This window comes from Dama dama, chromosome 23, assembly GCF_033118175.1.
Source record: "Dama dama isolate Ldn47 chromosome 23, ASM3311817v1, whole genome shotgun sequence".
Classification (NCBI taxonomy): Eukaryota; Metazoa; Chordata; class Mammalia; order Artiodactyla; family Cervidae; genus Dama; species Dama dama.
Genome location: NC_083703.1, coordinates 20,729,095 through 21,305,810, shown reverse-complemented (window position 1 = coordinate 21,305,810; position 576,716 = coordinate 20,729,095). Strand labels below are relative to the sequence as shown.

Sequence of the window (576,716 nt, the reverse complement as noted above, 5' to 3'; positions counted from 1 at the left end):
GTGTCAGCTACCGTAGGTATTTTGCCTTTCCATATAAAGTTTAGAATCAGGTTATCAATATCCACAAAATAATTTGTTGGGATTTTGATTGGGATTGCACTGAATCAGTTTGGAAGGAGCTGACAGTTTAACAATATTGAAACTTCCTATCCATGAAAATGGAAAAATCTCTACTCTAAATCTTTGATGTTAGATTTCATTACTGATGCTAATATGAATGGTATTGTGGTCAATTTCAAATTTCACTTGTTTACTGCTGATTTATGGGAAATCAGTTGACTTGTGTATATTAATGTGTATCTGTAAACCTTGCTATAGCCAGCTTATAATTCCAGGAGTTTTGCTGCTGCTGTTGTTCAACAAGAAGAGTTTTGTTTATTTTTTTCAATTTATATACTTTTTATGTCCTTTTCTTGATTTATTACATTAGCTGGGACTTTCACTATGATAGGGCTTCACTGATAGTTCAGTTGGTAAAGAATCCTGGGTCAGGAAGATCCCCTGGAGAAGGGATAGGCTACTCACTCCAATATTTTTGGGCTTTCTTTGTGGCTCAGTTGGTAAAGAATCTGCCTGCAATATGGAAGACCTGGGTTTGATCCCTAGGTTGGGAAGATCCCCTGGAAAAGGGAAAGGCTACCCACTCCAGTATTCTGGCTTGGAGAATTCAGTGGACTCTATAGTCCATGGGATTGCAAAGAGTTGGACTCAACTGAGTGACTTTCACTTTCACTTCACTATGATACTGTGTAAGAGTTGTGAGAAGAGACATCCTTGATTTATCCTGATATGATAATGATAGCATTTAGTTTTCCACTGTTAAGTGTGATGTTATCTGTTGATTTTTGGTAGATGTCATTTATCAAATTGAAGAAGTTCCCACTATTCTTGGTTTCTTAGAGTTTTTATCATGAACAGGGTTTAGATTTTTTAAAATAATTTTTCTGCATCTCTGATTGATCAAATTATTTTTTTCTTTTGTCTGTGGATGTGATGAGCTACATTAATTGATTTTAATTATTGAGTCAACATTTTATACCTGGAATAAATCCTCCTTGGTCATGATATAGAATTTTTTTTTAGAATCATTTTTATACATTGTTTCACATCATTGGTTATTATTTTATGGAGAATTTTTACATCTTATTTGTGAGAGATATTTATCTAGTTTTTGCATTGGAATAATAGAGCTTAAATCTATTGTGATCTGAAAGTATATTTCACATGACTTTTGTTCTTTTAAATTTGTTAAGGTATGGATCTTCAGCCTGTTGTATCTGTCAGTTACTGATAAGATGGTATTGAAAACAGTAAATGTAATACATTTGTCAGTTTCTCCTTGCAGTTCTATTTTTGCCTCATGTGTTTTGTTGCTCTGTTGTTAGGTGCATACTCATTAAGGATTGTTATGTTTTCTTAGATATTGACCCCCTTTATTATCATGTAGGGCTCTCTTTATTTCTGATAATTTTCCTTGCTCTGAAGTCTGCCTTGTCTCAAATTAATAAAATTCTAGGTTGGTTGATTTTTTTTTCTTTAGACACTTTAAATTTCTCTGCATTCTCTCCTTGCTTTCATGAGAAGTAAAAGATACTTTTATCCTTATCCCTCTACATATGTTATATTTCTATTTTGTTTTTGTTTTGCCCTGAAATCTTTTAAGAGTTTCTCTTTGTCTTTGATTTTCTGCATTTTGAATATGATATGAATAGGTGCCAATTTTTTTGCATTTATCTTTTTTGGTGTTCTCTGAATTCCTGTGCTCACAGATTTGAATGTCATTAATGTTGGAAAATTCTCTGCCATTGTTTAAATATCTCTTCTGTTGCACTGTTTCTTCTCCTTCCGGTATCCTCATTATGTGTGTGTTATGCCTTCTGTAATTATCCAAAAAGTCTCTGATATCCTGTTCCTTTTTTTTCAATTTATCTTCTGTTTTCAACTTGGAAAGTTTCTAATGTCATACCGTTAAGCTTACTGAATCTCCTTGACTGTGTTCCAGTCTACTAATGAACACATCAAAGACATTCTACACTTCTGTTGCAGTATTTTAGATATTTAACATTTCCTTGTGATTTTTTTCTTAGAGATTGCATATTTCTTCTTACATTACTCTTCTGTTCTTATATGTTGTCTCTTTTTCTACAAAAACTCTTAGCATATTAGTCATAATTACCTCAGATACTCCTATGATTATGCTCAAATTTCTCTCGTGTGAGTCTGGTACTCGTACTCTGCAGTTTGGGTTTTTATTTTTAGCATGTCTTACGTTTTGTTGTTCAAATCCAGACACGATACACTGGGTAAAAGGAACTGAAGTATATAGACCTTTAGTGTGAGGCTTCATGTTTCTCTGGCTAGGTATTAGTCTATACTTTTTGTTTACTGTAGCTGTAGGTGTCATAAGCTAAAAGTTCCTTTATTGTCTCTTTTTTGTCTCCCCTGGTATCTGTGGGTTTCCCTTTAGATTCCTTAAATAGGGCCTGTGACTTGGTGTTCTTTTAGCTGTAATTTGCTATTATATAGGAGCCCTGTTAATATGGTGGTAAGATGTCAGGGAAGGGAAAGGATTCTGTAATCCTCTGATTAGGTTTCCGCCTGTGTCTGAATAAGCCTGTGTCTCTGGGCTCCAACCTTCAAAGTGTTTCTCATGTCTCTCCTATGTGTTGGTAAGACAAGGAATGCTGGAAAGGGGTGAGATCATTTATCTACTCACCCCTATGTTGAATACTTCCTTTTCCTAAGATCTGTTGGCTTCTCATAAACTCTGTTTTGGTTAAGTTCTAGTAAATTAGTTTCCCTTGAAGGCAGTCTTTTGTTAAGGAGAACAGCATTTTGAAAAGCAGTTCCTTTTCCCTCCGCCTGTTGGAAGCATATGAAGGTTTTTCTCTGATCTTCATCCTGAGAAATTGGTTGAGTTTCCTAGACATAAAAGTCATAATAATATGGGAATACCAGTAAGATTCAAGTTAGTTTACACTGAACTTTCGGCAGTTTGTAGGTTTCCCTGTTAGCTCAGATGGTAAAGAATCTGCATGCAATGCAGGAGACCCAGGTTTGATCCCTGGATTGGGAAGATCCCCTGGAGAAGGAAATAGCAACCCACTCTAGTATTCTTGCCTGGAAAATCTCATGGAGAGAAGAGCCTGGCAGGCTACAGTCCATGGAGTCACAAAGAGTCAGACACAACTGAGCAACTGACACTCTCATTCTCACTAGTACTGACTCCAGCAGTGAGCTTCTGCTCCTACACTTCAGCTGCCAATAACCTGCTTTTATGCACCTCTGTCTCCAGTTTTGGGGGCAGGATTTTGCCTTGATTTAAATAAGAAAAAGTGAAAGTCGCTCAGTTGCTTCCGACCCTTTGCGACCCCATGGACTATAGCCATGTATTCTCCAGGACTGTACCCTCTGCAGTATTCTTCAGGCCAGAATACTGGAGTGGGTAGCCTTTTCCTTCTCCAGGGGATCTTCCCAACCCAAGGATCAAACCCAGGTCTCCCACATTGCAGGTGAATTCTTTACCAGCTGAGCCACAAGGGAAGCCCAAGAATACTGGAGTGGGTAGCCTATCCCTTCTCCACGGGCTCTTCCCAACCCAGGAATTGAACTGGGATCTCTGGCATTGCAGGCAGATTCTTTACCAACTGAGCTATCAAGGAAGCCCAAATAAGATGTTTCATTTAAAACATTTGCTGAGTTTTTTCTTATTGTGAGAATGGAAGTAATGACTTCCAAGCTCTTTACATGTATGACAAGAAGTAGACATCCTCTCATGTGTATATGCCCAGTCGTGTCCAGCTCTTTGTGACCCCACAGACTGTAGCCTGCCAGGCTCCTCTGTCCATGGGATATTCCCAGCAAGAATACTGAAGGGGGTTGCCATTTCCTCCCCCAGGAGACCTTCCCGGCCCAGGAATCGAACTGGCATTTCCTGTGTCTCCACTGAGCCACCTGGAAATGCCAGAAGTGCTCTCACTATTATTATTTTAGTGTTTCAACATCCTGTATGACTTAATCCTTATTATTTATCATTTAGCAGCCTTTCATGTACATGATTTTTTCTTTTCATGTACATATTCTTTTCAGATTTATTGTACATTTGACATAAAACCTGTAAATTTAAGGTGTACAACATACTAATTTGATACATTTATGTATTGTAATGTGATTGCCATTGTAGTGGTAATTAGCACCTATATCACATTACATAATTATTTTTTCATTTTATTGGTTGTGATAGTTAAATTCTAGTCTATTATCATTTGGTGATTATAGTGCAGTATTGTCTATATTCATTACACTGTGCTTCAGATCTCTATTTATTACTCAGGTTTGTACAAAATCTTTTGTATTACCTCACCCCTTATCCTCTGGTTAACCACAATTTCTTACTCTGTTTTTACAAATTTTGCTTTTTTAGATTCCACATGTAGATGATTTTTTGTTGTTCAGTTGCTCAGTCACGTCCATCTCTTTTGCAACCCCATGAACTACTGCAAGCCAAGCTTCCCTGTCCTTTACCATCTCCCGGAGTTTGCTCAAATTCATGTCCATGGATTTAGTGATGCATCCAACCATCTCATCCTGTCTCCCCTTCTCCTCCTGCTGTTAGTTTCCCAGCATTATGGTCTTTTCCAGTCAGTCAACTCTTTGCACCAGGTGACAGAAGTATTGGAGCTTCAGCTTCAGCATCAGTGCTTCCAATGAATAGTCAGTATTGATTTCCTTTAGGATTGACCGGTTTGTTCTCCTTTCTGTCCAAGGGACTCTCAAGAGTCTTCTCCAACACCACAGTTCAAAAGCATCAATTCTTCAATGATCAGCCTTCTTTATGGTCCAGCTCTCATATCCATACATGACTACTGGAAAAACCATAGCTTTGACTAGATGGACCTTTATTGGCAAAGTGATGTCTCTGCTTTTTAATATGCTGTCTAGGTCTGTCATAGCTTTTCTTCCAAGGAGCATGCGTCTTTTAATTTCATGGCTGCAGTCACAATCTACAATGATCTGTGAGCCCAAGCAAATAGTCTGTCACTGTTTCCATTGTTTCCCCATCTATCTGCCATGCAGTAATGGGACCAGATGCCATGATCTTCTTTTTTTGAATTTTGAGTTTTAAGCCAGCTTTTTCACTCTCCTCTTTCACTTTCATCAAGAGACTCTTTAGTTCCTCTTTGCTTTCTGCCGTAAGAGTGATGTCATCTGCATATTTGAGGTTGTTGATATTTCTCCTGGAAATCTTGATTCCACCTTGTACTTCTTCCAGTCCGGCATTTTGCATGCTATACTCTGCATATATGTAACAATATACAGCCTTGACAAACTCCTGTCCCAATTTTGAATCAGTTCACTGTTCCTTGTCCAGTTCTAACTGCTGCTTATTGACCTGCATACAGGTCTCTCAAGAGGCAAGTAAGGTGGTCTGGTATTCCCATCTCTTTAAGAATTTTCCACAATTTTTTGTGGCCCACACAGTCAGAGGCTTTAGTGTAGTCAATTAAGGATAAGTAGGTGTTTTTCTGGAATTCTCTTGCTTTTTCTATGATCCAGTGCAGGTTGGCAACTTGATCTCTGGTTCCTCTGCCTTTTCTAAATCCAGCTTGTACATCTGGAAGTTCTCAGTTCATGTATTGTTGAAGCCTAGCTTGAAAATTTTTGAGCGTTACCTTCCTAGCATGTGAAATGAGTGCAATTGTATAATAGTTTGAACATTCTTTGGCATTGCCCTTCTTCAGGGTTGGAATGAAAACTGACCTTTGCCAGTCCTGTGGCCACTGCTAAATTTTCCAAATTTCCTGGCATATTGAGTGCAGTAGTTTAACAGCATCATACCGTAGTGTATTTTTCTTTTTCTTTATGACTCATTTTTCTTAGAAAAATGTATTCAGGACTTACCCATGTTGTCTCAAATGGTAGGATGTCCTTCTTTCAAATGGTTGATTAATACTCCATATATATATATATGTATATATATATATATATATACACACAAATACATACACCACATCTTCTTTATCCATTCATCCATTGATGGACTGTTAGGATATGTTCATATCTTCCTGTTGTAAATAATACTGAGAAAAAATACAGGTGCATAAAGCTCCTCAAAATCCTGTATTTATTTCCTTCAAGTAGGTACTTATAAGTAGGATCGAGGGATCAGAAGTTCAATCTACTTTTAATTTTTTGAGGAAACTCCATTTCCAAAGTGGGTGGACCAGTTTACCTTCCCTCTTCTAAATCACGTCAGTCGTGTCCGACTCTGTGCGACCCCATAGATGGCAGCCCACCAGGCTCCTGTCCCTGGGGTTCTCCCGGCCATAACACTGGAGTGGGTTGCCATTTCCTTCTCCAATGCATTAAAGTGAAAAGTGAAAGTGAAGTTGCTCAGTCGTGTCCGACTCTTCGCGACCCCATGGACTGCAGCCTACCAGGCTCCTCCATCCATGGGATTTTCCAGGCAAGAGTACTGGAGTGGGGTGCCATTGCCTTCTCCAATGCTACTCTACACGTGCTGTAAATTTGAAATCTAGAGATTTCATGATTGATCTGCTTTTCCACTTAATGAACTAAATATATCTCTTTTTGTAGCTCATATTGGAGTACCAGATAAAAATCTTATGGTTTTTAATCAATATCCAGTGTCAAAACTCCAAACGCAAGTAGAGAACCAAATAAATTACAGAAGGGAAAGGAGTCAGAGTAAGTATAATAATTATGGTAACTTTAAATTATTTTAAACTCATCAGATAATCATTTTTCTTTGGTTTATGAGACAGCAAAAGAGACACAGATGTATAGAACAGTCTTTTGGACTCTGTGGGAGAGGGCGAGGGTGGGATGATTTGGGAGAATGGCACTGAAACATGCATGTTATCGTATGTGAAATGAATCACCAGTCCAGGTTCGATGCATGAGACAGGGTGCTTGGGGCTGGTGCACTGGGAAGACCCAGAGGGATGGGATGGGGAGGGAAGTGGGAGGGGGGTCAGGTTGGGGAACACATGTACACCCATGGCAGATTCATGTCAATGTATGGCAAAACCACTACAATATTGTAAAGTAATTAGCCTCTGATTAAAATAAATAAATTTATATTTTAAAAAAAAACATGTAAAAAAAAACAAAAAAAAAAAAACATGTTTCCTTTTGTATTTTGGGGGAGAGTTTAAGAATAATTCCTGTTACTTCTTCTTTAAATGTTTGGTAAAATTAATCAATGAAGTCATCTGGTCCTGGGCTTTTTTTATTCTTCTTGGTAGGTTTTTTATTACTGCCCAGTCTCCTTCTTTGTTACCAGTCTGTTTAGTCTTTCTGTTTCCTCATGATTCAATCTTGGTAGGCTGTATGCTTCTAGGAATTTATTCCTTTGCTCCTAGTTGTTCAATATGTTGGTGTATACTTGTTCATAATGGTCCCTTATAGCATATTTATTTCTGTGGTGTTAGTTGTAATGTTTTCTCCTCCACTTCTCATTTTCTTTGAGTCTTTATTTCTTAGACAGTCTAGCTAAAAAGTTTGTCAATTTCTGTGTGTCTTTTCCAAAAATCACCTCTTAGTTTTATCATTTTTTTCTTACTGTTTTTCTGTTCCCTATTTCATTTATTTCTGCTCTCATCTTTATTATTTCCTACTTCTGATAACACTGACATTAATTTGTTACTATTCTTTTAGTTCCTTTGGGTGTAATCTTATGGTCCTTGAGATATTTCTTCTCTTTTAATCTAGGTGTGTATTACTATAAACTACCCTCTTGGATACTATTTTTGTACATCCTATATGTTTGGGTATATTGTGTTTCCATTTTTGTTCTCTGGAGATGTTTTCTAATTTCTCTTTTGATTTCTTCTTTGATCCAGTGGTTGTTCAAGATTGTGTTGTTTAATTTCCATGTGTTTGTGAATTTTTCATTTTTATTCCATTATTTATTCATAGTTTTTTTTTCCCCACTGTGGTTAGAAAAGATACTTGAAATGATTTTAATTTTAAACACATTAAGATTTGTTTTGTGACCTGGAATGTGATCTGTCCTGAAGAAGAATGCTTTTGAAGAATGTCTTATTTTACTGCTCTTGAGTGGAATGCTCCATAGATATCTCAAGTCCATTTGCATTCAAATAATCCAAGCCCTCTGTTTCTTTACTGAGTTTACTTATCTTTACTGAGTCTTCATTACATATTTTTTGTCTGAATGATCTATCCATTATTGTAAATGGAATATTAACGTCTCCTTCTATTCTTGTTTGCCATCTATTTCTCCCTTCAGATCTTTCAGTGTTTGGTTTATATATTCAAGTGAGCCATTATTGGATGCATATGTGTATTTGTAAGTGTTATAGCCTATTGAATTGATTCTTTCATCATTTTGTAATGACCTTCTTTGTGTCTTGGGGCAGCTTTCTATTAGTCTTTTTTGTCTAATATAGCCACCTCTGATCTCTTTTGGTTACCATTTTCTTGAAATATCTTTTTCTCTCCCTTCACTTTCAGCCTGTGTGTGTCCTTATATCTAAAGTTGATCTTTTATTAATAGCATGTAATTGCATATTGTTAGCATGTAATTACATCTTATTTTTTCATTCGTTCTCCAACCTATGTTTTTTGAGTGTAATTTATTTATATTTAAAGTAGTTCTTGATTGTTAATGACTTTGTATTGCCATTTTATTGTTTTTGTCGCTTTTGTAGTCCTAAGTTTTCTGCTTAGAAATCCATTGTAGTCTTACAGAAGTTCTTTTGTGTGAAATAAGTTACTTTTGCTGCTTTCAAAATTATTTCTTTGTCTTTGACTTTTGACAATTTAAGTGTATGTCTCAGTGTAGATCTTTTTGAGTTCAATCTATTTGGACTTCTTTGGGATCCATAAGTTTGTATGTCCACTTCCTTCCTCAGTTTTGGGAATTTTACAGCCATTATTTCTTTAAAAATGCTTTCTGTCCTTTTCTTATTCTCTTCTTCTGGAATAACTATCTGGCATATATTTGCCTGATGGCATCCCATATGTCCTGTAGACTTTTTTTCACTCTTTTTCATTCTTCGTTTCTTTTTGTTGTTCTACATGGTAGTTTCAAGTTACCTGTCTTTGAGATCACTGATTATTTTTCCTCTGCTTGATCATGTGTGCTACTAAAGAGCTCTCTGTTAAATTCTTCAGTCATTGTGCTCTTCAGCTCCAAAATTTCTGTTTGGTTCTTTTATATTTTCTGTCTCTTGTTGACCTTCTCAGTTTGTATATGTATTCTTTTTCTGATTTTATTTAGTTGTCTATTTGTGTTCTCTTATAGCTCAGAGGTTAAGATTACAATTTTGATTTTTTGCCATATAAAAACTTTTATGACAAATCTGTATGTTTAATCATATAAGAAATATTAGCTGAAAATCATCATAATTGCTGATCCATATATTTATCATACCAACTTTACCAGAACTAGGTAATTGTTAAAATGATAATGATTCACATTCTGATTTTGTTTATCATTTTAATGGGGATATATTTTGGTGCTTCAACATAAATCAAGGTCTTAGCTGTTGGATTGACACAGAAATATATTCTATATTAAGACCATAATGTCTAGAATAAATCTGTAATTCTGATTTTTCAGAGTTTTATCAAGAGAAGAAATTGAAATCTATTAAATGAACTTCAAACATTTATTGAGTAATCATTTTTCTCTTCTTATTGATGTAAGAATATTTTCCTAAACTCCAGACATTATAATCTCCTTTGAATTAGGCCATAATGTGTAGGTTTCAATAGTGTTTCTGTATTTAATTGAAAGTTTTCTTCATATTGGTAGATCAAGACATGGATGAACTCTCAGATGAGAAATTTTCACTTGAAGATCTAGTAAGAACTAAAGAATACAAGGATAAAACTCAACTAAGTGGAGTTTACCAGCCTCAGATATGGAGAAGTATGAATTACATTGATACACATATTTTAAAAGTTATAATAAAATACTTGACAGTTTTAAATTACATTTTAATGTGCACCAACTTTATGTTAGTTGAACTTTGATATTTTAAAACATAATTTACCAGAAGTTCTACAGAACTAGTAAATGCTGTAATGCTATTAGCACCCCTCTTTTCTTGGAGTATTTAATATTCTAATTATTATACTTTATTTCTTTAATTTGTTGAGCAAGAAACACTGTCTTTCTCTTTCTTTGGAATAGTGTTTCATAGAGAACAAATTTAGGAGATATTTTTCTAGGAAACTTATGGAATTGTTGCAGTTATTTCATTTTTAACAGCATGACATTTACCCAGCATTTACATTTCAGTTCTTATCAAGCATTCAGTTCAGTTCAGTTCAGTCGCTCAGTCGTGTCCGACTCTTTGTGATTATTATCTGCTAAAACATATTTGTTGTTATCCAGTAGAGCTATTTTTAATATTGTTACATAGTTTCAAGAAGGGAAGAGAAACATTTGTTTTTTATCTATTGGACATTACTCTTGATATTTTATATTTTCTACTATAATTCTTTAGTAGTGTATTTTTTGGTGTATGTTTTAAGTAAATTTATCTATTTTTTTATGTTTGCTTCAAAAATGGATTTCTTAAAAAATGGACATTATTAGAAAGATTGTTGTTCAGTCAGCAAGTTGTGTCCAACCATATGTGACCCCATGAACTGCAGCACACCAGGCTCCTCTGTCCTTCACTATCTCCCTGAGTTTGCTCAAACTCATGTCCATTAGAAAGACTGGAAATTTTTTATTTGGATTTTTGACTTAGTATAACAGAAAATTTGATTTATATTTGTGCTTCTTAAGAATCAAATAAAACCTAGGTCCACAATTTATATGATGGAAGTTGTTGGTTCATGTATTGCTGAAGCCTAGCCTGAAGGATTTTGAGCATAACCTTACTACCATCTGAAATGAGGGCAATTGTACAGTAGTTTGAACATTTCTTGGCATTGCCCTTCTTTGGGATTGGAATGAAAGCTGACCTTTTCCAGTCCTGTGGCCACTGCTGAGTTTTCCAAATTTCCTGGCATATTGAGTGCAACACTTGATCAGCATCATCTTTTAGGACTTCAATAGCTCAGCATTATTATCTCATAATAATGCTTCCTAAGGCCCACTTGACTTCACACTCCAGGATGTCTGGCTCTAATTGAGTGACCACACCATCATGGTTGTCAAGGTCATTAAGACCTTTTTTGTAAAGTTATTCTGTGTATTCTTGCCACCTCTTCTTAATCTCTTCTACTTTTATTAGAAGAATTTCTAACAATTCCATCTCTAAGAATTTTCCACAGTTTCACTTTTATTTACTTTTGTTAGGTCCTTACTGTTTCAGTCCTTTATGATGTCCATCCTTGCATGAAATGTTCCCTTTATACATTCAGCTTTCTTGAGATCTCTAGTCTTTCCCATTCTGTTGTTTTCCCTCTATTTGTCTGCATTGTTCATTTAAAAAACCTTCTTATCCCTCCTCACTGTTCTCTGGAATTCTTCATTCAGTGTGGTATATCTTTCCCTTTCTCCCTTGCCTTTCACTTATCTTCTTTCCTCAGCTATTTGTATATCCTCTTAAAACAAGCATTTTGCCTTCTTGCATTTCTTTTTCTTTGGGATGGTTTTAGTCATTTGTACAGGATTGTCTCTTGTACAGTGTCACAATTCTCCATCCATATTTGTTCTCTCTGTCTACCAGATCTAATCCCTTGAATCTATTTGACACTTCCACTGTATAGTCATAAGGGATTTGATTTAGGCCATACCTGAATAGCCTAGTGATTTTCCCTACTTTCTTCAATTTAAGCCTGAATTTTGCAATAAGGAGCTGATAATCTGAGCCTTAGTTAGCTCCTGGTCTTGTTTTTGCTGACTGTATAGAGCTTCTCCATATTTGGCTGCAAAGAATATAATCAGTATGATTTGGGTATTGACCATTTAGTGATATCTATATATAGAGTCATCTCTTGTGTTGTTGGAAAGGAGTGTTTGGTATAATCAGTGTGTTCTCTTGGCAAAATTCTGTTAGCCTTTGCCCTGCTTCATTTTGTACTCCAAGGCCAAACTTGCCCTTTATTCCAGGTATCTCTTGACTTCCTCCTTTTGCATTTCAATCCCCTCTAATGAAAAGGACATCTTGTTTTGGTATTAGCTATAGAAGGTCTTGTAGGTCTTGAACCGGGCAACTTTAGCTTCTTCAGCATTAGTGGTTGGGACACAATCTTGGATTACTGTGATGTTGAATATCTTCCGTGGAAACGAACTGAGATCATTCTGTCATTTTTGAGTTTGCACCCAAGTACTGCATTTAAGATTCTCTTGTTAACGATGAGGACTACTCCATTTCTTCTAAGGGATTCTTGCCCACAGTAGTAGATATAATTCTCCTATTCCCTTCCATTTTAGCTCACTAAATCAAACAACATCTTTGATTCCTAAGCTGTTGATGTGTACTCCTGCCATCTCCTGCTTGACCAGGTCCAATTTACTTTGATTCATGGACCTAACATTCCAGATTGCTATGCAGTATAGTCCTTTACAGCACTGGACTTTATTTTACCACCCAACATATCCACAACTGGGCATCATTTCCACTTTGGCCCAGACACTTCATTCTTTCTGGAACCATTAGTAATTGCCTTCCGTTCTTCCCTAGTATCGTATTGGACACCTTCCAACCTGGGGGACTCATCTTCTATGTCATGTATTTTTGCCTTTTCATATTGTTCATGGCTTTCTCGCAGCAAGAATACTAGTGTGGTTTGCCATTCCCTCCTCCAGTAGACCACACATTTTGTCAGAACTCTTCACTGTGACTTGTCCATCTTGAGTGGCCCTGCATAGCCTAGCTTATAGCTTCACTGAGTTATGCGAGCCTCTTTGCCACAAGGCTGTGAGTCGTGAAGGGGAACTGTAAGGTAACATCTCTCTAATTAACTTTATGTAGTATAATTTTACCCTCACAAAATATTAGTTATGCATCAGCTAATCTGGCAATCTCTTATTCTTATAGTTAAAAGGGAAACAACCACAGAACATCCAGATATAACAGAGAATCTTCCAGAAATCAATCCATCAATTGATGACTTAATATTTCAATTAGATTTAAACAAAGTAATAGGTAAGTAGAGATTTATAATGTTTGGGTACAATAGAGAATACATTCTAAGAGTTAAAGCATTTCCACTGTATTGTACAGTTACTAAAATAAGAAATTCAAACATAAGGTAACCTTTCTCAGTTTAATAAACAGTCGGGCTTCTGTATCCATGGGTTTCACATCTACAGATTCAGCTGACCACAGACCAGAAATATTCAGAAGAAAATTTTTCAGAAAGTTCCAAAAAAACAATGGTTAATGCATGGCAGTGGTTTAGATAGCATTTACAACTATTTATATAGCATTTTCATTGTATTATGTATTATAAGTAATCTAGAAATGATTTAAAGTATATAGAAGAGTGTTCATAGGTTACAGGAAAATATTTCAGCATTTTATTCAAGAGACTTGAGCATCTTCAGGATTTGGTATCCACAGGGGATTCTGAGAACCCTCCCCTGTGGATACCAAGGGACAGCTGTAATAATTTTATTCTTTTATTAAACAGTCTATATATCAATTTAATATGTATCTTTAAAAGAATTCATCATCTGCTTATTACTTCACCAAACAAACATTAATTAGGTAATGCTTAAGAGTTTACCTGCTTATGAAAAAAAAAAAGGTTTTTCCCTACATTGTGAATTTTCATGATATAAACTAGATGCTATATGATCAGTTCTTTAGAAAACACAGTTTTTGTTACTTATCATCTGTTGTGATAACAAGACAATGAAAAAATAGAACTATCACTAGATAGGCAATATGTCTACTTTGTTACCTTTGTATCACAAAGTTGACAAAAGTCTAATAGTTAAAAAACCTATGCTAGGAAAGGCCCTGGTGACCTAGTGCTTAGGATTCTGGACTTTAACTGTCACGGGCCAGGTTCAGTCCCTGGTCAGAGAACTGAATAGAAAATGCTAAGGGGAATCCTTGAGGTTGATGTGAAATAATGTTATACAGTAACTTGAAGCTATATGAAGAAATGAAGATTTGCAGTGTAGATAGTTCAGTTCAGTTCAGTCGCTCAGTCGTGTCCAACCCTTTGTGACCCCATGAATCACAACACACCAGGCCTCCCTGTCCATCACCAACTCCTGGAGTTTACTCAAACTCATGTCCATCGAGTCAGTGATGCCATCCAGCCATCTCATCTTCTGTCGACCCCTTCTCCTCCTGCCCCCAATCCCTCCCAGCATCAGGGTCTTTTCCAATGAGTCAACTCTTCGCAATGAAGTGGCCAAAGTACTGGAGTTTCAGCTTCAGCATGTCCTTCCAATGAACACCCAGGACTGATCTCCTTTAGGGTGGACTGGTTGGATCTCCTTGCAGTCCAAGGGACTTTCAAGAATCTTCTCCAACACCATAGTTCAAAAGCATCAATTTTTCAGCACTCAGCTTTCTTCACAGTCCAACTCTCACATCGATACATGACCACTGGAAAAACCATAGCCTTGACTAAACGGACCTTTGTTGGCAATGTCTCTGGTTTTTAATATGCTATATATGCTTTATACAATAAGTACATCTCAAATATAAAAGCCAGTATTATTGTAGTTTTAGTTGGTAGCTCTACTTTTAATTTCATATAATAGTTTTAGGAAAAATATATAAAAGTAATGATATATCTGTATTATTGGGCACACAGTGTATAAAGATATGCTTCATAACATCAGTATCAAAAAGGATTGAGCCATATAGGAAGGAGTACAGCTTTTGGATGTTATTGAAGTTAAGTTGGTGACAATTTAAATTAGATTTTTATAACTTTAAGATGTTATGCATAATTCTCTTAGTAACCAAAAAGAAAATATGTATAGAATATGCACAAAGGAAATGAGAAAAAAAACAAAACTAGTCCCTTAAACTATCAGTTGAACGTGAAAGAAGGCAATATTAGAGGAAATGAGGAATAAAAAAATGTAAGAAATATAGAGAACAAATAGAAACATGGCAGAAGTAAGTTCTTTCCTTTTCATTAATTACCATAAATGTAAATGATTAAGCTTTCTAAACAAAAGACAAGATTGACAAAATGGAAAAGAATTATCCAACTATATGCAGTCCATAAGAGACTCACATTATACCAACAAAATTAACAAAACTTTAACTAGACTGATGAATAATAAAGAAAGAAGACTCAAGCTATTAAATCAGACTAGAAATTGGGAATATTACTACCAACTTTACAGAAATAAAAAGCATTATAGGAAAACATTGCCACATTATTGAATTAAGAAAAAAATCATTAAACTTCAATAAAACTTTGCTTATAATATATCTTTTGACACTTATCTTTTAAAAAATACAAATAAATTTCAGCAATTTACTAGTAACATATTTCCCTCAATATTAGGAATGAGACATATATTTGTTATCACTATTTCTACTCATTTTTGTACTGGCAACCATAGATATTACAAAAAATTAATAATGCAAGTTGTAAGGATTTAAAGAAATCTCATAAATTTCAGGCAATGTAAGGAGGTATGTAATCTAAAAGAATCTGTAGTTTACAGATAAACTCTTGTATCAACTGTATATATTAAAATTACTGACTATAGAATAAAACTGTAGAAAACTTAATACTATTTCTATATACCAAGAACAAAAAATTGAAAATGAACATTTTTTAGGGATGATGAAATTTGTTTTAGTACTAAACAAATACAATATCTAGGAATAATTATTTTTTAAAGATTTGCAAAACTTCTTACCAGTTTAACATGTAAAAAACTTGGAAGTCCTCGTTCCCAGACTCCAAACCAAAAAAAAGCTAAAGAATCTTAAAGTCAACAACCCTTCTCAGTTCCATCAAAGAATTGAGGTTAAAGAGCAAATTTCCCCTCTCAAACTGAGGAGATAGATGGATACTGGAAATTACATATTTTTAGAAACAAACACTGGAGCCAGCAACTAGTAGGAAAACTTAAAGAGTAATTCAATAATTGTTGGAAACTGGACATGAACTAGGTTGAGCAATAAAAAAGTTCTCAATACAACCTTGGATATACCATGCACTTTCAGGTACCTTGGGTAAATATCAGAAATAAAATCTACTCATTCATTCAGCAAAGGGGAGAAAAGTGAACATCTAAAATTGCATTCTTCTTAACACAGGCCTACCTTTAAGAAAAACTACTTTACTGGAACCTGACAGATGTTCAGAAAAAAAAAATAATGCCAGAATCTAACCTCTTGAACTTTCAGCATCAAGGAAGGGAGATATTCAAGTCTAGTCCTCTTTAGCCTTTCCATTTTATCTAATTCAGTAAACATGCTGAAAAGCAATTGTGAAAGTCACAGCCCAGAAGAAAGTGTAAATAAAAGGCTGAGAACTAATCATAGGTTTATAGAATGCTTTCCGTCTCTCTCATACCTTACAGCTACTTTACTAAGACCCCTGGATAATAACAGAGGGTTACCAATGGAAATACCGCAGTGCTCAGGGCCGGTTAAAGTATTCCTTAGGGAAAACCAAAGATCACAGAGGAGACCACAAAAGGAAAATAAAAGAAATTTTAGCCTGTGACACCTGCTACATTAAAACAGAAATATAGCTGAACTCCTCTCCAGATGAACGTAAAACATCACAGTAAAAACCTATATACTTCAGTTATTTTACCTGATACATCATGTCTAGCTTTAAAATAGTATATGGCATGCTAAAAGAGCAAAACATGCAAGCTGGACACAAAGCAATCATCAAGACCAGATGCAGATATAGCAGAAATTTTGGAATTATCAAACTGGGAATTTAAATTAACCATGACTAATATAATAAGGGCCCTTGCAAAAATGTAGACTATAGTGTGTTTAACATTTATGATATGTTGATACATTTGTACATTGCAATATGATGACCACCCCAGTGTTAGCTAACACTTCCATCATGTCATATAATTTTCATTTTTTGGTAAGAACATTGTCTAGTCTCTTCTAAAATTAATTGTGGTGATGGTCATATAACTCTGAATATATTTTTTAAAACATTGAAATGAACACTTTAAATGGGCAAATTGTATAATATATATTTTTTGAAACTAACTCAATGAATGTCAAGAGGAATAGAATAAAAAAGGATTTGAAAAGTGGGAGGATATGATAAAAGGGAAAACTCTGACTTTTCTAGATTATACATTTCTCTAGCATATGTCTTTTAATTGATAGAACTTAACCTAACCTTCCCTCAAATGCTATCCTCATTGCCTCTTACTTATCTAAGGAATCTTTGCTTCCTTAATGCAAATGAGCAAGTCCTTGTTACGTATACCATTTGGAGAGAGAACAAGAGAAACTAAAATGTATTTGCTAATACTCCCCAGTTTCATTTTGCTATACATCTTATTACTTTCACAAAATGTTGTTAATTATGGAAAACTTGTTCTGCCTAACCAGGCACACTGTTTTTGCATTTTAGCGGTGGTACTGCAGCAGGTAACCACCTCCCCACAAATAGCACAACCTTTTTAATACTTACTGGCTCATACATTTCTCCAAAGAAAGACTTGCATCTGGGCATCTTAGTCATAACAGGTTTCTAACTTCAGGTACACACTCTGCTAGAAACCAATTAGCCACAATATTTTAAATCCAGTAGTTCATTATTCCTAATTATTCCTTTCAATATAAACTCTCCTTTAATAATGTTAATGTATTTTTCTCATAATTGGACCTAGTTGCAGTTTAAATCAAGCAAAAATTTCAAATGACATAAAACTCAAAAGAGACCCAGTCTCAATCCAGGTACTTCTACAAGTTTAACCATTTCTTCCTCCAGGCTACCAGGTCTACATGCTAAAGGGACCTAGGAGAGCATGTTTTTTCAGTCTACAACATACTCTGATATTCTTTTACATCACTGATGCCTACTTTGCTTTAAAGGGGCATTAAAATATTCCTGGAAAATCCAAGAATTTCTGCCCCATGGTAAATTTCCATGGAGACCCTAGTTTGTAACATAGCCTGAGGAAAAAAATGTTGTGTTCCATATCACTAGTATATATCCCTATAGTATGATTTTGATTTTAATTTAAACTTAACAGTTGATTATTATCATAACCTCTCCAGGATATTTAAATTTAGTTCAAAAGGTAGACTGTATGGAAAAAGCACTGGTTAAAGGCATAACGCTGTGCATCAGGTTTTTCATTATCTGGATAAACAGTCTTGGTCAGATTGTTAATGTCTCTAAGTCTCAATATATGGAGACTTAATGATGGCTAACAGCCATTCTAATTCTAAGGTTTAATGATTCTGCAACCAAAATATTCCATTATAATGCATATTAATAACTAGGCTAATTAAGATAGTACCACACATGAACACACACACATACAAAGTGAAACACTCATATGTTAGGGTTACTTTACAAAGTGTTTTGGTATGTTTATTTCCACAGAAATTGATCTAGAACACTTGAAAGATACTGTTGGAAGACATATACAGATAGTGGAAAATAAGACCCTAGCCAAATTTCCCCCTGGTAAGTCTAATCTTTCCAAGTCTGATCTTTATAGTTTCTTTACCTTTTTTGGAGTTTGAGTATGAATTTTTAATGATAAGAGTACTTGTATGTTGTTATTATATAGGTAAAATCTTCATGAATATCCTCATAATTAGTTTTACTATGGTATTTACTAGAAATCTAAAAGTTAGCTAGATATGATTTTTCAAAAGGATCCATTTAAAAATTAAACCATAAAATGAAATGCTATAATGAACTTGGAATATACTTGATGCATCCTGGCTTCCCTGGTAGCTCAGATAGTAAAGCATCTGCCTGCAACACAGGAGACCCAGGTTCAATCCCTCAGTTGGGAAGATTCCCTGGAGAAGAAAATGGCAACCCACTCCAGTATTCCTGCCTGGAAGATTCTATGGATGGAGGAGCCTGGTACGCTATAGTCCATTGGATTGCAGAGTCAGACACGACTGAGCCACTTCACTTCAAGTGTATTTAATTCTATTCTAATCTCTTTTTCTAGTTTAGATAGAAAAGGAGAAAGTCTTCGTGATGAATGTGATAATAACAAGGTGAATTTAACACAGAGTTAATTCATTGGTTACCATTTCTCTCTATTTGATGGAACTATCAGGCATATTAGCCTTCTCATCTGTGATAGAGTCATTAGTTGTGTTATGTAGTTCAGAGATTATGCTACAGCCTTTATTCTTATAAAAGTGATAGACATACTGCCCTTTGATTTTGGGGGAAGAACTGATACTGAAACTGAAACTCCAATACTTGGGCCACCTGATGCAAAGAATTGACTCATTGGAAAAGACCCTGATGCTGGGAAAGATTGAAGGCAGGGGGAGAAGGGGACGACAGAGGATGAGATGGTTGGAGGGCATCACCGATTCGACGGACGTGAGTTTGAGCAGCTCCGGGAGTTGGTGATGGACAGAGACCTAGCATGCCACAGTCCATGGGGTCACAAAGAGTCGGACACAACTGAGTGACTGAATGAACTGACTGATAACATCAAAAGAGACCATATAACAGAGATGTAAAAAAGACAGCACTGCTAAAACCACTATATCCAATAATTTTTCCCTTGAGGAGCAGTAGTTGTGCCTTCAAACTGCAAAGGAATACTTCAGTAAAATGGTTCAGCTAGATAGCTAAGAATATAAGCAAGAAAATAATAATAACATGCCTTGAAAAAGGAAGTCAGTATTCAGAGATGCTATATTGCATATCTGAAATACTCAGTTTTCAGCATAAAATTATGGGTCATGCAAAAAAAAAAATCAGTAAAATGTGACATATAACAAGGAAAAATGCATACAACAAAAACTGCTTGTGAGGATCCAAGCTATTGTACTTAAATAATGAAACTAAAAAGAAATTATTATATATATGTTCAAAGAACTAAGTGTAAACATTATTAAGAACCGAAGGAAGATCTCATGACAGTTCTTTATCAAATAGGGAATATATATGAAAAGAAATATATCATTTTGAAAAGGAACACATAGAAATTGGGGTTGAAAGTATAACTGAAATTTTAAAAAATCAATAGAGATGTTTAGTATTTTTACACTATCGAAAGAATGAGCAAATTTAAAGTATGGAAATATAGTATGGGCAGCAGAGGGATTAAAGAGCAGAAAATGTCATTTTAAATAATGACAAAAAAACAGATATTATAAATAAAATGGTTAAAATAATAAACGCTATACATACATCCTTTGTCTTCTCTTGGTATAGCACAAAATTATGTAAATAATTTAAAAGCAATTTTAATAAATGAATTCATTTTTACATGCTTCATATATAAAACTGGGAAAAGATAGTAAAAATTACATTATAAAAAGAACTATATATGTAGAATATGAAAAAAATTTCTACATCTTCCTGGAATTTCATCTGTTTAGTATAAATCTAAAGTAGACTATAAAATTGACTGTGATTGTTACACAGCTCTATGAATATACTAATAAGCATAGAATTAACATTTAAAATAGATCATGTTATATTAAAAAAAAATAGCTCAACAAACTTCCAAGCAGAGTAGGATTTAAAAAATAAAAATAGAAAACTTAAAAGCAGTGGGAGAACATTGTGAAGGAAGAAAATTGTGGCTCTTAATAGATTAGGTTTCTCTGCTCTATATCATTTATTGCCTCCCTGCTTACCTAAGGATCCTTTGTTTTCTCAAATCAAGTGAATCAGTTCTTCTAATTTTATCTTTGGAGACAGACCAGAAAAGAGAGCTAAAGTATGTCTGCTAATGTTCTCCAGTTCTGTGTTGCTATAGTACACATTACTTTCACAAATGCTGCAACTTAGTTACTAAAACTTGTTCTGCCCAATCCAGCATGTCTTCAGTTTTAGTAATGATGTCCCATGGCCTTCACCTCTGTTTAGATTGCAGTGGTGATAAATTTGTGCTGCCTCAGTAATAGTGCACACTTGAAATATTCATGGGCTCAGCCAGTTCTCCAAAGCAAGACTTATAATGTATAAGTTCTGGATGTAACAAGTTCAAGCTTCACTTACTTGCTATATTAGAACCAAATTTTGCCCACCCAATACTTTACCTAACAGGTTGACCCAGAGTCACCAATTCTGATTATTCCTTTTGCAGTATAAAATCTTTTAAATAACTTTTTTTCTGATACCGAACATAGATCATCATTTCTGAATCCAGCAAAAAGTAAAAACCATGTAAAGACTCAAATGGAAAGGGATGCAGTACCAGTGCTCACATTCCTGCAAATGACCCATTTCCTCCTCCTCAGGGGAGAAGGTCTATGTGCTAAGAAAACCTGGGAGAGTATTTTATCTCTGTCCACAAATTACTTGTTTTTCTTTCCCATCACTGATGCTTACTTGACTTAGCTATAACCTTTTAAAAAAGAAAATATTCCTGGACAAGTCAAAGAATTTCTGCCTCACAGTAACTTCCTGTGATTATGATGCCTATCATTTGCATCTTGACCCTGGGGAAAAATATTATGTTCTACATCACCAGGTATATCCTTACCATGTGAATGTGTTCTTAATGTGCACACTATTTATTAAGATTAACTCTCTAGGATGACTTTTGTTTGCAAAAAGTTTGTATTTTATGGAAAAAGCTCTGGTTAAAGAACTATGAAGTATCAATTTATGGGTCAGCTTTGTTGTTACCTAGGTATGTGGCCTTGGTCAAAATTATTTCTCTGTGTGTTAGTCACTTGGTCGTGTCTGATTGTTTGCGACCCCATGGACTGTAGCCCAGTAGGCTTCTCCATCCTTGGAATTCTCCAGGCAAGAATACTGGAATGGGTTGCCATTCCCTTCTCCAGGGTATCTTCCCAACCCAGGGATCAAACCTGGATCTCCTGCATTGCAGGCAGAAAGCCTCATAACGAGGCTTATGTGATTGCTTACAGCCCTTCCAATTCTAAGGTCCTGTGATACTACAATCCAGACATTTCATTTTAATTCTGTTCTATAATATTAAAACAATAATTAAAGAAGTACTACACACATAGAGAAACACATGTTAATATATACCTTACAAAAGTGTTTTGAAACTGTTTATAGAGACTCATACAGAGCAGTATGCAGAAGCTACTGGAAGAAGTATTCTAAAGGGCAAAATCAAGACACAATCCAAGAGCCATCTTGGTAAGAAGAGTATTTCAAGTCTATTTCTGCTTTATTTATCTTCTCTGGAGTTTAAATTTGTGTCTCAATGAGTATAGTACCTATATTCTATTATTACCGGCCGCAATATTTTCATCAATTCATCAGGTGAGTGTATGCTGCTCGGTTCTGTCTCATCACAAAGATTCGGGGTGACAGACATTAAAGCCCTCAGCTTGTCCCAGCTCTCGGGTCTTGGACAGACCCTGTTCTAACTCTCAGGTCTCGAACAGACCGTGTTATAGCTCTTAGACAAATCAGTGTTACAGCTCAGTGTTACAGCTCTATTTTATTTAGATAATAGCAGGAAAATCCATCTTCCAGGCATGAGGGCATGTCGACCCAAAGACGCGAAGAGAAGAGCACCCCAGCGTGCAGGAGAGAGAGAGAGCCCTTTGGCTCCTCTTTTTATATGTTTTTTTCTTCCCCCTGGGCCTGCCCTATGCAAATTGGGATTAGTCAAGAGTGCTGTTCTACCTGAAGTCCTCACGCAGGTCCTCGGACCTTGCTTTGACCTTTCTTTGTTCTTTTTTTTGCAGGCTTTTCCCTTCCTTGTCTTTTCTGTGCATTAGCCACTCAGTCGTGTCCGACTCTTTGCGACCCCATGGACTGTAGCCCACCAGGCTCCTTTGTCTGTGGGATTCTCCAGGCAGGAATACTGAAGTGGGTTGGTTGTCCTTTTAGCTACCGCCAATTTGGACTCCTGTTTTCTATTCTAACTACCTAACACTCCTATTATTAGTGGAATTCCAGCAGTTACTAACAGTAGAAAATTAGCTACACAGTATAAGTTTTAGAACTCATTCACTTAAAACTTATCCTTAGAAATTCAATGCTATGGTAAGTTTGGAATATACTTGCCAGAAGCATTTGAAATGTTATTCTATTCACTTTCTTTTTGAGGCTAGAAGGATAGCTGCTTTGTATTTGCATAAGCAGAAAAGCTAGTTTTATCAATGGAATTAAAATGGAGATTTCACTGCTTCCTGATTCCCTCTAGTAATTAAAATACCAGGCACAGTTTCAGTAACTCTGTGAAATAGAGATCTTTAATCTTGTTGGGTAGCTTGTAGTTTACACTGCTGCCCCTTGTCTTGGTGTAATGGTATTTGACACACTGCTCCTTGATCTTTGGTGTGATATTAAGGGAGGCAGAGAGCTTGACAGAAAAGTAAAGGAGAAGATACTCACAAGGAAGAGCAGCTGTCATCAAAGGTAACTCTTTGCCCAAGTCTGTACTTCCGGAGGAGCAACATTAGAAGCTTCATGCTGTAGAGAAGGAGACTTCTCAATAACAGAATATATGCTTCCCTGGTAACTCAGATGGTAAATAATCTGCCTGCAATGCAGAAAACCGAGGTTTGATCCCTGGGTTGGAAAGATCCCCTGGAGAAGGGAATGGCTACCCACCAGTATTCTTGTCTAGGAAATCCCATGGACACAGGAGCCTGGTGGGCTAAAGTCCATGGGGTCACAAAGAGTCAGACACGACTGAGTGACTAACACTTTCACACTTTCACACATTCCAGCCAAGTCACTAAACAAATAATGAGGCAAACAGCAACAACAAGCCTCCAAAGAGGAGGGGAACTCAGTATCTAGATTTCTTATATTATCTAGAATGCCCAGTATTTATCCCCCAAAATTTGAGACAAGCAAAGAAACAAACTTTGAATCACATACTAGGAACTTCAGGAAAAGTCAGTGTAAAAAATAAATTAAGCAGTGAGAAAGTATTGTGAAGGAGGAAAATTGTGATTCTTACTAGGTTACAGATTCCTCTAGCACATACCCTTTTTTCCCCTCATCCTTAATTCTGCTATTAGATGCTCTTCTTCATGCTTCCTTGCTTATATAGGCATCAACTGTACTTGTCATTCTTACCTATACCAGGTGGAGAAAAATCAGAGAGCTTTAGTTATATCTCCTCTGTAGGATCTTTAATACTTTCTCCTGCTCTCAGCCATTACAACAAAGTATTAATAGTAAGATCCCCCTTATGGTGTCAGGTTCAGGATAGGTTTCCAACTTTTGGTATGTGTTCTTTGGAACCACCTTCCATTCACAAAACATTGGACACATTATTTGACCCAAGTCACCAGTCCTACTTACCACTTTTTCAATATGAATTTTTGTTTAATAACTTCATGCAGTTTCCTCTCCTCTGACCTAGTTTGTAGTTACTAAATCCTGCCAAATCTACAAATCACATAAAAACTCAAAGGGAGTGGGATGCAGTCCTGGTGCTGGTACTGCAGCAGATTTACCCACTTCCCCCTCCCCAGCGGAAAGGTATACATTGTAAGATGACCTATAGGCAGTTTTTCTTAGACCACAGAGTATCTTGTTGTTCTTCTGCATCATTAATGTCTACTGGACTTACATAACCTTAAAAATGGCATAAAGCCCTCTTAAGAGAGTCAAAGGATTTCTGCCTGGTAGTAACTTTCTGTGACCATGGTTTGTAACTTGACCAGTGGGCAGGGGAAAAATGGTATGTTCCACTCATAGGTATATTCTTAAAGGATGAGTGTCCTCTTAGTGTAAACTTGGCAGTTATATCATTAATGTGAACTCCCCAAGATGATTAAGGTTTGTGTGAGACATGGCATCATGTAGAAAAAGCACTGGTTAAGGAATTATGGGGCCTCAGCTTGTGCTCAATTTTGTATTTTCTTGGTGTGTGTTCTCAGTCAAATCTCAAAACATCTCTAAGCTTCCATATCATGAGCTTATATGATTGCTAATAACCCTTCAAATTCTAATGTTTTATGACCGTGCATTGCAGACGTATGCTTTCTCTTCTGTGATAACAAATACTAATTAACTTGGTACTACACACAGATACAATGATAGACATACATGTGTATTAATGGTTACCTTCGAAAGTGTTTTGAAATTTGTTTTATATCTATAGAGACTGATATAGAATGCATGACAGATACAGTTAGAAGGGAAAAAGTAATTGGTCAAAGACACAAAGAATCACACTGATAAGAACAAGAGTTTTTCAAGTAATACTTATGGTTTATGTCTTTTCTGGGATTTAATTAACTAGGAACCATTAATGACAACAGTAACTATATTTTGTTATTAACAGGGAAAAAGATGAATTCCCTCTAATAATTAAACTCTAGTATTTACTATCAGTGGAAAATTAGCTGCATGTTATTAACTTTTAAGTGTTTGTAAAGTAATACATATAATCCTGTGCCCTAATGACTTTAGAAAATGCTTGGTTTCAGTGTTTCCAACTGCTTTTCTATCCACTTTCATTGCTAGCTTAAAATGGAAAAAGCAAAAAAAAAGCCAGTTGATGAGATAAGGAATATAACAGTTATTTCATTGGTTACCAATTTCCTCTACATAATTAAGATGGCATGTAAATTCGTATCTCTACTAAGTAGAGTTCTCTAGCAGAGTTTACAGTTCACTAACACTGCTTTAGTCCTGGAATAACAGAGTTAGATCATTTCTCTTTGGTGCAGGAACTCCTATGGTCATGAACTTTCTACAGAACTAATGCTGAAAACTAGACTTGCAAAGTAACTGAACCCTCAGATAAAAGCATAGAATTGTGTTTTCACTGAAGTTTAATATTTAAGCAAGTTTTCTGAAATTTATTTGCTTTTGATTCCTTTATTTTATTACATTCTCATTTTTATTTCTAAAAAAAGTAATGTTAAAAATGAATCAAATAAAACTTATTTACTACAACAACTTTTAAGTGGGGAAAAGCTGGTGGTGTAAAAGTGAAATTGTTTGAACCAAGCAGTTAAATGTGTTTTATGTTTTACTTCAGAGTATTTTTGATTATGTTCTTTCAATTAATTTTTGCTTCAATGTTGCTTATTAATAGAAGTCCTTGTCAGTTTTGAATGATAAACCTAGACACAGCAAAAAGTGCTTTCTTTTATATCCATTCATTTAAAAATGTCCTGCTATTTAATAACAAAATTGTTAGTTATTTCATACTTATTTATTAATGATAAGTTAATAACTAAATGCTCTAAATGAAATTTGGAAGTCAGAAACTAAGAGGAAAGAAGTTGAATGTACTGCCAAATGTAAAAATGAAAAATTGTTATATCCCACCTCACCAGGTACATCCCTGCCATATGAATGTTTTCTAATATACACAAGAAGGTTATATTTATTAAGTAAAAGTGAAAAATGAAGTCTCTAGGGTGACTTCAATTTGTGAAAGACTTTGTATTTTATGGAAAAGTTCCTAGTTAAGAAACTATGAGGCATCAGTCTATGGATCAATTTTGTTTGTTGTTACTAGATATATGGCCTTGGTGAAATCATTAAACATTTCTGAGCCTCAATATAATGAGGTTTATAAGACTTCTAATTCTTAAGTTATTACGTGTGCAGTCCAGGCATTTCATTTATAATTCTTCTCCTATAATAAAAATATCTAATAAGAATACACACATATTCCATGCACACAAATAAACATACACATGTTAATGTTTAGCTTACAAATGTATCTTGAAACTATTTATTTCTGTAGTGTCTGATCCAGAACTATTCCCAGATATTATTGGAAGACGTTTTTTGAAGAGTGAATTCAAGACACAACCCAAGAACTATCTTGGTAAGAACAATATTTTGACTCTGTTTCCTGTTGTTTTCATTAATATCTTCTCTGAAGTTTATTTAACTTTGCATCTTTAGTGACTACAGCGCCTATATGCTATTATTACAGGATTAAAAAGTGTCATCAATTCCCTCCTATAATTACTAGAATTCTAGCAGTTACTGTCAGTGGGGAATTAGCTACATTTTGTTAATTTTAGAATTTATTCAATTCAAAAGTGATCCATAAAAAATTCAGTGATACAGTGAAATAAACCAGAGAAAGACAAATACCATATGATTTCACTAATGTGTGGAATTTTAAAAGTTAACCATATGTTACTTTAATAATAAGAAACAATAAGTTGTCTCACTTGGGAAACAGAAAACAGACTTGAAACAAAAATAGTGCTCTGAACTCAAGTAATTAGAGTGGCCCTGATGGCCAGGGTATAAACTGTATTTACTTAGTAACCTAGACTGTAGTCTGAAGAGCAAGACTCTTGGGTGGCATCCTCTTTTGTTCCATCATCTTTCTCCTCCTGTGCAGCTTTCCATAAACAACCATATTTTTTTCAGTTTTTTCTCCTTCTTTGTGAAACAAAATACATGTTTCCAATGTACTTTATAGCTACTACATGAATAAGTTCATGTCAAAAAAAAAAAAAGAAGGAAATGGGTTAAAGTTTAAAAAAAAGAATTCTGTGCTTCAAAAGACAATATGAAAGCATATTTTCTGTCCTTCTATTAATTGACTTAATAGACAGTTGTATGGAACAGTATAAAAAATATGGAAAAGTAATATATGCTTTTGTTGTTCAGTCACTAAGTCATGTCTGACTCTGCAACCACATGAGCTGTAGCATGCCAGGCTTCCCTGAACTTCACCATCTCCTGAAGTTTGCTCAAACTCACTGAGTTTGCACATTGAGTCAGTGATGGAATTAAACCATCTCATCCTTTGTTGGCCCCTTCTCCTCCTGCCTTCAGTCTTTCCCAGAATCAGGGTCTTTTCCAGTGAGTCTTCTCTTTGCATCAGGTGACCAAAGTATTGGCTTCAGCATCAGTCCTTCCAGTGAATATTCAGGACAGGCTTCTTTTAGTATTGACTGGTTTGATCTCCTTACTGTCCAAGGGACTCTCGAGAGTCTTCTCCAGCACCACAGTTTGAAAGCATCAATTCTTCAGTGCTCAGCCTTCTTTATGGTCCAGCTCTCACATCCATACATGACTACTGGAAAAACCACAGCTTTGACTATATGGACCTTTGACAGAAAAATGATACCTCTGCTTTTTAATACACTGTCTAGGTTTGTCATAGCTTTTCTTGCAAGGAGCAAGTATCTTTTAATTTCATGGCTGCAGTCACTATCTGCAATGCTTTTGAAGCCCAGGAAAATAAAATCTGTCACTGTTTCCATCTTTTCCCCATCTATTTGCCATGAAATGATAGGACCAGATGTCATGATCTTAGTTTTTGAATGTTGAGTTTTAAGCCAGCTTTTCTCCTCTTTCACTTTCATCAAGAGACTTTTTAGTTCTTCTTCACTTTCTTCCATAAGGGTGTTGTCATCTGCATATCTCAGGTTGTTGATATGTCTCGCAGCAGTCTTGATTCCAGCTTGTGATTCTTCCAGCCTGACATTTTGAATGATGTACTCTGCATATAAGTTAAATTAACAGGGTGACAATATACAGCCTTTACACACCCCTTTCCCAACTTTGAACCAGTCTGTTGTTCCATGTCCGGTTCTAACTGTTGCTTCTTGACCTGCATACAGGTTTCTCAAGAGACAGATAAGATGGTCTGGTATTCCCACCTCTTTAAGAATTTTCCACAGTTTGTTCTGATCCTCATAGTCAAAGGCTTTAGCATAGTCAAGGAAACAGAAATAAATGGTTTTCTGGAATTGTCTTGCTTTTTCTATGATCAAGGATGGCAATTTGATCTCTGGTTCCTCTGCCCTTTTTAAATCCAGCTTGTACATCTGGAATTTCTTGGTTCACGTACTGTTGAAGCCTAGCTTGAAGGATTTTGAGCATTATCTTGCCAGCATGTAAAACGAGTGCAGTTGTATGGTAGTTTGAACATTCTTTGACATTGCCCTTCCTTGGAATTGGAATGAAAACTGACCTTTTCCAGTCCTGTGGCCACTGCTGAGTTTTCCAAATTTGCTTGCATATTGAGTACAGCACTTTAACGACATCATTTTAAGATTTTCAATAGCTCAGCTGAAATTCCATCACTTCATATAGCTTTCTTTGTAGTAATGCTTCCTAAGGCCCACTTGACTTCACACTCTAGGGTGTCTGGCTCTAGCTGAGTAACCATACCATCATGGTTATCTGGGTCATTCAGACCTTTTTTGTAGAGTATCTGTGTATTCTTGCCACCTCTTCTTTTTTTTTTTTTTTTTTTTGGGTTTTGTCATACATTGATATGAATCAGCCATAGATTTACACGTATTCCCCATCCCGATCCCCCCTCCCACCTCCCTCTCCACCCGATTCCTCTGGGTCTTCCCAGTGCACCAGGCCCGAGCACTTGTCACATGCATCCCACCTGGGTTGGTGATCTGTTTCACCATAGATAGTATACATGCTGTTCTTTTGAAATATCCCACCCTCACATTCTCCCACAGAGTTCAAAAGTCTGTTTTGTATTTCTGTGTCTCTTTTTCTGTTTTGCATATAGGGTTATCATTACCATCTTTCTAAATTCCATATATATGTGTTAGTATGCTGTAATGTTCTTTATCTTTCTGGCTTACTTCACTCTGTATAAGGGGCTCCAGTTTCATCCATCTCATTAGGACTGGTTCAAATGAATTCTTTTTAACTTGCCACCTCTTCTTAATCTCTTCTATTTCTTAGGTCCTTACCATTTCTGTCCTTTATTGTGCCCATCTTTGAATGAAATGTTCCCTGGGCATCTCTAATTTTCTTGAAGAGATCTCTAGTCTTTCCCATTCTATTGTTTTCCTCTGTTTCTTTGCATTGTTCATGTAAGACTTTCTTATCTCTCCTTGCTCTTCTTTGGAACTCTGCATTCAGTTGGGTATATCTCTCCCTTTCTCCTTTGCTTTTTGCTTCTCTTCACTTCTCAGCTATTTGTAAGACAGCCTCCTCAGACAAAAATTTTGCCTTCTTAAATTTCTTTTTCTTTGGGATATTTCAAAGATTTTTCTACTGCAAACCTTTTAATTCATAGTGCTTAAACTCAATCTTCCCTCAAATGCTATTCTTTTTTTTAATTGGAGGATAATTGCTTTGCAGTGTTTTGTTGGTTTCTCCTGTATAGCACTGTGAATCAGCCATAAGTATACATATATTCCCTCCCTGTTGAGCCTTCATCCTCATTCCACCCCTCTAGGTTGTCATAGAGTACCAATCTGAGCTCCCTTTTTAGACAGCAGTTTTCCACTAGCTATCTATTTTGCACATAGTAGTGTTATATGTTTCAGTGCTGCTCTCTCAATTTGCCCCACCCTCTCCTTCCCCCACTGTGTCCACAAGTCTGTTCTCTATGTCTGCATCCCTATGCCTGCCCTGGAAATAGGTTCATCGGTACCATTTTTCTAGATTCCATATATATGCGTTAATATACCCTGTCAAATCCTGAAGGAAATCAACCCTGAATACTCACTGCAAGGACTGATGCTGAAGCTCCAATTCTCTGTCCACCTGATGTGAAGAACCAACTCATTGAAAAAGATCCTGATGATGGAAAAGATTGAAGGCAAAATAAGAGGGCAGCAGAGGATGAGATGGTTGGATAGCATCACCAACTCAATGGACATGAACTTGGGCAAACTCTGGGAGACAGTGAGGGACAGGGAGGCCTGACATGCTGCAGTCCATGGGGTCACAAAGAATCAGACACGATTTAATGACTGAACAACAATGGGACCAAATGCTATTCTGATTGCCTCCCTGCTTATCTGAGGATCCTCTGCTTTCTTGAGTCAAATGATTCCATTCTCCTTATTAATTAATTGGAGGAAGACAAAAGTGGCTAAAATATATATGCTAATCCCTAATTTTGTGTGGCTATAAATTTTATTACTCCCTCTAAGTATTATTTATTGAAGACTTGCCTGGCCAGTCTGATTCATTTTTGTTCATTTTGTTATTGATGTTCCAGGTGGTACCTTCTCTGTCAAGAATGTAATGTAGTACACTTGGGCTGCCAAAATCATAGTGCCACCTTTTGCATTTATGCATGGGCTCAGCCCTTTTTTCAAAGTGGTCTTCTACTCAATAGTGTCAGGATCATGACAGGTTTCCAACTACATTTACATGCTCAACTGGAACCAACTTTCACGTGCTAAACTTTTGATCCAGGAAAACAGGCATTCAAACAGAGCTCTGTTAAAACCACTAGCATCAAAATGCAACTGCGTGCATGCCCTTTAGGTCCCCAGTCCTCATTATCCCTTTCTCAGTGTGAATATCTTTAACTTTCATGTATTTTTTATGTCATTTAATCTTAGTTATAATTGCTATCAATTATAGCAAAAACTTTAGACCGCATAAAAACTCAAATGAAAATGGATCCTATCAGAGTCCTGGTTCTGGTACAAATATTGCCATTTCCTCCTTGCAAGACATGAAATATATATGCCCAAGGAATCCCCAAGGCACTTTTTCTTTAAGTCAGTGATACCCACGTGATTTACAGTTATGTAGCCTAAAAGGGAATTAAAATTTTCCTGGGCAAGTCAAAGAATTTCTGATTCATGTAAGTTTCTATGACTAAGAAGACTCTTGTTTATATCTTGTCTTGATGGGGAAGAAAATGTGAAGTAGTTCCTCATTGGGAACATCCTTACAGAGTAACTGTACTTTTGATATGAACTTGGAAATTATATTACTGTCATAAATTCTCTGGAATGATTTCAGCTTGTCTAAGAGAGAGCATTATATGGAAAAATCACTGGTTAAGGAATTAAACACTGGTTAAAGAAAAGATACTGGTAAAAGGAATATAGAAAAGATATTGGTTAGGTACAAAGTGGTACATCCATTTGTCATCCCCTGAATGTTTGATTTGTGTCATATCCTAAATATATCTAAACTTCAATATAATGTAACTTACATATTAATAATTGCTTCCTCTGTTCTAATTTAAGGTTTTGTGATTCTCCAAACCAGACATTTCAATATAACTCATCTTTCATAACAGCAAATACTAATTAGGTCAATCATACACACACACATGTGCACAAACACACACATGCAAACACACACACATGTTTGTATGGAAATAGTTACCTTGTAAAGTGTTTTGAAATTTGTTCTTTTCTACAGGGACTAATATACAAGGCTTGAGAAGTAAAACTGGAAGAGGTGTAATAAAGGGACAATTCAAGACACAATCAATGAATCTCCCTGGTAAGAATAGGAACTTTACAAATCTAAGTTTTCAGGTTTACTTATCTTCTCTAGAGATATTTAAATAAGAGTCATGAATAACATCAGTATCTATGTTTTATTATTACATGGGCTGAAATTTTCAAGAATTTTTTCCTTAAATTAGTTTTATATTAAATATCAATGTAAAACTATCTACATATTATTAACGGTAGAACTCATTCATTTAGGATATAATCCATAAAAACCAGTCCTTAATAAACTTAGCATATGCTTGGTAAAAATATCCCCAATTATATTCTGTTCACTTTCTGTTTTCAGCTTAGGTAGACATTTCTCTTGAATTTGCAAGTGCAGAAAGGCTAGCTAAGGAATGTGATAAGAAGAATATAACATCTCAGTGGTTATCAGTTCCCTCTTTATTAGACCTGTAGTAACAGCATTACACACATTTCTTTATGGTGTTTTCTGTGATATTGAAAGAAGATGTCTAAATAGAGATAAAAGGAAAACAGACACTCAGAGCCCTGTTACTACAGACACCAAGAAGCTGCTGTGTGCATGCCTGAGGACGTGCCCTCTGAGGAGCAATGGGTAAGGCGTCACACCTCAGGAGAAAAGAGATGTAAGTAAGACACTTCTGAGAAATCACTGTAAACAAACAAGCAAACAAGCAAGCAAACACACTAAACAACAAGCCTTATATGGGGAAACAAATCAGAATCCAGAAATACTGTGATATATTATCTAAAATATCCATGCTAAGTCACTTCAGTCATGTCCAACTCTTTGCGACTGCATGGACTGTAGCCCGCCAGGTTCCTCTGTCCATGGGACTCTCCAGGCAAGAAGACTGGAGTGGGTTGCCATGCCCTTCTCCAGAGGATCTTCCTGACCCAGGGATCGAACCCCCGTCTCTTATGTTTCCTGCACTGGCAGGCAGATTCTTTACCACTAGTGCCACCCTGGAAGTCCCTAAAATGTCGTTATTAACAAAAAAAAATTAAGACATGCAAGGAAATAGTAAATTGTGATCCATGCACAGGAAAAAGCAGGAAACAAAATATGCTTGTGAGAGTCTTGGATGTTGGATTTAGCAGACAGTGATGACCTAATAGTTATTATAAATAGAAAAATTAAAGAAAACTTTGTTTTAAGAAGAAAACAAAGATATGATGAAAATAATTCATCAACTAGATATTATCATCTAAAAATAAAAATGTAGAAGAACCAAATGTGGTTGAAATATACAACAAATGAAATGAAAATACTGCCTAAGGGAAGAGATTGAATTAGTCTGAAGAAAGAAACAGTGAACTTAAGGTAATAGGAAATACTAGAAGAGAGAGAGTGCAGTAAAAATATTTGAAAAGATGGCTGAAAATTAGGTAAATAACACTAAATGGTAACTAATATAACAAACACTACATATACATACTAAACTTGCTCTAATTTTGTCTCTCAGATTCTTTAAAAATTGTATAGGTTCATAAAGAAATAATTCTAAGAACAATTCTAACAATGTCTTTAATTTTATACATGTAACATGTAATTCAGTAGCACAAAAATGGGGATAAGGGAATAAAACTATATATCAGTCATGCTTCTGCATTTTCCTACACTTTAATTAGTATGACTCTGAAGTTGATTCTAAAATTGACTATGGTGATTGTTATACATTCTATAAATATATTAATAACCATTGATTACATGTTTAAAATGGGCATATTGTATGTTAAACTTTAAAATAGTTTAGTAAACTCCAAGCAGGATAGGATTTTCCTTTAAATACTTAAAAGCAATGGGAAGATGTTGTGAGGAAGGAAAATTGCGGCTCTGAATAAATTAGGCTTCTTTACCACATATCATTTATGCTTCCAGTGTTTAACCCAATCTGTCCTCAAAGGCTATTCCCATTGCCTCCCTGCTTACTTAAGAAGCCTTTGCTTTTTCAAATCAAATGAATCAGTTCTTCTAATATTTTTTCTGTTGGAAAAACATCAGCAGCTAGAGTCTGCTAATGTTTTAAGTGTTATATGTTGCCATAGCACATATGACTTTCACAAATACTCAGTCTAATGTGTCTTTGGTTTTAGTTATGATGTCCCATGGTCTTCACCTCTGTTTAGATTGCAGTGGTGATAAATTTGTGCTGCCTCAGTGATAGCACACACTTGAAATATTCATGGGCTCAGTCATTTCTCCACAGCAGGACTTCTGGTTTATAAATTCTGGATATGACAGTTTCCAGCTTCACTTATATGCTATATTAGAACCAAATTTTGCCCATCAAAATCTTTACCTAATAGGTCACCCAAAGTCACCAATTCTAGTTATTTATTTTGCAATATAAAATTATTTTAAATAAATTTTTTTCTGACATTGAGCCTATATCATTGCTTCTGAATCCATCAAAAAATGAAAATCGCACAAAGATTCAAATGGAAAGAGTACAGTACCAATGCTCATATTCATGCAAATTACCCATTTCCTCTTCCCCAAGTAAAAGATCTGGGATAAAGTGCCAGTCGACAGATTCTTGTTAACTTTTCCATCACTGTTGTCTTTTGATTTATAGTTGTTGTTATTTGGTCGCTAAGTTGTGTCCAACTCTTTGCTACCCCATGGACTGCAGCATGCCATGCTCTCCTTTCCTTCACTGTCTCCCACAGTTTGCTCAAATTTATGTCCATGACTTATATAACCTTTAAAAAAGGAATTAAAATATTCCTAGACAAAGTTAAAGAATTTCTGCCTCACAGTAACATTCTGTGACTGTGATGTCCATCGTTTTTTCGAGGCAACTTGGCCCAGGAAAAAAATGTCATGTCTGGCCTCACCAGGTGTGAAATTGAAAGTGAAGTTGCTCAGTCGTGTCTGACTCTTTGCGACCCCATGGACTGTAGCCTACCAGGCTCCTCCGTCCATGGGATTCTCCAGGAAAGAATACTGGAGTGGGTTACCATTTCCTTCTCCAGGAGATCTTCCCAACTCAGGGATCGAACCCGGGTCTCCCACAAGGGAGGCAGACGCTTTAACCCCTGAGCCACCAGGTATAATCCTTACCATATGAATGTAGTTTTAATATACACAAGAAAAGTTATATTAATTAAGAAAAACTCTCTAGGATGAATTAAATTTGCAAAAAGACTGTGTTTTATGGGAAAAGTCCTAATTAAAGAATTATGAGGCATAAGTCTATGGATCACTTTTATCACTACTTGGCTATGTGGTCTTCATCAAACTAATAAACATTTCTAAGGTACAATATAATGAGGCTTATATGGTTGCCAGTGGCTTTCCCAGTTCTAAGGTGTTTTGATTCTGTAAGTAAGACATTTCACTATAATTCTTCTTCTACAATAAAATGCTAATTAAAGGATTATTACACACAAACTCACACAACTACATGTTGATATTTACCTTATGAAAGTGTTTTGAAACTGTTTATTTCTATAGACACTGTTACAGAGCACTTCCCAGATGCTGTTGGAAGAAGTATACTAAATAGTGGTATCAAGACACAATTCAAGAGTCATCCTGGTAAGAGTAAGAATATTGCCAAATCTATTCTGGCTTATTTATCTTCTCCAGAGTTTGAATTTGAATCTGATTAGTACCTATATGCTGTTATTACAGGATACAGTATCTTCATAAATTCCCTTCTAAAGTTAGAACTGCTGGAACTCCAACAGTTATTATCAATGGAAAATTAGTTACATATTTTAACTTTCAGAACTCCTTCTTTTAAAAAGTGATCCTTAAAATTTCAGTGGTATAGTGAGCTTGGAATATACTTAATGAAAGCATTTCAAGTGCTACTCTTTTTTTTTTTTTTTCAGGCTAGTTGCTTTGTATTTGGAAAAGCAGAAAGTCTAGTTTATGAATGAGATTAAAAGACTTACTGGATAGTTATTTCATTGCTTACTAATTCCCTGTATATAATTAAAATACCAAGTGTATTTTCAGTATCTCAGGTGAAGTAGAGATCTGTAGTCTTGTTACATAGTCCATAGTTTACACTTGTTTCCCCTTGTCTTGGTGTAATGGTGTTTGACACACTGCTCCTTGATCTTTGATGTGATATTAAGGGAGGCAGAAAACCAGAGAGCCTCAGTTATGTCTCCTCTGTAGGATCTTTAATACTTTCTCCTGCTCTCAGCCATTACAACAAAGTATTAATAGTAAGATCCCCCTTATGGTGTCAGGTTCAGGATAGGTTTCCAACTTTTGGTATGTGTTCTTTGGAACCACCTTCCATTCACAAAACATTGGACACATTATTTGACCCAAGTCACCAGTCCTACTTACCACTTTTTCAATATGAATTTTTGTTTAATAACTTCATGCAGTTTCCTCTCCTCTGACCTAGTTTGTAGTTACTAAATCCTGCCAAATCTACAAATCACATAAAAACTCAAAGGGAGTGGGATGCAGTCCTGGTGCTGGTACTGCAGCAGATTTACCCACTTCCCCCTCCCCAGCGGAAAGGTATACATTGTAAGATGACCTATAGGCAGTTTTTCTTAGACCACAGAGTATCTTGTTGTTCTTCTGCATCATTAATGTCTACTGGACTTACATAACCTTAAAAATGGCATAAAGCCCTCTTAAGAGAGTCAAAGGATTTCTGCCTGGTAGTAACTTTCTGTGACCATGGTTTGTAACTTGACCAGTGGGCAGGGGAAAAATGGTATGTTCCACTCATAGGTATATTCTTAAAGGATGAGTGTCCTCTTAGTGTAAACTTGGCAGTTATATCATTAATGTGAACTCCCCAAGATGATTAAGGTTTGTGTGAGACATGGCATCATGTAGAAAAAGCACTGGTTAAGGAATTATGGGGCCTCAGCTTGTGCTCAATTTTGTATTTTCTTGGTGTGTGTTCTCAGTCAAATCTCAAAACATCTCTAAGCTTCCATATCATGAGCTTATATGATTGCTAATAACCCTTCAAATTCTAATGTTTTATGATTGTGCAGTGCAGATATTATATTGTCTTCCATAATAACAAGTACTAAGTAGCTTAGTACTACATACACAGACACACATACATGTGTATTAATGGTTACCTTCGAAAGTGTTTTGAAATTTGTTTTATATCTATAGCAACTGATAAGGAATATATGACAGATACTGTTGAAAGTGAAAAATAAACTAGTAAAATCAAGACATATCATAAAAGTCACCCTGGTAAGAACAAGAATTTGTCAAGTCTAATATTTATGGTTTATGTCTTCTCTGTGATTTAACTAATGATAGCAATAACTGTATGTTAATATTAATGGAGAGTAATCTTCATGAATTTCATCTTATAATTAACATTAAAGTCTTATATTTTCTATCAATGGAAATTTACCTAGATTTTGTTTAGTTGTAAGCTCATACATTTGGAAAGTAATTCATATAATCCAATGCTCTAATGACCTTGGAATATGCTTGGTTTAAGTATTTCAAACTGCTAATCTACTCACTTTCTTGCTGGCTTAGAAGAGTGTTGCTTTGAAATTGAAAAAGCAAAAAGGCTAGTTGATAAGTGGTATAAGAATAGGAATGTAGCAGCTATTTTATTCAATTTTCTCTATATAATTAGTCTTGTGTATGGATTTCTCTCTACTAAAGTGAGGTTCTCTAGTTGAGTTTACAATTCACAGACACAGCTTTAGTCCTGGAGTAACAGGGTTAGATACATTTCTCTTTGGTGAAAGAATGAACTTTTTGCAAAAGTGATGCTGAAAGCCAGAATTTGAAAGTAGCTGAATCCTCAGATTAAAGCACCAAAATATGTGTTTTCACTGAAATTTAACATTTAAAGCGAGATTTATGAAACCTTCCTTTTGAATGCCTTATTTTGTTACAATCTCACTTCTATTCCTGAAAAAAAATTATTAAAAATAACCAAATAAAAATTATTTACTGACAATTTTTAACTGAGAAAAAGCCAGAAGTGTAAAACTGAAATTGTAGGAACTAAGCAGTTAAATTTGTTTTCTGTTTTGCTGTGATAAATTTGGTATATTATGATAAGACATTTTTCCATGTCTTTAATTTTCAGAGTATTTTTATGTAGGCTCTTTCAATTACTTTGGCTTCAGTGTTGCTTATTAATCCTTCTCAATTTTGAATAACAACCTTAGGCACACCAAGAATTTGCTCTCATTTCCATCCAATTTGAAATGTCATGCACCTTAAGAATGAAATTAATTTAGTTAATTATTTTATACTTATTAATGAGAAGTTTATAATTAAATGCCCTGAATAAAATTTGAGCAATATAAATTGTTAAGGGAAAAAGTACTGAAAGGAGAATACAGATCAAATATAGAAATGAATATGCAAATATAGAAATGAATATAAAAGGTGATTGGATTAAATTTTGAAATTAAGTGAGATGCTACCTAAGAAAACAGAACAGCAAAAAGGAAGAGAAAATGAAGAAATTGTTTATAGAAATTGGAATGATAGAAAAGTGGCCACTTATATGTGGAAAGAAAACTTTACAGTTGCCAAAATGAAGACTAATACGTGAAGGATGGGGAGTAGTGTGCAAATAGTTATAGTGTCTTTGTGAAATTTTTCTTTTTAAATTTTACATTAGGAGTGAATGTATTTAAAAACAAAGATATGTCCACACAAAATCAAGAAGAGTTTTTTACTGGGCACATCACAGGAAGTAAATTCCCAATGAACGTGATCAGTTTTTCACAACTTGGCAATCAAGGTAAAAGATATAACAGTATATAATAGATGTCTAATTATTTAGATTAGTTTTGTAGTATGTTTTTAAAATTTTATTCTATAAAATATTTTAAACATCCAGAAAATAAGAAAATTAACAGAAAACACACAACATTCTAATGGTTCCCTTTGTGTGATTTTACAATCCCAATCCCTCCTTTCTCAGCTTTTTTTATACACAGTCATAAAGAATATATAATGATGATCTGTACAAATATATTCTAAAATATTTTATTGTGCCCTCTTTATTTTTTGATGATTCTTTATTGTGAAACTTCCCACCTGTCTTCCTCCCCACTACCCACATTACTGTAGGTCAGTCGAATTTATTAAAAATGTACATGCATACAAATATATATACCCCTTTTTAGCAGAAATTCTCAAGTTAAATGCTTTAATTCCTTTCTAGTCTCTAGAGAATGTTTTTATGCCACCTCAGCAATACTTTTTAAAAGACATTTTTAATCTAGCATTTTATCAGTAGTCAAACTCACAGAACCAGAGAATAAAATGGCTGTTTCCAGGGGTAGGGGTAGAGAGAAGTGGGTAGTTGTTCAATGGATATAAAGTCACATTTATATTAGTTGAGTAAATTCTAGAGATCTTCTGTAAAATATTACATCTACAGTTAACAATGAAGTATTGTGCATGTAAAAATTGTTAAGACAGGAGTGTTTTGTGCTAAGTGTTTTTATGATATACACATAAAAAGCAAGGAGATAGGAGAAGTCTCTTATAGGTGATAGACATGTTTATTACCCTGACTGTGATGATGGCATCACAGGTTGTATGGCTATTTTAAAATTCATCAAAGTGTACACATTACATCTGGGCAGTGTTTTTATATACTAAGTATACCTCAGTGAAGTTGGAAAAGAAAAAGCAGGATGCTACCAAGGAACACAGAATAAAGACAAGGAAGAGAAAATGATGAAATATTTATAGAAACTAGACTAATAGTCATTGGCAAGTGGCTAAACTATGGGAAGGAAACATTACAAATGCATAAAGACTAATATGTGGGGTTTGGAGAGTAGTGTATGAATGTTCAGACTTCATATAATTTTTCTTTTTAAATTTTATTATAGATTTACTTAAAGGCAAAAATACATTTTTACAGCAAGAAAATGTCTATGCCAGGCACGTTGCACCAAGTAAATATAAAACAAAAGTAATTACTTTATCACCCTTTGATGATGAAGGTAAAAATTTATATATAAAGATATTAAAATACTTTATAACTACCTAGAATAGTTCTTGTGGTATTTTTTTATTCTTTTTATATCTTACTTTTTCTTCAGAAATATCTTAGATAAACCCTTACAAGCCTGAAAATGAAATAACTTTAGTTTCTCCTTTTTACCAGCAGTATATTTCATAATATAGAATTCTTTATTTAATCATTCTTCTATTGAAGTTCATTGACTTTTTACACTTTTCACCCTACTAAATGTGTCCATGAATATCTATTCTTGCATATGAATATTTTTATCTCTTTGGGGTAGTATCTTAGGATTGATATTGTTAAAGTATTTATAAGCTTTTAATATTGAAAAATACTTTCAGATTGTTTACCTAAAGGGCTGTTAACATTTTTACCAGCAATTGAGGAAAAATATACTTTTCTCTGCATAACCTTCAGCCATATAGATTAGTGGGTTTTTATTTGCTTTTTTCCATTTATGCCCAAAGTTACTAAATCTTATCTCTCATATCTCAATCTAATTTTAATTTTTCCCACATTTGTTAGTGTTATTTTACTGGATAACTACAAAGAAAACTATTTAGCCTAAAGCATAACTATTTATATAGTTCATGATTGGGAGTTAGCAGTGTAGACTGGTTTGAGCTGGGATAATTTATATGTCTTTGGTCAGCTTGTGGCCAGTGGCTTCACTGCATGTCTAGCAACTGGCTTTCTGTTATTTCAGACAATAGAGGTATATGGTTTGGTTTCATCAGAATACAGAGATTATGCTAGTTGTTTGAAAAGAGAGCAAAAATAATAAATCTAAGTATAAAATTATTAGCTACATAACTGAAAATATACGAAGAATTCTAAACTAACATGGAGAAAGCAGTTTCAGAAAGAGACTTCAGTATAGGATGTTACTTGGCTGGTGCTGGTGTCTCTGATTTTTCAGGAAGTCTCCTATGTACTTCTGAAGACAAAGCACTGCTAGTGTCTCGGGTGGTGAAAGTTTAATAAAACTTGTTCTTCTAACGTTGGAAAGAATACCTGTCAGGGAATCTTTGATGGGAGGAGTCCTACTTGCTGTCTCTCGTGAGTCCTTTGTCCCTCTTCAAGAGGAACAGCATGCTGCTCCCAGGGACTGAGGTCATTGTGTGAGGCAGGCTTGGGTCTCCTTTAGTAAACATTCTCTTTAGGACAAAACTGCTTAGTCTTGCTCCCCTTTCTTGAGATATGGATTGCCTCCTGACCTTGTGACTAACATTACCCCTTGTTCCCTTGGTAACGGTTGCTGTACCTTTGGTTTTCTGATCTCTATCATTCCTGAAAGAAGTTTCTTGTACCACAGCCTATATATACTCATAGAAAAATCATTAAAGCACCTTTGCCTCATCAGAGCTTAGGTCCCCATGTCTTTTTTGTTTCTCTCTCTCTCTCTCTCCCTCTTTTTTTCTGGCTGATTCTCTGGAGCGTGGAGACCCGTCATGCTCACTTTCCTGCCCGGGCTTCTAAGACCCTCTCGAGAAGGCACTTTGTGCCTTCACCCCCTCGAGGGGGCACCTGGTGCCTTCATGAATGATGCAAGTCCTGTGTCAAGGGCTTTATTGGTCCTCTGCATAAACCAGGGAATATCAGCCTCTTTCTCTCTTTTGCTTTCTTATCGTCGACTCCGTACCACCAGGTTCCGGTCCATTAAAGGACCCCAACAAATACCAACAATTTGTGCCATGGAAAGAATTTCTGCTCCTGGGGAAAGATACATTGCTGGCATGATGTTCACCAGAGCTGAAAAGGGACATGAGCTCTTGGGAAGCCCCTTGGTAACCAAGTGGGAGAAACAGATTCCTTGGTTCTTTTCCAGAAGTCTCCCTCTAGCAGGCCCTGTCTGCACAGCCTAACTCGGTGCTGCCTGGCAAAGCATAAATGTAGTTTGTAGGATTCCAGATCCAGTACCACAAAGCAGAATGTTAGAGTGGTTTGGAACCTAATAGAAAATAAGCTTCTCAACTGTTACTGGAGGTAACCTCACTACATGTCTCTCATCTTTCATCTGGTTGGCTTAGGGGTCTTCACATTGTAACCTCAGATCCTTAGCACAGCATGGGGGCAAATCTCAATCAATGCACAAGCAATTTTCAAGTCTCTGCCTGAATTTGTCTGCTTTTCCTGCATTCATTGAAGTCATATTACCAAGATCAGAGTTGTGTGGGAGCACATGAATACAGGTAGTCAAGAACATGTTGAGCCTGTTATTGATTCCAGTCCACCAGTGCTGCTTCTGGTTGCAAATACCCATGATTCCTACTCCCCTCCCATGCAAAATACATGTGCTGTTCCAAGAATTCCACAAATTCTCATTAAAATTTGATATCAGTGCCAAAGACCACTGTCTTAGGATCTGTAATCTCTTTCAGAGGCAGCTCCTGTGCTGTGACTTCCCATAAAACACACACACACGATACAGTAGTAGCACAGACAGGAAACTCCAAAGTTTCCTGGTGGTTCAGACGGTAAAGAATTCTCCTATAATGCAGGTCTCTAAGTCAGGAAGATCCCCTGGAGAAGGGAAAAGCTGCCCACTCTAGTATTCTTGCTTGGAGAATTCCATGTACAGAGGAGCCTGGCAGGCTCCAGTCCTTGGGATCACAAAGAGTCAGACGTGACTGAGCAACACCATAGTAGACACTCCCCTATAAAATGTGGGGGAAAAAAGAGGCATATAGCAGTGAACCATACATTTAGGTCATCTTTTCCATCATTTGATTATATTTTAATTATAATTTTCTCTGTAAAATATGCATTCAGAAACAAACCAGGAACTTCACTGGTAGTCCTGTGGTTAAGACTCCATGCTTCCACTGAGGGGGTGTCGGTTCAATCCATGATCAGGAACTAAGATCCTGCATGCCAATTTGCATGGCCAAAAATAATACAACAAATAAACCCAGGAGGGAATGCAGAACTGACTGTACTGCAGATGTATGACAGGTGACATCAGCATCATGATGGCACAGGATACTGCTCCTAATCTGCCTCTTATCAACAATAAAAATTTGTCATGTATCCATGAACAAAAGTGATATTGTGGGAGTCTGGGGTCCATCATCATTCACCAAGGGACTTGGAGGAGTTCCATATGCCTGTGCATCAGGTAATAGGAAGACAGACCTCCATCCTGATTGTGGACCTTCAGTAGCTTATAAACTGATTCCATCTCCTCTTGGCCATGGTCCAGGAGAATCTGGACCATGGTCCAGGATGACCCTGACTGGGGTAGTCATCACCGACAAGAGAGCCTTAATGGAAGTCTGGATTTCTCAAGGAGAAGTTCCAGCACTCCATTGGAACAAAAGATGAGTTTGGACACATTAGAATGAATAAGAGGGACAGTTTGACTTTGCTGACCTTCCCTAAGATGGAACAGGTAGGGCCAAGCAAAAGCCATCCTGTGAGGAGGTGAGAGGTAGGTCAGAGGAAGAGCAAGTGAATGAGCATCAGGCTTCTGCAGCTGTTTGGGGTGCAGCCAAAAAGACTCATTTCTTCTCTCCTGTAGCATTCAGAGCACTAAATTACAGGACAATGTGAGGTCAGGAGAGGCAGATAAGATTTTGGAGAACATTAAAGGAATTGGGTTCCTTCTGACTATGCTGTGAACTCCATCAGAAAGCCCACCTATGAACTTTCTGGGAGAGCCTTACCTGCAGATACCCCCAGCTGGCCTGTAGCTCCCCCAGGGTCAGGCATGCCTCATCCACATGCCCTCATTCTACAGCCAACTCCCTGTGGATGCTCCTGAGTGTGGCAGCCAGAGCATTCTTTGTTGGACAGCTATGGAGCACTTTCCGAAAGCAGGCCAGTGTCTGTGGACCAGAGAGAAACCAGAAACTTGAGATGTAGCACCACTTTAGAGAAACAAAAGGGAGGTTATCAGCCTTGGACCTGGTGCATTGCAGAATCCAGAGATGATATACAAGCTTAAGAATTCTGCCACAAGCGGGAGCAAGAAATGTGAGCAGATGTAGTCACTCAAGGTCTGAGAAAACCTCCAGGTCTCTAACAGGGCTGATGGAAAGCACTTCTCCCCTGAAGGCAGTAGTAAGTCTGAAGGAGGGGACTGCTGCTTCAGATATGAAGCATCTAAAACCCAAGGAACACAAAGAATCAAGGCAACATGATACTACCAAAACATCACAATAATCTTCCAGAAACCAACTCCAAAGACGTAGAGATCTGTAATTTACCCAATAAAGAATTTAAAATTGTATATATTGTATATATATATTATATATTGTATTGTATAATATATATATATTGTATATATGTTGATCAGTCACTAAGTCTGACTCTTTGCAATGCTATGAACTGCACCCTACCAGGCTTCTCAGTCCTTCATTATCTCCCTAAGTTTGCTCAGACTCATATCCATTGACTCAATGATGCCATCCAACCATGTCATCCTCTATTGTCCCCTTCTTCTCCTGCCCTCAGTCTTTCCCGGCATCAGGGTCTTTTCCAATGAGTCGGCTCTTCACATCAGGTAGCCAAAGTATTGGCGCTTCAGCCTCAGCATTAGTCCTTCCAATGAATGTTCAGGGTTGATTTCCTTTAGGATTGACTGGTTTGATCTCCTTGCAATCCAAGGAACTCTCAGGAGTCTTCTCCAGCACCACAGTTCAAAAGCATCAATTCTTCAGCTCTCAGCCTTTTTATGGTTCATCTCTCACATCTGTACATGACTGCTGGAAAACCCATAGTTTGACTATATGGACCATTGTAGCCTAAGTGATGTGTCTGCTTTTTAATACACTGTCTAGGTTTGTCATAGGTTTTCTTCCAAGGAGCAAGTGACTTAATTTCATACCTGCAGTCACCATCTGCAATGATTTTGGAGCCCAAGAAAAGAAAGTCTGTCACTGTATCCATTGTTTCCCCATCTATTTGCCATGAAGTCGTAGGACCAGATGCTATGATCTTCATTTTTTGAATGTTGAGTTTTAAGTTAGCTTTTTCACTGGCTTTCACCCCCATCAAGAGGCTTTTTAGTTCCTCTTTGCTTTCTGCCATTTGGGTGGTGTCATCTGCATATCTGAGGTTGTTGATGTTTCTCCCGCCAATCTTGATTCCAGCTTGTGATTCATCCAGCCAGGCATGTCACATGATGTACTCTGCATATAAGTTAAATAAACAGGATGGCAACATACAGTCTTGACATACTCTTTTCCCAATTTTGAACCAGTCTGTTGTTCTATGTCCTGTTCTGTTGCTTCTTGACCTGCATACGGGTTTCTCAGGAGGCAGATAAGGTGGTCTGGTATTCCCACCTCTTGAAGAATTTTTCACAGTTTGTTCTGATCCACACAGTCAAAGGCTTTAGCATAGTCAAGGAAGCAGAAGTAGATGTTTTTCTGGAATTCTCTTGCTTTTTCTGTAATCCAGCAGATGTTGGTAATTTGATCACTGGTTCCTCTGCCTTTTCTAATTCAGCTTGTATATCTGGAAGTTCTCAATTCATGTACTGTTGAAGCCTAGCTTGAAGGATTTAGAGCATTGCCTTGCTCAGTTTTTTTTACTCTCCTCTTTCACCTTCATCAAGAGGCTATTTAGTTTCTCTTCACTTTTAGCAATTGAAGTGATTATCATATGCATATCTGAGGTTGTTGATATTTCTACTGGCAGTCTTGATTCTAGCTTATGAGTTATCTAGCCCAGCATGTCACATGATGTACTCTGCATGTAAGTTAAACAAGCAGGGTGACAATATACAGCCTTGACGTACCCCTTTTTCAGTTTTACAATGTTCATATATATATATATACACATAAACACACAATGGAATACGATTTAGTTAATCTATCGACACTGAGTTTATTTATTTAGAGTTCTTTAATTTCCTTCAGCAATGTTTTTTAACTTTTACTATAAGCTATTCCCCTTCACTGAATTTATTGCTATTTTATTATTTTGATGCTTTCACAATAAAATTGTTCCCTTAATTAAGTTTTTGGATTATTCTGTGCTCTTATATAGAAATAAAATTGTTTTATTTTATATGTCCAGCAATACAGTTTTATGACATAGTCTTTTTAATCAGTTAATTGAAAAAGAGGTAGAAATGTATATTGTCATTTATATTTACCTATATAATTACCTTTAAGGTACTTTTTTATTTCTTCATGTGGATTCGAGTTACCTTCTGTTGTCATTTTGTCTCAGCCTGATGTATTCCCTTTAGTGTCCCCCTCAGTCAGTCTCTCCCATGAGGAAGTTTTCATAAGCCTCTTATCATTCTCCATCAGAGGGCAGACAGACTGAAAACCACAATCACAGAAAACTAACCAATCTGATCACATGGACCACAGCCTTGTCTAACTCAATGAAACTATGAGCCATGCCATGTAGGGCTACCCAAGACAGACAGGTCATGGTGGAGAGGTCTGACAAAACGTGGTCCACTGGAGAAGGGAATGGCAAACCATTTAAGTGTTCTTGCCTTGAGAACCCCATGAACAGTATGAAAGGCAAAAAGATAGGACACTGAAAGATGAACTCCCCAGGTTGGTAGGTGCCCAATATGCTACTGGAGATCAGTGGAGAAATAACTCCAGAAAGAATGAAGAGATAGAGCCAAAGCAAAAACAACATGCAGTTGTGGATATGACTGGTGATAGAAGTAAAGTTCAATGCTGTAAAGAGCAATATTGCATAGGAGCCTGGAATGTTAGGTCCATGAATGAAGGCAAATTGGAAGTGGTCAAACAGGAGATGGCAAGAGTAAATGTCGACATTTTAGGAATCGGTGAGCTAAAATGGACTGGAATGGGTGAATTTAATTCAGATGACCATTATATCTACTACTGTGGGAAAGAATCCCTTAGAAGAAATGGAGTAGCCATCATAGTCCACAAAAGAGTCTAAAATGCAGTACTTGGATGTATCTCAAAAACTACAGAATGATCTCTGTTTGTTTCCAAGGCAGACCATTCAATATCATAGTAATCCAACCAGCTTCTATGCCCTGACCAGTAATGCTGAAGAAGCTGAATGGTTCTGTGATGACCTAAAGACGTTCTAGAACTAACACCCAAAAAAGATGTCCTTTTCATTATAAGGGACTTCCTACTTTTGTAGGAAATACCTGGAGTAACAGGCAGATTTGGCCTTGGAGTACAGATGTAGCAGGGCAAAGGCTAATAGAGTTTTGCCAAGAGAACCCACTGGTCAGAGTAAACGTCCTCTCCCACCAACACAAAAAAAGATTCTACACATGGACATCACCAGATGGTCAACACCAAAATCAGATTGATTATATTCTTTGCAGCCAAAGATTGAGAAGCTCTATACAGTCAGCAAAAAAAGACTGGGAGCTGACTGTGGCTCAGATCATGAACTTCTTATTGCCAAATTCAGACTTAAAGAAACTAGGGAAAACCACTAGCCCATTCAGGTATGACCTAAATCAAATCCCTTATGACTATACAGTGAAAGTGAGAAATAGATTCAAGGGACTAGATCTGATTGACAGAGTGCCTGAAAAACTATGCACAGAGGTTCCTGACATTGTACAGGAGGCAGGGATCAAGACCATCCCCAAGGTTAAAAAAAAAAAAAAAGGCAAAAAGGCAAAGTGGTTGCCTGAGGAGACCTTACAAGCAGCTGAGCAAAGAAGAGAAGCAAGAGGCAAAAGAGAAAAGGAAAGACATACCCATTTGAATGCAGAGTTCTGAAGAATAGCAAGAAGAGATAAGAAAGCCTTCCTCAGTGATCAGTGCAAAGAAATAGAGGAAAACAATAGAATGGGGAAGACTAGAGATCTCTTCAACAAAATTAGAGATACCAAGGGAACGTTTCATGCAAAGATGGGCTCAATAAAGGACAGAAATGGTATGGACCTAACAGAAACAGAAGATGTTAAGAAGAGGTAGCAAGAATACACAGAAGAACTATACAAAAAAGATCTTCATAACCCAGATGACCACTAGAGCCAGACATCCTGGAATGTGAAGTCACGAGGGCCTTAGGAAGAATCACTCCAAACAAAACTAGTAGAGGTGATGGAATTCCAGCTGAGCTATTCAAATCCTAAAAGATGATGCTATGAAAGTGCTGCACTCAGTATGCCAGTAAATTTGGAAAACACAGCAGTGGCCACAGGACTGGAAAAGTTCAGTTTTCATTCCAGTCACAAAGAAAGGCAATGAAAATAGTGCTCAGACTACCGCACAATTGCACTCATCTCACACGCTAGTAAAGTAATGCTCAAAATTCTCCAAGCCAGGCTTCAACAGTACATGAACCGTGAACTTCCAGATGTTCAAGCTGGATTTAAAAAAGGCAGAGGAGCCAGAGATCAAATTGCCAACATCTGTTGGATCATTGAAAAAGCAAGAGAGTTCCAGAAAAAACATCTACTTCTCTTTATTGGCTATGCAATGGCCTTTGACTGTGTGCATCACAAGAAACTGTGGGAAATTCTGAAAGAGATGAGAATACCAGACTACCTAACCTGCTTCTTGAAAAACCTGTATGCAGGTCAGGAAGCAACAGTTAGAACTGGACATGGAACAACAGACTGGTTCCAAATAGGAAAAGGAGTACATCAAGGCTGTATATTGTCACCCTGCTTATTTAACTTATATGCAGAGTACATCATGAGAAACGCTGGGCTGCATTAAGCACAGTCTAGAATCAAGATTGCTGGGTGAAATATCAATAACCTCAGATACACAGATGACACCACCCTTATAGCAGAAAGCTAAGAAGAACTAGAGCCTCTTAATGAAAGAGGAGAGTGAAGAAGTTGTCTTAAAGCTCAACAATCAGAAAACTAAGATCATGGCATCTGGTCCCATCACGGGTCCCATCATGGCAAATAAATGGGGAAACAATGGAAACAGTGACAGACTTTATTTTTTTGCGCTCCAAAATCACTGCAGATTGTGACTACAGCCATGAAATTAAAAGACACTTGCTCCTTGGATGAAAAGTTATGACAAACCTAGACAATGTATTAAAAATTGGATACATTACTTTACCAACAAAGGTCTGTCTAGTCAAAGCTATGGTTTTTCCATTATGGATGTGAGAGTTGGACTATAAAGAAAGCTGAGCGCATAAGAATTGATGCTTTTGAACTGTCATGCTGGAGAAGACTCTTGAGAGTCCCTTGGACTGAAAGGAGATCCAACCAGTCTGTTCTAAAGGAAATCAGTCCTATATATTCATTGGAAGGACTGATGTTGAAGCTGAAACTCCAATACTTCAGCCTCCTGATGGGAAGAAATGACTCATTGGAAAAGACCCTGATGCTGGGAAAGTTTGAAGGCAGGAGGAGAAGGGGACAACAGAGGATGAGATGGTTGGATGGCATCACTGACTCAACAGACATGAGTTTGAGTAAACTCCGGAAGTTGGTGATGGACAGGGAGGCCTGACCTGCTACAGTCCATGGGGTCCCAAATTGTCAGACACGACTGAGTGACTGAACTGTTTGAACTGATTCCTTTTAGTATTTCTTTTAAGACATGGCTGATAGTATAAAAACAAAATCTCTTGGGTTGATTTGTTTGTTGTTTTAATCTGGGGATAGTTTGTTTCATCTTTATATTTGAATGATAGTTTTTGTAGGTATAAAATTCATGATTGTGAATTCTTGCTTTCAGAACTTTGAAAATATAATTCCACTACTTGTGTGGTCTAATCCTCATATTCCCCCAGCCCTAAGCATCAACTTATCTAATTCCTGTCTCTATTATAATTGAGGCTTTTTGTGACTTGCTTCTTTCATTTAGCTCTGATCTGCAAACTAATCTTCTAAATATATATCTTTATCATTTTAATTGAGTTAATGTTCTCAAAAAATTAATTTTCATTATATAAACTTCTTTATTTCTGTTGACAACTTACTGTGTGAGTATTAAAAATAAAAATGGTTATGAATACGATCCATCTCACAGCTAACATATTTTCTAAATATTTCTAGATGCATCTTTTGAGGACTTTTCATCTTACATGACTGAACGTCCAAAAGTACTTCATGGGACATCTAAGACTGGGCCAGGTGTTTATAAAGCCATCAAGTTTCCTTCACTGAATAAAGAACATTCAGGTAATTCATATTTTTGTTGTACAATGTGATGTTTTTAATGAATAAAGGTTAAGCAAACCTTTTTGTACTTGTTAATCAAACCAGATTGTACTGGCCTTAGTCATATAACCAGTTTAACAAAAATAAGTGAAAATAAATGCTAAAGTAAGGTCATCTGACATATATGCATTCTTAGCGGGTAAGTGGTGTCTCTGGCATGGCTCCCTTGCCCACCACTACTAAATTCGAACTCCATTATTTTTTTCAACATTCCCCTCTTGCTCACTATTATAGATCCTGCAGATGACTGAGATAGATGCATCTCATGACCCTCTTCCTTATGTTTAAACATTCCTCTTTTTATCAGTCCCAAGCAGGGTCAGTGGCTTCCCTGGTGTCTCAGATGGTAAAGCATCTGCCTGCAATGTGGGAGACTCGGCTTTGATCCCTGGGTCTCAGGAAAGATCCCCTGGAGAAGGAAATGGCACCCCACTCCAGTACCTCTTGCCTGGAAAATCCCATGGACAGAGAAGCCTGGTAGGCTACAGTCCATGGGGTCACCAAGAGTCAGACATGACTGAGCAACTTCACTTTGTTTCACTAAGCAGGGGCAATAGAAAGAGTCAAAGTGAGGGTAAGTGTGAAGGACGATAAATAATATGTTCATTTTTCTTCCTCCATTACCATCTTCCAACTGTCTAATCCATTCATGTCCAAGATCTAATTTACAGACCCTATTTTCTTATCCATTACTTCAGTGGTATTTATAATCATTCAAGATATATATTGTAGAAACTAAGCACATTAATGCAATTTTTTTCCTACTAACTTTGAGAGTAGCATCTAAATGTGCCACATTCTGCTTTTTATTTTTCTCCAAGTGACCATTTTGAAACTATTTTCATTATTACATAGTTTTGTTTTTAAACAGTGCTCAAAATATGTATCTTTGAAATAATGTTTTTTTAGTATCTCTCCTTCCATTGTGGGCTTCCTCATAGCTCAGTTGGTAAGGAATCTGCCTGCAATGCAGGAGACACTGGCTTGAATCCTGGGTCAGAAAATCACCTGGAGAAGGGATAGGCTACCCATTCCAGTATTCTTGGGCTTCGCTTGTGGTTCAGCTGGTAAAGAATCTGCCTGCAATGCAGGAAACCTGGGTTGGTGTTCTGGGTTGGGAAGATCCCCTGGAGAAGGGAAAGTACCCACTCCAGTATTCCGGCCTGGAGAATTCCATGGACTGTACACTCCACAGGGTCACAAAGAGTTGGACGCCACTGGGCAGCTTTCACTTTAACTTTCCTTCTGTTCTAGCACTAGATTTTTCACTGTAGGAATACAAACATCTTTTTTAGAAAATGAAGATATGCTGTTTCATAGAGAAAACCTTTACTTGAGAATTTATTTATTTAATTGCTTAAATTTTTTTTCTGACACTGCAACCCTATGGATTGCAGCACACTAGGCTTCCCTGTCCTTTACTATCTCCCAGAGTTTGCTCAAATTCATATCCATTAAGTTGGTGATGCTATCTAACTATCTCATCCTCTGCTGCCCTCTTCTTTTGCCTTCAATCTTTCCCAGCATCAGGATCTTTGCCAGTGAGTCAACTCATCACATCAGGTAGCCAAAGTATTGGAGCTTCACCATCAGTCCTTCCAAGAATATTCAGGGTTTATTTCCTTTAGGATTGACTGGTTTGATCTCCTTGCAGTCCAAGGAACTCTCAAGAGTCTTCTCCAATACCACAGTTCAAAAGCATCATTTCTTTGGCACTCAACCTTCTTTATGGTCCAGCTCTCACATCCATACATGACTACTAGAAAAACCATAGCTTTAACTTTATGGACCTTTGTCAACAAAGTCATATCTCTCTGCTTTTTAATATGCTGTCTAAATTTGCCATAGCTTTCCTTCCAAGGAACAAGCATCTTTTAATTTCGTGGCTGCAGTCACTGTCTGCAGTGATTTTGGAGCCCAGGAAAATAAAATCTGTCACTGCTTCCACTTTTTCCCCTTCTATTTGCCATGAAATGATAAGACTGGATGCCATGACCTTAGTTTTTTGAATGTTGTATTTTGAGCCAGTTTTTTTTTTTTTACTCTCCTCTTTCACCTTCATCAAGAGACTATTTAGTTCCTCTTCACCTTTAGCCATTGAAGTGATTATCATATGCATATCTGAGGTTGTTGATATTTCTACTGAGGTTGATATTTCTACTGGCAGTCTTGATTCTAGCTTATGAGTCATCTAGCCCAGCATTTCACATGGTGTACTCTGCGTATAAGTTAAATAAGCAGAGTGACAATATACAGCCTTGACATACTCCTTTCCCAATTTGGAACCAATTCCTTGTTCCATGTAAGGTTCTAACTGTTGCTTCTTTACCCACATATAGGTTTCTCAGGAGACAGGTAAGGTGGTCTGGTATTCCCATCTCTTTAAGAATTTTCCACAGTTTGTTGTGATCCACACAGTCAAGGTCTTTGGCACAGTCAAGGAAGCAGAAGTGGATGTTTTTCTATAATTCCTTTGCTTTCTCTATGATCCAACGAATGTTGTCAATTTGATCTCTGATTCCTCTGCCTCTTCTAAATCCGGCTTGTACATCTGGAAGTTCTCAGTTCACATACTGCTGAAGCCTAGCTTGAAGGATTTTGAATGTAACCTTACTAGCATGCAAAATGAGCACAATTGTTTATGCTTGCATGCTAAGTTGCTTCAGTTGTGCCTGACTCTATGCGACCCTATGGAATGTAGCCCACCAGACTCATCTGTCCTTGGGATTCTCCAGGCAAGAATGCTGGAGTTGGTTGCCGTGCCCTTCTTCAAGAGATCTTTCTGACCCAGGGGTTGAACTTTCATCTCTTATGTCTCCTGCATTGGGAGGTGGTCAAATACCCACCAAGGAAAAATTAGGAAATATTTGTGTTAGTAAAGCTGCTTTATCTAAAATATCGAAAAAATATACAGAAGCTGTACTTTAGAAGTAAATTAGTAAGATTTATTTTAATTTTTTCAAAGTTTAAATGAGGTTATTTCTAGGTTATAACACCATCCTCATTTTTTTAGGGCATCAAAAAAAATCAACCTTACAAAAAAAGAAAATTGAACATGAAGAGACTCTGCCCACTGTGGTTGCTACAACTAGAAAGCCTGTCTATAAAGGTAAAAGTAATGGTGTGTTACTTAGGTAGGCCTCTGTTAAATGTGGACTTTGGTTGTTTTCAAACACTGTTTATAACAGTGTTGCAACAAACATCATTGGACATAATAGATATTTCATAACCCTGTCTTGCCTCCATCAGCTCAGAGTTAAATCTTTCACCTAAAAGGAATTGTCACTATTTCTTTCCTGATGCTGATTTCTTTTGGTTCCTTTCTTTTGCAGCTCAGACATTGACTTCTCATTTAAAACTGACTGATTTTTTGAAGAACCATAGATATATTACGTATATACATTATATGTATTCCAAAAAGCAATATTCTAGTGAATTTAAACTTTTTGATTCCTGTATAAATGCTTCTCAGTGTGGTCCCTGGACTAGCAACCTGGGCATTAACTAGGAACTTATTTAGAAATGCAAATCCTTGGACCTCACTCTAGACCTACTGAAATAAAAGCTTTGAGGTTCAAGTCCCTTAATTTGTTTAACAAGTTCTCTGGGTGTTCTGATGCAGGGTAAAATTGGAGAACCATTTCTATAGAAACATAGGTAGATTTATGTACTCCTTTTCCATTTCCATTGTTAATTTCACATACAGTATTCTATTTTTAATGATGTCACATATAAATAAAAATTATATCAAGTACAATGAAATTAAATAGAACTATTTTTTTAATCACACAACAATTTTCCTTTAAAGTGCCATATACTACTGCCTGAAAATCTCCACCCCACCCATACTTTTGAAAATAAACTAACTCTGGGCAAAATAAATAACATGAGCAAACTCATGGAGACAGCAATGAAATTGCAGGAGTGGAAGCCTTATGAAAATAACATTGCCTTGAGTGAATGGTGTTTATTGAACAATACCGAGAAAGACCCTGAATTAACAGGGTAGGCCCAGATCATGGAGGACCTTGATTGGCAGCAGGTGAGTTGTAGTGAATTTTCTTTTTTCTAATTTTGGAAAAGTTACAGTTATCCTTTACATATCAAATGATGAAAACATTCCCCTAATTTGAAATAGTCATGTTTGAACACTGCACAACAAACTTCAAAAAAGAGGAAGTAAAAGTAAATGCCTCGTGCCTCGGCTTGTAAAGAATCCACTTGCAATGCAGGAGACCGGGGTTTGATTCCTGGATTGGGAAGATCCCCTGGAGAAGGGAAAGGCTACCCACTCCAGTGTCCTGGCCTGGAGAATTCCATGGACTGTATAGTCCATGGGGTCACAAAGAGTCAGACATGACTGAGCAACTTTGACTTTCATGGTAATAGCCTAATTGATATGTGTTGTAGTATATTCTGTGGAGTTTGTAATGGCACAAAATACAAGTGATAGAATTTTAAAAACGTGCTTCTTGCCAACAAAAGTTAATAACATTGTTAATAGCAATCTTACCATAATTGTAATATTATACATATTACATATAATATTTCAAGTAATAATCAATGTTATTAGCAACTTAAATAATAATTAAGATAGTATGTTTAACCACTTTTTTACTGTACCCTGGAAAGCATAAATATTATTGGATGAAATAGCCTTAAATCCAATCTGGATTATTATTGACATAGGTATTTAAACTTCTATATAATTCTTTTGTACCTTAAATGTTACTGTATTTTTCCAGCAAGAATTTGAACAATGAGTAGTATTGACCTAAGTATTTTGGAGTTCTGTTTTGTATCAGTATTTAATAAGGAAAATTGGATTTCTACAAAAACAATATAAAGTAGAATAAAATTAATGAAATAGTGGCTATCTTCTATAACTCCTCACTATAAAGATATTATTTATATTTTATACTGTAGTAGAAAAGGTACAACTTATATGGCAAGAAGAAATCATGAACTGAGCATAGAATATCAATCAAGAGAAGATAAATGGAGTAATTCTTCACTAATTACTGATTATTCTCTGAAACTGAGAAAGATCCAAGAGGTAACATAGAAATTATGTGTATTAATAATTTTTGTGAAGGTTTTGGAGAGAATACATGCAGAAATGAATAGAATTGTTGCAAGCTGCCAAAAATTGGGGTGTGAGCAATGCAAAATTATTTTTCCAACATAAGTTCAGCATAGCATCCTGCCCCCATGAGTGGTGATTGCTGGACCCAGTCTAGCCTCTCAGTTTGCTTCTATGGACTCTCCAGATAACAGTGAATATAATTTATTCATTACTTATGTGATCATTTGATTAGATGAGCTGATACATGTGCTAAATCAGTGCTTTTCAAGCTTGTCTACAAAATAGTAGCTTTTAAACGCACCTTAGGTGAATCCTAATTCTCTGCCTCAGGCACAGAGTAATTAAACCAGATTCTCCATAGGTGATTATACTGTGCAGCCAGAGCTGAGAACTGTGATGCTTATTATTTGATGATAAAAGGGAAATCAAAGAATACCTCAGTCCATACACGAATGGTTGTGGCTGTTTTGTTTTTAATCTGGATCTTGTAGCTATGGCAAAGGGGTGCCCAATGAATAGATTCAGTCTGTATCGGATCCATGTAAATTTTCCTTCTCCCAAACCCTGTTGTTCATGGCCGTTGTTCATGGTGATTATGACTTGACCTCCACAGCACTCCCCAACAGAATTTCCTGTGATAATGAAAGTGTTCTGTGTCTGTGCTCTCCAGTATGTGAGCTATGAGCCATATGCAGCTGTTGAGCTCTTGAAATGTGGTTAGTATATCTGAGAATCTAGACTTTTAATTTTATTTACTTTTAATTAGTTTAAATCTAAATAGCCATATGTGGTTTGTGGCTTCTATATTGGACAGCTCAACTCACAAATGATCCAACAACCAATCAGGACTTGGAAAGGCAGTGAGCTCTCCATAAGGTGACATATAAGAACTCTTTTTGCTGATTAATGACAGGTACAACTAAACATATCTCCTGGGAGAAGTAGGAGTGGGAATAGTATTTCAGCAGAGCTGTTGGATAAGATGTGATGCTTCTTAGAATGGCAGGATGACCCTTAACATTGAGCAGCAATGTCAGTTTCAACTACAGACTCTGATTAGCTCAAATTAGGCCAGGATTAGTGAGCAAAAGCAAAGGATCTACAGCTGTTGGAAGGCTTTGGTTGCCTTCAAAATTAAGGCAAGTCTCATCCCTTCTTAGCAGAGAAGGCAATGGCAACCCACTCCAGTACTCTTGCCTGGAAAATCCCATGGATGGAGGAGCCTGGTAGGCTGCAGTCCATGGCATTGCTAAGAGTCGGACACGACTGAGCGACTTCACTTTCACTTTTCACTTTCACGCATTGGAGAAGGAAATGGCAACCCACTCCAGTGTTCTTGCCTGGAGAATCCCAGGGATAGGGGAGCCTGGTGGGCTGCCGTCCATGGGGTCGCACAGAGTCAGACACGACTGAAGTGACTTAGCAGCAGCAGCGGCAGCATCCCTTCTTAGAGTCAGATAACGAGTAGTCAGGGTGCCCTTATGAGAAGGAATATCTAACAACCTCTAGAAATCCAATAATTCCGTTGATTTTTATTGTGATTCACTCAAAACTTAAAAACTTACTAGAGATTATATTAATGCTGTAAGTAAGCTGAAAAAGACTCAAGAGACTATTTCTCTGGTCTTTTGAATACATTTTTTGCTATGGTCAGTCTAAGAATGATGCTTCTAAAGACAGATCTGGACTGCCTAAACCAAAGGTTGATGTGAGGCCTGTTTTCCTATGTATATTAGAATGTCAACTTTGTAAACATGCTCCGCCCATAAGGTAGTAGAAGAGTAATTTTTTGTTCATAAAAATGCTGTTAAAAAAAAAATGCTGTTGAAGCTTATTCAGTTGGTAAGAGTATCTCCAGCTTTTCATTTTCTGTTTGTCACAATCTCTAAGTCAAATTGTTAGTGTCCTAAACATTTAGTTCCAAAATGTATCATAGAGCTAGCTGGTCTAGGAGATTAGAGACCAACAAGAGCACATAGTAATCTAAATGTAACCACTTGATAACTTAGTATTTAATGAAAGGCAAAAATCTTTATTTTTCTTTTCAAGAAGAACATGAGATTACTTTACTTTTGGGGGGCATGGTTTGAGGAATATATTTCCCCCTCTGTATATTGGTGGCTAACTTTTTGCACAGGGCAATGATTTCAGGTACAGAAAGAGTATATTCACTTGAAGGTTCCTAGACACTAGTTGATTACACAATTAGATTCCCAAGGCAAGGAAATCATGTGATTTTGTTTTCTGATTTAGAAAACAGTTCTCAATATATTTTATTCTTCTGTAGGTCAATGAACACCACAGTGGCAAATAAAATAGACTTTTAAAATAGGGTACGGGCATTCAATTCAATCGGTTCATTCACTCAGTTGTATCTGACTCTTTGTGACCCCATGGACTGCAACATGCCAGGCCTCTCTGTCCATCACCAACTCCCGGAGTTTACTCAGACTCATGTCTGTTGAGTCAGTGATGCCATCCAACCATCTCATCCTCTGTCATCCCCTTCTCCTCCCTCCTTCAATCTTTCCCAGCATCAGGGTCTTTTCCAATGAATCAATCTTTGCATCTGGTGGCCAAAGTATTGGAGTTTCAGCTTCAACATCAGTCCTTCCAATGAATATTCAGGACTGATTTCCTTTAGGATGGACTGGTTGGATCTCCTTGCAAGGGACTCTCAAGAGTCTTCTCCAACACCGCAGCTCAAAAGCATCAATTCTTCAGTGCTCAGCTTTCTTTATAGTCCCACACTCACATCCATACATGATCACTGGAAAAACCATAGCCTTGACTAGACAGACCTTTGTTGCAAAAGTGATGTCTCTGATTTTTAATATGCTGTCTAGGTTGGTCATAACTTTCCTTCCAAGGAGAAAGCGTCTTTTAATTTCATGGCTGCAGTCACCATCTGCAGTGATTTTGGAGGGGAAAAAAAAAAGTCAGCCTCTGTTTCCCCATCTATTGCCCATGAAGTGATGGGACCAGATGCCATGATCTTAGTTTTCTGAATGTTGAGCTTTAAGACAACTTTTTCACTCTCCTCTTTCACTTTCATCAAGAGACTCTTTAGTTCTTCTTCAGTTTCTGCCATAAGGGTGGTGTCATCTGCCTGTCTGAGGTTATTTGTATTTCTCCCAGCAATCTTGATTCCAGCCTGTGCTTCATCCAGCCCAGCATTTCTCATGATGTACTCTGCATATAAGTTAAATAAGCAGGGTGACAATATACAGCCTTGATGTACTCCTTTTCCTATTGGAACCAGTCTGTTATTCCATGTCCAGTTCTAACTGTTGCTTCGTGACCTCCATACAGATTTCTCAGGAGGCAGGTCAGGTGGTCTGGTATTCCCATCTCCTTCAGAATTTTCCACAGTTTATTGTGATCCACACAGTCAAAGGCTTTGGCATAGTCAATAAAGCAGAAATAGATGTTTTTCTGGAACTCTCTTGCTTTTATGATGATCCAACAGAAGTTGGCAATTTGATCTTCTAACAACACAAGAAAAGGCTCTACACATGGACATCACCAGATGGTCAATTCCAAAATCAGATTGATTATATTCTTTGCAGCGAAAGATGGAGAAGCTCTATACAGTCAGCAAAAACAAGACCGAGAGCTGACTCTGGCTCAGATCATGAACTCCTTATTGCCAAATTCAGACTTAAATTAAAGAAAGTAGGGAAAACCACTAGATCATTCAGGTATGACCTAAATCAAATCCCTTACGACTATACAGTGGAAGTGACAAATAGATTCAAGGGATTAGATCTGATCGACAGAGTGCCTGAAGAACTATGCACAGAGGTTTGTGACATTGTACAGGAGGCAGGGATCAAGACTGTCCCCAATAAAAAGAAAGGCAAATGGTTGTCTGCGGAGGTCTTATAAACAGCTATGAAAAGGATAGAAGCAAAAGGCAAAGGAGAAAAGGAAAGATATACCCATTTGAATGCAGAGTTCCAAAGAATAGCAAGGAGAGGTAAGAAAGCCTTCCTCGGTGATCAGTGCAAAGAAACAGAGGAAAACAATAGAATGGGAAAGACTAGAGATCTCTTCAACAAAATTAGAGATACCAAGGGAACGTTTCATGCAAAGATGGGCAAAATAAAGGACAGAAATGGTATGGACCTAACAGAAGCAGAAGATATTAAGAAGAGGTAGCAAGAATACACAGAAGAACTATACAAAAAAGATCTTCACAACCCAGATAACCACGATGGTGTGATCACTCACCTAGAGCCAGACATCCTGGAATATGAAGTCAAGAGGGCCTTAGGAAGCATCACTATGAACAAAACTAGTAGAGGTGATGGAATTCCAGTAGAGCTATTTCAAATCCTAAAAGGTGATGCTGTGAAAGTGCGGCACTCAGTATGCCAGTGAATTTGGAAAACACAGCAGTGGCCACAGGACTGGAAAGGTCAGTTTTCATTCCAGTCCCAAAGAAAGGCAATGCCAAAGAGTGCTCAGACTACCGCACAATTGCACTCATCTCACACGCTAGTAAAGTAATGCTCAAAATTCTCCAAGCCAGGCTTCAACAGTACATGAACTGTGAACTTCCAGATGTTCAAGCTGGATTTAGAAAAGGCAGAGGAACCAGAGATCAAACTCCCAACATCTGAAGGATCATTGAAAAAGAAAAAGGAAGAGGGTGTGGTGGTAACTGTAATTTATAGGATTTGTATTTTCAACAAAAATGGCTGAATCACTCGGCCAGTGAATAAGGGTATTGATAGCTTCTTGAGTGAAATCCTGGTGCATGCAACTGCCCAACACTTTGAAGTCTATCATTGCTTAACTGAATGGCAGAAACCCACAACCAAGAGTTTCACTGAGAAATAGACTGCTCTCTCTGAACCCGCAGACTGGGAAGAGAAAAAGCATTGTGACTGTTCTCTCTCCTATATCTTTCCTACCCTCCTATCACTTTCCTGACAGCCAGTCAGGTGACTGAGTAGCAGATGGAAAGCTACGGGCTATGTGCCCGCAGTCAACATATTCAGTTCTGCAAAGCACAAGCATAATTCATATCTTAGGAGGACAAAATTCCAAGGCCTTTCAGTTTGGGCATGGGTCAGAGTGGTAGAACTATGTATGAATGACTCTTGTGTTCATATGGTCTCATAGGTTAAGTCTATCAGTTCAGAGCATGTATTCATCAAGGATCAAGGACAGAAGCTCATTTAAATTGTTCAAGATTGTAGAGCACATTAGAAGCAAAGAGAGGGGAACCCATAAAACTGGACTGTATATAAAGTCCATGATTTTAATCTCTAGTATATATCCCATTTAGGAGAATGAAATGGCAACGCACTCCAGTATACTTGCCTGGAAAATTCCATGGACAGAGTAGCCTGGTGGGCTACGATCCACAGGCCCACAGAGAGTCAGACACAAATGAGTGACTGAGCACATATATCCCATTACAAGGTCTTAGTCCATAATACCCAGCTTTACAATGTTGTTTAAAAGAATTATTCTGACATTTATTTAAAATGGTAATGAAAACTATTTGAAACTATTGTGATAGCGGAGGAAGGTTGAACTCAACTCCAAATATAGCAGAAACAGCTGGGATTTATAGCCAATGAGCAGAGTGAGTGAGTGGATGTGACATTACTAAGAGGCAGCATCAAGTGTGGGGGGTTCCTGCTAAACAAGCCTAACAGTCTTGCCGAAGGCAGACCAAGGACAGGGCCAAGCATGAAGCCTAGTTGAAAAGAAGTCTTAGAGGAACCAAACTAAATTTTGCTTAAGAAGGAAGTTTTTGTCAATGTTCAACTAGAATAAACTTTCTAGCATTGAGACAAAGATAATTGATTTTGAAAACCAAAAGCTCCAGATAATATTTTGAAAAATGCTATGCAATTAGTGTAAAATTTACTCTAGTCATGAGAAATATACAAAACTGAAAGAAATGCTTATGTATATATTAGAGGTTCAATTAAATGAAAAATATAGTAACCTGGTTTATTTTCAGAACTCTTCTTTACCATCTGGAACACATTTGAAACTCTTTAAGATCATAGCCACTGTTGCTGATGTTAAGAAAGGAGCTGTCTGTCGAAATTCTACCTTGCTTCAATTCATTCATGTCCCTGTAATGCCTTCTGGTGTGGTATAAAAGCAATTAAATGAAATCTTTCCTCCGCATGCTTTGATAGCGTCTTAATTATTTGTGTCAACTATTTGCAAATCTTTTCTTTAGGATACTATGTAGAAAAAAGTCACCTCCATACCTTTGTTACACTTCAAGATAGAGGAAATGAATTTAGAAAAAAATCTTGTGGTTTTTTTTATATTAAACTGAAAATTCATTGAAGATATCAGAGCAAAGTCTTTATATAATATTTATTAAACCTAGTAAGGCTACAAATCATACTGTTAGCTTTTTAACTGAACTAAAAAAGATATTATTTGTAAATTCAAAGAATTCATTCTGTGTAGGAATGTTATTAATATCAAGTTTAATTGGTATTAATTTTTAAAGGAACATTGAAAAGAATAAGAAGAAAAAACCTTGTAAGTATTGATTGAGTTAGTAGTCCAATATCTTTATTGTTGCCATGCTCTCTCTTTTGGCCCTGAGATGGATGAATTTTCAGGACTGTTTATTATCTAATCAACTGTCTCTTTTTATGTGAAGGTTTCTTTTATTTATTGTTTGAATATTTTTATCAGTTTCTAATATTTCTAAATATTATTAATAAAATTTTGGTTCCTTATCTTTCAATTTCATTTCAAAACAGAAATGAAATAAAACTAAATGAAATAATACTCATATATTTAGATTTTCTTCCAAAATCTAGAATTAGAATACCATTTCAAAATATGCTTATATTGATAGGCTACTGATTTAGTGAAAAAATGTGAATAGGTATTTAAATTTTTGCATTTAAGAATTTAATCTTTAACCTATAGGAGCTCAGTATATAGTCATTGTGGACCCAAGATAGAGGCAAAGTATTTTCATTGTCATATTCTTGTGTTTCTCAGTGATACACAGATTTACATATTTTATACACAGATATATATTTATATATATAAATATTAAGTCTTTATATAAACATTTATGTGTATTGACACATACACACTCCATCAACACTAATTTGTTGATATCAAATATCACTAATTTGATAAATGTGAAACCTGAATGTGAGATGTAGGGGGAGGATAACATTTTATCCTACTTCATCCGCCTTCATTTTGTAGAATATATCCCTTTAAATAACCCTAGATTTTAGAGCATGACTTGTAACAAATCATAAACAACATATAATTGTTCTCCATGTAGAATTACTTTCACAACTTAATATTTGAAAGATGATCATTTGGCCTCTTCTTAAGTATATCCAGTTACAGTGGCCTCACTGTCTTAATTCTAAGAAGTCTATCAGTGTCAGAAATAGTTATTAACATTGATGGAGACTGAAAGCCAAGTTTCTCTGTTGGAGAAAGAAGTTATAGATAAGTAAGATGGAAAATCTAGAATAAACCCCAGGGTAATGGGTATGTTAGGAAATCACTATTTTTGCAACATGTATGTATGTAAAATCACTTTTTCAGTAATCACCCAAAGAGTATTTGTATGAACAGTAAATTCTGTATTTAAGAATTCGGACAGAAAAACAGGCTATGTTGTTTTCCGTTTACTTATTCCTTCAATTAAAACTTTAGTATTTATTATGTCCAGGCACAGTGTTGTTAGGTTTACAAGGGTAAACTAATTATCATTTCATCAACTCAAAATCTAGAGAGGGAAGCAAATGTTAACTGACTATGTGTATAGAAAGGTAAATTACATATAGAATTTATGAATACATAAGTTTGTATAGTATACATATCTATGTATAACACTTTAAAATTTGATTTAAAATATTTAATCATTGTTGATTTACAATGGTTAGTTTCTGGTGTATAGCAAAGTGATTCAGTTATATGTAGGTGTGTGTGTGTATATGCTTGTCCATACTCTTCTCCATTTTAGTTTAAGATACTGAATATAGTTCCCTGTGCTATACAGTAGAGCATTGTTATTTATCTATTTTATATATAGTAATTTGTATCAAATCCAAAACTCTTAATTTATCACTCCCCACAAGCCCATCCCAAACTTTCCCCTTTGATAACTATAAGTTTGTTCAGACCAATAGAACCCCAGAAGAAAGGGAAAAGGGGATTAAAAATGTGTTTGAAGAAACTCTGCCTAAAAACTTCCCAAACCTAAAGATGGAAACAGATCAGATATCCATGTATAGGAAGCACAGAGGGTCTCAAACAAGATGAACCCAAACGGGTCCACACTAAGACATTATAATTAAAATGGCAAAAGTTAAGGAGAGGATACTAAAGACAGCATGAGAAAAACAAAGAGTTAGTTACAGAAGAACCCCCACAAGCCTATCAACTGATTTCTCTAAAGTGAGAGATTATCTATATGGAGTGAAGTAAGTCAAACAGACAAAGATAAATACCACATGATATCAGATATATTTGGAATATTAAAAAATGATACAAATTAAAATAAAAAAATAAAAAATGATACAAATTAAATTATTTACGAAACAGACTCATAGAAAACAGACTGTACACTTAAAAATAGTTAAAATTATTGACTTTTATGTTGTTAATATTTTACCCATGAAAAAGATTTACGTTGTTTTCTAATTATAATTTTTCAAGGTAATTTGCTAATTTGTTTAGAAACAAATGAAAATCTAACAAGCGTTAAAATATTCTAGAGGAACAAAGACTCTAAACTTGTAGAAGAATTTACAAATTTGTTTTCCAAAGGAAATATAGAGCAGAGTCACATTCAGGTAAGAGTATTACAAAATTTCATTTCTGGCTCACTTAATTTTAGCAACTTATTTTCTTAAATTTTAATTTAAAAAAGTTTAAATAGCAGCATAATAAACTGATGTGAATTCAGAGATATCACTGAATTTTCTACCTATCACTAGATTTTGTTAATTTTAATATTAAACTTTTACATAAAACAGTAACCTTAAATGGTCAGTGTTGTTCTGTACTCAAATAGAAAGATAAAAATTCAATACTGAGTGACTTTTCCTTGAATGAGTTGTGAATGTGTATACTTCTGATCTTGTTTTTTCTTTTTTGTGGGTAAAACGAAGGGAGATAGAGTTGAACTAATCATACTACTACCACTGTGGTGTTATCATCACTAGTTTATTCAAGTTCCCTCTCTTATTTCTACATTATTACATTTGTCCCTATCCTTTTCCCACTTCTTTGCTACTCAGCTACAGGCATTCACTGTAATGGATTTAATGTGTCTTTAGATAAATTTGAAGTTTGAAAAAAAGTCATGTCTTTTTTTATGGAAGTAGTTTAAGTTTGCGTAATGTGCTACTGTAGATCTCTTGCTTTTTTCTTTTCAACAGCCATAGTTTTTCAAGCACTATTCTGTAGTTGGAAGTATGTCTGAGGCATTGTTTCTCACCGATGCGTCTCATTCTAATGCTCTAATCATCCAGTTCCCTTGCACAATAGTATCCAATTATTTGTAACCACATGCCTTTTCTATGTCTGCAGGGTGAATACCCACAAGAGTGAGATTGCTGGGCTAGGGTATAATTTATTTTCCTGACGTTCTACTCATCTGTCCCAAAGCAACGGTACTAGTTTGCACTTTCAGTGGCAGTACATGAAGGTGCCCATCAGTCAACCACTCACTAACGCTTGATGTTACCAGGCTTCCTAATCTGTCTGAATCAGTTGAGCATAAAGTGGCATTTCTTTATTCCAAACTGTATTTTTCTAATTGTCATCATCTTTAAACAATTTCCTTTCATATATATATTTATCCATGTACCTTTTTTGTAATATAGACATTCCATTCTAAGGAGGGGTTTGATATATTATCTATTTGTGTTGATGTGCCAGAGGTTCCTTACATAGTCTAGATATTTATCTTACTAATTTTAAATATTGCCAATATTTTCAGCCACCTATGCCATTAACTACATCTGTATTGTCCAGTTGATCAGAAATCTTTGTTTTTGATACAGTGAAATACATTAATTATTCTATTATGATTTAGGTTTAGGGGCCTTAGAAAAGATATGAAAGTATCTTTTACATTGATTTCTATTAATTTTATACTTTTGTTTTTCATGTTTTGAACTTTATTCCATGAGAAGTCATTTTGGTATGTGACATGCTATAGGGATCCCATATTGTTTTTCTCCATATTATGAGTCTTTTTTTTTTCCAGTTCCATCTACTAAAAGAACCATCCTTTTCCTGACTGATTTATGAAGCCACATCTGTGGTGTGCTAAGTTCTCACAGAAGTGGGTGTGGTTTGGCTAGTGAAGACCTCTGGTTGGGTATTGAGATGATGGGATTGCTCTGGTACTGTATTTGCATGTGACAGGAGCCAGATCATATGGCTGCTGCTGCAGATATAGGCAGGCATGACTCCCAGCAGATTCCTGGGCTGGCAGGATTAGACTTGCTCTTCAGGTGAAAGGGACTGGAGCCAAATGACAGGCTGACACAGTGTCAATAGCCAGACCAAGGTTGGAGGGCCTGCTACCCACAGCAAATGGGTGTGACTCCTCCCAGGCCCTTGGTGGATGTACTGTTTGCAGAACAAGTCCAGGTCTGTAGCAAGGACCACAGTTGGCAGGCTTGCCACCTGAGTACACACAACAAAAGGGCCTTTCTTGGTCTTGAGCTCCACTAAGGTTCACAAGTTCCTTCCTGGACCCCACAAAGGCACTATTGTCCATGGGTAGCTGCCAAATTACTGTTGCTATGTGGTGTTAAAAGTGGGTGTTCTCCTAGTCAGCCATCTGGCTAATGTCACTCTCAAAATGCTTTTTAAAATCATGTACTAAAAAAAAATATCCATCTACTGAGATTAATTTTTATTGAAGTATGGTTGATTCACAATATAGTATTAGTTTCAGGTAAACATCAAAGTGATTCAGTCACACACACACACAGCCCTTTTAGAATTAGTTTTCCTCCTTTCTGGATATATGCCTAGAAGTGGGATTGCTGGGTCATATAGTAGTTCTATATTTAGTTTTTAAAGGAACCTCCATACTGTTTTCAAGAGTGGCTGCACTAATTTACATTCCCAACAGTGTAGGAGGGATCCCTTTTCTCCACATCCTCTCCAGTATTTATTGTTTGTGGGTTTTTTGATAATGGCCATTCTCACTGGCATAATGTGTGATACCTCATTGTAGTTTTGATCTGCATATCTGTAATAATTAGCGATGTTGAACATCTTTTCATGTGCCTATTGGCCATCTATATGTCTTCTTTGGAGAAATGTCTATTAGATCTTCTGCCCATTTTCTGATTGTGTTGCTTGGGTTTGTTTTTTTTTTAAATTGAGATGTATGAGCTGTTTGTATATTTTGGAAATTAAGCCTTTGTTGGTCACATTGTTTGCAAATATTTTTTCCTAGTCTGTAAGGTGCTCATTTTCTTTAGAGTTTTCTCCAGTAACTGATTAAAGCATTATATTAAATTACTAGACCGTCTCAGTATTCTTGCATTCCATCTTTTCTTCTGTGAGTGTCAACTTTTGCCTATCCTTTCAAATGTGTGTCTTTTAAATGACCTGTTTTGATGCCACTTTTTTTCCTTCCAGTTATCATTTTTGTAACAGCTGTTACATTCTGGCTTCAGTTCAGTTCAGTCTCTCAGTCGTGTCCTACTCTTTGTAATCCCATGGGCTGCAGCATACCAGGGCTCCCTATCCATCACCAACTTCCGGAGTTTACTCAAACTCATGTCCGTTGAGTTGGTGATGCCATCCAACCATCTCATCCTCTGTCGTCCCCTTCTCCTCCTGCCTTCAATCTTGCCCAGCATCAGGGTCTTTTCAAATGAGTCATTATGGCTTATTTCTCTATTAGTTCTTATATATTATACTGTAGTTTCTATTTATTACAATTCTATTTATAGTTCCATGGGTTTCCCTGGTGGCTTAGCTGGTGAAGAATCCACCTGCCATGTGGGAGACCTGGGTTTGATCCCTGGGTTGGGAAGATCCCCTGGAGAAGGGAAAGGCTACCCACTCCAGTATTCTGACCTGGAGAATTCCATGGGGTTGCGAAGAGTCGGACACGACTGAGCAACTTTCACTTTCAGAGTCAATCCATTTCTGCCTTACCCATGACTCTGCTAATGAAGTTTTTAATCTGGTTTCCTGACTGGCCTGAATAACTCTGAGATGCACTGTAGTCTGATACTCTCCTAAGTAATCTTCCTTCTTTGTTTTCTTGTGTGTTAAACCTCCATCACAATTTCAAGGCTCTCCTGGTCAACATCTGCTCCATCTCTAGTACAGTTCAAAGTCTGTCAAATCCAGTACAGTTCTAAATCTGTCTTGAGATCTGTTTCACAGCAGACATTTTTTGTTGTTTCTCTCAGAGGAAATACTTTCAACATTTTGTTAACAAGTATGTTTTCTGAGTTACTGATCTTTTTAAATTTATTTAATTGGAGGCTAATTGCTTTATAATATTGTGGCTTTTGCCATACATTGACATGAATCAGCCACGGGTGTACATGTGTCCCTACCCTGAACCACCCTCCCACCTCCCTCCCCATCCCATCCCTCTGGGTTGTCCCAGTGCACCAGCTTTGAGTGCCCTGTTTCATGCTTCAAACTTGGACTGGTCATTTATTTCACATATGGTAATATAAATGTTTCAATGCTGTTCTCTCAAATCATCCCACCCTCGCCTTCACCCTCAGAGTCCAAAAGTCTATTCTTTACATCTGTGTCTCTTGCTGTCTTGCATATAGGGTCATTGTTGCAATCTTTCTAAATTCCATATGTATGCTTTAATATACTGTATTGGTATTTTTCTTTCCGACTTACTTCACTCTGTATAATAGGCTCCAGTTTCATCCACCTCATTAGAACTGATTCAAATGTGTTCTTTTTAATAGCTGAGTAATATTCCATTGTGTATATGTACCACAACTTTCTTATCCCTTCATCTGCTGATGGACATTCTAGGTTGCTTCCTTGTCCTAGCTATTGTAAACACTACTGTGATGAACACTGGGGTACATGTGTCTCTTTCAATTCTGGTTTCCTCGGTGTATATGCAAGACAGTGGGATTGCTGGGTCGTATGGCAGTTCTATTTCCAGTTTTTTAAGGAATCTCCACACTGTTCTCCATAGTGGCCGTAATAGTTTGTATTCCCACCAACAGCGTAAGAGGGTTCCCGTTTCTCCACACCCTCTCAAGCATTTATTGTTTGTAGACTTTTTGATAGCAGCCATCCTGACTGGCGTGAGATGGTACCTCATTGTGGTTTTGATTTGCATTTCTCTGATATGAGTGATGTTGAGCATCTTTTCATGTGTTTGTTAGCCATCTGTATGTCTTCTTTGGAGAAATGTCTGTTTAGTTCTTTGGCCCATTTTTTGATTGGGTCATTTATTTTTCTGGTCTTGAGCTGCATCATGAGCTGCTTGTATATTTTTTAGATTAATCCTTTGTCTGTTGCTTCGTTTGCTATAATTTTCTCTCATTCTGAAGACTCCCTTTTCACCTTATAGTTCCCTTCATTGTGCAAAAGCTTCTAGGTTTAATTAGGTCCCATTTGTTTATTTTTGCTTTTATTTCCAATACTCTGGGAGGTGGGTTATAGAGGATCCTGCTGTGATTTATGTCGGAGAGTGTTTTGCCTATGTTTTCTTCTAGGAGTTTGTAGTTTCTGGTCTTGCATTTAGATCTTTAATCCATTTTGAGTTTATTTTTGTGTATGTTGTTAGAAAGTGTTCTAGTTTTATTCTTCTACAGGTGGTTGACCAGTTTTCCCAGCACCACTTGTTAAAGAGATTGTCTTTTCTCCATTGTATATTTTTGCCTCATTTGTCAAAGATAGGGTGTCCATAGGTGCATGGATTTATCTCTGGTATAATTTTCCATCTGTTTGTGTCCACTTTGATTTCTCTCATCAATGTTTTATAGTTTTCTATATATAGATCTTTTGTTTCTTAGATGCATGTATTCCTAAGTATTTTATTCTTTTCACTGCAATGGTGAATGGGATTGTTTCCTTAATTTCTCTTTCTGTTATCTCATTGTTAGTGTATAGGAATGCAAGGGATTTCTGTGTATTAATTTTATATCCTGCAACTTTACTGTATTCATTGATTAGCTCTAGTAATTTTCTGGTGGTGTCTTCAGTGTTTCCTATGTAGAGGACCATGTCATCTGCAAAGGGTGAGAGTTATACTTTTCTTTTCCAATCTGGATTCATTTTCTTTCTCTTCTCTGATTGCTGTGGCTAAAACTTCCAAACCATGTTAAACAGTAGTGGTGAGAGTGGGCACCCTTGTCTTGTTCCTGACTTTAGGAGAAATGTTTCAATTTTTCACCATTGAGAATAATGTTTGCTGTGGGTTTATCATATATGGTTTTTATTGTGTTAAGGTATGTTCCTTTTATGCCTGCTTTCTGGAGAGTTTTTTTAATCATAAATCGGTGTTGAATTTTGTCACAGGCTTTCTCTGCATCTATTGAGATGATCATATGGTTTTTAATCTTTCAGTTTGTTAATGTGGTGTATCACATTGATTGATTTGCAAATATTGAAGAATCCTTGCATCCCTGGGATAAAGCCCACTTGGTCATGATGTATGATCTTCTTAATATCTTGTTGGAGTCTGTTTGCTGGAATTTTGTTGAGGATTTTTGCATCTATGTTTATCAGTGATATTGGCCTATAGTTTTCTTTTTTTGTGGCATCTTTGTCTGGTTTTGGTATTAGGGTGATGGTGGCCTCATCGAATGAATTTGGGAGTTTACCTTCCTCTGAAATTTTCTGGAGGAGTTTGAGTAGGATAGGTGTAAGTAAGCTCTTCTCTCAATTTTTGGTAGAATTTACCTGTGAAGCCATCTGGTCCTGGGCTTTTGTTTGTTGGAAGATTTTTTATTACAGTTTTGATTTCTGTGCTTGTGATGGGTTTGTTAAGATTTTCTATTTCTTCCTGGTTCAATTTTGGAAGGTTATACTTTTCTAAGAATTTGTCCATTTCTTCCAAGTTGTCCATTTTATTGACATATAATTGCTGATAGTAGTCTCTTATGATCCTTTGTCTTTCTGTGTTGTCTGTTGTGATTTCTCCATTTTCATTTCTAATTTTGTTGATTTGATTCTTCTCCCTTTTTTTCTTGATGAGTATGGCTAATGGTTTGTCTATTTTATTTATATTCTCAAAAAACAAGCATTTAGTTTTGTTGGTTTTTGCTATAGTCTCCTTTGTTTCTTTTTCATCTATTTCTGCTTTTTTTTTTTTTGCTCTAATTTTTATGATTTCTTTCTTTCTATTAGCTCTGGGATTCTTCATTTCTTCTTTTTTCTAGTTGCTTTAGGTGTAAAGTTAGGTTATTTGAGTTTTCTCTTGTTCCTTGACATAAGCTTGTATTGCTATGAACCTTCTCCTTAGCACTGTTCTTACTGAATCCCATAGGTTTTGGGTTGTTGTTTTCATTTTCATTTGTTTCTATACATATTTTGATTTCCTTTTTTATTTCTTCCATGATTTGTTGATGATTCAGAAGCGTGTTATTTAGCCTCCGTATGTTTGTATTTTTAATAGTCTTTTTTCCTGTAGTTGACATCTAATCTTACTGCATTGTGATCAGAAAAGATGCTTGAAATGATTTCAGTTTTTTTTTAATTTACCAAGGCTAGATTTATGGCCCAGGATATGATCTACCCTAGAGAATGTTCCATGTGCACTTGAGAAAAAGGTGAAATTCATTGTTTTGGGGTGAAATGTCCTATAGATATCAGTTAGGTCTAACTGGTCCATTGTCTCATTTAAAGTTTATGTTTCCTTGCTAATTTTCTGTTTGGTTGATCTATTCATAGTTGTGAGCAGGGTATTAAAATCTCCCACTATTTTTGTGTTACTGTTAATTTACCCTTTCATGCTTGTTATCCTTAGCCTTATGTACTGAGGTGCTCCTATGTTGGGTGCATATATATTTATAATTGTTACATCTTCTTCAGAATCTGCCTGCAACGCAGGACACCCTAGTTTGATTCCTGGATCAGAAAGATCCGCTTAAGAAGGGATAGGCTACCCACTCCAGTATTCTTGGGCTTCCCTTGTGGCTCAGCTGGTAAAGAATCCACCTGCAATGCGGGAGACCTGTGTTTGATCCCTGGGTTCGGAAGATCCCCTGGAGAAGGGAAAGGCTACCCACTCCAGTGTTCTGGCCTGGAAAATTCCATGGACTATACAGTCCATGGGGTCACAAAGAGTCAGACATGACTGAGTGACTTTCACTCACTTCTTGGATTAATCCTTTGATCATTATGTAGTGTCCTTCTTTGTCGCTTTTTACAATTTTTATCTCAAAATCTATTTTATCTGATATGAGTATTGCTACTCCTGATTTCATTTGGTCTCCATCTACATGAAATATCTTTTTCCAGCCCTTCACTTTCAGTCTATATGTGTCCCTTGGTTTGAGGTGGGTCTCAAAGACAGCATATATAGTGGTCTTGTTTTTGTATCCATTCAGCCAGTCTTTGTCTTTTGGTTGGGGCATTCAACCCATTTACATTTAAGGTAATTATTGATAAGTAAGATCCCACTGCCATTTACTTTGTTGTTTTATGTTCGAGTTTATAAACCTTTTCCTTGTTTCCTGTCTAGAGAATATCCTTTAGCATTTGTTGAAGAACTGGTTTGGTGGTGCTGAATTCTCTCAGCTTTTGCTTGTTTGTAAAGCTTTTGTTTTCTCCTTCATATTTGAATGAGATCCTTGCTGAGTATAGTAATCTGGGTTGTAGGTTTTCCTCTTTCATCACTTTAAGTATGTCCTGCCATTCCCTTCTGGCCTGAAGAGTTTCTATTGAAAGATCAGCTGTTATCTTTATGGGGATCCCCTTATGTATTGTTGCTTTTCCATTGCTGCTTTTAATATTTGCTCTTTGTGTTTGATTTTCATTAGTTTGATTAATATGTGTCTTGGGGTGTTTCACCTTGGGTTTATCCTGTGTGGGACTCTGGGTTTCTTGGACTTGGGTGGCTATTTCCTTCCCCGATAGCTTTCCACTATTACCTCCTCAAGTATTTTCTCATGCCCTTTTTGTTCTTCTGGGACTCCTATGATTCTAATGTTGGGGTGTTTAACATTGTCCCAGAGGTCTCTGAGGTTGTCCTCATTAATTGTTTTTTCCTCTCTGCTTCATTTATTTCCACCATTCTATCTTCCACCTCACTTATCCTATCTTCTGCCTCAGTTATTCTACTGTTTGCTCCTTCCAGAATGCTTTTGATCTCATTTATTGCATTATTCATTATTGACTGACTCTTCTTTGTTTCTTCTAGGTCCTTGTTAAACATTTCTTGCATCTTATCAATCCTTGTCTCTAGTCTATTTATCTGTAATTCCATTTTGTTTTCAAGATTTTGGATCATCTCTGCTATCATTATTCTGAATTCTTTTTCAGGTAGACTCCCTATCTCCTCCTCTTCTGTTTGGCTTGGTAGGATTTATCATGTTCCTTTACCTGCTGAATATTTCTCTGCCTTTTCATTTTGTTTTTATTGCTGTGTTTGAGGTGCCCTTTCTGTAGGCTGGAAGTTCATGGTTCCTCTTTATTGTGGCACCTGCTCCCTGTGGATGGGGTTGGACTAATCAACAAGCCCCTTGACTTGTCAAGGTTTCCTAGTTAGGGGAGCTTGCGTCCGTGTTCTGGTGGGTGGAGCTGGATCTCTTCTCTCTGGAGTGCAGTGAAGTGTCCAGTAGTGAGTTCTGGGGTGTCTGTGGGTTTGGTATGGTTTTGTCTGCCTGTCTTTAATGCTCAGGGCTGTGTTCCTGCTTTCCTGGAGAGTTCGGATGGTATGTCTTGCTTTGGAACTTGTTGGCTCTTGGGTGGAGGTTGGTTTCAGTGTAGGTATGGAGGCTTTTGGATGAGCTCTTGTTTGTTAATGTTCCCTAGAATCAGGAGTTCTCTAATGCTTTCAAGTTTTGGAGTTAAGCCTCCTGCCTCTGGCTTTCAGTCTTATTCTTACAGTATCCTCAAGACTCCTCCATCCATACACCATAGATGATAAAACATCTAGGTTAATGGTGAAACAATTCTCCACAGCAAGGGACACAGAGAGGTCCACAGAGTTACATGGAGAAGAGAAGAGGGAGGAGGGAGATAGAGGTGACCAGGAAGAGAAGAGGGGGAGTCAAAAGGCAAGAGAGCAGTCTAGCCAGTAATCAGTTGCCTAAGTGCTCTCCACAGTCTGAAACACCCACAGAGATTCACAGAATTACATACAGAAGAGAAGAGGGGGGAGGGAGATAGAGGTGACCAGCAGGAGAAGAGGGGGAGCCAGAAGGGGAGAGAGCAATCTAGCCAGTAATCAGTTCCCAAGTGTTCTCCACAGCCCAGAACACCCAGAGAGATTCACAGAGTTAAGTAGAGAAGACAAGGGGGAGGGAGAAGATAGAAGTGACCTGGGGGAGAAAAGGGAGAGTCACAAGAGGTGAGAGCAATCAAGCCTGTAATCACACCCCTAAGTGAAAATGGATACTGAAGATTAGATTCTTAAAGGTACAAAATTGATAACAAATACCAAAAAGCAAAGATTAAAAATCTAGAGGTTAGAATCTCAAAAAAACAATATTAAAAAAAAACAAAATCAATCACAAAAATTATAAAAAATATATATATGAAATTTGCTTTAAAAAATAGGCTCTTTTTGCAAGGCAATAGTAGGTTATGAAAATGAAAATTAAAGAAGTAATAAAGAACTTTAAAAAATTAAGAAGTGATAATAGTAAAAAAAAATCTAGGAATTTGTCTGGCGCTGTTGTGGGCAGTATGGGGTCAGTTCAGTTTTAGATAGTTCCTTGTTCCAGCTTGTACTTGTTCTCAGGGTGTATAAGCCCCCTCCAATGTTTAGTCAATGTTCAGTTCAGTCGCTCAGTCATGTCCAACTCTTGGTGACCCCATGGACTGCAGCACACCAGGCCTCACTGTCCATCACCAATTCCCAGAGCTTACTCAAACTCATGTCCATTGAGTCACTGATGCCATCCAACCATCTCATCCTCTGTCGTCCCCTTCTCTTCCTGCCCTCGATCTTTCCCAGTATCAGCGTCTCTTTAAATGAGTCAGCTTTCGCATCAGGTGGCCAAAGTATTGGAGTTTCAGCTTCAATATCAGTCCTTCCAATGAACACCCAGGACTGATCTCCTTTAGGATGGACTGGTTGGATCTCCTTGCAGTCCAAGGGACTCTCAAGAGTCTTCTCCAACACCACAGTTCAAAAGCATCAATTCTTCAGTGCTCAGCTTTCTTTATAGTCCCACACTCACATCCATACATGACTACTGGAAAAACCATAGCCTTGATTAGACAGACCTTTGTTGGCAAAGTACCATTTCTGCTTTCTAACATGCTGTCTAGGTTGATCATTCTGTCAGACCTCTCCACCATGACCTGTCCATCTTGGGTGGCCCCACATGGCATGGCTTAGTTTCGTTGAGTTAGACAAGACTGTCATCCATGTGATCAGATTGGCTAGTTTTCTGTGATTGTGGTTTCAGTCTGTCTGCCCTCTGATGCCCTCTCTTAGCACCTACCATCTTACTTGGGTTTCTCTTACCTTGGACGTGGGGTATCTCTTCATGACTGCTCCAGCAAAGTGCAGATGCCACTCCTTATCATTATACAGTGGAAGTGAGAAATAGATTTAAGGGACTAGATCTGATAGACAGAGTGCCTGATGAACTATGGACAGAGGTTTGTGACACTATACAGGAGACAGGGATCAAGACCATCCCCAAGAAAAAGAAAGGCAAAAAAGCAAAATGGCTGTCTGGGAGGCCTTACAAATAGCTGTGAAAAGAAGAGAAGCCAAAAGCAAAGGAGAAAAGGAAAGATATTCCCATTTGAATGCAGAGTTCCAAAGAAAAGCAAGGAGAGATAAGAAAGCCTTCCTTAGCTATCAACACAAAGAAATAGAGGAAAACAATAGAATGCGAAAGACTAGAGATCTCTTCAACAAAATTAGAGATACCAAGGGAACATTTCATGCAAAAATGGGCTCAGTAAAGGACAGAAATGGTATGGACCTAACAGAAGCAGAAGATATTAAGAAGAGGTGGCAAGAATACACAGAAGAACTGTACAAAAAAGATCTTCACGACCCAGATAATCATGATGGTGTGATCACTCCAGAGGCCGGCATCCTGGAATGTGAAGTCAAATGGGCCTTAGGAAGCATCACTACGAACAGAGCTAGTGGAGGTGATGGATTTCCAGTTGAGCTATTTCAAATCCTGAAAGATGATGCTGTGAAAGTGCTGCACTCAATATGCCAGCAAATTTGGAAAAATCAGCAGTGGCCACAGGACTGGAAAAGGTCAGTTTTCATTCCTGTCCCAAAGAAAGGCAATCCCAAAGAATGCTCAAACTACCACACAATTGCACTCATCTCACACGCTAGTAAGGTAATGCTCAAAATTCTTCAAGCCAGGCTTTAGCAATATGTGAACCATGTACTTCCAGATGTGTCAAGCTGGATTTAGAAAAGGCAGAGGAACCAGAGATCAAATTGCCAACATCCACTGGATCATTGAAAAAGCAAGCGAGTTCTAGAAAAAACATCTATTTCTGCTTTATTGACTATGCCAAAGCCTTTGACTGTGTTGATCACAATAAACTGTGGAAAATTCTGAAGGAGATGGGAATACCAGACCACCTGACCTGCCTCTTGAGAAACCTGTATGCAGGTCAGGAAGCAACAGTTAGAACTGGACATGGAACAACAGACTGGTTCCAAATAGAAAAAGGAGTACGTCAAGGCTGTATATTGTCACCCTGCTTATTTAACTTATATGCAGAGTACATCATGAGAAACGCTGGGCTGGATGAAGCACAAGCTGGAATCAAGATTGCCGGGAGAAATATTAATAACCTCAGATATGCAGATGACATCATCCTCATGGCAGAAAGTGAAGCAGAACTAAAGAGCCTCTTGATGAAAGTGAAAGAGGAGAGTGAAAAAGTTGTCTTAAAGCTCAACATTCAGAAAACAAAGATCATGGCATCCAATCCCGTCACTTCATGGCAAATAGATGGGGAGACAGTGGAAACAGTGGCTGACTTTATTTTGGGGGGGCTCCAAAATCACTGCAGATGGTGACTGCAGCCATGAAATTAAAAGACGCTTACTCCTTAGAAGGAAAGTTATGACCAACCTAGACAGCATATTAAAAATCAGAGACATCACTTTACCTACAACAAAGGTCCGTCTAGTCAAGGCTATGATTTTTCCAGTAGTCATGTATGGATGTGAGAGTTGGACTATAAAGAGAGCTGAGTGCTAAAGAATTGATGTTTTTTTTTTTTTTTTCACTTATTTTTATCAGTTGGAGGCTAATTACTTTACAATATTGTAGTGGTTTTTGTCATACATTGACGTTTTGAACTGTGGTGTTGGAGAAGTCTCTTGAGAGTCCCTTGGACTTCAAGGAGATCCAACCAGTCCATCTCCTAAAGGAGATCAGTCCTGGGTGTTCATTGGAAGGACTGATGTTGAAGCTGAAACTCCAATACTTTGGCCACCAGATGCAAAGAGCTGACTCATTTGAAAAGACCCTGATGCTGGGAAAGATCGAGGGCAGGAGGAAAAGGGAAGACAGAAGATGAGATGGTTGGATGGCATCCACGACTCAATGGACATGAGTTTGGGTAAAGTCCGGGAGTTGGTGATGGACAGGGAGGCCTTGGCATGCTGCAGTTCGTGGGGTCACGAAGAGTTGGACACGACTGAGTGAATGAACTGAACTGAACTATGTTTGTCATAACTTTTCTTCCAAGGAGTAAGTGTCTTTTTTATTTCATACTGCAGTCACCATCTGCAGTGATTTTGGAGCCTAAAAAGTAAAGTCTGCCACTGTTTCCACTTTTTCTCCATCTATTTCTCATGAAGTCACGGGACTGGATGCCATGATCTTTGTTTTCTGAATGTTGAGCTTTAAGACAACTTTTTCACTCTTCTCTTTCATCAAGAGGGTCTTTAGTTCTGCTTCACTTTCTGCCATAAGGGTGGTGTCATCTGCATACCTGAGGTTATTGATCTTTCTCCCGGCAATCTTGATTCCAGCTTGTGCTTCATCCAGCCCAGCGTTTCTCATGATGTACTCTGCATATAAGTTAAATAAGCAGGGTGACAATATACAGCCTTGACGTACTCCTTTTTCTATTTGGAACCAGTCTGTTGTTCCATGTCCAGTTCTAACTGTTGCTTCCTGACCTGCATACAGGTTTCTCAAGAGGCAGGTCAGGTGGTCTGGTATTCCCATCTCCTTCAGAATTTTCCACAGTTTATTGTGATCAACACAGTCAAAGGCTTTGGCATGGTCAATAAGGCAAAAGTAGATGTTTTTTCTGGAACTCTCTTGCTTTTTCAATGATCCAGTGGATGTTGGCAATCTGATCTCTGGTTCCTCTGCCTTTTCTAAAACCAGCTTGAACATCTGGAAGTTCATGGCTCATGTGTTGCTAAAGCCTGGCTTGGAGAATTTTGAGCATTACCTTACTAGCGTGTGAGATGAGTGCAATTGTGTGGTAGTTTGAGCATTCTTTGGGATTGCCTTTCTTTGGGATTGGAATGAAAACTGACCTTTTCCAGTCCTGTGGCCACTGCTGAGTTTTCCAAATTTGCTGCCATATGGAATCCAGCATCTTTCAGGATTTGAAATAGCTCAACTGGAGTTCCGGCACCTCCACTAGCTTTGCTTATAGTGATGCTGCCTGAGGCCACTGCAGGGCTTTAATCTGCTGCACCTGTCACTTGCAGAGCAGTTCGGTCTTGTTCGTTTATTTTGGCTTCCTCTGTTCGCAGGTCTCTTCAGTGTCTTATTTACATCCTGACACAAGGGGGCGAAGGTGGTCACTTACTTAGGCTCACTTGTGTTGTAGGGAGAGAGGACACTGCCAAAAAAAAAAAAGTGGCATGTGTGGGGATTGCTTGCAGTGTATGGACCACACTGTGTTTGTCCCAGCTCACAGTGGTGTGTACTTTCTGGGTCTACACTGCTCAGGCTCCAGGGTGCTCTGCAGGGGCACTGTCCAATTCAGGCCCTGCATTTCATGCACTTCCCAGGTCTAAGCCGCTCAGGTTCTTGGGTACTCTGCAAGGGCACGACTCGGTTGGGTGTGCGTTGTTTGCCATTCCCATGTCCGAGCAGCTCCGGAGACCAGGCATCTGCCAAGCGCACTGCCCCCGGTGGGCCGCACATCTTAGTCACCTCCCCCATCGCCACCAGTGCCCTGTCTCAGGTGTGCCGTGTGTCTCCTGGGGAGCTGATCTCAGGCTGCGGCCCTCCTGGCAGATGTCAACCATGCAGGATCCCAGGAAGACGTGTTTAGCAACTGGGAGCCTGCTCACAGTTTGGTGGGGGATGCCAGTCTCTGGGGCTGAGATTGGAGCAGCCCCTCGCCTTCGGGCTCTGACTGTTGCATGCTTGCCTCTCAGCCTCCGGCAGGCGGTGGGGCCTGTACACAGTCGGCTAGCTCTCCTTTGGGTATTCATTCAATCCTTTGTTCTGTGAACAGGCCAGGCTATGCATTAGAGCCTTTTACGGGAAAGTTCTCTTTTTTTTTCTCTCTGGTGATCCCAGTTTGGGTTGCTATCTCACGTTAGCTCCCTCAGATTGTCCTCAGGGAATTCAGGCCGATTATGCAGCCCACGTCTCCCTGTTCAGCCCCTGCTCACTGGTGGTGGATGAGAGTGTCTGGGCTACTTCTGTTGGCAGTTGCAGTTAGGCACGTTTTCTGTGGGTTGTGGGTTTTCTTTTTTTTTCTCCTCCCACTTATATTGCCCTCTGAGATTCCAAAACTCCCCAAAGACCCTCCTGTGAGAGGGTTTCCTACTGTTTGGAAACCTCCTCCTTCATGACTCCCTTTCCAAGACGGGTCTCCGTCCCTAACTCTTTTGTCTCTCCTTTTGTCTTTTATATTTTGTCCTACCTCCTTTCAAAGAGAATGGGCTGCCTTTCTGGGTGCCTGGTGTCCTTCGCCAGTGTTCAGAAGTTGTTTTGTGGAAGTTGCTCAGCATTCAAATGATCTTTTGATGAATTTGTGGGGGAGAAAGTGGTCTCCCCGTCCTATTCCTCTGCCATCTTGGGACTATCTCCTGAGTTACTCATTTTTGTAAATTCTCTTTAAAGACCTCCTCACCTTCTAGTATTAGTTTGAGTTTTTTTTTTTAACATGACTGTTCTGAATTTTATCTAATACTTATTTGCATCTATTAAGGTTATCAAATGATACTGCTCAATTCTATAATATGGCAGATTGTATTAAAATAATTTAATTGTTTTCATTGGAGATATAAAATAGTAAAGGAGGTAAATTACATAATACAAAGTGTACAGTTCAGTAAATTTTCACATTTGTATATAATCATTTATCTACCATCAAAACCAAAGTCAAAATATAGAACATCTCCATCACCACAAAAATTTTCCTTTTACTCTTCCCAGTCATGACCCACTCTCACCCAGAACTAATCACCATTCTCATTTCTATCACTTCTGATTATTTTGCCTATCTTGAACTTCACATAAATAGAATCATAAAATATGTACTCTTGTGTATATATTCTCTTATCAACACATATTTGTGAGATTTATCCAAGTTGTTGCATGTATCATTACTCATTCTTTTTTTTCTTTAATCAATTTTGCTGCATTGTATAAACTGATAATGAACATTTGGTTTGTTCCAAACTGTTGACAATTAGGAATAGAGGTGCTATGAAATGGTTTGTTCATGACTTCTAGTAGGTTTATGTACTTGTTTATCTAGGGTAAACACCTAGAAGTAAAACTGAAGGACCATAAGTTATACATACAATTAAATTTACTAGATAATGCCAAACATTTTTTTTTTAACATTTCCACAAGCCACAAATGAAAAATTGCACTTGCCGGACATTCTTGCGAATACTTGATATTACCGTATTTTTCCATTTCAGCCATTAACTAGTGTTTGAAGTAGCACGGAACTGCAGTCATGGTGTTAACATGCCTATCCCTGTTGCACAGTTACAGTGAGGATCTTTTCCTCTGTTTACTGGTCATACAGATCTCTTCAGTGACGTGTCTGTTCAAGTCTTTTGCCACTTTCTCAAAGTGGGTTATTCTTTTACTTAATGATTATAGGAATTATTAACATATTCTGAATATTCTTTATTACATGTATGTATATCCAATTTTGATTTTCCAGTATCTTGCTTAATTCTCACTCTCTTAATAATTCAATAACCAGAAGTTCGTAATTTTAGTGAAGAGCAATATATAATTTATTTAGCTTTGTTTCCAGTATTAGAAATTTCTGCCTACCTAAAGAGATACTTCTCTAGTAGTAGTGTTATTTCACATTTTGATTTTCGATTCTCCAGCTTCAATTAGTCTATATTTTTAAAAGAGCCTCTTTCATAGTCAGTGTTCTTTGAGCATTAAATGTAATGTATATACTGTGGGGCCCGTGAGTTTATACATCTGATTTCTTCTAAATTTCTTTTTCCCCACTCTACTTTTACCTCTTCATAGGCTTCTCACCAACCAAGTCATTCACCATTACTAGTGAGCAAGGGTATAATCTCACCTCAGGATCCTTCTCTTGACACAGAGTGGGTAAGCTCTGACCATTCTGGGATTTCTCTCTGGAGGATTACTCGTCTTTCAGCATCACCTGAGTATGAACTTAGAATACAACAACCCATTTTTAACTTGTGTCCATATTATTGGTACAGGGTGATCCCTCCGTGAATGCTATTTGGTTTTTTAAACTCTTCCATCTGGTAGACACAAGAACTCCCCCACCTCCTAACTGATTCTGGGTGTGATCTGAGGACATGCTGATGGTGGATGACATGGAGGTCTGAGTCCCCCACTCATCTGGCTTAACTTGAGCCCTCTGGCCTTACTTGTGCCCCATCTTGGATACAGCATCTACCCCAGAACAGACTGCTATTGGACCCACTGTCATTTTAATGTGAATCATCTGACAAAACTTCAGGTGATGATGGGCAGTTAAGTTTCATAGATATGTGATGTCCCACGGTCAGTAGTTCTCTATCAGGTTCCTTTTTTTTTTTTTTTTTCATGTCAGTCTGGCCCCCAGGGTATAGATATTTATTTTCCTACTTGAGCTTGCCATAAACTCCACATTCATCTTTCCAGTCACTTCGTAGGTTAGAGCCTATCAGTTCATAGGATTTAAGCATCTTGTCTGTTTACCCCTAGACTGCATTTGCTGCAGAGCTCTTTCCCGAGTCCCATTCAAACCTGGCAGTATCACCTAATATATAAGGTCAGGTAAGTACTTTCATACCATACCATTCAGGTATGACCTAAATCAAATCCCTTATGACTATACAGTGGAAGTGAGAAATAGATTTAAGGGACTAGATCTGATAGAGAACCTGATGAACTGTGGACAGAGATTCGTGACGTTGTACAAGAGACAAGGATCAAGACCATCCCCATGGAAAAGAAATGCAAAAAGGCAAAATGGCTGTCTGAGGAGGCCTTACAAATAGCTGTGAAACGAAGAGAAGCGAAAAGCAAATGAGAAAAGGAAAGATATTCCCATTTGAATGCAGAGTTCCAAAGAAAAGCAAGGAGAGATAAGAAAGCCTTCCTCAGTGATCAATGCAAAGAAATAGAGAAAAACAACAGAATGGGAAAGACTAGAGATCTCTTCACGAACATTAGAGATACCAAGGGAACATTTCATGCAAAAATGGGCTCAGTAAAGGACAGAAATGGTATGGACCTAACAGAAGCAGAAGATATTAAGAAGAGGCGGCAAGAATACACAGAAGAACTGTACAAAAAAGATCTTCGCGACCCAGATAATCACAGTGGTGTGATGACTCACCTCAAGCTGGACATCCTGGAATGGGAAGGCAAGTGGGCCTTAGGAAGCATCACTACAAACAAAGCTAGTGGAGGTGATGGAATTCCAGTTGAGCTATTTCAAATCCTGAAAGATAATGCTGTGAAAGTGCTGCACTCAATATGCCAGCAAATTTGGAAAACTCAGCAGTGGCCACAGGACTGGAAAAGTTCCGTTTTCATTCCAATCCCTAAGAAAGGCAATCCCAAAGAATGCTCAAACTTCTACACAGTTGCACTCATCTCACATGCTAGTAAAGTAATGCTCAAAATTCTCCAATCCAAGCTTCAGCAGTACGTGAACCGAGAACTTCCAGATGTTCAAGATGGTTTTAGAAAAGGCAGAGGAACCAGAGATCAAATTGCCAACATCTGCTGGATCATCGAAAAAGCAAGAGAGTTCCAGAAAAACATCTATTTCTGCTTTATTGACTACGCCAAAGTCTTCAACTGTGTGGATCACAATAAACTGTGGAAAATTCTGAAGGAGATGGGAATACCAGACCACCTGACCTGCCTCTTGAGAAACCTGTATGCAGGTCAGGAAGCAACAGTTAGAACTGGACATGGAACAACCGGCTGGTTCCAAATAGGAAAAGGAATACGTCAAGGCTGTATATAGTCACCCTGCTTATTTAACTTATATGCAGAGTACATCATGAGAAACGCTGGGCTGGATGAAGCACAAGCTGGAATCAAGATTGCCGGGAGAAATAGCAATAACCTCAGATATGCAGATAACACCACCCTTATGGCAGAAAGTGAAGAGGAACTAAAAAGCCTCTTGATGAAAGTGAAAGAGGAGAGTGAAAAAGTTGGCTTAAAGCTTAAAATTCAGAAAACTAAGATCATGGCATCTGGTCCCATCACCTCATGGGAAATGGATGGGGAGACAGTGGAAACAGTGTCAGCCTTTATTTTTGGGGGCTCTAAAATCACTGCAGATGGTGACTGCAGCCATGAAATTAAAAGACACTTACTCCTTGGAAGGAAAGTTATCGCCAACCTAGATAGTATATTAAAAAGCAGAGACATTTTTGCCAACAAAGGTCCATCTGGTCAAGGCTATGGTTTTTCCAGTGGCCATGTATGGATGTGAGAGTTGGACTGTGAAGAAAGCTGAGCACCGAAAAATTGCTGCTTTTGAACTGTGGTGTTGGAGAAGACTCTTGAGAGTCCCTTGAACTGCAAGGAGATCCAACGAGTTCATCCTAAAGGAGATCAGTCCTGGGTGTTCATTGGAAGGACTGATGCTGAAGCTGAAACTCCAATACTTTGGCCACCTCATGCGAAGAGTTGACTCATTGGAAAAGACCCTGATGCTGGGAGGGATTGGGGGCAGGAGGAGAAGGGGACGACAGAGGATGAGATGGCTGGATGGCATCACCGACTCGATGGGCATGAGTTTGAGCAAACTCCGGAAGTTTGTGATGGACAGGGAGGCCTGGCGTGCTGCGATTCATGGTGTCGCAAAGAGTCGGACACGACTGAGTGACTGAACTGAAGTACTTTCAAGTTTCAAATACACATCCTCCAGAAGCCAAATAGGATTACCAAGCACTTTTTAAAATTCTCATCACTAAGATCTGTGACATGTAATTATCTTTCATTTTTGAAGGGATATCTTAGCATGCTCCTAAGAACTTTACTGATATGGTATGACATTGAATATTTATAGTTTGTCTCCTACCCCTTGGAATACATATGGCTATAAAGGCAGCCAAAATACTGTGACCTCTTAGCCATCTGTAATAAAGAACCTAGTTCTGAAGACATAGCTGATGTGCTGTTTATCAGATGTCTGACTGGGTCACATCTCTTCAGACATATGAGAGATATGGCAGAGATAAACACTGCCAGATAGACATATATACTGTTGTCCATCCCAAGTGGATGCAAATTCATGATCTTTTCTGGTAAAAATGAAAAAGAACACATATCGTGGCTCAGTGGACACATGCCATATACCAGAGGCCAAGAAAATCTGCTCCAGCACTTATACCACGTCTCTACTAGCATCTATCTATGTGCCTACTAGTTGAGTCCAGAGGGGGCAGATTAGCAAATTAAACATATGATGGAGTCCACCATGCCTGCGTCCTTTGTCATTAGTCTGCATTTATTTCTGCTGTTCTCATAGATGTTTTTCAAATTTACTGGCTTAGATGGGTCTGAAGTAGGTTCAGAGGCCTCTATTTGGCCTTCCCCACTATATTTGTGTTCTGTTTATGACAAACCTAGACAGTGTATTAAAAAGCAAAGACATTACTTTGCTGACAAAGGGCTGTATAGTCAAAGCTGTGGTCTTTCCAGTAGTCATGTACAGATGTGAGAGTTGGACCATAAAGAAGGCAGAGTGCTGAAGAACTGATGTTTTTGAGACTGGAGAAGACTCTTGAGAGTCCCTTGGACAGCAGGGAGATCAAACAGTCCATCCTAAAAGAAATCAACTCTGAATACTCACTGGAAGGACTGATGCTGAAGCTCCAATAATTTGGCCACCTCATGTGAACAGCTGACACATTGGAAAAGACCCTGGTGCTGGGAAAGACTGAGGGCAAGAGAAGCAAGTGACAGAGAATGAGATGGGTTGGATGGCATCACCAGTATGAACATGAACTTTGGCAAACTCTGGGAGATAGTGAGGGACAGAGAGGCCTGGCATGGGGCAGTCCATGGGGTTGCAGAGTCTGACACGACTGAACAGCAGGTGCTGTAACAAATTATCACAAAGTTATCAGCTTAACACAAATCTATTATCCTACAGTGTGGCAGACTAAAAGCACAACACAGGTTGCACTAGACTAAAAATCAGGCGTCAGTGGTCCTGTGTTCCCTTCTGCAGTCTCTACCAGAGAATCCATTCCTTTGCCTTTTTGGGCTTCCATGTGCTGGTGACATTCCCTCCACTTGTGGCCCTTTCCTTCATCTTCAAAAAAAGGATCTTTCTGATTTATCTGTAGACACATTTCCCCCTGGCTCTTTTCTCCCATTGAGAGCTCTCTTGCTTACAGTCTTCTCACATGGCCTTTCCTTAGCATATGTGCACAAAGCGCAAGAGAGCTCTGGTCTCTCCTCCTCTTGTAATGCGGGCACTAATCTTATCAGGGCCCTATCTGTATGACATCATTTAACCTTAGTTATTTCCATAAATGCACAATTTCCAAATATAGTCACAATGAGTTTGGAAGACTCATTCAGGCCATATAGGATGAATTTGGTTAATAAAAACGTGTCAATATTGGCTCATTAATTAGGACAAATGTACAAGATGATGGTATTACAGAAGTATATTTATCATGCCTTTTTATTTTCTGTATTTTTGATGCATTGATGTCTGGGACCTTCCCAGGGCTGAACAGTTCCTGAAGGTGATAAACAACTCACCTGACAGTGCTGTTCCAATACAAAGAAACCAAGACAGAGCCCTCACCCAATAAATGCCCTCTGATAATTGAGTCATTTAATTCTATACTAATGTGTTTTATGTTGGAATATCTACTTTTGAGTCATTCATTTTTTTCCTTAGAGTTTGTCAACTTTGTTGACAGAAAACCAACTTTTAGTTTCACTTTTTTCTATTGGTTTTCTATATTCTCTATCATATCAAAGTATAGTTGGTAAAACTTCAATACATTTAAGGTATACAACATAATGTTTTATGTATATACTGTGAAATATATGTATACACTGTGTTAGGTAACTGTATACTTATAACTGAGCTTCCCTGGTAGCTCAGCTGATGAAAAAGCCACCTGCAATGCAGAAGACTCTGGTTCGATTCCTGGGTCCGGAAGATCCCCTAGAGAAAAGGATAGGCTACCCACTCCAGCATTCTTGGGCTTCTCTGGTGGCTTAGGCAGTAAACAATCCGTCTGCAATACCGGAGACCTGGGTTCGATCCCTGGGTTGGGAAGATCCAGTGTTCTTGCCTGGAGGATTCCCGTGGACATAGGAGCCTGCAGGCTACAGCCCATGGGGTCACAAAGAGTAGGACACGACTAAGCAACTAAGCACATACTTACAACTGCTATATCATTTGGACCTTATCTTTACATAATGTTTCGAGTCTAGTCTGTCTGACATGAGTATGGCCACTCTTGTTCTTTTTTGGTTGCCATTTTTTTCCCATTCTTTTACTTGCAGCATGTGTCCTGAAATCAAAAGCAAGTCTCGTACACAACATACAGTTGAATTTTTTTTCTTGCCATTCAGCTAATCTATAGCTTTTGACTGGTACATTTAAACTGTTTATATTTAAAGTAATTACTGATAGAGAAGCACTTACTATTTTCATTTTGTTAACTGTTTTTTATATGACTTACATCATTTTTGTTCCTCTTTCCTGTCTTAATTGGTTTTTTTTTTTCTTTTATATATATACATACTTTGATTCCCTTATATTCCTGTTTCCTTTCTAGGTATCTTTACATTGATGTTAATGTACAATGTCTTAGTTTCAGTTATATAGCCGAGTGATTGTTCTACATATATATTCTTTTCCAGTTTAGGTTAGTACAAGATATTGAGTCTAGTTCCCTGTGCTATACAGAAGTCCTTGATGTTTACCTACTATAGTTTACTATATAATAGTGTGTATAAGTTCATCCCAAACTCCTAATTTATCTCCCTGCCCCAATCCCTTTTGGTAACCATAAGTTTGTTTCCTATGTCTATTTCTCTTTTGTAAATAAGGTTATTTGTATCACTATTTTTACAATGCACATATAAGTGATATCGTAGGATATTTGTCTCTGACTTACTTAGTATGATAATGTCTAGGTCCATCCATATTGCTGCAAATGGCATTATTTCATTCTTTTATGATTGAGTGGTAGTCCACTGTGTACATGTATGTCTAAGTATCTTTTCAAATTAAGAGTTTTCTCCTTAATATATGCACAGGGTTGGGATGACTGGCTTATAATCTAACTATGTATATAAAAACATGTGTCAGGAGAAAAATCATGTATTATAGAAAGTAGACTATGTTCCTATATTATTTTTAAAAATCTCATTAAAAAAAGCAAACTTATGGAGCAAAAAAATACAAATTCAGTTATACTGTGGGTGTAAGGAAATGAGTTGAACCACACAGCAGTGTAGGTGGTAGGAATGGAAAATGAAGGTGAAATGGATAGTCCTTTTTCTCATAAAGAGGTATAATCCTCAACTGAATGATGATTTACTCCAAGCTAGGAAATACATTTAAATGGGAGAGGTAAAAAAGATACCCATTTTTAAAACCAGGAGGGGCACTGCAAATGTGCTGGGACTTCTACCACAGTGCTGTCCCCCACATCTGACCCTTGCAATGGTCCAGCAAAGGATCTATTTCTTTCCAAAGCGTCACACAAGTATTTTTTATGGATACATATACTTTATAACATAAATAAATCAAGGACAAATTAAAATGTAAAAAACTCCTTAACAGAAGAGTAACAATTTCCTGTCTCAATCTTAAGTAAAATGATAGTTTCCAGCTTCAAGTCAACAGCTCCAAGATTATGTTCTTAAAGAGTTAATTCTGCTTAATGTAGAAATGAAACAGAAGCAGATTTGTCCAGTATTTGGAGAGCCAAAAAATAGACTGAAATCTTATTTTATTCTACCTTCCTTCCTTCTGTCTTTTGGCTTAAGTAAAATACCAGAAATTTTTTTCAGCCTCTTTAAGCTATAAAAATTTCATGTATACAAACTAACAAAATATACAGAGCCCAAACATCTGACTTAAATATTTTAAGCATCTTTATTTAATAAATAACTTCACTAAACAGCATTGTAAAAAGTGAACTGTTAAAATTAAAAGGCACTTAAAATAAGAATGTGAATAGTATGAAACAAAACAGGAAACTCAAACAGTGAGAGGTAAATATACAGTGGTCTGTTATAGCACTAATTTAAAGAAATGCTTAAGTGATAGCTATTGCATGAGCCACAGTACAACTTCACATGTTCAATAAAAAGGCAAATGTACAACTAAAACATCAATGAAAAAGTACTGATTTTAAAAAAGTCTTACCCCAAATTGCAAACAAATACATTAAATGATTAGAAGAGGTGATAAAAAGCACCAGGCTTTAAAAAGAAAATGAATAAAATAAAATTCACCCGGAGGTCCCCAATTCAGCAAATACTATGTAAATTAAGGCTTTTATGTAGATAATGCTAAATCAAGGACTTTTTTTTTTTGCAGAAAATTTCCCAATTCTTTTATCCAAGACGTGAATTTACAAAGAGAAGGCATAAAAGTTACCAAGATTAAGTAACTCTTAAAATGGCACATAGGTTTTAAAGCTATGTTTTCCCTTCCTAGCTCTGACTTTCCCCATGGCCTCTGCAGATCAAATATTTCATTATTTTACACCTGTAACTCCTAACATACTCATCTTTCAGGTATGTCATCAGTCGTGTCTAACAGGCAAATAGCAAAATAATACATTTAAAATGATTCTAAACTAGCTAGGAGGACATTTACTTTGGATTCTGTATAACTGAAAAATGACATGTCTGCAAAGCTAGAAATCATTTTTAACACTTGATTAACAGAAAGTCTCATATCATCCTCATTAACTACTGCTTTTCAATCACTCTAGAAATACTGCTTAATCCAGTAAGACCTGGATTCACTAGTCCAGGAGAAAAGGTCAAAAAGGCACATTGTGACCTTAGATGACAAGGATAACCATCCTGTCTCAAGTCTTTTGTCAGTCCCTGGCATTGGTTATAACATTATTTTCAAAATAATAAAAAAATTTTCAAATTATACATATTGTACATTTTCAGAACCTGCCCATGAGAGAACCATGGTGACACTGCCCTGAAGCTACCTTACTGTGACTGTGGAATTACTACTTTGCATTCAGCGCTCTGGGTACACACAGGCAGTGCTCATTTCCCCTCGTACTTCGGATTAACAACAGTTGTCACAGCACTCTTGTAAATAGGATTTTCACCCTAAAAAAGAAAAAAGAAAAAAATTATCACTCTACTAAAGTCATCTAATTTTAATATCATTTTATAAAGTTAAAGACCATTTTCATAAGTCATTTCCATTTGATCTGTCCAGATATCAAAAGCTTACAAAAAATGAAAAATGAAAGCTTTGCCCCACAAGGCTAAAGATGCCTCTGAAAAGGCACTTTTCCTTTCTGAAAAGTCCTTCCTCCACTGGTGATATGCTGTCAACAGCTTCTCTATTTTAAAATAGTTTTGAATACTATCTTGAAACTAGTTTTTAACAAACTCTTCTGCCATCAACTGCCTGATTCTTAATCCTTATTGTGCACAAAGGTGCTTGATAATGAACAGACTGCTTGGCTTTCTTGTCTGTGGGGGAGGTGCTCTTCTGAGGCTTTGCCACTCAGGCTGTAGAGATTCTGAGGTAAGACTGTCACAAGTGGGCACAGTGCCAAATGTGCTTAGACAAAAATAATTACCATTCTTCATGAAATAACTGCTATTCTTCAATATGCTGATAAAACATTTTATCTTTGATACTGTATTTTACTGAAGTGTTAAATGATTCCAAGCCATAAACATGAGAAATCTTTCAAGAGTCATAACTTCACTGACAGTGATATTTTAAAACATATCATTTTCTTTAAAAATTCTCATTCTAAATTATACATTTTAATATCTTAAATAGCATTCTTTCTCTATTCTTTAAAACTGAAGATAGGCTTGAAAATCAAATGAGAAATACGGGCAAATATTCCTATCTCAGAGAAAATAAGTGAGTACAAATCAAATAAATGTTTTAAGATTTTTAAATGCTATTTAGTTTCTTATTTTACTATAGAACCATTTGAGGTTATTTTTAAAATATTTATATAAAGCACCTAAAGAGTAATTTTTGCTTTTAAATTTTATCCATACTTCACTTCAGGTTACATTTGGATATAGCTTTCATTGCCACAATTCTGCCTCCCAGAAGGGTATAGCTTGGTGGATGACAAACATGAAGATAAAGAACTCTCAAACAGTACACAAGGGAATTCCATACATAAAATGGGAACAGCATAAGAAAAAAGGGATTGACTGAGATTAAGGATATTGTCGAAATGGACTACAGATAAAACATTGAAAGTTATGTAGGAGCATATACACATGCAGAGTTAGAAATCTATATGGTTGAGTTTTTAAGGGCACATATGTATGTTCTGAGTGGGAAAGGGGAAGCAGATGATGCCATCTTTAAAAAAGAGTAAGAATTCATTGAGGAAAAGTAAAACATATAAAGGCTGGGACTTGAGAAATACCAAATAAACCACTCTGACTTCAGTTCAGCAGTTAGTCTGGAACCTGACAATGTGCCTCACTCCACCCCACAAAGCACAACCTGCCCAGTCATTTCTGAAACACAGAAGAACTCAGGATCCCTCAGAGATAAACATTATATAATATGGATGACAAAAATCACATCGGATATGAAATTCTGAGCTCTCGTCCCAACTGGATCCCAAATGGTATTATAGCAGACATTTCATAATGGAGACTGGCGTATGGGTCCTAGCAACTACATTCCTAATGAGAGTCAGTACAAATAAGTGAGTCTATTTCTACCTTCCTATCATGCAAGGCTAGAACTGCCTATTTTTTTTCAAATATGCTAGGAAAATAAATTACCATTAAGTTTCTTTAATGCATTAGATAAATCTAATATTTAATACTTAAAAACTGTAAGGTAATAAAATATGGAGAAGAAAAAAAAATGGCTAAGTTATAGATGAAACCGAAGTACAATTTACATCGCAGAACTTACCTCTGGAGAAAACACTGCCTTTTCATGTACACATTTATATTTATTATTTCATATATATTATTATTTCAAAGTCCATCCAAACAAAATTTTAACATGCAAGGTTAGAGGTAAGAGATTAAACCATCTGGGCTGGGCATCATCTTAAACGGAGGTAAGCTAAAATAATGCATATTAGTTCCCATCGTTCAGAGTGCAACCCTTCCCCACCCCAACAAAAAGCAAAGCCTGTTTAAATCAAGAGGAACAGGGTTACATTCAGCAGGGAAGTCCTCTGTTCTCAGTAAATGTCATCTGTGCTCACTCTGGAAGGGCTGATGTGGCTACAACATCATTTCTGTTGCATATTAGAAATGCAGTGCACAACTGTGGGAGATTAGCAGCCCACATTTAATGTGTTTATATATGAAGAGCTTTAACAAAGTTCATGATTTTTTTTAAATGTACCTACATGAATAGTCTTATGTGCTGAAGTAATTACACTGCCTGCCTATTTATCTGAAATATGTTAATGACATAACTGACCAGCAACCTTGGGTCCCATACTGGAAAAGTGCTTTGTAAGCCATGATTTAATTTCTTAATGCTCATTCATTAATATGTTTATTTCTACTTAAGTTTTTCTTGAGAAAACATCTCAGAATAACCAGTACCCATTAATGTTCCTGAATTTTACTAATGAATAAGAATTTTTCACAAAACTTTCACATCTTGAATTATCCAAAATGCTTATTTTGGCTGAAGTAATAGTGTACCAAAAATTGACTTAACAATAAAAACATTAAGTTTCACTGTTACTGATAATTTCCTTCGAAACACAATTTAACATATGGCAAGGTAAAAATTTCACCTTTCAACAGAAATTTTTTCATGTAAGTATCCATATAAAATGTCAATATCTGATTATGACAGAAAGAGGAAAGGAAAAAAAACCCAGCAAATTAGTTTCCTTCTGAAAATGACATTCTTTCTGTAAAGCTCTAAGTAAGGAAGAAAAGAATATTAAGTCTCATGCTACTAAGAAAATGTACCAGACTATGCAAGATGAATCTGACAATTTTCTGCCATCAAATTTAACTCTGCCATTTCAAGCCTTAAGACCTGCTTAGAAATTAAAAAAATCAGACACATAATGGTTTCTAATGTTATCAGTACTCCCTGTATCTCTTAAAAATATGAAACATTCCTGTACTTTAAAATCTTACCGTGTTTTGTAAGTATACTCTCATTCATCAGAGTAAATAAACAAACCTGCATTGATGGGTTTCTGGGTGTAACAGTGACTGCCACATTCAGCAGTGTCACAGTAGCACTAACATTCCTAAGCTACCAGAAAAGAGCAAAGACTGTCATTTCCTACAGCGATCTCCCTCCACCTAACCAGGTAAGACATGTGATTGCTACCAGTTCAATCCAGTGGTTAAGAACCTAGACCCTGGAGCCCAGTGGCCTGGGTTTGAATCTCAGCTTTTCCACTAACTAGTCTTGTGAACTTGGTCAAGTTACCGAACTCTTCTGTGCCTCCGTCTTCTCATATGTGAAATAAGAATAAAGGAAAGGAAGGAGTTCAGGATCACCAGTCAGGAGAATTGGTTCTAATCACAACCTTTTTATCAGAGTATTAGGGGCTTACATAATTATATTAAAAACATGCTAGAAACACTTCACGAAAATTCAGTTATAAGGGAAAAGCCTGTCCAGTGTTGATAAAAGAGAAAATGATACGTTTTTTACCCAGCTAGAGCATACACTGGCCAAAATAACTTTCCCTTAGCTGAGAGAATAGGTTAACCAAGCTTTATTACCACTATGAAATTTTCAGCAAAGTTTTTATTTAAAACTCTAGTAGTGTTTTTCTCTACATGAAATTTAAATTTCATGTTCACTTTTCACTCTAAAACTTACAAATAATAATATGTTATATATAAGGATGTTACATATAATATAAGGATATTACCATACAAGGATGATAATACCACCTAAAGCAAGGGACTCTAGTGAGGATTATAACTGACAGGCTGCTATCAAATACTGTAGTCATTAGCCAAAAACAACACAGTATAGTTACTGACTCCCTGTTTAAAGCTCCGGGAAGTGAAGTGACCCAGTGCCATTCTATCTAAGCAGAAGAGCTGGGACTCGACCCAGGTCAGTCTGATCACAATACACGTTCTTTTCACTACAACACAGTTGCTGCTTCTATACCATAAAGCTTAATCCAAAGCCCTTCTAAATACTATTAACACACAGAAAGAAAAGCCATAGTATAGCCATATAAATAAAGCCAGACTTTGGAGAGGGAAAAAAAAAGCAGTAGTGATAAAAGACACGCAGTGCAGTAAAGACATGCAAAGACAGAAAATGAAAGAAAATACGAACGGCAATTTAGAGACCAGCTTTACGTCCATAGTTTGGATTCTTGAAATTATTAATAGGACTCTTGTAAATCGGATTTTCTTGCTAAAGTAAAAGAAATAGTTTCTAATGATTTCATCAGAAAAAAACTGACATGTATAATGAGTGTTTAAACACTTTTATAAAAGAATTTTTACTATTTTTACGCTTCCAAAATTATTTTTTAAAAATCCAAGCAAATTGTAGTAAAATGCAAATGACTAAAGTTCATTTACACCTGAAAAATACTGAATATTGTCACTGCCTTCTTGTATCAAAAGATGAATACAAGATGGCCAACGTTTGGCCACACCAGCCTCCAACCCCACCTTTCAAAGCACTAATGCTGACATACATTTTCATCACTTACGGCTTTTAGGTTTTGTATAAAACAAGGTTACTGACTTGTAATTTGCAGAGTAAAAATACCCTTTTAAAATACATAGTTTCATGAATCCTCAAATGTATAAAGACACCCATCTGGGCAATTTAGAGACCACAGGCTTAGCCCCTATCATAGGTCTGCCTTTTCTAGACTGTTACATAAATGGAATTACACAGTATGTAGTCTTTTGAGTGGCTGATTTCTACTTAGGTTTCTTTGTTGAATTATTAAAAAAAAGAAAAAAAAAAAAAAAAAAACCAGCAGCAGCTTTCCACTGAATAGTCTGCAGTTATTTAGGGTTTTGTTTTTAATTTTTTTGGTCATGCCAAGTATGTGGGATCTAAGTTCCCCAACCAGGGATTGAACCCACACCCCTTCTATTAGAAATGAGTCTTAACCACTGCACCACCAGGGAAGTCCCCAGGATTCTATTTTATATAAGAAGAAAAGGCAAAAGAGCAGATTAAAATTATTAAGAAAATAAAAATACCACAGTAACCTGAAGAAACATTCTTACAATTGTTTTCTTTTAACGGAACGTATTTAAGATGTTTTCTGTCTTTCACTGAATGCAAGCTTCCTGAGTAATAAATCGTGGGGGCAACTGAAATATTTAAAGGACTTTAGTAATCAGTTTTAGAGCTGATAAACAAGTGTTACATTTACTTTATGAAACACCTTCCATTTTAGATGTTTTCCAACTTACCGTGTCCCATTTGGCATTCATTTTTTCCTTTTCAAATTTGGCAAATTCCCTTCTGTCATGAATGATCATTAAAAGCTTCCAAATCAGCAGCAGTGCAAGGCCAATAAGAACAATTCCAGCAACCACACCTGCTACAATTGGAATAATGTCTGGACCAGTGGGGCACTCTGTAAAGTAAAAAGCAAAGGATACGCACACAAGGGGGTTAGCCTGTGAAAGTGCAGCCAAAACTACAGAGAGCTATGCAGTCTCACAAAAGACATAGGAATTGAAACTCCAAGGTAAGTATCTTGGGGCACACTATCCAAAAGAACCTATAAAAAAAGATACTAGAAGTAACAAGTAAGTTACAAGATCATAAGGTACATGATCAATAAATAAACATCATGTATTTCTATGAATTATACCAAAGCTGATTTCTATATATTAGAAACTGAACCTTAGAAAATAGTATTATCTACAATAGCACCGAAATCATGAAATACCTATGTATAAACCTAATAAAATATGTATAAGATTTATATGCTAAAAATTACTGAACACTGATTTTAAAAAAAGTCAAAGCCCTGAATAAATCGAGAGATTTTATCTATGTTCATTGATTAGATGTCAATCCTCTCCCAATTTGATCTATAAACTCAATATTATCCCAATCAAAATCCTGGCAGGATATATGTGGATATCAAGCAAGTGAATTCTAAAATTTACAGAGAAGTAGGAGAACTAGGAAAGTGTTTCAAAAACACTTTCAGAAAAGAACAAAGTTGGACAACTTACATTACCAGATTTCACAACTAGCCGTGAAGCAACAGTAATTGAGACAGTGTGATACTGGCTAAGGGACAGATGCCTAGATTAATGGAACAGAATCAAAAGTCAGAAATAAGCCCACACATATTAAGGTCATCTTATTTTCACCCAAAGTGGACAAAGGTCAGCCTTTTCAAGAAATGGTACAAGAACTGCTGGAAATCTACCTACAATAAACTAGACCTCCACTCCAGATACTGACAGCAGCCCAAAATACATTATGGACCTAAGTGCAAAGCCAGAAACCAAAACTTTCAGAAGAAAACAGAGGAGAAAAATACTTATGAAGTTGAGTTATGCAAAGAGTTCTAAGGTAGTAAGAAGCAAGATCTACAAAAGAAAAACTTGGTAAAATTTAACGTTCTGGTCTTCAAAAAACAGTATTTGAAATACACACACCTGAAAATGCAAAATAATGACAGAGGCTTTAAAAAAGTTTGGCTGTTTCTTCTGAAGTTTAATATATGCCCTCTCCCCAATTCCTAACATTTATCCTAGAGAAATGAAAACTACATTCCAATAATAACTTAATCACAAATGTAGAAAATTCCAAAGAATGTATTACAATTTCCCAGGAAAAAAAAAAGAAAGATAAAAATGATTCATCCCTTGAAAAGCAGAACAAATTCATGCCATAACAAATTATCTTTCCCAGTGTCCAAGCCTAAATCAAGCTGCTATTTAAAATATCATCAGTAATGATGTTACTGAGTACCTGCCATCAGGCACTGTGCTAAGGGCTTTACATGGGTTACTGCATTTACTCTTCAAACACTTTATAACATAAAATTTGCTTTCTCTTTCCCTTATTTCTTATAGTTAATTAAATACTGTTTTAAGCTTGACGAGATTTAAAATGTCCCAACTTGAATGTAAAGTAGTCATGTAAAGTAGCTGGAAGCTGTTCCTAGATGTGAGTGAGTGAAAGTTGCTCAGTCATGTCTGGCTCTTTACAACCCCATGGACTGTCCATGGAACTCTCCAGGCCAGAATACTGGAGTGGGTAGCCTTTCCCTTCTCCAGGGGATCCTCCCAAACCAGGGATTGAGGGGAACTGCCAAAAGGTCTAAGCAGCACAAAGACATAAAAGAAAATGCAAAAAACTTTGAAATGATCAGATTTCTACCTGGAGTCTCTACAACATGAACAGTGGCCTCATTGTTCCCATTCACTGAATATGTGAAGTAGAACCAGCAGTCGTCAACGTCCTTCTCCTTACAGTGGGACAAGGGATCCACCTGGCCTGGCTGGGGCAATTTGTCCCGATTTTCAACCTTGGTAATGTTGAAATGTGAACATTCCTGAGCACATGTGTCTTTCTTTTCTCCTTTATTGAAGGCTCGGCACTGAACACATTCTCTGTTAAAATGCAAATCATTATATTTATTATTTATAATAATATTTGCTTAAAGATTATTTTGTGGGCTAGACTCAAAATTTGACCAAATTAGGCCAAGAGAGAGGAAAGAAGATATGAATAAATGAAGAAACATATGACATTTCTTGGTGGGAAAACTAAACATAAAGATGCTAGCTTCCTAAGTAAAATTATAGATTTATTACAGCTCAAACTAAAATCCTCCAAAAGAAATAAGAGTAGAAAGATAAAACTAGCCCTATCAGATCTGTAATATACAGTATAAAGCCATAATAACTTTTGAAATGTGTTGGTGGTATATGGTTCTTTCTACAAGGGACAAAACCTTCCATTTTATTTAGTCAAAAGGCAGTAAATAAATTAATTAGCAATTGGTAATACTAATTTAACAAAGGTTACCACATGGATTCAATTAAATACCAAATTCAGGTTGAAATAATGGTACCACCACACTCATAGGATACAACTCACTATCATGTAGCAAACACTAGCTATTGAGAATGTTTAGATGTAAAAAGTGGGCTTCAATGTGACAGATACTTTATTTACACTGTGGCCTAGATTAGCACTGTTCTATGTACCATGTGATCATACACAGGTGAACAGACAGTGAGCAATCACCTATCTCAAGTCAACTCAGAAATACTTACTTATGCTCAGCACAGACTCCAAGGCAGGTCTGACACATCTCACAGGTTGGTCCTTGGAACTTGGGGTCTGTACACTTACAGGCACCACACTCGCAGACGCCGCGGCCATTGCAGATCTGTCCATTTACGGCCAGGCAGGAAGTGGTATCCAGAGAACAGTCACAGGCACTACCAGTGTAGTTTGGGTTGCACTCACACACTCGACACTTGCAAACACCATTCCCTGCAATTAAAAATCTCATTTCTTACAACAGTGGTAACAATATAAAATCACAACACTGAAAAGTGAAAACAATAATATTTAAGGAAGTATCCACGGGATGGAGTGACCCTCAATGCTGCCCCTTTTCTATTTATTCACTAAGCAAACTCGCAACATGTTTTATTTTATTAGATAGGACCACATTTTATAACCACTTTCAGACCCATTCTCACCTCCACATATTAAGCCATTGGATCTATCACAGTTGAAATTGTCACACTCGCAGAATTTGCCAGAATAAATTTCATTTGTATTGTCCCTCTTCCTACACACACACTGTCCACAGACACACTCTCCATTGTTGCTACAGATTTCTGAACTGTTTTCTTTCCTGCAGTAAGCGTCCATGTCTTCACTGTTCACCTCATCTGTGCTACATTCACAGTGTCTCCCAACACGTCCCTCGTTGCACCTAAACAAAGAGTCCAAAATTTCAGTCACATAAAATAAAAATAATTGAAAGTAACAAAGTGTTAAGAAAGAGAGGAAATAAAACGATAAACATTATCTTCAGACTACAATTATATGAGAGTGTTTGTGCCATGTGTCACAGAAGTGTACACACACACACAGCCATTCAAGTCCATACAGAATCTACACAGGGGCCTAGGAAAAATCTCCTCCAGGAAAGTAACCATTCTGATCAAGATGAAAATACAACCTAGCAATGAACAGGTGAACACAACATTTGGAAACAAAGGATAAACTTATTTTTAAAGAGTGTGGTATGTTTTCAAAGGATATGCTGTATATTACATTTGCTATTATTTGCCCAATTTTTATACTAAAAGCTTATACCCAATTTTTAAACTAAAAAGTATAAAAACACACAACTGAAGGACTGAACTGATAAAAACACAACCCAAAAAGTACATGGAAGTTGAAAACCATACTAAATGTATCATTTACCATAATGTTTAAAAATAAATTTATCCTAAGGATTCAGACTTTTCAGACACTTTTTAAAACACCTAGTGCTTATACACTGTATATGGTAAATACACAAAAAGGAGGCAAAACATTTTCAAGATCTTTCAGATAAATAATATTTTCCTAAAAATGTATCTACACAACTCAGTCAGAATATGACATGGAAAATAAAAAATTTAACAGTTTGTTATTTAGAAAGCTAGTAAATGATGGCAAAATACAGTCATTAATTTTCCTCATGATTAAAAACCCTTCAAAGCCTAAGTCATTTGGGAGCTGACAGCTGGATCAAAATAGTCTTCTCTCCTGTTCTAAAAAAAAAGGAGAAAGATGAAACAGGAAGATTTACAGTATGAAAATTAAAAATAATTTGACTTAAGTTCTGTTAGTAGTAGATTCTATGTTCCCAAAATAGTGCTTTCTTAATTTTACAAATATATGAATTTTTTAAAAATTATCCCAACAATGCAGAAGTACATGTAATAACAAGCTGAACATCCTTTAATTCCTAATTCCAGTTACCATATAAAATCACTTATTATTTTCTATAAGCTTACTGAGCTCTAGAGTTCAGATTGCTATCACGAGAGAAAAACCCAAATGCTGCCATAAACATTTGTTAAGTAACATCTTGGATGGCTACAAAAGCTTTTATATCAGAATAAAAGGTAGTCTGCCTAAGGAAAAAAAGGCAGAGAAGAGCTTTCTATAAAGACACCCACACAAGATGATCAAATTGATCTTGTGGTGAGCAACAGTAGCTGGAAGAATAATTTATCGGCCCCCACAGAGACTTTCTGGGACGCTCAGACAGGCGTGCCTCCAGCCGCCCCGGCTGCCATGCCCCGCACCGTGCGTGCCGCCAGCTCACCTGCAGGCCCCACACTCGAAGGTCCCGTTGCCGTCGTGGCACTTGGGGCTTCCTGGGATGCCTTCACCCTGGCACTCGCATTCACAGATGAACTGAAGGATAATCTCCACTTCCTCAGTGAAGCCCAGAGGCTTAATTTTAATGGTTTCAGAGTTCTTATTTGGACATTTATTTGCAGTTATGCTAATTTCAAATTGAACCTTAAAAGGAAAACAAGATAAGTTAAAAACTAAGCAATTTAAATCTACTAAAAATTTTTCAAAAAGCTACTCAAGTTATATCCAACAGTTTCTCAAATTATAAGCTAGATTGCTCATAAACAAGTAAGCTTTTTCTTTTATTTCAGAAAAATGTTTACAGAACATACCTCATCCCCAATGGAAATATTAGAGCATTTTCTCCCATTTTCCCCTGTTCCATTCACCCCGTTCTTGCAGTAAGACTTGTAATTTATTGTTACTCCTTCCGGTAATTTGCTGTTTTCCAAAATGACTTCTGAAGAAAGGGACTAAAAGAAAGACTAATGAAATAAGAGGAAAGGCCAACAAATGATACTATAAAATAAGCTGAATTCATAAATTCCATAGATAAAATGAGCTGTTAAGGAAACAGCATTATTTAAATATTGGAAGCCTAATCTTGAGTGACTAGAAAACCCAAAACCCAGAGAAATGGGCTTAAATAAGTAACAACCAATTATTCTAAATAATGTACATGACTGAAGAGTGTTCTGGTTAAAATTTTAATGATGACACAGCAGAGAGGCCTAATATTAATTATGAAGAGTTCTAAGAATTCAGAACACTTTCTTTCCCCACTTGCAACACACTCTCCTCTGCCCTGCCACTTCTAGCTCACTAGTCAGTCCCTCAGTCATGTCTCTTTGTAGCCCCACGGTCTACAGCCCACAAGGCTCCTCTGTCCATAGATTTCTCCAGGCAAGAATACTGGAGTGGGTTGCCATTCCCTTCTCTAGGGGATCTTTCCAACTCAGGGATCAAACTGGGGTCTCCTGCATTGCAGGTGGATGCTTTACCGTCTGAGCCATCAGGGAAGCCTCAGCTCACTAAGGACAAAGGTTAATAATCTACTACACAGGCTGGAGACAAATCTGCTTAGGGGCCATTGCAGGCCAGCTCCCACTCCCTCCAAGAAAGAAAACCCAGAGTGGAGGATTCAAACCAGTGCTTTTGTAGAACAGCAGAGGGCGCAGGACAAACGGAGAAAGCTGCAGCGGCAAGTTCGGTCCTGGTCATACCACTCCACAGATGAAGTTAGGAAAGCATTAAGATATGCTAACGACTATGGGGGTGACGGGAAAACCAGAATCTAGAAAGTCTGTAAAAATCTAACTAGGGTCTTTCCAAAACATTTTGGAAACCCCTGGCATGAGGTAGAAAATAAAATTCAACTCGTCGAAGGGCTGGGGCTGGTGTATGCAGCACAGGATGGTTACAGTTGTATTACAAAGGCCTCCGATGACTTAAAACAGTTACTGACCAAGACTTAATGAGTATCCCTAAAGTACTCGGTAGTAACTCGAGATGAACAATTCCTCTTTAATTTCAACTTCCTTCCACATGGGGTAAAAATCTTATAAATCTTACTTTAATAAGTCATGTATGCATTCATATATATTTTATGGTACATACACATATGACCGTGTGTGTACCACTTGAGAACAGAGAACTATGTACAACAGAAATATGTACTATGTACAGAGAAATATGGCAAGAGAAGAATTAGCAAAAAAAAAGCTTTTCTGGCACAGTTCATCAAAATCAATGAATCTATAAAATGAAGGGAAATAAAGAAGACTGAGGTAATCCTATAAATCTAAATGGAAGCTGTTTCATACTTGTTTTCCAAAAAGGAGACTTATTACTTAATGACATTCAAACAGAATTTAGAAATCCACCCCCCGCTATGCCTTTTATTTTGCCTTGCAAACACATTTTTGTAAGAGAATGAGTTTTTCCTCCACATACAGAACTTTACATACAAGTTTTACATTGTCTTCTGGGGCCTGCTAAATTGTGTATGAAAGGAGTTTTACTTTTTTGAGCAAAGTATTCTCAACAGGGTACTGCCCAAGACAGATCTTACTTAGAATGCACTCACATTGTAAGCGTCGATGATCAACTGAATCACATTGCTGGAATTTGCAGATAATGTTCCCACTGCTGACTTAGGGATCAAATTTTTCAGTTCCTGCAATTAAAAGATAAAAACCTATAAAATTTGACTAATTAGCATCTACTAAGTACCTACTCTTTATTTTTAAAAACCATTTCTTGATATATATCCTAAATAAGGAGTCAGTCCTAAAAATAACTAGTCTTCCAATGTAATACCACATTTGTAAAATCTAGCCTTTCTATCTGATGACATTTTCCCACATTTCAATTCAGACATATCACTGTGCCTTTGATGACTAAACATTAAGGATCTAGAAATGTGTTCCTATTTTGATCTCACACATATATATTTACCTTGTAAACAGGCTGAAATTCTTCAGTAACTGCAAAAATCGTCTGAATGTTATTTTCGCTTAGTTTCTGGACAAGGTGAGCAATAGAAGGATAATCCTAAGAAATTAAATAATAAAATTTAGTATGTAATTATATCCAATCTACTCCAGTTTTGTTTTTTTTTTCAATCTACTCCAGTTTTTTAACACTTTCTGAAAATAATGATTTGCAGATATATCTGGATTACTTACACAAGATTGCCTGAAACAACAAAAATTATTGCTGAACTGGGTGCTGTCTAGTGGGTTTCTAATCCTTTTCTATCTTTATGTGTACATAAAAATTTCAATAAGAAAGATTTTTTAAAGATTACCTATGTATATTAAATGTCAGAACAATGAAATCGAAGAATTGCCATAATTAAAGGTTATATTATCACTAAGAAAAAGACGAAGATTTGGCAAGGTTTAGATTTCTTCCAGACCTTGAATAAATTGCCAATGTTTATCTTCTGTAGAGGCAGGAGGCCTACTTTCTTAAGTCATATATAAATAAGACAAGGAGTTTAAAACTATACAAATGATGTGTTTAGACACAGTATCAAACTTGCTACCCCTTGATGGGCCGAGTGACAGGAGACAGAGCTTTGGGCTGGGGTGCAGGGCCAGGCCCCCAGCTACGCGGAAGGAAGAAGGCTCAAAGCCATAGCCTCAAAACAGCAACAAAGCTTTCCTGCACATTAGGTCAGGGCCTAAGTTACCAAAATAACAAAACCCCAATCCTCAAAAACCCACAAGCCCATTACCCGTAATACTCTAAAAACCCGAATCCACTTAATATGTAAGGTGCTGAGCACTCACATAATAATGGCTCATTGTGTACACATCATTTTCCAGGTGACACTGTCCATCATTTGGTAAAACAATGCCACCAAGTTTCCCATCTCCGGCAAAGTGAAACCCAGCATCCGTGGAAAACACCAGCAGCCGTGTCACATTCCTCCAACCAATCAGTGACTTGAAAAGAAAAGGATTTCAATATTAAAATACTACCTACAGAAATCCAGCAAAGATTAAACCTTTAATCTTCATACAGGCTACCACTATATTTTCAACTTAATTCTGTATTTTCTCTTTTCACAATGCTAATAACATCCTTGCTGATAAAGGCACAGAGCCCGCTGAATAAAACTCCCCCGCCTCACTGTAACACTTCACCTTGCCTAGCTGTCTGTCTCAGCTCTATTTTTAAAAATTACCTTTTAAAGTCAATGTCCCTCTCCCCACTACAAGGTAGCTCCACTCCACACGGCTGGGACCACATCTGGTTTCGTGCATCATCTTATCTCCGGTAGTAGCGCTGTTCAGTTCAGTTCAGTCGCTCAGTCTTGTCCGACTCTTTGCGACCCCATGAATCGCAGCACGCCAGGCCTCCCTGTCCATCACCAACTCCCGGAGTTTACTCAAACTCATGTCCATCGAGTCAGTGATGCCATCCAGCCATCTCATCCTCTGTCGCCCCCTTCTCCTCCTGCCCCCAATCCCTCCCAGCATCAGGGTCTTTTCCAATGAGTCGACTCTTTGCATGAGGTGGCGAAAGTACTGGAGTTTCAGCTTCAGCATGTCCTTCCAATGAACACCCAGGACTGATCTCCTTTAGGATGGACTGGTTGGATCTCCTTGCAGTCCAAGGGACTCTCAAGAGTCTTCTCCAACACCACATTTCAAAGCATCAATTCTTCTGCGCTCAGCTTTCTTCACAGTCCAACTCTCACATCCATACATGACCACTGGAAAAACCATAGCCTTGACCAGATGGACCTTTGTTGGCAAAAATGTCTCTGCTTTTTAATATGCTATGTAGGTTGGTCATAACTTTCCTTCCAAGGAGTAAGCGTCTTTCAATTTCATGGCTGCAATCACCATCTGCAGTGATTTTAGAGCCCCCAAAAATAAAGGCTGACACTGTTTCCACTGTATCCCCATCTATTTCCCATGAGGTGATGGGACCAGATGCCATGATCTTAGTTTTCTGAATGTTGAGCTTTAAGCCAGCTTTTTCACTCTCCTCTTTCACTTTCATCAAGAGGCTCCTTAGTTCCTCTTCACTTTCTGCCATAAGGGTGGTGTTATCTGCATATCTGAGGTTGTTAATATTTCTCCCAGCAATCTTGATTCCAGCTTGTGCTTCATCCAGCCCAGCGTTTCTCATGATGTACTCTGCATATAAGTTAAATAAGCAGGGTGACAATATACAGCCTTGACGTACTCCTTTTCCTATTTGGAACCAGCCGGTTGTTCCATGTCCAGTTCTAACTGTTGCTTCCTGACCTGCACATAGGTTTCTCAAGAGGCAGGTCAGGTGGTCTGGTATTCCCATCTCCTTCAGAATTTTCCACAGTTTATTGTGATCCACACAGTTGAAGACTTTGGCGTAGTCAATAAAGCAGAAATAGATGTTTTTCTGGAACTCTCTTGCTTTTTCAATGATCCAGCAGATGTTGGCAATTTGATCTCTGGTTCCTCTGCCTTTTCTAAAACCATCTTGAACATCTGCAAGTTCACGGTTCATGTAATGCTGAAGCCTGGTTTGGAGAATTTTGATCATTACTTTACTAGCATGTGAGATGAGTGCAACTGTGCGGTAGTTTGAGCCTTCTTTGGCATTGCCTTTGGGATTGGAAAGAAAACTGACCTTTTCCAGTCTTGTGGCCACTGCTGAGTTTTCCAAATTTGCTGGCATATTGAGTGCAGCACTTTCACAGCATCGTCTTTCAGGATTTGAACTAGCTCAACTGGAATTCCATCACATCCACTAGCTTTGTTCATAGTGATGCTTCCTAATGCCCTCTTGACTTCACACTCCAGGATGTCTGGCTCGAGGTGAGTGATCACACCATTGTGATTATCTGGGTCATGAAGATCTTTTTTGTACAGTTCTTCTGTGTATTCTTGCTGCCTCTTCTTAATATCTTCTGCTTCTGTTAGGTCCATACTATTTCTGTCCTTTATCAAGCCTATGAAATGTTCCCTTGGTATCTCTAATGTTTGTGAAGAGATCTCTATTCTTTCCCATTCTGTTGTTTTCCTCTATTTCTTTGCATTGATCGCTGAGGAAGGCTTTCTTATCTCTCCTTGCTATTCTTTGGAACTCTGCATTCAAATGGGAATCTTTCCTTCTCTCCTTTGCTTTTCGCTTTGCTTCTTTTCACAGTTATTTGTAAGGTGTCCTCAGACAACCATTTTGCTTTTTTGCATTTCTTTTCCATGGGGATGGTCTTGATCCCTGTCTCCTGTACAGTGTCACGAACCTCTGTCCATAGTTAATGTAGCACTAATAGGTGCTTAGTGAATAAACAATGTCTCAGCCCACACCCAACTTTGAATCTAAACACTGTTACCTCCCCTTCCCACCCATACCTACTCCACCTTCTGGAGCATGTACTCCCTTTTATCAGCCACCATATTAAAAAAGCCTCCCCTTTTTAATTCTAGAAAAAAAAGGATCTTCTTCAAAGACTTGACCCTGCTTAATCCCACCCCTTTTAATCCATCAGTACTGTTTTTTCATTTATTTTATTCTCCACCTTATTCAGCAAAAAATTTAAAGTAGTGGTAAAATGCCCTTGAATGGTAATTTCATAATAATCTATCTTTATTTACTCCGTACATCTGTATATATCCTCCTAAAACTATAAAATCCTTGAAGGCAGGAATTAAGTTTATTCATGCTGGCAGACCAGTTGGAGTATCTGTCTCTTCTGCATTTAGAGAAGTAAGTGGAACAGCTACTCTCAGTCAGCACAGGGAGCAGAGAGCAGCGGCCAGGATACCAAGGCCTGTTTTAATCTCAAGGCTGAGGTTCAGGCAGAGACAGCACAGAGAATGCTTTCGCCATACGAGCTTCTAGTGGGATCACAAATGAATGGCTGGAGAGGAAACAGGCATCAAGCTAGGCACCGCCTGGTTAAGGTTAAGGCTGTCCTTAACCTGCATCTACCCTGGTGCAAGTCAAGAGTGACCACAATAGTTGTTAACTATTTGCTGGCTACTTGCACTATCTATGGATTACCATATTTAAACTTCCTAAGGTGTATCTGTTATTATCTCTTTAGGAGAAGGAAACAGCCCTCTAGAATGGCAAGGAAACTGCCTAGTGGATGAGCAGTGATGGGAACATTTGAAGCTTTGTCCTAACAGTCTAAAGACTGTTATCTCAAGCACTATATTATATTATCATCTTGGGTATCAAATAGCATACTAAAACTTGGTTGAGTAACCATTAAGAAGCATCTGGAAGAGAAAGGTCTTTTAGGGCACAGGGGTACTGTAACGAAAAGGGGTAGGGGGAATGAGACAGATAAAACTTCATCTAGCTCACAATGTTTCCTACTTCCGTCCTCAGCTACATCATTAAAAGGTCACCTAAAATTTTCAGCTGGTAATTGGGTCAAAAAATTCTAACCACCAGTCCAATGGAGGGTCAGCTTACTGTCACTGAAAATCTTGTAATTAAAATTACGAACATTATATGACTTCTCAGAATATTCTCATATAGCTTTCAAATTAAGACTTAAAACTTTCTTTTTAAATTACTAAGACATGGGGAAGATGCCTCTCAAAGATAAGCAGAAGAAAACTAACCAAAGGAAAATGGTGTCTGACACACAATCTATTTCAGCATTTTTAATGTTCCTGGTGACGTCTCAGATAACCCCAATACCATCTCTGTCACAAAGCTGGAAAGCCAGGGTACCCTGAGCCTCTTTAAAAAACCCAGAACACCAGCTAAAGCTACACTGCCCCACTGGTTCAAATGGTGAGCATTTTGGCTTTCAAAATCCAGATTAACTATGCTTTTTTTTTAAACCACTGGCAGTTGGGAGGGAATTTAAGAGATTTATCAGTATGATATAGAAATTAAGGTAATATTTTCTGACAGAAAAATCACACTTAAAATCCACACAAATAATATCCCCTTGTAGAGAATGAATGCACTCACTCCACAAACTGCAACTTGCATGATTGCATCAAAGCCACCTTCTGGTGAATCCAAATTTCCAGATATGCGCTGCTTGCCAACAAGTTCATTAAATACTTCCCCTTTATCAGTAAGGCTGAGCACATTTTTGTAGCTAAATGGGCTCGTGCAGTTCTGTTCATTTGTGCAAGGGTTCCTGAGTTTAGCTGGTGTTGTGCTAATGTAAGGCATCACAGTTTTCTCCACAAAAGAGCCAAACCCTGTGGAGGGAAATACACATGCAGTGATGATGGAGGGTGGATGGTTAAATCGCATTAAAAAAAATCAAGTTAAGTAATCAACATGTTTATAAGATCAGCAAATGACTGAATAAATTCCTGTAACAACAAACATGCAGTTTATTATCTATGTGGTGTGATGTGTGTCAAGTAACATGGCAGCCTGTAGTAAGAAGGGCTTCCCTGGTGGCTCAGATGGCCAAGAATCTGCCTGCAATCCATGAGATCCAGGCTCCATCCTTGGGTCGGGAAGATCCCCTGGAGAAGGGAATGGGAACTCACTCCAGTATTCTTGCCTGGGAAATTTCATGACAGAGGAGCCTGGTGGGCTACAGTCCACAGGTCACAAAGAGTCAAACACGACTGAGTGACTCTTTCTTTCCTTTTTATAGTAACAGAGGAACAAAGAGGCAGAAAAATCATTAGCCATGTGACAGGAATATCAGTCCTCTCAGAAAGAAAAAGCTAAAATCCAGCATCCTAATCTCACATGTATGTAGTGAAGAATAAAACTGCCAAGATTTACACAAATGAAAATTATTAATTTTCTCAAAATTCCTACCAATTCGGAAGTCTGAAGTGATCCTCCTCATTTCATTCATCAAATCTGTTCCCAGACTTTTCACATTCTCCAAGTCGTCTTTCATGGAGTAGGAGAGGTCCATGAGGTAGTAGAGATCGATGGGATAGTCTTCAGCCCGCTTGAATTTTAGTGTAAATGTCTGTGGCTCCCCTAATTAATGAGAGATTAGAAAACTAGCTTGCCAGCAATCAAAAGCAAATGGAAAAGACAAGTAAATCAGATTGATAAGGTCAACACTATAGAATAAACCATATTATTCACATAGTTTTTACAAAAACCAGGGCATTCCATAGGTAATTCAATCAATGGCTGTGTACTCTTTTTATTCACAAATACTTAAAATGCCAGGCCCCAGGAATGATGAAAAAGACAGCATCCCCAACCTACAGTGGGCAAGACAGGCAAATAGTGGGTTGCTAACTACGACAAAGGAAAACAGATAGGGAACAACACAAACTAGATGGGGTGGGTGAGGCAGGGTACACCGGACGTTTTAGAGGCCGACGCTGTCAAGTGAAGACTCTTCTCTGTCTATGGGATGCACTGTGTGCATTGAATAAGTAATCTGATTTTCACTTAAGAAAACCTGATGAAAAGTTTTAAAGATGATTAAAGAGACAAACTTATTAAGAAATTAGGGAGAAAAAAAAAAAAGAGGATAAAGATATGAAACCATTTAGGACACAGAAGAGATGAAAAAGACTCAGAAAATACACAAGTAGGAAGAGGTCTGGGTAAAAGGTCATTTAGTTTTTAACTTGCAGATTTTCTCTATATATAATTTCTAGTAGGCCGTTGGACAACTGTGTTTGGAGCTTGAGAGGAAAAAAGTCTGTGTTGCAGCACACAAAGGGCTTCAAAGCCATGAGAGGAAAGCCAACAGTTAAGCGGACTACAAAGAGGAAGGAAAAGAAAACACACAGAAAGAAGATTGGAAGGTACTGGTAAGAGATAAGAAGGAAAGCAGGAGTGTTATCACAGAAGCCAAAAAGAAAACATTTTGAGAAGCTCAAAGGCATCATTTGTACAGAAGGGTTAAATAAAGGAATAAAAAAGGCCTGACGAGGGTCCATCGGGCTGGCGGTTTCAGGTGCCAGCAGAGGTTGCCAGAGCAGGTCTAGAGGCACCAGGCTGAACAGGGGAGGGAGCGGGGAGGGCACAGGTGAGTCCTCTGAGTGGAAGGGGCTGGAGATTAGAAGAGAACGGGGCATATTTTTTCTTTTTTCCAGATGCAGGACTGCGACAGATTCTTATGAAAACCTTAATATTTTAACAGTAGTGTACAAAAACAAAGGAGAAAATAGATTAAAATGTTATCTTTATGCTATATAGTTACACCAGAAGATGGGTATTTTTATTTTTAAAAAACCCACTAAATCTATTAATAATACTTTCTGAATCTTTAACAGAATTTACTGCGGACATTAGGCAACATGTCAGGTACATGGTCTGACAAATTATATCTGCCAAAAATTCAAAACATTTCTAAAAGTTAACATACTCAACATTTCTCAACAGAAACTTATATAACGTTGTCTGGAAGCTCAAGTGGACCCAAAGGCACTCCTAGAGTCAGATTTCCACACCTGATCGTAACTGCAGGACCAACTGTTGTGGCTGGATTTGAGTGATATCTTCTGGCTGCAGCTTCTCTGCTGTTCCTTTGCTTCGGTTCGTTACATTTTTATTTTTCCTTATATCTTTGGAGCCTCTGGGATTTTCAATGTCATTTGGATGACAGCCCTTCTTTTTTAAGGCTTCTAAATCATCACATCGAGCAGATGTAGGCATACCTTCTTGTAAAAATGTCTAAATGACATGTAAAATACAGGTATAAATATGGTATAAAATGGTCAAACCTTTTAAATAATTGTAAATAAACAATTAAATTGCAAAAATCAGGTAACATGTCTAATGTACTTCGTCTCTGGTTTTAAGCAAAATGTTGTTCCCTTCATCCAAACCATAATAAACAAAACAGAAACATTTTTCCTTGAAGGTAGTATGTTTATTACTAATATATAACTAGTACTATATTATTTTAGAAATATTTAGTAGGACTTAAGTGTATATTTTAACTGTTTCATATTCAAATTCAGAGTATCTACTCAAAGAAATTTTGTGAAATTATTCAGCAGGGTTAAGAATCATTAATAATGAACATGCCCAAATGACAGACAAATACTCTTCCCAAAATTTCCCTTAGAAAAATTCCTAGAAGTCTTTCATATTAGATAGCATTTTCCTTCATGACATTTAGTAACTCAATACTAGGGAAAACATATGAGCCCAAAACCTTTTTTAAAAAGGAGACCAAGAAATTTACTAACAGATTTTAGTAAGTATTCTTTGAAGTTTAAAAAAAAAAAAACTGTTGGCTATTATTAGGAAAAAGCCTTTTAGAATTTACTAAAAAAAAAAAAAAAAAAAAATAGCAAATGATTTTATAACAGGGTCAGAATATATTTCCATTGGGTGAATTTTTTAAAAACAAAAAGTTGTAATGCTATGTAAATGGTACTTGTGGTGTGGGGTAAAACTTCCAGTACTGACGTGATTTTAAAATGGGTTTTATGTGGAATCTAGAAAAGTGGTACAGATAACCCTATTTCCAGGGTTTGGAAATAGAAACCTATTTACAAGAACAGAGATGCAGATGGAGAGAACGGAGATGTGGACACAGGGGAGGGGGAGGGAGGGTGGGATGGACTGGGAGGGTGGCCCTGGCACAGATCCACTGCCGTGTGTGAACCAGTTCATGGAAGCTGCCGTACAACAGAGCGCTCAGCGAGGCGCTGTGAGGACCTGTGGGTGGGAGGAGGTTTCAGAGGGAGGGGACATATGTGCACACGTAGCTGATTCATGCTGTGGTATAGCGGAAAGTAAGACAACACTGTAGAGCAATTATCCTCCAATTAAAAGAAGGGTATACTGTACAGCACAGGGAATACAGCCAATATTTTTATTTTTTTCCAATATTTTACAATAACTACAAATAACCTTTAAAAATTGTGACTATGTTGTACGCCTGAAATTTATATATGATACATCAACATCTCAATTAAAAAAAAAAAATAATGCTTGCCAAAAGAATCAGAAAACAAAAAAGAGTTACAATTTTAAGTAACAGAAATAGCTACAAAATATATTCTTGTTTATAATAGGAAGGTGTGTTAGAAATGCATTAATATAATGCATCCAGGATCTTTTCTGTACTTGGAAAATAAACAGCAGCTAATAAATATTCATTACTACCATTTTTTTAAAAAATGTGTTATTTTTATCAGATAACTCAGAAGTACTTTTAGTGAAAGCAAAAAACTGCTGTTAAAATGTGTGTGTGTCTGTGTGTGTGTGTGTGTGTGTGTGTGCGCGCGTGCGCGCGCGCGTGTGTGCTGGAAGGGGGGATCGGGATGGGGAACACATGTAAATCCACGGCTGATTCATGTCAATGTATGGCAAAAACCACTACAATATTATAAAGCAATTAGCCTCCAACTAATAAAAAAAATAAAGGAAAAAAAATGTGTGTGTGTGTGTGTGTGCACACATGTGTGCACTCACTCATGTCCAACTCTTTGCGACCCCCTGGACTATAGCCAACCAGGCTCCTCTATCCATAGGATTTCCCAGGCAAGAATACTGGAGTGGGTCACCATTTCCTACTCCAAGGGATCTTCCAAATCCAGAGATCAAACCCACATCTCTTTCAACTCCTGCATTAGCAGGTGGATTCTTTACCACTGTGCCACCTGGGAAGCCCTAAGATGTAAAGATTCTAAATAAGTTTTTCATAAGTATGAGAAAGGGGAACAACAACAGTGTATACATGTATATTTGTGCATATCATTTTTAAATGTGTACTTATAATAGCCATTTAATTATTTCACATATACCGCTAAAAATTGTTTAGTTGGCCAAAAGTCTTTTTTAACATCTTTTCATTAGGAAAACGAGGAAATGCCTTTCATTTAGGGTCACTTTGTATTCAGTTTTATATGGTATTTATTATCTATCGATTTCATGGTGCTGCATAAAGTGAGGATATTCGTAAAAAAGAATACACAATAGTTTTGATCAGTTTTTTTTTTAAGGGAAACGTAACACTAAATGAGAGCCTTTTTGTACTTGGAAAAACAACTGGAAGGGAATGCCATAGGTCTGATGGTTCAAAGTTCAAAGCTGCCCTCCCTTCATGTATGATCAAACCTAAAATGCTGCCAAAGGACAGGCCCAGTGCACCATCCATCTCCAAATATTAGCCAATCCAGGAAATTCAGATCACGAAACTCAAGTACACATATCCCAAAATACCTTTAATAATTTAAGAACTGTGCCACAAAGATCAAAGGCTAAATTATTAAAAGAATAATTTGACTAGGCTAACTCTAAACCCCAGATGAACTATAACCTTCATAAAATGAACGCTATTGTTGGGAACAGCAAGTACCACTTATTTATTTGTGATCATCTAAGTGAAACTGCTAAGTTTCTCCATTCTTGTGCCAACACAAAGGAGGCAGCTCATGCTCAATTTCCAGGTAAGAAAACCTGAGGTTTCAGTTAAGTAAGCCTTGTCTGAGACAAACTCAAGGCATTCCCTGTCTCCTCCACTGTCTCCAACTTAATTCCAAACACTGTTTTTTGAAGAAGAGAAAGTTGCCAGTAGAAAAATTTTGAAATAACCAAACAAAAACTTCTTATTTTGTCTTTCAGGTCAAATAATATGAAACATCTGATACATAACCAGTAAGGGCCACAAAGCAGGCATTTGAATGTGGGGTTTTTACTCAGGTGCCTAAGTAAAAACAAACAATAAGCCTTCAACCTTCTGATATTATTCACTCTGTAAATAAATTACATATCCTCAAAATGCCTCCCCTTTACCTCCAGTTCCAACTTAATGTTCATTGTCCATTCATTCATTCAACACTTACTAAACTTGTGGAAGGTGCCATGTTAAGCAATATATAGAGATGACAAAAAATAAAATTTAAACCCTAACCTCAATGGGCTTTTATTAGGATATAAATCAAGTGCATATTAGTTTAATTAACACACAATTAGGCAGATTAATTATACCTTTCCCATCATAAAAAAGGGAAAATCTAAAACAGTTCAGTGAGATGGCTACAAAACATAATGCACGCTACGAAAGTGAGCTACGTATGTATTTTTAAGTTGTCTAATAGCCACACCGAGGCAGAAAAACAGGGAAGTTAATATATGAAAAATATGAACATTTCAACCTGAATGATTTTTTAAACCACCAAGTCCTTGATCTCTGGCATGTATGAAGGCTGACAGCAGTTCTCAGGTGCTCACGTCGCCGCACACGCCTAGTGGGCCCCGTGCGGGGCAGCACAGCTCCAGCCCACCACACGGGGCCACACACGGAGCCGACTCTCCTTCAACCAACACTGAGTGAGTGAGTGAGAAGTCACACCAAGCACTTCTCAAGGGTAGTTTTGAGCAACACTAAGTGACAAGGAATGAATGGAAAGGCTTGAACAATCAATCTGACTTACTGAATTTGTGCACCATCCACAATTTGGCCCTGCTTGTATACACTCCCCACATGATTTGGCATTTGCTTTCAAACATCTATTTTCATCTGTCAGGAAAAAGAAAAATTAGGCTACTTAAGTTCAAGAGAGAAAACAATGAAAGATCAGGATCACAATGACAATACAATATACATGAACATGATACAGAAATACTATGAAGTTAGTTACTAAACTGACTCAGACCTACCCACTAAAGAGAGGTGATTTTGGATCATCCTGGTGCAGAGAACAATAAAAAGACAGTTATCTTTCCTATCTTCTACAGCAAAGACTAGGTACCCTTCATCTATACATTTGTCCTTTTTTTTCCCCCAAAGGTATAATTCCGGGCTCTCTCAAGTTGGTCATAATTGTCAAGAGTTTTCTTACCACTGGGTAAAGTGGTATTTCTTTTCATTTAACTCATACCACCATACCCATACTCCCCCTCCAACCAGGTTGCTTCATTTTAGTTTGGTAAATATTTGAAATGTCCATATTCATCCTATCCATAACAACTTGATTTTTCAGGTCTGTGTTCAAAGTATGTCATGTATTTTTTTAAATCCATGTAAGAATCAGCATGTCTGCCATGTAGTACACACTAACATGGACTGTCTCCAATGTATGTTTTCTGATTATAAACCCAACACACACTCATTATAGAAAATTTGGAAAATATGTAAAAGCATAAAGAACTAAAAATCACCCAAAATCTGCTCATTAGGAAATACAGCTTTTGTATATTTTTCCCAGTCTTTTGTCTATGCAGATAAATCAAAAAATATCAAGGAAGCATGCAGACATTACTTAAATGAAATTGAGGACATACATTTTATATACTACTTTTTATACTTGTTTCATTCCAAATTCTTCAAAAACATGGCTTTAAAGATTACATATGCCACTGTATTAATGTAGCCTACAGAATGGGTAAATTTCTATTATTTTTAATTGCATGGTTCATGTGGGCCATAAACCCGACACATATACACATACGTACACATGCATGAACCCACTCAGATGACTGCTCTTATCATGTAAAACTCAATTTCCTTATCACAAATTAAAAAAAAAAGAAACACTGAGGTGAAAAGAATAACTTTTAACCTCTCTCCAGCAATAACATTCAAACACACATCTTCACAAGCAATGTACACACACCATATTCCCTTTTTAATGCAAAGATTTTCTTTTCATTTAACATGTATAAATAAGAACATCAATTGTCGGTTATTTAAGGCTTCCTTTTTTTTTTTTCCATATTTTTCCTGGCCATTTATTTTGTAAATTTTCTATTTTTCTTTTGCAAAGTTTTCTATCATCATGTTTTTAATTGTTTTTACTGGATCTCTACACTTGTGAGTGAAATTAAACCCTTATTTAGCTTCTCATTTTTTGGTGTTTTGACATACAGATAATTTGGTTTATGTTACTGTTGGTCTTATGTAATTTAAATTTATTAATAACTTCCCTCATCTCTAGTATCAAACAGCTGTTCTATGCAGTGTATTTTCTGAGATTTGGAGAACAAAAAATTGGACATCCATTATTCTAGACTTCGGTGCACCACGGTTTTTAAAAGGATTAAATATATTTTCAGCTTTATTTTTCATTCCTCTTCTATACAACACCAACTTTTTGCAAGACTTCTGATCAAACAGCAAGAACATCTTTTGGAAAACCAACTGTTCCTCCTTTCATTTTTTCAGACAGTAGTGGATAGTTCATAATCTGTTCTTCTACACATTTACTTTATTTCCTTCCAAAGATGTCATACGCCTTTGCTTTCTGTGTTCACTGACACACTCTATCACATCCCCCAAAGATCTCTCTGTGGTACATTCTATTCCTGTCGTCACTCTGAGTGGTGGGTGGGGAACCTGCCAAAGGACCTGGCAGGCACCGGAAGGAGCCCTGCCTGCGACTCTGAGAGAGGTGGGGCCGCTGCAAGGCCTTCTGAAGGAGCAGGACCGCCCGCTTTAGGTTTTCCCAGGAATCTAAGTGGTCAAAAAGTGATACAAGACACTGAACAGACAAGTAGGCAACTTTTTTTTTACCTGCTTGGCCAAACACACAGCAAACTGAACTAATCAATCCGATCCAGAAAATCAGTTGTAAATTCATCTGAAATATAAAATGCACAATGTTACATTTTTTAAAAAAGGGTTAACATATTAAGCATAATCATTCCCACTCACCTGATTTTCTGATTTATAAACATAATACATCTTCTTCCCCAACCCTTCTCTGTACTCACCCTCCTCCTCTCCCCCCAGGTTCCCAGAATCCAGTTTTGCTTTTCTCCAAATCAAATATAGTTTAATATTTAATTAACAGTGCTCAGGAAAAAAATGTCAAGCATCCTTACACCTAAAAGCTATGTATTAAGTCTCTGTCCCATGGAATCTGTTACCTCCTGTGACTCCGAAGTGGCCAATTGGGCATATCGCAATGCCTCAGTTATCTCAACACTGAATTGTGAGTGTGACTGAGACTGTCAGAATCCTGATCATGTCACCAGCTTGCTTACAATGTTTCAATCTTTTTCTTGTAAGGGTAAGACCAACATCTTGCACAAGCCCCCAATTCAGTTTTTGTTTCTGATGTCCTGTAACTATTTCCTTTTAAGAAAATCAACTTCTATGCATGAAATTTGTAAAATATTCAGTTGCCTACAGTTTACAGATCTACTATCTACAGTTTCTAAACCTATAAACATGTGAATTAAAGTTTTTCACAACCTTAATCTACATCTTACCAGAGTTGGTTAAACACAGCTAAAGTCATAGGTCACTAACTCTAACTGGTCACTCACTGCTCTTGGACTGCACTCTAGTAACATCTGCCCCTTCCACAAGAACGCAAAAAACCCAAAAGCAAATATAACATGCCCTTGAACAAAGATCAGCTTTACTACTTATCAAAGAAATATAAATTAAAGCAATATAAGGTAACCTAGCAGGTAAAAAAAAGGCTTTTTTTATTTTTTTAACCCAACAAAACTTAATAAAAACTTATTGCAGGTGGGTGAGAGAAACCAGAGATGGCTCTGTAAGTTGATACAATTTGGGGGGAATAATTTAACAATCTATATCAAAAACCATTAAAAATGTTTCTGCCCTCTGGCTTAGTAAGCTAACTACTAGAAACTCATCCAAAGGAAATAATTTAAAATATCAAAGGTGATATATATGCACAACACTTTCAGTATAGAACTCTAGCAAGTTGATAACAGTCAAAAATGCCAATGTCCTCTACCCAAGATGCACAGTGAGCAAAGGCCTAACTGAACCAACTTCATGGACTACTGGAGTCAAAAGAACAAAATGCAGCAACACCACAAGGTTTACAGAATAATTTCTGGATGCAAAGAACACATTTAAGATGACAGGTATGTAAAAATAACAGTATATAAACATATAAAGTAACCAGAGTCCTGGAGATGACAGCGATATAAGCATAATATGAAGACAATGAGTTCATTTGTTTTTAAATTGTTCTAGTATATTCTTCATTTCACTTTCTTACTAAAATCAATATGGTAGAGTAACTGTGTGGAATTTTTTTCTTTCTTGATAAATTTCCTTTAATAAGGGAAAAAAAAATTCCTTTAAAAGCCCTCATTTTTCAGGGGCTTTTGTTCCAGGATACAATACCACAGCTCCAGAAAAACGCTTTAAAGTTCTACTCTGGGATCCTTGGGTTTCCTCTGCTGCCAAATGCTGCTTGCATCTTCTGGTTTTCCAGAGAAAAGCAGCATGAATAACTCGCACAGTTATCCACTTTGCAACCAAGCTCAGAACAGCCAGTTCTGTTATGTCCCAGTTTTGCTTACGCATCCAGAAGCCCAAATGAAGCTGAGGGTCACTGACGGTTCACCTTTTAAGGCCTGAATAAAAGGTTCAATGTGTAATAAATCCACGCGGACTATGATTCTGAGCAGCTCAAATAATGTTATCAATTCCAAAGTTATGACTAAAAGGCCCTGGACAGTAAGACACCCGAAGAAATGCCTGACTGTGATGAACGGAGCGTCTGAGTAGTTTCCACACGAAGGCAACAGAACAAATATCTGGGCCATATATGGACTCTGATCCATGGGTCTTCAGAATACAACCTGCATCACTTTTAGGACCAGGAGACTACCTTGGAAAACCTTTAAAATGTCATACAACTCATAGAAGACCACTCAGATAAAGTTACTAGGTAGCAGAAAATATTTCCTTACATTCTTAGGTCCCGTGGCTTTAAAATACTACTTAACGCCGCTGTCTTTTCCTCTATAAATCTTGACATGCTGAAGCTTAGCCTTCTGAAGCCCCCTCGCCTCTGAAGAGCTCCGACCCCAGAGCAGACAGCGCAGGGTGCAGGGCGGCAGGAGAAGGGGGAGGGCAGCTCGCGACCAGCGGTGCTGCCCCCAGGGCGGCCGCCAGGCCTGCAGAGGCCGGGCTTCCTCCCCAGGAAAGGGAGCAGCCACAGGGGGCGGAAGAAGGCAGCCGCCAGGGTAAGGAAAGTCACAAGGGCCACACAGCTGAGACAGAGCAGTGACGAGTGGCCCTGAGAAGAGGGGTGGTGAAGAGGCAGCGGGGCGAGGGGAGGCGGGGGCAGGACGGCCCCCTGAGAGCTCCCGAGACTTCCAGATGCCCCGATGCAACACCGGTCAGCATGAGGTCCGAGGAGCACCCCAGGCCTGAAAACCCCATCTCTGGAGGTAGGGCCGGTGACTTACCTACCAGTCTCCCCGATGACTCTCAGGCTGAGAAAGGCGCCCTGAGTCTCCCCACAAGAACAGCTCCCAAGGAGGGGCCCCCAGTGAGAGAAGCCTTCAGGTCCTGTCCTAACCCTGACTCTCCTCCTCTTCGTGAGCAAAGGTCTAGAAAGAGCCGTGAACCCGGGTCTCTAGCTCCTCCTCCACCTGTGTAACGGGTGTCTGCCTCCTGGAGACACATCAGTTACCACCGACAGAATGCACACAGCGTCACTGACTACACCTCACCATTCTTCCGTAACATGCTCTATTCCCATCGACTTTACTAGCTCCTCCCCTCCTCGTGGAAGAGCTTCCTTGGAAAATTCTGCCAGGTTCTGTGCCCTAGTGGAGTTACAAAGATTTCTGTCTCAAGGAATTTTCCGTTCAAAGACAAAAATTACAAATAACTATAATGTGACACGATGGTTTCCGTAAGGAAGATAAGCAAAGTGCACTGAGGATGTCACAACCTGCCAGGACAAGTTCCGAGGCTTCCCGGAGACTGGAACCGCAGCCGGCCCTGCAGACAAACACCCCAGGCCAGAGGTCCGCATGTCAAGGCCAGAGTCATGACAAGAACTGCAGTATCTTCTTTCCAATCTCATTACTAAACAGACATGTTTGGGTGACTTCTCTCTCTCTCCGCAAACTGGAATTGATTTGGTCTAACTTTACAGAAAAAATGTACTTAAGCATTACTTGTAGTTAAATCTGGTCAGCGGGGTGAGTGATTATTTTATCCCCATAATTTTCTACAATAAGAATAAATTACATTATGTTACAATCTTAAAATGTCATAGAGCTAAAAAAAAAAAAAAAAAAAACCTTAAAGTACTTAAGTATTTTTGACAAATTATAAGCTAGAAATAACAGAGACCGAGACCAACAAGGCAGGAGGTTACAGTAACATTACAGAGTCTTAAATGCCATTCATGCTAAGAGTTTAGATTCTATGCTACATGTACCAAGGAAGCTGGGAAAAAATGGCTCAGGGTAGTACCACGACAACATATATGTGACAGAAAACCAGTGGGGCAGAGGATGAATGGCAAGACACGAGCTACTGGACAGTTACAGAGCATACTGCCCAGGCTTCAGAGTAACAACGGACAGACAGAGGTGCTTGGGGGAGTCTGAGGCTGCTTAGGTAAGGAATGGCTAGAGAAAGGATCATCACTTTCAAATAAGGAAGACAGAGAGAGATGGAGTTAGGGGAGAAAATACTGATTTTGATTTAGAAATGTGACTGTGAAATGCCGATGTGAAACCGAGGAAAGATATTAAGTGGGAAGTTAAGACCTACGGGTGTGGCTTTCAAGATTTCAGGGCTAGAGACACAAACCCAAGAGTTGTGGGTGGCAATGAAATTCTGAAGATGGATGAGACTGAAGAATACTTGGACAGAGAGGAGAGCTGAAGGCAGACCTAAGAGAAGAAAGGAAAGAGTGCCAGAGCCAGGCTCCTTGGAGTAAAGAGGGATGGAGCACAAGGGCTCACTTCCCTGAAGAGAGGTATAGCATCTTTCTCTAAGTCAGGGCAGGGGGGGTGAGAAGCTGAGCGAGGTCAGGCCTGACAGCTATGTTTCTTCCTGAAATAGGAAGCAAGGACAGGTGCTGGAAGAAAGGGGGAGGGGAGTTGGCAGACAAGAAAATCAAGACGACGCAACAGGATTATGGAGTGGTGCTGAGACCCAGCAGGTCCTGGACACCCTGATCTATAAAGGCACATTTCTAACAGTCATCTCACCTGAAACTACCTGGTAATAATCTGCCCTGATGGATTCTAAGCGCCAAGGACACAATCTTTCCTGTGTCTTCAGTGACAGGACCTATAAGTGCTTGGTACAAAATCAGTGCTCAAAACTTATGCTGAAATATGTTAAACCGTATGTCATTTTTCTTGGACATTATTTAGAAGCCCAGGAAAGAAGAGTTTCTCGGAATTAGTTAATACACAGACCTTCTTTAAATAGCAAACTGTTAGTATAGATACCCTAGGGATAACAATTTTCAATCCACTTAAGTATACACAAGCCAACTTTCGGCTAGGTATAAAATGCCTCACACTCTAGGCGCTTGTACATCATGAACCAAAAGCCATTTACATATACAAGCAACACAAACATAGGCACTGAAATACTACTTACACACACTCAGTTATAAGGTGGCCAACCAGATCATCCACTTATTGGTTATTATTCTAATTATTAGCACAAAACCCCAAAGTTTTTAGAAATTCTTGTACAAACAGTCAAATTGCTGAGACCACCTTCCATGGGTCCTCAGACTCCAACCTGAAACTGCGGAATTAATGCCACTGTTTCCAGAGCGAGTGCAGGAGGGGGAAGGGGCAGGAGAGGAGGACACAGTCAAGGGCCTAGATTTCAGGGTGCAGGTGAGGGAAAGGGCTAAAGAGCCAGGTGCAACATTTCAGGGGTGGGCAGTCTTGGGTAAAAGGTCGAGGTGAGGAGACAGCTATGGGAACTGGGTTGGCTGGGGTCCGTTCCCAAAGCAGAGTCTGAGACGAGAGCAGGCGTGCAGGCAGCTCACTCAGAGGGTGACCGGGGAATGAGACGTGCTGAAGACGGCGAACCAAGAAGAGAAAAGGCCAGGGCACTTTAGCTACCACAGGGGTGCCCAAGGGCTTGGTCTTCCTGAGAAGTCTTGAGAAGTGTATACAGTTCACCTCTGAATCCATGGGTTCCATCAGCAGATTGAGCCAACAACAGATGGAAATAAATTTTTTTAATTGCAGAGTTCCACAAAGCAAAACCTGAAGGTGCCCTGCACAGGCAACTCTGCATAGTATTTACATTGAATCAGGCATCATCTGGAGGTGACAAAGCGTACGTGAGGATGTGCATAGGTTACATGCAAGAACTACACCCTCTCAAAGAGATATGAGCATCTGTGGATCTGCTTGGGGAGGAGGAGTGTCCTGGAACCAATCCCCCTCGGATACTGAGGGACAACTGTGGAAGGTGTGTCCAGAGAAGGGTCACTAGGAAGATGTGCCTCAGCTCTAGTCCCCACAGGTAAAAGTCTGCCCCAAGGGGCTTCCAAGAACAACAGTACATCCAACCAGAAGGCTGCTGCCGGCTTCTCTCCCCACCAACAGACAAGAGGGCTGGCTGGAGATGCCCCGGGGTTGAAAAGACAGAAGCAGGTAAGGCAAGATGCAGTCAGCCAGAGTGAGTCAGAGAACTGCTCCGAGAGGCAGTGACGGGAACCAGAGGAGGCCCGAGGCAGTGAGGAGGTGAGGTTTCTAGTCCAGCACTCAAAGCCCCTGGCATTAGAAGAGCAAGAAAACTCCTAGAACAGAGTGTGAGAAGTGTCACTTGCATTAACTCTGAAGATCTCAACGATGGCAAGAACTGGGGAGGGGATTTAGGCCAGGTGAGTGACATATAGGCACACATACATATATTAAAACAAACACAAACAACTTCTGTTTAAAAGATATACTAATTAAGCGTACGAAGCTCTTTGCCATCTACTGCAGATGTGTATGACTGACCTGCCTTATGAACTGTCATCTCCTGGAAGTCAGTTCTGTATCCTCTGTACCTAGCCCAGTATCTTAATACTTAATATACAAAGAGTCTAAAGATAACTGCGGATATTCTGAGGTATCCACAGAAAAGTAAACAAAGGCAAGCAGAGTGCAGTGATCACCACCACTTGCTAAGGCATAGCTCAGAGTTCAGAGTGTGGACTGTGGAGTCAGATGCCTGGACTGAAACTTCTAATCAACCCCTAACTAAGCAGGTGATACTGGCAAATTATTTAATCTGTGCCTCCGTTTCCTCGTCTTTAAAATGTACACTATAGTTTCTACCTTATGGGAGATATGTGAAGTTTACATGAGTTGTAAATATAAAATATTGAAAACAGCATCTGGCACATTATAAGCAATACCTATATGGTACTTGTTATCATTATTACATTACAGCTGGAGCTCAGCAACAACTTGATTCAATAAAGAAGTAACTAAGTTTGAATGTTTAGGCTTTTCTTCAATCATAATTTTTTAACCAAAAACTCTGAATTGACCCATGTTAGGTGAAACACAAGATATGGAAGAAAGGATAAAGTATAAGGATTGGAAAAAAACACAACTGCAAACAACAGATTAATGTTGACTTTTTATAGAAATTAATACATTACTTTGCTATGATACCAAAACCTGATACTGTGTATGGTGATGGTGGTTTAGTCGCTAAGTCGTGTCCAGGTCTTGTGACCCCACAGCCTGCAGCCTGCCAGGCTCCTCTGTCCATGAGACTTCCCAGCCGAGAATACTGGAGTGGGTTGCCATTCCCTCCTCCAGGGGATCTTTCCAACCCAGGTTTCCTGCATTGCAGGTGAACTCTTTACCAACTGAGCTACCAGGAAGTCCTATACTGTTAAAAAATAATAATAATAATAAGGCTTAACCAGGTGCTAACTATTAATTAGATACTAATTATTATGCTAAGTATAATTAGATAATTATTTTAGGTTCCACATTTAAGTAGGATCATTCTACTTCCTAACAATCATATTTCTAACAATTTGTATGTAAAATAATAAAAGCATCAAAACCTTAATATTACCACATTAAATACAGCACAGATATTTTTGAATGTTAGTATCACGAATCACCTTAAAAAAAGATCAGGGTGGAGAGTAACACACCTAATTAAAATAGAAATAGGGAAGAATGACTTCAGGTTTCTTCTTCTGTATGGGGAAGCAAGTCTAGGAGAGGTGAAGAGGAGGAAGGAAACTGCCCTGAAGAGACATCTTGTAGCAGAAACTCAGACCGGGAGGCTGCACACCCGTCTGGCTCACCCAGACTGCTGCCCACGGAGAGCCACACAGCACGAGGGCCATCTGCTCACCTGGAGGGCGGGCAAGGCTCACCCCAGGCACACCCAGGAGTGATGCGGTAATTGAGCTTTGATGATTTACGGTAATTTGTAACAAAAAGTTTTATTTTATTTTTACTTTTATTCTAACACCTGGAAGTGACTATAAAAATGACAATAATTAATAAAAATAATAACAGCTATCTCTTCTAAGCAACTCCATGAAGTTGGGAACAACATTATCTTTGTTTCATATACGAGGAAGCCAAACCACAAATACCTTCTCCAAAGTCACACAGGTAGAACTGAAACCAGACCATCTGAAGCTGTCACCTGAGTCTGTGCTCCATTAAACTACAATATTTGGAAGGCATACCCAGTCACTATTTTAAAAATAAAAGAACATTCTTCTACTGTTAGAACTGACTCAGAGAACAGAAATGTAAAGGACTTAAAATGTTCTTTGAGTTTATTTCTTGGTCCTTCAAAATGACTGGAAGCCAACAGAAGTTATTTTAATTGTCAAATTTCATGAGTATACCGACAGGTTATAGTCTCATTCCTACAAAAGCATTTCATCTTAATATATTTTCTTACTATGTTTAATTTTAACTAAAGGGTCATAAGGGCTTCCCTGATGGCTCAGTGGTAAAGAATTTACCTGCAATGCAGGAGATGCAGGTTCGATCCCTGGGTCAGGAAGATCCCCTGGGAAGAGGGCACGGCAACCCAACTCCAGTATTCTTGCCTGGAGAATCCCATGGAGAGAGGAGCCTGGCGGGCTACAGTTCACAGGGTCACAGAGAGTCGGACACGACTGAAGCAACTCAGCACGCATACAAAGGGTCATAATCCATCCTTTGAACAATAAATAATCTCAAACAGCTCTCCCAAAACATCTCATTCTGGTGGTTAGAAACATGCAATTGCTCCCTTTGTCCAAAACTGTACATAATTAATCTCCACTGTAAACTCATCTTTATTTATCAAGGTTAAATATGGTTTTATGAGCTACATACCTAGTATCTATTAATGTTCTTAACAACATGACAAATATTCTTTTTACATTTACAGGTATTTAGAAATTTTACATGTACTTTATTTATAGAAATTAAACAATTATGCTTTAGAGAAAAATTACTTTAAAAAAATGGCGAGATACACTTACTTTAAGTTTTAAAATTGGGTGCTCAGAAGCCATCTATGCCCCAAAGGACACAGTACAAAAAGAAGTCATCCAAAAAGATTTCTTCCTATAAAATCTTTGCACAAGAGCACATTTTTATTCAATACAACTTGGATTTCCAAGTCAAATATCAATTGTATATCTACCATGTACAAGACAAATAACTGACAATGCTGGGACATGAACCCAGGCATGAACTGAAAGCCCAAGTAGGTTTCCAATAAGAAAGGTTCCTTTTTTTATATCCTAACATTTTAAATCTTTTCACCTTAATGGTGGAATAGATTCAGATACTTCCATTGAGGTATATTATAAGTCTCTCCTGAAAAGAGAAGGTTAGATTCATCCCAAGTCTGTACCACCACCGCTATTTTCTGTATCTGTGTTTAAAAGAAAAAAAATAAATAGTCCAATAACACATTCATATTTACAAATCAACACAGTCCAGAAAAGGAACACAGAGCCAAGAGGAACACCTCAGGAAATTACCATGCGGTCCACCCTGCCTCTCCCCACGCAGAGCAAGCACACAGGAGAGCATATAATAGCCTGCTCTGCTTCACACCATCAGACTTGAGAATGAGAGCTGGGGATGAATTCACCAAGAGCAACAGCACCTTTCCCCTTGTGAGAAGAACAGTTCAAACTCAACATTTTCCCCCTCTCTGGCAGGAAGAGGTGCACGGTGGTGATCCTGGAGGTGTCTATGGCCCAAATAAATAATAAGCTACAATGAATGATTAACAAAACCTAGCAGAAAGGATGAAAAAGGGAAAAAAAGAGGAAACAGGAAAGAAAGGAGGTTAAGTACTCCAAGGCAAACAGGCAACATTTCCTTTGAAGTCCATGGGTCCACCCACTGTGGAGGATAAATAGAAGTCTGAAGTAGAAAACTTTCTAAAATTCACAACTCCCACCCAGAAGAAAAAAAGGGCTTTTTATAAGCCCCGACCCCTTCTTACCCAAAGGTGGTATCAGCCTGAGTTGAGTCCCAACAACAAAGGTTTGACTACTCCAAAGCTACAGGCTTCAAAAGCAATTTGACACCTGAGAACAGGGCCAATACCTAAAATTACAGAATAACAGAACAAAATGTGTCTAGTCCGGGGCTTCCCCAGTGGCTCAGCAGTAAAGAGTCTGCCTGCAATGAGGGAGAGGTAGGTTCGAACCCTGGGTCATGAAGATCCCTCCAAGAAGGGAATGGCAGCCCACTCCAGTATTCTTGCCTGGGAAATCACATGGACAGAGGAGCCTGGTGGGCTATAGTCCATGGGGTTGCAAGAGTCAGACACGACTGAGCAACTAACCAACAACTGTGCCTACCCGTCCCCCCATGAAAACGAGCAAGTGGGAGATCCATCATCAGCACCCACCCGTGTGGTGCAAGGGGAAGATAAAGAATGGACACACTCTGTCTTGGGAAATAGTTTCAACGATAAAGATGAAAGTGGGGGGAAGTCAGGGCATGGAACTGAACTACGAAAAATTTCTACAGCACAGAAAGAGAAAATTAAGAATTTTCCCTGAAAAAAAAGAATGAACTCATTGTGCTCTTCAAGGAATTAAGAAACTCTCAAATAGATTTTGTAGCAATCAAACGCAGTAAGACCACAAAACTAGAGGAAAGAGCTACGGGAGAAAATTTAAGTTGAATTACTCTGCAGAACTCAAACATACAGGAACAGAATTAACATGACAGGAAGAGCAGGCTTGAGCACACAGAATTCAAAATAATTCAAGGCAATAAGAAGCATAACATTATAGCCAATAGTGATCCAGTAAATAGATAACTGGTATACCACCACCACCACCTCCCCAACAAAAAGGTTACAGCCTTTACATGAGGACCAAAAAAAAAAAAAGATTAAGCATTAAATTCCAAAGAGTAGTGGGGCATAAAATAAATTCAAAGTTCATAAAATAAGCAAAAGGATAAGACTTAAAATATGAGCAAGGAATTTCCCTGGTGGTCCAGTGGCTAAGACTCCACTCTTCCAATGCAGGGAGCCTGGGTTCCATCCCTGGTGGGGGAACTAAAACCCTACTGGCAGCAACTGAAGACCCCACATGCTGCAACGAAGACTGAGGATTCCACGTACTGCATCTAAGACCTGGTGCAGTCAAACAGATAAACAAGCAAAAGTTAAATATTTTAAATAAACCTATTAAGACATAATATTAAGGGCTGACCCAAAATGAGCATGAAAAGTTGCCTGAACTTAATTCTTGCCAGGTCCTCCTTCCACTCAAAAGATAAGACATTACCCAGCAATTGCTATATTTCAAACTAGCCTACCGAGCTATTCCTTCTTTACACTTGGCTATGTCTATAGATTTTGCTTTTCTCTGTGAAGGGAAAAGAGTAAGTCAGCAGCTGCTTTGGTTGAAGAATTTACTTTGGAGCAAGTTTACAAAGAACTAGCAAAAACAAGTTTACCATCTTAACTAATGGGATCGACAAGCATTTGAGAGTAATATATGTTCCACGTAATTTCAGTCAAGCAGAACTGTAAGTTATGCTCCCTTGGGTCATTTTATCTACTTTTTAGATAAGTCATTCCAAAATTACTTGGTCAAAACTTTAATAAACTTTGACCATATGCTTTGTCATATCTCGCCTCTGCCGTGTATTAGGTTGAAGCAAACACAGGGCTGAGTATATTCTAAATATATATATAGTAAGTATAGATAAACATTTTCACCTAACTAAATACAGGTAAAACTCAATTTCTCACTTAGCACAAAGCTGAGAATAATATCCACCTTAGAACTGTTACAAGGATAAAATATGATCATGAATGTAAAGCAAATATCTTTATAGTGATCTATAAATCACAGCTTACTTGATTACTCAATTTTCTTCTTGCTCTTCAACTCATTCACTGACTTCTAAACATTAGAACCTGAGTGACGACTTAATAAAAGGTTCTCAATCTTTTTAAGCCATACTGCTTTTTAGTGAGCACAAGTCCACTCCCTACTGTTCCTGTTGTGTTTGCCTAAAATAACATAATACTAAATGCAACTTTGAAAACTACAATCTCCACCTCCAATAATCAAATATGACCCACCACTACACCTTTGGGGAAGGAAAGAAATTACAATCTGAAATAAATAATAAACTGTGAAATACTGGAGAGCTAATAAATTACTATTCTTAATTCTACAAAGACTATGAAAGCTTAAGTTACCTATGTATTCATTCAATAACATTTATACACGGAAATATGACCTCCATACATCTAAATACTTTTTCTCATCATTCTTAATTTTTTCAACCACCATAAGTAGAATTATTTCAAAATATTTGAAAAAAATTTTCACCAAAATTTCAAAAAATTTTTCAATTTTTTCGACCACCATAAGTAGATTTTTTTTTTGGTCCCAAAAGATAGTCTTGATACAGTCTGGCACATAAATGACAAACCTTTGGTATGCTCAGTAACACAGTGTTGTTTAATTCAAATTTCTATTACAACTAATTGTAATTACGTCTGTGAACCACACCAGACTAGAGCTGGAGGGCAAGAATGCAGGCTTTCATTTTAAATATCCTTCATTTTATTTATATGTATGTATTACATAAAGGCATATATATTTATATATGTATGATCATATATCAAAGTAATCAAACAATATTTATTTGCTAAATTAGACTGTATTCTACCTTCTAACTATACTGTCCTTTGACCATGTCATCATCTATATTTGTCTCTTTGGTCACACCATTCCAAGCTCCTCACGGCCCCCCAAAACCAGTTAACCCAAAGCTGATCTTTTTCTCAAAGCCTATTAGAATTACCTGGTACAATGCACTGTGTAAACATCCTGTGGCGTTTGCTACATTTCCCTAAACTGAAAACAATGTATCCCAACTAGACAGTATCTTCAACTGCAAGGTGCAGGTCAGCTTCTGGACCTCCACCCAGTAAGCACCACACTGCTCAGGGAAGTGGCACTTCGCACAGTAACAGATTAAAATGTTACTGACAACAGAGCTCCATCCTGACAGGGAGCTAAGAGTGACAGACTTGACTGGCCAGCACTTGCAGGCTTTCTCAAAGCCGTGACTTGGCACACCACATGCCCTCTGGGGCGAGGGCACAAGAGAAGGGCTGCTCACGGGAGAGGGAAGACCCGTCCTCTGTAGACTCAGGTCACACAGCAGCTGGCCTTCAGCTCACAGGGCAAGAGAGAGAAACCAAGAGACCGCTCTACAATGTAGATACAGAAACCAGAGCCCTTTCCAGGTGAGGTGTTCCAACAAACGTCCCAGAGAAGCTCAGTCCGAGCTTGCTCAAAGCCCAGGTTTCCCAATCAAGAAGCCTCTGCTACATCAAACTGCTTCTCTAAAGATGCTGCTCTCTTCACCTCAAACAAGCTCATCAAAGGAAAAACCTGAAAATATCCAAGTCCCCCACTAAGCTATCACAGGAAGGAACCAGTAATTCAAAGAAACTGAGGAAGGGAAATGCTTTTTCTAGACTCCTTTTCCTCCACCCAGCCTTTGACTGGGAAAGTGCTTCCAGGCCCCTCGGTGGCACCTTTTCACTCTACGTGCCCTGCAGTATTTAATCTGCAGCCAGAGCGTCAGCCTGTACAGACTAAGAACCCCCAAACCGTAGGCTCCCAACCAGACTGCCGGCTGTGAGCTCGCAGTCCGCACAGTCAACTACCCTCCCGGCATCTCAGCAGTTCAGCACGCCCCTGATCCAGGCGGCCAGCCGCACAGCACCCCCTTGCGGTCACGCTTCCCACCTCGGACAAGCCACCTCCTAACCAGACACCGAGGCCACTGCAGTTCCTTTCTCCTCTTACCTCAGACACCAAGTCTGACCTGTCCACGCTCCAAAATAAGTAGTTCTTGTAGCCCCACCCAGGTCATCCCCCATGCCAAGGATCTCCAAAGCTTTTTAATATTCCTTTTACTATCTAACAACAAAAACAAAAAGAAACTTGAGAATACGTGTACCCCAAAATATGTATTTATAAACTAAAATACATGCACTTCTACAGCACTGTGGTAAGATATTATAAATCATAATAATAAATTTAAGCTTTATTAAAAAAACAGTCAGTCTAATATTTTCTTCCTACATCCAGTGAATTATTTTATACATCTCTGGGGTCCAGGAAGCTGCACTTTGGAGACTGTATAATGAGACAAGTTCAAGAATTGTGTGTTTATACATGCATGCACTATGCATATTTGAAACAGTTTATCACTTACACACATTTCTTGATCAGATGATATACATATGCTTTAGCATATTGCTAAATATAATTAACCTTATCTTCCAAAGCCACAAACCAAAACCAAAGCTTAAAAGTACCTGGCTTCTGTATTATTTTATAAATAAAACTTAACTCTGCAAAAGTCTCACAATTACTCACATTTAAAAGATGAGAAACCTGCAAAGTATAGCTTGGCTCCTTTTGCATACAGCTCCAGAACAAGAAATACCACCTTTTTCACTTATCTCTTGAAAATTCTAAGACTGCTAAGGTTCTGAAGGTTTTCTGCACTGCAACTCCTGTAACCTAGATACATAATTTTCTCAGTTTTCTACAGCTATAGATACTGCTATCATTTCAGGGTTCTGAAGAATAAGGTACTCTTCTGGACTCTTACCCAATCAGCCCACCCTCTGGACCCCAAGACTCCCACCTCTGCTATAACAACATACAAGGACAAAACCCCAAAACATATGACCAGTCAGAATAGACTTGCTCACGCAAAACAAGATATTTACACATTTGCACAATATAATCTAGGATTCCACTGACAACCAGACAGATCGTAACCCTCCAGGCAGAGTGGGGTAATAAGTCCACATGAATCCTCTCATACTAATTGAATTTGTTACATGTTCAGAAATATCAATTAGCAGAACTCAAAAGTTCTAAAATTTTAACTATCTCATGTTTCACCTCATCACTCCAGCAGAGTAGTCATGAACAACTAATGCACCCACACATATGCCATGAAAACAAGCACCACCTGAAACTTAAATTTTCAGTATTTTATAAAGTAACCAGATGCCCTAGCTGCCCAAGTAATTAGGAATTTATCGACCCCAATATAGGACTACAAGTTCATTCAATGACACTAATTTGGGGCAGCTTTTAAATATCCTGACCAGAAAGCTGAGGAGAAAGCCACCTAAATCCAATGATTTATTCAATATTAATGATCCTATACTTTCCACACACAGAATACTGAGGGGATTAGAAAACAATACAGAATAAAACATTCTTTTAAAAAGAATCAACATTACAAAAACTTTAAGTCTGTGAAATCAGCACTGATGACTGAATTTGGAGTCTGCTACTTACAGAAGCAAAGTATTAACCACATCCCGTCTTTTTAACTAGCATTCTAATAACATCTTCCATTTTATACTAACTTCTAGGGTGGGTATAATGGCTTTCTCCTCAAATGCCTGTAACTAAAACATTGATTTGTTTCATGTGTTTTCTGTTTATCAGCTAATCATCTTCAGTCCCTCACTTATTAATCAGTGAACTAAAATTATTTTCAAATGTGAACATTTCAGTAGGACTCTTAAGCCAGCCCTGACTCCTGTGAGCCCTGATGGCCACGAATCCAGAATAGGTTAACTTGCAAGTCAAGTTCCCTCACCACTTCTAAAGTGTCTAATACACAACCTACTGCAAAGTCTGGATTCAGTTTAAGAAAAATTCCTAATCGAAATTCACTTAGCATTTGTTATTATTGTACCATCAAAACAACAATAAAAAATAACAATAATTCTACCCAACTAATATTTATGTAGAACGCAGATCCAAAGAAACCTTACTGATAATATCACCAATTACACAGCGAGATTTTTTTAAAGTCATTCTACTACATCAAGAAGGAAAGAAAAGGAGATAATATTTATTGAGCTAAGTGCCTTCCATCTTCCATCTTCTCTTCACTACACTGTACTTATGCAAGGTTACCTGCGGTTCAAACATGGGTTGCTGGACCACATGGGTTGTCCTCATCACAGCTGAATGACCACCTATGCGCCCTGTGCCTCAGTTTCTTCATTTGTAAAACAGGGATTAAATACAACACCTACCTCTTTGGATCGGTTCCAGGATTAAACGACAAAATAAAGGTAAAGTGCATAGAGATAAGCATGGCCCTCACTGTCTCGTTATAATAATTACTAGCTTTATTATTAGTATAGGTAGGTACTGCTCCCATTTTACAGATGGAAGAAATGGAGCCTTAACGAGTGTAACTTACTAGTAATGATCACAAAGACTAGCGCCAGGTTTTGACGCAAAAGCACAAAACTGGTGAAAAAAAAAATTGCTCAGGCGTTAAATACTACCATTCTTAAAAATACAACTTGTTCTGAAGCAAAGGAAAAGGCACGAATCAGGCACAGGCCGGGCAGGAGCCCTAGACACGGCCGCGACGCCCACACCCAGCATTAGGGGAAGGGCCCACAGGACGCGCCCACCCGGCGACCCGGAGCCCAGCGGCGCGGCGACGCCCGGGTCTTGGGGCTGGAGCCGGGGTGAGTGGTCCCGGCCGGGAGGCCCGGCAGCCGAGGCTGCTGCCGGACGCAGGTCCACGGAGGCCCGTCCGCGCCCAGCCCAGCGTCCGAGCGGTGGGTCCGACTCCCCGGCCTCCGCGACCGCGGCCCCGCGAGGACAGCGCCCCTGCCGGGAAGGTCCAGGAGCGGCCGCGGCCCGACTTCCTCCCCCTCCCGACGGGTTGGAATCCACCTGGAGGCCGCGGCCCCCACGCCTGCTCCTCCATGGGAGCCCGGCCGCGCCCCGAGCCCGCCGCCCGCCCTCCCGGGCCCACCTTCTCCCGCGGCGTCCGGCCCGCGCGATCGGCTCGGCCTGTGCTCCGCGGTTCCCGCTCGGCCTGTCCGGAGCTGGCGTGGCCTCCCGGGCTCCGGCGCGGCGGCGGCGGCGGCGGCTCCTCCTCCTCGCGGGCGGGAGGAGGAGACTCGGCGGCGCGGGGCCGCCTCCCGGCAGGAAACGACCCCCCGGGCACCGCCTCCCTGGCGCGGCGATCCCGCTCCTCAGGCCGCCGCCGCGCCTCTCGCCCTCCGGAAGCGCATTCCTCTCGGGCCGCGTCAGCCGCGCCCGGGGGAGGGGGAGGGGGAGGGGACGGGGAGGGGGAGGGGCGGGGGCTTAGAGGGGGAGGGGCGGGGGGCTGAGGGGGAGGGGCGGGGGCTTAGAGGGGGAGGGGCGGGGGGCTGAGAGGGGGAGGGGCGGGGGACTGAGAGGGGGAGGGGCGGGGGGCGGGGGCGCGGGCCGCGCGAGGGGCGGGGGCCGCCGGGACAAAGGAGCGGCCCGGCCGGGCCACGGGCTCCGCCGCAACCTCGGCGGCGCCTCCTGCCTCTGCAGCCGAGAGAGAGAGGGAGGATTCTGCCTGGCCCTGTTCACCTTAATATCGCTCTCGGCCTGCCTTAGGCGCTGCTTCTCCAAAGCCCCACGTCTGTCCGGCCGGAGGGCCGGCCGGCCCTGGACTGCCCGGGTTTGAACCCTGGAAGCCTGCCTCCCAGGAGCCGGCTCGGACAGATCGGAACACTTAGTCACTCACCTTGTTAAGCCTTCGTGGGGCCAAAAACGTTTCCCTTTGGAAGGGAAGTAGCTAAAGCCGATATTTTTCTGGTGGGAGGATTTGCTTGATTTACGTCTTTGAGAGAGGGGAAGACTTAAGGAGGAAACGGGTGCCAGGAAAGATGAAGAAAGTTGTAGAGAAAAACTGGCGAGTTGAGGAGCAGCATTTGTGAGGTTCATCTGGAGGTCCATTTATGGGGAACAGGGAGGAGAAGGAAGAGTTCATCCTTGATACAGTTTCTGTTCATCCTAACTCTTTTGGTAGGTGGACGGGGGCGCTGGAGAAGAGACAGCTAAAAGAAGCATGGCTGGGCACATTTTGGTAAGCGGATGGAAACCTCTGCCGGCCGGCATCATACTGAAACCCGGCTACTCAGAACGCGCTGCTGGCAGGCTGCCGTCTGGTTAGCAGAAATGAGCACTGCCACGTGGTGAGCGGCAGCACCCTGTTGGGAGCAGAACTCGAATGATGAGATTTGTGAAACTGAGAAGCAGTGTTTCATTTGGCGAAGAATGGAAGCTGTGATGCTCATTTGACCGCCAATCTTGAGGGAAAAAAAGACAACCCCATCTATGGAAATGTTGCCCATGGCTCGCCAGCAAAATTAAATCTCTGGTTAGGTAATCTCTGGAAACCTTTAAAGAAACAAGAATGATTTTTCCCAGTTAATGGATGAGCACATTTAAGAGATTAAATGATGTTTCCTTATTTGTGGAATCTAAAAAAGGATACAGAGGAACTTATTTACAAGACAGAAATAGTCTCACGGACATAGGAAAACAATCCCATGGTTACCGAAGGGTACGGGGAGGGAGGATAAATTAGGAGTTTGGGATGAGCATACACACTACTCTATATGAATCACAAACTGCAAAGACCTACAGTAGACCACAGGGAGCTATATTCAGTAACTTGTAATAACCTATAATGGAAAAGAATCTGAAAAAGAATATATTTCAGATTCTTTTCCATATATATATTCTTTTCAGGTTCTTTTTGGTGATACATATAACAAACTTTTCTGTACACTTGACACTAACATAACATTGTAAATCAACTGTACAAATTTTAAAAAATTAATGTGTCTATGTTAATAACCCAATGGTGCAGCTGCCACCAGACCTCAACATTCTTGAACTTAAAGGTACTGTTTATACCGTTGTTCAAAACTGATCAAAATCTGTCTGGGCTCAACATGGATTACCATTCTAAAGGTAAAGTGTAGTTTATCCATGCTTGATTGGTACTACATTCCCTAGAACTTTCTTCCTTGTGTGATTTGCTACAAGAACATTATGAGATTCACATTTGCACAACGTTAAACTAAATTAGGCCAAAGGCAGTGTAATAATCATCTTTTTAATCTCAGTGTCAAACACTGTTCCAGGTCACACAATAGGGGCTCAGCTAATACTGGATAAATAAATAAATGGGTCCTTTTGCTCCCCTGGGACCGCACCAGAACATCTGACTACACTAAAGTGTGAGTAGCAATTTATGTACAGAAGTTATGAGCTTTGAGGAAATGAGAAATTAAACATATTCTCTAAGAAAAGCAGTGATTGGTCAGGAGTATGGCTCCATTTGTGATTTCAGATAAATATTCATCGAAGGACAGCTAACTATAAAATTTATGAGCGTTCCAAAGGTTGATCAGTTTTACCATGCTAAACACAGTATCCTTCCTAGTAAGTAGGAATAGTGTAAGTCACATTGCTAAACCATGTCATGGTATAACATCTATTAGTATCTTGAATTTAAGACAAATCATATTTTACCTACACTCTTTCCCAGTTATTATAAATTGTCTTATGCCATCTGACAAGTCATTTTTATCAAATAATTAAAAGTTGACCTTTCCTTTAGTTTTGGCATCTTACTACTACATGCTCTCCAAAATATGTCTTTATTCACTACTGTTTTCCAAAGTTTTCAAAGTTGCTCACCAGCAAAGACTTTACTGTTCATTTCAATCACTGTTTAACCCCCATTTCTATTAATAATTAATGGATAGGCTTACATAAATGAAAGGAATCACTAATATTTAGTCAAGTACAAAAGAGGCTAAAGGCCTCTCTAGAGACCTGATTATCTTTTTCAGACAATGGGATCAGAGTTGATTACTGACCTTTAGATCTAGTAGGCTGTAATTAATCATGTGATTTTGGAATACAGTACTGGGAGGGGGAGTGAGTCAGTGTTGCCTCAGGAATAGATTGCTGTCTTTCTCTTGTAGTTTGAACACTTGGGGGACACAACCTGTCAAGTCTTACCCTGTCCAGTAAGCTACAAATCATCCCATGATAACTTAAAGCCTTTTCAGTCTTTTGAGAGTGGAAGTACTTCTATAAAAATGCAACATTTTACAGGCAAATATGTTAGTACACATTCATTTACAAATGATTTTCCAACTGCAGTAATCGAACTTGGGCAAGACTCCATGGGGTTAGAGCAAAGGGTGAATACCTGCATAGTGAGGAATATGGACCCCAAAACAAAAATGTTTTGGTCTTGACCACTGGCTGGCACATTCTGGCTCAACTCAGAGCAGATTAACTTTAAATAAACTGGGTGACTTTGTATCCCAACATGTTCAAGTTACCCACAATGTGTCTGTTACGCAAGCATAATTATTAATAGCACCCCTTTTCATTCTCAAAAGTACATCCTGATATGGATGGTAGATTATATCATCACCCTACAAGTAAGCGTGTCCAGCCAATGAGGTATGAAAAAAGTAATTTTAGCAGTTCAAAGGGGATTCATAGGGATACATTGCAAATCAGATCCCCAGTTTATAGGTGAAGACCAATTCCAACACTGATCATCGGGAAAAAAATTGTGTGAGGATGAGTGAAATGAATTAGGCAGCTCCTGTGTAGGGACTTCCCAGGTGGCGCAGTGGTAAAGAATCCATCTGCCAATGCAGGAGACTCGGGTTTGATCCTTGGGTCGGGACGACCCCCTGAAGGAGGAAATGGCATCCCACTCCTGTATTCTTGCCTGGAAAATCCCATGGACAAAGGAATCTAGCAGGCTATAGTCCATGGGGTTGCGAAGAGTCAGACACGACTGAGCATGCACACACGTAAAGTCCAAGAAAGGTGCTTAGGTGAGTCATGAGGGTGATGGAAGAAAACACCAGGGGGAGAGTTACACACTGATATCCTAGATAATTTTGGAATTGGAGGGTTTCCATTTGTTTTGGAAAAACAGAACAACGTAACTTCTTTAACACATGCGATAAGATGTCCTTCTAGGAGATTTAATGAAAGAAAACTCTTGAAAGTAGCTTGGCTGATCAACAGATTTCGGTTCAAAATACCATTGTAAATGTATATGATGGTTTCTGGAGCGGATTGATTGTGAGTAGCTGGGTAAGTCTTAGCTGGTGACTCAGCAGTGAAGAATCCGCTGCCAATGCAGGAGATGTGGATCTGATCCCTGGGTCAGGAAGACCCCCTGGAGAAAAAAATGGTAAACCACTCCAGTATTTTTGCCTGGGAAATCCCATGGATAGAGGAGCCTGACAGGCTACAGTCCATGGGGTCTAATAGAGTTGGACAGGACTTAAAGCAACTAAACAATAACAAAGTTAAGTTTTCAGCTACTTTTCCGAGAACTGTTTCTATAGAGTGATCTGGATACATTTTTCTCATCTACCACCTCCAGCTAATTAGAATGTAAAACCCTTAAACATAAATAAAGTTGAGCAGATGGGGTTAGAAGGAATAGAAGTCTCTGATAATTCTCAATAACACATATGTTGATGAGCTTCTGAATCATAACTTCATTCCTTTTTCCTAAGACACTGAACTGCCTCTATTAAAATGTGAATCTGTGTGTCCGAGTTTAAAAAAAATAGCCCTGGAAATTATTAGCATTTTGAAAATAAAGAAAGGGTAAGCTAGTCCTCCAGTTCCTCCTTTTTCTGTCTCCAAGAATATAAATAACATACAAATAATGAAATATTGCAAAGAAACTGGAAGGTCATTTATTTTGCAACTTCTTATTTTTGTCTTGGGGACTTGGAGTGAACTTTGAGCTGCTCAACACCCTGTTATAATTGCCAGAGGAACCAAGAGTTCGCTACAAGGTGGTCAGCAGTTGGTCAGCAGTTGTGTATGTGTGGTATGCAACAGTGTATTGGATTAACCCATCCTGAGGCTTTATTTAGTGCTTTATTCCTTTGCTTATTTAAAAGTAAGGTGGAAAAGTGTCAGGATAGTCTGCCCTTCTAGCTTAGGGCTAGCCATTGAATCTTTTCCTTTTCTAGATAGTTCACAGTTGCTAGGTTATGGCTCTGAATATGGGTCACATATGAGTAAGGCTGCCTCAACTGTTCAGCTTCCTGTTTTCCATGTATAGCGTCCCTGTGGTGGGTTTTTTTTTTTTTTTTTTCGCTCAGTCCCTGGAGTACTGCCTCTGCTGGCATTCCCTGCCAGCTTTCAGATGCTGAACATTTTTAAGAGCCCAGAGGGAACAGTGTTTTTAGGCAGCTCTTTTCAGACACTGAGTTTCTTCAGCTGGAGAAGGGAATGTGCCTTCCCAAATAAGAATGAAAAATATGCCAAATACAAGCAGTTGAATAGCACTGGAGTTATTTTTAGGAACTAGGGTCACTCAGTACAGGAAATGATGGTGCTACCAGTGAGTTATGGCCAGACTATGAAACAACATAATTTCTCTCCTCATTTAAGTATTTTTAAGTATCTTGAGAAAATCTGGCAATTTGAATTAGAAGAAGCTTGATTTTAGGCCAGATTTATTAGACAGTAGGACAAGTAGGTTAGTAGAAAGGTGTGTTTGTTTGGTAAGTAATATAGCTCTCCTCTCCCAAGTTAGTTCCCATCATATTTTGTCTAAGATTGAGTTCTTGTTGAATGCCTGTGTATGGGGAATGATGAATCCACAGACCCCCACAACTGGAGACTGTTTCACTTAAACATATAGATCTGCATTTTTGCAGATGTTTCTAGTTTTAATGGGATTTTAATCCCAAAAGATTAAGAATCACTATTTTAAATACAGATATGATCAATCCCTTTTATAGACCAGGAGCCTAAACACATTTTTGTTGTTGTTGTGGTGGTGGTCCTGGAATATTGATTTGTGTACTAGTCTTATCTAAAACAACTTTTCATACATCAGATACACCACTAAATATTTTGCACTAATAAGATTTTCCCCACAGTATTATTTAGCCTGAAGGAGGTACAACAGAGAAAGTCTTCTGTGATCAAACCACATGACTAAAGAGTGTGTTGTTTGTGTTTACTTTTCAAGGTAAAATAAATTTCAAAGAGAAACCAGAATATTTTATGTCAAATTTTCAACTTAGTTCAGTTCAGTCACTCAGTTGTGTCCAACTCTTTATGACCCCATGGACTGCAGTACCCCAGGCCTCCCTGTCCATCACCAACTCCCGGAGTTTACTCAAACTCATGTCCCTTGAGTTGATGATGCCATCCAACCATTTCATCCTTTGTCGTCCCCTTCTCCTCCCACCTTCAATCTTTGCCAGCATCAGGCTCTTTTCAAAGGACTCAACTTATATACTAGGACTTAAATGCCTTCCAATTATATCTAAAAATCACCCTGATTGAAAACTATTGTACAATTTTATTAGATTGAGAACAATTCTAAATTAATTTTAATTATACTTCCCAAGAGTATTTTCCACCTAGTATTAAGAATAACCAGCCCTGTATCTCTTCTCCTTTAGGATTTCTGCATTGTTGTTGGCTGATGTCATGGACTTTTTGGTCTATGATTACAAGAATTCCCTATTTATAACTGCTCATGGCTGCCCCATGCCTAAAATGTCAGTTAAACTGTTTCTTCCTTTACAGTCAGAACATTGGCTATATAAATGAAACTCTTCAATTAAAATTTCACCAGTAGGGAGAAAATATTTGCAAAAGACATATCTGATAAAGGACTATTATCCAAAGTATACAGAGAAATCTTAAAACTTAATAATAAGAAAATAAATAACTTGATTTACAAATGGGCCAAAGATCTTAACAGATACTTCACCAGAGGAGACTCACAGAAGCAGAGGAAGAGATGCTCTATATCATATGTCATTGTTACTGTTCACTCAGTCATTTCCGACTCTTTGCAACCCCATGGACCACAGCACACCAGGCTTCCCTGTTTATCACCAACTCCCTGAACCTGTTCAAATTCATGTCCATCGAGTCAGTGATGCCATCCAACCATCTCATCCTCCATCGTCCCCTTCTCCTCCTGCCTTCACTCTTTCCCAGCATCAGGTTCTTTTCCAATGAGTCGGCTCTTCACATCAGGTGGCCAAAGCACTGGAGCTTCAGCTTCAGTGTCAGTCCTTCCAATGAATATTCAGGGTCGGTTTCTTTAGGATTGACTGGTTTGATCTCCTTGCAGTCCGAGGGACTCTCAAGAGTCTTCTCCAGCACCGCAGTTCAAAAGCATTAATTCTTTGGTGCTCAGCCTTCTTATGGTCCAACTCTCACACCTGTACATGACTACTGGAAAAACTATAGCTTTGACTGTATGGACCTTTGTTGGCAAAGTGATGTCTCTGCTTTTTAATATGCTGCCTAGGTTTGTCATAGTTTTCCATATAAGGAACAAGTATCTTTTTATTTCATGGCTGCAGTCACCATCCATTAGGGAAATTCAAATTGAAACAACAATGTGACACCACTACATACTTACTAGAATGGTAAAAATCTGGAACACTAATACTACCAATGCTGGTGAGAATCTAGAGCAACAGGAACTCTCATTCATTGCTGGTGGCAATGGAAAACGGTACAGCCACTTTGGAAGACATTTTGGCAGTTTCTTACAAAATTAAATATGCTCTTACTATAGCATCTAGCAATCACCCTCCTTGAAATTTCTTCAAATGAGTTCAAAAAATGTCTGCCGGAAAACCTGGAAATAGATGTTTAGACTGACTTATTCATAATTTTCAAAGCCTGGAAGCAACCAAGATGATTTTCAGTAAATGAATGGATAAATAAACCATGGTACATCCAGACACTATTCATTGCCAAAAAGAGCTGTCAAGCCATGAAAAGACATGGAGGAAACTTAAATGCATATTACTAAGTGAAAGAAGCCAGTTTGAAAAGACTATATCCTGTACAATACCAACTGTGTGACATTCAGGAAATGGAAAAATTGATTAAATAAATTCTAATACATCCATGGAATGAAATAACCTACAGCTTTAAAAAAATGAGTTAGACCTGAATTCACTGATTATTAAAAGATATTTGATATATATTATGAGCATCTAATGAACATGATGAAGAACACGTTATGTGGAATTCTTTAAATAAAGTGGTGTTAGTAGAGGTACACATATGATTATATTGCTTCTCTTTCATCGAAAATAAAATCACAATCTGTCTTTGACCTCATCTTAAACCACCTCCCCTTTGCCCACCGTACTTTAACCATCTTTCCATGACTTCATCAAGTATGTTCCTTCTTAGAGTTTTTGCTTGTCATTCTCTCTGCCTGAAGTACTTTTCATATATCTGGTTCCTTCTTGTCAACAAGAATTCAGCCTAACTACCACCTCTTTATGAAGGTCTTTCTACCCCCCAACCTAAAGTAGCCTCCCAGGCCCTCTCCATCACATCACCATTGTTTAATTTTCTGCATGGCACCAATCATTGTCTGATATTTTTCTATTTATTTTTCTTTGATAATTTTCTATCTTTTTCCACTAAAGTGCAAACTCCAGAAGAGCAGCTAGTGCCTGGAACAAGTAGAGAGCAAACAAATAATCGCTGAATGAATGAATAAGTACTTGTTCTTTTTTTTTTTTTCTTTTTGTGGCCATGCCACACAGCAAATGGGATCTTAGTTTTCTGCCCAGGTGTTGAACCCATGCCCTCTGCAGTGGAGGTGCAGAGTCCTAACCACTGGACCACCATGGAAGTCCCAGTACTTGTTCATTATTTATTTAGCAACTAGTATGATGATTATTTGGAGAAGGAAATGGCAACCCACTCTAGTACTCTTGCTGGGAAAATTCCATGGATGGAGGAGCCTGGTAGGCTACAATCCATGGGGTTGCAAAGAGTCAGACATGACTGAGCAACTTCACTTTCACTTTTTCACTTTCACTTTCATGATGATCATTCCAATGTAAATATTAAAAAATGAAAATAGAATTACCATATGATCCAGCAATTCTACTTCTGGGTATATACCTAAGAGAATTGAAAGCAAAGGCACCATATTTGTACATCCATGTTCATAGCAGCATTATTCACAATAGTCAAATGTGGGAAGCAATCCAAATGTCTATCCACGGATGAATGGATAAACAAAACACAGTATATACATGCCATGGGAATATTATTCAGTCTTAAAATGGAAGCGAATTCTGACACATACTACAACACAGTTGAGCCTGCGGATATTAAGCTAAGTGAAATAAGGCAGTCAAAAGAAACAAATATTGTATGACTTGACTTATATGAGTTACTTAGAATAGTCAAATTCATAGAGACAGAAAGTGGAAATGGGTTGCCAGGGGCTGAGGGCTGGAAAAATGGAGAGTTATAAACAACAACAAATGGGTATAGAGTTCAGTTTTGCAAGATGAAGCATATTCAGGAAATTGGTTGTACAACAATGTGAATTTCTTAGTACTAGTGCCTTACATACTTAAAAGGGCTTCCCTGGTGGCTCAGTAGTAAAGAATCTGCCTGCCAATGCGGGAGATGCAGGTTTGATCCCCGCTTCAGGAAGATCCCCTGGAGATGGAAATGGCAACCCACTCCAGTATTCTTGCCTGGGAAATCCCATGGACCGAGGAGTCCATGGGGTCCTAAGCATCAGACATGACTTAGTGACTAAACCACCACTCACTTAAAAATAGTGAAGATGGTAAGTTTTATGTTTTGTATTTCACACAATCTTTAAAAATGCTTATTTCGTAGTTCACACACAGAAAAGACTTAGAAACAATGGTACCCTAGAAGCAATGATCATCCTTAGCATCCAGATTGTGGCCTACTGGAAATTCCCCACCTGTTGGGTGCTTAGAAAATGATGGATTCCAAACTTGCAACAGGAAATGTACAAGATGGATTGAGACTCTGTGTGTGTGTATGTGTGTGTGTGTGTGTGTGTGTGTGTGTGTGTACATATGTACCTGAGACCAAAGAAACTACCAGGATTAACTGGATCATATCACAAGCACATAGGAATCAGGTTGAAGAGAGATGGGACAATGTGAATAGTGGAGAGGAAAAAATGACTGCAATTGATTTAAATGCACTGGTCATTTTGGGTAATTTGGTCATATTAACAGTACTAGTGACTCTGATCCATGAGCATGGTATATCTTTTCATCTCTTTGTATTGGCTTCAGTTCCTCTAGTCAGTGTTTTGTGGTTTTCTAAATACAGGTCTTTTACCTCCTTAGTTAGATTTACTCCTAGGTATTTTATTCCTTTTTGTTGTGTTTGTAATGAGTTCATTTTTAAGAAATAAAACCCAGAAATGGTTTAAAAATTAAAGACAAAAAAGGAAAATCATCTTTGTCACCATTGGAGGTAGCCAGAGTACTGACTTCTTTACTCTGGAAACTGGGAATTAGAACAAAACAATTAAGCATTTATCCATACTTTCTTGTATGAATTGACTGGCAAAGTATCTAAAGTGATATATTTGATTAAGCAAAGCACTTCTTTACAAAAGGATGAAAGCTAATGATTATAAAAGTAATGACAAAAGTGAAAAAAATAGCTATTTGGCGATCTCTATTGAAGTAATTGATTCTTCTAAAAGCTATCAGGTAAAATTTGGTGGAGGGCCACCTGAACTCATAGGTCATCTTAGCACCCCTAAAACTCTGTCAGCCAGACATGTGCTTCTTGACGTGATGCACTGTGAAATATAAAGCATCACCTGTGCAATAGTTAAGCAGAAAAAAAGAACAGAATCTAACCAGGTATTTAGATCTTACTTTAAGTTAGTAGGAAATGCAGGGGACAGAGGAACAATTTAAATGGCACCACAAGAAAATATCAAAAACCTTCAGAATGTGAGATACTCTACAGGACCATTGACCTGGTTTTTACAAGTAAAGATCTTGAAAAGTTGAAGAGGAGAAGGATATATCATAGTTCATAATATTAGGCTTTACTTTTGTGTGTTTTTAAAATTTTCATAGTGCAGGGTTAAAATTACTCTGTATTACAAATACAACATTACACAATATACAGAAATTAAAATATACTTTACAGTATCAACATTTCAACAAATAAAATTCCCTTCATATTCCTGGATTTCCTTCTAATCTTACTCTACCTCTGTGCCTTGGATAGATTCATCCACTGCACTTAATCTTTTCTATTGTTTTTCCTCAAATTGATGGAAACAAGAGTTTTAATTGTAATTTAACCATAATCAGAGAAGATAAAAATGAAAAAAAGGAGGGCAATTTTCATACTTTAAACTTGTTAAAATGACACATTTATAAAACATAAATTAATCTCTTCATGTTTTCCCCAAATATAAAATCTCTAATAGCTGTAAAAAATTGGAAGCTATTTTTGAAAATAAGTACCTACTTCAAAATAAATCCCCCTTTTCAGAACAAACTCTGATGTTTCTCAGAAAAGACTTATTCTTCCAAGTATCTTGGCTTCTAGTATGAAGCAAATCTAGCACGGCACTAATTGTACTCTTACATACATCAAATAATATTGGGTGATTATAATTACACCTTTTTTTTGAAAAAAGAGAAGATACTATGTGGTATATAGATGATGAGGTATGTTTACAATTTAGTCCATAATTGTCTTCTAAAATGTCAAATTTCCTTCTTTTTTAAAAATAATTTTTACTTATTTTTGGCTCTGCTGGTTCTTCATTGCTGCGCAGACTTTTCTCTAGTTGCAGCGAGCTGGGGCTACTGTCTAGTTGCAGGCTGAGGGCTTCTCGTTGCGGTGGCTTCTCTTGTGGAGCATGGGCTCTAGGGTGTGGGCTTCAGTAGTTGTGGCTCCCGCGGTCTAGAGCACAGGCTCAGTAGTTGTGGTGGAGGTATTTAGTTGCTCCATGGCATGTGAGATCTTCCCAGATCAGGGATCAAACCCATGTCTCCTGCATTGGCAGGCAGATTTTTCACCACTGAGCTACCAGAGAAGCCCTCGAATTTCCTTCTTTAAGGAGCGATTCTGAGTCCATCAGAGATGTAGTCAGTCCTCGGGAGTACAAAGGAGACGCATTTATTGGTAATCTGTGTGGACTGCTGATATCACGGAAAACAGAATCAGTATCAAAGGCAGATTGATGTATTGGAAAATGAATCTGGTGGGGGAAAAAATAATGAAAACCCCAGAAAGAAGAAATGACAATATTCACATAAGATAATTTACATAAACTTAAGATGAAAACCTTCTGTCTATAGATTTGACAGATGAGTGAACAGTGACAGTGTACAGCCTCTGACAAATGTCATCCTGAAAATAGCATGCCGACAGACTCCACGACTACAGAAACTGCAACCAAAGCACCTTGTATTAATCAAGAAGATTCCTAGATTTTAACTGTACAGATGAGTTATCATTAATCTGACTCTAGTCTCAGAAATTCCATTCTTACATCTCAAAACCTATTTTCAACAAAAATCCTATATCTTTGACACCATATCCATGTTTTTTCTACCTCTTGTTACATTTCTACCTCCCTCTACTATCCTCCCCAAAAGTATTCAGCTGGAGAAGTAAAATAGAAGCTGCTGGTTTCTGCAAAGTTATGAGGATGAATATAGCATTTTGAGAATTTGAGGAGGAGCCCCAAAGCACTCTGATGAGCTGTTTTGGGGGCAGAAAAGTCTTTCCTTGCCTGTTGCATTTTGCAAAATAGCATGATTTAGTACAAAAACTTGCACTCTGATCCAGACCTGTAATCGAATTCTGATTTTCAATACCTCCTCTTTGAGTCTTAGCTTTTTCATTCGTTAAATAGAGATGTAATGATTTTCTTCTTTGGGTTTTTATGGACAATAAAGTAGCTGAGACAGTATATGTAATGGAAAAGTTAAACAAACAAACAAACAAAAAACTGTCTATAATGAAAATAGTGGTGCTTATACATATTTGAGCTCCCTTCTTTTAAAACAGCTTAGGAGGCCACACAGGTGAGCATCTTGATTCTAAGTGACCTGATTGGGCAGGGGTGACTACTCTGGGATGTTGTTCTGGGTCCTTAACACTCAAGAACTCCTTGCTGTGTAATTTACTTATGGGGTTGTTTAGATCCTTCTGGGCTTCACTTGTGGCTCAGCTGGTAAAGAATCTGCCTGCAATGCGGGAGACCTGGGTTCGATCCCTGGGTTGGGAAGATTCCCTGGAGAAGGGAAAGGCTACCAACTCCAGTATTCTGGCCTGGAGAATTCCATGGACTGTATAGTGCATGGGATCACAAAAAGTCAGACGCAGCTAAGCAACTTTCACTTAGATCCTTCTACCAATGGTGTGTAAAGTAACCTATTGCCTCTAAGCAATGGGAAAGTTTAGAAAGAATACACAGAGGAGATTAAAGACAGAAGCTAAATGCTTAGGGGAAAAAAAAAAAAAACCAGAGCAAGTGTTGTTCTTGAACCAGGAAAAGTAAAGGCTGGTTACTACTGAGGCTAGCCTTCCAGTGCCCCTGGGTTATTATGTAAAGTAGACCACTCAACCTTGCTCTTGGTGGCACTCTGAAAAATGTTAACCCTGCCCTGGTGCACCTGGGGACCCACACCCTACTGACCAAAACAGGCGTGGGAGGAGCAGGGTTGAAAGAGAGGGTTTAGTAGAGGTGTTACTTGCTCAGTCGTATCCGACTCTATTGCGACTCCCCAGACTGTACCCTGCCAGGGTCCTCTGTCCATGGGATTCTCCAGGCACGAATACTGGAGTGGGTTGCCAAACCCAGAAGCAAAAAATCAGAGAGAGGAGAGAAAAACAAGAGGGGAACACAATACAGCGGGTGGGATGGTAGTCTTTGCGGCTCTGAGCCAGCCTAAGCCACGAGGGGAATCTGACCCCAGAGCCATCAGAAGTCACTGGTTGGTGCTCGCAGTTTAAATGTACAGTTTTCACTAGCTGTAGCAACTGGAGTAGACACTAGAGTCATTGGCACCGTTGCTGAGGTGTGACTAGCGTACCTGCGGGCCCATGTTAAGGACTGAGTCAGCAGCCACAGCCCAACACGGCCTGAAAGTTCTCTGTCATTGAAAAGACTAATCTGAATCAAAAGCAAAAAAAAAAACTTGTTTTGGGGTGACAAAATCTCCCGTCTGTAAGGGGAAACAAAATTCAACTCTTGGTGGCTGTCAGAATGAAGAGGTCTCAAAAGTGATAGCTCTGAGACAGAAAATGGAAGTTTGCACTAAATTAAGTATCTCAGTGTAAAAGGTGGGAGGGTGGGTGGTAGGAGGCAGTTCTGTGAGGAAGCAGTAAAAGTGAGCATTCAAGTCAGGGTAAAACCGCTCAAGTGAGAGAGCGTCAGGGCTGACTGACCTGCGGGGGGTTTTGTGTGTCTGTGAACAGAAAACACCACACACTTGAGGACCATGAAGGGCTCTAGCCCTGCTCGCATAGCCAGACCATCTCAGACAACACACGCCATGAAATCCAAGTGCACCTCAGTCCCACCAAGGGGAAGTCCAGCTCTCCTGCCTCTGAGTGGAGAAATGTAATGTACACTCAGCCCTTGGATCCAGGTTAAATAAGACGAAGAACTGTTGAGTGGGAATTAGTCATTGCCTAATCATCTCTGGAGATCTTTACAAAAAGGCTATATTTTTATTTGCCACTAAACAGTTTAGGTCATTCATACTTGTAGCTTGAGGAACATGCTATGTCATTTCTTATCTTTCTCTAGCCTAGACTAGATTTTCAGAGCTGTGGGTACACTTTTCCATGGGCTGTTAAAGAGGAAAATTGGGGCTAGCAGCTAGGCTGACAAAGCAGAAAGCTGCTTTTTCTCAGATGTTACAAGAAAGACTTAATGGTATTGCCATGAAAGATTACTCGAGGCCACAGCTTTTACAGCAGGATGACTAATTGGAGACAGCCTGCGATGTAAATTAAAGCCGCCATCTCAAGCTTGTTAAAATGCTTGCAGCTGGTCAATCAGGATGTTATGCAAAAATAGATGGGAAGGAAGCAGTTTTTGTTACCATTCCATTTTGCTTAGATTTTGATGTTGCCAGTGTCGAGTTGGATATCTGTACTTATATTTTGAAATTTTGAACTTCCTGAAACTCACTGAAAATAAATTCCCTTTTCTCTTTTTTCCCCCTGTAATGTTAATACCATTTGTATTATATGACAACACTGCCTCTAGCTACAAATAGATTTGCAGTTTGCTTTTGAGCTTGTGACATTGCCGGTCTAGAACTTAAAATTTTTTCAACTCTAAATTTCATTATAAAATCTTTTAGTGTGAGTAGTATTTTCCTAGAAAATGTTGATAGAAGGTTTTAAACTCTTACAGCTTATTAGTCCACAGCAATTCTAGTTATTTCTAAAGTTATTGAAAGCCTTTTATGGATCTTATACTAGGTTCACTTAGAAGGTACAATCTTCAGAATTATTCTAGTTTCCTTCTCATTGGAGGATTTCTGATATGTTTTCTTGCACAGAAATGTGGACTAATAGCTCTTCTCTTTTGCAGTTTATGAAACTTGGAAGATTTGAAAACATAAACATAAGGGGCAGAGAAATTGTTCCAAAAGTAAGGTTGGAGATGGGGCTGCAAAGAGTACCTGAGTCAAGCAGGAGAAAGGAAATGAAAGGGACAACAGGCAACACCGAACGAAGGCAGGAGAGACACACAGGACGGCAAAGGTGAAACAGCTCGGAGGTTAGAGTGATATTTCTGCGTGAAAGGACCAAGGAAGGAACAGTGAACTTTCATAGAGTCGCTCAGACTTGAGGTCTGTGGTTCTGACTTCAGAACTGCCCCCAGACCTCATCATTACCCAGAGACTGAAAAAGAGGTCTGGGCTAGATTCAGGTTAAAGGCAAATATCGCACACACACCCCCATATAGAAACAGGAGCAGAATATAACACACTTCTAAGGCGTTGTGGAGGATTTCTTTCTAGGAAGGGACTCTGGAATTAATTAGAAGTGTTGAGAGGTTTGTTCCCAGGCCACGGAGAGGACTGTCCCCCAAATTTTCAAGCCAGAAACGAACTTTAGGATTCCAGCTTTTAATATCTTCTTTGGATTTTTTTAATACATGGATGTGTAAAATGAATTTAATTTAATCCAGAAGAATAGATCAGATAGCCTGATTTATTCTACTTGAAATAAAAATACATTTTACCAGTTATCCATGTCATTGCAAAGCAAATACCTTCAAAATCTTGGTTGAGCTTCTCAGGGTACACAAACTTACTTAGAGATTAGCCAACTTTCCTGATGATATCAGAGCATCTGTAGATTTTTTTAAATGTAGAGGTTCTGATATTCTCAGTACCATAAATTCCAAATTATTTCATTGTATTCCTCCTGATATAGTGTAGGGGAATATTATAATCTATCTCAAAAAAAAAAATAGAAGTAAATATGAACAAGTGGAGTTCTAGAGTTTTTATTTCCAAGAGAACATTAACTGCCTGGTATTTAAGTGCTTTACATTTCATGAGTTTATGATTTAAAATCTGAAACATATTTAAAGTAGCAAAAAGAGTTCAGTGTACTTTTACCTTATCACCGGAGTTATCAGGTTTCTGCTGCCTCTGTTCCACCTATCCCTGGTCTTCCCTTTTTGGAAGTATTTGGAAGCAAAATCCAACTGTTGAGAACTCAGTTCATACACCTTCTTTGGTGCGAAGTTTTGAAAATATAGGCATTTTCTTTGCACGGTCACAATGCCATTATCACACACAATAAAAGTGACATTTTTCCCTTTACCTCATGCCCAAACCATAATCAAATTTGCCAGTTATCTCAAAAAAAAGTATATTTTCACAGTTGGTTAGTTTAAATAAGATCCCCAAATATCCTTTATTGCTTATAATTACCATGTCCTGTAAGTCTTTTATGGTCTAGGCAATAATTCCTCTCCATTTTCCCCCTTCAAGCCACCAGCTTGTTGAAAAAGCTAGGCCAGTTATTCTGTAGAAATATTTATTTTTAAAGTGGAATGTTTAAAGGTTAAATAGTAGTGTGGGGGCGGGGAGAGGATATATGTGCACATACAGCAGAAACTAAAAGAACAGTGTAAAGCAATTATACCCCAATTAAAAACTGTAATAGAGTGTCCCCTAAAATACTTGGTGCCTCACTAAATAAATAACTGAAGCCCTGGGACTTCCGTAGCAGTCCAGTGGTTAGGACTTGGCACTTCCACTGCCAGGGCCTGGGTTCAATCCCTGGTCAGGGAACTCAGATCGCACAAGCCATGCAGCACAGCCAAAAAAAATAATAGTGATAATTGAAGCCCTAATGGATATTATTATCTCACTTGAAATTAACCCTTAGAGTATTTATTTCACTCCAATTTACAAATCAAATCAAATAGGTCCCTTGTGAATTGGCCAAATTGATGTCCACTTTCCTCACACAATTAGATTTTTCCTTTGAGAGAGCTATGTAAATTTAAAAATAAATGCTACTGTATTATTATCTTGACGTTTTGGAAAATGTTCATATATTGGTGGACTGGCAGATGAACAATGAGTGTACTAGCCCCCAATCAATGTTTTTGTTGCTCAGTCACTCAGTCGTGTCCGACTCTTTGCAACCCTATGGACTGCAGCACACCAGGCTTCCCTTTCTTTCAGAGTCTCCTGGAGTTTGCTCCAACTCATGCCCATCGAGTCGGTGATGCCATCCAGCCATCTCATCCTCTGTTGTCCCCTTCTCCTCCTGCCTTCAGTCTTTCCCAGCATCAGGGTCTTTTCCAGTGAGTCAGTTCTTTGCATCAGGTGGCCAAAGTATTGGAGCTTCAGCTTCAGCATCAGTGCTTCCAATAAATACTTAGGGTTGATTTCCTTTAGGATTGACTGGTTTGATCTCCTAGTTGTCCAAGGGACTCTGAAGAGTCTTCTCCAGGACCACAGTTTGAAAGCATCAAATCTTCATTGCTCAGCCTTCTTTATGGTCCAACTCTTACATCCATACATGACTACTAGAAAAACCACAGCTTTGACTAGATGGAACTTGATCAGTAAAGTGATGTCTCTGCTTTTTATTATGCTAAGTTTGTCATAGCTTTTCTTCCAAGGAGCAAGTGTCTTTTAATTTCATGGCTGCAGTCACCATCCACAGTGGTTTTGGAGCCCAAGAAATTAAAGCCTGTCACTGTTTCCATTTTTTCCTCATCTATTTTCCATGAAGTGATGGACCAGATGCCATGATCTTCATTTTTCGAATGTTGAGTTTTAAGCCAGCTTTTTCACTCTCCACTTTTCTCCACTTTTCACCTTCATCAAGAGGCTCTTTAGTTCTTCTCTGCTTTCTGCCATTAGAGTGGTATTATCTGCATATCTGAGGTTATCGATATTTCTCTCAGCTACCTTGATTCCAGTTTGAGCTTCATCCAGCCCAGCATTTTGCATGATGTACTCTGCATATAAGTTAAATAAGCAGGGTGACAATATACAGCTTTGACATACTTCTTTCCCAGTTTTGAAATGGCAACCCACTCCAGTATTCTTGCCTGGAAAATCCCATGAACTGAGGATCCTGGTAGGCTACAGTCCATGCGGGTGCAGAGTCGGACCCGACTGAATGACTTCATTTCACTTCACTTTTCCCAGTTTTGAACAAGTCCATTGTTCCATGTCTGGTCCTAACTGTTGCTTCTTGACCTATATACAGGTTTCTCAGGAGGCATGTAAGGTGGTCTGGTATTCCCATTTGTTAAATACTTTTCCAGTTTGTTGTGATCCACACAGTCAAAGGCTTTAGTGTAGTCAGTGAAGCAGAAGTAGGTGTTTTTTTCTGGAATTCACTTGCTTTTTCTATGCTCCAACAGATGTTGGCCATTTGATCTCTGTTTCCTCTGCCTTTTCTAAATCCAGCTTGTTCATCTGTAAGTTCTTGGTTCACATTCTGTTGAATCATTGTTTTTACTTTATTATTATTATTGCTCTTAACAATAGCTCTCTTCACAGATATAGAAAAAAATTTATGGTTATCAAAGGAGAGGGGGCAGGGGTAAATTAGTAGTTTGTGATTAATATATACACACTACTATGTATAAAATAAATAACAAGGACATATTGTATGTACAGGGCACTTTACTCAGTATCTTGTAATAACCTATAATGGTAAATAATCTGAAAAAATAAATATGCATAACTGAATCACTTTGCTATACACCTGAAAGTAACACAACATTGTAAATTAACTATACTTCAATAAAAAACAAAAAAAAAATCTAACCCAGAGTAGATGTTAGGAATTTGCTAAACCCTTTTCAAATATTGTCTCATTAAACCTGTAAAGGTGACACTGTCATCCCCATTTTATTCAAAGCTTTCAACCCCGATTTGTGTGACTGAAAGCTCTTAAACACTTAACATTGCCTACCTCCACGTGCTTTATTTTCTTTTGCTTATACTGCTTTACATATTATTCCATCAATGTTCCCTTTGCCCTGACTGAATTGTTTTAGAGGCTAAAATATTTCTTCTCCCCAGCCCTCCCTCATGACTTTTACCTATTTGCTCTCTGACTTTTTGACCAAGCTGACTTTGAGACCTTAGACAATGCCAACTCATCTAGTGGACAGTGATCCGCATCACAATATTTCCAGTGTTTTAGACCATATGACAGTCAGTATTGATTTTTCCTGTCTCTGAACTGATGAATTTTGGCTTTTTATTTGACTGTTGCATCTTTTTTCTCCATCAGCTTATTTTCATTTGAGGCTTCACATGGAAGTCTTCTCAGGTGTGTCTTATCCAACAGAGATATTAACTTTCAGATGCTTTTCAGTATTGTAGCTTCCCAAGTCCCAGTGAAAGATAAAGTAATATTTACATTAGGATGTCTTATCTGATATAATCTATGGAAAGTGCTCTAAATATTTATTAATGCAATATACCCTACTATATTAAGTAATATTTCATATTTATTATTGGATATAGCTTGATATAAACTTAAATTTGATATAAATCTGGATTCTGAGAACTCACTTTTAATCTGATGTTTTAGACATGCCTCAACTGTTGTTTTCATGAGGCCACTTTCCTTCATGACTTTGAGGATATTACTCAGGGCTAGCATCATCAAACAAAACTTGGAGATGTTTGTCATCTTCCTATTTATGTTTCTGGGGCTTTGACTGCAACTTGTGCCAGGTTCAATTAAATACCATGACCAAGGAAACGTCATCCTGTCTCTTGTCAGCATCATGATTTAATCACTAAGATACTCACCAAGTCTTCGAATGAGTCCTGGAGATTTCCGATGGCCATGTCTGTGAATCAGCTACACTTCCTGTATTGTACACTCTATATTATAGGAATTGTCTGGTGGATATCATTCCAGGGCAGATCCAGCTCCTCCCTCAGCTCCACTGGGAACTCTGTTCATCCCACTTCTAAAACCAAATGGATGGTAACAACAGAGTGATCATTATTGTTGTTTAGTTGCTCAGTCATGTCTGACTCTTTATGAGCCCATGGACCGTAGCCTGCCAGGCTCCTCTGTCCATGGGATTTCCCAGGCAAGAATACTGGAGTGGCTTGCCATTTCCTCCTCCAGGGGATCTTCCCGGCCCAGGGATCAAACTCGTGCCTCCTGAACTGGCAAGAAAATTCTTTACCACTGAGCCACCAAGGGAAGCCCAACAGAGTGATTATCCAGTTAGTAAATATGTTAGTTAACAGGGTTGTCTCAGGTTAACTTAACTAGGCATTACAAACACAGCTATTTCACTTCTGAGCCACAACCAAAATCCTGGCCATAATGCACCCACTTCAAGATACGCATGGTGAGGTCCACACAGTTTCTCTCAAGTGATCTTCTAGGGTTATCCTTACATTGAGCAAGATGGAACCATGGGCTGAGTTCAGAGGGCACAGGTCTTTGGCCTTACTCAAGGATTAGCCCAGTCTGGTCACTTGCCCTTTTAAAACATCACCAAGAAAACTAGAGTTGTTGAGTATATCTCCCAAGGAACAACTCAGCTGCACAGAGAGATAGGGAAAAAAATAGATTCATATGAGACTCAGCTATGAATACTTGAGATGCCTTTCACAGCCCTTTCTCATGTCCCTCTGTCCTTGTTTCTGGTGTGGGCCAGAAATAGGTGCTCCTAAGGGCTCCCAATTCTTCAGTGCCCCCTACCCTTGAGGCAAGCATTTTACCCACACTATTTCACTTAAATTTTTATAACAATCATATGAAGTAAGTAGTAGGGTCCCAATTTTACAGATTTATGAAATCAAAGCTTAAAGTAGCTTGTATCTGTTAATCTCCTCAGTCAGGTTAGAACAGAAATTGAGATCATTTAGGAGTGTTTGTAGAATTGTACATTGCTAAGATATTTCTATCATATTTTGCAAAGGGATTGGTTCATAAGAGATTTGAAACAACCAGAAAGAAAGGAAGGAAGGAAAGAAGGAAGAAAGGGGAGATGGAAAGAGGTAGGGATGAAGGAAGGAAAGAAAGAAAAAGAGAGGAAGGGAAAGAAAAAATTGATCCTTTCCTTCAACAGCTTGAGAAATATGGGTTTAGACATTTAATGATTAGTCCAAATTTTCACATCACGAAAGTGTCAGAATCAAGGTTAACACCTTCTCCTGGCTTCAAAGTTCCCGCTCTTTACAATGACACTCTGCTATCTCACAGTTCGATGATGGTGATGATGAGTTAAGAAAGAAACAAACCAGCAATCTGATGATAATTTGTCATTAATTTAAAGAGATTCACAAACTCAAACTTCAGAATTTGAAGGTCTGAACTAAGAAAAGGAGATTACATACCGAAGCCAAGGTTTTGGCTCCTGTATAGCCACCACCATCATCTTTTTGATCACAGTGATTATGGTCAGCATGAACTGAGAACTGAGAGCCAAGAACTGATTTCTGTGCGTAACACGAATTATCCTGTGCTCCCAGGACGGCTCAGTGAGGCAGGCATTGTTTGCCCAGGCGGCAGCAGAGCCAGGATGCACAGAGGCTGTGCCTGACATTAAAGCCCTGGCATTTAACCGCTGGGCTCTGCTCTCCCACTTATAATCCACAATCAATTCATGAGGATATCTGCGGAGGCACCGAAGCTTGTTCATGAATAATGGGGGCTTGGGCATCAAACTAACTGGCTTTGAATTTGGTTCAAGAGCTGTGTCATTTTAGGCGCTGGGGGTGAAGGGGGGAGGATGGGGGAAAGAGAAAGCGAGTTTGGGATCGACATGTGTACACTGCTATATCTAAAATGGATAACCAACAAGGACCTGCTGTATGGCACAGGGATCTCTGCTCAATATTATCTGGCAGCCTGGATGGGAGGGGAGTTTGGGGGAGAATGGATACGTGTATATGGCTGAGTCCCTTGGCTGTCCACCTGAAACTATCACAACATTGTTAATCGGTTATACGCCAATATAAAATAAAAAGTTAAAAGAACTGTGTAATCTTAGACATGTTTCTTAACCTCTCTGTGCTTCAGGTATCACGTCTATAAAAAGACCTGCCTCAAAAGCTTATGGTAAGGATTAAATTTTTTAAATGAATGATGTTTGGCACACGGTGTTCCATAAATTATAGCTATTGGTGATATTGTTACAATTATATATCAGTACTTTTTAGGTTGACACAAGAGTAAAAAAATGTGGAGTTATAGTTTGTGGATTATACTATATAATCCACAATATAAACTATATTATAGTTTGTGGATTTTGATCCTTGGTCAGACTTTACAAAATTTTGCTTTTCATAATAATGTGTGGCTTTGTGGAGTTCCATCTAACATGCTACGAAAAAGCAAAATTAACCTAATACTTTGTATTTGCTAGGATGCCACAATCTTTATTTTAGGTCTTCTCATTTGATTAAATTGCTGCTCTCTTAAATATTGAAAGAAGCAGACCTCAAAAAACAAAACACCCCACCAGGAAGCTGTTACTCCAAGGAAAGGAAACCATTTATGTATTTGTTTCTGAAAGATATCTATGATTTCAGTTCTAAGAATGTAAGTTCCAGAAACTAACACCGGGAACAGTCTTCTGCATAGTAGGTGCTCAGTAAACGGTGGTGGTGCTTTAGTCACTAAATTGTCAGACTTTTTTGCAACCCCATGGACTGTAGTCAGCCAGGCGCCTGTGTCCATGGGATTCTCCAGGCAAGAATACTGGAGTAGGTTGCCATTTCCTTCTCCAGGGATCTTCCCGACACAAGGATTGAATCTGCATCTCCCACATTGTGGGCAGATTCTTGATCCTCTCAATAAAGGCATCTTATGGAGAACTCAGTCCCAGCGGATTGTATTCCTTTTAAAATATATGTCACTTTAAAAAAAATCAACCTTTGCTGTCTTTCTACCAAAAAGCTGTATCATGCCACTTTTGCTCTATTTATCTGCATTGAGCAGAAAAGAGCAGCCCGGGCTTCAGCTGTGTGTCTGCTACCTTGACCCTCTAGCTTTTCCCTGCCTGCGGGGTAGGCAGCGCCGGCAGCGAGCTGTGTGTGCAGAGCGCGGCCCCTGAGTCAGCGTTACATCACCCTGAGTCAGATCCTGCTCCCGCATCACCGCGTGGGGCGGCTTGCTCTGCAGGCCGACACTGCAGGGCTCACCGCAGTCCTCGGCCCCTCCCAGCGCGCTCCAGTCGGCGCAGGGAAGGCGGGGTGTCGCCGGGGGCGGGCTTGCTCCTGCAGCAAGAATGCCTCGCCGCTCAGCTCGCCCCTGGTCCTCTCTGCTGTGGTTTTTGCCATCTCGCAGATGACTCTGCAGCCCCCCTGGCTCTCCGGCTTTTTCTGCCCCTGCTGTTCATTTACTGACCTCTCCCCATCTCCTTAGAAGGTTTCAAGGGTAGCCTCTTTTCTCGGGTAATAAACTAAGGAAAGAAGTTGATGTTTGAGGTTAAAAAAAAAAAAAAGAAAGTCTCAATTCTGATGACATGATTTATGACTCCATCAATCTTTGGCAGATAATTTCTAGCACCCGGACCTGATGATGCCCTAAGAATATGAGAATCTGACTCCGTTGGTCCAGGTGGGGCCTGAAAAACTATATTCTTAAAACCTCCCCATGTCGTTTGGGTGGACAGCCAGGCTCACCCATCATTAGACATGATCATTTTCGAAGTCCTTCTAATTCTAACAGTCTATGAATCAAGTCCCTGAGTCAAAAAAGGAATTTATTAACTGCATCGACTTAGATGGACCACCAAAAGGTAGAAAGATTCTTATTATTTTATTTTGGTAAAAATAAAATGCTTGTATCTTTTTTAAAAACCAAGTTAAAATACCGTGTGATATCACTTATATGTGGAATCTAAGATAAAATACAAATGAACATATTTACAAAACAAAAACAGACTCACAGAACAGACTTGGGTTGCCAAGGATGGGAGGATGGCAGAGAGAGAGATGAGGAGTTTGGGATTAGCAGATGCAAGCTATTATATATAGAATGGATTAACAATAAAGTCATATATATATATATATAAAACTGAGTCACTTTGCTCTACAGCAGAAATTAAATACAACATTGTAAATCAACTATACTTCAGTAAAACTAAAAACAAAAAAAGACACAATCATTGGGCAACTGCAGAACTATTTGTGTTTAAGCATGAAGTTTTGTCTTGAAAAATTCTAAACTGAACGGAAGTGCCAAGTCAGAGCCCTGTGGCCTCTCACTGGGCGAGTAGGTCCAGGGTCCCAGGAGAGAATGCGGTCAGCACGCTGGGTCAGCAGGATTCCAGCTCTCCCAGGCGGTTGGCAGCAACCGGCCAAGCTCTTTGTGAGCACTTCCTGCCTTATTTGTTTGCTATGGACTGCATCAGGAAACAAAGTCTGTCAAATTAAATTTTCTGGCTGAGCCCTTTGTTGAGAAAGCTACATTATCTATGACATCAGTGACAAGGCCAGAAGCAAGAAAATATACGTGAATCTCCTCCCTCAAAAGTATTCAGAAAAAGAGAGGGAGGCCAGATGTTTCCTTTCTGAGAGCAAAGGGCCTGAGAACAATGGGTAGGAGGAACAACTATGAACGGTCCACTTGGACTACTTCCTCAGTGCCTCTGGATGCTACCAAGTTCCATGAGGGCGTCACACTCCTCTATCCTAGGACAGTGCCTGCCAAGTAACAGAAGTTCAAGAAATATTAAATAAATACATAGATCAGGCAGTTCTGATCATCGAAAGACCGCTACCTGCTGAGAGTTAATAGGGGAAAAACTCTAGTGAATTCTAAGCTCAGAAAGACAGAGATTAGGTCTTACTCATTTTATGGGGCTTGGCAACATCGTCAGTACATTTTGTCATCGTCAGTACATTCTGTCAAAATGAATTGGCCAAGAGCTCTTCTAGTTTGAGGGAAAGAGAAGCAACATAAGAACTGGTAGTAAAGGTTACCAAAGTCTGCATGTATAATATAAATTATACATATAGTTGGCTTTTTTTTTTTTTCTTGAAAAACTAAAGGCACCTAACTGTCGATGGTAATACTTATTTCAGTAAGAAAAATAGCATTTTTCAAGGTAATGTGTTTACAAACATGAATATGATAGTCTTAGGACAAAACACTGAGTGATTAACAATAGTGAAAATTTTGAATTGCCCTAATTCAACAGGGAACTTGTTAAACAAATGCTGATGTTTTTATGCAATTATATTTTTGGTCGAAATCACATTTTCAAAAACATTTACTGCCGTGGGGAAATTTATATATGTTAAATCAGAAAGACAAGGCAGCAGAAACTGTCGGCTCCTCTCCTGGTCATCTCCCTTCTCTTTCCTAACAACACAGCTTTGTCAGAGTTTCTCCTCTCCTCTGCATAGCTGCGTGCTTCAGTGGGAAGCCCCGCTCTAGGGAAGCAGTCGCCAGTGATCTCCATGAATGCCCCCTTGCAAGTGGTAGGCTGAGACATGGTCAGGCATAGGTTATTTCAGGCCAGTGATGTGGTTTGGGTGGGGAGGAAGCTTCTGGAACATTTTCCTCCATCTTAAAAAGAGACACAGGAAACCAAAGTTCTGCTTCTACCTATTCGTGTGTCTGCAGGTGATGCCCGCACCATGGCAACTACTAGGCAGCGAGGCTGGGCCGAGCTGACACCAGGAGAAGGCAGGAAGAGAGGAAGGCCTAGATGGGGGTCTGGCTGGCTGTTGATCTGCTGGTCCCTCAAACTTGGCATCATCCACTGTAAGTCGGTGGCCAAAAGTCAATTCATCAAATGTCCACCCACTGTAATCAATTCCCCATATGGCCAATTTGCGGAATTTACTCACTGATTTCAACAATTTAGATATTTAGACACAGATGACTGATTTTCATTTAGTCTTCAAAACAGCACTTAAGAAATATTCAATTTGTCTTTGTCCCAGTCCCTTATTGCTGTAACTTGAGACTGTTAACGAATTGTCCTACTTAAGAAATCACTTAAATTTGTCTTTGTTCCAGTTCCTTATTGCTGTAACTTAAGACTGACTATTAATGAATTGTCCTGCTTAAGAAGTCACTTTTTATCTGGACTTCGGTAAGCCAATTATTTCTGATTGTTTAAGGCAAATGAATATTGAGCCTTGGTTTTCTCTTACTTGCAGCTAAAAGCATATTAATACATGTTGATTGAGAGAGAGGCAGAAGAATTATCCCTCATTTATTTCTGAATTGTAGGAATGGGAATACAGCTGATTTGTGCATTTATTGTGTTTATCTTTGCACTTTCTATGTTTTCCAATTTTTAAAATAATGAATGTGTATACTATGAATAAATGAAGTGAAAGTCGCTCAGTCGTGTCCGACTCTTTGCGATCTCATGGACTATAGAGTCCATGGAATTCTCTAGACCCCGTGGACCATACGGTTCATGGAATTCTCCAGGCCAGAATACCAGAGTATTCCCCTTCTCCAGGGAATCTTCCCAACCCAGGGATTGGGCCCAGGTCTCTGTCATTGCAGCCAGATTCTTTACTACTTGAGCCATATGAGTGAAGTATAAAACTATTCTTAAAATCTGTGTTCAGTGCTGTAAATGGTATAAATGCTAATCTCAGAGGGTTGTAAGAGGGTTGCTAAGTGGCACTGCGTTAAGCTAAGGAGAATGGTGGGTGGGCAGCAAGGCTTCCCAAAGGAGAAGCCACTGACTTAATTCTAGAAGAATAAGTATGCATGGGATGAGTCAGAGGTGAGGGATAGGACCTCTGACTCCATTGTTCCTGATTTGGTTCCTGATTTGAGGAGGACTAGGGGAACACTTTCAGAATATTTATTGTCTCCTCTATGCCCACACTTTTCAAATATGCAACAATTGAAAGCAAGTATTATTATCTCCCTTTTATAGAGCTAAAGACTGAAGCTCAAAAACTCACACAATGAGCAAATGTTGGAGCTGCAATTTAATAAAAGTCTTAATATTTCAAGCAACAGCCCTCACAGATGAGCTTCCTAGGGGTAGAAAATCAGGACATGGAAGCAACCTAAACGTCCATCAAAGAGGATAAAGAAGATGTGGTACATATGTGCAATGGAATATTGTACTCAGTCATAAAATGATTGAAATAAAGTCATGTGCAGCAACATTGATGGAACAGAGATTATCATACTGAGTGAAGTCAGAAAAAATACCATATGACCCTGCTTATGTGTGGAGTCTAAAAAAATGGCACAGATGAACTTATTTACGAGATAGGAATAGTGACGGGTAGAAAATAAACATATGGTTACTGAGGGTGGGGGAAGTGGGGAGGAGGGATAAATTCGGAGTTGGGATTGACGTATACACATTGCTATATATAAAATAGATAACTAATAAGGTGTAGAGCACAGGGAACTCTACTCCATACTCTGTAATGGCCGGTATGGAAAAAGAGTTTTAAAAAGAAGGGATGCATATATATATATTAATAAAGTTGATTCACTGCGCTATCCAGCAGAAACTAAGGCAATATTGTAAATCAACTATACTCCAGCAAAAACTCAAGAAGATCCTAGCGTGTTAGAGCTGCAGTGACTAAGCAGACAAGAACGGCTGTGATTCTGAGTAAACTGAAAACCAACTCAAAGCACTTAAGCAAAAGCGGAATGGATGGCCTTACGAAGCTAGGAAGTTTGAATAGGGTGGGATGAGCATCAGGCTTGGCTATACCTAGGGTTTAAGGCTGTGGCCAGTACAGGAAACATTTCGCCTACAGAAGGAGAGAGAGTCCCAAGACTGCAGAGAGGGGCCCGCAGGAAAGGTGCCTCTGCAAGGCCACTGACCACCCCCCGTTGTCCCGGAACCTGAGGTTCCAAAGCAGCAGAAGAGTGTGTCACTAAGGTCAAAGTGGTCCACACTCCCATCCAAAAATGTGTGAAAAGGATCTGCATCATTTTGGCATTTGTTGTTTATGTATCACTGTTGTCTGCCCTTTAAAGAATCTTATTGCCTCGGGAGTCTGGACACAGAGACTCGGTCTTCGTTTCCACAGACAGAGGAAGGAAGGGAACTCACTTTCCAGCATGCAGTCATGAGGCACCCTGACCACAGGGGGATCTTTCAAGGTAAGGCTTTCATTACCATTAAGTAGAACGCCTGTTTTTCAACTCAGTGCGGAGTATTTATATTTTAGAACCTCCTGATGGAACCATCGAGGCAAAAAAAAAAGGGGGGGGGGGAAACCATCTATTTTCTTTTTTCCTCTACTTAGTCCCTAAAACAGGGGTGGGCAGTTTTTTTCCACAAAGGACCTAATAGGAAATATTTTTGGCTCTGCAAACCATATAGTCTCTGCAGCGATGATTCAACTGCATTCTGATGCAAAAGCAGCCGTGGACAATATGTAAACAAATGAGCATGGCTGTGTTCCAGTGAAATTTCATTTTCCAAAACAGGAATTGGGATATATTTGGTTTGCAGGCCTTGGTTTATTTGCCAGTCCCTGCCCTAGAGCACTGATTTCTTTAAAAAAAAAAAAGCTGATTAAAAAGCACCATTTAAGAAATACCCGTGACAGAGCAAGAAAATTTTACATCTTATACAGGTACATCGTGTTTTGATAATTATCAAAGACATCAGTCCAAAATAAAAATCCTTATTACCTGTTTTCTGTTTCTATTCATTCCAGAAGAGGAATAGCCTTACCAAAGCATGTAGCAGCTTAAGGGACTTCCCTAGTGGTCCGATGGCTAAAACTCTCAGTTCGAGGGGCTTGGGTTTGATCACTGGTCAGGGAACTAGATCTTGCATGCTATAACTAAAAAGAGATCCCACATCCACAGTCAAGACCCAGCGCAGCCAAATAAGTAAATATATTTTTAAAAAATTTAAAAAGGCATGTAGCTTAAAAATTTAAATGAATAAAATTGTTTTCATAGAAAAATACGTTTTAAATAAGTTTAAATTTAAAAAATGTTTTAAAATCTTGCATTCCAAATGTAAATTTGATTAAGAGAAAGAATTAGGCAATCTGAACTCTGAGCAGATTGAGTGGTCATACATTTGAGGGACCAATAAATCATATTTCCTTACTGAGAAGGGGAAATTGATGAAAGAAGGACTGCTATTTTTAATCTCTAGAAATTCCTACCCAATGACAGAGGTAGAATTCAAAACTTGTTTACAGACTGTACTTGGCTTTTTTTTTTAAAAAACAGTAACATTTCATTTTTATAAATTAAAAATATTCAGACTAACAAACTTCTAACGTCTATTAATATACAGATTAAATGTACACACCATCTTATTTAAACTTAAAAGAACTCCGTTTGGGGATCATTATTATCATTTTCTTACACTATGGCAAAAATGTACTCCAAACTATAAGCTTAACTCATGTGTACATGGTAACCTCAGAAACTAGGTGGCTTGGGCATTATTATCCTTACTTTCAGAAATAACACAGCATCAGGATCAGGGAGGTGACCCGATTTTTCCCACGTCACACACTAGCAGAACTAGAACCAGAACCTAGATTTTTGGGCTCCAAGTCCACATGCTGTACTCTACCATATTTATCAAAAACCACCCTCATTGCCATGCAGACTGTCCTAATCCTCAATTGCTTTACAGATTGAAAAAACAAAACTGAGTCAAAGAACAAACTATTTCAATTTTCAGGTGTAACTTAGAACTGTTCTTTAAAAACCACAACAAAAAATTTTAACACATGTTTTGTGGTCGATCACTTAAATCTGTAGGACGAAGGGGTAAAATTCGATATGGGATATTGACCTGTGCTCCATGGCTGCCTAAAAGCTCAGGTGAACCCTGGGAGTCAGGAGTTTTTGAATATGCTTAAGTCTGCCACAATTGATGTCATGTTTTTGACCCAACAGTAAAAAACTGACTGTCCAAGAAGGCTATGTACCAGTTTTAATATTTTATTTTGTTATATTAGTGAGCCCTGTAAAATTTTATTTGAAAAAATATTACTCTGCTAAATAATTTACTAGGCTAGATCATTTTTCTCCCAACTTTCATATTTTGTGGTACTCAGATTTCAGAATCAAATCTATATCTGAATGTGAAAAATATGCAGTGAGGAAAGCAATTACATTGTTTTAAAAGAAAAGCAATTTTGATTATTGCCATATGTTGATGATTTTGATAAAATCTATCATGCATGTGAACTCCAATCAAGGGTTTTCGAGGTATTCTATAGTTTCAGAGTAAATTAAACACACAGTATGTGCTTAATAAACATTAAACATTAGTGAACAAAAATGAATGAGTGAATGAATGAATGCAGACTTAAAGGTCTCAGGAAGGAGGGTGACCACAGAGCTAAGTGTTGTGCTGGAACAGTGCGGCCACCAGGCCCTGAAAGCCATGTTTCCATTCCCACTGCCCAATGGTTCTTCCTTTCCTGAATAATTTTTATTGTGGCAAAATATGCATGACATAAAATTCACCATTTTAACTATTTATAAGTATACAGCTCAGTGGCATTAGGTAAATACACCACTGCCACCCACCACCAGAACTTTTTCTTCTTCTCAAACAGAAGCCCTCTACCCATTAAACACTAACTCCCATTGTCCCCTCCTTCCAGGCCTTGGAAACTACCATTCTATTTTCTGTCTCTATGAATTTAACTGTCACTCTGAGTACCTCCTGTAAGTGCAAAGATGCAATATTTGTCCCTTTGTGTCTGGCTTATTTCACGTAGCATATTGTCTTCAAGGTTCATCCATGTAATAAGTGTGTGTCAGCCTTTTAGGGCTGCCTAATACTCCACTGTATGCATTTTATGTGTTGATGACATTTTGTTTATCTGTTCATCCATCAGTGGACATTGGGGTGTTTCCATCTTTGGGCTCTTATGAATAATGCTGCTATGAACATGGGCGTACCAATATCTTTTTCCAGTGCTTGCTTTCAGTTCCTTTGGGTGGATACCCAGAGTGGCATTGCTGGATCATATGGTAATTTTGTTTAATTTTGTGAGGAACTGCCGTGCTGGTTTTTGTAGCATGGCACCATTTCATATTCCCTTCAGCAATGCACCAAAGTCCCAATTTCCCCACATTATCATCAGCTCCGGTTATTTCCTTCCTCCCTCCCTCCACCCTGCCTTCCTCCCTCTCTCCCTTTCTTCCTTCTTCTCTCTTCCTCTCTCTCTCCTCCTTCCTTTATTCTATCTTTCTTCTTTCTCTTTTTGATAAAAGTTTTTCTAATGGGTGTGGTTTGACCACTTTATAGCCGAGTAAGAAGCTGAAGAAGAAAGGAAATGAATGACCATGAGAATCCAGAACATTAAAGCGAAACCAAAGCAGCAACTCAGAGACTCCATCTAAGTAGCTGTTGTAGGATTTCCTCACCACATCCTGTTGTGGATATTCCCAGGGGATCTCAATCCACTAAGAAACCAGAGGCACATGGATTATGTTGTTTGTCAAATATGCTATGATTTCAATCTAGTGTTTTCTCTTTTAAAAAGTTATCTGGATACAAAGTTAACTAAACTATTTTTAGTTTTGACTCTAAGATGGATGGATTGCTTCCCAAATCTTTCTCCTGCACACACTATACTCTTTGAGTTCCAAATATACAGACAGAAACTTAAGGACATAAAACAAAGTATTTGGAAAAAAAATAAATTACACAATCATCTGTGAGTAGATGTTACATTATTCTATTTTTCCAAAATAAATGGAAACCCTCCAGTTCCAGAATTATCTAGGAGATCACTGTCTACCTGTCCCTCCAGTGTTCTCTTTCATCACCCTCATGATACACCTAAGTACGCTCCTTGAACTTCATGTGTGTGTGTGTGCTCCCTTGTGTCCAACTCTTTGTGAACCCATGGACTGTAGCCCACCAGGCTCCTCCATGGAATTCTCCAGGCGAGAATACTGGAGTGGGTTGCCATCTCCTCCTCCAGGCAATCTTCCTGACCCAGGGATCAAATCCAAGTCTCCTATCTCCTATCAAACCCAGTGTCTCCTGCACTGGCAGGCAGATTCTTGACCACTGCCTACCTGGGAAGCCCCCTTGGACTTCAGTGTCCCTCAAAGGATCATCTGTGTGATTCTTATGCCCAAGAGAGCACAATACTCATATCTGAAGAATTAACATCGCCACTGTTTCTCACCGCCAAAGGGAGTTTTGTTGCCTATCTGTCACCCGCAGGCAACAGATGTGGCTAGTCTGCTTCACACAATACTGCTCTGTCCTCATCCCCACTGAAGGCCTAGCGAGAAGGAGCTTAGTGGAGTTTGCTCTGTCAGGCTGGAAGGAACACTGAACATCAGCTACGCACACGTTCAAGCCAGCCTTTACAGATCCTTCAGAAACGCATGTTCCTCATAACATTTACATAGACTGTGCTTTTTAGATCAATCGAAGTTTTAGGTTTGCAACAAAACTGAGTAGAAAGTAGAGAGTCTCCCTAGAGTGGTATCGTACAGAATAGTTTCACCGCTCTAAAAAATCCTCTGTGGCTGCCTATTCATGCTTCTCTCTCTCCTATTCACTTGCATCCAGTGTTTTTATGTCTCCATAGTTTTGCCTTTCCCAGAATGTTGTATAACTGGAATCATACAGCATGTAGCCTTTTCCAACTAGTTCTTTATGTTTAGGTTTCTTCCATGTCTTTTCATGGCTTGAGAGCTCACTTTTTTAGGGGGAGGGGTATGTGGACATAAGTTTTCAATTTATTTGCATAAATACCAGCGTGTGATTCCTGGATTATATGTAAGAGTATGTTTAGTTTTGTAAGAAACTGCCAAATGGTCTTCTGTGGCTTGCACCATTTTGCATTCCCACCAGCAATGAATGAGGGTTCAAATGCTCCTTGTGAGATCAGTGTTCTGGATTTTGGCCATTCTAATAGGTGTGTGTCGGCATCTCATTATTGTTTTAATTAGCCGTTCCCCGATGACACATGATGTAGAACATCTCTTCCTATGCTTATTTCCCATCTGTACATCTTCTCTGGTGAGTTGTCTGTTCAGATCTTTTGCCCATTTTTAAATCTGGTTGTTAATTTTCTTATTGTTGAGTTTTAACATTTTTTTTCTGTATTTTGGGTAAACATCCTTTATTGGACACGCCTTGTGAGATATTTCCTCCATGGCTTCTTCTCATTCTCTCCACAGTGTCTTTCACCGAGCATCCTCAAGATAATTTTATTTCTAGAAACTCATTGTTCTTCTGTGGCATTGGATTTTGGTCTGGATCATGCTATTAGTATTATTACCTAAACTGCCCTCTCCGTCTTAAAATTCCTTCCCTAGAGACTGTGTTCCTCTTAAACAGACTGAAATATGTCATCCCTAATAATCAATTTTGCATGTTAGGGACCTCAGGCCAACCTCTACAATAGTCACAAAAGGCTCTGTTACGTCCTAACCCATGACATGGCAGTCTGAACACCCTACACTTGCCGGAAGGGGCCTGGAAACCTTCAGAGAGTTGTTTTGTGACCTGCCTTTGGGGCCATGCAGCAGGAGACATCAAGTGGCCTTAGGAACTGAGCACTGTTCCCAGCAAGAAGACAGGGGCCTCGGGCATATGGCTGCAAGAAACCAAATTCTGCCAAACACTTAATGAGCTTGGGAGAATCTAGAGCCTCATGTGGGATGTGACTTTGGCCTGGTGGAACCTGATCAGAGGACACGCCTGGACTCCTGACTCATGCAAACTGTGACATAATACACATGTGTTATTTTAAACCATTAAATTTGTGGTCATTTGTCATGCAACAGAAAATTACTACAGAGGCTGTACAGTGGGGGGAATCAGGTTATAAGAAAGCCCATGAGGTCTTGCTCCCTCTCCTCAGGGAAACCCTTGGACTCCACGGTCAGATCTGTGTTTGAAGGCATCTTCTTGCTGGCCCAAATCCCTTCAGTTGGCCAGAGGAATAGCTCCAGTCCCAGTTGGCCCCATTGCTGCCTGCCTGTGGAGAGGGCTCGGCATGCCAGGGCGCTTTCCTCTGGCATACCTGAAAGGGAGCCACTTGCACTAGGCCCTCATCACCAGTCTGCCTAAGAAGCAGCTCACTCACTCCTATGGGTCAAAGCTCTGATCATTTCCTCCCAGGAGACCCTAGAGCCAGATCTATGCTAGTGCTAAAGAGACTCACATCTGCTAATACAAGTAAATCAGCTAGACAGCAACAACACATCACTAACTACAGAGGCAGAATCTTCTGGTCAGGAGGGGAGCACCAAGATGACCATTTAGAACAAAGGGACCTCCATGAAACAAGATCCAGGGGAATTAGGAAAAAACTCCTCGTTCATATTCACAATGAGATTTGAGACAATACTGCATCCACTAAACCAGCCAGCCAACCAACAAACCAGGTTTTCACCAAAATAAATGCTCTGAAAATAAACAGTTCTTTGACAAAAGTTTAAAACCATAATTGCAAAAAAAAAAAAAAAAATCTAAATAATGACAGTGAATAATATGACAACCCCAAATCTGGATTACATTGATGGAGTATACACACAAGAAAGATTGTGAGAAAAGAAAAATACCTTGGAGAACAGATTTAGTAGTCTAATCTTAGAACAATCAGAGTTCTAAATGCAAAAATGGAAGCAGGACAAAAATCAATGAAATAATATAAAACAATTCTTCAGAGCTAGAGAAAGTACCTGCTGTATCTGCTAATTGAAAATGTTCATCAAATAATGACAGCATTATTTTCCAAAGCCCATTTCTAATATCAAGAACCATGAAGGGTGTGAGGTTTTATCAGAGTTATAAGTTAACAAGGGAAAGAATGGTAACTATGAATTATAGATATTCAGAAAATCAGAATGTAATAATATACCAATCATGTACTCTTTTTGGATAATTACTTATGAAGATACTTTAGTTAAATAAAATCTGAGAGTAAAGATTACAAGAAAGGAAAAGATATGATATATAAGAAAGGACACTAAGTAGTAAAAATCCAATAAATTTGAGAGTAAAATCTAAATAAATTCTGAGAAATGAAGTGTGATGCAATTAAAGTAATCTTAAAAAAATAAGCCATATAGTAAGAAAATAATGATTACAGTGTCTGGAAAATTGGACAGATTATTCAGTAAAGCCTGGGGAAAGGAAAGAAGAAGGGCAGGAAGAAAAAATAAAAACCTGCAAAGGGTTCCCACTGGGGTAGGAAGTCTAGGACATTGCTATAATTGCTGTTAGAATCTGAGAGAGAAATGTGGGCTCACATGTCTTTGGTAAAATATAATAGTGACCACCAGTAGAACTAAACTAATATGTAGAACTGCCTGGTCAATAAAGAAAAAAAATTATAAAAACTGGTAAAACAAAGGATAAATCAAGAGAGGAGGATAAAATCTTAGAAGTTCTCATCTTTAGAAAAAAAAAAACTATAACTGTGTGGTGATGGATGTTAACTGGTCTCTTCACAATATAAATATTAAATTACATTGTATACCTAAAATTAATACAATCTTATATGTCAACATGGTTGTTTTGTTGCTGAGTTGTATCCGAATGTTTATGATCCCATGGACAGTAGTCTGCAAGGCTCCTCTGTTCATGGAATTCTCCAGACAAGAATACTGGAGTGGGTAGCCACGCCCTCCTTCAGGGCATCTTCCTGACCAGGGATTGAACCCACATCTCCTACAAGTCTCCTGAATTGCAGGCAGCTCATTTACTGCTGAGCCACTGGGGAAGCCCATATGTCAATATACGTCAATTTAAAAAAAGAAAGAGAGGGAAGAAAAAATCATAGGGGAGGGGGCCTTTTTGCAGATTCCCTCATGGGATCTGCCTTCTACCACGCACTTCCTGGCCTCTCCTCCAGGAGAGTTGTCTGTACCAAAGGACCAAGCGCTGGGTGTTAAGAGATATGAACTAATGGCTGACATCACTTCATCCACCTTTTCTTTTCTCCTGGGTCTGAGGAGGCCCTGCAGACTCTCTCTCTCATGCAAGTTCATAATTGCTGAGGTCTGTGGGAAAGTGGAAATCCCACCATTCAGACTTGGGCAATGGGGAGTGAAGGCATCTCCCACAGGTAATATCTAAGCCACATCTGGGGAGAGGTTTTCCAGAACTCCACGTTTAGGTACCCATGTAACTATTAGTAAAGTGGGCACTGTTGTTGTTTGCCTGCTGTGGAAAACCAGGGGAACAGAAACTGATTGGCTGGATCAGCTGATATTCTTTGGAGGGGTCGTTGATCACAGTACCATGATGCTCAAACTGGTAAGACTTCCAACATATCTTAACAAGAATGGCTTGGGCTGCAAATACAGCAGCAATAGAAAATAGACCCTCATACAATTCAGTAGGTGCTGAGAAATGGAATATTTCCTGCCATAGGAGTAAACAAGGGATGTCACAGTCATCGGCAATTGCAGCTACCGTGCTTCGTGAGCTAGTGAGCCCAAAGGGCACCCAGGAAGGAGAAGAGCACCTGCCGTCTAGAAGCCATCAGACTGCAGCCACTCCCTGTGTGAGTCCTGAGGAAGCTCAGGGTTGTGAAAACACGGGATGCTGGCCCCAGAGAGCTGAGGTGTATATAAAGGAGTGATTTATTTCAGTGAGCCCCAACTCTTGCATCTTTCATAACTTGGGATATGTGTTTTTCTTTAATTAACAATAATCTTTTGATATTCCAATTAGCTGCCCTTTGTTGCAAAACTTACTTCTGTATAACCTGGCTCCTCCCCTCGCCTCCTCAGAGCAGTTCTCTCAGGGTTACTTGAGATGCTGGCTCCCAGGGTTAAAGTCCTAAAAATTCCCACTGAATAAAACATAACTCTCAACTTTCATTTTGTGAATATTTTGTAAGTCCACAGTGGGTATGTGAGTGCCTTTGAGGAAAGGGAGAGAAATGAAACTATAGCATTTTTAAAGCCTCCTGACTTTGACACAGAAATTCCTCTTATTATAATTTACCATTAGGGGAAATACTTGATCATGGATATGGAAGAATTTAAAGATGTTCACTGCAACATTGTATAATCTGAAAACATCACTGAGGGGAACCCTAAGGCTTCATCAGAGATGGAAGAACTGATAAACAGTTCTATCAGTCAATAGCTGCAGCCAGTACTAATAATGGGGTTGATTTATACATATTAATCTGTAAAGTTATATAAAATTAATCAAGTGAAGAAAGTCCCTTGCAGAGCATTATCTGTATTATGATCCCATCCGTGTGTGTGCATGTGTATGTGCACATGTTTATCCTTAGAAAGAGGTCAGGCAGGATAGTTTTGATCTCTCTGGTCTCTGGGGAGTGCAAGACTATAGGGGATATTCACATTTTTCTTTTTTGCATTTCCCTACGGCTTGATTTTTCCAGGATGAGAATGTTACCTTCTATTAAAGAAATGACAGTCAATTTAGTGGGAAAGCATTATTTTGGGGGATACATTTGGAAACCTGCAGAATTATTACTTTACACAAGGAGACTCTCAGTGGGTGGTTATTTGGTTTCCTCTGTCATGTTGCTTATTTAATCTCAGCAACCTTGTAGAGTGATTTTCCTAGTTGACTTGCACAGAATACTCTGCCCTTTTGCGGGCCAATTTCATGGAATCGAAGAATAAGCCTACAGGCTCACTCTGGTTATTCAGTAATGTTTAAACTTCCCAAGTTACAGGCATTATTTATTATTGTCTGATCATCAACATAACTATATAAAAAACTATATGTTGATGATCAGATGACAATAGGCTGTGACAGAAAAGTTTTAAAAAGTGAGACTCTATTGCTTCCAAGAGGTTCAGAAAGCATTATGGACATAATCTCAGAAAAATTTAATAGAGTACTAAAAACTAAGTAGAGAGAGATGCTATGACCATTTTATGAGCGGAAAACTGAGGTAGTCTGAGCTATGCACACACTGGCAAGATGGAATCGCTAGGAATAGATGTAAAAGCTTTTGATTCTTTTCCAGACTTTCATCCAAAAGTCCCCGGCCTCCTGATACCATTCTGGTCAAAATTCTTGGTGGTTCTATTTTTCAGTCTGCCAGTAACAATTAAGTCACAAACATCAAAGCAGTTACACGTCCATAATCATTTCTGGTCAGTAAGGATACCTCATGTGTGAACTGCATTATTTTTTAACCGGCAGCAATGCTTCAGTCACAGAGATTTCGTCTTAGATCATCCACTGGGCTACTTCTAATAGTTTTTGTTTTGCTTAAATAAAAAAAAATAAGTACACCTAGGGAGAAGGTTAGAACTTATCATCTTTAAAAATCAAGGTTGAGAAAAGTCTGTCTGTCATTAGTTCTCCAGAATTTTTAAAAGCTGTTTAATAAACTTTCCTGGAGTTAGATGCCCATTTGCAGCACTTCCCTTTTCTGATCTGTCTTCTGAGTCATCAGCAGACCTGACACCGTTAGTAATGCCGTGTGAAGAAGGGCAGGTTTCCTCCTAACCGCCCCCTCCCCCGGCCGGTCACTCCTACTTAAGGCAACTGACTCAGGCTTCTCCGGGTTTTTTCGCCTAGCAGTTTCTCTCTATATATGGTAATAATACTCTACAGATCTGCGCGTGCTTCCCGGAGGAAAACTGGAAGGAGAAGCCACGTGAGCGCAGCTGGAGCCTGCGGTTGGCCTGGCAGCTCCTCCGCAGGGGAAGGTGAGCTGCGACGAGAAAAGCACTTAACCTCTTCGTTACCTGCGCTTAGCCGTTCCTTGCTACCGCCAGGAGCCGCTGGCTTCCCGGGGCGCATCCCGGTCCGGGTCCGGGTCCGGGTCCCAGCGCCCCCGCTGCTGCTGCGGCGGTTCTTGGGGTCCTTACCCTCCTGCGGCCGTGACCTCGTCGAACCGTGCAGGGCAGTTATCTTCACTGGGTCACTTTTCAAAGCAATTGCATATTAGAGTTAGGTTGTGAAGTCCACCGTCAGCTGCTTTCCGCTAAATTGATAAAGTGCAGTTCTATCCTGGCGTAGGAAGGGAAGCTAAATGTCTCCCTTAAGCAACTTGGAGTTTCTCACCCCTGGGGCGTCGGGGCACTGCTGAGACGGTGGCACAGAGCCTTGGATGATTTTGCTTTGTGACTTCAGGGAACAATCTCATTGTTATTTCTTGTGACCACCGCTTCCATCTGTAGATTCCCACTGTGACCTTCCTACCGAATTCCCCCAACCCTCCCATGCAGAGATCAACCAATCAATCAATAAGTACTGTATTGTAATCAATAGAGTCTCTCTTCATACTGTTATCAAGACCACGTTCATTATTTGTTCGCTCCACTGTGTCCTTCCTGGGCAAAACCAAACAAAGTCAAACCAAAAACTGCAGGGGGGAAAAAAAGGCAACTGTGTACTCAGGTCTCAGTAGTCTGAAAATCCTTCTCTCACTTTTTCAGCGCAATGCAGATAGATGTTGCTATAAAAGTTTGTGTTTTCTTATAAGAGGTTAAAGACAAACGTGTAAACCCACAGTGCTTAGTTTTCCCACCCTTTCATTTATTTGGAATGGGGTGGGGAGAAAGTAGTTTTTGTCTTCCATCTAGTGGACTAGTTTGGAATTGCGTCTTGCCACTAGGATCCGGTGGCTAAAATTCATACAAATAGTGTACAGATTCAGATAAAGAATGATGAATTCTACACATAAGTCTACTTTCAAGCTTCCGAGTTCCACAGGTTAAAAAAAATGAGTATTCTTGGTTGTAGGTTTTTTCCCTTTCATCACTTTACATTGCCATTCCCTTTTGGTCTGCAGTTTCTGCTGAAAAATCAACAGATAGCCTTATGGGAGTTCCCTTGTATGTTATTTGTTGCTTTTCACTTGCTACTTTTAGTATTTTTTGCTTATATTTAATTTTCATCATTTTGATTACAATGTGTTTTGGCTGTATGCGGCTCTGTGCTTCCTGGACTTTGATAACTGTTTCTTTTCCCAGGTTAGGGAGCTTTTCAGCAATTATATCTTCATATTGTCTTGGGCCTGTTCTCCCTCTGGTCTCCTTCTGGTGCCCCTATAATGTGAAAAAGCAATAAAAAGGACACAGCAATAAACATTTATTGCAAAACTGGGCAGCAGGAGTTTATGTTAAACTGAGATGGAAAGAATCAAGAAAACCCCACTTACAGAACCATGTGATGAAAGCTGTGGGCAGTGAGAAAAAATTTTCCTTATCAATGTATCAATTGTATTTACAATACTCTGGAAATAATGGCTTGAAACCACTATCTGAGAAGGCAGAGCAAACAAAATGGTCTCAGTCTTTATTGCCATTGTGGACCAGGATATCCTGTACATCCAGCTAGTCATCCACACTTTTCAGTTTTTTCCTTTATTTCTTATCTCTCCATTTTCCTCTATTACCACTACTAATAGATAATAATTACCACTACTAATAGATACTAATGGCTAATAGATAATTTTCCATATTCTTTTCCATCTTAGCTGCAACCAGCCTTGCCAGACTAATCTTCCTTGAACTATTGCTTGAAACTCTCCTGGAACTTTCTCCTTCTTCCTAAATGCCTCTTCCATCTGGTTTCACTGCTACTTTAATCTGGTCTCATCCTACCTACACTGTTTCATTCCCTACTCTTGAACTTTTTGCCAGTTGATTCACGCCTCCTTGAATAACACTGCTTGCTATTCCCTCCAAGCCTTGACACAGCCCCTCTCAAGGAGCACCTGTCCTTCCCTCCTTTTGTGCAGCCCGACTGTCTTCACCATTTAGGATCCACCTCAGCTGTGCCTCTCCATGGACACCCTCCTTGCTTGTGAAATCTTAGAGGAATTAGAGGTTGTATTCTGAAACTGAGTCCTTGTGCAAATACTGTCCAACGGTTTACTATTGTTTCCCAGGTTTGAGTCCCAGTTCCTCCAAAATCTGTTGTGAATACTCCAGATACTCTTGCTCATCCTCATTCCAGCCCACCCCCCCCCCACCCCCCCCCAGGATCTACACTTCTGGGAACACCAGGAGCTCTTAGAAACTTGTTGATGGTTTTCTTGAGCCTCAACACAATACTGCAAGGAAGATGCAGCTGGTACAGTTATTCCCGTTTCATGAATGAGGATGCTGAGGCCCAGAGCATTTGCAAGATTTGCTCTTGTCAGTGACAGAGCTAGGGCAGGAGCCCTGGGGTCTCCTCCGTGTCCAGGGCTCCCCTTGCTGGCGCGCCTTGCTGCCCTCAGACCTGCTCTAATAGGTGAAGTCCCACCTTAAACCCTTCTTTACTTTCAGATAGATATCTTCATTTTCTTACAGATAACGGACATGGGCTTATGTTGCAGGGAGCTGCCAGGCAAGAGGTCATAACCAGGGCGTGTAGTTATGCCTCCTGCTTGGCAATTTCAGTTCTTCCTGGGTGGTTATGCCACATTTTCAGCCCACACCCATTTGTCCTGTTTGCAAACCACAAACTGGTTCTCTGGCAGTTACATTTTTCAGCACCGCCTCTGGTTGAGTGACTGATCTGCTTGTTCGAACATTTAAATAACTGTGACCGTCTCCTGCCCTATCCCACCTGATGAAAGCTATTCTGGGGCACCCAGGCTCACACCAAGCATTTAAGAACGGCTACTACCAGGCTGTCTTAACCAGAGTCGTTAGGGAGTTAGGAGGATTTCTAAGCAGTTCCAACTCTGGCCACAGGATGGATTAATTTTCCATCCTGTGTGCATCTCCAGTGCCTCGCCCCATGGAATACCTCCACTGATGTGTTGGAGCTCGCAGTCCTGGGTCAGGTCCCGAGACGGTGGTTGGCTCAGCAGGAGGACTTGGTAGCAAAGGAAAAAGATCATATCCACATGTAGAGATGGCGTTGCTGAAGTTTGTCCTATTAAATGTCTAGAAGATAAGTGCTAACAAGATTTTTAAGCAATTCTACTGACTCAGAATAATTTCATGTATTCATTGTACAAAAAGTGGTGGCAAGAAAATCTAAATATGCAAATCATAACAAGTGACTTTTATAACTGCATGTCTAATGAAATGATCAGAACTTATCTAAAAGGGTCATGGAATGCAATATTATTACCTTTGTTTTATGATGATACTGTTAACATATAAAGAAGATTAGTTTCCAACTAAGCTGTAAAAAACTTTCGGGATACTTGTGGCAAGAAATTTTCAACTATGAATTTGATTCGAAAGTTTCAGTTATACAGATGAATAAGTCCTTAGATTTCTACTTAAAGCACAGAGCCTATAGTTGACAATACTGTATTGTATACTTGAGATTTTGCTAAGAGGGTAAAGCTTAGGTTACACACACAAAACAATAATAAATAATTAGGGCAGGAGGAAGCTTTCAGTGCTATTGGGGATGTTTCTGTTGTACATAGTGGTGATAGTTTCATGGGTTAATATTTATCTCCAAACTCATCAAATTGGATACATATTAAACATGTACAAATTTTTGTATGTCAATCATACATCAATAAAGTGTTTTTCTAAAAGAATTATATTAGACTGGGAACTTGCCGTACAATGTAGAGAGGCAGCATACCTGTGAAGATCTCAGAACCATTACTACTGAAAACTGCCCATATAGCAATGATGTAACTTTTACAGAATGCAAAACATAGTTACAAACTTCATTTCCTTTGCCTTCCTGGCAAACCAGCTATTCTGATCCCTATTTTGCAGGCTTAGAAAGTCAAATGGCTTCCAACTCTTACATGCCTTCTGCTGTGGTGGGCGTGGGGGTGAGGGGCTTCAACCTGAAGCCCTGCCATGTGACTTCACATCCGTTAACTATCCAGACATCAGTCAGTTAAGATACAATATAACATGATATAATATTGACTAGTCATCCCTTAGAATATGTTTGCCCACACTGTTATCTTTCCAGTCTTATGGAAATTTGGATGTTCCCTGAGCAAATTTCTAATGTGGCACCTTGGAGAAAAAAAATCGCTTAAAAATATCTTGTACCTTAAATTTCATTGTGTGTGGGTCACCTAGATCGTATGACTCTTCCTATCACTTCACACAAAGCTTAATGAAGATGACAGAGGGCTGAGATCACATCCATGACGTCTGACCCTTTTATTGGCTAAGAGCATCTGCAAAGCCACTAGCTAAGTGCTTTGGATCAGAACCCCTAAGGCCCAGAATATCTAGTCAATCAACCTCGGATATAGTCTTCACAAAACAATAAACCCAAGATGAGAGGTTGGAAAATACACTGGAGACCATTACTTATCTTTGATTCTTCTCAGATTTATCAGACCCTCTATTCCTTAAGCCCTGGATGCAAACCACATCTTTTCCACCTAATGTGACAGATTTGAACTGATAGATGGTGTTAGCATCCCATGATATATTGGAACATCAGATTTCCTGCTGACAAAATCCTGGGGAGGTTTGTAGGACCAGGGCGACTCAGTAGAAAATTCTGTATTGACTTTCTATGTCCAAGATTCTAGTTTCTGATTTCTTGAGTGCCTAGGGAAGGTTATTGCTGTTGGAAATGAAAGCTTGATTGATTAGAACAGAGATGTGCCTTTTAAAAGATTGAATTGCCGGCCTTAAAGGATCAAATTCAACTCTCAAGGGGGAGGCTGCCCTTATAACTCTTTTTTTTTTTTTCTCCCTAGGCAGTTGTGATTCTTTGTCCCCCACCCCCCTATACCTTGAAATAGCAAATTGTGGACTACCTTACTGTGTGAAGGGTCTTGGGTAAACTGGCCTTCAGACCGAGGTCTGGAGATCATAATCTGTTAGTAGAAAGCTGAAAAAACCCACACATTAGAGGCAAAGCAAGACATGTTTTCTCACTTCAAATGAAGTCTGCAAAAGGCGCCCTTAGTGGGAGTGGATATTCAGTGAGAAAAGCTGGAGACTGAAGAATCACTTAGCAATGGCCTTGCAGGTTGGGCAGCCACTTCTGACTGTGGCTTCCTTCTGGTTAGACTCGGTATCCTGGTGTCTGATTGGTGTGCTACGCAGGCGGTATGTTCTCTACCCTCTCATGGAGCAGGCACTCTGCCACTGGTCTGGATCATGGCTCCAAGGCAAAAATGAAACCTGATCTCTCAATGGGACAGAGGAGCAGGCTGGACGCTCAAGGCACTCAGAGGTGGTGTAGGTAGGGAATTATTCTGAGTCAAACCATCTCCCTTTCCCAAGCCTTTAGAAACTGACACTTGCACAACATGATCAACCTATCAGTAACACCATCTTTGCCTTTTGTAAATTATTTTATTTTTTGTGCATTTGTTAAAACCACATAATGTTCATTCATATACGGTTTAAGATATTTTCCTATGATTGGGAGTTCCCTGGTGGTCCAGTGGTTAGGGCTTTCAATACCATGGCCCAGGCTTGATTCCTGGTCAGGGAACCAAAATCCTAAAAGCCGCATGGTGAGGTTGGAAAAACAAACAAAATATAAATTTTTTCCTATGAAAAGAAAGATGTTCTGTTTTTTAATGAGAAAACATAAAATTCACCGTTTAAACCATTTAAAAGTAAACAATTCTGTAGTTTTCAGTAATTTACACTTTTGTACAACTATCCTGCTAACTCTAGACCATATCCAGGAAACCCCGAAAGAAAACCCACATGTTCCAGCCCAATGTGCCATCTACCTCCACCTACTTTTGGTAGATCAAAGGTTGTAAATTACTTAATTTATATGGCTTTGGCTAGGTAGAATGTGCACACATGCAGCAGTTGGGAAGTACTCAAAAGAGTACATGGTGAATAGTCACTCTTCTTGCCTTCATCCTCTCCTGACCCAGTTTCCCTCTCTGGTGACATGTTTTTACCCATTTCTTTGTCCTTCTAGAGATGGTTAATGCTTATACTCATATACACAAATACACAGCTTCCTATATGATATGAGCATATGATATTTCATGCATAACTCTTTTTACATAACTGCTTTCATTTTTAGTCAATTTGATCCCAGGAAGGTCCATGTAAGTCAACAGCCATACCCACAACTTCTCAAGAAATGCCTCCTAAGGTACTTTGATCTCATTAAGATTCAGATGACTGCACCTTCACTCTCTTTTCCCAGAGACATTTTGTCAATGGAAATAAATTACTAGGGCCACGTAAGTCTAATCAGTAGACTCAACAATGGGTGTGTTGGATCTATGCCCAACCTTTGCCTTAATTTAAGACTTTTTTTTTTGCCTGTGAGAACTGAGAGCTTCAATTTTCAACCCTAAAAGTTCTGGAATTTCTGAACATTGGCAGCTCTGCTGGACTCATCCTGGCTGTGCTTCATGTGTCCTTTCATCCCAAAACCAGACTGAAGAAGTAGCCACCACATGAGACTTGATGGTTTCAGAGTGCGGGCAGAACATAAGGGCTGATGGGAATACCCAGCACTTCTAAAAACCTCTGCTCAGGTGAGGCTGATGGCTCCTCTGCTTCTGGACCATCTTGGCCAGTTGAGTGGCCAAGCTCCAGTCAGCAGGATGAGGAGGTCTACAGGGAGAACTGGAAGAACAGGGAAGGAAATGGAAGTTGTGAGCCAATGATACAAGCTCCATGCCTCATGAGGTCGGAATGTTGCAACTCTCTCCATAGAGAAGGACACTGAGGTACAGACAGGCTGAGTGCCTTGTGCAAGGTCCCAGGGCTCCTGAGTGGAAGAGCCAAGATGTGATCCTAAGGGGGTCTGGCTTCGGGAGGCTGAATCATTCTCCAGATGCCTCCTCTGGGAGCTCTCATTTTTGTGAACTACCTGTACCATCTTGTCTAAATTGTCAGCAGGCTTTAATAAAAACAATTTTAGGAGATGACTCAAATATGGCAGTAATAAAACTTTGTAAAATGGTGTTATGGATTTCCTCCAGAAATAATTCATTAAATTGATGCCAGTTGTAACTTGTGAGATCATAAAGCTCAATGCAGGGGTATTGAAAACATGAAGGTAATCCAGACACAGTGTGTTCAATAAGCCCTCAGCCTCCTCTCTGAATTGCTTTGCTACACATTCACTCAGAACCAAAGAATATAAAAACTCAAGGTATCAGATTATGAAAAGAGTTTAAATTCATGAATCTTATACACAGAGGAGGAAATCTTTTAGGACGAATCCTAAAAGATTTGTCATCTTCAACCTGAGTGTCTGGATTCAGTGGGAATCCAGCCCTTGTTAAACAACATGGGCAGGACAACAGTGATTAAAGCCACATGTTACAAGCCTGTCACAGGCAGGGCTTAGAATTCCAAATATGGCCTCCTCATCATCCTTGACCCTTCATCCTTTTACCACTCCCTTTTCTTCAGAACTGGCTCAGGTTTGTCTGGTAAAAGAATTTTCTATAAATTGTATTTAGTCTTATCTCCTGAGAGGTGTGGAGCTCTGAACTATTAGAGGGTGCAGCTCCCAAACACTCCCTAAAGAAATAACTATAAACAGATGAAATCAAATTAAAATGAAGTCAATTGTGGCCTTGAGGCAAGAGTCATAAAACACAAGCAACACCATGAATGACACGTATGGGATGGCAGAAGTGAGGGGAGAGGGGATTGGGTTTTATGGAGCTGATTCTGTGCTGGGCTTTGTGGAGATGGACAACCAGGGCTGGAAGGATGAGGGAAGCTGCATACACATACTGTCAATGAGTGAGACTCAGAGAGAATCTGGTGCAATGGCCATGCTGGGGAAGTCCTTGTGGAGAAAAGCAAGTGGGTGCCATTAGTACTTGTCCACACACTGGGCTGGTCCATCTGTGCAAGTAGCTACTTTTGCCCTGAGAACATCCTCACTCATTGAATCGGTAGAATCAGTAGAACCACTAATCAATGATCTTTGATGCTCAGTAGCTTAACGGCATAGAATGCTTACATTTCAAACAAGCCAATTGGGAATGTGGTAGATAACCTTCCATGCGGTGATTCTGGGACCCATGATCCTTCCATCTAGTGAGCCTGCCATCTTTTTAGTCTCAGAGTTCTCCACTTGAGGTTTCTAAGAGTAATGTCTATTGGATTTGCCCACGTTTCATCAGCCAGGATGGTCACGGGGTTCTAGCTAATTGTATGGGAGCTGTGAAGTGTAGTTTTCCTGGGCACCTAAGGGGAAAATGAAAGGGTTTAAAGAACATGTCACCAGACCTGTAGAGGTAAAACCCCTATAGGTAAGAATCAAGTGATGTCTACATCCATGAAGAAAAACCCCTCTGATAATTCAAGGGGTTCTCTATTCTTCACCAAAAGAAGTTCAGAGTCCTTGGCACCTGGCAGGGAGCCCTTAACAGGGGAGCACTAGCCTTCCTTTCTAGGTTCACGTCTTACTTCTCCCTGTCCAGCCCCCACCTCCCTACCCCATGTACTTCACACTCGCCAGAGCAGACTGCTGGCTATTCTTTGAAAGTGCCACATATCTTCACACCTTTGGGTCTTTGCAAATGTTGTTTCCTGTCTGAAACACCCACTCCTCCACCACAAGAGACAGCCTAGACACCTCTTCTCTCTGGGCCCTTCTTTGGTCTCCCTCCCCTAGGCCAAATTAATTGCCACATTCCACGTGCTCCCACAACTTCCTGTATCATATTTTATTATAACTTACAACACTGCATCACACGCAGGTGTTGTTGTTCAGTCGCTAAGTCGTGTCCGACTCTTTGCGATCCCATGGACTGCAGCGCCCCGGGCTCCTCTGTCCTTCACTATTTCCCAGAGTTTGCTCAAATTCATGTCCATTGAGTCAATGACGCCATCCAACCATCTCATCCTCTGCTACCACCTTCTCCTTTTGCCCTCAATCTTTCCCAGCATCAGGGTCTTTTCCAATGAGTTGGCTCTTCGCATCAGGTGGCCAAAGTACTGGAGCTTCAGCTTCAGCAACAGTCCCTCCAATGAATATTCAGGGTTGATTTCCTTAAGGATTGACTGGTTTGATCTCCTTGCAGTCCAAGGGACTCTCAAGAGTCTTTTCCGGCACCAAATATTTCCCCCCATTTTACAGTAGGTCTGTGGTCTCTCCCCCTGAACTGTCCAATGTGGGCAAAGAAACCTGTGTGAGAGGTACCCCTGGGAGTCCTGCAGGATACTGGTATCTAACTGAAGAGGTTCTTATGGACTATGTCAAGAATCAAACAGAAATTTGGGATACAGTAAAGAGACTGAGTTTTATTTTAAGAAAAGTTGTAAGCTTTTTAGAAATGTATCCTAGATGCGTTGTTCATCCCTGGGGAAAGAGAAAAGCTAAAAGAAAGCATGGGTAATACATTTCAGAGACCAAGATAATCATAATATTGTGTTCTTTGAAGCCACAGTGCTGGTTCAGGCACATGGTTTAGTTGCTAAGTCATGTCCAACTCTTGCAATGCCATGGACTGTAGCCCACTGGGCTCCTCTGTCCATGAGCTTCTCCAGGCAAGAATACTGGAGTGGGCTGCCATTTCCTTCTCCAGGTTCAGGTACATGGAAGAGGATAAAACCACGCCCAGTGAGAGTCTCTGATAAAAATGCAGTCGTGACACAGTTGCATGGAGGAAACCTAAAGTTTTTGGAGAAGTGCAAAGAAACTCGCTTATACTAACATTTCATTGCTTGGTCCTGATAAGGGGAGCCCTTCCATGCAGTACGTGTGAAGCTCAGAGCTGAGCCCTGCTGAGGGTACTTTGAATCCCTCTATCCTCATAAATGAGCTTGAACTTCCACCTTAACAAACTCAACACAGACAGCTACCCTTCAAAAGGAACTTCTCCATGACCAGAATGGGTTGCGAGATGAAGAGGCATTTATGACTCTAGGCTTAGAAACTTTCAAGGTGAGATGAGTTTGCCTCTTATTCACGGTTTTTATGTCCTGTGCTTCTCATTTCATGTGCTGGTGTCCACACAAGCTTACAGCCTCTCTCCTTCTCCCTCTGCTGGCTCCGATTCCCCCTGCCTCAGGCCAGACTTTCTAAGACAAACTTTCCTAGCTGTCAATGCCCTGCTTATTGCTCCCAGTCCTGTTAAAAATAGATGCTGTTCTGCTGCTTCAATCCTCAAAGAATAAGAGATGAGGTCATTTTCTGCTCGGAGAGTAGATCCAGGCTAAGTGATTGGCACCAGTGCATTCAATTGCCAAGGAAACAGGTGTTCAAATGACTTCTCCATCCTATTAAATATCCTTTTCATACATTGATCCAGAGAAATGTTTTCATTCTCATGACTGAATAGGCAGCCCTGTAATTTATCAGTTACATCCATTTCCCACCCCCACCCCCCCAGCAACAGTTTCTCTTCAGTTTTTGCCAAGATTGTCTATTGTCTCCCTAAGTTTCTGTCCAAGTTGAGTGATAGAAGGGTGATCTTATGGAATTAAACAGTGAACAGCAACAAGCACATAATTTAACAGGACTTGGAGGCATGGCTAATGGGGTTCCTTCTAACTGATTTTCCTGTGTTTTCTGACAATGGCTTAAAGGCTTAAAGTTACTAAAACTTAAAGTTTCAGAAATGACTCCTCAGTGAAACTGGGGCCAAGGCAAGGGGATGTAGAGAAAGAAAGAGAATTTAAAAATGAAAGTACAGAACACTAGAAATAAGGAATGTATCAACTAAATTTCTTTCAAAGTCTTTTAAAAAGTCTTTCAGTAATCGTGTAGCATATTAAACACAAGAGGTGTGGAAACCACAAAATGTGTTTACACCTGAGCAGCCGAGTTCTTCACAAATACCCCAATTCAACACCAGGATCAGGAAGGCAGCTTCAGTTTTCAGCCCCTAAACTGAGCAAATGATTACAGCAGTTCGGAGTGTCAAGTGAGGCAGATTTTTAGAGATTTGGGGGGTCCTAATTCCAACTTGAACTTTGAGCCTTTTTCCCTGACTCTGAACAAATGACTTTATTTCTTGAGAGCTTGGTTTCTTCATCTGCACATTGAGAAAACTGAGTTAGATGATTTCCAAGGTAATTTCTGGTTCTAATGTTCTGTGCATGCCATTTTCTAATGGGTATATTGTATCATCTGGAAATTCCATAGTGCTCCTGCCCCTGACTTACATCAAAAACAAAACAAACAAACAAAAGAATGGCAACAACGGTGAAATTAATTCCTTTTTGATCTGTCTTAGTATTTTCAGTTCTGAAAGAGTCTTTGTGAAGCTATGTGTATATGCATCTGTCTGGGGTATGTGTTTGTAGGATGTTATATTCAGATTTGAAAGCCTTAAAGTAACCAGGTCAAGCCACCATGTTTAGCAGACTAAAACCCAGGGTACCAGCCACAGAAAAACATAGCGCTTTGCTTTCTCTCTTTTACTTTTTATTTTCTTCAAGCTACCCCTCCCCTTCTCTTATTTCTCTTTCAGAATTGGGGAGGAGTCCTGCGTAACAGGCCTCTAGCACCGAGGATCCACTGATGCCTGTAAGGCTGGCCTTGGCCTTCCTGGGATGGTTAGAGGTAGTTAACAGCTCCAGACTGGAGATGAGGCTTACCTGTACGAGGGGCATCTAATGATCGTACCAAAACAGCGAAGGAGAGCTGGAATTCTCAGGCCAGTGGACGTTTTAAAACTTCAGAAGTATCCTTAGCAAGATTCTTTAATGCAGCCTCCGCACTGCAGGGGTTTGGAAGTCTTCTGATGTTAGCATCTAAAATGAAAAAAAAAAAAAAATCAGTTTTCCTTTGAACAGATGCTTTGGCAAAGTTTAGTCTTCCTCAACCTGGTTATTTGAACCTAGATGTGCTATAAATTGCCCTACACGCATGTTTCAAATAACAGATGTTATTTTCCTTTAGGCTTACTTTTATTAAAAAAAAAAGAGATAAATAATTTAAAACATTCAAAACAGGAATTAAAAAAAACAAAATTGCCTGTACAGATTCAGTTTAATGCCCCAAATTATTTATTTATATTCTAGAATAAAATAGTTGGTCCACTGACCTTTAGTTGATTTTTTTTGGTGGGGGAGGGGCATGCCTGTGGTTTGTGGAATCCTAGTTCCCAGACCAGGGATTGAACCCGTGCCCCCTGCAATGGAAGCCAGCCTAACCACTGGACTGCCAGGGAATTCCCTTCAGCTTATTTTTCTGTGTGTATCCAGCAGGGTGCTGCTAAGAACTATGACACTTGTCCAAAGCACATGCTGGTGCTGGAAATTAGAGCTGGCTGGGGACCTGACTCATTAGGAGTCTACTTGCTTGAGGTATTGAGGGCTCCTGGAAGCAAACCCAGCCTCAGGAAAGAGACAACCAGCTCCACAGACTTAATCCAGTAACAAAGCCTTACTTACCAGTTGGAATAGGGAATTCTGCATCTGTCACTGTTTTTTTCTTGGCCGCTTTCCCATAAATTCATATCCCATGACAAATGTTTCCCTAAATAAAGACTGTTTTCCTAAAAGCTCTCCTGAGATATTGGGGCACAGGGAATAGGACTTGGGGGTCCCAGTGCAATGAGAGGATGGTCAGTGGACATGACAACCTCCAGGGAGGGCAGACGTGATGGGGAGGAGGGGGTGATAGTGCCCACAGCAGCGGCAGCGAGGTCTGTGGAAATGCTTTGTGGAGGCATCGTGGGAACTCACAGAGGAGGATGAGGCACAGGGGTGCTCAGCAGAGGGAGATATTAATGAACCCTGTAGGCACACCTGGGCCTCAGGAATATCTGGCGAGAGCGGACACGAGTAGGGGAGCAGATGAGGCTAAGAGGCAGCAAAAAGTTAGTGACGAGAGGATGAGATTTTAGTTTGCCCTCCTGCAGCTTATTCCCAATAATTACTGGATTATTTCCCAATAATCTATTGGGAAAGACAAGATGGTCAAACCCGAGAAACTAGGAAATGATAAGAAGAAGATGTGATCAAGCACCACTGTGTTATTAGAGTCTGTGTGCCTTCCTCACAGTGGATTCTGACATGGCCTTAAAGAGTGAGTGGGAAGTGAGCAGGTATAGAGCCTTTGAGAAGTGCTGAGAACTGCAGGCGGCTAACAAAGTCTTCTTACAAGTGCGTGGGGCCCTTGTCGTGTGCCTAGAGCACGCTATAAATTGCCTGCGCTGTGTGGTTAATCCTCACAATGAGTAAGGAAGGTGTTATTCCGCAGAGCTGAGAAAGGCAGGCTCAGCTAGGTTAAGTGAAGGGCCCAAGTTCACAGTTGGTGAGCGGAGGGCTGAGTCAAGGGAGATCACAGGCCGTCTGTTCCCGAAGGACTGCAGGAGTGGGAAAGTGGTGTTGCAGGGAGGAAGACTTGAGTGCCAACCCACGGGGTTTGCGTGCACGTCTGCAGGTAAGTGGAGCTCAGTGGCACTGTTTGTGGAGAAGACAACCACAATATTCATTGTGGGTGCGCTAATTAACCAGGAAGAAAGATGGGAAGAGCAGAGACGTAAAGGCGGTGCGGTCTGCCAGCAGGGGCAGTTAGCAGTCCGAGCCTTATGAAATCAAGGAGGATGGAGAACTGAACACCATTTGAGAGGAAGAAACTGCAGGCCTCTGTGGCTTGCTCTTAATGAGGACCAGGAAGCCTACCGGGACGTGGGAGGCCCTCCTAGGAAATGCTGCCTCCCATTCGGTGGGCCAGGTTCTGGCAAAGCTGGGCCAGGGGCCAAGACTCCCCACCCTCATCAAATTGGAATTGAAATCCAGGCTCAGAAACAGATTGTGGGGATGGGCTCAGAGTGGGCATGGGGCAGGATCAGAAAGGCGGTGGTTAAGGTCTCTCTGGGACCCTAGAAACCTTAATGAGTCCAATCAAGGGTGTGGGCAAAACAGGAGATTCTGTGGGCCAGAACCTGGGTGCCAAAAGCTGCAGGAAGGCTCACAGAAGTGAGATGAGGTCAGGAATTTCATTTGTCTTTCCTCCAAGCAAGGACACCAAGGGACACATTTGGCAACTAGCCTCTTAGGGTCACGGCTGTAACTTAGCTATGTGTTAGAGCAGTCTCAGTCTTTGAAAGTGGTCAGACTCTGTCTTAAATGCCTAATATCCCGCAGCTGGAATAGCCAGTAAGTTATAATGCCCTGATTCTCATCCTTGATTAGTGTGTGTGTGTGTGTGTGTGTGTGTGTGTGTGTGTGTTCGTAAAATTGTCTAATGTTAAAATGTATCATTAATTTATTTTCCAGTGTCTAGGTTAGAATATAACTATGTGATATATATCAAATGAATTTCATGGCTACAGTCCAAATGTAACAAATGAATCATTTAAAACTATTCACATATTGGTGATGCCAAATTTTTCATTTTCTCCCATTTTATAAATGCATCATATCTCGGCTCGAAATCAATCTATTAACCTTGAAAACATTTTGAGCTGGAATGAAGGTTAGCCGTGAACTTTGCGACCTCCCACATGATATTAGTCATATTTAGCAATTATTATTGGCTTTGAATAATGAGGAGTCAGTTGAGACAGGAATAGTAACGTGGTGGTTACCAATAAACCACACTTCAGAGGCCACAGGGAAAATGAAAGGCAAGCAGAATCAGGCTTTTTAAACCTCAGGCTTGTCTGCCACAACGCTCCTACCTTTTAAAAACAAAATTGAACATCTTAGCAGCTATTCTGATGAATTACACATAAAATACTCTAGTTAAATCTTTGTTAGGAGATAAGGAATTCTGTTCAGCGGATTTGAGGGCAACTGAAGATTTAAAAAAATGATGTGTCTGCCCTCTAAACCTCCACAGAGATGAGTCTGATGAATTTCCCAGGTGCCAGGACTGGGGGCTGTAATAAAACGGGAGGAACAATGCAGGCAGAAGCTAAGCAGTGTTATTTTTTAAATTAAAGTCCAAATAAATGTCTCAACTAAAAATGCCTTGGGAATACATAAATATGTTATCCTCTGGATGAATTTTATATTATATTATATTGATTTTAACACAATATAAAATATAACAGAGATACTTTTGGGTTCACAACATGAAAGAACAGTTAATGATTTGCCCATATGGGACATATGAAAATACTTTCCTTAAATTCTTCTGCCATGTTTTATGGATAATCTACTTCCACACTACTAGCGGTATGAAAGCTTGGTGCCATCAGTGGAACATTTTTCATCTCAATTATTTGCTAGACGTAAGATTAAGTGGTGCCATATTTACTGGAAAAGAGCCTAACTTCATGGAATTTGAAAGTAAACTGTAGTTGTCTCATTTTATTAATTTGGAAGTATTTCACAAAGGAGTTCCCTCTCTTGGACCGAATTTCCTCGTCTATAACAAGACGAGCCTGTACCTTCTTTACAGTCCTTGCTTCTGGTGTTCAGTGGTTCTTATTCTTTCCTAATTAGAATCTAATTATTGCTGTAGAACCATAGATATCAGCTGAACATCGGTCTTTCTCTGAATAATCATATTTTATCTGCAGTCCTTAAAATGTGTATAATTGTGCAACATTACTCACAGAAGAAAGGAAACATTAGATTTACCTCTAGTGCCATAGGCCAAAAGTCAACTATATACTTCCAGATTGAATTGGGTTTTTAAGAAGCTGATTTCCTAGTATCTTAGCTTATGTTATTTTCAAGGAGAAATATATCAATTTACATTAATTTAAGAACTAATATAAAAAGAGAGTCAAGCCACAACTTTAAGCTGTAAAATCGGGAAACTGGGGACTGGAGATGAATCACCTCTGGCAGAACAATGGATAATGGAAAATTACTTTCAGTAAATATGCTCAATGACTTTTCCAGAGAAAGAAAGAAATTAACAAAGACCTACTGACCCTCAAAGTTCTTCCAAGTGACCTAGAATCATGAGAATTTACCCCATTGAGCTAAGAGAGTTTCCAATTATATTGGGAACCAGAAATTTTGCAACCAGTTGCTTGCAAGTTGTTCCCCTTTCTTGTCTTTTGATTTTTCTAACTCCTACATTGTGTCAGCTGAAAAACATTCTGAGTCGCTATTGCAAAAGGAATGGGTGGGCCCATGTGATACAGTTTCCACGTATCCCACTGAGCATTTACTACATCCCTAGGTTCATTTTAGGTGAATTTCTCTTGAACTAAAAATCCCCAGCCCAGTGAAACTCCTCATAAAATGGAAAGAGTCTTCATTGCCAGAAAAGATCCAAATAGAGATCTTTGGAGGAGATTTCAGGAATAAGTAATGGAACTAAGCTATTGAAGCCACAAAACACATTGATTTCCTCCCTAGGAAAAGGATCCAGAGTCAAAGGCAACTGTAAGAAGTTGCACATATCTTTGAGTGTTATTGTGAAAGAGGACTGATTAAGCCTGGGGGAGCTGACTCACTGGAAAAGATCCTGGTGCTGGGAAAGATTGAGGGCAGGAGGAGAAGGGGGTAACAGAGGATGAGATGGTTGGATGGCATCATCGACTTCAATGGACATGAGTTTGAGCAAGTTCCTGGAGGAGAAGGACAGGGAAGCCTGGTGTGCTGCAGTCCATGGGGTCACAAAGAGTCAGACAGGACTGAACGACTGAACGACAACAACGCCAGTGGAGGACTTGAACTGACATGGTTTTATCTCCACAATTCTGAGACAGCAATAGGGGATTAACTCTCGGTTTAGTTGCTCAGTTGTGTCTGACTCTTTGCGACCCCATGGACTGCAGCACATCAGGCCTCCCTGTCCATCACCAACTCCCTGAGCTTGCTCAAACCCATGTCCATCGAGTCTGTGATGCCATCCAGCCATCTCATCCTCTGTCGTCCCCTTCTCCTCTCGCCTTCAATCTTTCCCAGCATCAGGGTCTTTTCCAATGAGTCAACTCTTCTCATGAGGTGGCCAAAGTATTGGAGTTTCAGCTTCAGCATCAGTTCTTTCAATGAATATTCAGGACTGATTCCCTGGTTTGATCTCCTTGCAGGCCAAGGGACTCTCGAGAATCTTCTCCAACACTACAGTTCAAAAGCATCAATTCTTTGGTGCTAAGCTTTCTTTCTTTTTTGCCTTGAGAACCTCATGAACAGTATGAAAAGGATTAAGTCTATTTAACTACAAACTTGAAGTTAGCATTTTACCAGGAACATGTTTATAAAGAAGTATTAGAATTTACTTTTCTTCCTCCTTTGTGGCAAGTAACAATATACATGTTTTGTTTAACCTCTTCAGTTGTTTGGAAATGTTTTGGTTTAACTAGGGAGTACTTTATTAATGGCAGTTCATCTTACAGCTTTCTTCATGACTTGCCCTAAGAACAAAATTAAACTTCCTGAATTTGATTTCTCTAAAATATATCCACCAAACACAATTGCCCTTTCTGTCAAATAAGCCCTTACTGGTGTGTAAGTTTGAAGTGATTTTTTTCCCTCTCTCATTATGGTTGTTCCAAGACTCTTGACATTCTCTAAATCATCTTTCGCTCAGTACAAGAGGTCCATGAGGAAGTCAAGATCGATGGCAGACTTCATCTCTCTTGAATTTTAATGCAAATGTCGTTCCCCTAATCAAACAAAGGTTAAAAAAGGAAATCAAATTAGCTTATTACAAAAGCCAGCATAACTGAACTGACAAGAGAAATGCTTTCTGCATGAAAAGCCCTTAATCAATACCTTAAATAAGAATGTCACTGGAAAGAAGGGTTCATATGTGGTCAGTCATAATCTGCAAATCAATACAGTCTTTTTAATAAATATTTGACCACAACAGCTCAATAGGCATTACCTATAAGAGTTCCTTTCTTTACACCAAAATGAAACAAAAGTACAGCATAAATGTAATGTTCAGGACATAACCTAAACTGTGAGAGAATTCAAGGTTAGGGCTATTTCACCCTTTAATCATTGCATATTAAGCATGGAAGAGATTCTCCTCAGAGCCTTGTCTGGGATTCTAGTCCCCTATGTAATTTAGCTGTTCAAAAGTAAAATGATGTCAGAATATAGATTACTTATTAGAGCTAGGTGCAAGTTTCCTAGTCTAGGCTTAGTTTGGCTATCTGAAACTAATCAAACATTATACATGCAATATAACTTCAAATTTTTTAACTCAAATCTATAAAAATACAGTCATGTGGCAGATAACATTTTATAAGTCAGTATATTTTCATTATATTCAATCAAAACTGTAATCAGCTAATATCCAATAAGCACTTTCTGCATTTGGTAGCACCATTTGTGCTAAGTGATAAGTCGTTAGCACTGCTACTGATGTAACCTGGAATCTTCCTCTTATTGGATGTGTGACCTTAGGTATGATCACTTAATTTTTCATGCTAGAAAGTATGAATATGAATGGTGTGTACTTCAAAGGCCATTTTGGAGATTTAAAGCCATAATGTAGGTAAAGATGCTAACATAGGATGTGGCCCATTGTAAATGATGATACACGCTAACTCTTATTATTAACTATTATTGAATTGTGATGATAGGCAAATAAAGAAATACAATTTAACACACAATTTAACACATATTGAACAGCTCAATATGCCTCAGTAGAATTAAATAAAATTTACCTCTATGACAAACCTAGACAGCATATTAAAAAGCAGAGACATTACCTTGCCAACAAAGGTCCGTCTAGTCAAAGCTATGGTTTTTCCAGTAGTCATGTATGGATGTGAGAGTTGAACCATAAAGAAAGCTGAGTAACTGATGTTTTTGAAATGTGGTATTGGAGAAGACTCTTGAGAGTTCCTTGGACTGCAAGGAGATCAAGCCAGTCAATCCTTAAGGAAATCAACTCTGAATATTCATTGGAAGGACTGATGCTGCAGCTGAAACTCCGATACGTTGGCTTCCTTATGGGAAGAACTGACTCTTTGGAAAAGACCCTGATGCTGGGAAAGATTGAAGGCAGGAGGAGAAGAGGACAACAGAGGATGAGATGGTTGGATGGCATCACTGACTCGATGGACATGAGTTTGAGAAAGCTCCAGGAGATGGTGAAGGACAGGGAAGCCTGGTGTGCTGCAGTTCATGGGGTCGCAAAGAGTCAGAGACAACTGAGCAACTGAACAACAACCTTGGAAAAACCTATCAGGTCACTGGAAATATTCAACTACAGTCTATAATTTTACCATATTCCTTTGATTTGCTTTCTTTCTCTTTTGCCATCAAATGAGACAGTGGAAAATATTTTTTTTCAATTTTCCTTCAGTTCAGTTCAGTCGGTCAGTCATGTCTGACTCTTTGCAACCCCATGGACTGCAGCATGCCAGGATTCCCTGTCCATCACCAACTCCCAGAGCCTACTCAAACTCATGTCCATTGCGTCGCTGATGCCATCCAACCATCTCATCCTCTGTCATCCCTTTCTCCTCCCGCCTTCAATCTTTCCCAGCAGCAGGGTCTTTTCCAGTGAGTAGGTTCTTCGCATCAGGTGGCCAAAGTATTAGAGTTTCAGCTTCAGCATCAGTCCTTCCAATGAACACCCAGGACTGATTTCCTTTAGGATGGACTGGTTGGATCTCCTTGCAGGCCAAGGGACTCTCAAGAGTCTTCTCCAACACCACAGTTCAAAAGCATCAATTCTTTGGTGCTCAGCTTTCTTTATAGTCCAACTCTCACATCCATACATGACTACTGGAAAAACCATAGCTTTGACTAGATGGACCTTTGTTGGTAAAGTAATGTCTCTGCTTTTTAATATACTGTCTAGGTTGGTCATAGTTTTCTTCCAAGGAGCAAGCATCTTTTAATTTCATGGCTGCAGTCACCATCTGCAGTGATTTTGGAGCCCCCCAACATAAAGTTTGTCACTGTTTCCATTGTTTCCCCATCCATCTATTTGCCATGAAGTGATAGGACCAGATGCCATGATCTTAGTTTTCTGAAAGTTTAGTTTTAGGCCAACTTTTTCACTCTCCTCTTTAACTTTCATCAAGAGGTTCTTTAGTTCTTCTTTGCTTTCTGCCATAAGGGTGGTGTCATCTACATATCTGAGGTTATTGATATTTCTCCCAGCAATCTTGATTCCAGCTTGTGCTTCCTCCAACCCAGCATTTCACATGATGTACTCTGAATGTAAGTTAAATAAGCAGGGTGACAATATATAGCCCTGATGTACTCCTTTCCCAATTTGGAACCAGTCTGTTGTTCCATGTCCAGTTCAAACTGTTGCTTCCTGACCTGCATACAGGTTTCTCAAGAGGCAGGTCAGGCGGTCTGGTATTTCCATCTCTTTCAGAATTTTCCACAGCTTGTTGTGATCCACACAGTCAAAGTATTTGGCATAGTCAAAAAAGCAAAAGTAGATGTTTTTCTAGAGCCTCTTGCTTTTTTGATGATCAAATGGATATTGGCAATTTGATCTCTGGTTCCTCTGCCTTTTCTAAATCCAGCTTGAACATCTGGAAGCTCATGGTTCACGTACTGTTGAAGCCTGGCTTGGAGAATTTTGAGCATTACTTTGCTATCATGTGAGTTGAGTGCAAGTGTGTGGTAGTTAGGACATTATTTGGCATTGCCTTTCCTTGGGATTGGCATGAAAACTGAACTTTTCCAGTCCTGTGGCCACTGCTGAGTTTTCCATATTTGCTGGCATATTGAGTGCAGCACTCTCATAGCATCATCTTTTAGGATTTGAAATAGCTCAACTGGAATTCCATCACCTCCACTAGCTTTGTTCATAGTGATGCTTCCTAAGGCCCACTTGACTTTGCATTCCAAGATGTCTGGCTCTAGGTGAGTGATCACACCACTGTGGTTATCTGGGTCATGAAGATATTTTTTTGTAATAGTTCTTTTGTGTATTCTTGCCACCTCTTCTTAATATCTTCTGCTTCTGTTAAGTCCATACCATTTTTGTCCTTTATTGTGCCCATCTTTGCATGAAATGTTCCCTTGGTATCTCTAATTTTGTTTAAGAGATCTCTAGTCTTTCCCATTCTATTGTTTTCCTCTATTTCTTTGCATTGATCACTGAGGAAAGCTTTCTTATCTCTCCTTACAATTCTTTTGAGCTCTGCATTCAAATGGGTGTATCTTTTCTTTTCTCCTTTGCCTTTAGCTTCTCTTCTTTTCACAGATATCTGTAAGGGCTCCTAAGACAACCATTTTGCCTTTTTGCATTTCTTTTTCTTGGGGATGGTCTTGATCACTGCCTCCTGTACAATGTCACAAACCTCTCCATAGTTCTTCAGGCACTCTGTCTATCAGATATAATCCCTTGAATATATTTGTCACTTCTACTGTATAATCGTAAGGGATTTGATTTAGGTCATACCTGAATTGTCGAGTGGTTTTCCCTACTTTCTTCAATTTAAGTCTGAATGTTGCAATAAGGAGTTCATAATCTGAGCCAAGTCAGCTCCTGGGCTTGTTTTTGCTGACTGTATAGAGCCTCTCCATCTTTGGCTGTAAAGAATATAATCAATATGATTTTGGTTTTCACTATCTGATGATGTCCATGTGTAGAGTCTTTTCTTGTGTTGTTGGAAGAGGGTGTTTGCTATGACCAGTGCGTTCTCTTGGCAAAACTCTGTTACCCTTTGACTTGCTTCATTTTGTATTTCACTCTTCTCCAGTAGCATTTTGGGCACCTACCAACCTGGGGAGTTCATCTTTCAGTGTAATACTTTTTGCCTTTGCATACTGTTCATGGGGTTCTCAAGGCAAGAATACTGAAGTGGTTTGCAATTCCCTTCTCCAGGGGACCACGTTTTGTCAGAACTCTTTGCCATAACCTGTTGTTCTTGGGTGGCCCTACTTGGCATAGCTCATATTTTCATTGAGCTAGACAAGGTGTGGTCCATGTGATCAATTTGGTTATTTTTCTGTGACTGTGGTTTTCATTCTGTCTGCTCTCTGATGGATAGGGATAAGAGGCTTATGGAAGCTTCCTGATGGGAGAGACTGACGGGGAAACTGGTTCTTGTTCTGATGGGCAGGGCCATGTTCAATAAATCTTTAATCCAATTTTCTATTGATGGGCAGGGCTGTGTTCCCTCCCTGTTGCTTGACCCAAGGCCAAACTATGGTAGAGGGAGTGAAGATAATGGCGACTTCCTTCAAAAGGTCCCACGCACGCTCTGCTGCACTCAGTGCCCCCAACCCCGCAGCAGGCCACCGCTGACACACGCCTGTGCCAGAGACTCCTGGACACTCATGGGCATGTCTGGGTTGGTTTCTTGTGGGGTCACTGCTCCTTTCTCCTGGGTCCTGGTGTGCACAAGGTTTTGTTTATGCCCTCCAAGAGTCTGTTTTCCCAGTCCTGTATAAGTTCTGCTGGTTCTATGGTGGGATTAATGGCGACCACTTCCAAGAGGGCTTATGTCATACCCAGATCTGCTGCACCCAGAGCCCCTGTCCCTGCGGCAGGCCACTGCCCCCGTACTTCCACAGGAGACACTCAGACACAGTTCTGGCTCAGTCTCCGTGGGTGGGGCATGCATTTTGTGCCCTTCCCAGATCTGAGCAGCTCAGCTGACCAGGTGCTTGGCAAGTGTACTGTCCTAGGTGGGCCATGCATCTTAATCACCTCCCCAGTCCTGGCCACTCAGTTTTACAGGTGCCCCATGAGAGCACTGTCTTAGGTGTACCGTGTGTATCCTCTGGAGAGCTGACCTCAGGCTGTGACCCTCCTGGTGGATGTCAACCATTCAGGATCTCAGGAAGACATGGTTAGCAGCTGGGAGCCTGCTCACAGTTTGGTTGAAGATGCCCGAATCTCTGGGGCTGAGATTGCAGCAGCTCCTTGCCTTCTGTCTCTGGCTGTCGCAAGCCTGCCTCTCTGCCTCCGGGCGGGCAGGGGCCGGTATGCAGCTGGCTAGCTCTCCTTTGGTATTCACTCAATCCTTTGTTCTGTGAGCAGACCAGTCTGCATGTTAGGTTGTTAGGTTAGAGCCTTTCACGGGAAAATTCTCTTTTCTGCAGTTGTGGTTAAACATGTATTCTGTGGGTTTTTTTTTTTTTTTTTTCCAGGTTATGTTGACTTCTGAGATTCCAAAACTCCCCACAGATTCGCCTGTGAGAGGGTTTCCTACTGTGTGAAAACTCCTGCTTCATAACTCCCTCCCCAGGACAGGTCTCTGTCCCTAACTCTTTTGTCTCTCTTTCTGTCTTTTATATTTTGCTCTACCTCCTTTTGATGGAGCTTCCCTTGTGGCTCAGCTGGTAAAGAATCTGCCTGCCATGTGGGAGACCCGGGTTTGATCCCTGGGTTGGGAAGATCCCTTGGAGAAAGGAAAGGTTTCCCACTCCAGAAGTCTGGCCTGGGTCACAAAGAGTCGGACATGACTGAGTGACTTTCACTTTCATCTCCTTTCGAAGAGAATGGGCTGCCTTTCTGGGTGCCTGGTGTCCTCCACCAGTATTCAGAAGTTGTTTTGTAGAAGTTGCTCAGCATTCAAATGATCTCTTAATGAATTTGTGGGGGAGAAAGTGGTCTCCCTGTCTTATTCCTCCGCCATCTTGAACTGATAATTAGGGAAAAAAAAAAAAAACCCTCATAATGTCTTATTAGAGAAGTTCAAAAAACCAAAAAAGCCAAGTATATAAACATTGTTCCAAAGATTCTGCATATAAAGTTACTCTAAACACTGAATACATAGCCTTTCTTACTTTGTCCCTCTTTTTTGAGATATAATTTCCTTTTATTCTCTCATAGGAATTTCTTTCTTAGAGAAGTTTTACAGGGACTTCTGTGGTGATCCAGTGGCTAAGACTCTGCTCCCAATCCAGGGGGCCCAGGTTTGTTCCTTGGTCAGGAAGTCAGATCCCACATGCCACAACTAAGACCTGGTACAGCCAAATAAGTAAATATTTTTTTAAAAAGTTTTACAAAGCATTTTCCTTAAAAAACCTTGGATTTCTTAGTCTTGATATGCATGTCAATGAAGATACAAAATGCCTTTTCTCCTACACTTGAAAAAATATATGCTATTCTCTATATATGGAATCTAGAAAGATGGTACTGATGAACCTATTTATACAGGGCAGCAATGGAGACGCAGACACAGAGAACAAATTTATGGATGCTGGCAGTGGGAGGAAGGAGAGGGTGGGATGAATGGCGAAAGTAACATGGAAGCATATACACTACCACGTGTAAAATAGATAACCAATAGGAATTCTCTGTATGACTTGGGGAACTCGAAGTGTGGCTCTGTAGTAGCCCAGAGGGGTGGGATCGGGTGGGAGGTGAGAGGGAGGATGAAGAGGGAGGGGACACAGGTATACCTGAGGCTGACTCGTGCTGATGGGGGAAAAAAATATATGCTATTCTCATCTTTCTGAGATAATTTTGAAGTGGTTTCTGCATAAAGTAGGTCTTTCTCTCAGTATCAAAGGACCAGACAAAGAAAAGCCCAGGGTAAATCTACACATCGAAAACCAACCACCTGGCAAGATGAGGAGGCCTCTCACTGCTGGTGCTACTGCTCATTCATTTAATTACTCTTAGGTGACCATGTCAAACTTTCTAGACAGTATCCTCAGGAGCTAAGTGCTTTGAATGTTTGAACTATATTAGTTAATGTAAAACCAGTGTCCTTGAGTGTTAGAGATAGTGTTCCAGAGAATTATAAAATATGCTAATTAAAATACAATGTTTTTTTAATGGGACTCTTTCTTGATCTATTAAGATACCTAATTTAGGGCCATGCATACCTTGGCACTGTGACTTTTCAAATGAAGAAAAGTGATGATGGTGCAATAATTTCTAGTTTACAGAGTGCTCTATTTAATCATTTCCACATTTATTATCTGACTTAATGCTCATAGCTATCTTATGAAATAGGTATTATTTTTCACATTTTACAGAACAGGAAAATGGAGCCATGAGCATTCAAGGAGGTGTCCCAAGTTATACAGCTAGAAAATTATCAGACAAAGACTTTAACCTTGGCCCCTTAGTTTCAAATGTTTCATTCTTTCCCATTATATAACACTGGTGAAAATTTGCTAAGTTTTAAAAATATTTGACAAGACTGAACATCTCAGAGACCAAAGATAGAAATGATTGATACAATTGTGTGCTTGTGATTTTCTAGTAACACTACGTTGAATTTTCACGTACTATATGATTTTGAGGTAAAATCCTTGCTTCAAAATATTGGCATTTGAGGCCCATATAGATGTTCTATTTCTACTTTGAAACTAAAAGGATCAGAAAAATTTATAGAATCAGAAAAATGAACAGAAAAATTTGCATTGCTCAGTTACAAACTTCCTATAGTAAACTATTTTGTGAGTAATCATGATGTTCAGAACTTTAGCATTTCCAGTTGTCTTGTGAAATTAAGATGCTCTCAAGTAATGAAGGGTGACCTATTGAAACTGGCAGATTAGACATCAAGTAATTAGATTTGTTCCAGAACTTATCTATTTCTGAGAAACAATTGCAAGCTTAGTCTCATGTGGGATGAGTCCTGTTTGCTTTCTGGACTGTAATTTCGATAAGTCAAGGTCATTTCACTTAGCCTATGTTCTTTAAAACAGTAGTCCCCAGCATTTTTGGCACCAGGAAATGGTTTTGTGGAAGACAATTTTTCCATGGACTGGGGTGGTGGAAGGATGGTTTCAGGATGATTCAAAAGCATGACATTTATTATGCATTTTATTTCTATTATAGTTACATCAGCTCCACCTCTGATCATTAGGCATGCAATTCAGGAGGCTGGGGATCCCTTCTTTAAAACACATACACCTCCCAGAAGCACACTGCTTTCTTTAGCACAGGGCATAACAAATGAATTATTACTATTTAGGGTTCTTATTATGAAACGCCAGAGAGAAGAAGACAAGGGCTTCCCTGTGGCTCAGCAGTGAAAGAATCCACCTGCAACGCAAGAGACGCAGGAGACACGGGATCGATCCCTGGGTCGGGAAGATGAGGGGGAAATGACAACCCACTCCAGTATTCTTGCCTGGAGAATCCCAGGAACAGAGGAGCCTAGCAAGCTACAGTCCATGGGGCTGCAAGGAGTTGGACATAACTGAGCGACAGCATGAGCACAAGAGAGAAGGGCATTCAGAGACTCGACTGTGGAAATGAAGGCATTCTGGTGTCAAGGATAGAATTCGTGCTTCAAATATCTGGTTTCTGGACGTGATGCTGAGAGCAGAAGGAAAATGAATGAGTTGAACTCTCTCTGGCCTCTGGGCTTCCAGACAATGCAGAGGAAGTTTGCATGTGAATGGCTGAATTAGTCTAAGGCCTCCATCAATCAATCAATAAATAGCAGTCACACCCTTGTAGGTGTGCAACATCATGTTCCAGACTATGGGAGATAGATACTCATGAATAAACAAAAACTCCTACCTCAAGGGATGTATAGCCTAATGAGGACATATCAGTATTTTAGAGAGCCACCAATAATAGGCCCTTGCTGGGCAGAGTGGGTTGGGGGGGAGGTTCAGTCTTCTTCCCTTAAGTTCAACCAGCATTGAGGAATTGCTCAGCTTTGGAAGGTTCCCAGTGTCAGATGGAGCAGAGTGGCCCAGGGAAAGGGATAGAAAGTGCCAGTGATGGTCCTGGGTGATTCAGAACACACACTTTCCCCGAAGCCAGCTCCTGGTTGGCAGATGTCCATGTGGGCTTAGTCACTCAGTCATGTCCAGCCTCTTTGGGACCCCATGGATTGTGTAGCCCTGCCAGGCCATGGACTGTAGCCCCACCAGGCTCCTCTGTCCATGGAATTCTCCAGACAAGAATATTGGAGTGGGTAGCCATTCCCTTCTCCAGGGGATCTTCCCAACCCAGGAATCAAACCTAGGTCTCTTACCTCGCAGGCAATTCTTTATCATCTGAGCCACCAGGAAACTAGACCTACCATTCCTCAAGCGGGAGATTATATACCTCTACAGAATTCTTCAACGCTCTCCAGAAGCCATAGTTTGAAAATGTAGCTAGATTGTCCTTCAGACCTGGAGTAAGAGAACAAAGGTGCTTCACTGTAAAATGTAATCGACTCTTATTCCAGGTGATCCCCTGGTAAAGGACAGGAATTCCTGCCGCAGAGCCGGTGCCGGTGGTCAGCTTGTAGCTTCCTAGGTGGTAGACAGGGCTTCAAGGTCATACATGAATTTGACCTCCACCCTTCTCCTTGATTCCTTTCCCAAGAAAGCCTCATGAAGGGGTCCAGGCTGAGCTCTCTAGAGACAGGGTTTAAGGGCAATTTGAACACCTCTTTCCTGGTCTCCAGGCCCCTCTGAAGAGAGAGTCTGAAGGACCTTGAGCTTATGACACTGGTCTCCCTCTGAGTTTTGGATGGGCCCCCACGCATGGTTTGTGGGAGGCCCAATTTCCATACTCAGGCTGTTTCCTGCACTCCTGCCTGGGGAGGGAAGCAGGAATCCTCTCAGCACCACGTTTTATATAATGTGATGCATAACGAAAACACATTTTCATGGCATTGGAAAAAATGCAAAAGGTGGTTGTGCCACTTTATTCAGCAGAGAGAACTAAATATATATGTTTCTTTTTTTTTTTTTTTCAGTGAATCATTCCTGTGATCTATTTTTCTGACTGCAAAACATCAAACTGTTAAGGAATTATAAATAGCATGCGAATCAATCTGTGGCCTTGCCTCATGCAGGTTCTTTAAATCCCAGTAATGCTTTAACAGGCAAACATGCCCAGCTCACCTGCCCCGGTGAAGTGCAGTGATTCTCCTGCTGAGTGGTGAGTGATTTCTTCCCTTGTTCCAACTGGGCTCTGCGGTTCTTTTTTTTGTTTGTTTCGTTACTGATCCTACACGTCTTTCCAGTAGCTTCTGTTTATCTTGTGCATTGGATATGCCTCTGGTGATTTTCTTTCTGCCTTGTTTTGCTGGGGTGGCATCTGGAAATGTGATCAGGCAGAGGGTGAACAGCCTCACAGAAGCGTCCTGCTTTCCAGCCGAGCAAAGGTTTGCAGGATTCTCAGGGGCTTCCTCCACCAATAAAACATAGAACCAGTCTTGCCACTAAAGCACAATTCAGGATTGTATTTACAATGGAGAAATAATTTATATCTGGTGAATAAATAATATCATAGCTGGATCAGACTCCACACACTTTCTCCCTTTCATAACTTTTGTGTTAAAGGCATAATGCAGAAAAAAGCCTTGTCAAAGCAAGCACAGGAATTCCAGGTTTGCTCACTGGCTCGGCTGATGTGGGATGCCAGGTTTGGTGAGTAGGTATGGAAGTTTTCAATTCGTTCAGATTCTGCTCTTTAAAATGGGTTTGGAAACCACCTCAACCAAATGAATTGAGATGAGCACAGTGACGGACATAATCTGTGTGTAAACAAAATATCCAAGCCCAAGCTGAGTGTACCCCGTTCTTAGGTTAGGTCTATAACCCAAACAGTGCTGGCTTGGACCTCGGCGTGTGTGTGAAGAGATTTCAGCCTGTGCTGCCTGCTCTCCGTGGGTCCTTGTGCTCCTGGGCGGCACCTTCTCTGAGAGCCATGGCGCCTGTGCCTTTACTGCTTCTGGACATTGCTCTGTGTGCTGCTTCTTCATGGCCCCATCTCTGCAAGCTCTGCCAAAGCTCCAGAACTGGTCCTCCTCCACGGATTGCCCCCCAGGATGGTCGGCGCCCGGCTATCATGAGGCACAGGGAGAAAAGAGATATTCTGTCCACATCCTAGTCTAAGGTCCACTCTGGAGCCCTTGATTCCTGTCCCAGGATTTACTCTCTTTTCTCAATAACTAGCCAGAGAAATATCCACTACCCATAGAGACAGCCCATTCTTACACACAGGTGTGTAACAGCTTGATATCAGTTTCTTTTGGATTATTTATTCATTAGTGATGTCTTCCATGATAGTTGATACCAAGTCCATGCTGGGCTGTGCCAAACCCTGGCCAGGTGCTTTCCACGCACTCTCTTCTGGTGGGAAGAATGGTCTGGTAGGAAATACCGTTTCTTTCTATCTTGCGCTAAGTCTCCAACCTAGGTTTTCCACAGTTTCCAGAGCACACCGCCCTCTGAAGTTACACAGAGCTGAGACATTGCCAGAACCCTTTCCTCAATATCCCCACCCCAAAAGGCAAGAAATTCTTAATAGCCTTGGCTCAATTAATTCTAGTAATGTTTCAGTTCTTTAAGCAAATTATCTTCTCAGTATTAAAACTGCGTTCATGTCAATGGTTATGTCCAAATATTAGGAAAAATAATAGAGTATCTTCTTTTAGATCTATAAAATTAACGGAACACTTAGAGATTTTTTTACCAAACAAGGGCTAGCCTTGAAAAAGGTGAATGCACATCTTCAAACTTTTTATAGATGGAAATTCTTTGTGGCTTAGAATGGTTCTTTTTTCCAGATTCTAAACTCCAAGTTGCAAAACAGATAATACAAACTTTGATAAATCACCATGCAATGAGCTTAACAAGAGAAAATTCTTCTGTGTAGGTTGTTAAGCACCTTTTTTCCCTACTTGGGTTACTTGAGGAATATGAATGAAAAGAAAAGGAATCAGAGCCAAGGGGTTACTGTATAGCGGTGAGTTGGGAGGAAAACCTAAACATACATTGAGCACCAGTTGTGTTCAATGCTGTGCTAGATAATTTACATAAGATATTTTATTCTATTCCTCAACCATCCTGTGATTTAGTGAATATTATAGTCCTTGGTGGATGAGAATAAAATATAAGCTTGGGGAGATTTCCCTGGTGGTCCAGTGGTTAAGACTCTAAGCTTCCAGTGCAGGGAGAGTGGGTTCAAACACTGGTCAAGAAACTAAGAGCCCACTCGCCATGTGGCATGGCCAAAAATAAAAAAAATTTTTAAATGTAGGCTTGGGGATTTTAAATCTCTCATGCAAGCTCACACAACCTGTTTGTATGTGTAGAGCTTGGAATCAACAAAGTCTGTAAGATTCCAAATCTCTGCTCTCTCCATGACTATTTTAAACTTAGAGAATATGTTTATCAAGCTATGGAAGCCTGGTTGGATTCCCTTCTTCATCCCGGAGACCGTTGCATATACTTTGTTGGCCAAAACAAATGTCACCCTCTACCTTGGCCAGTTCAGACTCAAGTAATTCATTCATTTGAATTCTTAGGATGTGCCAGACACTGTAGGGATTGTAGACACAGAAGCCAGTGTTAATTGCTCAGCTGTGTCTGACTGTGCAGCCACATGCACTGTAGCCCGCCAGGCTCCTCTGTACATGGAAATCTGCAGGCAAGTATACTGGAGTTGCCAGTTCCCTTCCCTAGGGGATCTTCCCAACCCAGGAATTGAACTCGGGTCTCCTGCATCAGAGGCAGATTCTTTAGCATCTCAGCCACCAGGGAAGCCGGCATCAGTGGGAGAAGTCATTTCAGCACAAAGCATTTCTAAGTCTCCTGAAGACTAATACTACATCCCTGGCTGCCGATCCCACACCAGTCACCCTGAGAAAAGACATGGGGTTGCAGCCTTGGATCATTTGGGGGCATTAAGAGAACTGGAACATGAAGAAGACTCTCCCAGGATTATTTGCTATTTTCCACATTCTCACCATCTTTTCTGTAACTCTGTGTAATTGACTGTGGATTTTTCACTGTAGGAGGGTATTTTCAGTCAGGAGAATATAGTCAGGGAAAAAAGGAGGTGAGGGAAGAGATTTATGAGGCTTTCAGGAAACTTACAGGAAAATCCCCTAAAAAGTCATCATTTGTTATTCTTAGTATCGACTTGTTAAAAGTGAATCTCATTACCTTTGTTTTATCTGGCATGTTTATGGAAAATGTTTATTTATTAATGAATTTTCCTAAAGCAAATGCAACAGACACGTAAGGGCATGCTCATGATCACTTAGCTGTGCAGCTGTGTATATTTATTACTGGTCTTTAGAGACTGTTCAGAAATGGAGGGTTCCAGGAAAACAACCCAAAAGCATTCAGCTCCTTAAAATGCATGCATTCCATGAATCATTTATTCAAGGAATTAAGAAGCAAATATATTTTGAGTTTGTCTGTGATCAAAAATAATCTTCCTCAGCATCTTTCCCAGAATTGTCCAGAACAATGTTCTTTTCCTTTCAAGAGATGCATGCGGCTCTGAGGCCTTGGTTCAAAGAGGTGTCAGGGTTTGCGCTCCATCAGCATGATCTGGTCACATGAGAGCACGGAGGAAGTCCATCCATGATCTCCTTTCTTGGGTCCTTGCACTTCCTGCTCCTTCCACTCTTACAGGTGTGTTGGGCATCCCGGAATTCCATAAGTGACCCCTGAAGGAGCAGGAGGCACCACCTATGAAACGCAGTCATGTAAGCCAAGACTGTCACACAGGGAGGGGTCTGCAGGCCGTGTCATCACTAGCTCCCTTTTTCTACAGATTTGGAGGCTGAGGCCCAGAGAGGGTCACCTGCCTGTCTGTGGTCACCTGGTAATAACCAGAAAAGCTGAGACTCTGACTGGGGGCTTTCCCCTGTTCCATATGAGCTGGGGGATGTCAGGGACGTCATCTGATCTAAATTTCTGTCCCCTTAGTCTCATGTGAAAGAGAAGCAACCACAGACTGGGTCTGAAACTCTGAGAACATGCTGGGTACCTCCCAGGCTGAAGACAAGGCTCTAAGTCTTGTTCAGGATTCGAAGGAAGGTCTGTGTGGCCAGAGAGTGTGGACAAGAGGAGGTAGAGAGGCGGGAGGAGCTCTGTAGCCCTTTGTACCCCAGTGAGATAGGATTTTAGTCTCAGTTGGAGGCAACCCACTGGAGGGTTTTATTCAGGAGAACAATGTTATTTGCCTCCAGTAACTACTTCTGAATATGTAAGTTTCCATTTCAAAACAGGAATTAAATCCTGCATCTAAGAGAGATAAGCACTTCTTAAGCTGCTTCGGTTTTCCTAAAAGGAATGACTTACTCTTTGTAAAAGTTACAGAATAAGTCGTTTCCTGGGGCTGCCATAACAAACGACCACACGTTTGGTGACTGTAAACAACAGAAATGAATGCCCACAGTTCTGGAGGTAGAAGCTCAATATCTGAGGGCTTAAACCAAGGTGTAAACCCGACTGGGCTCCCTCCAAAGGCTGGGGGAGAACCCAGTCCCTGCCTCTTTCAGCTTCCGGTGGCCACAGCTTGTCCTTGACTTGTAGTCACAGAAGCGGACCCCGAGACACAGATTCAGTGCAGGTAGCTTACTTGGGTGGTGATGCCAGAGGCACTGGCAGGGGAAAGGCGGGAGGTGGGGGGTTAAGATGGAACAAGGGAGCCAACAAAAATGCATTATTGAGGAGAATGGCACTATCATTCATGGAGGCTCTGTTCTACAATGACCATGAACTGACAGTCATTGGCTGAAGGCTGCCTCAGGAGACTTGAACTCCCCCACACATCTACCTGAGCCCTCAGCCAACTGGAGGCCAGAGAAAGCCCTCAGCGAGGAGTGGGAGGAGCTTGCGTTTGGGGGCTGCCGGGCTGGCACACCTAGGGGTGAATATGGAGAAGCTATGGGCAGGATCTGACATCTGCTGTAGTTGACAGTGTTTTTAACATTTCTCTTGAGCCTGTTTTATCTTACATTTAAAATTAGTGGATCTATTTCTAAAGAGATTCACTAAAGAGACAAGGTGAGAAAGTTATAAATATGCTACTAAACAAATGGTTTCATTCACATTTATGTTTACCTATGTGAATAGAGAACATTTAATTTAAAATTTATTAGTGGTCTGACTCAACTCTTAAGTGCATATAAGCATGGGTCTAGTAAATTCTTAACTATTAGGTGCATCTAAGCATGTACCTATTAGGCATTAGGTATTGTGAGCATGTAAAATAGAACAAGATTTGGCCTCCTTGTCCAAGTCGTGTAGGATTAGTGGGCAAGATTCTTTACCATCTGAGCCACCAAGGAAGCCCAAGTGGGCAGGACAGAGATGCACAAATCGTTTTCATAATAGCTGCCACGGTACAGGTTCATGAAATTGAAGAGTCAGTGTCTCATCCATCCGTTGTTTTTCATGGCAGTGCTGTCTCAGGTACCCACAACACAGGGGTAAAGAGGGCAGAGGAGAACTCACATTTGTGTGTGGAATTCCGAGCGTGCTACTTCAGTTCAATCACCCTCTGTCTCTCCTGCCTCATTTCCTGCCACTTCTGGGTTTTGATGCTTAAGCCACATGACCATTCATGAATTTTTTGGTCCAGACTTACAGAGCTTGTGAATAGCAGAGCCAGGTCAGAATGGAACCTGGGTGATTCCTGGGCCCAGGCTTTGTGCTCCTACTGCCACACTCACTGGAGATTGATAAGATTTTGTCAATAGATAGGAATATTTCCAGTGGTCTGTTTATAGTATTTTCTCTTTTGACAATATGGTAGGCTGAATAAAAGTTCCCCAGAGATGTCTCCAATCTAAGCTCTGGTACCTGGGCGTATGTTACCTTATGTGGCACAAGGACCTTGGCAGATGTGACTAAGTTGAGCATATTGAGATGGGGAGTTTGTCTTGGATGATCTGGGTGGGCCACATGTAACCACAAGCATCTTTATAAGAGGGGCAAGGGGTCAGAGGGGAGAGAAAATGCTATGCTATTGGCTTTAAGGATAAAGGAGGCAGACAAGAGCCTAAGGATGCAGATGAGGCAACCTCTGGAAGCTGGAAAGGGAGAGGAGAGGAATTCTCCCCTGAAATGTCTAGAGGGACATCAGCCCTGTGGACCCATTTTAGACTCCTGATCTCCAGAACTGTAAGAAAATAAAATTGTGCTTTTTGAAGTCAGATGGTGTAGCAGAAAGGTATTCTGTCCTTTGAAATGTCAACTTTGGGCAAGCTTATCACAAGGCCCTCTCTGGTCTGTGGTCTAAGCCGAGGGTCCTCAGCCCAGGGATCAAGCAAGGCCTGCAGTCCTGACTGGTCATGTTTGGGCTTTCCAGGTGGTGCTAGTGGTAAAAACAAAACCAAACCTACCTGCCAATGCAGGAGACGCAGGTTTGATTCCTGGGTCATGAAGTTCCCCTGGAGGAGGGAGTGGCAACCACTCCAACATTCTTGCCTGGAGAATCCCATGGGCAGAGGAGCCTGGTGCTGGGCTATGGTCCATGGGGTCGCATGTTTGGGGCTGAGCATCACAGGAGTTAACCTACAGAACAGAAGCTTTCAGGATCAGTCTAAAATACAGGCGGTATTTTACTGGCAGTCTCTTAAAAGCACATGACTCATTCAGAAATACAACATTTGGTCGATGACTATGTCAGACTTTCAGGTAAATTTAATCAATAGACAACCACTATTTTATTTTTATCCAAACCTGAATTTCATATTACATTTCATTCCATTAGCCTTGATATAAAGTGGCAGTTGATAGCAAGCCATATTGACAGGCCCTCCTGGGCATAATCTAGTAGTCACCTTAAATCATTTATCCACTGCATGATTCATGGCTTGTAAGGAGCAGATAGTCACTGAGTATTTAAACAGAAAGCTAAATAACAGGGCACTCGAAATCTTTTATTTCAGTTATTTAATCCACCTTAATTAATTAAAGGCATTTGACCACCTCTCAGCATCTTGAATCACAATGGGTACTGTTTGTTCCTAGCACGAAAAAGGGTAAAGACACAGGTGATTTTGAGGGGTGGAAGGGGTGGGATGCCTGTGGTTCCCAGAGGCTAGCTCTGGTGGTGTGCTCCCACTTGGGGCAGTTGTCTTGCTTTGATGCAGGGGATTGATGCAAATCATTTGAGATTAACAAATGTTTCTTGATCATCTAGAAAATGTCAGGCTAGTCACTAGAGGTATAAAGATTAAGAAGGCTCAGACTCCACTCTGTTCAGGTAGTAGCTGTGAAGTTTTTGAATTATTTTTCATTGATGAGTTATTTTGTTTTAGAAATACTGGTGACCAGAAAACCAATAGTGACTTAAGAAGCTGGTTTCTAGTAGCTTCTTACAGGCAAAATAGGTGTTGAAGGTGTTCCTGGTCCCTGGAAGGTGCTTCAGCGAGAGGGATTGTCTAGTCACTTAAGGTCTGGGAGAGCAGTTCAGGGGTCTTTGCATAGTATTAGGTTCCTCTTGGGCACAACTTAGCTCACAACCATGTACAGTTTGAGAATCTGAGAAGGAACTACTTTAGACCGATAGCAAATCTAGCTACAAATGGAAAATTCTGTGCTGGGCCCACACTGAGAGTGAAATACAAACATGTCAGGGAGGAAAACACTGCAGACGTCTGTCAGCAACAGAGCCAGAGGGGCGGGATTTCCACGGGGTTTACTTCACCTCTGCCTACAGGGCCGTGCGTGTACCCGTCTTATGCTTGCAGTGCGTGACTTTCTAGCTTTGCCACGTGGGCCTCCCCTGGGGCTTGTGCCCAGAATTTGTGAGAACACTGTGATGCAAAAAGGTTGAATCCCCCATTGCCTCTCTTCCTCTGCCCCCGGCCCCGAGGTTTGTTAGGATCACAAAGCAGCGGCCAGTTTACCTCCTGCACGGAGACATAATATCCACTGAGGGCCGTGGTCCATGTGAGGCGCGAGACTCCAGACTGGGGCTGGTGATGCCCTGGAAGGGTTTACTGTCCACTAGGGAGACTTAAAATCCCTGTGAAGATCACTACATCTGAGTCTGAGAGCTAAATACCCATCAGTGGTTACAATCAGTCCTGCTGGATTTAAAGGCAGAGGCTTAGCCTTTGTGGAAGAAATGGGCCTTGGACTGAATTTTGAAAGAACAAACTGGCAGTCCTTAGGCTGATAACTAGTGGGACTCTGCACACCTCTTTTTGCCTGTGATTTGTACACTAGCTGCTCACTAGTGAGGGGACACAGTGTTGGGGAGAGAGTCCAGGGTCTTAAAGAAGACAGACCTGAATTCAAGTCCCAGTCCCAACTTTGCCATTTCCTACCTTTACAGATAAGGTACAAAGTGTCTCACCCTCAGTGAGAAGATAGAATAGAATAACAAAACAAAAATAATAAAATAGACAAATACTTATCTCACCATATTTTTATAAAGAGGAAATAAAAATCTAATAAAAATAAAAAGGTGCCCAACTCAGTCTGAAAATTAGTCTGTTACGATAATGGTTAAGTGGCTATGACAAAGACTTCCAAAGCTACACTGTTTGAAGGAAAAAGGCATAATTGAGCCCTAGTCATGGAGATGGTGGGATATCTTGAGATCACCCAAGATGATCTTCTTGGTTTAACAAAGCAGTGTTCATCACTAAATTTAACTTCTCAGGTATTGAATAAGTCTCTATGTATGAAGCCTTTTAACTCTGAGGAGCTCTAGGTAATTTTTTTTTTTCTTGGTACAAAAGTATTTAATAAGCGCCACATCGGTACTCTAGGTTAATTATTCTACCCAAATAATCCCATGAATGCTGGGCTCTATTCTAGAATATCTAAAGTGGTCAGATATGGGCCTGGGTTAGGAAAACTTTGAGGAAGTGGGAAGAGAACTCATTTAAGCTAGTAAAAAAATAGGCCGGCCGGCGAGTCTTCCCTGGTGGTCCAGTAGCTAAGCCTCCATGCTCCCAACGCTGGGGGCCCAGATTCAATCCCTGGTCAGGGAACTGGATCCCACATGCCACAACAGAGATCACATGCTACAACTAAAGGTCCTGCAGACCACAAGGAAGACTGAAGATCTTCGTTGCATATTGCGACTAAGATCTGGCACAGCCATATAAGCAAATAAATATTTTTTTATAAAGTAGGGCTGGGAGGAAGGGAAGTCCACTGAGAAATGGTAAAAGAGGACTCACTGAAGTTCTTGCACTCAAGCCAGGAAAACATCCTGCCATTTTATTATGTGATACCTAATGTTCTAAACTTCGAACATAGAGATGCATAGAGATCACCTGGGGAGCCTACTTAAAATTCCCATCTCCAGAGATGCCAGCTCAATGGATCTAGTGGACAGAAATATACCTTTTTAATAAGGGTCCCAGGAGGTTCTGATGCCAGTGATCCATTGACCTCAATTTAAGAAAAACTATCATAGATAAACCTTTCAGAAAACTTTTAAGATATTTCTATTTTCATCTACACAATAGCTACCCATTACACTTAATATTGGTGGTTTATTTTGCCACTTAGCCCAGATTCTGATTGATGATGTACATGCTCAGGGATCAAGGACCCATGAGGAACCAGGAGCAGTTTTGTTGATGTGACAACCCCTCATACCCAGCACTCACCTCTGGTAGAAGCTGGACTGGACAGCGTGCTTATGGCTGGAGCCAAAGTCTGGCCTATGATTTCTTCCTCCCTGAGTTTCTGCTTATCTCACTCTTCCTTTCTGTCCACAACAAATGACGGGCAGGACACAGTGAAAGCATTATGAGGCAAAGGTTACCAATCACATACACACTAGCCACCGAGAGGGGGAGAAAGACAGCAAGAGAATAACCTGGGTCATAAAGCCAAGATGGTAGCCAAAGGCAACAGATTTCAAACCGTCAGAGAGGAACCTTAAAATGACAAGAAAAATATTCTGTGTAAGTAAAAGAAGCGACTCTCAGGGATTAACTTTCACACGAGATATACAATGTCACTGGTGCACAGGGTCAGTGACCAGAGGCAGCCAGAGCCAACCAGGCCCCTTAGTTCATGGTGAGTCCAGGAGACACCCTCCTTCCCTCCCTCTCTGTTGCTTTCTTTTCAGAAATCAGGAATGAATTACTCATAGAGACCAACCTTAAGAGAAGGTTGAGGACGTTGCGTTATTCATCTCTCTCCTTTTTCTTGTAATGGGCCCGGGGCAGATGCACAGCTGTTAGTGAACGGCTGTTAGGGATTCCCACTCAGCCACTGGCCAGCATTGCAGAGGGTCCCTCTCCCAAGCGAGCGACAGTTAGGGAGTGACCTTAGCAGTCCTGCTCAGCCATTGGTCGGCACCGCTGTGGGCTCTGCCCCCTCCCGTCCTCTGTATAAAAGGAGCAGAATTGGGACTGAGGGAAGGTGGTTTTTTGAGACCCTAGTCTGCCATCTTCTCAGTCTGCCAGCTTTCTGTTAAAGTCGCTATTCCTGGAACTTCCTTGGTGGTCCAGTGGCTAAGATGGACCCAAAGCAGGGGGCCTCGGTTTGATCCCTGGTCAGGGAACTAGACCCCCACATGCTGCAACTAAAGATTCCAAGAGCCACAACTAAGACCTGATGCAGCTGAAAAAAAGAATCGCCATTCCTTGCCCCAACAACTCACCTGATTTACTGGCTGGTCGCGTGACGAGCAGAGCGAGTGTGGGCTCGGCAGCATTCTGACATTCTCATAGGACCCCTCGTTCTTACACACACTCTCTCTGACACAGAAACTGGTGCTGCGCTGAGCACACACAGTAGGGGCTTTGTTAAGTCTCGAGGTCAGATGCAGGCAGAGCTCAGAGATGCTTTCCCCAGATGGGTAAATTCCCTCCCGTGATGAGCAGCCATCCTGTGAGGGGATGTGCAGTGGCCTCCCTGCCCTAGACCTCCCCTCGCTTCAGCCACACGCCTGCCCTCCGAGGGCTCTTTCCTCTGACCGTCCTGGGGCTGCCATTTTTATAGAACGCTGCACCCTGACAGTGGTCACAGCTCCATTCCAACTGCCTCATCCTCCCTACAACCAGCCTACCTACCCCACAGCCTTGGCATTTGACTTGATAGTTACATCTTTGGGCTGAGCAATGATCCAGGTTTCCCGACTACAAGGTTGAAATAGGACTCTTCTGACCAACTGACATGGGGGTGCTGTCTCTCCATAAGATGCAGAATGATGTATTAGTCTGCTAGGGTTGCCGTGACAAAGTTTCACAAACTGGGTGGCTTAAGCCACAGAAATTTAACATTTCACAGTTCTGAGGCCAGAAGTCTTAAGATCAGTGTGTCCACAGTTCCATTTCCTTCTTAGGATCGCAAGGCGAGTCCGCTCCTTCCCTCTCTCTTAGCTTCTGCCTCTTTGCTAGAGATCTTTGCATGCGTGCATGACCCACCCTTACCTCTGCCTTCATGTTTTGTCCTTCACATGTGTCTCTGTCCGAATTTCCCATTTTTATAAGGACATCAGTGTTAGGAAAAACGCTGCGGGAGGAAAAAAGCCGCCTCTAAGGACCGGTGGTAAAGGCCTTTTATTAAGCGTCGCTCTCGGGCAGAACTCCCGGGGGCTGGTGAGTGAGGAGACAAAGGGAGTCTGCAAGGTATGAGGGGTGGGGAGGGGTTTTATAGTCCAGGCAGGCATCCAGGCCAGGTCTTTTCATATAAGGAAGAAAGCGCGGGCTACAGCGGTGGTCAGTGTCCGAGGGCTCTATGTTGGTACCTGATTGGACCAGGCTGCAGGGGGCCAGCCCCTGGAAGTTTAGCCAGCCTCCGGAATTTGCCTTGCAGCACTTTCCCGGGGCATGCTCCGACCTTTCATCCCGGCCTTTTTGTTATAGGACAAGGGGCGCCGGTTCTCTCTGGCTATTTCCTGCTGAACGGGGGCGACGAGGGGTAGGGGCCAGCCGGGACGAAAGGTCAGCTTATGCAGGATTGTGAAGTGGGTCTATGTCTTTTTGAATGAGTCGAGTATAAGCTGTTAGGAGCATGGCCCGTCCGGTCGCAGCCTGCGCGATTTTTTTGGACCCAGCGAAGAATAAGTTGGACGAGGCAGGGGCCTGTGGTGAGGCCCAGAACCAGCAGGAGTATAGGGCCTAGAAAGGGCAAGAGGTATGGGAGTAAACCATTGAGTCCGGTCCAGAGGGGGCTTTCTTGGAGCTGTCTGCGCCTTTGTTCCAGGCCTGGCGGTTAGGGCCGATAGGGGATGTGGAGATGCCAGTCGATGTCCAGGGCCGTAGCCACCTGCTGGGAGATCTGTGAGAGTACATTTTTTTTTTTTTTAAGAGAGGAGTAGGGCAGGAGGGGATGACCAGAAAGGAGTGGGCAAATAGGCAGGAATCTAATTGACAGGGTGGTGGTTGGGTTTGGAGTGGACATGAGGGTTGGCCGTCAATGCCCATAACCGAAACCTGGGAAGGATGTAAAGTGTCCCTGAAAGAGGGAAGGACCAAATAGGTAGCCCCCGCATTAACCAGACTTTACCCGTTACCTGGAGCGTTACCCTGGGCTTGGCTTGGGTTATCGGGGTTCCCGAGTCTGGGCGATGTCAGCCATCGTCGAAGCTCAGCAGCTCGAAGGCCGGAGGAGGGCAGGAGGTCTCCCTGGGGCGCTCTGGTCCCCGGCCCCTAGAGGTCGGGGCCCGAGAGGCCTGGGGACAGTCACTAGCCCAGTGTCCTCGCTGTTTGCACAACGGGCACGGCTTGGAAGGAGGCCGCGGATTGGGGCACATCTTGGCCCAGTGTCCTTCTTGGCCGCACTTGAAGCAGGCCCCCGGAGGGGGGTTTTGGGACCCCGAGCCCGCCGCCAGCCGCAGGGCCACTATTAAGGCCTGGGTTTGTTGGTTTAGGAGGCTTGCCTGAAATTCGGCCTCTTGCTTGAGCCTTGCCTTTTGGCTGGCCTCAGCAGTTTCTTCACGGGCGTTATAAACTTTAAAGGCCATTTTTACCAGGTCTCGAATAGGGGTCTGAGGGCCGTCCTCGGCCTTGGCCAGCTTTTTTCGGATGTCAGGTGCGGATTGGGAGATAAAACGATTGGCCAAGGTAGCTGCCCCAATGGGGGACTCAGGGGACAGTCTGGTGTATTGAACAAGGGCCTCAGTCAGCCGATTAAGAAACATGGCTGGGTTTTCATCCGGCCCCTGAGTCACCTCATCTAGTTTGAGGAGGTTTACTACTTTATGAGAGGACGTTTCCATCCCATCGAGGAGACACTCTATCATATAGCGTACCCGCAGCTGGCCGCCGCCCCCTTCCTGGTAGTTCCAATCAGGGTCGGTGTCAGGAACCACCTGAGCTCCCGGGGGGCGCTCGGGGGAGGGGTTGGCACAGTGCCGCTGGTCGGCCTGAGCCCTGGCTGCCGTCCAAATGGCCTGCCTCTCTTCGGGGGTGGTGGTAGATCCCAGGATGACATATATGTCCTGCCATGTTAAGGCATAGGCGCGGGTCAGACCAGTAAACTGCTTAATGTACTGAGTGGGGTTGGAGGAAAAGGATCCCAGCTTGGCCTCGATCTGTGCTAAGTCCTGGAGAGAGAAGGGGACATGGACCTGGGCTAGACCCTCAGCTCCGGCTACTTGTCGCAGGGGAAGTAGCGGGGCTGGGGGAGGGGGAGGGGAGGCCCCTGGAGGGTTGCTATGGGAGCGAGTGTGGGAGCTAACCGGAGATGAGAAGGGAGTGACGGGGGGAAGAGGAGGATACAAGATAGGGTTAATGGCCGGAGAATCTGGGGCCTGCGGTGAAGCCTCAGGGGCGGGAACAGGAGCAAAAGAGGCCGGAGTAGGGTTAGAGGGGGAGAGGTTAGGAGGGGCCGGAGAGGAGGGGGAGGGGCAAGAGCGCAACGCCCAAAAGGCCTGAACATAGGGGACCTCAGACCATTTTCCCATTCTCCGGCAGTAATTATCCAAATCACGGAGGACGTCAAAGTCTAGTGTCCCTGTGGCTGGCCATTGTGAGCCATTATCTAGGGAATACTGAGGCCAGGCCTGTGAACACAGAAAAGTGAGCTGCTGGGGGCGGATATCTCTCTTTAGCCTTAGAGTCCGCAGGTTAGCCAGCAGGCACTCTAAGGGGGTGGAGTATTGGGGATCGGGTTTGGAGGCTGTCAATCCCATGGCGACCACGGGGCGTGGAGGCAACCCCCGCTGTCCGAACGTCTTCGGACGAGTCAAGGGGAGCCGGAGGTCCGTGTAGTCGTGGGGAACGTCTTCCTCACGACCGCAGGGACCCGGAAAGGCCGAAGCCGGAGGCCGAAGCCGGAGGTCTACTCAGCCGCTGGGGACGTCTCTCCACCAGCTGGTGACCGGGAGGGCCCAGTAAGTGCGCACTCGTTACGGGGCCCTAGGAGGTGGTCGTCAGGGAATGCAGGCCCCAAAGCCGAAGGGACTTACTCCATATCCTGCCGTCCGGGGGGTTGGTCAGCCGCCTGGGTCCGAGGCTCCCGCTGCGGTGGAGCTCGAGGGGGCCTCAACGGCAAGTGCCGGGGGCCCTCACCTCGGGCCCCACGTTGGGCGCCAGATGTTAGGAAAAACGCAGCGGGAGGAAAAAAGCCGCCTCTAAGGACCGGTGGTAAAGGCCTTTTATTAAGCGTCGCTCTCGGGCAGAACTCCCGGGGGCTGGTGAGTGAGGAGACAAAGGGAGTCTGCAAGATATGAGGGGTGGGGAGGGGTTTTATAGTCCGGGCAGGCATCCAGGCCAGGTCTTTTCATATAAGGAAGAAAGCGCGGGCTACAGCGGTGGTCAGTGTCCGAGGGCTCTATGTTGGTACCTGATTGGACCAGGCTGCAGGGGGCCAGCCCCTGGAAGTTTAGCCAGCCTCCGGAATTTGCCTTGCAGCACTTTCCCGGGGCATGCTCCGACCTTTCAATCAGTCACACCAGATCAGGGGTCCAGTCTACCCCAGAGTGATCACATCCTAATCAACTACATCTCTAATGACCCTATTTCCAGATAAGGCCACATTCTGAGATCCCAGAGGCTAGGACTTCAACATCTTTTTGTTCAGCTGCTCAGCTGTGTCCGACTCTTTGCGACCCCATGGATCAGCATCAGTCCTTCCAATGAACATTCAGGGTTGACTTCATTTAGGATTGACTGGCTTGATCTCCTTGCTGCCCAAGCGACTCTCAAGAATCTTCTCCAACACCACAGTTCAATATCTTTTAGGGGGACACAACTCAACACATAATGGCTGGTAACTTTTCTGTCACTTGTATGTACCAGGCCCCTTACCAGGGATGATACTGGAGTGAGGTAAGTGAGACACTCATCGGTAACTAAACTTAGGGAGTGCAAAATAACTCAGCAATCAAGATAGATCATATGTTAATAATTTATTTTAAACAATTCAAGGGAAAGAAAAATTCCATAATGAGCAAAACATCAACATTTAAAATAAAGGCAGCACCTGAACCCACACTTGCCTGGTGGGGGTCTCTCTTTCTGCTCCTGACACTCGATCCTCACTGCTCTCCTCAGAGAGAGCCCTGGCTTCTCTCTTTTTTAAATTTACTTTTTATTTTTAATTGGAAAATAATTGCTTTACAGTGTTGTGTGAGTTTCTGCTGTACGGCAGCGTGAATCAGCTGTGTGTACGTGCGTGTCCCCTCCCTCTTGAGACTCCGTCCCCCCGCCTCGTCACGCCACCCCAGGGCAGCAGGCCGAGCTCCATGTGCCGTACGGCCTCTTCCCACTGGCTGTCTCCACGTGGCAGCGTATACACGTCAATGCTGCTCTCTCAACATGCCCCACCCTCTCCGTCCCCTCCTGTGTGCACAAGTCTGTCCTCGAGGTCTGCGTCTCTATTCCTGCCCTGCACATAGGTTCCCCTGCACTGTGTTTCTAGATTCCATATACACATGCTGCTGCTGCTGCTGCTAAGTCGCTTCAGTCGTGTCCGACTCTATGCAACCCCACAGACGGCAGCCCACCAGGCTCCCCTGTCCCTGGGATTCTCCAGGCAAGAACAGTGGAGTGGGTTGCCATTTCCTTCTCCATCCATATACATATACATATGCATTAATATACGATACTTGTTTTTCTTTTTCTGACTGACTTCACCAGGCCTTTCTTTACCCTTGAATATAATCTCATGAAATTCAGAACACAACTTAGGACATGTCTTTGGATTTTGAATTCAGAAGGCTCATTTAACACTAGGATTGAACCTTATTCATTTCCCACTTAAGTAATTCTCTGCCAAGTACTTTCCACATCTCTCAGACTATGAGTTTAATTAGACTACCTTAACTCTACTCCTGGAGAAGGCAATGGCACCCCACTCCAGTACTCTTGCCTGGAAAATCCCATGGACGGAGGAGGCTGGTGGGCTGCAGTCCATGGGGTCACTAAGAGTCGGACATGACTGAGCGACTTCACTTTCACTTTTCACTTCCATGCATTGGAGAAGGAAATGGCAACCCACTCCAGTGTTCTTGCCTGGAGAATCCCAGGGACAGGGGAGCCTGGTGGGCTACTGTCTATGGGGTTGCATAAAGTCAGACACGACTGAAGTGACTTAGCAGCAGCAGCAACTCTACTATTAGAGAGTTTATCTAGTTTATCAAGACTATCTTGATATCTCAGGCCCACATAAACACTTCCTGGAGGGGGTTTCTGCTTCTTTCTGATGTCATTTGGCCCTGTCAGCGTTCCTTCATCTTTGGTTTTCTTTAAATACCAATCAATGGTACACCCAGGACACTCTCTCCATCCCTGGAGCCCCTTCAGGGATGGACTGGATTGCTCTGGAGGTTTATTTCTCCTCACTTTGAGGGCAAGGGCAAGTCTGGGGTGGGCTGATGAGACAGCAGCTACCCCCAGACTTGCCAAACTCACCCACATATATATGAGAGTTGGAAAGTAGAGAAACCTCAATTTCAGGGAAAGAAGATAAGCATTGAGCATCTTTCAGAGACAGACCAGGGTGAGTTGTTTTGCCAAAGTGACAGAGAAAAAGGCAACAGTAGCAGATAGGTCCGAGAAGGCAATGGCACCCCACTCTAGTACTCTTGCCTGGAAAATCCCATGGACGGAGGAGCCTGGTGGGCTGCAGTCCATGGGGTCGCTAAGAGTTGGTCATGACTAAGCGACTTCACTTTCACTTTTCACTTTCATACATTGGAGAAGGAAATGGCAACCCACTCCAGTGTTCTTGCCTGGAGAATCCCGGGGACGGGGGAGCCTGGTGGGCTGCCGTCTATGGGGTCGCACAGAGTCAGACACGACTGAAGCAACTTAGCAGCAGCAGCAGCAGCAGATAGGCATGTGTTATGATAAGAGAAAGACACTCCTCTTGCTGACCCCATAGTCTGACCTGCCTGTTGATGGCTAATTGGGCAGATGAAGTGGGACATGTGGACAGTCTGATGTCTCTGCTTCTAGACTTTTCCAGCCTCCATCACCTTTGTGACTTTCAACTTCATTCTGACTTAGCTTTTTGTAGCACAAGCCACAGCACATGCATCTACATACCTACACCACATTTACTCACCAGCCACCTAATTCAGTAGCTAAGGACACTTTAAGTCCCTATTTCTTTAGTGAACTGTAGACTAGTTTCTGTGGTTATATGGAGGAGAAGAGATGTTCTCTGCCATGGATTTTTTTTTTTTTAATGCCATTCACAAATAGCCTACATTTTACAGCCTCTTGGAAAATACCTTTATCAATGTGTCAGTGTGCACAAAACAGCACAGGTCTTGGCTCCCAGTGGAGCTTCATAAATCTTAGTTCTAAATTACATATCCAATAAAGAAAATGTAGGAATCATTTTGCTTAGGAATAAGGATGTTTTGCAGGGCCAACACTAGGGGAAATGTTCAGTATCAAGAAGGCCAAGATCTAGGGGGCCACAGGGAGCCAGGACCAGAGACTGGAGCTGGGAGGCATGATTGCTAAGAGCCGATTGCAGCTCTGCTCCTGTGACTAGTTCACAAAGAAGCTAACTTCTCCAGGTCTTGGTTTCCTTAGGAGTAAGACAGGGGGTTCAGCATGGGTGATGAGTTTCCACTCTGACTCCTGAAAATCTGTGACACTGTGCTCACTTGTTCCTGGATGAAGGGACACTCTGGGAGAAATCACTTCCTCTGTAAGTTATCAAGTTGTTTCTCCAGGATTCTGTGTAAAGATTGGTGCTGCCGATGGTCACAATTCTCTCCAACTCGATAAACGGCACAGTATTCGGGACACAGCAGCCTTTCTGAGATGATACTGGAGTCATCCAATTGGGAAAACAGAGGACAAGAAATAACTGTGAAATGCTTTCGGGGAGACATAAGATGAAGGAAATAGAAGCTGTGCTCTTTATGGAATCAAAAGCAGTTGCACAACTGTGTGCGTGTGCTAAGTCTCGTCAGTCGTGTCTGATTCTTTGCGACCCAGTGGACAATAGCCCACCAGGCTCTTCTGTCCATGGGATTTTCTAGGCAAGAATAGTGGAGCAGGTTGTCATGTCTTTCTCCAGGAGACCTTCCTGACCCAGGGATCGAACTCTCATCTCTTATGTCTCCTGCGTTGGCAGCTACATCGTTTAGCACTAGCGTCACCTTGGAAGCCCCAACTTGTGCCTAAATGATTATCTTTACTCTTCAGGTCTTGCTTTTTTTTTTTTTTTCCCTTAAAGAGCCAGGTAACTAGGGAGGGGATGGATTTCTTCAGAAATAGGGAAAGATGTGCTATCTGCAAGAAAGGGAAAACAAAGGACACATTTGATGGAGATGGCAGCCTGTTTGCCCTTCCCTTGGGCAGCAAGCTCACTGCGACCCAGTTCGCCAGTTCTGGCAGGTTTGCAGTGGAAATCCCGGTGCTGCCTCTTCCCATTAGTTTCTGTGGAAGGAGGACTGGCTGGGAGCAACTGGCTCAGTGGTACATTCATGGTTATATTACACAACAGCTGTGGAAATGATTAAACTAACAGAGAGACAAATGGCTGGGGAGCAAAACAAGTTAGCAGCCCTGGAAACTCAGCAACAGTACATCACATTGGGTCTTCTCCTTGGATTAAGACGCCAGTCCCTAAATGAGCATCCTCATTGCAGTAAACTTGGCTTTGCCACCTCCCATGTTTTCAAAGTCTTATTTTTCTTTTGCCAGTTAGAGCTTATGGTACAGTGCTTGTTAGAGTCCATCTTACTCCGTTTCTTTCCTCTTCCACATAGGGTCAGGCACCTCCTTTTACCATCACCATCAACCCAGAAACACACATTGCCCCATGCATGGCCTCAAACACACACATGCCCTCATGTGCACACTCTCTCTCTTTCCACACACACACTCCCCACTCACGTGTGAATACACACACACACTCACCCTCACAGATGCACACATTCCTGAAATTCCCAGGTTATCCACCAAAGCTGGACGCTGGTGGTCAAGCCACTCTCTGAATTTCTCCCCCTGCTCCAAGGTCACTGAACTGAGCATGTCCCCTCCCGAAGTTGACAGTTCCCAGTGTTCAAGAGTGTAACTGGTTTATTAAATGCTGCAAACTTGGTGAGCAACACTTATGAAGCTTTTTTTGTTCTTTTCTGCAAAGCTGACCTTCCAACACGATTTGTCAACTCTCCATTTCCTTCCCGTAGTGATGAACCTGTTGTTTCACAGGTATTGTCAGGAATCCCCAAAATGCAGTGTGGCCACTTGAAGACGTGGTATATTAGCTGCTTTAGGGCTCAGGTCACTTTTCCTGAGAGCCCTGCAGGCGGAGCATCTGGGGGACCCGACGGGGTGTGGCTGGTCTTTTCATTTCTCTCACCTTCTGCTTCTCACAGGTGTGGTTGAGATGAAGGTGGAGGTGGGCTTAGAGAAAGGAGCATACATTTCGATTAACTTGTGGCTGTAGCTGTTCTCTCCTGGCTGTTGATAGCCCTGTGTGGAGGAATTGGGGGTACTGGCAAGGGGTTGGGGAGGGTGATGCCCTCCTGACGTGGTAGCCTCATGCGGCCCCATGTCCTCTGCCTGCATCTGAAGCCCCTGCCCCCCCACACACCCCCACGGCCAGTGGGGCTCCCGGATGCTGTCCTGGGAAGTTAGCTCAAAACCCACCGCATTCTGTGGGCGATCCCAGGTGGCGCACACACTAGGGCCATGCCAAAGCATGGGGGGCAAACATCACTATTGCCGCCCAGTGGCTATTCTGCCAGTTCCCTCTGAAAGGCAAGAAGGCAGCTCAGCAAGTCTGCTGCAGCAGAGACTGTCCAACTGAGAAACAGCCCCCCAGTAACTCTTCTTCCTTACACTTCACAAAGGAGCCTTTGGGAGCCCACCTAGGATTGGCTTTTTGGAGGCAGTGTTATAGGATAGACAGCCCCGAGATTCCTGCCCCTAGGGGTACATCATGCATCACTCCCTCAAGACTGTAGGTCTGATGGTTTATCCCCACGATGAGGTCATGTTCTACTGCAGTTGCCTTTAAGAAAGGGAGAGTAGTAAGGTGGGCCTGGCCTAACTGGGGAAGGCTTAGAAAACCTGGCTTCTCCTGGAAACAGACTCTAAGTGTGAGGGAGACTGGACATGGGGGCTTGGCTGTTGGCTTTGAAGATGGTGGCGGCCACACCGTGAGGGAGGTTCACGGCTTCCGAACCATATGACAGTCAGTAAGGAAACAGGGACCTCAGTCCTACAGCTGCAAGGAACTGAGTTCTACCATAGCCAGTGAGCTAAGAGAACCCAGAGCATCAGATGAGATCACAGTCACCAACACCTTGATTTCAGCTGGGACACCCTGAGCAGAAAGCTGTGCCTGGGTTTCTGACCTACAGAGCTCAGGAATTTCTGTGGTTTTAAGCTGCTACATTTGCAGTGATTTGTTACAAAGCAAGATAAAAGGAACAGTAGAAAAGAGGGAGAAGAGATTCCAGCGATCTTCACGAAGCTAACAACTCCCGGTTCCAACTGCAGGAGCTGTGTGCATTGTAAACGTGTGCATTTACAAATGCACACAAGAGGCAGGTAATGGGTTGACTGCAAATAGCTCCAGGAAAATATCTGGCTGCTACTGGGGTCTTTTAAGAACAGGGGCACACTGCACTGTTTTCGACTTTGGAAATTAGCTGCAATTCCCAGACAACAGAGGAAGTTCTATAGAACATCCTGCTTGCTGTCTAAGGGAGAGGCAGTGGTCACAGCAGCTCCATCTTTGTGTAACAGTGATGTTGAAGAAGTGTGACTTCAGGGTGTAATTATGAAGCAATTTTATTTTTGTCTTTCTTTGTGCTGTGGAGCTAATTGGTCTCTAGCTCCTGGATGACCATGGCCTTTATGGTCACCTTCAGGTAATAAAAGGTCTTCTAGTACTATTACTTCAGGACTAAAAGGTAATTAAGATGTCTAATTCAGAGTAATAGCCAAAACTTTCAACTTCATTCAAGGTTACAGCTGCACCTCTGGTTATCTTCGGCTGGAGGGAGGGGGTAGCTGACTTCTTTTTCTCCAACTGTAAACTCTGCCAAGCCCGGAGAGTGAGAGGCCAGTCTGGCAGCTCCTGCTGAGGTGGAACTTTTTCCCTTGCATCTTTGTCTTCCCTTCCTTGGTTTTACACTGGCTTCCCCAGCTTTTTTGTATTCCTATCTGACCTGTCACCTAGTTTCTATCTCTTCTTCCCCTTTGAGTATGGCTGTTTCTCACAACCTCCTTCCTGCCTTTGACTTTCTTCTTTTGTTTTTCATGCCTGTCGCCTCTCCCCCGACTCCAGGGCTTCAAGCTGTGTGTGCCTGTGGATGACTTTCTAGCCCTCTCCAGCACAAAGTTCTAGTTCTGTGCTGCTGCTGATATGTTGGGAATCTTGACTTCCAACGTTCTCCATGTCTCAAAAGCAAAATTGTCTCCAAGCATATTCCCCTCCCTCTGACTTCCTTGTTCTTCTCAGCTGCACTGTTGTTTCCCATCCATCCAGGCTGCCTGTCATCTTCGGCTGCACCCCCTTCCTTACCCTCTGCAGCAAATCCTCCACCAAGTCCTCACATGCTGCCTTCATGGCAGTTTTTCTCTTTTTCTTTTTTATAATTTCTTTACAGTATTGTGATAGTTTCTGCTGTGCAACAAAGTGAATCAGCTGTGAGAATACATACATCTCCTCCCTTCTTGAGCCTTCTTCCCACTCCCCCGTCCCACTCCCCCATGTCATTACAGAGCACCGGGCTGAGCTCCCTGTGTTATACCGCAGGTTTCCACCAGCTAGCTACTTGCACCTCGTAGTGTATGGGCTTCCCTGCTGGCTCAGACAGTAAAGGTTCCGCCTGCAATGCGGGAGACCTGAGTTTGATCCCTGGGTTGGGAAAATCCCCTAGAGAAGGAAGACTACCCACTCCAGTATTCTTGCCTGAGAATCCCCATGGACAGAGGAGCCTGGCGGCCTACAGTTCATGGGGCTGCAAAGAGTCAGACATGACTGATCAACTAACACTGTCACTTTCAGTGTATATACATCAGTCATAATCACCCAATTTGTCCGACCCTCTCCTCCCCTCCTGGGCCCACATGCTTGTTCTCTATGTCTGCATCTCTATTCCTGCCCTGCAGATGGGTTCATCTGTGCCATTTTGCTAGATTCTACATATATGCATTAATGTATGATATTTGTCTTTCTCTATCTGACTGACTTCTCTCTGTCTGACAGTCTCTAGTGGTTCATAGTAGCTTTTGAAAAGGTCTCCTCATCTCTATCACAAGTGCTTCACCCTGGTTCTACCACTTGGACTTAGTAACCATTTACATTTTGATGCATATTTTTCCAGCCTTTTTTCCCTATCAATATATTAAGCAAAGAAAGAAATATTCATGTATTTTTATAGACTATGATTATACTGTTCACTTTGTTCTGTGGAGCTCAATTTTTTTTAAATCTTAGTGTGTGGTGAAACACTTTCTAAATGACTTCATATTCATTCACACTATTTTGCAAATACTAAGTCCAGTGAGGACTTGGGGTTTTGCCATGGCCTTTTCCTCTTCTTCAGTTAACGGTGACCTAAATTTCCACAGAAGAGGGAGGAAAAGAAAACTTTGCCAAACATATGGCAAATCCTGTCCCTGGTGAACCAGAATCTCTGGATGTTGCCTGACTTAGAATGAATTTTTTTTTTTAGTGCCCACAGTATTTGTTAATCATGTATTTCTTGAGAGACTATTCCTCAACCCAGATACTCATAGGTTCATAGTTCAGGAACACAGGTAAGTGACACAATTTCATGGAACTCAACCCAAAGAAATTATTTATGTTTTAAATCACTTTGAATACTTTGATATACTTTGGTATCACTTTGATACCAGCCTTCCTCTTCTCCTCAAAATCTTTCATGGAATCTTGGTAGGAATCTGCACATGCCTTCTTTCTTGGTTCAGCCACAGAAAACGTATAGAAAGCTGCAACTCCCAGGTGGACAATGAATGCTCCAACAAGATGAAATCACAGACCCTTGGCCAGAAGGCCACTCATCTGAGGTTTTGTCAAAAAACTGGACATGGTAGTTTTTCTTCTTAATGGTTCAACAATGACGTTCTTCCAGGCTGATGGAGAAATGGACCTAGAATGAATGTTTGACAAGTGTTTGTGGAACAAGGGCAGGTGATGAGGGAGGAAGGACCACATGCAGGGGTACAGTGCCTGGATGAGTTGATCAGAGCTGTCATCAACCCTGGGCCGGGACAGGTCAGGGGGCCACTCCCCATGGCTGGCAGAACTTTGATGAAGTCACCTGGCCAGACTTGTGTTCCTCCCTTTGCTGAGAAGAGGCTCCCAGTGACCTGTAACAAACTGGTCCCAGTCCAGAGTTTTCCCAGGATGTGGGATTTTCAGTGCTAAAAGAGACTCGTTGCAGCAAATCAGGACAGTTGATCACCCTCCTCAGTGAATCCCACCCTGGGTTCATATTCTCCTCTAAAGGATATGGATTGATTCCAGAAGCTTCAAAACCACCATCTCACCTTTGCAGGGACCTTCAGTGTGATATCTGAAAGGAGACATCTTCTAGCCAGAATGAGAAAAATAAATGTCAATCATTTTTATACCTCAGTTATTCTTGATTCTCTGTCACTAGTAGCCAACCCTAATTCCTACTGATAGGACTGTATAAAAATGCATGTGTGTGCTCAGTCATTTCAGTTGTGTCCGACTCTTTGTGACCCTCTGGACTGTAACCCACCAGGCTCCTCTGCCCATGGAATTGTCCAGGCAAGAATACTGGAGTGGGTTGCCATTTCCTTCTTTAGGGGATCTTCCTGACCCAGGGATCAAACCACGTCTCTTGCATCTCCTGCATTGCAGGTGGATTCTTTTCTGCTTAGCCACTGGGGAAGTCCCTGTTGTTGTTCAGTTGCTAAGTCCTGTCTGACTATTGCAGCCCCATGAACTGCAACACACCAGGATTCCCTGACCTCCCCTATGTCCCAGAGGTTGCTCAAACTCATGTCCCTTGAGTCACTGATGCTATCCAACCATCTCATCCTCTGTGCCTCTTTTTCCTCCTGCCTTCAATCTTTCCCAGCATCAGGGTCTTTTTCCAGTGAGTCAGCTCTTCACATCAGATGGCCAAAATATTGGAGTTTCAGCTTCAGCATCAGTCCTTCCAATGAATATTTAGGGTTGATTTCTGTTAGGATTGACAGGTTTGATCTCCTTGCTGTCCAAGCCCATGTATTAAAGTACTACTAATTAAATTCATTTGCATAAACTCACCAATTTTATTCTTTACTACTGTGATGTGTAATAGTGAAGTATGTACCCCAAAGTACCATTATAAGTTATATTTTGTGTACAAAACTTAGTTTATAGGTATGCTTGGCTTCTCTTAATAGCTTATTGATTATATGCAGTCATTCACTGACAACTTAAAAACCATAGGAGGACACATTCCTTCCAGTGGGTGAATGGAGGTTCAGGACACCAGGCCCTGATGTTGAATGAGAATAAATAGTGGAACCTCTTTTGAACAGAGTCTGAGAAACAGCATTAACATACTCCTCATGGCCAAAGTGCATTTTATTCAGCCTTTGCTGCACGCAGTTGTTTTTAGAGATGTGGTGTGACCTTTGGCATGTCTGCATCTGTGAAATAGTACACCATCCCTTAAATCAAGATTTTGTGGCATTACAAATGCTTGGAGATGGTTTTCAAATTATTATTCTAGGGCTGGTCTGCTTCCTTTCTTTCTCTTAAATAATCTGCTTTAGGCATTGAAAAGGTCTACTCATCCTCGGACATGACTATAGCTAATTTGCTGAGAGCCTCTGAACATAACCCAAGCCTGCTTAGGACATCTGCTGAGAAGTTAAATCATTTTAAGTGGGGGAATTAGGCTAATGTTTTTTGCTAGGGGAAAAACCGTGAATCTTGGTATTCTACACGAGACTTTTAATGGGGGAAACGAATTATGCTACAGATATACAAAAGAAAAATAAATCTATCTTACTTTATTAGGAGCTTGACACTTTTATTTAGAAAATTTATATTTCCAAATGCTTCCTTCATACATTACAGGTGCATTTCAAATGTTACTCTGTTAGGTTAATAGTCTATGCCTTAAAAACAGATCGGGGTGAAAGTGGGGATTGGGACCACTCTGAAGTAAGAGAGAAGGAAGAGATTTATCTAATGATAAGATGAATCAAAGAGCATTGCAAATCTTTTTTTTTTTTTTTTTTGCAAAAGCAGAGGAATTCTGATCTGCCTGAAAGATTCTGAATAGAGAAATAGTCCCTGGAAAATTACTTTTTCATCACCACTTACCTTCCCTTTTAACACAGAAAATCTAAATGGGAATTTTATATAATGCACCATCATCCACAATAGATCAGCAATAGATGGACAGTTCCCTATTTGTAGGTTCAATGTTGAATGGTATTTGCCGGGCACTTAGAAAAAACTGGTGAGTTGAGGCTATTGGCTGGTGGCAACATGAGGAATTCTAGCTCAGGGAATAAAAGGCAGCTATGAGGTTCTATTCTGATTGGTTTTCAAATAAGTGCTAGAGTGGGGCTGATGGTGCTAAGAGATGTGGTTCTGAACTAAAATGGCAGAGTTAGCCATCTCATTCTCTCCTGGGCCCTAATGGAAGCCAAGGTCTCCACACTATAGTTTGCCCGTATTTACTGTGCACCAACCCTATGCGGGGGCTTCCCAGGTGGCGCTAGTGGTAAAGAATCCGCCTGCCATTACAAGAGACATGGTTTTGATCCCTGGGTCGGGAAGATCCCCTGGGTCGGGAAGATCTCCTGGCATAGGAAATGGCAACCTGCTCTAGTATTCTTGCCTGGAAAATCTCATGGACAGAGGAACCTGATGGGCTACAGTCCAGGGGGCTGCAAAGAGTCAGACACAACAGAGCGACTAAGCATATACAGACAAACACAACACTATGTGATCCATTTTCCCAGGAAGCTGGGGGGAAACATTGTGCACTGCCCACCACTTCTGGCTACAGTCAACCTACCTGTTATATTATTTCAAAACATAAGTAAATGTCTTTGAAGAAAAATGAAACCTGTCTTCCTAATCAAACTGTGCCTTTTTTTCCTCTGCTATTAGCTTTTTTTTTTTTTTTGAACCTCAGTCTCCTACCAAGGAATTCAATAAACTGAGATATTTAAGAAAAATATTTGGAAAGTGTGTCCTTTCAGAAGTGCATGTTCTTCTGGGTGGTTGACTTCTTTATGTTGCTGAACCCCTACGAAAAGGAGTGAGTGAGACATCAGCCAGCTGCTCTAGGCTCTTCTAGGATGGAAGATCTGATTAGCCCTCTCTCTGTGTGTGTGGCCAGGAGGCCAGGCCCGTGGATATGAGTCCAGTCCTGCTGTGTCAGACTCTGGGGCCGCTTAGGGAATCTGTTAGCTCATCTATAAAATAATGATGGCAAAGAATGTGAACCACTCACTGAGCCCTTTGTCACTGTGAATAAGCGTCAAGTCCTCCCTTTGTGCCAGGTAGCATTATTATTCTTCATAACGTCTAGCTGGGGAAGGTTGGTGCCAGGGAAGTTTAATCTTGCTCTCACAGAGGGCACCCCAATGTGACAATGAGCTCATTCTTCCAGAGGTGGACTCTCTCAGCATTTGCTTCCTGACCATGATTCATGGTCCTGAATACCTGTGACCCCCTGGTCCTCCTCCTGGCTGGATTTCTCTACTCAGCTAATTTAGAATGCAGAATTTCATCTTGAGAGAAAGTTTAACATTTATTTCTCTTTACTCACCCTCCCAAGGGTGACTGCAGTGGGGCAGTCTTCAGCGGCCAGAGCTTGTTTGCACCGCAACTATATTTATCCAAAGTAGAATGTAAATTGTGCAACATCCTCCAGCCCCTGCCCTCCCCACAGAAGATCTATCAGAAAAAGTAAAGCTCATATTACCCTTAGAAAGAGCTTAAATTGCGTTGTTCTGCTTGTGGTTTCTCGTTTCCTGAGACTTTGAGAAAGTTTGACCTAGCTTTTCTTTTTTTTCCCCCTTTTTAATATATTTTATTGGAAGGAGAGAATGCTCTTGTCACTAAGCAACATAAATAGGGAAACCACCTGTGGTTGTTTGTTGTATAAACAGTGCAATAATGAAGATAAAGAACTAAAATCCTGACCTTTTTCGATTCTTTCATAAACCAACCTGAAATGCCAGCCTGGTGTCTGAACATGTTAATATAACAGGAGGGACACCATTCATGCCATGAACTTGACCTTCACAAGCAGAGGGAAGAATTCTGGCATAGCAGTTGTTTTATGAGAATGGCCAGTATTATTTTTATCAGTAGGTTGGAGGCACAATATACATATAATTTCTACTTTATTCCAGGATTTTGCTTTCTGGTTCAATTTCAAAAGGATACTTGACCAACTACTTTGTGTCTGTCATTTAAAATTTTGTCTGGTATTGTTTTAAGTGCTGGGAGTTACTTAAAGATTGAGAGATATGTGGGCCTGTCTATTTAACAGATGAAAAGGGACAGCTTAATTGGTTTGGCCAATGTCACCACACTGAACAAGCCCCCAGCATGTCACTAGAGTTCATGTGTGTGAGTAAGCAAACCTTGGAAAGCCTAAATAACAAATCTCCCACAATAAAGTCTCTTTTCTGAAGTGGGTGGTAAATTTTGACATAAGAACACAAAAAAGGCTTTAATCTGGTATTCAATTCCATAAATACTTATTGAGGGGTCATCATATACAAGTAGAAATAGCTAGCAGAAAAATAAAATCTCTTGAGTTCTTTGGGCTTTCCAGGTGTCGCCAGTAGTAAAGAATCTGCCTGCCAATGCAGGAGACGTAAGAGACCCTGCTTCGATCGCTAGGTTGGGAAGATCCCCTGGAGTAGGAAATAGCAACCCACTCCCGTATTCTTGCCTGGAGAACCCCATGGACAAAAGAACCTGGTGGGCTATAGTCCATGATGTCACAAAGAGTCGGACACCACAGAGCACACATGCACGTGGACACACTTGAGATCTTAGCACGGTCTTTGGGGAATGGACGTCTCTCCTTTGCTTCAACACTTGCTTGTTTCCATTCATTCCTTCACGAAGTCAGTCATTCACTCACCCAATAGACATATCACTGAACATATCCTATGGGTTAGGTACTGACTTGGGCCCTGAGATAACAGAGATTCTAAACAGGTTAGTGTCTACTTCAATTCAGGGAGCTTAAAACCAGATGAGGGAGGGTCAGACCATTTCGGTTGGATGGGCAACATTAGCACAATGTGCAGGACGTTCTGGAAGCACACACACACAAATGTATATCTCATGCAATCCCAGGATGGGATGGTGATTTAAGAGTGCTTTCTGGAAGAGGTGATCTGAGCTGGGCCTTATCAGAGGGAGTTATTTATGTGGATATTGTAAAGACAGGATAGGAAAAGGCTTCCCAGACTGAGAGTGTAGCAAACACATGAGTGCTCAGTCAATTCAGTCAAGTCCAACTCTTCTACGACCCTATGAACGGTAGCCTGCCAGGCTTCTCCATCCATGGGATTTCTCCAGGCAAGAATACTGGAGTGGGTTGCCACGCCCTCCTTGAAGTGATCTTCCCACCCAAGGACTGAACCTGTGTCTCCTGCGTCTCCTGCGTTGGCAGGAGGATTCTTTACCACTGAGCAGTGGGGAAGCCCTTAGCAAACATAGAAGCTGCCAAATAAGAAATGGTGGGTGTACTGTATGTATACACAGCCCTGAGACAGTGAGCTAGAGAGGCAGAATCAGGCAGTTGCTAAAAGCCTGCTGTATCCAGAACTCACACAGAGATTCTGACTGAAGAAGGCTCTGTCACTGTATGTCAGTGATTCCAAAGGGGGACGGGACAGTGGAGAACTACACACTGGCTCTTCCGTCTACTGCCCGTACCTCACATGGCCACGTCTAACTCCCAAGGGGACACGAGAGTGCAGTCCTCCTGTTTGCACAGAAGTAGGAGAAATCGAACAGCTATGATAACCATAACAAGTGATATTATCAGCAAAATTAAAAAGTTAAAGCTCCTCTGCTTGATGCATGTGACCCATTTTTATTTTATCTGATTTACCGTAACTCTGCCACAGAAAAGTAAGCTCATTTTCTCCGGTCATATTTCCAAGTAATTCATTTTGGAGGGCACACACGAGAGAGTGCTGTGCAGAATAAAAAATTTTTTTTCGATGTGACTAGTTTGCCTGAAGTGATCATCTGATTCCACCTATTTTATAAACTGTGTTCACACTATTTTACTAAAACTTTGGGACTGTGGTCTCCCATTTTTCATGCATGTACAAAAGGATATCCTTGCACATCCAGTCGGCCTGCAGTGAGGATGAGAGCACATTGGTAACCACGTATCTGCCAGGGGATTATTGCCCAGTATTGATGAGAAAGTCAGTGGAGCAAATTAAGCCGAGCCCATTGCTTTCCTCAGATGGTTCACAGCCTGGATCACGCAGGATTTGTCGGGACCTGAAGGCTCGTGTTACACTGAGTGGCCCCTGGAGAACTGCTTCTTCTGAGGGGCATTTTGCTGCACCGGCATCGCTAGACGGAGGGGACCAGGAGGAGAAGGCTGCTGTAGGACGCAGCCCCATGGAACTCGTGCTGTCGGCTGTGAGAATGCTGTCCTAATTAGAAGGACCCCTCCCACTTCCTGAGGGGACAGTTGTACTTCCCTTCAACAGTGGTTTGTTTTTATGTCACGGACACTGTGAACGCCCCCTTTGACGTCCGCTGGAGAACACAGCATCCACCTTGCCATCCAACAGCTGTGGTGAAGAATTCATTGTGGGAGGCACATTGCCATCATCCCTGGTTCCATCTGTGTTACTTGCCTCACTTCCTTTCTTCTGTTCGTCCCTATTTTATAAACAGTCTTTTGCATTTTATAGTTTTTCTTTAAATCATTTTTGGAAAAAAAAAAAAGGTGGAGGGAAAGAGTCTTATTTTTTTTTATCATTGACCTCATTCTTGCTGAGTGTGGAAACACAAAAAAACTCAATTAAAGGTAATTCAGCCTCTTTTAGTTAGATGAAAGCTTTCTCTGGGAAATATTTTGTATTTCCAAGTATAGATTTACACTGAGGGATTTTTCTCTCATCTTAAATGATCTCTCTCTCCCCGACGGAACCAGTGAAACAGCTCAGTCGTGTCCGACTCTTTGCAACGCCATGGACTGTAGCCTACCAGCCTCCTCCATCCATGGAATTTTCCAGGCAAGAGTACTGGAGTGGGTTGCCATTTCCTTCTCCAGTGGATCTTTCCGACCCAGGGATCAAACCCAGGTCTCCTGCATTACAGGCAAACACTTTACCGTCTGAGCCACCAGGGAAGCCCATCTTTCCTCAAAAAGCGCCTATGAGCAGGAAGAAATTGTGGGGGTGGGTGAGAGAAGTGGGTGTTCATTTGTGTGTGTGTGTGTGTGTAGACAATGAATCCAGTGTTGTATTGAGTCAGAACTATCTGTGAATAATCCAGGAGGCAGCTGGCTTTCTGACTTGAAAGCCCAACAAGGTCTAATGAGGGCTTCTTTCTTGATTTGTGAGCTGACCTAATTCTGATTACTTTTGGAGTTTACCGCTAGAGGAAAGAGGCTGCCATCTTTGTGGTACCTGTTCATCTTGAAGAGGATTAGCGTTTCTCCAGCTGCCAAATGAAGCCCTTTTTCTCCTCCCCTCATTTTTAGGTTACTGATCCATATCTCAAAGCTTTAGAAAAACTTGTCTGTGAAAGCCGTTTTAAAGATTAAAAATACAGTTTAGGTTAACACACGTTAACACTTCAGCACAGCAATGTCTTACTCCCTGGGGGAAACTGTCCAGCACGGACAGCACTCAGGGTGAATCTGGACACAGGCTTGTTGGTGAGGGGCTGCAGCGGGACCCTTCCACAGCAAGGGTCAAAGCTGTTTGCTCAAAAGGGGCAGTTTGAGAAGAGGAAGAAGAAGGAAAGATTAGAAGGGAAAAGCAAGAGTTGCTGATTCTCTTGAGCTTCTGAGGATGGTAGACTGACCCTAGGGGATGCTTTTTGGGTGAAACTGGGAGGCTTTTTGGTAAGAAGATGTGTTCCCCCTGCGACAGAGAGCAAAGAAGATGACGTTATACCTGAGGAGTACAGAGCCGAGTGAAGGCCAATTCTTGGAGGCATCCATGCGCCATCAGTTCCTTGAAGGAACCAAATCTGCTTTCTCTTTCAGCCCCAATCTGAGCCAGACTCTGGCATGAAGTAGATACCAGGGGCTCTGTGGAAGTAGGATAGACTACCTTTGGTCTTTTGGCAAGTGGTTTCCATCAAGTCACAGCGAGTCTCATGTCTGGAGCCCTCATACAACAAGACTTTCTGTAAAGCGTTCGCTCATTATTTACTGAGCCTGTCAAAGTGTTGGCTGCCTCCAGGGCTCTTGGGGGAGCACACATATGCCAGACTACTTCCAGGAGAAAGACAAGCAAGAGATAAATTTGCTACTTATTTTCAGGACTGTCACTGTGAGAGCATATTTGCTATTTGCTCCCTTTCTGCTGAGGCTCTGGGAACAGGGAAAATACCATTAAGAAATAAATGCAGGGATTTCCTGGTGGCTCAGTGGCAAAGAATCTGCCTGCCAATGCAGGAGACACAGGTTTAATCTCTGGTCTGGCAAGATCCCACCTGCCGTGGAACAACTAAGCCCTTGTGCTCCAACTACTGAGCCCATGTGCTCCAACTAGAGCCTGCATGCCCTAGGGCCCATGCTCTGCAAGAGAAACCACTGCAACAAGAAACCCACACACAGCAACTAGAGAGTAGCCTCCACTTGCTGCAACAAGAGAAAAGTCCACACAGCAACAAAGACCAAGCATGGCCGAAAATAAATAAATAAAGTTCTAAAAAATAAAAAGAAAAAGAAATGCACCATCAAAGTGTCCTAGCCTGGATGTTATGAACTGTGTGTCCTGCCGAAAGTGTAAATGTAGTCTCCTCTTGTTTGAGTTTTCCAGGTAATGACTTAAACTCCCACATCCTGTGTTAATGAAACCTAATCACTTCCTCTTGAGCTTTACCCTCCTGAGCCTGGAATGTGACAGACCTCAGGGCGGAGTTTGCTGTGGAAAGTCAGTCCTCTGCATGATGTGATGCTACTCCAATTTGCAGTGAGGTCCTGGTGGCCCAGATCCCTCTATGGGCGGCCCTGGACCTTCCAGGACCACGATCCCATTGTCATCAAAACTGAGACAAGACCATCCCACACTTCACACTTCAGTCCTCTAGGTTGTGATTCTTCCTGTTTGGCTCATTTAGCAGCCAGCTCCTGGGGGCCAGCAGCCGCCGGAGCACAGGTCAGGACTTCCTAGGCATCTACTCTTTTCACATGCACTCTTGACCTCCACCAGGGCCTTCATTGAACAGGTAGTTCAAGATTCTGGGCATTGCAACAGTGCCTGAGACAGCCATGGTGCTTCTCCTTGAGACAATCCAGTGAGAGGATGGATTTCCAGAGATAGAGAGTGAGAAACGAGCTGAGACCAGGCTAACCCATGGAACACCAACGTGGAAGGAATGGTCAAGGAAAGACAAACCTTCAAACGAGACTGAAAGATGTAGGAGAAAATTTAAGAGGTTGCAGGAGATAGGAAAAAAGTTAAAACAATATGGTCTATCTACAGGGAATTATGCTTTAACAAGGAGGAATGGCCAGCATTGATAGACCCTGTAGAGGGCTGAAGATCAGGACAAATAAATACCCATTGCATTTCACAATAAGGAGGTCATGGGTGCAAATCCTGGTGAGAATAGTTTTCAAGGAATTGTGGCATAACTACTCAAGGACTAAGTGGAAGGTGAAGAAATGGACATAGTGAGTGTTGATGCTTCCTCGGGCTTCCTGTGGAAGAGATGACATTGTTGTTCTTGTTCAGTTGCTAAGTCCTGTCTGACTATTTGTGATCCCATGGACTGCAACCCCACGGACTGCAGCACACCAGGCTTCCCTGTCCTTCACTATCTCCCAGAGTTTGCTCAAACTCATCTCCATTGAGTCCTCTGTTGTCCCTTTCTCCTCCTGCCTTCAATCTTTCCCAGCATCAGGCTCTTTTCTAATGAGTCAACTCTTCACATCAGGGAGCCAAAGTATTGGAGCTTCAGCTTCAGCATCAGTCCTTCCAGTGAATATTTTAGGGTTGATTTCCTTTAGGATTGACTGGTTTGATCATCACCTTGCTGTTCAAGGGACTGTCAAGAGTCTTCTCTAGTACCATAGTTTGAAAGTGTCAATTCTTCAGCGCTCAATCTTCTGTATGGACCAACTCTCACATCTGTACATAACTACTGGAAAAACCATAGCTTTGACTATACAGACATTTGTCAGCAAAGTGATGACTCTGCCTTTTAATAAATAGGCTGTCTAGGTTTGTCATAGCTTTCCTTCCAAGGAGCAAAGATCTCTTGATTCCATGGCTGCAGTCACTGTCCACAGTGATTTTGGAGCCCAGGGAAATAAAATCTGTCAGTTTCCATTTTTCCCCTTCTATTTGCCATGAAGTGATGGGACCAGATGCCACAATTTTAGTTTCTTGAATGTTGAGTTCTAAGCCAGCTTTTTCACTCTCTCATCTTCAGCAAGAGGCTCTTTAGTTCCTCTTCACTTTCTGTTATTAGAGTGGTATCATCTGTTTATCTGAGGTTGTTATTTCTCCTGGCAATCTTGATTCCAGCTTGTGCTTCATCTAGGCCAGCATTTCATATGATGTACTCCACATATAAGTTAAATAAGCAGGGTGACAATATACGGCCTTGATGTACTCCTTTCCCAGTTTTGAACCAGTCAGTTGTTCCATGTCTGGTTCTACCTTACTTCTTGAACTGCATGCAGGTTTCCCAGGAGGCAGGTAAGGAGGTCTGGTATTCCCATCTCTACGAATTTTCCACAGTTTGTTGTGACCCACACAGTTGAGGGCTTTAGTGTACTCAATGAAGCAGAAGTAAATGTTTTTCTGGAATTCTCTTGCTTTTTCTATAATCCAGTGAATACTGGGAATTTGATCTCTGGTCCTCTGCCTTTTCTAAACTCAGCTTGTATATCTGGAAGTTCTAGGTTCACATACTGCTGAAGCCTAATTTGAATGAGTTTGAGCATTACCTTGCTAGCTTGCGTGTAAAATGAGAGCAATTAAACATTTTTGGCATTGCCCTCTTTTGGGATTGGAATGAAAACTGACTTTTTTCCTGTCCTGTGGCCACTGCTGAGTTTTCCATATTTGCTGGCATATTGAGTGCAGCACTTTCACAGCATCATCTTTTACAGTTTTAAATAGCTCAGCTGGAATCCCATCACTGCCACTAGCTTTGTTCACAGTAATGCTTCCTAAGACCCACTTGACTTCACATTCCAGGATGTCTGGCTCTAGATGAGCAACCACACCACTGAGGCTATCCAGGTTGCTAAAACCTTTCTGTACAGTTCTTCTGAGTATTCTTGCCACCTCTTCTTAATCTCTTCTGCTTCTGTTAGGTCCTTGCCATTTCTGTCCTTTATTGAGACCATCCTTACACGAAATGTTGCCTTGATATCTCTAATTTTCTTGAAGAGACCTCTAGTCTTTCCCATTCTATTGTTTTCCTCTTATTTTTTTTTTTTTCTGCATTGCTCACTTAGGAAGACTTTCTTATCTCTCCTCGCTATTCTCTGGAACTCTGCATTCAGTTGGATAGAGACAGAATGATGGATGGACGAGGATAGCATGTCAAGAAGAGCTTTTGTTTGGTGTTTGCTCCTTAAGATGGGAGCATCTGCAGTACTTTCAATACTGATGGAAGAGAGTCAAGTGAGGAACAGATGCGGGAGAGAGAATATTCAATAAAGAGGGTTCTGTTCCCTTCAAAGGGAGTTGAGATTGGGGATGGACGGGTAAGGCAGAGATGCATTTACAGAGGTGGAGGTGTGTCTTTGTAGTAGGAAGGAAGGAGAAGGTTGTATGTTTGGTGTGTGGAAGTTAAAGCAGTTTCAACACTTTGGCTAATAGGAGACAAAGAATGAGGTGTCGGACAAAGGGCTGCATTTATGACATTAACATGGTTAGTTCTGACCCCAAAGCAGAGGCTTGTGGATGATGTTTCTAGACTGAGTCCCAGTCTCATCAGAGAGTGAGCTGGTTGATTCTGAGCCCTCTCTTCAGATCTGTGAGACAAATTCCGAATTCCATGCTTGTTCTCTGACTGTCGTGTCACCTGACATGTGATAAGAAATAGTTTGGACTTTTTACTTTGTAAATTCAGCTTGAAAACTGTTTACAGGACACCGTCAACAAGCCAGGATTTGGGGATATGAAAGGAGTAATTAATGTTTCTGCCTTCAAGGATCTTGTCCCCCTAGTGACATAAAATGCATTTCAAAGGGAAGTTGACTTTTTAGAATGACTTTTAGATGATCTGCTGCCTTTGAATATCCAGTTCAAGATTACTTTTGACAAATAAAAATGGTAAGTAATAGCTTCTTTGGGAATACTGTGCTCTATTAAGATGAGCAAACTAGGACAAAATTAATTTAATAAATTTATGTAATAATTAATAATGAAGCATCTCTGTTTTATCTAGTGCTTTAACTATGCTTTTATTGTTGCTCTTTATATTACACAGACATTTTCAGATACATTACTTTAATATTTTATAAATTATTTAGTAACCACAACATTAATCTTTAAAGTTAATTCTCTTTTTGGCTATGACATGTGGCATGTGGAATCTTAGTTCCTCAGCCAGGGATCGAACCCATGCCCCTCACATTGGAAGCACAGAGTCTTACATTTGACTGCTGGGGAAGTCCCAAAATTAATTCTTAATACTTACCATTGGAAGAGAAAGGAAGGATTAAAAAGATAGCATTTATTTTGTACCTGTAATATGCCAGGCATCTTATATGTATAATTCAATCTTTACAAAACTCATGATGCTAATGTTAGCCCTATTTTATAGACAGAGAAGTAGAGGGGCAGATCTAGACTGAGGCCATTTAGCTGCGGCAGGGGGTGGATGTCTGGGAATCGAACTCAGGTCTGCTGATGCTGTAGCCTTGATACTGTGTAAAGTTTTCCTTGGGGTTATTAAAATAATCTCTGCATCTTTGCAGCCACACTCTGACATGGATAAGAGCACAAAAGAGTTAAGAGTCTCATCCAGGTGGTGGCCAGGTGGACCTCTGGCTTTTAGTCTGCCCCCTCCCATGTTGTGACTCTGAGTCTCCCCACCAGGCATTACCTATGGCAATGGGCAGGAGAGTCTGCAGGCACTCAGGAGAGCCCCAAGGGTCTGACCTCCAGGAGCTGGTTATTCCCTGGAGAATCTGACTCTCTGGCTTGTTAATTTATAGCATCTGCATTCCTGCTGTTTTATGCTTGACAGATGCTAATATTCAAGCTTCCTTCATTTCTTAGAAAATAAACAGGAGAGTCAAAGGGAAAAATTAAAGTAAGAGGTTCGTTAAGGGTTGGGGGAATAGTGACAGATTGTGGAATTTTAGGAAGAGTCAAAGTTGATAAATGACCTGAGGGACAGATTGATGAGGAGAAAATGTAAAAACAACAATAAAAATTAACCAAAAAACAAGCTGAATCTCTCCATTTCTTGAGCAGGATGGGGAGTAAGTGTGGTCCTCTCTGAAGGCAAGTGCCAGCAGTTTCGAGGTCTAAGCTGTTCAACAGATAATTGTGAAATGATACTTAGACTGAACTTGAAAAGAGGCTCACCTGAAACCTGAGAGGACTTACTCATCTTCTAATGAACTGGTTGTAAATGACCAAGCAGATTATGCTGTGTCCAACTCAGTCACTCAGTTCTGTCCAACTCTTTGCAACCCCATGGACTGTAGCCCACTAGGCTCCTCTGTCCATGGGGATTCTTCAGGCAAGAATACTGGAGTGGGCTGCCATGCCCTCCTCCAGGGTGTTCTTCCTGATTCAGGGACAGAACTTGCGTCTCTTATGTCTCCTGCATTGGCAGGCGGGTTCTTTACTACTAGTGCCACCTGGCAGGCCCTGAGAAGGCTTTCACTCCACAGAAAATTACCATTAATTGGAGTTTCCCTACTTTAACTAAAGTGAAGTGAAAGTCACATAGTTGTGTCCGACTCTTTGAGATCCCACTGACTACACAGTCCATTGAATTCTCCAGGCCAGAATACTGGAGTGGGTAAGCCATTCCCTTCTACAGGGGATCTTCCCAACCCAGGGATTGATCCCAGGTCTCCCGCATTGCAGGCGGATTCTTTACCAGCTGAGCCATAAGGGGAGACCCCCTACTTTAAAATAGGTGACAATTCTGGCATCTACTGAGCTAACGTCTGGCCTGTGCTGCCCTGGACCACACACTGAAGCAGCCCACTCCTACCTGAAGACCTTCGTCTGTTCTTCCCAGATTCCCAGGCTTTCCAGAAGTCTGGGTTCTTTGTCCCCCTGGGACCCCCAGGCTGGGCTGTCTCTTGAGTATTTCCAGCACTCTTCTTTCAAACATGATTCTCACTTGTCCTGTTTCCCTTGATTTTCCTTTATATTGAAGAGCAATCTATCTCCCTTCCAGCTCAGTAACATCTCACTTATCTAGGAATATTTACATTTTACTTACTTTCTTTTTTTCCCCCTCTCTTTGGCTGTATTTCATGGCATGTGGGATCTTAGTTCCTGGACCAGGGATCAAATCCGAGCCCCCTGCAGTTGAAATGTGGATTCTTAACCCCTGGACTACCAGCAAAGTCCCAGGAATATTTACAGTTTAAACAGGTATGTTTACTTGCCCTCTCCTTTGCAAAGGAATCAAAACCTCAACCTAGAAATAGTTTCAAAGGGGAGACTACCTTGATCTCTCCCACACTGATTTTCTCAAATACAAATCCCAGCCTCTGATGCCACATGGTTGTACCTTGTGGCCGGGAGGTGGGATTAGGGGAAAGTTGTCACTTTCAGTTTCAGTAATGGAAGTTGGGCCTGCTTCCCACCATGGTCTAACTGGGGAATTCCCCACACAGACAATAGGGTCTTTAGAGTATGTATATATCTATGTGTTAGTCGCTGAGTCATGTCCAACTCTTTGCAATGGCATGGACTGTACCCTGCCAAGCTCCTTTATCCATGGAATTCTCCAGGCAAGAATATTAGATTCTCCAGGGAATACCTTCTCCAGGGAATCTTCCTGACCCAGGGATTGAACCCAGGTCTCCTACATTACAGGCAGATTCTTTACTGGATTGATAAATAGTATATAAAAATCATCTATAAAATACAACCTATAATTCTACTTCAAACACAATATATAACTATGTATAATATACATAATATGCACAGCATAATATAGCAAATAGTTTGTCTTATTTCTCCTTCTGCTTAATTTCTCTCTTTCCCAGTTATTATTTGCTTGAGCATTTGAAATTCATTAAGTCATAGTTACTAGAATAAATACTATTACTTTTTAAACAGGTGGTTAGAGAGAAGGTTAAAGTAATATTTTTAATGATATATTTGGAGTCTCTTTTTGTAATTGTGTTCTGTTTCTGCGAGTGTAATGAGGAAACTGAAAGTCGGCTGGATGTCATTTTAAGCTGCTAATCACTCTCATTTCCCCATTTTATTTTTACAAGCCTATTTCATCGCCTATTTCAAGACATTAAGTAGACATATTTAATTAAATCATCAATGAATGATCAGAAAGAATAAAAACAGTAGAAAACAGAAGAAAAGGTTTTCCAAAAAATGAGAGATAAATTAATAGAAGAATAGGTAGGAAAATTAATTGGTGAATGAAACAGAAAAGCCTCAATCAAGTACCTGATTAAAAAGCCAGGCATCTAAGGAGTAAACCTTGCGTCTTCTATCTTTTCCCATCCATCAGTCCATTCATCCGTGCTACATGGGTGTCCTCTCCACTTGGCTATTACGGATTTAGAAATAACCGTTCACACAGTTTTGTTTTGTTTGTTTCCCATTGACTGTATTCTTCACACTGTACATTTCAAAACCTGTGATGTATTTATTCTGCAACTGGAATTTTGAATGTCTTAATCTCCATCACCTATTTCTTTTCTTTCTACAACACCCTCCCCTCTGACCAATACCTGTTTGTTCCCTGTATCTATGACTCTGTTTTGTGGGTTCATTTGTTTTGGTTTTTAGATTCCACATATAAGTGAAATCATGTGGTATCTGCCTTTCTCTGACCTATTTCACTTAGCATACCCTCAGACCCACTTATGTTGCTGGAAAGGGAAAGATTCTATTCTTTTTTGTGGCTAAGTAATATTCCATTGTATGTTAGGTGTGTATGTGTATCTTTTTTACCCATTCATCTATCCATAGACAGTTAGATAGCTTCTATAACTTGGCTATTATAAATTATATATATATAGTGTTTTTGTTAACTTTGGGACAATACCCAGAAGTGAAATCACTGGATCATATGGTAGTTCTATTTTTAAAGTATTTTGAGGAACTTCTATACTGTTTTACATACTGATTGAACCAATTTACTTTCCCACCAACAGTGCACAGGGGCCCCTTTTTTCCACAATCTTGCTAACACTTGTTATTTTTTGTCTTTTTGATGACAGCCTTTCTGACAGGTGTTAGGTGATATCTCATTGTGGTTTTGATTTGAATTTCTTTGATGTTTAGTGATAGTGAGCATCTTTTCATGTGCCATTTCTTCAGAAAAATGTCTATTCAGATCCTCTGCCCTTTTTTAAATTGGGTTGTTTGTTTTTGATGTTGAGTTGTATGAATTCTTTGTATATTTTGTATCACTTTTTCACAAGACTGGCATCATTATCTATTCTGTTAGTGGAAATGGTCTCTATCCACCCATATGTATAGAGAGGTGATTTGAAGACCCACTTTATATCAGATCTACTTTACAGAGAAGAACTTCATAATAACTTTTGCCAACATCACATTCCATAGAGCTTGGAAAACCCAGTGCGGTGGGGTATCTGCCTTCTCAAGGAGTGAATGCATCTACATGTACATTTGGAATCCATTCATGCAAAAATCATAGGAGAAGACACTATCATACAATACTCACGATTATGGCCTGTGGAGTCTAAGAAACCAGAGTGAAAATTACATCCCCACCACGTCCTAAATATGTGCCCACAAAGCAAATAATCCATCCTTTCTAAACCTTTAAACACCAACCCACAGCAAGGAGAAGAGTCACAGTACTTACCTCGCAGAGCTCCTGAAAAGAGTACACAAGCAAAAAACTCTTAGGATGCTGCCTGGCATGCAGTCATTATAATAATTGGACTATGGTTATTAATCCTTTTATGATCTATAATTTTATTAAAAAAGTTCACATATCATTTTCTCACTGGATGCTTACTACAGCCTATGTTGTAGACATTTTTAGTATTACTCTTTCATGCATTTTATAAAAATTACTTAAGTTCACATATGTTGAAATAATTGATTAAAGTCCCTCAGGCTAGTATTTAGTGAAATGGGAGTTATAACTTAGGTCTTCATAGTATAGGACATTTTCCTGGAATGTCGTCAGCCAGTTATGTAAAAAGTTGATGATGTCACTGTGTTTTGGCATCTCAGTTACACATTTCATGTGAGCACACGCTGGAACTTCTGGATTAAAATAGAGTTTAGATCTCATAATTTAATAATGTAGAGCCTGACTACATGGTTATTTCTTTTTAAAAATGTCAAACATGACATAGCAACTAAACAACAACTGAAAGGCTGACGAACAATTGAAACATTAAACTGTACATGTATAAAATGTACAAGTATGTATACACACATGAATCCATTAGTACCATCGACATAAGGAACACTTTCATCACCCCCAGGGTTTCCTGGGTCACCCTTTCTTTTTTTCTCTTCTTGTCTCTCCTCCATCTTCAGGCAACCACCGATCTGCTTGATATCACTATACAGAAGTCTGCAGTTTCTAGAACTTTATGTAAGTGAATCATATAATATTACATTTTGGGGGGTTCTGGTTTCTTTACTCAGTGTGATTATTTTGATATTTACACATATCAATAACCCACTCTTTCTTACTTACCTATAGCCTACTCTCTTAGCGATGCCTACAGTCATTTACCTGTTGTTCTATTGCTGGACATTGGAAATGTTTCTCCTTTGGGCTACTATGAAGAAAGCTCTATGGACATTGATCTACAAGTCTTTGTCAGTTATCTGAATACATTTCTTCCCATAGGAGTTGAATGGCTAGGTTATATGTCTGGGTAGATGTGTGTTTAACTATGGAAGAAACTGCCTCACTGTTTTATTTTCTTCTTAAAAAATATTTGTTCATTTATTTGTCTGCATCGGGTCTTCATCAAGTCATGTTGGATCTTCCGTTGCAGCACATGGACTCTCTAGTTGTGGCACACGAGCTTAGTAGTTGCAGAGTGTGGGTTACAGAGCTCATGGGCTTCAGTATTAATAGTTGCTCCTTGGCATGTGGGATTTTAGTTCCTTGATCAGGGATTGAACCCATGACCCCTGCAATGCAGGTAGATTCTTAACCACTAGACCACCAGGGAAGTCCCTGCTGCACTGTTTTCCAAGGTGGTTTTACCATTTTCCATTCCTACCAGCAGCAGATGACAGCTTTAGTTTCTCCACATTTTTGCTGACCGACTGTAGGTCAGTCTTTAATTTTAGTCATTCTAGTGGGTGGTCATAGTATCTTCCTGTGGTTTTAACTTGCATTTCCCCAATAAATATCTTTGAGGTACCTAAATGCCACCTATCTTCTTTTCCAAATTGGGCCATTTGTCTCCTTAGTGAATTATAAGGCTTCTTTCTATAGCCCAGATATAAGCCTTCTGGGGTGGGGAATGTTTGTGCAAATATTGTTCTCTCAGACCGTGACTTACTTTTTATTTATGTGAGAGTAGGCATAGGAATTTCATTCATCCTGAGCCCTTTTAGCCTCAGGACACTCTGTTCTTTTTTTTTTTTTTTAACTTTTTATTTTGTATTGGGGTATAGCTGATTAACAATGTTGTGATTCTGGTGGGCAGCAAAGGGACTCAGCCATACATACACATGTATCCGTTCTCTTCCAAACTCCTCTTCCATCCAGGCTGCCACATAACATTGAGCAGAGTTCCATGGCTCCTCCATGGAAAATGCTACATGTGAATTTCTTTCTATGACTTATACACCTAACTTCTTTCTGATTTGACACAATTCTTAAAAGGAAATAATTTATAACAGTTCAAGAATATCAACCTGCTGACTATTTTGTGCTGGAATTTCAGGCATCCTGAACATAGACTCTGGAGTCTCAAATGGTGAGAACAGATGTCAGTTCTGGCTCAGTGCCACTACAGATTCAATTAGTCCTCAGATCCAACCATGCTCCATATCCAAGAGTTTCCCAGAATTCACTTCCTAGGCTTGTCCACCCACCTTGCCCTTCTGAGAGTTAATTCTAAATACAACCTTCCTTATATAAGATCAGTAAGTACTAGGGATGCAGTGTACAACATGATACATACAATTAATCCCACTGGGTTGTATATGAAAGTTGTTGAGAGTAAATCCTAAGAGTTATCATCACATGGAAAATGTTTTTTCTATTTTTTTCTATGTCGTACCTGTATGAGATGATGGATGCTCACTAAACTTACTGTGAAAGTCATCTCATGATATATGTAAGTCAAACCATTATGCCGTATACCGTAAACTCATACAATGCTATATGGCAATTATATTAATATCTCAATAAAACCTGGAGGGAAAAAATGTAGCAGTTGCCTCCTCAGGATAGAGGAGGCACTTGGCACTTTTTCTCACCGATGGGAAAATTTGAGAGTAATGAAGGCTTTGTTGCCCTACAAGCCTGTTCTGCAATCTCCACGCCTGGCGGGCACTGGGCGTGTCCTGTGGGCACAAGTTCCCCCTTGTTCCCATGTGGCCTCCAGCTGGGCACTGTCATCTGCAGCGAGTCCTTGAGTCATGGGCAGACATGTTCACACTGGTCTTTCTCTCTGCGTGGAATAGTCAATTGTTCCCCACCCATCTGGACGCCGCTCATTGGCAAATCATGGAACCGACAAAATTTCTAATTTTAGTTGCTTATTTCGGAAAAAAAAAAACCCACATAGGACAATTATAATCAAGTATAATTTTCTTTTGTAAAACAGAAACTCTGGTCTTTCTGCTTCCAACCCTCCTTTATCGATGTCTACTCCATGGGTGAATCAAGGTCACCTCTGTCTTGCTTCATCCTATAGAAACTAGCTGGTTTTCCTGACAACTTAAGCTGTGCATTTTACAGTGAATTTCAGGTTCTGAGAGAGGCCTTTCTAAGAAATGAGTAACTGCAGAGAGAAAGCCTTAAAGAAAAAGCTAGTGTTTGGCTTCCTGAATGGAGAGAGCTTTAATATAAGAGGGTGTGAATCATAGGGAATAAAAATGGGGAGTCGGCAGGAAGGAGTCTTGGAAGATTTTGAAGGTAAATTCCAATTAGAAGATAAAAGAAAAAGAAACCTATTGCTAAAACAAGGTGTGTGATGATCTTTGCAGCTGGGAACATGATTAGAATGCAGAGGTGATAATAAAACATGAGTGGTGAAGGGAAACTTTAAAGAGCTGAATGAATGAGGAGGTAAGGTGAAATATTTTAAATCACGTTTAATGAGCTTGAGATAGAAAAAGCCAAAAAGCAGAACTGAAAAGCACCAAGAGGAAATTTTAAAACAACTTAATACACTTCTTCCTTGTAATGAGGTGGGGGATGGGAAGAGATAGGCGGATCCTTCTCTACAGAGGGCTGCAGTGAGGGGCATTCCAGGCAGATAGTCCAGTAGGTGGGAGGTGGAAAGGAGCGGGGGACTCCCCTTCTGTCTGGCCTCCCAACCCCCCCATGCTGTAGCTGCTTTTCTGCCAGGTTATATACAAAAGTCATTTTTAGCTGTGGCCTCCCTGCACCCTGACTCATGTCGAGTGCGCTGAGCTGTGGCTGGCACACCAGGGTGCAGACTGACACCCCGACATGCCATTGATGGATCACCTATTCGTTTAGTCCTTAATCATAACTGGCAGCACATGCCAGGTGTGTGAATGTGAATGTGCTTTGCTTCGCCAGTTGGATTGTAAGCACCGTCAGGACACAGACTATAGTCCCTCCATCTTTGCTTTTCCCATGGCACCCAGCCAATTGCTATAAAAAGAGAAAGGGGGACCTTCCCTGGTGGCTCAGTAGTGAACTATCTGCCTGTCAATGCAGGAGACACAAGTTCGATTCCTGGTCTGGAAAGATCCCACAGGCGGTGGGACAACTAAGCCTGCGTGCCGCAAATACTGAGCCAGTGCCCTAGAGCTGGGCAGCCACAGCCTCTGACCTCACACGCCCTAGAACCCCATGCTCCACAATAGGAGAAGCTGCCACAAACAAGAAACCCATGCACCTAAACTAGATAGTAGCCCCCACTCGCTGCAACTACAGAAAAGCCCACACAGCAATGAAGATCCAGCACAGCCAAAAATAAATAATTAAAAATTATTTTCCCTCGTGACTCAGACAGTAAAGAATCTGCCTGCAATGCAGGAGACCTGGATTTGATCCCAGGGTCAGGAAGATCCCCTGGAGAAGGGAATGGCTACCCACTCCAATATTCTTGCGTGGAGAATTCCAGGGACAGAGGAGACTGGAGGCTATAGTCCATAGGGTCGCAGAGGTGGACATGACTGAGTAACACTTTCAACACTTTCATAGTTTAAAAAAAGAAAGTAACCAAGAAAAACATACAGGATGGAGACCTCTGTCTCATAGCTGTCAGAGTTTCTAAAGTGTCTTCAGGCAAAAGACCATCCAGATATGGGGCCATCTCCAGAAATTCTGCAGTCCTCAGACTGATTCTGACCATCTTATGGGTCCAGGGACTGAAGAACTGTTGACACAGTTCTGGGTTCCCATTCTTGCATCTAATCAGCATCTGAATGTTGCTGTTTGTCTAAGTGAGAAAGGGACACAGGAGCTGTCTTGTCTACTTCCTTCTTGTTGGGTAATACCAGCAGTTTCTCTAATTGCTGGGTCTTCATTGCAGAGGAGCAGGTGGGGAAGGTGGGAGTCACCTGATGGAGTGCCCTGGACCTACGTCTGAATCTGGGCTCCTAGCACATGAGTTTTCCCATCTTTGGGATTCAACAGGGATTTTTCACTTAGCAGTTTAGATACTAAGTATGCCAGGAAGAGCCAATCATGTGCGGGTTAAACTACATAGAAACCTGTGGTGGATGACATGTGCTCAGACGTGTTTTCCTCTGTAACCGGCAGTTCCTTTTCATTATGACTGGGGTCAGTGCTCTCAATGATCAGGTTTCTTTCCAGGTCCACATGTTGGTCTTAGCCCTGAATATTTTGTGCTTGAATTTTTGCTTTCTTAATTTTTGAGTCTCATGCAGTCTTTTCTGCTTTTTTATGAGGGCTTTATTAGCTCAATGCCTCTTCAAAGTGGTACACGGCCTTCCAGCATTGCCGCGTACACAACTGTGGATGCAGATGGTTCTCTTTGTGTTATTCCACTCCCTGCCTTGAATTGTACTCTTTCAGCTGTCTCGGTTCTGAACCACAGCACAGACTTGGATAATTGCTGGAACAACAGTAGTGATTGTTGTAGGAAGGTTTGTCTTAGTCAGAGCTGAACTTAGGAGGGTAGATAGGATTCAGAGAGGTGGAAAGGAAGAAGATATATACCCTCCTTCTCAGAGTTGCAGGTGGATCAGAAAGACTGTAAAGAAGAGATCGGAAAAGCAGCCTGTGTCTGGGCTGTGGATCATGAAGGTTTTGCCCTCACCACTGTGATAACCTGGGGGCGGGGGAGAAATGCTTAGGAAGAAGTGAATTGGTATAGAACTTGCTTTTCAAAACCAACACCACACTGGTACCTGTTAGAAAGCTTATGTGGCCCAGAAGGAAGGCACACAGACCAGATCTGGTCAGCCAGGAAGAACCAGAGAAGGTCTGTGAAGATGAAGTGCTTAGGAATTTAGGAGCTGGCTTTGAAATCGCTTCCTGCTCTGGATAGAAACGTAACATTTTCTATGCAATTCCTGTGTTGGTTTTCTCTAAGTAGAAAGACACTAAAACTTATCTGTTCCAGATCGAGGTGATTTCTGTGCACGGTGATACAACAGCGAAAGGAAATAGCTCCTGGGGTTTGCTCCTAATAATGACTTTACATTCCTAGGGGTCCCATTCAACTTTGGGGGAGAATTAATGACTTTTAGAAACATACTATAGTGATTTGGATCAAAGAAAAAAAATAAGCCAGCTTTCTGGGAATTCTAGGATTTTCTTCAGTTTGGCATCTGTTCTAAGTAAACGAAGGTGTGATTTAGAAGTGAAGTAACCTTGTACTCTTAGAACCCTTAGAAGGTCTCTTCTAAGGTACTCTTAGAACCCTTAGAACTCTAGAACCCTTAGAAGACAGTAGAAAGTGATATTTTTCATGATTTAGTTCAGTTTCTCTGAAACACCCATACAGACTCTGTTACAGCAGCAAAATGAATGGTTTGAGCTGGAACCTACAGGGAAGACAATGGAGTGAGTCTGGGTTTTGATATCAGATGGCCTGAGCTCGTTCTGCATCCTCCCATTAGGGGCTCCTGTGATGGTCCAGGCTTCAGTGTCCCTCATCCAGAAGTATCAATACTTGTTAGGAGGAGTCATTGAGATGGCACTTTGAAGTATGTGTTCAGTAAATATACCAATTACTTGAGGACCTATCAATACCTTCTTAGCAAAGCCTTTCCTGGGCTTCCCAGGTGGCACCAATGGTCAAGAACCTGCCTACCAATACAGGAGATGTAAGAGATGAAGGTTCAACCCCTGGGTTGGGGAGGTCCCCTGGAGGAGAAAATGGCAGCCCACTCCATTATCCTTGTGTGGAGAATCCCATGGACAGAAGAGCCTGACAGGTTACAGTCCATAGGGTCACAAAGAGTTGGACAGGACTGAAGCAACTTAACACACATGCCTGCTTGCAAAGCCCTTCCTGAGAAAGGACTTGGTTTTAACAAGCAATTTAATCAGTGGGAAACATTTTGTACAAATGGAGGATTTAACAAATCCCCAGGTTATTGAGTAGTGTAGGATACACTGTTGCAGTTGGAAGGAAAAGTGCAGGAAGAGGTAAATTGTAAATTCCACACTCCTCCGGAAATAGGAAGTAGGGTCCTTACAGTTCATTATCATGGATTCAGGAGGTTTTTAAAATTCCCAGGAAAGTTCAGAGGAGGGAATGGCTATTAATGTACCTGACCCCAGGTGACCTTGGCCCAGGAAGTTCGCTACAGCCTTCCAGTTGGATCTGGCTAGAGGTCAATTTTTTTTTTTTTATAAACAGAATAGGAAAGGCATTAATGTGGGAACTGGCTAGGAAAGCACATGGTCATTGCCATTCTGAATTCTTTTGGAAAGAGTGAACAGAAGAATTGAATCATTTTGATGAGAGTTGCAAGTTTCAGAAGTTAAACCAGTTTCCGTTTCTGGGAACCCAAGCAGAACAGCCAGGAAGTAAGAGAAAGAAATTAGGAAGAAAAGATGGAACAACTGACTGGGTTTCAGTGCAGTCTATTGTGTCAGTCTATACTCTCTATCCCTCCTTAGTATTTCTGTGAGTTTTCGTTCCAATTTTGTTCCAGGAATCTTCTTACAATTTGGGGGGTGGGGGTGGGGCATGATCTTACCAATGGACCAGTAGTACCAGGTGCCTACTCTGCACCATGTGTCTCATTATAGTAAGTCCCCTGCATATGAATGAGTTCCAATCCAAGAGCATGACTGTAAGTCCAGTTTGTTCATAAGTTCAACAAAGTTAGCCTAGGTACCCAACTAATACAATCGGTTATATAGTACTATACTGTAATAGGTTTATAATAGTTTTCACACAAATAATACATTAACAAAAGACACAAAAAATAAGGAAAACATTTTTAAACTTAGAGCGCAGTACCTTGAAAAGTACCATAGTCCGGTACAACAGCTGGCACACAGGGGCTGGCATGGAGTGAACAGGCGAGAAGAGTGACTGACGGGAGGAGGGAGAAGAGGTGGGAGACGGTGGAGCTGAAGGGTCATTGGCAACAGGAGACGGAGGGCCAGCTGGAATCTCACTCAAGCCTGACATTGATGGCACAGGCTCTGGTTCGTTACTCGATTCAGTTCTATCCACCTTCTTGAAAAAAACGATCCAGTGGTGTCTGGGTACACCCTGGGCTTGAAACGAAGGTAGTGTACTCCTGTCCTCTAGACAGTATCCACAGTAAGGTATGCAAAGGCACAGTCGCTTGTAGAGGGTGCTCACACGTGACGACGCATGCCAGGCTCAGGAACTAACCCACGTGATTGACAGGCGAACGCGTGTGTGTATCTTTGAAAGTTCGAGACTCGAAGGTTCATATGTAGGGAACTTACATCCTCTCAACCAGTCTTCACAGCAACTTTGTAAGGAAGAGATAAGAACACTCATTTTACAGATGAGGAATCTGAGGCTCAGAGATGGTAAGCAATTTGCTTAAAGTCACATAGCTCACACACGGTAGGTTGAAATTCAAACACAACTGTACCAGAGTACAATGCCAATGCACTTTCCTCTACTAATTCTAGATATCAGAGGAGAAAAGGGGGACACTTTACATCAGAGGAACTAATTGTCCAAAAAGCATCTAAGAATATGTTTTATTGCACTCATTTCTGAAGGCTGGTCTGTTCACAGAAGGCTCCAAACACAGTTAACTGGGTGCTACCTTCCTGCATAGAGAATAACTAGCCCAAAACATAGGCAAAATGTAGCCCCAAACCACCCAAAACATAGGCAACTTTAGGGATGGGAACTTGAAATGGCTTGTGGTTGCCAGTAGTACAGTATATAAAATCGTGAAGTTTATTAGTAGGGAGAAGAGACAGCGCTTCTGAGACACAACGTTTGAGAGTTAAAGCCTGGGAAGGCAGGATAACTCATTCCTTTGGGGATGTCAGCCAGCCATTTGTGGCTACAACACAGTAGGTTGTAGAAAGGCTTCAGATTTGTGTGCATGTATACTTTTGAAGAAGTTCAGCTGGTTTATTTGCAGAAAGATGCTCCAATCTACAAATGGGCCAATTTCCATTTGGAGCTGAAACAGTAATATAGAAATTGCCATAATTTAATCTACTCACGATGTAGGCAGAACCTGCCCATATCAAATTAGATATTCATGTTCCTTTTCTACTTTATTTCTATATTTAGTTTATTCCCTCTCAAAGATGTGTAACCAAAAGATTATAAAGAAGGAGAGGAAGAAAGAAAGAAAGAAATCTTTCTTCTCTATATGTGCGTTTTTATCAGCACAGTCTCAGCCTGAGATCCCTTGGGGAAAGCCTTTCAAGACAGGCAAAATGATGTCCTTCCTGCCACAACATAATTTCCCAGCTGCCAGGGGAAAACTACATATTGTACCCTAAACAACAACTAGGAGAGAATAGATAATAATCACTCCCCAAGGGCACTCGCTTCAGCTTCCCTCAGAAAGGGCTGTAGAAACGATCTTGAAGTAACTATTGACTCTGTATTTTAAAAGAGACACAACAGACTCCTGTCCTTCCTTATTGGAAAGACTGTACTGCTTTTTTGCAGGCGAGTCTCCATTTTTATTTAACAAACTATAGCACAAGTGGCCTCTGGCATGGGAACAACCAGAGTGGAACAGATCTCATCTGGGCAAAGGTTCATCTGAGTGGGAAGAAAAGTCTGCAGAAGGGTTCAAATTTCTTTCTTAGTCCTCCTCCCAAGACGTTCTTATAAGTGTGAAAATCCTGTGATGGCCACAGCAATAAGTGTGAAAACCACATGTTTTGATGCAATACAAGTCTATACAATTTTTATCCGGAAGCTTATAAGAAACACGTGCCACTTTCTCAGAATCACCTGACTGAAAGCAAGTGTAGCTTGGAAAAGCTCCTCTTGCTTTCCCCAGTACTCAGAAATGCTGGGGGGCCCAGTCCCTCAGGTAGCTGCTCTGTAAGAGCTCAAATTCCACCCTTTCCTTTTTTTCTTTGTAAGAACCACACAGGCTGACATCCTCAGGGCTCCTGAAAGCTGGCACACAGCAGCCCTGCCCTCTCATGCCTCCCTTAATGGACAGACACCTTGGAGAAAAACTCATAACTGAGTCTTAGAGGGTGCCCCACGCCTTCCATCCTCCCTGCCAGAGGTTTCTGCTAAAAACTCAGAAGTGGTTAGTGCTATTTTTATCAAAAGCAAATAGAAAATAATAATTTCCTCAGGATACACATCCTCTCAGAAAAGAAAAAAAAAAAAAAAATTCTTGCTTTGACAGAAAAAAGGAAATGGATAGAGAGTCAGTAGAGAGTCCTTTTTGTTTCTTCATGATCAGCGTTCCTCCCACCGTAGCCAAGAGATTGTTCCCCTTGAAAGGGGTCTCCTGAGCAGATTCAGTGCTGTCCCACAGCTTTGATCCCAGCAGGTAAGAGCTATCTAATTTCCAAGCCCAGCCTCCGGGGCCCCTGGCTCTGGGGTGTGACAGCCCCCACTGTCAGGAGCCGCTTCTCAGGGGGACACCCGCCCCGTCCCCAGCAACCCGCGTGTTGTCACTTGCCTTCGCTTTCTCCAGACATGCCCTCCCATCGCCTGTGTCTCGGGCTCCTTCACAAGCTTGATGACTTAGAGTCCATCACGCTTCACGTCTCCCTTTTCCCGATCAAGATCAGAAAATGTGCTTCTTTAACTTTTTTTCCTGTGAGTCCCAGTCTCTCTGCCATGTTTTTGGCTTGCCTCTGAACGCTGTCACTTTCCACTTTTCCTCTGCCGAAGAGAGGCTGCTGTGATGGGAAGATCACCCTGGGGTCCCCATGCTTTGATTCTCAGATTCACATTTTGGATCCAGAAATAGCTCAGTTAACTCAGGGTAACAACGGATTTTTTTTTTTTTTTTTCACTAGCTTTTAAAGAGTACTGGGAAAAAATATTTCAGTTTTGGGTACCTATGGGAAATTAACTAAAAATCCACCCCTCACCCCCAACTGAATGTGTTAAAAATAAATGGAAGGCCTGAATCATCTATTTTCTGCTCTAAATTATGGTTGAATAAAAAAGAATGGAATAACACCATTTACAGCAACATGGATGGACCTAAAGATTATCATACTAAGTGCGGCCAGTCAGATAAACAGAAATATCGTATGATATCACTTATTTGTGGAATTAAAAAAAAATGATACAAAGTAATTTATTTACCAAACTGAAACAGACTCACAGACATAGAAAACACTCTTACAGTTACCAAAAGGGAAGGCAGGGGAGGAATAAATTAGGAGTTTGGGATTAACAGATACACACTACTATACATAAAATGGATAAGCAGTAAGGACCTACTGTACAGCCCAGGGAACTATATTCAATACCTTGTAATAACCTAAAATGGAAAAGAATGTGAAAAAGAATATGTATATGAACACCTGAATCACTTTGTTGTACTCCTGAAAATAACACATTGTAAATCAACTATGATTCAATTTCAAAATTGAAAAGAAAAAAAAAGCTATGGCTGGGTTATTGAAGGTGAAGAATAGTTATGGAGGAATTAGCATCAAATAAAAATGTCATCCATAGCTTCATATCTTGTTCTGATGATATTAATGGAGAGACACAATTTATTATCCTGAAATGTGAAAATTTGACCTAATCGGGTCACCAGATAGATGAGTCAAATTAAACAGGAGGAAAGAAACCAAATAGTAGCTGAAGAGTCTTGGAAAGTTCCACGGAGCTGTTTGTGTTTTTCAAGAATCGCCCAACAGTTGCCCCCATACGTAACTATTCTGGAGATGAGCCTGGCCTGTTACCCAGGTCTGAAGTATGTCAGGGTGTTCCTGACTCAGGAGTTTATATTCTATGAAATTTGCTTCTGCATGGACTGAACAGCTGCTTGGCATTTACTTGTCACATGTGAAGTATAAATTACTGCCATGCCAAAGACATCCTTTATGCATAATGTCAGTCAGCTCTTGGTTGGATTCTCCCATTCCAGAAATGAACCAGCGAGACCATTCCAAACATCTTAAATAAAGGAAATCCCATCTCACCATGTGAAATCCTCTTGCAGAGAAAAGGAAATATGACCCAAGCTGTTGACTCATTCTGATAAGTAGTCTGAAATTCAGAAAAAAATCTGAAGAACTGTGGTTGTAAAGAAAATTGGCAATTACTTCATGTGTCAAATACTTTGAGTGTCAAAATATTATCTTTGATGGTTTAACTTATGTATGACACCACATAGGTTGTTGACATGTTGTTGTTTTAAAAAATAGGGAGTTCCCTTGTGGTCCAGTGGTTAGGGCTGTGCGTTTTCGCTGCTGTGGCCTGCTTTCAATCCTTGGATAGGGAACTAAGATTTCCCCCGCACCCCAAAAATGTAAAAGAATTAAAAAAAAACACATTCGTTACCTTTTTAGAATATTTACTTCCATAGAATAGAAAATGTAAGATTAATTAATTCTTATGAGTCAGATCTGGTTGGTAAGGTGTTGGTTAGACAGGTTATCACCACTTACAAGGGGATAAAAGTGAAAGAAATTTAAGTCTCTCTAAGGTCAGAGATGACTCAGTGGTGGGGTGATTAATTCACACCCACACGGCAGTGAGGGGACTAAGAGCCTATTCGTCTTCCGAAATACATTATCCAGAAGCCCTCTCATGGACCTAAGGCTTATGAAAGTTTTTTGATGGCTTTTGTTTCCCACTGCTAGGTGCTGTAGTTATTCATCCAAGAAGATAAAATCACAGACCGTAAGGGCTGAACAAATCTTGGAGAAATCCAGATTTCCCCTTACTGTAGACAAGGCAAATTAGGCCTCTGCAAGATTACCAAAGTCAGGCATAACTCATGACTACAGTTTGAGTCTTTTGGCTCTTTCTGCAGCGTGGGATGGCTCTTTTCTTCTCCTGCTTAACACTGCTGGGGCCTATTTTTGGGGCTGACAGTTAAAAATGTTCATCAACTGTACATAAGGTACCGTGTGCTGCTTCTGGTGAATCAGTAGTAGTTTTTATATTGTATTTGGGGGGCAGATTTCATCTACTAGCATAAAACATCATCATATATTTTCAATTCGGCCCCCTTCCCATGCAGAGGCATTGCATCCTGCCTGTCGTAGGCAACTGAGGGCGAGACACATGCACCGTGTGAAAAATTCATTACTGCCTTGCCTAAGGAAAGAAACAGATTCTATCAGCATGTCTAAGCTTTTGCAGATAACAAGAGGGCAACGTCTTGGCTTCCTAAGAATACTGCAGGCTTTTAGTTTTTTTTCTGCCTTTTGAAAATTCATTCTTGTCTAATGATTAGGTATGGGTAAAAGTGAGTTAAGTACTGCCTGACAGTTGGCTCAATAGAAGCTCTATAATATCGCCTCTCCTGGACTTCTTTGATATAGAATCAGCCATCTGTATCAACGGCTTCTCTGCTTCTTTAATAAGTTGTAAATTGAGTAACATAATTCTTCCCATGTCCAAGGCTAGTCAGCCAAAACACTGTGTTCAGAAATTGGCTGGCTGTGTGTTATAACTTGTCTGTCAACACTTCCTTTCATTACAGTCTCGTGCTTGGTTTTTGGAGACTGCACGGACCTATTCACTAGAGATTCACTTAACTTGGGTGTGTGCTCATGTTATTCTGTGCTCGAGTTAGACCAAAATCTCACATTCCACAACTGTCTCTAGACCATCACCAAGAGGAGAAAGGATCCGTTTGGGGGTTTGCCAAGGCTCCTTGTGAGACTTCTCTTTTCACAATTAATAAGGTTGATCAAATCTATCAACTTTTGTTCCTTGTGCTATCATTTCACAGAAATGGCCTATTCTTGAGTCTTGTAGTTTACTCTCCTTTTTCTTGTGAATATATGTGTAAGGAACCCATATAAGAGATAAGTCCAGTGAAAGAAAGCTCTTTCCTGTGGATTAGGCTTTATTAGAGCTTTTTCAGAAATGAAATAGACAACCTTTTAAAGACAGGACGCATGGTCATACAAGTATTTATGAAGAGAATGGATTTCCATGTTAACTTGAAGGTTGAAACAGATTCTTTCTAAAACTCCTTCTGAAGCTAACATCTGTTGAAACTATATGCACTTAGTTTAATATAGGGGAGCCCAGGGAAGCTTAACAAATATAAATGGAAGATTTTTTTTTTTATTATCAGTTTTACTTGAAAAAGTAAAAATGTTCTTTTTTGTTGCTCTTGTTGAAAGAGTCATATGGGATAAAGGTTTTTGTTTTGGAACAAAAGAAGGGCGGTTTAGTTTGTGTGGTGTGGTGAGAAATTATCTTAAGCTGGAACACATGTCACAGATCCTTCTGTAAGAGCAGCCTGAGGCTGATTTAGCATTTCCTTAAGGATGGAGGTATCGCTGTCTCAGTTCAGGCAAAGGTAAGATGCCCCAGAAATACAGATCATCTCCCCAAATATTTATGAGGCAGCCCTTTTTCTCGAGCCAGCAAAAACAGGTAACGACTGCATCTTTGGGTTGAGGTGGTAAACAACTCAGGCATCTCAACCGTGCAGGGAGGGGGAACACAGAGGAAATGCAGTTTCATTTCCCAGTAACTCCCTTGACCCGAATTAAGGTGGGAGCCCAGGAGAACATCTGTAAAAATAGCAGCATGCAAACTTCAGAAGGACAGGGCCATGCCCACTTCACAACACTCTGAGTCCCAAACTCTTTCTGGTCACTGTACAATATGAGTGAAAACTCCTCCAGGATGAATTACGCTTCTAGAATTTTAGATAGTCGCTGCAAAGGACAAAGAACCACAGCCATGTGGTATCACACCAGTTTAATAAAGCTACCTGACATCTACCAGCCTGAATACAGACCCTGGCAATGGTAGGGGAAGAAGAAATTCAAATGTTCTTTCTCAGAGAATCATTGTTGATGGACTCAGTCTCTTCGCTATAATTACAGGACAACTTTGAGCTTATCAAAGGCTCTCAGAATATCACCACTGAGATTTTTCTCTAAGCCTTCACAAATACAGTGATTAATAAAGCAATTTCAAAGGACTATAATCCTGGGCTGTGATTCACATTACTGTGAATTATGATTAACACCAAATCACCAAGATAATTTCTGTATGAACACATGGTCATGTAGAAAGTGGGGGGAGCACTGCTAAGCTTCAAGAGAAGACTGAGATGTAATCACTTTCCTGTGTTTGTGTGGTTCTGATCACGTGTACCATGCACTGAGCCTCAGTCTTCTGATCTGTGAAATGGGGGCACTGATGGTGGCCCTTTTGGAGGTCTGTGAAGGTGGTAATCAGTTATCATTTGCCTTCTTGCGGTGGCTTGCAGAAAGTCAGGCATTGTAAAAGAAGCAAGTGTCTGCATGTTGGAGTCAATGACGACCACGCTTTTCTCCACAGCATCATAGGCACCCTAGGCCTCCCCTGATTCGGCAGGCCGTTGCAGAATGCCCAGCGTCCACTGAGCCATGGCCAGCCCTGCAGGGAGCAAGCCCACCAAATGCAAACATCCAGAGGGTTCTGACTCTCAAGTGTCTTACAGAAAATAGAGCCAGGAGCTCCATCTGGCACTCCATTTGCTAAATGTCCCGTGGATGTCAAACACTGAGAAACGGGGCTCTTTAAAATCCCGGGGAATAAGACTTCCGCTCAGCAGCTTTCTAATGGACACGCACCACACTCTGTGAGGCAGGAGCCCTCCGCTGCGTGGGCTGGTCACGGGGGACTGTACACCAGCCCCTCCGCTGCGGGGTACAGGGACGCCCAGCTGTGGAGGAAGGGCCGGTCGGCTTCAGAGGCGTGTGAATACGCCTGTTGCCGATAGAGGGCAGTGTTGCACGTCTGCAAAAGCTCACGCTCCACCGCCTCACAAGACCACCTAAGCTCTTTCCTCGGCCCTCCCGCAACTCCAGCACCAGTTTAATAACGAACAGGAGCAATTAAAGCATCTACCCCACGAAACAGATGGCTTCTGGTCAAAGCTCATTATTGCTACATCACCACTTTGATACTGGAAAGGGCTTCTTAATAATTCATTATTATTCCTCACCAGTACTTTTCTGCCGAAGACATGTATAAGCCTCACTTTTCAAGACAGATCCAGAGAGACTATTATTACATGGCGTAAGTCGTTCAGTCCAGAGCCAGACAGACCTAGAAAGTACCTCAGGGTTTCTGCATTATGCTGAGGCGTTCTCAAAAAGACTGCTTTGCTGTGTTTTGAATGAAAACTGCCCATGGTCTTCCTTTGCTCTTTATTTTTTTTTTTTTTCTAAAGAAAATATTTTTATTTAGTTGGCTGCACCAGGTCTTAGCTTTAGTTGCAGCACATAGGATTCCCCGACCAGGGATTGAACTCAGGCCCCCTGCATTAGGGGTACGACACCGTAGCCTCTGGACCACCAGGGAAGTCTGGCTTCCTTTGCTCTTGATTAATTGTCTGGCTTGGAAAGTCACTGAGACTTCACAGATGGGGCTCCTTTCCCCACCGCCCCCTAACTGCCATTTATCTCAGTTACAGTTGATAACTGATGACCAAACCAGCTAATTAAGCCCATTCTGCAGCCCAAGGAAGGAGTCAGAAGGGGATGGGAAACAGACACATATAATCAAGTCAAAGAGTGCAACTGATTCGGGCGATTAAGGGTAAGAGAGTTTTCATCCTTCAGTGTCTCCTCCCTGCTCTTATGTAACTGAGAACAGCTTGCCCAGAGCTAGGAAGCTGTCAGCTCACTCTCCCGCACTCTCCCACTTTCGACCCCTGACTCCTACAGAATCTCATTCTGCAAAGCCACATTCTGAAGGCATTGAATCATTTTTTGGCTAAGCACATGTTGGTTTTGGTGTCACCTACATACACAGCCTTTCTGCTTTATTTGAGGCTGGGTGACACATTCTCTTATGTAATAGGCTGGCAGCAGAGTAAGACTGAAAACTTCCCTCTTATGTATGAAGTGTCATCTCTAAAGTGGAGACTATTTCTCGCAGAATGGCACTGATAAATTGATAAGTGAAATCAGCTGACAAACAGCACCAAACAGTGCAGGCTCCTCTCACTGCCAATTTATCTCTAAAACATGGTTAGGCAAAAGAAGGCTTTCTGGCCTATGTAAGTGCCATTACATATTTCGGAATGACAGATTAAAATAAGGATTTGTAGTCGAACCTTGCCGGTAAATGTACATTTATCACTTATTGCAACGTGGTCCAGTGGAACACAGGGCCAGGCCTGGATGCTGGCATAACAGGCAGCAGAAGTTTCTGTTTTGGGCTGTGAAAAGTTTCTCTCTCTGGTGGCAGCTCTGTCTGGCACATTTTTCAACCACCTAGAAAAGACTGTTGGCCCCCAGATAGTCAAGTGTTACTTTCGCTCTTACTAAGCACTGTGCCAGTCTCGGGGCAGTCGGAAAGGGTGGAGGAGAGCATGATGCTTTGATGGCTCTGGCCTGGTCTAAAGTGACACACCCAAGTCTGAAGGGTTTGTACCCACATCCTTTCCGTTGCAGCTGGGTTGCTGGTGGCAATCACCTTTGCAAGATCTGTTGGATAGAGTACCAACTAGAACTCAACGAAATCTCGATATACGTGGGCCATAGGCTTAGTCCTCTCTCTTGCGGGATTCAGAGACCACTAGAAGACCATTTGGCCCAAAGTCTGAACAAGTTTCTCTGATCCAAAATGGCAGTTTGATTCCAGGTGACTTGGATGTGGCCAACTGTTTCATTCAAGACATCGTCAAACATCAGACATGAAAGAGCTCTCAAGGCTGATGTAGTCCAACTGGTCAGCTCACTTTATGCACAAGTACACTGAGGTTCAGGGAAGTGCAAAGATTTGCCCTCAGGTTGAGGCGATGAAGAAAAGACTCTGCATCCGGAGTCAGAGGTTCAAGGGTGACTATTTTAGTTACCCTTGCACAGAACCTCTCTGAGACTCACGTTACTTTTTGCTACTGTTGATTTTCTTTTCTTTTTTTTGAGTTGTTGATGACAGGTGAACCACTCATTTCCATGTGCCTCAACATTGCCTGGAAGACTTGATAAACATACTGATTCTGAACTCCCTGCCAGCCTTCCAGCAGAGATTTGAATCAGGTTTCCTTGGGTCTGTCTGAGGGGCACCATGGAGAATGATGTGATCTTTGCCATCTCAACATGGCACAGTGTCCCATTGGGTCTCTTCGCTCTGTTTTTTAGATGTGATCCTGAGAATGTAGCCCAATAACAATTGGCTTCACCCACCTTCTATTCCATCTTCACCCCTCCTCTCTTCTGATCACCAACACCTTCCTCCTCCTTTTGCCCTATTCAGGACATAGACATACACAGCCTGTCTAGCTGTTGCCATTATTAAGGCTTCCAAAAGGTCTGACCTTGAGAGTAAGTGTGAATACATATCGACTTCATGGGGCACAGGCCATTATTGCTTGCTACATTCTATTGTGAGCACAGGACTAGATACAGTGGGAATTTCACTCAAGTGCCTTGTTGATGGAGATGTTGCATGGAACCCATGAAATTCTGCTACTTCTCCATGGCCTAATACTTAATGCTATCTATGTAATAGAATACATTGGCAATTGGTAACTGGACAAATACATGTACATTTTTTTAGGCTACTCCAGTGGTATGCAATATATTTCTATTTCTAATTCTGACCATAACACATTTTCTACCATTCTTCTAGAACTATAAAAATGAAAATCAATGACAGGAATGAGAAGATCATTCACTATGTAGTTTTCTGTTGTGCCCACAGTTTTAGTTATTTATGTTTAAAATGCATGCATGCATGCTACATCAACCCCATGGACTGTAGCCTGCCAAGTTCCTCTGTCCATGGGATTTCCCAGACAAGAACACTGGATTGGGTTGCCATGCTCTCCTTCTCACAACCCAGGAATTGAACCTGTGTCTCCTGCATTGGCAGATGGATTCTTTACCACTCAGCCACCAGGGAAGCCCATGTTTAAAATGACATAGTTCAAAATAGGTCAACACTGTACAAACACTTTATAAAGACCTAGAATTTCTTATATTTTTTTATGTTCTGATTTTTTTTTTTACTGAAAAGACAAAATTATAATCAACGAAATTAAAGAGAAAATAATCTGCTATTTAAGCACTGCAGAAGATCGTCTTCTTTTCATTTCCTTTCTGGCTTTGTTCATAGACTTGCAACTTAAGGAGGTTTGTTTTTTATTCTCATCTCAGCAAGTATGAATCTGAGAAAGGAGCTTAACTTTAAGAAGTAGGAATAAATGTCCATCTCATTCATGTCAAGGGGGGGTTATGGGAATCTGGGGATTCTACAGGTGAAAATGGTTTATATGTTATAAAGTGTCTTAAATGCCAAAAGGATTGTCATTTTGATCAGTCTCTCCTTTCATGATGGTGTTCTCCATCTCTTTAAAAAAGCTGTTGGCATCTGTTTTTAGAGGATGACAAATACAAGGTAAAATGAAGAAAGATGAAAGGATCTGCAAAGATTTCAGAGCATTTGACCCAAAGAGGAAAAAGCTGAAAAGCTTCTTAATATCTTTAAGGATATAAAGTCCTATGATAAAGTGTGAGTGGGAACCAGCTGTTACCCATCTCTTTGGAGGTCAAATAAAGAAGTTATGGGTTTCATTTTGAAGAGGCCATTTATGTTTTCTTAAGATCAACTTCCTGACTGTAGGGATTTTTGCCAACTGGGAAGGGATGGTGTAGCATGAACCTCCTGCCTTGTGTCTTGAAGAATGTTATGTTCATCTACTGTCATGTACAAAATACCCTAAAACCTCATGGTGTGAAACAAGCAAGCACAGTTTTATGATGCTTTTGGCTTTTGTGGGTCAGGGATTCAGATGGGGCATAGAGCAGTTTGTGTCTGCTCTACTGTGGGGAAGCTTCAGAAGTCTGGAAGGAACTTACATGATCTTGGAACCATCAGCAGGTGTCTTGACTCACATGTCTGATGTCTAGGGCCAGGTTGTGCATCTCTCTCTAGGTCCAGCTGAGATGTCTTCAGGTGGTCATTGCATTGGCTTCTCCAACACGGCAGCCTCAGGGTGGCTGGACATCTTACATGTGGCTCTAGGAACAAAGGCAAAAGCTGCTTAGCTTTTAAATCACACAAGTGTCATTTCTGCTTAACTAGGACTGTGGAAACAGTCAGAATCCCATCCAGATTCAAGGGGAGGGAACACTGATGTTAGTTCTCAGTGGAGGACTATCAAAGAACTTGTAACCAGGTTTGAAAACTATCACAAAGAACTGACTGTAATCCATTTATTCACTCCACCTACCAGTGTTTCTTAAGCCCAGACACCAGGCTGGGATAACTAAGAAGAATTCAACACGTCCTGGCCCAGTGGCAGTGGGGAAGAGCAGAGTCAAGGTGATAAACGTGAGGAGGGACCCTGTGAAGCCCACTCAGGTTTCCTACCATGAAGACCCTCCTCTCTGGGAATGAATGCTCTAGATGAAAATTCCTGGTCCTTCTGAATCCAACTAAGCTATGAGTAGTGTTTTTCTTTCTTTTTTTTTTTTTAACATCATTAATTTTAATTTTTTTTTTCATTTATTTTTATTAGTTGGAGGCTAATTACTTTACAATATTGTAGTGGTTTTTGCCATACATTGACATGAATCAGCCATGGGTTTACATGTGTTCCCCATCCCGATCCCCCCTCCCGCCTCCCTCCCCATCCCATCCCTCTGGGTCTTCCCAGTGCACCAGCCCTGAGCACTAGTCTCATGCATCCAACCTGGACTGGTGATCTGTTTCACCCTTGATAGTATACTTGTTTCAATGTTATTCTCTCAGAACATCCCACCCTCGCCTTCTCCCACAGAGTCCAAAAGTCTGTTTTGTACATCTGCGTCTCTTTTTCTGTTTTGCATATAGGGTTATCGTTACCATCTTTTTAAATTCCATACATATGCGTTAGTATACTGTATTGGTCTTTATCTTTCTGGCTTACTTCACTCTGTATAATGGGCTCCAGTTTCATCCATCTCATTAGAACTGATTCAAATGAATTCTTCTTAATGGCTGAGTAATATTCCATTGTGTATATGTACCACAGCTTCCTTATCCATTCATCTGGGGATGGGCATCTAGGTTGCTTCCATGTCCTGGCTATTATAAACAGTGCTGTGATGAACATTGGGGTGCATGTGCCTCTTTCAGATCTGGTTTCCTTGGTGTGTATGCCCAGCAGTGGGACTGCTAGGTCATATGCCAGTTCTATTTCCAGGTTTTTAAGGAATCGCCACACTGTTCTCCATAGTGGCTCTACTAGATTGCATTCCCACCAACAGTGTAAGAGGGTTCCCTTTTCTCCACACCCTCTCCAGCATTTATTGCTTGTAGACTTTTGGATAGCAGCCATTCTGACTGGCGTGAGATGGTACCTCATTATGGTTTTGATTTGCATTTCTCTAATAATGAGTGATGTGGAGCATCTTTTCATGTGTTTGTTAGCCATCTGTATGTATTCTTTGGAGAAATGTCTGTTTAGTTCTTTGGCCCATTTTTTGATTGGGTCATTTATTTTTCTGGAATTGAGCTGCAGGAGTTGCTTGTATATTTTTGAGATTAATCCTTTGTCTGTTTCTTCATTTGCTATTATTTTCTCCCATTCTGAAGGCTATCTTTTCACCTCGGATATACTTTCCTTTGTTGTGCAAAAGCTTTTAAGTTTCATTAGGTCCCATTTGTTTATTTTTGCTTTTATTTCCAATATTCTGGGAGGTGGGTCATAGAGGATCCTGCTGTGACTTATGTCAGAGAGTGTTTTGCCTATGTTCTCCATTTTGAGTTTATTTTTGTGTATGGTGTTAGAAAGTGTTCTAGTTTCATTCTTTTACAAGTGGTTGACCAGTTTTCCCAGCACCACTTGTTTAAGAGGTTGTCTTTTTTCCATTGTATATCCTTGCCTCCTTTGTCAAAGATAAGGTGTCCATAGGTATGTGGATTTGTCTCTGGGCTTTCTGTTTTGTTCCACTGATCTATATTTCTGTCTTTGTGCCAGTACCATACTGTCTTGATGACTGTAGCTTTGTAGTAGAGCCTGAAGTCAGGCAGGTTGATTCCTCCAGTTCCATTCTTCTTTCGCAAGATTGCTTTGGCTATTCGAGGTTTTTTGTATTTCCATACAAATTGTGAAATTATTTGTTCTAGTTCTGTGAAAAATACCATTGGTAGCTTGATAGGGAGTGCACTGAATCTATAGATTGCTTTGGGTAGTATAATCATTTTCACAATATTGATTCTTCCAATCCATGAACACAGTATATTTCTCCCTCTATTTGTGTCCTCTTTGATTTCTTCCATCAGTGTTTTAAGGTTTTCTATATATAGGTCTTTCGTTTCCTTAGGTAGATATACTCCTAAGTATTTTATTATTTTTGTTGCAATGGTGAATGGTATTGTTTCCTTAATTTCTCTTTCTGTTTTCTCATTGTTAGTGTATAGGAATGCAAGGGATTTCTGTGTGTTAATTTTATATCCTGCAACATTACTGTATTATGAGTAGTTTTCCAATTTGTTTTTATTTCTAGCCTTTGGCTTGTGCTTTCTGGATTCCACAATCCAGGGAACTTGAATCTTTGGCAGCGAGTCCCATTCTAAATGTAAACAGATGGAGAAAGTGCCAGACTGGCTCTGCAGAATGCATTCTAAGGCAATAACATGCTGACACTGGTTGGGCAAATGAAGCTGCATTAAACAACTCTGTTTGCTGAGCCCTTTCCCAGAGGACCCAGAAGTTTCACATTGGCGAGGGGCATAGCTAATGCCTCTCTCAGGGTTTCCCCCCGGGAAGGGCTCCATCTCAGCTCGGTAGACATTTGTACAGCAAATGAGACCCTTGTTCGTGAGCTTTCAGGGGAATATACCAGGTTAGCTGGAGTGACTTTTAATTATTTCTTTTATGTTCTCCAGCTTTTCTCAGGGTAGAGAATACAACAAAGCCACTTCAAACCCAACTCCTATTGCCACTAATTAAAATAACTTTGTGACTGACATGGACCCCACTGACTCAGAATCAGATTTCGATTTGTTCTGTCTCTTCCCCATCCTGCTGTCTTGGCACAGGGCAGGGCTGGACAAACTCAGTTTACCTTCCAGCCCAGGATCAGGGCTTCTGGTTTTTGCTTTCCTTAATCAGGACAGGAGGAGGTAACACTCCATTGCTGGTGTTGAGGGGTGTTTGTCCAGAGTATCACTTACCCTCAGATCTCTCCCTCTGGCTGAACAAAATGTCCACCACTAACTTATGTGCTGTCCCCATAGTCTTGTGGCACAGTTGGCCTATAGGATGTTCAGTAAAGGTCAAATGTCCCCTGGTTACATGGATTAACTCAAGAAAAGCAGTGGCTATAATAATCAACATGTGCTGGGCAAGTAGGATGTGCTTGGCTGACCTCTTTTCTTGCAACATCTCTTGCAAAATCCCTGCTGTATGAGTGACAAGTTGATGGATTAGTCACTATTGTTATCCTTGCTTCCTAGATAAGGGCTCAGGGGGTTACATAGCTTATCCCAGGTTCTGTGGATATATTGTAAGAGCAAGGACTTGAACCCAAGTCTGTTTTACTCCAAAACTCTTGTTTTGAACCACTGCACAGCAATTAATTACACAGTTGGCAAAGTGCGGGAGTTTGGGATGCCTGACAGGTTATGTTTTGATGGTGTTGGCTAGGGGAGGAGAGGGAGGTGTTCTTTCTTAGGAAAAACACTTGGGATGCTAAGAAGATGCAAAAATAGAATGTGAAGGATGCTGAGCATAAACCCACACATTCAGGGTTTATTGAACACCTACTATGTGTTGACATATAGTGAAGTCAGGAGTAATGTAGAAAGACCAGCCAGAGTTACTTATGAAAGGCAGGAGGAAGACTCAAGAACAGCAATGTGGGTGCTTTCTCTTCTGGAAGAACCCACCACCCTGGGGTCAACCAAGCGGCTTAGCGATCCCAGCTCTCGTGGCTCCACAGCCACACCCCCAGTTGCCCTAAGTCCCTGGAGTCACAGAGTATGTGTGTGTGTACCAAGTCGCTTCAGTCATGTCAAACTCTTTTGTGACCCAATGGACTGTAGCCCGCCATGTCCCTGAGATTCTCCAGGCAAGAATACTGGAGTGGGTTGTCATGCCCTTCTCCAGGGGATCTTCCTGATCCAAAGATGGAACTCAAGTCTCTTATGTCTCCTGCATTGGCAGGCGGGTTCTTTAGGAAGTCACAGAAGATGTCTGTAGTGTTTGTGTGTAGCAGGTATATGAAATAAGAAGCGAAATCAGGACCCAGAGCCCCAAGGACAGTGATCTGCAGAGTGGCCTGGAAACCCTCAAGAGCCCCCAGTGGGAGCAGCAGGAGCTTTGCTGCAGGCCCAGTGGCCAGGAGCAGCTGGACCCTGGGGACACTGTCATCCTGGGCTCATCCCTGATGGACAGGAAGTACTTCCCTCCAGTGAGTGCTCAGTGCTACTGAAAGAATCGATGGGAGCCAGGGGCGTGGAGGGGCCAGAGGAATCATACATATTTTATGCTGTGGAATCAAATGGGAGAGGCAAAGCGATTTCTTTTTCAAATGGAAGTGGCGGAGACTCGATTTCATTTAAGATTAATAGGTGCACCGCCCAGTCATCAGAGCTCGGAGACAAAGTAAGATGAACAGGCAAGATGCTGAGCCACAAAAATGGAGCTGGGATATTCAGGGTTGCAGAGGAACATTTGGCATAAATATCACAATCCAGGTGGTGGCCTAATGTGCAGGCACCTCTTCCTTCATATCATTCGTTCCTGGAAAGTGTGGAGAAGTTGAGACATTATTTTCAAAGGACCAGGAAGATTCTGGTAACGCTGATGAAGTTACTTCTAGTGCGTGAAAAATGATGCTCCAATAGAGTCTCTGTCCTGATAAAGTCTGGCTGGAACAACAAAACTCAGGGCTGAGGGGCGCCTGCCAATGGGTGGAGGAAGTGTGTGCGGTGGCCTCTTTCTTTCCCTGCCCTCGCGGGGGCCACCCACCTGAATCATTCCAGAGCGCTGAGCATCTAGGCTGTCTGCAGAGATGGGCAGGGACAGATACCTCTCTTCCTTTGGGAATTTCCTTTCATGCTTAATAGCCTCTGAAGGCAAATGGAAGGTGATTTTCCAGGCCATTCCCTTTGCTTGATCTATTTCCAAACACTGTGTCTCTGCCTCCACTTCCTGCTCGTTCTATGAAAGGAGAGCGTGGCGGAGCTTCCTTTAGCCAAGGCCTCTTTATCTCCTTTTGAGATCTGACACAGCCTTAGGAAGTCAGTTCAGAATTTACAGTGGGGGCAAGGGTGGGATCAGTGCATCTTTTGTGAAAGGGAGGCAGATAGGGTGTGGTGACCAGCAGGGCCTTCCCTGTGTACAAGACAGGCATCCAGGAAACACCCCCATTCTGCTCACCCTTTCTTCCCACAAACTATCCACGAATCTGGGTTGTCGCATCCTCCGTGTGGGTCCTGCCCTGGGCGGCAGGAGGAATAGAAGACAAGCTCCCGTTTCCTGCCTGCCAGGCGCGTGCAGACTTCCTGTTCTGTCTCTTGCCCTCGTTTTAACCTGTGCCCAGATCTCTGCTGTACTTACGCCCATAGGGGAGCCGGGCTGTCAGCACCACTCCCTGAAGCCCCAGAGAGAAGAGACATCAATCAGGGGACCCTCTACCTTGGGGTGGCATGGCCTATTTGTGAGTCACTTAGGGCTTCCCTGGTGGCTCAGACAGTAAAAATCTGCCTGCAGTGCAGGAGACCAGGGTTCAATGCCTAAATCAGGAAGATCCTCTGGAGAAGGAAATGGCAACCCACTCCAGAATTCCTCCGTCCTGGAGAATCCTATGGACAGAGGAGGAGCCTGGCAGGCTATGGTCCACGGGGCTGCGAAGAGTTGAATACAACTGAACGACTAACTACTAGGAAAAACAATTAATGAGCGAAGCAATACCGAATACGTCCTCGCAGGGCCCTCTGCACCACGATGCCCGCCCAGAGGACTTCCCTTTTGCAATCATGTGCGTGTGAACCTCAAGTCTCTCACACCTGCAGAAGCGCTGCTGTGACTCCAAAGGGTGAGCGGCAGCGTGATGCCAGAGGCGCTGCTGCTTCTGCTGCTGCCTGCAGGTCCTGGACGGCCCCCCATCTGTCACCCATGGTGGGGGTCCTCCACTAGTGCTGCCAGCCCCCTGTGGCACAAAGCTGGGGATGGAGCCACCATTCCTTCAGGTCTTGTCAGTCCAAAACACCTTCGCCATGTGCCACTCAACTGAAAAACAAAGGAAACAAAACACTGTCCTGTCCCTCTAAAAACCGCACCCAGTCCCAGGAAGTCACGGACGTGTACAGCCAGGGTGTTGGAGAAGATGATGTCACTGCCCTCCCAGCTGCCTTGATCTGGTTTGTTTTTTAAACGATATGGGAGAGTCTTAGTTATGATCACAAGCAGAGAGGAAACGTACCACCATGTTGACCAGGATCAACATCCCCCTGCTTTCCCGGCTCAGGGCTCCTCTACCCAGGGGGCCCTGTGGGCATTTGTGACACACGTGTCCGCGGGAGGTGCAGGGAGGGCTGGGCCCCATACAGTCCTGGCTGCGGTAGCGGACACGGAGCAGAGGCATTCATTCATTTATAAAACCAGCCCCCCACTTTTCCTGCAGGAGGTAACGTGCACACAGGCCTGGGGCGGGGTGGCACTCAGTTCTTGGTGTTTCCATTCCTGCAGGGGCAGCGCCAAGGTCCCTGCTGCCCGGGGGTCCTGAGACACCTCCCATGGTGCTCGTTCCCACAGGTGGTCAGCAGGCCACAGGCCACTGCCAGGGACATGAAAACATCTTCTCTCCCAACACGTCATCTTCTCCTTCTATCCCTCTGTCTCCGTTCTTCCCCTTTTCTCTTCCTTCCCCTACCTACTCAATTTCCCCCTCACCCCTTACCCAGTCTCTTGGAACCAAGAGAACTGGCGAGCCACCAACTCTTTATGGCCTTGGAAGAGGCCTTTGCCCCCTTGGGATTCATGTCTTTGTGCGTAGAAGCAGGAAGCTGGACTATGTCTTGGGAACAGAACCTCAGACTGATCTTGTTGACGTGTTGACCCAAGGCCCAACTGTCCTTCCGGCCCACATAGGGTGGCGGCTGGGGGCCCCCACGGACCCCGGGCTCCATTCACAAGCTGTCCAACCACTAAAATCAGCTCTATTTGTATTTTCCTTTTGCTCTCTTGCTCACAGAAGGAATGCAGTGGCTAATCCAAGCTGCTGAGGCAGTGTTTTCTCTCTGTCACGAACCAGATTGTGTACCATCCTCTTTGAGGTGTGTCTCGGCCAGTGCTGGGGGTGACCTTGGCTCTACTCTGCCCTTTACCTCGGCTTCTGAACAAAGCCAAACAGGAGCCATGAAAGGGCTGCAGGGCCAATGAAGTAACATCTGAAAATGTTTGTGGGATCTTTGAGTTTCTCAGTGTAATTTTCTAATCCCAGAAGGACACTGTCCCTTTAAAAAAAAAAAAACAAGGCCATCTGAACGGTGAATTTAAATGAGCTGCGCACAATAATTTCATCTTCATGCTGTAGTTGAATCCACAATCCTGGGCAGGGCCTAAATGTAACTACTTCAATTATTTATCAGAAAAATTGTTTTTCTCAACTCCACCCGGATGTTGAAATGGTTTTCTAATACAGTTTTAAAAATATGCTCCAGTTCATGACCTCAACTTCCGGCAATCATTGCGTTCCCATCAATGGACCACATCAAATCAGTTGGCTCCAAAAAGCATGAGTGATTAAAAAAGCCTGTCTCAGCTTGGCCTTAGAGGACACTCCTGCAGAAGCAGGTCTGAGCTCAAATTCTTCAACCCTGGGCAAGTTTTAGCAGAGTAGAGTTGGGACGATTGTGATGTTCTCATGATTAATCTCCTACACAAAAAATTGAACAGGAAATTAATGTGGATTTCTTAGAAGCCGTTGAGACTTAAAAGCCTTGGTTTTAGGGAGAATTTCAGATGCGAGACCTGCCAGGGACATTTGCCATCAGGATCATGACCTGATTGATTATCCTTTATTGTCCACAAGAATCTGGTAGATGCCACCAGTGAACTTTCCAAATTGTCCGTAGGCCTCCAGTGAATTTGTTCCAGTGAAATAAGTGGGCTCCTGGGAATGCCTCCCTCAGGATATGAAGGACAAGAAGATGCTGGTACCTCAGCAGGCAAAGCCTCATCTGCAGGCTTTGGGATCCAAAGCAAGTGTTGGAGATTTTTGGAACTGAGGCCTCAGGTCAAATAGTATGATAATACTGAGCTTCATGATATTGCCAATATTCAACTGTTTTTTTTTAACTAGATTTTATTTATTTATTATTTTTATTTTGGGATGTGCTGGGTCTTCATTACTGCTCTGGCTTTTCTCTAGTTGTGGCAAGTGGGGGCTACTCTCTAGTTGCAACATGCAAACTTCTCATTGCAGTGGCCTCCCTGGTTGGAGAGCTCGGGATCTAGGGCACATGGACTTCAATAGTTGCTACTCCTGAGCTCCAGAGCACAGACTCAATAGTTCTGGTGCACAGACTTAGTTGCTCCATGGCATGAGGGATCCTCCTGGACCAGGGATCAAACCCAAATCTGAAATGCCAAGCAGATTCTCTACCACCTAGCAGAGAAACACCTCAACCAAGTTTTAACCTGTAAAAATGGCTGTTTCATGTGGTTTGACCTAATGTATATACTTGACACTTGATAGTGACCTTTTTCTTTCATGGAGGCAGAAAAACCCTGTGTTGCACTTAGAATGAAATCCTACTCATGCTCAAAGGTCTGTAAAGCATCCTCAGCCCAAGTGACCTTAGTCCTGTTAATTCCCCTCATGGTTTCTCACCACCCCAGTCAGAGTTAATCTCTCCATCTGGGGTTTTGCTGACAGTTGGCTAGGAGTTCTTGTGAAATATACACCTTTAACTATAGCTATTTGTATTCATGAATGCCCATTAAAATTACAAATTCTTTGAGGATGTGGTCTATCACACACATCTTTGCATCTCCTAGATGCCTTTCCACATAGTAGGCACTATTAATTATTTATTGGTTGGCTACCTGGATCTTGATGCTTTTACTAATGTAGCAAAAATTGATTACCACCAGTCAGCTCTTTCAGAATTTATAACAGGGCTATAGTTTTTGCTTCATGGAACAAAAATGATTATAGTTTTTTATATTAGGATTAAGAAGGTTGTTGCCTTTTTAATCTCATGTAGCACATAGCATTTTCACAGTGTGCTTTGCATTCACATTTTCCTTTGCATTGACGTGATTCAGAAAATACTAAGAGCTGATGGGCTTCCCTGGTGGGTCAGTGGTAAAGAATCTGCCTGACAATGCGGGAGATGCAAGTTCAATCCCTGAGTAGGCAAGGTCAAGAAAATACTGAGGAGGGAGGTCAAGAATACTGGAGGCAACTGGTTCCAGTATTCTTGCCTGGAAAACCCTATAGACAGAGGAGTTTGGCTACAGTTTATGGAATCATAAGAGTCAGACACAACAGTGATTAAGCTACTATAACAACAAGAGCTGACTGGTTTTCCCAGTTCTACTATGTCCCCTCAGGGGTGGAGGTAAGGGGTTCCATGGGGGCACAGAGGGTGTCACAACTACCAAAACACATGGAACTAGATCACGTGCCTGACCATAGCACATGACCAGAAGCCAAGGACTGGGAGCTTCCAGGGCAACACGCCTCTGGTGGAACTCGGCATCACTTCATCCTCCTTCCGCCCCATCATGCCCACCTGCTCCCCGCCATGGGCTACTTCTCCATGAATGGACCTGATGTTCTTCCAGATGCCGAAGCCAGAAGTCTTTGAGGCCAAATGCACCCTCCCGCCTGTCACCTCACTGACCCCCGCATCTCACTGGTCATCTCTCCGTTTTTCCATTCTGTTTCCTTCTGCTGCCCAGATGCCAAAGTCACATCCTTCATTCCTGGCTCTCCTGCTGCCTCTCTTCCCTCCTGAGACTCCTCCACCAGAGTGAGCTTTATAAGCTGCACTTCTGATCATGTTGTTCCTCTGCTTCAAATCCTTCCTGCAGGTCACACTTGCAAGTCACACCCTGCCATCCAGTTCAGCCTTCCTCTCTAGAATCTTAGTCCATCGCCCTCCCTCTGAGCTGCTCGGAGTTCCCGTCTTCCCTTGAGTTTTATGTTTGCAGCTCCCTCTGAATGGTCAGCTCACACCCTCCTCACAGCCAAATCCTACTGAATTGTGGGATTCAACTCAGGGTCTCCTTTATCATCCCTTCCACCAGGCTGGCCTGTGGTGGATCCCACAGCACCGAGCTCACCTCCAGGAGAGAAAGCAGAGCCATTAGTGCAGAAGCAGCTCACCTTAGCCGTGACAGTGTGTTTCCTTTGCTTTGCTTACTTGATATTATGTGATGCACAGATTTTTATTCTGGGTCTATTTTCTTGGTCAGGACAGCGACTAATGGTAAAGATCCAGCTCTGGCTCTTGACGTGCTAGTCCTAGCCTTGAGTATTTCTCTACTTGGGCTGTTACAGGGGGCATGAATTTATACGTGACAGGCAGACACAGAGACTTTTAGCTAATTACAAAGAGAACACCCCACACAGCAGCCATCCTGCCCCCTTGAAAATAAAAGTGGAGACAGATGCTTTGCTGGTGATTGAAGGTAAATCTCCTGAGGTTTCAGAATTGGGATTTAGTGACTGCAAGAGGAAAGGAATAAACACCCCATTGTCAGACAAAACTCAGGTCTGGCTATGAGCAAGGGGCAAAGCCGCGCAACTTTATTAGATGACAAGTTTTTATCACAAATGATGAACAGGAGGCAAAATCTCACTTTCCCAGGGTATCAAATTTGTCATAGGCCTATGCTGTGTTCAGGGTGGTCATCTCCTTCCTACTGGAGGATGTGGGGATCGGCAACCTTCAAGACCTACCTGGATGAAGCTGAACCCTAAACAAGGTGTTAAGAACCCAAACCTAGGGATGGTGCCTGAAATATGGCAGATCTGTGACTCATGCAAGCTTAGTCATTTCAAGTTGAAGCTGTGCCAGTTCACCACCCAGTAATATTTTCCACTCAATGATCACCAATAAACAAGAGATAACCAGTCATCTCTAGATTGTGCTCAGAGCTCCAGCTCTGAGGCCCAGGCAGCTCAGAGGATCTGGAGGTGGCAAAGCAGGCCCTTTCCCTCCAGCCTATCTGCTGGCTCACACCCTCCCCCAACCCTGCCCCAGAAGACATCAACCACTGGTGCAGCTGCTCAGCATTGAGTTGAAATTGGGGGCTTTTACATATTCAGTAGATTCAGGGTTTAAAGAATATTACATAATTGAAATAATATTAAAAAACAAACAAACAAACGGTTGCCTTTGCTCTACTGGTTGAAACTACAATTAGAAGCCAGCAGTCAACAGTGATGGGCTTCCTGAGTGGCACTAGTGGTAAAAACCCACCTGCTAATGCAGGAGATGTAAAGAGATGTGGGTTCGATCCCTGGGTTGAGAAGATCCCCTGGAGGAGAGCATGGCAACCCACTCCGATATTCTTGCCTAGAGAATCCCCACGGACGGAGGAGCCTGGTGGGCTACAGTCCATCGAGTCACAAAGAGTCACACACGACTGAGTGAGCAAGCTATTCAACAGTGATGGAATCTCTGAAACAATGGGAAGAGCACCTCACATTGAAAGTAGTTCACAGCAGACATGGGAGGTTTAGCCCAGACAGGCCAGGGCTCTCAGAGGCTGCTGTGTCCAGAGGAGGCAGCAGCCAGGTGGGGCTTTGAGGGTCCCAGGTATTACAGGGCACAGCCCCTGTGAACACTGTTCATGCTGCAAATTCAACCATCCATGAGGGAGCAGCTTGGAAGGGCCGGGGCCTTCTTGCTGCTAATTGGTTTAGTCTCAGCTCGAGTCCAGCCTCCCTTGGCAGACACAATTGTTACTATCCAAAGAGACTGAAACTCATCAGAGCTATTTGTGTCTATGTGCCAAGCCACAGAGAGGATGCAGTCATGAGCACAGACCTGCGCTGAACGAGCGTGTGCCACAAACTCCTCCACATGAGAGGGGGTCATGTAGTATAGCAGGATGCAAGTGTTTTGAAGCGAAAACCTGTGAAAACAAGATGACGATGCAACATGACAGGAGACAGGTGTGCTCTGCAGGCAGCCTCTCTCCATGGAAACTGCAGGGCAGGCATGCTGAACTTAGTGACATGCAGCGTGCTCCCAGACTCACTGCAACCCAAGCAGACACAACCTTCCATGACTTCCATTAAACAATTTATTAAAAATTTAAAATAAGAATGCTTGTCTATTACATTTCCCTTTGTTGGAAGATGCAGTGAAATGACCAAGGGGCTGTGTGTGTGAGGGGTGTTGGCCAGGGAGGAGCGGGGATAGACAGTGACAGGTAAGGGAAGGAATACACAGCTTAATTAGCAACCGATGATGGAAACCCACCTATGCTCTGATTTTACCCTTTTGGGGGTTAGTGTTTATATTCATACATGATTCAAATAAAAACCCTGGCGATGGCTATTCCTAGTATCCCCTTTGTAGAAGTAAGACTACTGAGGGAAGCTATGTGAGTCCCCCTACGTCACACACTAGGAAAGACAGATCTCAAGGCACAGTTCCAGGCTTCAAACCCAATGCTCTGTGCTCCGAAATATGCTCTTTCTTCGGAAAATCATATAGATTGTGGGGACAAGATTTTCCCAATATTATTTGGTTTCCCATGTGCATGCTATTGCCTCACATCTGTAGGGTAGAATGTTGGTTCCCATACAAGGTGAATCCTGTCTGGGAGAAGTTGTGAACAGAACTTAGGGACAGGTTGCAGGCTCCTGGGCCACTGGGTGGGGGATGAAGAAAAAACTCATAGATGTCAATATTGTAATACTCACTGTATCAGCTATGTTTGATAAGCATTTCCTGTGGGCCAGACCCTTAGTAAACTCCAGGAGTTGGTGATGGACAGGGAGGCCTGACGTGCTGTAGTGCATGGGGTCGCAAAGAGTCGGACACGACTGAGTGACTGAACTGAACTGAACTGCGACCCTGAGACAGGCTTCCCAGGTGGTGCTAGTAGTAAAGAACCCACCTGCCAGTGCAGGAGAGGTAAGAGACACAGGTTTGATCCCTGGGTCAGGAAGATTCCCTGGAGAAGGAAATGGCAACCCACTCCTTGCCTGGAGAATCCCATGGACAGAGGGCCTTAGTGAGCTACAGTCCATAGGGTTGCAAAGAGTTGGACATGAGTGAAGCAACTTTGTACACATGCACACAGACCCTTACACATAAGCACTCATGAAATGGTGGCCACATCCGGTGAGCACTCATAGACACAGTCCTGGGCCCCACAAAGCCCCACTTTTATCAGGAAGACCAGCAAGGGAGCCTGGGTTGCTCCCCCACCCAGCCCTCAACCCGTTCCTCACTGAGAATCTCTGGGCATTATTTAGACACCAGGAATCATCCTGATATTCACTCGGGGTTGGGGGGAGTCTTCTGAGAGAACACAGAACATGGTTCTCTCTATAGAGCAAAGGCAGGGGTCAGCTTGCCCACCCAGAATGGAGGAGAGAAGGGTGCAGACAGCCAGCGGAGTTAAGTCATTCCTTCATCATCTGATAAATATTTGTAAGGAGCCAATGATGTGCCAGCCACTCTTCTGAGGGCTGGGACGATGGTGGTGCACAAAACAGATAAACAACCCCTGTTCTCTTGGAGATAATGGGCCTTGATCTCCTTGAATAGGCCCAGCCTGGTGGAGAGGCTGGGGGAGGGAGAGAGTGTTCTGTTTTCAGTGTAACATTGAGGAACCCAGGCCTTTGCCATCTGAAAGCCAGCAGACCCAAGGTGCAACTCAGGCCCTCCACTGTGTGCTGTGACACAAGGGGACCAGCAGAAAGAGGGGTCCTGGGACCCTGGCAGGAACTGCAGAGATGTTGGCACCAAATGTTGTGCTCTAAGTTTGTTCCTTCTGTTATCTTTCCCTTCCTAATGAAAGTTTCTAGGGAGACACGGGTGACAAATGCACCCATCTTTGTCAACACTTTTGAGTATAGATATTCTATTGAGATCCATTGAGTAGAATTATTCATCAACCCAAATAATACAACTCCCTTAAAGAATTTAAGATATCTGAAAACAGTAATCAAATTTGTAAAGTAAGGCAAAGCAATACCTAACCAAAAAACCAACAGAAAGTTATGTGACCATTTTATATTATGCAAAATTGCAACTAAATTGCAATTTGACAAATACACAAGGAAAGGGCCTAGAGCTTAATCAATGTATTATTTTTAGAACAAACTCTAAGATCAAACATGTCTCTTTCAGGGGATTTTATATGTATGATATTTCAGATCAAGACTGAAATTTCTATATTAACAAAAAAATCATCATCCTAAGCTAGAGGAGTGGAGCAGGGAAATAAACTGGTACTTTCCAACAATTTCTTTCTGGCAGTTCTATACTGGTTACAGGAAAGAATTGCAATTTGTGAGGTAAACTCAACAACAGCTTGGTTTTCAGAGGGAAACTGAGATACACACATACCTACCCATGGTTACTTCCTTTCGAAGAGCAAAAAAACAAACCCCAAATGCTTGAAGTGGTAATAATGGTTGGTTTTATTCAGCTGATAACAAATTTGCCCCTTTACAGGCTGAAGATGCAAACCCAAGGCAGCGGTGTAGGACTTCCTTTCCCGTGATGGGCAGGTCCCTGGATTTCACTTCTCTGACAGTCACTCTTGACACCTGCCGGCTGATCATTCAGCCCCCATGAACTTCACTCCAGTCCAACGCAGCTTCCGTGGTCACGGCCCTAACCTCATCATCCACAGCATGTTTTGCCACCTGCATCTTAACCTCCCTGTCCCCTCCATTCCTCCTCCTCTTCCTCCCAGTATTCCTTCTCTGTCTCTTCTGCAGATGCCCTGGCCTCTGGGAGGCTTCATCTGGTACCCTGCCCTCCATCCCTGGTCAGGAGAGTCAGGCCTCCTCCATCAGCTAAGCGTCTCTCGTCTCACACTGTCTTTAGAACACCCTTTACCTCTCTCAGGCTGGGCCCAGTTCAGAGACCAAGGTCTATCATCTCCATGAGAACAGGGATTGTTTCTCTGTTTTGTGCACCACCATAGTCCCAGCACCCAGAAGAGTGGCTGGCACTTCCTGGGCCCTCCAAGTACTTCTTGGATGGATGAATGAATGAATGACTTAACTTCCCTGGTTCTCTACACTCTTCTCTCCTCCCTTTTGGGTGGGTGAGCTGGTCCCTCTTGCTCCTCCCGCCATGTTCTGTGTTCACTCTAGGACTCCCTTTCCCTGAGGGACCATCAAAATGATCCCTGGTGTCTAAAGAATGCACAACCTGAGGGCCCAGCCTAGATATTCTCAGGGAAGAAGGGGCTGGGGGCCAGGTGTGGGAGCAGCCCAGGCTCCTCAGTTGGTCTTTCTGATTAGAGTGGGGCTTCCTTGAGCCCAGGGTCTGTGTCTGTGAACCTTCGCCTTCTCCAGCTGCAATCCCCATTTTCTAGGTGCTTCTAAATGGAGTCCAGTTACCTGGATGAGTGTTTGCCTCTGGGAAACACACTGCTAGAAGGCTCCTTCCTTTCTCACATGACTTCAAGACCAATGCTTCTAGGGAAGAAGTGTACCAGCCAGGGTGTGGAGGCTCACATTTGAAACCTGGTTGTAACTTGATGGCATAAGTTCATCACCCAGCTGTATGCCTGGGCAGCACTGGGCCTGGATCATAATGTACTTCATCTCTGAGTTACCCTCCTCTTCATCTGATTTGCTAGGGAATCTGGATTTGTCAAAGTTCTCAGCCCTATCTGCTTCTGGCCAATGTTCCTACTTGTTCAGCAATCCAGAGTAGAAAACAGGACCTGGGTCTGCAGTAGCAGAGAGGGCAGCACTGGAGGTGGGTGGGCCACCTAGAAAGACCCCCTGCCCCCTCCTTATGTATTTTCTAGGCTGACCAGCACATCAGAAGTGAGGAATAGTCTTTCCTAGCCTGGGGTCTCAGTGAGCTCACCCTCTGCTCCCAGCTCCACACAGCAGGAAAACATACCCAGTCCGGCTCCAGGACTAAGACAGAGGGTCTTGTCCACAGGGGTCACTTTTAGCAAGAACATTAACAGCGGGAATGGTGAAAAGAGGTTTGAGGACTGACAAAGCCTTCAAAACCTCCAGATCTGTGAGGAGCTGGTGAAAGATGGAGGAGGCCAAGAGCTAGCGACTGGCTTTTGGCACCTCTGAGTCTCCCCAGTGAACACAGGCAGCAAAAGCCTTTATGTTTATCCGAGGTCAGCAGTGAGAATGCAGCCAACAGGGAGAGAGCAGCCCTTGGAGGAGGTGGGAGGGGGAGGTGGGGAGAGGACGTGGAAAGGAGGCAGGAGGAGCCTGCAGAGACTGACAAAACCCAGGCAAGTCCACTCCCAGGGGCTGAAGCTCTGGAAAACAAATTTGGAAACATTATCCCACAAGATCTCCATTGAAGACATTAAGCCTAGAGGCCCTAAGAGACCCACTGAAGAGAGGAGGCCGGAGCCGGGATCTCAGAGGCTCAGCCGTTCTGTGAAATCAAAACAGCTTGAGCCAAAACAGCTCATGAAGAGATAAGGGATTAAACCAAGCTTGGAACCATTTTAGATGAGAGAATCTCTAACATTCTTGAGGTCCCCATAGGAAGAGGTTTGCTCAACTTAGCAATGAGCTGTGAAAAGCAGAATTCCACTCTGGGGGTCCCTGTTGAAGCATAAAACCCCCAAAATTCTCCCACAGGCCATGTGATTGTGTTTATTCTCTTCCAGGGCTGGCAACACAGAGTGAACCCTACATTCCTTTGTTTGTGATCGCACCCCAAAATATCATACTAGGGAGTTGTTAGGTCTGGGGATTCAAAATTCACTGATAAAGTGAGTTCTTACTGGAATTCAAAAAGCAAACAGGAACTAAGAGTATTTTTATTGTACTTTTCCATCTAAAGCTTTTTCATCTTGGTTTGGATTCCAGTTGCTCCCTGGGCAGTTTTGAAAAAATAAAAAATAAAAATGAAACGGAGAAGGCTTCAGCAGCTATAAGTAATAGAGGTGAAGATACCATCGAGAAGGAAGCTGCAAGGGGCTGTGGGGCAGGTCCCTGGGTGCCTGGAGGATGTACGTACGGGTCATGTCTCAGGTCAGGGGCACTGATGTTTTATACTGAACATTCAAAAAGTTACTTCCTGGAACACCACAGTTAATATCAAGACTCCCCAAGCATGGTGTCAGGGACACAATCTGAGGTCCCCAACAGAATTTCTCCAATTTTTCCAAATGTGTTTCAGGTGAGGAAGTGAATTTTAATACTAGGCAGAGAGTCAGGTTTTTGTGGGTCTCTCAGAATCCAAAAATGCTGAGAGGCCCATCCTCCATCTCCTGAGCACCAACTCCTGTTTGTACATAAACACGAGCCAGTATTCTCTACTTTTGTGTTCCCAAGTTGAGGGATGTTATAGGACATTACATTGTTATCTGGGCGGGCTTGGTGGCCTACAATTCTTCAGAACCGAGGAAGTAGGAAGTCTTGTCAATGGAGCATAAGAAATGAGCGTTCGACTTGGATTCCCGAGCCTCTGGGGAGGGGGTTGGACACTGTGGGAGGGGGCAGGTGAGGCTCTGAACTCCTGATTTTCTCAGCCCTATATCTGGCACCACAGCCCATGGGAGCCAAAGATCTATCTCCTCCCCACAAACTGAAACGTGGCAAAGACGACAGTATGGTTCATTCCTAAAGGGACACATGTGACTTTCAACTTCACCCACCCAAGGCTGCCTCCAGAACAGAGCTTGAAAAGCCACTCTGCTGACCTGCGTGGGTTTCCTTCTATGGAGCACAACGGTTCTTTCCCTCCGTATGTGGGGCTGGTGCTGCCCTTGGTTGAGGAAGAGTAGAAACGGTGATGTCCTGCCCTTCCTTTGTCTTCTGCCTAAACAACACCCAGGTGATTTGAAGTTTGTCAGTACTGTCCTTCTGATAATACACAGGATTCCTGTATTGTTGTGCGGATAACTGGACAGAAACCCAAGTGACAACACTCAGTGTTACTCAGTTGGAGAAACAGAGGCGTGGAAGATTTCGGACAGATTAGGAAAAGTGAAATCAGTGAGTTAGGGTAATTGTAGATTAAACTCTTAAATTTTAATGTCTTCATACAACAGAACTTATTTCTGTCTCCTGATCAGTTTGATGCAGTTATTTGAGTGATGTCACAGTGTGGCAGTCAGGACACCTGGCTCCTCCCATCTTGTGGTCCAACTGTCTCCAGGGCCTTGGGCAGAGACAGCATATGGACAAGGCATCCCCGAGTTCTCAAATGCCTTGTATTGGAAATGATACACATCGTCTCCACCTGCATTCCTGTTCCAGTTCTTTACTGATGCGCAGCAAATCACCCCACAACTTACTGGCTCACAACAGTGACAACATTCATTTTGAACTTGCAATTTGGACAGGGCTCGGTGGGGACAGCTTGTTTCTGCTCTGTGTGGTGTCTCCTGGGATGTCTTGGAGGCTGAGGGCCGCAGTTGTTGGCCACCTCACCTCCTCTGTTGCAGGCTAGCATCCATGGTACGTCAGCTGTGGCTGTAGCCAGAGCTTGTATACTTGAAACTTCCACGTGGCTGCCAGGCTGCCTCACAGCCTGGTTCCTGGGTTCTCATGGTGAGAGTCTCAAGAGGACAGGTCAGAGGCTGCCTTTTATGACTTGGTTTGCTAAGCCTCATGGTCCACCCAGACAGAAGGGAGAGACCTAGACCCCACGACTTGATACCGGAGTGCAGCATCACACACTGTAAGACATGAGACAAGGGTCCTCTTGATGTGGTTGTCTACAGATTACACATTAGCCGCAACCCCATCCGTGAGGACCAGTCTCTTGAGGACATCTAGATGCCAGGTGAGCTTAGGAAATACAGCTGGAGCTGGGCAGCCGCTTCAAAGTGATAGCGATGGCAGGAAAGCCCTTCTGGGTTGTACCAAGCTGGCCACATGCAATTTTTTCATGTCATGAATGGGTCCGTTGTAATGCTCACATGTCCTATGGAAGGGAGGCATCTCAGACAGGGCTTTGGCAGAAAAAGCAGAGTCATGCTGTGAATGCATGAGGTTCTGTTTAGGGAGAAAGTGTGATCACATGCTGCCCAGGCAGCTTCTGTACACTTTCCATCTTTAACATGGTCCAGTGGAGCCAGCCGGGCTAGACAAACCTGGGCTCAGCCGAGCAACTGCAGAAACAGGCTGTGCCTTCCCCTGCTGTTCTCCCTCCTCTTCCTCTGGCCCCTTCGTTCTTAGAGCTACTCTGATTTCCTGTGGATGCAAAACATCACAGTGAAGCAAGCAAGGCACTAGAACATTTATTCCACCATGTAGTTAACAAATTTAATGAGCACCTACTGTGTGCCAGGCTCTGGAGAAACCCTGTGAACTAGACAGACAGGAGGTTGTGGGGGTGGGGACCCCGGCCGTGGGCTTTATGCCTGATTTCAGCCAGAATCTGGCATGAGTGTGCTGTGCTCGGAAAGACAGGTGGGCAGGTCACAAAGAGTCTACTGACCTCTGTAGCAGACTGGTGGCAGGTCAATTAACCTAATTTAACCACCTAACTGGTAAACTACACACTCCCTGTGTCAGATGTGTAAATCAGTGCTGACAGATGACATGATAGAGATATTCTTGCTGTACACTTATCTGGGGGCAATTAATTATAACGGTCTGGAGTGGCATTTGTGCCTTGAAATACGGAGGCAGCTGAAGAAATTCTGTACATACTGCTGAAGCAAATGCAAAGCTAATTTGCATTTAATTGTAATCGGCATTCATTTAGGGTCCTGGCAGCTGAGCCGCACTGCGTGTCAGTCAGACACCTCGGTGGATCATGAAGTTACCCTCTTGAGTGTTTCAGGGACGCTGACTGCATCAGTAACAAGTGGCGTTTTGGAATCCAGCTCAGAAATGAGACAAACTATGAAAGAAACGTCAAAATCAGGAATGGAGAAAATTGCTGAGTGCCTTTGGAAAAACTTCTCCCCACCCACTCTTGAAAAAAAAAATCCCAGATCTTCTTTTATCCACCCTTTCAGCTGTAGCTGTAGAGCTAAAGCGTGTTTTGCTCAACAGGCAGAGAATGAGTGCTATTAACAAAGAACACATCAAATGTGGGACAACTTCATAGGAAGGGCTTAGAGGGAAAAAATAAAGAAATCAAGCGCCCAAGCTCTTGCTGGTTTTGAGGCCTGTCACGGGAGAAGACTTCATTGGCTACTGAGGGAGATTAATTGTTGTTTTTCTAGGAAGTTGGAAGCCACAGTACAGGATGTGTCTCATTTGAGTGTATAAAAAGTGGCCATAAAATCAGAAGACTTAAGCAATATTCAAAAACGGGCATCTGCATTCAGTTGTGTGCTCTCCCTTTCTAAGTACTTATCGTGGGTGGCTCTAGACTTAAACTGACTGTGTCATTACTTGAAACATTCTTGGAATCCCTCTTCAGAGGCTAAAGTATATTCTCATTGAATACTTTTGTTGTTCTTGTTCAGTCACTCAGTTGGATCCCACTCTTTGCTACCCAATGGACTGCAGCAAGCCAGACTTCCCTGTCCTTCACTATCTCCTGGAGTTTGCTCAAACTCAAGTCCATTGAGTTAATGATGCCATGCAACCATCTCCTCCTCTGTTGCCCTCTTCTTTTTCTGCCCTCAACCTTTCCCAGCATCAGGGTCTTTTCCAATGAGTCGGCTCTTTGCATCAGGTGGCCAAAACATTGGAGCTTCAGCTTCAGCTGCAGTCCTTCCAATGGATGTTCAGGACTGATTTCCTTTAGGATTGACTGGTTTGTCTCCTTGCTGTCCAAGGGATGCTCAAGAGTCTTCTCCAGCACCACAGTTTGAAAGCGTAAATTCTTTGGTGCTCAGCCTTCTCTATGGTTCAACTCTTACATGTGTACATGACTACTGAAAAAAGCATAGCTTTGACTATATGGAAATTTGTCAGTAAAGTGATGTCTCTGCTTTTTAATATGCTGTCTAGGTTTGTCATAGCTTTTCTTCCAAGAAGCAAGCATCTTTTAATTTCATGGCTGCAGTCACCATCTGCAGTGATTTTGGAGCCCAAGAAAATAAAATCTGTTGCTGTTTTCATTTTCTCCCCATCTATTTGCCATGAAGTGATGGGACCAGATGCCATGATCTTTGTTTGTTTGTTTGTTTTAATACTTTAGCTCTAAAATAATTTAGAGCCAAATCTGGATCCCATCTAATAAAAATGTGTGTGTGTGATATGCAGTGAGAATGGTTTTCTTATGTGGAGTTGACGCTGGCTCTGAAGCCATTCCTTGAGGAGTGCTCCTGCACTTGTTTGAAAGATAATGACCTTGCTGGAAGATGTCTATGGCCTAATATCTCCCATGCTTCTTTGGCTGTAGGATCCTTTCTTTATACATCTTTATTAACAGCCCATGTAACCACTGTTCCTCAAAATGTCCTTTGGGAAATGCTAAACTACAGCCACTACAAAGAAAGGGACGCACAGGAATACTCAGGAAGATGCAAGGGACTTCTGGTGAGACAAAGTAAATTGACTTTGTGTATCTCTTTTTTTTTCTCCCAATATGCCAACAAAGGAATACAAAAGATATATTCTCCAAAGCAGTAGAAGGCAACAGTGGGCAAAGGATTGCAATATATTCCTGGGGAATGAAGAAGCCCACAGAAGTGGCAAAGCCTTAAGAAAACGGAGGGAGCTAAAACCTAAAACCTAGATTCCCTGAGAGGAGATGTCATAGAAAGGTGAGCTGGTTTGCACCCAAGGAGGCGCAGACCTGGGAGGTACAAGATATTGCTCTGAGACAGTTTGTGGATGAGATACTAGTACAGACTGAATGTCTGTGTTCTCCCCAAATTCATATGTTGAAACTCTAACTCCCTGATGGGATGGTATTAGGAGTTGGGGCCTTGGGGAGGGTGTGAGGATAGAGTCCTCCCCAGCAAGATTAGTGCTCTTATAAGACTGCCTCTGTTCTCTGCCAGGTGAGGACACAAGAAGTCAGCGGTCTCACCAGAACCTGACCTCCAGAACCACGAGAAGTAAATTTCTGTTATTCATCAGCCCTTGGTCTATTGTATCCTGATTTAGCAGCCTGAGTAGACTGAGAAAGGTGCTGTAATAGGAAAGCAGGTAGAAGGTCTACCTGAAGAATGGTTATGTCCCCGGCAAGTTCCCCTCTCTTGTGTTCCCCTCCTGTCGAGAACTAGAAGCTGATTCTTCCTTGGGAAAATTGAAGTTGAGAGGCTATGAATTTCAAGACATCAGACAAAGATGTAAAGAGGGACAAAGTGGAGAAGGACACACCTGGGAACAAGGAGATTAAGTCTTGGTTTGGCAGTGTATGTTCATTCAGGTGTATGTTACAGAAAAATCCAAATGAAACCGATAAATGCATTTATAAAGTATGATGGCTTCAAATATCCCCCTCCCCCACCCTCCTCCTGTGGGACTGCTAGCCAAACGTCCGGAAGGCAGGAGGTCAGAATGTAGAAAATTCACCTATGGAGGGATTTGAGGCCCCAGAGGAATGCCTGCATGTACTGACATTTGGGCATTCTTCCCTTAAAAAGGCTGGGTTGTTGAGTCTTCATCTTAAAGTAAAGCCCTCTATTTTGTTCTGGCCACCATCACTCATGCCCAGTGAAGTCCCATCAGGCTTTCAGTACCCCACCTTTAAATCCAAGAAACTGCTAAAGCTTATAAGCATTTAGGGAAAATCTCTTCTGTGAAACAAAAACAAAACAACAACAACAAAAACAGAAATAGCGACACTGAAGAAAACAGAGATAATGTAGGGAACAGAAGAAAACAAACAAACTCAGTATTAATATGCTTGCAAGATAAGCGATGCTTTTCCATTGAAACTAGAATCCATTACTGTGAAGAAAAAGAATAATATATACACCAAAAGCACAGGCAGGAAAAGGAAAAAAAAAATTGATAAATTAGACTTGATCAAAAGTTTTGTATATCAAATGACACTATCAGAAAGTGAAAAGAGAACCCATAGAATGGGGAAAATATTTGCAAATCACATACCTGATAAGGATTAAAATTCAGAATATGTAAAGAATTCTTAAAACTTAACAAAAAATCCCAAACAACTCAGTTTAAAAGTACTTCAAAAGGCATTTCTCCAAAGAAGATATTCAAATGGCCAATGAGTTCATGAAAAGTTATCTAACATTGCAAATTATTAGGAAAATGTAAATCAAAACTATAATGTGATACTACTTCACATCTGTTAGGAGGGTTATTTTTTTTTAAATATCAGTAAATAATGATGAACCTCTTGTGTATTTAGGTAGGTAAAATGGTGCTGCCACTGTGGAGAACATTATGACAATTCCCCCAAATTAAACAGAATTATCTTATGATCCAGCATCCACTCTGGGTTATAGACTCCTGACAACTAGAAGCAGAGACTTGAACATGTTTGTGCACCAGTGTACACAAAAATATTTGTATACCAATGTTCATAGCAGCATTACTCACAATAGTCAAAGGGAGAAACAACTCAAATGTTCATTGACAGACAAATGGATATATGTACAGTGGAATATAATTCAGCCTTAAAAAGGAGTGACATTCTGACACATGCTGTAACAAGGAAATATTTATGCTAGGGGATGTATTACTAAGTCAGGCACAAAAGATTAAATATTTCATGATCCCACTCATATGAGGTACCAGAAAGTAGAATGTTGGTTGCCCAAGGCCATTGGGAGGGGGTGGGGGCACGAATGGGGAGTTATTGTTTAAAGGGGACTGAGCTTTGGTGTGGATGATGGAAAAATTCTGAAAATGGATAATGGTGGTGGTTGCACAACACTATGCATGTACTTGTACCACTGAATTACATATAAATGGTCAAAATGGAAAATGTTTATATATTGTTGTGGTTGCTGTTTCAGTTGCTAAGTCATCTGATTTTTAGCAATCCCATGGACTGCAGCCCGCCAGGCTCCTCTGTCCATGGGATTTCCCAGGCAAGAATACTGGGTTGCCAGTTCCTCCTTCAAGGGATCTTCCCAACCCAGGAATCGAACCATTGTTTCCTGCATTGGCAGGTAGATCCTTTACTGCTGAGTCACCAGGGAAGGCCATGTTACATATATTTTATCAGAATTTAGAAAAAAAAGTAAAGGAGAAAAAATGATAAGAAAGAGATCATGGAAATTAAAACTAGGACACCCCTTCTTCTAATATTTTATTAGAAAAATTAGAAGAGAAATAGGAAATATCCCCCCCCCCCCAAAAAAAATAAATAAGAGGACAAATGGAGGAAAAGAAATGAAGATCTAGAAAATTTTAGATTGAATCAGGAAGTTCTGTGTCTAATTCCCAGGAGTTCCAGAAACAGAAAACAGAGTGCATACAATCATGAAAGGATTAATACAAGAAAATTCCCCAGAAATGAAGGGTATGATGTTGTCTAGATCGAAAGGGCTCGTGATGGACTCAGAGAAACATACCAAGGGCTGAAGAAAAGTCTGCACGGGGCACAGTGTCGTGAAACTGGGGTAATGAAATGACCCGAAAAGATTTCAGAAAACATGTCACACACAAAGGACTGGAAGGGGGACAGCACTGATGTCTCTGCAGTGACACTGAGAGTTTGGAGACACAGGTCACAGGGGCAAATTCTAAAAACTGGGTAAGAATGTGCAGGTAACCTTGTTGCAGGCTGCGCTGAATCCTTATAAGATTATTTGTTCTCTAAGGCCCTCCTCTGTTGGCCTGTCAGACTAAGAAAGGGTCTTTGCCATCACTTTATAAAAGGCATTTTCAGTTCCCTTTTCTTAAATTTCAGCTTTATGGAGGTGTAACTGGCATATAGAGCTGTAAGATATTTAGAGCGTCACTATGGGGATTTGATATGTGGGTACCTGGGATCATCTGCTCCCAGGACAGCATGAGAGTCTGTCCCAGAAAGGGAGGAGTCCAGAGAAGAGACAAATGACTCAGCTTCCTTTCTTTATTCTCCTGGTTTTGAGGCCCTGGAATATCCTTGGCCTCTGACTTCCTGTTTTTTGGTTTACTCTCTCCTTTGGCAGAGTTCATCCACCAATAGCTTCCTAGGGAAATGGAAAATTTGAGGCCCTATGTGCCAGCAAAGCCTTAGTTCTACCTCCAAATTTACTGGACAGTAAATCACCTAAGAAACAGAGGACCCCAAGGTAAATCTGTCCAAGGAGGGTAGGTGCTCAGTTAAGCATCTCTGAGGGAGCCTGTGCTGTGTCCATACAGAACTGTGGATGCGGGGAGAGAGTGACATGGACACACATGTAAGTGTGGCAGAACTACTGGAACGTCTGGAGAGGAACTGGGATCCACACAAACAAAACCGGACAATGAACTGAATGGAGTGATTATTAACCCCTGGAAAAGAAGTGTGTGCGAAAGGAGTATTGACCTGTGTGCTAATCGGCTCAGTGTGTGAAAGTCACTCAGTCTTGTCTGACTCTTTGTGACCCCAGGAACTGTAGCCCGCCAGGCTCCTCTGTCTGTGGAATTCTCTAGGCAAGAATGCTGGAGTGGGTTGCCATTTCCTTCTTCTTCCTGACCCAGGGATTGAACCCACCTCTCCTGCACTGCAGGCAGATTCTTTACCATATGAGCCACCAGGAAAGCCTGATGGGCTCAGTAAGAAGGATAATTGTATATTGATACCTGGTTGACTATTGATAAAACTCAATACTGTGATAAACCTGAGTTGGGAGGGTGGAAAAAAGCAGCAGGGATGGGAGTGGGGCAGGTGGTGAGAGGTAAGTTCTTATACACCATGGTGGGATTTAATAGTTAATGTCTAAACTGACAAACCAAGAATTAGAAATAGCAATATATTATTTAGAAATGTGATTGTAAACACTTGAGGGAAATCAAAAGAACTGATTATAGTTAACTCTGGGGACCATGCCTAGATCGTTTGATTGGATTTTTTTGAAAGCTGTGTGTGATGCAAACATCTGTGTTTGATAAAAAATGTAAATTAACCAGCATATTCTCAATTTATGAAGATCTGTGAAATAGAAAAGTTCCTCAAAAGATAAGGTTATGATTTGCATATTAAAATCAGAGATGTGCTTGTATGGGTTGAGCCTCTGAAAGACTTCCGCTGGTTGCTCTTGTATGGAGATGGTTCACCAGCCCTGTGGTACACCAGTGACTACCATAGCCCAGGACACCAGGACAATCACAGTCCCCTCAGTAGTTCATTTTGGAATTTTGAAATTTATAATCGATCATCTCTTTTGTTCTCTTCTCTCCCACTTTTCACTTCTGATATTCCATGATCTCATAGGGTCGCTCAGGTACATGATGGTTGGGGGGCCAAGCCCATTTCAAGGATGGCACCAGGTACCTGGCAATTCTGATTGCAAGTCTCCTGAGGGCAGAGACTTTGAATTATTCAATTAAATACACACTTAACTGAATCTCTATTGAAGGCATGATCCTTGCACTAGATAAACAAATATGAGCAAAGTAGCATCCTTGATGTCAAGGCAGAGATGGTCATGGTTACTCATAATGCCGAAGCTAGACATTTAAAGTATTTTAATAGACAAATTGGGGAGAAAACTTCCTACGTGGTGCTAGTGGTAAAGAACCCGCCTGCCAATGCAGAAGATGCCAGAGACAAGTGTTTGATTTCTGAACCGGGAAGATCCCTTAGAGGAGGACATGGCAACCCACTCCAGTATTCTTGCCTGGAAAATCCCATGGACAGAGGAGCCTGGCAGGCTGCAGTCCACAGGGTCGCGCAGAGTCGGAGATGACTGAAATGACTTAGCATGCATAGAGACAATGTCTTAGCCTCAGTTCTTTACCTAGGGGTGCTCTTCCAGGGAGTCCCTTGCCTGGAACAGTCTGTGGGCATGTGTATTTGGGGTGGGATGGCTCTGGCCTGTCTTGTCCCTCATTAGTCAAAGTTTGCCCTAGGCAGGACATCACCTGCACTGCCGGCCTTTGAGCAGGCGAGATCCTACCCTGAACAGGGAGCAGCTTAGAGTTTGGAAGTGATAGGAGAAACAGGCCCTCTGCGGGGCTGGTCAGGTAGGGCCAAGGACTGGGCACCAGACTCTGCACTGAACTAACAGCTGAGGGTCAGGACTTGGGGAATGGACTGTGGTGGAGGAGGCACGAAAACCTGGCTGAGTGCAAGCACTAACCCACTCCCAAGCAATCCTACCCTCTGAGCTTGCAAACAGCTCCGCTTGTAAATATTAGCAATTCTGATTGTTGGCCAGGAAGTGTGATGTCATTTTTTTATTTTTTAGTCTAAATAAAGGAAGACAAGATCTCTCTCAGATCAAGGCAAGTAGTCCTGGCAGATGAGTTTATCAGAAGACTGTAAGCTCCCGGAGTGTCTTTTTCTCTTTGGTCCTGGGACGAGAGAATCAATACATTCCTGTTGATTTATTAGATGAATAGACCTTATGGGAAAAAAAATAAAATAAAATTACACAATCTGGATCGGCTATTCTAAAACCTTAGTGTCCCCTGGATGGGAGTTTGCGTTTTTTAAGCAAGCTCGAGGTGATCCAGGTGTGGGTGGTTTGTGGACTAAAATAAGAGCAACACTGCTGAAACCTGGGGGTTTGTGGCCATATGGATGTGACCTGTAGAAGGTCACACTTTATGTTTACTCGCAGCGGGGCCACACCTACCGGGCACAGCTGCAGATACCACATTTTCCTTCCTATCCCTGAGGGGTTGGAGCAACATTTGCTACAGAAAAAGGAACTTGATCACAATGGTAACAAATAACTTGTAAACAAGCAGAGTATAGAACTGTCTAAACAGTGTGGTTCCCGCAGTCCCATTTTGGGCTCGAGAGTCCCATTTCTCTCCCTAATAACCCCATCCCCTAGGATTGAACTTCTTAAGCATTTCTTAGGCACTGACTTTGTACCAGGCTCTGTGCCTCCTTCTGGAGACGAAAGGTATTTAAGACACAAAGTTGTTCAAGCCTTAAAACCTTCCACTGCACTGGCACTTCCTGTGGGGGAAAAATGCGGCCTTTTCCCCTGTGAATCCAGTCGCCAGACATGTGCATGTGAAATAAGCAATGGTGAGCAGGTGAAGACTGCTGAGGTGTGAACCTGGGAAAACCACTTTTGTTCATCTGAGACAGTGAGACACTTTGTTGTTTGCTTCACTTCAGTGGGAATGGATGGCCATTTTTGCCTGGGGGCTCTAAGCCTGTGGGTCACTTTGACACAGAAGCAACCTTGGTGTCCAAACCAGGCGATAAGGCCTTTGAAGACAACATTCCACAGTTATCTCAACTTGGCAGTTTCCAAGGAAACAGGACCCTGAGTCCACTTAGCACTGCTGGTAATCAGACTGTGACGTCCCCAACATAAGCGAAATAGAACAAGTTTCTGATGGGACCCAGCTGAGGCCACATGGGGTGCCTCCCAGGGCAATACCACAGCTGGGAAATGATGAGTGACCTCCCTTCTCAGAGCAATCACTGCTTTTCTTACCTAATAACAACGTTCCCAATGACTGCCTCAGCCCCACTTCATCCTCCCTCCCCTGGGTGATGAGTACTGCTCTGCAGGTTTCTAAACTGCCTGCAGCCTGGCAGCCTCCACTGCAGAGCAGTTCCCTCTCCCCCAGTCTCTCTTTAAATCACTCTGCACCACCCCACCTCCCCTGTGATGAGCCGTCCCACACCCTGCGGTGTTTGATCATCCTTGATGTAGCAAGTTATAAACCTAAATTTGTTTGCCTGCTGGCGTGTCCATGGTGGTCTTTATCTAATGGGCTTTATCAAAGCTTGTGTGTACCTTTGTGTGCGCGTGCATGCTCAGTTGCTTCAGCTGTATCTGACTCTCTGCAATCTCATAGACTGTAACCCGCCAGACTCCTCTGCCCATGGGATTTTCCAAGCAAGAATACTGGAGTGGGTTGCCATTTCCTTCGCCAAGGGATCTCCCTGACCCAGGGATTGAACCTGTGTCTCCTATGGCTCCTACATTGGCAAGAGGATTCTTTTACCACTGAGCCACCCAGAAAGCCCCTTATCAAAGGGCAAGGGCTGGCAAAAGTGAGATTCTTTCCTTCCCATGGCTCACTGGCAAATGTTTTACAGGATCTCAGATAAGAAAGGAAAAGGAAAGGGCACCGATTCGTAGTGTTTGCCTATTTGTGTGGTGGAAATATTCTCACTTGGGTCAATTTCAAGCTACTGATATGACTTCACTGAATGCTGAGTTGGGAAGAGACCCACATAATCAGCTTTTGGTGGATTCATACCAGTGGGCTCAAGCACATCTTGGCCACTTTCTCACCCGTCTTCCTCAAGCAGCAACATATTTTTTGCTCATTCAGTTTTCCAGATTTTGTTTCCCCCTGGAGTAGCATAAGATTTTTTTCTTTCCCTGCATTTGGGTAAGGAATCTGGCACCTGGCTGATTTATAAGCAAGTCCTGAGAAATGTCATGACTGAAATAAAAACTCATGGACAGTGAACTCACATATAAAAGTGGGCAAATAGCAAAGAACCCAAGGTTTTAGAGACCAGCAAACACACAGTTGGGCTTCCCTGGTGGCTCAGCTGGTAAAGAATCCGCCTGCAACATGGGAGACCTGGGTAGATCCCTGGGTTGGGAAGATCCCCTGGAGAAAAGAAAGGCTACTCACTCCAGTATTGTGGCCTGGAGAATTTCATGGACTATATAGTCCATGGGGTTGCAAGAGTAGGACACGAATGAGAGAATTTCACTTTCAACACACATTCACATGTCCCAGTCAGGTGCCTCACTGAAGGTGGTTTTCTGGCCAAGGTAGAGGGCAAATGACTTCGTCCTGGAGGAGAGAAACATCCCCTCTTAAGATAGCAACCCCAGTTCATCTTCCTTTGGCCTAAATTTAATCTACCAAACCGATAGCAAGACCTGCCTTTTTTCTTTTCTTTTTTTTTAAATTCTACAAAGAAAACGATCTTTGCGGAATACCCAAGGAGTAATTATAGATAATGGTCCACGATCTGGCAGCTTACAAGTTCAGCCACTTGGCTGAGAAATGAATTCCCTGTCTGCTACTACAAGACCTCATTATGTGCTGCACTGGTGAATTCATAATGAAAAGACTTAAAAAGTGTCTGATAGCAAAAGAAGCTCCTTTCTTAGCTTGACTGGCCTCCAGAGCAGCGCCCTAGGGAACTCAATGCAAATTTCCAACAAGATTACCAGCAGCTTCTTATCATCCCCTTGGAATGCTGGGAATGTGGGAACTGTGAAAAGCCCACAAAGATGGAAATACCGTGGTTAAAGGGAGAAAAAGAGAAATTTTCAGTTTGATGAAGAGAAAGAAAATGGTTTAAGGTAGGCTGAGAGAATTGGTATTATTTTTCTAAAAAAGCATAAGCCCTTTTGACAAGATTACAAAGAAAATAGATCTCACCTTAAGTCAGTACTTCGCTGGACAGAGCTACATAGTATCTTGTGCTGAGGGTACCAAATAAAGTTCACCATCTACAGAGGGAGAGAAGTCCTCAGGGCAGCCACTTACTTCTTTGCTTTTAGACTCAATCTTAGACTTTTCCCTGCAAGCTGTGTCTCTGAGCCAGGCTCTCTGAGTCACTGGCTTCAGGTCAGTTTCAAGGTGGTAGGAGCACCAGCAGTAGAATGAAAAATGGAAGATGCTAGGATAGCCATCCCCATTTGTCTCTATTTTGGGTGGTGACCCAGGGGTGCCAGCTCTCATGGACCAGATCTGGCTAGGTAGCCTTGATTTCTGAATTCTGAGAGCAGTTATTTTTCCTTCATTCCTCCAGCCCCACCCAGCAGGTAGCTAGCAGCTGTCCAGTGTCATTACAATCTGCATTGCCTCATTGTCCCCTCTTGAGCTTGTCAACTCTCTCAATACCTTTGTAACTAGTTTATTGCACTGAAGTCTTGGCATGTTCAACTCCTACTGAACTTCCTAGAGTGACCTTGATTTAATTATCTACAGGTTGACCTATATAGAAAGTGTAAACAAATAGTTATAGTTTATGTGATGTTGCTAGAAGTGGTCTGTGCTTATGCTATGGGGACCTAGAGTGGCTTTCTTTTATTTGTGGGGACCAGGAAGGCTTATCCTAAGTGGAAAATTTGAAAATGAGCTCCGAAATTGAGTTGGAAGTTCTGAGGCAATCAGTCAAGGAGGATCAAGCAGGAGGAGACTGAGTATTCCAATTGTTTGCAAAAAGCAAGGCAGGGTGACAGGGGATAGTGTTTTAGAGGAATGTCAAATAATCAGAAATTTTTGAAGAATGGGTCAGGCACAAAGCACGTAGCATTCTTGGAGGTTAGCGATTTGGATTCTAGTCTTTTTCTTCATTTTTCTAAAAAACTTTTGGCTATCCCCTACAGCTTAAGTGACCTTAGTTCCCGGATCAGGGATCCAACTTGCATCCCTTGCATTGGAAAGCAGAGTCTTAACCATCGAACTACTGCAGAAGTCCCCAGATTCAAAGTTCTATGACTGCAGATGTCACTACTGCCATAGAAGCCTTCAGTTTCCCAGGACTCAGAGGATGGGAACAACCACGTGGGAAACAGCTGGAAAAGTCAGTACCGTGCACTGACTCTTATTCACTCTACCGATGTGAAGGACCATTTGCCTAGCTGGCACCCAATGGACCCACCCAGTGGAGGAACTTTAAACTATGTGCTTAATGTGATATCAATATTACCTAAAGTCTCTAAATTGCAAGGCACTCTCATTGAAAGTCAGATAGTGACTTCCTGGAAGATTCACTTGCTTGCCTCCATTTTATCAGGGTGGGGGTGGAGAGGCAGAAAGAGAATTCCCAACTCACTGCTTGCAAAGAGCCCAGAGTACATCTGTTAAATCTTTTTCTTTCGATTATAGCAAAAAATGCCTAAAATTTAATTTTTATTTCCTCCCCAAATATACACATACCAAAGGCAACTGTGGCCTTTCTGCTGGGGGAGGTCACAGATTTCAGTTTGGGAAACATATGTTGGAATCTGCCACTGACACCGTAGGATTAATGCAGAAGGATCCTCTTGATTCAAGGGTGATATTTACATTTCTATGCCATAAAGTGTCTTTATTTCCCAGCAGAGTGAATTTTCAAAGATGATTCTCATTCACTCATGACTTAATACTTCCCCACAGCTTGGTGAGGCAGTCGAAGCAAGTGGAGAGGGTGCAGTTACTTGCCAGAGAGCTTCTAATAGACTCCCATCAAGACCAGGGGTGGCATCTAGGCCTCTATTTTTGGCACTTTCTACAGTCTTTGTGGGGATGGGATGGCTGCTGTCATAGCAAGTTTAGGCGCTGAAGAGTTCCAGGGCTAACATTCCATTCAAAAACACAGAAGCTACCTGGTTGACTCTGGTTCTCCCTTAGACTACATTTAGGAGGCCATGTTCAAAGAGAGATGTTCAACCTGAGACAGAGCCTCCAAGGCTTTCCTTTCTCACTACCAACCATCTGACCCCAAGAGAAATGCCCTTCTGACCCCTACTGGCTGTGGTGGCACATGCACTGAGCAAGCACAGAGAATCATTTGAGAGCTGGTGTCGGAAATACTCTCCCATACACTCTCCCGCTATGATTGGACAAGAAGGTTAAATATAGGAAAGCTTGACTCAGTCCTGATTAAACATGCTGGGAAGACAGAAACAAATAATCACCCAGTATATAGCAATAATGGAGCAACAAAGTAAATATTAAGGCAGAGGCTTGCTATCAATATTTAACTAGCAGATTAATGTACAGAGGACGCACTTTGGAGAATAGGAGGGTGACCAGAGAGGCGGAAATGGCTCAATTATGATACACTGTCACAGCCTGGGAAGAGGTAGGGGTGCCTGCATTGTTTAACCTCAGGTTACCAGCACACACCAGAGGTAATCAAGGGTGATTAAGCAGGGGGAGGATGATGAGAGATAATTCTAGGCTCATTAGCATAAAGAATTTGTTGCGAGTATGGAATAGAGACATGCTGTAAATTCTGGCTGAGATTTCATCCCTATGATTCCTGCATATCTGTGTCTCCCTCATCAAAAATTCTCTTAGGTTTTTTCCATCCTTTATTTGCTCAACTAGGACAAAGAATCTTAAGGACCACTTCGCATCTTGGGGCAATGCTTCCAACTACGACTTAACCTAATATTCCTGTCTTGTGTTTATGCAAAGAAATCTATTTCTTAGCCTATTACTTTCCAACCACTTCTCAGAATGGGGAAACTGTCTAAGTATTGCACACAAGATATTTTTCATGGTAAGTGTGGGACCTTCTGAATTAAAGACTAAAGTGTGTATTAACATATCAAAGCAGCCGTGATTCTTAAAGAAGGATGTAGTTGTATATAGCATTTCCTGAAAACATTAGTCCCTCAGAACCGTTTTTATGGGAGCATCTTAAATAACCAAGATTTCATGGAAGGCTTTTGATGAAGGGTTTTCTCCTCCTGTTGTCTTCCTCGGTCATCCCACCAGTTTCAGTTACTGGGTTACCTCTACAATATTTTGTTCCTCCTTCTTTCGTGTTTGGGGTGAGATGGCCACCGGCTGATTTTCTAGGATCTTTGTAACAGGAGTGAAAATGCCTGAGGAGACCCCATCCTCAAATGTGCACACTCTGGAGCCTTCCCCAGAGCACTGAACACTTTAATGTACTTTATCCTTAGAAGTTAGAGTAACATGCAGACACTTCAGCACTTAATAAATTAAAAAAAAAAACAAAAAACAAAAAAAAACCACCCTGTTCCTCAACAGGAAATGACAAATTTCAATCCCACTGGGACTGCATCATATTCTGATACCATTGCTCCAAAGCTAATGAAATGTGAACCTCTTGGAGCCAGGAATGCAATGATCACCTCTTCATGATTTAATACTTTAACGTCTCTGAGTTTTCTCCTGGCTCCCTCTGGCATCTTGTTCTCCACTCCATTCTGAGTCTCACTAAGAATTTCTCCAGAAGCTGCACAGAAACAGGGATGTTTGGTCCTTAAGGCAGGGATTTATGCATCAGGAGATTAAAACCAATGAGAGAGAATTTCAGGGGTCAGGTTTCTCTAGAAAGAGCTCTGTTTCATTCCTGTCTTGGATACTATGGATGAATTCTGCCAGTAATTCTGTTCTCAAAACTATTTTATTCTTTATTAAGTTATTTATTAAACCTATAATGATGCTAGTTTGTTCAGCCATTTGGCTTAAGTTTGAAAGTCCTATTTCTGTCATATCCTGTTATTTTATTTTCTAATTATAAGTTTTTGCTTATTCATATTCTATATATAACACCAAATAACTGTTGTTGCTTTGGTTTCTTGATTTATGTTTTTTCCTAGATTGTGTTATTTTTTTTTCTATGATGTTTTTGTGTTTTCTGTTATTTATCTGGTGCCCAGATGCTTCTCTTTATCCTGTTTATGCTTGGACCACTGAGCCTGGGCCATATCTTTGCTCTGACAAGAATGGCTAACTCTTGACTTTCTCCTCACTCTGTCCGATGTACAGTGTGAGCAAAATGAGAAAAGAGGGGGGCAAGATCATCTTTGTTAGCGTATCTGGGCTCAATTTTAAGATTTTCTTCAATGTTCTAAATTCAACATTTAATCAGTTATTAGATGTTATACTGGTTTAGCCAAAAATGTCAAAGCCACAGTGATTTAAACAACATAGAAATTTGTATTTCTCTTGGAGAAGGGGATGACAGAGGATGAGATGGTTAGATGGCATCACAGACTCAATGGACATGAGCTTGAGTAAACTCCAGGAGCTGGTGATGGACAGCGAGGCCTGGCGTGCTGCAGTTCATGGGGTCACAAAGAGTCAGACACGACTGAGCAACTGAACTGAACTGAACTACGTAACTAACTGAACATAAACCATCTGGGTTGGTGGCACAGACCTGTCAAGGAGCCTGAATTCTACCTGCTTGTCAATCTGTCTATGCATTATGGTGGTACTTGGCTTTCACTGGTACATCCACAGGCAGGCAGTGTGAAGGGAAAAAGAGCAAGAAAAGGGCATAATTACTGTTTTTTAAAGATAGGAACCTGAGGTTTCAAGCATTACTTCCTCTCCCATATGACTGGCTCGATTGTAGTCACAAGGGCACAGAGTAGCAAGAGGGGCTGGGAAAGGTAGTCTTTCTCCCCGGAAGTCAGACGGTCAGGTGAAACGGGAATTCTATCACTAAAGGAGAATTTCCCTTGTGGTTCAGCTGGTAAAGAATCTGCCTGCAATACGGGAGACCTGGGTACAATCCCTGGGCTGGGAAGATCTCCTGGAGAAGGGAAAGGCTACCGACTCCAGTATTCTGGCCTGGAAAATCCCATGGACTACAAAGTCCATGGGGTCGCAATGAGTCAGACAAGACAGAGCGACTTTCACTTTCATCACTAAAGGAAGAAATTAAAGAATGAGTTGGTTCTGCTGCACCAAATTTCCCATCCCCTAATGGGGGGATGTAATTCATTTCCAGGGAGGGAATATACATTCACAAATCAGAAAACAGAACTGTCACAAATACTAGCAAACTCTTCCCCAACACAAACGGTCCTCCACGACAGACACACGTCAGAACCAACTGGCAATGCCCAAATAGCACTTTGTCCTCACAAAAGGTCCTCGAAGTCAGACACACATCAGAACCAACTAGCCAAATACCCAAACTTGGAGCACTTTGTGCTCAAAAGAAGTTAGCCCAGCTGCACACCAGTGGACTGACTGACTTACTGCGTCTTGGAGCTCCTCAGCTTGTCCAGACACATGTTTCCGTTCCACCGAGGAAAAGCCTAAGTTAACAGCCAGTGCCGAGCAGAGGAGACACAGGGAGGATCCCAGAAGCAAATGGTTTCAGCAGCCACTAGGAACATCCCCCCAAACCCCTCTCCTTGGGACAGGCAGCCATGAGCAGCGGCTCCTCACAGCTACCCTGGTGCGCCCTCATGGCGGCGACGCTGCTCGGGAAAATCCCGGGAGCCAGATGTCGCGAGAGACCCATGGCGGGAGCCAAAACCCCGACCGGGAGTGGGGATTCCGCTGCTCGTCACTCTAAAGCCGATAAAGACGCGGAGCTGGTAGAAAGGGCAGTTTGCTTTATTTCAAAGGCTGGCAACCTGTGCGGGGGATGGGTGGGGGAGGGCAGACTCCTGTCCAAAGGCCAGCTCCCCCGACACAATCACAGGGCAAGAGCCATTTAAGCGATGGAGGGAGGAAACGGCACAGTCGGCTGACTGTCATCTTGAAATTGGTCACAGGGTGGTCTAATCAGTGTCGTCTTAATTGTTTTAAGTACACTTAACCTTTAGTTCCACAGTTGATTTGTTCCCATTTCTTTGAGTTCAGTTCTCAACTGTGGCTGCTTCTGTCATGGCTACAGTCTGACCATCATGTCCTTAACCTCTTTGAGCTGGTGGGGGGGTTTCAGTATCTATAAGACTGTTCGTAAGATATGGCTCAGAATATTATCTGTAGCCTTTGAGGAGGAACTAAAGGTCCTTGACGTTGCTTAATGACCAAACTATTATTACTTGGTCTCATTTGAGTGTTTTCCTTTGTGTATTTTCTCAATTCTCTGATTAAACTTATTGTTTGGCTGAAGTTTTTCTACATATAAAAGGTAAGCTGAGGACAGGAGTTGCAAGGACCATAGGGTCCTGCTCTGTTTCAGTAGGGTGTGAAAGACATTTTTAAGAAAAAAACTCGATATATGAACCCTCCAAGTTCTTGCTCCAGAACAAACTTCTGGTAGGTTAAACCTGCCCTGAAATTCCACACACACACACACCCCCCCCCCCCGCCCCCCATTTTCCATTTCCACTGAAGTTCTCTTTTTCCAACCAATCACCATGGCTCCTTCATTCAACAACACTTATTTAGGACCTATAGTGTGACAGGAGCTATTCTGTGTGCTGCGGAAACCGCAGAGAACTCAATACACAAAAGTCACTGTCTGTGTAGAATTTGCATTCTGTTAGTATTAGTGGGGCTTCCCTGGGGCCCCGGGTGGCTCAGATGGTTAAGAATCTGCACGCAGTACAGGAGACCTGGGTTTGATCCCTGGGTCAGGAAGATTCCCTGGAGAAGGGAATGGCTACCCACTCAAGTATTCTTGCCTGGAGAATTCCATGGACAGAGGAGCCTGGAAGGTTACAGTCCAAGGGGATGCAAAATGTTGGACACGACTGAGTGGCTAACGCTCACTTTTTTTCACTTTTCAGTATAGATGGATAATAAAATAAGTGAGTAAGGTATATAGTAAACAAAAAGGTGATGATTTATATGGAAAGAAAAAATAGGGAGCAGATATGGGATTGCACTCTGGGTATAATTTGACCTGTTTTTTTAAAAAAAATTTTTTGTTATTATTAAAAAAAATATTTGTTTACTTTTGACTACGCTGGGTCTTTGTTGCTATGTATGGGCTTTCTCTAGTTGTGGTGAGAGGGGGCTGCTCTATAGCTGCAGTGCATGGGCTTCTCATTGCTGTGGCTTCTCTTGTTGCAGAGCATGGGCTCTAGACTGTGGGCTTCAATAGTTGTGGCGCATGGGTTTAGTTGCCCTGTGGTGTGTGCGATTCTCCCAGAGCAGGTATCAAACCTGTGTCCCCTGCATTGACAGGTAGATTCTTAACCACTGGACCACCAGGGAAATCCTGTACCTCAGCTGTTGTAACCTCAATTCATAAGATTGTTTTAAGTGTTAGTGGAAACATCCAGTAAAGTTTGGTACACAGTGAGCATATAGAAAATTGCAGTGGTAGTGATGATAAGGGGTTAAGAAGTTTTCATAGAGTAGATTCAATAATGCACTTGCTGATTAGCTGAAGCACTCATATCTGTTGTCCGAGCTCTGGGTGCTTAAGGGGACAGGGACCAAAACCAAGCTGGGTCACTGTGTGGATCTCTCCAAACACCCAAACTTTCTAATAAATACAGGAAATAAATCAAAAGGATGTTATTTGGATGACAGAGTATTTCTTCTCATAATTCATTGGAACTTAGGTAGCTTGAATATACATAAAATTAAAAGATGACCCAAGAAAAATTATGTCTAAGATTCTAGATATAAGGTCTTTTTAGATAGAAGGCATGAATAACAGCAGAAATTTTGAAAATGATCTGAGGGTAATGATCGAATCTGCTTTAAATAAAATCACATATTCAAAGTCCAAGAAGCAATTTAGTCAATTTTGAAATTTTTCAGAAGTTGGATGAAATTAGAGCAACGATAGCCTAATAAGCCATGGAATGGCTTCCCGACAGGATTACATCGAGATCATTAGTGTTGCCAGCACCACCTCTCTGCAAGATGTTGATGGAGCCTTGAAGAGGGTGTTAATTAACTCACATTAAAAGTGATGGGCAGGGGAGATGCTCACATCACTGAAAGGAGCATCCCAGAGACCAGACCTACTCTCTATCCTGGCAAGTTGTCTCATTCAAGGTGCTGAAGGGTGAAGCTCTGTTATAGTACCATCACCAGAGAACAGGTCCATTTCAACCCAACATTCTGTCAGAGCAAGAGATTTCCAACTCTATTAATAGGGCAGTGATGGGGAACACATGTAAGTCCATGGCTGATTCATATCAATGTATGGCAAAAACCACTACAATATTGTAATTAGCCTCCAACTAATCAAAATAAATGAAAAAAAAATAGGGCAGTGATATTAATAAAATTCGGTCAGTTGTTAAAGAATGTGCCTGCAGTGCAAGAGACCCAGGTTTGATCCCTGGGTCGGAAAGATCCCCTGAAGAAGGAAATGGCAAACCATTCCAGTATTCTTGCCTGGAAAATCCCATGGACAGAGGAGCCTGGGTGGGCTACAGTCCATGGGGTCGCAAGAGTCAGACATAACTTAGTGACTAAACCACCTTTGGTTATGAATGTTACACATTTATTGAACTCCTACATCATAATAGGTACCATTCTATATGGTCTAGAAAGACCATCTTTCTGTATAGAGAAACCTTCTCTTGGGAGTCACTGGGCAGCAAAACTATTACCCTAGAGTTTCTTGCTTATTTGTAATAAGGACCCCAAGAAACAAGATTAGAAATTATTGAAGCAAGATTAAATTGGGTTCAACCTAGTTTCACTATTCAGGATTTTAGAGAAGATGATAGAATTGGCTCATGGGACCTTTATTTTACCATTCATGATTTTAACACAAATCAGGATTTCAGCACCTTTGGAAAGCAGTAAACTGTGTGATGAATGAGGCAACTCCTTTTGAACAGAAGGATTTGGCTCTTCACAAATGGATCCTTCTCTTTCCTCCTGATCACACTGATGAGTAACAGAGTGTTTGCTTTGCGCTGTGTGTGCTAAGTCGCTTTAGTCATGTCTGACTCTTTGCGACCCCATGGACTATAGCCCTGCAGGCTCCTCTGTCCATGGGATTCTCCAGGCAAGAATACTGGAGTGGGTTGCCATGCCCTCCTCCAGGGGATCTTTTCAACCAAGAACTGAACCCAAGTCTCTTACATCTCCTGCATTGGCAGACGGGTTTTTTACTACTAGTGCCACCTGGTAAGTCCCATTTGCTTTTCTTTATAGCACTTTAAATGTTTCATCAAGCAACATACTTCATGAGCCATTATCTCTCCCTCTCAGAGAAGTCCACATGAAGGGTCCTCACCAGCAATATGCTTCTAGGCTCAGTGAGTGAGATTTCCAATTTTCTAATTTTACTGTTTTCCAGGCTGCTCAGACTCTTTGGTAAAGTGCTTTGAGAAATCTGCAGGTGTGTTCCCTGTCTTGAAGTATCCTGAAACCACCAGGTAAACTCTGGAATACCTGGCATAGTATACCTGTAGGCTGGTCAGTGCTTCTCAGACCCAAATGGATGGGCATGTGAGTCATCCAGGGATCTTGTTAAAAGGACTCAGTGTGTCTGGGGCATGTCCTGAGACTCTGCTTTTCTAAGAGACTTTCAGGGGATGCTGCTGCTACTGGCTTGAGTAGCCAGGCACTCTATGGGCACTTCTCATGCTCATACAGGCAGGGTTATGGTGTGATAGGGGGAATGGAAGGGGAGATGAGACCAGATCCATCCTGGATTCACCCTTCAACTTGCCTAAACTTTGGATTCCTCATTTATAAAGAGGAATAATGACAAAGATTAGCTCCCAGAGCTGCTGCGAAAGTAGAATGTTCTCAATATAAAGAAGTATAGCATCATCACCATAGAAGTTTCCCATGGAGTTTATTCCTTCTTTCCTGAAATTATATAATTGGTTCATGGTACAGCTATAAGTGACTTGTATATGATAATATGATGCTCTTATTTGTATCACTTCGCAATGTTTCTTTGGAATAGTAAAAAAATAATGCCAGAGATCACACAGGTCTCATTCACTTCTTGGTCCTAAGTTCTACTTAGTTCGAGGTTCCTTTCCCTCTGGCTTCTCAACCTGTGAGCTGAAAAGCTGCTTAAGATTCCTTCGTTATAGAGTTTAGGGAAATTCTGGCAGAACTGCTTTTCATTGCAACACAACAGCTCTGATTATCACCAGGAAGCAGAAACATCATGGAGTATTACAAAATCCTTCTGATTTGCAAAAAGATAAAGTACAATCCAGCCCAAGTGGTGATTAATATGTTAGCAGGGAAGACAGTAGATGGAATGATAAATAATTTTCACATTTTAAGTTGAATGTTTCAGTCTTTGTGACATATTTAATTCTTGACTTTGGGAAGAACTATAGTGATTTAGCTCCTTAAACCCAGGAAGAAAAGCCTAGCTTAGCTGCTAACTAGGGGTAAGAAATGGGTCGAAAGCATTTATGTTTAAGGTTTCTCAAACAAGGAAACAGAACCCATGAAATCTATGGCCCTTAGTTCAGAACTATCTCTGGATTAATTCTGGTAGATTCATCATAAGTCATCATGTTTTCTGGGTATACCCATGAACATAAATAGAATTTAAGTTCAGTAAGGTGAATACCCAACTCTGCTCCTCTATCCATGGGGTTTTTCAGGCAAGAATACTGGAGTTGGTTGCCATTTTCCTCCTCCAGGGGATCTTCCTAATCCGGGAACTGAACCCACATCTTCTGTTTTCCTGCATTGCACACAGATTCTTTACCTGATGAGCTATCAGGGAAGTCCTTTCTCTATGCAGAGAAACCTAAAACTCCACTGAGTAGGGCAAATGTTCTCTTCTTAGTTAAAACTTAGAAGATGCCAAAGACATCAGTGTCCAGAGAAAAGCAGGAATATTGATTCACTGGGAAGAGCTGTGCAGAGCAGTCCACCTTCATAGATTTTCCGCATTTCAGAATTAAAGTTTCCTATAATCAGAGGAAGGTAAGGAAAGAACTGTTGGTTTGTGAATGGTGCTCGTCCTACAGAGCATGCTTTGATTCCACCCTTCTTGTCTTTGTTATTGTAATTATTATTATTACTATACTACTGTTATTTTGGTCCTGGATGGACTCAAAATTTTCTAAGAATTACCAAGTAGCCAGCTGCAATGCCATGCTTAGCTTTGACCTCTAATGAAATTTAGCACAGCTACATGCATAAACACTATCCGGTTTATTACCTGTTTTCTATAAGAACAAAGCTTACCAACAGACATATGGGAATTTCATTAAAAAAAAAAAAAACTTTACTAAATGGAGTATAGAAATATTTGACACAAGATTTGGAGTTGAAAAATTTCCACTTATAAGGCCAAATTCTTCATGCCTTATCTTGACAAGTGTCCAGTTTGGGTTGATGTTCTACTTTCAGGAAATGTTTTCTTAATCTTCTCTCCTTATTAGGATATTATTTTAAAAAAAGAACTTAAAAAAATCTTGAAAGTTATTTGATGCTGGAATAATACCAATTTCTTTAACAATAACAAAGCTAATATAATAAAAGCCATCAGGTTTGGGATATTTTATGAAAATGTTTAATTCAACTGTTTCTTTGGAATGTAGTAGTCATAGTTTGGAATTTAAGTTACAGTTCAGTTCTATGTGGTTGTTTTATGCAACTCAGTGTCTGAGAATACAAATGTCATTTAAAGTTAAGGCTTCGCTGTTCATTTTGAAACAACAATTTACAAGTGTCATATTGTCATAGAAAATAAAAATTTCTGTAAAAAAAATTTGCACAAAATTTTATGATGGTACAAAACATGAAGCAATAATATACCAGTAAAATGAAAACATTTTACTACAGAAAGATTTATAGATCTCAATAAAGAAAAAAATATGTTATTTTACACCTTTTAAAATTATGAAACAATCTAAAACAATATAAACTGAACATTTTGTAACACTGCCTTTACAAATTAATAACTTTATAAACATATAATTTTTAAATATATTTATCAGTGCAAGATACTTTAAAATTTAAAGTTGCAGTATCATTTTTCCTTGGCTGAGGACAACTTTAAGTCTGTTGCCTTAAAAAAAAAAATCAAGTCTTAATGCTTTCATCTGGGTATGATTATAATGGCTGAATGGATGCCCCTGGGGGTTAGAATCTATTCTTCTTTCATAGTGATCAATACTTTCCTGGAAACAAAAGGCATTCTCATTTCAATTAAACCAGGATGAATGGACTTTCAGCTCCATGATGCAAATGTGACCCCCACAAATGTACTTGAGTGAGACCTACAGCAGTGCGGAGGGAGGAAGTTCTTCTGTACTACATGGCAGGGCACAAACACACGGAAAACCACCAAAGCTTCTTTGGGCTAATTCACATGCTGCCTCATAAGACATTTACTTCTCTGCGCCATTGGAGGCTTAGGTCTTGCCAGCTCCAAGGCAGGCTTTCTCATTGTGAGCCAATGGAAGTTTCTAGAAGCTTTCACTAAGTCTCCTGTTTTTTCAGGGTTGCTGCTGAATGGATTTTTAAGAATATTTGTTTTGACTTTACTCCTTTTCTTCCTCTCTCTTATCTTAAAATACTCCATCCCCAGGCACCAGAATTTATAGCTGCTTTCTTAAATTAACCATTCCTTCTTCCACTTCCCTTGCCTGACTCAATACCAAAACAAGAAGGTTCTCATGGGTCATTTTCGTGTACTTGGATGTAAAAATCTCTGATTTTTGGATTTTGAGGGAATTTCATCCCTTTGGGTCTCACTTGAAAGCCAATTATTTCTTCCCTCAACTTAACCACTATTTCTATTAAATGCAAACGTTTCTATCGAAGATTATTTTGATTGGTATAGATAAATGGCTTTAGGAAAAAAGATACTGTCACTTTAACCAGTTAACAAGGAAACCAAAGTTATACTTTGGAGGGCAAAGTTAGGAATTTCCCTTATTTATTTATTTTTCCAACATAAAGTCTAGTAAAATTGTTTGCCATTCCCAGCAGGTTAAAGCTGCAAGTTTCTTTTCTGAAGAATGGCAAATGCTTAAATCCTAAGAGAGAAAAAAGACAGAGGGCTAGCAGAGAAAGAGTTTACATTTGAAAATACATTCCATATGAAAGAACAGTAAGAGAGAATATTGCAGCTTTATACAAAAGGGTCAAGAGACATGAAATTGAACTACGGAAAAAGCGGAACGATTAAGCCACGTTGCCAAATCTTCGGAGCCCTTGCCTTCCTGGAGGCTGACATCTCACACTAAAATATACTTTCTTCTTCGTCAGCAGGCCCCCAGGGTTTGATTCAAGAAGAGGGCTTTCACCAGCAAAAAACAGGGCGGGTGAATGTAACACAATGAGAACCAGTACAAACGAAAAGGCACTTGAGAGGACGTGGACTAGCCAGTGCCGAGGATTCTTCGTTGCGGTTGTCCGCATCACACCCAGTTGCCAGCATTGTTTATGATGGCACAGTTTTCTGTATGGAGTTCACAGCACGAGGTTGAGTACAACACTGGAAAACATCGAGGAAATCTGACGGTATTGCTTCGTAAACAGAGCTGACACACTAGACTGGTACTGAGGCTACGGTATACTTTAACAGAAAACATCCTACTCCTTCTTTGCCTATCCACGACGCGGGCGATTATACACAAGGCCAGCTTCAGGAGTCCACTGAAAGGCGGTGATTCGAATATATTCTGGGCACTGGGCTGCAGGTAGTGTGTCCGTCAAAGGGGCCCTGCTCGATACACTTGGTGCCAGCATCTTGGATTTTGCACAGTTTCCGAAAAGAATCCAGAAGAGGAAGAGGAGAGAGAAGGGGAAAGGGGGAGTCCTTTGAATGATTATACTTGGTCTCAACACCAGCATTGGATTATTCCAACGAAACCAACAGAAAGAAGCTTGACTGTACAGGATTCCGATTGCTAACACAGCTAAGGTGTCCGTGTCTGTCGGCCAAACTCATTGAAGCTCCTGAGAAAAACCTGGCTTGGCGTCATCAACGCGCTTCCCAGCCTGAACAGTGAAAGATCAGCCGGTCCCCAGCTCAAGCTCTGTCCTCCGCTCCACTCTTCCTGCTCGCCTGCTCACCTCTTGTCTGCTTTCATGCCTCCGAGTAAGTACTCTGTGGGTTCAGTTTGTCTTTTTTCAACTTCACGCCATCCACGAGTTCAAAGTTATAGTTCTCCAGGGCAGATAAGTTTCGTTCTGACATCCCGTTGTGCCAACAGGCACAGTATAGCACCACCCCGCAGACAGCGCCCAGGAGGACACCCAGGGCGCTCATGGCGATGATGGTGATGAGGATGGGGTCCAGGGTCTTCAGCACGTTGCCCGGCTTCCTGGAGATGTTCTCATCACCTTCTCCTGCGCCTTGGTAGCCTGGTGTGCTCCCTGGCGAGAAAAACAAAATTGGCTCCGTGAGCACTGCTCACACACCGGATGACGGGAGACAGCGAAATGGACAAGAAGTTGAGCACACATCTGGTTCTGGGCTGTCCTTCCCAAGAAAGCCTGTGGGGGATTCCTGTGGTGGGGTTTGGCTCCTCCATTGCCAAGAAACACCAGCGTTTATGTCTGAGAGTTGTTGGGAATCAACGCGTGGGAGGGAAGGTATTGGGGCTTTGGTGCTGTGATTCCGACAGAAAGCTTAGCACATGGAAACCACTGTTTCTGGGCAAACAGTGAGGGCTGCGTTCTAATCTAATTCAGATTTTATGCAGCCCGCCCTCCGTCAGACTGTAATCTGTGTTTATTGTCCTTGGCCAGACACGAGATCTATAAGCTTTGCAAAATGCTCCTTCCCACATTGGTCTAGCAGGGGATTTAACCATTCCTGATACATCTGTTTGATCCCCAGATCCTGCACGAGAAGATGGCGCAAGCTGCCCTTCTGGGTGGTGGTCCTACCACAAGTCCGATCTTCAAGTTTCCCCCCAAATCGACTATGGTTTCACTCAATCAGGAGAGAGCTTTCCGACAGAATGAGGGCATGCCTGCTGTTGACATTTTAAATGGCTTATGGCTCCAGTCGAGAAGCCAGGTCTGTGTTGTGCTGAACAGAACACATTTAATAATCAGCATCTTTGCTGCCCTGGTGGTTTCACTGGAGATGGTCACACAGCTCTGCACGCAGGCATTGGGGAAATGTTTTCTTTAGAGTGGAACACGAGAAATTATTAACATGGGAGCTCTGAGCCTCATTACCTGATACTAGAAATGAGACTAGAATGTTAATGTGCAACAGGCCTGGTGTTTACTTAATGGTGTTCTGATCAACAAGGATTCCAATCAAAGGAAACTAAAAATATGCGATGCAAGTCCCTACAGGGGGAAAGAAGCCACAGGGACATGTTAATATTCTCTCCCTTGATGCGACACTGTTTTGAAACAATCTCTAATAAAGTTTACATCTCAGTGTGGACCACGTATCTAAGCTAAATGAGCCTCGTGTTGAGATGATCAACTGCGAATATGGTGCCATCTCTATTTGTCTCTACCAAATCCAAGTCTGGCTATGGTATTAATAGGTCCACATTTCTGATGGCAACTGGTGCTGATGGACAAGGTACAGGTCTGCTAGCAGCAGCTTGGAGTGATGCTGGGGCAAGCGTCCAACACAGGTGTGGAGACTTCTGGGAATACAACAACATTGGGCAGGACCTCACTCCAACCAAATGCCTTACACTGGATCACAAAGCGGTGTTCAAAGAAAACACACTTTTGAATTAATCAGTTTGAAGTCTGAGGCTACCACCTAATTACCTGTCTTAAGTGAAGCGAAGTGAAAGTTGCTCAGTCATGTCCTACTCTTTGCCACCCCATGAACTTGTAGCCCACCAGGCTCCTCTGTCCATGGAATTCTTCAGGCAAGAATACTGGAGTGGGTTGCCATTTCCTTCTCCAGGGGATCCTACCGACCCAGGGATTGAACCTGGGTCTCCAGCATTGCAGGCAGATTCTTTACCACTAGTGCCACCTGGGAAGTTATTAACCTATCTTACTTAAGGACAAGTCACTGCTCTGAGTTTCAGTCTCCTCATCCGTGAAATGGGGATAAACATACTCAGAGAACAGCTGTGAGAATTAAACAAGAGAACTTATAGAAAGTGACTGGAACATACTAGCTCCTCAATAAACCCTCATCGGCATCATCGTCATCATCACTGTCATCAATGTTGTGATCATTATTGAAAAACGAAGGTTTCAGTAGCGGAGGCTGGGAACAGGTGGTCTAAACAGACACTGGGCTCCAGTTCTTTAAAGATTATATCTGGTTCTCAATCAGGCACAAGAATTTGGGTTGGTTTCAAATTACTGTATGAAAACTACTGTAGGTCCTTGGGTGAGAAACAGTCTTCACTCGCTTCCTGTTTCCATAGTTATAAAACGAGGGTATTTCATGGCGTTGTCCTCTGAGCCCTTCTTTTAGCTCAGTAGGGAAGGGCCAGGTTAGCACATGTTCCCCGGGGTTACCCCTGACACGGTCTGAACCTGTCACTGCCTCTCCCAAGGCTACATCAGGCACTCTCACAATAGCCCAGGCACAGTACCACTGACATGGGTGGGTGTTTATTCTATGTAAACTGCTTTGGTACCCTGGGTTTCCCTTGTGGTTCAGCTGGTAAAGAATCCGCCTGCAATGCAGGAGACCTGGGTTCAATCCCTGGGTTGGGAAGATTCCCTGCAGAAGGGAAAGGCTACCCACTCCAGTATTCTGGCCTGGAGAATTCCATGGACTGTAGAGTCCATGGGGTGGCAAAGAGTCAGACACGACTGAGCGACTTTCACTTAGCACCCTAGTGTGCCAGGGTTCCAGAGTTTCTCCATAAATATAATAAAAGCCATGTAAAATGTTTTAAATATCAGTCAGCAAGACAAACTTACCTGTTTCATCGATTTTACTTTCTGGGTTCTTTTTATCCAGATCTGCTGGTTCTGAAAGAACCAAAGTCAAAGAACCAAGTCAAAGAAAATTGAAAGAGCTATTTGAACTCTCAACCAAATATAATACACACAAACTACATCAACCCTCACACATACACACACACACACACACACACACACACACACACACACACTAATCACCAGCGGCTCTGCTGGGCTTTCCTCAAAGGTCTTAGCACAATCCGACCCCACCAGGTAACTGGAGAGCTATAGAGAGGCAGTGCTGAATGATTAGGGAATTGGAGTCAGATCTAAATCCAGGAAGCCCTGCTGCAGCAGTGTGTGTTGTCTTAGGAGATGGGTGGGGAGTTGAGTGGGGGGAGGGTGGGGAAATGACTCTGGCATTTGGAGTGTGGGGAAGTCTGGTAAAAATAGAAAACAGAAGTGGGGTTGCACATATGGCTGCCATCCTGTGCTTTTGTAGATAACGGCTTCCTAAGTGTTAGTTGGTTTCCCATATAGTATGTCAGCTCGTTAAGGCCAGAGACTGCATCCTGTGTCTTATGAAAAAAAAAAAAGTCTCCAGGGGGAGTGGAGTCCTGGTGTCCTTTATGATTCTGAGTAGAGGACAGGGACCTGGCTCACGCCTATGTCCCCAGCATTTAGAACAGTGTCCAGAACACACTCCATGACTCAAATATTTGTGGTATTAATGCATGAATAATTAATAAAGAGCTGATAATCTCCTAGCATCCATGGCTAAATTTTCAAGGAAACACATTTGAGGGATAATTGTAGAATTATCTTAGACAACTTCTTACTGTCACAGCAACACAAAGTTGTCTTTTTTTTTTTTTTACTATTTTTTTAAACTTTTTATTTTCTATTGGAGTATAGCCAATTAACAACATTGTAATGGTTTCAGGTGGGCAGCAAAGGGACTCAGCCATACATGTACCCGTATTCATTCTCCCCCAAGTTCCCCTCCCTTCCAGGCTGCCACGTAACATTGAGCAGAGTTCCCTGTGCTACACAGCAGGTCCTTGTTGGTTATCCATTTTAAAGACAGGAGAACATAAAGTTTTAACGGTGCTTTAGCTATGACTTTCTGAGTATAACACCCAGCAGTAACCACAGCTAAGCAGCCCAGTCACATAAATAGAAAAAGGCTCAGGGACGTGTTTTAGCCTCTATCTATTCACTGTAGCACTAGGATGCTGCTTTGCCCTTAGAAGGTGATCAGAGAAAACCTGTTGAACCAAATTGAATGTACTTCTTGTTTCAGTTGGTGGAGTTTGCTCTCCCATTTCAAAAACTTCACCATCAGCCTTCCCATCTTGGAAAAGGAATGAAAGTAGTATAGGCCCTGTGTAACTATATCAAATAGACATATTAACAACTGTGTAGACCTGGATGCTAGGCAGTTTGTAAAGTAATTGTAACTTAAATATTAAGCCTTATCATTTTTTCTATGAAGGTTTGCTAGGTACTGTGGCATTAAATAGATTTTCTTACATAATATGAAGCAGACCTTTATTCACTGCTCATTCTAATTTCTTCAATCGACCCTATCAAATTATTGCCACTTTAGGGACTACATATATCCAATATATTGTATAATAAAAGCTTTGTAAATTGCTGAAATGACCAAAAAGCCATTATAGCCAACAGGCCTCCTTTGTCTTAAATTTGCCCAATAGGCTTATTCCATTTTGTTATAATTAACATCCTATTATATCATGATATATAACAAAAGTTTAAGTGTAGCAAATGAAGCTTAAGACTAATTACTGTGCTATTACATTGCCATTAGTTATGCTATTTATAATTATATATCAAGAACTGGGAGTATGAATTGGTTTTCTATGTCAAGACTTTTATTCATATATACCAGGCCAAGAAAAATCCATCAACTCTGAAATGCTAGGCAAAATCTCTAAATTTCATCTATTCTTTTGAGGCATTTCAATTGTTCTGAGAGTCAGAAACCTCTACTTATTTGTATAATAAATCAAAGAATGATGTTGTCTATGATTCATTCACAATGTAATCTTCATTAAATCCACCGTGATGAAAAATTTCAAAGGCTTCCTATTTTGTTTACACATTGAGATATCTGGAATTATCCAGATGTCTGAGTTTTCCACTTTTCATCACAATGTTTAGGCATGGCCTGGAAATTGTTTGTTCTTTGCTATGATTTTTGGGTTGCACATTATTGGTGTACTTCTATGGACACCAACCAGACATTCTAAGTGAACCAGATTAGATGATGCGGTCGCTGAAGGTAGACTGACCTGGCTTTATGCCTTGTTGCATCAAAGCAAGCACATCTATAGGTTGTGCTTATAGCCCACGTTAAAATTCTAGGTCTAAGTGAGCATGACAAAGACCATAAAGTGGAAAGACAGCCCTGAGCAAGTGCTGTGTTGGTTTCTACAGCAACCCATACTTACTTGCACAGTCCTCTTGAGGGATGTGGTTATTGATGCTAATATCATCCACCGCAATCCCGCCAAGGTTGCCTTTTCCGATTTCACCCTCAAAAATCACCTAACAAAATGAGATCATTTTCACAGTATTTAAATGTTCGGTCCCAAATAACAGTGTTTACAAATGCTTGTGCAGCTCAAGTCACAGCACGTAAATGAAATTCATGAGATTTCGAATGAGCACGCGATTTGCTCTTCAATCCCTATTAACTGCTTGGGGATGGTATAAAACTTCTCAGATTTTCTTTGTGTGATACAGAATTTAAAACTGGAAAGAGCAGCAAATAAAAGGAATGTTGATTGTGACAGCCCTAAATAATTATAGAGTAGCATTTTCCCTTCTTTCTTAGCAATCAGTCCTCTGCCTGTAAACTAGGAGACTATGAAATAACACTACCTAGATGATCATCAGTGCATCGGTATCTCAGGCTGAGGACACACCTGAAATAATTTTTGGAATGATTCCCGCATCTCATTTGCATAGCTTTTAAACAGCATCCCAGTGCCCCTGAAGCAGCTGCCTGCCCCGACCGAGGGAAGGGGGCCCACCTGATAAAGCTTCAGAGATTTGTGGAGCAGGACACGCCCCTCTTTCCAGTAATCCCCTTGGTGTCCGATGGCCATCCAGACCAGCTGGTCATACTCCTCTGGCTTCTGGTAGCGCAGCTTGACCCTCAGCGTGCCCACGTGCGAACCAGACATGTGATACCAGAAGGTCATGCAGTGGGCAGAGTTCTGGGAATAAACCACGGGGCTCACCAGGCGAGCCACTTTGCCCTTTTGGTTTTCATCAGCTTGGGAGTAGATGAAGTTGCCATCTCCTGCTGTGACAAAAAGCTGTGTTAGGGGGAATGGCCAGATCCATGAACCTCTGTCTCTTCTCCATCGAGTTCTGCTCTCAAACCTTCTCTCCTGGGCAGAGCACCAGAACGCAATTGTGCAGTGGTGTTGGTGGTGAAGTGGGTAATGGCAGGTAACCTCACTGGCATTGAAAGGCTCTGCTCTTGGCTTCTGTGAAAGGATGTTTGTGCTGGAGACTGTAAATCTCAATAGTCGGATACCACTTATCTAGAATGCAAGGTCACATGGACACGGGCTATGACTTGTGTTGGCCTCTACACCATTGCAAGCAGATCGGATGTACTGGAAGACCTATTTCCACGCAGCTTGAAGACTTGAGCAGCACGTGTGTGAACACAGAGAGTAAATGTAAATATTTAGATGTATTCTTATTTATTTACCATTGGAGCAGGAAGACTTCTGGTGGATGTTGCTTTGGTTACTATAACCATTATAGTAATGGTTATGCCTGATAATGCCCGATAACAATGAAGCTGCTGTCTGTCCATATAATCTGGCAATTTCCCCCCACCCCCACTCCAAATTCCAATTCTTTTATCCTAGTTTATTTTAATGGCTTATATTAATAAGTTCCTTAAATACACCTGAGAGCTTGAAATTCAGCTGTGATCCTGCTCTTGTTTGATGTGGGCTTCTGGTTCCAGGAGCGGAGAGGCTGCTTTTCTGAGGCTTATTAGAATGTGCCATTTCGGCAACGGAGATGCTTGCTGAGCTTGGAGGACTAACTCCGGCTCTGCTGCTAATGACCCCCGGTGGGAGCACTGCCTCCTGCTACCACCTGGTCTAAACACACAACTCATGTTTCACTGTTTGCTCTGCAAATAGAAATGCTACTGGAACGCCGCCCCTGATGAAAGCGTGGATCTGACGGCGAGCTTCCGTGGGCAGGGGGACGTTCTGTGTGCTGCCCAGGGGCTGGCATGTTTGGGAGCTGCCCTTGCACTGCGTGTATGTGGGCGCGTCCTGCGTCAGCAGTGCCCGGGTGGAGTGGATGTGTCCTTGACCACTGTCTTCCTCCCTCACCTGGCTGCTTGTCTGAGAGGCTCCTCGGCACTCTTAATATAACCGGTGGGTGGGATAATGAAAGGAGGGTGGGAAATAGAAGCCACAGCCCCGGCAGAATGTGTGCGCTCTCCGTCTCTCCTGGACCATGTAGACCCCGTTTCCTCCCACTGATTTACCTAATGATAATAACCTGTCTGTGTGATGGTGCCACCTCTCTCAGCCCATCAAGACAGGCAGGTAAGACCTTCCCCCACCTTGCCTCTGCCCCTTTGCCCCCATCGTGTGGAGAAGAAGGAAGTTAAAGATGCTTGGCTGAGCTGGTGCCCAAGCCAGGCCTACATCTCTGCTCCCTTCTGTGCTGTCTTCTGCCACCCCTGCTCCCCCTGCCATTGGACACCTCATCCCATGGCCAGGGTGAGCCGTTTCTCACCCAGAACCAGACTGGGAATGCCCCCAGGCTCGGACTCCCTCCTTTATACCTACATCTCCCGTGCCCCTCCCAGCATCTGCCATGGGTTTGGGGAATCCTCTATAAGAAGTGACACAGCTCCATTGTTAGAGGTCAGATGCAGAAAACCAATCGGGATCCCTTTGATAAATTCAAAATCAGGCCACAGACTATTGTACCTAGGTACTGTTCATTTTTAGAAGCCTCCACGTCTGATTTGCAAAGCACCGCACACGAGCTGTGGCGGGCTGTGTGTGCGTATCCTGTGTGTGGGGCTCTTTTCATCCAGACTTTTTCATGTTAACAAGTCTCTGCCTTTCAGATGCCAGGCTCACCAGCTCACTCAGCAAATGATTGCAAGTTTAGTGCTGCGGGGGCTCTTTCTGGTCTGGGTGGATCTGGAGGGCTCCCGGGAGGACAAAAGAGGAAAATGCTTCTGAAGGATTCGCACTTCTCAGCCGTTCATCTAAGACACGCCTGCCTTTCTGACACTCCAACACATAAAGTGCTGATATTTTTCCTTTCGGGGTTTTATCGCATTCTAGGTCAGGAACTCTCTCTTCGTTTTCTCAATTAGCACTGTACTTCTGTAAGCCTTTTAGCTTTTGTCTCTGGCTAACGTAGCTTTTAACCTCCTTTGAATGTCAGATCCTACTGAGCCTTTTTGCTTCACTTTGCATCAATTTTTCCACCATTACTGCCTTCATTTCAGCTAATTGCATTTGGTTAATTTGGTGCCATTTCTACGTACAGTGCCATTTACAGTCAAAGTATTTTAAGTTTTCTAAAACTGCTTGTCTTAAGATTCAATTGAAAGTGTCTCACAATTGAAGGAGTTCAATTTTATCCAATTTCCTTGTCACTCTTATTAGGAAAGGAGGTAGCCGTGATGGAAAGAGGCCTATTCAACCTACTTAATGGTTGTATTCACTGGGGGAAGAGTGAACAACCAAGTGGGAAAAGCATGAAGGACCCTTTGGCTGTCCATCAGCCCACTGGCCCACTCATCAAGGGGGACCTGGGCTTAATGAGATGTCTCAGCCTCAGCAAATGCCCCTCTGGGGTCTCTTCTGGGAACCATGACTTGAACAAGCAGTGTTGTCGGTATCACTGATTGGAAGGTTGTGGGTTGGTGTTTTTTTTGTGTGTGTATGAGTATATGCATGTGTTTTTTTTTTTTACAGGACATTGATGGTTTTTTAGTCCATCTCTCAAGCTGAGTAATGACTAGGAGGAAAAGAGGATAGCAATGGGTAAGAGGTCCTAGAGTGGCTGACAGCTCCCTGTGCACCCCAACCCTAATTAATCTTAGAAGGAAAGTAAGACAGGAGGTGGCTTGGGCTGTAAGCTGGGGTGTGGCGAGGTTTCTCCCTGCTCAGGGAGAATGATTACAATCTTCCTCAAAAGAACAAGATTTCAACTCCTGACCCCCCAATCCACTTCCACTCTGAGGGTCAAGAGAGTAACCATTAGGCCATAAATGAAATGACACTTTCTATGTCTAGAGTTGCTTCCAAATCACTCAGAGTCAGGATGCTAGAGGTAAAACGAGATTCCTAGGATCTGATGCGTGTTGAAGGTGGGATACAGACAGAGAAGGTTCATTTTACTATTTTTTTTCTCCTTTTGTTTATGTTTGACATGTCTCATGAAGAAAGTTCAGGAAGAGTAGAAAACAGGTCCTAATTCACACACACTGATTTGCCCAGTTTGTTACTATTCACAGGGGTCAACCTGTTGCTAAGTTTATTTAGCATTCTCCAGTAAGTGGCCTAAGAGACTCTCTACTAGGGAAGGGCATCTTTTTAATTCCAGGAAATAAAAGCACAAGTGAATGATCTGTAGTATTTTCTAAACGCACAGACCCCAGCAATCCTCCTCAGTAACACCCTCTCAAATTTAAAGAAATGAGGCCACAGTGAACCCTCCATTACCTGTGTGATCCTGAATCGGTCCCGTCTTGCTGGTCAACACACTCCATTTGAGCTGCACGTGATTGTCATGTTCCCAGTGACAGAATGTCTTGTGAGAACCCCAGCCAAACTCACAGTTAAAACCATATGTTGGAAACTCTTCAGTGGGTGGAAAGGAAGAAACAGACGAGAAAGACACATTTGATCATTTAGGTCAGAAAGGTCCTTAATTCCTTCATGGAAAGCACGATTTATATAATTTAATATCTATTCAAAAATCCTAGGAAAGCCACAACATCTAGGATTACCAAGGAATGCAAAAGATGCATGGAGAGATGCACATGCTTGCAACATCACATTTAGTAACTTTTTTTTTCTTTTTTGGATCCAGCTCAAAAAAAGATTATGGACTGCCTGTCAACTTGGTACATAAAATTTCCAGGAAGCTTACTTCCCAAAGCATGTATTATTACATCTGTAGCATTCTCCTTATTTCCACAATATTTAATATAAAAGATACTCCACTCTTGAGGATAGTCATATAAATTGATATCCACCAATGAAAAGAATCTTAATTAGAGACTGACCCATGAACCTCCAAAGTCTAGAAACGTGACTTGGCTGAATATCTCACCCTGGAGGTTATCTGTATTCTCAACACACCAGCTTATGCTCCAGGTTTTTACTGGCAGATCTTTGAAGCATTTCGCGAGGTTTTTTTTTAACTTCTGTGCTTTATATCAGGTCAATTAATTTTAAGTGGGAAATCTCTGCTTCTTTAGTGAATTTTCAGATTTGCATGTAAATTGTTTGCCCCACTTAAAACCGCAATGTAAGGTCAAGTAAAGCCAAAGCATATTTGAATAGGTACCCATTTGTATATTTTTTAATGTTCAAAGTATTTCCTTTGGGTTCTAAAAAGAAAGTGTGAAGGGATTCTCAAGAATGATTTGTTTCATTGTTCTACAAAGTGCTATTTGACTATGGGTTTGTTTTTTTTCCCCTAACTTGTATAGCCTTAGTTTTTACTCAACTTTTTTGCTGGGGGAATTTGGTTAGTTAACTTTTTAAGGATGGGGAAAACGAAGCCTTTGATATTTGGAATTATTTTTGGTAAACTGGAGCTAACAATAAAAATAATCCTAAAGATAAAATTCTCTTGCTTCTGCCAGTCCCACTTGTCTCCTGAATATAAAATTAAACACACAATAGGGGCTGTTTTCTCGGAGGGTCATTGCTTCTCATTTAGTTCAGGCGTCCACAAGATGGCAGCATTGAGACGAGAAGGAAGATGCCCCCGGCAGCTTGCCCGCTGATCTAAAAAATAAGTCTAAACAATCTCTCTGTAGCAAAAGGGAAGTATGAGATTCTACGCTGTGTCAGGTCAGGCTGAGAGCCTATCTCATTGTGGTCTTTCCTTTAACTTTGTCTAAGTGTTTAACACAAGTATCTTGCTTTCTTCTGAGTCTGGGCTCCATTGCCCCTCCCCCACTTCAACAACGGCGGGCAGGGGTGCACTGTAAGGGGAAGATGTACTGAACAGATAAGAATGATTTACTTTGCATTTTTGGCTTCCAAGGAACTCCTTTCAAATGCAATGTGAAACTTTGGAAGGAAGGCACCATAGCATCGTCAAAACTGAGCAAGATGGATTCTCCCTTCCAATGACAGTGTGACCTGCCAAAGGATTCACGGGCCAGTTGGGGAAAGTAAGCCTAGTAAGGTCATGTGATGTGTATAACACGAGCACCTTCAGTTTGTGCAAAGGGCTATATTTCACAGCGGTAGTGTCACTGGAGATACATATTTTATGCCTCGTCCATCATAACCATGAAACAGGGCTTCTTAAAGCATGAGAAAGCCTCTCCAAAATCCGCCCTTCTGTACAGCATGACTGAATTTTGCAGATGTAGTCAGCCAACAATGAAGGAGTAGCTGAGTAACCTCCGATGTCAACGCCCACGGCCCTGGAATGTGCTGTTGTGTAATCTTGTGTTAGAAACTGTTAATATTGGAAAATATTAATATATGTGTGGTTTTAGGTTTTCTCCTTAAATGTCATTTATAAGACCTACACAGAGAGGAGGGCAGTCATTACAACATACACATTTCTGGTAACATTTGCCTTGGTAATACTTTAAATTTATTGTATAATTTACAGAAAACCACACCATCCATAATTTGACTATTACTATTCTGGCAGTGTTATAAAATGAACTTGGGTATTTTCGTGGCCAAGACAGAGGGCAATTTTGCCTGAAAGACTAATTTTGACATCTCTTGTTCCAGTGAATGGAAGTCAACCTTTATCTTCCACTGTTCTTTCCAATCTATGAATTTTACACAGTGACTGCTCAAACTTTTCATATTTTACTACTCTTATCTCTTTGGCTCAATCATATCTAATTTATGGCAATCTTGTTAAATTAGAATAAATTTTTTTTTTTTTTAAATCAGTACCTTTTGTGGGGGATGGGCATGGAGACAGAACAGCTCAATGTTGAAGATTCAAGCCTGGCTAGAAAGGCTATTAAACTCACAAAAATACACACAGACATTTCTAGAAATGGAAAGAGAAAGAGAGAAGGACAGAAGCAGAGGCGAAAAGGGCAGAGAAAGAGAAAAAAGCAAATGGACAAATGAAATTAGTACACAGGACAATGTCCATGTGACCTTTCAATCTTCAAAATACTACCCAGGCCCCATGGCTGCACAATTCTCATTAAATTCATTGGGAATAATCTGGCTAAATCCCTTCTCGACTCTTAAAAATAGCAGGAAACAATATTCTGAACTTAAAACAAATTTATAGCCGCTGTGAGCCAGCACCAGCTGTGCCTGTGGGACCTAGCTTGCCCAGAGTTACATCATTAGCACCATATATGCACAAGGATTTAATTTTCAAATCTGGTCTTCAGAACTTCTATTGGGTATGTGAGCTTGCTTACTCATAGGCTGAAAATAAGGGGAGGTGCCTGGGTCCATGTAACCGTGGGTCTTGAACATACTCTGAACTGATTTAGAGAATGTTTGGGGATCCTTGGAGGGTAAGAGCCTTCTGCCAAGGGGAAGATGGATTTAAAATGCAGGGCTTCTCATCAGTTCCTGGCCGAGCTTTAACAGGCTTTTATGCATTTGATGACAACCCAGATAGCATATGCATATTATATGCCCACTGAACATATTATATTGAGAAGAATCCTCAGCATGAAATCTTCAGACTCTGCTTGAATCTCTAGTGGCTTCAGCAAAATCAGATGATGATGAAAGTTTAAGGTCTGATATGCTGCTGTCTGTCAAGGTGCCTGCAGGACAGTGGGGACCCAGGTGTCAGTAGATGAGGCTGACCATGAGCAGGGGAAACCTCAGTTAGCCCTGCTTTCTGACTCCACGCATGCTTCTGAGCATTGGCTTAGCCAGGAGGTGACAATGAACAGAACTCCTCAAAGAAACACAGACAGTTCACTATATACAAACGAAGAGAACAAGATTCATGACTCAGACAATGGAAAAACAGGAAACCAAGGCGACTTGTAAAGTACTCTGGGCTGACTGTAGACTAGACCATCCCTATCAGTAAGATCTGTGGTTCTGTAACAGAGAACAAACCTGACTCCATATTGGATGTATTCCTTTAGCTCTAAACTCTGTGCTCTGTTGCCTGAGCTTAGCCTTGCTGGCTCTGCACCTTTTGTAAAAGAATGTTGCCTACAGTCTGATATATACAGGAGAGCCCATTCTCAAGGCTCTGACCTTTAAAGGTATAACACACTTCTATTCATATGTGGACAAAACGTTGCAGAACAGAAAATAATCAGTTGTCTTCTTGGGGTTTTATAGGAACATTGTGACCAGATCTACATGGATAGCTGCAAAGACAAAGGATCCCAGCACCAAGTTCGCAACAACCAGCCATACCCTCTCCCTTTGTAGTATGAATGAAGCCTCAGTTCTAACTCAGGTAACATGGTTCTTTGGGACACTAGTCCCCCATCTTCTCGGTCTGTTGACTTCTTACTGGTTCATGATTTGTATATCCACCCTCTGACCACAGTAGACTGTGAGACGACTGTTTGCTCTGGAGTTCCTCTCTGAAGCCATCATGCCAATGGCTTTGAGCCGTGAATTAAACATTCACAAAGCCATTCCTGCTCTTATAACATAGACCTCCAACATGGAGGGGGAGTCATCTCATTTTGGGCTATTGTTCACAGATTGTTCTTGTGTTTTGATGACCCCTAGCTCTTCTGACACGCAAGCAGAGAGATGAGATTCAACAAGCTAGATGGCAGCTTCCTAGTGGTTGTAATGAACTCTCTGGCAAGAGGAAAAACTAAAGTAACAGTTAAAATGTTTGTTACATTATTAGAACTTCATTTGTTCACCTCACCCCATCCCCTGTGACAGTCATAAAGAGCAGGAAGTTACCCCACAGAAAACCACCCAGCTGGGGCTGAGTGGGGAAAAAAGAAGACATTTCTTATCAGGGAAGATGGGAAGTGAACAAAAGGCTGCTAGCCAACCCCCCAAGGCCACATTTATAACCTGAAAAGGTATGAGGGGGACTCCTGAACTGTGAAGATTTAGCTGAACACTATTCTTCAGTTTCCTCTTCGGCATTTGGGGGTGTCTTAGCTGAGTGGTGGGCTTTCCCAATGGCTCAGCGGTAAAGGACCCTCCTGCCACTGCAGGAGACTTGGGTTCGATGCCCGGGTTGGGAAGACCCCCTGGAGAAGGAAATGGCAACCCACTCCAGCATTCTTGCCTGGGAAATTCTATGAACAGAGGGATCTGGTGGGTTACAGTCCCTGGGGTCACAAAGAGTCGGACATGACTTAGCGACTAAACAACAGCAATGAGCTCAGTAGTAGCAGGGAGTCTGTCACCCAGGGCCAACCATGGGGAAAACTGGGGCTGAGTTCAACTGAAGGGAGGTTTGTTTTGCAGTTTAATCAGGTCAAGAGTGACAGCACCCTTTGAGGAAGCATGCTAATTAGAGCAGTCCTTTCTGCTTTCTGCTGGCTGGGGAGGGTCTGCTATTGAGGAAACACTGATGTACACCACATGCCCTGTTAATAAGTGACCGTGGAGGCCAAGGCTGAGCAGGCTTCAATAGAGGAAATGGGAGAAGCTGGTGAGCTGACCTGTTCACCTCTCTCTAATGGTTAACTTTTAAAGTATGTAAAACCTCTGATTGCTTATACGTACTGTTTCCCCTCATGTATGTCTGTGGGGAAGATTTTCAAAAAATACTATTGAAATACAAAAGAGAGTGAGGGGGAGGCCACCATTTCCATGTGGCTGGGCCCTGATCAACAGCAAAGCTCTAAAAGTCATCACAGGACTCTGTGAACAACTTACTGACCAGAGACATATTAATATGTCTACTGTTGTAGTTCATTGCTCAGTTGTGTCTGACTCTTTTTGATCCCATGGACTATAGCCCACCAGGCTTCTCTGTCCATGGGATTCTCCAGGCAAGAAAGTGGAGTGGGTTGCATTTTCTTCTCCAGGGGATCTTCCCAACCCAGGGATCAAACCCGCATCTTCTGCACTGGAGGCAGATTCTTTACTGTTGAGCCACTGGGGAAGCCCACATCTTTTGTTACCTGAATGTTATCAACTGGAGACATTTCAATAGTCACCTACATAATAATCGTCCGACTAAGTTTTTTCAAAACCGCCCCGGTCAATCATGTGTTAATAAAAAAGGATGTAGGGGTAGTCCGCCTCAGGGGTCTCCTCTCCAGCCCTGGTTTCCCGCACACCATCTCGCGGTGCACCCACTGGAAGCGTGGCTGTAAAACTGCCAACTCCGTGGCAGGCAAAACTGACAAACTTCGCCTGTCTCTGATTTGCAGAGCGGCGATGAAAATAAATAGTCAGGCTGCTGCCTGGGAGATTTCCTTCTCCCGAGTTTGCAAACACAGTCCGTGTCCTAGATGTGCTGCGTTTAAACAAAGTATGTTCCTTGGTTCCTTCCGTTGAGAGTGGGGATTGTCACCATTTGGCAATGACTGATGGGGGAGGAAATCTCCCTCCCTGCTGCATATACATGTGGATGAAAGGGAAGCAGTGTTTATGGCTCCTGCTTGGGCACCAGATGCTGGTGGCATCTCTGCTAGGACTTGATGGGAAAAGGAATCCGAGAAGCATAGCGATGCGCTATTTTGGGGGAAAAGACACACATATGTGAATCAATTTTCTCTTTGGTATTTGATACCTGACTGTATAGTGCTGTCTATCACGGTGGGCTTCTCTGTGGTGAGCACAGTGGTACCACCTGAAACACAGAAAGAGTAACATACGAGATGAGAAAAAGCAGGATGATAAGTAATACACAGCAGAGGATGCTCTTACATGCATACAGACGTTAAAGGCTAGCAGTTCCCTTTAATAGCTCTTCTTTTAATTCCAGCTAGAGTAACTGTCTCAAATTTTGCTCACCACCACACCAAGTTCAAATAAACCACTATTTTTCACCCATTTATTCATAAAGCATCTAGACAGTATGGATAATTCCAGACTTCCTTCCAAGGGCATTCCTTGACTCCCAGACTAATCGACGATGCTCACAATGGCAACAATGAAAAGCAAAGGCCTCCCAAGGTCCTTAGTGACTTGAGTATTAAACTTGACCCAGACCTCTAAGCTTCAAATAGTTTCCCAAGGTTTCAGATGTGTGCCTTTTGGAGGGGAGGGGGTTGCAAGGCTGGTCCCCACCATCTATTTTAAAAACTGAAGGTTTAAAGTGGATAGCTGTAATTCCTCCTTTCTTTTGCTGCTGTGGTTGTTTATTTTTCCCAAGGACAAATATTCCGCCCACTTTGTAGCTTGGACAAGCTGCAAGGAAAGTGGAAGGGGGGGACATATTTCTTCACAGTCCTGAGGAGCTGGAAGACTGCACAAACAATACCCTGAACACCGTGAACTTTAATCAGTCTGGGTTGACTTGGAATTCTTGGTCCAAGGATGTCGTGGAAACTTAGATCTATCATCTCAGCTTAAGTATCTTAGCTCAGCCATTTTCTGCCCTTTATCATGAGACTTCTGTTTTATTTATTTATTTTGGCTTCCCAGGTGATGCTAGTGGTAAAGAACCTACTTGCCAATGCAGGAGATGCAGGCAAGAGACTTGGGTTCAATCCCTGGGTTGGGAAGATCCCCTGGAGGAGGGTATGGCTACCCACTCCAGTATTCTTGCCTGGAGAAACCCCATGGACAGCGGAGTCTGGTGGGCTACAGTCCATAGGGTCGCAAAGAGTCAGACACCACTGACATGACTTAGCGACGGCAGCAGCAGGCAGCCTACAGGATCTTCACCAACCAGGGACAGAACCCATACCCACTGCGGTGGAACAGTGGCAGAGTCCTAACTGCTGGACAACCAGGGAAGCCTGAGATTTCTGTTTTAAAGCCCTGTTCCTCAACTTGCCCAAACCACAAGCATCACTTGAAGGCTTCTTGAAAAACTGGCTTATTCTTTACTACGTAGGTACTTGAGAAAGCCATTTCTCCTTATGTGCATCTGCCTTGCAGATCATGGTTGAGGATCATGTATTTGCTCTCCCAAGAGATAAAGTCCTGGGCAGACTCAGGGTAAGGACATGGGTGGGCTCATGCCGACCCTGGAATGTTTGGAGGTGGTTATGAGGTGCCACTGTACACCTTTCGATACTATCATTCAATAAAGAGACTATGATCATTCCTTTTCTGGCTGAGCCCTGGTCCTAACCTACAGCTCCCACGGGTCAGAAATCACCCAGCTCATGAATCAGAGAGCCATAAAAACGAGCTCCTGGGGTGGCCTGAAGATTTCTGAGCTCATCCACTGCGGCACCAAGTCGCGTTACCCCTGCTTGCTCAGTAAATATGCTGGATGAGTGGTCACACATGCATGTGCCCTCAACGAGGCAGACGCTAGGAGAAGGAATTATATATATTATGGGTTAAGAAGGTGAATCTGTAATGGCAGAACTGGAGGGAGGCCAGAACGCATTAGCATTCTGTTCCCAGTGGTCTTACAGGAGAAAGACTCAAGGTGAAAACTCACTTTTTAAAACCGATACGCACTGTCAATTTTGTGAGAGGTTGGGAGCCAAATTCCGCTGCCGGGTAGACACAGATCCAATGTGAAATCTGGCCTCCTGGTGCCTTTGAAGCCAATTGTATTATCTAATGACTTCAAAGGCATTTGCAAATGAGGAACTTCAAGGGTGAATTTTCACCTTGGCAAGCAAGCAAAGGAGAGCGAAATCTCTCTTTATTTCCATGTGTTTGGTGCAGTTCACCTGGAATTCAGTGTTGTTTAGAGGTAATGAGCATTTGGCTACAATACTTATCTCCCACCATGTCCAAATAGGTCACCCCTGGGAGAAGACATTAACGTGACACCATCTGTGTTTAGGACCCAAACCTTAAGAGAACACTGATCCCAATTTCTAGGCTTCCACCCATCAGGGTGAAAGAAAGAATATTTTTGGTTTGGTTTCAATGCACCAAGCATTCCAAGTTTGCAGCTGTGACCGAAACAGCAAGGAGGGTAGGGACTTGCGTGTGAGTCCAGGAGGCAAGATGCTACCTGGGAAAAGATGCAGGGGTGGGGGAGGGCCAGGCTGCCTGCAAGTCACTGGCACCTGTCAGCACATTCATCCTCAGAAAAGACTAACACAGAGCTTCATGGAGGAAAATAAGCTTTTAAAAAAGGACAGATTGGCCATGATGCAATAAATGAACATGAAGCATGAGAAGGCCTTCTAAGATCACCTTTTCTTTTTGTTTTTTTAACTTTTTCTTTTATATTGGAGTGTAGTTGATTAGCAAAGCTGCAATAATTTCATAAGGACAGCAAAGTGACTGAGTTATACATGTACCTGTATCCTTTTCCAAATTCTTTTCCCATTTAGGTTGTCACATAATATTGAACAGAGTTCCCTGCGTTGTACAGTAGGTTCTTGTTGGTTAAAGGATCACCTCTTTTTAATGGTGGAATGAAGTTAACTTTATCATTACCCCTAGAAGTTCTTATTATATGCACCTATTGATCAAATTATTAAGACAAATGTGCTGGCCTGAGAAAATGACATTTTTGAGGGGCCAGGATAATACATTAAAAAAAAATGGGAATGCCTTTTTTTTCTATCTAAATAAACGATTCTATCCAACAAATGAGTTTAAACACTGTAAATAAATGATCACCTTGTACTTTAAAGGATTGTCAGTGTTTCCACTGGAAATGACCCATTTTCTGCGGTTTGCAACTTGGTGCCATCCACAGTTTGCTCGAGGCTAACAGACTTGCCCTATTTCATTCAAAGGCTTAGGTTTCAATTGATTCAGTCATGAAGCAATGCAAAAATGAGAAGGTTGGTTGTTCTGACGCGAGGAGTAAATCTGAGGCTTTGACTCTAATCAATATTAACTGACCACTTTAGGGTTTATAAAGGAAAGAACCTCTTCTCCAGAGGGTAATTGAACAGAAGAGTCTCTGATGACTGTATCCATTCCTTTTTATGAGGATTTTCACTATGGATGGGATGTGTGACTAGGTTTTCAAAAAGCCTAAGGTTTGCAGAGAGTGTTTAGAGGCGACCTGGGGAGGTTCTATAGGACCTGCTTCACAGGCTGGTACTCTTGTTTTTCATATTAGCTGTATGGTTTTCAGCTAGAGCTTGACATCTTACAGAGAAAAGGCCTCTGTCTTAATTAGAGTAATTTTTGTGGCTTGTGGCTACTTATACACAAGATTTGTTTTCAAAAGCCCATAGCCATGTAATATTTATTGGCCATTTGACTGTAAGCAATTATTCTGGAAATGTGGAGGGAGAGAGCCCTAGGAGGAGGGATTTAAATGTAAACTCAGTTCATGGTACTAAACTTCTCCACTAGATTTTACCTTTATTCCATTTCAGAGTGCAGAGCAATCTTGCTCTTTCAGAGGAGAGGTTCTGAGGTAATTGGAAATGGGGGTCCCTCCAGATTTGACATTAATGCATTAGCCACTAACATGGCACTATTATGAAGTTACATGGAAACACCTTCAGTTTCGCCCATGGAAATGAATTACATGGGCTCTCTAGAGTCCCTTCTGGGTAAAAACACAGACTGCACCCAAGGGCTGCTGTTTAATGTAAAATGAGAATCAGATGCTGTAAGAAACTGCGCTTTGACCTGGGTAGCAATAAAGGTCCCACAGCACCTTTGGCAACAATAGGGTGAAAATTCTAGGACTTTGGCCAATTTCCAAATGGTGGAGTCCGACTTCTCCATCTGCTTAATGTTTCCTCTGCCAGTCCAAGTGGAAGAGAAGGTCACTTTCTAGCTTTAAGGATTTCAGAATATTATGGAGTCATCCTCTAAACGAGTCAGTCAGGCACACGGTACATGTCATCCCTGATAGATCTGTTAGTGGTGATGTGAAATAGCAACGAATTCTGGCTTTCTAAATTTTAATGTAAAATGATTCACAAAATCCTAACTTAAAAGCTGCAGTTCAAATATAAATCTAATTTCATCAATTAGTTGGATGAAGGATCCACTCAAACATTTTGACTCCTGTTCGAAAATAAATGTTCTCAAGTGTGTGGAGCATGTGTTACTGGGGTTGGGGGTGAGGGTTGAAGATGAGAATCAATTTATGTTACATATTGTTGGTTGTTATTGTTTAGTCGCTAAGTTGTGTCCAACTCTTTTGCAACCCTGTGGACTACAGCCTGCCAGGCTCCCTGTCCATGGGATTTCCCAGGCAAGAACACTGGAGTGGGTTGCCATGCCCTCCTCCAGGGGATGTTCCTGACCCAAGGATTGAACCCAGGTCTCCTGCATTGGCATGTAGATTCTCTACCATTGAGCCACCAGGGAAGCCCAACCTTAGGTACATTTAGCCATGGAGAAATTCTTATTCATTCAATGAGGACAATCCCAGCCCTCAACTCTGAAATGGCTAAAATTACTGTTTCGGATGGCTGTGACTTGGAAGAACAATTTGTTTACGCGATGACATGAGGAGATGAAGATGCATGTGTTCTGGCAAAGTTCCCTCCACCCTGATGCCTAGTGCCATGAGGATTTTCACACACACACACACACACACACACACACACACACAGAGGCATTAATGAGCAGGTCTCAACTACAACATGAACTGAGATGGCACAGCAATGGGATGAAGATGGTTTCTGCACCTGTGAGCTGGAAGTCATCACCTGTTCCGCTGTGGCAGTTGGCCTGGTCGTCATCACATTCATCTACCAGGTTCCCGTTGGGAGTGGTCGGTCCAGCTGTAGGTGCTGAAATGAGATCCAAGGATTATTTTCTCACACCTCTGAAATGTATTCTCCAGCCCCCCGGTTGTTGACTCTGCTAATGCTTTTGCAGAAAACTTTAATCTGCCATAGGAAAGCCAGGAGGGTGGTGTGCCTGCCTCCCTTTCAGGAGTGGAAAATACTTGGATTTTGCATAAGGCATTGGGGACTGCTCTGTTTTGGTATTTGATCCCTATCTCCTTGGTAGACTTGGCTGCCTTCTCATTTCATACATTGTTATCTCCATAAACATCCTTTTTCTGAAAAGTTCCTGAATTCTCACCGGTTATTTATTCATGACCCTGGAGTTGAGAATTTTGATGATAGAGGTTTTGCTTGAACTGTTTTTCCTTTCATTTTCAAGGTGCTAGAGGAATCGATTGTCATGAATTCTTTTATATTCTTGGTATTTACTCAGTTTATCTTGTAATTTTTTTCCCAGAAGGGAGTCTCAGCATTCACTTTTAGTACAATATTGTTCTTATTTATTTTTTTCACAGTGACTCCATTTCCCTCTAAGTAAGCATCTGGGCTTGTGAGCGCTCCCTCCAGAGCAGGTGTCTGGGAGCTCCCCGGGGTCATGTTACCTTAACTCCCGGGGGACCACATTCCGCTGCCCGGCAGGTATTCCCATAGCTCTGAGTTTGTAGTTGAAAAGTAGCCAGCATTAATCAAAGACTGCTTTTGAAGTTCTTTACATTTAGTTCCATCTTTTTTTTCAGCCTGTCCCTCATTTTTGCAATCTGTTTAATATTTTACAGTTTTTGGCATTACATTTCACTTTAGAAGACTTCAGATAATGGACAGTTCTCTTGATGTCTGAGAACCAGACAAGATGCTGGGAGGCGAGGGGGAGGCGGGGGTCTGTTCTCTAATAGCTTCTGGCCAGTTGGAATGTGCTGGTAACTGCTGCTTTCTCAATAAAAATTTGACACAGTTTTTCATTGTACAGAAGGACTGAGCAGAGTTATAACAAATGGAGAAACATAGCTAGTTTCGACGTCCTCAACTGCCCAGGACACAGACCAATAATCACTAGGAAATCACCACATATAGGTTATGTCCACACTGTTTAGGCTACAAACTCGACTTTGTAAACTATGTACACACAGATTCTGGGTTCTGCTCATTGCTAACAGCGAATCAATCGCGTCCTCTTCAGCAGTCTTGATGCTTGCCTTTGCTACACTGCCTTTGCTCTTGGTTATGTGCCGCTTTTAAACTCTCTATTCATTTTGCTGGTTTTCCACATTTTCCTTGTGGTATTTATAAGAAGGAGTTTTACATTGGACGTGGCCCAGGGTAGTACCTGGATTAAACTGAATAAAGTAAAATGTGAGGTTTTTTTTTTTTTTTTTGCAGTGTGGGGATAAGCATATGGGATCTTAGTTCTCTGACCGAGGATTGAGCTCATGCCCTCTGCAGTGGAAATGCAGTCTTAGCCACTGGACCACCAGGGAAATCCCCAAAGTGAGTCCTTTTGTTGTCCCAATTTTACTCCTTGAAAATATTTTATCTTCTGTGGTCCTCTAATTGTTTCTTAAATATAAGTCCTAGCCCCAAATAAGCTGGAGGCCCAGAGATGGCTGGGTTGTACCTCATCCTTTTTTCCTATCCCTTTAGGCATCTCCTGTAGAACAAGGTACAAAGTTGATATTTAATAAGGGCCTGTTAATCATTTGAAGGAAGAAGAAAAACACTCCCTTTCACCAACTGTGTTAAAAAGCTTGGACAGTTCTTTCCCTGGATGCTAGTTCCGCACGTGGCTCGGGGCGACTTCCCCACTTTGCTGAGTGCCTGTGAACATCTGTAGTCAATCCCTTCACCACCATCGCGACCTCAGCACAGAGTTGACACTGGCAAACCGCCACCAGGCCCGGTCTTTTCAACCATCCATTCATTCCACCTCCTAAATCAGTGTGGCTTCCCAGAATCCAGGCCAAAGTCCCGCATCAGAGCAGCAGAGGCCATTTTCCAGGTGACCACACTGCTCAGCTCACTGAACCAACGTGTCTGCAGGTGGTTCGGTCTGCCCCCACCCTCTTTTTTCCTAGGCGTCTTTGCCAATGTCCTGGAACACGGTCATTAGTGGTCTGTGTTGACAGTGACAGGATGATTCAGGGGTCCTGGGATGTAGCCACAGATATGGAAACAGCTACCCAGTAAAGAATGGGAGATAATGGCCTGCTTTTAAATAAACACATAGGAAAGCAGCTATGAATTATTCACTAGGATGGTGATTTATAGCTTAAGATTCTTTAGTGCCTAAGAAATGTTTTATGATATTTAATGTGCTCAGGAATGTAATTATATTTGGGTAGCTTGAAACACAAATAATTTTGAAATCCCAAGAAGGTGATATTTAAAAAGCATCCTTCCAAACAACTTTGAGCATATGCTCAATGGATTAACATCTGGGTACCAACAATAGCCATTCTTTGCGCTAACCTAGAGGAAGACCTTTATGGGGATGAAAATGTTCGTATAAGGTTACTCATTTATGCCCAAATCAAAGGCAGATGGGAATTCCAGTGCACAAAAGCATTAAATAGTACACTGAGCAACCATCATATGATTTCTTTAAACATTCATCTCATTCATTATGTGATTAAAAAAAAATGCAGAGGAAAGTGCAGTTTTGGGGTCAATGTGAGAACTGAATTTGTCCCTGACCTTTCTATGATAACCTAAGTTTATGCAGTCATATCTTTAAATAGACCCCATTGTACATTACAAAACATTATGTGATGTAAAGTTTGGTTTCTCTGCAGCCGTCTGAGAAATTTATCCAAGACAATGTCTCAATGTCTCGGTCTGTCAAATGCTGCTTCCTGCTAGCATGTGATGGTAGTCAGCACTGCAGACAGAAACTTGGACCAGACGCAGACCTCTGAAGAACTCCAAGAAGGTCAAGGAATCCGTGGATGCCAGGGATTGAGAGACGATGGGAATGGAGAGGGTCTGCTTGAGCTGCTAGATGGGTAGGGGCTTTCATTTTGGACCCATAGAAATCTTTTGCAACTAGACAAAGGCTGACTGCATAAGCGACTGTCAACTACGACTACGTACAAATGCCAGCCTTGTTTATAATGGTGAATTTTGTTATGTGAATTTCACAGCACATCATTTTTAAAAAACAGATCAGAGAACACCCCTCCGCCTAGAATCTGAGGAGTGTTATGCAAACAACTCCCACAAAAGCAAGATGCAGAAGCACTGCTTCGTGCCGCTCACCAGGTGATGAGCCCCACACACAGGCAGGCAGAGGAGACACAGGATCATTTGGGGGAACGGTGGCAATCTGCAGCAGCACCGTCAGGGCCATAAGCACGTGCGAAAAGACAGAAAACATCTAGGGAAGCAGAGCGGCTTACCTTCCACCTCACAGCCCAGCAGCTCCATTCGCAGCCCCAGTCCGCCGTGAGTGGCTCTCTCGGGGTAGATCCTGATGAACCGCGTGGAAAGGGGTGGAAAGGTCCGCAGCTCAGGGGTATCGTAGTTGTTGTTGCCTTCAAAAGACTGTGAAGAACAAGAACCAGCAGGTATTAACAAACCTCCCTTTCGGCAGAAGAGTCTCTCCTTGAGGTCTCTTTAACGGGGCAGAAAAATGGGCCTCATCCTACCACTTCATAGAGGGCTGACATTCCTACACGAGAATGGAAAAAAAACAATTATAAACCTTCTCTAGGAAGTGACACATGTTCCTTCTCAGAAACTCTGGAGGACGCACCGAGGCTAGACCAGAAGCTAAGGATTTAATGAGACACATTTTTAAATGACAGGCTGATCCGCCTGGAAGAAGTGACAGTTTCACCACTTCTTTGAGGTGGAGGAAGAAAACTCAGGAAAGGAGCCTGCCTCTTCTCAGAGCTTATAATCGAGACTGTGTTTCCAATAACAACAACTCTTACATTCTCTTGGATGAGCAGGTCCTGGTTTTGCTAAAACTCAGTCCTCAAGAAGCGCAAGGGGGCTTCCCTGGTAGCTCAGTGGTAAAGAATCCGCCTGCTGACGCAGGGAACATGGGTTCGATCCTTGGTCTGGGAAGATCCCACATGCTGCGCAACCATGAAGCCTGTGCCACAACTATGGAGCTGGTGCTCTAGAACCTGGGAGCTGCCATCACTGAGCCCATGTGCTACCACTACGGAAGCCCACATGCTACCACTATGGAAGCCCACGTGCCCTAGAGCCCGTGCTCTGCAACAGGAGAAAGTGAAGAAAGTGAAGTCGCTCAGTCATGTCCGACTCTTTGTGACCCCATAGACAGTAGCCTGCCAGGCTCCTCCGTCCATGGAATTTTCCAGGCAAGGATACTGGAGTGGGTTGCTATTTCCTTCTCCAGGAGATGTTCCTGACCCAGGGATCGAACCTGGGTCTCCTGCACTGCAGGCAGATTCTTTACCGTCTGAGCCACCAGGGAAGCCCGCACCAAGAGAAGCCACTGCAATGAGAAGCCCACGCATGGCAACTGGAGAGCAGTCCCCACTCTTCGCAACTAGAGATAAAGCCCATGTGGCAATGAAGATACAGCACAGCCAAAAGTAAATAAGTAAGTTTTAAAAAAAAGAAGCTCGAGAAATTTCATTCCTGGAGGAGACAGTAAGTTTTGCATGGTGTAAGTGCTGTGTGACCAAGAATTTGGGTGATTCCAATCCCCTGGAATTGACTTATGCAGGCCCACCAGCTGGAGACATCTGTAAATAAAAGAACTTCTCATCTCAGGAAATTGATGGGGTCCTGCCCGCTAAACGATGTACTGATGCCTGGTTGTCCTGCAGTGAGTGAAGTGCATTCCTAACTCGACATCACTGTGACATGTTCAGGAGACCAGTCGTTATTGCCCTGGTGCTGCTGGATTATTCTGTCCCCCTTTTACACTGATGGGAAGCCCTTGAGTGGAATCATTGGAAAATGGAGCAATGCCTAGGCTTGTTTTCTTTTTCAAGAAATGGATAAGCCTCTCTGTATCCTCCTAACCCAGTATCCTTTCTAACTCTGTCCAGAATGGGAAGAGGAGAAGGGATTAGAAAAATCAAAGTATCTTGTCACTGGGACTGTCATTTTATATACCAAGCACCATGTGATGCTTACTGATGCAAGGCACTGTTCTACAGGCTTAAAGCGTATTAAGGCAACGTAATCCTCAAGGCAACTTCGAGAGGTAGGTTCTATTATTGTGTGTTCAATCACTCAGTCATATATGACTCTTTGTGACCCCATGGACTGTATCCTGCCAGGCACCTCTATCCATGGGATTCTCCAGGGAAGAATACTGGAGTGGGTTGCCATGCCCTCCTCCAGGGTATCTTCCCAACCCAGAGATCGAACCCACACCCCTTGTGTCTCCTGCATTGGCAGGCTGATTCTTTACCACTGAGCCATCTAGAAGTAAATTAACTGGCCTTTTCCAACTCAGAAAATCCTCTAGGAATCTAGACGTACAGGGCTCATACCTTCCTGCTTCTCTCAATTAAAGTTTCCTTCTATCATTTTCAAGAGTAAATTCACTACTGGGGGCCCTTGCCTTCTTGATAGAACTGCAGTTGCCGCTGGTAATTGAGAATCTGACAGATATCATTGTCAGGCCCAATTAAGTGTTGTCAGTAAGACACTGATTATAATGAAAACAGCGTTGCTACACAGGCAAGTTCTATCTACATTAACATAGCTTCAACATTCCTAGGAGAAAAGCACTTATACCTATGGAATCCCAGCTTCTTCTCCTACTTTTAATGTAAATACATTACAAAGGTTGTCAGTGATGAGCTGGGAAGAATATTAGCAAGGAAGGGTCACATGGAACTGGGCTAAGTTTGCTAACATAACATTGTTTACAATATAACACTGTTTACAACATGTCTTTCTGTCCTTTTACTAATCATGCTTTAGAAGAAGAGGGCTTAAGAGTGTTTAGATGTATTTGCTCCTGGAAAGACTAGTTGATTCAAAGACTCTGATGTACCTTGTCCATAATGTACTGTTTAGGTGTAGGAAGTAAGGAGATAGCATAAAGGATTCCAAATCTATCAAGGTGCTGTTTCATATCATAAAACAGAGTGCTCACTTTACCATTACATAAAACATACTTGGCATCCTAAGCAGGTAACCTTTACTTGCAAGTTCAAATATACTATGTTTTAACTATCTTTGTGCAAAGTTACAAATACACACTGCTCCTAAATGGATGATTTAACCAGTTTCCTTTTTGATCTTGAAGATTTTATTCCAGGGGAAGGACATGTTAGGAATCACTTATTAGACACCCTGCAAACAATTTAGAAGCTTTTATAGTTTAAATAATGGGCTTCCCAGGTGGCACTAGTAGTAAAGAACTTGCCTGCCAATGCAGGAGATGTAAGAGACACAGGTTTATCTCTAGGTCGGGAAGATCCCCTGGAGAAGGGTATGGCAACCCACTCCAGTATTCTTGCTTGGAGAATCCCATGGACAGAGGAGCCTGGCGGGCTACAGTCCATAGGGTTGCAAAGAGTCAGACATGACTGAAGTGACTTAGCACACAGCACATGGCTTAAATACATAGGAACATGATAATGATGGGTAAAACCATATTTTAGGAATAAGATCTGACACATTCAACCAATCTTGAACAGTTTTTTTTGTTACAGTTGAAAGCTGGGTGCTGTTGGCTTCTTGTGAAGTCTATAGGTGATGCCCTACAAGCGAGTGATAGCTTTAGACTTCACCTCAGACGAGTGGATAACAAAGGCCAGTAAGCACAGGATGCATCCCACCCAGAGCATATGGTGACCTGTTTTCCTTCCCTCTTAGAACCCTCGTGCTGAAGAACATGTCACAACAGTGCACACTGCCATGCGACTGTGGCAATTTGTTGATTTGCAGCATATTCACACTTGGCGCTAAAGCGACAGGGCTCATGACTCCTCCGAAAAGACTGGCTCTTAGGGGAACTCCAGTTTCTGATGTTTATTTTACTTTTTTTCCACCAAAACAAGAGGGGCAGACATAAAAGAGGAAAACGAAAGGGACACCAAAGAAAGTAGCTGCACATGGATTAAAAAAAAAAAAAAGAAAACACAAGTTAACTGGGGGTGAGATGGGAGAGGAATTCTCACATTTCTGACAGCATCATCCCTCTCGGTGCTCCGCCCACTGGAGCGGAGCGCAACATGTGGGGACAGCCTCTGCGGAGCCCCCACATCTGGGCAGAGTGGGAGCTGGCTGCGTGGCCCGGCTTTGCTTCCCGCCTGCAAAACCTTTGGCCCGAGTGACTGTATTAAGCCATCATCCTACAGTTCCATTCTCTCCCATTCCCCAAATCTTTTCACAAAAGGAGTAGATCCTCAGCAAAGCAGGGGTGAAGAGGCTGGGACAGAAAGGCCAGCTGGGCTGGTGGTGAGAAGTATCACTAGCCGAATACAATACCCACATAGAGTTCTGCATACAGAACTGAATTTCTGAGGACTCTTTCTTATTTCAGTCTGAAATCAGTTAATCTGAAGTTTAACTGATTTCTGAAAATAACTTCCTTATTTAATCTGAAATCAGTTTCCAGGTTACCCAGCATACTTGGGGTTTCCTTTCTTAGTCGGTGTCCTGTACCCACGAAATGCAAATACATGTAACCATAAGCCCCAGTAAACCATTATCACTAAAGGCTACTTGTTGTGTTAAACAAGAAAAATTATACCACATGTTCTGGGGAAGGTTGGAATATATCTTTTTTCACCAGATCATCAAAGGCCAGCTGCTTTTTAAAAGGTTCCAGTGTATAAAAAATAGACTTAAGCATTATTCATGATAGACAAGTGTTAGAAGCAATTAAAGTGTCCATCAATGGATGTATAGATACCCAACATGTGGCCTGTATACACGATAGAATATTATTCAGCTTTAAACAGAAATGAAATTCTGATCCACACTACAACACTGGCTGAACCTTGAGGACATCATGTCAAGTAAAACAAGCCCATCACAGAGGCTAAATTTTGTATGCTTCCACTAACAGAGGCTCCTGGAGTAGTCAAATTCATATAAATAGAAATTGAAATGGTGGTTGTCAGGGGCTAGAAAATTATTGTTTAATGGTGAGGGAGTTTCAGTTTTGCAAGAAGTTTTAGAGATGGCTTTGCAGAACAATGTGAGTGTACTTAACACTACTGAACGGATACACTTAAAAAAGGTTACGATGGGAATTTTTCTGTTATGTGGATTCTATGTGCAATGTGGGAGATCCGGGTTCAATCCCTGGGTCGGGAAGATACCCCAGAGAAGGAAATGACAACCCACTCCAGTATTCTTGCCTGCAAAATTCCAGGAACTGAGGAGCCTGGTAGGCTACAGTCCATGGGGTTGGGAAGAGTCGGACACAACTGAGAGCCTTCACTTTCACTTCTATGGAACTTTAGAAAATTGTAAAACAGTACAGAATTGAAAGACTCTTTCATTCAATAAAAAAATTTAAAAGTACATTTAACAAGGGATTCGTGGCAGACGGGGGCTGGCAGCCGGGGCTCTCCAGAGACGATCAGAGGGTCTTCGGAGGGAGTGCGTGTTCCTACCCGGTTGCCCGGAGCCCATGTCCCCGGCCCCAGGCTCACAGCCTCCCGCTCCCCCAGCCTTGAGTCACCTGCTGTTTCCTGAAGGAAGGAAAGGTGACCGGTGATGAGATGCTCAGCCACACTTTCTGCATCCCATTCCTGTCTCCCCTGGCACCTTACAGGCTCCATCCCTCGCCGGCGCAGATCCCACGGCTTTCAGGAAGAGAGTTGCTTCCGCAGGAAAAGGCCAGGGTCCCTGATTCAAGTCAAGGCCGCCAGGGAGCCCGCCACCCCTTCCCGGCGCCGCCCCCGCCCAGGGCTCACCTTGGCCTTGCGCTTGCTGTCATCCATGATCATCTTCCAGTCCGAGCCGTTGTTGCTGTACCCGATCTTGAATTTCCTCATGAACACCTTGTTCTCCCGGTGCTTGCCCCCCTGAATGATGACTCCCCGCACGATCTTCTCCTCAGCGAGGTCCACCTGCAGCCACTCGTTCACGTAGGGGTGGGGGGCGGGGGGCAGAGCCCAGCCCGAGCGGCTGGTCACCAGGCGGATGTTCTCGGGCATCCAGTTCCTGTCCCCTTGATTGGACGCTGTGATCTGGGAGTCGGAAATAAGTCCGGACACCATGCCCAGCATTCCAGAGCAAGGATAATCTAGGTGGGGAACGGAATAGACAAGCATAACATGATTTGAAGTCTCCATGCTTAGAGAACCCACCCTATTGAGTAAAAACATGGGCTGTTCCCATTCATGTACATTTGTAAATGCCTGGACCATCTGATATGAAACCAAAGCTCCCCCCCAACTCCTCTTTCTGCACTGCCCACTCTACACTCAACAGTCCAATTAAAAAATTTTCAGTAAGAACAGCATTTCTTCCTTTCTGAGTTCTTCCAAGTGTAAACTCAACGTATTGACAGTCCCTTTGGTATCCAGAAGTTATTCTTTTTTTTTTTTTTTTTTCAGAAGTTATTCTTAGATCAAGTACAGCCCATTAAGTGGCCGGAGGTTCTAGTTAAGGGAGGGCTGGAATTGTGGAAATCAGTAATTCCAATAGCAGCAAAGTTGCCAAGACAAAAGCAAAAAGATGATGAGGAGATGAAGAGAAACAAAGTACTTGAGGCAGCTTGAAGAGGTAGGAGGGTCCCTCCACCCCAGGATGGTGGGGGGAGCCTTTGAAATGAATGCTTATGGAGGGGGCCCATCTACCCCTGCCCGCCCCCCCGCCCCCCGGCAGTGTCCTCCCCACCCCCGTTTCTAACTGCACCAGAACTTTGCAGTATCCCAGCCTCACCTCAAATGTCCCAAGTCCAAACAAGAACAGTCCTTTCCACTCAACACTGAATCCCTTTATCCAACTCTTCACTTTAATGGGTAGAATCACCCATCAACTAGTTCCTGCCTAGTTATCTTTGTCTTTTTTGAGTTTCCATTTTCCATTCCTGTTCTGATACCAAATCCTGTCATATTTTCATTAAGAAAAAGTGTCCTCAATATGCCTTGCGACCGTCATTTCTTTTGGCATCATCTGGATCTAGGCACTCAGGCCGACAGGCTAAATGATCTCCAAACTACCCTCTCAAACCCCAGTTTTGAATCAACAACCCCATGTCACTTTTCATAACTTTGTTTTTGCAATGTTATTCCCATGCTCAAAAATCTTCCAGTGCTAAGGAAAATAAACCAAAGGACAGATATTGCATGACTCTCCTGAATGAGGTGCCTGGAAGAGTCAACTCCATAAAGACAGAAAGTACAATGGTGGTTGCCAGAAGCTGGGGGCAGGAGGGAATGAAGAGTTAGTGTTTCATGGGTACAGAGTTTCAGGGGTACACTTTGTTTGCAATAATGAAACGTTCTGAAGGTGGATTGTAGTGATGGCTGCACACCAATGTGACTCTTGAAGGCAATTAAATTGTAGATTTAAACATGGTTAGAATGGTAAGCTATGTTATGTATATTTGACCACAATAATAAGAGAAAGATCTTTGAAAAATCTCCCTGGCTTTCCATTATTTACAGTATGCTATAAAACAGTCTCTCTCTGGCTTTCAACACCCTCATTTTGGCTTCACCCTATTTATCTAATTTTATTTCCTATTACTGACAGGAATCTATTTTCTTCCCATATACTATAGAGATAACTCTCATCATTGCCTTTGTTCAAAATGTTCCTGCTGCTCCCTTATCCTCCTGTGGACGGAGGTAAGTTCTGCCCAAATATTCAAATCCAGCTTATGGCTGATCCTGCAAACTTCTCAAATGACTCTCGCCTTTATCCTGAACTCTCGTTTCTCAGAAATATGGCTACATGTACAGGAAGCAGCATAGAGCTTAGCATTAAGCTATTCTCTCCATGTTTTAAGATTGGGAATCATGTCCATAATCAGATTGTAAATTCCTCCAAGACCACAAACAGCATCATAGGTCTTGCTAAACTTCTACAGTAGACCAAGGAGCTTCTGAGCAGAAGGGGAGTATCAATCACTGATTAATTGATTGGTGGCTTCATAACAAAATGTTGAACACTTCAGTTATTCTCTTTTCAAAATTGTACATCTCCATCCAAGACATGCCAGGAAGAAGAACTTATTCTTCTTTTTAACAACCCCGTTCTGCATAAATCAAAATTCAGCTGAAAATGTAACCACTGTAAATGAGAGGCATGTGTCTAATGCAATTAAGCCTTCTCCGTGTTATCAGCTGACCCTTGAGAATGAATTAGACACTTTCTAATTCAGACATTTTCTAAATCAGATGCTTACCACCTACAGTTCTACAGTTCAGATCATGTCATATCTTTACTCAAAAAGTCAGTGCCTGCTCATCTAGGAATTATGCACCTACTTTCAACCTCGTGTGTCAGGTTTTTGGTACCATGGCCTTGCAAGCCCCTCCTCAATGAAGGAGAACTCCCTCACCTCTGTGGTAGTGATACTTGGAGGTTTCCTCTCTTTCTGTCCCCTCCACTAAAGAACTTCCCATCACTTTGCCCTTCCCACTATCTTAAAATTTTGACCTGTTTTCAAATTTTATGTTATATATTCAATTTTTCTGATCTCTCCAACTAGACGTGGTTTTTCCTTTTCTGGGACTCTTCCTAGCTCTCCACCTGCATGTCTCAGATATGTTGACCATATTCAGTTCCTTGGGTTGCTTGCTTGCTACCTGCCTCCCCGGATTTTAAGTTCTTTGAGGCTGTGAACCAAGTCATATTAAAAACTTTTCTATGAGTCCTTGTGCCCTGCTTTATCCGTGGTATTTGCTCCACAAATATTTGTTGAATGAATCAGCTTATTAACACAATAAAAGGCAGCTGCCATTCTCCCCAAGCACCCTTTCCTGTAATTCAGCCGCAGTATTTGCTTCAGGCTAGGGTCTGGAAACCAAGAATAAATTCAATGGGGATTATGAAAAGATTGACAAAAGCGATTTTACTGAGGGTCTATGAAATTATAGTGTTAAAAATAGAAGTCGCATTTTTGGTCACTGTGGTCACACCTGTCTGACTCAAAACTGACTTTTGTGAAGAAAATGTGTAGCTGGTAATCCGTACCAGATGTTACCCTTTGGAGAAAAACAAAATTAACTTGAATACTATAAGGAGAGAAGAAACTTTACCAGATGAATGTCCCTTCTCTAATGCAGAGCTGCGGGGGCACGATCCTTGCATCCACAAGCCTCCCGAGGCCAGCCTGCATTGGCCAACACAGCCGTCCTGCAGTCAGATGGCCTCATCCAAGTTCAAGGAAGAGGCACCCTGACTTGCCTTTGACTCAAAACCAGTGACTCACTTTTAGCCACTGTTGGGAGAAAGATTCCACTAACAATTCAAGGTTTGAAGGAGATCCTAGGTTCTAGCTCTGTTCATCCACAGCAGGCTGGTTCAGTGTGCCTTGGTTAAAGCCTGGCTCCATCTCACATCCTTTGGAAACACTGTTGCCAGATTCAGAGAACAAATAATCTAAAACAGCAACACCAGAAACCCAGGGTGCCAAACTAAATTCAAATTTCAAATGACAACAACTAATTTTTCAGTATGGTGGTGGTGGTTTAGCTGCTAAGTTGTGCCAGACTCTTGCCACCCCATGGACTGCAGCCTGCCAGGATCCTCTATCCATGAGATTTTCCAGGCAAGAATGCTGGAGTGGGTTGCCATTTCCTTCTCCAGGGGATCTTCCTGACCCAGGGATCGAACTCACATCTCCAGCATTGCAGGTGGATTCTTTATGGCTGAGCTTCCACCTGGAAGCCAGTTTGGCCCAAATACTGAATGGGGAACATACTTACACTAAAAAATTCTTTGTCATTTATCTGCATTAAATTGAACTGGACATTCTGCATTTCACTTGGCAACCTTGTTTAGAAAGCTTAAAACCAATCCTAGATGGGAGGGGGAAGTGAGTTCTGTGATGGGGAATTAGGTGGTTCTTTTCTTTTTGAATTGAAACACAATTGATGTATATTACATTGCCAACAAAGGTCCCTCTAGTCAAGGCTATGGTTTTTCTAGTGGTCATGTATGGATGTGAGAGTTGGACTGTGAAGAAAGCTGAGCACTGAAGAATTGATGCTTTTGAACTGTGGTGTTGGAGAAGACTCTTGAGAGTTCCTTGGACTGCAAGGAGATCCAACCAGTCCATCCTAAAGGAGATCAGTCCTGGGTGTTCATTGGAAGGACTGATGCTGAAGCTGAAACTCCAATACTTTGGCCACCTCATGCAAACAGTTGACTCATTGGAAAAGACCCTGATGCTGGGAGGGATTGGGGGCAGGAGTAGAAGGGGACGACAGAGGATGAGATGGCTGGGTGGCATCACTGACTCGATGGACATGAGTTTGAATGAACTTCGGGAGTTGGTGATGGACAGGGAGGCCTGGCGTGCTGCGATTCATGGGGTCGCAAAGAGTCGGACAAGACTGAGCGACTGAACTGAACTGAACTGAACATTAGTTTCAGGTATACTCCACAGTGAGTTGATATTTGCATATATTATGAGATGATTACCACTGTAAGTCTAGTAACCATCTGTTCCCATACGTTTTTACAATACTATTGACCATATTCCTTATCTAGTGCAGTACATCCCTGTGACCTTATCTGGAAGTTTGTACCACTTAATTCTCTTCACCTATTTCACACATCCCCACCTCCTTTCCCCTCTGGAAGTGGTTATCTTCACTGATATTATTTTACAATAAAATCTCTAAACTGAGATTTAATGGGAAAATAGAAATACTGGTAAATCAAATACTTAGTTAACTGGTTTTCAAGGAATGAGAAGACAATGAGTGCATTGGATGGGTGAATCTGAATAAGCATAATTTAATCTTCCCTGATGATTCAGAAGGTACCTATGGATGTTGGAGGGCTCAAGGTCATCCTTGCAAACTGCTCAACACAGGCACACACCGACCTGTGCAGAAGCTCCAGTTAGTTAATTTCTGGTAAACGAAAAAGCCCACATGGTCTGCAGCGTGTTCTCAGACAGCAAGGGCATCTTCACCAGTTTCTCTTCCAAAATGATGAAGCCTGCCTTGTCAAAATAATGCAAATGCTCCTCTGTCAATCACCTACAAAACAGGATGACTTGCTCCAATTCTGTTTTCGTTTTCTCTCTATATGGTGACCCATTGTTGTATACTCCAGTTATTCCAGGATTGCTATGTTTCTAGCAAATAATTTCTGAACAGAAAAATTGGGTTAGAACTTGCAAGCTTTGGAGACTTTCAAGTGATGTGTTCTCACGGTAACTTTTAATTCAATGTTTTTTTTTTTTAATCCAGATTGAGTTGGGGCTTGCCTACTCTAGAGGAGAGGGTCAAATTTTGCAATCCAGGCACTTGTTTGTAGGAAAACATGAATAAAGCTGCCATTCATTAATTTGCTCATTCACTCGTAAAAAAATTAAGTGTGTCCAGCATATTATGTTCCAGGCACACAGGACACAATGGAAAAGAAGACAAACATGACCGCTGCTTTCACGGAGCTTCCATACCCACAGGAACCCTGCAGTCTCGTGCTTTTCTATCAGTCTCCACTGAGGGGACCATGACCACTAAAAGATGAAAATTATCTCCTCTGGTAACACTGAGCAAACACTGATACCATTGTCTCATTAGAGGTTCTGTTTGCTGGGGCCCTGTTGCAGGTTCAACTGACTGAGCACCACACACTGTTTAATATAGCATGTACTGTTTAGTGAGCACTTACTCTAAGCCAAGTGTTATAAGCATCCTTTCACTTAATCTTATTACAGCTGAATTAAGTTAATCTCAGTGACCAGGAGATGGAGATCAGAGAGACCATGAGTCTTGTCCATGGTCACTCAATCACTAAGTGGACAGCCCAGAGTGAAGTGTGGATGTGTCTATACACCTTCTCTTTTTGTGACCATTGTTATGACAGGCTGGCCTCTCTAAAAACCTGCCTTGGTCAGTTATTTGGAGATTGTAGTTGTCTTATTAGAGAGAAAGTATCCAAAACGTATTAGGGGTCATGATTAAGAGAGTGGCAGTATATAATTTGAAAAAAAAAAAAAAAAAAAGCTACTTAAAATAATTGTAAAACAGAACAAATCAAATGTGAAAATATTAAAACATGGTATTTCAGATATCTGTGCTGTGCTAAGTCACTCAGTCATGTCTGACTTTTTGTGACCCCATGGACTGTAGCCCACCAGGCTCCTCTGTCCATGGGGATTCTCCAGGTAAGAGTACTGGAGTGAGTTGCCATGCCCTCCTCCAGGGCATCTTCCCAACCCAGGGATCAAACTCAGGTCTCCTGCACTGCAGGCAGATTCTTTAATGTCTGAATCAACAGGGAAGCCCATGAATACTGGAGTGGGTAACCTATCCATTCTCCATGGGATCGTTCTGACCCAGGAATCGAACTAGGGTCTCCTGCATTGCAGACAGATTCTTTGCCAGCTGAGCTACCAGGGAAGCCCTACAGACATCTATGTTTGCTTAAATAACTAGGCCATTTGACTATTTTTAAAAATCCAATAAATAGTTTCCCTTGTTTATAAATAAAGACTCATGGTCCTAGAATTATCTCTCAGGAAAATCCTTGTGAAAATGAGAAAGAGAAATTTAGGTTTAAACAAGTATTTTATTTAATTAAAAGGAGAGCCAGAAATTCAGAATTCACACTAAAGCGTTTATGAAGTTTACCTTTTTTTTGGGGGGGGGGTACAGTGACATGAGAATAGGTGGGAGGAACGGGACAGAAATTTCCACCCTGCTCTCAAATGGCCTTGTTTCTATGAATTCATAGGTAGTTGCTCACATTTGTAATGCCCTGAAAATGACCTAGAACCTTCTCTTCTGTATCTGCTGATCATGAATAAAGCCAAGGTTATATCTAACCCTACACTGCCCCTTTTCTCCCTCCAAACCTCTCTCCACCCAATGCCTGCCTCCAAGGCCTTGAACTTTTTAAATATTTAGATTCTAAAACAATAAACAAGTCTGTCTCTAGGATGGAAATAAATAAAATTTGGGGAAGAGATCAAATGTCAGTTTTTACTTTCCAAAATGGGCTGTACTGTAAACAAATGTAATTTTTTTTTTCTCCTTAGTTAGCTTTCTTCAAATTGCTTGTAATTTCATGGAAAATTTCCCAGGTGATCTATTTTCCCTTCAGAAGTCAGTACTTTCCTTCTCTAAAAATAATTGTACTAAAGAGGATAAAAATAAAAACAATAGTGTTGGCGTTCATGGAATGAAAAATTAAATGCTCTCAATATGTATACTAACATCACATGAAAGATATTTGACAGACTTTAAAGGTTGTTCACTTTTAATTACTTTGTAGTGAATCAGTTACTGATTCTGTTTTTGAAGTTTTGCATTCTATGGAGGTTACGTTGTACTTTTTTTAATGAAAAATTTGTAGTTTACTTACTTACATGGAAAGGTATTTGAAATGTGACTGCTAGTTATTTCAGAAGACAGAGTGGATGTACAGGATGAGAAAGAGCAGTACCGGTTGCCATAGAAATGCAGTGAGACTAACTGGATCCTTCTTTTACTTCCCGGTCCATCCTGACCTGCCTACCTTTTTATCTACTTAATCGCCCAGTACCTCATCTTCACCTCTCAAGTGGATATAATCCACCTACTTTTTTCCAAATTTAAAAGAGACTCTTAAAGTCCTATTAATGTCAGAAGAAACAAACTCAAAAATAAGAAATATTGACAAATCGATTTCTAATATTGATGTTAGTACATGCATTCAATGAAAGATAGACATGTATTGAGCCAAAACCTAAGAGAAAGTTGTCAGGGCAGTTAGTGAGTGAAAGGAGAATAAATTAACTCCATAAATTAATCTCCTCCTGAACTGTTGCTAATGAGGTCACCTCTAGGCTTCAAGATTAAAAAGACAGGTATCCACTACCATGTGTAAAACAGGTAGCTAGTGGGAAGCTGCCGTAAGTACAGGGAGGTCAGCTCAGTGCTCTGTGATGGCCTACAGGTGGGATGTGGGTAGGTGAGATGGAGGGTCAGGTGGGAGGGGATATATGTATACACATACCTGATTAACTTTCTTGTAGCAGAAACTAATACAACAATGTAAAGCAATTATACTCCAATAAAAAAAGGCAAAGCAGGTGAAGAACATTTCAAGCAACGGTTATTTGTTGTAAACCTACTAAGTAGCTGTCAGTATGGAGTAACCAGGAGATGGAGGATGAAAGAGAAGGTTATTTGTCTTCCTGGAACCTGCCTAATGGAAAGACACCACTTGTAAATACCTACCCACATGCTAACCTGTGTAAGTGCTTCATATTCATGAGCTAATTCATTATCACAACCCTGAGTGGTGTACACCATGATGCCTGTTTTCCAGGTGAGATAACTAAGGCTTTGAAAGGTAGTAAGCTGCCCTAAGAAATAAGATGGTGAGTAAGTAGTACAGGTAGGATCTGAACTCACTTTTGTCTAAATCCAAAGCATATGCTCTTAATGATCAAATGGAAATGACCCACCCCATTTATATCAAATTACTCTCCCTATATTTAAAAGTTGACATGGATAAAAACCAGGAGATCTTCCATCTTACCTGTTATCTTGCAGCCATAGACTTCAAATCTCATAGAGATGCCAGTTTCCCAGGTCACAGGTTTGATTCGGACAAATCGAGTGATCAGGGGTTTGGGAAAAACTCCAATCACAACATCTGTGGGGTTGGTGTTTCCCTGAAAGATCTAGATGGAAAAAGAAAGGGCTCTTTAATAACAGACATTTCAGATTAAAAACAAATGCAAAATTTTGTTTTCACAAGTGCTTGTCAAATTGTTTACAGTCTCTTCATTATTTACCATGGTTGAGGTGGTGTTAATAACTTGTCAAGTTATTTTTCCAAATGATGGTAATCAGAAAGAACCATGTTTAGGAAACCATGTCTAAGATAGAATGTCCTAATCATCTATTCAGTTTTCCAAGAGGACTTTTGTCTTTTATTTCCTAAGTTGTGTCCAACTCTTTGCAACCCCATGGACTATAGCCCACCAGGTTCCTCTGTTTATTGGGATTTCCCAGGCAAGAATACTGGAATGGATAGCCATTTCCTTCTCCAGGGGATCTTCCTGACTCAGGGATCGAACCCACATCTCCTGCATTGCAGGTGGATTCTTTACTGCTGAGCCACCAGGGAAACCATATAGAACGTTGTCCTAATCTATTCAATTTTCTGAGAGGATGGAGCCTCTGAAAGTATTATTATAAGGATAGCATTTGTTAAAGAATACGTGCAATTATCTAAAAAAGTGGGAAAATGATTAACTTTTTTTTTTTTTTTGGAAAATGATTAACATTATCAGAAGTTACAGAATATGGTGGACATTTCATGGGAACTTTCACTGTTTTACTTTCCCAGGAATTTCCCAAAGGAGTGCTTTTTGAGTTCAATGTAGGATCTGGCTATTTGAAAATTCTAGGTTATGTTCGGCCCTAGGTCAAGGAGCTTCCTCCCTTTGAACTCCATTTCTTGATGGAAGATCTTATCCTGACGTTAATGAATGATTCTAATTTTTTTGGGGGGGGAGGGGGATTGTTGGTAAAATTATGTGTTGGTGGTCAAGATCAAAACTGAGTTATACATAATATGCAATGGAGAATCAGTTTTCCCAGGGCTTCTGTTTCTCTAAAAATGAGTCATTTTCTTCTAAAAAAGATGAGGCATGTAGCTGCAGTGTAATGAGTGCCAGTCACGAACTGGTTTCCCACAAGCATCCGTGGGGGCCGCTAGGCCTGGGCACAATGCCATGCAGTGTCCTCTGGCGACATCTCTGAGGAGCGGGGGCTGTCTGCCACGTGGAACCCTCTGCCACTCGACCTGTCTCAGGTGGGACTGAAAGCCTCCTTGTCCCTGGATTTTACCCCAGCTCACAGTAGAGACAGCTGTGTAAAAAGTACGGTGTCTCAGACACAGGCCTTGTGTAACTAGCGCACCACAGGGGCCATCAGAGGCATAGAGATTCCCTGGTGAGTCTGCGGAGGAGGACCACCATTCCCTGGGAGAAGGAGCTTATGGGTCGGGCTGAAGTTCTTACTGCTTTTAGCCTAAGAGCCCTGCTCCATGGGAGGCGGTCAAACGTTTTACTGAGTCGGATGTTAGCCTGATCCCTCTCTGGAGACGATGTAGTGTTGGAATTTATCCCAGCCTCTGATGGCCTTTATCTATTTACTTTTTTAAACGAGTATTTATTTACTTGTTCCTTTTGGCTGTGCTGGGTCTTTGTTGCTGCTCGGGCTTTTCTCTAGTTGCATGCAGGCTACTCCTTGCGCCGGCTTCTCCTGCTTTGGAGCGCCGGCTCTGCGGCCCGCGGGCGGTAGTAACTGCAGTGTGCGCGCAGCAGTGGTGATGCCTGGGCTTAGTTGCTCCGTGGCATGTGGGATCTTAGTTCCCCGATCAGGGACTGAACCCATGTCCCCTGCATCGGAAGGTGGATTCTTAACCACTGGACCACCAGGTTATGGTCCACCTGTGATGGCCTTCAGATTTCTGTCCTACTTCAGCAAATCTCTCTGGGCAACAATCTGTGTGAATGCATTTTTTTGTGTGTCCTGATGAATAGTGGGGACCTGCCTGAAGGGGCAGAGTTTCCCAAGCCAGTGTTTTAAGGGCCAGGGGGGTCCACTTCAGGGAGCGACCACAGGCTGGCTCACCCTGAGGACATTTTATGTTTCCTGAAAACCAGGTGAGAACACTCACACCACGAACAGGAAAAGGCTGCTGGATCTGGTGGTCAAAGGCCACTGTTGCTGAGCTACATATGGCCAGCTCTCCCCAAGGAAAGGAGGGGAAGGGGCATGCCAGAAGACCCCAAAGTACAGAGCAAGGCAACAAGAGCTGGACTCCGGGTGGTGGGGATTTCATTCAGGTTCAGTGAAAGGGCTCAGACACACACCCGGTCTTTCCTGACCTTTAATTCTTTCTGCCTCTTACTCTGGAAGCCCCTCTGTGTGTCAAGATGACAACGATTGTGAGCTGTGTCCCCGTCAGACGCCCCCACGGCCCCAGCATGCTCTCCACACCCACATGTGGACAAGTGTGGGCCACGGCTGAGGAGGGGTCTTGGGTAAGGAACGCTCACTGACGGCCTGAAAGCTGAGTCAGCCCTCCCCACTCTCTCCGGGTTCTTCTGTTTGTTGGTGTGTCCTTGGCATTAGTGTTTTTTCATTTGTTTGAAACTAGAGCAGGCCTTCAAAAAAATGACTCCAAAAACAAAAACAAGCCGTGACACTCAGGGTCAGCATTTACTCAGTGGATCTGCACCAATAGTGACTGTGAGGGATTTTTTTCCCAAGATGGAGGATCCGCTCCATGTCGTCTAGGGCAGGACAGTGGCCTTGAGCTGGCCGGTCCACAGAACCTTCCTCCCACAGATGGCTGCACCTCTATGGCTGCGGCCTTCCTGCCTGCCCTAACTGAGAGTGGCAGCTTTGCAGCTAATCAAAGGGTAGTTTTTTCTTTCTTTCTTTTTCTCGGGCATGTGGGATCTTATTTCCCCAACCAGGGATAGAACCTGTGCCCTCTGCATTGGAAGCTCAGAGTCTTAACCACTGGACCACCAGGGAAGTCCCTCAAAGGGTATTAATAGCCCTCTCACTTCACACCAAGGAGGGCTTTCTCAGTTCCAGACCCAGATGGAGACATTTAAGCCCATACATGCTCCAAAGAGAGACAAGGACATGTTAATTGGTCTCTTCTGGAACCCAGAATTCGAAATTACCTGGATCTTTGCTACCATTCTCATCAATTCTGCATGTTTCGCTCAGCCTCCAGGGCAAGCTTTTAATTTTGGGAAAATGGCAAGCACGAGCTCTCAGTAATCTCTTGATTAGTAATTCAGAGCAAGCATAACTTCAAATAAACAGCAGGCTGAGAAAAACATCTCAGCTCCAAATAATTCAGGACAGAGCACCCGGGGGACAGGGCACAGTGTGGCCTCCTCAACAAAAAGCAGTGAGGAGGTGGCATGTGGTTCGTGGGATCTGAGAGAACACCTTCAGTTCTGTTCATTTGCACAGAAGCAGCCAAACACACTTGTAAATTAGTTTGTGAGGCGCAGAGGGTAGATGAAAAGGAGTCTTCTAAAACCAGCCCATTACAGAGAGGAAGAAAGAATTAATCTATGAAAGAGAATGAAGAAACACAGGGAGAAAGACAAAACAGAACAACTCCAAGGGTTCTAAGGGGACGGTGTTTATCCTATGCATACTCCATGTCCCCATGGGAGGTTTAAAGCAATTCTTAAGACTGACTTAATTTGGCTGGTATTGACTTTTCTTGGAAACATCCGTATAATTTCCTTTTGGCTTCTGGATCTGGGAACATGAGACCCCTTGGTCAGATTTAAACTTCTAATTGCACTTTTCATTTTAAATCAATTCAAAAATAAGCCAGGCCAGACAGCAAGCTCCCAAACAAACAAGTAAAAATTGATCATTCATTTCAAAGACTGAATTAGTGGAAGAGGAAGCAGGCAAACTTACAACAGGTTTATTTCCTTCTTTAATGGTGATCCAGTCTTCCCCGTTGGAGCTAATGTCTATTCTGTAAGTTTTGACGTAGTATTTCTTCCTGGTTTCCTTTGAAATGGCTCCCTGTGTCCCGACAGCAGTGACAAAGCGCAGAAGGCCCAGGTCTACCTACAAGACAATACAAACCTGATCAGTTGCCCATCCTGACACCTCTGTAACGTGAAGCATCTTTTCCTGTGGGCACCACGATGTAGTCTTCCTCCACCTGGGGTCAATAGACTCTAGTTCCATCAGTATCAACAGCCCCAAGAAAGTTTTCAATATGGTAAGACAGTAGCTGCCCTAGCTGGCAACCGCCAGGAAGAGAACTTTCTCATCCTTGCAACCAGCAACCAAGATTGCTTGATCCTTGGAACAAAAGAGAAAACCAGGCCCAATATCATATTAGTGTATTTTCTAAGAGATTAATGATACTTTCTAAATAGCACATTAATAAATGTCCTTTTACAAACAGAAAACCAAGACAAACAAGATAAGCTTCCCTCCTGGTTATGGAGAAGCCTGGACCAGAACTTGAGTCTAACATGATCCCGTTTCCCATTGCTCTGCATCAGCTGCCCTCCTTCTAAATAGCATGTGGACTAGAACCATCCTGACTCTGAAAACCCTTGTGCGTCCTGTGCCTTGGGAAATGGGCCATAGATTTGTAATCTGGAATGGCCAGATTGTATTTCTGTATAATACAGAGATTTAAAGAAACGAAGCACAAATATTTGGCAAAATATTTTATAATATGTTCACAAAAAGTAACTGCATGTTATGACTGATTAACACCAACAAGATATTTCAACAGTATATTCAGTAGTAAGAGGTTTATCCCCTGAAAATGGTGACAAAAACAAAAACAACCCCCCAAACCCTAAACCCACCCTGTCCCCCAACTGCAGCTTCGGTATCCTGCTTTCCAGTTGCTACATACAACCCAATTCTCAGCAAACAATATTTCAATTAACCCTCCACTGCCCATGGGCCATAAACACCTAAAAATTTCCATTTTATGTACAACCTGTCTCCTGAAGAACGGCTATTGTCTTCCCCGAATTGCTTTTTCCTGAAGGCCCTTGGAGCAGTTAAATCAACAAGTTGCCAATTCCTTCAAAACTGAACCAAGACCAAAAACAGCAACAGCCCCTCCACAGAGAAGCCAACTTGAACACACACAATTCAACAATAGGAGATTTCATCTAAAAAGGAAGGGGATACTATTTAGTGTAAAACAATCTTTATTTCATTATCCTGACTTTAAAGATGTAAAGTCCAGATTTGAAATGCTTTCACCAGGTTTGAAAGAAAAAAGGAACAAGCCTTTAACAGAAATACATATTTTAAGATGATAATGGTAGATATGGTCTAAATCTTAATTTAACAAATAAGTACTTCAACATATTTTTATTAAGTGCCTGTACTTGCTAACTGAAATTTGTGTTTTTTTTTCAAAAGTAAACTCTAATACTTTGTATGAATTTGTGTACCCATTTCAAAAAAGGGAGGCAGCCCCCGTTTACCAGATTTAGCCAATAAAAATACAAGATATTCAGTGAAATCTGAATTTCAGATGAACAGTAAATGTTTTAAAAATAAATACAGCCCATGCAGCACTTGGGATATTCTAACAACAGGTTCATTGCTTACTTGAAGTTCAAATTTTACTGGGTGTTCTTTTCTGGATGGGATCTGGCAACCCTAAATCTAACTCTGTTCTGAACAAATAATCAGATGATCTTAGGTTGCTGCAAAAACTGATTTCTTAATGCTGCAACTTGAAAGTTAATGGCTACTCTAGACATGGCTGCACTGAACAATTTCAACTGTTTTCAAATGCTCTCAGAACACTTAGGGCTTTACTAACTGCCCACTGAGTCATGCCCTCATGCCCAATACACAGTCCACTTCAACCTGAAGAGCCCTTAAAACCTTGACTTTCAAGGGACCACAAAGCAGAGCTGTGCAAATAAACTGTCAAACCTACAGACGGCTCTTCGGTTTGGAAATGATTAACTTCCTGAGAGTGCATATGCAGCTTAGACTGATTAGAAAGAGTTCTAGAACTTCATGCTCTGGTTGTCCTTTTCCTATTTTAAAAATTTTGTTCTTAGGATAAGATAAGAAGTTAACTGGTGGTCAACTAGAAGAATCCTAGCACTAGAAACAACCGACTTTAAAGGAAGGATCTATTGACTGGAATTAACCGGATGCCCAACGCAAGAAAAGTCCAAAGTCCCAAATCGAAAGGCCACAAAGCATGTGCACAAATCACTCATAAAGAAGAAAAGATATTTTCTTTTTTTAACAGCAATGAAATGCATTCACAACCTCCCCTTGTAATTGCATGAGGTTTCCTGCTATGCTTTCAAACTCTGAAGATTCTCTTACTTGCTGCACTGGGATACTTGAAGTTTCATTTCATTTTTCTAATATTACTGCCACTGGGTTTAGCAAGGATGAATGACAACCAAATAATTATAGCTGGGACTTGAACCATTGCAATTAAAACTGAATGGTATCCAGAACTCTTAACAAGACACAGCCGAGTACTGGAAATTCTCACTTGCAACACCATGAGCTTCTCTTAAATCCTTTTTCCCTGGGGACCTTTGTGGAATGCCCTAAAAGCGACTGTCAGTGCCTGAGAGACTTTGGCAGGAGATAGATAACTATCAGCCTCAGAAGCACCAGTGCTCACTCTGCAGGTATCTGTAGGGAGACCCAGCAGGACTTACTGGGTATTTACACCTTTCTCAGGGTTGAAGCCATCTTTGCTAATCATGACGTTGCTTTGATGTACCTTTTTATATTTTATGGGCTTCCCTAGTGGCTCAAAGGGTAAAGCGTCTGCATGCAATGCGGAAGACCTGGGTTCAATCCCAAGGTAGGAAAGTTCCCCTGAGAAGGAAATGGCAACCCACTGCAGTACTCAGGGTTGAAGCCATCTCTGCTAATCATGACGTTGCTGTGATCTACCTTTTTATTTTTTATGGCTGTGCTGCACAGCATGTGTAATGGTAGTTCCCTGACCAGGGATTGAACCTGCACCCTCTGCATTGGAAGCATGGCGTCTTAACCATTAGACCACCAGGGAAGTCTGAGGCTTACCTTTTTAGTCTCACCTGTTACATCCACCTCCCTTCAATGTATCTTCCAGCCACATCAAGTATTTATTCTTCCTAAAAGATATGCCTTTTCTGTCTTTGCACCTTCACATATAAAGTTTTCTTGACCTAAAAGGACATTTCCTCTTTTCTTTGACCACACATGATTGTTTCCTTTTTTTGGCCTGGTGGGTAGAATAAGTCATTTCTAACCCCAGGATGTTTAGTGCAAAGCTCAGTTCTCCACCTCTCAAGTCAATATATTGTGTTTTTTCTATACTTGCATCCAGACCTTTAAGATTTCTTTTAAGGAGTATCTGTTTTTCTATCTAGAAAAGTGATAGATGTCTATTAAAAATTCCTAAGATACAGAAGAGACTAACGAATAAATTGCAATCTCCATAAGACCACCAATAGGAAATAACCACTGAAAGTAGTCTTCCAGAGTTTTTTTTTTTTTTCCTTATGCAAGATATGTGACTGTTGTGTATATGTTTTGTTATTACTGGGTTGGTCAAAACGTTCGTTCAGGTTTTTAATCTGAAAAAACTTTTTGGTCATTCCAATACAACGTCATACTACCTCTATGTTTGATAACCTGCTTTTTGTTTAGTTTTAGGGATATATTTACATGGCAAAAATATTTTTCTATACCATCAGTTTCAGGGGCTTCATGGTATTCCAGAGCCTGGTTGTAGCATCATCTGTTTAATCAGTATGCTGCCTGTGAACATTTCTACTCCCCTTGATTGATATTTATCCAGTGAACACTTAGTATCAACTTTCTACTAAGTTCTGTATTAAGTGATGAAGATACAAAGAGAAGCAAGAATGGGAGACACAAACAAGATCACAGGAGGGGCCAGTGCATGGAGGAAGGGAGCTAGGGAGTTGGAGACATCTCACAGTTGACTTCCTTTCCATGTCTAAGACACCTATTGAAGGATGAATGGTAGGAACTTACAAGTGGACAAAAATGGGAGAGAATGTTCTAGAGAAAAGGAGGAATGGGAAGGGCAGAGGCAAGGGGAAGGAAATGAATGAATGAAATAACATCACTAAACAACCTACCATGTTTCTTTCTCATCCTTATAGATATTATTTGTCAAGAAATGGATTGATCTCTAAAGAGATTTGTTCTCTGCTCATTTGGAAGCCAAAATAAGCAGTTGTCATGAACACTACTCAAAATCTGGCCATCCTCTTGGTGCATTAGCTGTTTGAATTCTGATGAACTTGCCCCAACCTCACAGTCTAACAGACAGGATTGGCGACCCAAGACAGGCAGCTGAAAAGACAAAGACACAACCCCCAGAAGTTCTATACAACGGCAACCCTTTGTGTTTTGGAGGGTTCATCGTCTAAACAATATTTCCTTTCTTTCCGTAAAAATTTAGACACACAATAACCATAATTAACCTGCTTTCCCTAAATCCAATCAGTCCTGTTCCCATCACCGTTTTCTTATTTTAAAAGAATGCCATTGTCTCACAGCTGCTTTATTTTTAATTGGAAGATGGGTGTGATTTCACATCTGAGTTTGGTGTACTTCTGTTTAACATGAAGGGTGATGTTGAGGGGATGTGATGATGGGGGGGCGTGTAGCAAGAGCTGCACATCAAATGCCTTCACTAGAATCGTGGAAAGTCTCACTCCGTGTGTGTGCGACAAACATAAACATCTGGTATTTATCTGCTGGCCTGTAGGCAATTTGACAGAAGTTTCCCAAACTCCTTTGGAGTTCCAGTGGCCACTCTCTGAGTTAGCTTATCACCGTTAGCAGAAGGGACCCAGTATGACATCCTGTTTCCAATATAAATATAAAAGTCTAACACTGCTGGGAGAATGTCTACACCCACATCTTCTTTTCACTGTGCTCCCCACACAGAGAGAAGACACAGCTAGACACAGTGGAGGAAAGCCCCGCCCACCCTTTTATTCTGGGTGGGGAGAAGTGAACTAGTAAAAGAAAACAGCCATCCTCATCCCCTTCCGGGCGCGGGGGATGTTGTCCTACAGCTCCTGTGGATGAACTCCCCACCCTAACACCCTCTTCCTTGTAAGATGTCTGCAGGTATTAACCCACATGCACTTTATGGCCATAGCATTGTCTTAGTAATGACAGGAAACACATTCCCCAGATAAAAAGAAGTCAGGAGAGAGACACATTTTACTGGGAATCACTTGAGGACAGAGGGCACGTTTTTAGCATCATGCAGTAAATCATCGTGCAAACCTCTGCAAACCGCTGGTCAAACACCAGCATGCAGCCTCCCAGCCATGCAACAAATATCGTTGCTTCCTACAATAATACATAACCGGCTACGGGTAACATCAGAATGTGGAAAGCCTCATTTCTAAAATGAAAATCTGTCTTGCTCAATAAAATACTGTCCCTTGCGCAAGCATTGGCAAGGGAGTGTTTCCCGGTGTTTAACATTCCCAAGACAGGTCGGTACGAGAGCCTGAAAAAATAAAGGACAAAGAATGGAAGTCTGATTAAAAACAGGAAAAATACTTTTTTTGATGGGGGGAGGTGGAGTGTGTTGAGTTCTTTTTAGAGCATCTCCAATGACTCAAAGAGCTGTTTAATTCATCACTAGACACTACAAACTAAAGAAAATATTTTTAAGCAATTGTCTCATTTCCTTAGATAACACACATGCTTTCTGATAATGCCTGAGCATCTGAACATGGATGCTGTTTCAGGATCTTGGAGCTTAATTCACAGCACCTTGACTTGGACCGTGGGCTTTTTACAGTTATGAATAGGAATACAATCGTTTTACACTTGGTGACACGAGTCTCTCTTTATGCATTTTTTCATGATTACCGTGTTACATAGGGGAAAAAACCACTAGTGACTAAAATTACCATTATTAATGGAAAATTTATAGGGCAACTCCTATGTGTCAGGCATCTTTGTCCTCCGTCCTCAGTTGCTTCAGTCACGTTCGACTCTTTTCGACCCCATGGACTGCAGCCTGCCAGGCTCTTCTGTCCATGGGATTCTCCAGGCAAGAGTACTGCAGTGGGTTGCCATGCCCTCCTTCAGGGGATCTTCCCAACCCAGTGATCGAACCCAGGCCTCCTGCGTCTTCTGCATAGCAGGCAGTTTCTTTACCCCTGAGCCACTGGGGAAGCCCGTCAGGCATCTTATTAAGGGTTAAACTTACATACAGTATCTCTTCAGCTCTCAACAGTCATACAAGGAAAAGGTCTTGTGGACAAAGAAACTGAGAAACAAAGTATATGAGCTCCTTGTTCAGAGTCACACACATGTTAGAGACTGATCCAGATAAATTTCTCACTCCCGATCAGATTGGTGGCCCAGGTACTTGCCAGTCACCTCCACACCCATGCTCTCCCTCAGTTCCTACCTCCAAAACCACAATTATCAAAAGGTAATTTAGAATTTCTTAGTAAACAAAAATTAAATCTTGTAGTTAATCTTTCTGAAAATTCAATATTTTGCATAATTATGGAGAATCTAAAACCATTTATGATTACTTAGACTCCATCGAACGTTTACCTTGACTGCTGGAAAGCAAAATTTTGCAAATGATTCACTTGTGCTATTGAAAAACAAGACGGTGGTGATGGATCATTTTTAGCAAAAGATAATGAGAAAACATTTTAAAATTCTGGCAAGGAATACAAATATCCAAGAGCAAGAAAAGTGCAATGCAGGAAGAACCTCACCGATTTTCTCTTCTCATCTTAATTGCTTGAATGAATTTTTTTTTCCAGAAAGGAAAGCATTTGCTGGGTGGAAACAAACTACCGGTTGCAACAAAACCAGTGTTGGTAGGAAAACAATCCCGAGTGAGTGGATAGATGAATTTTCCTCTCCAAAGGCTTGAGTCAACCAGCTAGAAAAACACTAGATAAGGCTGCATGGCTCAGATGCAGCCTAAAGGCTGGCTTCCCTGATACTACTGTGCATACTGCAAGAATAACAAGGGAAGGGCCAGAGAAATGAAGTCCCCAAACAAGGGCTCACCTCCATCTCCTTTGGCTGATAAAAGAGACCATGCTGGTGGGTGCTCCACTGCCTCTGTACGCTGGCATATCCTTTCATTCTCACATTTTTTTTTTTTTTCGGCAGAAACCAGAAGCAATGAATTAAAAAAAGAAATATTTGGGGGGGACTTCCCTGGCAGTCCAGTGGTTAAGACACTATTCTTCCAATGTAGGGGGCATGGGTGCAATCCCTGGACAGGGAACTAAGATCTTACATGCCATGTGACGCAGCCAAAACACAGGAAAAAAAAAAACATGAAAAAGAAAATTTGAATTCTGATATGTACTTGGAACTGGAGCTCCATCTGGTTCTGCTTGGAGAGTAAGAGCTGCCGTAGCTGTTAGAACTGCCAAGGGGCATGGTAGGAGGAAAGGAAAGGGACTCGGTATGACAGGTTAATACTCCAGGGTCCCCACTAGACACATTTCCAGAACCCAGCTGCTCAAATCACTCCCACATGGAAACCACGAAGGTGGAGTGTGAACAGGAGGATGCTGCTCTGGGAGGGGACAGCCAGGCGGGTCCATATCTCCTCAGAGTGTCAGATACAGCATTTCAAAGATCTTGAGGCGAGCAGGGCACAGGACTATGAAAGCCATGCCTGAACATGCTCAGCTTCACGGATGACACATACTTAAGACAAATATGGGAGGTGTGTGTCTTCACACACTCCTTGCAAAATCTGAGGGTTCTTTTCCCCTTTCTATACTTTCTTGAACAGACATAATTGTGTTCAGAAAAATCAGACAAGTCTTCCATTAGAATTCCTGTTACCCACTAAGTCTGCAAAATCTGGAGGTCAGGAGGCAGTATATTTTGATAATAAAGGAGGAGAGAATGAGATTGTATGAACTCATTGTTCCTATAGATCTTAGGATGCAAGCATCAAAGACAACTAGAAACTGCTATGCAGAGTTAAGGAGAAAGACTGATTGAATGCCTAGACTTTGGGAAAGATGGTTTTATACTTTTTAGACAAACACCAACCCGAGAACTCTGTTTCTCCTTAAAGTGAAGAAGATTCCTTACTGCAGCACCATGTTCACTTTCAGATGGGGACCTCAGAAACTTTTAGTAGCTTGGTCAAGAAGACGACTCTTAAATTGTGCCCTCTTCTAGCTTAGATACTTAGGAGTTGCTGCTGGACGGTAAAAGATTCAAGGGCTTAATGTTTTTAATTAACATTTTTTGAGTGCTTATTTGTAAGTTACATTAAACGGAAACCCTGAGCCTAATCCTTTGATCTGGAAAGAGGATAAGCACTCAGAGAGAAACAAATGTAATCCCTAGAAACTTGGTTAAGAATTTAACCTACAAACGTACAGCAAAAACTGCTTAACAGAAATGTCTTAAGAAAGAAAACTAAGTATGCTGCTGTTCAAAAGAAGATGCCACCATCCTCAAATATGTATAAACATGATGCACATGTAGCCAAATGTTTCATAAGACTCATATCATGGGCTCTTGCTAGAAGGTTCACTCAGCAAAGATTTGGCAAGCATTTCCTACAGGGAGGAACAGGCTGGCTTAGGCTCTCCTGCTATAACTTTTGGCTTTCTCCATCAATTGTTAATTGTAATCCTCATGAAAACTAGGAAAGCATTCTCCTAGTAGATGGCTTAATGGGGAGGAATCACTTGGGCTCGGTAGGCAAGAGCAAATGGATGGGTCAAGTGGAATGGATTCAGTTGACTGCATCCATCGACGTCTTGTGAGACCAAGCAGACAGTGAACAGATCTCTGGACTCTGACATCTGTCTCGGCCAAAACAAAGAGGGTGCGGTAATGGAGGAATGGATAAAGGGGGGTCCGGACGACAACCGCTTTAAAACCTAATAGCAGAATCTATGACCACAGCACATAACTTCAGTAGGACTGTATTATGCAGACAAAGCATTTATTATTGTTTTTTTTAATTATTAAAAACATTTTGGGCAAACTATAAATGGATATATGGAGCCAGGGTGCATGTCCTTACGGATGTGTCTTAAAGCCCAATGATGGTGCTTCACACATCGTAGATGATTAAATTGAGAGTGTGGAATTAAAGTAAACCTAAGGACACCAAGGGTCCAGATAAAAGCATTTAATCCACTAAATCCAACGGATATTTATGGTATGCCAGGCTTGGGAAGCAAGCAGGCCTGCACAGAAAAAAACGACAAAACTGAAAATAAAAACTGCCACCGTGACCACAGATGAGTCATCGTGAGGGTCAGAAAATGGTTATGGACACAAGGGGAAAGTTCAGGCTTTATGGAAAAGAGGTCATCTGAATCATTCAAACTGGACTTCACAGGATAGGATAAGATTTTGGCCGGAAGGGGCCAGGGTTGATGAGCTAAAAGCAGAAGGCACAGGAAAAAAAATCCACCCAACTGCCTACATTTTAAAATATCTGATATGATGAACATTTTCCTCCTGTCTAGTATCTCTTGGTGAAAGTCCTTTAGAGAGCAGAGCAAAGTGTCCTCCCCATCCCCAACCTCCAACACACACCCTCCTCGTAGAGGCCTTCATGGAATCCAGGCATGCCCACCAGCAAGCGCTGGGTTGGTAACAGACATACCATGCAATCTTGTTTGTAATTAAATTTTCAGCTCATGACCATGCTCTGCACTGCTGAGATAATTCTGCTAAAATGTTGCTTTCACTACCTCTGGGAATCCAGGCATTCCTGGGAATAAGACCTAACCCTCAGCCCGCATGAGTCAGACCCTTCTCTCCTAAACCTCTCGGCACACTGTCCAGCCTTCCCCTCTGTTTATATCTGCATTTGACAGAAAACACCTCAATGAAATGGCATCAAAACTGCGTGACGTTTTCTGCAGGGATCCACACTGCTGTCAAAATGACACCGTTGTTCCTCAAACCAAAAGGGCCAGGAGTTGAGATCCTGAGCTTACGGTGGTGGGTATTTCTGTGTCTCACGTCCCCTGAGCTGTGGAGGGAAGTTGGCGGCTGGAGTTTCTTCTTTTATCACACAAGTAAGTGCTAGGTACTTTGATGCAAGAGACTGAAGGTTACCAAATTCCTGCCCTCTTGTCAGCGTCAGCGAGGGAAAAGTCAAGTAAACAAGAACTCTCTCTAAGAGAGAATCGGTCGCATTAAATATCCTCAGTGAATGCTCGGGCTACAGGGAAAATATTTGGGTAATACAGGCAACACGTGGTGGCAAAAAGGCACAGGCACCCAGGAGAACCTCTGTGGTTCTGACTGTAAGGAGTGACCTGGACAATGTTAAGCAAGCTAATCAGTCATTCCAAGCTGTGGTCTCCTCCTCCCTCCAACAAAAATACTAATGCATAGCCCATTTAGTTATTTTTCCTGGTTATTATAAGAGTCATAGTGATGCATTGCTATCCACGTTAACCATAAGAATGTGACCCTAATATTTTTTTTCCTTAGTCATTTGAGTAATTGGAGTGTGTGCGTGTGTATGTATGTGTGTGTGTGTGTGTGTGTGTGGTTTTGCCTGAAGTAGCTAGGTGGGCTTCCCAGATGTTGCAGTGGTAGAGAATCTGCCTGCCAATGCAGGAGATGCAAGAGACACGAGTTCGATCCCTGGGTTGGGAAGATACCCTGGAGCGGGGCATGGCAACCCACTCCATTTTTCTTGCCTGGAGAATCCCCATGGACAGAGGAGCCTAGTGGGCTACAGTCCACGGGGGCTATAGTCCGTGGGGTTGCAAAGAGTTGGACCCAACTGAGCGTGTGCACATACACACACACACACACACACACACACACACACACACACAAAGCTATATTGTAACTTTTTTGAAAGTGGGAAAAAACCCTCTTTAACTTTAAATTCATCTGACTTGAACAGCAGAATCCCATCCTTAGCAAATGCTCAATACACATTTGCTGAATTTAAACGCAGTGCTGTGTCAGTTCAACGTTGCCGGCAAGACCTGAAATGCCTTTCTTCCAAATAAAAGCCAACAACCCATTGTTAAGTCAATGTTAGCATTTGAGCAACCAATTTGTACTCTAAATTGAGGAATATGACTATTCTTATCTTGATGTTTAAACCACAAATATTAAAACTACTCATAGAATTTCCAGTCCTTTGAAAAGTTCACCACTTAAAGGGAGGGTCTGCTAAGTGACGAATTTCATTGGCTAGGTCCATGTCACATGAAGGATTCCTTTTTATTTGTTTCTCAAAAGAACTCTCAGTAATTGACTAAGTGTCCCTCCTCCCAGAATTTACCCTCAAGGGCAGCAGGGCTTAAATCAGTTTTTCACCATATCTAGCATTCTCTCCAACCTCTTCTCAACCTTTTCATTTTAGAGCCAAGTTATTGGCAATCATGACATCCACAAGATATTTATGGATTGGATGTATATGGTATCTTAGACTTTTCTCAGACCCTTTCTGTATTTTAGAAAAAGTAACCACATCAATATTTCACTGTCTATCTGTAGGTCTTCAAGTCTTCACCTGCTTAACGTGTGATCTTCATAGGATATTGTCATTGTAAGTTTTGTGTGGCTGGGAAATGAATGCAGGTTTCAGGCCTTTTGTGATCTTTGTGTTTGTCTCACGGCCTCTGAGAAGCAGCCCCATGGAAGAAGCACTGATGCTGGCTCTGAATGGAGACCAGGCCATGTAACACCTTTCCATAGTACAGTAACCTCAGTTATGCACACGTACATCTTTCCAGTCTATTAGCAGCTTAAAGAGATTATTAAACATAAAAGACCAAGAAAATATTAAGTAGGTACAGGTAAGGTCTATTTCTGTTTCAAAACCTGTTGTACGCTACCCACAAAATTTTAATATCTGCAGTATTGGGGAGATTTCAAATCACTTAAGATCAACACACATCTGTCCTTAGCATCTATTTCAGCACAAATAAAGTGACTTATTTATCTCAGTTTTTCAGTAAGTCATACCTTTAATTTTTCTCCCTTCTTCTAAAGGCTTGGTTTCAAAAACAAACACAAGGGTGAATTTTTGGAAACTAAAGACTTGCAGATGGGGGCAATGGTCTAACTCAGCCTCTTGGCCTATTAACTTTGACAGCATCCTTTTACACCAACTTTCCGAGGATTTCTCAGGCATCTAGGTGGGCCTCTCAGGTTAATGAGAGTTTCATGTGCTGATGGGGAATCTGGACATGCAGGTGTCCAAGAAAACTTCTCTATTTGGTGTTAAAAATCCTGCAAGGAGTTGACGGGATTACCGAGATTAAAGTCGGTCATCCGCTGAAACCCTTCATAAAGAACACTGCCCCGGAGACAAGAGAAGAGACGAAGAACAGGCTGCCGAGGTACAGCTGGTTGTCAGAAATTGTATATAAACTGTAGGTCTCTGAAGGGGTGTCAGTCATTCCTGAGAACAGATGAAATGAACTTCACGATTTAATATTTGGTCCACAGCAGTTTCCCTATTTGGAAGCTTACTATTTCAGCCAGAAACTGTAGACTAACTTTTTCTTTTTTTTGAAGATGACTTATAAAGGAGGTGGGAAAGCCTTGAAATAATACATTTTCAAAGAATTACTGTCTAAGAGAATCATCTGTAACTACCATTCACAGGGGATGTTCTATAGTAATGGATGGAACAGAGGCCAGCCCATGGCAGGAGAAGAGCTAGAAAGTTGGAAGAATGTGGATGGAGGTGGGTAACAAAGGGGAAACCTTTTGTGCTCTGAAGACTCGCTGCTTTGCCATCCAAATGCAGTCAAGGAACAGAACTGCAAATTCTTTTTAATGTTCTGAAAAAAACCATCTATCTGTAGTAATTTCATGCATTTCAAGCCTGGGTCATGAGATGGGAAAAGTGTATCTGCCTGTCTACTTTCAAACCACAGGAGAAGAAATACAGATGCTCCACTAAACCCATCACTTCATGCTCTTCCCCCTCTAGCCCTGCCCTGAGTCCTTAACATGATGAGAGCTGTGACTTGTATTTATCCACAAGAACCATTCTTTTTTGGTTGCTTGTTTCAGAAATGGTTCTTTTTTTAAATTAAATTATTTTTTAAACTTTTAAATTTGTATCGCGATACAAAGAAAGTGAAGTCGCTCAGTCGTGTTAGACTCTTTGCGACCGCATGGACCATAGCCTGCTAGGCTTCTCTATGCATGGGATTTTCCAGGCAAGAATACCAGAGTAGGTTGCCATTTCCTTCTCCAGGGACTGAACCTGGGTCTCCTGCATTGCAGGCAGCCGCTTTACCCTCTGAGCCACCAGGGAAGCTGTTGAGATACAGCGGAATAACAATGTCATAATTTCAGGTGAGCATCAAAGGGACTCAGCCATATGTATACATGTATCCATTTTATCCATTGTTTTTCCAGTAGTCATGTACTGATATGAGAGTTGGACCATAAAGAAGTCTGAGTGACAAAGAATTGATGCTTTTGAATTGTGGTGCTACAGAAGATTCTTGACAGTCCCTTGGACTGTAAGGAGATCAAACCAGTCAATCCTAAGAAAATCAGCCCTGAATATTCATTGGAAGGACAGTTGCTGAAGCTGAAGCTCCGATACTTTGGCCACCTGAGAAGTTTCAATACTTTGGCCACCTGATGCGAAGAGCTAACTCACTGGAAAAGACCTTGATGCTGGGAAAGACTGAAGCGAAAAGGAGAAGGGAGTGGCAGAAAATAAGCCGGTTAGATAGCATCATCAATTCAATGGACACAAATTTCAGTAAACTCTGGGAGACAGCAGAGGACAGAAGAACTTGGCAAGCTATAGTCCATGGGGGTCAAAAGAGTTGGATACAACTTAGCAACTGAACAATAACAGCCATTGTATCCTCCGGAACCATTCTTAAGGCATGCACAGACACGTCTATTTCACCACATCCTTGGAGGTGACAAAAGGCAAAATGTTTTCTCGGTGAACATGACCACACTGTGGTGTGTGTGTGGTGTTGGGGGCTGGGGGGGTGTGCTTTTTGACAGAAAAAAATAGAGCTAAGGCCCATATTTGGGAATGCGAAAGAAAAAAAAAAACAAAAATGAAAACCACCTTTTTTCAAACCACTTTGAGGTTTCCAGAACAGCAAGGACCCTATCATGTTGTCACTATACTTTAAGATACAAAGTCAGGTCTGAAAACACATTACTCTGCATGGTTTTAATAAAAAAAACTTCTGATATTTAAAAAGAATTGGAATGAATTGGTTCTTAATTTGTTGGAATTACTTTTGATAAAAAGATTTTCATTAAGATGTATTTTATATGAGGTCAATATTCTAAGTTTAGGCACTTTAAAAAAGATAAGTAGATAAACAGATGTTCCCATAAACTCTTCTGGAAAACAGCAAAGTTCTTAGACTAAGGGAACTAATACTATATTATAGAGGTTGATAATTAGAATTCAATTCCAGCATTTACAGATTGGGCCCCAAATTAATTATTCCTGCCTCCTTTTCCTTTTTGTCCTATCCTCTAGAAGACATAGGATTGCCCAGATGGTGATCATATAAGATGCCTTCTACATTTGTCTTAATAAATAAGATTCACTGATTTACCATATTTAGAGGAAATATGTTAAGTGAACAAATGTATTGACTGATTTTTCTTTACATGGTACATGATTGTTAAATAAATGAATTCTTACCATCTTGGTATCAGAGCTTTGTAAATGAATAACAGCATCCTTTTAAATTAATGCAGTATTTGGAAACGTGAGTTAAAACTACAGAAACAGGATAATGTGTGTGCCGTAAATGTTAGTGACTGACAACAGCAGTAACTAGTTTGGATTTTCAGAATAATGTTTAAAAAACCAGGCCAGGATACTCTCTAGGCCCATCTATGTCTCTAAAAACGACCCAATTTCATTCCCTGTTATGACTGAGTAATACTCCATTGAATAGATGTATAAAACAGGCAGCTAATGAGGACATACTGAATAGCACAGGTGTGAGAAAGTGCTGCAGGCAATGTACCAGCAAATCTGGAAAACTCAGCAGTGGCCACAGGACTGGAAAAGCTGTTTTCGTTCCAATCCCAAAGAAAGGCAACGCCAAAGAATGTTCAAACTACCGCACAACAGCACTCATCTCACACGCTAGCATGCTCAAAATTCTCCAAGCCAGGCTTCAACAATAGGTGAACCGTGAACATCCAGATCTTCAAGCTGAAAAGGTAGAGGAACCAGAGATCAAATTGCCAACACCCGCTGGATTATCAAAAAAGCAAGAGTTCCAGAAAAACATCTACTTATGCTTTATTGATTATGCCAAAGCCTTTGACTGTGTGGATCACGACAAACTGTGGAAAATTCTGAAAGAGATGGGAATACCAGACCACCTGACCTGCCTCCTGAGAAATCTGTATGCAGGTCAAGAAGCAACAGTTAGAACTGGACATGGAACAACAGACTGGTTCCAAATCAGGAAAGCAGTATGTTAAAGTTATATATTGTCACCCTGCTTATTTAACTTACATGCAGAGTACATCATGCGAAATGCCAGGTTGGAGGAAGCACAAGCTGGAAATCAAGATTGCTGGGAGAAATATCAATAACCTCAGATACACAGATGACACCACCCTTATGGCAGAAAGCAAAGAACTAAAGAGGCTCTTGATGAAAAGTGAAAGAGAGTGAAAAAGTTGGCTTAAAACTCAACATTCAGAAAACTAAGATCATGGCATCCGATCCCATCACTTAATGGCAAATAGATGGGGAAACAATGGAAACAGTGAGAGACTTTATGTTTTGGGGCTCCAAAATCACTGCAGATGGTAACTACAGCCATGAAATTAAAAGACATTTGCTCCTTGAAAGAAAAGCTATGACAAACCTAGACAGTATATTAAAAAGCAGAGACATCACTTTACCAACCATAGTCAAAGCTATGGTTTTTTCAGTAGTCATGTATGGATGTGAGAGTTGGACCATAAAGAAGGCTGAGCACCAAAGAATTGATGCTTTTGAACTGTGGTGTTGGAGAAGACTCCTGAGAGTCCCTTGGACTGCAAGGAGATCAAACCAGTCCATCCTAAAGGAAATCAGTCCTGAATATTCATTGGAAGGACTGATGCTGAAGCTGAAACTCCAATTCTTTGGCTACCTTATTCAAAGAACCGACTCGTTGGAAAAGACTCTGATGCTGGTAAAGACTGAAGGTGGGAAGAGAAGGGGACAACAGAGGATAAGATGGTTGGCTGGCATCACCAACTCGATGGACATGAGTTTGAGCAAACTCCGGGAGATGGTGAAGGACAGGGAAGCCTGGTGTGCTGCAGTCCATGGGGTCACAAAGAGCTGGACATGCCTGAGCACTCAGTAGTGTCCGACTCTTTGCAACCCCATGGACTGTAGCCCGTCAGGCTCCTCTGTCCATGGGGATTCTCTAGGCAAGAATACTGGAGTGGGTTGCCATGTCCTCCTCCGGGGGATCTTCCCAACCCAGGGATCGAACCCAGGTCTCCCACATTGCAGGCAGATTCTTTACTGACTGAGACACCAGAGAACTCTTCTTAATTCTCTGTAGTGATCTGAATGGAAAGGAAATCCAAAAGGGAGGAGATACATGTACATATATGGCTGATTCATTTTGCTGTACAGTGGAAACTAACATAACATTGTAAAGCAATTATACCCCAGTAGAAAAAAAAAAAAAAATTAGGCCAGGAAAATTCTGCATACTTTATCTTCATTGTGTAAGACTGGGAACTTAAAAGTTCTTTTCTCTTTTCCCCATGAACTCTGTGTACCTCCTGAAATATCAAATACAGTCTGTTCAGTATTCCACAGTTCATATGATTTGTTAACCTCTGTTTATTATCATGAGTATTTCCCACTGGAAGTTTTATATTTAATTTCCAGATCTTCAAACTTAAGGCTCTGTCACATTTCTTGCACCTGTAGGCATCAGCCTATGTCTTTACCAGGGTCTCGGTCTTTCTCTTTAGAGACCAGGTCTATGCACCACCAGTTTTAGCCCTAAGTAAATACATCAAGTCTTAGAAGCATTGAGACCTCTGTGATGATTCTCCAGACAACTGGATCTCCCGCCCTGCTTTTCTTCCTTCCACATTTCTGCATTAGTATGATGGCCTATAATATGCTTCGAATTGCACTTTGTGTTTGTCTTCTTAAGGAAAGAAGAAAGACCGAATGTTGGCCAGACTTTAAGGTGTGAATAGGCTGGAATGGTGGTTGAGCTTATGCCTTACAGATACTTCTGTCAAAGACTGAGGAGACATGAAAGGTGAACTGTCCAGGCTTCATCTTATCTCCCCTAGTGGGCTGCACTTCCCCCTGAACTCACTCAAAAGGATCAAGTGAAACAGCCCCACTAGTGTGGTTTCTATGTGAAATCCTCAGATAAGCTTCAGGATGAAGCCAATCTAAACAATGACTTGATCTAAGGAAAAAAAAAAACTTTTTAATTAAGAAAAAAAATTTTTTTTTGCTATGTGTTGCCTGATATGGTTATCAGTAGTATTTAAAACGAATTCCAGCTATGCTTCATATATTTATATTCTCATTTAAGCAAGCCCAGGGCACCAACTGATGGAGTAAATTTATTTTTAATAGAATCACAGAATCTTAAATGCTTGAAAGGATTTCAGAAGCTGTCGCATCCAATCAGCCATCCCTTGAAGAATTCTATCTGTTGCCCTCTCAGGCTTGCTAAAAGAATAAAGGAGCTTATTTATTTTTCTGCTAAATCCAAAAAAATGTAGTTACATTTTTAAAGCACTGGGATTGTAAGAAAAATAAAACTTTGGTAAAATTAAGACTTCATTCTTCTGAAGGAAGGCAATTAGAGGCAGGCCATAAATATGTTTTTAACCCCTGGAGGCAAATAGAGCTGAAAAAAAAAAATGTATAAGTCACTTGTACAAGTACATATGTGATTATTCTGTCATAACATGTGCAGTTAGTCTCAAATGCTTACTTTGTTCGATAGTTGGAAATATAAAAGCATAATGCACTTTATTACTATTGGGAATTTATAGAGAATTTTTAATTTAATCTACTCTCCTTTCTTTATTTGAGTGTACAACTGAATGAAATGTGAAGGCTGGGGGCTTGCTATGGAGAAAGGAAAGAAGTATGTGTCTGTTTTCGTGTGTCTTTGGTTCAGGTCACATCCAAAATTGCTATTTTGATGTGGATAAAAATTGCCATTTTGATGTGGAGCTTTCAAATGGTGCATTAAATGAGAAATATACAGAATACACACGCACATCCTGGCTTTGGAATTTCCATCGTGGACCTTTTTCACCTTTTTGAAGAAGGTTGCCGTGGATGTGCTTGAAAAGTTTCAAACTGTGGGTTCTGCTGATTCTGAAGAACACACATTTTTTGCTCTGGGGCTTTCAAGTTCTGATATGAAAGTTATTTAAAGCTTAGAAATTTGTGTGCTGCTTTACACACTGCATAAACGTAGCCATTTCTCTGATATGTGAACATTAACACACTCTCTAAAAGGTACAATTATTAAAGCCAGGGCAGAAATCAACAAACCCCACCAAAGGAATTTCTTAAAACTGGTATCATAAAATCTGTGCATGTTATGGATTTCATTAGCATTTTACTCCCTGAGGATTCCCAATTGTATAACAACAGAAGTTCTTTAAATTTTAAATACCACAGACAGGAACAGTCTTTCACCTAAAACAGATGTAAGACCATCAACCTTGCCTTCCTATTGGTCCACAGATATGAAACTGGCTGGTAATTGATGGCTCCTTACTTGTTTAGGTTTCAGAATTCGAAACTTAGTAATATGTTTCCCATGTAAAGATAAGTTAACAAGCAATAGACAGGTTTTCAAACACAATTCCTTACTCTTGATTACTTTTGAAGTTAAAAAAAAAAAACCACAACTGTTGATTTATATACGGCAAAAAGAAAAACTCAAACAGGTAAGTCAAGGTCAGGAACACACAGCATCCTAGTATAGAAGAGCTCATTTCATAATTATTTTCCCTAAATCTTGTCAATGATGACTGCTGAGTTTATCCTTGTGTTTCCTTTCCTTAGCCTCATCCTTATCAGAGCATTCTGAGACTCAGTCATGTCTGAAATAACATCTGTATTTATTTAGCTAAAAACAGTTCACTTTTAAAAGCTAAAAATAGTGAAGCTTTAAGATAAACAAGCAAGCAGGTTTATGATGCTATTTTCCTGCATAAAGTAAACACATGCATTTGTATTTTTGGAAAACAAAAGAACTATGGTTCTGTTCAAACCCTATCTACGATAAGAGTTTGAAACGTGACAAAAGCCAGCCAAGCAAACAGCAACTTTTTATTTCAAAATGCTGATCAGTTTGATTATTTTAAAAAATGACTTGGTTGGGATTTGTGGTATCTTCTCCACCAGTGGTTTTCAACTGGGGATAAATTTGCACCCAAATAGGACATTGGGTAACACCTGGAAGTGTTTTTGGTTGTCATGACTGAGGGTGTGTGTGCATATCTGTGTCTCTTACTGGCTTCTAGTGGGTGGAAGATGGTGCCAAATACCCTACAACACACAGGACAGTCCCCACACAAAGAATTATCCAGTCCATAAGGTCAGGGTTGTCCGGACACAGAAACTCTGCTCTAGACAAAGTCCAATCTTTTGTTTAAATTAAAGCTTCTGCAGTGATGGTTCGATTTACTAGACATCAGTCACTAATCAGTAGCTGAGTAGGGATACACTGGCATTTACGTGGGCTTTCCTGGTCTTCAGATGCCATGTTCAGAAAGGATCCAAATTCATTTTCTCATACTGTTACAACAGAGTGGGAGCAAAGATGTGGGGGCCAGAACACTGCAATTCCAACCCAGGTTCAGTCAAGAACTTGCTCTGTGGTCTTGCAAATCACTTAATCCCTCTGCTACTGCTGCTGCTGCTGCTAAGTCACTTCAGTTGTGTCCGACTCCGTGCGACCCCATAGACGGCAGCCCACCAGGCTCCCCCGTCCCTGGGATTCTCCAGGCAAGAACACTGGAGTGTGTTGCCATTTCCTTCTCCAATGCAGGAAAGTGAAAAGTGAAAGTGAAGTCGCTCAGTCGTGTCCGACTCTTCGCGACCCCATGGACGGCAGCCTACCAGGCTCCTCTGTCCATGGGATTTTCCAGGCAAGAGTAATGGAGTGGGGTGCCATTGCCTTCTCCATAATCCCTCTAAACGCATGCAAATTAAGGAATTTAGACAAAAGGATGTTTGCACCTATGTTTAATCATACTCTTAAAGTCAAGATATTCTGGAAAAAAAAAAATAGAAACCTCTCCTCTAGAATTTAGCTATGAATGTTAGTTCCAGATAAACAACACTGGTATAAAACAATAAGAAATCAAAACAGCAGACAAAAAGGAAGGTTCATGCCCTACAAACTAACTTATTTTAAATGTGCTCATGCTTAGTCGCTCAGTCACGTCTGACTGAGACCTCATGGACTATAGGCTCCTCTGTGCATGGGGATTCTCCAGGCAAGAATACTGGAGGGGGTTGCCTTGTCCTCCTGAAGGGGATCTTCCCAACCCAGGGATAGAAGCCAGGTCTCTCACATTGCAGGTGGATTCTTTACTGTCTGAGCTACCAGGGAAGCCCAATTTTAAGTGTAATTCTACCTAAACTGTTGTGGTTCTTTCAACACTGTCTTCCCAGTGATGCTTCATCATAAAAATCAAAGAGGCTTCTTTAAATGTCATACATTTTTTTAAAGTGTGTTGACATGAAATACTAAATCCTTTGACTGATTTTTAAAATTAAGTTGTCAACTTGACCAAAATGGTTAAAGTCATCTCAATATTTTTCTCTGTGACAAAAGACAGCTAAAAATGTCTAAATAATAATTATGTCACATGTGCATTCTGTTTTTCCCCAATCATATCCTCCTTCAAAAACAACAGAAACCTTGGAATTTCTTCTGTCTCTATATACATCTCCTATTATACATTTCTTTCAAATGACTTTCTGTAACACAAACCACCAAGGTATCAGAAAAAGCATTAGGAAAAGTTCCTCTGGAGACAATAACTTTTGGAATACAAACTTCCTGGCTGGAAACCTAGTTAGAGATAACAGGTCTGTGATACATGAAAGGTGGGAGGTAAAGCATTTATTTTGTGCAGGGAATATAAGTCACTGCAGAACTAGGGTAAGATAACCAAAGGCTCACCTGGGTGACTTTTTAAAAAAGCAGACTGTCTCCCTTCCAGATCAATGTTTCCATTAAAATAGCAACTTAATATTAGTTGCACACACACAGAGCACACCTGGGGAATAAACATTCAGTCGAACAGCTGTATTTTCCCTAAATTTGCCAACATTATATTTTACATGTGTCATTCCACATTTAGGCAGCCCAGTCAGCTATTTTCATCAGTTCTCTAGTAACACAATTTATAAAGCATTTTATTGCAGTTTCAGCAATTTACTAATGATCTGAATGAGAAAACACCTCTCTGAAGAGTCTGGTCTGTAAGACCTGACTATATAGTTAGGATAAAGTCAAGAGACTTTATAGTCAGGATAACATGTTCGTTTTGGATTAGTCCAATTCAAGCAGATTTTGAACACAGATTATAAATCTGTCAGAAACTAGTAGTTGTATGAAAATATCACAAACTATTTCATAGGAGATCCCTTTCCACACTCAACACATTCATATGAGAGAATGAAAGATTCGTCCAAAAGAGTGGTGAAGGAAAGAAATGAGATATGAAACTTGTGAAAATAAATGACATTTAAGAGCCTTAAGATAAATTTCTTCAGCTTCTACTTTCAATCTGGGGAAAGCCTCAAAGACTAAAACAAGGGTTTCAGATAACAAATTCTTCTAATCGAATAAACAGCACTCACTTCTCCCACCTAAAATCCAATAAAAACATGTTGCAGTGCTGTGTGTCAGAGGGAACACTTCCAAGAATTCACGAATTATTTCATTCCATTTGGCACATCAAGGATGTCCAGCTAGCCCTTACTCAGCTCTTGACATCAGGTCTATGCCTTTAAATGATGTTCTGCCTCCATTCTCGTTAAGTAAGTGTAAGTGAAAGTTGCTCAGTTGTGTCTGACTCTTTGCAACCCCATGGACTATACAGTCCATGGGATTCTCCAGGCCAGAATACTGGAGTGGGTAGCCTTTCCCTTCTTCAGGGGATCTTCCCAACCCAGGGACTGAATCTAGGTCTCCTGCATTACAGGCGGATTCTTTACTAGCTGAGCCGCAAGGGAAGCTTCCGTTCTTGTTAAGGGAGAATAATTCAGCTTCTGAGTCATGATGCAGCTACTATGGAGGTTGCTGGTAGCAACAATTCACAATCTTGGGTGGATATGGAGGTGCCTAATGATAGTAAACCTTGAAGAACCTCCTGGACTAAAAGGAAGATCTTGAGGCTGGGGGCTGGAACCTGGAGAAGGGCATGACAATTTCCTCTGTGACTCAGGAGGCCTTAAGACCTCACCAGGCTTTTCACTTTGCTCAGTATAACTGGTGTAACAGAATCTGTACAGCTTACTGCACTGGACAGAGCAGGAAGTGAAAAACAATTCCTGACTTCTCTGCTGGTCAAGGGGTAAAGAATCTGCCTGGCAATGCAGAGGACACGGGTTTGATCCCTGGTCCGGGAAGATCTCCCATGCCGCAGAGCAACTAAGTTCAGGTACCACAACTACTGAGCCCTCACACCTACAGCCTGTGCTCTGCAACAAGAGACTGAGCCCTGATTGCCGCAACTAGGGAAAGCCTGCTTGCAGCAACAAAGACCCAGCACAGACAAAAATAAGTAGATAAATTTGAAAAAACAAGTAGTAATTCCAACAGCCAAAGAGCTCTGCAAAGCTCAGCTACACCTGGGCCTGGCTCAGATCTGAACCTAGGCTGTGATTCTCCAGCGGCCACCTGCCCTCCAGCTCTCCAGGTGCCCAGAGACTCAAGTCCCAAGTCTGAGGAAGAAGGTCCTCTTTGGTTGTGTGAAGCTGACTCTCCCACAGGTTGCAGCTTTCCCCCAAAAAGGGACTTGATGAAATATTCAATCTGTCTGGCCTTGTGCTTTTTCATGAGAAAATGCAGATTGAAAAAACCTCTGGTCCACTTCGCTTACACTTTAAGACTAAGATGGGATGTCTTAAGTCTTAGCGTTTGAAAAGAGGCTTTTAAACAGGGAAAATGCTATAGAAACATAATAAGGTTTTGTTGTTAGAACATGTCTTAAAATGAATTTTAAAATCCTCCAAGCAACCTCAGGGTCGCTTGGATTTGACCAGCTTGGATGAGGGCACCCACTTTCTTAGACCCCATGGCTGTGGCTGTGAGTGAGTGAACCCTGAATGTGTGTGTGTGTGTGTGGTTGTAGGCGTGTTTTGACTCAGTTCAGCTCATCTCCTTACACCAAGGTCTTTGGTTACTGGTGTCACTTTTCAAAGCTCCTTTAGTTAGAAAATGTGGAATATTATCCAAGGAAAATGCATAGAAGGTAAAAGGAAAATATGGGAACAAGCTTCTGGAGAAGGTTAGCATGAGTTTCTCTCTTCTGGAACTTTCCTTCTCCTCATCCCTCGGAATGAACCAGAAAATGTAGTGAACAGAGATGGGGCTTGCTGATGGATTCTTACAGCTACAGAGGGTCTTCTCAGAGATTTCTCTCTTCTATGGGATTAATCCATAATAGGGCTGAGGGACCAAACCAAGCAGGATGTGGTTTAGAAACCAGCTGCTTTCTGCTCCTCTGGAATAAGTGACGGCATGAATAATCTAGCACCAATCTTTTTTTTTCCCCCCCGACAAAAGACAATGCTACCAAATTTGGAGACACGCAGAGTTTCAACTTGAGTTGGTGTGTGAAGTAATTCTATTTCTAAAGTCATCAGAGGGTGTAGTAAGTAATCGATTAGTCCCTAGTGCCATTTTTATTTCTTTGGATCAACAAAGTTCATACTCCATCCAGGCATTATGTCTCTTGCCTTTTTTTTTTCTTCTCTTGTCTCCTGGCATTTTAATCAGGGAAAATCACAGTTGTTTTGAGGAAAGCGCTCCCAGGAGCTTTAATTAAAGCTAGAAGGATAAATCTGTTTACAGCGCGGTGAACACCATCATTAATAAAACATCGAACTAATTAACGAATTAAATTCTGCTTTGTGTGTGAATGGCTATACTAGGATTTAGGATAACATGTCTTCTGATCAGACACATACTCTATGCACTTAGTTTGCAGATGTGAAAAGAAAAATCTGAGCCTGCCTTTCTCCGAGATCCACTGTCTCTGGCAAGACTGCCAGAGCTTGAATGAGGAAGGCTATGTTACCTTGGTGCAAGAGTGCTAAGTCACTTCAGTTGTGTCCGACTCTTTGTGACCCATGGACTGTAGCCTGCCATGGAGTGGAGGGCTACATGTGATCACGTGAAAATGTCCAAGTCGGGACTTCCCTTCATGCTCCTCCTCACTACACAGCCCCTTGCCAGGTTCTTAAGCTTTCTGCCAGGCTCCTCTGTCCATGGAATTCTCCAGGCAAGAATACTGGAGTGGGCTGCCATGCCATCCTCCAGGGAGGATCTTCCCAACTCAGGGATGGCAAACCCATGTCTCCCGCGGCTCCTGCATTGGAGGTGAATACTTGACTGCTGAGCCACCTGGGAAGCTTACGTTACCTTTATTTTATAGGAAAATAAAACTCAGTGTCAATGAGGTTAATGGCTTGGGCTCAAAGGATGTGCTTGAAAATTAAGAATTTTTTATAGCACCACTGGTAACACTGATTCCTCGGAATCCTTGACTGCTTAACCAGAAACAAAAAGAAGATAAAGATGAAATGAATAGAATAGTAAGATCAGTAGTTCTAGGATACAGACCAGAATGGAATACTCTGGGGGAAAAAAAAAAAGGGCAAAGTTCACAGGGTGATTTAACTCTGCAATAGACAAGAGGAGGTTTTTGCCTCTCAGGATACAAAACGGCCTTCAGACCAGGATGTGACCACGTGAAAACGTCCAAGAAGGGACTTCCCTTCATGCTCCTCCTCACTACACAGCCCCTTGCCAGGTTCTTAAGCTTTCTGCCAGACAACAGATCCCACAGGAAGCACCACAGAGGACATCCACACCGGCGGTTAACGATGCATTGTTTTTTTATGTCACTCGGTAATTTCCTAAAGAAAACAATTGAACCAAAGACTGTTCCTGTCTTGAGGGAGAGTCAGCTTCCAGGGCTGCCTTATTAATTTAACACATGCAAGTGTTTGTCCTTGTTGCTACAGCAACATGTTTGGTGGGGTACATTTCATGTAAAATGTGACAAAGCTAAAAAAGAAAACAAATTCCATCCGCATTCCCTGCACATACAAATGGGACTGTTAGGTGTGGAGGGGTCTTCTGGGTTTGGGGGGAGGTGGGGGGAGGTGCCTCCTGCCCTGCGTCTCCCTTACGCTGTGCTTGTGGCTTAATTTATTAGGCATCCACCCAATGAAAGCAACCAGCTCACTGCTTCTAAGGAGTTTCAGAAAAGCTGGAAACACATCAAATTATTCATAATTAGGTGATGGGTGGATAATAAGAGTTCCCACTATGTACACAGACGCATCTAGCATGGCAATGAACTTGCTGAGCTCCTTGCCGCCGGCCCGCCCCCGCAGGAGATCATTTTCCCTCCAGTTGAACTGTCGTTGACATTCACCTCCCAGAGGGATGGACGAGCAAAGGCCCCACATTCTCAGTTTAGAAACAGGATACCCCCAAACCATCCCATGTGAGCCTTCTCAGCACGAGGAAAAGTATAAAAGGAGACCGATGCCTCACAGGATACTCCTGAATGTATAGGAGTCAATGACGAAGATGAAGCACATGGAGTCCAACAGACCTCGCCTCCAAAGCCCTCTGATCTTGGGGCATTTACTCATCTCTTTGAATCTCGGGCTCCTCATTTTAAAAATGAGGATAGCTAGATCTCCGTCATAGGGTTGCTATGAGGATTAAATAAAAATGTGTCAAGTACCCAGCTGAAGTTGGGGCACATAGTAAACACTCTGTACGTTGCAATGACCCCGTGAATGACACATGTCATTTGTGCTGGCACAAACACTTCTATCTGTTCTCCCTCCCTCCCTCGTCGCCCCTCGGAAGTTAAGTGTGGCCCTGGGAGGCGCTTTGGCAATGAATGTGGTGAAGCATTCCTGGACACAGCGTCAGGAGCCAGTGTGCTTGGCCATGCTCCCTGCCGACTTTTCCCTCCAGCTAAGTTCCAGTGTGAGAAGATGTGGGACAGAGGGCACCCCCCACCACCAACACCAACCAGACAGGACTTCCCTGGTGGCTCAGTGGTAGAAAACACAGGAGACTCAGGTTTGATCCCTGGGTGGGGAAGATCCCTTGGAGAAGGAAATGGCAACCCACTCTAGTATTCTTGCCTACGAAATCCCAAGGACAAAGGAGCCTTGCGGGCTACAGTCCATAGGGTCACAAAGAGTTGGACATGACTGAATTGACTTAGCACGCACGCAGGCATGCCGACCAGAGATGTGGGGGGTACAATTAGCAAGAGGCAAACCTTCTTGCCTGGGGGGTTTTGGTTACTTAGCATATCTGAACCATACTTTGACAGAGAGCTGAACCATTTGAGATTTCTCTTCTGGGGCCATCTTAAACGGCACATTACTCCTAAGAGCGATGTAAACTCTATCCCACTGACAAATGCTTTGTGAGTGCCCATTCTGTCTCTACGCTTCTACTGACAGAAATCCTTGCCCAGAAGAATTGCTACCGTTGCATTTTCCAAACTCTTGCAAGACCACCATCCCTAAATTATTGAGTTTTCTCCATGTCACCAAGAAGACGACTATATTACCATGCAAACTTGCTTAGCTCTGCAAAACGTAAGCACCCCTCTAGAGGCAGGTCAATCACACTGAATTGCTGACTGGTCAGGGGATGTGGAAAGGCGAGTCTTCAAGAGCTCGTTTGACGTAGGCAAGCTCATTTCATTTCTGACTTCATGGAGAGCTGGATACAGCGATCCCAACCTAACTGCCTCTTCTTTTCCCACCCTCTACACATTTCTCAGTGTTATCATTTTGAGGTTAGTGTGAGTTCAGCCTCCTGAAATAGGCCATTTCACTTTAAGTGTATGTTAAACTAATATTGACCTTTCCAAAGTAAAACAAAATCTGGTATTTGTGCTCAAAAGACTGAAACAGCCGTAGATGTAGAAAGGAGGGGATTAATCATCCTGGTATTTTTTCTTGCTTAGGAACTCTCCCTGGGAATTAGTCATTTTTATATATCTTGAAATGAGTACAAGACAGGCTCTGCCTACACTCCTGAAAAGGAAGTCTGGATCCTTCAGCAAAAAATGTTGGATAATTTGCCCACAGTTGAACCCACACAGTCAGATATGATGTTTGATTTGACAGTGGGTGAAAAAGTCAAGAACCTGAACATCAGGCCTTGGGTGACAGTGTCCAGACATCAAGGTTGGGCAAGTTTAGACTTTGGGAGTGATGCCAGGGATGAGCTGGGAGACAAGTCCAGGTGGGGGTGCAGAGGAGGGGAGCCTGTGGAGGGTGGAAGGGTGAAGGCAGGCGGGGAGTATCAAAGTGGGGAAACAGAACCGACATCACTACTAAGGACGGAGATGTGTACATTTCATATGTATGTGCCTGTACGAAATCCACAGACACCAACACCCTCAGTTAAACCACTTTCTGGGCACATGCTACGTGGACACCAGTGTGAGAAAGTAAACCTCAGCCTCGTTCTTCTCTTCTTCTACCCCGAGCAAACAAACAAACAAAACACCTTATCAAACAATGACTTCATGCACAGCTGTAAGTACAGTTAAGGTATTTCATTAAGGAAATAAAAATCTGTTGAAGTAGGAAGCACATCAATAGAAAATCTGTAGCTGTTGGGAAAAAAAAATCATATCTTTGAGTTGTTATCCAAGTGAGACATCTGTGCTCAGATTCTGTTAAGAGTCATATGTGAATATCTGAGAAGCTAAACGGGTTTTCAGGGAAATCACCTGGGCTTTTCTCTGATCCTGTGAATTCTGCAGAGTAATTACACTTGGTGTCCCCTTGTCCTTCTGATTGGAAGGTACTCATGACGGCACATTTCTTTCAAAAACCTGTGTAGACAATCCAAACTCTCTACCCTGATGTGCCAAGTAGAAGCCACATACCTGAATCCACTCTCTGTAGGAATCCTCTCCCGGGGTCCACCCATTCTCAGGATAGTGGAGGCGGGAGCGTTCAGCAGACCAGTTGGTGCTGTACTGGGAAGAAGCTGTAATCTGGTCAGAGTGGATCTCTCCAGATTCCATGCCCAGAGCTTCCATACATTTGAAGTCTGAAGGAAAAAAAACAATGGTCCAAAGTCAGCAAAATGCAGGGGAACCTAAGATGCATATTTTCTTTTTTGATCTGGAAAACTAAAAACTTTATTTTGATGTTTACACAAAATCTTACAATAGATGACAGCAAGGGGCTTATGGAATTGTAGCACTGATATGTGCATTTTCATGGCAAGAATTCTTCAAATCAAGGCTATAAAGATCTCATACTTGATTTTTTTTCCAACTGGGCCTAGGGTGACATAAATACTATTAGAGACTTTTTAGGAAATGATGGATATTCTGATTTACTTTCAAAGTTAATGTATGCAGATATGTTATATGCATACACATCGGGTTATATTTAAATAAAATTTTACTATTTCCTTTAAGATCTAATAAAAGTGAAAAAGACTCTGTCCATTTACAGCTCCTATTTGGTGGGCTGAGTAGAACTTGACTCTCTGTCTTTCAGACTCCTTAACACTGGCGCCCAGGCTTCCACTTCAGACTCCCCTGTGTTATTCCCCTGCCCTGACCTGGCCATAGTTAATAACATCACCAGTTTATCTTATTAATATACAAGAGTATCCATCAGGGGTAAACTGTAGTATCATAGGGTCCTAAAGACCACCACGGTTTTACAGCATAAATAGTAACATTCACAATAATGTCCATGAATCATAAATACATGTATTCCATTAGGCCTCATACACTCAACAAAAAAAGAAATATGAACTATGATATTGGGAAGTGAATAATTAAGTTCAGGAAAATGTGAATTCAAAGCACCAAAGTACAAAAAAAACCTTCAGAGATTAAAGAGAAGGCTCTCAGCCATCCAGAAAAACCTCAACCAATGAAACTTCTACATTTTCTGTATTTTCCAGCATAATTAATAATGTTTTATGGCATAAAAGATTTTCTTTCACTGGTTTCACACTTTTAAGCTTTAGATTTGTTATTTGGAATATAAAATAGGCGCAAAAATACATGAAAAAATCAACCAAACAAATTAAGTACAAAGAAGATTTTGAAGTTTAATTGGCTTTTTTTTTTTTTCTAGTAAGATCTGGTAGGAAAGACATGAGCATATCTGTAAAAGAGGTCTCCAAACTCCCCTGCCTTCTCCCTGTGCTACGTGACAACCTAGCAGCAAACACTGGAGAAGGCAATGGCACCCCACTCCAGTACTCTTGTCTGGAAAATCCCATGGATGGAGGAGCCTGGTAGGCTGCAGTCCATGGGGTCTCGAAGAGTCGGACACGACTGAGCGACTTCACTTTCACTTTTCACTCTCACGCATTGGAGAAGGAAATGGCAACCCACTCCAGTGTTCTTGCCTGGAGAATCCCAGGGATGGGGGAGCCTGGTGGGCTGCCATCTATGGGGTCACACAGAGTCGGACACGACTGAAGCGACTTAGCAGCAGCAGCTAAAACTGATGAAACCCAAATCATTCTTTCAGGTTTTCTCCCTCGGGCTTTTAAAAAAGCTGGAGACCACATCAACTTTGAGCAAGGACTGAGTTAGTCAAGTATTTTAATAAGATACAAAACCATATTACTTCTTTTCTCTTTCATGGAAAGTAATCACAGAAATTGAAACATGCTTCTTTTAGGTGAATATCCACTTTCATTCATCTAAGAAAGACAAAAACAGCTTCTGCCAGGGTCTCTCCAAACCAAATTACCATGCCCCATCCATTCTACCTGCCTGCCTATCAGTGAACTATGTTGATACTGACTGGTCCTTATTATCAGAGATCAATACTTGGGCTTTCCTGACTCTCAGTCCAATACACACAGAGGGTGCCAGGTAGGTGGTCTGGTCATATTTCATTGTTTCTAGGTGCAGTTCTCTAGGTGCAGAAAAATTTCCCAATTTTTCTCACATAATTCCAGAGGTTTACAAGCAGCCTTCTCACACATAATTTTCTTAAGAAAGCACCCCAAATAGTTCTTTCTGTTGATATTCCTATAAACCATTTAAAAGAGAAACACTTGGCACTCCAACTCACAAAACACGTCTTTAGTGTTTCATAGAGCCGCGGGTGTGTGAGGAGGAAGAGCAGAGATTATTTAAGGCAGGGCTTTGCAAGAGGCATCAATACTGACCTTCTGAAACACTGCTCTGCAGGACACTGTAGTTTGCTGAGAAGCCTTCTTTGGCTATGGCGCTGTCCGTGTAGAACACCATGGACAGGATGCCGGACGACGAGAGGATTCGACCTGGTGTCTTCTGCCCACAGTATCGCCCAATGTGGGGACCAACTGCAGAGGGAGAAATGCAGAGACCGTGAAAACACCTTTTCTGCTGCAGCTCATGCCAGCAAAACCATTTGCAGACATGGGTCCCAGTGGAACCCAGGAGTGCTTTCTTACCCAAAGCAAGCCTTCCCTGGCTAATTGGTTTGCGGTGAACATACTGGATCAGATTTGTGGAGAGGATTTTCAAGTGTGCTCAGAAGGGCAATGACAGGCGTAACCACATTCCCCCGTGAGCAGGACTGTTTTCAGGAACAAAATCGAAATACTGGCTTCAATTGCAAAGGAGATTTGGACTGCCAAGTGCACCCTGGCATTTAGCTCCAGGACCACATGGTATACACAGTCCAGCGCCCAGCAACTCCACCAGGCTGTGATCACCCAGCGAGGGTTCTTGGAGTTGCCTGTCCTCCCCGCCCCCAACCTAGGAGGGGATCCTGGGAAAAGTCCTGGACCAGAGCAGTCCTGGCAACAGAGCAGAACCAAGGTCTGACCACACCCTGGGTAATCCCCACTTTTTTCCTCTTTCAGTCCTGGAGTCTCATTATGACAAACATCACAGACTTAGACAAGTGACAGTGGGTGATGCATCTGAAGACCAATAATTGTAATAATTGGCAAATTTAGAAACTATAAATATCAGTACACATAATGGCAAATTGCAATCAAAACAAAGGGAAAATGCATCTTTCTGACTTCTGTCTCAGTTTTTCGTGTCCCAAACCTTAGAGAGGTGACTGCATGGCACGTGGGTCCAGTGGACAAGAGAGGACCCAGATCAGCCATCTGACTGCACAGCGGGAGACAGGCAGTGTCGGAAACAGAGAAAGACCGGGGACACCGACAAATTTGTGATGGAGTCAAATTGTCATTTGGCTTAAACTGGCCAGCCCTTTGTTGAAGTGCTTTCACACGATCCATGGCAATTCAGCAACTGTAAGTTGCCTTATGGACAGTGCGGAAGCCCTCTGGGCTTGGAGAATCTTTTCATTTCCCTGTATAGATCAGCATAAGACCAAAAAAAAAAAAAAAAAACCCTCCTTTTTCTCTAGAATTTTTTTCATCGCACATATGGTAAAAACAAACCAGATGGTTTGGGCTTAGAAGGACAATCTGGTATAGACCATTTTCCCCTCCAAGAAATCCATGGTTCTGTGCATTTCAACTAAGAGCTATTGCTTTGTTCAAGGAGGCATGGTAGGTGGACTTTTCTCTGGAGGGATGGGTCGTGGGCAGGGGTGTGGGGTTCCAAGGCCAGTGTGTACCACTTAGATGCAGAAGGCGGTCGGTGAGGGCTGGGAGAAGCTTCACGTGTGATCGAGAAAGCGAACACTATAAGATGTGGCCTACCTGAAGCCCCACGTGCCTGCTGAGTTACTTAGCCAGTGGCTGTCTGAACACCCTGCTTTATAGAGTGATCAAACCCTGGGCTAACAGGATTTCAGTTCTTGGGCAACCATCTTTAAAAATTCAAAGGAAAGAAAAGAAAAAAAAATACTAAACCAAAGTGGTTGACTATTTGAGCTAGTGCAAAATGCTAAGTTTGAATAGCTGATAACTTCTCCATGCGCCCAAAGTAATGGATCTGCCAAACTCTGTCATCCCTCACTCTCCAGCACCCAAATATTTGTGTGTGTCAACCGCTTTGTAATGAAGAAGACAAGGAGGCTGCTCATTTCGGGGATGGATACAGATGATCCAAAGTGCACCACAGGGTCCTGGCAGTGGCTCTGCAGATGGGGGGTAAAGGTCATGGTATCAGGTTTCCCAGTTGGCAGAAGACAGCCTCTCAGATGAAACTCTCACTGATTTTTGTTTCTCTCCAGTTTTAATCCTGGCCTCAGATTCTCCTACACCAAGTGCTGGCTCTTGGCCAGGCTTTCTTCATTCTGAAGGTAGCCCTGTCACCAATTCAACACTTTCCCCTTCCCCTGTGGGGTGCAAAGTTGCCAGAAACATACACATGAAAATATCTCACTAGAGCCATGAACTCAGGTCTTTGCTTTCCTCAAAAGGAATCCCATTTCTGGTCTGCAGTCTTAATGGGAGGCTTAGAGTCTAAATATCTACTTCTGCTTTATTGACTATGCCAAAGCCTTTGACTGTATGGATCACAACAAACTGCGGAAAATTCTTAAAGAGATGGGAATATCAGACCACCTGACCTGCCTCCTGAGAAATCTGTATGCAGGTCAAGAAGCAACAGTTAGCACTGGACGTGAAAGAACAGATTGGTTCCAAATTGGGAAAGGAGTACGTCAAGGCTGTATATTGTCACCCTGCTTATTTAACTTATGTGCAGAGTACATCATGAGAAATGCTGGGCTGGATGAAGCACAAGCTGGAAATCAAGATTGCTGGGAGAAATATCAACAACCTCAGATACACAGATGACACCACCCTTATGGCAGAAAGTGAAGAGGAATTGAAGAGCCTCTTGATGAATGTTAAAGAGGGGAGTGAAAACTGGCTTAAAACTCAACATTCAAAAAACTAAGATCATGACAACCATTCCCATCACTTCATGGCAAATAGATGGGGAAACAATGGAAACAGTGAAAGACTTTATTTTGGAGGACTCCAAAATCACTGCAGATGGTGACTGCAGCCATGAAATTAAAAGATGCTTGCTCCTTGAAAGAAAAGCTATGACCAACCTAGACAGCATATTAAAAAGCAGAGACATTACTTTGCTAACAAAGGTCTATCTAGTCAAAGCTATGTTTTTTCCAGTAGTCATGTATAGATGTGAGAATTGGACTATAAAGAAAGCTGAGCACTGACAAATTGATGCTTTTGAACTGTGGTGTTGGAGAAGACTCTTGAGAGTCCCTTGGACTGCAAGGAGATCAAACTAGTCAATCCTAAAGGAAATCAGTCCTGAATATTCACTGGAAGGACTGATGTTGAAGTTGAAATTCCAATACTTTGGACCTGATCCACTCCTTGGAAAAGACCCTGATGCTGGGAAAGATTGAAGGCAAGAGGAGAAGGGGTCAACAGAGGATAAGATGGTTGGATGGCATCACTGACTGGATGGACATGAGTTTAAGCAAGCTCTGAGAGTTGGTGATGGACAGGGAACTTAGCATGTTGCAGTTCATGAAGTCCCAAAGAGTCGGACAAGACTGAGCAACTGAACTGAACTGAACTGAGAGTCTATTCATCTTCCCTCACTCTTTCCTCTCATTTAAATTCCATTGTTGTGGTTTCATAACTTTCTTTTTCTTGTGTTTGTGGGCAAACTTTTACAGCCTTAATCTTTGGGGTCGTTCTCGACTCGCCAAAGCCACTGACCTTACCAGGAATACAGCACACAAGGGAAGCTTGCAGTCATCCCCGTTCCCCTCCCCCCCACCAGCTCTGGCTGCCTCCCCTCCCCTCCACCATCACCCAATTCCCCTGGGGAAGGCGGGAAAGGGGGTCTCTTTGAAAGAGCAAACAGAAGAGAACTTGTCTAGTGCAGACTCATAATTTAGAGAGTCTCCATGACTCACTGGTTTATAATGTTGAAGACATGCCTGGTAAATCTGCCTTCTGTCCTTCTGAACATCGCCCCCGGACACCAGCATGCAGCTCTCTTTAGGAACCCTCAAGACTGGAGAGTGAAAGGCTTTTTCGACTATAATACAAAGAAGTATTGAATTTTCCTGAACAACAGCAAGACCTTAGCCTAGCAAGCTAATGCAATATTGATCTGAGTTGGAGCGGCTGCAGGACCCTGATGGGCCTTGTGTTTGTGCTCATTTGTGGATTTACATGATCGCAGCTCTTAGGTTCCCTACTTCCGTTATGGTGGAGCCAAAGACCAAGGTGATGAATGCCAACTGTCCCCAAAACAGAAGTATAGTTAAAAAATGGAATGCCTGGAGAATTTGAAAAACAGGCATCAAGCTCTCTCTGCAGGGAGAGCAGGCCTACGATGACCATTGCTTCTCAGGTGTGAAGGCAACACCGTATTTGTGCTGCTTGAAATAGGAAATGGCAAAACCTCATTCTTTGTATTTTTCCCACTAATCCCTCCATTAATTAGAACCCCACCTTAGGATCAGACAATTTGGCTTTCTATCACCTTTTTATGAGGAAAAATAGGCAACCATCTACTATAAAGAGGTACTATTAAAATAAGGTATTTTTGAATAAATAAACACAAAAGGGGGTCATTTTAAATAGGTACAAGATCAGCCAAGTCTATTTTTCTTAAAGTAAGCCTTTTGGTGGAGAATATCTGGATTTTGCAACTTTTCCCCAGAAAAAAAGAATTGACACATTTATGTCATTTATATTTTGGAAGGTTTATATCACTGCTATTTTATATTTGTATCATTGATACTGTATATTTACATTTTAGAACGTTATTTTTAACATAAAATTCCATCCAGCTTTGATGAAACTTATTCCTAAAATTGTAATAATAATTCCTAATAATTTGGGAAGTGTAGGTCACAGAGCATTTCCAGCTCTTTGCCCAGCCTGGATGGAGGGCTGGCTTCACGGGCATCCAGGTGCTGTGAGCTAGGCATTCATATTTGGCCCCATAATTCAGCACAAGCATCTGCAGGCATGCTTAGCTCATGGCTCTGAAACTATGTGTAACTTTCACCAGTGACTCCAGAGCTGTTAGTTTTGAATCTACAGAGCTTCAAAGAGACTGCTAGCTGAAGAAGTGGGCTTCTCCATGCACACGTCTTGGATCTCACATTTTGGAGTAAGCTGCTTCTCTTCGAAGTCAAGTTGAATCGCATTCAATTACTTAGTCGTCTAATTCAGTGTCTGTGATAAAATGCCACATAAAATCACTCAATGGTTAAAAGCCTTCAGTGCCTTCTGGTTGTTGTTTTTGGAAAGGATATCAAAGAATAAAAACGATTTTGCTGGCAAGGAAATCTGTGTGTTGAACTATGATGACAAACATGTTCCTTGTGCCACTGACAAAAAAATCCAGGACACACTCTCTCATTTTGCCTAAAAAAGAGTGAGCTCCAATGCTGGCATAGACAGGATGAGGCCAGGTGAATACAAACAAATATACAATCACATTTTTCATATTCCAAAGCCAGTTTTCTCTAGGAATAAGTCAATTCACCCAAAACATGGGTGAATTGCAGGCTGACAACCCATATTGTTAATTGTTCTTCGCTTCAACTCAGTGATTTTCTAGAGCCAGAAAATTACTACTTTGGAAAACCCTTGACACTAATAACAATGCTCTCCTTTCTACATAAGTTGGTTGATTGGACCTTCTTTTCAGATGTCAATTTAAATATAAGTTCTAGAAAGGAAGGCTGCAAATTTGGGTTGTGAACAAATAAACCCATTATTAAATGTTCCAACTATTATTGCAATACTATTATAATATTGTTTTCCTAATTATCGGATTGAATACTTGGAAATCAATCAGAGCTCTGTTTGGACAAATCTCATTACTTAATGAGGGAGTTTCAATAAAATCATCATAACCCTATTTATATGGTTAAATAAAGGAAATAAGAGACTCAGCTAATGATAACTCACCCATTTGCTCTAATGACATAAGCTTTCTCTAAACCTAGATATTCTCTAGTGCTGTTTACTACTAAGGAACATAGCTAAACTGAATGACACTGATCATTTAATGTTACTTCTAAAACAAAGGCAATCTCTTTCACATGATATTAGCTTTTGTTCACAATTTACTTTCTTTCTTTCTTCCATCTGATAATATTATCTGATTATTTTATAGATAGTTCCAAATCTCTAACTGCATGATTTGTAAGAACTTCCAAGCTGCCCTTTCTGATCTGCGTAGAGTGTGTTCTCCAGAGAAATCTTACTATTAAACCAGACTAAACACAAGACTAGCAAAGCAGCTGCAACAAATTATTTGATATTATCTCCCTCTGTTCAGAATTTGGGTGTGTATTTTTGCCATTCACCTTCTAATTCATAAGGACTGAAATGGAAAACTTTAATTTAGCTGGCCACATGGCTACTTTTCCCACTTCCTTCAAATCTGGCTTATTTTCTTAATAAGACCTGACCTGACCACCCTATTAAAAAAATTCCACCCATCTTTCTCTCTTTACCTTTGTTTTTTTCATGCTTTTATTCTATTTTTTCTTCTTTTCCTTTTTTTTGTTTGTTTATAGCACTTCTCACCTTCTAACATCCCATGCACGTGATTCAATTGTCTGTAATGTGCACAGTTTATTACCTCATTCCCTCTGATAGAATCTAAATGGGGCATCCGTCTTTGCTTTGTTTGCTAAGAGATTACTACAGCGCCTGGTACATGGCAGGTGCTCACTAAGTATATTTTTTGAATGGACAATGAACTCAGATGATGTGAACAATGTGTCCCAAGGATGTGTGCCAATCTGATTTGATCCCCCAAAGATAAAAATTCCCTAGAGAGCAGACAAGGAATCCATCTAAATTAGGAATATCCAAATGCTCTCCTCCTTCCTTTCTGAAATTTCTAAATGTGGTAGTATAGTGGGTGTATAGTTCACTGTGAAAATTTTAGCAGGGACTTAACCTCCCTGGTTCTTAGTCTCTGCATTCGCAAAATGACTGACTTGATTTAATTAATGTCTTAAGAGCTCATCTTCTGATGAGTTTACAAATGAATAACCAGTAGGCAAGCCAATGAAATGAGCAAAATACTTCAGTCAGGAAAATTATGGGTTGCTTCCAATTTTCCCATAGAAAAGGTTATGAGACCTTGCAGAGTCTTTTATGGCTTCTGTTTCCTTATCCACAAAATGAAAGCATTAGACTAGAAAATTACCAAGTCTTCTTAGGCTCAAATATTTCATCACTGCTCTGCATAAAGAAAATTGCTGTTTTTCTTCCTTGTCTTGAGCTACTTTTTAAAGTGACGCATGTATATGATGCTTGTAAAAGGATCCCAGGGCCCTTCCCCTAGATCCTTCCCCTTAGGGTTGTTTTGTGCCTTGCTTACCATCGGGGAATCCATCCCAGATTTCTAGCCGGTCATAGCGACAAAACATCCCTCCGGGAGGATTCGAGTCAGGCTCCAGGTCAAAGCTTTCAAATTCCAGGATAATCTCTGACATCTTTGGTGCAAAAATAATATAGGTGCATTCTAGGCTGTTGGGATATTTTTCAGGGAATCCGGGGGACTTTATTACCCCACTAGGCGTTGTGTAGTTCTGGGAACATTCAGGACCTACAAGTGAAAGAAAGAAGAAGCAGAGTGAAAATTCCACTTAAATAACCTGGGCAAAGACAGTTTATCTTTTCAATAAAAGCCCACCATTATAATCATTGTCCTAATCAGTTATTACTCAGCCTTTTCACAGTGGTGATATATACGGAAAGTCGAGTTCAGATTTATTGCATTCACCTTTGTTTTCCATCTGTGTGCAGCAATTTACAAACTTCTGCTGTTGCAGAGGGGAAAGAAAATGACAAATACAAAATCATGTGGGAACAATGAATGAGTAAGCCACAGAAATCTCGACAGAGCCCTCGAGAAATAATTATAGCCCCTTCAATCTTAAATCTTTAAATCTTGAGGCTGACAGCTCTTTATTGGTGAAATAGAACATTTACAAAGGCGAGGGAGAGAATCCAGTGGAGGGAATTTGGGTTTCAGATTCCTCCACCAGTGACTCAGTAATTCTGCCAGATGTGACCTTTGCCTCCTTGACAAACTAAATGTGAAAGGTAATTCGTACATGTACGCAGGGTGAGTGACTCATTCGGAATGGTGTTGACACAGGTGTGCCAGTAAAGTGTGGCTGTTAGTGGGGGCATGATAAACTGGGATGCAGGTCCTGTGGTTCCAAGTCACCTGATACCAATGTTGACATCCTAACCTTCCCCAACATACAATGCAGGAGGGGTGTGTGTGTGTGTGTGTGTGTAAAATGCATATATTTATAAGGTGTCATTTAAATGACTACAGATTACAGAGATTCATAATTTAGGTTGGTGCAGGGCATGCATACAGTTACTGCAAGTCAACCTTATGAATACATAAAGGACCACAATTTCAGTTCATGGAATTGGCAATGAATAGAGTGCTATCCACCACACAACTGAAAATGGCCCATCCACACAGACTATCAGACTATCCACGCCAGCCTATCAGCTCTGCCCCTTATCACCACCATAGCCATCGTGATTGCCCAAGAGCTCTTAGGTGGTCTGGTAAACAGAGATGACTTGACCTTTCTGAATCTCAGGATCCAATCTGGGGATGTTTGGTTAAATCATCCTTTTTTCAAAAAAATATTTATTCATTAATTTGACTGTTTTGGGTCTTAGATGCAGCACGTGGCATTTTCATTGTGTTGTGTGGGATCTTTCATTGTGGCCCATAGACTATCGAGTTGCAATGCACAGGCTTAGCTGCTCTGCGACATGTTGGACCTTAGTTCCCCGACCGCAGATCAAACCCGGGTCCCTTGCATTGCAAGGTGAATTCTTAACCACTAGACTACCAGGGAAGTCCCAGTACAACAATTCTTTTCCAGGGCCATTGCCACACTGATGGGGACTCTGCAAGGGCATATAAGGATTCAAGTTCAAATAGGGAAGCTTGTGGAGCTTGTTTTTAACTAAATATTCTTCCAAAGTGCCAAGTACTAAAGGCATCAATATACATTAAATTTAACTAACAGATATCTATTTTTAATGGAGAGGGCTAGTAAGTTGACTCTCCAGCTCAGTGCATCTGGCAGAATGTTGAGAAAACAAATCAATCTCTTTCTCCCCATGCATAAATTAGCCATGGCCCTGGAGACACAGAGGACTACTTAGTAGATGGCACAATAAACCTGGTCCGTAGAGGTCTGAGTTGAATAAATACCTCCCAAAGCCTTCTACAATGGGGCTCACCCTTCAGCACAATAGCTTCAAATGCTTATCTATTCAATTCTGGTTAAAAAAATTATTACCAAGTGGCATTTTGCCATGTCAATTTCAAGTAAAGAGACTGTGGAATGTGCTGTATAATTTCTAACATGTTTCTAAGCTATTTGGTGGCATCTGAGATAACAGTCACTATGCCAATTTGTCATTAATTAAAAAGTCATTCATTCATATGTAGTTAATTGGGAACCCTTTAGAATTTTATTTCCAAGATGTAGGAACAGAGACCCTGGAGACCTCCAACCTCTTCCCCAGGGCTTTGACTGGCAAAGCAAACAGCAGAGTTTAATGCAGTTTCCAATATTTTCTCCTTCTTAAAAAGATAAAATTATACAGTTGAGGTTAAGACTTAATGAGGAAAAAAAAAACCTGAATTAAGGGCGCTCTTTCAAAATCAAATAAATTCCAATGCTTTCACGTATATCCTTGTCATGTCAGATTCCTTTGGAAGCTGGCCCAGGTTTTCTCAGGTATTTTGACAAAGGCTGGACATTCTGGGCTTCCCAGGTGGCACCAGAGGTAAAGAACCTGCCTGCAAATGCAGGCGATGTAAAAGACGTGGGTTTGATCCCTGGGCTGGGAAGATCCTCTGGAGGAGGGCAAGGCAACCCACTTCAGTATTCTTGCCTGCAGAGTCCCATGGACAGAGGAGGCTGGCAGGCTACGGTTTATAAGGTTGCAAAGAGTTGGACACAACTTGGCACTCATGCATGGGGACATTCCACGGGGAAGTGGAAGCAAGCTGGATGGAGCACCAAGAGATTTGCTAACCTGCTGTGTAGCCTTGGTGACCTCGTAATCTTCCTGATCCTCAGATTCTGTGCATCACACATGAGAGGTGGGCTTTAGGATTGGAAAATAAAGCCTTTCAAACTCAAAGCTGCTTCTGTAATTTCTTACTTTCTCCATTAGACATTAAACTTTGTTTTAATGGGTTCCTTATTCTTTATTGTACAAGTTTGCCACAGTTGAGGGAGCACTTCCCCCAGTGGATGATGGCAGGAGAGGGCTGAGGGATCCCGGGGTAAATATACAAGCCACAAACAGGAATGGGGTGAGCAGCCAGGGTACCCAGGAGGGTGTGAGCTGCTGGGTAAGGGATGCACACACAGCAGGGGCACCCAGTGACACCACGCTTTTACCATTATTTGTTAGAATGAGAGCATCCAGTGTGGCCACAGGCATCCCACATTTCGTTGTTAAGGACCATCAGGATGGATAAGGATGATAGCTAAGATATCCTCTCTGGAATTATACTTAAATGTACAGACTCTTAATCAAACAACATATGAAGTCACCAATCCTGCTCTCAATAAATGCCATCCCTTCCCTGACTGAGACCCATAGGAAATGGTACAGCTTCTTCCAGCATCTGGGCCTGGATAAGAGGGGAGGAACAGAGGAAGGGCGGAAGGTGGGAAGGCTGGGGTTTCCTTGAGAAATTCTTTAGCTGAATGGGAATCATTTTAGGGCTGATGGCCCAAGTTTCAGTACCTGTGAAGAGGAGGGGTGTGGGTACCCAAGGAGAGAACTAGGGTGTCCTGGGGAGAGGTGGGCACTGCCCCCTGCCACCCACTGAGCAAAAATGGTCATCTAGAAACGTAGCCTTAAGGGATGCAAAAATGGCCCTGTAACCTACTGCCAGAAATCCTCAAGGCCAACAGGTGAACGAATAATGCATTGGTTCAATTATAATTAGTCTAATTTATGTGTTTTGAAGAAATCTGAAATTGCTGCAGCCTGAAAGAAGCGCTACATTTTCCAAGAACAGAGATTCTATAATATTTATCATGAAATTGTTTTCAAGGAAAGAATGTCCGTGAACCTATGTGTGTGTGAATGTATTCTACTAGTTCATGACTTTTACTGGAGTCTCTGTAAGAACTATAGTATGCGCAACAAAGGAGAAAGATGTTTTCTTTTTCAGGTGGTGTTAATTTAGTTGGGAAATGAGACACATATACGTGATAAAACTTGAAAATATTTAGGAAAAACACACTGGTTAGTTAAATACAGTTGTGTTCGTGTATATACAGATACAGTATCTAAAAGTGTTCATCTGTGTTGTGTAATAGGGGACAAGCTGGGTAAGTGTAGGAAAATAAAAAGTACATTAATTAAGAATAATAAACTTGGAGCCAGGTTTCCATGGAGGTTAAGAGGCTTAAGCCAGAAGAGAGAGAGAGAGAGAGTACTGTACAGTTTGGAGAGACCAGCTTCACTGTAACAGTTAGTGTGTATGGCATACAGCTTCTGGGACATGCTCTGCTATCCATTTTTCAGATGAGGAATCCAAGGCTCTGAACATTCACACAGATGGGCAGTGGCCGAATCAAAACTCACATGCAGATCTGCTGGGCCTCACCCAGCACACCCACCAACCTGGGACAGGAAGATAGGTCGTGAGTTTGTGCAAGTGAAGCCAGGAAGGTTGGGAGCAGCTGATGTCAAGACCCGAGCATGACCTCAGAAAACACTGAGGCTTCATCTGACAGGTGACAAATACCTGTCATAGGCATTCTGGGGATAGTAGTTTGATGACGGTTTGAGAGGCTATGTATAGGATTAGAGAGCATGGGGATAACCATTAGACAGTTCTATTTGTTCAATGGCAGTGGATGTGGAAAGAAAGCTGTGACACTCTCTTTTTAATTGAGCTATAGTTGATTTATAAGATTCAGGTGTACAGCCTGGCGATTCGGAGCGACTCTCTGAGACTTTTGAATGAAAATCCCAAAGAACCGGCAGCTATACTGGATATAGGGAGGCAAGAAGAGAAAGAAGAAAATAAGGCTTCAAGTCTCAAGGATGGCATTGGGTGGTGGGGAAAGAGGAGAAATCATAGTGCATCTGAGACTAACAGAAGTTTGAGGGCTGAGTTCATCTGGAAAGAAGCAGAATTCTTAATGACTTAGGGAGGATCTCGCTATTTCTCCATCCACCACCTTCAGATCTTTGAGAAACACTGACAACGAAAAGCTGTTCGTACCTCTTTTTCTGACACTTTCTTTCTTTGATGCTGTCAGATGCAGGTAAGCAAGCAAACGTGTATGTTTGTGCATGTGTGTACCTACGCATACGTGGATTTACATAGGTCAAACAGCTTTCAACACAAGGAAATACATATGTAGTCATGTGAGCCCACTGAAATCCTACATCTGCTTTTATTCATACTAAAGGCTTTCTAAGCATGTGCTGAGATGAATTTCTGAAGAAAGTTCTCTCCATCTACCCATATTCATATGGGATAGTACCAGAGTTCTTTGAAATTTAAAGAAGTTGTGCCAATGCTCCCAGAAACGCTTAAAGTCCTTTTTAGTTATTCCCGGTGGCCACTGACCCACAAGACCTTAGGCTTTTGAATTTGGTGTGGCTAGACTTTTTCCACTAATAAAGCTCTTTTTCATATATTCCAGGACAATACATTTAAATCTGGCACCTCCGTCCCTGGAGGGTCTCCCACACATTAATGTCAACGTAAAAGGGAAGGCGGGACTGAACTCATAGCCGGAATCTACAGGCTGCTGTGGGAAACAGTGACATCCAGATAAAGACACAATTTTTATTAACTGGCTGATATGTGAGTTTAATTCCTCAAACCTGGGAGACAATACATCCTCAGATTCTATCCTGTCCCAATATATACCACTGTGACAGAGGACGATGGTGCTTTAGTCCCTGAGCCGTGTCTGACTCTTGTGACCCCATTGACTGTAGCCTGCCAGGCTCTTCTGTCCAGGGGATTCTCCAGGCAAGAATACTGGAGTGGGTTGCCATTTCCTTCTCCAGATCTTCCCAACCCAGGGGTTGAACCCAGGTCTCCCGCATTGCAGGCAGATTCTCTATTATCTTACCACTGAGCCAGGAGGGAAGCCCTGAGAGAAGATTAGTAAGTGATTATTTTGGAGGGGGTAAGGGGATAATTAATTCTGAAAGGGAATGTCATTTAAAGCATTATTATTTTGTTTCCTCCAAGAAGCTCTTGCCCCAACCACGTTTCTGTTAATGGAAAGCTTCTTCCTCCAAAAGTTTTTGAAACTCCAAGGCTAGTGGACTACTGCTTGGCTTTTCCTGGGAGCGACCAGTTTTGAATTTTGCAATAAAATAAAGGGAGCAGAATGTATTGAGCTGGCCAAAAAGTTCATTCGCATTTTCCCATAACATCTTACAGAAAAACCTAAACGAAATTTTTGGCCAGCCCAATACATGATTTTCAGGTAAGAGGGACTCACACAATTTTTAATGAAAGAAATAAAACTTCAAGAGTAGATCCAACTTATTTTTGAAGAAGAAAGAAAAGAATAAATGCTCTTAAAGGAGCTTTAGAGAGTATGTACTTTAAAAACACTGGTCAGTTTAGAATGATGAAGTTCTGATTCTTAAAATACATTTAAACAGCTTTTTAAACATACTTCCTCCATATAGTGGGTAACTTTCCTTTGTGCAAAGTATTTTCAACATTTTTTGTAATGGGAATATCTGACTTTTTACCAAAAGATGAAAAACATTATTCCTGGTCTTTCTTTTCACTTTGTCTTTCATGAGATCAAGTGAGGTTCGTGACCACTCAGTCACACTTGGTCTCCTGTAAGTCACTTACCTTTCTTGAAAATTTCATAACGTATGGAAAATCCTGCTCCATGTGTCTCATAGTCAGAGACAAATTTGATAAAGAGAAATGGCCCTGAAGACACGAAAGAAGAAGGGGCGATCTTTCCACAGAACTTTCCCAATACACGTCCATTTTCATTTTCTCCATCGATGACCTCCACATAGTCATACCTGAGACAAAGGTGGAAGGAAACATCAGGTTAGGGAGAAAAGTCCTTTTAATTTTAATCATTTAGAAGCCAGCATTCTCCACCACGGTCGGTCAGGAGAAAAAATAAGTGCTATCTGCATTCACTGCTGGATTTCACAGAAAGGGAAAAAAAAGTCTAGCAAAATGAAATAATTAAAATGGACTACATCATGTCCATGCACATCATCTGGTAACACAGAACTGTTAAGAATAATGGTGTCTATTATACTCGCAGACAATGTCAGTTAAAGTAACCAATTAACAAGAAAAAGGAAAATCTCATGAGTACAATTCTCTATTATTAAGTTGTGTTCCTTTGTCTGGGGTTGGGGGGGTGTCAATACATAATGCTATGCATTCTTTTCAAACTGTGAAGTTCTTTTATGAATTCAAAATGTCTCCTTGGCTGAAGCTCTCCATGAATAATACTTTGATTTCTGTGAGCGACCCTCTAAACATATGGCCACAGAATAATAAACAGATTCTTTACTATTTAACTCAATTCCACCAAACTCCAGGCTTTGCAGGAAAAAAAATCTCTCTCAGTATCCACTGTGGTCAAAACAAAGATTTTCTTTCCCCAAAACTACAACTTGAACTGCAGAACATAATCTCTACAAAGAAAAAAGTTTATTTAAAATTCGAAAGTGTTTACTACCAGCCTGAATCTTTAAAGGAATGCTGTCCCTGGAAAAGAAAATATGACAGACTTGGAATCATCAAAGTGATATGATTTTTAAAAATTTGGCTTAATGATAATACACTGAGATAAATGATAAGGGGAGTAGCAATAAAATACCAGCCTAAAGAATGCACTGAGATAATGCATATGCTTGGATGAACCTTCTTTATCTCTAAAATATGGAAATCCATCTCCAGTAAAGTAGCATCTCCTAGGAAAACAGGAATATTTTTGTTTGTTTGGCATTATCTATTTCTTAGTGTCTTGCTCTTCCTTTTCATTATTTATTTGCCAAGTCACCTAGGAGTCAGATAACCAGATAATCTCATTTAGATTCCATATTTCTTCTAGAACTGACATGAAGACATTACAATCCATTCATTTCAAACCTGCATTTCTCTGTTGAACTTGATTCAAAAGTCCTGGGATATATTCATTTCATGAATGGCTAAAATATAGCAGTAACATAAACTGCATCTGGCAATTTAAAAGAGATCAAAGTGGGGGAAATCTTCATGATGACCAGTGTCATCCTTAGCAATCCTTTTCAAACTGTCCAGGACACATGACTTAGGTTTATGTAAAGTCTCATGAGACAACTGCAAAGATGCTATCATGAGTCCAAGTGGATAGCTTAAGGCTCTCTCTCAATTAAAAATGACATTACCTCATCAGTTAAGATTGTGTGCCAGCCTTGTGTATATCAAGAAGAAAATAAAGCTGACAGTGATGGAATGAAGTATTAACATATGTGAATCATTGTATTAACTGCATTTCCCCTGCTGCATCTGCTGATTGCAAGAGAAATCACTGGCCAGTGAGCATCATTGTCCTTTGAAAAACTATGGAGCCACACAGAGGAACTGTTTGTTTCTCTACATTGGGAGATGCTTTGCATGCTCAGACAAAAGAGGAGGAGGAGGAGGAGAACTGGATGATGAGGAGGAGGAAGAGGATGAAGACGGTGTTATGTTCAAAATCCTCAGTGGCTTTTTATAGTCAACCGAGGGCCAATGGAAAGAACCCCGCCTCGGTACTCCTGAAAGCCTCACAAGCTGGCATTTATGCAGTAATTCCTTTTATCTCTGCAGCTTCATTGACTAGGCAGGTCTGTGCAGTTTACCCCACACTCGCTTATAATTTAACTGTGATTTGAGAGGCTGGCTGTGCTTGGCCTGGTGACCGTGCGTTCAGCACTGCTCTATAGGCTTTTTACTTGCATCCCGACATGGTCTGAATACTAAGTGGCCACATCCTAGTGCATTTTGCCTTCCAGACACAAATCAGAGAGGTGGGTCAGGCATTCTGAGGACTAAAGGGCATTTCTGCAAGGAGACCTCTCTCCCAGGTATGAGAGAACTCAGCTATTAGACTGCTAGGGATGTATAACGGGAAGAAGCTAGTCTTTTAATCCACATTATCTGCTAGTGGTAAATTCTAAGCTCTCCTCTTGGCAACAGTAAAAGCTATTTTTAAAAGGGGCAGAGGGACTAGACATTCTACCCAGCAAGAGATAAGTCACCGCATCTTAAGTGCCAATTTTAGGCAATGGGATTTTTCGGGGACACAATAGTTACATTTATATGCCAGGATGCTGCTATGATTTTAGCACTTCCCTTCCCGGTACCATCCGACAGGCGCCCCCAAATGTATCACAGAGAGCGATTCATGTAAATATTCAGGAGGGTGTTCGCGTACAAATTGCAAAGGGTGATACTGCCAAGGAAGTTAAAAAAGCAGCCAGCCTTTCCCTCTGAAGTTGAGACCAGTTCCACTCCATAAGTTTCTCGCTGGCAAATGTGATGCCAGGAATGCAGCTGGTGTGTCAGCATCCCTCCTTGGAGACTTAATGTGTCACCACAGCAACGCACCCAGCCTGCATTGGCCTGAGGCCCAGGATCCTGAGTTTGCAAATTTCAGTCCCCCAGCCGGCTGCACTGCTCTGTTACTGCTGCCGGCGCGGCAAGCACCGCGTTCCTTGCGATGCTTCCATCCTCGGTCCTGATACCAGAGACCTGCACAGGTGAGCCTGGAGGCACCTGTCTGACTTGCATTCTGGACCCACAAGCTTGGGCTCGGAAGGAGAGCTGGGGATGGTGTCTTGGGACTCTAATTCAGAGAAGCTAGGGGAGGGTTCATGGGCTTTCCAGGCGGTGCTAGTGGTAAAGAACCTGCCTGCCAATGCAGAAGACATAAGAGACTCGGGTTCGATCCCTGGGTCGGGAAGATGCCCTGGAGGAGGCCACGGTAACCCACTCCAGTATTCTTGCCTGGAGAATCCCCATGGACAGAGGCGCCTGGCTGGCTACAGTCCAGAGGGTCACAAAGAGTCGGACACGACTGAAGCGACATAGCACACGGTGGAGGGTTCACAAAGTTAACCCATCTGTTTCTTTGGAGTCCTGCTCCGGAAAAAGAATGTTCCAGGTGACAAGGAGGCTGCATCTGGGTCCACAGTGTACCACCCACCTGTGGGAAAGCCCTTCCTCAGACATCACCGCCCCACGTTTCATCATAGGAATGCCAGTATCTTGTGGATTTGGCCATCTCTTTTAAAAAAAAAAATTGTCTTTTAAAATAATTTTGGCTGTCCTGCATGGTTTGTGAGATCTTAGTTCCCTGACCATGGATCGAACCCAGACCCCCTGCATTGGACTCGCAGAGTCCCAACCGCTGGATCGTCAGGGAATTCCCCCATCTCTCTTCTTAAACCTTCTACCTTAAAGCTTTCACTTCCTGCGTGAATAATGGTAACGCAGCCAACCTTTACTGGGAATAAAGCAAAGCTCTCTCTGCTTAACCTTCTTACAATTAAAGACCTTTCCCCAAGGTTTCCTTTTTCAGGTGTGAAGGCTTGGCTGGGGCTGCGGTGGGGTGGGGGCTCTTCTCATGAGTGTTCCTGGCTTTAAGCCCAGGCTTCTTAAGTCCCAGGCATCTTGTTGACATATCTCCAACCTCATCCTACCTGGATATATGTGGGTGGTAAAAACATTTTGAATCCTAATAGTAATCACGAGTTAGGTTTCCCATAAGAGTGATAAAAGAATAAAGATTTCCTTCTAAGAATTCTTGAAAGCATTACTTAGCGATTATTATTATTATTTTCTTCTGGAAAGTTTAAATTATGGTTTTAGGAAAATGGCCAAGGAAGGGGAAAAGTGATGGGAAAATGAGAAATGTCTTCAGTCACTAAAGAGTGGTTTGGGAGGCTTTCTAGGTATGCGGTGCTGAATAGACAAATAGCACACTTTACTTAAGTCGGGTTTTCTCCTCTGAGTGCAAATGACCCCTGACTCTATGGTGGGGCCCGTTAATGGTTGAAAAAAAAAAAACAATTAATCCTCTGTAGGGTGTTGTCTGTATGGGGAGCTACTGTACCAACCCCCCTCACAGCTTCTGGACATTTTCGAGTTGTTGAGAAGGGGGATTTTAGGTAATGGTGTCTTTTTAATCTCCTTCCAAAAGGATCTTCCCCCGCGTGCAAACCTATGTTAATAATGGAGAAATTCGATACCTGACATCATAAACCAGAGTGAGAAATGATGTTGGCTAACATAATTTTCACCTGCAAAAATGTGTTTCTTTGGATCTTTGGTCTATTTTACACGAGGCATTAATAGCCATCCCAACTGAGCAAGCTGTAAACGATTACTGTACTGCTGCCCAAGACTTACCTTCCCTATTCCCCAGAAGAGAACAGATTTTTTTTTTCTTAGAGTATTAGAAAGAGGACGGGGATATAAAATATACAGTGATGGAATTAGGAGGGGCCAATTAGTTTGCATCTGTGTTTCTGAGCGATTTTACATGATCCACCTCCTAACTGTTCTGGCTTCCTTGAAATGTTCTAATCAAGGGAAATATAAGAAAAGCCTTAGAAGTTTCACAGTCTCTTTCTATTGTAAAGGACTCTTTCGAAATCTGTTCAAAAGAAATAAACTGGAATAATGTCAAATATGTATGCAAAAAGTATTGCCTGAAGCTTTATAATAATGGGGAAAATGGAAACAAGGCAGATAGAAAGGAAGTAAGAAGGAATTTACATACATTCATCTGGAGGAATACTATGCAGCTATTAAAAAAATGTTCAACAAAAGTTTCTTATAACAAAGGAAAAATGTTCATGATAAATAAGTGAAAAATCAGAACATAAAACTCTATACACAAGATATCCTCTATTTTTATTTGTATGAAATAAAAGAACAGGAAGGAAATATGCGAGGTGTTAAGTGTTTATCTCTGGGTGGTGAGATTATTTCTCTATTATTATTATTATTTTTGTATCTTTCAAAATTTTTATAATGAACAAGTGTTCCTTTGTCATCAGATAAAAGTTATTTTGAAAAGCATTGATATCCATGCATAAAGTCTCAAATCAACACCTTGCGATGCAGCTAAGAACTCTATGTTTATTGGTCAGAAAACAGTATCTTCAATGATGCTTTATTTGGAAATAAATCAAAGGCTTTGCCTTTTGTTTTTAAAACAACAGGATCAATGAAACTCCCTGTATTTGGTGGGGCAGGGGTGGGGGGGCAGTACTAGAAAGTGAAAATGAATCAGATTGGATTTCATACTTTCTGAGATGCTGGCAGTAATACTTTTTCACTGTTGTGCATTTATGTGGATTTGAATGACGTTTTAGACTGTTTACATTGTCTGCATTTTTTTCCAGTTGGAGGTGGCTGCCTGTGAGACTTTGGAGTAGCAGGTTAGGATTTGAGCAGCATTTCTGTTGCCCCACCATCAAGTTCCTTCACTGATCTTATCACCCGAACTCAGGTTCCAGCTATGAGGAGACTAAGGGTCTACTGAACTTTGAGATAAGCACAAGTGCCAGGGTGCAGGTGTGACCGCTGGCTGGCCTGGTCTATGCCACAGAGTCATGAAGAGCCGGGAGCTAAAAGACCAGGCAGGTTTGCTCAGTGGCTGCTGCATGTGCTTCGGCCAAACCATCTCTCCAGTAACCCACTCCACTGATGGTAAATGGGATATCAAACATCTCACTCCTCTTGAATCAAAAAATTGCTACAAACACTGTCTTTTGTTCAGCGTCATTGTCCTCCTCAAAGGCCTACACAGTGTTACTCTCGTTACTTGTCCATAGGTCTCCAGATCATTCTCCTCCAGGAAGGTCCAACGCCACAGAACCCACCTGACACTGTTCCTGTGTGGCTCCTTTGATTAAAGCTCAATAAAGATTTCCATATGCATCAAAGTCAGACAGCCCCTTCTCGAATAATCAGAGTACAATGAAACTCACAAAGCTTGATCTAACATGTTAACATTTTCATTTTTAAGCTTTTGTAATGCCTCAGAGCCATAATAATGAACATCAATAATTTTATTGCATCCATAGAAAATGGATGATTAATAGGTTAGGTAATAGTATAACAATATGTATAAAAGTGAACAGTCCCAGGAAATGAGGTTATTATAAAAGTGAAGAAGGAAAATCTTTAAGGAAAAACTTTTACTGGAGTAAAAAAATATTAATTGGTTTTCACTGCAGTAATACAAAGGGCTAATCAAAGGAGTTAGATGGAGAAGACTCTTGAGAGTCCCTTGGACTGCAAGGAGATCCAACCAGTCCATCCTAAAGGAGGTCAGTCCTGGGTGTTCATTGGAAGGACTGCTGTTGAAGCTGAGACTCCAATACTTTGGTCACCTGATGCGAAGAGCTGACTCATTTGAAAAGACCCTGATGCTGGGAAAGATTGAGAGCAGGAGGAGAAGGAGATGACAGAGGATGAGGTGGTTGGGTGGCACCATCGACTCAATGGACATGAGTTTGGGTAGATTTCAGGAGTTGGTGATGGACAGGGAGGCCTGGCGTGCTGTGGCTCATGGGGTCGCAAAGAGTCGGACACGACTGCGTGACTGAACTGAACTGAATCAAAGAGAGGGGGTCATGGCTTGTTAAGACCAACTAGAAAAAGAGAAATTGTGATAATAAACATTCCGCAGGTAGCAGACAGTTTCCTGTTGCTGTGTAATGAGTCACTCCAGACACAGGGGCCTAAAACAGCACACATTCATTAGCTCAGGCCAAAGGCTTCCCAGGTGGTGCTAGTGGTAAAGACCTGCCTGTCAATGCAGGAGATGCCAGAGACAAGGGTTCCATCCCTGGGTTGGGAAGATCCCCGAGAGGAAGGCATGGGAACTCACTCCAGGATTCTTGCCTGGAGAATCCCATGGACACAGGTGCCTGGTGGGCTATGGTCCATGAGGTCACAAAGAGTCAGAGATGACTGAAGCTACTTAGCATGCAGGCACAGACTGGCCTGGCTAGGGTTTCCATCAGTGTATCATAAGACAGAAGTCACGTGTCCACAGGGCTACATTCTCATCTGAGTTCTGTGTCTTCATTACAGTTCATACTGCTGAGGCAGTTTCCTGCAGTTAGGGAACTGCAGTCCCTATCTCCTTGCTCGCTGCCAGCTGGGGGCTGCTATCAGATGCCAGGGGCTACCCGCCTTGCTTGCCACACAGCTCTCTCCAGCTGTAAATCCAGCAACAGAGACTTTCCCTCACACTGGATTCTTCCTATGCTTCAAAACCCCTCAAGAAAAGCTGGGTCCTTAGTGAGCATTCACCTGATTAGGCCAGGCTCACCCAGGATAACCTCCCTTTCTCAAGGTCACCTGATCTGGCAACAGAATTAAATCTGCAGAATCCCTGGACAGCAGCACTTAGATTACCAGATGACTGAGTAACTAGAAGCTGTGTGTAACCAGGCTTGAGGATTCTGCCTACTACCCAGACCCAGCTCTGGATGGACACATGAAGCTTGGAAGCTGCAGTACAAACTCAGGCAGTGGGGATGGTCCATGTACATCCCCTCAAAGGGGAAAGGCTAGTAGGATCCAGGGTAAGACAAAGGGCAGGGGTGGGGAATGCAGCAAGGCTGGAAGCTAAACTCTCAAAAGGGACAGTAGGGCAGAGGTACCACCTGGCAGTTGCCAGGTCACACTGGCTGTTGGTTTGGGAGCCCTGAGCCCGTGGTCCTCAATTGCAGAAAGGAAAGCAGGCTTCTGGAGTGAGCCATGTGCTTCTGATTGAAGCAAAAACAGGCACTGCAAAATTGTCCAACACATATGTCTAGAGACAGAAGAGTGATAGTAGCTTAATCCAAAAATAAATATATAAAAGAACTCAAGACATGGTGTAAAAGAATGGTCAAAATATATTTAATTTTAACAGAAAATGTTTGGAGTTTGAATTTCTCATTTCTGTGGGATCTCACTTTATAATTAAGATTTATTGGCATAGAAGATTAAAAAAATGCTTCACATGGGAAAATATCTCTATGGTTAAACTCAGATTATGAAATCCAAAGATGCATTTCAAATGGAAGATCAAGGATGCCTCCCTTAAAACAACTCCGAGGTAATGGAGTCGTCCAGTGTCAAACTTGCAAAGTTCAGTATTTATAGAAAAATTCACATGCCTTTAATTACAATAAATTCGGTTCCCAAGTAAAATGGTGCCATCTGGAAGATATTAACATCATTTACAACTTGTTCGCCTCCCTATTTCATAGAAAATTTTTACTTCTTGCCAACTTTCCACTGTTCTCAGGGTAAAAAAAAAAAGGAATTAACTTTCATGGATTGTCTCAAGATGGGTTTATATAGCTAGTCAAGTCATCAAAAAGTGACAAGAGGGGGCGTCTTGGACACATTTACTTCCTTCTTATTTACTTTAAATCCTAAAGTTTTGGGTTTTGTTTGTTTGTTTTAAAGAAAGCCTGTTCTCTCCTCTCTGCTCCTCTTCTCTCAGCCTTCTCACAGGGACAAAGTGGAGAGAGAGTTGGGGTGTTAAAAAGCAGGGTTCTGGGACTTCTCTGGTGGTCCAGCGGTGAACAATCTGCCTGCTAATGCTGGGCACACAGGTTCGATCCCTGGTTCAGGAAGGTTCCACACTGCTGCTGGGCAACTAAGCCCGTGTGCCAAGTTGCTGAGCCTGAGGTCTAGAGCCTGTGTGCTGCAACAAGAGAAGCCACTGCGATGGGAAGCCCGTCCACCACAACTGGACAGTAGACTGACCACCGAAGCTAGAGAAAGCCTGTGTGCAGCCACGAAGACCAAGCACAGCGAAAAATAAATTAAAAAAAAAAAAAAAAATCCAAACAACAAAAAACCACAACTGGGTTCTGGTGTGGGCTCTGAGCTTCAGGACTCACTCCTGCACCTTTAATCTACTAAGACGTGCTCCATCTTTGACCTCCCACAAAGTCTCAGAGGGAACCTTGGGGCAGGAGGTGCTACCTGCCTGGCCATCCATCAGATTAGCCAAACTGGGGTGACTGTGACCCAAGCCCTCACACTCTTGTCACTGGTTCGCAGAGTGTCACTTACTGACATCTGTAAGCCTCAGTTGCTCACCTGCAAAAATGGACATAATAATCAACTTGCAACGATGAGAGGGAGGACTCAGTGAAATAACACATGCTGATGTCTGCTTCCAAATGAGGCAGGAATGCAGGAGGAGCAAAGAGAAAAATGTACAGAAAACCAAGTGGCGCACAGCTTGGTTTTTCAAATCGTATGTAATATGCAGTTCAAGACAGGCTGTAGTCTAGGCAGTGCAGAAGCTTGGCTACTGCTATGAATATCTCCCTGGGGGAATCTATCAGTCAGAAGATGACTAACTCTCAGAAGATGACATAACCTAATACTCTGAAAATTACTATTTGGAATGACAATAGGCCTTGCCCCAGTTGTTGTTGTTATTATTCAGTCTCTAAGTTGTGTCCACTTCTTTGAGACCCCATGGACTGCAGCATGCCAGGCTCCTCTGTTGTTCGTTATCTCCTGGCATTTGCTCAAATTCGTGTCCAGTGAGTCAGTGATGCCATCTAACCACCACATGCTCTGCCATCCCAATTAAAGCCATAGTCAATAATGGAGTTAAAGAAGCTAATTTATATATATTACAATACCTTTGTAAAAAAAAGAAATCACTAAATCCATTAAGTGTTTCCATTGATGTACCCAACTGATTTAATGATCTGCAACTGGATTAGTGCTGTGAATTTGCTCAAAAAGCCCCCTTTACTGGTATGGTGGAGACACACCAGGGGGCAACTTCCAGTTCTAGAAAAGCAGTGACTCTGCCTTAAGGCCTAGCAAGATCATAAGCTGCAAACTTTTTAATTCTTTAGAAAAAGAAATAAAGCAACAATTCTGTTTTAGACGATAGGACCTAGTGTGTTAATTTTAAGAATTAAAAAAAAAAAAACCCCTCCTGATTCATTAGTAATTATTCAGTGGGGATCCAGGTAGTTTTACTAATCAGAGCTGCAGGAGCCAAAGTTGGCAAATATTCATTTTTTTAAAGGCTTTTTTTTTTCTCTTTCTTTGTAGTAATCACAATAGAACCTTTTCAGCATAAGGTAGGTGAGATTATTCTGGAGTGGAGAAGACCCTGACTCTGTAACAATTGCCCATTTTTTTCTAAAAAAGTGGAAACCAAACGATGCTGAATAAAAAATGGGTTCAGTGAAAGATAGGTGTTTCTTCCTTTTAGATATACTGGTGGTAAAAGAAAGGTTGAGCTGAGTTTTAGGATGGGTAGTTGGCACCGACCCAAGTAAAAATGGTGCTATTCTGTTCAGTAGACCCTTAAGGTTTACTTAAGGGTACAAACCCCTGAGCTAACCACAGCCAAGAAACATGAAACTTTTAGATACGGGCCCAATGCATTTATTTTGCTAGAATGAAATGCACAGCAGAAAAATAGATCATGTTGTAGACAGAGTTTCCTTAATCCCTCATGTTTATTGAAAGCAGCATTTTGTTTGCTGTAAGTCATTCTTAGCATCCAAAGCTTTTGTGCTTAGGGTGTTGGCTCTTTTTCAAATTTTTCATTATTAAAAATTCTATCAAGTCAAAATCAGGTGTTTTAACTGCAGATGACTGGGTTACTAGTAGTCTTAATAACAAACCTAGGATATATTCTGTAATCACAAGTCAATTTGTGATACAGGGAATAATTTTTATAAGAGAAGTCTATTGTGGACATAAAATACTTCAAATGTCACTGAGGGTTTCTGTCTGTGTTAAAACACACAAACTGGCTACAAACCAAGATATGCAGAGAACACTGGTTACTGGCCTAAACATTAGTTTACACAATTTTTTTCTTATCACTAATTTGCTTTACAGACTGAATAATTAATTGGTGTAAAGCAAGCTTTTAACTATCTCTGAGTTATGAACAAGTACACAGAGACAGGAGAGGATTTTAATGACCTAAGTGGCCTCATGATTTATACGGACCTTGAGGAGTAATTGTGTGTTTAGAAGAAAGGCAAGCAGTGGCCATAAACTTTACGGGTAGCCGAACAGCAGAAGCACCGTCTTGCTAAGTTTAACCATATGACCACATAAAGGGTCAGCTCACAGAAATGGCTCTGTGGTTGCAGCCTGGATTTAACCCAAGCAGGAGATCATATGGCCCTCATCCTACCATCTCAAATACTCCCCAGCCCCCAAATATCTTTATGGTAAGCTTAACAGAAAGGAAAAGGGAATATGGTCAAGCTAGGTAAAATAAAACATCGCATAAAGGGAGCATTTCCAAACACAAGATTCTCTTAAGCACGGCACAAGCTAGAGAATGGTATAAAATGTTCCCCTTGATAATACTAAAGACTCAGCTGTAAAAACAAGACAGGTAAGCAAAGAAGAAAGAAGCCTGTCCTCCACCTTTGTTCCTCTGATTAATTGTTTCAAAAGGAAAGGAGGTTTTTTTTTCCACTGAAAACCAGAATACATAAAATGATTTAACTTCTTATTCCGTAAACAGCCTAATTTCTTTAAATGCTCTTAATGTAAAGGGCTAAAATTCACAGCTCTATCTATGAATAAAAGTTTATTAAGAGAACTGATAGTGTACAGTTACAGGGAGAAATAGGAATAAGGCAGTTTTCCAGCATTTTAGTTCTTGATTTTGGGGCAAATACATGCTCACTTACAAATACACAATAAAACAGATGCTTTGAGAATCTTTTTAGGGAAAATGTTCAAAACATGGCAGTTCTTGAAGCTGTTATATTCTTTTAAAAATACCCCATATTTCAGGGACTTCCCTAGAAGTCCAGTAGTTAAGAATCCCTACTTCCACTGCAGGGACAGAGGTTCAATCCCTGGTCGGGTAGCTAATAGCCCATATTACACAAAGTGGGCCAGAAAAAAAATAAAAATAAAGACTGAACAACAAAAAAAAATCCACAATGAACAGGAAAATCAAAGTTAAAAAAATACCTCATCTTTCAGATATTTCATTAATTCTGATGGCTTTTTCCTCTTATAATAGCAAATTACCCAGATCATATCATTATTGTTCTCATCATTTTGCAATCTGTTGTTTCCTCTTTTAAAAAAAAAAAAAAAAAAAAAAGTAGAAAGCAGAAATCATAGCAAACTGGTCCCAAATGTGTCCCTCAGAACACCAGTCTTATGAAATGCTTCATGAAAAAAAAATGTTTTTCCCCCAAATCACTCGGGAATGCTGCACGTCACTAGGCTCTTTTTGTGAATCGCCACAATTTGTGTCCGTATAAAGGCTCTGAGAAGTCCCATGAGCATGAAATGTTGATTTAACTTGGTTTAACCCAACATATACCAATCTCATTGATCATAAGATCCTTTTATTATATAATACAGGTGGAACTAGTGTTGAAAAGAAAGTATTTTCAACGTGTAATTTTGAAAAGTCACTTACCTTGCACTAGCCACAGGTCAGATATTAGGAAAAAAAAAAAAAAAGAATCCAGGGAGAGAATCAACTTTGTAAATGATGACATAAATTTGAGAAGATGGAGATAAATTTGGCAGCTTAATTCCTTCTCCTATTCTGCCTTCTATGTTAGAAGTTTAATTTGAATCAGTGATTTGAGAAACTGTTTTAGCAACTGTTTCAGGCTAAAGAAACACGGAGCTGATATGTAAGACCGTGTCTATATTTGGTAAAAAGGGGCTGAATCACAGGGCATGGCTGATTGTAGTGTCTGTCTCTGAGCACAGGAATCAGGAATACACTTCTTTTACTACCTAGCTGATGTTAAGGTGAATACCATGAATAGGACTGGCTTCCGTGATGTCTCAGAGGTAAAGAATCTGCCTGCAAGGTAGGAGGCCTGGGTTTGATCCCTGGGTCGGGAAGATCCCCTGGAGAAAGGAATGGCCACCCACTCCAGTATTCTTGCTTGGGGAATTCCACCCTGGGGTTGCAAAGAGTTGGACATGTCTGAGCAGCTAACACACATATGAATGGAACTACCAAGAGTTTACCAAGGGAAGAGTTCTAAGGGATAAGGAACCAATATCATATTTTATAGATGAGAAAATTGAAGCCCAGAACACTGAAGGAACTGGATATTTCAAATCTAGTAAGTAGAAGAACCAGAACTTTCTACTGTGTTATGATGAAAGACAAATCCTTGCGTCTCACTTTTTAAGAGATGATGAAAAAGATTACTATGATCATCAAGGTCTAATTCTAATTTGAGATTTCCATGAAGGGATTGCACAGCTTTGTTCAAAAACCGACAGGAAGAGGAAACACACAGAGTCCAGACAGGGAGTTCAGCCCATCTTGAGTGCCTGGCGAGGCTCCCCAGTCTTCCTGACTTTGCCTTAGATCCGTTCCCTCAATAAATGTTTCTTCAGTACTTAATGTGGTTTCCACTCTTTGATCCTAAAGACCACATTTAGTTCCTCTTACACATGACAGCCTTGCAGCTCTCTGAGCATAACCATCATTCCCCTTGACTCTAACTCTGTTGGTATTGTAAGAAGAGAAAAATTTAAAGAATTAATTTATTAGATTGACACACCAAAAAAACCAAACAAAACACAGATAAGTGTGGCAATCACTTCTCTAATGACTCGAAGGCTGCCGAGATATTATTTTAGCAAACCAGGGATGCTGAGCACTTTGAAAGTGTGTATCTATTTGAAAGGCTCTATAACTGAATTTTGGGGACCTGGGGTGCTGTCTGTGTCATGAAGGGCAGGATGGAAGAAGGGCTAGACGTCTATTGTCCTCTCTTTCCAGAACCTTCTCTGCCTTTCCACTCCCTCTAGTCCACATGCTCCAGCCTCTGCCTTTCTTATTGGTTTTGGACGAGGCTATCAAGAGTTAGGGGGTCTTGTCCTGTAAATAAAAAACCAGCCCTGGGGAGCAAGAATCCGGTGTGGAGGACAAGGAAGGGCTGACCCAGGAACCCCCTGTGGATGGAATCAGAGGTCAAAGGGATGCCTGGATGTCAAGTTAACACAAGCATTTCCCACATCGACTTTTGAGGGTTGGCTTTCTGATGCTTAAAAAAAACATTTAATTTATTCTGCTGAGTTTTCTTTTACAAACTAAGTATGCCAGCCCCAAACTCCAAATTCTGGACAGAGAACATTCCTATTTTTGTAACTGTTAACTTTCTATGCTGAATTTTCTCTTACTGCCTCCCTCTTCAAAATAGTATGTAATTTCATGCCAACCTATAGTCCCTTTAACATGTTTGTGTGTGTGTGATATAGTAAGACTATTACTGCATTGTAAAAATGTCACTAATCCGGGACATTTTCCTTAATGACTCAGATTATTCGCCTTCCCTGACAGAAACAAAATACCCATTTTCACTAATTGAGCACACACACAGCCTTCATAATATTTTAAACCTTAAAGTAGGCTTTTGTAAATTTGGAAGTCAAATGTCCTCTCTATCACTGACTTACTACTGAGTTTCTCCCTAATTATTCACTGACGAATGCACACTCAGAAACACAGGTTAACAACAGTTCAAATGCTACTGAAGGAGAAGTAATGTTGGGCTTGGCAGTCTTGAAATATAATAACTTCAACTTGAAGTTTCTCTAATTTTTCTTCTTTAAAATCCAGTGTCTTCAAACATACTTTCCCCTTAATGGGTGACAGACATGTCAAACATAGGCTGGGTAAATGTCTGATAAGTAACAATATTGATCTCTTCAATGGAAATTTTCCATACAAATAGTAGAAGACCATTAGCAAAAGCTTTTATTTTTACTCCCATTAGGCTTTAAAATTAAGAAGAAAAGTATTCTTAACATGCATGAAATATATATATTTACATATATTATATATATATAATTTTGGTGGAAAAAATAGTAATAGCTTACATTTATATATGAGCTTATAATAGCTTATAATTATATATACAAAAGTTTTGGTGAAAAAAGTAGTAATAGCTTATAATTATGTATATAAAATTTGGGGTTAAAAAAGTAGTAATAGCTTATATATGTGTAGCACTCTTTTCTGAAAGGCTGAGAAGGCTTTTAAAATGCTTGTCCTTGTGGTACAGGCTTGAAAAATGAGCCAGTAGGATCCTGTGACATGTCCTTATTGTCAACGAGTCTACATCACTCCTAGACCAGCCGGCTGATTTTGTCAAACCACTGGTTTCACAGGAGATTCATTGCCGAATTCACTAGTGAATTGACTGAAATAACTCCTGAGTGGTTCACCCAGAGTCACACTGAGCACCCAGAAGGGAGTCCAGAGTCTGAGTGGGGGTCCAGGCAGCAAGTTCAGGGGCAAGAGGGGAACCAATAGCATGATGGTGTAGGGGAGCTAAAAGAAACAGAAGTTGTACCCGGGAAGAGAATCTGAGGACATCTCTACAGCAGTGTGTCTTCCTCAGCCTCCAGACCATGCTCTCCTATTTCACAGATGCAAGGTTATCTCAGGGAGAGGGCAAGCCCAGACTTTACTGGGGCTACAAACAAAACACTGCATTTCCTTCTTGCTCTAAACTGGACTTTTAAAAATCAGTACCTAAACCTGGTTTAGATATCACTTTGCTGACAAAGGTTCATATAGTCAAAGCCATGGCTTTTCCAGTAGTCATGGAAGGATGTGAGAGTTGGACCATAAAGAAGGCTGAGCGCTGAAGAAATGATGCTTTTGAACTCTTATGCTGGAGAAGACTCTTCAGAGTCCCTTGGACAGCAAAGAGATCAAACCAGTCAATCCTAAAGGAAATCAATCCTGAATATTCATTGGAAGGACTGACGCTGAAGTTAAAAATTCAATACTTTGGCCACCTGATGCAAAGAGCCGACTTATTGGGAAAGACCCAGATGTTGGAAAAGATGGAGGGCAGGAGGAGAAGGGGCCAACAGAAGATGAGATGGTTGGATGGCATCATCAACTCAATGGACATGAGTTTGAGCAAGCTCTGGGAGATAGTGAAGGACAGGGAAGCCTGGTGTGCTACAGTCCATGGGGTTGCAAAGAGTCGGACACGACTTAGCGACTGAACAACAACAAAACCTAGTTAATATGACTTTTGATAATGGTCTTTAAAAAGTTAAAAGATATGATATGAATTCTAGTAGGTAACTGGCAGAGTAAAAACAAAATTAGCACGGGTGACTTGGAGGTCAAATGCAAGTCCAGATACCAGCTGCAGGGTTTTCATTTTAAGGTAAAAACTGAAGAGCTTTGCCCTGGCTAATTCCAGGGTCTCTGTTATGTCTCTTAGTGTTAGCTTTTGTTTTTTAAGATGTGGAACATTTTTAAAGTCTTTACTGAATTTGTTAACAATATTGCTTCTTTTTTTTTTTTTTTTTTTTAATGTTTTGGATTTTTGGCCCTGAGGCATGTGGGATCTTAGTTAGCCGGATCAGGGATCGAACCCATGATCCCTGTCTTGGAAGGTGTATTCTTGACCACTGTACTGCCAGGGGAATTCCAAGTGTTAGCTCTTTAAAAGTCAGGCACATCTGCCCTGATGTCCCCCATCTAAGGATAACTGCACAGAATTATTCTGGCGTCTCTTCCTTAGGAGTTTCCCTTTTCTTTTTTCTGCCAATCCAAACTCCATTCTTTCAAAGCCCAACTCAGGGTTCACTCGTTCTGTGAAGTTTTTCTTAGACTCAATTGCCCGTAAACGTTTCCTCCCCTTGAATTTATGGAGCCCTGAGTTAGTACAGACCGAGTAATTACAGATTTGCTCAATGTTGAGCTAGAATTATTTTTTTAGGTGTTACCATGCCTTATTCATTTCTCTGATAAGATTATACTTCTTGTAGGTAGAAAATAATGTTGCTCTATTTATCTTGGATATTTCTGAGAGTCAGAAACAAAAACAGTTTCCTTGGAAATAAGTTAACACATTGGGAAACTGAACAAACAAGAAAAAACTAGAACAAACATGGCATAACCTCTATTTTGTACTCCTACATTGACATCATTGATAATAAACAAAATCTTCTACATTGTTTAGTAAATAGTTTTAAAAGAAAACACCTCACACTTTTGAAAATTTTTTCGACAAACCACGTCAATCGCTTTTGGGAAAATTCAAGGAACTGTGTTCTGCTTTTGTTCCAATTACATTAAACCTTATTAAAATAGCCATCGTGACAACCATCTCTCTTTGGAAGAAAGCACCAAATACTTAGAGGCATAGCCTCAGCTAGACGTTCTGGGACTTAGAAGCCCAACTCCTATTAGTGATAATAAGTATTACGTCTATAAATCCCTAGATGCTTATGTCAAGTCTACTTGTTTCGGTTTCCACAGGTGGAATGATGGTTCTAATGAGGTCCATGTCCTCAAGATGTCTACTTAGAAAAACACCATGTTTAGACTTCATCTTTCCTTCCATCCTGGTCATGTTATGGATAATGGTGACATTTATGCACTTTGAACTGTATGTTAACAGGCTGTAATTCACTCCCTTTTAAAGAAATTTGCTCCACATAAAGTCTCCAATCCAGTGGACATTAGTATATGTTAGAAACGCATACAAATGCTGAGTTTTGCCTAATGAAGCTGTTCATTATTTTCTCTCCATTATGTTCCCTCCTTATCACCACTGTCTTCTGCTTCCTTCAGTCAAGGGACAAGCATTGCAAGGTTTCATAGGCTTTATTTTTATACTCATCTTTGCAGCGCATGACACACAATTCATTCTACTTTCTGTAGCACCTGAACACAAAGATTTACCCATTTGTATTTAAGGTCAATATCTACGGAAGCATTTTCCACTATTCCTTTTCATCATTTGAATTTCAAATTCTTGTCCTCAAATGCATTTCACCCCTCTTGAAGTCCAGAGCCTATGGGGAATTGTGCACCCTGCTCTGGTTATCTCTGTTATTCAGCTTAGAGATGTAAATTACAGATTTTGTTCTTGCATTTCTCCTTTTTAGACTCAGACTTGCATTAAAATGGAATATAGGGCCAGCAGGCACTTTGTCAGTGAGCATATATGTAATGCCAAATGGAATATGTCTATATGCACATATATTAGTGTATGCACAAATACAGAACAATCTTATCTAAGAAGATTAGTTTACAAATAGAAAGATTCCAAATCTGTGCTAGTTTACACAGAACATTGCCATTTGGAGTTAATTTTGTGTGCTTGCTTCCCTTACCAAGAGGTTTTCTTATTCGTGGGAGCCACTGAGGCAGTCGGAGATGACAGGAGATGGACGGGTTACCCCAAACCCCAGGACTGGCAAATGATTAACTCTAGTGGGCAGGTAGGTGATTAGCCTGAGTCCCAGAGTCACATCCTTGCCTGTCAGTAACTTGCACCCAAACTCCTTCAGGAAAAGTAAGGGAACTTGAACATTCCATTTTTTAAACCAAAGTTGATGCAGTTGCAACAGACTCTGAATTCTGTGCACGCATTTTCGGTGGAGTCCGATTTCCAGTTTTTGTTAAATTAGTTTCATATCAGTCAATACTTGTTTAAAAACATGTCATAAGTCTCTGTGGCTTGTGCATGCTTCAATTACCTCTGATTATTACATCAAGATTCACAAATGAGATACCACAGTCACTCCTATTTACTGCAAAATGCTATTGAAACAAACTGAAATTCAATTTCAGAACAGATTGCAATAACCCATCAAAACAGAGCAAGTGGGGGAGGTCAGGCCCCCGAGGTGTGCCCGGCCATTGTTAAACCAAGACGGCGTCTCACCTAATCATTTAAACATGGTCTTGTGGCCTGACATTTTTAATGCTTTCTTGATCTCTTTCTTCTGGCTCTGTGTGTGCTTTGCCACCGTGGGGTGCAGCGTATGGAGGGTTATGGATTAAATACCCAGTCCTCTTATGCCAATAGCACTTTTAGGAGGGGACAAATGATTGGGTCCTTTTATAAATAGTCACGCTGCAGGTGTCTGCAGAAAGCAACCTTTATTCCATGCTCTTAAAAACCGCCTGCTTTTTAGATACAAACTGATCTATAAAACTGCAAAGTTCAAATTTTCAGTTATTATCTGGGCAATAATAAAGTCTCAGGCTCCTTGGTAAGCTGATGGGACACTTTTGTTGGCCCACATTAAGATCCCAGGCTTAACGAATGCAATCTGGTTCTAAAAATTAATTTCACTTACATAATCTCCCTCACATGCAGCCCACGGTTTGCATTTACTTTTGTGACTCAATGCATTTGTATTAAACTGAATGGTTAAGAATTTTACGCCCCAGCCAGCTCTGACCCTGGAGAACAGAAACACACACATATTCTCCCATCATCGGTTGCTTCAGGGCAAGAAAAAAAGAAAGCCACTGTAATTTGGAGACAAGACTTTTCCAGACAACTGTGAACAACAGCAACCACAGCGAGTCACTGAACAGAAAGAAGTGTGTTGTGGAGACCTGGAGAGCAGTGAGAAATTAGTGGGAACACAGAGAGTGGACCAAATACGCAGTTTCCAAAAGAGATAATGTCAACAAGAATGCTAGAAAAAACTCAAAGAATCTGCAAATTCATTGGCCATGAACATTTAAAACATGTTTACAAAATGTTTCCTGGAAGCAGAGAATTAATGAAATGGGGATACAACTGAGAAGGTTTGTACATTTTAATAAAGACAGTTATGTACAGCAAGTCTGAAGTTGAAATGAACTGGTTCCATTTCTTTATGTTAAACACAGGAATGGAGATGCAGAGAAGTTGAATTTCCAAGATCACAGCATTAGTTTTAGTGTCAAAAGACTCAAGTCTTCTGTCTTAAAAATGGATAAACAACAAGGACCTAACTGTATAGCAGGGGGAACTCTGTCAAATGTTATGTTGCAGCCTGGATGGGAGGAGAGTTTGGGGGAAAATGGATACATGTATATGAATGGCTGAGTCTCTTTGCTGTCCACTGAAGCTATCACAACATTGTTAATCAACTATACTCCAATATAAAATTAAAAGTTAAAAAAAAAAAACAACTCAAGTCTTCTGACACCTTATCTAGTACTTTTCCCATAGACATAACAAACATGTTTTCCCACTTCTGTTGGTTAAGAATGCAAACCTTCTCTACGGATTTTCTTCTTTCCTAATTTTTCATGAAAAACAGAATCCTACCAACTCTTGGTCTTCGACCTTTTGGTTTCTCTAGCATAATCCTGAAGAATAAACAGAGTGATTTTAAGAACCTTCACTCAAACAACATACATTTTCAAGGGCTCTGATGGACTGGGTTAATCCTTAACTACAAATTAAGGTCAAGCAGAAAGCAAGTTTTCTATGTCTGTGCCACTCTGCTGACATTCACACCGAGCCTCCAGAGTCAAGTGTCTGAACATTTTGGTGAGAATCAAAACATCGAAGGGCTTAGAAAGGTTTGAGGCTCATTAACGGCCTAATCCAGTTTGGGCAGGTGAGCAGATCTGTTCCTGTTCGAAGGAAGAAAGTCCACAGCTTCCCTGGCACAGACATAGAAAACTTGCTTTCTGCTTGATCTTATTTGTAGTTAAGGATTAACCCAGTCCATCAGAGCCCTTGAAAATGTATATTGTTTGAGTGAAGATTCTTAAAATCACTTTGCTTATTGTTCAGGAATATGCTAGAGAAAGCAAAAGGTCAACAAGCAAGAGTTGGTAGGATTCTGTTTTTCATAACCCAGTCCTATATTCCATAACACTGACTTTTTTAAAGCAAATTTTATGAGACAATTCCAATCTGTCTTATTTTATTTTCATACCATTTCTTCTCCTGTTTTTCCAATTTATTTAAATGCACATATGCACATATACTTAAATAACATAAGCTATTTTTATCCCAGAATACTTAAGTTCTCTTTTCTTTTCAGACAAGATAAGAAATGCTTATAAAATACTAGCTTTAACACAGTAATCAGGACAGGGACTTTCTCCAGCCTTTTCCTTTCCTGGTATGTTTTTGGTCCAGTAAACTTAAATTGGAACATCTTTAGTTGATATCTTGGCATCCAGTGCAAAGGAAAACAGAAACAAAGTGCTTCCTTAGAATTTTACAACCTGTTTGCGCTGTTACTTCTTTACAATGGTGAGGTATATTTAACCACACACAATTCATTTCATTGTGTTAGAAACAAAGACAACTATCATGAACCAGAATTACATAAGGGAATTTGGAGGGCATCTTTTCTGACCCCTAAATGTTTTGAATAAGAAAGCAGAGACCCTAGTAAGTGATGTGGACCACAGGTCACACGACCAGCAGTTGTAGCAGTTTGTGCTTAATTCTGGATTCTCTCTTGCAAATCCAGTACGTCTATTAAAACACATTCTGTCAGCATTCAGCAAAGGGAAGAAAACAGAAAACACATCCGTTATCTTTGAAAGAAGAATGCTTGACATCTACTAATAGCACACACACACACACACACACACACACACACACACACACACACGCATGCACACGCACACACACACACACGCGAGCACTCAATGCTGCTTCAGTAAAACCCATTTCTAGTAATTATGCCAAGAGACACAATGGGCCAGAAGAGTAAGTAGTTGAAAGTTAATGAGGAAGAAAAGAATATGCCCTTCTTGGATTGATAAAATCCTAACGGGTTCACGCTATATACATGAACCTGGGAGTAAACTAACATCTGTTTCATATCTAAGCAATAATAATAACATTAAATAAGTACTGTTTCCTCAGTGTCATAGCTATTCATCCACTAAGCTGCCCAGAGCAGGCAACTGTGATGGGTATGGCTTTGACCAAGAAAACAGGAGGGCAGAGTTGTAAGTCAAACTCTGTTGCTGAATAGCTGGGTAATGCTGGGTGAGTCACCTGACCTCTCTGGGCCTTTGTTTTCTCATCTGCACCCAAAGGGCTTTGCCCTGGAAGATCTCCAAGGCCCTTTCCATCACCAACACACCCCGATTCAAAACAGTCATGCTGTGTTCTGGTTCCATCATAGCCACTGGTCATGGCCCAGAGCCTCTGACTTGCTCTGACACCATCTCTAATATGTCAGATGTGGGCAGTGGATCTCAGACTGGTCATTCTTCAAGCGTCAAGAGAGTTATAAAAGAATTTAGAAATGGTAGGTTTTCATTTTGATGATTATCTTTTAAAAAGGCACAAGCCAAACATATCCTCAATCGCCACCATATAAGGAATACTGCCATGTGTTTTTGCAGGCACATGAGAGTTTGTGTTTATGATTCAGTGCATGCCAAGCGCAGCCACAGGAAAGCTCCCTGTGTGGACAAAGACACAGTGAAGGGAGAGTGACTCATCTCGTGAAAACTCAGGAGTAACAGAGAGCTGAACTCTAAAAACACCAGGATCCACAGCGCCTCTGGGTTTCCCTGGTGACTCAGTAAAAAAAATCTGCCTGTGATGCAGGAGATACAGGTTTAATCCCTGGGTCGGGAAGATCCCCTGGAGAAGGAAATGGCAACCCACTTGAGTATTCTTCCCTGTAGAATTCCATGGACAAAAGAGCCTGGCAGGCTACAGTCCATGGGGCCGCAGAGAGTCGGACATGACTGAGCGATTGACACATACTATGGTACCTCTCATTGGGAAATCAATAAGCCATAGTTAATCCACAGTAACTCTAGACATAAATAGGCAGTATAGAACTTTTCATTAAAAGAGTTTTTTCCAACATGATATTCTGGGGGTACACCATTAAATTAATTCACAATTAATAGGCCATTAATTTAAGCTATCAGTGGGTAAAACAAATTAAGCAATAAAAAAATTTAAAAACCAGCAAAGACCATGAAAATGGCTAAAAGGGTTTTCCATCATGCTGAAACTCAAGGAAATTAAGTTAATAACAAGTAAAGCATAAAATTGCAAAGATATCCTACCATTATTATATTACCGAATAAAAGGGATTTTGTTTCTACCGAATGCCATCATTCATTACATCAAATTGAGGTTGTTATCTGAGTGTTCACGTTTTGCAGTTTTGTTGGGACTAATGTGTAAACTTTTATTGCTCTATTCTATGGGGACATTAAACATAAATAAAAGATGGATAAATGTGGAGGATATGTAGAATAAGTAAGATTATAATAAAATAGTTTTCAATGCAGAAGGTCTGTGGACATGCTTTTCTGTAAAAGGGATCAGTAGATTCTTAAATTTTGGAAACACTTTTCTTTCAGTTGTATCCTCAGGCAGGAACCCACAGACAGACAGGAAGGTCTGTTTGAAGCCAGGCTGCCTTCCTGGCCCACTGACCTCTCTACTAAGTTTGATTGTTCTGGAACTCTCAGTCTCCTTTTCCTTTTAGTGGCTCTAAGTGGACTCATGAAAAAAGGCTCTTTTCATCTTAATCCTACTCCTTATACCAAAGCCAGCCCCAAGCCAGCTGGAAATCTCCAAACTGCCTTGTCATTGGAGAAGGACAAGATGTCTCTGGACCCCCAGAGAAGGCCTGGATGAGAAACGAGAGCTGGGGAGGGTTGATCTCCAGCAGTAATTGCCGCCTGACCCAGGGGATGGACAAGGGGCCGCCCTCACTCTAGGGCTGGTGGGGTGGAATGGGAACAGGCCCAAGGCTGTCCAGCCAATGCTCGTTCAGGCCAGGCAGTGGGCTCCCTGAAAGGGATGGCATCACCAGAGCCCAGATGGGATTAGCATCTCAGTCCTAATAATCCCTTGTGGCTCAGCTGGAAAAGAATTCGCCTGCAATGTGGGAGACCTGGGTTCGATCCCTAGGTTGGGACAATCCCCTGGAGAAGGGAAAGGCTACCCACTCCAGTATTCTGGCCTGGAGAATTCCATGAACTATATAGTCCATGGGGCTGCAAAGAGTTGGACACGACTGAGCAACTTTCACTTTCACACCTAATAATCCAACTTAAAGTCTTTCATGCAGCACAACTTCTATATTTGCAGCACAACTGCAAATACTCTACAAATTAATTACAAATGACAAATTGAAGGTTGACACAAACTGAAACACAAAAACAAACACTAAACATTGTCATCTCTAGTGATGCCATGTAATTAATTTATGGCAAATTTACTTAAGGCCATGAGCTGGCTGTGTGTCTTATTATAATCAATAGCACACTTATAAGGGGAGACTAGTTCATCTATAAATCTCAGTTAAACAAGTTTCTTCCCAAGGCTGTTTTTAGGAGCCGTTTGCTATGAATTTCTCAGTTTCTTTAGATTTACATCGAATATAAATATGGATTCTGCCATATTGCTGGGGCCTCTGCACATTTTACTTCCTCCCTTACATCTCATGGAGTCAAAGTATATCTTGTCCTCAGAAAACTCCTCTGCCTTCAGACACTTGGGGCTTAAACGTAGGATTATCTGTCCTAAATTAGACAGACTCTGAGGGTACTGGAGGGGGGAGGGGAAAACAGAGATACACTCTGCTGTTGACTCACTGAGATCCCACAGTACAGAGGCCTGGCCTTGTGGTGCTAGAAAATCAGACCATCGGATGCCACTCTAAGAAAAAATGTCTAAGGGTTACATTATTCTTGAAAATAAGTACAATAGTTTCCTGTTAATAATACACTTATCAACTTCAGTTCACAGTTGAAATTCATTTTCTGTTAATCACACTCATTTTGGCAGGCATAAAATACACATGTTTTTATCGAGCCAAGTGAGGACTTTCAAGATCTTAGGATCCCCTGAAGAGATTTTTTTTCAGTTGGTGAAAGGGAACTTGCAAGAGAGCTGATTTGCAGCACTGGTCCCAGGAGTGGCTTGTGAAAGTCACGGTCAGTTTATCTCCTCCCCGGGTGACCAGAACTCGCCTGCTGGGCACTCAGATATGCAGGTGGGCCCTGACCACACAGGCTGACAGCTTCAAGAATCTGAAAGAGCTGCTTCTGTGTGTTCACAGCCACTCTTAACCCTGACAAACACCTCGTGAATTTTCAGCCTCACAGTAGAAGGAACCATTTCACGATCTAATCTGAATTCCCAAGATCCTAAGTGCTTTTCAGTTACCGCTCAGGAAATAACCACACTCATAACTAGTCATGCCGACAGGGACTGTATATCCTCTGACTGGCTGGCTGGGGAAGACGACATCCCCTAACCAAGCATCTGGTCAGGCTTCATACAAGCTGTGGTTTTGGCATTAGAAGGATCTGGCTTCAAACTCATCTGCCACCTCGAGTTCTGCAGTCTTAGGGAAAAAAAAGTCCTGTACTTTTTTTTTTTTTTAAGAGACTTTATTGAATTTGTTACAAGATTGCTTGTTTTATGTTTTGGTTTTCTGGCCGTGAGATCTTAGTTCCCCAACCAGGTATGGAACTCACATCCCCTGTATTGGAAGGCAAAGTCTTAACCACTGGACCACCAGGGACGTCTCTAGGTGGATCTTATAACCTTTTTATACTTGACTTCCTCTTCAGTAAAATGAGTATGACAATGTCTTGCGGGGTGCTTGTGAGGATTAAACATCATACACACCCACCACCAGGCACACAGAGACACAATATGAATTGTGGCTGTTACCATTCTAAGCTAGGCTGGCACGATGCTAGAATGTACGCTCCATATTCCTCCCACTAATCTAAATACTCCACCACGACCACCACCACTATAACTTCTACTGCCTACTCCTCATGAACACAGACTTGTACCAGGAAATTAACTATGTACTTTTCCTCCACAATCTCATTTTATAACCAATAACACCACAAGATACTATTTGTAGGTCCACTTCACAGTTGAGAGCAAACAGGCTTAATGAGGTTCCACTGGGTAAACCCAAGGTCATAGAGTAAGTGGTGATCCCAGGATAGGGCTGTGGAAGCCACACCTTATTCCTTCTACGGGGATGTCAACTCTGTCCCAGCCCCACCACAGAAGCCCTCGCCTTCCCCGCTGGGAACCACTAGTTCTCTGAGCAGAAGTCCACCAGGCCTGCAGACTTGCTCAGCATGGCAGCCTTTGGATCAGAGGCCTGGATGCTGAGACCCGGGCCTCAGTCTGTCCTCTTCACAGAACTGTCTCTGGTCCTTGCAGAGCTCCATCCCTAGGATCATAGTTCAGGATGTCTGAGGCAGGGACCAGTTTTGGGTATTTTGTAAAACTTCCTGCAGGTAGTTGATTCTGAGGGATGAGCTTGGTTGAGAATCGTCCTGACTGCCTTGAGAGCAGCTGCAGAACTTTGGGGGGAGAGGGGGTCCCTGGACCTCCTGTCAGTTTCCTACCTGAACTCCGGGTTGCTAAATGCTATTTACATAAAGAACATCTGTGGAAACCAAAAAAGATGACCTGTGTGACCTGGAAAAGTCACTTTTGAAAGAAATTCACTCTCTGAGCTTGCCACCCACTCTTTCCAGGCAAACTGCCGAGGTCACAGTACCCAGGTGCCTGCGTGCCCAACACCCTCTTCACAGCCAAAGGAATTGGCCTAGACTTCTGTTCAAACTAGCAGCTAACTAGTGATGGGACTTCCCTGGTGGTCCAGTGGCTAAGACTCCAGCTTCCAATGTGGGGAGCCCAGGTTCCATTCCTGGTCAGGAAATTAGATCCCACATATGGCAACTAAGACATGGAGCAGGCAAAAACAAAACAAAAACGAGAATCAGAAACACACACACACAGTACTAGTGAAATATTTCCAGTGATCCAGTAACGTCACTCCTTTATCTTGGTTTTCAAAAGGATAAGAAGACACCTGCCTCCTGTTTTCATTGGCTTCTGACAGCGAAAAAATCTCTACACATTTTGCGAGTCCACCTGGCAGGAGAACTGTAAAGTCAGAACTGTTCTCGGGGACAGGTTTGTCACGCCCTCCGCCATCCCAGAGCCCCAACGCCCCTCTCTGGACGGTGACGAGGAGAGGCTGTCGGAAGCGCTGCTATCTGCTGCCCTAGACCGACAGAGGCCGGAGGAGGGATGCTGCGAACGGTTTCAGGCAGGGATGTGCCCTGGCTTCACCTCCCGTGCTGACCACACGTCTTCCCCAGGACTGCTGGCCCCTCTCTCCTCCATGTGAGCTGAGCCAAGTCCAAAGCGGGCAGACGTTTCCCCTGAAAGGAGCATGACTGCCGCATCGCTGGCGGAAGCAGAGTCGCTACCCGGTTCCCGCCGCGTTCCTCCTGCAGCGTCCTGTCGAGGGACTCAAGGACGCATGCGCGGGAGCCCTGCATATGGAGAGCGCGTTTGCTTAGGTCCTCTGTCTTGAGGTTACACTGAGGATCTTTCCTTCAGCCTGAAGTTACGGAGGCAGGCAGAAGAGGGCTGACCTTTAGGAGGTTTGCATAAAATAAATAAACTGGATGACAGCATATAAAAGTTACAGACCTCCTTAGAATGCCATATGCGAGCGACTTGTAAACAGTCCATAAATATCACCTGCTGGGTGCGAGGCAAGGAGACCGATGCGGAATTCTGCACAAGCACATTTTCTGCAACGCGGAGCATCTGGTAAGGATGGTTTATTCTCCTGGTTGGCACAGGACGACAACGATAAAAACCTGTTACTAAGACTTCTGTCTGGAATCGGGGATTGTGGGCGGCTCATCCAGGTTGTGGAGATGGAGCTGGTGGGTGGGGCTCAGGGGTCACTTGGGGACTGGCTGGTGCCAGGAGCCGGATTGGAAAATGAGCTGGGCGTTTGGTGGGGGTCTTGATTTCACAAGGGGGATGTCACCAGCCACCACCACACACAGTTTTGGAGCACTGCATAATAATGCTTGATTTTTGAGGCACTTTCTTAAAGGTTCACAAACATCTATGTTAGAGTGTGGAAAAATCTTTGTGAATAGCAACATTAACCTTTACACATGTTTTCAATCTCTTAATGATTAGTTCTAGAATAATTAATTCTATAAAGAATAATATGGTCTTTCCCAGGTTCTATTCCACATAGAAAATAATATCAAAAAGAATGAAGTTTGGTTGTTTTTCCCTTCCCAAACACACTTAGCAGAGTCCTCAAGTAGGAAAGGTATTTCAGATTGCTCCAAAGTGGAGAATAACGTGACAAGGCAAACAGAACTGAAGAAAAGGTGGGCTAATGGCTTTCTTAACTATAAACACGTACACAGTCCCACATATTTTAATACCATTATCTCCGACCCTCCCAGCACAAACCTTTCCAATTATACGTTTAATCAAGAATTCCTTCTTACGTTGTTACTTCCTGCCCTTCTGGGTTCCTATGATATTCAGTTTCCATCCTGGTCTCATCCTGTTTGGCTCCTTTGCATAAAAGCTAAGGAGGCTGGCCCACAGCTTGCCAGGGCTTTCAAAGCTGCAGCAGTCTGTAAACAGGAAAGATTTCCTCTGAGGCGGAGGCCCTTCTTGATCAAAAGATGGCCCTTGGAGAAGGACTTCCCCCAAATTTTCAGCCATTAGCACTTTGAGATCAGATGTTCTCTTGAAGGGCACCTGACTAGCCATCCGTGGCAGAGGCTCCAGGCCTCCTATCAGGAGTCCGGGGGCCACATACAAATTGCAGGAGGAATCAGCTGCAGCTGCTTTGTCTGTTAATGAGGACGTAGGGGCTAGAGAAATATAAAGATTCCTCTGAGCCGTGGCCCTGCCTGATGAACATCCAGGGAGGACAAGCTGACCAGACTTCAGAGCAGGAAAGGGGGACAGGGGAGCTGCATGCGTTGCTCTGGCAACCTTGGGGACCCCAGAGTTTAGAAATAATGACTCTACACAAAAAGGCTGCTTTTATCCCCCAAACTGTGTTTGAGAAATGGAAGCATGGCTGATGACATTAGTTGGAGACATCTTTCCATGTATCAGTAAAAACTCTGGGTATGTTTGTTTTAGGGGCTTCCCTGGTAGCTCAGTTGGTAAAGAATACGCCTGCAGAGCAAGAAACCCATGTTTGATCCCTGGGTCGGGAAGATACCCTGGAGAAGGAAATGGCAAACCACTCCAGTATTCTTGCCTGGAGAATCCCATGGACAGAGGAGCCTGGCAGGCTACAGCCCATGGGGTCGCAAGAGTTGGACATGACTTAGTGACTAGACCACCATGTTTGTTTTAGAGTCGACTTTATTACTTTATAGTCACAGTTCTGCTTTTCAAAGTTGAGAACATCTTTATCCAAGGCAGCTCATCTCCCCTCTCCTGCCAGCCCCACCATCTCAAAAGAATCTATTAAATTCAGGCAAAATCTGTCCCTCATCAGTCATCATACTTTGCATTCCTTTCTTTTTTTTTTTTTTTTTTTTTTGCACTCCTTTCTAATTGATCATCTCTGGTTGTGGACCTTAGTATGTAAGAGTGAAGTAAGAGAGGAAGCTATGAAATCATTAGTTATCTTCTAAGATGGGTAAACAGATCAAAGTCTGAACCAAAACAAACAAACAAACATTCTTTAAAAACATGCTTTCCTGTATGTGTCTATTAGAACCCATTCTTTTTAATTATCTGACAAGGAAAAGGAATGCTTTGAATTCTTATCACGTACTTCTCTGTGACTCTGGCTGGCACTTACAGACTGCCCGGTTAATCCTTATTTGGATAATCTCCACCTTCTGAAATAGATTGTTGTTGTTGTTAAGTTGCTAAGTTGTGACCAACTCTTTATGACCCCATGGTGAGTAGCACAATTGTTTGTCTCTCCCTTCCATGTTCCATTGGTACTAACAGATCAGGAACAACGTCACGTTTAAACACTATCTAATTTCTTTCCAACTGACAATATAATATGGAAATGATGTGATGAGGTCAAATTTTGTCAATGTGGAAGGGTTTCACAAACTCTAAATCAGATTTTAGTTTTAATCTCTATGTTACAAGTTGATGGTTAATCAGAAGAAAATAAATGCTAAATGTGATGGAGGTGACGAGTGGAAAGTGAAACCAACCAAACTGGGTAGCAACTTAGAAAACGTCTCACTTTCCCTTCAGCCACAGCACTTACATCCTAAGCTATAAAATATCTATTTACAAGTCCTGTCTCCCCCATTTACTGTAACCCCTTCAAGAATAACAAACAAAGCATTCTTGATCTTTTTGTGTCCCATACCCACTAATGCTACTAGCACAGGATATATGTAAGTGAAGTGAAGTCGCTCAGTTGTGTCTGACTCTACGCGACCTCATGGACTGTAGCCTACCAGGCTCCTCTGTCCATGGGATTTTCCAGGCAAGACTACTGGAGTGGGCTGCCGTTTCCTTCTTCAGGGGATCTTCCTGACCCAGGGATCAAACCCGGGTCTCCTGCATTGCAGACAGACGCTTTACCATCTAAGCCACCACCTTTTTTTTTTTTTTTTTTTTACTGAATGAGGTCAAATAATACTGGCATAGTGATGAGAAAGAAGAAAGGAAGATTCTGTTTTTTTTCAAATTTTGAGAACCTATTTTCCTGTCAAGATATAAATGGGGGAATTTAAATTTAAATCACATGAGGAGGAAACAAGCATTTCCTGTTCAATACTTAGCTGTTCTTGGGAAATAGCTAGATGAAATCTGGGTAACACAGAAACAAAGGCCAAACAGTTGTTGAAAAGAACTGAAACACATTATAATAATTAGTTTAGGAGCTGACCCAAGACGTTTTCAGTAAAATACTTTCCATTTTTGGCCTCCATTCCCTCTTCTTTCACTGATTTCCTTTCCCTTATTAGCATGGAATCCCTACCCCCAGAAGTACTGTATCACCTCTTCAAAAACTTGGAGTGAATGGGGAAGAACACAGGTGCCGTGTAAGAGACCTCAGTAGCATTTTTTCCCCCTCAGAGGTTCTAGTCAGCATCCCTGTCCTGCTCCACAAGCGCCCGATTATTTTATTTTTTAGTGAAGTATAGTTAATTCTCAAGGCTGTGTTTCTTTCAGGTGTAGAGCAAAGTGATTTGTTTGTACACATATATATTCTTTTTCAGATTCTTTCCCATTACAGGTTATTACAAGATATTGAATACAGTTCCCTGTGCTATATAGTAGGTCCTTGTTTACCTATTTTATATAAAGCAGTGTGTATATGTTAATCCCAAACTCCAATTTTGGCCTAAATTATTGCCTCATTGGTCCCTTTGCTCCTCAGCACCCAGGGCACCAGGAGGCTAGTACAGATGACTGTCCCCTAGCAACCATTTCAGTGACAGTATCCAGTTCAAACTTAGCTTCCAGATAAGCTGTGTCTTTCATTATGTGCTCTGGGAAGCAAAATAAAAATGACTCCACCTCAACCAATGGTCATGTGATTGGCATTCAGTCTGCTCATCCCCTTTCACTTGTGAACCCATTTGGTCTAGGTCTGAATCTTTACAAAAATGCATGGCACTCCCCCCGGAAGATGGCATCGGGCCACTGCTTGAAAGCTTCTGGGGAAAGAGAAGCTCACTGCTTTATGAAATGGTCCCTCACCAGGGTAGAAAGAGAGTAGAAAACCATGTGTTAAGTCCCAGCAATGAAACCCCCAAAGGCAGAAGCATTCATGCAACCAGACTGATTTGAGGAAATGGAAACAATAGAATCAGTTCTTTGTAACTGCAGTGTGATCTGCTATAAAATCATGGGCACCATGATGGCGTGTCCTGTCAGGCCACAAATGAGCACCTGTGACAATTACAGTGGCCCGATGTGCAGCTCAGAGGGGACAGTAGCAGGAATCAATGGTTTGGGTGACTTCACTGGCAACTCCCTTCTAAGGTACGCTGTCACATATTTAGGTGGATAACAACTGTTCTAATGTGCTGAACTGCATTTGTACAAACATATGTAATGTACTAAGACCATTTTTTAAAATATGTGACACTCTTAAACTAAAATAACTCAAGATTAAACTTGGATTAAACAGGAGAAGGGGATGACAGAGGGTGAGATGGCTGGATGGCATCACTGACTCAATAGATGAGTTTGAGCAAGTTGAGCAAGTTCTGGGGGTTGGTGATGGACAGGGAAGCAAAGAGTCAGACACGACTGAGTGACTGAACTGGACTGAAATTGGACAGCCCTGAGAAATTCTATTTTACAAGTTAGGAAGTTTGTTGTGGTATAGCCATTTCCTTCTCCAGGGAATCTTCCCAACACAGGGATAGAACCCACATTTTTTGCATGTCCTGTATTAACAGGTGGATTCTTTACCACTAGTGCCACCTGGAAAGCCCTTCTACCCAGTGGTCCCTGTTCTATCCTTCAAGATGACAAAAAATAAAATCTAAACATGCATGCATCCCAGAGCACCAAATCATGATTATGCACAGCCTGCAACAAACCACAAAGAGGAAAAGCACCAGAGCTGAAGAGGAAGTGTGGACAGGTGAGGGGACCACTTTCCTGGGGATCAGGAGAACCAAGTTGGCACCAGGGACCCACACACTGGGCAAGTCACTCACTGTGGAAATGCCTGTTTTTTCATCCATCAAAAAGAAGGATCAGAATGTAAATCCAGGGTTATCTTCCTGGCTAGCTGCCAAGCAGTAGATGTGTGTTTATAAACTTTCTACACATTTTAAAATATGTGCACTATGACTAGATGCTTATGATGGCAACACAATTTGTGGTTTTTTAGTGAAAAAGTCTTTCTAACCAAAATTTTAACTTGCAGCTGTTATACATATATGGTGTGTATGTGTGTGTGTGTGTGTGTGTCTATGTGTGTGTGCAGGAAAGTTATTGTTTATACTAATCTGCTAGGTCAAATCCATTTATTCCCCATCTCTTTGTGACTTGCTTGGGCTGACTGGGCACACACTTCTATTATTGGCAGAGGGCTGTGTACATCAAGCTCACATTGTTTCTCCAGGATAAATAAAAGAGACAGAAACAATGAGCATATAACCACTGCTGGACTCAGATGTGGTCTTTATGAAGGCAGCTGCTTTTAAATTCTTGGGGTCAGAAGGGTGTGTGTGTGCGTGCGAGTGTGTGCATCTATGTAAAAACCAACAGCCTCCGAAAGCAGCTCCCTTTATTCCCATTGTGCCAGAAAGATTCTGAATTCAAAGCACCTTCAGAAGGGAGGTAGACAACCGCTGAAATAACATGATAAACACATCTTATCCCCCTGGTCAATTTACAAGTTTCTTTGAGAGATAATTGCTAATTATCTCTGTCATAGTAGCATTACTTAGGAGGTTACACTTAGTTTATTTCCTTTTATATTTGCTTTACACCTTTCTAAAGGTAGTCAATGAGGTCTTTTAGCTGCTCTACAAAGGGTCACCTAAGGAAAAGCAATTGTATGCTCAACATCTGGGAAAAATATTGCCTGTTGGGTAGGTTCCATGAGAACAAAGTTATTTCTCAGAAGATTTTTCCCTTCCGGCTTCAGCTTTGTTTTCCTAGGAGCTGTGCAGTAATGCTAGAATTAATGAGTGATGGAGGCCTTGATTGAATCAATATTGAGTGCAATTCACTGGTATACATAGATATGAGTCTTACTCTGGGAGTCAGTGAATTTCTCAAGAAAGGGCACTATGAGAAGATGCAGGGCAGAAAGAACCACAGCTGCCTGACAGAGGCAAACAGAAGCTTAACTTTATAGACCGCGCCATACTTCACATATGTTGAAACAACAGGCTGATTCATAGCTTCCTTGCTTAGATTCCAAACTGCCTTGCAGTGAAAACAGATTGACTCCCCTCCTTGGTCTGTAACTGGAGGAATTCACAATCCTACAAGCTCAAATCTTCAGAAAGGGAACTCTGCAAACATGGCTTCCCGTCTTTGAGAGCCACAAATTCAGATGTTTTCACAGAAGAGCCAAATTTTTAATTAAGACAGGGGTTGGCAAACTATGACCTGCCAATCTGTCTGACCAACCCTGCCTGTTTTTGTAAATAAAGTTTTATTGGAACACAGACAATCCCGTTCATTTACCTACAGTCTGTGGCTGCTTTCTCATTATGATGGTGGAGTTAAGTCATTGACATTGATGTTGTCTTGCCAGAGAAGCCTAAAATATTTACTACCTGGTTCTTGGCAGAAAATGTGCCAATTCCTGATTTTAAATATCAATTTATGTCATAAAAATATCAATTTCTTTAAAAATGTAGATGTAACTTAAAAATAAACATTATCAATCTCCTTTATCCCTGAGAATAACCCTCTCAAGTGAGCTGGTAATTTGTATCAAGAATTTTATTACTGCCTTTATTGCTCAGTTGAGGAATCATACTTCTAGAAATTTCTTCTACAGAAATTCTCAAAGATATATAAAGACATGCATATAGGTGTACATCTTAGCATCATTCACATTTGCTTATAATTCTAATTGAAAGCACTCTAAACATCCTAAGCAGTTTGAATTAAAATTATTATTTTGCAAAGACCATGTGATTTATACAAGATGTTTTAAAAACTAGTTAAGGAAAAAAATAAAAATAAAAAAATTAAAAAAATAAAATAAAATAAAAACTAGCTAAGGGCCTAACATAAAACGCTTAAAATGTAATTTTTAGAGAAAATGATAGTATAAAAGGTGGCTATAAAGAATCATCTCCTTTTTTTTTTAACATATGAGTATTTCCAAATGCAAAGAAAAAAGGCTGAAAAAAGACATATGAAAATATAGACAGTGTTGTCTTTGAGTGTTAGGATTACGGGTGACTTATTTTCTTGTGTTTTTCAAATATTTATTTAAGTGAAAAATATGCAGCATGGCTTCCTCATACATATGCAAACTCAGTGTGTGTACATGTCTCCAGAAAAGGCCTATTGTGCAAAACAGAATATGGGGTTTGCCAAGCCACACAGAACAGTTCTACTTAGAACTATAAATATGGTATTTTTTTTTAAAAAAAGAGAAACTGAAAACCTTGAGTTTTAAAAAGTAATTCTATGGAACACATACATTAGACTTCATTTCAAACAGAGAAATTAATCCAAAAATTGTCAGTCAGCTTATATAACAATTAGAGTTTAAAATTTATTTCTGATAACTCTGTGCTCAAGAAAAATAAATATGCATGCCTTTTTATTCAATTAGCAAAAATGTTTGTTCCAAATAGAACTCTTCTCTGCCATTCTGTGCTTCGCCTATTGGCCAAAGAGGCTGCTTCTGCATATGAATTAAAGATAGCAGATTGGTAACATTTGGGTACACTGCTTCCTCATGCTCACTGCAGGCACTGCAGTCCATTCTGCTACTTTTTTCTGGAATGCACTCCAAATGGCAACTACTAATCAACCAGAAGTATCCTGTGATAGCAAACATACCTGCCACCCCTCACATGGTGAGGGTCTGGCAAGTTAATTCTTAGCATCCTCCTTCCCTTAAGACTAAACGGTCAAACCCATTTTTATCAGCAGTGAACCTGACCGTGTTACTTCAAACGCAATAGAATGCTATGTGTCTATTTCAAAAGCAGCTCAAAATGTCTGAAATGGGACCTACAGTCTCGTTTCTCTGACTACTGACATTACTGGAACTACTGTACTTTCAGACCTGAGGATGGAGACATTTAATCCGTCATGTTCCAGTCTTCAACTCCCTTCAAATCCTATGACTGGTTAAGGTCTGTCCACATCTCCTTGATGATACCTTTTTCTTTCTATTTCCATTGCCAGTACTTATGTTCAGAGAGTGATGGGAACCTTTCTTGGGAAGAGATGAAGATGGAACGGTAAGATGAAGCATCTGCCCGTTTACTTAGTCACTAATGTTTTTGTCGAAGAATTATTATTTTTATACTTTGCCTAGGGATATGAGGAAGAAAAGATCTCCTACAGTTTCTTGCTTCCCTTTCTGTTGAATTTATTCCACATGAAGAGCCAGTAAAATGGCTGCTTGGACTATAAACCAACTCCAAAAAGTCCTAGCTGACTATGTCCAGTCCCTGCTGAGATTCCTATATAGAATCACCCAGAGTCCATATCCCCTGAAGCCCCTCTGAGCTGGCTTTCATACTTTGGAGTGACCCCAAACCATCTGGGGAAGCTTGGAGGTCACAGGCTCACTCCATCCACGCCCAATGCTTCCTGAAGCCTGTCACTCAAGATACCGCCTATAGTTAGAATAGCCAGTCAGTGCCAGGCATGGAGAATAGGCATCACTGGTCAAGTATTCGGGGCTGGAGATGATGTGGACTTGGGAAACGAGAGTAGCCCAGCCAAGGGCTGAATCACAGAGAGCCTGGAGCCTCAGCAGAGGGTTCAAGTCAAGAGCATCACAGCCAGCAGTGAACTTGATGCTCAGCCAACAGTTGCCTCAGCCAGACATTTTCTATATGCATCTTGTTTGGAGCCGGAGCCAGGTCCCCAGGGGGGCTTGCCTTAGAATTGCAGGGGAAGATAATGAGGCTGGAAGGGCATAGAGCAGGCAGAGGCTACTCCTGCCACAGCAGCTCTCCTCGTTTATCACTGTCTTCCTGGAACACAACTACCATGAAGGCAGGGCACCATGCTCTATGCCCAAACAGTGACTGGCACATGCCAGGTAGTCAATGAATATGCAGTGAATGAATGAATAATGAATGACATGAGGCAGCAGACACCAGTTGAGGTATTAGAGGAAGAATTTTGGTGTCCAAATAAACAATGTTTTACAAAGTGCCTGAATCTATCCCAACTTTCAAGTTTGTGAGTCCTGAATTTATTACCATGTGTATTTTTTTTCTAGGTCTATGTCATGTTGAATGTTTAACAGTGAACTCATGTTCACCATCAATCTCAGGGCCTGTGCAATCAATGCAGAAACCAAACCCTCAAACAACATTGGTAAGAAACATGAATAGTTGAAAAATCTCAAGGTCAGGCCTAGGAAAGATGTAATGACAAAAGTAATGGGGGTTGACAGTTCAAGTTCTTCTTTTAGGATGGTGTTTAGAAATACTAGACATTTTTCAATTAATGCTGGGAATTAGCTAAATAACTCTAGACGTCAGTCCACCATTGATCATTTGCTTGAACAAAACTTTGGCTCAGAAGGAACAAATAGAGGAGAAAAGTACAATTGATATGTTCATTCATTTTAGGTTCTGTTTACATTTGCATGTTGAACGACTCGGGCTTATTTTTTTAAACCAAATTTCCTGCCCGTAATAGAATCGTTAACATTCATCTTTATTGGTAGCACATCTGTGTTTAAAGTCTTGGGAAGTGTCTGGTCAGATATGCTAAGGAAAGGACATACACAGAAGGACAGCAAGTTTCAAGCACATCTCTCTCCCTGTTCAGCCTCTGGCAAGCTGCTTAGTCTTTATACATTTGGATGATTTCATTCTAAAATGGGTCTGGTACAAATAAACTACAAATAAACACTTTCCTAAGGATGTGTGAATTAACCAGTGGTTACAAAGAGCTTCAAAATAATGATGTGCTATCAATGCTAAGTCAAATTATGAAATTACACCTTTGCAAAAATGCTATTGTGGGAATAAATGAATGTGAACATTGTATTTACAGTGTGATTTGCTTCTGAAATAAAGTATTTATAATGGGCCTCAGCAGGTGACAACAAAGTACCATCTTATCTCCTGTTGATAGACCACAATTTCAGAAAATTATTTTTACAATGGCATCTGAGTAAGCACCTTAATTCAAGACTGTCTTACAAATAGATTCATAGTTCATTGCATAGCTTACACTGCCGTGGAGACATAAAGAGTGAGGTGGGACTCATGAACAAAATCACTGTTGTCATTCCTTTGTACTTTTGCCAATGTAATTTCTATTCTTTACAATCTAATTTTAACAAGCTATGCTGAATGCAAAGATAACGTAAAAGCTACTTCTGTGTTAGTGATCAAACCTGAGCTTAGGTTAATACTCAGGTTATCAACTGCAGTTAAATTACACTTCGAACTTGGCCTGTGGCTCATCTAGTTTCAAGAACAAACAACTCATTCCTACACAGAATTTCCACAGCCTGCAAATGTTATATTCAGCAATGGCAGAACAATACATGAATATTTCTGAGACCACATTCCTAGTTCTTTTAAGTAACTCATTTCTGGGACTTCCCTGTGGAAGTAGTCCAGTGGTTAAGACTTTGCCTTCCAATGTAGGGGGTGAGGGTTCGATCCCTGGTCAGGAAGCTAAGATCCCACATGCCTCGTGGCCAAAAAACCAAAGCGTAAAACAAAAGCAATACTGTAACAAATTCAATAAAGACATTAAAAATCGTCCACATTAAAAAATAAATCTTTAAAGAAAAAAAGTAAAAAATAACTAATTCGCTAAAATAGGCCTGTTCATAGGTAAGATTAAAGTCTGGGTGAAAAAGTGAATGATTCTTTGGAATAAATGTTGCCAAAGTAGAGTTTTAAATGCCAGATACAATTTGGGGGTAGAAAACAGACATAAAATCCGTGTCTGGGAGGGAAAGAAAAGAGTAGGCAAAGGCCATGCTGTAATAGGCAAGGAGGGTCTGGGCTGAGCTGGGGTAGCTTAGATCTAAGAAAGAAGAAAGATGTTGGGATGCGGTGGGGGGTTGTGTCAAAAGTCAAAGAAAGACTCAGGGATCAGGGCCAGGCTGAGCAGTCAGAAAAAACCTGGAATTTACTCTTGCGGCACTAGAATTCCCCTGCACAAGCTGAATCCTGTTATATCAGGTGGGCCTATTATTCCTATAACAGCTTCTGGGGAAGCCGACGAACTTTTGGGCCAACCTTATTTTGGAGGCAGTAGGAGCTCAGAGCCCAAGGCCCACCCTTCCCACCTCACAGATGAGGAACTGTGGTTGCAGAAAGATGAAACACACCAGCCCACAGGGACTTGGAGGCTGTCACTTCTAGAACTTAGGATCACTGTGGGCTGCCAGAGGTACCACATGCAGAGGACATGCCGTTCACCGAGTCAGGCATCACAGGGAACTGTGAGCCTGATAACACAGGACGAGCCTGAAAGAGAACAAGCTGAGGGCATGATCCGCTGACCCTACTTCCTCGGCCCAAGCTCATCATTCCCCCCCCACCCCAGGAAATTCTGTTCTCTGGATGCACAGGAACTGGAGATGTGAGAGTGAGGGGGTGCTATGGCTTTCCTGACCAGAGATGTAATAGAAACATCCAGGAACACCCCCCAGAGAATTCATGGAAGTTCAGGGCATCAGGAGCCAGAAGGAATGTGAAATTAGCCATGGTGGCTGGCATGTTTGCTGTCCTAGGGGTGTTCACCCACCTGCTACTTCCGTCCCTTCCCTCTGACACTCACTCATGGTGACACACAGCTTTAAGAAATGCTTAAGAAGCACTGTTAATGTGAGAGCCAGGGGAGCTGCTAAAACCACTCCCTGTCTGCTTCAGGAAACACCTTGGGCTGCCTCGGTTTGTCTTCTCTCCAGGATCACATCTTTATGTGGCTGCTCAAAGGCAGAGCGCTTGGTTTTTACCTGGTGACATGGATAAACATATCTACACCACTCTGCATGGGACACATCCGGTGCTGCCCTCCCTCATGGAGAAGTTCAAGTTCTACATCTCCCCCAGCAAGCCTGCTGTGAAGTTAGCATGTGCATTTATTGGGGTTGCCAGCTGGAACGAAAGAAGGCTCTAAATTATTTGTGTGAAATTTATGTAAAGGTGGTTTGGATGTCAGCCCAGATATGAATATACAAAAGACAAAGTTTACAGAGTTATGACACAACATTCCAAGAGTTGTGGGGATGGCAGAACATACTAGCAATCTGGACTATGCCTGCAAGGTTCAGACGTTGGATGCCTCTAACTCTAAAGCAGATGGTGGAGATAGCTGTGAAACAGAAAGAAGAGCTTCCGGTCAAGGAGTACCTCTGCATATTTTTTGAGATGTAGCTAAAGCTACTCATGTGTAGAAATTCTAAGCTTTTCAAAGTAGTAGTTTTTAGAGGAAAAATGTAAGTTTGATACCACTACCCAGGAAAATGAAGGGTTTCCTGTCTCAAAGAAAAGTGTAAGTGTGCATGTATCTGATTAAGTTAGAGCTTTTCCCGGGCAGCTGACTCAGTTCTTCGGTGCTAGGTGAACACGTGGAGAAGGATGTCCATCGGCCAATTCAATTTGACAAATATTAATTGAGCAGCTGCTACAGGCAAAGCAGCATGCGAGGTGCTGCCAGGGCTGGGAACCACTCTCAAGTCTCCCCTCTGGAACATCTTCTGAACTAGCTGGGTGAATAGTAGCAGAGTACCAATGAGGTGTTTGTTAGTTGCTCAGTCAGGCCTAACTCTTTGCAACCCCATGGGCTGCAGCCCACCAGGCTCCTCTGTCCATGGGATTCTCCAGGCAAGAATACTGGAGTGGTTTGCCATTTCCTTCTGCGGGGCTTCGAACCCAGGGATTCCCAACCCAGGGATCGAACGTAGGTCTCCTGCCCTGCAGGCAGATTCTTTACCGACTGATTCTTTACCAGGGAAGCCGAATACCAATGATTATGACCAAATAGAGAAATTGGAAGGAACATGAGTGATGCATAGACATAGTTCTTGGGGGTGTCGGGGACAGAGAAAGAGACCATGTTTAATTAGAAGTGGCTTTCAGAAGGAAGCCTCACTGTGATGGAGTCAGAGGATGAGCCACATGTTGACAGGGAGATGGAGGTCTATGGAGGGCATTGACCCCTGGCCCATGTGGGAAGGAAAGAGCCCATGAAGATGCTTGGGGTAGGAAGGCAGGGGTGAGTCTGAAGAACTCCAAGGTGGCCACTTGGGTGGGAGATAAAAGAGAACCAGAGGAGAAAGGCCTGAGGGGTGGTTGAAAGTGACAGGGTTTCATTTCTAGTTGAATTGAACTCTCAATTCAAGGCTGATAAAGCACAGATGAAGCAAGAAGATAATGGGAAACTCTTGATGTTTCTAAACAGGGGGAGAAGAAGGGAAGCCTGCTGCTGAGGCTAACCCATTGGCACCAGAGAGAGGTTAACCAGTGTTAGGATTTCAGAGGTAACCAGAGGAACACAACAGAAAAGATAGATGTGGTGGATATTGCAGATATGTGATTTAGAGGCTTTAAACTGATTTGAGGGACAACTAGAAATTAGGAGATGCCCCAGAGCCTCAAGGGTGGATAAGTAGGAAAAGGCAGCAAAGAGTTATTCCTCAGGGAAGGGGTCTACTTTGATGGTTCATCTGGGGCAACAGTCTATCACCCAGGCAGTCAGCATCACCCAGAAACAGTATGAAAGTCTAAGTCCAATGCTTGGGGACTTCCGAGGTGGTACAGTGGTAAAGAACTCGCTTGCCAAGGCAGGAATCGCAGGAGATGCAGGTTCTATCCCTGGGTCGAGAAGTTCCCCTGGAGTAGAAAATGGCAACCCACTCCAGTATTCTTGCCTGGAAAATTCCATGGACAGAGGAGTCTGGTGGGCTACAGTTCATGGACTTGAAAAGGGTTGGACACGAATGAGCACACAGCACACACACACACAATATTTTAGGCCAAATTGAGTTGGGCAGAAATCTTGGTATAATCTGAGCTGAGTGGCTCAAAAAGGCAACTCAGGGAGAAGATATTCGGGGTCAAGTCCAAACCTTGGCAAAGGCCTGTATTCAAATGTTGAAGAAGAAAGAGAAACTAGTCACAAAGGGAAGTGGCCAGAGAAGTGGAGATGAAACCAAGATGGCACAGGGCCATGAGACTCAGGACAGAAGAAAGCTCCAAGGTTCTGGATCACGTTGTGCAAAGGGTGAAGAAATCTGAACCAAGAAAAGGCCAGTGGTTTGCGGCATGAGACTAGTCATTGGGATCTAAGATTTGAGCAAAAAATTCAGTCAAATGGAGGGGAGAGGAATTAGGCTGGAATGCCAGAAAGTGGCATTCTGGGGTGTAGACACCATGTTCAAAGCCCTTGGCAGTCACAGGAAAGAGAGGCGAAAGTTTTGTTTGAAGGGTAACAAGTTCAAGAAGGGTTTCTTTGACTCAGGAGTAGAAAGTCCTACAGAATCTATTGGACCCGGGTGGTCTACATGGTCCCACAAGAAAGGAAGCAAAGCCCTTCTGTTGGACTCCCAGCCAAACACAGCCGTGGTCATTTCAAAGGAAAACAGTGCTGGGGGACCCAGAGAGGCTGCAGACATCATTTTATCACATACAAGCACTCCTGAGGGTGGAGTGGGCAGAAGAGACCAACACAGCCATCTCTTCTCAGCCTCTATCCTAAGCGCCTTCCTGTGGACGGGCTTTTTCTCAAGGCTCCTGAGAACTCCCTAACTTTTGAGAAATCTGTCCTGATCCGACATGGTGGGAGGAGACGGCAAGATGCAAAGGGCGGAGGCTGCTAGAAACTGAGGGAAAGTGGGGATGGTGGGAGGGACCATCAATTTTAAAGCATGATTTTACCTGCTGCTTTCCTGTATGAATTTAAAACCCATGTAGTTTCCTACTCTTGGACCCAACCACATGGGCACTATTTGTTCTCTCTGATTGGGAAGAAGGGACAGCCCTGTTGTAACAATCACCATGACATTGGCTCTTGTCTTAAAGGAAAGCCTGATTTCTCACTGGATTGTATTAAACTTATTGGGGTCGCTAAAAAGTTCATTTGAGTAACAGTTTATGGGAAAACCCCAAATGAACATTTTTGCCAACCCAATGTTTACAAGTTTTCCAAAGGCATACCTGTGCAAATAATAACTTTTTCAAGGCTATGAAAGCTTTTATCTAGTTTGTGACAATGAGCATCTTTGTTGAATTCCCCAGAAACCCACCTAGATTTTTATTTTCACTTTTAATTTTTCAAAAAAATTTTATTGGAGTACAGTTGATTTAAAATGTTCTAAGTTTCTGCTGTACAGTAAAGTGATCATTTATACATGTATGTATATCTGCTCTTTAAAAATTTTTTTTCCAACATAGATCAGTACAGAGTATTGAGAAGAGAACCCTGTGCTATACGGTAGGTTCTTATTATCTATTTTATCCATAGTAGTGTAGATGTTTAGAAGACTGCAATTATGACACATTTAACCAGCCAACTCACTGTAAGAACATTCAGAAATTCTTGTTGGCTGAATACACGCTGAGCGTGAGATACCATCTCTATTGTGGAGATGTGCAGTGCTCTTGAAATATTTATAAGTGTCTCCTCCCAAGGATGCAGACTTTATTGTTTACAGTCTGAACTTATTTTAAGGAACAAAACCTGCGGATGCACTTCCCGTTAGAGTAATACCTAGGCTTTATTTAACATATCTCTCTTGTATTCCTAAGATATTTCCACCTACGTTATCTCATCCATGCTGTGTTATTGAGTTTGGCGGAGGAAGGAAAGCATTTTGTTTTCTTCAGCAAAGAGAAGGAAAAAGATTAGTTGAAGCTGTGTCTCGGTCCACACAGACAATGATGTCGTTCTGTCTTCCTGATCCATAGTGATTTAACACTGTCAAAACCATCATATTAATGGTGGTATAACCAAGCCATTAATAGACTGCAACCCAGCCCACAGGACCTGTGTCCTATCTCACAGATGGGAATGCATGGCAGAGGGGCAATTATAACCCATGTCTCTAATTTTCACCAGAACACTTTTTCACAGGGAGCTGCTAACATGGTCCCCTGACGATCAGAAATCCCCAGCTCGTGTTAATGAACTAACACACACAAGGTATGATGCTAACACAGCTACAGAGGGAGGTGAGGAGGTGTCTTGCAGGACTGACCCAATATAGCCTAATGGTTACTCAGCAATGACCCTAGCCAGGGACAAAGAAATTGGCACTGGATAAAAAGTAAGGAAAACGCAGAATTTTTTCCTTGGGGGGAACAAAAGGAAAATTCTAATCAGTGCTAACCCCACCCCCCACTTCCCGTAGCTTAGTGTCAACAACCTTCACGGAAAAATCAAATTATGGGCTACCCCTTGTAGGTGTCACTACACCTAAAAAACAACATAATCCTGAATCAGACCAAGTCGACCTAGTGCCACCAAGTTTTTCTGGGGTTCTGTGTCCTTTGTTTTCTTTGAGTCAAGAGTGTGTTCTTTTGTCTTTAAATTTGGAAATTTAGTACTTCTAATTTCCAAAGCTGTCTAGCCAAGACTAAGATTTTTACCACATCTTAGGCTTTATCGTGCCATTTCACTGACCAAGAGTGTCATACACAATAGCTGACCAGCTCACAGCATGTAGTGGCTGGAGAGTCAGATGCGGAGTTGGAATCCTGACTACACTGACTTGCCTATGCCTGCTCTGGCTGTTCTAAAGAAATATAAGAACTTGAATGGAGAGACATTTAGCATCCTCTTTCAGATGGGACAGGTCGAGCTCTCCATGACACGTCAATCTATCACAGAAGCAACAAGCCATCACTTCCAACCTGGCCGGCTGCTTGTACAAGTATCTGAACAGATAAAAACAAAATACTCTGGAGTGTCTGTTTCTTCTCAAAAAACACTCTTCTGTTTCTCAGAGGAACCCAGTGCCTTGAGCAAACATTCTCTCTTTAACCCTTTCAGTATCACTGTGGCCAACACAAGAACTGAAATCTGACAATAGGGAAGCTTTGGGAAAGCAAAACTTTCCCACTATTTGCTTGAGATGAAGCAAATGAGGGGAGTTTGGAAATTCCTGGGCTTGTGAGGATCTGGTATACAGCTGGTATATCCTATGTCCCTTGAACCAACTGTATAAATGGAAACTTTGTGCTGCCTGGTTTCCAGGCTTCAAATAAATGTTATATTTATGGTGTTTTGTGTTTTCAAATTCCATCAACTAAAGGACCCAGAATTTAGATATTCCCCCTTCCCCACTCCACTGCGAATTTTATTGCTAAGTTTAGACAAGTTTTGTCTCAGTGGAAAAATAGTCAATTGGTTGGAAGTTTGTGTGCATGAAACTTCACTTAATCTGAACGAAGAGTTTAAAAATTAAGTCCTTCTTCAGAATTAACTGGCTTGTATTTAAACTTTTGGGTGTTTCATGGAAGAAGATGGCAGCTAAGTAAAAAATAATCTAGTAATTTTCATGTGAATTTTCTCATTCTAAAAGTACATCCTAAGCCCCTTTGATCACAAAGATGGAAGGTATTTGGGGGCAGCAGATGAGTATTTGGACTCAGTTAATGTAACTTCTCTAAGCACCAGTATGGGCACACAAAGATTGAGATAGGGACTTCCCTAGTGGTCCAGTAGTTAAGACTTTACTTTCCAGTGCATGGGGTGTGGGTTTGACCCCTGGTAGGGGAGCTAAGATCCCACATGACTCCCAGACAAAAAACCAAAATGGAAATAATATTGTAACAAATTCAATAAAGACTTTAAAAATGGTACACATCAAAAAAAAAAAAAAAAAAGAACTCTTAAAAAAAAAAGATTAAGTGAGATGAAGCCTAGGGTGTTTAGAAAGCTTATGGCAGCCACAGAAGACCCAACAAGAAGAACATGATGACTCCTTTGTAAACACTCTACTGATTATTTAAACTAAAGGAGAAAAAAACATGTTGCACATAAATATGATACAAAATGTGTACAATACAGACCTGGGCTTGATGAGGAGAAAAACTATTTTAGAAGCAATGGAATGGCCAGAAGCCAGTTGTTTTGTTTTGTGTTTTTTTTTTTCTCTCTGCGCTGCTGCAAAATTGAGTAGAATTCTGAATGAAAGCAGTTCATGTTCTAAGCTATCTGTAAATACTAAATGATTTCAACCATAAGCCATCATAATGTGTTTGGCGTGCTTCACAGCCAGTCTGAGAGTTACCTCGACCTCTTGTTGTCCTAACTGACCCGGATACTGGACACAGTTCAGTTAAACAGAGAAGAGCAGGAAAAATTTTCTTTGGAGGTGCTATGTTCTGCCAACTTACTGACTCCTACAATCAGGATTGATTACAAACAGCCAATTAAGACGCATTTGGAACCTGATCTGAACACTAATCTTGTCTCTTATTTTTCTTTAGGCTTAATGATCAGCCTTGATGAATCCTACAACGGCCATTAGTTAAGTTCATTTTATAGCCTTCCTCGGCAAGCATACACACGCATATGTTTGTGTGTGTGCTTCTGCCGAAGGATGTCAGCACGCATGCAAGTATCAAGTTTTACGCTGGAAGGGAAGGAGCTGAGAATACGCATGCCGGTTGAAGGCATATGTCTCCCTTGGATCGATTCTGAAGTGCCTCCTCCCCAAAGTGAGATCTGGTTGGAAATGCCATGCACATGTTGATTCAATTTGAGAAGATTTCAACTAATCTTCTCTTTTAGCTTCTCATAAAGGTTGCTTCTTTCAAATTACAGAAATGCCCCCCCAACAACCTAGTAATACTCAAAATTCATTATGATCCAATGTGATTGCTCATAGGAAGAAATAATAAAGGAAATTAATTTTATTAAACACGTGGGGTTCTGTCCAAATTAAATCAGTGCTAATGGAGAAAGAAATCAAAAGGCAGAAAGTAGATAATTATCTGCCTGTGCAGCAAACAAGGATGCTGCAGGTGGTAGCAACAACACTGACCTCCACTGTTCTGAGAAGAGTTCATTTTTACCCACCAGATAGTATTTTAATTGAATTTAGTTTGGTGGTGGTGCCTCTCATACTGCCCATATTGGGAAGTTACTTGAGACCAAAATCGACAATGAAATGAAAAATAAAACAAAAAAAGGTCATTCTGAATTTCCCTTGCATAAAAATCAGGCTGCAGACCAACAGTTTTGTGCTTCTTTTAACATAACCATAGTAAAGCAATAAATATATTTCTACAATTGTCATTAAGAAAATATAAGAAAAATGCTTCAGTTGTACTTTCTGATTAGAACAGTACACATTTTTTTTCTATCCCCATTCCAAAGAATTTGACTATTTTCAAAGGATGGTACATACAGACTTCAAGACTATTGTTGAGTTTTGCCTGATTTTGAAATTTATAAAAATGGAATCACCCAAGTCTGGACGGAAGTTGCCCTTGAGACCAAAGGTCAGAGATTGAAAGTGGACAGAAGGCGGCCTCTTACTAAGAAGCTGGAAATGTTTGCTCTGATTCAGTTTATATGAATGTGCTCCCGTTGTAAAACTGCATCACATGTTACTTTGTATATTTTTCTAGATAGAGATTATAATTTAATAGACTTTTATATTTCACATAGAAAAAAAGAGAAGTACTTTGGCAGAAAATACCTGCTGTTTTCCATAAAAATAAGGTCTTTGTTTGATTTGGTATAAGTGATGCTCAAAAACCCAAGACTAGGACTAGGGGGAACACCCATGCCTCAGATACAAAAAACTCCCTAATCAGGATAAATAATACTTTAATGCAATTCTAAAAAAAGAAAATTAATGCAAAAATCTATGCCAAACAAAGCAAGTATCAAGCAAAAAATATTACTTAGGGAAACCAAAAATGGAACTTAGAGTTCCCTATAAAGGACAAAGTAACCACTGTATAATTACATTTTCAGGAATAATCAGATTTGAGGAACTAAGGGCAGATTAATTTTCCTTCAGTGACTTTATATGTATGAAAATAAATGGTGTTTCAAAGTTTATAATAACTTAGGGAATTTTAAAAGTACTGTCAAAGATACAATGTGTGATTTATTCCAACAAGTCCCCAAACTTGAATATTATCACTATTTAATTAAGTTCTATTGTGTCTAAATTTCATATGAAGTTACTAGAGTGAAATCTTCCTTTGACTGCGTAGAATTAAGAAAAAGACACTGAATTATTGACTACAGAAGAGAGAGACTACAAATCTAAATTGTAGATAGAAAAGCTTCTATGCATAATTAGTCTGGTGTCTTGATGCAACCCTACAAAACAGCCCTGACAAATCAGGCAGTGAAGTCAGGAACTTGTCACTCAGAAGACCTCACTTCTCACCCATCACCGCCACTTTTTCAGGCTCTCTTTCTGGAGCTTCACATTCATTTTCTTAATGTTTTTAACCCAATGTCTGTGAAATTTTTATTGCTCCCCAGATGACGACATCTGATCTGAATGTAACCACACACCTCTTTGCTCAGCAGTATTTGTCACAAACCATTATAAATTATCATGCTGATAGTTTGCATTGCTGGGAAACCGGAAAAACGCCATAAATTCTAACTACTGTATCAATGACATTCTTGTTTATTATGCAGATATAAAGTTTTATGAGAGTCAAGATGTCCGCTTTACCACTGGAGGAAACCCCAGTGAATTAAGACCCAACCAGCTCAGTGTGAATACTGAACACCATTTTCAGTGCACAATGAACACTGCTTTCTGACAAACACTCAGCAGGTGGATTTTTCTTTCTTCTCTGCTTTTAGCTCCACTTTGACACTTCACAAGCATGGAGGAGTTTGCTGGTGCAAAAGAGAGAAATCGGATTCCTCTTTTTCCCTCAAGGTCTTCTTCTCCACTCAGAACATTCTCTAGCCTCCTCTGGTATCAACATTACAGTAAAACCAGGCAGTCTATTTGGCTAGACATCCCAGCACAAGGTTAGTCCCAAGACAGATGCTCTCTGGCTCCATGGATGGACTGATACCACACCTTGTTCAGTGAAAGAATTCAGGGAGTTCCGATATTATATTTTTGATGCTTATTTGCAATGAAACCTGATTCGGGGTGGCCTACACATAGATGGTTGATTTTTAAAGCTACCAAACACAACTTGGACATTCATTTTCCTAAAGGAACTATCCCCCCTGATATCCACTGTAAAAAAAAAAAAAACCTTTTTGCAAAGTTAGCATAAGTTAATTATGTACTGGGCCAGACTTGGCATTCTTCACAAGAAAAGTTGTGAGCATTTCACTGCATGGTTAAAATTATGAGAGGATATTTTCATTTCACGATAAAGAAAACCAAAAAAAGAAAAAGAAAAATATTTTTCCTACCAGAACTTGTCTGTTTAATTACTTATTTATCCCTGCGCTCTAAGAAACAACTGTCTACTTGGGTCTCCAGGATGTTTTTGCCACAAGCAGACATGTGAAGGAATTGATTTCCCATTGTGAAAGTTCACTATTCAAATACTGACAGTTTCAAGGGAAATGCAGAGTGTATTGCATGCAGATGATCCCACTACTAGATCAGTATAGTTAGTTTGCCTAGCTTCCTAAATCTGAATGTTCTAATAATCATCAAGTTCTTAAAGATATCCTAATAATATACTAACTGCTTCCAAGGGGAGTTTCTAAAGTGAAAGTTTCACTTTTCAAAGGGCTTTCATATCCACTACCCTATTTTATCTTATAAGACCATGTCCTGACTGCTGTTAGCTGAAACAGGGAAAGACATTAAGCATCTCAAATAATACAAACAACTTGTTCTTAACAGACACTGTCACTAAGAGCTTACCAGTTCTCTGAACATGATGTGTCATCTCAAATACATTTTTGGAAGTCGCTTATTGTAAACAAAAGAATTCCACAATCCACCAGAACTCTGTCATTTACTATAAATAAAACAAGCCCACAATCCACCAAAACCCCCAAATTTATATTTTTGCACATCCCACATACTATGCATTTCTTTTGACAGGAGTTTCTGGTGCTTTCCATTCCTCTAGAGAATTATAATCCCCTATAGATTTTAAAGCTGTGGATTCTTCTCACAATCTTTACCAAAGGAGAAAAGAATTCTGTCGTGTTTGCTGAATTTTCAACTGCAAACTTCAACAATAACCAGGAGTTGTGTGGACCAGTCAGGGAAGATAGTGATGGCAAATGTCCTAAGCTGGTCTTCCTATATCATTTTGGGAGTTTCTATTGATAAATGTCAGGCAGCAACACTTGAAAACAGGGCACAGATATATTCTCCAGGACCACAATCTCCACTGACTACAGCAGGCTAAATACATCAGCCTTTCAAGACTGGTCAGGAGATGGCTTCTTCACAGAGAACAAATCCTCACTTACTACAATTAAGAAACCACCTTACTCTGAAGCATTAAAACACAAAACTCAGCATCATAATTACAGAAACAGTCTTCTTGACCAGTTTCTTGCTGATATCATCAAAATGGTCCTTTACTCTGAGTTATAGTGATCCCCTTTTCTTATTGTCTTTAAAAAACAAAACTAACAAAAAAGCTGCCCCCTGCTCCCACCATGCTCGACCTCACATCATGATATGGCAGATAATTATTTAAGGTCTGCTATGTGCCAGATTCCCTGGAGGAGGGCATGGCAACCCACTCCAGTGTTCTTGCCTGGAGAATCCCATGGACAGAGGAGCCTGGTGGGCTATAGTCCATGGGGTCACACAGAGTCAGATATAACTGAAGCGGCTTGGCATGCACATGTGCCAGATGCATATAAATACTTTCCATACATTAATTCATGCAACTGGCTTCCCCTTCTTACATTCCTGTGCAGTTGGGTGTTGGAGCCATCTCACACCAGCTCATGAGAATCAAATGTGCACCTCTTTGCAAGTCTGTGCATAGTGACATCACTGGGTGGTTTGAAATTGGCCGTGGAGAGAAAATTTTCACTACAGAAATTGGCAAATACCACAGATTCAGACTTGACCCATCCCCTCCTCAAATCCAGTTGCTAACATTGACCAGCACACAACTTCGAATAATAATTCTGAATTCTTTATTATATGACACACATACATGATCAAGACTCTCAGATCAGAAATTAGCAAACATGAGTTTACTAAAATCTAATAGCACCTTATTTTGAGGAATAATGTTATTACTTGAGTGTGTTTTACCAGAGTTTCTTAAAAATATCTCCTATAGCAGCTCCTTGTTGTTGCTTACTCACTAAGTCATTTCCAATTCTTTTGAGACACCATAGACTACAGCCCGCCAGGCTACTCTGTCCATGGGATTGCCCAGGCCAAGAATACTGGAGTGGGTTACCATTTCCTTCTCCAGGGGATCATCCCAACCCAGGGATCAAACTCAATTCTCCTGTATTGGCAGATGGATTCTTTAACACTGCACCACCAGGGAAGCCCCCTATAGCAGTTTAAGTATTGTCAAGATGCAAAAACATAACACAAAACAAAATAAATGAAATGGAAAATAAATCTTCAGGTTGTCTCAGCGATGGACATTGTAAAAACCACCATACAGAATATTGACTTAAAAAAAGAAGGGATGAATTTCCTGTTTCCACGAAGTTACTGGAACACTTTATTAATGGCAGCTTTCACACAAGATTAAAAAGTCAATATTATGCCCTGAAGCACTTCTGAATCACAGAACAAAGATTAAATTGAAATCGGCATAATTTTACTGTAGTGTCTGCTGATTATTTGGAAATTGATCAACAGCACATGAATGTATGCTAATTCTCCAGGCACCAGATATTGAATTAACCAGATGATGTCATTTCCCTGGCCATGAAAAACTAGTTTACCCCCAGAATCTAACAGGTTCTGGAGGACTTCCGACAGTTGGGAGTATTTTCATACTATTCTGTTCTTCTCTACAAGGGTCATTATGTATTTGCAAAGAAAATATTTTAAATAATGAATCTGCCTGCATAACAGTGTTATCCAATGGAAATAGTAGCCTACACTGTATATAGTTATATCAAACAGACTCGTTTTAAAACTTGGGAAAACCTATCAGTCCTAGAGAAACACTTTAGAAGTGAGGTTAAAATGTCTAAACGTCATTAGAGGTTGATATTCAGGCTCAGGTCTCTGGAGAATACACAGTATGGTAGAATTGGATGAGGTGGACAAGGCAGAGCCAGGTGGTCTGCTGGGTGTCCAGTGAGAAAAGCAAATTTGGACCCGAGTGGACTGCTGCCTGCATTGTTAAAACGTACTTTCCAACTGTGGAAAGCAAAACTTACACACAATTCTTTCATACAAAGTGAGGATTTATAATTTAGTCTGTCTCTCTACTGAGAATGTTTTTATAATAATGAAACTTGGTGTAAATTGATTATTAGTAACTTAACCATTGAAAGAGATAGGAAGGCTAAAGCACATGAACAAACATATTATTGTGAATTAACAATTTTTTAGCATTTTTCATAAGAGACTTATGATCATTAATCTACTGTAAAAGTCCTTCATTAGACTTACCCTATATGCCTTTTTTTTTTCCCCCAATGACAATTTGCTTTGGTGATGTCAAACTCAGTAAGATAAACACAGTTCTTTGATCACAAAATATGCCCCAGATTTGTTCAAAAAAACCCCAACTTCACCATCTGCCAATGCACTGCATGTTAGAGGCCCACAATATTTAATAAAAAGCAAGAGGCTGGGTTTCTAATTCTTTGCCTTTCCAGGAAAAAAAGAAACCTAAATACACTTTTCTAAACACAAGTTCCCCAACCAAAAGTGCTAACAAGAAAAAGACTATGAGAGATTACACATTTAAATATAATCTCCCTGGTTTAGGGAACTCAGAAATCACTTAACATAATTTAATTTCCATACCATTGACACATGATCTGGCCTAGATCGGAATTCCTCCTGGATCCATTTACATCCTAGATGGTTCACAGACTTTCCCCCCATAACACCCGTGCCCACTAGATGGTGCTGTGGTGCCCTGTTCAAACATTTTCACTTACTTGCAGTCTCTGTCTTCCAAATCGAAGTGAGGGTTGAAGTTAATCATAATTCTCTGGTATGGGTCCGGAGCCTGAATCAGCCATTCACATTTTTCACTTGGGTGATAAGAGTGAGGATAACCAGGAGATGTAAGGTACCCAGGGCTTTCAATTTTTATAGTATCGCCACACTTATCTGCAATAAAATTAACATTTTAGTACTAGATGGTTCCCTGTACAATCAGTTAGGTATTCCAGTTTTACATATCAATGACAGGTTATTAAACATTTCACAAGTTTTTAAGGGGAGCTCCAAGAGATGCCTGCAGGTCCTTCAGGTGGCGCTGAGAGCAATACACTTCCCAAGAAGCCTCTTTGATCTCAGGAAGTTGGTTCAGGAGGACTTAGAGCTGAAAGGGCTCCATCCCCACCTCCCACAAAGTTGCCTCCCAAGAAAAAGGTCTTCCAGCATTAAAAACATTAAGTCCTCAATGGATGTTAACATGGTCCCCAGGGAGCTTCTGCTAGACTTAATTATACCCCCAGAAGTGTAATCACATTAAGTAGCAAGTTCTAAGTGAAGGCGACTAAAAGATGCTATTTGACCCCTTGTGTTGCTGTTTGATGATAAGCCTGGTCTGTGTCATTGATCAGTGGGGATTGTCATCCAGGACTTCAACTGGCTTAAAGCCAAACCCTTTTTGTTGCTGTCTTATCTGGCCTGTAAATCTAAGTGATTTTGAGTTATCTCTGGTCTTTGAGATCCAGAGCATCAGGGAACAAAGTACATGTGGTGAGGCAGAAATAATTTAGCTCTACAGCTCGCAGGAAAGTTGCTCAGTTTTGGAGACCAGATCAAAGTAACTGGGCAGAAAGAAAAATAAATAGCTACACAGATTAATTCTAATTACCTATATGTTGGAAGAAACTCCCCCACATGGAGGTCTGGGTATCACAGATGGTGAGCTACACCCTCACATTTTAGAAAAGATGAGCTAACTACTTTTGACCTTCCTTTCAAAAAAAAAAAAAACCAAAACAAACCCAAACCTGAAGTGATTCACTGAGAGCCAAAGAAACCACTCTTTGGGCAGCTTTATTGTTCAGTATGGACCCTCACTGTCACTTTTTATGACAGATTTCATATTAGAGAGTCTCAGCCTGAAAGGCTGCCACATTTATTGATGCTTAATTTTGAGCAATAAAAATTCGGTGCATAAGCTATGTAAGAGGAACAGGTATGAAAGCAATGAAACATATAAGCCTATCAATCACAAATTTTCAGTAATGGTATATATAGATTTTAATATTGCATCTAATAGATTCCCTGTGGAAAAAAGAATGGCATTCTTTGCTCTCAGCATGAATTTATAAATCTACAGAATTTTATTACAGGAAAACCAGGTCAAATGGAAATGAAAGATGAAGTGCACATCAAAAATGCATAAAGCTACATGCATTACAGAAATCATTTCCCATAAATTAAAAGAGAAGACAATATAAATTACTTTGTTTTTCTCAGTTGCTAGATGTTTTTGACTTTGTTTCTTAGACTACGGAGGGGGGGGTAGCCTTATACGGGTTTCCTTTGCCTTAGCTTTTAGAAGCTTAAGGTTTGCCAAGAAGAAATGGTGTTGTAACTGGAGTTCAGAATCTCAGCTAATGATCATACTGGACTCTGTTATGTTATTCTGCGGAGGCTCTTGCATTATTTTAAATGTGCAGAAAACTTGGAAAGCAACCCCATCTCATTAAGTCTCCTCCAGCTCTGTACAAACATCATGGCAGTGTCTGGCATCTGTTAAAGAGTGAAATAAAACAGCACTGCTTGTAGCCACTCGACAGAGTCACTTCAGAAGACATTGAGGTGGACTCAGTACCACACCAGAGCTCTTTAATCTGTGACTTCTGAGAAAGTGACAGTGTAATAAGATAATGTGGACTCCTAGACTGCCTGGCTCTGTTAAATCTCTCTAACACTTGATTAAGAAGGAGCAGTTTCTAATGATTCTGGACCATTAGTCCTAAATAAGGTTAATGAATTAATTTAGCAGACACTGGTACTCTGAGGAGGTGGACATGGCTGGAAAAGGTCTGCTGAGCTAGAGGCATTAACTGGCTTTGGTCACTGTTAAGTACAGCAACGTAGGTTTAACCAGTCAAGTCACTGATTGCAGCTCAGGGTCTCAGCATTCCCCAGATTTCTGCTAAGAAAATTGGGAAGTATGTATATCTCTCATGTATGTATGTACGTACACACACACACACACACACACACACACACACACACACAGACATACATATGGGGTTCACAACCTAAAGTCTGAAAGCTATTGGCATTGGATTTCAAATCCATCCTATGAACACCCGCCACCGCCACCGTGGAAGCAGATGTTGGGTTACTGTAATTTCTAAAGTCTAACCACTGGAGCTCTTTCAATTGGAGGTGAGTGTTATTTCATTCCCTGCCAGACTAGAGAAGGATGCCATCATCTGAGGTTCATTAATAAATTGAACTCTACATTCACAATTGTGTGTGTTTTGCTTCCAAGTGTATCTTTTAGAACACTGCTTGGTAGCTGCTGAGGAAATCTATTGCTTCAATCATGAAACCTCTAAAAAGCATATTAGAGAGATTAACTCCCATCATAAAGATGTGATTTAAATTCCTCTCGGTATGAACCCCTCCACTTGTGGTCTCTTATTAAAACAATATACCACCAGTAAGTAGCGGATGGGCTCTCGTTCTAATTACTCTGATTGAAATCTAAGCCAGGCTAAAGTAAATATTTGATAATTAGTTAATAATAATTGCTGAAGACTTACTGTAAAGATAATGTCACCCGCCCCCTTGCTTCCACCTACTTTACAGTGTAAGTCGAACATGCCTACAACCAGATCCCATTTTAAAACACATTATTTACGTTACCGGATACTGCTTCTAACCCAGCACCGTCTTCCATTTACTTAACACTGAGTGGTTTTAAAAGCTAAGTGGAAGCTGCAACTAGGTTAGGGGATTTTCACATATCCTGGTGCCTTAAAGCGTGTGTATCAGATTCCTTTATTGACACGATGTAACTTTCATTCATACTCCAGACGGAGCAGGGCTGGTTTGAAAAAGCGGAGGAGGGACTAACACCCACCCGCAAACCGCTATCTCCTGCGGGCACCCACCAGAGGAATCAGTTCGGGGGAGCTGTCGGAGAATCAGGAAGTGCTCCCGGTAAAGTGTTCATTAACTTTCAACAGCCATCATATTTTTGAAAGGGAGTCTCCTCTAATTGCCTTGGGGAGGAAACATTATTAAGATAATTGGTGTGCTGATCTAGGAAGGTAGGGCGCTCTGCCTTGTAGCAGAGGTGGGAAAAACCCCATGGCCAAACCACCAACTTCAGGAGGGAGTCAGAGGACATGAAATCTCCCTGCCCTACCTACAACGACAGATCTTATTTCTTTATTTCTCCGTCTGGCTAAAAGTTTCCTTCACCCGGGAGGCGGCTCTCGCCGGTGGGTCCCGGCAGCAGGGCGCCGGCAGCCGGGAGCCGGGTTCACCCCCGCAGCCGCGCGCCTCCGCCTGTCACTTACCGTTGCGAAAAGCGCCGGCCGCGCTGAGGACCAGGGCGAGCGCGGCGCTCAGGAGCTGCAGCCCCTTCATCCTCCCTTCGCCGGGGCCCCGGGGCGAACGCTGGAGAGCCGAACGTGCGGGGAAAACAGAGCACCGGGGCGATCTCCACGATCCGGAGCGCTTCCACTCCTCCCGGAGCTGTAAAATCCTCAGACCGTCTTGGAGAAAGAAAAGCGGCGAGGCAATGCCTTGATCCGAGAGAAACGCTCCTCTTTTTGTGTCTCAAGTCGCCTGCATCCTGTCATTTAGCTCCGGTTTCCTCTCTCTTTTCCCACACTTGTTCCTCTTCCAGGAGCCGCTGCCCGGGCCATGTCTCAAAAAAAAAAAAAAAAAAAGGTGGGGGGGGGGGAGTGTGGGAGGGGGAGGAGGGACGTAGAGAAACACACCAACGCCAATTTCCAGAAAGAAAAAAAAAAAAAAATCCGGCTTGATTCTGGACCCGTTGGAGCCGGGGAGCTGGCGCCCAAGGGAGGTCGGGGTGTCTGCGCGAAGAAGAGGAGCAAGCAATGAAAAGATGAGCGGGAGACGGAGGAGTTTCACCAACTGCACCCCCGCCTCCCCCACCGCCTCCTCCCCTCCCCTTCTGGAGCCCTTCCCTCGCTTCCCTCCGCCCCTCTCCCCGCACAGGCTCGCCAGCGACTGCCTGACAAGAGACGGGGAGGAACAAGTTTCTCTCCTTGAACGTTCCCCGTCCGTCTGTCCGTCTCTCCCGCAGGCCCTGCTGGGATCTTCCCCGGCTGGGAGGCGCCGGGACTCCGTGCCCAGGGCCGGCTGGCGGATGTGTTTGGGGAGGGATCGGGCGTCGAGGTCGGTGGCAGCGCCAGGGTCGGGCTAGCCTACTTCGGCATGCTCGCTCGGGCCCCCGGGGGAGAGCGGGGCAGTTCCGCTAGGATTTGGGCGGGTGGGGGTCGGCCGCCGGACACAGGCGGCGGGCCCAGGAGGTGGCGGCTGCTTCTCCCAACCCCGAAACCCCCGGGAGACGCCCGAGTCGTGACCTGGGGGCAGGAGCAGCAGGGCGCCCCTGGACGTTGCGGATCAGGCCCGGAGGGGCCGAGGAAAGGGGCCGGGGTTGGGGACGCACCCCGGAGCCGGGCGAGGGTCGGCAGTGTCGCTGCCACGTAGAGCCGAGTCCGTAGACTCACGCGGACGAGGCTGTGCTGCAGCCCCGCCCGGCCTCCCTGCCCCGTATCGGGGCGCGCGGCTGGGCGCCTGGCGAGCCCGGGTGTCCGCCGCGCGCCGCGGGCTCCATTGTTGCCGGAGATCTGGTGTCCTCCTCCCGGCCAGAGGGGACGCCGGAGGGTGGGAGGTGGTGAGCCTTCCAGCTAGGGGGCAGTCGTCGCCCGACCCCGCCTAGCCGCCTGATTCGGAGCCCAGGTGCTTGGTGTTTGGAAATGAGGGGTCCAGCGGTCGGGGCTCCTGTGCATCACCGGGGAGCAGGAACAGTGGCGGGGGCGGGCTGTTGCTCTTGGCCCGGCTCTCACGGTGCCCGCTCCGGCTACAGGCCATTGTCAGGCCGGCCCACCGCCGACTCCCACGGCGGCGCGTCCTCCGTGGGCGCTGGATGTCCCCCAGTTCGGTCCCCGAAGGGTTTTCCGGGAACTGCTGCAGAAAGCCTCTGCAGATAGCAAGGACATTTCAGGGAGCAAACAGGTTTTGACTGCGGATCAGGCCCTTGAGAGAGGTAAATGCCCGAAGGCCCCCTCCGAAGGAGTTCGTGGGGAAGGTGAAAAGGTCAGCCGCCTTCTGGGAACGGCGTTTCTGCACACACCCGAAAGCAGAGCCTTATTCCTACCTGGCGCAAAGAGCTGGCAAAAGAGATTTAGGAATGTTGGCAGGAAGACTCTGGTCAAAGGTTTTGGCGGAAGAACTAGGGGCGGGACGCGAGAGAGGCGGCCCAGCGCGCCCGGGCACCGGCAAGGGCTCCGCGCTAGCGGGTGGCGTTTGGGCGCGGTGACGCGCGCCGGCTGGGGTACAGGCGAGCCCCGCGCGCGGTGCAAAGCTGCACCTCGGGCTTGCGGGCCCGCGCCCGGGGAGTCCCCGCCTCCAAACTGGAGACCGGCCTCCCGGGCGCACGAGCCGTCATCCCCACCGCCCCCCGCCTCCCCGGCCCGAGCGCCTCTTCGCCCTCGCTGGTTTCCTACTTCTCCGCTATCCCACCCCGGAGTCTGGGTGGGAAGGTAGCACTGTGAGGCCGAGAGTCAAACGCCTGGGCGGGGCGGAAGGGGCAGTGGCGGGGCGAGACCGGGCGCCAGCCGCGCCCGCGCAGACCCCGGGGAGCCATCGCCGCGGAGGGAAGCCCGGGCGCTTGGCTACCGCGGGCGCGCGACGCCTCCTCCCCGCGTCCCTCTCAGTCCCCGGCGCACCCCCGGCAGTGGCAATCCCCGGCTGCTCGGGGCGAGCGGCATCGTCAGATTTGGGGTGACCCCGGGCGACCTCAGCCCGCGGTTCGGAGGGAGAGGCGCCTCTCCGAAACTGGCAGGTTGACAGAGAAGTGGAACCGCGCGGCGCAGCCCCGAGGCGTCCCGGAGTCACGGCTGCCCGCCTCCTTCCTAGTGGGAACCGCGCGGCCCCGCTCGCTCCCGGGACCGGGTTGACCCGTCTGTGCCTCCGCGGGGTGAGCGAGGGGGCACTCGCGAGGCTTGAGCCGTGTTGTTTTTAGAAAACTGCCGCCAATCTCTCTTCCCTTTTCCCTGCTGAGTGTGCATTTCCCAGTCTGAACCCACCAAGCTAACAAAGCCACCAGATCCTGCGCTCCGAGAGGCACTGCCCCCGCCCCGCCACCCTCGCCCCCTTCCCCTCCCACCCGCCTTTCCCGGGGAAGGGTCGGCGCGCAGAAAACGCCCTTCTTGCTCACTAGCTGAGCATTTTGCCAGCCTTTCTCCAACCAACTGATAAGACACGCAGTAGGTACTCTGGGGGGAATATCACATTTAAGTTCTGCCTCTGATTTTTCTCGTCTCAGCTGATCTGAGACTTTTCTCTAACTCCGGAGTTTTCACATGCAGTTCTGGGTAATGGGAGCCCTACCGAACTGATTGTTAATTGGCTGCTAGTGGGCAGGTACGGAGCAAATTGTCCTTGCTAACAACCTCTTTCCTCTGCTGGGTGGAGTCCGCTAAGAGTCAAAGAGGGTCAGTTTTAGATTTCTGCTGTTCCTTCTGCAAGGAGACAGACCGACCTTTACATGAGGTAAGTGATAGACAGGAAGAATTGGGCAGTATTCCTAGGCTGACTCTATTTTGTCTCGCGAACACACATCACTCTTTCAGACACATCACAAGTCCTCAGGCTATGTAGCACCCGATTCGACTGAAGGGAAGATCCACCACCACACTCCCTGAGTGCGAGGCAGAGGCCCTGGATGGACAATACCCAGCTTCAGGGACTCGCATGAAGGGGTTACTGCAGGAAGAGAGCCCTTCACTTCCGCCTCCTGAGCCAGGCTGCAACAGAGGTCCATCATTTAAGAATAGACTGGGTGGTAAATGGTTTCTTTTACCACTGGGTGGTATGGTTTCTTTCATCAAGCGCTCATCAATTTGTCATAAGTAGGTGAGATCCATTGCTCCCAGAAGGCCATTTGAGCCACTAATGTCCTCAAAGTATTTCAGGTTGGTGCAAATGGAGATCGGTATTTCAGAACTCCGTCACATCTAGTTGTTTCAGGAGGGCATGGCAACCCACTCCCGTATTCTTGCTTGGAGAACCCCATAGACAGAGGAGCCTGGAGGGCTACAGTCCATAGGGTCGGACATGCTTGAAGGTACTTAGTACACAGGTACACAAAGTTTAGTCAAGTTTCTTGAAGCATTCACATCAACTTATTTCAGAAAAGCAACCATGAAACAGTTTTAATAGGAGCTAACCTACGTTTGAAATATAAGAATGAAAGACATGAAACAGAAAAGCTTAAACATTGGAATTTAGATTAAGTGCCCACTATTTAAAACAATTACATTTAAAATGACTGTAATTGTTAAATGACTGTCATTCAAGGGGTGCCCTTTTGGACCTCATGTAGAACTGTCTCCATTGGGATTAACAGAGGAAAGAAAAAAATAAACTAATGAACTTTTACCTTTTGATCCTTCATTTTGAGCCTTTTAAAAACCTTGAAAATTCTTCAAATATTGGAGAAAAGACTACCATCAAAGTTTTAAAACAAAGTTACAATATGAAGTGTCCGTAGTACCGTGTGTACAAATGCAGGAAGACAATGCTAAATATTGAACCGTGAGTAGATTCAAAGCATTTGTTGGTCTCAGATATTAGGGCTAGAATTTGAAAACTATGTTTTGTCTGAAAGGATAATCTTAGATTATTCTGCCTTCATTGAATTACTTTTTCATTATAAAGATTAGGTAATAATAATTCATAGAAATACTCATCAAATCACTAAAGACATCATTAGAGAGGACATATCCAACACTTCAAAAAGACTATTTTTAAGGAGAACAATCTATAAAGCATTATTTGAACATCAAATAAGGAAAGGCTATCTCTTAAAAGTTAATCACAGTGAACTAAAATTCTGAAGAATTTTAAAAGTTAGTAAAACCTAAATTAAAACTATCAACTAAAGGCCAAAAATAATTCTAGAGAATTTTGAAAATTAATAAATAATTCTAAAACTATCAGCCAAAGGTCAGAAAAGCCCTCCAAAAAACATCTCACCATTAAGAACTATAGAATTTATCCTAACAGAATATTATTTCATTTTGTATTCTTAGTAAATGGCTCTAACTATTTACATGAGAATGCTGCTGCTGCTAAGTCATTTCAGTCGTATCCGACTCTGTGTGACCTCATAGACGTCAGCTCACCAGGCTCCCCCATCCCTGGGATTCTCCTAGCAAGAACACTGGAGTGGGTTGCCATTTCCTTCTCCAATGCATGAAAGTGAAAAGTGAAAGTGAAGTCGCTCAGTCGTGTCTGACTCTTAGCGACCCCATGGACTGCAGCCTACCAGGCTCCTCCGTCCATGGGATTTTCCAGGCAAGAGTAATGGAGTGGGGTGCCATTGCCTTCTCCTACATGAGAATGATTCAGTTGTAAATGGAATTATTTTCTTAATTTCTGCTTCTGATTATTATTAGTGTACATAAACACAGCAGATTTTTGTGTGTTGATTTTGTAGTTTACAGCTTAATTCTGAAGCTGAAACTCCAATACTTTGACCACCTGATGTGAAGAAATGACTCACTTGAAAAGACCCTGATGCTGGGGAAGATTGAGGGCAGGAGGAGAAGGGGACGACAGAGGATGAGATGGGTGGATGGCATCACCGACTCAATGGACATGAGTTTGAGTAAACTCTGGGAGTTGGTGATGGACCCGGAGGCCTGGTGTGCTGCAGTCCATGGGGTTGCAAAGAGTTGGACACGACTGAACTGAACTGAACACAAAAAACTGAACAGTTTTTTGATGGAGTCCTTAGGGTTTTCTATCATGTCATCTGCAAATAGTGACAGTTTTACTTCTTTTCTATTTGGATGTCTTTTATTTATTTATTTTTCCTTGCCTAATTGTTATGACTAGGCCTTGCAATATGATATTGAATAAAAGTGGGGAGGGTGGGCATCCTTGTCTTATTCCTAATTCTAGAGGAAAACCTTTCAGCTTTTCCCTGTTAAGTATGATCTTAACACTAGATTTGTCATATATGGCTTTGTTATATTGAGGTACATAACCTCTATACCCAATTTGTTGAGTGTTTATATACCATAAATGGATGTTGAATTTTTGTCAGATGCTTTTTCTGAATCTATTGAAATGATCATATGATTTTTATCCTTCATTTTGCTAATGTAGTGTATCACACTGACTAATTTGCAGCTGTTGAACCAGCCTTGCTTCCCAAGTAAATCCAATTTGATCATGGTGTATGTTCTTTTAATGTACTGCCGACTTCAGTTTTAATAATATTTTGTTGAGAATTTTTGTCTCTGTGCTCATCCAGGATATTGGCCTGTAATTTTCTTTTCCTGTGGCATCTTCGTCTGGTTTGGGTTTTGAACATTCTTAAACATTTTGCTGGTGGGTAGACTCTAGTATTGGGAGACATATTGAAAATAAAGCACAGGAAAGATAATAAGGGTATAAATTGTCTGACAGGGTAGGAGGGGATATAATCTGGATTTCAGAAAGACGATTTACTCTAGATTGAATGAGGGACAGCTCCTTTGTTAAAACTATAGGGAAAGAGGAGCTGATGAGTATAATTGCAAGAAGGTTTGTCATTCTGTAGAATAAGTGGACAGTATTTTCTCTTTCATTACCTCCTGTTTCCTATAACAAGACACAGAGGGGTACTTAAAGTGTACAAAGAGCAATGAAATTGGGGTGAAGACCAGACTGACTAGAGAAACTGTTATTACTATTGCTATGGTTTTGATAAATTTTGATTAAAATAGTTTGAGAATTTGAGCTAGGAAAACATTTTCCTAGGCTTTCATAAAATTCACAAAAATATGCTAACTCTTACTGAAATAATAATAGCATATGAAAGGGATTATTTCAACTTTAGTGATTCATAGTAGGTGCTCAATAAATGCTTTAAGAAATGGGAATTTTTCTAAGCATTATTTATAACAAATTAATAACTATATCTATTGATGTACAGGAAGTATTACTCCAAATATCTTTCTTCAGTAATATCTGTTCCCTACTCATGCTCATCTTTGTCCTTTAATCTTCTAGAGATGGCAAAAAAAGGTTTCAGAATTTGTTTTACACCCTATACCAGACATCCACAGACTAACTTATTTAGACAATTAATGTGAAATACAACCAAAACATTTCTTTAGTTTTGTCAGTTTCAGAGTCACCATCAGTGTTGCATTAGTTTTTCACAGATATTTATGTGATTCTTTTGCTTGCTTTGAATTGTTACGTAATTTCTGCCTTGGGCTTCCCTGGTAGTTCAGCTGGTAAATTATCCGCCTGCAGTGCAAGAGACCTGGTTTGATTCCTGGGTGGGGAAAATCTTCTGGAGAAGGGATAGGCTACCCACTCCAGTACTCTGGCCTGGAGAATTCCATGGACTGTAAGTTTATGCGGTCACAAATGGTTGGACATGACTGAGTGACTTTCACTCACACTTCCTGCCTTGATAGTTTAGACAAACATATTGTGTAGATTGTTTGTCATTGGGCATCTTTCTTCAATGTATTATGTTAAACCATTTGATTGTTAGTGCTATGCCTCCTATGTAGGAGGTGATACATTAATACTTGGGGATTTTCAGCTACAAAATTCACTGCCTGGATAGACTTGCCCTAATGCCATATAAAAGCTTGTATGAGGTGAGAAAGCCATGCAGAACAAGGCAGGTTTTCTTGGAAGTTTTATATTTAAAAAAAATTTCAGCTGATTAGTACAGCAGGTTACCTTTTTTTTTTTTTTAATTTTTTTTATTAGTTGGAGGCTAATTACTTCACAACATTTCAGTGGGTTTTGTCATACATTGATATGAATCAGCCATGGATTTACACGTCTTCCCCATCGCAATCCCCGCTCCCACCTCCCTCTCCACCCGATTCCTCTCGAAACATCCCACCCTCGCCTTCTCCCACAGAGTTCAAAAGTCTGTTCTGTATTTCTGTGTCTCTTTTTCTGTTTTGCATATAGGGTTATCATTACCATCTTTCTAAATTCCATATATATGTGTTAGTATGCTATAATGTTCTTTGTCTTTCTGGCTTACTTCACTCTGTATAAGGGGCTCCAGCTTCATCCATCTCATTAGGACTGGTTCAAATGAATTCTTTTTAATGGCTGAGTAATATTCCATGGTGTATATGTACCACAGCTTCCTTATCCATTCATCTGCTGATGGGCATCTAGGTTGCTTCCATGTCCTGGCTATTATAAACAGTGCTGCGATGAACATTGGGGTGCACGTGTCTCTTTCAGATCTGGTTTCCTCAGTGTGTATGCCCAGAAGTGGGATTGCTGGGTCATATGGCAGTTCTATTTCCAGGTTTTTAAGAAATCTCCACACTGTTTTCCATAGCGGCTGTACTAGTTTGCATTCCCACCAACAGTGTAAGAGGGTTCCCTTTTCTCCACACCCTCTCCAGCATTTATTGCTTGTAGACTTTTGGATAGCAGCCATTCTGACTGGCGTGTAATGGTACCTCATTGTGGTTTTGATTTGCATTTCTCTAATAATGAGTGATGTTGAGCATCTTTTCATGTGTTTGTTAGCCATCTGTAAGTCTTCTTTGGAGAAATGTCTGTTTAGTTCTTTGGCCCATTTTGTGGTTGGGTCATTTATTTTTCTGGAATTGAGCTGCAGGAGTTGCTTGTATATTTTTGAGATTAATCCTTTGTCTGTTTCTTCATTTGCTATTATTTTCTCCCAATCTGAGGGCTGTCTTTTCACCTTACTTATAGTTTCCTTTGTAGTGCAAAAGCTTTTAAGTTTCATTAGGTCCCATTTGTTTAGTTTTGCTTTTATTTCCAATATTCTGGGAGGTGGGTCATAGAGGATCTTGCTGTGGTTTATGTCGGAGAGTGTTTTGCCTATGTTCTCCTCTAGGAGTTTTATAGTTTCTGGTCTTACATTTAGATCTTTAATCCATTTTGAGTTTATTTTTGTGTATGGTGTTAGAAAGTGTTCTAGTTTCATTCTTTTACAAGTGGTTGACCAGTTTTCCCAGCACCACTTGTTAAAGAGGTTGTCTTTTTTCCATTGTATATCCTTGCCTCCTTTGTCGAAGATAAGGTGTCCATAGGTTCGTGGATTTATCTCTGGGCTTTCTATTCTGTTCCATTGATCTATATTTCTGTCTTTGTGCCAGTACCATACTGTCTTGATGACTGTGGCTTTGTAGTAGAGTCTGAAGTCAGGCAGGTTGATTCCTCCAGTTCCATTCTTCTTTCTCAAGATTACTTTGGCTATTCGAGGTTTTTTGTATTTCCATACAAATTGTGAAATTCTTTGGTCTAGTTCTGTGAAAAATACCATTGGTAGCTTGATAGGGATTGCATTGAATCTATAGACTGCTTTGGGTAGAATAGCCATTTTGACAATATTAATTCTTCCAATCCATGAACACGGTATGTTTCTCCATCTGTTTGTGTCCTCTTTGATTTCTTTCATCAGTGTTTTATAGTTTTCTATGTATAGGTCTTTTGTTTCTTTAGGTAGATATACTCCTAAGTATTTTATTCTTTTTGTTGCAATGGTAAATGGTATTGTTTCCTTAATTTCTCTTTCTGTTTTTTCATTGTTAGTATATAAGAATGCAAGGGATTTCTGTGTGTTAATTTTATATCCTGCAACTTTACTATATTCATTGATTAGCTCTAGTAATTTTCTGGTAGAGTCTTTAGGGTTTTCTATGAAGAGGATCATGTCATCTGCAAACAGTGAGAGTTTCACTTCTTCTTTTCCTATCTGGATTCCTTTTACTTCTTTTTCTGCTCTGATTGCTGTGGCCAGCACTTCCAACACTATGTTGAATAGTAGTGGTGAGAGTGGGCATCCTTGTCTTGTTCCTGATTTCAGGGGAAATGCTTTCAATTTTTTACCATTGAGGGTGATGCTTGCTGTGGGTTTGTCATATATAGCTTTTATTATGTTGAGATATGTTCCTTCTATTCCTGCTTTCTGGAGAGTTTTAATCATAAATGGGTGTTGAATTTTGTCAAAGGCTTTCTCTGCATCTATTGAGATAATCATATGGTTTTTATCTTTCAATTTGTTAATGTGGTGTATTACATTGATTGATTTGCGGATATTGAAGAATCCTTGCATTCCTGGGATAAAGCCCACTTGGTCGTGGTGTATGATTTTTTTAATATGTTGTTGGATTCTGTTTGCTAGAATTTTGTTAAGGATTTTTGCATCTATGTTCATCAGTGATATTGGCCTGTAGTTTTCTTTTTTTGTGGCATCTTTGTCTGGTTTTGGAATTAGGGTGATGGTGGCCTCGTAGAATGAGTTTGGAAGTTTACCTTCTGCAATTTTCTGGAAGAGTTTGAGTAAGATAGGTGTTAGCTCTTCTCTAAATTTTTGGTAGAATTCAGCTGTGAAGCCATCTGGTCCTGGGCTTTTGTTTGCTGGAAGATTTTTGATTACAGTTTCGATTTCCTTGCTTGTGATGGGTCTGTTAAGATCTTCTATTTCTTCCTGGTTCAGTTTTGGAAAGGTATACTTTTCTAAGAATTTGTCCATTTCATCCAAGTTGTCCATTTTATTGGCATAGAGCTGCTGGTAGTAGTCTCTTATGATCCTTTGTATTTCAGTGTTGTCTGTTGTGATCTCTCCATTTTCATTTCTAATTTTGCTAATTTGGTTCTTCTCTCTTTGTTTCTTAATGAGTCTTGCTAATGGTTTGTCAATTTTGTTTATTTTTTCAAAAAACCAGCTTTTAGCTTTGTTGATTTTTGCTATGGTCTCTTTAGTTTCTATTGCATTTATTTCTGCCTTAATTTTTAAGATAACTTTCCTTCTGCTAACCCTGGGGTTCTTCATTTCTTCCTTCTCTAATTGCTTTAGGTGTAGAGTTAGGTTATTTATTTGGCTTTTTTCTTGTTTCTTGATGTAAGCCTGTAATGCTATGAACCTTCCCCTTAGCACTGCTTTTACAGTGTCCCATAGGTTTTGGGTTGTTGTGTTTTCATTTTCATTCGTTTCTATACATATTTTGATTTCTTTTTTGATTTCTTCTATGATTTGTTGGTTATTCAGAAGCGTGTTATTTAGCCTCCATGTGTTTGAATTTTTAACAATTTTTTTCCTGTAATTGAGATCTAATCTTACTGCACTGTGGTCAGAAAAGATGACTGGAATGATTTCAATTTTTTTGAATTTTCCAAGACTAGATTTATGGCCCAGGATGTGATCTATTCTGGAGAAGGTTCCGTGTGCACTTGAGAAAAAGGTGAAATGTCCTATAGATATCAATTAGGTCTAGCTGGTCCATTGTGTCATTTAAGGTTTGTGTTTCCTTGTTAATTTTCTGTTTAGTTGATCTATCCATAGTTGTGAGTGGGGTATTAAAGTCTCCCACTATTATTGTGTTACTATTAATTTCCTCTTTCATACTCGTTAGTGTTTGCCGTATATATTGTGGTGCTCCTATGTTGGGTGCATATATATTTATAATTGTTATATCTTCTTCTTGGATTGATCCTTTCATCATTATGTAGTGTCCTTCTTTGTCTCTTTTCACAGCCTTTATTTGAAAGTCTATTTTATCTGATATGAGTATTGCGACTCCTGCTTTCTTTTGGTCTCCATTTGCATGAAATATTTTTTTCCAGCCCTTCACTTTTAGTCTGTATGTGTCTCTTGTTTTGAGGTGGGTCTCTTGTAGACAGCATATATAGGGGTCTTGTTTTTGTATCCATTCAGCCAATCTTTGTCTTTTGGTTGGGGCATTCAACCCATTTACATTTAAGGTAATTATTGATAGGTGTGGTCCCGTTGCCATTTACTTTGTTGTTTTGGGTTCACGTTTATACAACCTTTCTGCATTTCCTGTCTAGAGAAGATCCTTTAGCATTTGTTGAAGAGCTGGTTTGGTGGTGCTGAATTCTCTCAGCTTTTGCTTATCTGTAAAGTTTTTGAATTCTCCTTCATATCTGAATGAGATCCTTGCTGGATACAGTAATCTAGGTTGTAGGTTATTCTCTTTCATTACTTTCAGAACGTCCTGCCATTCCCTTCTGGCCTGGAGGGTTTCTATTGATAGATCAGCTGTTATCCTTATGGGAATCCCTTTGTGTGTTATTTGTTGTTTCTCCCTTGCTGCTTTTAATATTTGTTCTTTGTGTTTGATCTTTGTTAATTTGATTAATATGTGTCTTGGGGTGTTTCGCCTTGGGTTTATCCTGTTTGGGACTCTCTGGGTTTCTTGGACTTGGGTGGCTATTTCCTTCCCCATTTTAGGGAAGTTTTCAGCTATTATCTCCTCGAGTATTTTCTCATGGCCTTTCTTTTGGTCTTCTTCTTCTGGGACTCCTATGATTCGAATGTTGGGGCGTTTCACATTGTCCCAGAGGTCCCTGAGGTTGTCCTCATTTCTTTTGATCCTTTTTTCTTTTTTCCTCTCTGCTTCATTTATTTCCACTATTTTATCTTCTACCTCACTTATCCTATCTTCTGCCTCTGTTATTCTACTCTTGGTTCCCTCCAAAGTGTTTTTGATCTCATTCATTGCATTGTTCATTTTTAATTGACTCTTTTTTATTTCTTCTAGGTCTTTATTAAACATTTCTTGTATCTTTTCAATCTTTGTCTCCAGGCTATTTATCTGTAACTCCATTTTGTTTTCAAGATTTTGGATCATTTTTATTATCATTATTCTAAATTCTTTTTCAGGTAGATTCCCTATCTCCTCCTCTTTTGTTTGACTTGGTGGGCATTTTTCATGTTCCTTTACCTGTTGGGTATTTCTTTGCCTTTTCATCTTGTTTAGATTGCTGTGTCCGGAGTGGGCTTTCTGTATTCTGGAGGTCTGTGGTTCCTTTTTATTGTGGAGGATTTACCCCGTGGGTGGGGTTAGATGATTGGCTTGTCAAGGTTTCCTGGTTAGGGAAGCTTGCGTCAGTGTTCTGGTGCATGGAACTTGATTTCTTCTCTTTGGAGAGCAATGGAGTCCCCAGTAATGAGTTTTGAGATGGGTCTATGTGTTAGGTGTGACCTTGGGCAGCCTGTATGTTGACGTTCAGGGCTATGTTCCTGCGTTGCTGGAGAATTTGCGTGGTATGTCTTGCTCTAAAACTTACTGGCTCTTGGGTGGTGGTTGGTTTCAGTGTAGGTATGGAGGCTTTTGGACAGTCACTTATTACTTAAAGTTCCATGTAGTCAGGAGTTTTCTGGTGTTCTTAGGTTTTGGGCTTAAGTCTCCTGCCTCTGGATTTCAGTTTTATTCTTCCTGTAGTCTCAGGACTTCTCCAACTATACAGCACTGATAATAAAACTTCTAGGTTAATGGCGAAAAGATTCTCCCCCTTTAGGGACACCCAGAGAGGTTCACAGAGTTACATGAAGAGGAGAAAAGGGAGGAGGGAGATAGAGATGAGCAGGAGGAGAAAAAGGGGGACTCAAGAGGAGAGAGACAGATCTACGCAGCTGTCTGTTCCCAGAGTGTTCTCCGTATCTCAGACACCTACAAAGATCCACAGAATTGGATTGGGAAGAGAAGGGGAAAGGAGGAAATAGAGGTGTCCTGAGGTAGAAAACAGAGAGTCAAGATTGGGAGAGAATAATCTTCGGTTTAAAAATAGGGCTTCTCTTCCCTTTTTTTTTTTTTTTTTGTAAGGTTATAGTGTATTGAAAATGAAAATTAAGGAGTAGTAGAGGAGTACTAGAGGACTTTAAAAGAAATAAGAGAAAAAGAAAAATAGGAAAAAGAAGAGAAAAAGGAAAGAAAAAAAAAGAAGAAAAAAGAAAAAAAAAGAAAGAGGAAAAAAAAAATTTTTTTTTTCCAATTAAAAAAAATCGTAAAAATCTATGAAAATGAAAGTGAAGGAGTAATGGGGGAGTAATAGGGAATTTTAAAGGAAAATAAAAGAGAAAAAAATAAAAAAGAAAAAATAAAAAAAGAAAAAAAAATTTTTTTTTCTTTTCTTCCTTACTTAGAAAAAAAAAAAAAGGTAAAAATATATCTAGGAATTTCTCTGGAGCTGTTGCGGTCAGTGTGGGTTCGGCTCAGTTTCAGATAGCTCCTCGTTCCAGCTTACACTTCTCGATATCAATAGGGCCCTTCCGGTGTAGTCCCTGTTTTCTACGGGGATTTTAATCTGTTGCACCAGTCCCTTCTGAAGCGGTTCCCTTTGTTTATTTGGCTTCTTTTGTCGGTCTCTTCAGAGCCTCATTTCCGCCGACACAGGCGGGCGGAGGTGGACTCTTATTTAGGTAGCTAGTTCCGTCGCTCTGCGGGGAGGGGCTGGCGCTGAGGGGAGGGGCTGGCGCTGCGGGGAGGGGCTGACGCTGCTCTCTCCGTCTGCGCTGCTCAGGCTCCCGGCTGTTCTATATGGAGCGCGCCCCGCGCTGCGAGAGGTTCCAGCCCTCGGGTGTTCCACAAAAGCGCGGAACGAAAAGCTGCGCCTGCTCTCAGTGCCTTCCCCGTCAGAGCGGTCCAGGCAGCGAGGGGCTTGATGGGCGCGCTATCCCCAGGTGTGGCGCGCCCCCTCCCTTCCGCGGACCCAGTCTCAGTTTCCGCTGGCGCCAGTCGGGTGCGCGCGCCTTCTGCCCTCCGCGTCCCCAGACCCAGTCCCCGCCCGCGCGTAAAAATCTATGAAAATGAAAGTGAAGGAGTAATGGGGGAGTAATAGGGAATTTTAAAGGAAAATAAAAGAGAAAAAAATAAAAAAGAAAAAATAAAAAAAGAAAGGCACCCGGTTGGGTGCCTGCGCCCTGTGTCTCGCAGCGACCTTCCCCTCGCCCCTGCCTCCTGCCTCCGGCGGGGCTGGGTCGGTCCGCAGCCTGCGAGCTCTTCTCTGGACTTTGTCGGTCCCTTTGTTCTGCAAACGGCAGGCAGTGTGTTCCGGCCGGTTAATTTTCTCTCTCTCTTTTGGTCTCCCACAGTTCAAGTTGGCAACTCGCAGAAGCTCCCTCCGATTGTCCTCAGGGCACTCAGGCCCGGACCCTACCCCAAGCAATGCCGCCTAAGACTCCCTTCCCGGGGGAAGGAAATAGCCACCCAAATCCAAGAAACCCAGAGAGTCCCAAACAGGATAAACCCAAGGCGAAACACCCCAAGACACATATTAATCAAATTAACAAAGATCAAACACAAAGAACAAATATTAAAAGCAGCAAGGGAAAAACAACAAATAACACACAAAGGGATTCCCATAAGGATAACAGCTGATCTATCAATAGAAACCCTCCAGGCCAGAAGGGAATGGCAGGATGTACTGAAAGTAATGAAAGAGAATAACCTACAACCTAGATTACTGTATCCAGCAAGGATCTCATTCAGATATGAAGGAGAATTCAAAAGCTTTACAGATAAGCAAAAGCTGAGAGAATTCAGCACCACCAAACCAGCTCTTCAACAAATGCTAAAGGATCTTCTCTAGACAGGAAATGCAGAAAGGTTTTATAAATGTGAACCCAAAACAACAAAGTAAATGGCAACGGGACCACACCTATCAATAATTACCCTAAATGTAAATGGGTTGAATGCCCCAACCAAAAGACAAAGATTGGCTGAATGGATACAAAAACAAGACCCCTATATATGCTGTCTACAAGAGACCCACCTCAAAACAAGAGACACATACAGACTAAAAGTGAAGGGCTGGAAAAAAATATTTCATGCAAACGGAGACCAAAAGAAAGCAGGAGTCGCAATACTCATATCAGATAAAATAGACTTTCAAATAAAGGAAGTGAAAAGAGACAAAGAAGGACACTACATAATGATGAAAGGATCAATCAAAAAAGAAGATATAACAATTATAAATATATATGCACCCAACATAGGAGCACCGCAATATGTACGGCAAACACTAACAAGTATGAAAGAGGAAATTAATAGTAACACAATAATAGTGGGAGACTTTAATACCCCACTCACAACTATGGATAGATCAACTAAACAGAAAATTAACAAGGAAACACAAACCTTAAATGACACAATGGACCAGCTAGACCTAATTGATATCTATAGGACATTTCACCCCAAAACAATCAACTTCACCTTTTTCTCAAGTGCACACGGAACATTCTCCAGAATAGATCACATCCTGGGCCATAAATCTGGTCTTGGAAAATTCAAAAAAATTGAAATCATTCCAGTCATCTTTTCTGACCACAGTGCAGTAAGATTAGATCTCAATTACAGGGAAAAAATTGTTAAAACTTCAAACATATGGAGGCTAAATAACACGCTTCTGAATAACCAACAAATCATAGAAGAAATCAAAAAAGAAATCAAAATATGTATAGAAACGAATGAAAATGAAAACACAACAACCCAAAACCTATGGGACACTGTAAAAGCAGTGCTAAGGGGAAGGTTCATAGCATTACAGGCTTACATCAAGAAACAGGAAAAAAACCAATTAAATAACCTAACTCTACACCTAAAGCAATTAGAGAAGGAAGAAATGAAGAACCCCAGAGTTAGCAGAAGGAAAGAAATCTTAAAAATCAGGGCAGAAATAAATGCAAAAGAAACTAAAGAGACCATAGCAAAAATCAACAAAGCTAAAAGCTGGTTTTTTGAAAAAATAAACAAAATTGACAAACCATTAGCAAGACTCATTAAGAAACAAAGAGAGAAAAACCAAATTAACAAAATTAGAAATGAAAATGGAGAGATCACAACAGACAACACTGAAATACAAAGGATCATAAGAGACTACTACCAGCAGCTCTATGCCAATAAAATGGACAACTTGGATGAAATGGACAAATTCTTAGAAAAGTATAACTTTCCAAAACTGAACCAGGAAGAAATAGAAGATCTTAACAGACCCATCACAAGCAAGGAAATCGAAACTGTCATCAAAAATCTTCCAGCAAACAAAAGCCCAGGACCAGATGGCTTCACAGCTGAATTCTACCAAAAATTTAGAGAAGAGCTAACACCTATCTTACTCAAACTCTTCCAGAAAATTGCAGAAGAAGGTAAGCTTCCAAACTCATTCTATGAGGCCACCATCACCCTAATTCCAAAACCAGACAAAGATGCCACAAAAAAAGAAAACTACAGGCCAATATCACTGATGAACATAGATGCAAAAATCCTTAACAAAATTCTAGCAAACAGAATCCAACAACATATTAAAAAAATCATACACCATGACCAAGTGGGCTTTATCCCAGGAATGCAAGGATTCTTTAATATCCGCAAATCAATCAATGTAATACACCACATTAACAAATTGAAAGATAAAAACCATATGATTATCTCAATAGATGCAGAGAAAGCCTTTGACAAAATTCAACACTCATTTATGATTAAAACTCTCCAAAAAGCAGGAATAGAAGGAACATACCTCAACATAATAAAAGCTATATATGACAAACCCACAGCAAGCATCACCCTCAATGGTGAAAAATTGAAGGCATTTCCCCTGAAATCAGGAACAAGACAAGGGTGCCCACTCTCACCACTACTATTCAACATAGTGTTGGAAGTGCTGGCCACAGCAATCAGAGCAGAAAAAGAAGTAAAAGGAATCCAGATAGGAAAAGAAGAAGTAAAACTCTCACTGTTTGCAGATGACATGATCCTCTACATAGAAAACCCTAAAGATTCTACCAGAAAATTACTAGAGCTAATCAATGAATATAGTAAAGTTGCAGGATATAAAATTAACACACAGAAATCCCTTGCATTCCTATATACTAACAATGAAAAAACAGACAGAGAAATTAAGGAAACAATACCATTCACCATTGCAACAAAAAGAATAAAATACTTAGGAGTATATCTACCTAAAGAAACAAAGGACCTATACATAGAAAACTATAAAACACTGATGAAAGAAATCAAAGAGGACACAAACAGATGGAGAAACATACCGTGTTCATGGATTGGAAGAATTAATATTGTCAAAATGGCTATTCTACCCAAAGCAGTCTATAGATTCAATGCAATCCCTATCAAGCTACCAACGGTATTTTTCACAGAACTAGACCAAAGAATTTCACAATTTGTATGGAAATACAAAAAACCTCGAATAGCCAAAGTAATCTTGAGAAAGAAGAATGGAACTGGAGGAATCAACCTGCCTGACTTCAGACTCTACTACAAAGCCACAGTCATCAAGACAGTATGGTACTGGCACAAAGACAGAAATATAGATCAATGGAACAGAATAGAAAGCCCAGAGATAAATCCACGAACCTATGGACACCTTATCTTTGACAAAGGAGGCAAGGATATACAATGGAAAAAAGACAACCTCTTTAACAAGTGGTGCTGGGAAAACTGGTCAACCACTTGTAAAAGAATGAAACTAGAACACTTTCTAACACCATACACAAAAATAAACTCAAAATGGATTAAAGATCTAAATGTAAGACCAGAAACTATAAAACTCCTAGAGGAGAACATAGGCAAAACACTCTCCGACATAAATCAAAGCAAGATCCTCTATGACCCACCTCCCAGAATATTGGAAATAAAAGCAAAACTAAACAAATGGGACCTAATGAAACTTAAAAGCTTTTGCACTACAAAGGAAACTATAAGTAAGGTGAAAAGACAGCCCTCAGATTGGGAGAAAATAATAGCAAATGAAGAAACAGACAAAGGATTAATCTCAAAAATATACAAGCAACTCCTGAAGCTCAATTCCAGAAAAATAAATGACCCAATCAAAAAATGGGCCAAAGAACTAAACAGACACTTCTCCAAAGAAGACATACAGATGGCTAACAAACACATGAAAAGATGCTCAACATCACTCATTATTAGAGAAATGCAAATCAAAACCACAATGAGGTACCATTACACGCCAGCCAGGATGGCTGCTATCCAAAAGTCTACAAGCAATAAATGCTGGAGAGGGTGTGGAGAAAAGGGAACCCTCTTACACTGTTGGTGGGAATGCAAACTAGTACAGCCGCTATGGAAAACAGTGTGGAGATTCCTTAAAAAACTGGACATAGAACTGCCATATGACCCAGCAATCCCACTTCTGGGCATACACACTGAGGAAACCAGATCTGAAAGAGACACATGCACCCCAATGTTCATCGCAGCACTGTTTATAATAGCCAGGACATGGAAGCAACCTAGATGCCCATCAGCAGACGAATGGATAAGGAAGCTGTGGTACATATACACCATGGAATATTACTCAGCCATTAAAAAGAATTCATTTGAACCAGTCCTAATGAGATGGATGAGGCTGGAGCCCATTATACAGAGTGAAGTAAGCCAGAAAGATAAAGAACATTACAGCATACTGACACATGTATATGGAATTTAGAAAGGTGATAACGATAACCCTATATGCAGAACAGAAAAAGAGACACAGAAATACAGAACAGACTTTTGAACTTTGTGGGAGAATGTGAGGGTGGGATATTTCAAACGAACAGCATGTATACTATCTATGGTGAAACAGATCACCAGCCCAGGAGGGATGCACGAGACAAGTGCTCCGGCCTGGTGCACTGGGAAGACCCGGAGGAATCGGGTGGAGAGGGAGGTGGGAGGGGGGATCGGGATTGGGAATACATGTAAATCCATGGCTGATTCATATCAATGTATGACAAAACCCACTGGAAAAAAAAAAAAATAATAATAAAAAAAAAAAATTTAAAAAAAAAAAAAAAAAAGACTCCCTTCCCGGGACGGATCCCCGTCCTCAGCTCTTTTGTCTCACTTTTTATCTTTATATTTTGTCCTACCTCCTTTTGAAGACAATGGGCTGCTTTTCTGGGCGCCTGATGACCTCAGCTAGCGATCAGAAGTTGTTTTGTGAAGTTTGTTCTGCGTTCAGTTATTCTTTTGATGAATTTGTAGGAGAGAATGTGGTCTCCCCGTCCTACTCCTCCGCCATCTTGGCTCCTCTCCAGCAGGTTACCTTTTGAAGGCATACTTTCCTCCTACTCAAATGCTGTAAACACCCCAGCAGGGACAATAGATAGCAGTATAGACAGGAAGGACAAATATTTGTTAAGAGACACTCCTGCACTTTCTCTTCTTGATTTTTTTCAGTGTAAGTTTTAGTTGTAGGAACTGGAAATAATAGAATCTTACAAATTTAGACAGCAAAATTATAAAGTGACAGGGGATATGAAATTATATGTATAAGTTTGCCTTTTGAAATACAAGGCAAAAAAGCAAGTGGCATTAGGTCTGTCTAATTATATTGCATATATTTGCATTAACAGAGTTCAGAATGGACCAGGGTCTTACCAGCCTCTAAAGGCACTGCGTCTCTCTCTCATAACATGGATGGAAAAACCAGGATAGGTGGTGTGTTCAAATTTAACAAGATTATGCAGCAATTCTGTGATGGAATAAAATATGAGAAATTGATGTTTGAACTTGGGTTTTATCTTACAGAAGTTGGAAGTAAGGCTTTATAGTAAAATAACACAGTTGGTTCATTCTTTTGAAAATTCAGTGTATATTCAATAGTTTGTGTTTTATGATATCAAATGCGTTCTTAAATTTGTACTGTGCTATATTGTCTCTAGTCAGGTGTACAAAGGCACAGTGTAGTTTTTTCAAACCTCTTTTTTATTTTAGAGACTTTGGGATTATATTTAAGGACAAACAGGATGTTTTAAACAGTACTCAGAATTTAACTCATACTCAAATTGACTCAAACCTACTCAGATTTAATGTTGTCTGCCAAAGCAGACTCCTGTCTCATTGATTTTTAAGGTTCTTTGGGCTTTGGTTTGAAAATGTCTGCCTTGGGTTTTCACACAGTTATCTATCCTAGACAGACCAACTCCGTTATCTATGAAGCTGATGTTAGTCTTGATCATGTCAAGTGAACATCTTTCATTATGTAGATATAAGATCACAACTTTTCCTGTTCCACGTAAGAGGAACTTTCTTGTCAATTACAGGATATATGAGTGTGTGGTACTCAGGGTTGTCCGTTGCACAGCCAGAAACAAACCTGGATTAATAAAACAAAAGAGCGATTTTTAGTTCATTTCTGGGAAGTGAAGGAGTGGACCTGGCTTCAGGAAGAGGCAGAGCCAGAGGTTCAGTTGGTGCCAATCAGTAGGATGTTTTCTGTGTTTCATCTGAGTTGGCTTCCCTCTCAGGTGAGAGCTTTCCAGGCAGAGTCATCAGGCGGTCATGGTTGTTCCAGACTTAAGCGAGCCTTCCTTCCAGGTTGTGATCACAGAGGAAGGATGTGGGGGCAGGTGCTTTCTCCCCCAGAAGATATAATTATCTTTAATAAAATTCTGGTTGGCTCCATCTGGATGATATGCCCAAGGGAAATGGATTACTCTTGTTAACTGGCTTGGATCACTTGCCCACACTACCTGTGGCCACAAGGCCATGTGATGGACAAAATGCAGAGAGGAATTCTCCTAGAGAAAAAGAGGATCTCTGGATTCTTTGAAAAAAGGAGAAGGAATGCTAGACTACAGAAGTCAACAGTTGTCTGCTCTTCAGAAGATTCTTCTCTTTGTTACTTAGTTTTGAGTGAGAGTGTATGAAAACTTATAGTTCTTCATTCTGATTAGGGTTGATGCTATTGTGCTGTGTTGTGTTTTGCTTTGTTTTCAGTTTTTCACCTAAATATATACTCATAGAAGATAGCATGAGTCCATAGATTTTATAACATAATCCGAAGGTAGTACTTCATTCAGGGTTCTTCATTCAGGACTGCAGCACACCAGGCTTCCCTGTCCATCACCAACTCCCGGAGTTTACTCAGACTCATGTCCATTGAGTCAGTGATGCCATCCAACCATCTCATCCTCTGTCGTCCCCTTCTCCTCCTGCCCCCAAGCCCTCTCAGCATCAGGGTCATTTCAAATGAGTCAGTTCTTCACATCAGATGGCCAAAGTATTGGAGTTTCATCTTCAACATCAGTCCTTCCAGTGAACACCCAGGACTGATCTCCTTTAGGATGGACTGGTTGGATCTCCTTGCTGTCCAAGGGACTCTCGAGAGTCTTCTCCAACACCACAGTTCAAAAGCATCAATTCTTCGGCGCTCAGCTTTCATTATAGTCCAACTCTCACATCCATACATGACTACTGGAAAAACCATAGCCTTGACCAGATGGAACTTTGTTGGCAAAGTAATGTCTCTGCTTTTTAATATGCAGAGGTTGGTTGGCCATAACTTTCCTTCCAAGGAGTAAGCGTCTTTTAATTTCATGGCTGCAGTCAACATCTGCAGTGATTTTGGAGCCCCAAAAAATAAACTCTGACACTGTTTCCACTGTCTCCCCATCTATTTCCCATGAGGTGATGGGACCAGATGCCATGATCTTAGTTTTCTGAATATTAAGCTTTAAGCCAACTTTTTCACTCTCTTCTTTCACTTTCATCAAGAGGCTCTTTAGTTCTTCTTCACTTTCTGCCATAAGGGTGGTGTCATCTGCATATCTGAGGTTATTGATATTTCTCCCAGCAATCTTAATTCCAGCCTGTGCTTCTTCCAGCCCAGCATTTCTCATGATGTACTCTGCATATAAATTAAATAAGCAGGGTGACAATATATAGCCTTGACATACTCCTTTCCCTATTTGGAACCAGTCTGTTGTTCCATGTCCAGTTCTAACTGTTGCTTCCTGACCTGCATACAGGTTTCTCAAGAGGCAGGTCAGGTGGTCTGGTATGCCCATCTCTTTCAGAATTTTCCACAGTTTATTGTGATCCACAAAGTCAAAGGCTTTGGCATAGCGAATAAAGCAGAAATAGATGTTTTTCTGGAACTCTCTTGCTTTTTTGATGATCCAGTGATATTGGCAATTTGATCTCTGGTTCCTCTGCCTTTTCTAAAACCAGCTTGAACATCTGGAAGTTCACGGTTCACGTATTGCTGAAGACTGGCTTGGAGAATTTTGAGCATTACTTTACTAGCGTGTGAGCTGAGTGCAGTTGTGCGGTAGTTTGAACATTCTTTCGGATTGCCTTTCTTAGGGATTGGAATGAAAACGGACCTTTTCCAGTCCTGTGGCCACTGCTGAGTTTTCCAAATTTGCTGGCATATTGAGTGCAGCACTTTCACAGCAGCGTCTTTCAGGATTTGAAATAGCTCAACTGGAATTCCATCACATCCACTAGCTTTGTTTGTAGTGATGCTTCCTAAGCCCCACTTGACTTCACATTCCAGGGTGTCTGGCTCGAGGTGAGTCATCACACCACTGTGATTATCTGGGTCATGAAGATCTTTTTTGTACAGTTCTTCTGTGTATTCTTGCCACCTCTTCTTAATATCTTCTGCTTCTGTTAGGTCTATACCATTTCTGTCCCTTATCAAACCCATCTTTGCCTGAAATGTTCCCTTGGTATCTCTAATTTTCTTGAAGAGATCTCTAGTCTTTCCCATTCTGTTGTTTCCCTCTATTTCTTTGCAATGATTGCTGAGGAAGTCTTTCTTATCTCTCCTGGCTATTCTTTGGAACTCTGCATTCAAATGGGTATATCTTTCCTTTTCTCCTTTGCTTTTCACTTCTTTTCACAGCTATTTGTAAGGCCTCCTCAGACAATCATTTTGCCTTTTTGCATTTCTTTTCTATGGGGATGGTCTTGATCCTTGTCTCCTGTACAATGTCACGAACCTCCGTCCATAGTTCATAAGGCTCTCTGTCTATCAGATCTAGTCCCTTAAATCTATTTCTCACTTCCACTGTATAGTCATAAAGGAATTGATTTAGGTCATACCTGAATGGTCTAGTGGTTTTCCCTACTTTCTTTGGTTTAAGTCTGACTTTGGCAATAAGGAGTTCATGATCTGAGCCACAGTCAGCTCCCGGTCTTGTTTTTGCTGACTGTATAGAGCTTCTCCATCTTTGGCTGCAAAGAATATAATCAATCTGATTTCAGTGTTGACCATCTGGTGATGTCCATGTGTAGAGTCTTCTCTTGTGTTGTTGGAAGAGGGTGTTTGCTATGAACAGTGTTCTTCTGTTCACACAGGAGAACAGTGTGTTCTCCTGGCAAAACTCTATTGGTTTTTGCCCTGCTTCATTCCATACTCCAAGGCCAAATTTGCCTGTTACTCCAGGTGTTTCTTGACTTCCTACTTTTGCATTCCAGTCCCCTATAATGAAAAGGACATCTTTTTTGGGTGTTAGTTCTAAAAGGTCTTGTAGGTCTTCATGGAACCGTTCAACTTCAGCTTCTTCAGTTCCTACAAATTCGGGGTTTTGGCGAAAATAAAACCAAAACCAAACCAAACCAAGAAACCAGGTTACTATGTTGAGATGTATTGGCAACAAGCCCCTGTAGTGCTGGTTTATTTTCTTTCATGAAATGTTACCCTTTAAAACTTCTTAAAAGATACAGGTTTAAATGGGATGAGAACAATGGCGGGGACAGCCTCACCTATGAGAGCACCCAACAGGAAACACAACTTAGTTTAAGAGGCTAGAAGTAGAGTCCCAGCTCCACCATGACCTTGCAATTCTGAACACGCTGTTTCATCCTGCTGGGTTGCTAAGGTTTACATCTGCAAAAGACAGAAACTGAATTAACTCATCTTTTAGGACCTTGTTGTTTAGTTGCTAAGTCATGTCCGACTCTTTGCAACCCCATGGGCTGTAGCCCTCTAGACTCTTCTGTCCATGGGATTTCCCAGGCAAGAATACTGGAGTGGGTTGACATTTGCTTCTCTAGGCAATCTTTCCCACCCAGGGATCGAACCCACGTCTTCTGCATTGTTAGGTGTCGCGAAACTGAATGATTCTACTGTCTTGTGGTCAGTTTTTTTTAAAAGATGTTAGAGTGGACAGGTCATCATCCAAGGTCACATGAGACCTTAAATGTGGGGGAGGGCTGTACCAGGACATCACAGGAGTAACTCACATCTACAGGGCTCCTTTGCCCGTATGATATTTGAAACCTTCTCAGTATAGTTTCTTTCTGAGTCGTTTGTGTTCCTAACATGGACAGTGACATGGAGAGCCTGTTCTATGTCTCTCTGTCTATACTGTCTTTTTGCATGAGAAATCTGATAATAAAATACTATCAGAGGCTTGGCAGGGGACAATCAAAACCATGAGGAAGTCAAACAAAGAAACTAAAAAACACACAGATCCAATCATCCCTCATCAAAATTTCTCTGCCTGATCTCCCATAAGTATAACTCAACTCAATAGTTCTATGCAGCAGGAATCAGGAGTGCTTATTTAAGGAAGGATATTTGTGTGTGAACTAAATATAAAAATTAAGAAAAAGATTTATTGAGAAAATACAGATTAAAGTATGGCTTTTCTTCTTTAGCTTTCTCTGATCATGTGCTGTTTTGCTGCTGGAAAGTGTCTGCCCTTCTAGACACCCTTGTCAGTGGAAACAGGTATCTTCCCTTGCAGCACACGGACTCTCTAGTTGTGGTGCTCAGGCTTAGTTGCCCTGAGGCCTGTGGGATCTTAGTTCCCCGACCAGGATGGAACTCACATCCCCTGCATTGCAAGGCAGATTTTTAACCACTGGACCACCAGGGAAGTCCCTCAAATTGGGTTTCTGCTCTCTATTTCCAGTTCCAATCAGGAGTAGTGATGGAGCTTCCCTAGTGCCAGGTCAAGCTGAAGACAAATATAACACATTTTGGTTGTAGGTCTCCTTTTATATTGCCTTCAGCTTCTATACCAGGAATGTATTATTTTTAGAGTATTTTTCATACCAACCTTGAACTTAATTACATATTTGCTTTTAAGATTGAAAACTCTGCCAACCACATACTCTGCTTTTGACTCAGAAGGTTTCTGGGCCAACTTGGGGGTCTTCATAGAGATCTTGGGTGGGCTCCTACTGGCTAGCTAGTTGCAGCAAATATTTTCAGTATCATGAAATCCAGGATGTCGGGTCTGTTGCTAACATGAAAATATTCCTCAGTAATGTGTTGGCCCAAAAAGCATGAGGGAATCGGAGAGGAACTACTCCATCCGTCTAATAAAGACTGCCTTGGCTGTGGTTTTAATAACCATATCCCTTCATAAAAACTGTCCTTGGAAAATAATATAAATACAATAAAGTTTTATAAAAGCCCCAGAAGATTCCACCTGTTCCCTTGAGGCTGTAATGATGATTCTGACTTTAAAATTCTGTCTTATTCCTTCTGAGTTTTCCCATTTCGTGCTCCCTGGGAGTTTCTCTGTAAAATCAGCCTGTGGGTAATGAGGAAATCATTACTTTAATTGAAGGTCACACCTACAAAGATCCAGGTGGGTGTACTCTGTCTGATGGAAAAATCCCCCAGAGTGGTATCCTGCCGCCCTGAAAGAGAGGTCCAGTTGCAGTTTGTCAGAACCGTAGTGGCCCTGATTGGAATCTAGGACATTGTCTTCTTAATCTCACAATTGAGTAATTTCCATTCCTGATGACTCCCTTCATTTGAAGGGGAAAAGGAAGAGCCCCCAAGGACTTCATAATTAAACACAAATGGCCTCACAATTTTAAATCACACCTGAAGGACTCCACATCCTGTTGGTGTTGTCCTTGTTCCAAAGGACAACTGTGACCTTTCAATTCTGCCTAGATTGGTGCCATGGCCTTGTTATTTTTCTGTTTCTTCTAGCGCCTTTCTTTTAAAAGAGGAACCAAGAGAATGATACTTTGGTGTTTGCTTGCTTGCTTTTCTCTTTGGTTATTGTTAACATCTAGGGTTGACACACTTAGCCTAAAGCAGGGAGGACATTCTAAACACAAAGCCACTGTACTTTCAACAACTTGATTTTAAACTATTGGAGGATTCTGGGATCTGTTAGACTGCAGCGTAAGCATTTTATAGGCTTTCCCATGACAGAATTATTAGCTAACAGTTTCACCTAAAACCTCTTCGTAATTTCCTTCTTCTCTTTTTTTGTCCAATTTGCTTTCTCTTTCTATGACTACAGCTATTAAATATACATTCTCAATGTCTCAGTTCCTCTTCTTTCCCTGGTGGAATATTTTCAATTCTGTAATTTCAGCTCCTGCAGCTTATCTTGGGTCATTATTATTATTATGTGTGGTCCCTAGCCTAGAAATGGGTTATGCTCTAGATATCTGTTTCAAAATTAGTTGGTTGGAGTCCTACATGGTTCCCTAAGGAAACAGTGTCATAAAAGATAAACCACAGGCCAGTCCACCAAGACATTTTAAACTCACACATAGCTGAACTTCCATTCTTGGTGGCTCTGAGCTGTGGAGCCCTTGATAACATGAGGCCTGGTTATTTTAAAGAGGGTTCAGGGCACTACGTCAATAGGGTACTAATACGGATAGGCAAGCAACAGCTAACAGGGTTCCTGCCTTGGGATTGCAAGGGGAATTTCTTGGTAGTAGGCTCCTAATGGGCTTCCCAGGTGGCTCAGTGGGTAAAGAATCTGCCTGCAAGGCAAGAGACACAGGTTCGATCCCTGGGTTGGGAAGATCGTTTGGAGGAGGGCATGGCAATCCACTCCAGTATTCTTGCCTGGACAGAGTCCCATGGACAGAAGAGCCTCACAGGCTCTAGTCCATGGGGTCACAAAGAGTTGGACACAACTGAAGTGACTGAGCATGCACAGGCTCCTAAGCCGTAGTGGTTTGGGGTCCTAACTGGATTCAAAGCTCCATGAAGGAGAGCCCTCACAACTGAGGACATCAGCTTGAAGAAGGTCAGAAGGAATGGGTGTTCTCAGTGAGGTCAGAGATGTCTTCATCACCTGGGGCGGAGCAGCAGGTGAGCAGATTATGTCTATTGGTAAATAGCTTATTTGGAAGTTAGGGACTGTCTTAGTCAATGTGTTTTTATCTTTAAAATCAACTATATTCATGACAGTAAGTCCCGTATATATGAACAAGTTCTGTTCCAGGAACACATTTGTAAGTCCAATTTGTTTTTAAATCCAACAAAGTTAGCCTTGGTACCCAACTAGCAAAATCAACTACATCATACTATGCTGGAATAGATTTATAATACTTTTCACACAAATAATAAATAAAAAACCCAACAAACACAAACCATAAAGAGAACATTTTTAATCTTGCAGTACAGTACCTTGAAAAATATGGTACATTGAAAAGTGCGGTATAGCAGCCGGCATTACAGGGGCTGGTATCAGTGAACAGGCAAGAAGAGTTACTGACTGGGGAAGGGAGAGGTGGCGGGAGATGCAGAGCTGAAGGACAGTCAGCACCAGGAGATGCAGGGCAAACTGCAGCTTCACTCACACCTGACGTTGATGGCCCAGGTTCTGGTTCCTTGCTGGATTCAATTCTATCTACTCTCTTGAAAAAAGGATCCAGTGATGTCTGGATGTGTATGTGCTCATTTGCTCAGTTATGTCCAACTCTTTGCAACTCCATGGACTGTAGCCCTCCAGGCTCCTCTGTACATGGGATCTTTCAAGTAAGAATACTGGAGCGGTTTGCCATTTCCAGTGGGATCTTCCTGACCCAGGGATTGAACCCTCATCTCTTGTGGCTCCAGCATTGGCGGGCGGAGTCTTTACCACTGAGCCACCTGGGAAAGCCCCATGTCTGGGTCATAGCTCTTTCTTTCTTGTCGTAGATGACTCCAGAGCACTGGATTGCATTCTGAGCAGCTGTTGCAACCTTCATGTACTGATCTACGTTCAGGTCCTGTGTCTCAAAACTAACACTGTCTCCTCGAATAAAGAAAATCCTTTGCCGTTTCCTGTGTCGTGAATCTCTTCCGTTCTTCAGTTACTTCTTCTTCCTTTTGTCTTTGTCCTTTCTTTGGGCCTCCGATTCCAGCAGGTCTTCAATGCATGTTCGCATCTTTGAAAGTTTGCACCTTGAAGGTTCATATATAGGGAGCTTACTGTATAATGGGATCAGCTGATGCTTTCAAGGATTTGAGGGACTCTTATCTTAAAGCAAGGCCATCTAATTGTCTTTGCTTGAATCATGCCTGTATGTTTTTGCTATTCAGTGAAAATGGTTATATACGATGTGCTATTTTTAAATTTTCAAGAGTAGATTTGGAACATTCTTATCATTATCCTTTATTCTTCCTTTCATGACTCAATAATATTTTTTGCACTTTTGTTTAACCTTTAAAAAACAGAATGATGTATCCAAGGATAGAGTCAATTACAGAGTGACTCTTGTAGCTTTTGCTTCAAAATTGCTATATTGTGCTATTTTTAATATCAAATTGCCATTGTTTGGAGGCAAAAAGATGACTTCAAAATGGCTTCAACAATCTAGAGTGGCATTTAAGAAATATTATCCTCAATCCTGTTACAAATTTTCAGATGTATTCTTATGACTGAAGATTGTTTTTTAAAAGCTTTAGACTGCTCTTCTTCTCGTTAATGTTGTAGTCTAGAAATATTTAGACAGCTTGCTCTTACATCTGACATATCCTTGAGGCCGTCAGAAAGACTAGCTCCTTTTCCCAACACCAATATGCTATTTCTTATATATCCAGGGTGGAGTTTAGAAAACCTGGGTGACATGATCAATAAGCCATTTTGAGAATTGTTCAGAACTCCCATTTTATCTTTAAAAAAACTTTTTTAAAAAAATAATCTTTAAAAATCAGAAACCCTGGCATAGCTCTCTCCAACTGTGCCACAGAAGGCCACAAGGATGTTGGTGCTTTTTCCTGTCTATTTTTGTCCCCTACCATAGCATAGCCCTGGGAGGGAGCTTTAGAAGTCATCTATCTGTGCCTTTGCTTTCCTGCTAAACATCACAGAGAAGAGATAACTGAGCCTGATCTGAAAGGTGAGGCGGTGGAAAGCATTTCAAAATTAACTGACAAATATTTGTGCTTACTATGTTAATAGAACAATAACGGAGAGAAGAACATGATGCTATCCATACCCCATAGGACCCTGCATTTCACTTGGGGAGAATAGACATGTTTATGTCCATAAGACTGCCATCAAGAGCCTCCTGACTTTGGTGTAGATCTTGAAGAGCTGACTTACTGATCACTGCAAATATCTCCTCTTGATTTCCCTGCCTTTGATCCTATCAGTGCATCACTGGGAAAGTCCAATTGCTAACAAATTTCACTCACATCCAAATTCTAAAGCCTTTAATTTATGATAGTTAGAGGTTTAATGACTAGTTTAGAAATGGTCGGCTGGGAGACAAAATTTGGCTTTGCCATTTATTAACCATGTGACCTTGGCAATATTACTTTATGCTTTTGCCTTTTGATTTTATGTCTGTAAAATGGGGGAAAGATAGGCTTGAGAGATTTTCCTGTTGAATTTTCAGAATAGTATCTGATATGGGTAAGTGCCCATCATATGAAATGGTATTTGTTCAAAAGTCATTCAGATGTTTCATTGCACCTTTAATGCCTCATATCATCTTCCGTCTGCCTGCTTGTTTCCAGATGAAACTTTTCATTTGTATGATTAATGGTGTAATGATTCAACTGTTGATCACAGAATACAGTTACATAGCTGACTCAATCTTTCTTGTTGATTATTAATGTCACCCTTACTCCAAATAAGTATGAATGGAAAAGAAAGGATCAATTACTATTTTCTAAATACTATCTTTGTAACACTGCATCCCAAGTTTTCAAAAGATCTGTAGCAAAAAAGGTGAACAAAACATAAGGTTTTCGCTCAAAGATTTTACTGTCCAGCAAGAAAGGCAGACATATAAATAACTTTATTACTCTCTCATTCTTAAGTCTAAAGGGCCAACCATGGGTCAACAAGCATTGGATTTACAGCACAAAAGTAAAACACCAGAAAAGAAAATGGACCCCAAAGGAAAGAGAAATAATTCAGGGAGGGAAAAAGAACTAAAAAAGTACTCAGAAATTATGACGAGTATACTCAGAGGGTTTTGAGAAGATGGAGCAGTATTCATGAGAAGAGAACATGAGGTGAATCATCCAAGTCAGGTAATAAGGGTCTTCAGTCCACTTTGTTGATAGTGTTTCAAAAGCTGACATTTCTTCTGTACTTAGCTTCCAATTCTGTGACATGCTTGATGCAGTCCATGACTATGTCACCATCTATATATATATATGCTTTGTCCCAAAACCTAGTTCACTGGTGAAGTCCTAGTGTTAGTATATTCATTGCTTGGAAAGTGAAAGTTGCTCAGTTGCATCCGACTCTTTGCAACCCCCTATATAGTCCATGGAATTCTTCAGGCCAGAATACTAGAGTGGGTAGCCATTCCCTTCTCCAGGGGATCTTCCCAACCCAGGGATTGAACTCAAGTCTCCCACACTGCAGGAAGATTCTTTACCAGCTGAGCCACCAGGGAAGCCCCATTGCTTGGAAGATATTCATTCCTTACTGGATGAGTGTGTATGTGTGTGTGTGTGTGTGCATGCACCTGCACACTTGTGTACATGTGGTGTGCACATGCCCAGTATCATGGTTTCGATTTGTTCTCTTCTGTTTTAGAGACTTCTATCCCTTTAGCTACATGCACATTGCAGCTTATGGGATCATGTGATTTTTGGAGCTTAAGAACCTTAAAAATGATCTCATTTTATAAGTGAGAAAACAGAGAATCAGAGATGTTTCGAAACATCACACAGTCATTTAGGGGCCCAGTTCAGGTCTGTGGGTCTCGGGCCTGATAAATACCAAATAAAAACTATAGAAGGTTAGAAAAGCAGAGTGAACTTTAGTAGGAGAGGAACTTGAGCTGAGCCTTCGAGGGTGTGTAGGAATGACATGGCATCTCTGTTCCCTTCTAAGTGGAGGGTTGAATTATGTCAGGTGTTTAAACACTGTTTGAGGCATAAATGTGTAAGATTTGTCAGAGGACAGTGAGTAGACGAGGGGGAGAAGATAGACATCAGACACTAACAGACCATGAGGGTGTTACCTGCATGGGAAGGGTATCTAATGCCAAAGAAAAGGGATTCTATACTTGATCCTGTAAGCAGGAGTGAGGAAAGCTCGTTGGATAGGAAAGGAGCATGCTTGGTAGAACCTCGGGAAAATATGTCTTGTGTCGTTAAACAGGATTAATCATATTGTAAAGAGAGTGGACCCAGGACGATCAAACGGTGCCATCAAAGAATGAAAATCATCTAACAGAAATCATCTAAGAGTGAAGAGAACTAATAATCTCTTCAGGAAATTGCTTCTATTTGGAGCCATTCTATAATAAGACAAGGAGAAGGACAAACTCAGATTAAAGTATTTCACTTGGTTTTTAAATGACTATACAGGAATATATATATGTCCTTAAATATGTTTTACTTATATTATATACATATATATCTCTAAATATGTTTTGACTTCTTTCTGCTTTAAACATGATTAGCCTCTTTTGGCTTTCTCCATTGACTTCCTAGATGTTCTTTTTCCTGGTTCTTTTTCCATCTGTATCATTGATATTGTTCCTCTCTCTCTCTCTCTCTCTTTTTTTTCCCCCCACACTATGACCCACACTGTCATCCCTATCATTCCACCCTTAGCCCTCTTTTCTTCATATTCAAAATGTTCCCAGTTGAAGCTGGTTCCATTCATGACTTTGTTGTTGTTTAGTCACTGAGTCATGTCTAATAGTTTGCAACCCCATGAACTGTAGCCTTCCAGGCTCCTCTGTCTATGGGATTCTCCAGGCAAGAATACTGGAGTGGGTTGCCATTTTCTTCTCCAGATCTTCCTGACCCAGGGATGGAACCCACATCTCCTGCCTGTCAGGTGGATTTTATTTTTTTTACCATTGAGTCCCCTGGGAAGCCCATTCTTGGCTTTAACTCTCACATATAATCTGTGATCCCTCAAATCCTTTATGATCTCTCTACTGTACTTCAAACCCAGATTTCCATGTGGATGTGCCAGAGTCAATTCAAATCCAAAGGGTCTCAAATAATATCGTCTCCCTCCTCAGTCCACTTCCCCCAACTTTTCTTCTTAGACTCTTCATCTTCATTATATCATCCATCAAGATACCAAAGCTTGGAGCTTGGAAATCTCTGTGGCTCTTGGGAGTCTCCCTGCTCTGACATTCCATTCTACCCTGTTATACCACTCTCAAAAATACCAAATCTGCTTGAACACTTTTTATGGTCTCTTGTATGTACAGGATAAAATTCACACTCATAGTAGGATAAATATATTCCTTTATAACTTGGTCTCATATTCTTTCTGGAATCATGTTCTGCTGGTTGACCCTATTCACCCTCTTGCTTTAAGAAATCCTACTTTGATGTGATTTGCTCATCCATCTGCCTCCTCATTCTTCAAAGCTGACATAAAGTATCAGCTCTCTTATGAAGTCTTCCCAGAACCACTGGCTCCAAAATACCTTACCTTCTGTGTTCTTGGTATTTTGTTATTTCTCCTTATGTGGTGTGTTCTAGTTACTGATGTGGTCTTCACCTCCTTTCTTAGACTATAGGATCCTCAAGAAGAGGGATTCTATTTTATTCATCTTTTTCCCAGGGCCTCACAATGTGCCATATAAAAGTCTGCTAAATTGAATAGAGAAATAATACAAAGGTCGATATGGGGGATATTTTCTTTCTGATGTTAGCATCCTAATTATTAGAAGCCATGGGAGGCCTGGGAGGAGAACCAACTCGTGATGAGCATCTATTTTGTGCTGTGCGCTAGGCAATGTGGTTTCCGTCTTTGCTCATTTGATCCTCGCAGGGATGTGATAAAATTAGTATTACAATCCCCACTTACATACAAGTAAAATGAAGTTCAGAGAGTTTGAGTCACCGGCAGACTCTAATTTATAGATTTCAGGTCTTGGAAGTCAGTAAAAACTAGGACAAGGACTCAAATTAACTTGAGTTCCCCTAAAGCCATAGACACATTAAATGACTCAGAAGAAGGCAAAGTGGTTTGAGTTCTAGGGGAAAGCTATGTAAATATGATAATGACATTTTCTTATTCCAAACCCTTTCAATGGCATTGTTTTTGCAGACAAACAAACTAAATTCCAATGCTGCAGCCTAGTATTATTAAGAGCCAAAAAACTGGGTGGTGACAATCATTTCCACTCTTCACTGCCATGACCTCTGCCTACCCACTCTGCCCTGCTGAAATGAAGTCCGTGGATTTATGCATTCTTCAGCCTTCCAACTTTTGTTCATTCTTCCTCTCACTTTTCTTTCCACCTGGAATGTATTTTGTCAGAAAGACACTCACAAAGCTAATGAGCTTACTTAGCCTTATCCTAATTAAATATATGGCTTTCCTAAGCTTTTGGAATAAAGAAGTTCTTAATGGGCACACTCTGTGGCAATTTAGGGATGTCCTGTTAGAAAAAAAATCACTCGAAAGGAAAACAGATCCGCTTCAGTAATGACAAAAGAGACTAAGAAGGTTGGTACTCCATCAGCATGGTGGAACATTGCCAGAAACATTGCTTGAAGCAGGGAAGGATGACTGAAACTTAAGGACATAGAAAGTTTTTTTTTTTTTAATTGGAAGATAATTACTTCATAATGTTATATTAGTTTCTATTGTACAGCAACGTGAAACAGCTACAGGTATACATATATCCCTCCCTCTTGAGCCCCCCTCCCACCCCCTGCATTCTACCCACCTAGGTCATCACAGAGCTGAGCTCCCTGCGCTATACTGTTTCTTTTTGGTTTTTGTTTTTTTTTAACAACCCATTCTGAACCAACTTACCACATCTGTCAGTCTCCTAATCTAAACTTTCCCTCGACTTATTTTTTTCACATAGCCCATGCCCAGCACAGTTATCTATAGCCCCGGCCTTGGTGGAAGATCAGGATGGCCCCGTTTATCTGCCTGCTGGATTTGGTCCAGAATTAGCTAAACTTTGTTTCATTCTCCAGTTTTCAGTCAATCTCTGGTCCAGCATGTATAGTACAATAATTACACAGTTACACAATGGAGCATAATGCATATTTCCTAGCACTTTCAACTCTGTTTCCTGATTATGATTCATCAACTCAGGGAAGGGGGTGGGAGACCGTGTCTCTAAAGATGATTGAAGCACAGCTGTGGGGTGGATCCCCCCATAAATCTGACCTCAGAACTGGTATACTTGGGATAAATTCCCCACAACCTTCCCCAACCCCACCAAAGTGAGTCTACTTTTGTTCACATATTTTTATAGGAGGTTAAGTTTTTCATGTGTAAAATTTTACCCCTCTAGATGATCAATGGTGTAAACTTGTGTAACATTCAGAGAAACAGAACATCAGTATTACCCTATTGCTTGAGCATTATGGCTGTCTTCTTCAAAAAGTGTGTTTTAAGAAAGAGAAAAATTCAAAGGACTTGAGGCACAGAGGATTGTTATATTTACAATCTCTTATTTGAAATCCCAGACCAAACAGCTCTGATGCCTTTGTTTACTTATTTATTTACTTGTTGCTACTCATCTGGAGGCCAAAACTGACGAACTTGGACAACTCACCTGATTTGACTTGTTGCCAGGCTCTTAATGATCTTTATTTGTCCTACTTCATGTGACTATTCACCATTTTGCTACATAAATATTAGTGTGTTTGATTCTAGGGCACCACTGTATGGACCCCAGCAGGGTGTGACATGTGTATCATATTAGCTTTGTAAAATTTGAAAAGCCAAATAGTGTATGCATCTGGCCAAAGGGGCTTTGAATGAATGATTAAGACCTGAAATGCGAGAGAAACTATCTTGATTTCAACACCTCTTTTTTGAGACGCTATAACCTATCCCTCTGGCAAATCACACCAGTGATTCTTCAGTGTTATCAGCGTATCAAATCCACTGACCTCCCTTCCATCCTTGTTTCAACCAACCATCCGCACCTTACCTCTGCTTGCAATTTCTCCTCCTACATCTTTACATATCAGATTCTTCTTTATCACTCAGGCTTCAATTTAAAAGTCACCCTCCAGTGCCTCTCTGTCATCCTTCTGTGTGACAGAAATCCTAGTCCTTGTTGGCTGTTTCCTCTTAGCCTTCATATCAAGTTAATCAGTTAGTTTTATTTTCTCTCTGTCATCTGGTAAAGCCCATTCATTTCTGTCCTTTTCCACTGCCATCACCCTCATATAAGTCACCTTCTGCTCTTGCCTGGACCATAGCAGTAGCCCACCAGCCATTATCCACATTTGTACTTGTTCCCTTACAATCTGTGCTTATCCAATCACACAGCTGCCTTACGTAGACACTTCAGTGGTTTCCCATTGCTCTTAGGATGCCTTTCAGAATTCTTAACAAGATCTCTTAAGTCCCTGAATGATCTGGCTTCAATGTTTCTCTTCAGCTGCATCTTTCCATACCTAAACATTCTTTAGTTCCTTGACCATTTCATACCCTTACCGATTAAGCACATGCCTTTTCCTGACATGTGACACCACTTGACTTTTTCCCCTTTGCCTTCTTAAATCCTGTTCATCCTTCAAGTCTTAGCTTAGAAGCCATTTTCTCAGGGTCAGTTTTCCTGATCACCCCTCAAGACTGGATTTACTCCACCCACCATATATCACCTAGCATCCTGTACTTCCCGTTGGCAGTGCATATTAAGACTGTATTTAATCATTCATCTTTATTGCTACCTCCCTTGCTAGAATATGTTTCATCAGCCAAAGTGTCATGAGCTCTGAGGCCAGATGGCCTGGGTTCTAAATCCTGGTTCCTTTTCTTCTTGGCCGCATGACCTTGAGCACATTACTTAGACTTCCTCAAAGTTAAATTAAAGTAATTACAGCACCATCCAGATAGACTTGTTTTGAGGCTTAAATGAGTTAATAAACAGAAAATACTGAGTGTCGTGTCTGGCAGATAATAAGCGCTCAATAAATCATTATGATTGTCATCACTATTGTGAGGGCTGCCTCATTCATCATGTCACATCCAATAAGTATTTGTTGAATAAGCAAATAATATTTTCATGAGTCAACTAAAGTTAGAAATAACCTTATGAAACATCTAAATGTGCACTAGTCTTGTAAGGGGATGTAGAGATTCACGAGACATAGTTTTCATGATCAAGGAGTCTCCAGCTCAGCACTTGAGAGTGAGATACGTGAATGGGGTGTCCTCGGGGAGAAGAGCCACGGCTCTTACATCTCGGTGTCCTGGGCATCTTCCCCAAGCCTGGTGCCGACTCTGTGCTCCATGCGTGCGTGCTGAGTGGGCAACCAGCTGGTCTCGCGGAGGCAAACACAGGCGCTCAGGGAGAACCGGAAAAAGCTGACCTGAGGAAACGGCAGAGAATTCTGCCTTGGCAGGGAGGGTGTTAACAGGGAGAGCTCAGAGGATGGGCTGGCGAGTGCAAGGAGGCGGGGGAGACATTCCAGGAAAGAAAAGTAAAGGCACAGGGCTGGGGAAGCCAGTGGACACAAACAGTCCAGACCCATGCAACGATGGTTCTCCCGTGTGGTTCCTTGTTCTAGGACGAGCATCAGTATCACCAGAGAACTTGTTAGAGATGCAAGTTCTTGGACCTCCTAGATTGACTGAATCAGAAAAATCTGGGGGCAGGGGAGATACCCAAGTCTGCATTTTCATAATTCAATCTCTGGCGGATTCTGATGCTTACTAAAATTTGAGAGCTTTAAAGTTTGAAACCAATGGGTCTAGAACGCTGTGTTCTAATTGGTGATATGTGAATACCAGAGATTCACAAAGGTGTTCAAGGAGATTCATGTGGTAGCAACGATAGCACAGTTCAGGGGTCCCCTATACAAACAACAGGTAAGCACAGCAGTTAGTAGGAATTAACATGGTTGTGCTTTGACTGAACACCACTGTTACCACTGAACACCATTATATAGTTCTTAATTGACTTTTTTTTTCATCCGTATATTGGGGCTGAGAAAAGGGGACTTTAGCTTAAGGCAGAAAGTAACAAATATTGATGTTAGAATATATGTTATTGAGAGGCACATGATAAAAATATTTCTGCAAATTTGCCCCAAGGTGACCTTCACCAGATCCATAAGGCAAATATCAACATTCTCATAAGGCTCATAATGCTTAAAAAATAAAGAGGAACCCAGGAAAAATATAGCAGTTATCATATCTAATTTGGCTTTTTATCTAATAAAAATATGTTATTTGGCAAGTACTTGCAAATAATAACCTGCAAACTCCTTTCATACCATCATTAGAATTTAACAATGGTAAAAATAAGCCAGTTTGATTTTTAAGCTGTAAGATTCAGGAATTCTAAACAGCAACTTCTAAAGTAGTCAAATCTTGATGATGCAACATATAATTAAATTTTAATCTACATTTTAATATACATCAATCCAGAAATCACATAGAAGATCATTTTGAAACTTGTTACTAAACCATCCTTTTTTCATATATAATTAAAGTAAATCAAATACTATGTGTCATGTAATAAATCAGAAAAAGCTAAATTATTTTATGCATGGAATTAATATTATAGAAGACTATATTAAATGAATTTTGTAATGTGATTTCTAATAATACACTGATCTAAAAATAAGAGAAAACTTTTAAACTTAAAATTAATTCATTTTATACCATGAAAAACTTTTAAGGAAGGTGATTTGCAAGATTATCATATAAAGGGTTCAGAGATACAAGAAGTTGGAAAATTCAGACTAGGCACAGGGCGTGTAGGTCCAGATGCTGGTGGAGAAAGAGATGCATAGCCAAGAAGGTAATGAAGAGAAAGTTGAGTAGATCTTTGGTGTGGGAAGTTTGAAAATCCTAAAAATAAATGGAAGCTGTGGTTTTGGAAGAGAAGGGATTTCTTTTCCTGAGATAAAAGGGGGGAAAGGTATGACTTTAAACATTAAAAAAATTTCTGTACATATCAGAAGTCAGAACACTCATTAAGTGTTCCTAGTACCATCTCAAGATTCTGGAACAATTGGTCTATGGGATGAAAGTCTCCTGTGATCTGTGATCTGTGTTCTGGATTTCGTCACTTCTGATCTCCTCTGGGACCTGTCCCATGGGACCTCTCCCATGTTCACCATCTTTTCCTTTCCACTCACCCACCATTAGGCTTTCCTAGTAGTTCAGATGGTAAAGAATCTGCCTACAATACAGGAGACCTGGATTCAATCCCTGGGTTGGGAAGATATCCCGGAGAAAGGAGTAGCAACCCACTTCCATATTCTTGTCTGGAGAATACCATGGAAAGAGGAGCCTGGCAGGCTATAGTCCACGGGGTAGCAGAGGGTCGGAGATGACTGAGCAACTAACACACACATGTACACACTCGCCATTAGCTTAGGAATATAGACATGTTTTAAACCTGTATTCTGGGTTGCCATGACAATACCACAGGCTGAGTGGCTTAACAATAAGAGATTTATTTTCTCATGGTTCTGGAGGCTGGACGTTCAAGATCAGGGGGCTTTCAGGGGTGGTTTCCAGTGAGACTTCTCTTGTGGGCTCGCACATGGCCACCTTCTTGCTGTGTCCTCACATGACCTTTCCTCTGTGCACTAGCAGAGACAGAGAGGGAGAGAGATTGCTGGTGTCTCTTCCTTTCCATAGAAAGACATCATCATAGTGGAATCACCTTAACTACCTCCTTAAAGTTCTTTTCTCCAAATAGAGTCACATTGGGAGTTAGGGCTTTGACACATGAATTTAGGAGGGGAGAGATGGGAAACACAATTTCTTCTATTACAAAATCTCTTTATCTGTATACAACTTCTTTCTTTCTTTTTTGATCTTTGGCTGTGCTGATTCTTTGTTGCAGTGTAAGGCTTTCGCTAGTTACAGCAGATGGGCTTCTCTAGTTGTGGCTCACAGGCTTAGTTGCTCTGCTGCATATGGGATCTTAGTTCCCCAACAGGGATCAAAACCATGGAAGGATTTGACTGGAAGGTGGATTCTAACCACTAGACCACCAGGGAAGTCCCTGCATACATCTCACTTCTGTTTTTCCTCCACATTCCTGGCCACGTAGTTTTAAAGAGTAGTTAATATATAATACACCTGCTGATATCTTTATTTCTATTTCTTTGGTAGAAGATTCCTTTTGTACATATGTGACACAGGCCACTACCCTCTTCTTCTATCACGTGAAGACCAGAGATCAAGATAAGACTTGATTTAAAAGACAATCCTGAAAAATCTGTTTTTCTTGCTTAATATTATATAGGAGAAAATCTTAAACTATTATTGAAAGTAAATTTTATTTTAAAAACACCCAGCTTTTAGCCACTAATGAATGTGGGGTTTGAGCACTTGTAGATGAATGCCATGGTTTCCTGCCTTTATTACTTGTCTCAGCTTCTTCATGAGATTAGAAGGTCGGATGGTCCACATCATGCTCTGGACTCCATGCATCCTTTTCCTGAAGTGTGGATAGATAAAGAGGGGGCTACAAGCCCGACTGTCAGTCTCCAATCCTCATCTCTGTCTTAGAGACTCAGACGCCAAGTAATACAACTGTTCACACTAGGCACATGCAAATATAACTGAGCAGAATTTCTTTTTCTGTGTATATTTTGATGATTGAAAACCTGGGTACCACCAGTCAGCTCACAGAGAAGAAATGTTACTATATTGTACTCTGTGGAAAGGAGCATCTTTCAGGCCTTTCAAAGATTCCCCATAAGGGAGACTATAAATCAGAATGCTATGCCTCATCGGAAGTTAAGATTTGTGCAAAAGAAACATATATCTGTATGTGTATATATATATATATACACTCTTATTATAGTTATGTATTGCATATTATTTAGATTATATATTAAATTATATAACAGATTTTTAAAATCTTTTCATGTTATTTTTCATATTAAGTATTCAGCATGCTATTTTAAAATGTTGTTTTTGTTTTTCTAAACTAGCCTGATGGAATTAAAAGGTAGCTTTTGTTTGTAACTTCATAGGTTTCTATGTTATTTGAAGTATTTTAATAATGAGATGAATGATTTTCATAAAGAAAGGAAGAGATAGTGAGAAGAAAAGATAGCTAGGAGTGCCAATGTATCTGTATGTTCTTTATCTTGGTTTGATTATAGAACTTCTTAAAAGGTCATTTGGTAAAGTGAAATAAATGACTTGGAAAAAATACTCCGAAGGGAAAATTGTTTTGAACAATTAAATCATAATAATAAGAATTTAAACCACGTTGCAATTAGTCTTTTCATGAACGCCTACAACTCCAAAATGGTTTTTACAAAAATGAATCTTGGCAACCAATTAATGGTTGGTCTAGTCTAATTTATTTGATTTTCTTGAGGACAGAGAAAGCTGAAGAAGATTCCTAGAAATGATAGCCATTTAAGGTATTCACACATGATAATATTTTTTTCAAAGCCTATTATATGGATTATAGATTAAACTATTGTACCTTCTTTCTTCTTATCAAATGTACCTTCTTTCTTCTTATCAAACACACTGCAATGACTTTGAAGCAGTCTGCATTCCTATGCTTTAAGTAAACCTGTATGATGCAGACATATCCTACACACTGAACCTTAGTATTTTCTTTTGTTAAAAAAGAACCTAATAAACCATCTTCAGTAATTATTGCCAACTTTATTTAGAAGCAAAGAGTCACCATTTGCATGCTAATGTTTATCTTTATAACAAACTATTGTTCATTAAATGTAAAAAAGCACCCTCTTACTTACTTACATATATATTTAAATTTATTTTTTATAAGTAAAGCCATAAGGACAAAGTTGCAACATTACTGGTTATTTGCTATGGCAAATCTCTCCCTCTCTCTCTGTAGTAACTATAAAGCTAAGAAACAGCTTTCAGGGGTAGCTCATGGAATGTCTTATTACATGCAAATAACAGGCTTCTGTGAGCTTAAATATATGTGATACTTTATGTTTTGGGTTCACTCTGTATGAAATATCTTAATACATAAAATGCCTTTTATATTCTTGAATATGAACCCTTTTATGAGTCATCAAAAACAAGACCAAATATTTGTAATAAACACATACCCTTGTTATTCATTTCACTCAGCACATTTGCAAAAGATGATTGGATTGATATAAAAGGACAGAAAACCATAAATTAATTGGTGGTGCTAATATAAAATTAAAAAGTTCAACAATTGCCACTTATTTCTCAAATATCCTGTGATCAAGAGCTTTATAGTAGAGTTAGATGGGCATGTTTGTGTCCCAATGGGAGATGGGGACAAATACTCAGAATTGCATCACTTGTGTCTCTCAAGGGCTTATGACTAGAAGCAAAAGCAAACCAAAACAAAACAAAACAAAAATCCTACAGCAACATTTGTAAGTTAACAAAATGGAGGAAAATTTTGCTGATTTTTACGTCAAGGCTGTATATTGTCACCCTGCTTACTTAACTTATATGCAGAGTACATCATGTGAAATGCTGGGCTGGATGAAGCACAAGCTGGAATCAAGATTGCCAGGAGAAACATCAATAACCTCAGATATGCAGAGGATACCACACTTATGGCAGAAAGGGAAGAAGAACTAAAGAGCCTCTTGATGAAAGTGAAAGAGGAGAGTGAAAAAGTTGGCTAAAAATTCAATATTCAGAAAACTAAGATCATGTCATCCGGTCCCATCACTTCATGGCAAATAGATGGGAAAATAATGGAAACAGTGAGAGACTTTATTTGGGGGGGGGGGCCTCCAAAATCACTGCAGATGGTCACTGCAGCCATGAAATTAAAAGACGCTTGATCCTTGGAAGAAAAGCTATGACCAAACTAGACAGCATATTAAAAAGCAGAGTTGTTACTTTACTAACAAAGGTCCTTCTAGTCAAAGCTATGGTTTTTCCAGTAGTCATGCATGGATGTGAAAGTTGGACTACAAAGAAAGCTGAGCGCCAAAGAATTGATGTTTTTGAACTGTGGTGTTGGAAAAGACTCTTGAGAGTCCCTTGGACTGCCAGAAGATCCAACCAGTCCATCCTAAAGGAAATCAGTCCTGAGTGTTCATTGGAAGGATTGATGTTGAAGCTGAAACTCCAATACTTTGGCTACCTGATGCGAAGAACTGACTCCTTGGAAAAGACCCTGATGCTGGGAAAGGTTGAAGGCGGGAGGAGAAGGGGACGACAGAGGATGAGATGGTTGGATGGCATCACCGACGTGATTGAGAAGGCTCTGGGAGTTGGTGATGGACAGGGAGGCCTGGTGTGCTGCAGTCCATGGGGTCACAAAGAGTCGGACACGACTATTTGTTGTTTTCTTTTTTCCGGAGAGACTGAACTGACTGACTGATGTCTCTTCTCTGTCATCTGATGATAAGTCTTATTTCTTCTGTTGGCAGGCAGAGGAAGGAAAAAAAGGAGAATCGAAAAGAGAAGGAAGGAGCAAGAAGGGCTGGAAGGGAAATAAGAGGAACTGGGCAAAGTGAAAACACACAAAGGAGTCGTTTTAGCTGACACTCCACGTGGCCTGGGCTTCCCTTGTGGCTCAGCTGGTAAAGAGTCTGCCTGCAGTGCGGGAGACCTGGGTTTGATCCCTGGGTTGGGAATATTCTGGGCTAGAGAATTCCATGGACTGCATAGTCCAGGGGCTTTGCAAAGAGTCGGACACGCCTGAGTGACTTTCACTTCATTGGGGAAAGACATGGCCCTCCTTATTTTGCTCTTGGCCATTCTCGCCCTGCTGAGTCTGCCCCCTCCTGTCCCACCATGACCCCAGCATCTATCTGGACACGTGTGCCCAGAGGAAGGTTGGCAGAAGGCCTCCCTGTGGTTTCAGTGAAACCCAAGTAAAGATCCTTCAGATGTTTGTGACCTTGGGGAAGCACATGTGCTTCCCTGATCCTGCCTTCTATTTCTAAAATGGGAAAACTGCTGATGTTACGAAGTGTTGTGGAGGAACAACAAAAATAACACACATGTCCACACATGCACACACTCACATCCTGCCCTTCCCCTAATTCTAAACAGGCGTGGTTTATAGAGTCTAAGAAGTAAACACATAAATAAGTAATAAAAAGTCTCCAAATCATATATTTTTTTGATTACCCAAGTGAAGACAAGACACTGTGTAGAAAGGAATTTAAATAATATATAACTCTCAAAATAGTCACTCACTGCCTTAAACTGCTATATTCTTTTGGAGTTTTTCTTCAATGAATATGCATACATATATTTTTATTTCAAAACGCAGATTTAGATATCATTCTGCAACTTGCTTCTTGAAGGTGACAATACAATTCAGACACCTTTTCATGTCAATCCACATACTAGGTCAATCTTGCAAGTTTTAACAGTTGTCATGTACAGAGCTGTGTTATAATGTATTATAGAGCATCTCTGGATGGACGTTTAGGTAGTTTTGCTGACAAAGGTCTGTATAGTTATAGCTATGGTTTTTCAAGTAGTCACATATGTGAGAGCTGGACCATAAAGAAGGCTGAGAGCCGAAGAACTGACGCTTTCAAACTGTGGTGCTGGAGAAGATTCTTGCGAGTCCCTTGGACAGCAAGGAGATCCAACCTGTCAATCCGAAAGGAAATCAACACTCAGTGTTCTTTGGAAGGGCTTATGCTGAAGCTGGAGCTCCAATACTTTGGCCACCTGTTGTGAAGAGCTGACTCATTGGAAAAGACCCTAATGCTGTGGAAAGTTAGAGGGCAAGAGCAGATGGGGATAACAGAGGATGAGGTGGTTGGATGGCATCACTGACTCAATGGACATGAGTTTAAGCAAACTCAGAGAGAAACTCGGCTGCAGTGCTGCCGTTCAAAGAGTCAGATGCAATTAGCGACTGAACAGCAACAACAAAACATACCCATTATCTTCAGATTTCCCTTGTGTTCTTTTCTGTATATGTTTGTGTGTGTTTGGTAAGAACACTTGTGATCTGTCCTCTTAACATTTAAAAATATTGTAATTCCAGGGAATTCCCTGGTGGCCCAGTGGTTAGGATTCTGTGCTTCCACTGTTGTGTCCCACATTCAATCCTTGATCGGGAAACTGTGATCCTGCAACCCTCAAGGCACAGCCAAATAAAAAAGTATACTAAAAAATGCAATTCCACATCACTAACTATAGTTGCTGTGTTACCTATACACAGTTGTACATCAGATACTATCCTGCAGCTCTCAAGAACTTCCTCTGGCATAGCAGAAACCTTATCCTCATTGAAAAATCATAACTTCCTCTTCCATCCAGACCCTGGCAACTACCATTCTATTCTCTAAGACTGCCGTCTTTTTAAATTGCCAATATTTTTATTGTCAGTACTTTAAATTTCAGTGTTCCAAGCTAGAACATCAGGATCACCATTCAACTTCTTTCTTTCATTTCTTTAGCTTCCTTCCAAACTGACCTCACACTTGTGATGATTCCTCCAGAATGTCTTCTAATCCCGTCCCCCTGTAATTTATCTTCTTTGTTACCTTCACAGCTCTGTTACGGAAACTTCCCACAGTTCTCCAAAATCCATTATTTTCTTCTTCTTGGGCACTTCAAGAAGCACATGGATTTCTTATGCTCCAGGCATGTCCACAAAAAAGGACTGAGAACAGAAATGGCACAGAGACCTTGGTCACTAAGACCCTTTGAGATCTTCATCGTCTGCTGGCTGAATGCTGTTAATGGTGAGGTCAGGGATGGAGGAGCCACAGATGCTGAACTTGGGTCTCTGAATGACTGTATGGAGCTGACCCACGGCCTGGAGCAATGTTTCTAGCATTGAGCTGTGACCTGGTCACTTTGTTACAGCCGTCAGCTTGCAAAACAGATGGTGATCTTCTCATCCTTCATTCGTACTATTGTAGTCACCCTCTTCTGACATCTCTCAGGCCTGCTTCTTCCCCTTCCAGTAGCCGTGACCCCGGAATGATCCTCTGAATCACACTTAAGGGCAACTTCCTACTTTGAAGCCATCAGGAATTCAACATCCGTGGCCACTGTTTCACAGAGGAGCTCTTCTTCCCTCTGACCCAGCCCAGGTGCCTGCATACACCGACACCCACAGTGTTCGTGCATATGCGCAGGATGAATCAATGCAGGATGTTTGCTTTAGAATCAACATAATACAACCTCTAGGAAGCAGTTTCATAAAGACAATTTTGCCACAAAGAACTATTAATTTGTGCATAACTATTGGTGAAAATAGTGATTTCATGGTTCACCTCTTTGGGTGGGGTAGAAGGGCATACTTCTGTATTACGGATTTATGTCCCCAGCAGTCAAAGCTTAAAAAGGCCCAAGAGCTCATCTAGAACAATTTCTTCAGGTTGCAGGTAAGGAAACTGCCACCCAGACAGCTGGATGAACTTACCCCAGGGTATGCAACCCGTGGGCCAGGCTCCTTGGAGCTCCCAAGCTAGCCCAGCCCCATGCTCAGATCTGCCTTCCCTGACACCCGGCTGTCCCTGTGGGTAGCAGCCCAGAAAACAAGCAACATCCTCCGTCCCCTGTCTGCTCTGATTCTGCTCATTTGCGGCTCAATTTAACCCTCTATTTAAAACCTTGAACTAGCCTAACCTGTTGGTTCCCCCATTCGTGGTCTCCCAGCAAGGGACAGGGTGTTAGTCCTGGCCTCTTAATCTGCGTCCCCATTCTCAATAGGCTGCGAGGGTGCAGAGAAGTCGTCTTTCAAAGGCAGTGGGAGGAATGGTGGGTTTATAGCTGTAATTATAGCCCACAGATGATAGCTGCTTCTGAAAAGGTGTATTATTCTCTGTCCTTGGGTCTAGAAGCTGGTCAATGGCTCTGCTTCGAAATCAGTGGTATAGTGAGCCAAGCTTTTGGCTCGAGGGGATTCTGATCCAGTGGGAAGACAGGCTGTGAAGACACTGGTGCTTTGGGTCGTGGTCGTGGGCTTGTGGGCGAACTGAACCGTCACAAGACATTTCTGACCTGCCCATTCTGGCATGGTCTCCTTCTCAGAGGCCTCCCCTGTCCTGGCGCTTCTCCACCATGGCTCCCTCTCTTTCCTCTGCAGGGAAGGTACATCCCAGGGGGAAGATCACAGTAGGAGAAAGAATATGCCATTGGAGCTGTCGTGGTTATATTTTGATGTATAAAAAACTGGATTCTAAAAAAAACCTGACACAAATGAACTTATTTGCAAAACAGAAACAGACTCACAAACTTAGAGAACCAACTTCTGGTTACCAGAGGGAAAGGGTGGGGTGGGGAAGGATAGTTAGGGATAGTTAGCCATGTACACTCTGCTATATTTAAAATAGATAACCAACAAGGAACTACTGTATAGCACAGGAAACTCTGCTCAATATTCTGTCATAACCTAAATGGGGAAAATGTTTGAAAAAGAATAGATCCATCTATATGCATAACTGAATCACTTTGCTGTATGCCTGAAACTAACAGAACATTGTTAATCAACTATGCTTCAATATAAAATAAAACATTTTTAAAAACACCCTGAACTGAGTGACTTAAAAGCACAATGGTTTATTTATCCCCACAATTCTGTGGGTGAGCTTCGGGTTTGTAAGGTACAGTTCGGGCCGAGGCAGAAAAGGAAAGACCACCTCAACAGAAGTAGGTTACCTTTATTCAGGCAAGGAGGGGTGACAGTCGGCCTAAAGACCAGGCTGAGCACCCATAGGGATCAGGGAGGCTCCATATTTATGGGGAGGTTTGTAGAAGCGATAAGGGAAATGTTAATCAGGCAGGATGTTTTGGGTATTTTTTAGTTGAGATGGCATTTGTAGTCGGGTAGGGGGTGATAAGTCTTTTGGGCAGGTGTAGGGGGTGGAAGGTTTCTGGACGGGGTAATAAGTCCCGGATAGATGCAACCGGCCTGGAGCATCTGGTCCCGGCCTAGGGCGGGACCTAAAGTTCTATTTTGCTTTCTCCAAAGTTAGATGATTCAGCAAGGGCCTTTGAGACTGTTGTTTTCTTTTCTAGGACCAAAAGACTCCTTCAGGGTTCTCCTGCTGGCCTCCCCTGGGTGCGCTCGTGGGACTGCTTTGAACTGAAGGATCTGTTGGGGCTCGGTTGGCAGAGCTGGGCTGACCTGACCCCTCATCTGTGTGGTCCTAGGGTTCCATGGGTACAAGCCCTGCAAGAGCAAGCATTTATCCTGTGCATCATAAGTGCTCATGTTCCATGGGCTCAGAGCCAAGGTCAGAGAGACAGATCCAGATGGATGGGTACCAGGAACTGTGACTCGCTGCGGACCGTTATGGAAACAATCCAATGCATTGGTGATAAAAGGTACTAAGAAAAATAAGGCAGGTGGTAGGGGATCCATAGAGAGTGTTAGGGTGGTTCTTTTGGATGTGGAAGTCAGCATGAGTTTCTTGGATGAGCTGATAGTAGTAGAGTCTGTACAGGAGGCTACAGCCTGGGTGGGTGCGAGGGGAGAGGGGTCCAACCAGAGAGGCAGCATGTGCAAAAGCCCAGGGTGGGAGCCACAAAGGGGTCAGTATGGCTGGAGGGAGTGCCAAAGGGAGACCCTGGGAGTAGTTGGTGACACAGCTAGGACCAAATCACAAAGGCCTTTTGCAGGGTGTACTAAAGAAAACATTTACTCTGCAGTTTAAAAAAGGAAATCAAGGTTTTTTAAAAAGATGGTAGATGCCCAGGAAACATTTTCGTTTTATCCTACAGGTGAATTAGTTTAACGGATGTCAACTACTGTAGATAGACATTCTCAGTAAGTTATCTGAATATCCAGCTGTAATTCTCTTTTCGTATTAGTTTTGGAGAATCACCTGTGATGGACTCTTGAGAGAATATGAGTAGCCCAGTGCTTACCAGTTTTGTCTAAGCATAAAGCCTGCACACATTCTTTTTTATATTTGACAAAAAATCAAGCTAAATTCTACAGTCTGCTGAAGGAACTTTTTTGTACCCACGGCATTCACAGATACTTTTCTGAGTGCACAGCTGCTATTTTTGATGTTGATGGATGTTCAAAGTTTGGTGATCAGAGAAGCAGAGGAGGTCAAAGATATAAGACCACAAATGGTCTTAAGGCAGAGAACCAGGACTTCCCTAGCAATCCAGTGGTTAAGACTCTGAGCTTCCACTGCAGGGGGCATGGGTTCAATCCCTGCTTAGGAAACTAAGATCCCACATGCTGTGTGGGGTGGCCAGGAGGAAAAAAAGCAAAGATGAAAGGGGGCTGTGTCTAGGGGCAGGAGGCAGATATACTGTGACTTAATGAGGATCGCCCCCTCTATGAAAAGAGGCACCCTCCTTGACTCAGCAGTCTCCTTCCTCATCTTATTTTATTTTCTCCATAGCACTTACCACCCTGAGATCTCTGAGGATGGAAATGTGATGATGATTTTTATTATGTATTTACTAGAGATGCCTCAGCTCGTTATTATTCTGCCCCCAGGATTGAGGTCTACATGACTACAATCTTCCTAGAGAGTCCCTAGGTTTTCTGATTTGTTTGCTATATAACTTCAAGCAAGTACTAAATTTCTTATACCTCAGATGTATAATTTAAAAAATGTAGGTTTTTTTTTTTGCATGTACCCTCGATATTTTATTTCTCTTGAAAAATATGATTTTGGAGGCTCATTCTACATTTGGCTTTAAATGAGGAGAATAGGACATTAAGGGGAAAAGGAAAAGCTGGGAACAGAGAATGTGGGGGCTGAGAATTGAAAGAATGCCTATGATCATGCCAGAAGTTCAAGTTTTTGAGAAAAGTGAGGGAGAAGAGAAGCTTCCTTTACCATCATTTGTTTTTCTGTTTTGAATAGCTAGATTCTCTCATGTGTTTCCTTGTTCAAATTAAATTTTTTTTTCTTGGTTAATTTTACCCTATGCTGTCTCTTGGAGGCAAGCATAGAATCCCATTTGGAAATTAAACCTCATACACAAGCAGATACTGTCAACAATGATGTTGGGGGAATATTGAAGAATGAATAGCCCTTGGCCCCAGGGCAGAATCACCAATACTGTGGGTGTTCCCAAACAGAGAATTCCCAGGAGAATCCACAATCAATTATGGCTATTACAGCCTAAGGGATTAGCCATACCTTGAGTTTGTATGGTTCTATGAGATTCTTTTCTCTGTGATTCATGGGTTTTTAGAAAAGCCCCTTGTCGTAGATTCTATTTCAAATCTGCCAATTCACGAAACAGTTTCTGATCCAGATTTTTAAAAGGTTTACTGGTGTCCTATTTTTACATTATGAATAGATAGACAATCTCTAATGCCAAAGCTTAAATGTTACACAAAGTACAGTCTTAAAGTCCAAGTTTACAACGTCAATTTCTCACTTACCTCATCTCCTATGTGCTTGTTATTCCATCTCTATTCTGCAGAGGGAAAAAGTACAGGAGGACAGTCATTAAGGGGCTACATTGGTTGTTGCGGTTACTGCCGATGATGACAGTCCTCCCAGTGACCCAGCTTTGCCTCTGGCTGCTGAGAAGGGGACCGGGCTGCTGGGCTCTGCTTGAGGTGGGTACAGCAGGCTTGGGGAGGCAGGATCCTTCTGAGGTTCAGTCTTCCATCTCTGAACCTCTTTTGAGGGAGGCTGGACTCAGCAGTTTTTCTAACCAGATAGGAGTACCAGTTTCTTGTTGATAAGAACATGTAGCCATAGAGTATAGATAAGTATCTAGCTTTGTCCAGATTAGGAGGCCATTCTTACACATTCTCCTGGCTCAGATCATCTGCCCAAGGCACAGGCAGTTCTTGACCAGGTACTGGAATTGGCTCCCTGAAGTCTATTTTTCTTCTACGTGAGCTTGTCTCTCAAAAGTCAGTGGCCATTAAAAAAAAAAAAAATCAAAATAAAACATCATCCTCTTTCTACAAGAGAATGTAGAAAGAGGATACCTGGTTCTTTGGTCCCCTAATTTCACTTTTCAGAGCTTTCTATTCTTGCTTTGCAAAGAAGACAGAGAGATCTCCCCCCTTTCTTTAAAACCAACTGGCTATCAAAATAATGACAAGACTGTCAACTTCTTAAGTGCAGGGATTAAGTGCAGATTATTCATCACTGTATCTTTACTAGTCCTTAAATACCAGATACTTGTTTTGTAAGCAAAATATATGCAACCAATGTAGGGCAGAGGAAATTCAACGTTTACAATGGGGTTTACGGACATTTCCAGTATAATAGATATACTTTCTGTCCTTCTCCTCTTTTTCAAACAACTCCAACCAGACTTCTAGATTGTGTACCAATTAATGTTAGAGATTATTGTATACACATGCACCACACACCATATATGTGAGTGTATATATACATATATACACGCACACACACTTACATATAACTCTGTGTCTCCTCTGGTGCTAAGCACAATGGTTGGCGCATACTAGGTACCCAGTATAAATTCCTTAAATGAATGAATGTGGTTTTTTAAGCCAAGTTAGTTTATTTTTCAAAGAATTGAGTTTTAGTGAATTAAATTTTTATGATCTTAGCAAAGCCTTCATACAAACCAGTTGGGAAAACACCTATAATTTATGCTTCACAGACCTTCTGTCTACATTCTAAAATTTTATTTGCAGTGCCTACCCTAATTTGAATGAGATGAAAACCAAGTTTAAAAAAAAACTAGTGTTGAAAATTTTTAGAGATTTAGGACTGTAATAATTTTATTTCTTCACTCCCTGTTTCTCCTACTTCATTGAAACACAAGATTCAAGACCTGGTGAATTGTAAGTATACTTTGTACTAATTTTAGACTAAATCAGAACATTTAACGGAAATTCTAGGGCTTCCCTGTTAGTTCAGTTGGTGAAGAATCTGCCTGCAATGAAGGAGACCCTAGTTCGGTTCCTGGATCAGGAAGATCTGCTGGAGAAGGAATAGGCTAACCACTCCAGTATTCTTGGGCTTCCCTTGTGGCTCAGTTGGTAAAGAATCTGCCTGCAATGCGGGAGACCTGGGTTGGGAGGATCCCTTGGAGAAGGGATCCCTGGATTGGGAAGATCCCTTGGAGAAGGGAAAGACTACCTACTCCAGTATCCTGGCCTGGAGAATTACATGGACTGCAGTCTATGGGGTCCTAAAGAGCTGGACACGACTGAGCAACTTTCACTTTCACTTTCAATGGAAATCACCTGATATTAGATTCAACTGTTTTGGCTTAGCTACTTGGTTTTTTACTAATAGTTTACCAAGTGTAACTGGCTTCTGTGAATTATATTTGAATACATGTCTGTTTTTGAAGTATTAAGGCCAAGAATGAACCCTTGTGGGGAAGACACAGATACTGCCACAGTAGAGCAGATGTTGATAGAAGAGGCTTCAAACTCTCCATCCTGGATTTGAATTCTTGTGCCAGTGCTTCCTGGAAGTAAAGTTACTGAATTATGTGGAACCCTAAAAGGTGGCCCAGGGCTCCCCTGTGGCTCAGTGGTAAAGAATTCACCTATGGTGCAGGAGACTTGAGTTCAATCCCTGGGTTAGGAAGAGCCCCTGGAATAGGAAATGGCTACCCACACCAGTATTTCTTGCCTGGAGAATCCCATGGACAGAGGAGCCTGATGGACAACAGTCCATGAGGTTGCAAAGAGTCAGACACAACTAAGTAACTGAGCACCAAGAGGTGACCAATATTGAAGGAACCAGAAAAAGAGCCCAGGAGTCGTGGTACTATTGATAGGAGCTGTAGTCCTCCTAGCTCCTGGTAGATTCCACCTGTTGGTCTTGGCTCTCCTCTGACATCTTTTATTGCATCCCAAGCTCATGGAAGACTTGTAGCCCCTCACCCCCAATACTGACTGTGTCCTAGGGTATATCAAGGGACCAACGAGATGGACCCCAAGCTTTTCAGAGATGTTAGTCAAGGTTGTTACTTGGGAGGACACTATAGGTTGTGTTATTTTTAAACACTTTTTTCTAAAGTCATCTGTTCTTTCAGGAAGCCTTTCTTAATTCAGCTCAAGGCAACATGGCACTGTGAAAATATCATGGATTGTGGTGTAAGAAAAACCTGCAGATAGAATCACTGTTCTATTATGTATGATTAGCCTGATGTGTGGTACTTATTGGACATCTTTAAGCTTCCATTTCCTCTTCTTTAAGTAAAACTAACTATCTCTAAATAATGTTGCAAAATAGTTGATAGTAAAAACAATTGCCACCTAAATATTAATAATGTCACTACACCTTTATGCTAAGACAAACACTGTGTTATTTCTTTCAATCTACATAGCACTTTGGGAAAGCAGTGAGGCTGCTACCACCTTGAACAGTCTAAGTAATTTACATCACCTGAAAACCAGCATCATGGAAAGTGGCAAGAAAGAAGCAAGAAGGTGTTCAGTTTCCCTATTCATGAAGTCAGCAACTGGTAGGTGTCTGAGCCTTTTTGGGATGGTTTCATCCTGAGGTTTCCAAACTCATCTTCAAAGAAACTGTGGAGTGGAAAAAGGACAAGAAAATGGGCATTCAAGCCCCTCCCCAACTTCAGTCATGACAGTTACGTCTTTTCAGTGTGTTATTGATTGTGTTTCCATGTAAGAATTCAGTGAAGAAAGTTCTAATCAGATATTTTCACTTTACAAACAGCCAAACCAAGCCCCATTGTAGTGGTGACTTATCTGGAGATAGTATCACCATAAACCTCTACGGATTAGGAAAACAAGAGGGAAAGTCAAAATTAAAAAAAACAAACAAATTTTCCCATTGACTCATAAATTTGATGGTTATTTTTTCTGCTAACCCTCTCCTGAATGATTGAATAAGTTGCAGTTTTAATCCCTAGTTAACTCACCTGAACATGACATCATTTTAAAGTATTGAAGTGGCTTCTTCATTAAACAGTAGTTTTTGATAGTTTGCCATATACTGGGCACAATGAAAGATACCATAAAAATAAATATCTCTATGCTCAATGTAGCTATAATTCAGATTGAGTAATTTACAAATTTGTGAAAAGGCAGAAGATAGTGCCAAATAAGTGTGACAATCATGAAAGAAGAAGTTCTTCAAACTTTGAGGTCATCTAAGGAAGATTTTTGTTTTTTTTTTTTTTAACAGAAGTTGGGGTTTTATCTTGTCCTTAAAGAATGGATAATATTGAAATAAGGGACAGAAGATAAGACAGTTCAAGTGTAGAGTATCTTCAGTAAAGTCAGAGATCTAGGAAATCTCATAGTTCCTGCAGTGAAGATGGTGAAAAAAATCAGTTTGTCAAGAGCTGACGGTATGAAAGGAAATTGATAGAACACGCTTGAGTTGCTAAGTATTGAGTTGTGGGTCGGCGGGTGACAGCACAGGCCACCCGTTAACTTACAGAAGAGAGATGGGTGTCCAGTGGCAACTCCACGGGTGGGGGTCTGTCCTCTACTGTCCACTCATACCATCTCTGCCAGCCACCTCATCGCTTGCTGTATCAAACTCATGGGTTGTTTTTGTTGTTTTTCAGTTGCTAAATCGTGTCTTCCTCTTTGCAACCTCGTGAACTGTAGCACATCAGGCTTCCCTGTCCTTTACTATCTCTCAGAGCTTGCTCAAACTCATGTCCATTGAATCGGTGATGCCATCCAACCATCTCATCCTCTGTCACCCACTTCTCCTCTTGCCCTCAATCTCTCCCAGTATCAAGATTTTTTTCCCAGTCAGCTCTTTCCATCAGGTGGCCAAAGTGTTGGAGCTTCAGCTTCAGCATCAGTCCTTCCAATGAACATTTAGGGTTGATTTCCTTTAGGATTGATTGGTTTGATCTTTTTGCTGTCCAAGGGATTCTCAAGAGTCTTCTCCAGCACCACAATTCAAAAGCATCAATTCTTAGGCACTCAGTCTTCTTTATGGTCCAACTCTCACATCCTTACATAACTACTGGAAAAACCGTGGCTTTGGTTATACAGACTTTTACTATCAAAGTGATGTCTCTGCTTTTTAATACTCTGTCTAGGTTTGTCATAGCTTTTCTTCCAAGGAGCAAGCATCTTTTAATTTTGTGGCTGTAGACACCAGATGACAAGAGTTAAGTCATTTCTAACAACTCGACTTTATCACCACCATCTATCCCCAGTAAATTGGCACATAGGTAATATAGGAAGTAGGGAATAAGAGAAAGGTTTTGAGCAAGGGCATGATGTCTTTGCAAGACAGATTTGATAGTAGGTAGATTTGAACTGGAAAAACTCATAGACAAATGCAGGCAGGGAGACTGTGTAGGAATCCATTTATATGAATATTTCTGGCATTGCTCTGTGGCGGATGTTCTATATACATTTTTAAGGCAACCTTTCAAAGTCGATAATAATATTCCAATTTTATAAATAGGGAGACTAAGGTTCAGGGAGATTTAAGTAACTTCCCCATATCAATTCACTAAGAAATAAGAGCTAGAATAGGAACCTAAGCCTTTTTAAAGCTGATCCCATTTGTTATTCGTTATTTTGAAGTCAAAGCAGACGGTTAAGTTAACCCTTCTCCTAAATTCAAAGTACATCATCCTCTTCAATCTGGGCAAGGCCTCATTCTTATTTTATTTTCATCCCTTTTAAAAATTCCTATACCCTGTTTCTGTTACTCTATTTCTATAATCAAAATTTTCAGTGTGTTTGATGTATATTTTTTGTATTCTTGAAAAATGAGCAGTGCTATTTTGTGTGCCTATATTTTTAAGTTATGGAAATGATATTAATTATATAGCTCCCCTTCCTTTCTTCCTTTCACTAAAGACTTTAATTTTTAAGATTCATCCATATTTCTATGGACACTTCTAATTCTTTGCTGCTAACTGCAACTTCTGCCCTTTCAATTTCATACAATTAATTCCCTAAAGCAAGGGCAGACTTGAGAGACAAAATTCATTCATAAATATTAATTAATTAATTAGCATATTAAAAGCAATTCAGTCAACAAAACATTTGTTGAGCACTTACTACCAGACACCATGCTCCAAATTGGGAATACTGAGACAAAAACAATTCTAAAATTATCCTTGAGAGATGCCCTGTCCAGGAGGGGACCCAATCATGCAAATAGATAATTATAGTTTAGTGAATTATGTGCAGAAATAGACATAAGCTCAAGAAAGAGCAGGGTGTGATTGTTACTGCTTGGAGCTCTGCACAAAATGAGTGAAAGGTGGAACAAAAGAGTGACCCTTCCTAGGTTTCAAAGAATGAGGAGGAGTGTTCTGAATGGGTGGATGGGGAAAGGGTATTATAGGAACCAGCGCTTTTAATGAGTTGTTTCATTGCCTGTTCTCCCCATGGCCCCTCCAAAGACCGTCCCCCACTCTCGGGCTCTCAAAATAGCGGAGGTGTTTACTCCTCCCACTCCTTGAGCCAGGACTGCTTGTTTAAGGGGTGGGTACCTGGTACTGGATACACAGGAAACCTCCTCTTGGCCCAGCAACCAAAGATGTGTGGTCCTGGTTAAACAGCTCATTTGCTCCAATGTATTATTTCCCTTGACATTTGACCTAAGAAACCCACGCATGTTGCCATGTGGTGACAGAAAGGGAAGCTGGTAGGTCTTGTTGCCGGGTCGTCATTTTGCATGTGGATGAATAAACAGAGAGTGGGTTTCAGCCATGAAGGAATGGAGCCCCTCTTGGGTGGAGAGAAATGCTGTCTTGGTTCCCAGGACCTTTCTGTCCTTAGCCCCAGCTCTGCAAGTTCCAATTTGCTTCCTACCTCAAGTAGAGTAAGGTTTCTTCTGAATCTTCACAGTCAAGACCCCTGCATGGTGAACAACTCTGTTTCTATTTTAACTGCCTAACGACCTTTGCTTAAAGCATGTGCTCCAAGGCATGCAGACTTGAGACACCCTGCTTTGCTTGTGTGTGCACACGTGTGTGTATGTGTGTGTGTATGCGCTCAATTGCTCAGTTTTGTCCGACTCTTTGAGACCCTATGGTCTATAGTCTGCCAGGCTCCTCTATGTATGTGGTTTCCCAAGCAGGAATACTGGAGGGGGTTGCCATTTCCTTCTCCAGGGCATCTTCCCAACCCAGGGATCGAACACGCATCTCCTACATTATCAGGCGGATTCTTTACCACTGCATCACCTGGTCTGCTTACAGAGCTCTAATTCACTTGCTATTCCAAGTCTAAGATATGTGGGTTGAAGGAAAATCTGGAGGAAGCACCTGCAGGACTTGGTGAATGATTATACATGGGACTTGCAGATTATCAGTTCTGCAGTTCTGGAAGAGTGATGACAATATTGATATGAAATGAGAGAAATAAAGGAAAAAGAGGAATTCAATTTTATTTTACTTTTAATGAGATGTTGCAAAAGTATTGTTTTTCATTCTTTCAATTTAATTTTTACTGAAGTATGGTTGATTTATAAGAATAGTTGATTTACAATGTGCCAATCTCTGTTGTACAGCAAAGTGACTAATTTAAACACAGAAAGACATTTTAAAGCTATTTTTTTTCCATTCTGTTTTACCACAGGATATTGAATAGAGTTCTCTATGCTACCCAGTAGGCCCTTGTTGTTTATCCATCACATATATGAGTTTACATCTGCTAATCCCAAACTCCTGGTTGATTTGCATCCCTGAAGACCAAGCAAGGAGATCAAACCAGTCAATCCTAAAGGAAATCAACCCTGAATATTCACAGAAGGACTGAAGCTGAAGCTCCAGTACTTTGGCCACCTGATGCAAAGAGGCAACTCATTGGAAAAGACCCTGATGCTGGGAAAGATTGAGGGCAGGAGGAGAAGGGGGTGACAGAGGTTAAGATGGTTGGATGGCATCACCAACTCCATGGACATGAATTTACGTAAACTCTGGGAGATAGTGAAGGACAGGGAAGCCTGGCATGCTGCAGTCCATGCGGTCACAAAGAGCCAGACACAACTGAGTGACTGAACAACAATGAGAAGAAGACTTCAGGTTTAGATACATAAGGAGACTTCGGGAAACATATAAACATCAAATGCTACATCTGAGAAAGGGGAGATCAGGTCTTTCATTAACGTGAGAGATTTAAGAAGAAGGCTCTGGATGGGACCAAGAATGGACAGAGATGAGGGTCATGGAAACCAAAGGAGAACGTTTAAAAAGCAAATATAATAGTAATAGTAATTACTACTAATAGAAGTAACAGTAATTAATAGTTTAATGGCAACATTCTATGATATACCGCCACGACAGCAAGGAAATGCAGATTATAGAAAGGCATAACAGTCCCATAAATCATTGCATTTTAGAAAAGTTTTCAGTGTCCTTTAATATTCCTCCACAGATCTGTCTTTGGTAACATGGATGTTATTTTGCAAAGTAAAATCTGAGTTCTTGGGAATCTCCTCTGTTGAAAATTGCTCTATCTGATGCTCAGTACAATGTCATATATACTTACTAAATATATTTTGATTAATAAAATGAAGATGTCTGTACTAAAGTTATTAATAGACTTAAAATTAGAAGGTGGTAATCTTGGCATCTGTGGCTGTAGGAAGTGCCATTGAAGACTCTATGTTTAGAAATGACATATAATGAAGCCTGTTCTCTCAGTATCCTTCGAGTGGTCATGGCTAATTTGGATCTGGAGGCTTGAGGGAATTTAAATTTGGGGATTTCCCATGTGAAGCATCATTCTGCCATCGTGTGCTTAGCTAAAAATTCTCCTTTGCTAGGAACGTACATACTAGTGACGCATTGTTAGTTTGGAAAGAAAATAAAGGACAAGTGTTGCCATTCTTCCTGTGCTACAGATTTAACCAACTAATTAAATCCATTTTGCTTTCTGGGCTTATGGTGACTTTGTGTAACTCAGACTGGAATCTTCTCACATCCAGAAGATCTTCATTGTCCAGGTTACCATGGCAGCTAAATTTTTTTCCTTTTTGTAAAATTATCCCCAGCCCTTGGCTTCGGTTAACCACATAAGCCGGTGTATTATTAGCTTAATGAAGGGACCCTTTCTGCAGGCTCTTTCCAATGCTGTCAGGTAGCTGTCCAACTAGCATGGTGCCACTGTGTTTGGTATCTTACGCTCAGCATCCATCTGGAGCTCTGTTACAAAGCCAGTAGGTTGCATGCCAGAGGACACCCTGCTGCTTCTGAGGAAGATTCATCTCCTGCTTCCCTATGTGTGACTTAGTGACATCACGTAGATATCAGCTTCCACCCCGTCCTGAGCTCCACACTCCGAGGGGCAGCTCGGTCGCCATCTAAGCCTGCATGGCTATTGTCAGTGCAAAGATTCATTCTTTTTCACGTCTGTAGCTATAATGCAACATACCCTGGGATCAGTTTCAAACTCTAATGATTAACACATGTTTATTCATTCCAAATGGAGCTAGGGCTATAGTCCCTGTTGCACACGTTACTGGGTTTGTTTTGTTGTTGTTTTTATTATTTTTCTTCCCTGGGTCGGTTCCTCCCGTGGATCAGAAGAAACCACCAGCAACTGACTCTGGAAATCTTTGTCCTCTATCTTTGAGGCACCTTCTACTTTTGCTACTTAACTATAAGTTGCACCCCAAGATCACCTTCTGCAGGAGTCACTGAGGTTCAGATTCTTGCTTTAAGTTCACTCTGGACGTGTGCTCCCACAACGAGATGGTAGCCAACTCATGGCAAATTTACCCTCACCGTCTCTAGGTAATAATGAGCAGCAGAGTCACACAGATGGGGAAAAAGCAATGTTTGATAGAGACTGAAATACAGTAGGTGAACATTTAATGACACAAGCAACCATTCACAAAGAGGCTAGGAAATTAAGGACATGGTTTTTGTCAGCTAAAAGATGTCAAACATAGGATGGTCATTATCAACTACTGCTACTGGTACTTACTTTTGCAAGAGACATGCCAGGCCCAAGGTCAAATTTAGGGGGAGAGAGAGGAAGCTCAGTAGTCATGTATGGATGTGAGAGTTGGACTATAAAGAAAGTTGAGCACTGAAGAATTGATGCTTTTGAACTGTGGTATTGGAAACGACTCATGAGAGTCTCTTGGACAGCAAAGGGATCCAACCAGTCCATCCTAAAGGAGATCAGTTCTAAATATTCATTGGAAGGACTGATGCTGAAGCTGAAACTCCAATACTTTGGCCATCTGATGTGAAGAACTGACTCATTTGAAATGACCCTGATGCTGGGAAAGATTGAAGGTGGGAGGAGAAGGGGACGATAGAGGATGAGATGATTGGATGGCATCTCTGACTCAATGGACATGAGTTTGAGTAAACTCCAGGAGTTGGTGATGGACAGGGAGGCCTGGCGTGCTGCAGTCCATGGGGTCACAAAGAGTCGTACACGACTGAGTGACTGAAGTGAACTGAACTGATAGAAAGCTCCTTACCCATCACCCTCAACTCTCCTCAGTGCCCCAGGTGGAGAACTGTGTCACTCAATATGCAAAAACAGATATTTGGAGCAAATTGTGATTTACTGGGGGATTAATTTTGGTTAAAGGATTTTCCCTCCTCAAACCCCATCCCAAGCCGAATGTCTGAGCTAGATGGAGGCTTCTGTAGCAGCGGAGGTTAAAGAGCCACTGTGAAATTTATTTCGTCCCTGAATTTACAGCTTTGTTAAGCAAAACTATATAAAAACCATAAAACGAAAGAGAATAAAAATAAAAAGGGAAAAACCAATAAGAAACAAGCAATTCCAGCCAACTCTTTTCCCCTGCTCAAGATGAAATGAAGAAAGTAAGCATGGCACATAATAACTATTTGTTTTTTTTTCCAGCTTTAATAGTCTATGAATGAGAACAGATAATGAACGTGATATCCAGGCTTTTTTGGCATGGTAGTTGTTTTTGTTTTCTGTTTTTGCATTGAGTTCTTTTCATTCACCTCTTCTGAACCTGAGGTCTCTCTTATGATAAAGCAATGTTTTATATCCTGAAAGAGTGATTGTAATTTTTAAAATAGTACCTAAGGTACTAGGAATGCAGAGTAAGTGCCAAGCCATAGTCATTTAAATGTGCTGTTTTATTTATGCCATTGCTCATGTTCTGCATTTGAATAGAACCTCTTGTTTCCATAGGACACCTCCAGTCCCCTGGTCAGGTGGGCCCAGCCTGAGGCTCAAGCACAGCCATTACCAGCTCTCCAGCTAGAGTGGCTGCACCCTCTATATACTCTTCTGATTGTCTATAAATAGCATCACTTGTGAGGATTGTTGAAATAATTTGTTGCTATAATTATAGTGACATTTCTAGCATGCTATAATCATATAAAACTGCAAATATAGAAGGATGCTATTTTGGAGTTCTTTTTTCCCTCCTCAGTTTGTGTTTTATGGAATGGAAGAAAAGATGAGGGATGTCATGTCGCTTGTTTAGAGAACGGAACCAGCTGCATTACAATAGGACAGAATAATGATACAGGAAAATCAAGAGTACTTCCTTAAGAAGAAAGGCAGCTAGCGACTTTGAAATTGACTTGGTTTTAGTTAACAAGGAAAAGAAAAGAAAAGAAACCTGCCTCCCAAGTACAATTTAGTACATACAAGAGAAGTGAAGACATGTGATGGTATTTTTCCAGCTGAGGGCCTTAGCCAAGCCAAAGTCATTTTAATTTTTCATAAGCTTTTACATTTTTGATGACAACATCCTAGTGAAGGAGTTACAAATGTCTGAGAAATATTTAGGATGGTTGTACTGTAGAATCTTTGAAAAAGACAATATATTTTGAGTTGACAAAATATCTCCATTGTGTTCAAACATTCAGCAAGTATCAATTAAGCAAAATAAAGATCTTTCGAGAAAATGTGATTACTCAGTTTGATTGTGCCAGTTACAGGGACTTTTAAACCACTTCTCAAAATTCAAAAATGGCATATGGTATCTATATAAGTGATAGTGATTGACAAAATTGCAAAGTGTCAAAATTTATTGTATTTATTTCTTTAGTTTTATTGAAGTATAATTGACAAGTAAAGTTGTAAGATATTTAAAGTGTAAAATTAATGATTAGATATGCATATACATTGTAAAAGAATTCTAACAATTGAATTAATTAACTCATCCATCACTTCATGTATTTACCTCTTTATTTTTGGTGAGGACCCTTAAGTCCTACTCTCTTGGAAAATTTCAGTTATAAAATACCATATTATCAACCACAGTCACCATGTTATATGTGAGATAACCAGATCTTATTTATCTTATAACCAAAGGTTTGTACAATTTAACCAACCTCTCCCCATTTTCCTGCTCCCAGTAGAGAGTTAAAGTTTTCCGTGTGCATATCTTTCATCTCCTTGATTAAATTTATTCTTAATTTTTATTCTTTTGATGCTGTTGTAAGTGAGATTGTTTTCTTTATTTTTGTTTGGGACCTACACTGAACCCAGGGCGGGCATAGCTTTGATAAGTGTTTTCATAGCTGTTTGAAAACTGCTTTTTTTGTTGTTTAATACAGTTCTGTAAAGGCCATCCCCTATTGATTATCATTAGTAAGTGATTTGAGGACCTATTCCTTAGGTGGAGGCCGCAAAAGACGGAGTGCTAGATATGAGGACAAGCTCCTTCCAGAGAGAAGCTGAAGAGTTGCTTTTATTATTGGAGTGAGCTGCAGAGGGAAGGTGTGTGCGTGCTAAGTCACTTCAGCTGTGTCCAACTCTTTGCATCCCTCTGAACTGTAGCCCCCCAGGCCCCTCGGTCCATGGGATTTTCCAGGCACAAATACCAGAGTGGGTTGCCAGGCCCTCCTCCAGGGGATCTTCCTGACCCAGGGATCAAACCTGTGTCTCTTACATCTCCTGCATTGGCAGGCGGGTTCTTTATCACTAGCGTCACCTGGGAGTCCACAAGGAGAAGTTAGGGCAGGTCTTTTTGGGCTGATGCGAGGATCCCAGTGAGCACCTCCACGCAGGCTGAGTAGCAGCTGGACTCTCAGGCAGCAGCTGGAAAAGTTTGGAGTAAAATCTCTTCCAGGGAGAAAATGAGATGGGCATTTTTGCCTGCTCCCTCGGTGCTATGAATAGTCCTGTGGGACTTGTTGAATTCAAGCCCTGTAGGCTCTCAAAGTAGCTGATTTGGGGGATCCCCCCCTTGGTTGGACGTTTTACAGCTGGAGTGCTGTACGTGTGGTCCAAGCCCTCTTGCTCCTCAGGGAGAAGCTGGAATTTGGGGGTTTCCTTGGATTGTATGTCACTGAGACTGGGGTGTAGTTCATGGCAAGGGCATGTCTCAGCCTTTCCTACTCACTTTGATGTGGATGATTTCTGTGTCATCCAGGGTGTAGGAGTCACTCAACTTCTGGATCTCTTCCAGAAGGAGCAGTCCATGTGCAGCTGTATATTCAGTGACTCTGTGCTGGGAGCAAAAGGTCAGGAGCCCCCTGTGTCACCATCTTGGTGATGTCACTCCTGTCAAAGTGTATTTTAGATGCAACTCCTCTTCTGAGTTCCAATGCTGAGACCTGCTCTTTTGACCTGGCTGATGACCCACACAGCAAAATAAATGGGGGCTGGCACTGTCTAGCTTTCCTAGCACCGATCAGTGTTTTAATGTTATTTATCTGTGTGATCTTTTCTCCCCAGGTCTGTACTCCCCAGGAAGCTAGAGATCCTGTCTGGTTTGTACACAGTCTTATCAACAGTCTCAGGTCAAAAGAGCCAGACATGTAGTAAGTTGACTTGAGTTGAATAAATGAATGATGGAATCAGATTAATGCTGACTTGCAATTGATAAGTAGTAAATTTGGGCAAGTGTTCATATCTTGGAGGGTTTCCCTTGTGGCTCAGCTGGTAAAGAATCCGCCTGCAATGTGGGAGACCTAGGTTCGATCCCTGGGTTGGGACAATCCCCTCGAGAAGGGAAAGGCTACCCACTCCAGTATTCTGGCCTAGAGAATTCCATGGACTATACAGTCCATGGGGCCACAATGAGTCGAACAAAACTGAGTGACTTTCAGTTTCTTTCACTTTCATATCTTGGAGCCTCTGATTCTTTATTTATAAAGTGACTGGTTTGGCCAGGAAGTTCTCCAAGGTCCCTAGCCTTAAATTCCATAAATGAATCCATGGTAGATGCCGCAGGGCCATACCACCACTGCTTTCTCTGGGAAACTTGTGCTCGGCCGCTTGGTACTTCTCATTCTGCTATTCCCCTTCCCCGGATGTAGCCATCAGTCCAGGGATGGATCCGGGGTCTAATTCTGATGACTTGATTCTCTTCTCTAGGTATTCGGCTTTAGACTGGGCACCCACCCGCCAGCCAGAGTCTGCTTTTGGCTGTGCTGTGACCTGTGGATTTGGGAACTTTTGGGTGGCCGCTCCTACCCAGCCTGGATGGTTAGGCAGAGGAGTCAGAATGTGGAGAGAAGAAAGAAGCAGGGCAAGCTTGCCAAGTGGAGAGTTCTGGAAATTTCCAGTTTCTCACTGAAGCCTGCAGCTTTCCTGACCACAGGTGCCCCAGGGTGGCTGGTGTACTGATAGTAAATTTTCCCTTTTTAGGGTGAAAAGCAGCTCTAATTAGCTTTGTTACCCAGCTAAATATACACATACATTCTTTTCAATAATGAAAGTTCATTTAACTGGATATTCAGATGAAGTTGGCTAGATTTGTCAAATCATTCAGAGAAACCCATGCTGAGTATCTACTGTTAGCAGCATTTATCAGGACCTGTGAAACCCTGACTATCTCTGGGATAATCTTTTATGTGACCCCATACACCTTGGAGAGGAAGAGCTTTTGACCTGGCAGGAGTAAATAATCTATCCTCAGCACCACTTCTTTTTTTTTTTTAAGGGTTTGTTTGTTTTTTTTTTTTGATGTGGACCATATTAAAATTTTTTTTTTTTTTTTTTAATTTGTTACAATACTGTTTCTGTTTTATGTTTTGGTTTCTTTTTGGCCATGAGGCATATGCTCCCTGACCAGGGGTTGAACCCGAACCCCCCTAATTGGAGCCTTAACCTTCAGACCGCCAGGGAAGTCCCTCAAGACCACTTCTGAACAGGTTGGTCTCCCTGCCTGCTGTTGACCTTGGTGCTTATCCCTGCACACCTGGGAGAAACAGGGAGATGGGCATTCTGTCTGTCTGCGTTACAGAAGGACCGTGATCCTCAGCCCTTCCTGCCGACTGTTGCGCATGTCCCGGACCCTGGACTGGAGTCTCCTCCCTGATCGTATCAATGCAAGCCCCCTGCCTGCCCGTGGACTCCTCTGAGCTGCCCTATCTTGCTTTCACATCCTGACCCCATATTTCCCTTCCTGGTCTCACTGAGAAAGGAGAAATTGGGTTATGAGCTATCTAATTCCATTAGCCTCGTTATTCCTCGGAAATCTGAGTCCTGGCGAGTTAGTGCTATGTAATGGAGGAAGTCAGTAGACGTGGGTCCCACTGGTGACCTTCATCCTGGACAAATTTCAGTCCCTCCTTATTCGTAAGATTAGAGCCAACTGGGTGATTTCTGGAAAGCTCTTCTGTCTCCCCCAGTACTGGGATCTCTTATCAGGTTCCTCCCATTCCTTCCTGAAGCATCCTCCCAGACCTGAAGGACTGGGGTCTTGTTCACGGTGGCCTTTGTCACTATGGGTTGGTTGGTCAGTTCTTTGTAGATGTTTTAACATTTCAATGAAATAAGCTTTTTAAAGAAAGAGGTTTCCAACAGAGGGATGATGGGGTGTGGGGAGCACATCTCTTTGACCTGGAAAGTCTAGAGCATGCAGGTCACTCTCTATATGCTGTTAGTGTTTGCCCACATTTTACCCCTTTCTCCTTCCTTGACTGGAAACTTTACCAGCCCTGCTTCTTTTTCACCCTAACTTGTTAAGTGTTCCATGGTTCTTCTAGATTGGGATGTCTTTAACAGACAAACAGAGAAAGCTTGAAGCTTTCTCCTTTTGCTTGCTTCCCATTCCAGTCTTACAAGGGATTAGAGCTCTTGACATGTTTTTATTTATTTATTTTGCTTTTTGGTTGCACTGGGGCTTTGTTGCTGTGAGAGGGCTCTCTCGAGCTGTGGAGACCGGGAGCTGCCCTCTGCTGCGGTGCCCGGGCGTCTCACTCTGTGGCTTTCCTTCTTGTGGAGTGCGCTGCACATGGGTTTCAGTAACTGCTTTCCCGGCTCTAGTGCGTGGGCTCAGTAGTTTGGGTGCGTGGGCACGGGGGCTCAGTTGCTCCTCCATGGGTGGACTCTTCCCAGACCAGGGATTGAACCTGTGTCCCTTGCATTGGCAGGGGACTGGGATTGTCATCCACTGGACCCCCAGGGAAGTCCTTGAAGTGTTTTTAATAATTATGTTTTTCTTTTAGCTGCCATCATGGTCCACCATCTTGTTCTGTGAATGACATCCCTTGAGCAGTAAATCAAGTCTCTGGAGAGGCTGGCGTGGGGACTCCAAGGTCAACATTTGACACTGGAAGTTTGCCTCATAATCTAGGGTTCCATCTTCATGACAATAAATTTAGGCACTTACCCAAAGCTTTCTCCCCATAGGACAGACCTGTGCTCACCCATCAGTCAGATAAGTAACAGCCTACAAAGCCTGGCTGCCCTGCAGTGCTGGGCAACCAGAGGAAGGGAAATATCCACTAAACTGTCTGACATTTTGAAATTCTTTCATGACTAGCATGATATTGGGACCAATTGTGCATGACAATGGTGCTTAAAATACTTAACCAAAATGTGTATAGATTCACCAGGGCTTTATCAGACCTCTATCTGCCGACTTAGATCTTCTACGAGTTTCTCCACTTCTTTTCCCTCCGAGCTAAGATCAGAACAAAGGAGAGACTGAAAATAAAGAAACTCACCAAGAAGGAAAGAGAAGATTTTCTTGTGACTGTTAAGTTTGCAAAAACAAAATAAAGATAACATAGGTTCATGTGATGTCGTGGATAATGACAACAATCTAGTAACAGCCAAGAAAAGGCCACTTTATTGCTTTCTTGCAAACAAGCCAAAAACAATAGTTCATCAAGTTTCCAGTGCATTCATAATGTAGCATTTTATGATCTCCTGAGGAGAAGTTTGATGAAATGCAAGTCTTGTGCTTTGGATAAAAATGCCAATTTCTTGTAAAATCCTTAAATTTATTTGTCACACTTTCTTTCTGAATTCCAAACTAATTTCTTTGAGGCTAAGATCTTGACTAATTTGTTTGTTTCTTCTGGGACATAAAGGCCATGAAATTTACACTTAAAATGACCATTGTTTTGCACTGGGTGTTCTTGGCCTGATTTTTCCTACATAATCTTCTCTTGGCTTTGGGGGGCTGATTCATTTAGTCTTGGCACTTACTGAATTTTCTTGTCCTTTGCCTCAAGTTGGCAGGAAGGGAAGAGAAGTCTTTGTACTGTTGAATACCAAAGCAGACCTGTATTACAGCGATGGCAGGATGTTTTCTGGAATGACATTGGAGACAGCTGCAAGAACATCCTGAAGATGTTCTGATAGGATGGAGAGAACGTCCCATGGTGTTGTTGGTGATCAGGCAGGTGGGCAGGGCCGCTACTTTCATTTATTTATTTGTTTAATCTTGGCTGCCCTTGATCTTCATTGCTTCTCTCTAGTTGTGGCAAGTGGGGACTACTCTTCATTGTGCTGCACAAGCTTCTCTTTGCAGTGGCTTCCCTTACTGTGGATGGAGCACCGGCTCTAGGTGCTTGGGCTTCAGTCATTGCAGCACTCAGATTCAGTAGTTGTGGCACATGGGCTTAGTTGCTGTAGAATCTTCCCAGACCGGAGGTGGAATCCGTATCCCCTGCATTGGCAGGCAGATTCTTACCCCCTGCCCCACCAGGGAAGTCCAGGGCAGCTACTTTTGAAGGAGTAGAAATTGCATTTGTTATGTTTGGCTTAGTTTTGGAAGACAACCTAAGTGAAAAGGAAAGCCTGATCTGATTAAGACCCAGGCAGCCTCTGATGGAAGAATCGGTATCAAGAAGATTGTTTTTTTTGAGTTACGTCCAGTGTTGGGCTACAGTAAGACAGTGGAGGACATCCACGAGGCCAGATAATTGAGATAAAATCATCATGGTGAGATGATCCTTACAAATGCCCATCCAAGGGCCATCAAACCTTCCACTGCTATTGTTTACAACTGAGAGTTGATGGTCCACTTGACGAGATTCCTTCCAGAGTCACAGGCATAGTTACTACCCTGCAGACCAACAGTTCAGGAGAGGATGCTGAACTGGGATGAATCTGCAGGGTAGACTTCAATAGAATATTCCAGGCTTTCTTCTGGGAAGGAAGTGACAGGGATTCCTGGAGCAGTAGGTGGGGACAGATGGCAGGGAGAGGAAGGCTTGAGTAAGAGAAGTTAAAGAAAATCAGGAGTTTGGCCCCTGCAGGCTATGTGTGGCTGGAAACAGGGAAGGAGAGAGCAGCGTCAATGCGTGGAGTCCTTCTGGAATGGAGACCTGAGCTCTCTGCCGCTGCCGCTCTCCTCCTGGTCTGAGCCCATCCCCCAGGGTCTATGGTTTTTCTACTCCTTCCTGACGGCTTGATTTGACGGTGACCTGGATGAAGCAGGGAAAGTGGGAGAGACAGTAGGCGAGGGTACAGAGCTGGGTAACAGCCCTGGCATTTGCCTTCAGCAGGGGAGGAGTATAAAGCCACACATGAAGCCCTAACTTGCAGGCTCTCATTGTCTGAACGAGTTGACTGGATGCAGAGTAAATTCACAGTTATGCCCAGTTTTCCAGTGCAGACAGCTGCAGCATTTTCCCAAGGGTTTGAGATTAGGGAGCAGTAATAGCGCCTGTGTGTGTGAGCCTGTATATGTGTGTGTGTGTGTGTGTGTGTGTGAGAGAGAGAGAGAGAGAGAGAGAACATGGAGGTCACCTATGGTGTCACAAGCTTTCCTCTCAGAAAATGACCATCATGTTTATTGTGGGTGGATGACGTGTGAAAAAAATGGAAAAGGTATAGTTCATTGGTTCCTCTGTTTCTGTTCCCTCTCGACATATTGAAGGAGAAAGTCTAACAGAGAACAAAACTGACTTCATGTTAGATCTATTGCTTTAGCTCTAACCGTCTGCTCTGTTGCCTGAGCTTGGTCATGCTGGCTCTGTCCCTTTTGTAAAAAGAATGTTGCTTATTGAAGAATAGAGAGTATCCTTTGTCTTGCTGGAGGTTAACAGGAACACTGTGACCAGACCTATGTGGACAGCTGAAAGAACAAAGGATCCAGGCAACAAGATGTTTGTGACAAACAGTCACATCCTCTCCCCTTTCAGTATAAATGAAGCCTGAGTTCTAACTTGGGTAGGATGTTTCTTTGGGACCCTAGTCCACCATCTTCTGTATATGCTGGCTTTCTGAATAAAGTCACTATTCCTTGTCCCAGCACCTCATCTCTCAACTAACTCATCAACCTGCTGTGTGGCTAGCAGTATGAGCTTGGTCACCAAAGGCGGTAAAAACATGTGGAGAGGGATGACAGCTGCCCTGTGATACCCGCAGGTCAACCAAAAAGGGTTTCGTATGATTTTAATCCTAGATGTTTTTTGAGATTTAGCAAGGGAAAGAAACACTAAATTCCTTTTCTGGCATGTTAAATCATGGTAATATATGCTTGAAAAACTCATTATAACCATTAACATGAATAACTAGTGATTTAGAATTTGAGTTAAGGAGCTAGGCTGCCACACTTGTGCTCTTTGGGTGTTTGAATATAATTATTAGAGGATTAACCTGAGAGACATTGATCACTCCCAGAAATAAATAGCAGGCTTGCTTGTAAAGTCAAAATTGGAATGGAGAATTGAGAATTCTTAGGGAAAATGTCTGTTGTAAGAATGAATGAAGAAAAAGTAAGATATTCCACACCTTAACTATAGGCAGATTCTCGGAAAGAGATTGACTGAAGTTTTTAAAAAGATAAGAGAGCAATTTATGACTTTAAGAAACAGTTTTCTTTTGTTTTGGTACATAGGATTGAAGGAGGGATTAAAGAGGCAAAAATTCTATTTTTATTATTTAGTAATCTTCTTCATTTAGACAAAAACTGATGATAAGCTACCTTTCTTGGGATAAAAGTAATATCAAGGACCCATTTAAACAATATCTCAAATAGCAATTACATATTAAATTGAGAAAAACCCACTGTAACATCCTTAGTTCCTAATAGACAAATCCTTGATAGTTTATATTGTACCTAGAAAAAATGGCATTCATCATCAAAGCTAAACAAACAAATCAGCAGCTATTTGCTACATTATAAGGATAAGCTTTGGAATTCTCAGTTGGCTTGGTGGTAAAGAATCCAACTGCTAATGTAGGAAATGCAGGAGATACAGGTTCGATCCCTGAGTCAGGAAGACCCCCTGGAGGAGGTAAGGACAACCGACTACAGTATTCTTCCCTGGGAAATCCCATAGACAGAGGTGCCTGGCAGGCTACAGTCCATGGGGTCAAAAACAGTGGGACACAACTGAGTGACTGAAAACACACACATACAAGGATAACCTTGGATTTGACGGTGTTGAATATACTCAGGATCAGATGACTACACATATTTTTGGAAAAAGGAAAATCCTTTCAATTAAATTTTTTTTTACAGTGTAAATGTGTCCCTACTGATTTAAGTCAGACCCTGAAGCTGATTTTAATGTACTTTCATTAAGGATTTCGTTGACGTACGAGCTAAAGTTCTTTTGGCTGAAGTTCTGTCTGTTGAGATGTTAGTGAAATATCAAGCAAGATGAACAAAACAGCCAGCCCACAAACAGTATTCTGAAGGTCTCACAAAAATAAAATCATCTCAAAGAGACTTTGAAATGCAACACCGAAGAGAGTGCGGGAGGCATTTTCAAAAGCTTTTCTGCCTTTGGACTCACAGACCACCATCAGATCAGCAAGATTCTGATGTACCGGGAGAGCGTTAGGAAGTTCTGGGCTCACACATCCCTGGGAGACTCAGAAGCCAACAAAAATTCAAACAGTCAAACCATTTTATAACATAAAAAAGGAATCCAATCCATGCATGTTTGTAATTTCCATAAATTAGCCTTGCAGGCCAGCATGGTGTTTCGTAACATTGTCGAGCGATGCATCATACAAATTAGACCAGGGCTCTGGCCAAGAACCGTTTTAAGGAAAATTACAGATCTTCTGCCCTTTCTTGCACACTGAGCTCAGATCTTCTCTGTCTGACTGGAATCACAAAGAGGAAACTGAACATTTTACCCAAAATGTGATTGTAAAAGAGTGGCACAAAGGCTCTTTCGGAGAGACGGGTCCTGCAGCAGACTTGGGCAAGGAAGGGGCAGAGCGTCTGGATGGGTGGCAGGCTTGGGCTCTGAAGCAGTGGGCTGGATTTGCAAATCACATCTCTCTTTTTTTTTTTTTTTTGCAAATCACATTTCAAATGAGCAGTGAGATACAATTAGGGAGATCAGTGTAGGAAAACAGCACCTGGGGCGACTGCGGCGGGAATGCAAAATTGTGCTGAGGATTCAAGACCCCTTCTGACGCGGTTGTTATTAGATACGGTAAAATGTGACTTTTCTGTAAGGCTGGCATTTCTCTCCCAGAAGCCCCAGCTCATGTCAGGAAGTCACCTCCTTAAGCTTCCACACCCTCCCTAGCACCCTCCTTCGGTTCCTTATTCTCCTTCCCACCTCCCTGCCTTTGCAGAGGCGGTTGCTCAGCCCAGACTGCCTGTTCCATACGCTTGTGTGTGCGTCCTCACAACAGACTTACTGTGTAGCTCGGCTGTGTGAGAGCCTCCACTCAGCTTGAAATGTATGGAATTCAGAATTTTAAGACCCAGGCACTTCCCTCAAGGGGTTGAAAATCTCCTTAGAATGAAAAGCAACAAATGTATAAGAGATAACTGGAAACAGAAGGCAATAAAATAGCCCAATGCATGAGAGTGAAGTAGGAATTCAGAGAGTGCTCATCCCCTGGGAAGTCATGACGGGCCCTGGGGGAACAAGCAGGATTTGGGTAGGGAGGCTGGTGCTGGGGAAGGATCTGGAGTTTCTCATCAGGTTTCAGCATGAGCAAAGGCACAGGAGAAGGATGCAGGAGACAGATAGGGAGGGATGGTGATGGGGGCGGTCGGTGTCCTTCCCTGTGAGGCCAAAGCTTTTACAGATTTGCATTTTGCTAGGTTACCCTAAGGGAGATGGAGATATTAGAGTGAAGGGGATGTTTTAGGAATAAAATGCAGGACCCAGTACACAACGATAAATGCAAGCTGTCTTATTAACACAGGACACTCTGCTCAATGTTATGTGGCAGCCTGGATGGGAAGGGAATTTGGGAGAGAATGGATGCATGTCTGTGTAAGGCTGAGTCCCCTTGCGGTCCATCTGAAACTAGCACAACATTGTTAACTGGTTCTACTCCAATATAAAATAAGAACTTGAATGAAATAAAAAAATAAAAATGTTAAAATAAATGCTATGTAAAAATTTTCCAGAGAAAAAGAAAAGTGCCTAGCTGATGGCACTTTCGATAACAAATGAACTTCAGGGAAGAGCAGAGGGTAGTCAAGAGTTATTGGAATAGTCCATTTAAGGAGGGTTGATGGCCAAGATGATGGTAGTGGAAGCAAAGGAGGAGATAAGATTTTAGGCATGCGTAAGAAGCAGGACTTGATGACTTACTGTGGAAGAAGATGAAGAAAAGGAAAAAGTGGGAATGATGTCCAGGTCTGTTATCCACTGCCTTGGTACCTGAGTTTATACTCCAACTTTGTACTCATCTGCCACATTGCCCTAAGGTGATCACTTTTCAGAGGAACAATTCATCAACCTAAAACCTCAATCCTATCAATCAATAGCCTACAAATATTCTTCTAATGTTAACAATTTTAAAGCTTTGTATTGTGAGATAATTTTAGATTCATCAGCAATTGGAAGAAATAGCACAGAACTCCTGCGTACTTTTCTTTCAGTGTCCTCCTCAGGGTAACCCGCTGATGCTCTCCACTAACCATGTTCAGATTTCACCAGTTTTATGCATACTTATCTGTGTATGTATTTAGTTTTATACTGTTTTATCTCATGTTAGGGCTTCCTTGGTGGCTCAGTGGTAAAGAACTTGGCTGCCAATCAAAGCAGGAGATGCGTGTTTGATCCCCAGGTTGGGAAGATCCCCTGGAGAAGGAAACGGTAACCCACTCCAGTATTCTTGCCTGGGAAATCCCATGGATGGAGGAGCCTGGGGAGCTACGGTCCATGGGGTCACAAAGAATTGGACACGACTGAGTGACTAAACAATAACAACAACAACATCCCATGTATAGATTTGTGTGATCTTGACCACAGTCAAGATATAGAACAGTTCCATCACAAGTTTACCCCAGTTGCTTAACTAATTAATTAATTCAGCTGCATCAGGTCTCAGTTGTGCCATGAGGGATCTTTCAATGCGATGCAGGGATTCTGTAGTTGTAACATAGGGGCTTAGATGCCCCTAGGCATTTGGGATCTTAGTTCCCTGACCAGGGATTGAACTGGAGTCCCTTTCATTGCAAGGCAGATTCTTTACCATTGCACCACCAGGGAAATCCCTCAGTTACCATTTATCATCCTGGCTACTTCCCTCTCTTTCATGCTCCTTGGTCTCCGGCAACTACTAATAGGTTCCTCATTTCTATAATTTTTTATTCAAGAATGTTACATAAATGGAATCATGTAGTATATAGCCTTTTGATATGGACTTTAATATTTGCATAATTTCCTTGAGATCTATGTATAACTTGTTCCAAGTTACTTTTTATTGCCAAGTGGTATTCCATGGTACAGATGTACCATGGTTTATTTACCCATTCACCCACAGAAGGACATTTGGGTTGTTTTCAGGTTTTGGCTATTTGGAATAAAGCTGCCACAGAAATCCATGTATAGATTTTTATGTGAACATAAGTTTTGATTTCTCTGTAATGAACTTCTAGTAGTACAATTTCTGGGTCTTATGGTAAGCATGTGTTTAGTTTTATAAGAAACAGTCAAAAAAAAAAAAAAAGAAACAGTCATACTCTTTTCTAGAGTGGCTATACCATTTTATCTTCCTACCAGTAATGCATGAAGAATCCAGTTTCTCAGCGTCCTTGCAAGCATTTGGTATTTTTAATTTTAGCCATTTTAATAGTTGTGTAGTGATGTCTTACTGTGGTTGTAATTTGCATTTCCCTAATGGCTACTAATGTGAAATATGTTTTTTTCATGTGCTTATTTGCCATCTGTATATCCTCTTCAGTGAAGTGTCTGTTTATGTCTTTTGCCCATTTTCTAATTTAATCTTTATATTCTAGCTTTCGTGTGTGTGTGTTCCTAGCCTCTTGTGCATTTGCTTAACCAGAAAATAGTCTAAAATTTACCTTGTGTTTTCACTAAAGAGATTTTCCATGGAAAAGAGTCAAAAGTCCTATTAAGCCACCAAACATTCTGTTTAGATCACTTAAAATAAGTTATTTTATTGTTGAAACAAACGGCACTGACCCTGCCACGGGATGTTTCCTAGTGTCTTGTGTTGCATACAGCTGTTGAAGGGCAATTCACTATTTGGGACTTGTGTTGAAGCAAAAAATCTGATTTGAGGCCCAAATAAAGTTTGTTATTTGTGCATCTGTGAAGGAAACTTTGGCTAAGCACTCAGGTGACACATGGCAGGTAAGGAGCAGAAGATTGTCGTATAGTTGTCTGTGTTTGGCTGGAAACTGGCAAAAGTTTCTCACTTAGAAAGGACTACCTTTCAGCATCTGATGCTCTTCATCTCCTCTGGCGTTTCCTGAGAACTGTGTCTTATATTTCCTATTTGTTTCTTTTATCCAATGAATTCAAGATGGTGGACATATATTTTATGTCTCTGGATCAATGTTTATACAGATTTTCTAAACAAAAATAAGATCAAGCTTAGGTTAGTAGTTAATTTAGAGGAATGAGGAGAATTATTGAAGATCCTTACTGGAAAGCATAAAGGAAAAATTCCTTCACTTTCTCCAACAAACTTACAATGAAATGCATTTATATAGATTTTATCCCTAGCACACATTATAACCAAAAGAATTCTATGACATTGCAGTTTAATTAAACAAAAATAATAAATGTGCATCGAAGAATAAAAAGAGTTTTTAATGCTATCAGGAAGAAAAAAAATCCACAGAACAATATATCCAGTAGGCTGCAATAAGTATCAAATTTAGAAATCAACTTGTGTCAAGAGGAAATGATTGAAGAGAGGTGACATGCACTGAAATATGGACTAGTCTAGCAAGTGCTTGAAGAAGGGATTCAAAGCAATAAATAAATAATCATTTGTATTATTCTGCCTCTTTTGGGTAAATGATTCATTGATTAAAGGGGAAACAGGGTTAACTAATTCAAGCATCTGACATCAATCAGAGACCAGATTCTAGCTTGCAAGTTGCCAAGTGGTTTAGTGAGCCCAAGGGATTATTCTGTGTTGTTTTTCCAGGTAAATCACTTCCATTTTGGAAGTTCTGGGATTGTTGGCTCTATCAAGCATTTGTTCCTGGGAGAAGCCATCCTGGAACGGATCCAGGGATCTGGAGCAGGATGGTGCTCTAAGAGGTGTCTGTCCACGTTGGGCAGATGTGTGGCAAGCCCTGTTGGTGGCATAATGACAATATCAGGGTGAGAAAGGTTCGGAGAAGCTGTATACCTAGGGCCGGATAACTCAGGATCATCTGTCTTGGCATCCGGCAAGATTTTGTCAAGCTCCTTCCATAGCCTTATTGCTGTTTTTGTTCAGTTGCTAAGTCATGTCCGATTGTTTGCAACCCCATGAACTGCAGCACACCAGTATCTTCTGTCCTCCACTATCTCCCAGAGCTTACTCAAATTCAAGTCCGTTGAGTTGGTGTTGCTATCTAACCATTTCATCCTCTGCCACCCCCTTCTCCTTTTGTCTTCAATCTTTCCCAGCATCAGGGTCTTTTCCAATGAGTTGACCTTTCCCATCAGGTGGCCAAATTATTGGAACTATAGCTTCAGTGTCAGTCCTTCCAGTGAATATTCAGGGTGGATTTCCTTTAGGATTGACTGGTTTGATCTGCTTGCTGTCCAAGGGACTCTCAAGAGTCTTCTCCAACACCACAGTTCAAAAGCATCAATTCTTCAGCACTCGGCCTTCTTTATGGTCCAACTCTCACATGACTACTGAAAAAACCATAGCTTTGACTATGTGGACCTTTGTCAGCAAAGTGATGCCTCTGTTTAGTCATAACTTTCCTTCCAAGGCACAAAAAAATCATTTAATTTCCATAGCCTAGCTCTGTTCTAAGTATCTGCAATCCACAAATGAAAAACCCTGCTCTCAAACAGATACAAACCTACCACAGTATGCACAGGCTAACATATGGACACAGCGAGGATGGTGAAATCGTCCTGAAGGAATGAATTCCAATTCGAATATGTCCTTCAGACACTCAGGACAGATTCCATTAAAGTTGTTCTCCAGCACATGCATTACTGATAAAACAAAGAACAGCTCCACAGGGGGACCAGAAAAAGAATTCTTACTTATCTTTTCTCACAAAGGATGGTAACATTTTAAAGTTTAGATAAATAAAATATGTGCCCAGCATCAAAGTCTCTGGAGGCAGATGAAATGCTAAAGTACAAAAATAGCCAGGAAAAACTAATCACAAATCAGGCAAAGATGGAGAACAACTATTGTTTTATGTTATCTGAAACTGTCAAGCCATCAGACCTAGGGGACCAGGGAAGTGGAGGGGGGCACACAGAGATAGAGAATTTAATATGAACACTGGAAAAGGGGTTGCCACACAGCTGATCCAACTGGCAAAAGCAGCACATTTCAGAGTCCAACACCTCATAATAAAGTATCACCTTACGTGAATGTCAGAGTTTCCCCAGTTTCATTTTATGCTGACTTCTACTGAAAGAGAGTGATTATCAGATTGGATAATATAACAAAAATCTATGCGTATATTGCTTGAAAGAGACAACCAAAAGGTTAAAGATCAAGAGAAGCAAAAAGAAACATCATACAAATATTTACCAAAAGAAATTCAGTTTGGTAATATTAATCAGACAGAATTTAAGGGAGAAAAATTAATAGAAGCAAGAACAGGATTATATAAAACTTAAAAGAACAAAGAAGTCAAAGCAACGATGCACCTGCATTCACCTAACAAAAGAGCCTTGAAAGATAAAAAGCAAAGAGTGATGGAAATTAGGTGGGATGGAGGTGAGCAGGGACAAAATAGTGGTACAACTGGGAATTCAGAAAGAGCGTTTGATTTTGGTGTAATAGATACAATAAAGCCATACTGCATCCTTCAGCAAGAGAGCAGGATTGGGAGTGGTTAATGTGATGACCCAAGAAATACTAGACAGGAGCCAGGAAACATGAGGAGCGGAGGTCCTCATCCACCAGGTAGGTGTGGTGATTTGGGAGTGAGTTGATGAGACTCTGATCTAAGAAGTGAAGAGCAAGAGGAGAAATGATTTTAAAAAAAGAGGAAGAGAAGGGTCTAAGAGGCAGTGACAGACGGGATATCAGGCTAAGGAAAAGAGATAAAGTTATTAGCAAAGTGGAGTGGTGGTACCACGGGGGTGGGGGATGGGAAAGTGAGCGAATGAGCCAGCTTTCAGGGAAAGGAGATGGGGTTTTTGATTTACTGAGTTTTGGGTAATGTCCATGAAATTGATGTTCATCTCTCATGGAAAACTGGCCCACTCTGTTGGTGTAGGGACTCAGAAAGCCAGGCTGGTTGTTTCTTTGCTGCCTTCTCCTCATGTCCATAGTGTGTTTCCTAATGCTCTGCAGACGCAGAAATTCCCACCCACCTTCCCTTAAAGAATTAGTGAGGCAAAAATGGATCAGGAAAGAAAGGAGGTTAAGCCAGGGATTCCATTAGCCCATGGCTTTTTACTGCGGAGATTCTAAGTGTCTGGAAGGGTGAAGGGAGGAAGCTGACCACAGTGCCTGTTGGCCTGTCAGCCCAAAGGAAGAGAGTTGGTCATTTCACTTCACGGCTACTCTGCCTCTCATGGTCATTTAAAACATGATTATAAGATTAAGGGGTTTGGTTCTGAATATTTTTGTCACCCAAATTTAGTTTAGTTTTTTTTTTTTTTTAGTTTCTCTGTCCATTCTGGAAGTGATCATTTTGGAGGGATGAGAAATATTTCCCCCCAAAGGCCAGTCATGCGGTTGAGGTTTTATACTTCTGTGCAAATTCCTGAAAATCTGAGAGATGCATGAGCTCAACCTGGATGATGCAAGGTGGGAGGGACGGCTTCTACAGAAAACACAGAGGGTGATGGGGTGGGGAGGGAGGCGATGATGGGAGAGCTTCAGAGAAGACCAAGGCTTAAAGGAATATCCTGGAAGGTGGCCGACACCCCCAGAATGGGCAGCTAGGAAAAGCAGGGGAAGAGATGTACATACGACCTCTTGAGAGAAATTGCTGCTTGAAGGAAAAAGAAGAAGTAATAAGGATGGGGAATGCTCAGTTTAAGAAGTGGATGTTTCTAGTGTGGGTAGAGTTACTCAGCTAATTCCTCTAAAGCTTCAGAGGGAGAAAACTGGCTGACAGAGAGGAGAGCAGATCTGTGAAGGGGCAATCAGGAGGAAGAGGGCAAATCACGAGACAGCCAAAAGCTGACTCATCATCTGGATGAGGTTGGAAGGAGAAGTCAGTGACTATCCACCCTGGGGCATCCATCCTGGGAACTTTCATTGTTCAAACTCTGGCCGTGACTCACTCACGTTTCAGTTGTGATTCAAATTCCAGAGTTGAGAGAGTTTAGAATATAAAGTAAGTTTTAGACATGGAGCGGCTTCTGATTTATTCTGAAGGATAAGATAGCATTGACTTGGCAGCCATACTGATACGTAGACCAAGAAGAAAGTTGTTAATGTGTTATTGGATGGCATTTACTAGGATGGACAGAAACAAGGGTCTGTCATAGATGCCTTGTCTGATGTGAGGTGGAATTGGAGGAGTGCAGCCAAAGGGAAGAGGGAGTGGTGCTTTGCACTGAAATCCTTCTCTGGAAAGGATAAATATCTACAGGGGCTGTGTAGCTCCAGAGACCGTTTTATTATTAATATTATAATTTGCTCAGACTCACATATGAGCCCAGGCCCTTTGGAAGTGGTGCTTTGTGACCTCACATGGCAGGGAAGGCTGGAGTTTCAGCTTCAGCATCAGTCCTTCTAGGAGTATTCAGGGTTGATTTCCCTTAAGATGGACTGGTTTGATCTCTTTGTTGTCCAAGGGACTCTCAGGAGTCCTCTCCAGCACCAGTTTGAAGGCATCAATTCTTTGGCACTCTACCTCACAACCTTATGTGACCACTGGGAAGACCATAGCCTGGACTATAAGGATCTTTGTCGGCAGAGTAATGTCTGCTTTTCAACACACTGTCTAGGTTTGTCTTAGCTTTCCTGTCAAGAAGCAAACATCTTCTGATTTCATGGCTGCAGTCACCATCCACAGTGATTTTAGAGCCCCAGAAGAAGAAATCTGTCACTACTTCCACCTTCGCCTCCTCTATTTGGCATGAAGTAATGGGGCCAGATGTCATAATCTTAGTTTTTTTTTAATATTTAGTTTTAAGCCAGCCCTTTCTCTCCTCCTTCACCCTCATCAAGAGGCTCTTTAGTTCCTCTTCACTTTCTGCCATTAGAGTGGTATCATCTGCATATCTGAGGTTGTTGATGTTTCTCCTGCCTATACATGTACACATATTCATTCTTTTTCAGGTCCTATTTCCATATGGATTATCATATATTTATTTTTATTGGAGTATAATTGCTTTACAATGTTGTGTTAGTTTCTGCTGTATTTTTTAACTCCTCTCTTTGTCAAATGCATGATTCAATATCATAAGAATGTAATGTTTTCCCAAGTCAATTTATAAATCCAACTCAATCTCAAAAAAAGGTATGACTGAGTATGCATGATCTCTAGATATCAAAACTATAACTGAAGATCAGCTATCATTTAATCGTGTCCTGATAAACAATAAAAATGTACTATTAGTTCCTCAGAAAATGAGAGGATACCATCAGTCCTACTTCTGAGGAGATCAGATAATCCACCCTTACTTTGACAATCTGCCCCTGCTTTCAGAAAAACTGTGAATCTAAGGGTTATATTTACCTCAAGATCTAATTCTGATTCCCATAGCAGAAGTGGCTTGGATCTGAGTGGTCCAGGAGGATAAGGGAAAGCCGTGTGACAAACCAGGAATCCCCTTTCCATCACCCAGCAGAGGAAAGTGAGGAAAGGAAAGGCACTATACTTACAGATCGTTCTTCAAGCTTGAAGTTTCAATCTGAGAGAAGCTGGGCTAGGGTTGGAGATATGTGTAGAAAATATAGCATCAGTGAACTATACAACAACAAGGAACTTGGCTGGGAAAAATCAGAAAGAATGAATAATATGTAATACAGAAAGATGATATGAAGTTTTCTTGTACAGTTGGGGACCTCCTTGAGATTCCAATGATCCAGTTGTCTAAGAGTCTTTGAAGACAGAAAGAATTACACTTCTAATTTGTGGCAGGTGAACCCTGGAAACGGAAAACTTCTTCACATTTGAGAGGGTTTTTGAGGATCAAGGAATGCTGGAAACATCCCTGGGCCAGGAATGACCGAAAATCTAGTCCCAGCCTTTTTGTTCAGAAGTCAATTGTGCTCATGAATTGACATGAGATGGGTGTACGACTTTGATTGTCTTAAAATGAGGATAGAGGAGAGGGGATAAAAAAGCATATTGCAATGCCCTGGAATGAAAGGGAAAGATTGATTTTAGGAACAGATGATATTGGCACCTGATATTAGAAGAAACAGGGCTTCCTTGGTAACTCAAATGGTAAAGAATCCTCCTGCCATGTGGGAGACCTGGGTTCAATCCCTGGGTTGGGAAGAAGGGAACAGCTACCCACTCCAGTACTCTGGCCTGGAGAATTCCGTGAACTGTATAAGCCATGGGATCTCAAAGAGTTGGACGTGACTGAGCGATTTTCACTTCATAAGAAGAAACATGTGCCTGATTTCTCACTGTAACAAATTGATACAAAGGGGAATGCCCATAAGAGGGGAGGAAGCAAATCTCATGGAAAAACTAGAAGAAAATACCAATGTAAATGTCAGCCAAGCAGCCAGTGCCCTGAAGGCAATATTGGGGGTATAAGGAAGTGCCCTTTCTGTGGATTTCTGTTTATTTTGTACTTCATGGGTAACGGGACTTCTTGAACATTTTTGTTTAGAATAACAAACCTTGAAAATCTGTCCCTACCCTCCCAGCCTCCCTAAGAGCATTTATATTACTGGATAAAATAAATTTTGTTCAGTCGCTAAGTTGTGTCTGATTCTTTGCAACCCCATGGACTGCAGCATGCCCGTCTTCCCTGCCCCTCTAAAGCTTTCATTTCATTCTGAATAACCATAAAGTGTGACCCATACAACTGGACCAATTTTGTTTAAGCTCAAAGGCTGGTGCAGAGTGAAAATAATGTAAGATTCTAAAGTAAGACAAAGGCAATAAAGAATATGAGCTTCGGAAAGCAATTTAGGGAGCAGCAGTGGCAGCTTTCAGAACGACACACAGGAGGCCCCAGACTGCACAGGCAGAGAAAGCAGGTTGGCAGCTGGCTTGGTCAGCTCCGCAGTGGCAGCGGGACAGAACCGAGATCCTAAGCAAGTACTTCTGAGGACCAGCAAGTACCCTTTGTCTGCATGGAGGTTCCTGAGCTTATGACATCCGTTTCTAAATGGACATGGTGCTGGCCAGTAAGAAATATTTAGTCTAATGTGGTGACACTTAATCTAAATGCATACAGATCCAGGTCCCAGCGGAGGGTCAGAAATGGCTTACTTACTGAATCTGAATAAAAAGAAGCCTGTGATAGGAAAAGTCATCCCCCTTCCAACCTCCCAAGTCATATGAGTGAAGTTGTTCAGTCATGTCTGACTCTTCGAGATCCCATGGACTGTAGCCTACCAGGCTCCTCCATCCATGGAATTTTCCAGGCAAGAGTACTGGAGTGGGTTGCTATTCCCTTCTCCAGGGGATCTTCCTGACCCTGGGATTGAACCCAGGTCTCCTGCATTGCAGGCAGATGCTTTACTATCTGAGCCAGCAGGGAATCCCAAGTCATATAAGTTGCTATTAAAATTTGTATATATGAGAAAAAAATAGTCATTAACATTTTAATATCAACTGACTGAATGGGAAATTTGTGGAAGAATATAACTCTAAATCCTTTGGATTCATCAGCTAGCTAATTGGTAAAGATCTCTTAGAGAAATGTCGGGGGCACACGTAGGTCAGTTCAGGATATATTGGTTAAAGGGAGCGGGGGAGATACACCAACCCTAACTGTGCAGCTTTGGGTACAATGAATGATTAAGAGGATCATCAGAGAAGAAGATGGAAGGTTCTCAAAAACAGATGACTTGTATGTTTAACTGTTGGTGTTTAAAGTCAGTTAAACAAAATCCAGAATGTGCAAGGTTGAGCATGAAGAAAATGAGAATGAAAAGGAAATGCTATAGAAGAGGGGCCTGGAAATAAAAACAAAAATAAACAAATGGGACCTAATTAAACTTAAAAGCTTTTGCACAACAAAGGAAACTATAAGCAAGGTGAAAAGACAGCCTTCAGAATGGGAGAAAATAATAGCAAATGAAGAAACAAACAAAGGATTAATCTCAAAAATATACAAGCAACTCCTGCAGCTCAATTCCAGAAAAATAAATGACCCAATCAAAAAATGGGCCAAAGATCTAAACAGACATTTCTCCAAAGAAGACATACATATGGCTAACAAACACTTGAAAAGATGCTCAACATCACTCATTATCAGAGAAATGCAAATCAAAACCACAATGAGGTACCATTACACGCCAGTCAGAATGGCTGCTATCCAAAAGTCTACAAGCAATTAATGCTGGAGAGGGTGTGGAGAAAAGGGAACCCTCTTACACTGTTGGTGGGAATGCAAACTAGTTCAGCCACTATGGAGAACAGTGTGGAGATTCCTTAAAAAACTGAAAATAGAACTGCCATATGACCCAGCAATCCCACTGCTGGGCATACACACTGAGGAAACCAGATCTGAAAGAGACACGTGCACCCCAATGTTCATCACAGCACTGTTTATAATAGCCAGGACATGGAAGCAACCTAGATGCCCATCAGCAGACGAATGGGTAAGGAAGCTGTGGTACATATACACCATGGAATATTATTCAGCCATTAAAAAGAATTCATTTGAATCAGTTCTAATGAGATGGATGAAACTGGAGCCCATCATACAGAGTGAAGTAAGCCAGAAAGATAAAGACCAATACAGTATACTAATGCATATATATGGAATTTAGAAAGATGGTAACGATAACCCTATATGCAAAACAGAAAAAGAGACACAGATGTACAGAACAGACTTTTGGACTGTGTGGGAGAAGGCCCTGAGGGTGGGATGTTCTGAGAGAATAGCATTGAAACAAGTATACTATCAAGGGTGAAACAGACCACCAGCCCAAGTTGGATGCATGAGACCAGTGCTCAGGGCTGGTGCACTGGGAAGACCCAGAGGGATGGGATGGGGAGGGAGGCGGGAGGGGGGATCAGGATGGGGAACACATGTAAACCCATGGCTGATTCATGTCAATGTATGGCAAAAACCACTACAATATTGTAAAGTAATTAGCCTCCAACTAATAAAAATGAATAAAACACACACACACACACACACACAACAAAGAGTTAAAAAAAAGAAAGAAGAGGGGCCCATTGGAATGCTAGGATGTTAGACCAAAACTGGGGAAGGTTATCCATCACCCAAAGCATATGGATCCTAGCAGTAGACCCAGCATTTGCATTGCACTGGATCCATACAACATCCGAGGAAGAGAAAGAGACTGTCTTGCTCCCAGATCTGTGGATTTCCCCCCCTACCCCCCAGCCCCCACCAATTCTGTGTGCATCGGTCTGCAGACCCGGTGTCTGCATGTAGGTGCTGTAGAGGGTATCTCAGCCACTATCCACCTTGGTATATTCTATTTACACCACATGGAGAAATAAAATGTATTTCTAATTGGCTTTCTAATAAGAACTAATTAGTTCAGGCCTTTGTGATCCATAAAGAGATAAAGAGTGAGCTTGCATTCTTCCATCAAAGTGCTAAAGCTGCAGCTGCCAGGGTGGCATGCTGCTTTCTCTGCCGATCTTCAGGAAGGAATTGAAATTACCTCCATGAAAAATCTCATTTAGTTTTTGCTGATAAGTATTAAAATCGAAGAGGTGAAACAGCACAAGCAACTGTGATAGAGTTTCTAGGCGTGGTCAGAGGGGACCAGTTTGGGGCAATAGTAGGATAATAACTAAGTTTTCCTGGAAGTACTATTTAAACCAAGTTTTAACTTGTGACCATTGTACAGCCTCAGTCATTTTGGTCCATTTTTGTATTGAAGGACTCTGAAGGTGATATGTAAGAGTTTCCAGTCAAAGGAAGAAAGTGAATGCATCGTATTGGTTATGATGGATGAATGGGTTTAAATTGGACTGGAGGAAATACGGGTCTTCACAGCTTTAAGATTCAAAAGGATCTTCCAGTTGAACACCACAGAAGAGGTGTCCAGGCCCAATGGAAAGATTGCAGAAGGCAGGTTGCCAGAGCCACTGTCCTTGTGCTTATATGAGGCACCCATCCAACCACACCAAAGTCAGGCAAACTGGTCCCATGGACCTTTTCCATGAAGCAAGCCATGCAGACACTCTCATGGTTCTCAGTGCATGAAAACTCGCTGGGAAGCAGCTGAGACAGTCTTTCTCTTGCTTCTGCTTTTACCTGGGTCTTAGGAAATGTGCCCTGTTAGCCCCACAGCAGTTTCCATAACACAACATTTCCTCAAGGCTATTCTCGGGCTGTCCACTTCCCATTTCCTGTACAAGGTCATGTTCTTAAAGGAATAGTAACAATGAAGCCTTGTGGCACTGTTTGTTGTGATTCAAAACAAAAAGCATTTAGAAATCCTTTGCAATGTAATAACAAAATGGAATGCCTCCTTGCTCTTTGTAACCAAACGTTTCTGGAAGGGGAAACAGTATTCAGACTATGTACTCCCCAGTGCTTAAGCATTAAGTCCAATGTGTTAAAACAAATAAAGGGTGCTGCAGTGAATGGCAGAAGAAAAGATAAAAAGGAAGGTCATACAAATACCCTGAGATACTGACTTTTGTTCTGAAAAATGAAAAGTCAATCTAACAAAAATCTAAGAGAGAGAGAGAAAAAGAAAAAAACCATGAATGGAGTTCATCAGAGGGAGAGGAAGAGTTAGGGAGGGGACTGAGGAAACATTTTCACAGTAAGATTTTAGATTCCTAGGAATGAGAAGAGATAAGCAGAGAAGGAGGGTAGGAAGTTGGGGTTGTATACAGGTGGAGCAGGAAATTATTTCAGTCTAAACTAAAGTCAGAGTGGAAGTGAGAAAGAAAGCACTCAATTTGTAAGATTTCTGCTCAGGAAGTGGAGCTGGGGTCCCCAGGGAGTGAGTGTGGCCGAGGAGGAAATGGAGGAATAATAGATGATTCGAGACCCCGGAGCTTGGGAGGCGAGGAGGTGTTATTGACAGTCAAGAAGGGGACCAGGGCGTCTTGAAAAGGAAACAAACAGGGTTCATTTTTAGGTTGGTTGTTTGATGTATGAGGAGAAGCATTCAAAAGTCAAGACTTGAGGGAGGATGTGTCTAGGAAACAGAGGGCAAAGGGGATGGAAACACCCAGGGGACGAATCCACTTACTCCACAGTGGAGGAGAATCGTCTTAAGGGCTGAATTCAGCAGGAGGTGAACACACAGAGACTGTGAGCACGGTTGCTGGGGGTTATGAGATGCTCCTGACTTTACTGTTTTCTGTGCATCTACACTTGTATATCTTAACATACTTTTGTCTGAATCATGAAGCTTGTGGAATCTGCTTTTTTACAGATGGAAAGAATGAACTTTTGGTGATTAAGGTAAAGTGAGGATTTGGGAGGGGGAATGGGGAGAGCTCTTGAATAAAGCCAACGACAGAAGTCAGAATTCTTATGAATCACAGTGACTGAAATTTTATAAATAACCAGAAGGAAGGCAGAATAGAGGGTAGATAAGATTTTGACAAGATGAACACAAGACTGATTTTGAAAGTGCAGCGGAAGTAGCAGAAACTGTGACGGGGACAGGATGTGAGGCAATGGAAGGCGAGTGGGGGGTTAGGGACAGAGGAAAAGGAAAGCGTTCTGGAAGAAATTGGGAGGACTGCCTAGGGAGTCAGAGGCAAATGCTTGGGATAAAAGACACTCAGAGGGCCGGGGCCACCTGTCCTTTTCCTAGAGAAACAGAGGCAGCTCCCACCCTATTCTTTTCAGCAGTTAAAGGCAGAATTAATGCGTGAAGATCCCACAAGAAGGGAAGTTTCTGATGTTAATTTGTGAACTAGGTTTAGAGGTGAAGATGGGACAGAGGAAGTTATTAGTAACCTAGAAGTGAACACAATAGATGGCTTGAAGAGCCAGAGATGTATCAAGCTATTACTGAGGCTGCATCCAAATTTTTAAAAGTGAAGAAAAGAACCATATGGGACTCATGATGAGGCCTTAGGAAACCTGGAATCCAACTAGATGCCATGGATACTAGTCAAGAGACAGAGAAGTAAGTTTTAAAGAACAACACACACACCCACATAAACACACGCACACGGAAAAATACTAGAAGGTGGATACCTGTAGGTAGTGACGTCTTAAATAGCATCCATTTTCCCACTTTCATGCTTTTGCATTATTTTAAATTTGAATTAGTTGGTAATCAGAAAAACTATATTTCTTTTTTATCATTAAGGAAACCAGCTAACTTTGAAATTCAAGCCAAATGAAGGATTAAACCGTCTTAATATGCCCTAATATGTAAGCAGTTAATCCTTGAAAGAATCTTTTTTCATGTTGTTCCATAAGCGGTAGGGCATTTTTGCCAGCAGGTAAGAACTTTAAGGCAATGTGATTTCAAAACACGAAGAACAATTACCATTTATTTTTAATGTACTTGATAGATACTTATTGGATAGAAGTGGAACTTAGAAAAGAGTTGAGTTTTGCAGGTATGTACTCTCCACAGCAGTTAAGGTCTGATCTCTGTTACTAGAAAATCTCATGGAGGCTCTTCTGTTTGGGGGAAGTTAATGGTTCTTTGAGGACAGTCTCCATGACAGACTCCTCTTCAGGAAACTCTGTGTGTGTGACCTCCAAGCAAACATATCTTCTGGTTTTCTAGGCCAGACTCGATTTGAAACCTATCATCAAACCATCCCACAAACCATAGGAATGTCCCAGCAGTTTCAGCATTTCTGACTTCTGAACTGTGTCTGACTCAGATGGCTCTGAGAATTTGGAAGCACCACGAAGACCTCTGTGGGGTCCTGTGATTGAAGTTCTGGTTGGAGAATATGGTGGCTGGAGCCACCCATTGAATGTCAACGCCCCGCTTTGGTCTCCCAGCTCCCTCACCTGCCTCCCTAGACTCGGAACAGGGTTAGACAGAGCCCTGGCCCTTGACGTGGGTGCTTTATGCAGAGTGATATAACTCCCTCTTTTGGCAGTGGGAGGAGGACTAATGACCTCTATGGCTGAGCGAGTTGCCTTTGAGAGGGTAGAGGACTCAGTGGGGCTGGATCAAAAAGTCAGAAGTTAAAAGCACCTTCATTTTATTTCTGTGAACAGAATTCTAGAGGGAGGGACTTCTGTGGTGGTCCAGTGCCTAAGACTCTGTGATCCCACTTAGAGGGCCTGGGTTCGATCCCTGGCCAGGGAGCTAGATCCCACATGCTGTAAAGAAGATGGATGTTCCCTCGTACTACAACACCTAGCCAGCCAAATAAATAATAAATCTTAAAAAAAAATGGAATTTGAAAGGGATGGAGATTCTCTTATTTGTGCCTCCCATGTCTTTGACCCTGTGTGGGGCAGAAGGAGGTTTCTTCCTGGTCCAGGCGCTGGGGATGCTGTCGTCACCAGGGAGATGCTCCTGAAGGTGCTCAGTCAACCCACGCTGTGTGGTCCATGTGAGCCAGAGGGAGGCAAAGTGGCTCTGGTCACCCCATCACAGTGACTTCCCTCTACCTGTATGTCTTCTTTCTCTCTCGAGTGTGTTCTTCTGCTTATCTCCATAGATAAAATGTCCTTTCTCAGCTGTATAGCTGCTTCCCTTGATGAATTCCTTCCATGGTCTTTCTGTAATGGTGTTTCTTCTTTCACTTAAAACAGCGGGCTTCTGCTTTTTGGGTTGAGTTAATGGAGAATGGAAGGGAGCAGGCACAGTCTCCGCAGACTCTCCGAGAATCCCCCAAACCCCCTCACAAATGGCTTCCGTTTTCAGCTGATTTCTTCTGATGTTGTTCATGCCTCACCTAGGTGGAATATTTTATATGCCAGGCAGAAGTTCATGAAACATCCCACACTGGGTTGGATTGTAAGTAATACCTTGTAGGGGGGAATCGGCGAGCTTCTGGTTATCAGTCCTGCCTGCTTGGTCCTTTGCTGTCCTCCGAAGAACAAAGCATTACATCTGCTTTCCTTGCCTTGCAAGGAGGCTTTCCCCATCTCACTAGGAGCTTTATTATCCACCAGTCTTCCTCTGAGGCCTCACACACAATAGATTGCATCTATTTAAGTATCCAGATCCCTTTGGAAACAAAGTGTTCTTCTGACACACACACACAAAAAAGGATTTTTCCAGCAGCAGACCTGCAGGTAGTAATTTTAATAGCCACTAATGTGAATTAATAATTCTAATAACCTCATTTCAGATGTGTTATCAGGACACTGGAGAGGGTTGCCATGGCTCCTGTATTTTATTGCTTACAGCTGTGCAAACTCATTTTGGCCAGCGGAATTCTCCTGTCTAACCTCTCCTTTCATTGGTTTTGGTTTGTGCAATCTCAGGAGTGTGGATTTAAAAAAAAAAAAAACCTTAAGGGAAAGTTGTGTTCTGAAGACTCTAAGTAAATAAGGAAACCCTTTAGATATGTGATAATAAGGCATCCTGGTGCTTTCAAAAAGAAGTATGCGGTTTACATTCATGAAATTAAACTGTTGTCCTGGTGTGATTTATCAATATCAATTATAATTTGTCGATAATTCCAAAGCACCTTCTTTAAGTGCTCTGGGGAATAAACAATATTCCTTAACAAACTACTTTGGGTATTATTGCCTCCTACAAGATTCCAAAAAGTGCATTAAGTAATTCATCATCTCAGGCCTGTAACCAAGAGCAGACCCCTGAATGTTTAGTTAAGTGCATGTAGAATGTTCCAGGGCACTGCATGAACACTGGGTAACCCCATGGACGTCCCACCTGTTTTGTCTTATGGGAGCTCACAGTGGGGCAGGTAAGATTCCTACCTTAATAACCATAGTAGGATACTAAACAGAACTCCATTTATTAATCACCTGCTAATGTCCTGGCCTATGACAACATTTTAAATACACTTTCCTCCTGAATTCTCACAGCATTCCTATAAGGCTGTCATGTAGGTGGTTAAAACATGGCCCCAATTTCTTTGACACTCTCTTTGAGAGGCGCGGTCTGTGCTTGCTCCCTTTGAGTCTTGGCAGGCTTGTGGCTGCATTGACCAGTAGAACACAGCGTAGATGACATTATGTGACTTCCAAGGTGTCTTAAAAGGCAACACACCTCCTGACTTGGTTTTTGGAGCAATCGCCCTTTGAGCCTGGAGCCATCGTGTTAGAGATCGGGGCTGCCATGTGGTGAGGAAGCCTAGGGCGTGTCTAGGTGCTCCTAGTACCAACGCCAGCAAGTTAGGTTCTAGGTACATGAGAGGTCAAAACTGCAGGAGATTCCTGTCGCAGATTCCATCTTCCCAGCTGAGGTCCCAGACTGGGAAGCAGAGATAAGCCATCCTCTTCTTGTCTTGACTTGAAATTCTGATCTACAGACTCTGTGGGCATAATAAAATCACTGTCTTATCCCTAACTTTTGGGGTGGTTTGTTTGGTTGCCATTGGTAACCAGAACCCTAGGGACATTTAGAAGTTAAGCATCTTATTAGTAAGTAAGTAAGCAGGTCTGGGATTCAAAACCAAGTCTGTTTGGTGCCACATCTCAAGATCTTTTACCATCCATATGAAAGTGCCATGGGGAGAAGTCTATAAAAGGTGCTATTAAAACATGAGAAGCAATATTTTTCTTTCTGCCCAGGGTCATTACTGTGGACTTGCCAACCCTAAATTCAGAAAAAGTTATGCAAACGTGTGATCTTTAATTAAAGTCTGTTTTTTAAATCCACCTCTGGGTTCCTACCAAATTTTCATGTATCTGATTTGAAAAGAAGCCAACTCATTGACTTTCATTTTCATCTGAACCCATACGGCAGTCTGGAACTCATAGGAACCCCTCAAGTTCTGTCCTCCTCCCATCGCTCCACTGGAAGCCAAGCATGGAAAAAGCTTATTCATTCCTTGCCATTTAAATGCTGTCTTCTTGGTTCATTAAAAAAAAAAAAAAAAGATCTAAGCCTTGACAAACCTTGTTTAGATCTCAGGGCTACAAGAGAGATGAAAATCTGAAGATGTAAGACCATCCCACCATAGTGCTAGGGGTGCAATGTCTCTATCAGAGGGTTGTGATCCAATAAACCCAAACTCATTCTTCCTCCCCACACAGGCCTGTACAAAAAGGTAGGGCCAACATTATATCCACCTAGAGGTATGCAGGGCTGAGGTAAATGCTCTAGGAAACTTGGATAATTTAATAAAAAACCTCAAGCCTCTTTGGAGCTGAATTCTAGGCAACATAAGATCATATTTGTGCTTATTCGTGTCTGACTCTTTGTGATTCCATGGACTATAGCCCACCAGCCTCCTCTGTCTTTGGGATTTTTCAGGCAAAAATACTGGGTTGGGTTGCCATTTCCTCCTCCGGGGGATCTTCCCAACCCAGGGACCGAACCTGCATCTCCTGTGTCTCCTGCATTGCAGGAGGATTCTTTACCCCATGAGCCGTCGAGGAAGCCCCCGAGGCAACACATACGCATGCAACTTTGAAAACCCTTACAGGCAGGATTGACCTTTTATATCAACTACATATTCCTGGAACAGATGGACTAACTTTGTGGAGCCTTCTTCATAATGAGAGGTCTTAATGCAAGATCATAGGTGACAGAATTGCTTGTGCAATTAGTTACCGGACGGATCTAGAAGCCTTGGGGAATAAGGGACTTTTCTTGCTGAGGATTTTTATTTATTAATTATAATTTCTCTTACCAGCTTCTCGGTGGATTTGGTGTTTACAAAGACAGACTGAGGGGAAAAGTTGGTAAGGGAACAAACGTCCCACCAGATAACAGTGCTGTTTGCAGTGGCATTCAGGAGATTCCGGTGGAGAAACAGAGAAGATGTGTTTTGTCCTCATCCTTGCTAAGCATCTCCTGGTGGGACAACCTCCCCCCCCCCCCACCATGTGAATCACATCGGACTCTGGAGCTGCCACCCACTCGTGGGTCCTGTGGAAATGGTGAAGGAGGATTCTAGGATAGCTGAATGCTTTTCTGGAGCCCCAGGGTCTTCATTCTGCCTCACAGGCTATTACATCTCATCCAAAAGCGCTCTGTCTCTTTTTTTGGTTTCTTTGCTTTTTTTTCCTTTTAACTGAAGTGTAATGTACAGGGCTTCCCTGCTGACTCAGACAGTAAAGAATCTGCCTGCCAATGCAGGAGACCCCGGGTTGAGCCCTGGGTTGGGAAGATGCCCTGGAGGAGGAAATGGCAACCCATTCCGGTATTCTTGCCTGGAGAATCCCATGGACAGAGGAGAATGGCAGGCTACAGTCCATGGCGTTGCAGAGTAAGACATGACTGAATGATTAAGCACACACACACACACACACACTCGTGACCAATGTACAATATTATACAAAGTAGTGCTTTGCAATCTTTAAATGTTATTCTCCACTTACAGTTAGTACAAAATATTGGTTATATTCCCCATGTTGTACAATATATCCTTGTAGCTTATTTTATGGGCTTCCCTGGTGGTTGAGTGGTAAAGAATTCACCTGCAGTGCAGGAGACATGAGTTTGATCCCTGGGCTGGGAAGGAAATGACATTCCACTCCAGTGTCTTGCCTGGGAGAAGGAAATGACATTCCATTCTAGTATCTTGCCTGGGAAATCCCATGGACAGAGGAGTCTGACAGGCTACAGTCCATGGGGTCACAAAGAATCAGACACAACTTGGCGACTAAACAACAGTAAACAATCTTATTTTAAGCCTAATAGTTTGTATCTCTTAATCCCCTACCCTTATCTTGAACCTCCTCTCCTCTCTATGGGTAACTACCAGTTTATTTTTTTTGTATCTGTGAGCTTGCTTCTTTTCTGATACATCCACTAGTTTTTTGTATTTTAAAAATTCCATGTATATATGATATCATGTAGTACTTATCTTTCTCTGTCTGACTTATTTCACTTAGCATAATGTCCTCCAAGTCCATTCATGTTACCACAAATGGCAGAATTTTGTTCTTCTTTACGGCTGAGCAGTATTCCATTGTGTGTGGTATATCATGTTTTGTTTTTTTTTTTATCCATTTGTCTGGTGATGGAAAAGTCTTATCTCTTGAACTGCCCTGGGCAGCCTGATGGATCCTGTTGGCCTCTCTCAAACACGGTGGGTTCTATGACATCAGCAAGCAACATGACATTGAAATGTAGACTGCTGGAGGGTTCCTGAGATCATGCGATATCATCCTTATGAGTGTGACAAGCTGGCTTCCTTTAGGTGGCAAGGGACTGGGTACCAACACTTCTTAACTGACCATTGACTGTTGTTATGATGCAGAATTTTCATATAGAAAGGAAAAATATGTCAATGTGCTTAAAAACAATTGAGCGTGGCATTAAATATTGCCAGTTACATTTTTTTTCTATAGGTTTGTCTTCTGCATGGAGTTTGTGGTATAATTCTTCGCAGGTTATAAAAGTACATAATCACTTTTGACAAATGTAGATACACATATTTCCCCACTAGCAATAAGTGGATTAGATGATATTTCAGATCTAGACAACCCTAATTAAATTATGCCTAACTTTACTGGCCTCTGTGGATTGATCCTTCCTGACCCTCACAGCCCATCAGAATAAATGAAAAGAGAGCATTCTAATATTTTTTCACATTAAAACTTCTACAGGAGCCTTCTGATATGTAGACTGAATATATACATCAAACTGCAACCAGCAAGTGTTTGCTTGTTTTTTTTCTTTTTTTAACCTGTGGTAGTATAAATTAACATTATGTCAGGAAATAGATTACTGCAAAGAGAGGTCTTTTAAATTACATTTTTACTGTTTCCACATTCATTTAAGAAAGAAAAAATATTATTTTAAAAACAAGAATCCTGTCTTGCTGATGCCTTTATCTTGTTAACAGTACAGGATAAAAGTACAGTGGGAAATGATGAACAAAAGACATTTTCTTTAAACGGGCAAAGTAGTGGAAATTTTCCTTATGATGCCACGCACTACAAATTGTCTTTCACGTGAAAGGAACCTTTCTGCTCCTTATGAGGTGTCTGTAGTAAACACTGAAAACATTTTTGCCATTTGTGAAAAGACAATGTTTATGTTACATGTTATTTTTTTAAAAAAAGAAAGGTTGGATACATTATACTGTTTGTTTAAAAAATAGAATTTCATGGCAAGATAACAGATGTGCCCTTTTAAAAATAAGTATCAAATTCGAAAATTATGAGTGACATAGACTGTGGGAACTAACAAAAGTATTTCTTCTTTTTCCTTCTTTCTCTGCTTTTCCTTTTCTCTGCCTCATATAAGATGATTTATGATTTTCTGAAATTAGCCAAATTCCCTTGAGCATTTACAATATAATCCTGTTTGTGGCTATTTACATACTAAGTCTTCAGGGTTACCCCTATTATATAATTCAAGGTGCTACCCCCCACCTTGGGAATAATACTACAAGGTTCTCATAGGAAAGGAATATCCATATATTTTTATTAATGAGGAGCAAGATTTATGTCCCACTCAATTTTTTGAATTCTCCACAGTGGTTAGTATTCATACAAAGTCTTACACATAGGAGTGTGTTGTGTTACTTGCTTCAGTTGTGTTCGACTCTTTTCAACCCCATGGACTGTAGCCCACCAGGCTCCTCTGTCCATGGAGTTCTCCAAACAAGAATACTGCAGTGAGTTGCCATTCCCTTCTCCAGGGAATCTTCCCAACCCAAGGATCGAACCCGGGTCTCCTGCATTGCAGGCAGATTCTTTACCATCTGAGCCACCAGGGAAGCCCTACACGTAGGAGGTACCAAATTAGTATTTGAATTAACTTGAACCATGGCATTAATCAATATGATGGGTGATTGGCGCTTCTTGATTATAGTGGTGTATAAAAACAATGTAAAAAATTATATGATGACCTGGTGATTTTGCTATTTTGCTGAGTATTCATCTGTCTGATTAATCACATGGCCTTTTTTATGCAGATTTATGATTGACTTAATCATCTACCTGGTGGTGCCTGACATTCATGGGCATTTTGATGGAGGTTTGGCATCAGCATTAGGTATTGAGTTTTTTTCATCTCTAGTCCTCTTAGGGAGCATTTCCCAATCCCATGTTGGCTAGAAAAGATATTTTGGCTAAACATATGCACACACACCACTGAAAATTTCTCAAGCCTGCCCATTTTCAATTTTAACTCTTAATTCAAGGAATTCTACACAGGGTAAAGGTTGATTTTAGAAGGAAAGACAGATTTTACTCTCTGAGTTTTCAATTTGGCATCCTTACATCATGCTAATCTTGAAGAAGTACCAAATCCTTCAAAATAAATTGCAGTAAAGAAACATTTCCCCTCTCTTTGGCACCTTCCCAAGGCTCACCGTTTCAGAATGCCTGCTATTCCTTACATTATCAAGATGGCCTCTTGACTAGGACTGTATATTTCACATTGAGTCAAAGAAACTAACTACCAGAGAGGTTAAATAACAACGGTCATAATATGAGCAAAATCAAAGTCAATAAACTTACCAGTGTTTTTTTTTCGGTAGTTTCTGCTCATCCATGAATAAAGATCATATTGTAACAGAATTAATCATTCTTTCTCATCCTAACGAAAAATCTTGACATACTAGTAATTTTCCAAATCCTCCCTCCCTCCTTCTCAAAATGTTGTTTTCAGTTACTCTGTACTCATGACTTGAAGAAGCAAAAATAAAATAAAACCTAAATTACTTAACTTTTGTGTTATATACTTTCCCCCCAATTACTCCCAGAGGTCATTTAAATACGCCTAACATCGCCACAGAAAAAAATTAAACTCCATTAACTCCTTGAATTCCTGTTCTTACTCATTCTGTCTTATTATAATCCTCACAGTTAATTCAATCTTCTTTCCCCACCCCCTCCCATCCAGGGAACCTCGGTTGCCTCTTACAACTGCCTGTCTTTCCCCTTCTGAAAAGCAATTGAAAACATCTTTGCTTGCTACTCTGAGGGAATTCATCCATTTAACATAAAATTACTCAGGAATTCCCCAAATGGAGAACATAAACATCTCCTATGATGTCAAGGGAGTAGTTTCTGCAGATGACAAGCTCAAGAAAGAGCAGCCCATTTTTGACCAGTGCCCAAACTCAGGTGGACGGTCACTGAGGGATCTGGATGCTATGTAAGCCTTTCATCCAGTACATGTTTCCTTGCTAAGATATTCCCACTGTTCACTCCTGTCTGTCCCCTTATTCACTTGAATAATCACTAGCAGCAGCAGAAATTTCATTATCCACACCATCCTCTCTGTGCCTGAACCATAGTTAAGAGGGGTATAGTCCCTTCCTTATGAATTCATCACTCTCTTGATTACCGATGCAGACCGCATCTTAGGCATAGAATTTCTGAGCAAAGACTAGGATCTTTTAAGTGAGTCCTGATCTCACCTTAGTGGCCAGTGTTACCTGCCCTTCTTCACTTCTTATCAAGCTGCCAACCAAGACAAGGCTGACTTCCTTAAAACGGACCTCAGGGATGTTCATGCCATATGGCAGCACGAGACCATCACCCTGTGCTCCTGATATTTTCCCCCACAGCTTACGCAAATTGTAAATTATTATCCATAAAATAATGGTAAAGAGAGACAAGGGCAGGAAAGAGATCTGCTGTAAAGCCTCCATTAGCAAATGAGATTGGCTCTCCTACTCATGTGAAAAGTTCAAGGAGGCAATCTTATTAAACAGCCATTTTGCATAAAGAAATAATATGCCATAATGGACCTTTTCAAATAACTTTGATGTTTTCCAGAACAGTTTATTAATACCGTACTTTGGAGGAATAAAGGGTGAAGTCTCACTAGAGGATAAAATCAGCCGTAGTTGAGCAGTGGGTCACGGCTCAGCAGATTCCCCGCTGTCTGGAAAACACTTCCATCCTCTCCGCACGATTTCCCACCAGTATGCCCCCATTTTTATCTGAGCATTGTTTACACCAGGAAAACAGAGTCCTGATTTTCAATTGTCTATAAATGACAGCCCAAACGATAGTAATGAACTAGCATGTGACCTCTCCAGCTTTCCAGTCGTTTCCCCCAATGCCCGTGGCCCTCTTAAGACAGGAAACATGGAGGAGGGTAGGTTGGAGGGGCAGGAGGGTGATGAGGCTGTGTCCCAGGTTTGCAAGGGACAAGTTAATAATTTACCGATTTGAAGTAGGTTTCACGAACAAGACACATCATTTGGCTTCTTGACTGGATGTGTACCTGCCTGTATACACCTGTGTGCTGAACTCATCCAACCAGTGCTTATCAAACTCCTTCACTGAATCTGCCCAATCCTACCTGCTTCTAACTATACCACTCAGCCTTCTGTCCCACTCTCCTGGGTAGGTTTCAGGAAATAAAAAGCCTCTTAAGTGCTTTCAGTTTCTCCATGTTTTGGATACATTCTCATAAGTGATTACTTCTCATTATATTAATTAATAGCACCATAATTTTACAAGTGCATTTAGCAGAGCACTGGTCATTAAACGAATCCCTTACCAAACAAATTTGGGAAACCCTGGAAAAAATAAAGTTAAACCATTTTGTTTACCATGGAAATTTTACATACTATAGAGCTTTTAATAGATTTGTTTGTTTTGTGAAACGTCTGGAGAGTCTTTTTTTTTTTTTTTTTTTTTGATGTGGGCCATTTAAAAAGTATTGAATTTGCTACAATATTGTTTCTGTTTTATGTCGTGGTTTTTTGGCCCTGAGGCAAGTGGGATTTTAGCCTCCCAACCAGGGATTAAACCCACACCCTTGCATTGGATGGTGAAGTTTTAAACCATTGGACTGCCAGGGAAGTCCCTATATTGTAGGTTGCATTTTTCAAACTTACTCCACTTGTTTCAAGGAATCCCTTTTATCACACATGCCTTGTGTACTGTGATGCACCAGCAGAAGTCACAGACGGAGAAGGACTGATTTTTTTTTTTCGCCAGCCTTGATTAGCTTGTGTGGTCTAAGTTGGCTAGAGAACCAATAAACAGATAGCATGGGAGTGGGATGGCAAAAGCACTACATTCTAGAGACTCTCTCTTGCAGGTTTTGATGATGCAAGCAGCCATATTAGAGAGACCTGTGTAGCAAAACAATGACAGCAACTTTCCCCAACAGTCAGTGAGGAACGTCAAGGCCACAGACCTTTAGAGACTGAATCCTGCCAATAGTCACATACGGGATCCCTCCCCAGTCGATGCTTCAGATGATGCTGCAGACCCTGGACCCCCAACTGCAACCTGGGAGAGACAGGAAGATCAAACCAGTCCATCCTAAATGAAATCAACCCTGAATATTCACTGGAAAGACTGATGCTGAAGCTGAAGCTCCAATACTTTGGTCACTTGATGTCAAGAGCTGACTTATTGGAAAAGACCCTGATGCTGGGAAAGATTGAGAGTAGGAGGAGAAGGGGATGACAGAGGGTGAGATGGTTGGATGGCATCACCCGACTCGGTGGACATGAGTCTGAGTGAACTCTGGGAGAAGCCTGTTGTGCTGCAGTTCATGGGGATACAAAGAGTTGGACATGACTGAGTGACTGAACAAAAATGACAACAATAAGAGGCAAGAAGCAGAAGACGAGCTGGTTGTATCTCCATTCCTGACCCACAGAGACTGTGAGATAATTAAAATTTTAAGCCACTAAAAGTTGGGGGTAATTTATTATGTGGCAATAGGTAACCAATACAGATTTTGGTCTAGAGTCTAAAATAATATTAACCAATGTCACAGTGGGGTTAGTTTTAAAACTCATAATGGAAAATATAAGTCCCATGCAGAGTTTTGAAGGAGAAAACCAGACAACTTTTCTTAGGATAAGAAAGCATATCCCTGTCATGAAGAAAAGAACATATAAGGACTCACAGCATCCATCATTGCAGAGACTATTTCCTGAGAAATGTTTTTCTTTATTTTATGCACTGCAAAATGGAGAGTAGCAGAATGAATAATTTTTCTTGTCCTCAAGATACTTTGTCTCTAGAAGAGAAGTGAATAAATAATTGAGCATCTATTTTCAAAAGCTCAAGTAAAATAAAGGTACCAAATGCTATAGAAGCTATACTTCCATATGTACATATGGGAGAGATTAGTTCCAACAGAGTTGAAGAAGAGAACTAAGACATTTACTTGGAGGAAATGCCAATTGAATTGGCCTTGAGAAATCGGAAATAAAATAGTAGTATTTTAACAGATGGAAGGGGTGAGCAAAAGCATTCTTGGAGGAAAGTATAAGAAAATGTTCAGATATAAGAAAGTATGGGGTGAATTCAGGGTGTCTTCAGGAAGCACATGTGGGACATTAAATAGAGTGCCTCTTGGAAAGAACTAAAACCAAATAAAAGGTTCAAATGATTTTTTTATGAACTGGGTGGACTTTTTTTTTAATATAGACTGAATTTATTAATTTTTTAAAAATTAATTTTTATTGGAATATAGTTACTTTGGGCTTCCCCGGTGGCTTAGCAGTAAAGAACCTGCCTGCCAATGCAGGAGACACAGGTTAGATCCCTGGGTCGGGGAGATCCTCTGGAGAAGGAAATGGCAACCCACTCCCAGTATTCTTGCCTGCGAAATCCCATGGACAGAGGAGCCTGGCAGACTTCAGTCCATGGGGTCACAAAAGAGTCAGACACAGCTTAGCGACTAAACAACAACAACATATTAATAGTTGCTTTACAACGTGGTGTTAGTTTCTACTGGCAGCAAAGTGAATCAGTCATACACACACGTGTATCCCCTCCCTTTTGGACTTCTCATTCAGGTCACCGCAGTGCATTAAGTAGAATTCCCTATGCTATTTCTATCAAACATTTAGAAGAAAGACCGGGTGGATTTTTATTTCAACAAATGACATCATGGGCATGACAATTTGGCTACCAGAATTAAAATGCAGTCTCAGTTTCTATCCCTTTGCTTTCAGCTCTAAGTCAGACACAGAGAACAGACCTCTCCCTTCAGATAAGCCTCACCACCCATTTCCAAATGGCCTCAAGAGTTCCATGAGTTGAAGCCCATGACTTGAGATAACAGGAGATTGAAACCCTCCAAGCCAAAGACCACAAAACCTGTAGTCGCCTCTAGATAAGATTCCATATTGTTTCTCAGAAACTTCCTCTAATAACGTTCAACAACTTGAACAGCCAGACTACTTTTCTTGATTTTGTGTTCCCTGATGGTTAATTACCCACTTTTAAACTGTGAAGATATTTAACTCCTCTCTGAAAAGTTCTGAGTTTCTCTGACCTTTCTTCATAGGTCCTTTTTCTAAGTCATTAATAATTGTCATGTTCTCCTCTGGATCTAGTCCAAATTCTCTATGTCTCTTTAGTAGTAAAGACCCCATCTTGGCAGAGCCCATTAATAAAGGGCCTTACGTATGACAGATGGGGTTAAAGAATGACTTGGCTTTCATATTTCATATTCCAATCACATGACATCACGTGATGTTTACTTTCTAATGTCAGGACCATGTCACAGGCCCACATTTGTTCTGCCCATCATGACTTCTAGAGCTAAGAGAAGTTTTGGCTGTATGAACAGATTACTACACTCTTCTTCAGGGTCATAGAACTGAGGAGTTATTACCCTTTGCACTGGCTATATTGTAACAAATATCCAATGTGATTACATTTTTAATGTTAGAACATGGAAAGTGAAGCAGCGTTCTGTTGGGTAAGTGGCACAAACTCACCTAAGAACTTTCACAGGCATCTTCGAGGGTCTCACTGACATCCTACTGTGTATGTTGAGTCATTTTTAATTCTATCATGATTTGCCATTGAACAAACTCAGGTGCAGAACATGGCAATTTATTTACATAAGTGAATTCTAGATGATGAATGCTTAAAAATCTAATTGAAATCAAACAAACCCTGCCTCTTCAAGCAAACACTCTGCCTCTAGATTATCCCCTAACTTGTCAAAGTGTTTACACCCTAAATCACTAATAAGAACATGTAAGGAAGTTGTAGTGTAGTAGCTAAAATTTAGGCCCAGCTTCACTCTTTGAATGATTAGGGTGTGGCGGAGAGGACTGGTGAGTTGTCTGGGGGTCTGTGCAGCTCATTCGGTGGGTCTCTTGCTACTGTCTTTAAGACCAAGATGCTGCTCAGCCACGACCCTAAAAGAAAGGTGCTGGGCAGAACTTGTACTTTTCCTCTGTTCAGACAAAGCCACCACCCTCCTCTTAGGTGGTGAAATCCTGTCCTTTTAATACCTAATGGTGCCCACCACAGTTGGAATTGAATGAACAGACCTATAAGCCTTGAAGCCTTGAGAAAGGACCTTTTTTTCTCCCCAGCCTGGTTAGTGTCTGGCAGTAAAAGGCAGTACATCTGTCCATCCAATTATCTGCCTACTTACTCCAAGATCTCTATTCTTGGTTGAAAGGTCCTACCTCACCAGACAAACCTGTTTTTATCTCCACCTTAAAAAAAAAAATTGTTTTCAACTGAGCTAAAAAAACCAAGATTTCACAGCTGCTTAATAGTCGAGAAAGTCCTAGAGTACATGGGTCTAACCACCAGTTTTCTTTCTGTTAAGTCACACAATTAATAGTGAAAATTAATTGGGGACTTTAGTGCTTGGTAATCCCATTCCTATACGATTATATTGTTTTGTCATTATAAAGTTATGGATGTCATTGTGTGGTAGGAATCAGGAATTGCACAGAACCAGTCAGCAAATTATATTTTAAGTATTCCCCTTGGAGTCAATTAAAGAACATCTTTAACAAATTAGTTCTTTTGTTTCATCATTAGGAAGGAATACGTAAACAGAATGTTTAGGCAATGAAATATTTTTCATTCACATTAATTATAGCAAATTAGCTAAGAATTTGTAATAAATTGTGAACTTTGACACCTTATGAACTTATTAAAATGAAAGCTCTCCTCATAGCCTTTAAATTATTCATTTTCATGGCTTAAAATGATAATTTAATAGTTTTATTGGCATGCGATAATTTTTAAATTACAGGAATATAGTCATGTTACCAATTCTTTATACATACAACTAAAAATCACCTTTGTCATTTTAGTAACAATAAAAAATAATGAACAGGTACTCAAATCTGACTGGTTGCATAGTTTTCCAGCTCTTTTGCAAAACAAATAAAAATTCTTCAATAAATCACTAATATACATGTAAAAAATTTAAATCTAAGAAAACCAACCATTTTATTACTTCCATTTGATTTTGTGAAAAATTCACTTGGTACTGTTTTTTTTTTTCCCTCATTTTTTTTCACTTTCATCACACTCTTGACTTCCTGTGTGACAAAAGGAGGGGACAAAGAGTGCATCCTGGTTTTCTGTCTAAATCCCCCACTCTCCTTCTTCCCTGGAGAGAGTTTTCTGTGGTGTGTCTCCTCTTCATGCCTCATTTCAGCACTTGACCCTCTCTAATCAGGCTTCTATTCCCATCATCCTCTGAAACGGCTCTTTAAAAAGTCACCAGTGTTATCTCCTTTTCCTTTTCTTACTTGATTTCTTAGGATCTTTCAAAAACATCTCCTACTTGGTAAAACACTGTTCTTGGTTTCCTTTTTAGATTTTTTTTTTTTTTTTTTGATGTGGACCATTTTTAAAGTCTTTATTGAATCTGTTACAATATTGCTTCTGTTTCATGTTTTGGTTTTTTGGCCGAGAGGCATGTGGGACCTCAGCTCCCCAAAACCTGCACCCTCTGCATTGGAAGGTAAAATCCTAACCCCTGGACCATCAGGGAAGTCCCTGTTCTTGGTTTCCTCACCACTGTCCTCTGCCCCTTCTGTAATACAGCTAGTCTCCTCCCCAGCTCCTCTTCCTCTGCTCAATATCAAAGTCGTAATCCCAGCCTCCTCTTCTTCTGTATCTTTGCTTCTTTCCCAGGTAATCTTATCAAGTCCCATTGCTACAGCTATTGTCTATATGACAATGAAGTCCAAACCTATGACTTCTGTCCTGGTCTTCTCTGGATATTCAACTTCTACACTTAAAAAGACTCATAGGCTCTCAATTTGACGTTCAAAACAGAATCCCTGATTTCTTACCACAAACACATTCACAGCCTGCCCTTGCCAGCACAATATTCTAGTATCTATAAGTCCCCAAGTTGAGAAACTTGGGTGTCATTCTTGACTTCTTTTATTTCCCTACTCCCTATTTTGAACCCATCACAAGATCTATTAACTCTGCTACCAGAACATGTGCCAAACACATCTCCTTCTGTTTGCCTCTCACTGCCACACTGCTTCTTACTCATAAAAAGATGAATGAGACATGTTTTCTTTCCTCCAGGAACTCATATTAGCTTGTACCATATTTCTTGCAATCTAAACCAAAGCTTTGCTGCATGAAGGCAACCATGTCTTTCCATTCCTCTTTAAATCAATTTTCTCTGTGAGCTTCCCGTAAATTTGAATTGTGGTTTAATGTTCATTTACTGTTGGGATTATGATTAAAGTGAAATTAATCTCTGAAAAGCCACATCTATATTGATTCACTAAATCAAAAATTTTGAGGGTACATTTACTTCTGTTCCTTCTCTAATAACCACCTTCTGGTTAATTGAACAAGTACTGCAATAAATCCATGTGAGTCATTGATCACACTGGATTGACTTTTTCTTTAGAATATTTTGAGTCAAAGCGTGATTTTGGTATTTGTACCTTTACCAACATTTTAATGCTTATTTAACTTATATGCAGAGTATATCATATGGAAATGTTGGGCTGGATGAAGCACAGCTGGAATCAAGATTGCTAAGAGAAATATCAATAACCTCAGATAGGCAGATGACACCACCCATATGGCAGAAGGGGAAGAAAAACTAAAGAGCCTCTTGATGAAAGTGAAAGAGGAGAGTGAAAAAGTTGGCTTAAAGCTCAACATTCAGAAAACTAAGATCATGGCATCTGGTCCCATCACTTCATGGCAAACAGATGGGGAAACAATGGAAACAGTGACAGACTTTATTTTCTTGGGCTCCAAAATCTCTGCAGATGGTGACTATAGTATATAGTGTATTGGTCATGCAGTTGTGTCCAACTCTTTGTGATACCATGGACTGTGGCCTGCCAGGCTCTTCTGTCCATCGGATTCTCCAGGCAAGAATACTGGAGTGGGTTGCCATTCCCTTCTCTGGAGGATCTTCCCGACCCAGGGATGGAGCCCAGGTCTCCTGCCTTGCAGGCAGATTCTTTACCATCTGAGCTAAAGGGAAGACCCACAGATGGTGACTGCAGCCACAAAACTAAAAGATGCTTGCTCCTTGGAAGAAAAGCTATGACCAACCTAGACAGCATATTAAAAAGTGGAGACATTACTTTGCCAACAAAGGTCTCTCTAGTCAAAGCTGTGGCTTTTCCAGTAGTCATGTATGGATGTGAGAGTTGGGCTATAAAGAAAGCTGAGCACCAAAAAATTGACGCTTTTGAACTGTGGTATTGGAGAAGTCTCTTGAGAGTCTCCTGGACTGCAAAGAGATCCAACCAGTCCATCCTAAGGGTAATCAGTCCTGAATATTCATTGGAAGGACTGATGTTGAAGCTGAAACTCCAATACTTTGGCTACCTGATGCGAAGAACTGACTCATTAGAAAAGACCCTGATGCTGGGAAAGATTGAAGGCGAGAAGAGAAGAGGACGACAGAGGATGAGATGATTGGATGGCATCACTGACTCGATGGACATGAGTCTGAGTAGGCTCCGGGAGTTGGTGATGGACAGGGAAGCCTGGTGTGCTGCAGTCCATGGGGTCGCAAAGAGTCAGACACGACTGAGCGACTGAACTGAACTGAACATTTTAATGTCTATAATACCACTTTAATTAATAAAGTATATTGAAAAATACTTAAAAGAGAAGTCACAACAAATAAAAAATCAACCCTTCCTTAGTTTAAACTGTGCTTTATCTTTCTGATTTCTAATGATTAAGCATTTCTTTCCTCTTCCTTAAATTATTTTCAAAATGTTTAATGAAACATGCCTTAAAGATTTTTTTCTCTCAGGGGAACTCATAAAAATCCATTTATGTTCACTGATACAAACTTATTTTCAGTATAAGACTACCTTTTGGAAGGCACACTGTTGAATCATTGGTACTTCTCCTCATGAATTCTAAATTGCAAATGATTTAGTACCAGTATATCTTTAATGATAGAAATCACATATAAAGTGGACTTAAAATTTCCAAGAATAGTTTTGAGGACTGCTGTACATTTGGTCATTAGAGAGTCTGAAAATACCAAATTGATCAAGTCAGATTTGAGGAGCTTGGATCACTGTGTTTCATTACAGTCTTGACACAGAAACTTTTGCATCTTCCAACAGTTTTGTTCAAGTGTGGGGAACTGCTTTAGGCCATTTAAAATCAGTAAGGCAGCTGGTTGTGCTTGAATTAAATAAAATAATTAATGAGGATTGTAATACACTTTGTCCAATAGAGTTTGGAAAGCTTCAATATAGTGTTCTTAAAAGAGACCATAGTGTCTAATGAATTAGTTGCTCCATGACTGCTTCTGCTTGAATCAATTCCATCATCAATTTCACCAACATGTCTCTCCATTGGATTGATACGTAGTAAGTTCTGAATGGGTTCCATGATTTTCCCAACTTGGGCAAAACCCATCTGGCCATGCTTAGCTAGTCCTACTATCTACAAATGTTCTGGCTTCTACATATGGACCACAGTGCACAGGCAAGGCAATCAAAATCTGTTAGTCATGGGATGATCCGTCTGGTATTTTCAGCCATCTTAATAATTAATTGGGTAGCAACTGAATCAATAATTCCATGATCCAAGTGAGTTAGCAATGAGGCCAGGCTTTCCTCAAAATGGGTCTAGTTGTTTTGATTTCTAGGAACTAGTCACAGAAATAGTGAAGTCTTTGCTTACTAGGTTCTCAAAAACATTCATACAATGCAGCTTTGTGGACATAATTCATATGAGCATAACTGTGCCAGTAATAAGGGTGAAGAACATTAACTCAACAACTAGGTACTTTGTTATTTATATGTATTAGTAATGTGTTAACTATGCCATTACCCTTATATAGGTGTTCTATCTATCTATGAATCTGTCTATCTACCTGGAGAGGTATATAAAGATCTTGAACATAGGACAGACATTTTGATAGAATTGGGGGACATTTTTCTACATCTTTGTTTTATAAATAAGAAAAAGAGTTTTCATGAGAATGACCTATGCTTATTCAGATATAAATATAAATAAATAATATATTATTTAGATATAAATAAATCTTCCATAGCTCCATTCCTTTTATCTACTGCCCTTTGCAGCCTGAAAGACCAAGACCTAGAAGAATTAAATGTCAAAATTTATATTAACATATATGTATATATGCTGTGTTGTGTTTAGTTGCTCAGTCAAGTCCTACTTTTTGCGACCCCATGGACAGTAGCCCACCAGGCTCCTCTGTCCATGAGGATTCTCCAGGCAAAAATACTGGAGTGGGTTGCCATGCCCTCCTATATAATTAGATACAATTACTTCAAATGCCTCAATAATAGTCAAGAGTTAAAAAGGAATGTAGCATGTAAAAACCTCTAAAATAGAAGGATCAGCAAGAAAATAGATTGTAAAATTATTATTATTTAATTACAAAATACATCATGAATGCTCTTTTATTCCAGGAGATTTTTTCATCTGTCAAAAGGCTTAGCCACCTCTTCGAGCAGAAGATCACTTCAATACCTGAAGATAAATATCTACCAGTAGCCTTTAAACAATGCTTGTCATGTTTGTCATTTATGAACCAGACTTATACATAAATTAAGTCTTCCCAAACTGTAGCCATGAATCAGAGTTCCATGAAATGTGCTATTGCAAAGACACTCTAGTGGGATGTTGCTATCAGTTCAATTGTTTTAATGATAAATTTCCTTTAGAAAATGGAAGGATCTGTTGACAGACAAAAACAGGAACTAACAATGGACTATTTAGACTTGCAAATGATGGAACATTTAATTATTCCAAAATAGCATTCCCCAGTTAGGGGTTGGTCATTAAATCCATCATCCTTCAGTGTATGTGCATGAAACATTCATCATGTCTTCCTCAAACAGGAGTCAGTCATCTAAATATAGATTTTTGGACCATCCATTTCAACATGACATTTCATCGAAAGCCTGGAATTCCATTTATTTTCTGTAACAGAGATAAAGTGTTTGTAAACGATGTGATAAGACCATAAAGAGAAAGTAAAGTGAAATCCAGCTTCATACAGAGATAAATACAAACTCCGCTAAAGACACTACACTACAGAAAGTGAAAAATGAGAGCCACTGTGTCAACAACACAATTCCAGGTAAACAGTCAGTGTTCCCCAGATACGGTACTTGGAATTGGTGTGCAAATTAATTTGGATTTGGGCTTAAGACAGAGGCAATGAGATCAAGACAAAATGAAACAAAATACACTTGAATTCTTTTTGTCAATCATCAAACACTGAAAAAAAATTTATGTTCCATTTGAAAGATAGATGTCTCAGAAAACAAAATTTTATGAAATTCAGAAATTAGGTTTTTTTACTTCCCTGGTGGTCCAGTAGCTAAGACTCTGAACTCCCAATGCAGGGGGCCCTGGTTCAATCCCAGGTCAGGGAACTAGATTCCACATGCCACAACTAAGGATTTGTATGCTGCAACTTAAAAAAAAATCTCACATCGCATAAATAAGGATCCAGCATGCTGCAACTAAGACCTAACGCAGCCAAATAAATACATAAATATTTTTTTAAAATAAATTAATTTTTTTCCTGCAGAGTCTGGTCTCATTGTTTAGCAAATAATGTGTTATTTTAATTCTGATTGGAGGCAATTTATGTTTGGGACCTGGACAAACATTTCATGGGATGATAGATACAAATAAAAACCAAATAATTCTCCTAGAGGTAGCCCTCCTGCCACGGAATGCTACGAAGTGAGAGAACTTAGATGGGTTTATAAACAAGTTTCCTGTAAAGGATCTCGAAGGGAATGATCTCATTTGGCCCTACACTACTAACCGCTGCTCCTTGCCAGACTTCTCTCTACCACCGTTGTACAGCCCAGGAGACCGATGCCCAGAGAAGTTTGGTGATGGCTCAAGGCTACATGCTGATGTCAAAGCCTGGCCTTGTGTTCACGCTTCCTGACACTTACTTAAATTTACTGTAATTCACTATTCTGCCAATGGAAAACGTGTATGTCTGTGCATGACTACATGTGCTGTGTTCAGTCATGTCTGACTCTTTGTGACTCTTTGGGCTATAGCCCCCAGGCTCCTCTGTCCATGGGACTTTTCTGGCAAGAATACTGGAGTGGGTTGCCATTTCCTTCTCTAGGGCATCTTCCCGACCCAGAGATCAACCTGTGTCTCCTGTGGCTCTTGCATTGTAGGCTGATTCTTTACCGATGAGCTATCGGACATGCCATCAAAAAGCTATCTATGAAATTAGGAACTAAGGGTCTAATTTGTTGTTGTTTAGTCATTAAGTGTGCTCTACTCTTTTGCGACCCCATGGACAGGCTCCTCTGTCCATGGGATTTCCCAGGCAAGAAAGATGGAATGAGTTACCATTTCCTTCTCCAGAGGATCTTCCCAAACCAGGGATTGAACCCACATCTCCCTCATTGGCAGGTAGGTTCTTTACCTCTGAGCCACTGGGGAAACCCATGTGTCTAATAACCTATCCTAATTAATTGGACCAACTTCAGAAAAAATTTCAACTAGCTTTCAAAGATCCTTGGATATGCTGTAAAAGATACAGAAAGTCTTCATCTCTGCTTTAAATACTTGTGAAAGGTATGTGTACAGAGGAGAGAATGTTCCAGAGACCCTTATTTAAAATATGCTCAAAAGTTGTAATCACTTAGTACAGCTAACAGTGTGTACACATCCTGTCCTCAGACTTGGCCTTTTAAAACCAGGAAGACTTAGCTCTTTTCCCTGATTCCCTTCCCACCCAGCTCTCCTGTCTCTGAATCTTGTTGTCTCCTACATATTTGAGGTCGGCTGAGTCAGTGATGGTACATGGCATGAAAAGAGGGAATTATCACTGACTATATTTGCCTTTTCCCCTATTGTATCTACATGGGTCTTCGACCTCCAGGATCTAATGCCTGAAGATCTGAGGTGCAGCTGATGTAATAATAATAGAAATAAAGCACACAATAAATGTAATGCACTCTAATTATCCCAAACTATCCCCCCTCACTCTGGCCCGTGGACAATTGACTCCCATAAACCCAGTCCCTGATGCCAAAAAGGTTGGGAACTGCTAGTCTGCAACAGAGAAATAGTTAAAGGGCTATGGAACTTTCTTTAGGATTTAACTGCCTGATGTGTGACCTTGCTAATGGCCAGTAAACTGCCCCCTTTCTCTTTGACCCTCTTCCTCCTAGCAGAAGAGAATTAGTTCATTATTTCTGAGGAAAAAAAAAAAATGGTGAGCAGCTCTATAACTGTCCCAGTAGAGATAGAGAAATGGAAGATGTGTCTTTTTTTCACAAAGGAACTTGAACTTAATATAAGTAGATGGTGTGAATTCATAAATACTTGACAGTTTAGCTGACTGATTCCAAAATAAAGGCTGCAAGTAAATAACAAAGATACTCTGAAATGACATAAAAAGAGCTCACCCATTTTCTCATAGATGGCCTGGCAAAGTAGAGGAGACAGTGGAAGATTTAAACTTAGGAAGTCAGAGAAAATGCTCTAGGAATTCACAACTGACTTTATAATGTGTCCTATTTGTGAGGCAGCTACAGAGGTAAATAAATATCAATCGTGTACAGTATTGCCAAGTCTACACAAGCAAATTCCCATCATTCTGATTGGTGTTTTGCATACATATGGACTGTAAGATCAAGCCTGATATGTGTGATTTCTTACAATCATCAGTATATGAATCTGCCTTTCGCTGGCACCCGACACTGTGAAAGATGTTACATTTAGACTCTGCCTGACATCAAATGTGGGCATCATCTATGCCTGACTTCCGGCACCTGTCTCAGCTACTTCTCTCTGCTCAGTTAAAATATCCTCTGACAATGTCCTCATATGGACCATTTTCTCAAATGGAGGGTTTGGAAATGTTGTACCTAGGAAAGTTTTACAGGAAATATCTTTTGCATGGTGAAAGCCGTTTAGAGCAAACCTACACATCTATAGAAACATTTGTACCAAAAAAGAAAAAGGAAAGTACCTCCCAGCGTTTCACAGGATGCAGTGTGGAAATATCCCTAACATGGACAAAATCTAGTCCCAGCCAAACATGATTCTTTACTTGAAAACAAAAACAAAAACAAAAACCTGTCACATCCAGCTCCCTGCACGATGTATCCATCTCTCTCCTTCCTCACCTTCCTCACGTCTCTCCTTCAATTGACTCAATTTTCAGTCTTCTACCATTTCTCCACTAAATTTTAAAATCTATTCTTTTGCTTCTCCTAATTCCCACTCCAATCCAATTTCCACACCTGTTTTGGTCTCCTCACAGCCCTCATTTATCCCATTTAATGGCAGAAAGTCACCGTAGAGGCCAGACAGGTGAGGGAACAGCTTCTACTTGGAAGTGGTCCGGGTTTTCTCACCTCTAAGCCTCCCCTCCACTTTGGCTGTGGCTTGGGTTCATTCAGCGATGTGGCTCTTAAGAAGGGGTGGGAGATGCGCCCAGGAAAAAAGACACACTTGGTGTGCCAGGGATGCCCAGTATGAATGGGAAATGGCAGACTGAAAGTCAATGAGGAGAAGGAATTCAAGAAACTGATTTGCCCCTCCCAGCATCAACACACATGGGAAGGTGAGACTCAAAACAAATCCTTAGAAGCTGAAAGTGGACACAGAGTCCAAGGAGCCAATCACAGAAGAGGGATATGAAGGATGCGAAGGGCAGTGGAGGCCAGTTCAGAGACTAGGGCGGCCAACCTTGAGAACGTTCCAGAATCAGAGAGGCATTGTAGGAGTCCTGAGGTCAGTCAGGGTTCTGTGAACTGAAGCGTGCGGGTCTAAAGTGGAGGACTGTATTCTGTTCAGGTTTGCAGGAAGGAGAGGACGGAGGGTCAGTGTTAGGTCAAGTAATGTAACATCACCTATTGCAGCTCAAAGCTGTGGAATGCAGAAAGAATTCAACCTGTCAAAGACCTGTGTTTCCTTTCCTCCCAGGATAGTTCTTTGTTGCTCCAAACTTAAGGATATTGCTATTTTTCCTCTTCTTAAACTCTTCTTAAGATTAAGGAAATTAACTCCAGGCAAAAGTGGAAATAAATATAAAATACATATATAATACATAAACTAACATATGTGTATATATACTCTTAAAACTGAATATATATCTTTTTGAAATATTTGATATACTAGATGAAGAATTATATATATATATATAATTAGATGAAGAATTCTTGACACAGAAACTTAAGAAACCTAGGGCGTTGGTATTGTTCATATTAAGTGCTCTTGAAAACTGAAGTGTTTGGAAAAGAATAAGGGAAAATAGCTGATGTACGATAATGATACCATAGAATCAGAAAAATATAATGAAGAAAAAAAGCTGCCCTTAAAAAAATTGACATATGGAAAATGTACAAGTATTTGCATGGTTTTATTCATTTTTTTTCTTAAAAACTATTTTTTTTTTCAGAGTACTGAGGAAATATTTTTAGACTACACCACATGGAAAACATATATTTTCAGATAGTCACACTTGGTGGTAAATTAGCTTTGTGTATGTATCTTCTGGGCATTGGGGTAAACATTTAACCACCAATATCAATAATAAGTTTTTTTCACTCAGCGTAATAGTCTTCAAAATGTAGGCCTGTGTTTATAGATTAAGATTAAATCAAGGCGGGAATTGGGTAATTGTTAAGCCATAATGACCTCTCTCTTTCCTGAAAATGAAATAAATCTAACAGGAATTCCTTTTAACTAAGCCCTTGAGAGAGTGGTTACATTAGTTAGTGTTTGCAGAGATTGTTAAACTGGAGCAAGAATTAGCTATTTGTTTCTGGGTTACTTTGCTTTACTATTTTAATGACACTATAAATTTTAGAGCTAATTAACATAAGAAATAGTTCCAACCAGTTTTCTTAAATATTCTCAGACATTCAATGAAAAGTTTTAGAAAATCAGACTTATGTTTCAAAATATGTCCAGTTTGCATCAACAGTATCTCACCTTCCATCTAGAATCACTTCAAGCTAAAAGATAAAGTAAAAGGAACTGGATCTACCCTTTTGCCTGAAACAACAGAAAACAAAAACAAAATCCCCAAATAGACAGACAAAAACACGTGAAATAACAGTTTTCATAACATTGGACATTAGACAACAAAGGACAGTGATCCCCGAGGGCAGGCAGACTAATGAGGTAAGCTCAACTATTGTCCCAGCGGACGCTCAGCCACCTACAAGCCACTGTGTAGAGAAGGGGAACCCAGGCAGAGGCTGGTGGTCTCATCCTTGTGGCGAAGGAGCTGAGAGTCAAGGGGACCAATGCAGCTAGAATTCACAGGATACCATACAATTAGGAGACATCTGCAGAGAGAGAGAGACAGAAGGAGACAGAGAGAGGAGGAGAGACAGCAAACTCTAGAGGTGCACAGAGGGTCTCCTCTGGTTTCTACCTGAATATGGGCCGTATTGTACATATGGTACATGTGTACATGTGAGGAGACTACTTGAAGACAGGAAGAAAAAAAACATTTTAAATGATTAAAAGATATGTAATGGAACCATAAAGAAATATGCAGTTGATTAAAAACATAGCAGATAAAGAGAGAAAAAGAAATAAAGAATAGTAGGACAAATAGAAAACAAACAGAAAGATAATAAGCTTATGTTTATATACAATGATAATTATATTAAATGTAAATGGTTTAGATATTATGAAAGGCAGAGGTCCTTAAATTACAAAAAAGTAAGACCCAACTAGACACTATCTGCAAGAAGCACATTTTAAATATAAAGGCAGAAATAGTTTAAAAGTGAAAGAATCACAAAAATATACAATGCAAAAACTAATTTTTAAAAGTTAGAGTGGCTATATCAGCATTAGACAAAGTAGATCTCCAGGCAAAGAATATTAATAAGGATAGAAAAAGGTCATAATGATTAAGGGGTCAATTAATCAAGAGGACACAATAATTTTAAACATTTATGCATGTAATAAAAGAGCTTTAAAATTCATGAAGCAAAAACTGACAGAGATTCAAGGAGAAATAGATAAGTCTACACTTATAATAAGAGATTTTTATACACTTCTGTTAATAATAGGTAGAATAAGCAGATAGGAAATCAGTTAGGATATAGAAGATGTGAACAATCTACAACCCCTGGATCTAACTGACATCTACAGGAAGCTTAAGCCAATTCTGATGCTAACATCAGAAACAAAGACATTACCAGATCAAGGTAAGTATAAACATGATATCCTTAAAAACATACATGCAAAATTCCAAGTAGAATTTTAGCAAATCAAGCCCCCCAAATTGGGGTTATCTCAGGAAAGCTGATTTAACATTAAAAAAAAAAAAAAAAATCAACGTGGTTCATCATATTAACAAGCTAATGTTAATATGTTTATATTATAATAATGCCATAATTATAACACATAATAATGTTAATATATAGATAAAACAAATAATCATCTCAATGGACACAGAAAAGCACTTGACAAAAATCCAGCATCTATCCTTGATTAGAAAACAAACAAAAAGACTTCAACAGACTAGAAGCACAAGGGGACTTCCTCAACCAAATTAAGGGCAATTTACCTGTAGTTAACATTTTCTTCCAAAAAAGTTTTGAAAATTAATGAGAGATCGGTTTGAGCAATGGATCCAGGGAAGGATCTTTGAGAAAGGAGGGCTGAAGATTGTTGCCTGACATGGATTTGTCCCTATTTTCTAGCACTGGAACTTATGAAATGCTTTGTCTGGGGCAGTTGGCAATTTCTGCCTCCAGTCTGCATTCACTGCCTTCAGCCTGTACCACCCTTCACTTGGCTGGCTGATTGCTGTCTCTTCTGAGTAATGGTGCATGGATTTGGCCTCAAAGAGAGCACAGACACAAATCTCCTTGGATTCCTTTAATAAATTGTTTCCTAAATTATCAGTCGGAATGCGGTCTAATTTTTGTTGTCATGCATGATTTGGGGTACAGTCTTGCTGAACCCCATAAATCCTTTTGCATCTGAATCATTACAGGAATTGGTTTCACTATTTTCAGACATAATCTCATTTGAATCTGGAATATGGGCTCCTGAATCATCATTCCTAAATTTCTGAGCTAATCTGAGCTTTGTGATGATAATAGTTGTAATTCTGTATTTAATGTAGACCCTTTCATCTTCAACGTGCTTGGCAAACATTAATTAATGAGCCCTCCAGTCCTCAAGAAAATACCACTGCACCATTTTCAAAATGAGATGTAAAGAAAAAAAAAAAAATGAAGTTTATAGTTCATTAGCTTGAAGCTAAAGTGTGGAAATTAAACCTAGAACTTGCTCCAGTTATGTGTCCAGTTATGTAGGTATTTGAGGTCATACCTACACCAGAGGACTTCAGCAAAGTCATAAATTCTAGTTATCTTCTTTTGCAAGGATGTGTATTATAAATGCTGTTACTTTAAAGGGATGGGATTTCTTTTTAGGCACTGATATTTCCTCTATCTAAAGAATTAACCTACAAATCTTGAGTAATGCCTAGGAAGTAGTAACCTCATATTTTGAAGAAACTTCTCCTGGTTCTTACGCCAGTATAAGAGTACGGATGCCCATTCACAGTTGTCAGTACAGGAAGGTCTAGCTGCAGGCCCTTCTTGATCCTTTGGACTCAGACCATTTTTACAATAAGAAATGGAGACTATCTGCATGCCTGATCAAACTCTACCCAAAGTCCCTTTATTGGTGAAGCCTAAACTCCATATCCCCTGCCTTCAAATTACTCACCCTAATAATCTGGAGGGCTTCCCAGGTAGCTCAGCTGGTAAAGAATCTGTCTACAATGCAGGAGACCCTGGTTCAACTCCTGGGTTGGGAATTTCCCCTGGAGAGGGGATAGGCTACCCATGCCCGTATCCTTGGTCTTCTCTGGTGGCTCAGACAGTAAAGAATCCTCCTGCAATGCAGGAGACCTGGATTTGACCCCTGGGTTGGGAAGATGCCCTGGAGGAGGGCACAGCAACCCACTCCAGTATTCTTACCTGGAGAATCCCCATGGACAGAAGAGCCTGGCGGGCTACAGTCCATGGGGTCGCAAAGACTCAGACACAACTGAGCAACTAAGCATGCAATAATCTGGAATGTCTGTCATTTTTGCTGCCTTTTTTATGAATGAACCTAGCAGCCACAGGTGAAAAGGTAATATTGCTGCAGCCCTGGTACAAAATTTCACAAATAATATTGCTTAATTATCAGCAAAGAATATTTGCTAACCTGTTCAATCATGACTGTATGTTATAACTAGGAAGAAAATCAGGTAATCTCTTTGTTTACTTTCCTAAATGTGGCAACAACTGTGCCCCACGTTACTGAGAATAAAGCGTGTGGAACAGAGGCTTCCCTGAATGCTGCGAACACAGCAAGCACTTGTCTGAATTTGGCTCTGGATGTACTCGGTGGCTTCCTTCCCACCAGCAGTAAATTTCGATGCTTGCAACCAATAACCCTGAATGACATCATTGCAGTAAAGGCAGCCCAGATTGTGATGTGCAGTCAGACCCGGGTCTTACTTTAAATAGGCCACCTTCACCAGGAGCATTTATCTCGTTACTTTAAAGTGCTTGGTAAACATTAGAGCAGTTTCTGAATGGTTTGGAAAGCATGATAACAAAGATTAAGAACAAAGTTGTTAAGATGAGAAAGCTAACTCAGGAAATCTCCTACTGAAGTCAGAATAGTTGGCAGGCAATCAGATACCTGGTGCTTGCTCATGTACGTGTTCGACCAATATTTACCAAAAATTTATTATACTATTATATAAGACAGTACAGACTTAAACCTTGCCCTCCTAGAGTTTATAGCCTGGTGAGAAGATGAGATAACCAAGTAGCCAAGCCATTATAAACACTGCAAAAGCCCCATTGAAATAAAGAATATTCTGGTGACACTTAGGAGAGTCATCTGTTTTTGGTTTGGTGCATCAGGGGCGGCATAGGGCAGTAAAACTTCTAAACTGAAATCTGAAAAGCAGGTTGGGTTCAGCTACATGGGGTCAGAGTGTTGCAAGCCAAGGCAACGGTGTGCATGAAAGCCTGGAAGCAAGAATGTGGAGTGCTTGGGAGGACAAGATTTTTATTCTCACAGGAAAGGGTAGGAAAAGGGAAAGGATATGTGGCTGTGGATATATTAGAAGCAGGTTCTGCTAGTTTTGTAAACCATGTTAAGGACTTGGGACCTTTTCCCCAAGAGCACTGAAGAAAACATTGAAGGATTTAAGCCATGACATATCGTAATTGGTTTCATAGTTTAAAAAATATCACTTGTGGAGCAGAGTGGGAAAGTGATTGATGGCAGAGGCTGCTATAGTAATTCAGACACATAATGATGGTGGTGGCCTAGATAAGAAATCAGCCCTGGGAATGAAGAAGAGGGAGTGAATTTACAGAATGTACAAGAATTAGGAATTCTAGATTGTTGAATACGGCAGTTGGGGAAGGCTGAGTGTTCAAAGCTGGTGCCAGTTTCTGATGGGTTTGATGTTCGTGCCATTTGTTGATATCAGGAGCACAAGGGAGAAGAGATAGGACTAGGGGATGAGGAATATAAATTTCGTTGTGTACACATGTGGTCTAAATTCTATTGGTGATGACTGGTAAACAGCAGCTATATTGGTCTGAACTCTAGAAGAGAGATATTGACTGGGGGTACAGGTTTGGGAATCATTGCCACATAGATGGTAGATGAACCAGAGGACTTGCCCAGGGAGAGTATGTTGAGGGAGGAGAGAGACAGCCTTTGATAAAAGCCTGGAATACCATCATCCAAGGGGCAAAGAAGAACCCTGACGAAAGATCAAGCAGCATCCAGAGAAGTAAGAAGAAAACCAAGAGAAAAAAATATCACAGAAGCCAAGGCACCTGTGTTTCCTTGGAGAAAAAGGAAGAGAAATTGGGTAAACAAGGAACTGAAGTTTATGAATTGTATTGAAGAACAAAGTTGTTGGTGTCTTTGGTGAGGACACTCAATTTCCATTAAATGGTTGTGATAGAAACAATGTTTCTGTGAGCTAAAGAGTGAATGGGAAGTGAGAAAATATAGACCATCTGTAGACCACTTTGGAGAAACTGGAAAGAGGAGTAGAGGAATAGACTAATGGATGAAATGTGAGGGGGTTAGATAGACGGCAGTTTTACAGTGTGAAAGTGCATCTAACTGCTTCAAGAAAGGAGCCAGGAGAAAGTGAGAACAAAGGTGCAGAATGATACGTACATAGCTCGTGGAGCAGTGGGACTAGCAGCCCCAGTATCGGTTTTTTGGAAGCTGGGTCTTCATTGCTATGTGCAGTCTTTCTCTAGTTACGGCAAGCAGGGGCCACTCTTTGATGGGCTTGGGCTTCTGATTGTGGTAGCTTCTCCTTTTGTGGAGCACAGGCTCTAGGCTTACGGGCTCCAGTAGTTGCAGCACATGGGTTTAGCCGCTCCATGGCATGTGGGATCTTCTCAGACTAGGGATTGAAATCCGTGTCCCCTGCATTGGCAGGCTGATTCCTATCCTGCCAGCAGCTAAATGTGGAGGTCCTTCCCAACTTCTCATCAAACATAATAAAATGCCCCTACTGCTCATGCTAAGTACATTTTTCGCAAAGAAATAATTAAAGGATGTTTATAATTTTGCTTTCAAAAATGAGTTGGCTACTGACAGCCTAATTTAAAATTCAGTCTCCTTGATCAACACTCAATGTGCATAGTCAGGATTTTGGAAAATGGAGAACATCCAACTCACAAATTGTTTTCAAGTGGAGTGAAATGGTCATGGATATTAAGTTTACAATGGTGACATCATGTTACATTTTATGTACATTCTGTTATTTATTACATTTGATTTTAATTATTTATATTTTTAATTCAGACTTTTTTTTTTCTGGAGATGAACATGTCTGTAGGTACTAGAATGTTCACAAGTCCCAAGCAGTTTATTGCTTAAGGACTGAAATGGTCTAAAGAACAAGGTTCTTGAGGAGGTGGAAGGTGTCAGGGTAGAGGCCAGAGAGGAACAGATTGTTTTTGAAAAGGAAACTCATTCTTTTTTACAAAAGGACAAAAAAACAGGTGAAGTAAATGGGTAAAATTCCCATCTCTAGGAAGGAGAAATTGAAATGCAGTTGCCTGTGTGAGTGTACATGTCTTCTTGAGAAGACAGTTCAGCGGCTCAATCTTATCCAACTCTTTGCGACCCCATGGACTGCAGCATGCCAGGCCTCCCTGTCCATCACCAACTACTAGATCTTGCTTAAAGTCATGTCGGTGATGCCATCCAATCATCTCATCCTCTGTCATCCCCTTCTCCTCCTGCCTTCAATATCTCCCAGCATCAGGGTCTTTTGTAATGAGTCAGTTCTTCACATCAGGTGGCCAAAATATTGGAGCTTCAGCTTCAGCATCAGTCCTTACAATGAATATTCAGGACTGACTTCCTTTAGGATTGACTGATTTGTTCTCCTGGCAGTCCAAGGGACTCTCAAGAGTCTTCTCCAGCACCACAGTTCAAAAGCATCAGTTCTTCAATGTTCATATTTCTTTATGGTCCAACTCTTACATCCATACATGACTACTGGAAAGAAGGTAGGGTGTGATATTCCTTCTGGAAACTCTTGTAGAAGCCAACACCTTGAAAATGTTCTCCACTATAGTATTTAGAACCTGTTGGCTCTTTCCCATCCTCTGGCTCTTTCCCATCCTCTGGTATCTCCAAAAATCACCCCTGAGGGGCTGGGTATGAACAGATGCACCGAAGTGCTGCACTTCTTCGTTCAAACAGAGAGATTGCTAACTTGCCCCCTTTTCCTCCTCAAAGCAACCCCTCTTTCCCTTTTCCTCCCTGTTAGAGTGCCAGGGGCTGATCGGGGTTTGTTTATCCACTTTTATGACAACTGCATTTCACTCCTCTTCAAAGTCTTCTTTAAAAGAAAGAAGAGAGGAAAAAAAAAAGAAGAGGAGGGAATTTCCTGGCAGGCTAGTGGTTAGAACTCTGGGCTTTCACTGCCAAGGGTCCAGGTTGAATCCCTGGTCAGGGAACTAAGTGTGTGTATATGTGTGTATACACTTATACATATATATATATGTATGATAACTATAGTGTGTTCCATTGTCTAACTATTATCGTATTGCTGGATATTTCCTTCCAAAATGTCAGTGTTATAAAGAAAATTGCAGTGATTCTCCTTGTATTTAAATATATGCATGTATTATTGATTCTAATTACTGAGGATAAATTTTTAGTAGTGGAGTTGCTAGTTATGAGTTTGTAGTTTCTAAGGATGTTGATTTTGGGGACCAGCTTGGAAAAAATCAAAATGTCAAAGATCCAACCTTCTCAAAAATCTCTGCCTCTTTAAAAATTTGAATCACTTCTTTTCTGAAAGATATCACCACAAAATGGTATTAGACTCCAAAACTGCAAGCATTGATGCCAGATAATCCATTTCAGTAATGAGATGCCCGGTGCTGTTTTCAGCATTTGTATGAATTGAAGGTCATGGGTAGTGAGGGCGAGGTCTTCTCTCCTAAAGCATCTTATTCACCTCGGAAAGGCTGCAGTGTCTGTGGGGAAGCTGAGAGCATCAGTGGAACACTATTATTAAAATCTCCTAATTGTTTAAAAAGCCATTTGGGATAATGGAGTAGGTTTACTTTTCTTTCATTAATGTCCCTGGGCAGACTATAGAGAAGAAAGTCACAACTTCATTGCTTTTGGCCAGAGGCCATTGCAGTACTTCCAGATGGAGAACAAAACAGGTACAGAGTGTTCTTCAGAAAAGGTTGTAAACTTGTAGACAGAACAGAATTAGCGTACACTTCTTAGTGTGCTAACACACAGTACTTTGGTATTAGTTTTCTGAAGAGAATGTCAGATCAATACACTACCGTGTCAAATGGACTATGATGTCTAAAAAAGCTTTACATCTGGCTTTAGAAGGAGCTAGCGAGCAAAACAGAGAAAAGAAGGTTCATGGAGTTCTGTGTTGGACTATCAGTAACTTAACACCTATGGAACAGGTCTAGATAACATGCCAGATAAATTACACTGATAAACCTCTGGAATTATCCAAAATACATGTGACAGAAGTCTAGGGTAACAGGAAAGAAGTGCCTGCCATAATTCAGTGTAAGAAATACCATTTGGGTTAAGCTCCTTACATTGTGTAGATTTGTCTAAGCCACAGAAATGAATACACCTTCATTTCTTATCATTTTTTTTAATGTAGCAAAATTAAAATAGAGCAGTATTCACTGGGGAGAGTATCTTGAAGGTCACAACAATGTGAAGAAGCTGGCTGTGGAGTGTGTCAGCTGAATAACCCATGGAGACTGGAGGAATAGGACTGGATTTCTTCCACGGAGCTGGCCTGGCAAATTCCCATGAAATTAGGTCACTAGGCAAATGTTCCAGGGCTGGCAGCATACTTATGATTCTCAATCTCCCTTCTATGTTGTTAAAAAAAAAAAGTCTTTGGCACTTAGAAATTCTGCTACGGCAGTATCTGAAATAACAGAATGGTTTGAAGGGACACTAGATGAATACTAAATACAAGGAAAATATAGAGTTTAGAGAGAGCCCTGAGACTTGAGAGAGCAGGTTAGCTGCTGAGGCTAAAGGGTGAATTCAGAAGCTAATCAATCAACCAATTAAGAAGCATTTATTGAGACTGTACAAGGCACCCAATACCATAGCAAACGGAGATGCTGAGGAGTGCAGGGCTTGCATGGGGCGCTGCCTCTAGTTCATTTGGAGATTCAGGAACAGCCTAACCAGGGCTATCGCATCGAAAATAGCCACCTGGCCCACTCGGGTGCACATTCAGAAGATGACTTAAAGATAGATGAAGTAATTTGTTGGTCAGTGGCCAGCGTATTAAGTCATAAGGCTCATAACCTTCTCATACCTCAGATCTCAAGTTCTGTTCTTCGACACACATTTTTCTGGCACATTTACTTCAAAAAATCTCTAAACAAATACGAATTCTAAACACTCTCAGAAACCCAAGAATGTCTAAGTCATTTTCCCCAGCCAACAGTGCAGATGTAACAGCTTTCCTCCGGCTGTCAAATGTTTATTTGAAAATTTAAGAGATACTTTTTAGCTTAGGTAGCTGGGCATCACTCATTTACAAGTAATGGTAGAGCTTTCCAGGGAAGAACAAAAGCTTTTTCAGGTAACTGAGTGTCCATTCCCTTCCACGTGTCTGAAGGAACCACTGGCCCCTCCAGGCTCTGGTCATTAGCATCAGTGCTTGGAAAGGTGACCTGTGTGCTTCCAACAATGGATGAAGATTGTCTTTCATAATCAAAGGAGGAAAAGGTAATGAAAGTCTACTTCCTGTTGCCGTAACAAAGCCCAAGTAGCCTTTATCACTTGCCAGTTCCATTGATGATTTTCCAGTCATTGGCTTTTATGTGTGGTGAAACCAATACATGTGAAGATACTTATCACCTGCTTCAGTGGCCTGTGATCAATACGCTTAGAACATCAATGATGACAATGCACAATTATTTTCTTTAAAGATACTAAGCTATCTTTTTAAAAAAAATCTAAACTGTGTTTTTTTTTTAATCTAGTGAAAAACTAGTGGCCATTAGCAATTCTTGGTTAAAGGACTGACAATCGTGCAGCTAGAGAATTAGTCTTGCAGTGAGTGAAATACTATAACTTGATTTTCACACTCTTAGTTTCATCACATTGACAGCAGATTTTTACGTTTCTTATGACTTTTTGATTATTTCTTTCTATCAGTTTGAGGAATTCTAAATTTCACATAGCAAACTTAATTATTTTTAGGAAGAGCTTTATGTCACAAATGACTGACTGCTTATCTATAATATGCAGAAAGACTAATCTTATTTGGAAAGAACCAAAAGGATCTGCTAAATTATGGATAAAGCATGAATTGTTTTATGCCTAATTATAAAAATAATGAGTAAAACATCAAAGAAATTTGTTTGGGGAAGTCTAGTTAAAAAAATTTTAAAAAGCCACCGATTTCCCTAATAGGACTTTGGAAGTAATTGTATTCTTAATTTCATGGGAAAATCATTTCATTATTATTAATGTGTTTAATTCTCAAAAGTTAGTTGTGATATTTTTAGTGTAAGCTTGTTTAGAAAATACAGGCAGAATGATATTATTCACATGTGAACTTTACTGTTTCCCCAAGAAAGCAAAAATAAACAGTAAAACTAATTTCAGATAAGAAAAAGGATATCTAGATTCTTTGTGCACTACTGCTAAGCAATCTTTGGCAAATTAATTTTCTGGAAATTGATTTTCACATCTATTAAATAAAGAGGCCAGAAGCAGATCACTCCTGACAATAATCCTGATATATATTCTGAAAAACGATGTTCCCTGGGCAAATGAATTTGGAAATCACTAAACATTGTGTCCCCTGTAGGATGTGCACAATCCTGTGGTAAAGGAACTTGCTTATTTTTGTTTTTGCCAAAATTCCCCCAAATGCTTTGGCCACAGACTATTTCTTCTGTTTTCTTTGCATAACAATTAGCATACTTGGAAGCACTTTGAGAAACCCTGGCCAGATGATCTACAGGGTGCGCTCCAGATCCCACATGGTGCTATCTAATGTAATTCAAGTCAAGACAATGAAAAGCTGAGCCTCACTCTTCTTTCAAGAGCAAAAATTGGAATCTCTGTGTGTGTTAAACTCCTATTGTTCTTCCCAACGATATCTTACTAGTCCCACTTTTTTAGTTCCCATGAGCACCAAAAATTATACATTTTATAAGTGCCCTGGATCACAGTTTTTTATGCCACTGAGACTTCTGAGACACTGGCAAGTTGCCTTCAGTAGGTTAAGCCTTACTCAATTAAGAAAAAAATTTAAAAACCACAAAAAGGACAAATGGCTATAGTCTTGGACATCCAAACCAAATTGCACTTCCCAAATCATGGTAGCAAATTGTTGGTTGCGTTTACTCAATGAACACTTAGTGAAGATATGTTACATCACAACATTATGACAGATTCTCTCAAGTAGAGAAGAAGAAATGCTCCCATACATTAAAGGAGAATTTTTGTGTAGTAGGAGATGAGATTTAATAATATTAGTGTACTATGATATAGTTATATGAAATAGCAAAGCCCCCAATTACTACTGTTTATTAAGTCTATATTATGTGCCATGTGCTCAGTTTATCAATTGTGTCCAACTCTTTGAGACCCTGTGGACTGTAGCCTGTCAGGCTCCTCTGTCCAAGGGATTTTCCAGGCAAGAATACTGGAGTGGGTTGACATTTCCTTCTTCAGGGGATCTTCCTGACCCAGGAATCAAACCCACATCTCTCTTGTCTACTGCATTGGCAGATGCAGTCTTTACCACTGTGTCACCTGGGAAGCCCCTGTATTTTGTGGCAGGTATACTATGTATACATTTTCATTTATCTTTTTTAAAAACTCTGAAGCATAGATTCTATTATTATTCTCTTTTTACAATGAGGAAGCTAAGAGAGAATGATCTGTTCAAGGACACACAACTGCCAGATGACAGAGAATTCAGATGTGGTTTACATAACTCTAGCCCCCCCTGACCTTTCAAATCAGGCTTAAATGTGAATGTAGTCAGAAAAGAAGGGATTAATGAGCTGGAGAAATGATGCTGGGAGAAGAGAATTAATTGATAGAACTGGGTTTCATAGGTGGGATCATATCAAGTTTGCCAGGAGGCTGAGTGAGTTGACCTTGGCAAAAAAAAAAAAAAAAAAAAAATTGGATATCTCTTTCTCTGATACAGGAATAAAAAAGATATGGATGAAAGAGGAGACAGATCAGAAGTGTCAGGAGAAAAAAGCCTTCTAGACTCATTCCTTTCTCACATAAAGACCTGGGGAGGATACCTAATGTTTACTCCTGCCCAGACCCACATGTTTGAACTTGACCTGCCTTTGTTACTCAGTGTAAGCCTGGACCCAGATGGACACAAGCTTTGCCATGAACTATTAAATCTTCCTTATCAGATCAAGTACCAGTGTCCATCTCAGAAACTCAGAGACCCCAGTCATGCCCCCCTTTTTATTTTTTCAAACTAAAATGGTAGACATAAAATATATTCCAGAATCCCAAATAACTGAAAACCATTCTCCCTGGCTTCTTGGGTACCTACTGGGGCAGAGTTCCTCATCTTATTGTCAGGGAACCTGTCAAATGCAAAATAACCCATTTGCTCTTAGAAGACCTCAATTTGTGTTGGAAGCTTACATCTTCTAGTTCAATACATTAAATACTCCAAATGTAAAGATTTATCTCGTCTTGAAAGGAAATCTTCAATCTTGGTTCCCAACACTTCTTTGTGCCTTATCCTGGGCACAGATTCCTAACAAAGTGTCAGAGCTGGTGAGTGGCGGCTCGGTGCCATTGATCATCATTGTGTGTCTTCCCTGTGTAAACTTTGCGGACTTAAAAGGATTGAGAAAAGAGGCCCCTGTAATCTTTCATCCCTCTTCCACTTGTAACCTTTGAACTTCATGGGACTTAAGCAAATTAAAGTACTAGATTCCACCATGACTCAAGGTAATGAAAACCTTTCTCCAAGACTTCAGATGAGCTGCAGAAAATAAAGATTGTATGTGAATTTTTTAGGTCCACGATGGTCTGTTAAATGGGTGTTTAGAGGGGCGCCAAGATCATGTCAACCAGGCCCCATCCTAAGGTAAGTGTTGGTTTGGAACTCAAGTGCTCTAAGTTCTAGCCTCAGCGCTGCTGTGTGACCTTGGAGCACTTGGAGGAGTTGGGTTAAACTGTCTCTTTTAAAGATCCTTCCAGAGCTTCCTTGGTGGCTCAGTGGTAAAGAATCTGTCTGCCAATGCAGGAGACATGGGTTCAGTCCCTGATCCGGGAAGATCCCACATGCCTTGGAGCAACTAAGCCTTTGTGCCACAACTTCTGAGCCTGTGCTCTAGAGCCCAGGAGCCACAACTACTGAAGCCCTTGCACCCTTGAGCCCTTGCTCCACAACAACAGAAGCCACCACAATGAGACGCCTGTGCACCACCAAGAAGAGTAGCCCCACTCCCAGCAACTAGAGAAAATCCCGGACAGCAACCAAGACCCAGCACAGCCAGATATAAATAAATAGACTCATTATTAAACAAAAAAGATACCTCCAGTTCAAATGTTCTGGGTTTAAGTGGACAGGAGGGAATACCAGCATTAAGGGGAAACTCAGCTTTGTGTGTGTGTATCTCAGAATGCAAGGCACATATCTTTTCAGGCCAAAGACAGTTTTTCCTCTGGACTCTCAGTGATGAGAGTGTACATGCAAAAATAGACTTGTTCATGGGAGTTACATTAGTAAATTAAATGATTGTACTAAAAAGTTCAAGCAGTGTGCATGGCAACAGTCTCTCAACTCTGTTCTATAAAGAGACAAAAATCCATACACTCTGGTCCCCTTGGTGAGAATTAGCAATTACCCTCAGGAGTTTGCAAGTCAGAAATTCTACATCTCTGATGTCTGGCAGTCCCAGACCCTGTCCACTCCTGACCAGAAGATGCTGTGCCCTTTTACTTTGCAGTAGGAAGAAGTAAATATGGCTTCCCAACTCAGGGAAAGGCTGACACTCAAGAAGTCTAATAAATATACTCAACACTTATAATATTACGGAATTAACAATTTACCAAATTAAAAGAAGGGCTTCTGGTGCCTTTGTTATGCGTGATTTTTAATAATAATGAAATATTTGGGTACAACTTTTCCTTTTTGCACATTGCCTCCATCCTGAGTACAAAAACATTTGGAAAACCACTGGCTTGAATTCAGAAGTGAAATATGCAACTTTGGAAGACAAAAGCTAACTGATGAACTTAAAGCGTGGGTCCATTGTTTAGTCTTGTTCGAGCCACACTACAATGAGATCAAAATGACATAATCTAAGATATCTCATTCTGTCTCTCAGCTGCCATTTTCCATTTGATTTCCACCAAGAGTTCTAAAGGGAAATCACCCTGAAGGGTTTTGGAAATGGTGATTTTGGAGTTTTGGTTGCAACCAATGTTGCTGCACGTGGGTTAGACATCCCCGAGGTTGATCTGGTTGTTCAAAGTTCTCCACCAAAGGATGCTGAGTCCTACATTCATTGTTCTGGGCGAACAGGTAGAGCTGGGAGAACCGGGCTTTGCATCTGCTTTTACCAGCACAAAGAAGAATATCAGTTAGTCCAAGTGGAGCAAAAAGCGGGAATCAAATTTAAACGAATAGGTTTCTGCAACAGAAATAATAAAAGCTTCTAGCAAAGATGCCATCAGGCTCTTGGACTCTGTGCTTCCCACTGCAATCGGTCACTTCAAGCAATCAGCCGAGAAGCTGATTGAGGAGAAGGGGGCTGTGGAAGCCCCGGCAGCAGCCCTGGCGAACATTTCCGGTGCCACGTCGGTAGACCAGCGCTCCTTGATCAACTCAGAAGCGGGCTTTGTGACCATGATCTTGCGGTGCTCAGTTGAAATGCCAAACATTACTTATGCTTGGAAAGAAGTTAAAAAGCAGCTGGGTGAGGATATTGATTCCAAAGTGAAGGGAATGGTCTTTCTCAAAGGAAAGCAGGGTGTTTGCTTTGATATCCCTACTGCATCAGTAACAGAAGTACAGGAAAAGTGGCATGATTCACGGCGCTGGCAGCTTTCTGTGGCCACCACCAGAGCTAGAAGGTCCACGGGAAGGATATCGCAACTTCCGAGGACAGCGGGAAGGCAATCGAGGCTTCAGGGGACAGTGCGAGGGCAACCAAGGTGTCAGGGGACAGCGGGAAAGAAGTAGAAGCTTCAGCGGACAGCGATCAGGAGGTGGCAACAAAAGTAACAGATTCCAAAACAAAGGCCAGCAGCGGAGTTTTAATAAAGCATCTGGACAGTAACTTGAAGTAGAGGATTTATTTGGCAAAAACAGAACTATGTTCAGCAATGCGGAACTGAACATTATTTTTCATACAAAGTTAAAAGCATATTGTATTTCCTTCCTGACCACTTGCCCAGTCCCCATCTCTTCGAGAGAGAAAAGCTTCATCTAACTTATTTCATCTGATTGATGACTGTCATTTATAACTTTATTGCTACTTCCATCTTGGGTATTCCTTTGGAAAATGTGTATGGATTCATTACATATTCTAATGTATTGTTTATAGATTATAAGATAAAGTCAAGCATGTATCTGCTGATACTGTTTAAGTTGACCTGTCTTTATACTTAGAAATGTCTCTTAATAGTAGGCTTGCTTCCCTGGTGGCCCAGATGGTAAAGACTCTCCTGCAATGCAGGATCCCTGGGTCAGGAGGATTCCCTGGAGAAGGAAATGACAACCCATTCCAGTAATCTTGCCTGGAGAATTCCATGAACAGAGGAGGCTGGCAGGCTACAGTCCATGGAGTTGCAGAGTCAGGCATGACTGAGCAACTATCACTCACTCACAAGAGTTCTAAATGTTTTGTTTTCTCTCCATGAGGAAACTTCTTATTTTTTTCCCAGACAAACTTTATGCTGTATGATAGGAAAGTTCAAAATAAATTAGATTCTAAACTACACAAGAAAAGGAATATATGTTGGCATCTCCTGACCAGGGGGTCCCTGGTGCTGGCAGGTGTTTTCTAAATGTTTATTGAATAAAGTTACCAATTAATGAAGTACTGGGAAAATAAAAAATCTGGTGTCCCAACAATACGTGAGTATATGGAGCTTGCAAATATCTTTGTGGTGGATTTTGATCCTTTGTAAAAATGCTGTAAGTTGGATTGGTTGGTTCCATTCAGTGACTGGTTCCAGAGCATAATTCTATTGGATAATTATAAATTCTATCAAAAATCAAGACCATTCTCTCTAACAATTCAAATTGGTCCTGCAGAACCGAAGTTCTGTGAATTCTTAGTATGGTAAATTCTCATCAAATGCCAGCAAAACCTTGTCTGGAGAAAAATATTCTCTAAGTTCACTGAAAATGAGAACAGCATGGTTTCCCTTTTGATTCTTCTTAGAATACTTTGTATAACTATAGAGCACCCCCCCCCCCCCCCTTAGAGGTCATTACTAAGGAAGTTTAGATTTTTTCTCTCAGTATCTTTCAATAAGCTCTCCCAAGTGAAAAATGTTACTGTGGCCACATCTTAGATCCTCTCGTTGAATCAAAAGTTAGTGAAGAATTGCCAGGTGAATGATGAACTCTTGCATTTTCAGCCTGGAGGATCCTCAACTTCCCTGGGCAGAAGATTAAAGTAGAGGCTTCCTGTGAAGTGAAGGAACAGGTTTCATATAAACTGATAACAAACTTTATCTTCCAAAAAGAGTTCAATCATACAAATGAGATTAACATTTACTTTTCCCCCTCTGAAGAATAATAACACTGGGATATAAGAAGCTTGTATAATGTGTATATAATAATACATTCATTTATTGGACAAATGTTTAGTAAGCACTTATTATGTGCCTGATGTGGTTCTAGTTTCTGGGGAGACAATAGTGAATAATTCCAAAAAAGCCCCTGCTCTTAAAAGAGAGACATAAAAAAAAAAAAACAAATTAAGAGTTTAAAGTAATTTCAGGTGATTCTACTAAGAAAAGAAAAGCAGGGGAAAGCAGAGGGTACAGAGGTGCATTTGTCTAAGTGGTAACATCCATGTGCAGACCTGAATGACATTCAGAGAAATGTCAGGCATAAAAGACCAGTGGAGGCGTAGGATTAGAAGGTGCTGAAAAGCAAGGGAGGAGGTGGGTGTGGAGCTGGGAGCTGAAAAGGACAGGGCCCCAGTGAAGCCAAGTTGAAGTCTGAACTTCATCCTATATGTAATTGCAAGAGTTTAATGGTGAGTGATGCAATCTGATTTTTTTTTTTTTACTTCAAAAGATCACTTTGGCCATTTCACGGGGAAAAAGAGGAAACAGGGAGCTGGCTAGGACGCTTTTTCGGCAGCCCAGGCACGCGAGAAATGATGGTGACAATATCAAAGCACCAATGAGTAATGTCATTAGAAATCTTCCTAAAAAAGAAAAAAGAAAGAAAGAAATCTTCCTGTGGGTTTGTTTGGCGTGTGTATTTTTTCATGAGCTCTGTCTCAGAGTCATTCCTTCTCCATCTCAGAAATAAGAATTCTGAACAAAAGCATTCTGCAACCATGTCTCCTACAGGTGGATGTCAAACTCATTTTCCCTCTCCCTAAGCCTAGTTAGGGAAGCTGAGACTCCAGTACTTTGGCCACCTGATGCAAACAGCTGACTCATTGGAAAAGACCCTGATGGTGCGAAAGATTGAGGGCAGAAGGAGAAGGGGGCGACAGAGAATGAGATAGTTAGCATCATCAACTCAATGGACATGAGTTTGAGCAAACTCTGGGAGATAGTGAAGGACAGGGGAACCTGGCATGCTGCAGCCCATGGTGTCACAAAGAGTCGGACACGACTTGGCGACTGAACGAAACAACAACAAGTCTAGTTAAGTTGGAAGGATATTTATGGAAGCTCCCCAAATGAAGAAAAAGAGGCAAATGATGTGAGACAAAAGAAGACACATGATAACAAGGGGGACTGTTGTCCTAGCAAAGAAAACTAACTGTGGGCAAGGAAGAAAACAGTGATGTGGTGATTTGGACACACCAACCAATCTTTACTTCCAGTAAAGATGGAGATGTTTGAGTACAAGAAACACACACAAAATAAAACACTCTGCATAAAAAATAAAATACTCCGTTGAACTGGATACTGATTTGTTACATTTTGACACCCAAAATCTAAACAGTATGGCCAAAGGTAAGGACTTTTGTAGGATTTCTGTGCACGTTTGGCTGTGCAGGAACTATATCTTGAATATTCAAATGCTGGAATTGCCAGGAAATGTTCTTGGCTTTATGTAGACAAAGGAACAGTTTTGTGTAATTTGAGACCTTTGAAGGAAATTGGGGATAGACAGACATATGACCTACAGAGTGCTTTTCTTTAAAGGCAGAGTTCAGTCTCCATGGTCCCTGGTGGCTCAGATGGTAAAGAGTCTGCGGGCAATGCAGGACACCCAGGTTTGATCTCTGGGTTGGAAAAAAAGTCCCCTGGAGAAGGAAATGGAAACCCACTCCAGTATTCTCGCTTGGATGGAGGAGCCTGGCAGGCTACAGTCCATGGGGTCGCAAAGTGTCAGACACTGCTGAGCAATTAACATTCAGTCCATCAGATATAATCTCGTTGACATTTTGTCTCCTTTCTCTAAGTAGGAAAATGGAACACAGAGGGGCAAGAAGTATTGCTCTCAACTCCATGAAGACCAGATCAAGCCTAGGACCACATCCATCTCCTCATCCACCTCTCAGGCTTCTCTAGTCTGGTCACTTAACAAGGGTCTGTAAGTCACTGCATCCTTCCTTTTCTTTCATGTGGTTTCCCTTAGCAGAGGAATGAGTTTCCCTGGCAGGGAAAGTGGAACAAAAGGAAAAAATGCTTATTTGCCAAAAGAAAAAGAAGTTGTAAGGCAGCATATATGTCACATATACACATGCACGCACGCACATAATTCATCCTTTAGAAGCAGTGGATTATCATATTCTTTCTACTTCTAGTCATGTAAAGATTTACTGTTTGTGGAGTCAAATAATTTAAGAAGTAGAAAATGAAACCCAAGGGGAAAAAGACCAAAAACGATTGAAGAGCTTAATTTTGAAGGACAGAAGACAAAAGATAATTCCATGGCAATTTACCAACATAACAACTTACATAGAGGCTGCTGACCAATATGTATTCATGTTGTATAATTGAATGTCTTCTCATCTTTGTTGCAACGATGCTGACCTAGCTTCACAATGAACACAAGAATGGATCAAGGGACTTCCCCGGTGGTCCAGTGGTGAAGACTTCACCTTCCAATGCAGGGGGTATGGGTTCGATCCCTGGTCAGCGAGCTGAGACCCCACATGCCTTGTGGCCAAAAACTAAAACAGAAGCAATATTGTAACAAATTCGGTAAAGACTTTAAAATGGTTCACGTCAAAAAAAATCTTTTTTAAAAAAAGAGTGAATCAAAACTTCACTGAGAATTTCAATGAGAATTGAGACTTCAATTCTCAATGAGAATTGAGAAAGAGAAATTGAGAAAGAGAAAACTTCAATGAGAATTTCTGGCTAGTTATAACTAAAACTTCTGAGGAATAAAACAACTGTTGACACCAATTAGAGCTTTAAAAAGTAAACTTTATTCCTCTGAGGTCCATTTCAGCCTCTTCTCTCTCCCAGTCCCTTATTTCTTTCTATCCCTGGATATACTATCCCAGGTACTCTTCCCTTTCCTTCTGTTTTCAAGCCCTAACTTATTTCAATGCCATAGTTAAAATACTGCCTTTGATTTTCACCTTTTATAAGCCTCTCCCATAAAGCAGACTTTTGGAATTTACAGATACTATACCATTTGCACTTTCAACTCTTGCAAGAGACTCCAATTCTTCTTGTTAATACTTCCATTGGGCATTGGAATCATGACATATAGGAATAAATCACTGACCAGTGTGGGAAAGTAACCTGTCACTGAGCATCTTCAAGTTAATGAAATTCTGTTGTTCTTTGCCTGTCTTTGTCATGCAGGAACTTCAGAACATGAAATTTGGAATCTTCAAGTGTCTTGGCTTTTATCTCTGGCAAATCCCAGTGATCTACTGTACTTAAAGTCTGTATCATAGAATGTAACTAGAGGTCCCGAAAGGGTCTAATTTGAATACACTTACCCTAGGAATTCTATAATATCATGGCACACCTTTTTTTTTCTTCAATTTACATATAAAATCATTTCAGCCAGTGAAAAATGAGTTTAAACTTTATTT

At 41.2% G+C, this 576,716-nt stretch overlaps 2 protein-coding genes, 4 long non-coding RNA genes, 1 other non-coding gene and 1 pseudogene across 14 annotated transcripts; 3 read left to right on the top strand and 5 right to left on the bottom strand.

The window, feature by feature from the left end:
* Nucleotides 1-88,012: 88,012 nt before the first annotated feature.
* On the bottom strand, nucleotides 88,013-132,042 carry ITGB1 (integrin subunit beta 1). The gene is made up of 16 exons (XM_061126166.1): nucleotides 131,908-132,042; nucleotides 115,352-115,418; nucleotides 113,274-113,359; nucleotides 109,332-109,554; nucleotides 107,725-107,895; nucleotides 106,906-107,144; nucleotides 102,765-102,920; nucleotides 101,926-102,021; nucleotides 101,555-101,644; nucleotides 99,801-99,941; nucleotides 99,434-99,633; nucleotides 97,806-98,044; nucleotides 97,371-97,593; nucleotides 96,469-96,701; nucleotides 94,533-94,699; nucleotides 88,013-89,243 (listed from the first exon to the last, which is right to left on the bottom strand). The coding sequence occupies exons 2-16, from the start codon at nucleotides 115,416-115,418 to the stop codon at nucleotides 89,178-89,180; spliced, it is 2,397 nt and encodes a 798-aa protein (XP_060982149.1). The 5' UTR covers nucleotides 131,908-132,042; the 3' UTR covers nucleotides 88,013-89,177.
* A 26,229-nt stretch (nucleotides 132,043-158,271) lies between these two features.
* LOC133044234 (uncharacterized) lies at nucleotides 158,272-163,709 on the top strand. The gene is made up of 3 exons (XR_009689910.1): nucleotides 158,272-158,349; nucleotides 160,230-160,355; nucleotides 163,495-163,709. It is a non-coding gene; the product is annotated as an uncharacterized LOC133044234 (long non-coding RNA).
* A 7,001-nt stretch (nucleotides 163,710-170,710) lies between these two features.
* On the top strand, nucleotides 170,711-282,925 carry LOC133044640 (uncharacterized). Of its 4 annotated transcripts, none has more exons than XR_009690007.1 (5): nucleotides 170,711-170,873; nucleotides 198,467-198,651; nucleotides 236,540-236,641; nucleotides 280,615-280,780; nucleotides 281,021-282,925. It is a non-coding gene; the product is annotated as an uncharacterized LOC133044640 (long non-coding RNA). The 4 variants fall into 4 exon arrangements; XR_009690005.1 differs by lacking the exon at nucleotides 170,711-170,873 and adding an exon at nucleotides 184,190-184,395; XR_009690008.1 differs by lacking the exons at nucleotides 170,711-170,873; nucleotides 198,467-198,651 and adding an exon at nucleotides 184,190-184,395.
* Nucleotides 201,728-208,623, bottom strand: LOC133044233 (uncharacterized). The gene is made up of 5 exons (XR_009689909.1): nucleotides 208,596-208,623; nucleotides 208,309-208,369; nucleotides 208,097-208,197; nucleotides 204,863-205,034; nucleotides 201,728-202,199 (listed from the first exon to the last, which is right to left on the bottom strand). It is a non-coding gene; the product is annotated as an uncharacterized LOC133044233 (long non-coding RNA).
* LOC133044642 (uncharacterized) lies at nucleotides 221,958-295,013 on the bottom strand. 2 transcript variants are annotated; one of them, XR_009690010.1, is made up of 4 exons: nucleotides 294,756-295,013; nucleotides 258,822-258,983; nucleotides 246,841-247,327; nucleotides 221,958-222,428 (listed from the first exon to the last, which is right to left on the bottom strand). It is a non-coding gene; the product is annotated as an uncharacterized LOC133044642 (long non-coding RNA). The 2 variants fall into 2 exon arrangements; XR_009690009.1 differs by lacking the exon at nucleotides 221,958-222,428 and having other exon boundaries at nucleotides 246,807-247,327.
* Nucleotides 295,014-300,911: 5,898 nt separating this feature from the next.
* NRP1 (neuropilin 1) lies at nucleotides 300,912-446,304 on the bottom strand. Of its 4 annotated transcripts, none has more exons than XM_061126162.1 (17): nucleotides 445,940-446,304; nucleotides 442,373-442,547; nucleotides 389,949-390,130; nucleotides 383,412-383,639; nucleotides 376,319-376,474; nucleotides 374,052-374,218; nucleotides 345,792-345,947; nucleotides 341,854-341,998; nucleotides 333,105-333,436; nucleotides 327,633-327,777; nucleotides 324,139-324,243; nucleotides 319,179-319,238; nucleotides 312,977-313,114; nucleotides 309,278-309,552; nucleotides 308,693-308,789; nucleotides 306,237-306,287; nucleotides 300,912-303,743 (listed from the first exon to the last, which is right to left on the bottom strand). In XM_061126162.1, the coding sequence occupies exons 1-17, from the start codon at nucleotides 446,007-446,009 to the stop codon at nucleotides 303,454-303,456; spliced, it is 2,772 nt and encodes a 923-aa protein (XP_060982145.1). In that variant the 5' UTR covers nucleotides 446,010-446,304; the 3' UTR covers nucleotides 300,912-303,453. The 4 variants fall into 4 exon arrangements, with proteins under 4 accessions (XP_060982145.1, XP_060982147.1, XP_060982146.1 ...); XM_061126164.1 differs by having other exon boundaries at nucleotides 324,160-324,243; XM_061126163.1 differs by having other exon boundaries at nucleotides 309,278-309,549; nucleotides 445,940-446,303.
* Nucleotides 348,846-348,918, bottom strand: TRNAW-CCA (transfer RNA tryptophan (anticodon CCA)). Its single transcript has one exon. It is a non-coding gene; the product is annotated as a tRNA-Trp (tRNA).
* A 94,433-nt stretch (nucleotides 446,305-540,737) lies between the features above and the next one.
* On the top strand, nucleotides 540,738-571,858 carry LOC133044237 (nucleolar RNA helicase 2-like; annotated as a pseudogene).
* Nucleotides 571,859-576,716: the final 4,858 nt, after the last annotated feature.

Excerpts from the sequence above, each read along its gene's own strand:
- ITGB1 (XM_061126166.1), bottom strand. The coding sequence starts at position 115,418 with ATGAATTTACAACTGATTTTCTGGATCGGATTGATTAGTTCAGTTTGC. Across the intron at positions 99,942-101,554 it reads TGATCATCGACGCTTACAAT|TCCCTTTCTTCAGAAGTCAT; the intron begins GTGAGTGCATTC and ends TCTTTCTTTTAG. Across the intron at positions 97,594-97,805 it reads CAATGGCTTAATATGTGGAG|GGAATGGTGTTTGCAAGTGT; the intron begins GTGAGAATGGGT and ends TTTTAATTGCAG.
- NRP1 (XM_061126162.1), bottom strand. The coding sequence starts at position 446,009 with ATGAAGGGGCTGCAGCTCCTGAGCGCCGCGCTCGCCCTGGTCCTCAGC. Across the intron at positions 374,219-376,318 it reads GCAGAGCAGTGTTTCAGAAG|ACTTCAAATGTATGGAAGCT; the intron begins GTCAGTATTGAT and ends TTTTTCCTTCAG. Across the intron at positions 309,553-312,976 it reads ACCGATTCAGGATCACACAG|CAGGAGATGGCAACTTCATC; the intron begins GTAATGGAGGGT and ends TTTTTGTCACAG.